This window comes from Anomalospiza imberbis, chromosome 1 (assembly GCF_031753505.1).
Source record: "Anomalospiza imberbis isolate Cuckoo-Finch-1a 21T00152 chromosome 1, ASM3175350v1, whole genome shotgun sequence".
NCBI classification, from domain to species: domain Eukaryota; kingdom Metazoa; phylum Chordata; class Aves; order Passeriformes; family Viduidae; genus Anomalospiza; species Anomalospiza imberbis.
The window spans coordinates 114445127-115021842 of NC_089681.1; the positions used below are offsets into that span (position 1 = coordinate 114445127).

A 576716-nucleotide genomic window follows, 5' to 3' on the forward strand; every position below is an offset into this window, starting at 1 on the left:
CGCTCTCCCAGTTCTCTGGCTGGGCTGAGTCTACCTGAGCCTGGCTGCAGCCTGGGCTGGAAGCAGGGGCAGTGATTGGGACCAATTCCCTTTCTTCTGGAGCTACTTCTTCAACTTCTGCAGCCACATGTTGCTCCAGCTGCCTCTGTTCCTCTGGCTGCTGGTCAGACTCCTGCACCTCAAGGAAAGCCTCGTCCGTGGTCTCAGGGTTTCTGTGCTGGGCCAAGTCCAGCAGAGCCTGGCTGCCGTCTGGGGGGCTCTGTGTAGCAAAGACTGACCTGTCTGTCTCTACTGGTGGAATCTCCTGGCTGAGCACAAGAGAACCTGGTTCCTTTTCCGCCTCGTGAGCCAGCGGCCTGGTGAGCTCCTCCTCCTCAGCAGTACCAGGCAGGGCAGCAGCAGCTGCTGTCTCCGTGTCCCAGGGGCTCCTCGGAGCCGGAGAGGCGCTGGGCAGCTCACGGGATGCCTCTCCCAGCACCTGGGTGCCCACAATGCTGGGAGAGCTGGGCTCCAGCTGGGCACCAGTCTGGGCATCCTCGTCCTTCTCTGGGTGGAAGGTTTTATGCCAGACCTTGTCACCGATGCCTTCTGCCCATTGGGACAGGCCCTGGCTGCTGCCGCAGTCTTCCCCTTGGGACAGCTTTTGTTTGCTCACGTCTTTTTCCCCTTGGGGCAACTCTGGGAACGGTAGTTCTTCCCAGAGGCAGAGCTCCTGGCCACTAACAGCTTCCCATCGGGAAAGCTCTTGATCCATCTCGTATTGCTGCTCTTGGTCCATGCTGACAAAGGGCCCCTCCTCCTCCTCAGTCTCCAATAGGGGTAGGACTGAGCCGCCCCCTGCTGCCAGCCACTGCCCGCTGAGGGCCTGGTTTTCAGCCAGCTGGGCAAGGGGCTGGGTGCCTGGGAGTTGGGGTTCACCTTATCCTCCTGTGTCTGGGACGTCGTCTAGCGCAGAGAGATCCCAGGAGCTGCTTTGCTCTGACACAGCGGCTCTCACGGGACTGGGCACCCCGCGGCTCTGCGCCCCTTATATAGCCCTCTGGCAGGGCGTGGCTCTGCCATGTCACAAGGGCCTCTGGGCACCACAATGTCCTGCATCACGGAGGGCCCTGACCCAACGCGCCTGTGTCACAAAGGGCCACACCCGGCGCCCCTTCGGCAGCCAAACCCCCTGGAAGTGTCATGGAGCAGCCCCTGGATTTTAGGCTTTCAGCCCCTTGTTATGATCCAGTTATTAAAATGATCCGAAATGCCTCTGCCCAAATTAAGGTGCAAGCGGCATCAGACGCCCGAGCCAATAGTACGGGTTTTAATGAAGAGTAAATGAGAGAGACTGACAGAGAGAGAGAGAGAGAGAGTGACAGAGACAGATGAAGCAGAAAACCTCAGTGCTCTGTGGATCCCAGTGGCATGCCATTGATGCTGCCCATGAGGCCTTCTCGGTGGCTAGGGTCCTCCGAAAACCTAGAGTTGAGTGGATTGATATACATTTGGGCTAGGTGGGAACACCCAGGTACCTCCCATGGCAGGGGCCAAGGTTGACAGGGTTTCTTGCAGCAGACTCTGGATCTGTTGCAGCACTTTGCATTACGTGCCAAGAAACGTCCGGTCGAGAGATGGAAAGAAATAGGAAAGCGGTCTCAGAGAGAGATCAAGAGAGCAGAAGGTAACCAGGTAAAGAACTGGATGATCCTTAAGACCCTTGCCAAGCGAAACCATTCCATGATTCTAGATGACGAGTGGATGTGCATTTTAATTTGATAGGACCATTATTTTTATCATTATCATTATTTTATTTATTCACTACTATACTATTTAAACTTCTTCTTCTTCTTCGACTTATTAAGACTATTATTTACTATGGCTATTACAATTTTTTCTAATTCTTCTAATTCTAATTCCTCTTCTTCTTCTTCTAATTCTTCTTCTTCTTCTACTACTTATTTCCTACTGTAACTTCTATTTCTTCTTCTTTACTATTACTACTTCTTAATCTTCTTCTAATGATTATTCTTATCCTAGTCTTTTTTGTTTTTCTTTGGGTTATTTTGGTTTTTTTATGGGTTTTTTTTTTTGTTTGTTTGTTTGTTTCTTTTTCTTTTGTTTGTTTCTTCCTACTACTCTCTCTCAAAGCCCATATTCATTTGTTTTTGAAGAGTTGGGTGCGTCAGAGTCGTGCAGTGTGCTGTGGGGTCCAGGGAGCAATACCTCCTGTCTGTTGCCATTCTCCATGGCTAAAATGCCAGAGGATCAGCACGCAGTCCTTTCCGAGTATAGGAAATAGCCTTAGATGCCAGCAGGGGAGGTTCTGATAAACGATCAGAAACCCTTTTTCCCTGCCTGAGTGATCAGGCACTGGAAGAAGTTGACTTGGGAGGTGTCGGAGTCACCACGTCTGGAAGCGTTCAGGACTTGCCTGGATGGGGCACTTGGGGACATGCTTTAGAGCTGATGCTGGTGGAGCCAGGCTGCCAGTGGGAGTGGATGACTTCCAAGGTGTCTTCCTACCTGGATGATTGTCTGTGATTCACCACTGAGCCACCTGGCCCCAAGTGCCGCCCATGGCTGCTGGTTTGGGGCCAGCCCCGTGCGTAAAACTTGCGCTTGGGGAGATGCGCTTGGGATGCTCTGAAGCAGCCGGGCATTGCTGAGGCTGCAGGGACATGTTGAGGGAAAGGCAGCCCGTGTGGCTCCCTCAGGACGCTGGGCAGGCTGCGGGCCAGCCACCATCTGCGGGGCCGGACCCAGTGCCAGCAGCGGGCACTAGTCCTCGGGCTGCGGTGCCGAGCAGGGGCAGCGGAAGAGGCTGCGCAGCACCCGCAGTGCCCGCCTGAAGCGGGAGGGACGTTTCTTGCGGGGGTCCAGCTGCTGGCTGAGGGCCTGGGCTTGCACACGGCGAGATGAGGCACAGAGCGGCGCTTGAGGGCTCCGCTCAAATTCCTGGGGCTCAACCCAAGCCTCCCGAGGGAAGGCCACTGGGAGCCTGTCTCCTGCAAAACCACGCCGTATTGGCTGTCTGGGTTCTTCACACAGCTCGAGGACGCTGACGTCATCCCTTTCGTCCTCCTCATGTAGCAGGGGCTTGACCCCGAAGCCGTGGGCGGTCACACTTTCCCAGTTGTCCTGCTCGAGCTCTTTGTCACTGTCATCTTCCCAGCTCGACTGCACGGAGGGTCGGTTCCCATTCCCTTTGGGCACCTCCTGGCCGATGGTGTCTTCATCTTGGGAAAGCTCTTGGCTAATGAACTCTTCGCAGTCCGACACTTGTTGGTAACTACCGACTTCTTGGTGCGACAGCTCTTGCTTGCTGTGTTCTTCCCCGTCCGAGAGTGCTAGGGAGCTAATGACACCTACGGGGGAAAGCCCTGGCTCCAAGCATTCTTCGCAGTCAGAAAATTGTTTGTAGCTCTTGGCTTCTCCAAGGGACAGCTCTTGCTTGTTGTATTCATCCCAGTCAAAGAGCTCGTGATTGCTGCTGGCTTCTACTTGGGACAGCTCTTCCTCACTGAAAACTTCCCCTTGGGAAATGTCCTCGTAGCTAGAAGCATCTCCTTGCAGCAGCTCTGTGATTTCCTCATCCTTGCGCAGGAAAAGCTTAAGCTCTCCAGCCAATACTTCCTCCTCAGCCTCTTGCTGTGCCTGGCCCGACGCACTCTCTGCCTCCTGCAGCAGTTCACTGAGGGCCTGGGCTGGCAGAGGGCTGGGTACTGGGCTGTTGAGGGAGCCCGGACTGTGTGGGGCAGAGATCGGGACCAATTCCCTTTCTCCTGGAGCTGCTGCTTCAGCTTCTGCAGCCACGCTTTGCTCCAGCTCCCTCTCTTCCTCTGGCTGCTGGCCAGCTTCCTGCAACTCAAGGAAGGCCAGGCTCAGACTCTCCCAGCTCTTCTGCTGGGCTAAGTCTACCTGAGCCTGGCTGCAGCCTGGGCTGGAAGCAGGGGTGGAGACTGGGACCAATTCCCTTTCTCCTGGAGCTGCTGCTTCAGCTTCTGCAGCCACGCTTTGCTCCAGCTCCCTCTCTTCCTCTGGCTGCTGGCCAGCTTCCTGCATCTCAAGGAAGGCCAGGCTCAGACTCTCCCAGCTCTTCTGCTGGGCTAAGTCTACCTGAGCCTGGCTGCAGCCTGGGCTGGAAGCAGGGGTGGAGACTGGGACCAATTCCCGTTCTCCTGGAGCTGCTGCTTCAGCTTCTGCAGCCACGCTTTGCTCCAGCTCCCTGTGTTCCTCTGGCTGCTGGCCAGCTTCCTGCATCTCAAGGAAAGCCTGGCTCACGCTCTCCCAGTTCTCTGGCTGGGCTGAGTCTACCTGAGCCTGGCTGCAGCCTGGGCTGGAAGCAGGGGCAGTGATTGGGACCAATTCCCTTTCTTCTGGAGCTACTTCTTCAACTTCTGCAGCCACATGTTGCTCCAGCTGCCTCTGTTCCTCTGGCTGCTGGTCAGACTCCTGCACCTCAAGGAAAGCCTCGTCCGTGGTCTCAGGGTTTCTGTGCTGGGCCAAGTCCAGCAGAGCCTGGCTGCCGTCTGGGGGGCTCTGTGTAGCAAAGACTGACCTGTCTGTCTCTACTGGTGGAATCTCCTGGCTGAGCACAAGAGAACCTGGTTCCTTTTCCGCCTCGTGAGCCAGCGGCCTGGTGAGCTCCTCCTCCTCAGCAGTACCAGGCAGGGCAGCAGCAGCTGCTGTCTCCGTGTCCCAGGGGCTCCTCGGAGCCGGAGAGGCGCTGGGCAGCTCACGGGATGCCTCTCCCAGCACCTGGGTGCCCACAATGCTGGGAGAGCTGGGCTCCAGCTGGGCACCAGTCTGGGCATCCTCGTCCTTCTCTGGGTGGAAGGTTTTATGCCAGACCTTGTCACCGATGCCTTCTGCCCATTGGGACAGGCCCTGGCTGCTGCCGCAGTCTTCCCCTTGGGACAGCTTTTGTTTGCTCACATCTTTTTCCCCTTGGGGCAACTCTGGGAACGGTAGTTCTTCCCAGAGGCAGAGCTCCTGGCCACTAACAGCTTCCCATCGGGAAAGCTCTTGATCCATCTCGTATTGCTGCTCTTGGTCCATGCTGACAAAGGGCCCCTCCTCCTCCTCAGTCTCCAATAGGGGTAGGACTGAGCCGCCCCCTGCTGCCAGCCACTGCCCGCTGAGGGCCTGGTTTTCAGCCAGCTGGGCAAGGGGCTGGGTGCCTGGGAGTTGGGGTTCACCTTATCCTCCTGTGTCTGGGACGTCGTCTAGCGCAGAGAGATCCCAGGAGCTGCTTTGCTCTGACACAGCGGCTCTCACGGGACTGGGCACCCCGCGGCTCTGCGCCCCTTATATAGCCCTCTGGCAGGGCGTGGCTCTGCCATGTCACAAGGGCCTCTGGGCACCACAATGTCCTGCATCACGGAGGGCCCTGACCCAACGCGCCTGTGTCACAAAGGGCCACACCCGGCGCCCCTTCGGCAGCCAAACCCCCTGGAAGTGTCATGGAGCAGCCCCTGGATTTTAGGCTTTCAGCCCCTTGTTATGATCCAGTTATTAAAATGATCCGAAATGCCTCTGCCCAAATTAAGGTGCAAGCGGCATCAGACGCCCGAGCCAATAGTACGGGTTTTAATGAAGAGTAAATGAGAGAGACTGACAGAGAGAGAGAGAGAGAGAGAGAGAGAGAAAGAGTGACAGAGACAGATGAAGCAGAAAACCTCAGTGCTCTGTGGATCCCAGTGGCATGCCATTGATGCTGCCCATGAGGCCTTCTCGGTGGCTAGGGTCCTCCGAAAACCTAGAGTTGAGTGGATTGATATACATTTGGGCTAGGTGGGAACACCCAGGTACCTCCCATGGCAGGGGCCAAGGTTGACAGGGTTTCTTGCAGCAGACTCTGGATCTGTTGCAGCACTTTGCATTACGTGCCAAGAAACGTCCGGTCGAGAGATGGAAAGAAATAGGAAAGCGGTCTCAGAGAGAGATCAAGAGAGCAGAAGGTAACCAGGTAAAGAACTGGATGATCCTTAAGGCCCTTGCCAAGCGAAACCATTCCATGATTCTAGATGACGAGTGGATGTGCACTTTAATTTGATAGGACCATTATTTTTATCATTATCATTATCATTATTTTATTTATTCACTACTATACTATTTAAACTTCTTCTTCTTCTTCGACTTATTAAGACTATTATTTACTATGGCTATTACAATTTTTTCTAATTCTTCTAATTCTAATTCCTCTTCTTCTTCTTCTAATTCTTCTTCTTCTTCTACTACTTATTTCCTACTGTAACTACTATTTCTTCTTCTTTACTATTACTACTTCTTAATCTTCTTCTAATGATTATTCTTATCCTAGTCTTTTTTGTTTTTCTTTGGGTTATTTTGGTTTTTTTATGGGTTTTTTTTTTGTTTGTTTGTTTGTTTGTTTTTCTTTTGTTTGTTTCTTCCTACTACTCTCTCTCAAAGCCCATATTCATTTGTTTTTGAAGAGTTGGGTGCGTCAGAGTCGTGCAGTGTGCTGTGGGGTCCAGGGAGCAATACCTCCTGTCTGTTGCCATTCTCCATGGCTAAAATGCCAGAGGATCAGCACGCAGTCCTTTCCGAGTATAGGAAATAGCCTTAGATGCCAGCAGGGGAGGTTCTGATAAACGATCAGAAACCCTTTTTCCCTGCCTGAGTGATCAGGCACTGGAAGAAGTTGACTTGGGAGGTGTCGGAGTCACCACGTCTGGAAGCGTTCAGGACTTGCCTGGATGGGGCACTTGGGGACATGCTTTAGAGCTGATGCTGGTGGAGCCAGGCTGCCAGTGGGAGTGGATGACTTCCAAGGTGTCTTCCTACCTGGATGATTGTCTGTGATTCACCACTGAGCCACCTGGCCCCAAGTGCCGCCCATGGCTGCTGGTTTGGGGCCAGCCCCGTGCGTAAAACTTGCGCTTGGGGAGATGCGCTTGGGATGCTCCGAAGCAGCCGGGCATTGCTGAGGCTGCAGGGACATGTTGAGGGAAAGGCAGCCTGTGTGGCTCCCTCAGGACGCTGGGCAGGCTGCGGGCCAGCCACCATCTGCGGGGCCGGACCCAGTGCCAGCAGCGGGCACTAGTCCTCGGGCTGCGGTGCCGAGCAGGGGCAGCGGAAGAGGCTGCGCAGCACCCGCAGTGCCCGCCTGAAGCGGGAGGGACGTTTCTTGCGGGGGTCCAGCTGCTGGCTGAGGGCCTGGGCTTGCACACGGCGAGATGAGGCACAGAGCGGCGCTTGAGGGCTCCGCTCAAATTCCTGGGGCTCAACCCAAGCCTCCCGAGGGAAGGCCACTGGGAGCCTGTCTCCTGCAAAACCACGCCGTATTGGCTGTCTGGGTTCTTCACACAGCTCGAGGACGCTGACGTCATCCCTTTCGTCCTCCTCATGTAGCAGGGGCTTGACCCCGAAGCCGTGGGCGGTCACACTTTCCCAGTTGTCCTGCTCGAGCTCTTTGTCACTGTCATCTTCCCAGCTCGACTGCACGGAGGGTCGGTTCCCATTCCCTTTGGGCACCTCCTGGCCGATGGTGTCTTCATCTTGGGAAAGCTCTTGGCTAATGAACTCTTCGCAGTCCGACACTTGTTGGTAACTACCGACTTCTTGGTGCGACAGCTCTTGCTTGCTGTGTTCTTCCCCGTCCGAGAGTGCTAGGGAGCTAATGACACCTACGGGGGAAAGCCCTGGCTCCAAGCATTCTTCGCAGTCAGAAAATTGTTTGTAGCTCTTGGCTTCTCCAAGGGACAGCTCTTGCTTGTTGTATTCATCCCAGTCAAAGAGCTCGTGATTGCTGCTGGCTTCTACTTGGGACAGCTCTTCCTCACTGAAAACTTCCCCTTGGGAAATGTCCTCGTAGCTAGAAGCATCTCCTTGCAGCAGCTCTGTGATTTCCTCATCCTTGCGCAGGAAAAGCTTAAGCTCTCCAGCCAATACTTCCTCCTCAGCCTCTTGCTGTGCCTGGCCCGACGCACTCTCTGCCTCCTGCAGCAGTTCACTGAGGGCCTGGGCTGGCAGAGGGCTGGGTACTGGGCTGTTGAGGGAGCCCGGACTGTGTGGGGCAGAGATCGGGACCAATTCCCTTTCTCCTGGAGCTGCTGCTTCAGCTTCTGCAGCCACGCTTTGCTCCAGCTCCCTCTCTTCCTCTGGCTGCTGGCCAGCTTCCTGCAACTCAAGGAAGGCCAGGCTCAGACTCTCCCAGCTCTTCTGCTGGGCTAAGTCTACCTGAGCCTGGCTGCAGCCTGGGCTGGAAGCAGGGGTGGAGACTGGGACCAATTCCCTTTCTCCTGGAGCTGCTGCTTCAGCTTCTGCAGCCACGCTTTGCTCCAGCTCCCTCTCTTCCTCTGGCTGCTGGCCAGCTTCCTGCATCTCAAGGAAGGCCAGGCTCAGACTCTCCCAGCTCTTCTGCTGGGCTAAGTCTACCTGAGCCTGGCTGCAGCCTGGGCTGGAAGCAGGGGTGGAGACTGGGACCAATTCCCGTTCTCCTGGAGCTGCTGCTTCAGCTTCTGCAGCCACGCTTTGCTCCAGCTCCCTCTCTTCCTCTGGCTGCTGGCCAGCTTCCTGCATCTCAAGGAAAGCCTGGCTCGCGCTCTCCCAGTTCTCTGGCTGGGCTGAGTCTACCTGAGCCTGGCTGCAGCCTGGGCTGGAAGCAGGGGTGGAGACTGGGACCAATTCCCTTTCTCCTGGAGCTGCTGCTTCAGCTTCTGCAGCCACGCTTTGCTCCAGCTCCCTCTCTTCCTCTGGCTGCTGGCCAGCTTCCTGCATCTCAAGGAAGGCCAGGCTCAGACTCTCCCAGCTCTTCTGCTGGGCTGAGTCTACCTGAGCCTGGCTGCAGCCTGGGCTGGAAGCAGGGGTGGAGATCGGGACCAATTCCATTTCTCCTGGAGCTGCTGCTTCAGCTTCTGCAGCCACGCTTTGCTCCAGCTCCCTCTCTTCCTCTGGCTGCTGGCCAGCTTCCTGCATCTCAAGGAAGGCCAGGCTCAGACTCTCCCAGCTCTTCTGCTGGGCTAAGTCTACCTGAGCCTGGCTGCAGCCTGGGCTGGAAGCAGGGGTGGAGACTGGGACCAATTCCCGTTCTCCTGGAGCTGCTGCTTCAGCTTCTGCAGCCACGCTTTGCTCCAGCTCCCTGTGTTCCTCTGGCTGTTGGCCAGCTTCCTGCATGTCAAGGAAAGCCTGGCTCGCACTCTCCCAGTTCTCTGGCTGGGCTGAGTCTACCTGAGCCTGGCTGCAGCCTGGGCTGGAAGCAGGGGCAGTGATTGGGACCAATTCCCTTTCTTCTGGAGCTACTTCTTCAACTTCTGCAGCCACATGTTGCTCCAGCTGCCTCTGTTCCTCTGGCTGCTGGTCAGACTCCTGCACCTCAAGGAAAGCCTCGTCCGTGGTCTCAGGGTTTCTGTGCTGGGCCAAGTCCAGCAGAGCCTGGCTGCCGTCTGGGGGGCTCTGTGTAGCAAAGACTGACCTGTCTGTCTCTACTGGTGGAATCTCCTGGCTGAGCACAAGAGAACCTGGTTCCTTTTCCGCCTCGTGAGCCAGCGGCCTGGTGAGCTCCTCCTCCTCAGCAGTACCAGGCAGGGCAGCAGCAGCTGCTGTCTCCGTGTCCCAGGGGCTCCTCGGAGCCGGAGAGGCGCTGGGCAGCTCACGGGATGCCTCTCCCAGCACCTGGGTGCCCACAATGCTGGGAGAGCTGGGCTCCAGCTGGGCACCAGTCTGGGCATCCTCGTCCTTCTCTGGGTGGAAGGTTTTATGCCAGACCTTGTCACCGATGCCTTCTGCCCATTGGGACAGGCCCTGGCTGCTGCCGCAGTCTTCCCCTTGGGACAGCTTTTGTTTGCTCACGTCTTTTTCCCCTTGGGGCAACTCTGGGAACGGTAGTTCTTCCCAGAGGCAGAGCTCCTGGCCACTAACAGCTTCCCATCGGGAAAGCTCTTGATCCATCTCGTATTGCTGCTCTTGGTCCATGCTGACAAAGGGCCCCTCCTCCTCCTCAGTCTCCAATAGGGGTAGGACTGAGCCGCCCCCTGCTGCCAGCCACTGCCCGCTGAGGGCCTGGTTTTCAGCCAGCTGGGCAAGGGGCTGGGTGCCTGGGAGTTGGGGTTCACCTTATCCTCCTGTGTCTGGGACGTCGTCTAGCGCAGAGAGATCCCAGGAGCTGCTTTGCTCTGACACAGCGGCTCTCACGGGACTGGGCACCCCGCGGCTCTGCGCCCCTTATATAGCCCTCTGGCAGGGCGTGGCTCTGCCATGTCACAAGGGCCTCTGGGCACCACAATGTCCTGCATCACGGAGGGCCCTGACCCAACGCGCCTGTGTCACAAAGGGCCACACCCGGCGCCCCTTCGGCAGCCAAACCCCCTGGAAGTGTCATGGAGCAGCCCCTGGATTTTAGGCTTTCAGCCCCTTGTTATGATCCAGTTATTAAAATGATCCGAAATGCCTCTGCCCAAATTAAGGTGCAAGCGGCATCAGACGCCCGAGCCAATAGTACGGGTTTTAATGAAGAGTAAATGAGAGAGACTGACAGAGAGAGAGAGAGAGAGAGAGAGAGAGAAAGAGTGACAGAGACAGATGAAGCAGAAAACCTCAGTGCTCTGTGGATCCCAGTGGCATGCCATTGATGCTGCCCATGAGGCCTTCTCGGTGGCTAGGGTCCTCCGAAAACCTAGAGTTGAGTGGATTGATATACATTTGGGCTAGGTGGGAACACCCAGGTACCTCCCATGGCAGGGGCCAAGGTTGACAGGGTTTCTTGCAGCAGACTCTGGATCTGTTGCAGCACTTTGCATTACGTGCCAAGAAACGTCCGGTCGAGAGATGGAAAGAAATAGGAAAGCGGTCTCAGAGAGAGATCAAGAGAGCAGAAGGTAACCAGGTAAAGAACTGGATGATCCTTAAGGCCCTTGCCAAGCGAAACCATTCCATGATTCTAGATGACGAGTGGATGTGCACTTTAATTTGATAGGACCATTATTTTTATCATTATCATTATCATTATTTTATTTATTCACTACTATACTATTTAAACTTCTTCTTCTTCTTCGACTTATTAAGACTATTATTTACTATGTCATGGTTTGACAGTGGCTCAATGCCAGCGCCCTCACAAAAATGCACCTTCCCAATATAAATGCTGTGATATGTTATCACGAACAGAGCAGCTCAGGCTTAAGCTTAATAACAAAAGGAAAATAACTTTATTAAATTACTACTAATGTATAGACACACACACCCTAAATCCACAATGAAGACTCTCCAATACACTCCTCCTCTTGCCCAATTTCCAAAACAACCACAGTGAGACATCACCTGGGATTCCTGGTCAAATTGCCACCCTTCAGATAATCAGTACTCAGTCTGTCCAAGAAGAGAGGAGTCTCTCTTGCACCATAGACCCCCCCAGGAAACACAGTTGTCACCTCCTGTGTTTCCATGTCACACATGGCAACCACCTGGAAAAAAAAAAAAATCTGCCAGCGTGACACTCTCCTTTCCATGTCACCATGCTCTCACCACCGTGCATGGACAGACTGCTCATAGGGCTCCTTTGAGGATACTTTGCCACGGACCAAAAGAGACAACAGTTCAGCATCTCATCTTGGCACTACAGTCCCTCCCCATTTTCCCCCTGGGGCCGAGGGTCCAAGAACAGAGATCATCTTCTTCCTGAAGACAGAGGACACCACCATTCCCTCCTCAGCTTTTCTCTGTTCTTGCAATTCCTGCGCTGGTGGTTGCTGAAGCAGGTGTCTCTGGTTCACCACTGCATCCCCCTAAAATGTAGTCTCTATTGTAGGAGAACTTGGTTCAGTCTATGGCTAACAAGAAAAGTCCAGCCACAAGCAACTCCATCGTCTCCTCCCACCTAAAAAATTCTTCTTCTAACATGTCAGGTCCCGGACTGTCTCTCTTCCACTATAAATCAGGGAGGAGTAATATTTTACTAAGCCTTCATTTTCCAGGATAGGGGTAAAAGTTCAGACTCCCTGGATGGCTGAAATCTCTGTCCAGATCTCCATCTCCCCCACTGGACATCTTCCCCCCCTCTCCCTTCCCTTTGGCTGTGGGGAGACAATGGCATCTTTGCTTCTCTCCACCCTTCCGTCCGCAGGAGCTGGCCCGGTTCCAGTCTTTCAGCCCCTTAGGCCTACCTCGACCAGGCTGCATGGCTTTCCCTCCCCCACCCAGCCTGTGGCTGGGCGGGGGAGAGCCTGCACTCTCCAATGACCGGAACCAAAGAGACAGTTCCCCTGGGAGTTCTTGCTTTTAACCCCCTCTGTTCTCAGAGGCGTCTATACCTTCAGTGGTCACTCCAGGTGCCAATATCCAAACCTGACCACTGATTGGTTTGACCCAACTTCCTGAAAAAAATCACTTCCATGTCAAACCATGACAAGTGGGATGAGCTGTTCTTGTCCCACTAGAAGTCTAGATTCTTTTGGTTTATTTAATACCTTTTTCACTTAGGAGACTTTATCAGTTCCTTAAGCATTCTGTTCTGTTTTATTTGCTTTATTGTCTGTCTCGGTATTTAATAAGCCCGGTGCCTTCTCAATGGATTTCCTTTGCCTCCCCAGTGAACAATCTTTTTTAGCAATTAGAGAGAGTGTTTTTCATTGGTTTCCATTTGTTTGGGCCGATGGGTTCTTCCCTGCTGTTTGACTGGCACATTGCAATGCTGGTTTAGCCACTTTTCCCCAGATTGATTATCTGTTTTCTTGTCATAGCTTTCCAGAGCTTCAACTATTTTCTAAATGTTAGTCTTGAAGTTTTTTCCTGTCTTCCTGTTAGCTTGCTAACAGGGACGCAAAATGATTTCTCCCAAAGGCAAACTGAATTTTTTGAGCTCTCTAGCCATAAACATGCACTTATTATAAAAGCCTTGTAGCACCAAAGATTATTCAATTGCTGTGACAGGGTGACTTCAGGAGTCTCCCAGCTCTGCTGCTGTGGTTGACCAAGAAATGGGCCCTGAGACCCAGGCCAATAGCTATCTTATGTATGCCTGAGATGGGCTTAAATGCTGGGGTTTTTTGAAGTGACACCCAGACAGTCTCCCTAAGACCCTCATGGCAGCTGACCTTTAAGGACAGTGATAATGCACAGAAACCCCATGTTACAGACCCACCTGGGCACTAACTCGTAGTGTTCCCCATCACAAGAAAAGGAACCAGTTCTATGTAGCAAAACTAGAAATGATAAGCAAAAAACCAAAAAGTTCATGAGCACTGAATTGTAAAGTCATATTCTTAAAGCATTTGTGTGGCTGTGTTTCTCACCAGCATGCTTCAGGGAATGAGGTTGGGGAAGCTGAAACACAAGCTTGTATACATTCAAACTTTTATGGTGTTCCTCTGAAATAAATAGCAGAATCATATCTCTTGAATACATAGTGTATGAATTGTGAAGTATACTGACCTCTGGCTCAGATTTTCTGGACTGAATCTTTCATTGTCATCCACATTCTGCCATAAGTCATCACAATCCAGTCCTTGTTTTGTACACCTCTACATGGAAGACAACAAAATAAGTCTCAAAAAGAAATTATACTGTGTGGAGCTTCATCAGCATGGGCAAGTCACTGACCTTCTGCCAAGCTGGTGCAGGTCACCTCTTGCGAGCTGGATGTGCTGTTTGTTCCTTGAGTTCATCTGTTACAAGCTCAGCATTGTACAGTCAGATCAAAGTGCTGCATGTGGAGGGTCAATTTGCAAGGACAGGCAGCATCTGTAAAGGATTCCTGATCTGGAATTTTGTAACAACAAGTGAATTAATGCATCTCCTTTAGTCAATTTGTTTCTTTTTGTTCTTATAAACCCTTGCCTTTCTTTCTCCCCATGACCATGTCTAAACATCTCACTTTAATTTTTCTGCATAAAACTTCTAGGAGGTAAGGTTGTAGTTGAAACTTGAAGAGTTGAAATTACTTTAACCAACTTCCAGAAGGCATTTGTGAGAGGACAGGAACAGCATTTAAGACTTTAGAGACTTGACACCAACATTGTTTTCACTCCAGTGCTCCAGTTGTTTGGGAGGATTTTCCTTTTGGAGATTTGCCTTATCTGTCTTTTAGGAACTTGCTGTTGGGCTTCCTTTAGTGCAATGCCACAGTCCCCCTTCTAAAGATGTCTTTCAAACCACTGGTTTTTTTTATGATCTTGTGAGTTTAACTCCCTTTTATGATAAACATCATGATTGCAGACTCAGATAATGGTTGAAGTTGGAAGGGACCTCTGCAGGTCATCTTACCCAATCTCCCTGCTCAAGCCAGTTTACCTAAAACAAATTCTAGTCCATGACTGGATGGCCTTTTAATGTCTATGAGGATAGTATTCCTTGGGCAACTTATGCCAGTGCTTGGTCACCCTTGCAGTGAAAATTTTTCTAATGTTCAAAGGGAACCTCTTGTATTTTGGTTTGTGTTCATCACTTCTTGTCCTATCACTGTGCACTTGGTTCTGTTGTTTTTGTACTTTCCCTGTGGATATTTATTCACTTTGATAAGATGCTCCTGGGCTTTGCCTTCTCCAGGCTGGACAGTTATAGCTTCTCAGCCTTTCCTCATAGTAGACATGCTTCAGTCCCTTCAAGCCCTTCTTTGGACTTTCTCCAGCAGGTCTCACTTGTACTGGGGACCCACAAGAGGACCTAGCACTGCAGTTGTCTCACCAATGTTGAATAGAAAGGAAAGAACACCTTCCTCAGTCTGCTGCCAACGCTCTTCCTAATGCAGCCCAGGATACCATTAACCTTTGTTGTGGCAAGGGCAACTGTGTTGTCTTGGTTTTAAGAAAGGTTTTGGGGTTGTATTTTCCCTCCTGAAGGCTCTTTGTAGGTCTGTGTTCTTAAATAAAATAACTAAGTTTTTTTTTTTTTTCAAAAACTTAGTCAGTACGTTAAAAAGAGTATTATAAAAGTAATAAAACCTTTAGGGAAGTCTCGAAGAAAATACTTCCATTTTTTTTTTAATTCTCTGGTTTTAATGATGCCTTAATTTCAACAGCTTTGGTGGCTCCACAGTGTCTGAATTTTCAGTAAAAAAAGGTATTAGAAAACCACTTTTAAGGAATCTGAAAATAAAATAAACAATGTTTTTTTCTTTTGCTGAGCGATCAGAGATGTTACATAGCTGCAGACTGCCAATACCACTTCCTCTAGAGAGCATATGTAATGTTTTTTTGACTTCTCCCTTGCTTTAGCCTATTTGGTTTTAAATTTTTTCATTGCATAGTGTTGTTTCAACAAAAATAACATGTAGCTTATTGGGGAATTGTCTTTATCTTATGTGTGGCTGTGAAGGAGATGACAGAACAAGAAGTTTCACTGCCAGTCCCTCAATAGAACTGAGTGGTAATATCATCCTGTAGATCATGTGGAGTGGTATACAGATGTCTTCAAGAAGATTTTGAGACTATATTTTTGTAGGGTGTGGTAGATGTATTAAAAATGCATATTCCTATTTCATGCATGTTCCTATTACATCATGTATCTCTAAGAATGGACTCTGCCAGACTGGGAAATAGCATGGAAACTCCTCCATTTCAGTGTTCAATCTTTATGTTTGTATTGTTGGGGGAAAATACATCTATATACCTCTATCAGTGTAGGTAAACCTCAATGATGTAATTCTGAAGACTGAGTCCTCCTGAAGGTTCCTTGTTAGCCAAACTTCAAGGTGACTGGCAGCTATGAATCTCCTGTGCCTGAACTGTAAATTGAGTACATCTATGAAAATGACCAAGAAGAAGATGAAAGAAATATTTGCAATGTTCTGCACTTGTTTTCCAATAGTGATGCAAACAAGTATCAGAATTGAATGTGAAGACTGAAAAAAACATTTGGAGGTGAAATTTTGAATGAAGCACAGTTCCTTAGAGACAATGGAAAATCTCTGTTGAAGGAAGGCACTGCTGATTAGAAAGGGAGGTCAAAGAAGTGGGGTGTGAGAAGAAGTAAAAAATGGTTTTCAGGTGTTTGTGGGGTGGGGAAGGTGAGGGTGGCACAGAGAGCACTGTGCAAAGTGTTGCTGGGAAAAATCCCAGTTTGGTTTGGAAACAGTCCTTAAAATCCAATGCTACTTCAGACCTCCATCATTTGAAGAGGGCTCAGGAAATCCCTCCCTCCGCCCTTGAGCACTTGGCATATCAGACCACTCTGACTCCAGAGTTTGATGAAAGACTGAAATCAGCAGGGCATTGTTGAATTCCTTGCAGCTAGAAGGGGTTTCATTGTGTTTTGAGTGGAAATTTTGAGATTACTTCTTTTAGGTAGAGTCTACTTGTGTGTGCATCCCTGGAGCAGCATGAAGTGACGAGGACACACCTCTACTGAGCACCACAAAACAAAGCACAGGAAACAGAATACCTCTATCCTATTCTTACCTCTGTTTCTAATTTGTTTCTTAATTTTGAATTACTTACACGATTACATCTCCAGAGCTTGGCTTGTTTATCTATATGATATATGATAACACCTTTACAAAGTTTACTTCACAGAAAGTGGTACTCAAAAAGGTATATTACTGCATAGTGGTTGGTAGAGAGAAATTAAGTAGCTTTAAGTAAATGACTGATTTCTATCCAGAGGTTTTGTATGGGAGCTCTTTATACTACTACTATTGAGTAGGAGCTTCACATTTTGGGGAGACTGATCTTTTTCTGTATTTCTTGCCTTCAATTTTATTCTGTCGTTAAAATCTTGATAGGCTAGCAAGAGACTTTCCAGATTTCTATAGCAAATAACTGCGATATACAGCCCTGGAAAGCACTCTGTTTAAAAAAAAACCTAAAACTCTAAATCTTTTATGATACATTGTTTGCCACATACATTTTAAACAAAAGCACTGGATAGTCAACCTATCCTTTTGCATTGGAATTTACACCCTTGTTTTAAAATTTCACCTTAACCTAACAATTACACCTAGCTGTAATAAATTTTCAATAAAAATTTAAAAATTGTTATGAAGGTATAATAATAAAATAGCAGAGGGGTATAGGACTATCTAAATTCAATATACTTTTCATATAGTTTGTAGAAACTGCCACTTTTAATCATAACCATACATCTTGGTTTCAAATAATTTAGTGTTGCAAAATGGGCCATGAAAACTCCTTAACCTGAGAGTCTGCCAATTTAGAGAATGGAAAATCAGGCCTAGGAATTGTAAGGCTATTGAAATGTTTATAATATATTGAAGAAATTGTGTTAAACTCACTAAGTGCAGATTTGCAAACACATCAAGTTTATTCCAACAGCTTTGACTGGATGCTTTGTGCAGGGCAGGTTTGAAACAGCTTTCTGAGAGTAAATTTCAGTGATTTATTAAATTGGCTCTCATTCAGTGAAAGTGGTGAAAGTTTCTATGTATTCAAATCTGGGCATTGTAAGGAAAACTTTCATGCTCTGACATTTGCAGTAGTCACAATGTATGCCTGCAATATGAAAAAAAGACCTTGCCTTGTTCAACAAGGGTTTTGCAATCTCATTTGCATAGATTTTAAAGATTCATTTTGTATTAAACATTTACTCTGCTTTAATAAAAATCATAGCCAGTAGTTATGGATATCATCAGTATATGCTCTCTTATTAAAAAATGTATCCCCACATGGTGCATAATGTGGAACAAAACTAGTGCTGTCCAAAAGCTGACTCAGTTCAAGGCTCATAATCTAACTGGTGTTGAAAACAAAGATTTGTATTTCTTAGTAGGTGGAAGATTCTAATTTCTCAAACTTAATTTCCCATTAAGTTTAACTTTCTAATGGGATCAAGGAGGAATGATGCAGTTGTCTGGACCCTTTTCAGAGGAAAAAGGATGAACTGCCCTCAGGAGAAGAAGTGTCTCATCAGTTTCTAGAGTTTCCTGTTAACATGTTGTAGAAGGTAAATTTATAACTTTAAGGCATATAGGTCAATGTCAGACTTGAGCAGGGCCAAATCTGGAAGGCTGATAACTACTGATAGTACCAGTCCTATCTTATTGTATCTTAAGGATTGAATTGGTTCTTCCCATAAATGCTCTTGGGTCTAATCTTCTACACTGGCAGTCCAGCCTGCATAATAATAAAGATTTGGGTCTGTTTATCTATTGACAGCCCAGGAAAAACTCCTTATTGCCAAATAGACTAGGGAAAAATGCAAAAATGAGGGTGTTCTTAGCACAAGGAATATTTCTGGCTCCAGTTTCTAATCAAGACCTCGATTTAAATGGTGTTTGCAAGTTGCTTGCATTCATACTTGCATGTATGTTAAGGATAGCCTCAATCATAGCGTGGCTTCCAGCCCCCAAATTCTCAAGTTTTTGTCCTTTTATTGTTTTTGAGAAGCTCATTCGTTTACCCTTCTTCTATTTCTTAAGTGTATATATATCTTTATGAAGGTTTCATATTCCAGCATGGGATCTTTGGAGCACTTAGAACTTGTCCCATCTCTATTTTTGACTAATCTTTTTAATACTCTTGCTTTCATTTCAGCATCTGTTCTCAAGGCTTGGAAGGACATAGTGCTTAGAACTGCCTTGAAAATATACAGGGTAAAAAATGTACAAGTGATCTCTCACAGCTTAGATATTATTTTTTTTTTAATATTGAGGGTTAAAAAATGGCTGCTCTGCTGCATTTACCCATAACAAAGTTTGACAATATACACAGGAAAAGGACAATATAAAACTTGCATGATTTAGTTACCTTTCTTCAGCCTCCTCATTTATCATTTCACTTTAATTTTTAAATATTTCATTTCATCTTGATAATAAGCTTAAAATTAAGCTTGACATGAAATGCATAACCTGTATTATTAATATCCCATTATTTTATGGCTGTACAAGAGCAGATTTGAATTGTCACTTTAAATCAGACTATAAGTCAAAGCAAAGGCACTAATAGACTGCTAGATCTGTATCTTCCCTGAATTAGACAGTAATTTGGCAGTCCCTTCTGCTAAATGTAGTGAAATAGCTAGTTAGTGTGATATGTCCAGGAAAATCTGTTGTGTTGCATTGATGGAGACAATTCCCTGTGGCAATTGCACAGGCAGTTGAACTGATTCTTCTTGATACAGCAATTCAGTGTGCTCTTAATGTTGAACAAGGAAAATGTGTTTCAGAGCTTTCTAATGTGAATGCTAGGAATTGGGCTGAGAATCATTTTTGTCACCCAAGATAACCTTCCCATATTCTTATGATATTTGCTCATTGTAGTCCATTAAAATGCCTTTTCTGTGGAAGGTATCTAACTGAAAATTATATTTGAATTGCATGCTATTTTTGAAAATGCTTAGTATTCAAAAAGAGCTTCCTATACTTTAAAGGGAAATATATCTTATACATATACACTTTATATCCTTTATATTATATCCTATAATATACTTTATAAGGACACCTGAGCTCCATTATCAAGCACTGGTACCTTTGAAAACCAATTTTTTTTTGAGATGTCCCACCATCAAGACTTCTGTACATCCAGACTGTAACTACAATACATGTGCTGGAAAACTGAGCATGCTCACTACAAAGCAAGTGCTTGATTCAGAATCCTAGCAAAGTAGTCTTCCAAGGAGAAAAAATGGTGTGTTAATAAAAGTCTATCTTATAAATGAAGTGATGGTGGTATCAATACATTAATGAAGATGTAAATGTTCAGCCTGTCTTTGTTGTTTGCCGAAGAAAAATCTAATTTTTAGATGGTCAAATGGGCTTGGACTGGAAATGTTTAAGAGTTGTATTCCCATAAGTGCACATTCATTAAGGAATGTAAATATTTTCTTGCAGGTGAGATAAATTTATATGCAGAAATATTTATTCAGATACTATTAAATGAAACAAAAAACCCAGAAACTACATAGATGACCTTCTATGTTCTGCTAAAAAGAGGCTGTGTTTAGTAGGACATGAGCACTTTTTACCCTCCTTTAGTTGCTTACCCTCCTTTGGTTCCGTATATATCAAAAATCCCCTCTTGGTACTGATAGGTGAAGATGAAAATATTCTGTGTAAATATAAGTCACAAATTTCTTGCTTTTCATGGGTTTTTAAAATCAGTCTAGAGAAATACATGTGTATTGTCTGTGTTCCTGTACCTCAGTTACTGTTCAAAATGTGTTTAATACATATTTAAAATTTTATTTCAGAACAGAATTATAGTTATTCCAATAACACAGGAAAAGAGCAAGGTGATGGTAAAAAAAAATACCTCAAGAATAGGCATTATGGATGACTTGTGTCTCTCCTGGGAATAAAGCAGCAGTTTTTACTTTGGAACATGAATTTTACTGAAACCAAAACTTGTATTTAAAGAATTGTTAATGTTGGAAAGAGGATTATAAACCAATATTTAAAGCAATCATATGTGACACAAAGAAAGATCTTACAGATAAATACACTGAAAGAACAATTTAATGCTGTTTCTTATGTTTCTTTCAGTACTTGTTCTTTCACTGGATACACCTCAGATCTCTCAAACATGATTATCATTTCAGTCTTGCTGTCAAATTAAGAGGACAGCAAGGCAGGAAACTAGTGTCATTGAACTGCTGCCTCTTGAAAGGGGAAACAGAAGCAGCCAGATGCTTGTGCTCTAGTCTCCTCTAAGCTGTCAGTTTTGAACTGAAAGACTTTTTGCTTTGTTGTAGTGCAAGTACATACTTTAAACCTCTTCAGACATCCTTGACTTCATCTACAGTGAAAATATTCAGCTATACTGATATTCAGCGAAAAACACTCAGTACTTGCATTTATAAATTTTTCCGACTTGAGGGAAGATTAAAACCCCCATTTCAGCTGCCATGAGAGTGTGCTTAGAAATATCGTCTCTTAAACAAAAGACACTTTTTGTCAGTCTTTCTCTGGCACTATTTCATACTTTCTGTTTTCTGCAAAAGGGACACCTGTGTCCCTTGTTTCATGGTAGCAGTCATCCATAAAAACATCCCTTGGATATTTCAACAGAAAATGCACTTTTTTTCCCTGAGTTGTTATTGAGAGACATATCCTCATTTCACTCATGAGGACTTTCCTGTCCCATGCTGGTGAGCTTTTTCAGAAACCTATAATGAAAAATAAAGGGATAAAAGGAAATAGGAACAAGTCCTTGTTCATGCATTCATTGCATTCTTTTAACTTCAGTTTAAGCACAGGACTTTGACAGGTTGTGTCTCTGTTTCCTTCCACAGATTAAGTGGAATTATAAAGGAGCTAATTTGCAGATGTTTTACTGCCAGAAAGCACTCCGAAATTTTCTTTTCCCCCCTTTTGGTGAAAATTTCTGTTTTCTTAAAGTATTTTTACATTTGAGACTTTCCTAAAATTTTGTCCAGGCTATTCACCCACCTTTGAAATGTCACTGTTTTTGCAGTTCTGTGACCCCGAGGAACAGAGGGAAGGATACAGAAGTTAGCAGGAGCATCAGCACATGGGTCTCAAACATATAAGGGAAGGCCTTTCAGGTAGAGACTCCTGACAAGAAAACTACAGTGTGCTCTTTAGGTTGATAGGATTATTTTGAACTGCTGAAAAGATACAAAGTGAATTTTAACCTGGATAGAGCTTTGTGGTGGATGAACTTCCCTGCTCCCTCTGAAATACTGGTTCATCTGATGCTAAAGAAAAGGGCTGGAAAAGTAGTATTGATTGGCTAGGGTGATATGGAGCCACATGATGTTCAAGCTACATTTCTATAAGAGACTAAACTGAGGCAGGTATTTAATTAACAGTGTTTCCATAACTGTAAAAAGGAATGAAATTTGTTTCCCTATGATTCTGTGATTTTTCTCTTTGATTTTGTCGTCTAAAGAAATGTAAGCTTTCCCTTAATGTGAGGATTTATGAGGAGTTGCTTTCTGATGTGGGCATTTCCAGGGTTTTTCTACTTTTCATGGAGTTGTTAGGACCTGACAGGTCTTTCTGATCTCAGTCTTTCAAAGTCAGTTCAAATAAATCAGTGTGCTCAATATTTATCGAGAGTGACAAATACGTAGGTGTGCACAAACAAAAAGCACCACCACACTGCAAAACCAGACAAAACTGTAACAGGAAATTTTGTGCAAATGGAATATTTTTTTAGTTTCCTAATGCTGAATATGTGGCTGAGTAGAGGAGGAGAGCTGCAAACGTACTGACAAGTTGAAAATAGCATTTTGTACATGTGCCAGAGTCAGTTTTCTTAGGTGGATTCAGTGTCTTGTAGGGAATCTGTCTGATTTGTTTCTTTCCTGTGAAATGGCACATATTAAAGTCACTCTTTTGCTGCTGGTAGCTATTAATTTAATTTAATTTATTTTGATGTTATTTATAGTGTGTTAGAGGCTAAATAAGCAACCTACTGACTTTTTTCATTGCATTTTTTGAATGCAATGAAAATCAAGTACTTATATATTTTTACAATATTGGTTTCTGTTGTCTTACAAGTGTAATAATAATCAGTAATAATCTAACAACTCTGATGGCTCTCAGACTTTTTTTTGAACTTCAGGAATAAGAAATATGAACAAATGTATATTAAGAGCAGAGGAGGTTTTAATAAACCTGTCTGTATATAATTTGTCAATGCAGTAGAAAATCAAATTTAATCTGTGTATAATTAATTGAGCTGACATCCCCCAAACAAAGCTTATTACTCAGTAGTGGCAAAGCACTGGCTGTAGTAGCGACCTCAGCTCTGACTCGCTGCAAAAGTGGCATGGTGCCGATTGTCAATTTTCATTTGCAAGGAGCCCTCAGAACCTCTTTCCTTCCTTGGAATTACCTCTGTTTTGGCCTGACTCTGAATGTATTACAGTCTTGTTTCCTTCCCTTGCCTTGGCATATATAAAGTTTCTCCTCTCTTGAGAGAGATTATGCACTATGGGAACAACTTGAATGCAAAGTTAATGTAGCTAGGTTGTTTATTTTTTTTTCCTATTTTTCTGTTCTCCACACAAACCTCCTTTAAAATCCAGGGCCAAATACCTGTTGGTTCCAGGGCCATATTATATTGCAGCCTTGTATTCAGATGTACAGTGCCAGAGATTCACTGCTTTTTCAGCTAGTGTTATCTTGGGGCAAACATGAATTAAAATATAAAACTTTGTTATATTATACATCCAAACTGTAAAAAGCCGCTATACACAGCTGCTTCTGTCATTTGCATATTAGCTGAAAGGTTGCCTTGGGGTTCAGCTACTCGACTAGAAATGTCTGTGCCTCACTGTAGTTTTATGACATGTTGGGTTTTTTCTGCAGAAAAGTTCTTTGAGGCCAGTTTTTTTTCAAAAGCTGATTTCTTTGCCTTTTATTTAGCTGTCCATCATAGGCTAGCAGCACTCAAACTCTGAAAAAATCTGTCCTGATTAAATGCAAATTACAACACCAAAAATATCAGCAGGATTTTAACTTTCTGGAGACTCAAAGTCCAGACTCCAAAGTGTTTAATGTGACTAGGGATGCTTCTGAATGTCAAGTGAGTGTGAGATTTCATTGATTAATTTTGTGATAGTTTTTGAAATGCTTATGACATTGTCAACTTGTGGGAATAGTCTTTTGGGAAGTCTCCTCAATCTTCATAATGGTCCTTCAGCCATTGTGGATTTTAGTCACGACAGTCCCAAATAATCTTAACTGAATTTCTAGTAAAAAGCATGTCATTATAGAAGTTGGAAAGCATCTTCCAATCTAGGAGGTAAACATAATTGAAAAAAGTAGCTTATTCATGCTACTTTTTTAATCCAGCTGGGATTTGCAAGAAACCTCCAGTATGATATTTCTTGTGGGAAAGTTAGAGCAGTATTTGAAATTATAGCCAGACTCTTCAGTCATCAACAAACTGTTATTTCCACTCTCTGAATGAATGAGCATAGCTCTTTAGTATTTTTTTCTTCCACTTCCAGAGTCCTCTCAGGTGAAATCAACAATCACATTTGCTGTGTTACTTTAATGTGTTACTTTAATGGCCTTGATGGCTCTGGTGAGGAATTTTGAGATTAAGGGCATCCTGTGATGAATTGTCCCATACGGTATGTAAAATAATGCCAGCTAGGTGAGATTAATAGATTATAAAACTTTCTTTAGCAAAGTAAACTCCTTTTCTCTGAGGTGCTTCAGTGCCTTGTGTGGGTGGCTTGTTGCTTTCCTCTGTGGGATTTTGGAAGTATTACCCATTTGAAATGTGGAGCACTGTAGTGTACCAAATGAACTGTGCTATATAATCTGCTGCTATATTATTAACTGGAGTTTTTTGCAAAAATACTTATCTTTACCAGTCATAGTAGCACGCAAACAAAGAAAAATGTGCTCTTTTATGTCTCTGATATATCTCAGGATGGAAACAGTTTGCTGACAAGTGTTCCCTGTCTTAGATTTCAAAAATGTTTATCAATCAAACCAGGTTTTAAGTTTCATAATACTTATATGTACATTTTAACTGAAATCAAAACAAGCTCCAAACAAAATACTGAAAATGTCTCAATTTCTCCTTTTCCCCTTTCCCCTTTTTTCCCTTTTCCCCTTTTTTCTTTTCCCTTCATAATACAATGAGTTTGTCTTCAGATGGCTGATCTTTAGAAGCACTCCTTAAATGATTTTTTAAAATAGTTTCTGTAAAGACTGCACTTGTCATCACAAGCCCTTGCCTCTGAGAAAACTCATGCAAAAAAAGCAGAGACTCATTGAAATCCTGCGGAGAGAAAATTCAAAAGGGGTTGGGTACAATCATTGTCTCCATTGTGCAATCACTGGTAGTATGAATTCAAGTTAAAATTCAAATGAACACTTGCAGTAATACTCACCAATCTCACGCATTTTATATAAATATGAGATACGTGTTATTTATATACATGATGTAAATAGCATCAGTTTCTTAGCTCTTTTAAAATGACTTGAAGAAATGAAGTAATCGCTTCAGCTGATGAGGCTTTGCAACATGTAATTTGCTATGGGCCCCATCATTTTTGAATGTGCTCAGATTATGTTTGATGTATTATTGAAAATGTGACTCCTTCATTTGAAATGCTTCTCAAATCTCAAACAATAAGAACAGTCACAACAAAGAAAAGAGTGTGGAAAAGGAGTGAGAATGTCTGACAAAATAACTAGAATAGCCATCTAATAACCACCATGCTAGGTGGAATATTTGGATAGGCTGAAGCTATCCTTTCTTTATTTTGCCTTTGCCTCCCTATATTTTGACTATTTTGCATTTTTGTTTTCTGCAGCATGTGCCTGGGGATTTAAATGTATTTTATATGTGTATTGCTGTTAAACTACTGGAAGAGTTTGTCTGTACAAAGAGTTGTAACAGCTTATTTTTTTTCTCCCCACAGAGCAGTGGGGTATCCACAGAGCAGATTTCCTCTAGATACTCTTTACCACATCACTGAGTGCTGGGGAAAAGAGGAAGCTTGCACAGGAAGAGGTGAGCCTCTGCTGCTTTTTTGCCAAAGGTAATTCAGAATGGAAGAGTGGCCTAGGTCCCTTCAAGTGATCACAGGAGTCAGTTTTGTTTCACTGAAAGCATGTGTTAACCTTATTGGGATGAATACTTTCATTTATCATCTCTTAGCACCATATTGAACTGGGTCAGCAATATTAAATTACTCATTTGATAACAGAATTAGGAAAGTTGTAAGGGCTGAACTGGGATTTATATGGCTAAACAAGATATGATTAGTCTCTTAATCTGTATGTTAGGATTGACTGTGGATATTTAGCTGGGGAATTCCTTGTAGGAGATAAAGATGGTACTTAGTCCGCTGCAGTTGGTGGCAAAGCCTGCAAAAGCATTCCTTATCTCAGGAGCAACATGGTTTCACCTGGCAGAGTGCAAATTACTTGCAGTTATTCTGTACTTGTTTCTTCTTGGCTGTTTTGTCACTATTATCCCTGAGATATGAAGCTCCACCTCTTCCCCTTTGATATAATTTAATAAGTTGTGACATCTAGCAGATTTTACACTGCTGTCCTAACTTATTGTGTGCTGCTCTCATAATCAATAATAGCAAAACCTTTAAAGTAACGTTTGAAAAAGAAAAGAGCACAGTGAAGGTTCAGAGTTAGTTTCTTAAGTGAGAACTTGAGAAAGAGTGATTTTCCTACCAACTTCGCCTCACTGACAGACGAGTAATGACCCAAGAATTTGTGGCAGGAGTAAAGCTCTGTAAATGATTGTAACTCTAATTTTTTTCCTTTTTAATTTGAACTTGCCCAAGGAACAAAACCAAGAATACTGAGGGACATCAGCAAAAGAAAATGTACCTTTATTTTTCCTTTCCATGAAATTTAAACAAAGTCCCAAATTGTAGGGTGATTTCAGACTGAGCAGGATGTTTTGCTTTAACAAAAAATCAGATACTACATTTAATTTTAATTTGTGTTTAACTGTTTCTAAACAAGTAAAACCTCAAAGCAAAACACATCAAGAAAATAGATCAGCATTAAAATGCTTTATAAATTTGTTTATTGCTCACCACAAAGTAAATGATAAATTCTGGTCAGTCTCAAATGCTGCTTCTTGAGGTTGTGTTTTCAAAAAAATGTGATCTAGCCAGAGAGGAAATTCTTTTGTGTTCTTCCTCTGCTCAGGCAAAACCTTTTCTCTGGACAGTGTATTCCCCTTAGTTGCCTTATTTTCTTTCCCTTCTTGTTCTCTGTTTTGTTTCACTCTTCTACAGGATTCTGTCTGGAAAACCACGGTGTACATTCATAATGCATAGAATCTAGTTAAGTTGAACCATAGTAAAATTAATGAAGCTCATAATAAATTCTAAGTCTCTACACTGCTGTATTTTTTTTCCTCATATAAAATGTTGCTCTTATTTGATACTGTACAGTGCCCCCATCCCAAGTTATAATCAGCTTTAGACAAAGAGTTTCCCTATGGATGAAAACCCCCCAACACGAATTAGTGCACTGATTTGCAACCAGATATTCTGGTTGATTTGATCTATTTCTTACCCTTTCTTCTCTGGTATAAATTGTGTATGCAACCATATTACACTTTGCATGTTCCAGAAGGACTTCAAGGTCTTCATCTTCAGACAATCTTGTGTGCCCTCTTGCCTTTGGTCCCTTTATATAGAATGTGGTCATTTTGATATGACTGAAGTCACAGAACTGTTGATCTGATCATCCCAACAGCAAGGTTCCATTCACATCTGTATTTACAGAAAGTATCACCTCAGAAGTTTCATTTTGTCACATCATCCAACTGATCTGGAAATACTGATGATGCAGTGAGGCCATAGCTATGTTAAATTAATGCTCTGTTGTTCTCTGGTGTTTGTGAATAGTCTGGCATTAAAATATAAACTTATTCAGTCTGTTCTTCTATGCTTCTGTTATTTCTTCTTCATCTTCTTTTTCCCACTGGGACATGCTAATAAATGAAAAGGGAACACGGTTTTGAAAAATCCTCAGATCTCCCTTTTTAAAAGGCCACAGAGGATGCTTATAAAATTGCAATTTTTCTTTGTTCCTCTGAGAAAACCCATTAGTTTTGTGTTCATGTTGATCACAATCAGTAAAAAATGAAACCTCTCCATGGAATACTTAATTTGATCTAAATCTATCCTATATTTATTAATATAACTGTATTTATGTGGTTCTAAAAAGGGACAGAAGATGGAATACTTGTAGAAGTCACTGTATATAATAAAAAGTAAAACAAAACATATAAATATATAATATATATAGTAGGACAAAAGAAATTTCAATTAAACTGATACTCTGTCAACACTGAATTCAAGCCCACTAGGCAACTGGATGCCTATTTTTAGAAAATGCTTTCTTTAGGCCAAAATAACACGTGCTTTAACATTGACATTTGCAATCAATACAAAATCCATCAAAATGTGAATTTACATTGATATCTAGAAGCTCCTTCCTTAGGCTAAGCCATCTTGAAAAATTTACAAGAGCACACATGTTAGTTCAGAAGGTAATTTCTGTTTTTTCTACTCTTTAATAATTAAAATAAATATTCCCATGAAATCAAGCAGTAAGCAGCAGGAATAATGGTTAAAAAGCAAAATGCTTGGACTGCATATGGTGTCCCTTCCGTATCCTATTTTATTCTGCTAATCCTGCAGATGCAGTAGAGTGGAGTTTTACAGGGGGAAAAGGCAGTCAGGGGAGATGGGCTTTCGAAATAGGATTTGGCACCACTCTGGGTCTTAGATGAAGGTCAAATGTTCAGAAGAGGCCAGCATTGAGCAGCTCCCACCATGACACTTGTGCACAGATTTCTCAAAGAAGTCAGCATCTTGGATGCAGTACTTGTTCTGATAATCTTATTTGTTTTGGTGGCAAAGCTGAAGTTAAGCCCTTCTGAAAATCTGACTGCTGTAGCCAATTATGTTGACAGAAGCCCAACTAATGCATATTGAATTGTGATTTGGAATGGTCAGAAAAATGGAAATTTTGTGTGCAGTTCATACATAGATTTTAAAATGTTTCTTTTCAGAGAAAACTGATCAGAACTAAGAGTTCATTGCAAGTTTCTTGTGCAACCCACTGATGTTTAGTCAGTGCATTATTTTCTCTGAAAGGTAAGGAGGAAAATAAGCAGCACTTCACTACTGAGTAAAATTGTATTCTTTTGAAGGATCATATATAAATTGATATATAAATAGTAGATATTTATGGGATGAGGAAGATCCAGCCCTACTCATTTTGTTGGTGTTTTACCATTAATCTCAGTAGAAGCAGCATTGATCCCAATTTCACAGGCAAAATAATTAATTTAAAACAATGGAATACAAGTTCAATACTTCACCTAAACATAATAAAGGTTATTCACCCGAGTTTCCAAAAAAAATCAAAATTGCTGAAAGCAGTTAAGGATATTGTTACTTTAAAAGATATTGTTGTGGTTTCTCCAATCATACTTTCATCTATATCACTTTGTGAGGAAGGCAGATATGTATGTGACCATGGCTAATTTTTCAATTGTTTTATTTAAACCAAAATATTACAGTATGTTGTTATGTATGTATATGTACTTGGTTACAGTAATGCAAAGAGCTTGAGATAAAATTAATTTTTCTCTGAATTCATTGATTAAAAATGTGAGAGAAGTTCAATAATGAATAATAATCTTAGCCTGCAGCAAGTTTTTTAGACCTGGCTGCCAGGCATTTATGGGAATTTTTTTTTTCAGAGTTGTGAGATGGTTAAAAATATTTTCTAATATCAGTGTTTACAAGACCAAAATTTTCGAAAAAAAAAATTCAAGAACTTTAAAGAAATGTTTAAATTAAAGATGTGTGAAGATATACTGTACAATGCACTCACCCCAAGTGCATGCACTCATATTCCAGAATTGTTCTTTAAAAGACCTGCTGCTCAAGTTACTCTTTCAATCTGTTTTCTTTTCTTTGCAGCCAAGTAGAATGTTCCTTGGAATGTTCAAGACTGGAATAAAGATGTTGGTGGAAAAGTCAGCAACACAGTACAAGTAGTATTATTGTCCACAGCGCTGACATGAAAGAGAGAAATGAATATATTTGTTATTTGTTTTATCTCCTACACTCTTTTTTTTTTTTTTTTATCTGCGATTTGTCTGCACAAACCACAGGTTCCAGAGTATTCTTATTCTCATCTGGATATGCATAAGCTCATTTGTTGGAGGCAGATTGTAGAGGATATATAAGGTATTTTTATGGCTAATTTTTCCTTTTAGCCATAAATAGAGACAATACTGTCTAGGCTTTATCTGAAGTTTGATGGGGGTTTTGTTGTTGCTTTTTTTTTTTCCCCTGCATTACTGTTTTATTTCCTAGTGTAAGATAAGTTTTTAATTACAGACTCAATTATAGCCCCATATATACATGTAAGTGGTGTGCTGGTTTCTAGCCAGTATGTGCTTCCACTGTGACCTATTTTCATGCAGCAAACTCACTGGTTTGATATTCATTTCTAGGTGCAATGTGAAAACAGCAGCAATTTCAAACCTTGAGAAGTGTGTGTTCAGATGAATTGATAAACAGTAGTAGCCTGCTCCCATTTCAGCTAGTTTGTCTTCTAGAATGTAGCAGCAACTGGTGATGTTAAATGTACTGGTATCACATGAAGAATCCCATTTAACACAGACCAAAGTGTAAGTGGTTCATTGACCTAAAAAAAAAAAAAAAAGCCAAATTTTGCAGGCTACAGATATTTTCTCTTTCTAGCTGATAGAGAAGCAGGGGTTACTTGTTTCTGCATTTCTTCATTGTGTCTTTCTTAGTAGTTTCTTTCTCTCCTTGCAAATTTTGGCTCATAGCTAGCCTGCAAGTATGAATTTCAATGCGTAGATGTTGACTATGGCTTATATGGCCTTATGTTTGCTTTCTGCAGCATACAGGAAAAGCTAAGAGATGTACTAGAACACATGTTCTTAGCAAACAAACCTTCCCCCCTCACTTTCTACTGCATTCACTGATTACCCCTCTTAATTTTCTCCTTTTTACTTTGCAAAGTAACCAGAAATTGATATCGGATGATTTGCCTGAACCTCAGCCAGTTATTTTAAGCTAATTATTATGGATTTTAGGCCTGTTTGCATCTTCACAGGCAATTAAACAATATTAGAGAGTAGTCATTACAAAAGGCATCAGACTCAGTCTGAATTGAGGCTCTTCTATTTTTCTTCATCACCAGAGATGTAGGAAAAAAGGATCTCACACAGGACAAATATTTTGAGAACCAAGATAGCGTGTTTATTCCACAATTCTTTCTCAATAACCACCAGAAGAAAAAAAGTTATAAGCAGACAAGTATATTCTGATTGTAGATTTTATCTGTTCAGCTGATCATGTTTAGTGAGTTAGAAAACCCCAAGAAATTCATCCCCTCTCCTGTCACCACCTTCATAAAACAACAACCAAGGAGCAGTCTGAAAGAACAGTAGTTGACTCTAAGTTTCATTTACATATTCATCAAGGTCCAGAATAAACATTAAGTAAGCCAATTAATAATATCAAGATAATCTTGTTTTCCATCTACAGAAATACATTTTCATTGTTTATTTTGTAAAGGAACACTTCTAAAATTGAAATGAAGGCATTGCTTCTTTTTTTCCTTACATTTTTCAGGCTGCATTCTTTCCCACCTTTTAAAAAATAATCAGATACTGAAACTTGAGCAATATTCTGCAAGCTTTAGATCTGGTTTCCAATAATATATAAACTCTGATTGTACCTACCTTATTGAAATGCAGAAGCCATTTAGCAAAGAACAAAGAGAATTTTTAGTCTAGTATGAGAAGTATGAGTTTAGTGTGAGAAGGAAAGAAAGCAGATTAAAAGATCTTTTAATGTTTCTGTGTAAAAGATTTAGAAGTGGAGCTCTCCTACCAACTTGTGAGAATGGTATAAAAGATTTAGAGCATTTACAAAGCTCTAAAGTGAGATCCAGCAAGCAAACTATAAACATTGCTTGACCATTATATGTTCTGGGTGATGGAAGAATGAACTGAAAACACTGTTTAAAATGTGAAAAGCACATGTATTTAAAAATCCTTTAGAAGAACTAGCAGATGGACTATGAAGAATGACATCTGGATCAAACTCCTTGCTTCTAAACATAACCCAGTCAAATACAGCTGGCTCTAACAAATTTTAATAAATATTTTAATCTTGGTAAGAAAATGAATGCAGTGATGTGCAAAATGAGCATATGAGTATCAATAAGATTTTTATGTGTTAATGCCATTTTTTCTGAAGAGTTTGGAGGCAGGCATGGTAAAGTGTTTGCCAGAGGTGTGCACATGAGGTACCAAGGGCTGCTGACAAAAATCAGATATTAGCATAGACTGTGGGCAGGAAGAAATGGGCTAAATGTTGAAATAAACTCCCTAAATGCCTTTATTTGTATTTGCCTTTGGAAATTATCAGAACTAGCTGCTGAGAAGCAATGCTGTAAACAGGCATGTGTAAGGACTCAAGTGGAGACCATTGCAGCTGGAGTGCAGCAGTTATGTGAAATGCAGGCCTGGAGACCATGCTGGTGTGGACTGGGCTATTTCGGAAGAAATCACAAGCCTTAGGTCTGACATGGATGGATGAGTCCAGATATTATTCATAGATCCTGTTTAAAATAGGATTGAAAAGTGCAGGCTATTTTTTTTCCCCTGTGACATATCACAAAGTGTGAAGGCAATCTGCATTTTCAGAGCAACTGAACTAAAATCCTACTTGATCTACCTCTTGCTTATGCAGATGAAGTCGAATATTGAAGTGTTTTTGCTTTCTTCACAGTCTTTAAATAAATGGGGGGAGGGATGTGTTGAAAAGTATATGTAACAGAATCATAATTGTGTTTTCTTTTCAATTCTTTTTAATGGGTTTTTTTCATTTATTTACATATAAAACCTAGATCTTTCTCCAGGTGCTCTTTTATATTCAGCTTTTTGTTTTTTAAAATGGCTAAGTCAATACATCTTGACACACACATGAGCTATTCTTTATAATGTCATGTATGAATATATTCGTATATTCTAAATTATCTGAAGTCTTTCACCTTACAAATGAAAAAGTAAGTAGGGATTAAATTACACTGCAGTCGTGTAGATAAAGCAAGCTTGAACTTTAATACAACATAATCTCTGAACGCCTTTTGAAAGCTTCAGCTATAACTGAATAAGCTTTTTGTTAAAATTTTGGCATTTTTAGGCAGTTTTTCTATCTATTTTTGCAATAGTTATTCAGTTAAACAAATGCGTATATATATCTGTTGAATAAATGAAATAGCATGTAAAGCATGTAAATGAGACACATTTTTTACCATGTTCTTTACTTAAACATTCCTCTCCAAAGATAACTACAAAATAGGTCACAGTATAAAAATAGTATAGTAAGCAAGTTAAGAACTAGATTCTGTTTGCAAACTGAGTGTTCTAAATCTGCCCTAACTCCATTGATTTCAATGGTCAAATTTAGATTAAACTGTTGCTTTTAATGAATGTGCATCTACTGTAGATAAGATCCTAATTCCTCCAAAATCCTGACAGCAAGGACCATGATTTAGCTGGCAAAAGATAAGAAAGTAGAAGGAAATGCCGACCCTCTTTCATTCCATCTGCAAATTTTACCTTGACTCCTGTACAACAGAGATGTCTGACCTTTCAAGCAGGTGGATGCCACATTTCACATGAAGATGCACAGGAGACACACTCAGCCTTTCTCTGTCAGATAACAGAGCGTGCTCATCATGGACCTGCAGCCATCCCCTACACCAGGAGTGTCAGACAGACTCCAAATTCTGTTTCTGTGTACACAGCCTCTAAGCTATGTGGGTGGAGGAGCACTTGTGTTGAGGGTGCCCAGATTTCTGCAGCTGTATTACATAGAAGTCAGGACATGCGCTTTGGGGAGAGGGAGCTCATTAACCCTTGGGGAAGTCAGTGGTTGCTAGAGCAGTTGGAATTACTTCTGCCCTGTTGTTGGATCGTGTCTCAGGTGTTCCTGAGGACCAATTCAAACAGTATGTGAAATGATTATGCAGAATGGATCAAAAGACCATTGTAGGGCAACATCCTTGGATGCCATTAAGCATAATCCTGCTGGAGCACTTATTTTTTAATCAAACACTACTTCTTCCCTAGTAGGCCAATAATGTAATAAAAAAGGCTTTTAATGTTTTTACTTTGTTTGCAACTGATACTTTCTTCAAGGTTCATTGCAAGTTTGATTACTACTGAAACTGTTTATTAAATAAAAGGAGTAAAAACTAAGCCAAAGGTTTCAGTTTTACTGAAATTTGGCAGCTGGAAAAACACCAAGGCTAACAACTGCCAAGCAGAGACAGTTCTCAATAAGAGGTTTAAAACAAAAAAATAATCTTTGTCAACAAATCTTTCATAAATTATTTGGTTCAGGGCTGTTGAATCAAAATATTTTTCCCAAGAAATTTGCCAAAATATAGTCTATTATTTAGAATTCCTTTCTCCTCAGAGAAAAAATCCAAAAACAAGATAAACTTCTGGTTATTAATACTTATTACATTTAGTTGGCCTTGAAATTAGGAAAAGAGATCCAGTACCTAATTAAGCTAATTTTTTCAAAAATACGCCTGACTACAGAGGCTTTTGAGTTACTTCAGAGAGAGCATAGTACTTTCCCCCATCTAGAATGCATAAAACTGCAAGTTTAATTATTAATATTCATTGCACACATTGTATTCATAGTGATAGAGTTTTATGCAACATCACCAGAATTTAGTGCAGTCATATTATTACAGAACAGTTAAGAATTAAGCCCATTGTGCCCTACTTAGATCCTCTAAGTACTGCTGAAGAATCCCTCATATAATTTGTCATTACCAGGAGCATTAATGCAAGTGGACAGGTTTGAATGAATAATCAAACCTTCCTGATACTTATTCTGATGTTCACGTGGAGGCAGTTAAAGCAGTAATATGATTCATGTCAGACTAAGCTGAGCATTCAGGATATGTCTAGGCAAAAAAGTGAAATGATCATTGCACAAGAAATGGCCAAATGTCTGAAAGCTTTTTTGTGACAAGAAAGAGTACTGAAGTATGTGATAATTCAGATAAGCTTTTTTTTTCTGATAAAAATAATCTCCCTGGTGCTGCTTTCATTAATCCTTGTATTCTACCAGTGTGTGCTTTTTACAATCTCTTTGTTGCTGTAGCACTGGTTGATTGAAATTCTCAATTTGTAGGTCTCCTTGAACATGTTTATTCAGAGGATGGGACTTGCACAAAACAATACACTTGTGTGAGGCAATCTCATCACATCAGCCTTCATTATCATTTTTAGATTGTTTAACTTGAGTACTTGTCAGTGTTGTAGATCCTGTGCTCTCACAAAATGGCTTCACTTGTTGTGTGCTGATGTTTGGTACTACGTCAGCCTTAGCTTTACTGTGATATCTGAAGTAGGCAAGAACCCGTCTACCAAAACTGTAACTCTTCTGCGCTAATACAATGGCACATTTTGAGCACTGGAGCTGAGGTCTTTCTTCATGTGCATTGTGGGATTTTTTCCCCCTCAATTTCTCTTTGTATTTTCAAAAATTAAATACCATCATTCCTATCTATTTTGAGATCCTAAGTTTATGCACATGACGCAGCTTACTGCATTGCTCTACTTCAAACAAGGGTGAAGAGTTCTGAGTTAGTTTCATATTTTCCACAGCTGGATGATGTGTCTATCCATTCCCCTCTCTGACACATTGCATGCCTTTAAATCCATCATGAGTCATTTTTCTTATGTGGAGGCTAATTAACATCTTTGGAGCAGATTGCTTGCTTTGTCTTGATATTTTTTTGAAGTAACCAGATGCTGTAATTACTGTGTATACAGTGCTTTTTGCCTGTAGGTTGCTGGATAGCACTCCCCATCACTCTAATTAACAGCATAAAGTTAATTTAAATAGTAAAAGATGAGATAAATTTGTTTAGAAGACTTTGAATGTAATAGCAAGAAAGATTTGTACTGAATAGTAAAACCAAAATAAACCTGTTTCAAATAATTCATGTTAGAACACTTAATTCCTTTCCTTTTTAGTGCTACTAATAGTTACTAGAAATTCTCCTACTTTTAATTATATTCCTTTTATATACCATGTATATGCTAGTATGTGTTGATTTACTGTAAAATAGATCTAGATTTTTCATAATTATATTCCTGGTGAAACCTGTATTTATTGGTCTTTCTTCTCTATCCCAGAGTCTACTTTGATTACCTTATTCCTAGTGCTTCATTTCTTCTGATTTTTCATGAGAAGCTGAACAAACTGGATTGGTATTAAGAAGAAAGATAGCTTATTGTTAATTCCTTTTTAGGTGACAAAAGGAAATAAGCTTTCTGTGAGATCTGGTTTAAAAGGATCCATATAAAGAAGCAAAGGGAAGGAGAGACAAGGCATAGAAGCATGAAGACATTTAAAAGGGATGAGTCAAATCAAATCACTCTCCTTCTAGCCACCTTTGGTTGTTTTTTTCATAGCAGATTTACTTATGGACAGTGTCAGCTTGTCTGTATTTTAATTGGTTCTGTATACAATGTTCTCTATAGTGCAGCTGAACTCATCTCAGATGAGAGGGGCTTGTTGCATCAGGCTTTCACCGGAGGCTTTCTGAGATCCAAACACACTGTGTCATGTTTTAATCATCACACTAGACTACAGCATGTTCCAAGCAGCTAAGGCAGATTTTGACATGGGAGGTATTAAAGAAAAGTAAGGAAGAAAGAAAGAATTCAATGGGACGTGTCATCAGCTGAAAGCCAGACACATGCACAATGAAAGGGCTTGAACTGAGGATGATACTCATATCATATCCGGAAATAAGATGGCAGTCTTCCTTCATGCAAAGCCAGTGTTTAATTCATGACAATTATTACAACTTTTTTTTTTTCCTGTCATAGTTTGTGAGTATTCAAAATATTTTCCTATAACTATTAAGTTACATTTACAATTATCAGTTACATGATGATGAATACCATAAACTTCTGTCCCAGCCTTCAGCTCAGTAAATTGTGTGTTGCACAGCTGTGACTGTAACTATAAAGTGATAGAAAAATATTACCTCTGCAAAATACATCTTTTTTGTTGGGTTTTGTCCCGCATTTTTACTAGTCATGGTGGACCCCTAATAAATAAGAATAGCAACATAAATGACCTTTAAAGTCTATGTGAACTGTTTATTAATGTCAGGGGAACAACATAAAAATAATATTTCCAATAGGAAATCTTGTTTTGTACCCTGCTCTCTGAAATTAGGAGGAAGTATAACATCAATGCCACACAGGAAATAAAGAAAAAAATAGAATAGCAATGGAGCCAACTTGAGGAACCCTTAGAAGTCCAAGTGTTATTGACAAGATGGTGTATGACAAGAAAATAATATAGAATGATAGCAAATACAAGACCTGTGTGTCTTGTTTTGGGTATCTGGTTGGTTATTTTTCTGCATTTCAGGAAGCTTTTAAATGAAGAATGTAAAACGTACTTGTTCCTTTTATATATTGTCTCTTTATAGACAAACATAATTTTTTTATGAGTAAAGTTAGTCCCTGCAATGTGCTGGCACTGTCAGAGGAATGGTGAGATGTGGGAAAGCATGCAATTCCAACAGCAGTGTCCACCTTGGGGATCAGTCAGCTAAAGACAGTTAAGGAAGGTTTTCCATATTTTTTGAATTTGCCGATGAGCTTGGTTAATTGTCAACACCAAAAGGTTCTAAACTGCTGTTGCCAGACCACATTAGTGGTCTGTGGATGAAACCACAAAACCATACAATGCTTAGGGAGCCAGTTGCTAAATTAGAGGAGTTGGTGGTGTGAGGATTGAGATATTTGTGGACAAATCAACCTTCTTCCTGTTGTGCATGGGGGAAAAAAACCAGGGCATGAATATCCTATTCATGCAGTAGAAAATAGTAATCAAGTACAGAGCAGTCTAAGGAAGTAACTGGAACAAAGAATCAACAGGGAAATGTGAAAGAGGACCACAAATCAGGTCTCAAGGTGGGGAAGATGGGGAACAAGTCCAGAATAGGTGCAGATTTTTCAGGCAAAGGAATAATCCAGTTAAGACATAAATGATGAAAGGAGATTGACATAAAGTTCATAGGTGTTTGAAGTGAGCTGTGCTGCCTATGTGCTTGGTAAAGTGAAAAGAACCTTCATCCATCCCAGCTACAGTCTCTTTTGTCTCTTACTCATGCTGAGTCATCACCCAGCTTATTTTACTTACTAAACTGACATAGCCTTAACAGTAACTGAAAGGCTGAATGGTTTTAATTTTACAGTAACTTGTGATATCAGTAGGCAGAAACACAACTCACTCTACAGGGAATTTTTATGAGGTTCAGTTTCATTATTTTTTTTTTCCCTGAAGGAGGCAGGAACTTTATATGCAGGGTATGCCAGATGGAAAGCAGCCAGCTGGAGACCCTGAGTTTTACCAAATTCCAGGTACTCTGACATGCTGCAAAGAAGCTGATCAGGGACCATAAATGGCAAATAGGAGATGTTTGAAATCTACCTCAGCTCTGAACAAGCTTCACAGGAAGCTTCATAAAACAATTCTGACAAATTAGCAATTTCCAAACAATAATAAGCAGCTTCTCAACCCCTCAAACCACACAGCACATTTAAAAGCAATTCTAGATCCATGCAGTTTCTACTAGGCTGAAGTCGGTATCAGTCAAAAGGCTGCTAGACTTAAATTTAATAGTGTGATTGCTGGCAGCCAATAGTGGCTGAAGTGAAAACCCAAACTACTGTAATGTGTTGCTGGAGTGTCATCTAAGGATGATGAGATTATTTATCTCCTGCTAAACTTGAACAGTTTAGCTGAGTACAATTTGACCAAATTGGATGGGGCATCCCTCACAACTGAACCCCAGTGCTTTTTATAAAAACATCATGTTCTGGGTGATGACAGCCCTGTGTCTTGTTCCCCTGTATTGTGTGTACTGCAGGGTTGAGATAACTGTTCTGGACACACAGAATGAAGATATTGTTATCTAATATTGGTGTTCTGAAGGGCAGAGGGGTGAATGAACGTCACTCTGGAAGCACACCTTATTTCTCTGCTGGTAAAGCAGACTAATATGGAAACTCTCATACTGCAATGCTTTCTCCCATATGTCTGTCTGGAGTTGTAGCCTTCTCTTTTACTGTCAGATTATTTTCTTCAATACTTACTTGAATTAAGTGATTATACATATATATTAGGTAAAGAAACATGAATTACAAAGAAATGCTTCATAAAGTAATTTGTATTTTTGACTGTTTAGAAACTGAAAAGCAAGAAAGAATTTGGAAAAGTAGGAAAAACATAGCTCTTTCTTAGCCCACTTTTCTTCTAAGAAAGCAGTAGCTGGAAATATTCTTTTGCTGTGTTTTACACATTTTAAATGGCTGTAAAAGAAATCGCGTTATTTTTTAATTTCATGAATGAGTGGAGAAAACTGCTGTGAATGGTAGTCAGTCACAAGAACTAATTGTACCAAACTTCAACAGGAAAAGCAAGGTCAACCATTTTGCTTTTTCTCAATATTAATTCTGCTTCATGCTATGAATGTGCTACATCTAATATTCATATTCACACAGATTTTAAATATGTTTTCCACAGGTTTTAGAAAGAAAATGTGGAGGTGGAAACATTGCCTGTGAGTTTCCTGACACTCTCCATCCAGTCAGTATTATCTCTGTGATACCTGCCTGTGAAATGCCCCACTGCATCCCAGTTGAACACAATATCACCCCTTGTTTTTCCCCCAGTCTGAAGCCATCAGTGCTGCTCGAAGTCATAAGCAAGTGGTTTTGGTCCAGCTGAGAGGCAGCTGCTTTAAGTGGTGGGTGAAGGTCTTGCTATACCAAGTTTGATTTCTCAGTGTCTGGTGGGTTTGGGACAGAAGGTTTGAAAGTGACAGGAAATGCTGTGTGCTATAAAAAAGCAGTGCAGGCCTCCCTGTGGTTAACGGCATCCTGCCACTGACTGGACTGGAGTGCAGGTTAGCAGGTGTCACCAATGTTAAAGCAGTGACCTTTCAACTTATGGACCTCTGCCATCTGCCTCTTCACTGTGCTGTGCCTTTTCTGGGCTTTAAAGCAGTCTGCAGATAAGTTAATGTACCTGACATCTTGCCCCCAATGAGATTTGTGACTGGTCTTTCAGCGATTTCTCCAGTAATGCTGCTCACATTTTACGGTTTTGATTCCCTCGTACTATAGATTTAGTTTTATTTTTCTGTAGATATTCCCTGGGGCCAAAACAGAAGGAAGGGGAAATCTTTTTTTTGAAAGTCTTATATTTATGAGGCTTATGATGACAGGGAGGGGGAAGAGCCTTAAAAAATAACTCCAGTTGTTTTTAAATCTCTGTTCACATTTTAAAATTATGTGTGGAACACAGATTTGTGTCTATAAAACAAACAAACAAGAAAAATCTTGTGATGTTATTAATAAAGCAGGTGGCTCATCTTTCAGAATCCCATTTTAGCCAGGCAGTGTTTTTCAATGAAACCTGACATTCATTTTTGCCAAACTTAGCAGCCCCCAAGGCCTATTGAAAGTCACTTGAAAAAAGCTTTTTTAACAGATCAGTTTTCTTTGCTGAAGCTGTAGCATCTCCTGGTTTTGTAAAGATTTGTTTATTTTACATTTGTATTAGTTGAGCAGAAAGCTGACGCTGGTGACATAGATTAACAAAGTTGGCTGGTTATACAACATTAAAGAACAATACATCCTGGAAGTAATTTAGTTAGCACCTTTATATATTGGCAACTATATTTTCCTTTTTCCATTTATTGTAGAGAATTAATACTTGTGAATCTATTGGCATAATTGATGTCAGCTGGGGAATTGAAGCCAGCCTTGCAAATATGTTAATTCTCACTGCAAATGATAGAACGCACTGGGAAAAATCCAGATCTCGTTTGAATCCATTGACTTCTCTGAGCTCATTGAGTATTTTCCATGTCAAACACATAATTTTGTTCAAAAATGCCTCCCAGACTCTTGGTTCACATTTTATTAAGAAAGACAGTCTGCTAGCTGCCCATTAAGATACTCTGCTTGACAGAGCGAATAAGCACTCATACTTTTTGAACAAGTGTGGCTATTTACTTATAGCTATGTCAGGAGAATAATAATAAGTTAAGAAATGTTGATGAAGGGCATTGCTTTCGTGGTCTTGCTTCTAGTACAGAATGAGAAAAGGATGTTTTTGGTTGAGCTCTGCTATGTTTTTATCTAAAAAAAACAAAGAAGAAAAAAGGCATGGTTCTTTCTTTCCTCCTCCATATCCACAATCTTATTTTAGTCAGAGGGATGATCTGCAGATACTATATGCCAGGGAAGGTCATGAGGCAAATCATCTTGAGTGCCACTATGAGCTATGTGCAAGACAACCTGGAGATCAGGCCCAGCCAGCATGAGTATATGAAAGACAGGTCCTGTTTAACTAACCTGATGTCCTTCTGTGGCAAGGTGACCCTTTGAGTGGATGAGGAAGAGGATGTGAATGTTGTCTACCTGGACTTTAATAATGCCTTTGACACAGTGGAATTTTTATCTGTCCCCTGTATGCAGTTTAAGCAGATGCTCTGTGGGGTGAATGTAGTGCTGGTGTCAGCAGGAGGGCCTGAACTCTCCCCCTGCATCTTTCCAGATTTGGGGACGTGGGCATCATTTGAAGGGCTCAGTAGAGTCATCCATCACACACCTGCTTAAATTTGTAGAGCATGACAGCTCTTTTTAGATGTGGCATCTGGATTTCTCTTCAAACTCTTGGTACTGCCAAAGTGAATTTTTTATGTATCCTACATGGTGAGTAGGAGCCAACAATTTGCAGAAGTTCTCCCAGTCAACCTTTTACTTGTTAGAGATGCTTACTAAGCAATGGGATGAATATTGACTGAACTTGTGAAAATCTTCTTCAGTACAAATTGGTCTCAACAAAAGCTGGTTGGATGTTTGAAATGACATATATTTTCCACAGATAGCAAATAATGTTTCTTTTTCAGCTGTAAAATCAACATCTGAGTTTTGCATCATAGGAGATGACTAAGGTAAACTCCTGAGGGATCATGTACAGGACTTTCCACTTGAATAAATCTTGAGAATTACAAAGGTGCCTACCATCTGAATTAAACACCCTAAAGTGATCAAATAGCACTGAAAGCGATGGCATCTTCAGGTATATGAGATATGAGTAGAGCGTGAACTAAAAAGTAGAAAAAGTCTGGAAAGCTCTATTCTGAAGGAGAAATGAGTCTTGAAATGAAATTTTGTCTCATAGCAAGTGCTTGAATTCACAAGTCACTTCTGCATCAAATATGCAGAAAAAAAAACATCTTCAAAGTGGCACTGCTTTTGCATCTGGCTTCTGAAATTCCTCATTTTGTGTAAACTTGGGTACTGAGTGCACTGTGCATTGAGAATTTTCTTGCACAGTTTTCAGAATAATTATGATAATGAATTCAGTAACCCTCTCTTAATGTGGTTATCATTCTTCCCTGGTTTCAACAGGAAATTATAGGTTAATTTGAGCAGAACTTTTAAAATATGTTAACATTGTATGAGAGGTTACATCTAAGGCTCACTACTTGAGGATTTTGCCATGATCTGAAAATAAGTGGTGAAACTGGAATACCCCTGTTGAGGAAGGAAATAATTCAATTTGACAATGCAATGAAAATTTTCCCCTGCATGAATTAAGATGAGGATTTTTTACAATATTATTTAGCTTGTGCTGTGTCTCTTGGTTTCTCTGCAGATAAGTGTTGACACTCCGTGCTGATGTGCAGTGGTCTTCTGGTTGGATACTTCAGCTCTGTAAGAGCTACTACCTATGGAAAATATACATTTCAACTGGAAGAGATCAATCCTATGCAATTTTCTTTTTTCATATTGTTTTGCTTGTCTGATCTGGTCTTGTTTGTTTGTTTTCTGATGGTGTTTTCTTTTTAAAGTTATTTCTTCATGCCAGCAATTTTATAATGACGGACTCTCCTATTTCCTGTTAGTCTATATTTAGTACTGAAAAATTTCCCACATATATATCTATAAATTGTGAAAAACAGCCCTTTTCCACCAGGTTTATATTTTAAGATATCTTTAAGTAAAATAAATATACTCTGTTTTCAGCACTTGTGAAGCTGCATCTGCAGTGCTGGATCCTGCTCTGAGTTCCCCAATACAACAGAGAGATGGAACTGTAGGAGAAAATCCATCAAAATGTCACTAAGATGATGAAGGAATTGGAGCTTCTCTTGTATGACCAAAGGCAAAGACAACTGTGACTGTTCATCCTGGAGATGATAAGGCTTAGGAGCATCTTATAAATGTGTGTAAATACCTGAAGGGAGGGCACAAAGACAACAGTCAGGTTCTTTTCAGATGTGTCCAAGAGTCAATGGTCACAAACTAAAACACAAAAGATTCCCTTTGAACATTAGAAAACACTGTGAGGATGATGGAGTGCCAGCCCAGGTTGCCCAGGGAATTTTTGGACTCTCTACCCTTGGAGATATCCAAAAGCTGTCTGAGGAGGGTTCTGGGTTGCCCTGCTCTAGGACCCTCCATGAGCAGGGGGTTTGAGCAAGATGACCTCCCCAGCGCCTTTCTAACCTCAGCTGTTCTGTGATTCTGTGAAATGCATAACTTCACGATTTTAGTTTGAAAGTAAAAATTTCTGGTATCTCAGAATTACAGCCATGCTGACCTTCTAACAAATTTAGCATCACTGGAATGTTACAATCTTTTGTTTTTTCTGTTCCCCTCTTCTTTCTTGGGGCATGTATGTACACAATGTACTAAATTCTGGATTTTCAAATAGCTGATAGATACAGAAGACATTTTCTTCTTCTTTTGCTTTTCATGCAAATTAGTTTGAACATGATAAAGACATTTATCAGGTTCTTGGAGATAGATGTGGATTTGCTGGGAGGTGCAGAGGCTACAGCCTTTTCCTCTCTTGAAGTGTCTCTTGATACAGTACACCGTAGCCTTTATGTGGAGGCTTCTTTGCATCTCCCAAGTCCAAACCACTTGAATTCGTCACTATGTGTATGCTTAGCTGAGACCTTCAGATCCCCAAAGTGCTGTCAGACACCTACAGCTAGCTATTTATTTATTTAGAGTTATGGTAGTTGCACAAGCAACTGTAGTTCTTGTCTAAGAGGCTTTGCTGATTACAAGCCCTACTTACTCACAGCAAAGGTAATTTACTGCCTGCAGGGCAGGACTTGGATATACCCACACTTCCTGGACAGCTAAATTCCATTCCAGTGCTCATTCACTTGCTGGCCTCTCTCAGACTGTTTACAAAAGCACTTATCCTGCAAATGCTTACTCATGTAAGCTATAATACTCTAATCAGAAAGTAAGTGGGGCTTGGAAACATTAAGTTGTTTTTTTTTTTAGTGAGTAAGCACTTTCAGGGCAAAACCCAAGGGTATCAGAAATGATGATAATTTTCTGCATAGTACATTGACTATTTTTAACTCTGGAGTCTGAATCTTTACATAACTTTCTATTAAATTGTTTGAGATCTTCCCTACATAGATCAGCCGAAGCCCAGTAGGAAGACATTCTTATGCTTCAAAGCATTTTCTAATGACTCCCTATAAAATGAAGTGAAACATTAGCCTGAATTATAGCTGTAATCCTCTTCTAAGGTCTTTTTTAAGCACTAAATTATATTCTGGCAGTGACTGTGTCCTTTCTTCTGTCCCTCTGAATCTCACTTTAGGCTTATCAAATAACTGCTTTAACAAAAGTTGGCATTGAGGTTCATGACTTGTCCTTTTAAAACAGGATTGTTTACAAATGTCTTCCCAGCACCTAACGACTTACATGAAAGTGCACTTTTTCATCTCCAAGGATGAAGATGAAAATGAAGATGTGCCTGTTCAGGGTCAGCTTTGTCCCAAAGACTGAAAGACAGTCATCAAAGCAAAAAATTCACTAATTTGATGAGTGGAAGACTGTGAACTACCCAGGCAGACATTAACTGGTATGTGTATACTTGACTTGCTGCTGCTGCTGCTATTACCACTCTTTTTAATAGTGCTCTGACTGCCTGTAAAAGCAAGTTTCTTGTAAGAATGCTTTCATATCTCAAAGAGTTCTGATGATTTCACTCTTCAGCTATTTTCTTCCTTCAGCAGTTAAACAGCCTCTATAAACTCAAACTCCAGAAACATTAAAGCAAAGGGTGATGTTTTGCCAAACCATATGTTCTTAAATGGTGTATTTTATGAAGCTGATAATAAATACTTTAAGGCATATTAGCTAAAAAAAAAAAAAAAATCCAACCTAATGTAATCAGGCACAATTCCAGTGATTTCAACATTAACATTAGGGATGAATTTAACTGTCTATTTTCACTCAGGACTGGTTGTAGTGTTCAGACTGTAGGTTTCATTGACATTATATGTTGGGATGGAATCTATTCTAAAATTGCATTTTTTCTACTCTACTCAGTTGAAGAATTACTTCACTCAATTTTCAGCTTTATTGCTTTGCAAAAGTATTAAAATGCTGGTATAAAGTGTTCAGTAGGTATAAAATCTTGCCTGGTATTTGATCATTTTCCTATCTCAACAACTTTTTAAAGACATTGTTCATCTGCAAACATTTTAATCCTCTTTTACATGAATAATAAACTTAAACTCCTAATACATGCACAATTCTATATAAAAACACCAACTGTTGGCCATAAAATGACTATTCAATTAAATATTAAATTGCAATACCAGGTAATCGCCAAGTAAGCAATGCTGTAAGTCTTTCTACTTGGTATGCCAGGGAAATTTAGATAACCTCAGATAGTTAAAGTAGTGATATTTCCTTTATACTTGTAGAAATATGCTGCACAGATGTTGCTTATCTAAATTTTGGTGATGGGGGAACAGATAGCTTGGACTGCCAGGCAGAGCAATCTTACTCTGTCACTTTTGCTCCATCTAGAAAATTGTTTTTGGAAGTGGCTCCTTCTGCCTTATCTTTCCTCAGATGTGAAACAAGAAGGCTTTGAATATTGATGGATTATAAATTGTTCAAAACTTTCCTTTGTTCTCATTCCTTCACTGAATATCGAATTTCTCTCTCCTTCCTAGATTGTATTCTATCCTGCACTTTACCCCTTTAAATAGATATCTGAGGTGGGAGGTGATGATATGAGGGTAAAACTCATATTTACAGATTAAGCACTCTTTTCATATTGTTTGAAATTTTTTAGATTGGAATTACGATTTTAAAAAAATCTATTTATGTCAGGAAAATATAATCTCATCATGGCCAAAACTGAGAGGGTATCATGGCATCTTTCTGACTTTGTTTTTGGCCTTCAGATAACTAGAAATTTCTATATAAATTGCAACATTTAAGAAAAAGGTTTAAAATCCTTGTAAAACTTCAGATTTTTAATTTCCATTCTTCCAAAGGATGTCAACATGAAAGAAGAAAGATAGAAGGGAATGGCACTTACTGGCGTTTTACTCTTTAAAATAATGCTGTATTGAATGGAGTAATGTGTAAAATGACCATATGGAAACAAGCCCAGCTCATTGATCAAAGGATAATTTTAATGAGTGAAGAGAAATTTAGAGTATATCTGTTATTTTAACAGCATTCAAGAAGTTTCAGGAACATTAAATCCTTAAGTAATTTATCTTTTTAAAAAAATCTACTTTTCCCTTCAGATACTTAAAAAGGAGATTATAAACATGCTGTGGAATTAATAATTAATTATTAGATATTAAACTTTGATCATTATCTCATGACTATATTTTTTGGTTTCTTGTCTCATCCCTGAATATATTTACTTGTGTTAGTGTACGCCAAGTCATTTCATGATACCATAGATTTTCATAGAAAGTTATGGTAAGATTTTGGAAAGCAGAGATCAGCCTCAAGATTAAAAACATGTCTTTATTCTTCTCTAAAACCTATTGAGACATCCTTAAAAAAAGGTGTCAAAATGAACAAGATATTAAGGAAATAATAGACTACTGATATTTATGGAGAGGAAAAACCTACAGGGGAGCTGAAAATTATAAATATTGCTTATGAAAGTAGCTAATGACTACCTCCTAAACTAATCAAAAGCATTATTAAATTTTCGGACATTTAAAAATATTGTCCGAATTTGATTTTATCCTCTGAATAATGAAATATAGAGTTTTTCTAAATATCATTCAGTTTCTTAAATCCCCTGAACTATAAATCTATCTGTGCTACCTGCGTAACTCCAAGATCTCACTGGTTGGAGTCAAGAGAGTTTGAGAAAAGCAATTGTGTTATAAAAAAGACCAGAAAATATTTAGAGAGAAAAATAAATGCACACACACAAAAAAAGTAAAAGTTACTTGTAACTCTTGCAGATAGGAAAATTTTTAAGAATAAGAAAACAATTCTGAAAAATGTCACTAGCAATCAGTGCTGGCGACATCCGTCCAGGAAGGAAGAGGGACAGTAATTATTTGGCTCTAGTTTTGCCAACGAAACAAATGCAATCTTGGTCTTCCTCCTTGGCAAATGGCAAAAATCCCTTTGACACTGATGGGGCAAATATTTCTCTCAATGTCCTGATGCAAGCTTGACACAATAACCAACCAACTCACATTGCCCCCAGTAGGACTTTTGCCACTGATTTCACTGGCAGCACTGCTGAACCTTTTGTCCTTGGGCCATGAGGCTGAAGTCAATGAGATATCTGCTTTAAATCAGGTCATGTATTCCAGTGTTGGTTGTATGGGTTGTTTTTTTTTTTTTTTTTCTTATGATTACATCAGGGTCAAACCCATACCATGGCAGAGAAGTGGAACAATCAGCTTTCAGTGTACACATGAAGGTTTGCAGAGATGTGATGCTGTATTACAGATTCGATCAATCTGAGCTCATTTTGGCTGTGATGTAATTTCCACTCGTCCCAGTGAAAGAAATAGTAGAAACAAATCTGGCCTATTTAAGTAGCACTTTAGTATTTCTGCTTTACTTTAAGGGCAATAATTGTCATTGCCATGGTTTTTTGAAGATACATAGCATACATTATCAAGTACTCAAGTGGTGTACTTTGACATTGTGTGTGAAGAGGAGACTATGTAGTCCAATATGATAATTATGAGGAAAAAAAGCCAACACAGCTAACAGTAAACATCTAATTTGCAAATGAAGACCCACTGGGAAAAGATAAACTAGATTGTGTGATTGGATTTTCACAGAAAAATTTTTTATTGCTTTTTATATTTATTTAGTTTGATTAGTTTATTTATTTTGATTAAACAGTCAGTGCTTTGCAGATTTTTTTCCATTAGCAAATGTAATTTTCATTTTTCTCTCTCTACTGCACCCATTTTTCTCTGGTCCTCTGTTTTGTACTGGATTTGCATGACCTCTTTCACTTTTATTTTACAAGCAGTGGGAGAATAGATGAAATTATCTCTGTTTTCCATAAGGACATGTTAACCCTGAGCACTGGAGCCTGATGCTGATCTCCTTGAATCAATGTGGGTTTGAACAGATAAAGATGTACATTGCAGTATTTCATCAGCACGCTGGCACAAAAGCTGTTTGCACAGCACTGCTGCACCTCTCTGAGCCTTGATCCAGCCTTATAAGTTGTTAGGCTGGGCCTCAAATTCCTTATTGTCCTGGCTAGTGGATGTGACACCAGCTCAACTCAGCTCTAGCTCACCTACCGGCTTTTTTTTATGTAAAAAAGCAGGAAGCTACAAAACCTATATAAAATCTTGTTTCCTGTTGAACGAAGCCATGTCTAACACATGTTTTTGATATCCTACAGCAAAATTATCCTTGCAGAGTACCACGTGTACTAACTCCAGTGTACAGTATAATTAAAAACACATTCCTATCATATAGGCTTCATGTAAACCTATAAACACTTTAAATCAGGTGGACTCCTCTAAATCTAGTCATAAAAAGGTTCTCTCTCTACCAGTGTATTATAGAGGAGTGTTTTTGCTGAAAAACATGCTTTGGCTTGAAGGAATTAGCAAAGAGTGATGTTGGGTGAGTTGAGGCTCATTGAAACATCCTTGTAAACTGAAAGATGTATAGCCTTCTTTAAGCCAAGGCTGGTTACCCATTTTAGGAATATTCCAAAAGAGCTGAGAATGTTGTTCAGATGATTATGTCTGTACTTGCTGCTCAGACACATAAGTGTTTTTGACATGGTACCCACTGCAGATTTTGGATGGAGATCTCACAGCTTACAGGTGAGGGTTTCTTGGATGCCTGATAAGGAATATCCATTCCTGGGAATCTTGGACAAAACACACTCCTTGGTGATTCAGTATTAGGCCTGGTATTTGTGAAGTCATGGAAGTGATTCCTATGCCTAGACTGTGGAAACTAAAGAGTATTTTAATGCAAAAGGAAACCCCAATTACTAGGCAAAAGGCAGACAGAGCTCCAGTCTGAATCAGAGGAGTGTATTAAGCTGTGCAAGGTAAGATAAAGACTAGGATAAGGAAAAGAATAGATGTATTGCAATGAATAACATTACTGGGCAGGAATTTTGAAGATTTGATTGACACACATGATGAACCAAGAGAATGGCAAAATTCTAGCTCTGGGCATAATACCTAGGAAGAATGGCTAATATTGACATGTATGTTTGGACTAACCACCTAAAGGCAAAAGGTGCCTTTCTGCAGAAGGTGAATTTTGCACAAAGGCCAAAGTCAGATTTGCAACCAAAGATTTATGTGAGAAGCACCATGTGAAAGCAGCCTCAGTTCCTCTGTGCAATGAATGTCCGTGCCTCAGTGGAATAAAAGGGATTCTGAAACTGCGGGGAATTTATAAACCACTAATTTAAACCACTAATTTAAACTAGACTCTTTCACCAGCTCTCCAAGGAGTCTACCAAAGGAATACCAGGTGATATGGCATGCAAGAGTAGCTGAAAGGCCTGGCAAAAGCCTGAAGTTGTGAGGTTCAGTGTCAATGGAGAAAATGTGCTCTTCTGGGTGCCTTTTGCATGTTCCACATGAATGTATATATTGCAAGGACACCACTTTATGTGGGTTTTCATTGTTCACAGACACAGCAGAATGCACAGCCAGAGTGTATTTGCACCACACAACTGAAAAGATGAAGCACTTCTTCATCCAAGAAGGGAATTTGTTTCTTCCTTAGGGATATCCAAGGATAACAATATTTGCAATTGATATTAGGGCGTCCTACCAACAGATATGAGAGGATGAGAGGATGAGGGATTTTTTTTTTTTTATTTTTAGCTGTAAGAAAATTTTCTTATAGCTTCTGTTTTAGGATTTCCTATTTCTACAGTTTGAGATTGTACTGTCACTGACAGGTTGCACAACAAGTGCATTTAAAGAAGCCTTATGTGCTCAAGGGAATTTTATGGGGACACATGTAAATGTACTAATGATATTCATCTGTAGTTGACATATCAAAGATAAATGTCAACTTAGCTATTTGTTAATGGATCTATTAAAAGCTGTGTTTATACTTTCTGTCTGTTTTTTTTTTTTTCTCAAGCACTTACACACAGATGGATTGTGCAAACAAATACTTCATTAATCACAGGACTCAGAGCCAAGTGAACACTTTTGAGTCCAGAATAATGTCAATTAACTCAATTTAATTGCTTTCTTGATCCACCTACACTTTTTAAACAGTTCTTTTTAGGTTTTTTTGTACAAGACCAGAGGGACACTGAGTAATTCTATATGATTGAAGCCATGCCCATGAAGCCTCTGTACACATCCCATTTTATTAAGAAAAATGCAATCTGTGCTCTCAAAATGGCATTGCATCATGGAACATAAAGAACAACACCAACAACAAATCCAAATGGTTAATTAGAATGAGTCACTGAAGCAAAGTTGGCACAAATAGTCTAAGATTCTCAAACTCAACTGAGGTTATGAGTGGAAAAGAATACTTTCTAAATATAATAACTGTTTTGTTTAAAATAATTTCTAGGATAATTTTTTTCCCTACTATGAAACAGCTGCTTTTTCAGTATCAACAGTTCAAAGAAATTTGTCTCTAAGTTGAAATAATGATTCAATATACGTGTAGCTACAGCATATACCTGTAGGTTCGCCACTTAGACACATAAAAAATGTTTCACTAGAAGAGTTTTCTGCAGTTATATAATACCAACCAGAGTTTTTTTCTTTGCCTAGCTGTATAACATAGAAAGAACTACTTGGCAGTTAAGCATAATATGTACAGTGCATATATTATAATATCAGATCAACCTGATTTTCTGAGGGGGAAAACAAAAACTGTCTTAAACCAGAAGCTAAATCTGAAAACAGACAGCAACTGAATGTTTTGTTATGTCTTAATGACTAATAATAAAAATGTACATTTTCAATTTGATCTTGTATGGTGTTTTCTATAAGTGAAAAACCAAAGGGTTTAAAAAGATGCATCTAATCTTGTATTTTTGTGAGCTGTATTGCTACCATGTAGTCAAATGTTTGACTTCTGAATGAAATTCTGTACAACAATTTCTCAAGTTACAAGCCAGTAAAATATTGCCTATCAAAACCTAAAACCATCACCTTTTCTCCTCTATTATCTCACTGCTATACATTTCATTAACCTTGGCAGGTATATATGACATTTCTAATTAATTAGATGAAAAGGTTTTGTTATGCATGTGTTTCTGGCATGGTGTAAAGGATTAATCACATGATGCCACAAGGCTCTGCAAATAGATAACTGATATTTTTTTCCTTAGAGTGAAAAAATAAGGCACACTTTAAATAATATTTCCTGAGTATCAGTTATTGAATCTATGAAAAATTAAGGCTACAAGCATTTTTATCAAAGTTTTTATTTTTTAAAATGTTCCCAGATTAGAAGGAATTTTTAATAATAAAAACTTAGATGTGATGTTGTTTATACATCAACACATAAGGATTTTTTTTCATTTCAATTTTCTCAGACCCTCAACAGCTTCCTATAAATCCATGTCTTTTGGACAATTCCCATATCATATTGGTGAAAACTCCTAATTTGCCATAAATCAGACAGAATTTGCCTCTGCTGAAAAAAAACTGTGATTGAGAACAATGTCTTCAATCTATCTCTCCAAAAAAACCATTCAATAATTCAGTCCTTCTGGAATATGTTAAAATAATAACTTAAGCCTAAACTCTCATTTGGTTTTCTCATTATGCTCACTGGAGCTAATGGGACTGTATGCATGCTTAAGCATGTACTCCGGGGCTTTCCTTATAGGAAATGGCAATGGTTCAGAATGGCAAGGGGATAATATTTAATCAAGGAAGCAAGTTTTAGTTCAAACTTCCACCATCCCTGTTATGTCTAATAGTGAAGGAAATTATTTAAAAACTGCTGGCACTCCATCCTTATTCAGCATGATCTCAAAACCACAGAATGGTCAATTAAATTTTTCTGCTACTTGAAACTTGGAACATGAGAAGTTATGGGACTTTTCCCACAAATCCCTTGCTTGCAAGAACAAGCACTTACAGGATTGACCTGAAAATCCTGAAGTTCTTTCTGAGTTTTCTGGAAGCTGGGCAAAATCAGGGTCTTATAGTGCAGGCACCCAACTTGGCACCTGGTTTGTATCTAAGCTCAGTCAGAATCCAGATCCAGTTAGTATGTCTGTTTTAAAAAAACAGTTTAGCAGGATCTCTTGGGAGCATGTCTAAAGAATAATAAAGAGGTGTCTGCCTCACAAATGTACCTTGGGCCACCATTTTAAATTTAATTTGAAATTTAAAAAAAAAGGCTGAAAAAGGAAATTTCCCTTTTAGTCCTTAGCCTTTATATTGGATAAAATACTTATGTAGAAAATGGCAAACTCTGGTTCAAAATCCTTTACTGCCATTTAAAACTACATCCATTTTAGGAATACATGTTAACCATTGACCCTAAAGATTTTTCCAAGAATGGGGCACGTTTTCATTCTGATTTTCAGTTGATTATGGATCATAATTATTATAAGATATATAAATTCTTACATGATAAATAATTAACATATTTGTGTTGTAGGAAAAAAAAAATCAGCATCACTTCATTAGGAAGACCTGTGACAATTTTTCCTTCTGCTTCCTGCTCTATTTATCTGTTTTACATTTGGAGTCTCTAAATAGCTTTGTGAACTGCCAGTTCTAGTTCTTAATAGAGTTCACTTTGATCTACCTTGAAGGTAAGTCTGCCCATAGACACATAGCATGACATTACAGACTCTTTTGGTAGTGAAACATTTATAATTTAGACATTGTATTCCCTAATTTTAGGTAATTGTTCTTTGTATTTTATATGTCCTGTGCCTTAAGGTTGCCTCCTTTGTCTTTACTGAGGCAAGATTCCTGTTGACAGAGTCAGGAACAGAAATTAAATAATGTAAGTTGAGCTTTGGTCAAAACTGAGATCTTCAATATTTGATATTAGGATATAGAAGATATTAACCCAATCCAGGGGATGGGAACATTAGCTAATATTTCATGTGCCTTGGGTTTATCATATTTCTACTAGGCCCATTACATATATTCATCTAATGTTGAGTGAACCTCAGTATTGTTCAAAATATTTTTTAAATATTCCCAAATTTTTTTAAGTCATTTGACTTTATCAGATGCAGCATGTCACATACCTTCTTCTTTTTTTCTCCCGTGCAAATTATGTAAATGTAGGTCAAAATATGATATGTTATAGAAAATGTTTCCTTCCCTGCGGATGAGTACTTAATATTGATGTTTAAGTATGAGTGAAAGAAACGATTGTAGTACAGGATGCACCTAAGTCTAAGAGGATGTTGCATTGTTCTGTTGAATTGCTGCAGCTTTTAATATTCAGACTTCTTGTCTCAGGTCTCTTAGAGCAGTGCTGTACGGAGTTATTCAATACATCAAGAGGGACTCTAGCTATGTAGCCTTGAATTATCAATATTTATTTACTTTTGTGTGGGTGTGTGTGTGCAGCAGTGTTGAAATGTTTCTTGAGTCTGATTTCTGAAAAAATATATCTAGCCTGGTTTATATGCTTTACATAATTGGTTTTGGCAAAACTAGCTTTTTATTCCTGTATTTTGAGGTCTGGAGTGACCTAGAATGATCTTTTCTGCCCTTATACCTAACATACCAGAGGTATTTAATGGGATTAAAAAAACATGTTAAGAACAACTGTCTTAGGAATTGTTTCTTGGTTTATTAGCATAAACCAAGGAATAACTAAAGTGGAGATGATCTACTAACTCTTTAAGAAACAAGTAAGTTGCACATGACAAATATAACTCTGTATCTATATAGGGAATGCCTCTGAGAGATATAGGATTATGAAATCCTGAAAGATACAATGTATTCCTGTTGAAAATTATGATATAAAAATAGCAGAGGCAGATTTGATAGTTATGTGCATAGCCTTTCTTAATTTTACTGTAGTTAAACAGAAAAAAAAAATAGGAAGACATGGATCATTATTACCAATTCTAATATGGTTTTTGGTTTTTAAAAGTCAAGTAGTTCCATGGTGTGTATCTGACTCGTCATGTATTTCCATATCCCTTAGTCCTCTGGCTATTAAAGCTGAACTTGAAAAAAATGCATTGGAAACTCAAAAGGTGTCAAACATGAAATTGGTTTTTTATCTTTAGTCTGTAGGAAAGACAGAGTCTGGTTGTGACAGCCTAAAGCAACCCTGGAGAGGCATGTTGCTTTCCTTTGGTCATGAACAGGGCACTGGCTTGTGGGAGCAGTGTATTACATAGCTCAGCTTTGCACTGGGTAAATTAAAAGCTGCTTCTTGTCTCTTGTCCCCATTTCTTACACATTTCCTGCTTTCCTTTTCTGTATTCATGCAGTACTGCGGAAATGTTGATTTTGACCGAGACTGAAAGATCAAATAGGTAAGGCCAAAATGTATCCATCAGAACTATGGCTGGTGGTAAAGCCCCGTTGCTGCAGAGGCAGCAGGGAAGGAGTGCTGACAACAACCCTCATCTCTCATTTCACACAGTTCTGGTCTCTGTCAGCCCTGAGACGTGCCAATCAACTAGACAGCACACGACCTGGCATGCATCGTAATTGGGAACATTAGCAGTATCTGCTTCTGAATCCAAGAAGAGATTGTTTTTCTGGTATAGAGAAAAGGACTTTCATAGAGAAAAGGGACATATTGGTCAGTCTCCTGGGAGGTAGAAGTCATTCCTCCACATCTGAATCTTTACTTCTGCAGGCCAAAAGAGCAAAGTTGCAAAAATTCTATTATTCAGAGCAAATAGGTTTCAAGGAGGTTAAATATTTTATTGTAGTATGATAGCCCTTTCTATAGCACATCAAATAAGAAGGAAGCAGTGAGACGGAGGTGTCATGAAGTAATATTGCAATAACCTAGGAACTTTTCAGTGTGTTGTGTTGGATGGTCAGACCATCAGTGACAATGTCCTAGAATTCTGCTACTGAATGTGACAGAGTTGTGCCCATCCACTCAACTCTAAATGATTCCTGGATACGGTATAAGTCCAAAATTAAAAGGAATAGAGAATAGCTTCTGAACAAAAATGGTTCCATTAGGGACTAATGAAAGCACCAAAGAAACTTGAGTAATGATGAAGACAACTATAAATTTAAAAAGTTTTATGCTGACTAGCAGGGAACCAATCAAAGGAAAAAGAGCCAGTGCTAATGATCTCCCGTATACCTAATTCCAAAGGAATTTCCTTATTTTCATTCCATATTCTTCTTTGATGTTACATAGAAGCAGTGCATAGAATGTTTTGTTAAAGTAGTTTTTAGATATATACCTATAATTTAAATATTATTGTAGCAATTATTTAAAGAATTAGGTGGTTATTGAATTAGAGAGGGAAATACAGACCAAATTATATAATTTTGAGACACATCTTTAAGAGCTGCAAACCTGTTTTACTCTGTTTTCTTTTCTCAAAGCAACACTTTCTGACTAAAACCCAGGGAAAAGTCATATAATGCAGCTGTGGTGAATTTAATGGGTGATTAGAGCTACAAAACTGTATGAGTTTGGTTACATTAACGTTCTACTCAGTATGTAGCGTAGGCTGTGTTTGATGCACTTTTGGCTACTGCAGTTAGGACTCAATCCCAGACACCAAATTCAAGCATAACTCCCATGGAAGAGAGGGTGAAACCCTGAATTATGGTCATAGAAACAAAGAACAGACAAAATATTCACAGCTGCTAGTGCCATGAAACCTGGATGAGGTTTCCTGCAAGCTCCTGCAACCTGCCATATGCCAGAGGGATGCTGCAGATATTGTGGCTGTTGGCAGGGAGATGCACAGCCAGGAGAGGTAATGCTTCATTCAGCATGTTCCTCTTGGAGCCCCTGGCAATAGGTTTTTCTGCAGTTTCCTACAGAGCTGCAAATAGAAACTAAAGCTGTTTAAGAAGAAGACAGGTGAAAGACAGGACAAAGATTATATTCAAGTTAGGATATGAGATGTCTGTTTCTACTCACAACTGTAAGGGCTAAGTTCTTAGTTCAGATTCTATTGTGATATTCAGTGATATTTAACTCAATTCAGTTTCATTTTTGAAAGAAGTAGAAAGGAAGATCTCTTTAAATTATCTTAGCATAGTTATTTCTTTCTTAAATTCTGTGGTAATTAAAAGCTGAATTTAGCCTTTTATGACTGACCTTCTAATTATTTCAAAGATCCCTGTGCATAACTTTGCTCTATATTTATTTAAAATCCTATTCCTCAGGGTATCCGGATGAGAAGCCCTAGTAAATACCTGAGAGCAGTGTGTCCTCCTGGGATCCTGCCTCTTGTACATCCTAAATATTATCTTTTCTTCCACCTGTTTAGTAGCATTACTGTTTCATTGGCTAACATGAGGGATCAAGAAGCAACCTTGCAATAATTCCACAGATTTGAAAGCAGAAATTTCTTTTACATAAGCTTTATTTTTCAGTCACTGAAACATGGTTGACTTGAAAAAGCAGGAAATAATAAGTTTTTCTTTATAATTTATACCTTTACAACTTTTATTTCATTCAGAAAACTCCCTGTTTATTTGTGAGCTACCAAGTTGTGGTACCTGGAAATACATACTTTTATCTCTAAATGTTTGCTCATTGTGTTAGTGATGTATTTGTACATGCAGTTTCCCCAGCCTGCTGTAAGTTACATAGTGAAATATTGAAATATCTCAGGCATCTGGGATAGATGAACTTGAGATTACAAATCTTATAGGTTTTTTTCTGCATATTGAAAGAAAAGACAAAAACATGCCGACAAGTCTATCCTGCAACATCAAGACTTTCAGAGACAGGACTATGATTCAAGTAAGTTCCTCTGAACAGATTTGTGTAAAAGTTTGGAAAAAATTGACTTTTGGCAGGATGTTCAATATGTAATAGGATCATTTGATATTTGAGCTTCTAGAATAGTAGCTTAAATACTCAAAGGGCAAAGTTGTATCCTGTGGGCTTTCTAAATTTCCATATTTATTCATCTGGTGCATCTATCCAGCACCCCTGATTCTTTGGGCAGATCCTTGATTGCTTTTTGCAGTCAACTGGATCAAAGTCTGTGCAGCATGAAACGTGTAGGTGCAGTTTATGAATTGTATCTTCTGTATTACCCATTGGAAATGTATCCCTCCACTTCCACTTGCTGGGAAACAACCTTTCTGGTGTTAGGAGTAATAGGCGAAAGAACAGAAATGGGTAAAGAGAAGCGCAGGCAAGGGCATAAGGAATAAAAATGTTGCTTTGCAGTGTGATATTGTTTCATAGTTATCTATTTTTTCTCTAGTTTCTAGGAGTAGGAGAAACAATATTACACTTAAAAGAAAGATTCTGGGACTTCAAGTGTACTTTAATTTTTGAATATGTAACCTAAAAATTATATTTTGTAGATACAAGGATAAATCACTATTTCTGCTTCATTGAATGCGATTTTAGTGGCTGTCTGTTTTTGTCCAACTTCTGGTACTAAGATCTGTCATCATTGCATGTTCTTTTTCTATTACTCTAGCTAGCCCTTTAAACCTACCCCCAGGTTTGTGAAATAATTATGAGCACAAGAAGCCAAAAATATGACTTGTTTAAGATTAGCCTTGAAGCCTGCTTCAAACAGCTCTGGCCAGCAGCAGTCTTATGGTTTTGGGCTGGTTGGGATCCCTGCTGCCCTCTGTGCAGGCATAGTATCCTTGCTGGACTTGTGTATGCATAACTGCCCCTGGCACATGGAAGAAATAAGACTCAGATAGATTATACAGAAGATTATAAAGTTGAAGCAGGAGTGAACACCTGTATTGTCAAGGCAAGAGCCACCACATCCTAACTCCTGCTCTGTGCCTTGTGTTGCAGCTGCAGCCAAAGACACCCTGCTGTTTTTCCAATTCCTCCAGCACCAGGAAGCACAAGAGCAGCCTATACTGGATGACCCAAAACAGTGCATGAAAACAACTGAGGTTTCTGTGAAAGAGCAAGCCGGGGAATGAGTGCCAGTTCAGCTGCTTTACTGCAGCTCTGCACCTGCACAGATCGGAGGAGGGCAGCTGCAGACAGGTAAGTTAGTGCAGAAAAAAAATAAAATAAATAAAGACAAAAAGCAAAAGACGTGCTGCTTGTTATTCAGCTTTTGTGTGGTTTGTACAAAATATCTTTTGATGCTTTGTAACCTCGAGGCATCTTCTGGAGGAGCACAGATTCCCATGTGGAATGTCAAGTGGTGGTCTGCAAGGAATCAGTGTAATTTTGGGAACTGCTTTTCTCTTTGACTAGCTTTTCTCTGTTTGACCAGATTAGGAGAAGTAGATGTCATCAGAACAAAAATTACAGAGAAAATTCATGTTAATGGTAAATTAGGAGGATGTTGACACCAAGTATTGGACTGGAAGGTGGGAAGGGACAGAAGAATCCAAGTCTTCTGGATTAGAGGTGAATTGGTTCCTTGGTCTGAGCTGAAGCTTTCCCAATTTGAGGTCATATCCTCAGAATATACTGTGCATTTCCCTTTCCAAAGGAAGCAAGTTTAATAATTTCAGCACTGAGAACCAGTACTATTGGAAATGCTTCCTTAATGTTCTTAGGTAAAACAACAGATGCATAAGCAAAAAAGCAAGTATGGCAATGCAGTGTTCCTATTTGTGAAGGTCTGAATAAGTCTGTTCAGCAAAAGCAAAATTTAGAACACATATTCTAACCACCAGTCTGTTTTGTGCTTATGTGCAAAGAACGTGCTAAACAGAGATATGGCACCCAAATACTCATTTGCCAGTGGAAAAACAGCCACAAGTTAATACACAGAAACAGTTGTACATCTCCAATTATAAATGAGCAGGAAACATAAACAAGACTAAACAAAAATTAGCTTGAAACCTATGATGGCAAAGAAATGACAGTATGAAACACAGAGGTAGCTCTTCAGTATTATAATTTTATTATATCTGCATCTTTTCAACAGAGGCTTCTCATATTATGAATTCCACCTTTTGTTGGCAAACGATGAAGCATGATGATCTGTCAAATCACAGGTAGTACACTGAATAATAATATTTAAGAAGACTCCTGTCTCTTTCCCTCTTTAAAAAAGAAAAATATTTGATGTTGATAATAGAAAAATCAATCTTTCAATGAGAGGTTGCAAATATGTTTTTTCAGCTGTGGAAGTTTCTGCAAAGTTACCTCTTTTCACAGTGACAAATTAAGTATGGAATATTGGTACAAGTCTAATTTTTCTTTTTCTTTTTCCTTTTTTCCCCCCCATATTTATTTAGGCTGTTCTGGAATATTAAATCTGTATACAACTGCAGAGTTTTCCTCCTCACTGATACTTTGTTTTATATGGAATATATGTTTACATCATTTAAAAGTATTGCTTTCTACAAAACACTTCTATAGTCTATTTTTCTTTTGCTTTCCAAATAATTGCTGTAGGGTTTTCTCATTCTTGGCAAAAGGAGATAGATCTATTTTCTATTTTCTATTTCCCAGATATATTTTCTTTTGTTTTTCTTTCTTCCTTCTCCCCTGTGTAAATACTCTTATAAAAGTAGATTTAACAAAAGACCATTCACTATAAAAAACTTCCTCAGCAGTGACATGATACACCACACACCCACTTGTGTAGTCTTTATCAATAACAACAGAAACAGTGTCAAGTGATAAAAATATATGTGATTTAAGTCAGACATTTTGGGAGTATATTTATTCAAGACCCTTCAAGTGGAGATGAATAGCAGGTTTCTAAATGTGGTGTTATGAGGGTAAGCAAATGAGTCATTATTTGTATTTTAGAGCAACAGAGTTGGGCAAGAACAACACTGCAAGAGGGAATAAGCAGTTGCATCTAACTATTTATTCTATTACATTCATCACCACAGGGTATATCTGTGCATGTGAGGTCAAGGTCAGTGATCCTTGCTCACATGAATCATTCTCAGCACTAATGGAAAACACCCTGGTGCAGCATGTTGGAACACCAACAGCTCCAGCAGACTTGTGGCACTCCTGACTCGCTTGTGGGAGCCAGAATTCACAGGTGAGGCGGAACGGTTGTGGTGGGGGACATCGGGGCTTGGGATGGATGAGAGCTTAACCAGGGCTCTTGGTGGAGATGGGCATTTAGAAGAAGGAGGATAATTTTTAACTGGAGGACAAAACAGTGCTGCTGTGGGCCAGCTATGGCCCCTTTACACCTTGGCTGTTTGAGTTTCAAAGCTGAATAGTCTTTCAAAATGAATTTTTTATTAAAATACCCCAACCTGGATCTCAGTTTCCATATAAAGTTTTAAAATTATGATAACAAATCCTAATTATTTTTCTCCACAAGATTCTTGAAATCAAGGAAACAGAGATGGAATATAGTGGCACATGAGGAAGGGTTTATTTTTCTTCTCTCTCCCTCCTCCTCTTTCAATCAGTGCAAATTCTGCATACATTTTCTCTGTATTTCTGTGTCCATATAGAAAGAAGGATACATTTTGTGGAAGTGCTGATCACATATATATATATATGTGTGTGTATGAAAAATTAAAAATCAACCATGGAACAACTTTTCAGGGCTGCTGCAGTCACTACTATAATTTGATATGCAAGGGGATTTATTACTAAGATTGCAAACAAAAGTTATGCGCATTATGTTTCTTGCATTGCAATAATCCTTCTACAGAAATTTTGGTGCCCCCTCGCCAAAGCCAGGGGAGGAACTCGATGGCCGGAGCAGTCCCCGGGACTCTACCGAGGAAGAAGAGGGTGCTCCGCGGAGGTGAGGGAGGGAGGGAAGGAGACAGGCTGTTGTCGCACCACACATGGTCTTGTGGGAAGTGGGAATCTCAGGTTGAGTTACTCATCGGTATGGAGTCAGGAGTGTGCACAACCAATGATTTTGATGGCAGGAGGTAACGTACACATGTTTTTCAGGGAAGGTGCTGTAGGAGGACTTGCCAGCGGGCAGGAGGAGGTTTGTGCCGAGGGCTGTCATTTCCCAAGCGCGGAATTCATCTCATCCCAGGAGCCCATCACCGCCGCCTCCGATGCTCTCCGTCGCTACGGTACGAGCAGGGGGTAGGCGGCGCACGGACCTGGCCGGGCAGGGGGAGCGGGCGCCGTCCCCAGGGCTGCTCCCGGCGCCCGGGAGAGCGGGGCGGGGGGCGCGGGGCGGCGCTGCCCGGGCTGGGCGCTGCCTGCCCGCGCTGATTGACACCGGCCCGGGCGGAGGCGGGTCCGCGGGGACCGCGCTGCTCCCGCCCGCCGCCGCCGCCGCCGGGCAGCGCGTCCCGCGCTCCGCCGCCGCCCCCGCGCTCTCCCGCCGGGATCGCGGTGCCGCCCGCGGCATGGCCGGCTCGCTGGGCAGGGGGGCGGCGTGCTGGCGGATGCGGAGCGCGGCGGGCGGCAGGAAGGAGAAGCCGCCGGGCTCTAAGCCCCAGCCCCGGCACGGTAAGGGGGCGGCCGCGGCGGGGCTCGGCGGGGCGCCCACCGAGGTGGGACGGGAGCCCCGAGGTCCGCGCGGGGCCGCCTCGAGGCCAACTTGCCTGAGACTTGTATTACCCGCTCGGACCCTCCGGGGCAGGGGGATCATTTTCTCCTTTCCCCTCCAGCGGGTGCGGAGGTAGAGGAGCTCCCTGCTCCCAAATTCCGCCGAGCTTCGCCTTATGTCTTTTATTTGCCGAGGCGAAAGGAAAGGAACGGTGTTCGCGCGCGTTTTGGCATCTCGCTTTGACAGCGGCTTCTTTGATAATTTTTGCAGAAAGCATTTCTAATCTGGCAAACGTCAGTGAACCTGAGAAGAGTCCTCGAAACCTCTTTTGGTTTTCACGATCTTAATGCCCGGAAAGCACTGTTGAAAATATTGCCCTGTGCTGTTGTCTCCTTACTTGTTGGGGGAGACAGATGCTCTCTTTGAAGGCTAAACAGCACACAGACAGTTCGCACAAAATCAGATCCTGACTTTGAAGACATAGAGTGGAGTGGTGTTCCACGAACTATTGAAAACAAATGTTGAGGTTCATGACCCTTGTGTGCTAAACACTGAATGCACTTTACCCAGAGCCAAATCTGTCATGTACGGTTTCCTTACTGTACAGCTTGGCTGTCACTGTTCTCTGCTTTGAGGAACAAACCCAACTGTTTGCGGATCTGGTTGCAATTCTGGAAATCTCACTAAAATTTGTTCTAGCTGTGTATTCCCTCTTGGGCTGTAAATCCACTATTCGGGTAAGTGGGTTTGCAGAAGTCTCTGACCTAATCCTTCATGGGTAAAGTAACAGTTTAAGTTGTGCTTGAGTTCTGCGTCAATTTGCTTTTGTTTGTTGTTGTTCATGTTCGTCCCCGAAGTAATTTCGCGTCTTTTCCTGAGAAGCTAATTTGGCTGAAGGAGTAATTTGTACTCTTTACCAGTCCAGAGGTTGCTGTAGCTCATTCAGCATTGTTGATAACAAAGCTGTTGGGATGGTGGGGAGCCTGGTACCTCAGGTGTTGGCGTTTTGAGAAAATGCTTGCTAAGAAATTAATACACTCAAATGCAGGTCTGAAATGAAAGCAAACTCAGTGTTTCTTCTATTGATTGTCACTTGGATGTTTCTGAGCTGGAATGCTTCTACAGCAACATCTCCTTTTCCATTTTGCATCTTTCTTTTCACAAGATGAAAGATGAAGCAGACTAAAAGTCAGAGCAAAGATTTTGTTAGTGGATATCAAAGCCCCTCTGAAATAAATTCTGTGAGTGAAAAAAAAGTGTTATCCATTTAGAAAGAAAAGTGGTTGTTTAAAAGTAATTGTAAATATTTATCCTACTAATTCTGAATGTAATGCTGGTAGTAGGGACTGATATGTTGGTGTTGATGAGAGTCCTTTAAGTTGTGTACCTGTCATATGTGGGTATTATACAGTTACTAGGCACACAGACCAAAATTCTGGATGCAGTGAATTCAGTGGGAATTTTGCCACTGACCTAAGAAAAGCCAGAATTGAATCCACAGACAGTGTAGTGTGAGGTGTTGGGCCAAACTGAAAACATTGGGCTGATTCAGCTGTGCAATTGTGGCAAAGTTTATAATCCTGTATATGCTGCTAGGATTAATATATTATCATAATAACTCTAAATTAAATTAGTTAAATTACAGAGTTATAAAATAACTTGGTTCTAATTTACCTTAAGAAAAAAGGTGTGGTGTGCTTTAGTCTATCAGGATTGCTTCTTATAAATGTTTTCTAAAGTATCATATTACACTGAGTTCACATTTAAGTAATTACTGCAACAACACAGAACACTGAATTACACTGAAGCCCATACACTTTTCATCCCAATTGGATTTCAACTGTCATTTAAAAATAAGCACTCTATTGTATTGCCTTTGCAAAGTGAACTAAACTTAGTCATCAGATTGTTTACTAATCTTTGACAGCTACAAATATAAGGTAAAAATGAAATTAGAGCAATTTGTATGTCCCTAATACTGACTGTGTGCTATAGGGAAATATTTGGGGTGAGAACCAAAGATATGACATTACTTTAGTATGCTTATGAAATTTTCAAAGTTACGGAAACACTCTCTTTTCCAATAATGGGCTTTTAAGTAAATTTCAGCTTTTGTAAGCAGTGTTGATAAATTCATCATGCAGGAACAGAAAACTTAGTTAAAATGTTTAAGCTAAAGCATTAGAAGGGTTATAAGTAAGATATAGCTAAAAGTAAAATTGTGGTATATGAACTGCCAACAATTTTAAACTAGCAAACAGACTGACATATTTGACTCATTTATACCTGCATGCATTCAGTTATCAAAGTGAGGTGGAAACTGTTCACAAGAGAGCTGTATGAAATACTTGAAATTTGGGAAGTAATATTTCTTCCTAGTCTCTGTTTTTGCTACAAAACCGTTTCAATGGGCCGCCGTCTTGCCTTGGTAAAAAGTGTCGTAGCTCTATGGATCTCAACAAGACTGTTATGATTGACATCATCTGAAGACCATGCACAATATTTCTATGTATGTTTGGATTAAGATATGTTTATTTGGGCATCATTTAAGGGTCTAAATTGGCAGGGTGACTATTGAGTTGCAGCTGAGCAAACCTGCCATTTAACTGAGTTAAGTTACAAATATTTTCCAGCTTTGACATTCTTCTCACCTTCTACATGAGGAATTTTGGAGACTTTTTTGTACTTTTCTGATATTTAAAAATACAAATATGAAAAATTCCCTGTGATCTTATGTGTAAAAGTTCTTGTTTTAGAGGGTTTTTTTTTTGTTTCATACCATGTAAAGCAATATAAAGCAGAACTAGCGTTTCAACCCATTGTGATCTATACAGTAAATGAAGTCTTGTCAAGATTCCAGCAAAAAGTTCAAGATCCTGTTGAGATGATGAATATTAAGAGTCTTGAAAAAAGTCCATTTTTAAATTTTTAATGTTGGGTTATCATTGGCAACTTACCTGTAAAATCTCCGAAGAACTTGAAAACTGACAGCTACAGGCAGAATTCTATTACAGATTCTCTTTAGGCAGATGTTAAGAAGTAACATAACGAAAAATATATGTAAATAAAGTAATATTTTAGCGTACTGCTTGACAAAAACTTTGAAATATTTGTATGAGAACTTCCTCCCTTGAGGAGGAGGTATGGAAAGATTATGACTAAAAGCTATGAAACAGAAATAAGTTTTAAATTAGTTGGTACCACTAGAAATAACTTCTGGAGGGAAAGCAATGTTTTATATCCCTTTTAAAGCTGTGTGAAAGTTAGTATAAAAACACTTACCAGGGAAAAACAGCACAAATAAATAGTGCTGGGTGTATGTATAGGAGTGTGTGTATCCACATAGGTGACATTTTAGACAGAAAGCAATTACTTTCAATTTATTTCATTTTTTAATAGGAGCTCACAAAATATGCCATATCTAGACTGGCAAGTGCAAGTCCTCTATGCTTCAGACAGCACAATGAAATCAGTTGGTTTTATGCTAATATGTTGAATTATACCCAGGTAGACTGGGTAAATGAATATGAGCTCTAACAACACAGACCAATTTTTCACCTGAATCTGCTGACTAATTTTAATCTTCACCTATCTAGAGCTGACACAGAATAAGACAAAAACTGTTGTTGCCATATATTTGGTGTAGTGCATAGGTTGTAGTGTGGGAAGGGTAGAAGTCAATGATTATGGTCATGGTCTTTTCCAGTTGTGTTGAACTGCTGAGAGAATGGAGAAAGTGTGAAAAACCCTACAAACCTGTTCATAGGTCTCCTCTTGAATAAGTTTAGTTGTATGCATATGTGCAAACATCCAGGTTGCTCCTGGAGTGGACTAATTCCATAGTTAACAGTTAGGAAAGTAAATTGTGCTTGAGCTTTCCACTTTCAGATGTTCTCATATTTTTACATTTCTTCTTGAAATATTCAAGAATGTGCTTCAGTTTTTTGGTTTTTTTTTTTTTTTTTTTTTTTTTTTTGGCTTTTCCTTTTCTTCCTTCTCTGTCTCCTGGGAAATAATGTTATTGGTCGTGTTGAGGTAGTCATAACCAAATCTTCTGTTTTGCTTGAGGCATAGTTCTCTCACCTCACTTTTTACATGTGCCTTATTGTAGCATTTGTGAAAGTAAATGTCTGAAATTAATGTAGGTTTTATATATATATATATAAATATATGTATATGCTTAATATAAAGGAATAGAAGTTTTCTGCTCAAAGCAAGTAAACATCTGTTCTGTGATCAAGTGGAATAATCTGCAGGTAGATTTTAAATATTGAAATATTTTCCTAGCCTATATGTTCAGAATGTGTGAACATTGATGTTGTTTCTGTTTACATCTACTGACACTTTGATGCCTCAGCCACTTTTGGGGTCTCATTAGTAAGGCAGTGTGTTTACTGTGTAATGCAGACCTTGCTCTGAAGGCAAGGCTTTCCAAACAAATGGATGGGTAAGGAAGGGTTTTGACCTGGAGAGCAAGAGGGGTTGGTTTGCCAAGCTTATTTTAACTTGACGAGCCTTTCCCTTTTTCCTTTGATGTAAGTGCTGGCTAGCTGTTACCTCTTTCTGTGGTTGTTTCTGGTTTTTTGTTTGTAAAAAAATATTTGTTTGTTTCTTTTGTTTTGTTTTTCAAATTAATTCCCTGTAAGTAATGTAATACCCTAGTGGATGCCTAGTTCATAAAGACGATATTTATGATACTGATAAAACCTAGCTTTATAACTTCCTCAATTAGAGATAAGTAATCAGAGCTAAAAATCCACAGACTATTCTATATTTTAATTTATGATAAAATGAAAAACCCACCATCTAGATCTTAGACACAGACTCCAAATACTGTTTTCTGATATTTTTTTAAATCTAATTTTGGCGCAGATATGTAGTTAAGAAACCAAAGACTTCCATTTAATAACCAGATATATTTTTCTGACTTTTATTTTTTTACAGAATATTTGGGTAGTTTTATTCAGATGAATCTCAAGTCACCTTGCTGGGAAGTACAAGGTGTGACCTGAAAGGAAAAAATAATCACTTTCCTGATCATTTGGCTTTTGCTGCTGAAAAGTCTGAAGCTAGGTGAAATGATTACTCTGACAGAAGTATAGAAACTATCTAATTTCAGTACATTCTAAAATATTTTATATTTTGAGTAACCCTGACTCCGGGGCATTTTATACTTGCTTCTGGAAGTTTCCAGTCCTAGTATTCAGTTTAACATTTCTGCCTTTGTCTTTCCATTTAGCCTTGCCATGTTAAAACAGTGAATCATCTTGCCCATTAACTACAGTTGAAATGTCTGTTTATGCACTGAATTTGTTTTGTCATGTTGCCTTAATAATTGATTGGAACTGTGGCAACTCCTGACTGCTTTCCCATATGAATTTGGGCTATTCCCAGTGCTGTTCTGAGCAGTAGAAGCATAAGCCATCCCCAGACCTGGAATGTCTTTACCCTCTAAGGATTTAACTTGTCTTTCTTATGAAACTGTTTTCATTTTCTGTCTTCATGCATATGACATTGTGTAGAGGATGTAATATTTCCTATAAAACTTGAACAAGGAATATTATTATTGTAGGTTCACTTTGATACATTCTGTTTTGTTGATGGATTTTAAATTGGTGCTGATTAATATATTGAAGCATTAAATAGCAAGTGAAACAAAACTATAATGGCATTCTTTGAATAATTTAGAAAAGTGACATGGTGCAAAGGAAGGGGCTACAGGGCAGGGAGGCTGTGCCAGCGAATGCAAATTTGTACCTCTTGCCTTGTGAGTGAGCTTGAAGATAGCACTTTGGTTGCTATTTAGGCAGTGTTTTGAAAATAAATGCCCTTTTATTAAAAACGCATTACACTGGCAGTTCCTTGAGTCATTAAATAGCGTTTGCCTTAACTACGTAGTAGTAGCATTGAGATTATTTTCTTTATTTCCTTGAAAAAAATCTTTGTTTCATTTGGAAGGTAAATACTGAAGGATCTTCTTAATAAATAAGCCCAAAATACTGTGTAAAATGTGTTCTTTTTAAGATGGCTTGGTGGTCTTGTCTTCTGCACTGTGTTATCTAAGAATATTTTTTGTTTGCTCTCTGTGACCAATTTTCATTGAGTTGTTGATGCCACATTCCTGTTGAAAGCATCAAAAAGTCAAAATGAGGAGTAAGAATTAGTAGGACTTTCTCCTGAAGGCAGATTAAAGTAGAACTGTTAGTTTGTGATATGAACCCAAGAGCCTGTGGAAAGGAAGGAAGAAAAAATAGTCGTTATTGTCAATGACTGCATTGCGCTTTGCTGTACAAACCATTCCAGTATTTGGTTCAATACTTATTGCTCTGAAGCTCTGAAACTACAGAGCTGTCTAAACTGCTGGCATTTGTAGTGAGGGGGAGGAATGGGAGGCTGAGAAGAGATACTCCTTCTCCAGAAGTTGGATTGAGTAAATTCATGTAGTGTAACCAGATGTCCTCATCAGTTTCATCTCTTTGGCTGATTGTCACTGTGGTTTCATGTGGGAGGTCATGGTTGCTGCTAGACAAGAAGTGGGTGTGAGTAAAATTTTTTAGGAGGTAAGTGAGAGGAGGTTCTGTAATGAGAAGCTGTACACAGAGAGATCAAGGGACCCCTGTGTTGCATTCGTATCAGCAGGACTGCAAAACAGATGAGATGCTGTGTTCTGGAATGGGCAGAATGTTTCAAGACTTCTGCAACATTTTTAAATATAAGACGTCTTCATAATCAAGTCCTGACATCAGTAATGTGTTCCTTGCAATGTTCAAACCTGAATTGGAGGGAATGGGAACACAGTATTCAATTTTTACTTGACTTAGAGGTGTGAATTTTTGGCTTTCTAACTATTTAGAATTCCAAAATCTATTCAAGACTGTAAATCCATTTAAAATCTGGAAGAAAGTGTTTTTTTAAGATCACTATATGTGTTTTAAGGAAACATGGTCTTTTCCAGTCCTGATGATGTTGGACTTCTGTATATTCTCTATGGCAGGACTGCTCCCAGTCCAAGTATTGATTTCAGTTAACACTGAAGTTGCCTGAGGGATGGTCAGTTGTTTGTGTTTATGGTACTGCTGGGTGCAGCCTAAATTGCTTCGAGCATTTGGCCTACAAAGGCAAGTTCTAATGAAGCAAAACAGAATTCACCACTGTTTTTATTCATTGTGCAGTTGTAGAGGATTTCTTGTTATTTTTTCACTGAGAAGTGGTAATAATCTGATTAGAACAGAGGCATATATTGGTGGGGTTTTTGTTTGCATGGGTAGTCTTTGTTTTCCTAATGTCCAGGCTGAAAAGCTAGTCCCAGGTCAATCACTTTAATTTTTGGGAGAGAACTATTTTGCAAGTGTAAAGGTGGGAAAAGTATCACCTTACAGAAACTGCAGTGACTGGAGTGAGATTCTGATCTTGGAAAGGCTTGATCTTGTGGGCCATAGCTGCTTGCTGTATACACCGGATCAGGGAGCTGATTTTTCAGGCTTTCTGAATTGTTCTGTTTTGGCACTTGTTTCAGGGAGAGAGCACATAAATGTTCCCACAGAAGAGACAATTAAGTGGCACCTGAGAGTTTTTCAGAGTTCTTAGCAGCATTGAGCAGTTGTTCCATTGCAGGGAGGGTTAAGCTGAAGCAGCATCCTTGACTAGCTTATTTTCCCTCTTATTCCTGCACCAACATGATGCCAGTTTGATGGCAGATGGACATTTTTAGCCCAAGGCTTTTGTATTCTGCAAATTCAAACTCTGTTTTATGATTTTCTTAGCATAAAAAGAGGAAAGTGGCAAAATTATTTATTGACGTAATTTGACAATCGTATACTGCCATTTGATGGTGATGGTGAGAGTTTGTTTTAGGTTTTTTTTTTCTTTAGTTAAAATATTTAGATCCAATAAGTTCTGATTATATTCAGCATATGTAGTGGAAACCTGAGGAATACATACATACATACCAATCCTTCAGGTTGGAAGGATCCTAAGGAACATCTCTAGTCCAGTCTCCTGCTCTGTGTCAGCTGTGAGATAAGATCGGGTTGCTCAGGGCTTTCTTCAGTCCAGTCTTGAAAACAACCAAGGAAGGAGGGCACAAAGTCTGGCAACTGGTTCCTTTTTCACATCAAAAAAACAAAGAGGGCCTGATAATTTTGGAAAAGTGAGAGTTCTAGATAATGGGCATCTTCCTAGAAATAAGTCCAAGAGTAAGTGGTGCTAAAGTGATTCCACTGATGATCTGAAGTACCACTTACCAAATATAATGAAAGCTGCCTAATTTTAGGATGTTCCAGAAAAGATACTATGGAAAACTAATAATTTGCTAAATCCATAGTGTTCTGAATAAAAATAATTCTAACTATTCCTAGGCTTGCAACCTGTTATCTGAGTTCACTTAGAAACTTGGTTAACTTTTTGAAAAATATAGAGGGGTACGCCAGCTGTCTGACCCTCCAACTATATGCATAAATCAGAAGTGCAGGCAAGAGTTTGTGACAAGAAGGGTCTTGGCAACCTGAGTAACTGAAATGTTCCAGTGTCATTATAGCACAGATGTCTCTGGTCTTTATGGGAAGAGTCTGAAAGACAATGCTTTACTTTTTTTTTGTTTGTTTGTTTTTTTGGGGGGAGGGGCAGGGAGGAGAGGTTGTGTGGTGTGTGTGTGTTTTTTTGTTTTGTCCTGTTTGGGTTTGTTTGTTTTGAGTTTTTTTTGGATCCTCCACAAGGTCAAGCTTTGAGACAGTAATGAGACTGCTTGTTCTGATGTTCCACTTGACACAGGGTGGGTGGATTTCTCTGGATGTTCCCTATGTCTGGCTTAAGGAATTTCACAAAAAAACAGCAGCTCCACTACATCTTTATGTCCTTGTACCTACTCGTGTACAAGCCTACAATAAATTTCACAATTTTCTGTCAATATTCCTATGTAAGAAATCTCCATGTAACATAGCCTGTATGCAGTAGTACAACTTTGCTGATAATATATTTTCCTGATATAAAAGAGTACTGTATTTATTTAAAAAGTACATTATGACTTTTGGTATTAAATGCTATTGTCCCACATATCCTAATTAATTCAGCTATTTGGTATAATTAATTTGTTAATGCTTCTGCAGTCATGTAATAAGATACGTTGGCCCACCAGCAGTCTCAAGGCACTCATGCTAAAATATTGTTTAGAGACTCACTTTCTTTGCTTAATAATATTTTAATAAGACCTTTCATTGAGCTCTGTGGCCATTAAGGTCTTGTTTTTTGAATTTTTCTCTTCCTTGTCTTGTCCTCACGTGTTTGTTTTTTGTTTTGTTTTCTTTAAATCTGACATTAGATTTTATCTTTGTTCCACTGCTCTTTGCAGGTTTTGTTTTTAACAAGTAGATGGATAAGAGCTTCTGTCAGTACAGATATGATTCAGAAATCTTTGATCAATAGTTTTCCTTGAAGCCTACAGTCCTGTTAATACTTCAGGTTTCAAAGCTGGGGGCAAAATATGATTGAGAAACTAGTTTGGTAAATAGAAGTCATTTATGATTGTCTTACTATAGGGAAAAAATAAGAACTCTATCTGCTAGCAAAGTTGTGAAAATTTGGCAGTGGCTGACCCTGTGATGCAAATCCCAAGATGGATTTCTCCCATTTGTGATATTTTACATGTTTCTTGAGAATTAGCATTTGTACTTCAACAGTTGTTTTTTAAAACATGTCTGTGCTTGAGAAGAGGTGTGTGAAGTCAATCCGTACAGTAGAAGGAGTTGCTATGTACTAATAGCTTTTTCAGGAATGCATGTTCTCTGGTCATAACTTACAGAACCTTAAATCTGTCACAGAAGAACGTGCAGAGCAAAGGGTGCCATGAAGAGCTCTCATTGCCAGAGCAGCGCTGTGCAGTGCGTGTCTGTGTTTGCCACACTTTGTCGTTTGTGTGTTTTTGCCACAGAAGACATGCAGCAATCACAGCAGGCACTACTGAACAGCGTGGCTGGGAACTCTGCTGCCATCTGTGTTAGTGCTGTCTGTTCCTGTTGTGTGCTTGCTTCCATATGTATAGTTTAGCACTTAGTCTCTACAGCCAGCGGAGTAATATATCTGAAAACAGCTGTGATAATTGAAGTTGATGGCAAACAGTCATTTAAGAAGTTAATTAATTGTATATGTTCTGTTTTTGGTTTTTTTTTTTTTTTTTTTTTTTTTTTTTTTTTGTTTTGTTTTGTTTTGTTTTGTTTTGTTTAATATCTCCTACTCCTTCAGAAACATTTCATGAGATAGTACTGCTCAATCCAAACTTGAACTCATCACTTTTGGCTTTGTACATTCTAATAGCCTCCACAGCAACCACTGTGATGCCATTAACAGAGGGTTTGACTTCAGGTGAAGAATGTAGGCAGTAAAAGCAGAATAACCCATAAAGGAAAATGTGGGAGGATGGGGAAGTCAGGGAAAGTGATTATTTTGGCTCTCTGTGTAGTGATACACCACCCACCCTCCCGGAACTTTTTTTTTTTGATATCTTTACTGATAGCTGAAAGAAAATCGATTCTTTTATGATGTCAGAGTAGAACTTCCATTTTAGGCAGTATAATTGAAAATATATACAAGTAATAGAGTTTTATTCTGTATTAGGATTCTTTTTCTCTCTTTCCATTCATTTAAAAAAAAATCACTTTAGTAAATCCACCGTGGGAGGATAGTTTTGCTGCTGTACTTTTCCCAGGATGCAGCAAAAGAAATTGCATTTGCAGTTCACAGAGAATGAAATTAGACTTGCTCTGTCCTGATGATCCACTACTCCTACACCCAGCACATTTCTGGGAGAGACTCTTGCTTGCTATAAGAGACAGTGCCCTGACTGTACTTGCACCTGCTCTTGTGCATGAAGGAACAGGCACGGATTTGGGCCCACGTAGCCCCCAAATTAGAATTAGGCACTATATGGAGTGCCTCTGTGTGGGTCTGCCTCCTTCCTCTCTGAGGCGTTGTTCGTGGAAGGGGAGAGTTCAAACGCATCACTTTGTTTGCCTGTAGGGGTTGAGACAGCTCTCTGTTCTGTAATAGATTTATACCTGCTCAGAAATACCATCGTTGCAGAGAGCATCAGGCAGCTGAAGGATGTCTATTTTTGTCTTGCGTCATCTCATGTTCACAACATAGTTGGGTGCTGGACTGCGAAATCAGTAGAAAGTAATTGGGAAATGCAAATGTCATTGTGGCATCTGGAAGAGTGGACTGTGATTTCTTTTTTTTTTTTTTTTTTTTGTTGGACACACTCATTTTTCTTGTTGAGTTATAAAACCTTGCTCTTTAACCCTTCAGCCATACATCCATTAGAGATTATGTACATAAACCTTTATTTCTTGTCTTTTGTGTCTAGCCAGTTCTTTTTTTTTGGGGGGGCTATGGCTTCTCAAAAGCAGCTTCAGTTAGACAAACACTCAAATGACCTTAGTACTCACGTAGCAACTTAAGTACCTGTGTGCCGGACTGCACAGCAATAAGTACTTCCTTTTCTTACAGAACAGAAATTGAATGCATATAGTGCCTATGGAGAAAAACATTCTCAAATAAGAGCAGAGAAAGCCCAAGGATCAGCAAGGATTTCCATTTAATATAATGCTGATCCTGTGCTCCACAAAGCTGGTTAATGTGAGGAGTCTTACACTAGATCGAAAGATCTATCTATCTACATCTATATCTAAATCTGTATCTATATCTATATATCTATTTGTTCAACAATTCCAGCAGTTTTCATTTACATTTCAAAGGCAGAGAGAGACTGAGAGTACTCATATCTGTAATTCCAGTATTCCAATAGTCCCTCCATCTGGATGGTTGTTCCTGTGAAACTGACACAGTCTGGACAATTTTAATCAATTTCATTTTTTCCAGCTTCTCAGATGAGCCTTTAATCTCTTGCTTGCTGATCCCTGTTTTATAATCAGATTTGACAATGATAGGATGGCAGTAAATATCTTGATATAAAGGTCTATAACAAAGTATAACTGTTGTTTCTCTCCTTACTCCTTGGTGAGGTAAAATTTTATTTGTGAAGTGTGAATAACTTTGAAGTATAAAGCTGTCTAGTTTTGGGCCATTTTCAGGTGGATTTTTAACAAGTGAGATGTTTATTTTTTTTTTCCTCTCTCAAAAAGATAAATAAAAGGCTTATTTGTGACCTACTTCTTAATATTTTTGGAAACAAGTTTGATATCAACTTGACTAATTATTCTGTTTACCTAGAGGTTGATAAGATACTTTTCCAAATAAAATCTAAGATAATAGTTATTTGACATGTGGATAATATTTTTCTTTCCTCAATAAAGCCATTCTGGAATAATTTTAATGCTGTCAATAGAAACCTTATCATTAACTGAATAAAAATATGTTTAATAGTTGCATTTAGCAAAAGCCTGCCCATGGTTTGGGTTTTTTTTATTGTTTTGTGTACTTGTGTCAGCTGCATAATTTCTGCATCTATTTTGCTTCCCATCAAAGTGGAAAAATCCTTTCTCTTTGCCTTTTAAGCTATCCTCTGCACAATCTTACAGGTCAAATTAATGGTAAAAATATTCAAAATAGAAGGTTGGAGATATACACAAAATGATGAGCATACCCAGCTTAAGTGCAAACTGTGCCTATGGAATAAAGCAGTTTTGTTCAAACAATAAGCTGTAATCAGTCATATTTCATTTTAATAATTTTTTTTTCTTGAATAATTTTTCCTGGTTGTGTCTCTCCTTTACTTTTTATATTCTTATTTATAATTTTGGCATTATCCCATTGTAGCCTGTCTGCCCGTACTTAATATCAGGAGGAAAAAGACTCTAAATACACTGCCATATTTTATTTCTTTCTCTCACTCTTCTTTTCATGATAAACTAATTTCCATGTCTATACTGTTACAAAAATTCTTCCCCCTTTATTCAGCTCCCAGAACCTCAGTTAAATCTGAGCTTCACTCCCAGAGACAAGAATTTAAATGTGGTTTCTTCCCCTCCTGCTTAAGCCCTTGCCTTTCCTTTTTAGGATTTGGTGTTTTTGCCACCTGTGTATTCAAATGTCCATCTGGCACACTACAGAGTTTTCTAATTATTTTATATATATATATATATATATATATATATATATATGTTAATTTTCTTAAAGAAATTTGTTGTGGTTTTCATGTATGTGAGGTTATTCAGTATTTTTCTTTACAATTTTAATGAGAGTCTAAATTGTCAGCCCAATAAGCTCCAAATTCCACACTTGTTTATATAATAGTACTGTAATTTTCATTTATGCTTTCTCTGCTTTCTCTTGGTTTTATGCCAATAATTTCAGGAAGATCAAACATCGTAAACTTTCTGGGTATAACTTTAGAGATAGAACAGAAGATTCTGAGGAAACCATACTCCTAACAATATGCTTCAAACCCAAACTCCAATCACCTGATGTACAGAGAAGTGCTGGTAATGATTGTCCTCTTCAGAAGCTGGTGTTTTCCTTGATGTTGCTGTAGGAAGAAGTCTTTGTTGTTTTGGATACACATTAGAGAACTCTGGAAATTGCTGACAAAAAAGGGCTGGCTGATTTAGGGCATTCCCACAGATTTTGTGGGGGTAGGGAAGGACTACATTAGTGCTCATCACTGGCAAACAGTAAGAACCTTTTTTACTGGGTCATTGTTTCTGACAGCTTCATCCAGCTGCCATTTCAGTTCTCTCTGGACATGCTGTTACAGAACTGTGAGAAACAGATTGAAAAGTTGCATGCAGCAAATGAGCAGTACAAGTTCCTTATTAATGCTGCTTTTCCCTTTGGCAAGCTTTTCAACTTCAGAGAGTATATTTCTTCCCCTGCACTTGGAATTAAATTTGTATGCCTAGACAGCCAAATTATTTACTGTAGGAGTAAAACAACACATTTGTCCCTCACGGAAGCTGAACACTTTGACTGAGCTGGTCCTACCAGTGCACAATAGCATCAAATGGTCCACGGGCCAAAAGAAAATTTTCTGACAATAGGGAATTGCAATTTGTATGGGCAAATACAAAGATGAGGTGGCCTTCAACAAATGGGGACAAGTTGCAAATAATTCAACATTCAGGCAAAAGTGATAACCATCATTGTTCATGTGGCTGACTTTTAATTGTCAGCATGTGGCTGACTTTTAATTAGCTTGGAATTATACTTTGCTAGTTTAAGTGAAAGATGGTAAAGATTTTGTCAGCTGAAAATAAATTGCTCGAGTTTTTTGCAGGGATTATTACTGAAACCAACACAATTATTTTTAAAAACTTGAATTATATACAATATATATTTTTATATATGTTATATCCATATATAAATTAAATATTGATGTATAAGAATAAAGTGCCTGTTGTGGAAAAGAATGTGCACAACTCCATATGAGAGGGGATACATCATTGCCTCACTCAACCAGTTATAAGTGGTTTTCTGGCAGTGAGTGAAGAGATGAATTTACTGATTTAAATATACAGGGACCTATGGGCAATGTCTGCACAGTGGTTATTTGCATTTGAGACATGGGAACAGGTATCCAAGGAATTTACTGAGGTAAGTTAATAGGTTTTTGAGTGTGCAGAAAGATATATGTACTCTGGGGAAAGGTGGCATGTGACCAAATCTGAATGCATAGGGCTTGAATGTTGTTGGTACTTTGCAAAATTGCTTATCAATAGCTTATTGAGTAAACAATTTACTTTAGCAATTTACTTTACAATTTACTTTAGTGTGGAATATTGTTAAGTGATGAAATATTATAGCAGTGATAAGGAAGGTGATACCAAAGACTGTGATTAACAAAACAGTAGAATTAGGAAAGCAAAACCTCACACACAAGGTTTTATTTCCAGATAAAGAACGTTCTACAATTGAGCCTGCACAAGGTGAGTGCAGTATGTTTAAAAATGAGTTGTGGAAAAAAAGAAGTAGTTAACTGGACCAAAAAAGCAAAGGGGAGTACAATATACAGTGGTCAGCAATAATGATCATTCTAGTTCATCAGTTGAAAAAAGTATTTGGTAAATGTCCTAATCACAGAATGAAACAGCAGAGAGAGACCATTTTAGTTTTCCCTTAATCAAAGCCAGGAAGCAGACAAGAATCCTGAGCTAAAAGTCTTCAGGTATCTCTGCTCTGCCTGCAGAAACTGACAGGAATATTCCAAGTAGGAATATGATGATTTGTGAAAAAGCTACTTCATGCAGTGAAACTGTTGCATGTTTGTATATTCATCAAATTTGTAAAATGTGGAGGAAAAGAGTGAGGGTAGCTTTCCCACATAAAATTGAAATCATTAGATTAGCTATCAGGGTAACTAAATTAGCAATTTGTTTTAGTTTATCTGTAACAGGACAGAAAACCATAGAAGACCTGCATCTTTCAATAGATCAACCAACACAGAGCAAGTAGTGAACAAAGAATGACTGTCAATGCTCATAAAAAAATATGTCTACTGACCAGTCCAGGCTGAAAGGGAGGTGTGTTGGGGTGTTTTATTTTTTTTTTTTAATTTTTTTTTTGTCTTTTCCTCTTGTCCTGAAATATGATTCTTGCATGGAGATAGTTGGGCTGCACCTAGAATTTTTTGTATCTGTCAGAAGATATCACTAAATAGGAATGTCTTTGGAATTATCCTGGCATTTGAGATGTTTCAGAGGAAATTGAACCAGGCACTAGGGGGGCTCTTAGATGTTGATATTGTTGCTGGTAATGTTCTTGTTGCAAGGAAAGGAAAAGTCTGGGAAGAGGCAGTAGAATACTGTGAGGCTAGATTGTAGCAACTCTTTGGGGCACACCAGGCAGTGCTTGTGTCTAAAGGATGTCATCAAAGGATGAATCAATGGAAACAGCATTGCTAGCTACACTGTGATATTCTGGAAATTGCCCAAAACAGGCGCTGGTGTAAAGACTGTACATGGTGGGGTTTGCTAGCAGAGTCTTTAGAGACACAGGCAGCTTCAGGACAGTAAAACTGGTAACAGATCTACCTAAAAGACCAGTGGTGAAGGTTAAAATGGCAGATCCCTGGCTGGCAGCATGTGACTGTTCACATTACTTGAGAGCCAGAGAGAAGTACAGCACAGGGACTGGCAGTGGGTGAGATGAACTGGATCCTTTCTTGCCTCTTGCAATGACACTACCATACAGCAGGCAACATGTGGAAGTGATTCATTCCAATCTTTTATATGTATGTCTCAGCCTCTTGTTTCTGTTTTTCCTGGTTCCCTGTCAAAATTTCCTTTTCCAGGTCATCCCAGGCTTATAAAGTACTTTCAGTACCCCCTGTATTTTCTTGTCCTACTCCCTGTCTTCTAAGACGTTCACATCCAGTAATCTTTTCCAGATTTGTGGGCAAAAAATATGTCTTCCCAGTTGAATTTTCCCAAAAAGTCTTTAGCCATGTCCCCAGAAAATTCCACTGGGGATGGATATTGAACCAAAAAAGTCCAAAAAAACCCCACCAAAAAACCAACCAAACAAACAGAAAAAAAAAAAAAAAAAATCAAAATTAGAAAAGGTTCTAATCTGGTAATGGGGTTTTTCTGATTGGAAGTGATGGCAGCATTGATGTGCAGTGCTACCAGGACTATTACAGTGCTTTGTAATTGCATCTTTTCACATAGATTCTGACTAAAAAAAATTCAAAAGTTTGAAGGACCAAATTATGCCTAGCAGTCACGCCTTGGATTAATAGGAGACATTTGAAAAGGGACTTAATAAGATCAAGGGAAAGCAAAAATACACTTCTGTCTGACAATTGCCCACAATTAAATATGGCAGTCAAGCATAATATGTCTAAAGGAACAAATGCATTGTTTTTTTTTACTCTTAAATCCATTGTATGTTTGATAGTGTTTGTGGGTTTTGTGTAGATCTTGTGTAATAATATTTTTTTAAAAATTAAACTGCTACATTGTGTGATTTCAAAAAGGATGGAGATACAACAGGTGAACATGCATTGAATTTCCTTTTTGACCATGTGTATATTTACTTGCAGGGAAATTCAGCATGTACTTGAAGATACCCTATTTATAGTCTGTTTTGGACCTCTGTCTTTAACTGAATGAAATAAATGCATTATTACATTTGCCTTTTTATTTCAAAACAGTCCAGCCAAGGAGTAGAACAACTGTCTTCTAGAAAGTTCCTACTTTGAGTGGAAAGTTTGTATCCAGAATAACTCTCCCACTTCAGGAAGTTTTGCTCTTAAACCAGTCAAGATAAGTTTACACCTGAATTAGTTTGTTAGTGTGCCCTTTATTTCTCTTGTCATTCAATATTTTAATGTGGGCACATGGCCAGTTTTGCCCCCTTGCTATTGTATTTTATGTGAAATTGATGCTGCTGAAATCACACAATTTTAAAATGCTTCTTACTTCTGTGTTCATATCTCTAGCAGTTGAGGGGCCCTAAACTCTTTTGAGAGTGACAAAATGTGTTCTGGCAATGTTAACACTGAAATGTAAAATTCTTGGCATATCTGGAAGTGTGAATAGAAGAATGCACTAAAGGGCTAGGGTTGTTTCAAAACAAATGAGCAGGCAGAAGAGGAAGCAAAGAAAATACTGCAGGAGGACTGTCAGAGTATAGGCTGCCTTGGTGCCTATAGTGTTTGATGAAGTTCAGGTCGAAAAACAGGCTCATATGAGAAAAGCACCATGTTCCCTGAAACATCTCTGTGTTAGATGCAGTAAGTTCATTGTGTCCTAAAGGCTGATTTAAGCCAAACATCTTCTTTTCCTAGTGCTTGGTTCTAGATATGCCACTGGAAGGAGCTTAAACATGCCAGTTATGCATAATCTCTTGCACTGTTGTGCAGCAATTGTGTTTAGTTAGCGAGGTGAGTGGACATCCTTTGTTTCCAATCACAGAGGAGAGCAAGCTAAGAATTTTTTCCTGTTATTTTATTCCTTGCAGTTGCATTAAAAACTGAAGTTTTCCAGGAATGACTGAAATAATAATAAGGGCTTGTGTATTTGGTTTATGTATCAAAGTTTTGCTAGCAGGGGGGGCTACAGGGGTAGCTTCTGTGAAAAGCTGCTGGAGCCTTGCCCTGTGTTTGATAGAGCCAATGCCAGCTGGTTCCAAGATGGACCCCAGCTGGCCAAGACTGAGCCAGTCAGAGATGGTAGTAATGCCTCTGAAGTAACAGGTTTATCAAGGGAAAAAAACTGCTGCACAATGGAAGAGAGAGAAGTGAGAATATAGAAAACAACTCTGCAGTCACTGAGGTCAGTGGAGAAGGAGGGACAGGCACCAGAGCTGAGATTCCCCTGCAGCCCATGGTGGAAACCATGCTGAAGCAGCTCTGCTCCTGCAGCCCCTGGAGGTCCATGGGAGTGCAGAGGTCACCCTGCAGCCTGTGGATGAGCCCACACGAGAACAGGTGGATGTGCCTGGAGTAGACTGTGACCCCATGGGGAGCCTGCTCTGGAACAGAGTTCTGGCAGGACTTGTGGACCCATGGAGAGAGAGAAGCCCACACTGGACCAGGTTTGCTGGCAGGATTTGTGACCCTGTGGAAGGGAGCCACACCGAAGCAGTTTGTGAAGAACTGCAGCCTGTGGGAAGGACTTGTCTTGGAGAAGTTCATGAAGGTCTCCTATAAGATGGACCCCACCCTGGAACAGGTGAAGAGTGCGAGGGGTCCTTCCATGTGGAGGAAAGATTGGCAGAGATAGTGTGTGATGAATTGACCGCAGTTTCCATTTCATATCCTCCTGTGGTAGAGAAAATGTGGAGTGAAATTGAGTCTGGGAAGAAGGCAGGGCTGGGTGGAAGGCATTTTAAAATTTGGTTTTATTTCTCATTTTCCTACTCTTATCTGACTGGTAATAAATTAGTTAATTTCCCTGAGCTGAATCTGTTTTGATTATGACAGTAATTGGTAGATGATCTTTCCCTGTCCTTGTCTCGATTCATGAGCCCTCTGATGTATTTTTCCTCCCCTATCCAGCTGAGAAGGGAGTGAAGAGCAGCTTTGGTGGGGATCTGGCATCAAGCCAGGGTCAGCCCAGCACAGCTGGGATAATTTACAAAAATTTGAGGCAGGTGGGAACAAAGTTGAAAAGAGGCATCAGGGTGAGCTTGGTCAGCACTGTGACCATCCTGACATTAGAAATCACTCACAAAGGCTGACTGGAGAAGAGCTGAAAGTGGAGATGAAGAAGCTCTCTTAGGAAGTAAGGTTTTCCTGTTTTTCTGCTGCTCTAGCAAGATGAAATGATTCATAGCATGGTCAGATATGTGCCAGAGAGGGAATGGGAATGCATGGTTGGGGCAAAAATGCAGGCTTGGTAGGCACATTGGACTGATTCAGGCATACAACATTAGGTGACAAGTCACTATCCTGTAGCTGCAATCAGGACAACAGCATTAGGCAGTGTTTATGCCATATTTTCTTCTTCCCATTGCCATATCACCTTTTTTTTTACTCCCTTGCAATTTAAGCCTTTTGGAGGCATGCCTCAGAGCAATGTGGTGATTGTATGTGGATGTTATATCCTCTATTACCCACTCTTTCAATCCAGAACATGCTAGGTATTGCACCAGGGCTCTGTATGAAAATGCTTTATGACCACCCAAGTGCTCAAAATGTGATATAGGAATGTCATCTGATACAAAAGGGAGGAAAAATACATGGACCATTTCTTGATGTTGGTATGGAGGCTTGAACTGAAAAAAATATTTTTGTTTAGAGTGTCTTGAAAGAGTTCAGTGTAGCACGGCCATTATGGAGAAAACTCTTGAATAGCTGCTGAGAATCTGTAACATCTCTAAGGAGTGAGAAAGGATAAAGACATGCTTTTGATCTCTAAACACCAAGAGAAGGTCAAGAAAGTGCATTAGCTAAGGGAAATACCTTGAAAAAGGCAGGGTCATGCAAGAAGGGCATTTGGGGAAACACAGAAATAACTCTTCAGGAGACTGTAAGGATGATGAACATTCCCAGAAAACTAAGCACTATGGACTGTGATGAGGACAGGAGGGCAATTAGAGATCACTGAACTATCACAGTTTTCCTGCAGCATTTTACTGTCTAGGAGAAACTTGACCTTTATAACTTATAACTTATTGAACTAACATACAACCAGTCAGAAATTCAAGCATGTTCTGCTGCAGCTCTATGGCAATTTTATGTTTTACTGTTTACATTCATTTAAGAAACATTTATATTTTGAAAAACATACTAAGGCCATTTCTCTGCAATGCAGCTTCCTCCTAATGATATAAATTTCTGATAACTTGTTTATGTAAAGGCAGAGCATTAATTTTCTTACTTACAGCAAAGAATACTTTTTCCTGCCTTCATACTCTAGATTCCAGCTGGGACCATATGATGCAGCTCTGACCCAGATTCACGTGCCATCTGGACTACCTTTTAGAAACACCCTTTTTCATTGTTTTTAGCATTAATAAAACCTCTTTAGCTTTGCCCCCCAGTCCATTAAAGAGGTTCTCAGATACCACTGCACAGATTAAAGCAGAACACAGCTGACGTGTATGACAGAAGCAGCTGTTGCTGACAAGTACTCAGCCTTGTCACCTCCAGTTCCCATTCAGTCTTACAAGTAACAAGTTCTCTTCATTAGGAGGAAGTGGAGCTGTGTTTGCAAATATCCTGGTCTAAGTGACTTCACTGCTCTCATGCTCCAGGCTAATATAAACTATTTAGCCAGGCTGTGAATGCCCTGGGGAAGACCAAGACCTCATTTCTGGTTTTGGCCTTAGAAGTCCAGGGAGCAGGCTAATAAAAGGTGTTAGTGTTCAAGCAGATCTGGAAATCTCATGTGATTTGATGTATCAGAGGAAAACTAGTTAGCTGCATTTCAGTATCCTATCAGATGGCAATGACTGCTCAGCACAAGATTAAGAAAGACCTCTCCTGTTGATGGAATATTTTGAATGAAGGAGTTTCCTACAGGAATGTTTTTTGGTTTGTGTGTTTTTATATTGCTGCAGATGATCAAAGATCTAGATTGTTAATTTTGCCAACAGACCCTTTCTAGCTTATCAAGCCTCAAACTGTTGATAACTACTAAAGCTGGTCTATGAAAATTTGTAAAATACACCTTTTGATTCTTACCTCCCTTAAGGTTGTTGTTTTTATAACCATTTCCTAGCTCATGAAACACAATGCAACTGCATTGTGAGGAACAGAAACTAATTGATTGCTTAATGATGGTCAACAGTGTGATGTGCTTTGGAAAACTGGTGGAATGCTGATTTTAAAGAAATTTGTGTTGCAAGAAAACAAAATGCCTTTTACAGAAATCTGATATTTAACTTTTGTCTGAATGTCAACATAAATGACTTATACTAATTTTGTAGGTTTTTTTGCAATACTGCTCAGATATATATGCATTTATGTGACTTTTTAAGTGAAATTATCCTTCTAAAATTTAAATGAACATGTGGCAACTGTCTGGTTTTTAGAAAAAAAAAATAGTGTATAGGTTTACTATCCTGAGTTGTCAGAAAGCTAACAACTTTGAAAACTACGTAACATTTTGAATTCAAGATCGAGTGTTTTCTTTACAGTGTCTGTAATTCAAGAATTACTTGCTTTAATTTCTTTTTTCTTTTCCCCCAACCCTTCAAAATAATACATTTAACAACTATAATGATCTCTGTGTGGAAATACTTGAAAAAACAAAAAGCTAAATGCACTGCAATATTTTAGATTGTTTGACCTAATTTAGAGATCTAAGGACTTCAGCCTTTTGGTTTAAATTCAATCAGAATTTGACATCTACAAACACTGTGCCAATTGTTATCTGTAAATATGAAACACCTATAAGCTAGAGAGGTCACTGAAGAGAAACCAAAGAATTACAGGTCCAGTTCACTGTCGATTAAAACATGATTTAAATTTTAAAATGAATCTCCTGACACTAGCAATTGCCAGGGCTTTTCAGAGTCATGAGGCAGAATGCTACTATTGTATGCTTCTGTGTTGTAAATTATGAGATTCACACATTTGTGTCACAGTCTAGCTGAGAGAAAAACAAAGCTGAGACCATCTGAAATTAAATCATGTTGTGATTTGTGCCAGATGGGTGCCTGAAGTAATTACAATGTCAGTGCTTCCTAAGTAGGGTAATGATATGGACCTAATTCTGGTTAGTCTGGAGATATCTGTTTTGATGAACTTTCAACACTATTTAGCTCAGACATATGTTGAAAGATAACCTAATGGGATGTTACTGCAGTCTGCTTCTTCTTACCCAGGCTTTTGAATACACTACTGCCGTAATTGTACCAGTGACGGTTTGTACAAGTATTGAGACAAATAGGCTAAGGCCTATTTTATATATACTTGGTGTGAAATCTAGAGAAATAATCTCTGTCACTTTGGTATTGTGGTTTGTTATGAGCAAAATAGTTGTGACTTGGGAACCTTTGTTGAATTTAATTTTTTGTCAGTTAGGAAACGCCTCTGAACATGGATTTGGGTCTTGAAGGGGAAGCAAAAAGAAAGAATATAAACAGTTAAAAGAATCAAGTGCTTTTCTTCCCCTTACCCAAGATCAGCTTAACCCAAACACCTATTCTAACTCCTCCCTAGTCGTAGCATCCTTTATTTTCACTTCAGATTAGGTTCAGTGTTCTCCACTGCCTTTGGGGAGGTGAAGTGCAGGAGGGGAGGTCATGTCCCATAAATATATATTTTTGCTCCTCTTCATTTTACTGTTTTTCCCACTGTTCTCTTTCTTCATGTCCTGCTCTAGAGAAGCACCCACCAGCCAAAGTGCCTTTGGGGATGCAGCTGCCCTGGCATGGGTTCTCCACAGCTGCAGTCCCTTGGGGCTGTTGCTGCTTCAGCATGGGTCACTCATGGCTGCAGTCCTTCCTGCCCAGAGCATATTCCCAGCAGCATTTCCAGTGCTGTGTGTCCCACCTCTTGTGGCTGGCACAGGCACTCTTCAACCTCTTTTAAACATGCCTGACGTATCTGGGGGTGATGGCTGTTTATGCTGGTTTCAGAGGCACCTGGAACCAGCTGTGGCCATCTCAGGGCACCTCTGCAATGCTCTTCTACCAGTTCCCTGCTATTGATGCCTAGTATGCAGCTGTAGTGCAGATTTTCCCAATCTTGTTTTAAAGTTTTAATCTGCAAAAGACAGCGTACAGAAGATGTGAACCTGCAACACTGCATTTTGTAAGGGCTTGGAGGAAACGGTTAACTTCAAGGAAGGGCTGTTTGATGATTAGCAGGTAAATAAACAGGACGTGGTAAAGAATCATTTCTTAAATCTCAGTTGTGTGTCATAGTCCTTGTGTTTTATTGACATCAGTGTCATCTTTCACCCTTTAATAATGAGACAGCTGTATTTCCTCATGGACTCCTTTAAGATGACTTCTGACAGGGAAGCAGACTGCTCATTTATCTTAAACCTCAGTGTGCTTCATACTCCTTTTCTTCTTTTGCTGCATTTTAATATATTATTTGCTGAAACAGCCTTAACTCACTGGAATGAAATAATTTTGCAGTGGGCTGAGGCCACAGAAAGCCTGAGCACCTGGGAGTAGGCTCTCTCCTGTGTGTGTTCTCCACCCCTGGCACCTGATTGTCTCTGTAACTTGGGATTTCAGCAAGGGTATGTGTCCAGTTTGCTGACCCCGGATACACAGCTTATTCTTTGTTTCCCACCTAAATCTCTACAGAAGTGTCACAGCCACATCATCTAAAGAGTTTAAGACTCAATTAGCTGATGCTGGGATGTCTCTCTGTGAACTCAGAAGTGTTGGTTCTGAAGTTGCTGTTTGAAGGCTCAGAAGTACAATGCCCTCTTGGTTAACATTTCATGTGGGTTTGAAATGCTTTTCGAGTTTGTTTTCTAATTGATCATCATCTAAAGCTTATCTTCACTTTAAAGAGGAAAACTGGGATTTGCTGGGATTTGAATGTCTGTTTGAATCCGACACACCAAGTCGAATGCTTCTAGATGGCAGGTCTTGTGACCAATATATCCTATTCATTGGAACAGAACAGTCTATTTTAGAAATTTTCCAAGGCCTATTTTATTCAAAATGATCTATCACGGCGGCTTTACATAAGCTGAAGAAAATATCTTTTGCAAAGCTGACTGAAAGTCAGTAGACCAATTTGTGTAAAAAGGGTTCAGTATTTCAACTCAAAATTATATTGAGGATGGAGGAGAAAAGGAGAGACCTTTTTGTGCTGAAAGTTAAGATGAGGACAAAAATAATTCTAGCATAATGGTCTTACCCTGGAAAATGGGCTTTCATTAAAATCAACCTTCAGCTGAATCTATCAGAACTGTCAGTCACAAGAAGAGATTGTGAGGCATATAATTCCATGGAAAGATTGTAGGTCCACAGCCTGCCTGTTTATATCTTCCATGAAATATATACCTCCACATTTTTTGATTTGGGAAATATGGCAACAGTTTATCTAGTCAGAAATGCCAAAACATTGAATTTCTGAATTAAGATTCATGTAGAGGGGAATGTGCTACCTTATTCTGAATTCTGTGAAGAGTTTAGATTAGATTGTTATGTGTTAATTTATATTGTTTTCTGCCTTGCAACTCATCTCTAGTGTTGTTGAGTTTGACTTCAGAGATGATACATATGTGTGATGTTGAACATGGCTTAGTATTTAAGTGTTTTGGAGAATCTGTGACTTGGGCAAGACATTTGCTCTGATGAGGCTAGGAGGTTAGCTGCATGTGTAATCCCAAGAGTTTCTCAGATGGGCAGAGAAAAACCTTTTGAAATTTAACTAAGGCAAGTGCAGAGTTCTGCATCCAGGGAAGAATAACCTCATGCACCAGTAACAGCTGGGGGCTGACCTGTTGGAAAGCAGGTCTGCTGAGAGGGATCTGGGGGTCCTGGAGGACAGCAAGCTGTTGATGAGCCAGCAGTGTGCCCTGGGGACCAAGAAACCCAAGGGAATCCTGGGGTGCATTAAGAAGAGCATTGCCTGCAGAACGAGTGGGGTGATCCTGCCCCTCTACTCATCTAGTGAGTCTCAGCTAGGTCACGTTGGAACGCTGTGTCCAGTTCTGGGCTACTCAGTACAAGAGAATCCTGGAGCTCCTGGGGCCAGGGGCTGTGATGTTTAGGAGCACCTCTCTTGGGAAAGTCTGAGCTGGGCCTGTTTAGCTTGGAGAAGACTTAGAGGGGCCTCACCAATGTATGTATCTGAAAGGAGAGTGCCAAGAGAATGGAGCCAGGATCTTCTCAGTGGTGCAAGCAATAGGAGAAGAGGGAACAGGAAGAAACTGAGAAATAGAAAGTTCCACCTGAACATGAGGAAGAACTTCTTTATTATGAAAGTGATGGAACACTGCAATAGATTTTCCAGAGAGTTTTTGGAGTCTTCCTCACTGTAGATATTCAGGAACCATCTGGACACATTCCTGTGCAATGTGCTGTAGACTGACCCTGCTTGAGAGGTTGGACCAGATGACCCTCTGTGGTCCTTTCCAGCCTTATCCATTCTGTGGTTCTGTGATCCTCAGGAAATTAATTACGAATAACTGCCAAAACACTTGTATCTGTTATTGACATTGTATATATTCTAAGATGATTTTTTTAAAAGCTAAGCAACTTTCATAGTTGTAAAATTTTCTGTAGTAATTGAATCAAAGGACTTTATGGTGCTAATTCAAAATGGGAGACACCTTAATTACAGTATTAAAGTAATGTATAATAATTCTTTTTGCTGTTTTACTACTCTTTCTAAATTGCTGGCTATGGTAATAATATCTTTGAGTGAAGTGTTAATGAAATTGTGATTTCTATATAGAGGGAGAAAAATTACAAACTCAAAGAATTTTTTTGTTTTCTGTGAGGGATACTTGCCATCCTTGATATATACTAATACATTGGATTTGCCACTTAGCCACTTGATTTTATGTGACATGCTATCAAACTTGTTCTGGCTGCATGTGGCATAATTTCCACAGAAGGTGGTGATACATTTTTGTTTTAGCTTTGAAGGCTTAGGGATTGCGTGCATTTCCTGATTTGTTTTAGTCCACATATTCAAGCCATTAGAAAGCTAAGGCTCACAAATTTATCTCTGTGTGATCTGAGGAGACACAGTACCTCAACAGTCTAAGCATAGCTCTCAACAAATAAAGGTTTTTTATTTGAAAGAGTAACAAGACCAGAACATGTACTGTGATTTCTAGAAACAAGCCAGTATGAGTAGTTGGTTTTGGTTTGTTTATTTATTTTCTTTCCCAAGATATGGGTCTCTAGATGATATTTAAGGGCCCTTCCAACCCAAACCTTTCTTTGACTCTATGATATGGCTATATGCTCTTTTGCACACACAATATATCATAGGCTACTTGGTCTTCAAATAAGACAGATCATTTATTCAAAGAAGTTTCCCAACTGTTCCCTAACATTTGCAAAAGCTGTTATTTTCCTAGCTGTTCCTTCTGCCCCCTAACATCTGCAAACTCATCCTAAGGTGAAAACTTTCTTCGGACTAAGAACTGTAAGATGTCTCTCCATTTGCAGTGTTATATGGATTCTTTTGACAATTCTGTATGTCAAAATTTCAACATGCATTGTGCTTTATTCAGTGCATTGAGTGCTGTTGGAGTGGGCAAAATCTATATATACCAGACCGAGCTTACACAGGCAATGAGTGATGGACAAAATAACTCAGAAAAGGAGCATTTTCCTTAAGAAAAAAAGCTTCTAATAGTCTTGTCATTCAAGAAAAGTGCAAAAAATCCTTTAAAAATTAACATCAGTGCTAAAAGAAAAATCACATTAGATACTATGTGCAATGGAGACATTGGTGTTATGGCAGAATATTGTTTCCCCTCAGTATCACCTCCTAACTCTCAGCTGTTCTCTAGGTGTTAAGTATTCTAAGTGTTCCTCATGCTTGGGAAACTTGTTATTAGTTATTGCTTCTAGCCCTGCCAAAAGCCTTTTCTGCTCTATAGGTATCTATCTCCCCTTTTCTAAAATTTGTCTAATTGTTCTGAAACAAAGCCAATTACATAAACCCAGTGTTTTCAGTTTGGTACTTAATGTTTTCTGTAGCTTTTCAAGTCAAATAAAGGCTTTGAGTGTCAAAAACCTTTTATTTCCTCCAATATCTCTTAATCTGCTGATACAAGAAAAAAGATACTGTCTCTGCAAATGCTACTTCAGCTGTTCTTAACACACTGTTACTTCTTGTCCTTGTCTCACCTGGTCAGTAGTTGGAGGTTGTAAAGGTTTTTGAAGGTTGTAAAGACAGATGAGGAAGGGATTAATTTCATCTCCTCTTGATGCAGCTAAAGCTTCAGCCGGTAGGTCAAAATAGCTATCTAGGTTCCCTTTGTGGAAGAGGGAAACAGGGACAAGCAAAGGTGTTTTTTTATTACTCATTTCTGTTGTAGGAAAACAGGAACAATGTAGGGGAAAAACCCCAAAACTTTAACACTGTCAGAATCCACTTAGTTTCTGTTCCACCTTTCCCTTCAAAATGACTGATTCTGCAGCAGGGTTTATTCTCAGATCTCCAGAATACAGTGAGGACCTGATGGCTTTCCAAAACCCAAATAGGGAAAAGGCCCATGAATCTCTAAGATATGGTTCAGAGGAGTAAATTTAAGTATAGGAGAGAGGAGACTAGGAAACTAATTACTGTCAGGGATTTAGGATTAGGATACTGGTATTTGGTAATCAGAACAAAATGCCATTAAAATAGCAAATTTGCTGTCTGAATTAGTTGCACTTTGCATCTGACTTTTTAATACTCTATTGCAGTGGACTTTACATACCGATATGTTTGCATTATGTGGCTGACATACAATTTTCAATGAAAAATGCTGCACTTAACCTCCCATTATTAATCTTTTGAGACTTTTGTATTCTTTCCAAAAGTGAATTATGCTTGAATTTCTGTACTGGACTGTTTTAACTCATTTCTTCTTGATCTGACTTCTAAATGTGGTAGTTATCATTTTTTCTCTCTCTTAAAAAACAAACCAAAGCAAGATTAAAAAATCCAAAATTTTAATACTAATATTAAAATGAAGTTCAGACAACTCTTACACATCTTGTGATATATTATTATTGTAGATCTATTTTTTTTTTCAAATGCAGCACTCCAGGGTATTTTCAGGTTCTAATGGCAAATAAGTGAATTAAACTCTGCTGTAATAGATTTCAAAGAGACTTATTCACTCTTCCCTGCATATGGTATTTTTACCTGGAGCCTCAAGAAGACACCTGAGGAGATTAAAATGTGAATAAATGAATTTTAAAAGAGGAAGACTATACTAAAATATGTGTTTAAATTTACTATTAGTTGTTGAAATTTCTGTACAGTTTATTGGAATCTGTGGGCGAATGCTGGGCATTTCAGCTGTAAGCTGTTTTGAAAAAAAAAAATCCTTTTTTCCTGGTTATTGTTGGAATGTACTTCCTTGTAATACAAATTAAAAATTAAAGATACAGTAGGTAAATACTACCACAAAAGGAGAGAAAGACAGGCAAGCACTCAAACTAAAGATGATGTTCTTATGGAAATGCCACAAAGATTTGAGATATTTCAGTTATAAATTATTCAATTTCTAGCCTTGCTTTCTTGCTAATGCAAGTTCACCCATAGAATAGTAGCAAGGGGTCATAACAAATATAACTCTTTTTAATGAGTAAGAGTTAAAATCTCTGAGTGCCATAAAACTGTTGTGTCTTTTCTAAACATTGAGCTATTCTGTATAGAGATATATTGTTTTGAATGCCTTTAAGTTCATACAGCTTTCAAATAAAGGAATTAAATGTTTTGGCCTCCAAATGCACATTCTATCTGTGTATGTCCTGTGCCATTATTGCATAGTATAGACCTTATTAATGGTATGATTTCATCAGCAAATTTGGCCACAAACAGAAGTCTGTGCAATTTATCAAGAAAACTGCAAATTTTCTTTTATCCTTGGTAAGAGGTAGAAAAAAATTACCTGATGAATTTATGTATATACTTAGCTGATCAACTTTAAAGGACTTCTGAGATTTTATTTGGCCAGAATAATTGTATTTGGAGATTGACAGAATGCAAGATCAAATACTCTATTTCCTGTGACTCTAACATTTAATTTAGGGTTATAATCTCATCTGTGTTCAGCATATATTTTTCTCTTATTTACAGTAATGTGTTATTTTGGTTTTGCATATTTCTTTGGAGAAACTGTTGGCTTTTTTGTTTCATATTTGATTTAAGAAAACCTTTTCACAAAAATGCTTGTTTATCCATTTATTTGCTGGTGTAAAAGATATTACAGTTTAAATAACTTATGTTATACAAATTCCTGTGAGGGAGGGATTTAAATCTTATGGTCTTTTTCATTAAAAAAAAAAGGTAAATGGTTTAGTTTGTCTATTACTAGTGTTAACATTGGGTGTAAATGAACTAGAAAATGACCATGCTAGAGAAACAGTGTCCATAGGCAATATTGCATGTGACTCTCTAAAATTGTTCACCTGTTTGTGATTTATTCACATCCCTCAGCAAGGTCAGACAAGATGAACTGTCTTTGAGTCAGTAAATGTACTGGAAAGGGCAGTAACAATGTCTCTCAGTACAACATAACTGGGCTTAAATTTATTAATATTCCACACCCTGCATAAAAGCACTTCATGATAACTGGGCAGTTGGCCATGGATTTGTTTTGGAATTGTTGATTCTGCACTCAAAGATCCACAGCTAAAATTTTGCTTATGCATTCCTTGGAAAACTGTTGGCAGAGTGATAATAACATTGCCCATTGAGACAACATCAAGGGCTGTGAAGCTTTGGGTTGAATGCCAAGGCATTTTTTGGCCTGCACAAGTTATCGCTTTCATTACCTCTTTGAGAGCAAGGGTTTTGTTCATTACATTTGTAAATTAGTATTGTCTCTCTCCCTTATTAGTATAAAAATAATAATTGCAAATAGCTGTGTAGTGATAGGATATAAGGAAATGATTACAGAACTTTTCTGATGGATTGCAAAAGATTTATCAAAGATGACCTCTTGGCACTCAAGTCAGAAAAGTCAAATGGTTTCTAAAGTCCTTTGTCAGAACAGTGAAAGGTAACCAGACCTAAAGATTACTGAAGTACAAAGGAAAAATACCTTTGTATAATGGGCTTTGGATGAATGCTGAAGAGAGAAACCTGGTAGTAATAAAGCACTTGCTCATCTTTCTCGAAATGTTTTCCAAGTCAATTAGCAGAGCAACTTGTGCTGCCTGAAATTCCAATTTCTTGTGATTTGTACTCTATTTTCCTTTCCATTTGTGGAAAGCACAAAATGAAAGCATTTTGGGTAAGAACTCAAATCTATTGTCACAGTTTAGATTAATTATGTTCGGTTATACAATATGACCTGGAATTAATAGCCAGGCTTTATTTGGTCTATTAAATCAGAGATTTCTTTATAGAACACTTGCAGGTGTTAAAGTATTTTTTTCCAAATGATATGCAAGCTGGATGATTAATCTTGCTGATGTTTCTGTGGCAGTATTATGGGTGAGAGAAAACTGCATATGTGCCAGATTTGTGGTGTAGGTGATCGTGGACCCATGTTTATGTACACACACACACTCACAGAGTTGGCTCTCTGTGGCACACGACTCCCTGCTAGTGTGTGATATGAACATATAATGCTGCTTATTTTCTCTACTCTTATTTTCACTACTCTGATATCACCACATCCCATGGTATTTCAAAGGGAGAAAGAGGTTTGCCTCTCAAACTTATCATTTATTATTATTATTATTATTATAGCAAAACTTATCATTTATTATTATTATTATTACAATTTCTACTATGATATTTCTTGTTTTCTCTTGGAACAGTGAACATTTTTTCCAATCTTATTTTTATATAGAAAGAGATCAGGATCTGTTCTCCTTTCTCTTCTGTGATTTGTTTTCATTTCTCTCTCCTCTCAGACTGACTTAACTGGCAGCCTGCTTCAGGACAGTGAGGCTGTACTGTGGGCTTCCAGCAGATGTTAGCGGAAATCATTGAGAAGTTGCAGCTCACTGATGCTGCCACATAGTTATTCATGCTGCTGTGGCCTTTCTCTGTAGGCTTTCTCTTCTGGATGAGATCCCTGTGTGTGTTGCTGCCAGTGAGTGTATGGACAGCCCCTGCTATCTGGTGTGAGAGCTGACTCCACCAGGTGGTTTTGGTGTCACTTGTCAGATTGAATGAATCTATCCATGCCATTGGGGCACGACGGTGCCTGGGGAAAGAAGAAAATAATATCTTTCTTTCTTAACTTTTTGAAGTTTATAATATTTTAGTAAACTTTATTTTATTCATTATCTTGGAAACATCTAAGCAAATTTAAGTAACATATGGTGAAGCAGATAAACAATAAACCCAAACAATTTTTCTGGGTAAAACAAGGTGAGACCTTCACTCTTCAATTCAAACTTCAGTCTCTGTGAACAAAGTTGCCCTTGCAATCATACCCAAGTGGCCTGGGAATCTTCTATTTAATCAAGAGCTGCAGATTTTGGTGATCTTCAGAAAACATGATGACAAGTACATTTTAAGTAAATATTAAATATTGCAGAACTAGGGTATAGTCAAAATTTTCATAATGCACAGCTGTTCCGGGTTCCCTGAATTGGCAGACTGATGTCTACTGTAGCTTTATTTTAGCAGGTGGGTTTTTTTGGTTTTTTAGGGGGAAGGGTTTGCTTGGTTTGTTTTTAGATTAAATTGAGTTTTAACAGAAGGACTGTGAATTCTTCATTATATATTTTCAGGCAGGTACAGTTAATTTTGTTTTATGCCCAATTTGATGTCTTAGTTTTCTCTTGGTATTATTGAAGCTCATTAATAAATGGCCATATTCAAACCTGAAATGAGTGGAACAAGGGGTAGCTGGTGCCTGGTCTCCCACTGAAGTCATTTAAGCCTTTTCTCTTCCTGTCTTTTCTCTCAGCCTATTGGGCTTTGGGATTAATTATTATTTCACTGGGTGACAGTCAGAGATAATCACTTGAAAATACTATTTGAGCTTTCTCTGTCATGAACTGACAGACACTTTTTTGAGCTGACTGGCACTTAAGTCATAATTTGAAGGTTTTTTTCAGTGCCAGAAAATAGAAGGTACATATATTTATATTTATGCTGGTGGTAAACAGGGCAAAAAGAAGTACTACTATAACTTCTGTTGGCAGGCTTAGAAGGTGGAGCCTTGGACAGATTTTGAGAATGTGGAAATACTAATGAAATCTTAATTAGGAGTGGAGTTGGCTGTTACTCTGGTAAAAAAGAAAGCTGTATTTCTATTCTTTAGTGTAGCTGTGAGGATAACATATGGCATCCAAGCTTTTAAGATTTTTTTTCTGGAAACATTTATGCATCATTAATACTTAGCCCTTCTGGTAGGGAATAAACTAGCATTTACAAACGTTTCCTTTTCTTTCTGTCTCAGCACAAAGCATGTTGTTTGTTGAGGTGGGATGAAAATCAAGCCAAAGCTATTTAGAACATCTGTCTCAAATACTGGACATCCATTCTATTATGCATTTTTTCTGATATCAAGTGTCACTTTCATTTAGGGGTTTTTATGCTATTTTGATACACAGTAAATGTATAAGTTTGCAAATTACCTGCACTTTTTGCAGTGGTCTTGATGTGCAAATATAATTGCTTAATATTAAATAGGGTTTGCATTTTGGAATTCTGATACATCTGAACACATGTGTATCTGTGCCTAAAGAAAAAGATACTTTGTAGATGCATGCAAGTAAAGTGCTAATATCTGAATGAGTGAAATTTTATGCCTTGCACATGCAAGTAGTATGCTTTACAATAAATATTTTGCCTTGAAAACCCTTTGCTTCCACAGATAATTAAGAGTGAAAAAGCTGTTTTCTATATTTTTTTTTGTCTAAGCAAGGGCTTCTTAAATATTTGATTTCATGACTGCTGAAACTGTGGATGTCCTTACATTTGTACTCAGACATCCTTTTGTATTTGAGAGCCTCGTTTGCTAGGCTTATCTTCATTTTGAGGAAGGAGTTTGTGGGGGATAGGTGAGATCCTTGGTGAGACTCTTCAGAGCAGTGGCTGCCTATGCAGATACTCTTGGAGCCCTGGCAGTCGCACCAGTAAGAGCAGACAGTAGATAACATCAGTCTGCAACCTTTCATTCACCAAGGAGCTCAGTTAGAGCTCTCTCATCTATCTAGGTATTCATTTCCTTGTTAAATTATATTGAAATCTAGCAACAGTTTGTTTTGATAATTTGATATTTCAGTTCTCTTGGTGTAGCTGAAATTTGATGAAGGTGAGCAATCTAGATCTAAGACATTGCAAAATCTGGCTGTGCAGCATATTGTTCATTCAAACTCTGTTGTAGCAGCTTATTTTTTGTGGTTTTTTTTAAGGTTTTTATTTTTTGGCTTTTAATTAGATAAGCAAAATGAGATTAAAGGCTGGCATTAATGAGGTTTATATTTTGATATTGAATCCTATTTTGTGTTCCCCATTAGGTTTTGAGGTGCTGAAAACTTTTCTTTTGACAATACCTGAGGACCTAAATACTAACAGGAGGAAGTGTAAGACCTTTTGGAAGAAAATAGTAAGGGTTTCTGGCATCTATAAAATTTTGGAAACAGTTTGGGAGTGTTAAGGTGCTGACATTTACATTGTTATCCCTTGTTGTGAGACTTTATATTATACTGAAACAAGTGCAGCAACTTGTACCATGTTTCAGGCTACTCCAAGTCTATGTTGCCCTGTGTTACGCTGGTTTTGCTTCCGTGAATGGGGGTCCTTCTTGGAAGTATATAAGTAAATAAACAGGCAGCACAGCCTTGAAGACTGGGTAGCCAGGAAAAATACAGGTCTCAAGGAGTGACAACACAAGAATTATGGGGATGACACCTGCTTGCCTTTCTCCAGGTGAAGTGAATTTCAGAAGGCGGGTTTTGCAAAGAGTTAATGATTGTTTAATCATGGTTAAATCAATGGTCATGATGGTTTGGTGTATTCCTTTTTATTTTTATTTTTTTCCCCCCTTTGTGTCCTGCACCTGCACCACTCCATTAAATATTTAGAAAAATTATTTGAGCTTGTGTGGGCCATCAGAAATGTACTCTGCGGCTTGTAGGGATGTATCCTGTAAGTTCCAACAGGAACTGCCTGTAGCTGCTGTAAGTTTAACAATTATACGTATTAAAGGAGAAAAATGGGGCAGTAGGAGGATGCATTTTTCTCTCCACAGGTTTGTTGTCCTAACCATTTGCAAGGAGGGAGTAGGGGGAAAATTGTACCCTACTTAAGAAAGGTGGTCTTCAAAGCTACCAGGCAGAAGCTCCACATGGTTCAAATTGCTGTCTGGAGGCATGCTAATTGTCTTCTGTTTTCCTACTGAAATGTTCTTACAGTAGCTTAAAATAAAACTAGAAGAACTGAAATGTGTAGTAGTAATTGTTTGAACTCAAAAAAAACAGGGGAGAGTACATCAAAAACCTGCTTTTTATGGCACAGTTGGATGCCAAGGCTTTACTCTTATGAATCTTTCTGGTCTTTCAGTTTGGTCAGAGAGTTAAGGTACTTGTACAGCTGGGAAATAACTTTGAAGTGTATGTATTTAAAATCTTCTCTAAGGAGTAGCCTCCTGAGGTGTGAAATTTGTTTTCTTGAGAGACCCAATGGGATACCAGTGATCCAGAGCTGCTTGAGCATCCTTTATCTCAACACAGTGCAGCTGTAAAATACACTGAAGTCTGTTCTGCAGCAAATAGGACACAGTTTTGAATGAGGACCACATTTGGGCTACTTTGCACAGCAGGAGCAGCTGTTTTAAGGATGCTGAAGTTCACTGTTTTTAACAGAACATTTGGAAGGCACTGCATCAAAGCCAGACCAGGTACATTAGGTGTTTGGGGAAGTATCAGTAAGTGCCTAACCTGCTGTGCACTCTTGGCAAGTGCATCGTATTTTCTGCTCTGCAGCACTTAGTGTGGGTGTCCTTGTGTTTTATGAATGCACATACTGAAATTCTGTTTAGCTGCTGTGTAATAGCACAGGGTTGTAGAGAAATCTTGCATTTTCTGCTTCCCATGAACTGTTTTAATGTGTTCAGTCAGTTTGAGTTGCAGTATCTCACCAACTGTTCCAGTTTGCTTCAGAAGTGTTCCGTGCAGCACTCCCACAGCCTTTTTCTTTGGGAATGAAACTATTCCAGGCAAGTTTCAGAAGGCAAAGATGAAGAAGCTGCTACAGCTTTGTTGAATACCATAACAGAGTTTGAAGAATTCTGGATTTGTATCTCTGTGTAACAGTACATTTTCTATGAAAAATGCATTAATTATATTTGTACAGTGAGACATTTATTCTGTCCTAGTAGTAAAAACTTCTGTATTTTGATACTCAAAATTGTGATTTATTTTCCTTTAGTCACTGCTCAGGCTGTGTGTAGTTCACAGTATCTTTTGATATCATATATATGATAAAAACTAATAAACATAATTTGGATGGTACTGCATCATTTTTTTATACCTTTTCTTTTTTTCTTCCTTTTGCTTTCAAAAGTAAAATTTAATAATTTGGTTCCTAGATAAACACCAAAGAAATATGTTGATGTTTTCTTTTCTGATAATTTAACAGTGATTTTGACTAAAATTTTTCATCTTCCTCATGTATTAAATTGTGCATGAAACACAATTCCCAAGCCAATATATTATATCACTTACAAGTCAATAGGTTTGTGTTCAATTATTCATGTTATTGTCACAGCTGAATACAAATACAGTGATTTTTGTTATGGTAATTGGTGAACACTACCTAGTAATCCTTCTCGTTTTTGTTGTTTTTATTCAAGATGGAAAGGACTGTACCACCCAATTTATTAGAGTCTACTCAAGATATATTTTGTAAAGATCCTCACAACAATGCTTTGAGCCATTTAGAAATAAATGCACTTCTGACAGCACAGGAAAACTGGTGAGTGATCACATTTTAATGGGTGCAGGTTTTCCCAGCATAAGGAAAATAGAAAGAAGAGAGGAAAGAACAGAGAAAAAAATGTTGTAATGGCCCAGATTTTAATACTGATGGTAACTGAAGGCAAGTTTGAGGACTAACATTTATTTTCTTCTATAATTCAGCTGATTAAGTGGGACCTAAATGAAATCCTTTGGCTCTCTTGGGCAGGCAAGATACAGCAATTGAGCAATGTGTAATATGTTTTATCCAATAGCTGATGTGGAAGATGATAAATCTAGTTGAAATATATTTGCTGGCTGCAGGCAGAGTGGAATTAATTAAGATTTTTAATTGTCATCTGAGAAAGAATTTATGCCTCAGAATTTATAATGTGGTTAAAGTTAACTAAAATTTTCTTTGGAAAAAAAACCTATGATGAGCAGGAAACTATTAAAGCATGGTTACTTGGAAAGATTTAAGAAACAAAAAGCCAAATTCTTTGTTTATAGATATCATAACAATAAAAAAACCTGCAGGGATAAAAAGATTTAATGTAGATAGGTACTGATTACTCAAGTTTGATTTAAAAAACCCAACAAAACAAAATCCAAACTCAAAACAATTAAGCATTGCCAACCTAGCTCTGCATTGAGATCAATCTTGTTAGAATATATTTAAAGATTTTTATTGATAAATCTAACTTGGAAACTAGCCTGAAGCAAGTCCTATGAAGGCACAACTAATCAACTGCAAGCTGTCCTCTTGCTGAGTTCTGCTAGGAAATTTTCTGGACACCAACAGATAATTTTTCCATTTCCCCTTCCTTTCCTCATGTTTTAAACCACCTTTTGAACTGCCTTCTATCATCTGTGGAACAAACTCAGTTTTTGTACAACACCGTGAGTTTTTTGTGCCAATATTTGTGCCACTATTAGTAAAGCAGTCAGCAGCTGTTGGAATAGAATTTTGTAGTCCTAGGTCATCTTGCAAAAGAGGATATTAGCTAGCTGGAGGAGCACGGAGGGTAGAGTCTGTATTGAGCAAAAATGTATCAGCCCTGCTTTGTTAAATACAGCATGTGTTTTCAAAGATTTGTTGTATAATTACCTTGATTGGATGAGGAAAAAGTGTCTAGAACTAATCAAAGAGGCACAATTCATTGGTTTTAATAATCATTATTTGCCCCCTTCTGAACTGCAGGTGCTTGGTTTGAGTGTATCGATGGTGATGGTGGTGCTTATCTTCATGAGCTTTGATTAATATCTAATTCTTTGCATCATGGAAGGAGCTAATTAGATATTCAGTTTGCTAATCAGCTTCTCAATTTGATTAGTAATATACTAATCACTTAAGAAAATCAAATGTGACATATGTTTATGGTTTTTGACTTAAAGTTACAACCATCTTTGAGGGTGAGGAGGTAGGAGGATCTGTTCAATATCACCAGTTTGATGCAGGGTTAAGTATGAGGCAGCTGCAGCCTCTCCAGGAGTACCAGGGAGGGAAAACTCAGGAGCAGATGCTGCAGTGCTTACTGTTAGGTGCTGCACTTGAACTGGTGTTGCTGGTGCCCGCTGCTTTACCTAGTCAAGAGTAAAAGTGAGAAAGCAATGTCCTGACTCCTCAGCTGATTATTTCTGTTTTCAGTTTTGGAATTTCCCTTGGGATGTCCCTTTTGTAGAATTTTTTTTTATTTTTTTGACATGTCCTGACAGTGAAGAAACACTATTTTTAGTATTTAGTGTTGTTCCAGGATAAGTGTCTCTGAGGACATGCTGACATGTGAAATATTGTCACCAGTGGTGTGAGACTTTTACTTTGCACCATTGATAGGCACTGCTCCTCAAAGCAGTGTGACTATTTCTCTTGTCTTCACAGGAGAAGCCTTTTTTAGCCTATTTTGTATTCCCTTTTTCTTTTGATTGTAAAATTTTCTCTCCTAGTGAAGTTGTCAAAACTTACTTCCTTTCTTGTAGTTTTATCTTTACATTTGTCTTTTTCCTGGTGAGAACTGGACAGTGCTTTGCCACTTCCTTTGTTGTACTTCTGTTGCTTCATTTATATTTGCTCATTTACAATGTTCAGGCTGCATTGCTGAGCCCAGACTATATTAAAAAGAGGAAGTGGTTCTTGTAAACAAATTTCTTAGAAATTTATTATTTGCTTATCTGAAGGTTTATTAATTAATAATGCTTTCTCTGTTACAAATCTGTAGGGATATCTCTGCTCTGTGTTCAAATCCATTTAGGTAAATAAGCCAAGGAGTTAGGTATGCATTCTATGTGCTTCCCATTTCCAATGCTGTATACATTACTGGAACCAAAGTCAGATGAAGCATGTACTGAGGACATAAGAGACTAAACTGTCCTTTTGTCTGAGAACTTGTTAAAATAGAGAAATCAATGGACTTTATTACATTAACTGGTGTTTAGTTCACCTTTAAAAGCATAAAATAGCATTTTAATTATTGTTTAATCAATATTTAATTTCCACTTTACAAATGTGCCGTCAGCTTTTAGATGGCTCCATCTCTTCGTTTGTCTGTTGCCTGGCAATATTTGAGATGGTAACTGGCTGAATATCGGTCCAAATAAAAATAAAGAATTTGTAGTTGGAGTCTGAAGTCATAATTGGGATGGTAATGATATCTAAATGTAAATGTGTTCCCTTTGTTTATCTAATGAGTAGGGAAGTGGATGTATCCCCATCTGCTTCAAGTAGGTTTCATATCAGCTGTAGGAAAATGTGTGCTTTGAATCTGTATTTGACTAAAAACCAACACGTACTGACCAGGTATTTGTCAGAATAATAAAAAATAGACCTGGGAGCTAAATTATAAATATTATGATTATTGCTTTTTGTGTGTGTCACCTTCTAAAAGCAAGTATGAGTTTTGGCCTGTGGAACATGGCAAACCATAATTTTAAAAAGTAGGAACTTCAGTTCTGAAGTAGTGGTAGCCTTCACTTGCCTCTGCCTGAGGTAGTTCAGGTTTAAATATTATACTGCTTGCATGCCTTCTCTAGGAAATAAACATGCAGAATACAAGGACACATTTCAATATTTGATGGTATTGAACAGCCCCAATTTTTTCCCCACTTTTTTGGTACAATGTGTCTAGCTAGAACAGTGAGCCTAAGTTCAATCTTTAACTCAGATTCAAAATGTCTGGGGGTATTTGTATTTTGTTCTTTATTTTAGAGTCAGGTGACCCTCCTGTGTTGAATAGGACAGAGAAAGTCATGACAAAGCTATTAATAAAATTTCAGAAAGAAACTGATCTTGTTCTGCTCTCTGAGGAAGCCTTTGCCAAAGATGGCGTTCAGATTCACAAACTTTGATTACTTTTTGCCTCAATTGTCCATAACGGTTTGCAGTTTCATTTTAGAGTGAAGTTTGGATTCTTTGGTTTTATGACAGTATTAGGCCAAAGGGCTTTTGGATTCAGTCTGTGTCAAGACAAACCTTGGAAACAAGGAGAGAGTGACTGCTGCTAAGCCAAGGCTGAGTCAGGGGCAGGCTGAGCACTGTTTTGCTTGCAGAAAAAGTACAGTGCCAAGCACTGAAACAAATGCCCCTTTGCTATGAATCCATAAGAGGATATTTCTGTAGGAGTATTTGTTTGACTTCATGAATATTTAGCTTGCAATGTGTTTTGAATGCATCGTTACAATATTTCCATCATAAACCTGGCCATTAAAAAGGAAACAAAAAAGAGGATGTCATTGGTTAAGACAGAGGTAGGGGAGTGTGTGTCTTTATGTGTGCTCAATTGAGCCTTAGAAACTAGTAATTTATGGCCACATTGTGACACTTATGCTGAAGATAGAGTAGGATATTATGGAAAGATTCTGCCCAAATGACTGAGGCTGCAAGCAGCTCCCCATGGAAGGAAAGACACAGAGAGGGTATTCTCAGTGCGATTCAGTAGTGCCGGCATGTGTGGCAAGTCTTGGACCTTTTCACTGCTGTGTCACTGACCACGAAAAACAAACAATCCTGTGGTTCAGCCCTCTTATTTCTTTAGCCTATTCTGCCTGCAAGTGAGAGTGTACAGTGCTGATGCTTTTGGGATCTTTCCAAAGAGCAGAACAGCTGGGATTCAGACTTGTGCAGTGTCTTGTTACTCACTCTCATTGGTATTTCTGGGGAAGAAAAAAAAAAGTCAATTAAAACCCCCACAACCCTTAACACCAGACCTGGGCATGTGTCACATGGCTCTTTGGCAAACACTCAAAAGTGTATTCTGTTTTCTGGCATTTCCCTTGCAGTAAATAAGTGCAGTTGCCTACTGGTACTCAAATGGTAAGTGATAATGAATTTTCCCATAGAGATGGGAATGTCATAGCAACCTTCTTAATAGAAGGATAACTTTTAATCATACTAATATACTCCTGGTAATCTAGAATAAGAATGATATTTTCTGTGGTGTCATGCTCAAAGAAATGTGAGACACTCACTAGGTTGTAAATAAATCTACCTGTTCCTTCTAAAGAGCCAGGGACTGCGATAATGGCATTCAAAATGATGCTGACATCAGCCCAGTAGTTCTTGCCACGAGTGAAAGAGTAAATAGTTGCCATTTAATTCTAATGCATTGAGATAGCCTGGAGCTAAATAATACATTTTTGTTAGTAATTATTTAGCACAATCCCAAGCTGCAAAATAAATTTGCATACTACTCGTCCCTTGAGGATTATCTTGCTTAGAGGGTATATGGGAACACAGGAAGGCAAATGACTCCAAGTTGATGGTTTGTTTGCATTATTTCAACTGTTAAAATTATCAGAAGCCTTTAAATAAAAATGAAATCTAAATAAGTTACTGGGTTTAAACATTAAGGACTCCTGCATGCAATATTTAACAATATTCCATCAAAGATTTTACCTTTTTATTTGAAAAGGAATGTATGAATGCAAGAACACTTTCCTGAGTCCTGAGGTATGGAACCCCTGTCGTTGTTTTTATTAATGTTCAAATAATTGAAGACATACAGTAGAGGCCATGTGAAATTCCTCCTTCTCTCATTCTGTAAATGGAAAAAAAATCAATTGATACTTACAAATCTTTGTGGATCAATTTTGACATAGCTTTAAAATGCAGCAGAGATTAGCTCAGTTGGTTAGAACATATACTAATAGCAGCAATGTTGTGGTTTTGATCCCTGTCCAGGCCATTTACTTAGCGATTGGACTCAGTGGTCCTTGTGATCCCTTCCAACTGAGAGTGTTCTAGATCCTGTGTTTAGCTCAGTGTAAAATACAGCGAAGGTTTGGTCATTGGCAGTGATGTAAGTCTGTCTCTTTGTGCTTAGCTGTGATCTTTCAATGAGCTGAATGTGATCAGGGAGGCTCCTATTAGGAGCTCCTGGTTCCACTGGAACATCCTCCCTCCTCATGTGTGCCTTGCTGGGCTATTGAGTGTGCTGCCCCCACCTTAATATCCAATGGAAACATGCTGGAGAGCAGTATGCAATCCGGCAAATCCTGAAAATGACTGTACTGGTGAGTAAAGAATGACATTTATCCCCAACAAACTCCCTCACTGGAAATTGTTCCAAATTTACACCGTTTTGCTCTTCCTTATTTTATTTTTACATCTCTGTAGTTTGATTACTCCAAGGCAACACTGGTTGCACTAGAATTGCAGAGCTTCTCCTGTTATCCAAGTATCACAGATTGCCAAACCTTGGTGCCACAGTATGTATTTAACATGACAATACAAGGTTACTTATTTTGGGCACCCTTCTCAAAAGTGGGACATTTTCCTGGCTAACAAGCATCTCTCCTATGAGGACAGCCTGGGAGAACTGGGATTGTTCAGCCTGGAGAAGAGAAAGCTCAGGCATATCTTGCCAGTGTATATAAATACCAGAGGATGGAAGGGTGAAGCCAGGTTCTTTTCAGATGTGCCCAGTGACAGCACGAGAGGCAGTGGGCACAAACTGATACACAGAAGGATCTATGTCTGGATATCAGGAAGCACTTCTTCACTGCAAAGGTGATGGAGCATCAGAAGAGGTTGCCCAGGAAGGTTGTAGATTCTTCATCTTTGGATATATTCAAAAGTCATCTAGTTGAAATTACCTCTCAAACAGGTCACATACAATCAGTTGCCCAGGGTCCTGGGCAATTGATTGTATCTGGCCCTGCTTGAGAGGTAATTTCAACTAGATGATGTTCAGAGATCCCTTTCAACCTCAGTCATTCTGAGATTCAGTGAAATCCTTGATGTGGTGTGTTATGAGTAGTAATTTTCATTTGTATGGGACTTTCAGGCAAAAAAGAAGAAAAAGAAGAGGAGAAAAACCAGTATTAAAACAAACGTAGCAGATGGACTGCAAAAGGAGGGAAACACAGTCCTTTAAATTTGCTGGTGCTGCAGGTCTTAGTCCTCTGAGGGTAGTGAAGAAGTCAAATGTGGGGGTGCCAAATAAGCTCATGTCCTAGTTTTTTGGATCTAGGAATCCCCAGTATCTAGGAATAGTGGTTGCTGGTTGGTATTGGAGAGGCTGCACAGGGACATTTTACTGGAACAGACACTGCATCATCACAGCTGAGAGCTGCTGAAAAATGCTGCAGTCACTTGCAGCCCTCCCTCTGCTCACAGGCTGACTGTAGATAAATGGGGGGATTAATTAGGCTTTTTTAAAAGAAAGAACAGAGTTAAAAACAAAAGGCTGAGATGTTTCATCAGTGAAGAAAGATGAATGTGGAAAAATGTGCTCCTCTCCTTCTGATACTTCAGGTTTCAGTGATAACAGGTTAGGATAGAAGCAGAAGGATGCTGTGTGCTCGGATAGGCCCTCTCAAACTAATAGGTAGGTTGGTATTATTGGTTATTATTAGCTAATAGATAGGGGCTATTATTGATTTGTAAAGTTCATCTTGATAGAGCTGCTAGAAAGTTTGGGATTTTTTTTCCCACCCCTGTCTAAAGATGCAGGAGTTTGTGCCTGAAGCTGCTGCCAGTGGTAATTTCTCTCCAAATCAACTATCTTATATTTAACCTGGAATCAGACTGATAGTGGCTCTTCTGAGATGAATTAACACAACCTTTATGGAAGTGTTATGTAGACTATGGTGTGTCTACTCAGGGTGCAGGCTGTATGTCCCACCACCTCCTTCCTCACCTGCAATATGACTGCCTGTTGCAGCTGACTTCTTGAATCTGAAGCAAGGCCTATGTTTTCTAGGCTGCTTAGTTCTAATGTATATGAGCTTTTTTTAAAGCGACCTTTTTTGTTCTTGTGTACCTCATATGAAACTTGGTTGCTGCATTTTCCATTGAGAAAAGTGATGAGGATGCTTTTATCTTGCTGAGGCAATCTAATGTAAAACGGCTGAGAAGAATGGCAACAACTACAAATGCTTCCTTTGATAAGCAATATTTTTATTGGTGATGCTTAAAATTTACAAGTGGAATAATGTTTCTGTGACTTAGGTGTTAAGACTTTTAAAGCTGTGTTTCATTAATAAGAAATTTTATATCTGGAAGAAGAGCTCTTAATATGCATTTGCTAATTTCTAATGAGCTTCACTGTGGCATTCAAATATATTTTGTTTGCAGTGACAAATGAGTGCAAATGAGGTGTAAGGGTTGCCAATCTGAATGTTTTAGTATTAACTCGGAGTGGCTCATTCTGGGGAAGGGCATATAAGGGAGATTTTAGAATTTTAATCTAGCCCTGAGTTGTGATTCATAGTAATTAGTTTATTAACATTTGCTATAAAAATATGCACGATTAAATTCAGTTGTGTTCATCCTGAAGATGGTCCCCTAGCAAGCAGACTGACCTCAGAAAACTCCTTGGAGATTCAGGAAAGAGATGGCATTTTATTGTAGCACAGAGGAAAGTGGAAGCACAGTACAGTTCAGACACCTGTATCATTATGGCAATGGAAGATTTCTTTTAATTGGCGAGCCTGGGATTGAAGTGCTTTTCAAGAGAGTCACATTTGGGGAATAAGGAAGCTAAATTGCCCTCAGATTGTTGCACTCGGGTTTTGACCCTCAGCACAGAGTGAAGACTTGGAGCTGTTCTCCATTTAATAGGGACAGGGCAGGCATGTAGAGAAAATCTGGGAGGACTTGAGGTCTGAAAATCCTAGACAACCTAATCTTCCCACAGAATAAGGACAAGAAAAAATTCACTCCAGTTTGCTTCTCTGTAGTGAGTCTGCATGTTATCACTGACTTGGAAGTGTTGATTTGCTGATGTTGTGCAATCACAGGACTGAAATAATTTGGCTTCAACTTTAGCAAAAGCCAGGAAGATCTGAAAGTGATTGCTCCTTATGATGGATAAATTATACATAGTTTAATATTTTCTTGAAAAAAATACTTGGGATTTATTGCTTTAGATATTTTGCTTTCTTGAGTTCTAACTATTTAACACCTGTGTTGTTTCTGAGAGATGCTATAATTAATGGACTATATAAACTTTTTAAAAAATGGCATGTTACTGGGTTGTCATCCAAGGCACGCTTCCTAAGTAACATTATTTATTAGTAAGTATGTTGTTTCTAATCGATTATATGCCTTTATGCATGCTAATAATGACCTCATAATTAGAGCAAAGTGCATTAGATTTCAACATGTAGGGAATAGTTCTGTAGCATTACTGCTGACTTGCACCAAAGGTGTTAAGCTTCTCTAAGAAGTGGAAAAAATTACTGAGATCTCGAGTGGCATCCGGTAACCTGAGAAACCAAATTCTGAAAATAAATCTAAGTGACAAGTCTAATTATGAATTTTACCCATCATATTCTGCCAAAAGTCAAGGAGTTATCACAAAAAGAAAGATTTTTTTTTTTTTTAGTGGCCTTCTTTCAAACATTTCCTTTCAATAGCTTTGGTGAACTCCCTGCATCTAGGCTGTGATGGTGACCAACTGTATGGAAGCACTTAGTAACCAACACCTGCCCCTGGAGGTACAGAAGGATGGCATCATTTATCCCAGGCTGTACCATGGGCCATGGTTATAATGCACAAAGAGGTGACCCGTTGCCTTCTCTGGCTGAAGAATGTAATTCCTCCAGTGCCTCTGCCTGGCATACTGCACAGGGCTACGGTCATCAAGCTGTATGCAGCTGGACTTATTATTCTGTGGCTTGACTGCTAAGAAAATGTTGAAGTACTGGAGTTGAGTTGAACTATGAAAAGGAGATGTTACTGCAAATGTTATAAATGACCTTGTTTATTCTATAGATGCTGCCAAATAGCAGAAACAGGTGGAAATAGGAATGTGAGTTTTAATGCCTCTTTCATGCTTCTGCCATTCTGCATTTCTCTGCTGCTGTTACTTGAAGTATAATGCTAAAAGATGAGGGGAAAAAAATTACTCAGGCTAATTTTTTAAAAAACTTTTCTACCCATACCATATCTACTCAGATTTAGCTGTTGGTGTTTTAGAATAGTGAAATCAAACAGCATTCTTAAACTGCATGGCAAATCTCTCAACCTACCACATGAAGATGAATTCTTCAAGCTTCTAGTTCCAGAGCTTGGTTTCAGGTGGTGTCAGAGTAATTAGTGATATGTATATAAATTTCTGTATCACTGATAAATTCAGCAGAAAAAATTACAACATATTTCCAGGTAACTACATTGGAAAATTCTGTTACCTCAGGTATTTGTCTGCTCCCTTTTCTTGCCTGTGCTTATGTGAAGATATAATCATGGTTGCATGACAGATTTACTGTTGCTTACCTAATTCTAAATGGAGAAAAAAAAAATGCATAGGCCTGCTACAGTGTTTTTTCCCTGTGGAATATGATTTTCTGGCCATGCAGCTTGATTGTGCCAAGGGGATTCAGAGGTGTACAGGGCAGCCCACAGGATGGTCTTGACAGTTCTGCAGCTGAGCTGGGCTCTCTCAGCTGAGTGACACTCGGTGTCAGACTGGGTGATTCCCTCTTCCCGTCAAGACAAGAACCTGGAAATACAAGAACAGACCTGTCCGTTTATGTCCATGTGGGATAACTGAATGGCTCTTCTCTCTTCCTGGGCACTGCAGTGTGTCCTCTGGAGAGCCATACCAGCCTGTGGAGAGGCTGAAGATGCTATTGGAGGTTTGCAGAGAGCTGCCCCCACTTCCACGGCCACCCAGCTCCCGCACATCCTCTTGGACCTGCCTGCAGCCTATTGCTGGATGTGCTCCACTGGGGCACATTGGTGCAGGAGGATAATTTTAGAAGTCTGATGTAAACTGGAGACTAACATAGGACGTGTACTAAAGTACTCTCTCCATCTGTTCCTTGAAAATGGAAGAGTTTTGCCCAAATAATGTGTTATTGTCTGTTCAAGGTCACCCTGAAAAGTGAAGGCTGTGAGTGTTCTCGAACTATGGTTTGAAGCAAGGTTACTGTGGTAAAGATTTACTCCCTTTTGATATTTCAGCTGTTTCCTGCTCCAACACCATCTCTGGGCAGCTGAGATTTCAGTCATTTTTAAATACATTTCATCAAGATGCCTTTGGGATTCTTCCTGAGATTTCTTGGTAATTTCATTAAATATATGCCTTTAGTTTTTCCCAAATTTCATTTTGATTGACTTTATTAAATGGGCTTTGACTTTCCTGACATTTGAGTAGGAAAAGCTTTTCCTGGCATTTGCAAATGTTCAGGGTTTGTTTGGGTTTCATTTTTTTATTGTTTTGTTTTTTTCTCTCTTTAGTTAAATTTTATGACAGCATTTCCAATTGTTTCTGTGCTTATATATGAGTGCCTAGACCTGCTATCACTGTTTCCCTTTTCATTTCTGTTAGGTTATTTTCTGTACTTAAAATGGTCAATTTAGCTGTTTTAAGAGACTTTGGAAAACTGAAATATTTTTATAGGCATGTATAGATTCACATAATTAGATCTCTGCATCATGTCTAACCTGTAGTGTTGTTCATGAAGAGCACCTCATAAATTTTGCCTTCTATTCTGATTTGAGTCTTTTAGACAAATAATTTAAATGTCAGATTATTAGTTGTAAGTTTTATAAAAGTTAAAAAAACTAAGTGAATTTTATGTGCCTAATGACGAACCTGATGTTTTTAAACTCTGTGTTCTCAGCAAATCCCAAATTTAGTGAGCAACCATGGTGAAAGTGACAAGCCATTGAGCCATTAAGTTATGGTTTGGGCAAGCTGATTATGTGTGCTATTTAAATGACTATTTTTGGGTAGATATGTATTTTATTTCCTTGGCAAAATTTTGCAGTTAATAATAAAGCCTGAAGTGCCTTGGTCTTTAACCCAAAAAATTAACTTATGTAGAAAGAAATTAAGGTAAGTAAATACAAGTTCATTAAAAAGAGCTCTAAAAAAAAAAAAAAACAAAAAAAAAATCAAAAAAATGAGTGCAGGGTGTAATATGAAAAGAAACTGCGGAATGTTATGTAAGAGTGATGGAGAAAATCAGTGATTTCTTTTTCCCCTCAGTGCTAGTATATCCTTATGCATCACAGGAGCAAGGGAAATGCATATGGAGAAAAAAACCATTTCACTGCAATAAGTGATGATTCTGGGCAAATGAAGAGAAACTGAGGACTACGTCACACCAGCAAGTTAGTGTGAAGAATTGGAGGTTACATATTTTTTAATGAAATAAGGCAAAGCAAATTTTTTTCTTGTAGTGTGTTTGGGGAAATATCCATTAATTCATGTTCAAGGTTATGGAACAGAATTAAGGGGAAAATAATGGCAAGATTTCTGAAATGTCAATTTGTAGTTAGAAATTCAGCCAATAGACATTTATTTATAGGTGTGTGGAAAAAAAATACTCTCACAATAGAGAGGGATAAATGAGAAGAGAACTATAATTCTAGTTTCTACTACCTTCTGACTCTTGGCTCAATCTGGGAGAATAAGGAGCCTAAGATTCAAGTTTATATCCCAGTAAAATGTGCTTAGCCATATAGGTACTCTTGTGGTTGCTTGTCTTGAAAATTGTCTGCTCAATTTTTATTATTATTACTATTATTGCTATCTTATTGTAAAATTCCATACCTACTTTTGAGGTTTCCCAGCTTTTCAGAAGAGAAACAGCTTTTATTTAGTTTTGGCTTTAATTTTTTGAGCTGTTTAGATTTTTTTTTTTTCTTGTAGAATAGTAGTTCCTGAAGATGGACCCTCCTCAAATCCTTGGCCTATTTCGATATGCAGTGATACCTTTTGAAAGCAATTCCAGATTTTTTTTTCTCTCTCCCTCATATCTAAAATAGCTTCTGAAATTATTGAAGTACTTCTGAAATTTATAAATATGATAAGTCTATACCTAAAATTCAAGGTAGACTTTTAATATTTTTTTAAGATTCTATCAAATAGCAGAAATGTTTTTGAAATGAATGAGATGGTTGCTATTCAGGTCTTTTCATCTTGAGACCTACCTTTTGTTTGGGCAGCTAACAGAATGATATATCTATTTTTTCCCCTCTTTTTGGTATTACAATATAACCTACTTCCCCTTTTCCCCTATCAAATATATTTTTGTTATCTTTTTCAGTGCCACATCGAGGAAAAATGTTAAATCAGATAAAAAGTAAGACTGTATTTTCTCTTTGTGTTTATTTATTAAGTATAAATATTTTAATTCCATGAATAAAAACTAGAATTGAGCATGATGCTGGAAATCTGGAGAAGGATAGCAGTGATGAGAATTTCTTGATAAGTCTAGTAATAATATTTATTTTAGGAAATAGGTTTGACTGTCCATATCATAGAGCTGAGTCTATACTGATTATGGGAACATAGCACTTTTGGATTCCTGTGTGGCCTGGTACCATCTTGGAGTCCCTTGGTTGCCTACCCATTGTTTTGAAGTGCTCTTCAAGTTAAAACCTTGCTCTGCTCTCATCCCTATTCCATTTTTCTACTCTTCGTCCTTCTCTTGAAAACATCCCACTATATAATACTAATTTAACTGTTGAGAAAACACAGATACAGTAAGCTACAGTGCAATATTTTTAGTATTTCAGTAATATATTATTTATATATCACTGATGCAAGTAGTGCATAGAAGTTCTTTACTGACAGCTACGCAGCAGCACCCTTTCAGTCTTACATTCATGCTGCCAGGATATTGCATATTTATTTGGTGTCATTGGGATGTGAGTGAGAAATATGTTTATGTTGCAATGCATTGTCCCAGTATATTTTAACTGCATGCATTTTCTGAGTGCCTGTCTGCAAATGCCCCCACCTCCCCTCAATTTTTGCAGAAATTTTTTTTTTTTTTGTTTTCTTATGGAATCATTAACCATTGTACTTTTCAAGAAAATATCTTTGGGATATTCTTGTATTATCTTTGTGTCTTTGTACAAAACCCGTCCATTAGGTGTACTAATTATTCCATGCAACTCTGCCAATAGAAAGAAACAATGTATGTCTTGAAGATCATGATTTAAATTTATCAAATTAAATCAAGATTTTTCACATTAATGGGAAAAGGCAGTATTTGACCTGTGCTACTCCACAAGAAAGTGACAAGCTGTCAAATTTTCTTAAAGACAGTTAATTCCCTAGAGCTTACAAAGTATCTTGTCATTTAGGATCTGACTGCCCAGCACTGTTTTCTAAAAAATCCAATACAAGGTTAGGAACTTTTAGGGAGAAGTAGAAAGCAGAGCATCATGGTGACACTGAATGATTCCACGGTGTGTTTGTGTGTTCGGGATTCGAATCTGGTCTCCATCTCTCAAAAAACATGAAATAGAGTTGGAGTGGGTTCTATAAAGAGCAGCAAGTATGAACAAGGGTAAGCAAAGACTTATGTCCAAGGAGGGTCTAAATTTGCTTTAACTCTTTATCCTGAAAAAGGCAGCTTATTTTAGAGCTCTATAAAATCATAAGTGGCATGGAGAAAATTAATAGGGAAGAAATGTTCACTGTCTCATCCAAGAAAAGAACAAGAGTTTAGTGCATAAACTGAAATTGCTGCAGGAAGCTCCAAATAAAAGTTGAAATGGATGGATTATGGTTGGAGAATTTAAAAGAAAAGAAATCTTTGAAGCACTATTTTAAAATAAGAACAAAGCCCACCTCCCCCCACTCAATAAAGCAAACAGTCTCCAAAGGAAACCTCAGTATTCCAGTTTTTAAACTCCTCAAACTGTCAGAGTCTGAGGATATTCTAGGCATTCACACTATATACTTGTTCCATTTTGAAACTCTTCCATTCCTCCAGTTGACTTTTGTTCTTGTAGACATCCTAGGTGAGTTGGGTTCTCTTGTACTCAGGGTCTACCAGCAGATTAGCAGGTAGAAGAAAGTTATTTCAAAACATATTTGGTTTTAAAATAATACTTACTGAAATATTTCTGTCTATACATATCTAAAGATACCTAAAGGTTTTATTTACTGTAGTTCAGTTTAAAGTAGTATGCCGGGATAGGAAAGTGGTTTCTCAAATTCTGCACTTGTAGCAGTGATCAGTGATAAAATTCTTGCTACTCATATGAAAATATGCAGAAATCTATTTTGAGCTTTATGGCATTTTTTAAGGTTTTGTGGTTTAATTTTCTGTATATATATATTAAAGTAAAAACTATAAATGTTGTAATGGTGCAAAGAAAATACATTATAAAGAGTATATATTTTTTAAGAACATGAATGGTCCCATATATTCCATTCGTATAATCCCTGCTTTTAAGAAACACTTGGTGAAGGAGTTTAATAGTGCCGTTTTTCTTCCCCTTTTTCTGGCATGCTCTGTCACTATATATAAAGAAATCTCTCCAATAGCACTTATATTGTTACTGGGAAAAAGAAATGCTTTGTTTCCTCCAGCAAAGTCATAGAGGCATGTAGCAAGGAAACATTAAAGATCTCAAGGAGGTTTTTAAGGGGGATCCTCTGAAAACAAATTTTAAAATGTTGCTAATGTCCAGATGTGAATAACAGATCTCACCACATTGCTGAAACTGCACTCTTTGCAAAGCTCTGCTGCAAGGACTATTTGTTAAGAAGGTAACCCAGCAGATTGTGCCAAAGACACAATCTTCCCGTTACTTTCCAGTGATAATAAAAGGACATGGAGGTATTCTGTACTTTGTCCATGGAAAGTATTTGGATCCTGCATGATTTATTGAGGCAGTTTATCTACAAAAACAGCATTGCAAGTTTTTAAAAAATAAAGATATTTAGTTATATTTTAAGATAAAAATTGACAGTGGGTCCTGTTTTGTGTTTTAGTTATTTATAGGTTTCTACTGAGTGCCTTAAACTATGCATATAGAAATCATCTCTGCTATAAAAAGGACTGACTGGTTCCTTCCCAAGAGGCTTTTTTCATGGTACAAAGCAAAATAAAAAATTGCTTATAGAGCACATCTGTGATATTGTGTAACTTAAATTGCTCCTGCTGCTTGACATTTACTTATCCATGGTGTAACTCAGAGACTGGTTTATCATTGTGGTGACTTTTTTTTTCTTTAATGAACATGAGTGTGTTAAATTTGAATAACTACATTAATGTGACATTATTGCTGAAATTTACACACATAGAGTGAATAAATTTGGAATAATGATTCCCACAATGCTCATAACTTGTCCCTTTTCTCATGTGAGCTGTACTGTTTTCTGTTACCTTCAGTAAGCCCTTGTGCCTTGTTAAAGATACAATATAGCTTCTCTGGTTGAATCACTGCCTTTCTTAGATATGGCGTTGGATTTTACTAAGTTTGTAATTGTGGTATAATTTCCTCAGCAGTAGTTTAATGTTAGTGAAATAAATACAGTGGGAAAATCCAGAAATATCTCTTTCCTCAAACATGATTTTACCTCAAATTAGGACAGCATCAGGGACTGAAATTGTGCAGACGTTCTGGCTAAAGGAAGGTCAGTCATCAGACTTTAATGCAGGCCAATCAGAATTTGTGGTTTTTTACTGCCAGAGCACGTTTTGACTTGACATTATAAAATATCTCTGCTATAGGTATTTTGCAGCTCCACAGTGTTGGGCTGTTTCAACATGTTCCAGTAACAGGATTTCTGTTGGCACAGTGACATTGTTTTCTTAGGTGAGATCAATTAACACAACATGCAAATGCTCTAGATTTAATTTAGTTGAGTCTAAATGAACAGTTACGCCAGATTATCTGAGTTGGCAGGAGGTATGAATATTTTCCTGTGAAAAGCTCTGTTGGAATTCTTTTAAGCCAGAGTCATGATAAAATTTTTGGAATAAGAGTTTAGGTCTATAGCTTTCTTGAGAGAAAACAACAGATTGGGGAAGATAGATATTGGCATATCCAAAACTTATTCTCAGAACAATGTGAAGTCTTTGGAAATTTAATTTAATCAGAACAAAGTGAGTGACTGCAGGAACAGTAGTTTCTTTTGTTTATGTGTAAGTGTAATACGTGCTTTTACTGACTTGTGTAAAATAAAGCAAAAAAAAATGTATTCTGTTTAAGAAAGATGGTTTATTATCAGTCTTGGAAGCTTTGCTTGCTTTATTTCATAAATAAGCTTCCTCCTAATTGGCAAAGGACAGAGTGTGGCTCTGTAATAAGAATGTAATTTTGAAGTCAGGCCCTACAAGACAAAAAATTCTTTAGTGTCATTATTAGCAAGTATTTTAGCCAGTGGCAAAGGGCAGGATTGTCAGGCAGTCAGAAGATGTCAACGGAGGAATTATTACAGTGGATACCCACAAGCCTGCTGTCAACTGTATAGTTTAGCCCTACACCCTGCAGTATTTAGGCTTCTCTTCCCTTTCAAGGTAGCATCCCTACAGGCTTCTTTGCAGATCACCAAGCAAAGAATTTTTTTTTTCTTGTTTAAACAAGGCAATTTTCACTGTTCTTTTTCCTTTTTTTTTTTTTTCCACATCTACAGATGCTGTAAGCTTGTATTTATGTACTTGAAGTGAAAGTTTACTAAATTAATCATATGTTTTGCTAATTGATCTGGTATTCAGCCTGGCTGAGATCTAGCAAAAACCATATCACAGAATCACTAGGTTGGAAGATACCTTCAAGATCGTTGAGTCAAACTCATCCCCCAACATCTCAACTAAACCATGGCACCGAGTGCCACCTCCAGTCTTTTTTTAAACACATCTTGGGAGGGTGACTCCACCTCCTCAGTCAGACAATTCCAGAACTTTGTCACTCTTTCCATAAAAAACTTTTTTCCTTAATATCCAACCTTGCTTCTTGTTTCACAGTGTGTATTTGGAGCTATCAGTGTGCATAATTGAAAAATAATCTTATGCATAGGTGAATAATGTATTTCACATATGTCAAAAACAAACAAAAGGTGCTTCATCAAACATCCTCCAAGTAAATTAATTGTTGAGCTAAGACATTTTATCCTAAGAGTAATTTTCTTTTAATAACTTACAGAAGAGACTTACTTGAAAGTTCTTTCACCTTAATGATTTCTGTTGGTAGCACAAAGCTCCAGTGTCATCAGCATTCTGCACCTAAACCTGCCATCTGCTGAGGAGCTGCCAGATACATTAATTCTTATCAACTTAACAGAGATTTGTTATAAGAGAAGCTGCCTTCTTCATAAGACATTCAGATTGAGCCTTGACCCTTAATCTAAATACTAGAGCTAGAGGGATTTTCCTGGAGGTAATGTTGAGTGATTATTAGTTGATTAAAGTAGTTCTCTGTGTCAGTTTCAATCATGAATTGGCCTTCTATGTGCCAGAGACAAGTGTTTGTCATGCTGATGGACACTGGTGTGCAACTGAGTGTTTTTCACATAAATTGGAAAAAGCAGTTGGGTAATCCCCTTTTCCAAGCTGTAGCAAATCCCACAGAGTAGCTCTGCAAACATGTCTATCTAATGCAGTAGCACAAAGCAGCTAAAAGTTAAATACCCTTTTCACCTCCTGTTTTCATAAGGTAGACTTGAAATTTGTGTGTCAAATTTGTTGTGTATGACACAAGTTTATTTCAAAATAAATAGACATTCTCAGGTAATGAAATTTTAAATATGTCAAAAATGTAATGTGACTGAATTGTATATTTAACTTCTTGACTGTGAACAGATGAGCTGATTTTAGCAAATAATTGTTATGAGGGAGTTTTTTTTACTGAAATCAGAAGTACATTTAATTTTTAAGCCTATAATCACAGCAATAATGAGCTCTTATGCCATGTTCCAAGTACATTATGGTTGGACCTGTAGATAAAGACAGATCTGACTATGGTTTTCTGCCAGCTTTGCAAGAAGGTACTCAGTTCACAGGTAAATATAATTATTTTTCCTCATTGTACCTTTGTAAAATTAGTAAGATTATGATGAAATTTCTAATTAAAATAAAAGAAGAATCTCATTTTCAAATCATGTATGAAAATTGTCTTTAGATTTCAGGTTTAGCATAAAGTAGGTATTCTAATTTCCAGAAATTTCTCTTCAGGATTTTTTTGTGATGAGTTGCTGTTAACTTAGAATATAGAAAAGTGATCATGTAGTAATCACAATTCCATTTACATTAACTTCATCAAAACTCTTACCTGAGAGCTCTTGTTTAGTTATATCTTTTGAGAGTTGCATATGATTTGGTATGGCTAATTTGGATAATTCATGCATTTGCCTCTTTTTAATTGTAAGGAGCTAGTATTTGAAAATGCACGTCAGGAAAGATTTCTTTAGGGTATAACGGCATGGATTACAAAAGCAGTAACTGAGGAGGCTGCTGGGGCTGTCACCTCACTCAGAGGAGATGTGGCATAGAAAGGGGTTTTGTCCATGAATCCCTGTGTGAGGAAAGAGGGGCCCATAGGGCTTCCTGAGCCCAACCATCTGGCACGTTGACGTTGGACTTGAGTGCATAGCCTCTAGTCCCACGGTGTAGAGAAGGAAATTTCTGGAAAACCAGTGCTGTCTACTGCCTTCTTCTGGAATTTTCTGTTTTCTGGCTCATTTGAGGTTGCAGTGTATGTTTTCGTTTTCACAGATATGCACAAATTCTGATGTAAAGTGTATAGAATCAGGAAAGACAGCCACCTGACCTACTCATAACATCTTTCTTCAGGGAGGCCTTGAATTCGTATTATTCAAGTTTTCTTTAAATAGGTAAACATTAATGCAGTATTTATAAGCCCATATTTTCCCCAATTTCTTGATTTTATCTTTCTTCAAATTCTTGTTTGGCAATTTTTATTGCAGGTTCTGTAAATTCCAGGTGACATTGATTACTCCAGAGATACATAATTAAGATTCTGCTTATCGTACTAGGGTGGAAAAGAAAATAATTTAGTTCTTCCACTTTTTTTCTTGACTAATGTGAAAGTAAGTTTTTTTACATAGTATTAAAGGTCACATTAAGTTTTTTTTCTATCTTTCTTCTTTGTACCTTATGTCATTTGTACTTACTGTGGCTCTGAAGATTTGTTTACCCTGAAGCTCCTGTGGAAGTGAGTAGCAGGAATATGATTCAGATTTTTACATTTGTGTCAGATAAATATTGGATATTCAGTAAATTTTGGTTTTACATTTTCATATTTTCCATTTAATATATTTATACAAGAATGATATTGGCCAGTTTTGATAGAGGGTGATGAAAGCCCACAAGGCCTTTGCTGAAAGTTTCAGAAGTAACATTCCTGTTTGAATTGAACCATTTTATGTGTTTCTGAGCTATTACCAAATAGCAGCTGATATGGTGAGGGAGAGGCTTGAGTGGGTGTAAAGCCTTTTATCAGGTATTTTTGATAGATTTCTGTACATTACTTAGTAAAAACTGCCAAACCAGATTCATGGTGTTTATGAAGGTTCTCTGTATGTGCTGAATTGTCCTCCAGCTCATATTGTAGACCTGAATCTTCTACTGACTAAAACTTTCAAGTGAGTACTGGGGAAGCAGATATCCATACAGTGAAATTAAAAAGAATAATTTCTTTTGAAAACATTTTTGTACTATCCTTTCTGAAATGAAGGTAATACTAGCTACCTTAGAAAATTCCTTTGTTTATAAGGAACTTTACATGTCTTAGACAACAGAAGGAAATTTGTGACACAGAAACACTTCTACAGGTTACACCATAAATTTTTATGTATATAAACTCCTCTTTTTATCCTCTTATCCTCTGCATGATCCCTGCACTATGAGTTCAAATGCTGTGCTGTGAAGGAATTATGTTGAGTGCCTATGGTTTTGTTTTAAATTTTTGTTGTTCTTTTAGTTAAATAAATGGTGTCTGTTTATGAAGGGAGTGACTATCCTTTTGCAAGAATTGGCCTTCTTTATTTGCAAATGGTGATGAAGACACAGAGAGACATATTTTAAAGAAGACTGATCCAGGGAGGTGCCTTTGAAGCAGCCGTTGCTGGTTCTGCTTCATGCCAGCTTTGTGGTTGTTGACCATTGAAGGATGCCATAGTCAATATGAATCTTTGAATTAATGATTATTTTAAATAGGATGAGGAAGGGGAAGGGTCAGATTGAATGCTGCATCAATTTATGTAGCTTTATTCTTAAAATAAGACAAATGAAGCATGAGGTTGTCTTGTGTGTGCGAGTAATATTTATCTGTTCCTGCTCTTCCGTTCTGGCGGTGTTGCTTTTCTCTCAGAATGGTAATTTGCGGTTACTGCATGACCACACTTGGCAATGGCATGTGGAGAGGAGAACTGGATACAGCTTTCTGGTCAGGCATGAAGGGGATTTCAAAATTGCCTTGAAAATTCAACCAAATTGAGTAAGTGGTTGTGTTGGTTAGACAAATAACAGTGAAGATGCTAAAATAAACCAGATCTTTTTTATCTTGCCCACACTCCCATGACACCTTTTAGTATAAAGAGAGTACGTGCTATTCAGTTGGTCTGGAATGGTTACAGTTGTGAGATAATACAGTTGGCTCTTCAGTTTGTTCTCTAAGTCAGTATTATACTTGGAGATGTTCTTTTTTGCTTGTATCACTCAAGTAGCGTGCAAGTGAAGAGGAATGTAATTGATTTAGCAAGGATGCACTTTCAAATACAGCTATATATTTCTCATTAACAATAAATGGAAAAGGAGATTACTTTTATTTTTGCAATGCATCATTCTCTTGACCGTTATAAGCTTACTTTCAGGTACTCTTCTGAATGTGCAGATTTTTTTAGCAAAACAATCTACTGGGAATTCACTCAATTCAAATAAATCTCTAGGCAGCAGGTTTTTTGAGACTTTATTTAAAATAAAACTTTAATGATTTTTCCCCCATGATCTTAGAAGGCTTGATATGATTAACTTTTATTTACTAGACTTATATTTAGATGTTTTCATTGATTGCATTCTGAACTATAGTAGTTTATCACAAAAATATCTTGTTCTCAACACCAGATAATATTTCAAATTGCTCTCCTGACTTGCCCATATGTGTGTATTTTGAGAATGTTTCCATACAGAATATCTCCTGATATGTTTTATATGTTTTAAGATAGAAATCCTGAGTTGTTGACCAGAGGAAGAGTAAATGCCTAACATGTTCTGTTCTTGCAATATGATGTTGTGGCCATTTTGCTGTACTTCTCCCCACACCCACCCAGGCTCTGAAGAAATGTGCAGAAATAATTACATAGATTAATCCTTCAAAGTTTGAGCCTGGTTCTTGGATATATTAATTGCACCTTGTTAGAATTGAGTTGGTTTATTTTTACAGTAACATAATATTAGAACAGTGTATCATGAGCAGGGTATTGGGTGAATCTTTTGCATACCTTGGGACATTTGTCCACCACGCTGATGGGATTTGCTTTTTTCTTTTTTTAAATGAAAAACCCCCAGAAACCTCCAACTGATCCAAATTCAAAGAAAATTATTTTTCTTGTATCTTTATCTATAATGCTTAGACTTTTAGACCTCATGGAATTCATAAGTAATTTGTCCTTTTTTTCTTTTCTCATTCTTTCAGTTGAAGATATATAAAAGATGTATGGATATTAATTTATTTTTTAGGATAAGAGGAAATGGAATGAAGCAGTGCTGGGGCAGGTTCACGTTGCACATTAGGTAAAAGCCCTTCACCCAGAGATCACTGGAATGGAGGCCCCAGGGAAGTGGAGACTTAAACCTGTTAGAGTTCAAGCATATGGCTGTCATATGGTTTAGTTTTAGGTAGTCCTGTGAGGATCAAGGAGTTAGACTTCATGATTGTGATGGGTCCCTTTCAACCTCAGATATTCTACGATTCCAGCTTGCATTGAAATAGAGAATGACAGCGGTCATTAACATTCATCTAATGAGAAAATTGCAATACTTAGCATATTCTAATATAACACTTGGAAGTTGAGAACCAAAGTACATGTGAAACATCATATAGTTTTGATAAAAAAGGAACTAGTGTGCTGAAAGTTCGTAACAAAAAATAAATTATAGATTTCGTGTAGTAATTTTATTTAGCTGCAAACCAATGTTTTAGTCAACAAAAACTGTTCAATATTAGCTTTTCTATAAGAAGACAAATATAAAGTACAAATGTAAAATAGCTAAGTGAAATATTTTCAATGAATGCTTCTTTGTTCATTTAATCCAAATAGAATATTTTTAGGCATTTTAATTTAAACTGATCTACTGCTCAGAGAAATATTTTGACAGGAATTCTATTCATGGATGTTTATCATTCATTGTAGAACATCTGTCTGCCTTAAATCTACTGAATTTGCTGGTGAAAATGTAATTGCAAATGGATTCTTGTAAATGGATGGGATACCTGTAATGACTGTATCCAATTTTAATATAAATGCTTATGTATTCCTTATGTCTTCTGCACAGAAATGTGATTTAGTAAAATGAACCAGTGTCTAAAAGCAGGATTCAAAGTACATTTTACTCCATTTCCAAAATATTTTATTCCATAGTTGTCTTTAATGAGAGTCATTTATCTGTGGTAAGTCCTTCATAAAACCAGCATAGGAGCAGAATCAAAATAATTTTGAAATGCAATATAAGTTTCAGCTATATCAATTTTAGATTCTGAATATCAAACATACTGCTATATGTTTGAAATTTGTTCTGCAGCTCACAGGATACCTGAGTTTTTAAGGCTCCCTCAACCCCACCCCAGTCAGGTATTAATGCAGATTGATGAGACTCCCCTAAGCCTTCTCTTCTCAAATTCCTTTGTTCATTTGTGGCCACTTTTCTTACAGTTAAATTTTGGTACCTTATGATACCAAACCTTTGATATTGGGGGGATTTCGAGGGATAGTTTCAGAAACTTTCTTATGGTGTATGTAATGGAAATTTAAATCCTGTACTGACAGATAACAGCATCTCCAGGTTCCTTTAAATATAGCTCAATGATTAGTAACAACATGGATAAAAATGCTGAAATTGTTCTAACTGAAAAGAGAAAAAAAATTGAGGGAGCTAACTGTCAGAGGTTGAGCTTTAAGCCTGTAAGTTACTTCAAGAACACTGTTTTTGTTGTATTTATATGAATGATGCTGAATGAAACAAGCGATGGGTCCCTTTTAAATTACCAGACCAGTGGTAGATTTGTACATTTCCCATTAAGGACCATTGGATCATTCTCTATGTGAGTTAGAAAGAGTTGAAGTGAAAAATTAGGATCAATGCCTAAGAGAAAGATTTCTTAACAGTTATTTTTGAAATGATCAAATGCAATTCATATTTGAACTACCTCTTCATCAGACGCCCACTCTTCCAAACTTAGAACTCATCCATACAGAAAGCAAAAGCTATAATAAAATGGGTGTTTGTTTCTTCCATGCAAAAGGATGTGTATCCGCCTGCATTGCCAAGAGCTCCAGGAATATTTTCAAGGCCCCATCTTTAAAAATACTGGCAAATGTTGGGGAGTGAAAGGGGAAAAAGAAAGCGCATAGTGCATGATGTTGTTAAAAATTTCTTGAAAAAGGAACTGCAAAGGCTAAGTAGGAACTCTGTAGTGCCTGAGAGATTTTATTCTTGCTTCTGTTTTGGATTCACTGGAGCTTCATTGGAAGAGTCTTAAAACTTCAGCTAGTGTGCTCAAGCATGATGACGCCTCAGCCTTTTTGTAGGCATTGAAATTAGTCCTGCTGAAATGTATGAATATAGTTCTTGTCTTAGAGATTCTGTCATCAAGAAAAATTGTAATTATAACTGTCCACTGTAGCAAGTATATTACGAATATCTAGATAAAGCAAAATGCACGCTGGCTTGTGTTTTAATTTTATACACTTCTGTAGTACTGCTTCCTTGCACAGGTTGATAGGATATGTGTACCTGCCAACTGTAACAGTTTTTTCAGTAATTAGGATTTTGGGTTGTTTGTTTGTTTTTTTATTTTTTTGTTTGTTTGATTCTGCAAATAATTTTTCACTCACTCATTTGATCATTTTCCCAGGGATGTTTATACATCACACCACTGATTGGAGTTGTTGCTGTCTAGAAAAAGTCATCATCAAATACCTCTCAGAGTTGGCTTTATATGCCATCTAAGTTGACTCTCAGCTGTATTGGATTTACTGCCCTGATGAGGGGTAGCTGATTTATTCATATGCTGCAGTGTGTTTCTCTCTCAGATTTCCTCTGCACTCACTGTTCTGGTGGAACTTCAGTGTAGCTTCAGTTCTTATTAATTAGTTTCTGTGAAAATGTGTTTTATTTCTGTCTTGCATAGCTCTCCTCAGATTCAGAATATGAAGCAATATTTGAAATCTCATGGTTTTATGTGTTGGAAAGAAATACCATTGAAATTTTGGTTTTGGGTAACCCAAAGCAAACTATCTTTACTTAACAAATTTTTTATCTTTGGTGTTAATTATGTTCACAACATTAAAACTTTTGGGCAAGTATAGAGATAGTCACCAACATATGACCCAGAAAATCTACAAGTACAAAAAAAAAAAAAAAAAAAAGATAAACCAGTCACTCAGCTGTCAGTTTAAATTTAAACATAATACCTGGTTCTTACTATCATGTCCTTTTTTTATTGTTCAAGTATGGTGCTCCTTGCACCATGCGAGGATCATGCAAGGACCTCCTTGCACCATGTACAGTACTCTGACTCACCGAGTACTGTGAGACACCCTGGAGAAATGGGAAGTCTCCAGGCTTGGTGTGCAGTATCCACATTATCTGTTGCTCTCATATCTTGTGGGTTTTTTGTTTTGGTTTTTTTTTTTTTTTTTTTTTTTTTGGTTGTATTTTGTTTTTGCTGCTTGTTCTTTTCTTCTTCTCCCCATCTGGTGCTGGAGCTGTCATGCTGAGACTTGATTCTTTCCAAAACCTGTATCACCGTTGAATACCTATGTATGATTTTTGTACCCAGCTGTGGTGAAAGCATGTCCTATTAAGATACAGAAGAAAGGTGAGACTTCCTTGCTGAGGCAAGCCCTTCAAAAACCAGAAACATTATACAAAAAGAAATACCTTTTTGCAGTCATCAAAACCTTCCATCCATCTAAAATTATTTCAATGTTTTGTTTTTTTTGTTGGAGTTTTTTGTGGTTTTACTTTTTAATTTTATTTTTCTATTTGACCTTCCTTGTCAAATTTATCTTGCTTCATGACTATTTCAGTGTAACAGTCCTAAATTAAATATAACTGTTGGGAGAGATTTAACTTCCATACATTCTGTGAATGAGTTCTTGTTTTCCAAAGTCTTTCTGTATTCAGTGCAAGGCTAAGCTCATTTTTCACAAAAATTTAACAAGGAGATATGAAGGATTTTTTTTGATTGATGCTGTATATTTTTTGAGTGACTGACTGCTAAAGAGAAAAGGGAGGTAAATCTCTTTTGGAAATCTTGAGCATAAACACATAGCCTTAATAGTAGGGTAGGAAACATTTATAAAACTAGATGTATTCAAGATATAACCCATAATACAGTCCAGTTCTAGTGACCTCTGATGGTAGTTTGAAGCAAGGAGACTTAAGTGACCCTGAGATGGAACAGAAATAGAAGAAAAAGTGCTTACACAGTGAGGAATACTTACAAATATAGTCTTTGTCCTCAGAGAAGGGCAAAATATTCTTTCTTAGCAACTAACAACAGAAAAAGTTTTCTTCTTGACTGTGGTTTAGCCTTTCATCTTTGGCATTGTCTGAAATACTAGCATTCTTTCATTTAGTGTTCTAATTACATGTTCAGCTTGTGAACTATTCCAACAATTATAGTTTTTGCCCTAAAACTTCAACCTAACTTGTTTTTCCTCATCTTGTATTTGTATGGGTAGTGATTAATATTCCTGTCTTATGGGATCTTCTTAAGACAGGGACCTTTCTTCACTGTGTCAATTTAGTTTTGAATTTAATCTTTTCCTCTGGTGTGCTTTCTGTCCTTTCATTCTTAATTAATGTGCCAGTTTATGCTGCATTCTACCATCCAATTGTTAATGAAACTAATGAAAAATATTGGATAGAGGACACATCCCAATACAGCCTGTTAATACATATTTCTCATTTGGAGAAATAATTGACAGTTACAGCTTGGTTAGTTTTCTCATAACTTAAGCATTATTCTCATAGAAGAGTATTTTTTACAAAATTTGCATGGGAAAAATAATGAAAAATTGTGTCAAATAGCTTTCAGAGTTCGTGTATGGTTTTCTTATCTCCATAAGGCCCTTTACATTGTCAAAAGAGAACTTGAGATGTTTTTGCATGACTGTTTTTGACACTTCTGTGTTGGGTCTAATTCATCTTCTTGATACATTTTAGGTACAAAGCTTAATTATTTGGTATTTTTCCACAAATTTAAATTAAACTAGATGGCCTGTAACTCCATAATTTCCCATGGTTTGCTCAGTCCTAGCTTTTTTAGGCAAGCTTTGTATTTGCCCTTTCCTAGTTTTCTTACAATTTAGCTGCCCTCATTGCATTTTCAAAAAAAAAACCTGGCAACTCAGACTGCTGGATTGTTTGGGGTTTCTTTGTTTGTTGGCTGGTTTTTTGTTTGTTTCTATTGTTGTTGTTTTGTTTGGTTGGGGTTTTTTTAACCATGCCAGAGCTTTACTTTCAGAGCAGGTAGCAAATAATCTTGTGGTGTTTGTACCCTAAGAGTGTTGCATATGGGTCAAATTCATCCTGACTCCAGTATTTTTCCCCCACTGTTATTTATGGACATTATAGTGAAGAACTGAAATGAAACTGCAGACATTAGTTTCCTTGTAGTATTTAGACAAACAAGTTGTGATGGTAAGGAGAGCTAATGGAATATGAGCAAGTTTGTTTAGTGGGAAAGCTCAGCTCAACTACTTCCATAGTTTTTCAGCAAGTGAAGGAGCATTTTGTTGTGCTGTTGCTAAGAAGTTCTCAGATTAAGCCACAGACATGGGATTGTTGTAGTGTTATGAATATTACTAATTATATTTTCACTATATAAATATTCTGTCCATATGGACTGAGGCTGATTAAGACTTATTCGTGCCTCTTAGGTGATGGCAATAGAGATCAATGTGGAGAAATCCCCACAGATTTATTTATTTCCTTTCAAGCCTGCTTTTTTTGTTGGCGCAGGGATGTGCTGAAGATCCTCCAGGGCTGAGGGGTGGCTTGGCTCAAATCCACAATCCTTTACAAGTATCGAGGGCTCAGAGCAAGGGATGAGTCCTATAAATAAACTGGTACCAGTGTGTAAACTGGTCTAAATCCCCCTGCAGTGCACACTTGTGCGGTTTTGCTGTGCCTGGACTGTCTTAGCTGGAGAAGATTCCTTGCTTCAGACAAGAACCTTCAAAAATGCCGATCCCATCTTAAGCTTCAGTCTGCACTAAGTGCTTTGGGAATAAGCTCTTGTGTTTTCAAAGCCTTCATTTGCATGTCCCACTGTAAAAAGGACACGTGAAATTCAGGTTCCTTTCTCTTCAGTTGTTAATTTTTCCCACATGAATTAGGTCAATTATTGAAGCAATCGAGCATAGTGTTTGTTTAAATGGGGAGATTAATTCAGTGTCTGGTTCCCTAAGTCTTTGCATTTTTCCTGGCTATTTCTCTTTTTCAAGACTGGTTTTCTCAGTTTTTGTAAAAAAAAAAAGAGTACACATTTCTGCTTAGTATTTAAATTTTTCCTTGCTGAGCAAGTTTGCAAGAAGCAGTTCAGTTTCTTGCAAAGTAAAAATGAGGTACAAAGATGAGACGAAACTCCATGCCTGGTACATTTTGTTATGTGAACTGCACAAATTGCACGAATACAGGAATTTAAATAGCAAATACCCAATTTACTATTGGGTAAAGTAATGAAGAATGTGGGCAACTTCAGCAAGCTTCTGAGTATTTTCTATGCCAAATATTAGCCGAATTTATGAATTCTGTGCTGATAAGAATGCAGTATACTGCTCCCTAAACATGGTGACAGGTTGAACATTGTCTATGCTGGAAGTGTCCTTGGAACACCTTTTTTCTGTTGCAGGAAGCATGTATGAATGCAGAAAACATGCAAATTACTAAAAAATCCTTCATAAGGATCAAAAAGAAAACAAAAAAAAAAGCTCTACATTAAAATCTGCCTTGTTAGAAGTTTTGTACAAAATACTGCATTTGGATGTAGTTCCTTCAAATAAAACAATAGACATTAAAACACCATTATTAATCCTAAATCTCCACTTTTTTCTATTAGATGTAATCTAGGTGATGCATTTCTTAATAGCAGAAAATAGCAAACTTGAAGAATAACAGAACCTTGATTATGAACACGCCTTTCATTTTTTTGTGACACGTGGCACACATGAGAATTCTTATGAACAAAAATTATTTTGTGCAGAAATGTGGATGTAAGTGTTCTTTCTCTTCATCTCTTAAACTTTGCTAAGGTCAATAAAAAAAAGACTGAGATACTGCATGAAATGTGATGAATAATCTGATTTGATTATAATATATTATAAATTCTAGAAAGCTTACCAACACCTACCTATATTTTATTACAGGGAACTCAGTTTTGCCCATGTAATTTTTTCTTACAGTTCTCTTTAGAAAATTTCCACTTTATTTGCATTTCCTTTCTATACCTTAATGGGTGTAGAACATTTCTCAGTGAGATGATCTCCTCAGAACTATGACAGTACTGCATGCTGCCCATTGAGAAATCCTCCTCCACAAATTAAAATGAAGTAAAATAGGAAATTGTGGCAAATTATAATTACATTGTAATTACGAATAAGGCTGAAAATATTTTTTTTCTGATGTAGGACCAACTAAGTATTCCTTAGAGGCACTAAGTTATTAACATGCTAATGATTTTTTTTTTAATTCTGACCAAGTTGTAGCCAGCATGAAAATTGCCAGCATTGACATTCAAAAGAGTTTTTTAATTGCTAAGTGGAAAATTGAAGAGAAATTGGTGTTTTACAGTAGAGTGGATCTTTGATTAAATGTTACATGCAATCACCAGTTTTCCCAAAAAGTTGTGGGGTGTAGCACATTTCAGGAAATATTGTGCTAGTACAAATTTTATACTCCTTATGTGAATGTGTTTTTTGGGAATATGGGGAGTATTGTACTCTGTAGATCACTACTCTCACTTTAATATCACTTCATGTTCTCTCAAAAAGAGGAAGAACTGTGTATAATTGCTAGAAAGAGGAACAATGCAACCCAGCCTTATATCAGTAGCCATATTATTTTCAGTAAAATAGTCGGGAGCTTGAATGAAGCAACCAAACAAACTCTTGTTTGCAGGAGAACTCATGTCCTATCTATAGCTGCAGGATTATATTTTGATATACATGTAAACATTCCCAAAGTTTAGGAGTTTTCTCTTATTTTTATTGCTTGCTTTTGTCACAGGTTCAATATGATTTCATTTGAACTTATGATATGTTTTTGATTTTTTTTTTGATTGGCTGGTAAATAATTATTGGAAATAACTAGTAGGGGAGAAAAGGGCCCCTTGCTTGTCGTGATCCATAAAATCTACAATGCCAAGGCAGAGGGTGAAATAACTGGCCTTGAAACTTCCTGCTAGAATACTCTTTGTGATCACAAAGATGCATAAAATGAGTGCTCTGATTGCTGTTGTTGACATAGAAGAATTGATGTTTACTAAGGTATGCTGGATGTCTTTACTCTCTGTACAATATGACTTACATTTATTGTGTTCCTTTTTTGGCAGTCAGTAGTGTGGATTTAATATGTTTTAAATCAAATTGCTGGATTCAGAGCAAGTTTGTTAAGGACTTTGATAATGAAATACTAGAACAAGCAAATTGCATTTCAATATGAATTAAGGCAAGCACAAGTTTAACAAGGTTCATGAACTGGACTGAATTTATTAGGCTTTCCTTATTTTCTGTTTTATGTTATTAATTGAATGAATATGCAAATCAAATAACAACTCTGAGGATGTGAACCTGTAGAAATTAAAGATAAATACATGATGGACTGTAAAGTCTTGAGTTTCATTTTCTGAAGAGGGTTGGTGTTCACCAGTTCTGGGCTTTTCCCCTGTGATCTGGTTTGAGATTTTCACATATACAGTAAAATTTGATTACTGAATGCTAGGTGAAGAATTACTTAAACTTTGGAGATGGTGAGCTGTGGAAAAAGTTTCTTTGTTCCTCAGTCCTTCCTATGAGCTGTATTTCTGTTATTAAAAAAAAAAGAGTTAGGAAGCTGGCATGTCAGACTATGCACTTGCTGCTGTAAATCCATGTCCCTCTCTTCTCACCCTTTCCCAGGAGATTTGGGCTTTATGCCTGTGCTAGGAAACCTGCATGTCATCCTCTTCTGTCAAGTAACAGTATTTTAAACAACCCCTCTGGAAGTGAGCAGAGATGCTATTTTTGTACAAGATCATGCTAAGTTCAGTGGTGGTATTGATTTATGTGGAGTTTAGACAACACGCACTGGAAATACTGTGTACAAATACAATTAAGATGAATCTAATTCAACTTCTTTACTAGAACACAAGCAATAAGCATTCATTTATAAAAGTAACTTTATTTCTATTAAAGGCCTAAAGTAATTCAAACTGGGGATGCTCCTGGTGGCATTGTTATTGCTAAGATGTACTCTGTGTATGTGTGTTGGTCTCTGGTAGATGACATTGACAGCATTGGGAGGGGACTTCAGTGCACCATGGAAATGATAGAGAGGTCAGGGAATGATTCATCTGCACCCAGCTCCTGCCTGGGGCGGCAGTGATGCGTGGCGGGGAGGGACTGACGCACGGGCGCTACAGATCGCGGTTCCCATCGTGCAGCTGGATGCCGATTTGTTCCAGCAGGAGTTTTGGTTAGTCTCTCTGTGCACTGCTTTTAGTTTTCAAATGTTAGGGTTGTCCTTTTAATAGGGCTGCATGAGCTAACAAATCCTGATTTTAACTTTGGTTCCTGTGTTGGCCACTCAGGTTTACTACATTCTCTGTGCTTGCTGAGACGAATACAGTTGTCCCTCAGCTGGGTTAAGGAACATCGTAAAAATACAGTCTATCCCAAACGTGAAACAATATTTTCCTGAATTTAACCAGTGAAACAAAATCCAGGGAAAAAGCCTAGAAGGAATAAATAAACTAATTTGTAAATTGTGAACCATGATTCTCACAGAAAAGCATTTCCTGCCAAGTACCTGTACTCAGTCTATTACTCAAATGCAACTAACTTCACACTTGTTGGGTAATTCTTAAATGTGTAGAAAGATACATCTGCCTGCAGCCTGCAAAATCTGTCCCACACTGTTTTGGTAATAGCATTCAGCTGTTTTGGGAGATATTACAAGTTCAAAGCATTAAACAAATATTGGCTAATTAATTGAATAATTTAAAGAACAAAGTATACTTCCAGCAATGCAGAGGACTGTGCTTAGCACAAAATAGTGTTGAAATACATGGATATCAAGTATCATTAGCAGATTTAGAAGATGCATTGTATTGTGTGAATGCATTTGGATAAATATCTTAATCTGATAATTTCACATTAATAATGACAGGACTTAATTCCACAAAATGGCCAAGAGTGTAATGATTTTTTTTAAAACTCCATGTAACGACTGAAAATACTTTCATATTTCCCTTATCTAATGATGTTTTTATGATGGAGTAGTACTTTAATTATTATACAGTGATTGCTGACTTTAGAAATTACAGAAATAGTAATATAAGTTAGACTGAAACAATCAACAGAGTATACTAATTGCATGTCTTTGTTTTTGGGCTCAATTTGGGCATAATTTTAAATATCTTCTTCCTTTAGAAAAGATGGTACCAAAAATACAACTGTGATGCCAAAGCTTTATTAATGACCTAAAAAATTTCTCTTCAGCAAATATAAATGCTGTACAGAATAATACTAGTCATAGCAATTATTCAGCAGATTCTTGGGAAAGACCACTAAAATTGAGCAGTAAATCACTGTAGATTACAGTGATCATGAAATTATCTCCCATTTCTCTGGGCTATTTGTGGTATTTTTTCCTGCTGAATTCTCAAGTGGCAGAAAATCGAATAGTCTTCTAATGTATTTTCTCGTTAAATAGCAAACAAGAGGGGACAAGAAGCTAAAAAAAATGCCACTGAGCCTCTCTTCATGCCAGACATAATATGATGCTAATAAACATTCCTCTGATAGTCGAACAACAAAAGTTTTAATTTTTAAATTTTCTTTTGAACTACAATAACCTCTGAAGAATAAAGTTGTGTAGAAAAGGAAAAGAAGCAGAGAAGAGGAAGGCTGAAAAGACAAAAGAGAAATTATCCGTTAGTGTTAGAATCCGTGCTAAGTTTGGAGACCCGAAAGCATGAATTCAAGTTTCACTTGGCAACTGCATGACTGAATAATGTTTTTTTTGTCCTGATGCAGACAGGAATTGTACAGGATTTACAGATACAGTAAAAGGCTTGCAACAAGGTTGCTGCTGTCAGCAATGAGTGTTTTTCTGTAAGGTATTTTTTTCCAGCTCCTGCAGGTAATAAAGAAAATATAATAATGTGTGTTTCTAATTTTCCCAAATTCACTGATATTTCCAATGCTAAAATGTAGATGTTTTCTACATCTTGCTCTTATAATCTAATATTTAATTTAATTTAAAATATTTCTGCAATATTTGTAAGTTCAGAAAAAATTGGTTTGTTTTGTGTCTCTGTAGGCAGTCTTTCCAACCCATTTTCTTTTTTTTTTATGATACATGTTTCCTTCAGTGTATTTTAGGAAAATAATACCTTTTGCAATGGCAATTAAAGACCTTTAGGCTTCATAGTAATGCAATTTTAGCTGAATATTCTTTTGCTGCTGCTTCTTTTGTGCCTCTGGTGCTGATACAAAATTTAAGGATATGAATATGTCTTAATAAGACTGTTCATCTTTAAAGAAGGAACCACTATGATGAAGAGATTCTGTGGTGAAAAGTTCTTTGTAATGAATGTGCTTGAAGAAGGGGGATTGTATCTCACAGTATGGAAGCAGCTGGGGCTGTTGAAGTAATTGGAAGCATGATGGAACAGGACTGCTCTGCAGCTTGATGTAAATAGTCACCTCCAAAAGAGGAACTGAAAGGAAGCATGAAGTAAGTTCTCCAGGAACAAAGTCTTTGCAGTACTTTATGGGGAAATTTATGTGAGTGATTAGCAGCACTGAGTTGGGACAAACAAATGATCCTAGTAGAAATGATGTCAAAATAGAGTGAGGAACAAATGTGAAAGTGAGAGTGAAAATAAATATGAGAAACTAATGATGTTTAGTGTGTTGCATAGCTAAGGGCATTACTTTTGTTAAAAATATGGACTGCATGTTGTGGTCAATATTAATGCAGAGCTACTTAGAGAGAAGAAATCAGAATCAAAATGAGGATCTGCAAGGAGACAGACCACAAGACTATCAGAAAAATACGAGTTTTGACTTCATGAGTTTTCTGAAGGTCAGTCTTATGATGCTGTCCTTTCTGTTTGTTCCTTGGCATAATCCTGCACTGTGGTTTAAAGTTCTCAATGTCCCACAATGTACTCAGTTACTGTTATTAAAATGGACACCAGAGCCCTTGCCAAGCTAACATCTACGATATCCAAGTGGATTTCCTTTAGTTTCATTACAAATATTTATATACTTATCTATCTCTCTCTATTATATCTTCCCTCTTTAAATTGTTTTTTCTTTTTCTTCACTAATGAACTATTAGTAGAGTGAGTTCTTGTTCTATATTGTGAAAACAGAAAGCTCTTGCCTACATGCTCAGAAATGTGACTGTTTATGGAGGTAGGTAATGTTAGCAAATGGCTTTCTTCAGGTTGTCTGCTTCTTTCATTGCTCCTGCAAATTAGTGGAGCCCAAAAGTTCTGAAGGATGAACTCTGCAAAGTCAGCATGAAAGGAAAGCTCAGGTTTGGAATAGCTTGGTTTTTCTATGTTGCTTTATGCCAGAATTTGCCATGAATGATTGTACATTTTGTCAAGGTTGCTGGTTTTTATCTCTGTGGTGAGCAGAAGGCTGTTGCAGGCAGAATAAAAGGCTCTTGGGGCATCATTTGTCAGCTAATCCCACTGTGTAAAAATGCTGTCTCAGGAGAAGAAAATCCTGTGCTATCTTCACAGCTGTGAGAAAATATTGTGCCACTGTGAAACTTACTCATCTTTTGGGTGTTGGCTACCCTTTTTCATTTCATATTTTGCCACGTGGAAACTTGTGCTTCTAGTCAGCTTGCCCTCAGAGGAGATCCATCCACCTTCTAGTGTCTGTCTTCATGATTTAAGTGTTGACAGCAGGAAGAGTGGTAACTGCTTTGTTTCCTACCATAACGCCTGTTAGTAGGTGATTGTGGTACTGGCTGTTATACTTGCCTGTAATCAAGCATGCACCATGTGGCCATCGCATGGCATTCAGGTGTCCAGCACGTGGCAGGCACGTGCCTGGCACGTCATTCACATACCAATCATGTGCCTGGCATTTGCACACCTACATCTGGCAGTCATGAGCCTGACACTTTAGTACAGAACAAAATTTGAAATGTAGTGACTTAGTGTTGCTTGTGCTGTAGGGCTCAGAAGCTGTTGCTCGTCTTTATCATTAATGTTTAAGTTTGTGCAAGGAAATTTGAAAAACGGTTTGATTATTGATTAAATAAATGAAGACCCCAGCAGAAATGCTTGATATAAGAAGCATCCAGTATAGATGATCACTGCTTTGGTTTGTGTTTCAATTCTCCTTGTGATGAAATTTTCAGAATTTGCTGAAGCAGCAAAAAATCGATAATGTGGAATGATGTTCAATCAATGAAGAGTGATAAGTGTAGTGATCAATAAGTGAGTGATTTGTGAAAAGCAGATGATGACAGTGAGTGTGTGTTGGTTCCAGATGTGTTTGCTGTAGGAGCAAGGCATGCTGAAATGGATAACACTGCTATACTGCAAGGTAAGCCATTCCCATTTTCTTCCTGACAGTTAAAGTTGATTACAAATGGCATTATTTGGCTCAATTTAAATAGTGCTAAGTAAAATAATGAGGATTTTGTCTAAACTAGGGAAATGAGGGATAGGATGGAGTAGTCTCTTGCGTGCAGTGGCTTAGGGGAAGGTCGCTTGTTCAGTTGTTTGTTTTTAGGCTGTGCTCTTGATGGCTTTGCTTACATGCAGTGTTCTCTCTTCATGTGCCTCTGTGGCAAACAAAATGAAAATGTGACAAGGATTTCAAATGGATTTCCATTAAAATGAAGCAAAAGTAAATGAATGTGTATTGGGAGATTAATTTTTTTAACTTGGTTGCCAATAATTTAATCATTTTTCTTCTGTCAGAGAAACTTCTCAGGGAAGAAACAATATGTAGGTTTATGACTGAATTAGCAATTTGACATTGTTTGGATGTTATTACCTTATAGAGCTTCTCTGATTGGTTACATATATATATTGACTATTAGTTTAATGAATTGTAGCTTTGTGAGTCATGCACTCAACAATGAAGTATTAGCTATTGTAATCTTTGTACTTTTTGATCATTAAAGGTTTCCCTTTTCTGATTTTTGTCATAGAAATTCTTACTCATGCAGGTAATCCCATTAAAATTCACTGAGACTGCTAGTGTGAATAGTCTGGGCCTAAATTAATAAAGGAATCTCATTTCTATTATTCTAGAGTACAGGTATATAAAACACTGAAAGTGCTTTAAGTGTTCTTTAACCCAAGCTGTAAAAGATACCACAAATTTAAAAAGTGACAATTTCTATAATACATAGCAAGAACAGCAGAAATTATGGTGAATGCTGAGATGCTGAAATTACTATGAATTTCCTTTAGTTAAAAGGAAAAAGAGGATCTGATTCTGCTTTTCTTGCACTGTTTTTATGCCACTGTGATGCCACTGACTTCAGTGGCTGTCAACCTGACTTTCATCTGTGTAGTATATATTTTTATATATATATATATATATATATATATATATATATATATATATATATATATATATATATATATATACACACATCTTGGAATTTGAGGAAAATGGATCCAGATATGTGTCTGGGTTTTTAGTGGGAAGAGCACTGTGTTGTAAAACTCTGTCAATAGCTAAAGGTCACTACTACCATTGTATTTAACTTTTCTCTAATTTATCTAAAAAGTTCATTTTGATCAAAGTTATTTACATGTCTAGTGACCTGCAGTGTTTTAGATTACGAGGTGAATTGGAGAAGGTAATTCTGAGGAAAAAACCTTGAAATATCAGGCAGTTTAATATTTTGTCAAGTATTCTAACCTTTTGCCATAAAATTATTTTTCAAAATGAGTTAATCTTGAAAATTTCACATATATTTTATCAATATTCCTAAATGACTTTTACTACTAATGAACGTTTTAATGCAAAGTTGAGTCATCATTCTTAAAAAATGAGTTGAGTAAATCCCAGGGATTTTTATAAACTTGTTCTATGTATAATAAAGTTTATAAGCTGCTTCATCTGAATCAGCATGCCTAAAGGAAGAAACTTCATAGATCTTCCAGGGCTTTGAATTCTACCATGCATGACTTCTCAGGGCTTTTCAGCATTTTCAGCCTACCTGACGTGTTGCGAGACGTTGCAGATGGCCAGCAGAGCTAGAAAGATTTTATACACTCAGCAGTAGTCGTTTTTTGCAGATCACAGTGGCTGAGCAAAGTGCTCAGGCTTCCGAAAAGCAACGGCTCAGGGTCTGCGCTGTGAGCACTTGCTGCAGAGAAGTGCTGCTGGGAAGGTCTCCCAGGGAAAGCTGGAACTCATCAGCTATTTTACCTTCTCTGTATGTGTGTGTGTGTGGTGTTGTTCCCACACTTTCCATGATTCTTTTTCAGAAATACATCCAATCATGGGAGGATGTTTCAGAAAGAACCATTGATTTTTAATTATTAGCAGTGCATGCTGTATAAAACCCAAGAAAAAAATAACATGGTGGTGGAATCCTGAAGGTGGTGTTCCACTACAACTTTGCATGAAAAAGATGTATAAAAATATACAGATTTCTGCAAAACTGGGAAAAAAACTTTCCTATTTTAGAAGCTTTTTTGGTATTTTAACATTAGTAAGGCACTGTCATTGATGAACGTGTTGAGTGAACTCCTGGGCCTCTCTGATAGGCTTTAAGTTTTGGAAGATACTTGTGGACTATGCTGTGCAATCAGTCATTTCAAACAGGGGCTGACTTTTAGAAGCAAAGTGAAGCAGCAATTCCTGCTTTGGAGAGGAGGTAATGGGCTTACGTTCTCTAGTTTGTCCATGTTTTCCTGCATTTCCATACATTTATTGTGGAACTGTATACGTCCAAATTCCAAATAGGTAATGTATTTCAGAGATCTTGCATCAATAAACACTTACAGAAATAATTTCAAACCCTCCTCTTATACTTAGCTTAAAAGTTATTTTCATTATTGTGCCTTATAAAAAATATAAGCAAATTCTCCCTAATATGCCCTGCCTTCATTTTCCACACAATTCAACAGAGGAGTGAATTACACTCATGGGAAAGTAAAGCAAGGAAAAAGCTAGTGCAATAAATATCTTATTGTCCAGGACATCCTTTTAGGTCCTGATATTTTATGATGCATTTTCCTGAACGTACACTGGCACATACACTCACCCTGTGGGATTATAGCAATCACGCCTTGAAAATATATTTACATTCACTAATAGTGAATCACCTGAATTTATCCCAAATAAAAAATAAAGCATTCCACTTTCTGTATTCAGTAATTAGATTCCTTTTGCACATTTTTATTTTTGCTGCATAAGCGTTTCTATAAATGGATTACATCTGGGTACTGTGATGAAAAGGTTATTAGAAATGTGACACAGACAGATAGTCCTTGTGTTAAAATTATTCCCCAGTGGCAAAAGCAAAGCTCTACATTGGCCTTGTGTGACTGTAACAAAAGATTTTAGCTGCTGCTCTGGGACACTATGTCATCCGAAGGAAACATAAATAGGTCCAGGTCCCACAATTTGTCTTTCAGATTTTTTTACAAATACATGTCCAAGATAGTCTGATTTGCTAGACATTATTTTTAGATCCCTAGTATTGATGAAGAGATTCAGATAAATGCATAGTTGACATGCAGATACATTATATCAGCCGTGGAAACAATAGCAAAGGCATTGTCTGTCAGGCCATGATGGGGAATATGCTTTTTATGTTCCGCACAATATGTTTAGACTTCTCAGCTAAAATTGTAACAGCTACCCAAAAAACCACATGCTGTAAACTAGCAGAAATGATGTTCTTATTATCGTGAATGCAGTATTTAAAGAAAATGCAATCCAAAGGTTCAAGAATAAGATAAACAACAATAACTTTCACAAGCACTTGCAGTAACATCTGCTAACCTTTCCAAACACAACAGACTTTCACCTTGATGTGTTTGCATTTCTTGGAAAATGATCTGGTCTCCATTAAATTCAACACTAAATGGCCCAGTGGGTGTAATGAAGCAATAACATAATTAAAAAAAAAAAATCCCTATAGTTGTAAATGTTGCCAGAGCTATCTGAATGTTTTATAATGAGCAGATAATCTGAAAAAATGATTCCTGTTCTGAAAGTATAAATGATAATATTCAAACATAAGACCTTTTCCTCAAGGTTTTTTTTTTTTTTTTTTTTTAACAGAGGTGTTTTTAGAAATGCATTTAGAGAAAGGCAAAAGTAGAATTTTTTGTTTTATTTAGAAATATCTTCCAAAGGGAAAATGATTGAAGCACTAAAATTGCTCTTTTTTGGTCTTCTATGGTTCCTGTGTTTTCAAGGTCTTTTGTTTAAAAATATCCACACAGTAATTCTGTAAAACAAAATTGAGAGGAAAATTGTCTTTTGGATGTTTTTTATATATGGTAATTATTGCTATTTACTAGGACCTTAGAAGGTTTGAAAATTCAAACCATAAAACTCAGATAATATTTGGAAATTATCTTTGAAATACAACAAATAATAATTTCTAAAATTTCTTAGGTAAAAAAAGGAAAACCCCACATATTTCTGGCATTTCTTTTGAACTGAGAACAAAAAAAAAATCTTATTTTTAGTTATCTCTTGCTTGTAGCCTTTAATTTCCTCTTCCTCACTGTTACTACACTTATTGCCATATTATTTTATTTTATTTTGTCTAATGGCTGTATTTTTTTTATGCATAACAAAGATTTTAAGGGCTGAGCTGCCTTTCTAAAAATTATTATTCTTTATTCTGCAATGTTTGGGTTTCTTTGTGGAAAGTGGTGGTTGTTTATTTTTTAAACAGAATTCCCACAGAGCTTAATCATGTGGCTTGACTTTTTAAATCTCTCCTGTTTCATTTTGTAGATGCATTTTCATCAGCATATTGCCAAAATACTTATTTCTGAAATACTTAATCACAAAAGAAAAAAAAAAAAGGTGCCTGTGTATCCAAAGAGATAACCTATCAGCAAACTTGTCACAAACACTAACTGAAACTTAATTTTAAAAATTGCCTACTTGCATACAGTGGTAGTGATTGTATTGGAGTGTTAAAAATGGAACTTTCTAGTCTGCAAAAATGAGTTGCTTGTTATGCCCAAACAGCTGTTCGTGCTCTTGCTTTCTGCTGAGATAAAGTTTTGACTGAATATTTAGGTACTGGGAAAACTAAAGATATTTGAGGTGGAAAATGGCACTTACAGGATATCTGAATGACAGGTTGTAGGCTGATTTCACATATGGGAGTCTATCCAGAGAGTCTGTAAAAAGTGATTTTTATCTATGAAATCAAAAGTAATATTCTTCTATCAGCAATAGTGTAGCCAGCAGGACCAGGGCAGTGATTGTCCCCCTGTGCTCAGCACTGGTGAGGCTACACCTCAAATCCTGGGATCAGTTTTGGGGCCCTCACTGCAAGAAAGACATTGAGCTGCTGGAATGTCTCCAGAGAATGTCAATAAAGCTGATGAAGTGTCTGGAGCACAAATCTGATGAGGAGCAGCTGAGGCAGCTGGGATTTTTTTAGTCTAGAGAAAAGGAGACTCAGGACCGTATCATTCTCTGCAGATACCTGAGCGGAGAGTATGGACAGATGGGGATTGGTCTCTTCTCCCTGGTAACAAGTGATAGGAGATGTCCTCAAGTAGTGTTAGCAGGGTTTTAGACTGGATATTTGGAAAAATTTCTTCAACAAAAGGGTTATCAAGCAGTTATACGTGCTGCCTAGGAATCTGAGAGAATTGCCATTCCTGAGAGTATTTAACAGACATGTGGATGTGGCTCTTGGGAACATGGTTTAGTGGTGGACTTGGCAGTGCTGGGCTACCAGCTGGACTTGAAGATCTTAAAAATCTGTATCAACCTAAAAGATTCTATGATTATAATTCCCTATTCTGTTTTTTCCGTTTGCTTCCCTTGAAAACCTGTTTTGACAGCTTACCTTCTCAGAAATATTGCTAAACCCAAGGTTTTGTCCAGCAGATGCAGCCAGAATTGCAGTTGGATGTTTCTGTCACTTTTTTTTTTTTGAGCTTGGGCAACTCTGACTGCCATTGACAGGAGTTTTGAGTTTTGAGTCTGTGAGCACAATTTTGTATGTGAAAATCAAGAATATGGAATAAAATAATGCACTTCAGGTTGCTTGACAGCAACAGATTTTCTTGGTATGCAGAGCCTGCACAGCTTTGCTAGCTCTACCATTTGTTATGTTAATTACTGCCTCAGGTACAAGGTCTATACCATGATATACTGCTGGTGGAGAGGGAAGTGAGGAAACACAAGCTGCTCACTTTACCTGCATAGGAGGAGCATCCCTCTGGACCTGGGTGACACACACATAGCTAAACCCGTGTCTTTTTCTGGCCCTATTTTATGCAGAAATCTTTGTTTTCACAAGGACTGTTTCTGAAAACAGATTGAATTTCTATGAGGGAGCAAATGAGGGAGTTTTTGTGGCTTATAAATCATCACAGTAGTGCTTCTCAGATTTTAGAAGCTGATGTTTGCAAATTAATTACTTGGCCTTTAAATAGTTCCAAACCACCCAAAGTGCTCCATTATGTTAGCACAGGCTTGAGAAATAGATATGTATTACTAGCTAATTGAATAACATATGGTGTTGATTAGTGCTTAGCTCTTTTTATAGAACTCAATTAAAAAACTGACTGCAGTATATTTTGAGACTATGAGATGTCTGTTAGTTGCTTCTGGCATGAGGGAACTGCTGAACCAAGAAACTACGAACTTTTTCTGTTTAGTCCATCTGTAAGTTCCTTTAGGATCTCTTTGTGCATGTGGCTGTGGTGGGAGATAGGCTGGGGTTTGTTCATTTGCTGCAGTATTGAAATGCAGCCTTTCCTGAAAGATTTAAGTGCTCTCCTGGCAAAGCATAACAAAAGCCCAAGCTTTTATTTGCTGTACTATTGCTTAAGGTATACAAATATACAATGAGCCTATTTCACTGTACTATTGCTTAAGGTATACAAATATACAATGAGCCTATTTCAAATGAATAAGTATCTATTCTTATAGGGGTCAGTTTGCAGAGATGCATTTCTTGAGAGGAGTCCTCAGACAGAGACATACATTTATAAAGCACTCTAACCTCAAATAACGTCAATCTCATTTTAACTCATTCCCCCTCAGCAATAAACACATGTGGAAAACCTGCCTTTATTTCTTTTGCTTGGTGCAGTTTTTGCTTTAGAGATTATTTTCCTCTTAGACTTCACAAAAACACCTGAGATGATGATGATTATGATCTTCTTATTATTCCCATGGATGATTGAAGTGGTGTAGCAGCTAACAGCAGAGATCAGACTGGCTGGAGCTTGTAGGATACAGAGAAACAATAAACAAGAAAATAAGATGTTTCTCTCTGACTTTTCTTGCCCCCCCTGCTAAGATGCCTCTTTTACTCTGTTTTGTGTGGAATTTTTAAAGAGAAAATTTGGTAAATATAGACTTCAAATGTGATTTGATCTGAGCTGTATTAGGCACACAGCAAGAAGAGACGCTGAGTTTTATCCACAGTTTTATCACTATTAATGTAGCTTTTGGATGTATGACCTGACAAACTCTTCCTCGATTTTTAGAAGCAAGTGATTATTTTTGCTACTAAAACTCATAGTAGAAAAGCCTTCCCACAGTGTAAAATTACTTAATGCATATATTTTCCAGATTTTCACATCAAATTTTATTGTATTATGTGCTATTTAGTATTTAAATGTAATCATAAAGGCTCAGAAAGAAGGAGGTCCTGAAAAATCGATTGGTTTCTAAAAAGCATTTCAGAACCCAGTAGATTCCCATTCCACAATAGCTCTTCCACTGAAATGACATTCATTCATCCATCCATCCACCCAGAGAAAACAGATGAGTCCTGCAGCATATCCTGAAGGTTACTTGAGGTCATTTGGGAGGGATCTGTGTTCCACAGATGCAGTGCTTTCAGTGTGAGTGACCTTTCACCACTTTGCTGCTTAGTCCTTTTTGTTGTGAGTTTGTTCTGCCGCAGCCGTGAATGTGCAGAATGGGCTGTTCATGACCTAAATCGCTCTGGAATCTAAACCAGGAGCAGGTGCAGCCACGACCAAAACAGGAAAGCTGCAGTGTTGGGATCATCCAGTGGTAATTGGGGGTGGAAGAAGCCAAGGATATTTTATTTCTGTATTCCTGATCCTTCCCCCAGGCTACCCTGCCCCCACCATCCATGTTTAAAATAGATGGCAGTATGATGATTTTAGGCTTCTACCAGGAATACATTTCTAGCGTTAGCATTTTATTCAGTGAGCTCAATTAAAGGTTGCAAAGGCAAGTTAGCACTCATGGGCTTTTTGGTAAAGGCATCACAAGTATCCAATGCAGTAGGGAGCTTCAAGGAGCATAACATAAATAGGAAAACTTCAGCACAGAGATACCAGTTTTGGGAAGGGTCCTGGCACATAGTTTCACTCACAGTGTGAAGAAGATTCTTAAAAGCCTGATGCAAAAGTCACTGTGCAGCGTCAACTGGTGATGTCCTATCACCTGAAAGATATAGCAACAAATTGATGAAGTTTGAAAAGATAAGATTCCAGTTATTACTAGAGGGTGTAGCATGACAGTAACATCCCTCAAATTTGTGAAAACTGACAAGGTGAAGACATTGATAAGTGATCAATCTCTCTTTTTTTCTCTTTTTTTTCTTTTTCTTTTCTTTTTTGAACATTGCATTAGCAACAGTTTCTGGAAAGCAGCTGGTTTCTCTCAATATTTGTTATTATCTGTTGATACCTCAGAAAATTTTTATTATGATTATTATTATTATTATTACCTGCTACAATTCTGTCCTTTTGATGTTTGGAGAGACATTTTCACAGGTAGAGCAACATTCATCCCATGTAACTTGAGATCTACAGCATAGACATCTGCAAATGGAGAGGACTATGTTTTTCTGACAACAAAACACCTGAGTCTATGCTTTAGTCTGCTTCATAGTGTATAGGCCTTCTTAGTGAAATTTAAACTGTCTAGGAATAGAGTAGAATCTGGGAATGAGTAACTGAAATGCAAACATCTGTATATTTGATGATTGCTGCTTAAATGTCTTTCACAATTTTGAAAAGAAATACTAGAAATCCATGAATGTTGTAGTTAGTGGGCTTTGTCCTTAATGTCCTGTCCATCTTTTCTATCCCTCAGCTATTATAGGAATGTATTTATTGTAGCAATCTGTTGGGAAGTAGACAAGTAGATATGCTTTAAGATGTATAGAATCATAGGATGGTTTGGGATGGAAGGGACCTTAAATATCACCTAGTTCCAAATATCCTGCCATAGGAAGGCAACCTTCCTAGGCCAAATTATACAAAGCTGTATCCAACTTGGACTTGAACCTGTCCAGGGATGGGGAGTCCACTTCTCTTCATAACCTGTTCCGGTGCCTCACCACACTTATAATGAGGTATTTTTTCCCCTAATACCTATCTAAGCACATCCTCCTTCACCTTGAAGCCATTCCCCCTTGTCCTATCACTACAGGCCTTTGCGAAAAGTCCCTCTTCAGAACTTCTTGTAAGCCCCTTCGGGTGCTAGAAGATTTCTTTAAGGTCACCCTGAAGCGTTCTCTTCTCCAGGCTGAATTGGGTCATTCATCAGTGGCAGGAGGTCTGCATTAAATCGACAGGCTTAGGTCCACAGTGGTCTCTCGGATTCATGTACTCTGTTGGCCTCTTGAATGTACCCAATATGTTTGAGTATTATGTACACAGAGCCAAAGTCACAGTGATTGATACAGTTTTATGCTGATAACATGGTCTGGAAACAGAACAATTAGTTGTAGTACAAACGAGTAATATTTCCTTTCAATTTTCTTGAATAGAAAGTATGCCAGTGGCTTGCAGCTAAGAAGGTAAGGATTGTTTTGGGGAAGGATGCGAGCACATTTTAGAAGAGAAATCCCCAGGAAGTAGCTATGTTATCTAAGCCAGCAAACACCACAAATTGTAGTTGTGCTGGTTTTCCATATGGGACAGTTTTCTACTTCACAAAGCTATAATGTCATTCAAAGTTCATTTTACTGGTAAGCATCATTGAGCCAAAATTGAGTTCAGAGCCCCAGGGTAAATAAATGTAAGCATTTATCCAGAGTGCTATTTAAATTGGCATGAAATTTTGGGATCTTGGTTGCCTAGTTCACTCATTTCTAGTGCTCTGCAGGCTTCATTAGGGCCCCTAAAATTGAGAAGCTAGCTTTATTTTATGGGGAAAAAATAGTTCTCTGCAAAACTGATGACTTTAAAAGATAATGTAAGCAGTACAGTCGACATGAACTCTATAATATAATGGCAGTCAAAGAGGGTTTTCATTTAAAGCTTATCCACGTATTATCAAGCCAATAAGACACTGATAAAAAATAAGAATTGCTTTTAAAGTTAAGGTTTTTTACCCATATTCCATGTAATTTTCCAATGGGATGAACTAAGCATTCTTTTCCTTGCGAATCAAAATTGCTGCCTAAACATTTTTACTCCAGATAATGGAAGTATATAATGATGCATGCATGAGCTGAAGGCCTGTTGCTTTCATGAGTTAGACTGCATTTGTGTTGGTTTAAAGACTGGTGGATCTTTACAAGATTTTAAGAAAATTAATTTTTTTCCTGTTTCTTTAAAAATACTATTTGGAGTGATAAATTGTATTTTAAAAGTATGTCAGCATATTATACTATATATCTCCCTCTTCTTCATCACTTGCTATCTTTATTTACTTGTTCCTTAAGAAATATTGAATAAGAATGACTCAGAATGTTTTAATCAGTAACTATTTCTATTTTTTAAAAAATTTTCTTCACATTTACAATTTTTTCTTAATGGATCATTTTAAGTACTGCCATGCAATCTTGACTTTAAAGGTGTAAAGGTTTGTAATATCTGCCTTTAGTCCTTTAGCAGTGCCATAATATATTCAGAAATCACTGTGTATCTGTAAAGAAAATAGTGATGTACTGTAGTGTAATATATATTTCTGAAATTTCTGTTTGCCTAGTTGTTACCTAAACTCCAGCTATAAATTATCCCCTTCCTCCAGATTTCAGAGTGACTTGGACATAAACAAAAACGTATTGCAGCTCTAATGATGTCACATGCTTCTCTAAGGAAAACATATGGTAGATGTACAAATCACTTATTTCCAAGGTGGAATTTCCCTTATTATTTTATTGTGTTGTTATTGAGTGTGCATTTTGTAATTTTGTTTTCTGGGATGAGATTGTAATTCAAGACAGATTCTATATGCCAAAATGAAGACTTTCATGGATTAGACTGTTTTGACTGGAATATTAGAAGGATGTAATAACATGCTAATACATTTTATTAGGCTGCCAGCTTATGTGTGTAAATGTTTCAAAAGGGATGAGACATGCATACACATAGCATACAATGTTTAATTTACTAGATAATATTTGCTTACAAAGTTGTACATCTTGGTTGAAAAATCTGTTTTTTCAATAGTTATCTTATGCCTATATGGCTAGCACTATAGGGCTAGAGATATATTGTCCTTGTAATTTTAAATTCATACTGCTCTCTAGTGGGGAATGCTTTCAATGCAATCGATTTTTTATTTATATATATATATATATATTCATATACAACATGTATGTAAACCGGAATTACTGAACTGTTACTGGTATCTAGACCAATTTGGTAAAACTAGTTCTATTGTGATAGCATTTAAATACTTCTGCTGCTTTGATTAAAGATTTAATTTAGTAATTTAGAAATATTTTAGACAGATGAATCTTTGGCGTGGACAGTATCTCCAGCAAATTCCAGAAGGGCTGAGAGGTTGATAGATTTATTCTTCTTCCTCAGGAGAAACTTTCTCCTTCCATTAGGAGAAATATGCTGTAGGTCTGTTATTGAAAAATGTCAGGTTTCTTTCTAAGCTTCTACAGTCTTGCAATGTCTTTTGTTTTGGAATGAATTGTTTAGCCTGCTTTCTCATCTCTTGCTTTCAACAGTTACACTCCTAGATAAGAGCTGACTGTACACAGAAGCTGAAATAATACTGGCAGATCTAGTTGAGTGAGGTTTAAATCTACAGCAAGTGCAGAGGTCCTCTCAGACTGGAGTCTGTACTTTCTTAAATGAAATGGGGTTTAGTTAGCATAGAAGAACACAATGCTAATTAGGTAGCAAGCAAATCTGAAAACTGAGATTGAAACTGATTTGAATATTGATAGACTTGGTAGATTTGCTTCTTTAGATAAATTTGTCTTTGTGATTTGATTTGAGGGCAATAATTGTTTTTAAATCCTTGGGAAATCTGTCAAAAAAGTTAAGCTGATGAAATTTAAGTTATTTGAGGTATCTGAAGAATGATTTGCAGCATTTTGTTGTAATCAGCCCTAAATCTGGAGGCTTGCTTAGACTTGTTTTAGACACTGAAACTTTTCTGGATCTGGCTTTAAATGTGGGATGATGGATTGTAAGATAATAGAGATAGTGCTGAAGGCAATCTTGCCCCTGAGGACTTGCAGCTGTGCTAATTACTAAAGAGTAGGAACAGCCTTGCCTGTAATAGGTCACAACTATATTCAATAAGGATGAGTGTTATAAAAGAATGGATTAGCTGGTCAAGAGGAGAGTTGGAATCAGTTGGCTGTGCTGCTGTGAAGAGTCAGGGTCAGGTGGTTGTGCAAGGGACAGTAAGGGCTAGTATGTGCTGCAAGGGACAGGAAAGGTGATTAGGTGTTCATGCTAGGGACAGGAAGAAGTCAGCTGGCTGCACGGAAGGAAGATAAAAGGAGTCAGTGTTGTGAGCAGCTGCCTGTGAGAGCTCCCAGAGAGAAGGTATGAAAGTCTTGCAGTAGGATGATAAACTGACAGTGACAGTCAGTTCCCATCCGCCGTCGATTGGTGCCAAGCGCTGATGCCGACAATTAAAGATCCATTTTCTTGTGTAGGTGCAATAATCTTTTTTTGTCTCTAGGTTGATTGATTTGTCAATTAGAGGCCAAATAGTATCATCATATTTAAGGCTGCAGTAATTTTGTCACTCAAAGTACAGATTAGATTCTTTGTTTAGACCTTCATTTATTCACAAAGTCTGGGTGAACAAGCACTTTCAAGATTTATATGGTATATAAAGGTCTCATTAAAATGCTAAGTCTTTCACAAGTAAATTAGGTTTGCAGTGTTCAGAGCGTTACTTCATCTGTGCCATTTCTGCTCACTTTTAATCACGGAAGCTCATGGTTACTTTGTTTTCACTTGAAGTTCTGCAAATGGAATTATCTTCTCATTTCAGAAGTTGTTGCTGTCTGGTACTAGCTGAAACTAAGCTAATGATCCTTCAATTATAATCCTAAGATAAGAAACTAATAACATGTTTATTTGTCTTTGAACTACCTGAGAAAGTTATGAAGTTATTAGACTTGGGCTTGAAAGCAATCACAGGAAGTGGAGAAAGGATGGCTGGGGCTGCTAAATATTTGATAAACTCAAGTGTGATGTCTGTGCATTTAAGCTTATGGAACTAATATATAAGGGGGAGGAGGTTCTTCTGTAAATTATACCTTCTCCCCCTTTTCTTTCATTGACTGAAGCGTTGTTTTGTCTCACATTTTTTCCTCAGCTTCTGCAGTGTTTGTACGCTTTCTTAGCTAAGTTATCATAGGAGGTGCCACATCCACATCTGATGGGCTCAGCTTTGGGCACTTGGCTATGAAGTTAGTCAAGTTACATAGAAGAACTGAAAAAGCTGAACAAAAAGCAAAATATATGAGTGGAAATACAATGTTAAAATATAAAATACAAAAAATTATTATCTACCTTTTAGTGTTTTGCAGATGTTGCTGTCTTTTCTATATTATTTTGTGTTCTCATCAATTTTCTCTCATGTGTTTTTTTTTTTTCCTTCTCAGAAAATATGAAGAAGCCCTGGACCCCTGATTTACCAGTTGATAACCAGTCATACAATTCAGATTTCACATCTCTCCCAGACCGAGAAGGTGAGAAAGAATTAGCACCTGATGGCACTGAAGAAAAGAAGGAGAGAGAAAAGAAACACACCAATTTCACTTTGTGTAATGTCTGTAACATTCAGCTAAACTCTGCTGCTCAGGCACAAATCCACTACAACGGTAAATCCCATCAGAAGAGGTTGAAACAGCTCAGCAATGGTAATCTCAAAAGTGATAATGGTAAGCATTTTAATATATAGATCTTTGCCATGTTTTGATCTGAGAATTGTAGCAATGTGCACTGTGTTGAAATATATGAATATAAACTTTGTTTTATTCAGACAACAAATACTTTGAAGTTAAATCAAAGGCTTTTGGTGATTTCAGAGTGCTGGGAGGTCATCCCTGGCATCTGGGAAATAGCTAAACATATACCATCTGTGTTATTGCAAGACTTTTCATTTTATATTTTGTTTACATCATGATTTTTATTCAGATTCTTTCTCATTTCATTTACATTTTGATGGCTTTCAGCATAATCAGTGATATTCCATATTTCATAGTCTACTAGAAAGGTTATCCTTGTAAGGGCCATGCTTGCTTTTAATGTATGCAAGGTGGTTGCGAAATAAATTGAAACAAGTACATTACACAGACATACATTGTCAAACTCCTTTCACTTTAACTTGCTTATTCTGGGTTCAACCCACAGCTAACATAAGTTTGTTTAAAGATCATGGCTGAAGTGAAACAGAGATGGAACAAAACTTTCACTTTAATCAATTTAATTGACAGCTTTGGGCAAAGCATTTTGTAGTAGGTGACGTACTCTTCAGTCATCAGAGTGAATTGTGATCCCCAAAGAAAAACACATTTGTGGCTTTTTGTACTGTGGCAGATTAGATAATAGAGGCAAATGATGATCCCTGACAAGAAAAAAACAAATTACCATGCTGCAATTTTCTCCATTTAATAACTGGTAGTACTCAACTTTGCTGTACCATGTATAGGGTTGTACTGCATTCTTCTATCTGCTTCTGTGTACCATGTCAGACAAATAATTGTCTTAATATGTTGTACGTAGGACTTTCAGACTTTCTCCATATCACACATGTTGCTTACTATTTTTGTGCCTTATGTTGCTTCCTGCCCCACCAGCAGAAGGATATGCAAACTAGCAATCCTTGAATAGAACTTCATATTATTATTTTAATAGTCTCTGCTTTGTTCCTGCTCTAAGAGTGGGGAATAACATTGATATTTGGCCTAAGTATGTTGGATGTGACTGCTTTTCTGTGTATGAGATGTTGTTCATTTCTATAAAACACAACAGTAAAACAAATAACACCCCCATAACATTCAACAGTACAATTAAATTTGTCTTTAAGTGGCAGGTGGAACTGCAGCATTTGTCAGTGTTCAGTCTTCAGATGTAGAAAAAAATGCTACTACCATTAGTAGGAGCTGTGGAAATGATAAAGAAATATTGATTTCCGAGTTGATTAAAGGTGCAATGTGGTTATCCACAAATGCATTCTCCATAAAACCAAATAAACACAGTGTAATTTATTGCTATCTTTGGTTAAGGAGGAATTGTTATTGTTATTATTAGCACAACTGTTTTGCTAATGATAGAAAGATTTTTTTCTGCTGTTCATTTTTCCAATTTAATCCATGATAATGACAGAATTAGTAATTAAGCAATGCTGAAATTAGCTTCAAATAGTTTCAATCATGGTTCAACATTTATATTCCGGAGAGGCTCAAACTAACAGTATAGCAGCATATTTCTTACTTCCTCCTGAAGAGTATTCTGTTATGTGTAGCTGCATCCATTTGTTGTTAGAAAATAGCTGATTGACTATCTAGGTCTCTAGCAATTATTTTGGGAGCTTATGTGAAACTTAAGGATTTTCAAATCTGGCAGATCTTTGAATATCATCAAGAGTAACGCTCCAATGAGAAAGTAATGTAGGGTAGAGTATAAGGACGGGATTTTTTTATATGTCACCAAGTTCAGTTCTCTTCAACTGAGTGTTATAAATTAGAGAGACCAGTATAAAACATTTCTTGCTAGAAGTTAGAACTGAATTATAACTGAATATTTGAGTAACCATCCTCCCTGGACTTTGAGTAGAGACACTGTTTGAGATGCCTTTTCTATGGACGAGTATGAATCAGAACATGAGAGTCCTTTTACACTCATAGATTTTGTCATAACTTGTATTTCTGAAATATGGGCCGTATTTTTCTGACAAATGATTGTTTTGTTGATGAGACCCCAGCAAGCTCAAGTGAAATATGACCATGACTAAACAAATTATGACTTGAGCATTGCAATTTATCATGTACATGCAAATGGTGCTTTTTGAAGGTCATTGATGTAACTGTTAAACATGCACATTATTTTCTCAATGTATGTCAGAAGGATACTTTATTTAAGAGAATGGTATTTCTTGTGTGGAAGTCAGATTGTTACAAAAGAGCCATTATGCTTGATGTCCGCATTAGTGACATAATAATTCTAGAGACTAAATTCTGCTGTAAATTAAAAGTATGTAAATGTTCTGCTTTATGCATTATCTTCCAAGGTTTTGTCATTAAAGTTACTCATTATGTCTCAACATATGAATGAAGTATCTGTACTATGCACAAGGAAACTTAATTTCTAAATACAGTGTTTCTTGAGCAGTACTCTGTTGTATATGCCTTTACATTGCTGGATGTTCACTTGGAACTAACATACATGGAAAGGTTGGGAAAAATATTGGGAGTTGTGATTTCTCATTTTGTTTCATCTCCAAATTATTCCCATGAAGCAGGATAGGTTTGTGTGTTCTGTATTATGAGGCGATAATAGAAAGGGAGGATTGATTAATATGGAACAAAAGCCCATGTCTTGTCCCAAAATAATTTGCAATGGACTGCTGAACAGAGGTAGGGTTCAGCTGTATTAGCATTTGACTGTGTAATTACGGTTGTCATGCTACAGTCAACAACTTCCAGCTGTGTGAAGTAGCTTTTGTCTGCTGGACGTGAATTTACTACATTTATTATACTTCAATATCTCTGTCTAATTTCATAAGGTAAGTTGCTTATGCACAAAGTCTGTTAACATCTGCAAATCTATAATCAGTAACTAATGTGCATGGTGGGGTCAAAAGCAGTGTTTCTTTGCTGCTCTGTTGGTATCTGGACTGTATTTGAATAACCAAATGTATTACTTCATTTATTATACTTCAATATATTTATTATACTTCAATATCTCTGTCTAATTTCATAAGGTAAGTTGCTTATGCACAAAGTCTGTTAACATCTGCAAATCTATAATCAGTAACTAATGTGCATTGTGGGGTCAAAAGCAATGTTTCTTTGCTGCTCTGTTGGTATCTGGACTGTATTTGAATAACCAAATGTACTCTGAAAAGTTTTGTTAGTTGCTTATGTGTCTGTTTGGCAGCTTTACTGTACGATACCCATGTGGTTCCTTCCTGGGGCAGAGCAACCTCAGAACAGCACATTGTGCAGCCACAAAAGGGATATGAACCCAATGTTTTTTGTGTCATTACCTGGAACAGTGGTTTGTGATGACTTAACAGGACATAGTGAAACATCAGCACTTCTGTTACTGAAATGTGCTTGGGAGCAACACAATTTTCTGTGTACCTTCCTCCTAATAATTGCTTTTTATGTCTCTTAAAAAGACTTCTCACACGTTCCTCATTATGCCCTAGAAAATATTCTTGCTGGTGATTTTTTTGCCTTTCTGTTCTCATGCATGCAGTGGAAAGGTGACAAGAAAGTCAGTGGAGATTTTGAGTATGATTTGGGATTAAAAGGAGGGCAAGATGCAGTTCCTCTCTGGTCTGCTGCCATTGCACCACTTCTCATAAAACCTGCCTGGACACTGTGGGGAGAGGTGACTTCTTGTGGGAAATTGTTTATTCTAACCAGTGGGAGCAAAACTCACATTCCTACTGACAGAATGGAAAAATAACTGTGGATGCAAACATATAGCAGCACCAGTGAGAAAGCTGATGTGTCTAAAATTTTAAGTAAACCAGAATTTCTTCTGTGCATTCTTTTGTGTAAATTGCTGAATCATTGTGAGTGAATGAGGCATGGTTAGGACAAAACCTAAAACTGCTTTCCTCTGCAATACTTTTTACAATACATTAGAGAACAAGCGGGAAAATAATGAAGGAGGTGAGCGATGTCAAAAAATTAATAGAATTCCTTACACTTTAAAAACTGATTTCTGAACCATTATTCTTTTGAAACACAGAAGGCAGTGAGGAATTTGGTGGTGGTTTATCTAGCTCTCTGAATTCATAAGCCAGATCAAAGGCTATCCACCTTAGTATATTTTATTTGCTATCTTTTAAATTAAATCAAACTACGACTCTTTTTTTTTTCACTGAAATTTCATTAAAGCAAAGTTTTATTGTAAATAAAATACATTTATTGTCCAAAAAGGACATTGAGTACATAGAAAAAAGGAGCAAAATGTATCAGAATTGAATATATTTTCTCCTCTTGCTAATTTCAAAAAACAAATCCCTTAGTTCAACACTTGATATTACTTTAGAATGAATAATGATTTGGTTGTTATGGTAATGAGTATTATGAAATATGCACTAAAAAGGAATGTTTATTTCCCACATTTTATTCTTTTTTCAACCTCATTCAATAGTTGAATGTGGTTTCCTACAACAACTCTTGAAATAGCAGTTTCATTAAATTTATGCAAAATTTTTTGCACACTGGTCAGAGAAAATGTTTACTCTTTTCCAACTTTTCTTTTGCATCTAAATCCTTACTTTTTGCTAATCTGCAGGTAGGAAGTCCAGGTGATTTATCCAAACTGCTTGCAGAGTTTCTGTCCTTGCACATTTATGTTGCTGTTTATTTTCAGTCTACATGCTGCCATTGCATTTTACGCCTCTGCTGTCATGTTTTGTGATCATGAAAATTGATAGATTTGAGGTAGACACATTCTTACTTTTTTCTTAAACCAACAAGTTAGGGCTTTCAGAAAAGTGGTGTCATCTTATCTTTTCATTGTGTTAGCCCTCCTTTCAGAGGAATAGGGTTGGATGGGACATTGGAGAAAACAGGAAGTCTTCAAGCAAAGTATATTTTCCTTCAGAAAAGGTGATTTTCCATTAATTTTCTGGGAAGTAATAATTGTCAGATCAGCTTGAGATGCCTCTGGAAGACACATATCTAGCAAGCATTTTTTTTAACATCCTATTCTGATTCAGAGCCTCGTGCCCAGTTAACACTGAATCTAATATGTATTTTCCTCTGGTTTTAAGCTTCTAGTTTTTGGGTCATACATGCCAGTATCTTGTGAAGCATCACAGCAGGTTCCTTCTGGGTATTTGTAATATCTCCCAATGTCCAGAAATCTCCAGCTTTGACAAGTAGGACTGGCTAAGGGCAGTGTGTTGTCACTTCCATTGCTTCCAAATGTAAATCTTCCTCCTTATTTCAAAGTGCTTGTCTGTTTTCATCATATTCCTATTTCAGTTAGTGAACTATTAACAGTTTCTGCTTTCAAGAGCACTTTTGCAAACAGTGCTTTTAAACCACCTTTGTATTTGCTGAATCTTTTTTATTTTATTCAGAAATGCAATATCACAGTATAGGACATCATAGTGCAACAGAAAGATTTATCACAAGGTGAATGAAAGAATCTTAAGAGCCAGCTCACGCTAGCCTCGTGCATGATGTTGATATTTCCTCTAATAAACATCATAGGATCTACTTGGTTTTGTAAGTATATGAAAAGGATTAATGGACAGTAAATGTGGACAAACTCTTTACATGTGTGCAAATATCCCTGTGGACTTGCTGTAGTTAGCTGTCTGCTATTACAAATAAATGCAAATGGACATTGCTAAATTTTAATACAAATCAGTCACAGGTAAAGTTGGCACTGTAACAAGTTGTTGGAAGGCTGTGGAGAAAGTTTGAGTGCACCTGGAATAAGTTTGATAACAGCATGCAGTCACATAGATAAAATATATTTTAGCAATTCCCAAAACGTTCTTTTGTATTTGAGGGAAAAAATCTGTAGGATTTAAATAATTTTTCATGTGGCATATCTGGCAATTGGTCCACAGAATAGCACAACAAAATTTTAAAATAAAGTATGGCAGCTTGTATAACTGTGATTTTTAATTATGGATAATTTTTCAGAAGTTGGGGGATAATTTTTCAGAAGTTGGGGGATAAGTAGAAATTTATGTCTAAATATACATAAAGTATTTTTGAAGTTCCTTATCATTCATCAAGTGCACTTAAGGATGTGCTTATGTTTTTCGTTGAAGTATAGTTCTGGTCTCAGCTAGCAAATTCCTTTTTTTTCTACTGTCTTAAGTGAAAAATGAATAAAACGTGCTGTAACAGTTTATTATCAATCAAACTGTTCAAGGTGTGTGGAGAATCTCAACCATAAAGAACATCTGCCCAAGGTCTAAATGAGCCTCTAACTGCAGATTCAAAAAGTTACAAGGAATTCAGTTTTCTACCTGAGTGTAAGACTGCACAGGTTCTCTTTTAATACCCCCTGCTGTATAGAGTACCCTCCTTTTTACCATCTTGAAGCAAGATGGTTAGTAAATTACCTTCATCCAAAGGACATGGATGTTTGTCCAAGAGAAGTTCAACAGTGGCAGCTGAAACAAGTTTAGAAGTGGGTCCTTCTTTGCTGCCTTTTAGCCCACCTAGAGAGGGTTTTTGAAAGCTATGTGAAGACATGGAGGAGGGAGTACTTGGAGGTGTCCTCAACAGCACACAAACACTGCTGTTACATGCAGATTAGAGGGTGAAAATCTTCATCCACCATGTGCCTGCTTGCTGCATTTCATCTTCCATACACACAGATCTTCCTCTGAATATTCCAAATATTGTTCTGCCACAGTTTGCTTGTCCTATTTAGACATTTGTAACCTCATGTTTTCAGACCTTTATGTTGCTCCTAGGTGTGCAACTCTTTCTTCCATATTGAAAAATAGCTGCCCTTTATGTCCTCAAATTTGTGTTTAAAATACACTTGAAAAAAATGGGACGTCTTTCTCTTTGAACTTCTACTTAGCATCAATATAGCCTCTTTCTAATTACCTTTTTTTCCCCCTCTGTTTTTGTTGGGTTTTTTTTGAGGCTAGAACCTGCCATACAACTTATTTACCTGAACCAGTTTTTCTCTTCGCTTAAAAGATAATACTGTTTTAGGCGAGGGATGTCTTCGTGTTTTAACTGTAGCAGGAATATTGATAATCACTGCTAAATTAGCTGGATAAAGCTTAGTTACTCTGATAGAAGTGTATGTCCATCTGTGTTGTTTCTGAATGGTGTGAGGTGTTGGTCTGCCATTCTTTGCTTCTCCCTGAGTGTGGCACCATTCTCATTTCTGAGAATGCTGGCATTTGATCTTGTTTGTACAGATAACAAACTGTTGAAACCTGTTTTGCAGGCTCTCCATTTAGTTCTGCTTATATCACTAGGTCCAATATAGATTATGATGACCATGGCTTCCATCCAGACCTTCTCAGTAACTTGTCTTCTTTAAATATGGTGGGGTTCTTTTTCCCCTGCACTGGCATCTGGTAGGCAACAGATCTTCTATGTGTCATGACAACGCACAAAGTTTATCAATGTTTCCTGGTATTAATTTCCGAAGAACTGGCATTTCCCATATTCGGCTGTTTTCTGACTTCAAATATAGATCTGTACTCTTCAATGAAACTATAAAATAACAATTTTGTATGTCTAATGTAGCATTAATTTTTAAAAGTTTTTAGGATATCACAGAATTCATGCAGAATTTTCGAGCTATATCTGAGTAGAAGAAAAAAAATAGCAATTATTCTATGAGAGACAAATTTCACTACTATTGACTTTTACTTATTCATGGGGTTTTTTTTTGCCACTCTGATTCAAAATTCACTGTCTTCCTGATATTCATGACACTGAAATTTTAGTTAACTTCTTATCCTCTGACATATTTCTCAGTAGGGGAAAAGTATCTCAAGGTCAGAGATTTAAGACCAGTGCCAGTGAAATTACCTGCAAAACCTGTTGATTTCAAGAAAAGGAGGCAAGTTCCTTGCTCTATTCAGGAAATTAATTAATGATAGGTATGGTGGCTCAGTACAAATCATCGAGGAATTACTAATTCTAATCTACAATTCTGCTTCTGTGGGAGCAAATTAATCTGTATGATGTCTTTCCTTTGTTTCTCACATTAATGCTTATATAGGTTAGCCTGGCTGGAGTCCCCATGCAGACAGCATTGTACCTATATAAACATAACCAAGATTTTCCCCCAGTTTTTCCATAAATATGAAATTAGAGAGCTGGAAAGATACACTAATTGTAAGCAAAGCAGCTCACTTAGTGTTTGGCAATACTTTGTTAGCATTACTGTTTCGTAATACTTTGCTTTGTAATAAAAATTCAGATTTTTAAAATGCTCATCCAGAAACTTTGTCAGGATAGCATGTTTTTAAATGCAAACCCTCCCTGGTGGGAGGATGTATAATTTATTATACAGAATATAACAACTTTTTGGTTATAAAAGCAGTATTGAATGTTTCTTTTTTATAGGCTTTAACAGCAAAATGAGTATTCAATTAGAACCAAAACCCAGACAGAGTCTCTTTCTGTGCTGAATTCTAAAATGTTGTAGAAGAAAAGTTAATGAAGAATAATATTGTGCTCATACATTGTGTGATATTTAAGCAATTTCATTCCTAGTAAAGTACAGTGAAAGGAAAACTGTAAATGTAGAAAATAATCACTTTGGTATTTTGACTCCAGTTGGTTAGTAATTTTGTTAACAATTATTTAGAAATTGAGTTTTCTTCTGTTGAACCTGTCCCATTTGGGAACATCTAACAACTCATCTGTCCCTTTTTGGCCAGGAGAGCTCCATTCCTACCTTTGATTAGTTCTCATTCTATCTCAAAAAAAGTAACAAGATTGTTTCAAAGTGAGTAAAAGTTTCTTCCTTCCACTTTCATTCCTGTTCTCAAACTCAACAGAAGTTTGAACCTTGACAAGTTGCTTTGTGAATGGATGTTTTTTCCACTTGGCAAACACAATAGAATTTTGGGGTTTTTTTGGTCCACGGTCTTATCTATTCTGATAATGTCCTAGGTTTTTTTGTAGGTTATTGTTTTGATTTGCAGTTCTTTTGACGTTATTATTATGGCATGCTTTAAAAAAAGGTAAAAACCCATTTTATTTATATTTTAATTTGGTCATAAAACTGATGAAAACCAATGATTACATGACCATAGTTCTGACTCAGCTCTATTTTCCCCACGTTTGAAACAACAGCTTTGTGAAAAAAAGACTTGAGTGTCCTTGTGGACAAAAAGTTGAACTGGATTCATGAACTACATGCTGGAACAGTACCATGCCCAGTTTTGGGCCCCCAGTGCAAGAGAGACATCGTTGTAAGGGACTGGATGTGGAAGAGCATCACCAGGATGGTCAGGTTATCTGAGCATTTAGCTCACAAAGAGAGATTGACAAGGCTGGTTTTATTTCCTGTGAAGAAGGACTCCTGGAAGATCCTTTTGTAATCTTCAACTTCCTTGAGGGGTTTTTAGGTAGAAGACAGATGTACATGAAAGGGCAAGAGGGGTGGATAGCAAATTGCAGCAAGGAAAGTTCTGGTTAGATGTATAGATACAAACATTCAGTGAAAAAGTGGGTAAGCACAGGAATATGTTGACCAAAGAGGATGTGGGAATTGTTCTCTGGAGACTTCAAGAACTCAACCAGATCTAACCTTGTAATAATTTCTGCTTTGGGTTAGAAATTAAGTAAATTCTAGAGATACCTTTCCACTTGAATTTTTCTAAGGTTCTGTGGAATATACTGGGAAAACTTCAGTTTTAAAAGTTCAGGGGCCTACTTGCTTGATTTACATCAGACAGGACCTAGATATATATAGCCAAAGGCTTAGATTTTTCTTCATAGATAGGTGTTTAAAAAAGAAAAAATAGCCAAGAAAATTCTACTCAGTGTCATGATGCTGATGGTATTTGGCAGAAGCAAAAAAAAAAAAATTCAGTAAAATCTGTATTCTGTGAAAGGTTCTGAGATGTAAAATGAGCTGTTGAAGCCTTTTCTACTACCTTTAGTTTTTCATCAAATTGCCTGTAGCATATACTCAGAACTAAGGTTGATCCATGTCACAGTCTGTCTAGTTAGAGATTATAAAAGTAAAATTCTTGTCCTCTAAAAGAGGAAATCTAGGAACAAAGGTGCTAGCATACATGGATCTTGTTTTTAGATTTTTATTTCTGTCATTAGTGGTGTCAAAGGGAATAATAGATGATGCAGTAAAGAACATCACATACCATCTTGTTCAATGATGTTTTAAGATAGATGTGATGATAGCAGGCCAAAATAAATAACCTTTCAAACTTTATTTTTCTTAAAATAAATTAGCTTTTTACCAAAACTATTGAGGATTTCAACAGTAGACTCTGTCTTGTAAACAGTGGAGTGATCATACGGCTCCTTAGAAAAATTATCCAGTAATTGATATTGAATTTGTTTATTAGTTTTAATTTTTGCTTTTGTGTGGTGTTTTATTTTCTGACCAATCACATCTTATCATGAAACTAAATTATTCTTAATTGAAAACTAATTTTGTATGTTACGGTTTGTATGGTTTTCTATTTGCATATCAGTAAAAGAGTATTCTTAATGTTTTAAAATCTTGACATTTTAAAGAAAAAAACACTGGCACAGTAATTCACTGTATTATATTTGATTTTATCACTGACTCTTTTCATGCCAGCGACCCTTGTCAAAACCAGATGAAATATGCTTGAGAAACCAAAGAAAAGATCCTTGAACTGTCAGGCTTTCAGAAATATATATTATTCAGAATTGGAGTGTTGTCATTTAAAGACTTTTTACTGTGAAGTAAATTTTTTCAACAACAGTGGTAAGCCTCTCTGCACTAAGGAGCACTCCAAATTAAAAGATTTTGGCAACAAATAATGTTCCAGCTAAAGAACAAGCAACTAAATTAGCTTATAGCTGGCATAGAAGTTTCAGCACTTTTTAAGAAAGAAACATTTTAGTTTTACCCATGCTTTAATTTCTTTACAAGCCAGAAGAGTTTGTTTCAACAGATTGACTCTTAATTTTATATCTGTGGGGCTGTATGTATGTTATAAATTTCTTTTTCTCTTGGTACAGATAAATTTCATAGTGTAGGCTAGTCTATTCTGTTATATACCTGCAAAATTTATTATAAGGGAAATAATCTGCTTTTTTTTTTTTTTGTTTTTCTTTTGATATTGCATACAGCCCATCCTATAACCTATCCTATATCCTGTTGACCACATTAATGAGAGTACAAGAGGGTCTGACTAATTTTGAATATGTGTGCTTCTGAGTACAGTGATTATATATTCATAGACACACATGTACATCCACAAAGACCGCTTTATTCTTAGTCTCTTTAGGAATTTTTTAGCTCTTGGCTACTTTGGCAGAAAATTCCAGTGGTGTGCTTTATGGGGAGTGCACTTTTGCACCATCTGCTGATTAGCACAGAGTCTTGTATGGTAGTCAGCTCTTAGTTTTTAATCTTTGAAAAGCGTAGTCACTGGGTGGTTTTTTTTTTTTTTTGGTTGGTTGTTTTGTGTGGGCTTTTTTCCTTTTTGATTATTGATTTTTTTTTCTGAAGCGTTGTAGTAATTTATTATTTAAAGGAATTTTCTAAATAGTATGTGTTTATTTTGCCAAATCAGAAATCATATTCATGATGATTTCAAGTGAACCTCAGCAGGAATAGAATTTTTCAAATGGTCCAGAAAGATGAGTTACATTTTTCTAACTCAATTTTTATTGTTTTTATTCACATGCAAATTTTATAGTCCAGAAAACCTGCTCTTTCACAGTGTGATGTCCAGGTTTTTCCCTTTTTAAGTGTTTATATTCTTCTATTCAGTAACTTCAAGAAAGCGCCTCACACATTAGTATTCATATTATGATACAGCTGATATAAATCAACACTTAGTAAGATTAGACATTATTACTTCTGCCAGATCTCTAGAATTATGTTAGTTGTTGATATGGTTAATGAAACATATCTATATGCAAGACTTTTTTTCCTCATGGAATATGAAGTGGTATAGTTCCTATGCAGTGCTATTAAGATATCCCTGTTATATTGTAGTCAAAACTTTTATTCCTTTCTGTAGTCACACTTTTTAAAATTTCTTTGGAGAATGATCTTCGTAATATTGCTTTCTTCTTTTGCTAGCTAATGGTAGATATTTTATGAAGCATCATCACAGAAACCTTGAGTATTCAACCTTATCTGTTCCCCAAAATTACCGAGAAAGAGACTTGTCACCCTGACTTACTGTTTGTGGATATCCAGAGGATTTCTGGTTAATGTGTTCTGACAGAACTCTGCATGCTCCACAGTTCATCTGCTATAGATGTTATGTTCAAATGTGCTGGCTGAAGCAGCATGTGCAAACACAAAATGGCAGAGCTGGTGAGTTAATAAAACAGTTTCTTCAGAGAGACAAGGAAAGTATGAAAATAAATGATATCTGCTTCATCCTTAGTATTCCTTTGATAATAAAGCATTTCACAACATTCTTGAAATCAATGCAGACAGAAATATATACAGAAAGCACAGCAGGGTTTTGAAATGTGCTCAGTTTGTTTATTTTGTGTAAAAATGAGCCAAAGTCTCCTTTTCTCTTGATATCGTGCAGGGTTGAAAAACACCCAATGTGACCTAAAGAAGCCCTATGGGAAAGACAGCATATTACCCATACTGAGGGTACTATTCCAGCCAACAGCAGCTTTGTACTAGAGCATTTTGCTGCAAAAATGTGTGAGGTTAGGCTCATACTGTTTAATCTCACAGAAAACTTCAGAAGGCAGTGGCTCCTGTGCAGAACTGCTCTCTTTGGTAGTAAAATGCCCTTCACAACACCCTGTGAACACTGGCATGAGCCCCTGAGCAAACTTACATTTATGTAGAATGAAATGGAATCAATGCTGCGACATGAGGATACTGGCTAACGAAGGGATAGTAGGATTTGAATGGGGTTGGTCAGGGCTTGTTTCCTGATTTGGTCAGAAAATTAGTAATGAAAATTCATTTTTATAGGATAGGATTAACTAGCCGAGGTAAAAACAAATATAGGAAATTATTACAATGAGTAAATAAACAACTGTGGGGATAACTATGGAATAGGAGAGGGAATGTTTGTCTTGAAAGCTGAAGTAATTGAAAACCTGACAAAACTTAGAATATATTTTGTTTCCTGACCATCTTGAAGCCATTAGAGACATTAGAATAAATTTCCATAGAATTCTTATGTCATATTAATTTGAGTGCCTGGTGCATACATTTCCTACTCAGATGTTGGGTTTCTTCTGCCAGATGCTGGCAGGTTGGTGCAAATTACCCAGCAGAAGTTGGAATGTTCTTTCATTGCAAGCTGACAAAGCAAAAGACATATACACAAACCCAGTACTCTTCCCAGATCTGCCACTTTCTCATGTTTTCCTCCTTCTTCTTCAAGCAACCCTGAGAAAAGAATTCATAGTCCTTATCTGAAGAAAGTTTCAGTGAATTACTTATCTGAGGACTGCTTGATTTTGAGCAGGTTAAAGACTTCAAAATTCGACTGTGGCATTTCTGAACTTTCTGGATTCATTGATACTTTAATTTTCTGCTTTGTTTTTTTTAAATCCAGACTTTGAAAATAATGTTTCCATGCTACACAAGTTAAAAAAAAAAATTCTTAGTAACTGGAACTGTGTTTTAAGAAAAGACACTTCTGCATTGTATTTTTTACCCCATATATATAGAAGCAAGACAACACAATGCAAAACCAACCTTCACACCTGACTCAGCACATGAAAGTTTTAGCCCAATTTATTTAATATTTTTTTAACATTTAAGTGTTGGAATCCTGGATGCTGAGAATTTTAAACTTTCTGTGCTTAAAGGCATAGATCCACAAGAGAACACTGCATTTGACCTGAGGTCATGGAACAGGCTTTTAAAATTGATTAATAGGATTACAGGTGTGTAGTTGGTTAGAAGTCTGTAGTATCACAGGGTGGAAAACTTAGAGTTTGAGATTTTAGAATATAGAAATAAATATAAAGCAAGATGGAGGTTTTAGGGTGGAGACAGGTTGTTTTTCTTTACCTTCTTCCTTCTTCTTCATGGGTTTGGGTGATGTTTTGTAATTGGACAGAAAAGTCCACATTGCGGACTTCTGGGGATCAGTTATTGGGTTAAAAGGGAAAAAAATCTAGGTGTCCTTTCTTAATTGGCTAGTTTACTTTTAAAAGTCCTTGTAACAAGAATTAGCCATTTTGTGCCTTGCTAATGAAAAAGCTGTGGAAGTCACAGTAGTGAGACTGTAACATAGATAAGAAATAATAAACACCTGAGTCCGAGCATGAAACACTGTCTCCAGTGCCTTCAATCCCGACCTCAAGAAACCGATTCTTAAGTATTGAGCAATTAATCACATCTTTCCTCTGAGGAATCCAGGTCTCCTTTCACAGAAAGCCTTGGGTGAGCCTTGGATTTTTTCTTATAGAAACATACCTCACTTTTTGCACTTTACTAGAGGAAAAAAATCTCTTATAGCATAAAAGGACCCATAGCATATTTTTTGTGTTGCAGTATCATCAGTTGTTCTTCTGTCACTAGTTTAATTAGATCCTGATGGAATTTTTTAATACCATATGGTAATATTATATTTGCTATGTTGCAAGTCCTTCAGACGGGGATTCTCTTACCCTTATCACTGTGTAAGGCAGAAGGGATATGAAGACCCTAGAATAATACTATGAATAGCACAAAATAACAGTAGCATCAAAAATTAAAATTAAGTTTTATTGCTTTGGGTTTTTTTTTTCTTTCTAAATTCACCTAGTGATATGCAGCCATTTTTCCTCTTTGCTTTTCTTTGTTGATGAACCTTGGCATTCAGACATAACTTTCTATCAAATTAAATTGCAAAGAAGTAATTCCCTCAGAAGCTCCCTTTCAGCTTCATTACAAACTCCTTGTATGAATACTAAAAGTGTTGGCAGCTATATTTTCATGATGTTTATAGAATTGCTCAGAAGTTCACAGCATTTTTTTATTCTTTTTCTTCTTTGTGGAGATCAAAGTAACAAGTTTTTATTGTTCAGAGGTTGTTAATATACAAGACCTAATATTCCCACAGGTATGGTAGATTCTAACATCCTTGGCTTTTTGCAATTAGTGAAAAAAGCCCCGGTGGGTATTTAATTTACCTGGCAGTGAGTTGGTGTTTGAAGCTGCAGCTGGCAAATTCTGGAAAGGTTTTTTTCTGAGTAAATGCTTGGGGCCTTGATCTGTGATTTTTTAAATGCCTTTGGGAGGTGAGATCAGATGCGTAAGAATGTGATTGTGTTTATTTTTTACATGAATCTCACTGCTAGAATCCTTAGGGATTTGCTGTATCAAAGATATTTATGAGAATATTGCCCTTGGCTACAATTTGAAAGGGAGCAATGTAGGACAGGGACAGATGAAGGGTAGGCAAGCTGGTGACTCTGGTCATAGAGAATGTTGAGAGTCTCCTAGATCTGGATACCCTTTCTGGTGCAGAACACTCAAGCAAAATAGGACAGTGAGCAATATTCAGCAGTCACATTTCCATTCAGGGGTTTGTTTGTGTATTACAGTTCCTGAATGTACATAATTTCAGAAACAGCAAAGCATTACCAGGATTAATCATTGAGTATATGCTGTTGTCCGTGCATGGCCTCATCTTATTTGGAAAGCAGGATTTTCAGGCATGTGACCTATTATCTTTAACCTTTGGTGTGAAGCAAATCTTTGTTATTTGGGCACTTGAACTTCTGTATCCTTTCAGTTTTCCTGCTTTAAAGGAAGGAATAGGGCAAGAAAATGGCAATAACATGTGGCAAGTTTGTCATAACAGTTCCTCAGCATGTCTACATTTAGGTTTCCCTTGAGTAATAGGTAATAAAAATGATCAAGCAAGCATAAAGAGGAGAATTGTAAAACCAACTTGTAGCTGATTTTTTTTTTTTTTTTACTGGGGATGTACTGTTCTAGTAATAAGAAGAAATTACTTGCCTTCAATTCAGCCAGAGATCTTGATCAATTACAGTGAATTGTTGTACTCAATGATCTTAAAGGTTTTTACCAACTGAAATGATTTTATGAACTAGCCAAAGTGCCATTTAAACAAATTAAGAAATCTAACATTTATATTAATGTTGCTGACCAAAATAGTCCCATAATCTTTTAGTACTATACATCTGCTGATTTGTAAAAGTATGTATATGCATGCACGTGTGCACACAGACACAGGGTTTTAATACGTTGCTGAGATAATTTATAAATCTCTGCCCCTTTAAATTTGCTGATTGAAAAATGAAGAATTCCTGCCCTTTAAATGTTCAGCTTTCACAGAGGTTACAGTAAATCTCTTAATCTCCCAAGCACTTATTCTCCTCTGTGTTTTTCACAGACATTTATCCACAGGACATTCATTTCCAATCTGTATTTAAATCCAGGAATAACTATGTGGGCTTTGAGCTATCTGCTTTCATGCACTGCTAATGGGCTCTACCACAGGCATTCTGGATGAGATGGGGGGGAGAGAAAAAGAGATTCAAGCCATGTTCAGCTTCTATTTCAGCTTAAGCTATGTCTCTATTTATTTTTGGTGAAGAGAGCATTAAAGAAAGCAATTATTTGGGGGTGAAGGAAGGGCAGAAAAGATCCACAATAGAGGATTTATTTATTCTGGCTTTATGGAGAAGGCCAGTGTATCAGATTTTCAGGCTTATAATGGAACATAGTTGAATTTATCTGCTGAATGGGGTGGGAGGATTTGAAACATATCCTGGATTTTTGTCATATACTCTCAGAACTTTTATTCATGTTTCTTACAGAATTTGTAGTTCAGAATCTTGGATGTAAATGGTCATAGATTCACACTGTTTTGTAAAGGCGCAGGAACTTGGAGTAGCATGTTTTCCCATTACTCAGTAGATACTTTGCAATCACTGTGCTGAATGGCCCATTTCTGGAAGAGAAATGTAGTATTAAATTAGTATTATATTGTAAAAGAAAACACAGAAACATAGTGTTCTTTGAAGTAGTTACAATGAAGCTGTCTCTTGTCCTTTTGGCATTTTCTCTCCTGCACATCAAAGAATTTGTTTCAGTTTTATTCATAGTGTACTTAGGGAGGGAGGTTGAAAGAAAATGTGCTGAGGAGACCTTTAATTCTGCATTTCCAATGTATGCAAATTAGCCCAAATTTTAAAACTATGCTAAGATATATCCAGAAAAAAATGTGGTATTGCACTTGAACATAAATCCTTTCAACAACGTTTTTTCTTCTTCTTCTGTTGTTTTCTTCCTATTCTATTTTCTTCTCCAGCATCATTCTCTTCATTGTTTCTCTTCTCTGTCTTCATTCTGTGAGCTTTTCTCCAGAGTACAAATCTTTCCTCTTTCTGTGCAATGTATTTTCTGACTGTTCTTTGCTAAACCAGCTTTGTTTTGGTGTTTTGGTATTATAACAAACATGCTATTTTATCAAAGAAAATTTTTGTCAATATGCTGTTAAAGACAGCTTTTTGTCAATAACAGCTAGATGCATTTCTTCTTTCCTGTTTATTAGATATACTTCCAGTATTATTAGTATAAAGATTTGGAGGAATGGTCATTATTTTCTGGTAAATGTGCTTAACTTTTGAGAAGTTACCTTTGAAAATATTCTCATTAGAGAATGATGATGAATCATTTGGTTGAAGATTTTTGTGTATCTTTCTTAATTGTGTGTTTTGGTCTCATGTGGAGCTATAAGTGAAAATAAACAGGCTAATTGTCTGTAATGCTTATTAAAATTCTTGCCAAATTTGGTTAGACCCTCTCTCCTGGTGCTGGAAAAGTCTAACTCAAATCAGCATTCATATAATGAGAAAACTCCTGGATAGATGGAGATTAGGAAAAAATTTAGGGTCAGATCTTGTGAGATGCTGCTTACCTCTTTCAGTTCAGATTAAAGAGCTCAGATCAAATAATACAGTGAAAGGAAACAATGGACTTGCACCAGCACCTTGGCCTATCACAAGACCACAGAAGAGCATTTGAAAGAGCTGCTGATTTGTACCAGTTTGAGGTTGTACTTCTTAATTTACTGGTATGCATAACCTAAAAAACAGGTAATAATATGGTCTAATTAAGTGATATCCAGCTATTTAGTAAATGCTTGATCAAGTTTATTTAAAAAACACTCTGGTGCCAGGAAAAGAATAGCAATGAGTCTGAAACTTGCTTTTTATTTATGTATTTATTTTCCCCTTCTTAAGGGACCAAATCTCTCTCCAGCAGTTCTAAATATGTCTCTGCCTCAGTAAATTTATGGATTGTAGGTTCTCTAACTCTGTTTTCATACTGAGTTAAGAGAATAAAGAGTGTGTTTTTGTAACCAGGAAAGTATTGCTTAAGATCTCTATGCTTTTTAGGTTGTTTAAGCATGAAGCTGACATATCAACCTGCAAAATGACCTGTCCTCTCACTGCAGGTTTGCTAAAGCTGAAAACAAACAAACAAAAAAATGTTCAAGGTAGAATAAAGATAAAACCTGAAAAAAAAGGTGATTTAAAATTTGGGTAACTTTGAAGTAGAAGTTTTCTAAATCTGGAAATCTGCTCTTTCATAAAGTGTTCAATGGCTTCTTTTCAAACACAATCACAATGTGACTTTTCGATCACTTCAAGTTCTTGTTTGCTGTAGAGTGCTGCATCTTGCTGATGAATGTCTTCTTCTTAGAAATAACATTTCTTAATAGAATTGATCATAGCAGTAAGTAGAAATTGTCTGTGAAAGAAACTTGTTTAACCTAGCATTTAACTTTGAAATTGTAGAGGTTTATACTGATGAATGGCCCATTTAAAAATCAGGTGGACTAGAGCCTAGATAATTCTAGATAATTCTCCTTCACAACTTATTGAATTTAGTCTTAATATCTTAGGACTCTGGATGTTACAGCCATTCCTTTTTTTTTTTTTTTTTTTTTTTGTTTTCTTCAAAGTAAATTCAAGGAAGCGAGATAGAGCCATGCTCTTCAGGAATAAACTTTCACAAAGCCTGATTTCTGTATCTCTTATTGCAAAGTTTACAGACTGAAACCCAAATTTCTGTTTCTAGATTAGAGACCTAGGTTTTAATATTTAGCATTTAAGTTTAATTAATTTTCCCAACATTTGATAACTGCATTTAAATTAGCCTGGTTTTTATGACTAATTATCATGAATTTATGGCTGCCTTGACATTTCTAATACACCAATGATTACAGTGAAACCACTTAAAAACTTTAGTACATTTTAAGTTGTTTGAATTATGAACTGTTTATTCATCTGCTTTATGGGAGAGCACTGTGGCAGTAGGGACTGCAGGTACTCAGTGTTCTGCTGTAAAAATAGTTTATATCAGCCACTCATCTGGAAAATTATCCAGTAGTCCAGCAGACATTTTCACCTACTTGTAATACCTTTGGGGAAATTAGTAATTAAATAAAATTTCTCAGCCAGCCTAAATGCAGGTGTGGAATATGAAACATTCACATGTCCAGACTCACTCAAAATCTTGCAATGAGTTTCTGGCAACCAGAACTTGAGTGAAGGATATATGACTCAGGTTTCATGTATCGTGGCTTGCCTCTCTGACATTTACACTCCAAATCTGACTGGTAATTCACTTTTTCGTTTTCAGCAGTCTAAGTATTTTCATCAAAAACTGTGGTACTTCTCTTTCTTTATCCACAGCTCCCCAATGAGAATCAATTATATATTCAATTAAGACTTTTGAAAAGCAGTGGTTTAAAACTTGCTTTTGTTTGGGGACTTTTATCCATTTATAAGTTAATTCTGGTAATAATTTCTGGCTGTTTGACTTGCAGTATATATTCAACTTTGTCTTCTTATCAGATCTTCTGTCATAAAATTCTGAAGAGAACAATGGTTATATTGATATGTTTCTAGGATTGCAAATGGAATATTCATCTATGTTTCTTTCCTCAAACATTGACACAGGAATGTTTTTTTAGAATACCTGCATGTCTGCTTAAGCTAATTTTTCTGTGAATTTTAGTTTGAGGATTTTCTTCTTAAAACAATGACAAAACCAACAAGAATAACAACAACCCAAACAAAAAAAAACAAATCACAACCAAGAAAACAAACACAACCCCAAACTATAGTTATGGAAATTTTTTTAATGTGGTAAAATTTAAATATTTTACTTCCCTTAGGATATCAAAATAATTTACAGCATAAATGTTGTTTTATGCTATGTACATTGTCATAAGGATAATAACATAAAATTGCAAGTAATTCCACAGAGAAGAAGAATGGAAATTTGTAGCTACATCATTTCTTATAATGGTCAATTTATGAGATGTAAAGACAGGGTTATGAACTGGAAGCTGCACAAGTTTTCAATACCAGCCATATTCATAAATTATTTTACTCCTCTGAAATGTAACTGAACTCATCTGAGGCTGAAGTGTACGTGCCAAAGAATCATGGTCAAATACTCAGGCTCATGCCAACGAGCTGTGGTTCCACTCACTTCCATCAGCAATTCAGAGATTTGCTCTCTGAGGAGCTGCTGCTGCTGCACGGAGGCTTCTGTTACTGTAGTGACTTTTTGCTGTTTGTTGTTACCGACAGTTTTACATAGCCCATTTAGCTGTAATGGATGGATGGATTTTAAAACCATCTGCAGCTGCTATTAATATAATTTTTCAGTGTGTGTATTTCCACAAGCTTTTGGTAACAGCTGTTTGAGCAGTACTCTTTTTGATTTACTTCCTTTCTATTTATTTTGCAGTAACATTTCATTTTTTCTTATTTTAGGTAGTATTTGACTATCAGAAAATGTCAGTTATAAATTTAAAGAAAGTCCTTTGTAAATGTCCAGTGAAGTGTTTAAATTTTAAGAGAAAGTACTTAGTGTACATTCTATGTCAGCAATTTAAAATCAACACAGCTTATTTTAGTGGTATTTTTGTCAAGAGCTTACCAGAAGTTTGAGTGTTACTATAAAAGCTCCCTATTTTTACTTTAATTATATGTGTATGTTTTTATGGCAAATAAAAGGAATTATTTACTGTAAAAGTTGTACTCAGCCTATATATATTGGAAAATTTAAAAATACCCTTGCATTTTAACAACTTCCTCAACAGTCATAGAGTGTGCTTTCTCCTTGATTACTGTTTGATGTATCATGTTATATCTAGGTAATAGAAATACTTTCTAATTAATTAAAAGATTAAACAAACTTTAGAGGTATATACATTTTAATGATTAGAGATTATTGCTGCATTTACACATCCATGGAGAAATATTTTACCTGATGTGCATTTCAATTTTGTTTTGCAGAAAATACCTTTGGTTAATGCTAAAATTTGGGATATGCAGGAAAAATCAGTGACCACTTTAAAAACACTTGGCTGAAAATAAAGGTGCTATGTATGTTTGGAACAATAGAACATATTTGCCCATTTTTGCATTCTAGAATGACTTTTGGTAGTTTTCTTTGAAGTGATTGCTTTTCTAGACATTTGTGGTACAGCGATGTCAATTTTAACTCTTTTAATTAGAGGTAGGACTCCCCAAGATTAAAAATAGATATCGTTGTAGTCTTCATAATGATATTATATAAGAAAAGGAGAAGTCTGGAAGTTTGAATCTTTTCAGCAGCAAATTTTTTTCCCACAAGAGTCATTGCTCTTGGACTGAAACAGGATTCCCATGCTCTAGTAGATGTACAAGTGCTTAGTTAACATTATGAGCAAGTGACAAAGATGTTTTTAATTCTTTTTTTCATCTAATATTTTTAGGTAGTTTAATCAATCTATTTCCCATTTATACTGTGGTGAGGAATAATATAACATTTTCAATTAAAAACCTTCATCATTTAGTGATGATTGTGCCGGTTAAATTAGTTCTTGATGTTACAAGCTAAATTGATTGTAATTAAAGCACTTAGTAATAGGAAATAAATTGAAATCCATCATTTCTTGTCCCTGTAAGGAGGATTTGCATTTCTGCCAATAGGGTTATACTCATCCTTCTTCCTTTGTGTCTCACCACTTTGTCAGGCTATTGATAACATATTATTTGATGTACTAGTATTTTTCTTTTGGCATTGGGAATTTCTAAATAGTTCACTCTTTTGTAAAGTCCTCTGGAAATGCGAGAAATGTAGGAAGATCACTTCACCAACAGGCTTTACATCTTATGTGTTTGAGCTGGACCGTATGTCTTCTAGACTGGTCTAATAAAAAAATCATATTTGGAGTCAAACCCTCTTTAGAGTATATGATGCTTTAAATAGAGATTCCATTTTGAGACCAGAATATAGTTTTTTTTCCCCACTACTTTCACTGTGCTGACTGGGTAAAATTAATTATAATTCAATCTTGGGGATATGGCTTTATAAATGGAAAAATCCAGAGCATTTCTGTGATATTTCTGAGTTCCAAAATTAATCCTCTGACTGCATTCTGGTTAAGTAGCTGGTTTAAATGGCAGCACTACAGACAGAGTGTGGGGAAGAAGATAATGCTGTTTTATAGCCCAGCTTTTTAGGTTGCAGCCATGATTCTGATAGGCATTGTTCTGCTGCAGCTGAGGAAACTCCCCTGGTTCCTTTCTCAATATTATTGGTAATAAAGCTTCTGGATTTAGTATTTTTAATTTTATTTTTACTGCTAGCCAAAAGACAAAAGAATGCAAATTCTTCCTCTCAAGTCATATTGTCTGTTTTAACCACAGGAGATCTTGTACCTCTCTGAAAGCCAAACAAGTATTGTGGCAAGATACCTTGCTGAATATACCATCAGATGATGCCACTTTTCTTAACATAATATTCCCATCTATTGCTAGTGAACATCAACACTGAAGCAAGTGTTGATTGTTTTTCTAAATGTGTCTGCAGCTTTGCTTGTATTAGATGCTAACTTGTAGTGCTTCTTTTAGCCTGACCTGAATTTCCTGGGGATTTACAGATACATTATATTAAGGTACCAGCCAGGCTACATTAAAATGAAATACAAGTCTAGCTTCTTTTGAGGGCTGGAGTGCTTAACAGTTTGACTTTCTAGTCCTATTGTTTGAAAGGATCAAAAGAAGCTTGATAGTCTAAAACTTAGCTTTATGTTGCTTTGAGGAGAAAGCTGTCTGTTTTCACATCATCTAAAGCCAAATAATCTATGACAAAACCAGAGAGAATAAGTCTTTCTTGCTGAAACATTATTTGAAAGGCTAATAGTAGAACAGGAGATACATTTCTGGAGTACAAGATAACAATTTGAAAATGCTGTCTTGGCTGGCTTTGGCTTGTGTAGCAAAAAAGTTAAGCCCCTCCAAAGACAACCTTTGATAACCCATGCTAATACTTCCTGGCCAGCATTACTCCTGATTACAGAGGAATCTAATAACCTTTCTTGGCAGAGATTGCCATCTTCTCCTGCCACCAGTGATCTCTAACAGCAGTACTGAGTGGGTGGGTTCATAGGAGTCCTGCCCATTTTTGCACAGTTCCACAAAGATCTGCCCTGTGTGGTTTCATTCAAAGAGTGATTTTTTTGTAATATGGCATTAATATTTGCCTCTCCAAGTTTCAGAGATGATGTAAGAATAAATATTGCAGTTTAAGTGCTTTATTTTGGTTGCTAAGAGAGACCTCTCCTCTAAGGGTTGTAGAAATGGATGCATGGATACATAAGATGATTTTTGTCTTGAACCATCCTTTAATCTTGTAATAGGATCCAGTCACATTTTATAGTTTGTTATTCCTGCTAAATTCCTATGCCCTGTTGTTAATATTCTTTTATTGTTGCTGTTTTTTAAGAAAAGGCTTTTCTGAAATAAAGGCTATATGTATGTTATTGCTAATCGATGTTTTCCCCATTTTGTACATTTGGAAACTACCTTCTCAAAAGTATGCATTTAAGAAGTAGTTTTTTGTGTATAGCTAACAGAATTGAGAATATCAAAATTCCCAGAGACAGCACTTAGTTTAAAAAATAAACACCCAAAACTCCCCCTTATCCAAACAACAAAAAAGCCCCAACACTCAAACCCTCTTATTTGGGGAATTTAAACTAGTTACCTGCAACATTTCCAGAATATTTCATCTATTGCAGTGATTCTAAAAGATAGACTACAGAAATGGGATCAGGCTAAAGAATTAAACTCTGTGTCAGATTTTGAAAGGTAAGAGTGACTCCATGCTGAACTGCCTTGCCTGGTTTGTTTTTCAGAACATCTTCAATATGAGGAGCATGTGAAGGCTAGGTCATGGTTTATGAGAAGTCATTTGATACTGTCTTTCCATGGAATGCTTGAAAGGTTTTGCTGGAGTATCACTTGCTCTATATACTTGAAGGTGTTTTCAAAGTTATTTTTTATGCTACAGCATAACATTTACCTTGATTGCTTCCAGTGGGGGATGGAAATATTAATCTAGTGAGGATATGTTATTCTGAGAAATACAGTTTTAAGTAATATCATGGGAACATTAGGGGAGCCTGCTAAATCTGAAGAGTCTTACAAATTGTTTGCAGTTTCCTGATGAGTCTACTGGATATAATTTTTTCATTACCTAAAATCCCATTTCTCCTTCTCAATTAATAAGCTCAGACTGACCAGCATTTGACATAAATTTTGCTGTTCTCTTTAACTTCAAATCCAAATTTAATTAGATGCAGATGGTAGAGTGAGTAATATCTTTAGTGCTCTGCTCCCACACAATGAACCCCCATGTCACTTATAAGACACTTGATGTCTGATGTGGTTTCCTGTCTGCTTGTGGGAAATGTTTTCCTTAGGAATTAATGTCTTATGGAGAACCAGATGAGCTCCAATATGTGCCTCAGCTTTCCATCTGTTGTCCTCTGCCAGAAATCTGATCTTTTTGTAAGTTCCACCTCTGAGTAAATGCTGTAAGTGGAAGATACTTAAAGAGCGGAATTAATACCTCCTTGGGCTGTAGAACATTCTTTACTCTTTCTCTTTCATAATTTTCTAGCTGTTTCTCCATAATTTGTAATCTTTCAAATCTAATAAGGTTGCCATTGCAATTAATTGGGACTTCCTTAAAGTGATTTGAAGAATCTCAGATCACAAGAATGAAAGCTCACATAGGTACTGCACATTTAGGTTTCATACATGTGGAAATTAGTTAAACCTACAGTGCTTTCCATAGTTTCCTATGAACATCTTATGTTTTTGATAGATGAAAAGGAAAACTGTGTAGTGTTTTGTCTTTCAAGTGTCTGTATGGCAGAGAATTGTCCTAATATTTTTTCCAATTAATTAGATATATTTCTACTCAACTTGGCTACTCTAAGTATACTTTTCTTATCTGAACTTTTGCCACCTTCTCTGTTTCCAGGAATGGTTCATTTCCATGCAACGGAGAGAGAGATCTTTTAATTGCAATTAGTGAATATGGTTTTGGCTCAGAATATAGGATTAAATGAAAAAATTAATTTTAACTTCTTTACTGCATTTTACTTATTTTTATAATTAACACCTGCTGTAGGCATTTTGCATTTTAATGTAGAAAACAGAATCAGTGCATAAAAAGTAAATAATAATGCCTGAGCATTAGTTGTAATTTTCCCACACTGAGACAGTAATTTTTTTACTAGAATTAAAGTTCTTTTCCTTAGAATACTAGTGCTTCAAATTGTTACAGTTTTTAATGTGAACTTTTTACTAGAAAATCATAGTTAAGTTTCCCTATGTCTGATTAGTTTGCAAAATATATGTTGAAAGGAAACATAAAATCAGTGTCCATAAATAAACAAGTTTAAAGGTGAGATTTACTTGACCTGTTTTTTATTGAGTCTGGAAGTGAAGACAATTGACTTCTGATTTAAACTGTGAGTATTGTGCTCTTTGTTCTGAAAAATTTTGCCAAGTGTCCAAGTGTTACCATATTTCACACATTATATGCATGTGTGCACACACATGCACACACTTATAGGTATAAATGGAATACCTCTGTATATATGTGTTGCTCTATGCCAAAACACAGAATGGAAATTATCACATTGAATAACTGTATCTGAATTTGCATGTGCTACTCTCCAAGAGCAGCCTATACTGTGAACAAAATATCCTGTACCTTTGCAGCTGTTTGTCCTTTTACAGGCTGCTCCAATGGCTTGAATTTAGTCAGCCAAGTCCCAGGTGCTCTCTTCAACCAGCAGGGTAATTAGATGTATTTCCAATATCATGTCAGAAACTTTCCGTTTCCAAAAATCTTCTTAAAAATATTTTCAATTCTGAGTATAATGAGAGGTGCTTTAAATGTACTGCATTGAAAATATGATCCAAATAATTGATTTGCTATCAAACAGCAGATCACTTTTTTTGTACCTGCAGGGCTGCCCATTTGGTCATGTTTTTATAATAATGCAGATCACAGGAAAAAATATAAATTACAGAAAACTGTTTTATCATTTGCACTTCTATTGAGGGCTTATTACTTATCCCAAGATCTGTAATAATTCATAAAGCATTTTTTTATTTTAAGTGTACAATTATGTCAGTGCTCTCCCTTTGTTTTGTTAAGTGCTTTAATATCTTTAAACTTTTTGTAACTTTAGTTTTTTGTAGAAAATTATTACTTTCAAATTCTGAACTCCTAAACAACTGTTATTGCATTATTGCCAAACTGGAATGGAAAACTTTAATGTTTATAAAAGGTGACCCTGTTCTGTTGATATCCTGGTAGTTTGTAACAGGTGCAACATATGCAGTTTAGGGAAGAGGCCAAACCAGTGCTTGTCTTCTACTTTAAGTTTGCAAGTTTTTATTAAACTATAACTTTGTTATGTTCTAGGTTTACTGTTAAACTTTAAATTTTCTTTAGAGGCATTAGACTGACTGAATTTTCTGAGAGGAAGCTTTGGCCATCAATTACTACCCCAGAACAGTTTTGAAACACTGCCTTTATCTAAAATTCTGTGATTTCTCAGTAATGACTGTGGATAGGAAGTTGAACATTTACACTAATGAATGATGTCAGCTAGCAGTCAGCTGAGTTGATGAGATCTTCCCTTGTTGTGGCTTTCTATCTGACCTGATGGGTCCTGGATGCAATGATGTGCTCACCCAGGTTTGGATGGTTTCACTCCTTCCCCTGTTAGGTGTTTCGTGTCCATGTGAGGGCACTGCAGCTTGTGGCACAGATGTGGAGAAGGCTGAGAGAAGCAGCATGGCTTTACAGACATAGCTGAAGATAAATCTACTAAATATCCTAGTTATGAAACTTCAAAACCAAGAGAAGTGACTTATTTCTTGAGAAATATGAAAAGCCGAAAGTATGTGGAGACTTCACAGTAATTTTATGCTAAGACACCTTTTGCAAAAATTAAAACCAGAAGATTATTCAGGTTTATTATTGCGTTTTTTGCTGGACATTAAAAATATTTAGGAACGTATATATAAATTGTTTATCTTACCATGTCAAATTTGGAGTGAACCTTTATGGGAGTGAAAGTGAAATGAATACATTTAATGCTTCCCATCCACTCCACTTTCTTTTTTCCTTAACTCATTGACAGGCAGAATAAAATAGTGATTTCCACTCTTCCTTATTCTTTCTGAATCAAAGCAGTCCTAAAATCAAAATCTAAAATTCAGACACTGTAAGTTTAAATAATAGCAGCACCTGTAGAACTAATTTTTCTACATGGGCAAATTAATCATGATATCATGTCCCCAACCCCCGAGGGGCTGCCAGAGCAGTACCAAACACAATCAGTTTCCATACTGTGGGGCTTTAAAAAGTTCTGCTGGGGTGCAACTGAAGCCAGTACCCAGGTTTTTTTTTTTCCTGGTGATTTCTTATATTAGTTCTCCGGAGAATATGTTAAAGTGCTGAAGCTTAAAGGACTTCCATGTTTTCAAGAGCAGGGAGGATATCTAACATCAGAGCGTTATTTACACACCAACCCAACTGTTGCAATAACCAGTTTATCACTGGGGAGCAGAAATGGCTTTTTAAAATTTTAAGATAGATCGGCTCTCTTACTGTCAGAAAGAAAATTCATGATTCCAAAAGGAAGGTGGTACAGATACTGAATGGTTATAGGATTTAACCCTACTGTTTTGGGTAACATTTATTAATATGATTTTATGAATCCTATTAGAACTGTAATACTACCTGTTCTGCTGTACTCTGTAGTATGAAACAGAGATCTGTGTAAAAACACTGGAAATTGTCTTATTACTCCTATTAGCTTAATGTAATAAAATTGTCTGATCCCTACCCTCAGACTCACAGTCCTTTGACAGACATAGTAAACTGCCACAAAAGCCCAATAATCACATTATTGTCTCTCAAGAGGTGAAACAATGTCTCTGTTTGTTGTGCATAGTGCCACTCTTGCTCTTTTCCAGCCAGTTAATTTTCTTCATGTGTTTATATTAGTTTGGGCAGAGCAGAAAGTATTTAAGGTAATTATCTGAAAAATTTCAAATATTATGTTACTGCCTGTCATTGTAATGGGATATTATTTTGGTATTTCTTTTGGTAAAATAGCTAATTTGTATTAACTGCAAGAAGGAAATCTATTCCTCTAAAACTGTTTTTCTTACCCCAAGAACTAGAAATTTGCAGCCTCTTTCAAAGGCATCCAAAAAATGTCAATCAGAGGCGTTTCATGCATTGTTTTGAAACAGAAATTTTATAATCCCATATGGAGTGATCAGGGCAAGATAGCTGCATTTGAACTTCTGTTTCTTCTTTCTTAGTTCTAGGTATTGATTGCTAAGGGTTAGAGAGGTGGGTTTTCTCTTATTTTGTATTTTTTTTTTTCTGGTTTTGTTCCCTCCAAATAGATTCCACGTGTCCATTTTTCTTTTGATTACTGTGGACTGTTATTACACTGAGAATATGGAAGAACAGCAGACCGTGACTGTCTTGATGTAAGAGTAGATTTCTGTATAACCTATCATATAGCTCAATTGAGGAGGGATAGATACCCTAGAGGTGTTTTGTTAGTGCTGCTGCAGGGCTTTTTAAATTATAATACAGTGTTCTCTAGAATGCTGATGAGTCTCAGTGACAACTTCAGTAAATCAGACATTTTCAGCTGTTCTTCTAAATTTGATGCCGTATTCTTTGTGGGATTTAGGCATACAAAGGACTCTCTTAAAAGGAAAGAAGTGGCTGCAGCTCCACAATTCATAACATTAAAAAAAATTAAAAATGAAGGTTTTGTATCACTGCTTAACACATTTTAAGAAAGTAAATTAGAATGGTATAAGAAGCTGTCAGTTCCAGCATCATGTAATGTAATTATGCATTATGTCAGTAATTATGGGAAGGGAAGTGAAGTAGGGTGAGTTCTTCAATGTGTCTCTAATACTTACCATGGATCGCTTTGTTGAGTGTGCCATCCAGAATGTCATCTTCAGAGCAGCCTTTAGACAGTGGTTCATATGCGGAGCCATGTGGCTAAGGACTAGTTGCCAGAGAGGAAAACATAAAAGAGGAAGGATATTTAATGTTTACTTTAATTTTAAACATGAAATGATTTAATGTCATAACGGCTTCATTCTGGTTAAAAGAAAATGGAGTGAGTGTCCCTCCCTAATGGGACATGGGGAATTTATGGCATGGTGTTGAAACCAAGATCGTGACAAGCAGCACTTCACACTACGTCTGTGGAAGAAGTTATGTTTTCAAAAAGGATGTTATGCAGAAGGCCATGTCTTTGCCTCCCATCAAGAGCCTTCTACAATCCAGAATGCAATTTGCATTTTTAAAATTAGTACCAAATGCTGACTGTCCTTAGAGTGGGATAGCTGCTATCAATATTAGTACTTCAGTTCCTGTTTTAGAAACAATTTTTTCCCTAGTTGCAATGTCCCTGAATGATGCTGCCCAGATACCAAGGAGTTTATGCTTATACTTCCAGTTGTCTAAACTGGAAATATCTCACATTACTATACAAAAGTTTTATCTCACACAAATGATCTGGTTTTCCTGTCATGGTCTACTTTGTGCACCCTCATTGCAACCTACCTAAAATTATGAGTTTGTGGTAGAATAATTTCTAGATTCAGTTATCACATCCAGTCAGTTATTCTATGTAATGAAATCACTAATTTCCTCCAGCTAAATGATGGTCATGGTTTAAGACTAACCAGCAACCAAACACCATGCAGCAGCTCACTCTTTCCCCCACCAGTGGCATCCGAAAGAGAATTGAAAAGGTGAAAACTGGGAAACTCAAGAGCTGAGATAAAGACATTTTAATAGAGAAAAAAAAATCTGTACATTAAGCAAAGCAAGGAATTAATTAACTGATTCCCATGGGAAAGCAGGTGTTCAGCCATCTCCAGGAGAGCAGGGTCCCACCACATGTAATGGTGGCCTGGGGAGACAAATGTCACCACTCCAAATGTCCCCTCACTTCTGCCTTCTTGCCCCTACTTTACAGACTGGGCATGATGCTGTATGGGTGGAAATATCCCTTTGGTCAGTTGAGATCACCTGTCCCAGGTGTTTCCCCTTATAAGTTCATTCCCAGTCTCCTTCTCAGCATGGCAGTACAAAAACCAGAAAAGGCCTTGGCTCTGCATGAGCCCTGCTCAACATTAACAAAAACATCTCTACCTTATCATCCCTGTGTTCAGCAAAAATCTGAAACACAGCCACCTACTACTCACCATGAAGAAAATTAACCCTATCCCAGCCAAAACCAGCACAATGGAGTCATAGCAGTTTTGATGAAAGTGAAAACACGACAAACAGTATCCTAGGGATGCAATCATGTCTCCATTAAGCAAAATTTCACTTTAGTTATTCACGTTTGAGTTCTTACACTCATGTCTAGACTGGATAAGTGCGTTATTTTGCATATTCCAATCCCTTTGCTCTCATTGAGTTTTGGGGTAGATATACAAATTTTTTGGATCTTTGAAAAATAGTCTAATTTGATTTTTTGACCTTCAATATTAACACCAGATTCTGACCACTTTTGAGTGTCTGACAAAGAGACTTTGATTAAGTGGGTTTCTTCCTGTCACAAGGAATCTTTCAGTTCCCCAGTCTGAATTCAGAAGATACTTTCCTGGTGTAATGTAATTTAGACCTTATACCACTGATAGTGACTATGTAATGGACTGTATATGACTGGAAAATTAAATTAGCGTGTAATAATTCTTCAATTTATTTACTCTTTCCTGTCCTATATGGCATACCTAATTTCTGCTTTAATAGTCCAAAATGTATTTCTGTGCAGTAACAGCTCCATTTCTATGTTTGTTGTAGTTTGACATGGAAGTGAATTTTTTTCAGGAAGTTGGGTCAAACCAGTCAGTGGTCAGGTTTGGATATTGGCACCTGGAGTGACCACTGAAGGTATGGACATGCCTCTGAGAACACAGGGGGTTAAAAGCAAGAATTCCCAGGGGAGCTCTCTCTTTGGTTCTGGTCAGAATGCTGTGCAGACCTCCCCTGCCCAGCCATGGGCTGGGTGGGGGAGGGGAAGCCATGTGGCCTGGTTGAGGTGAGCCGAGGGGGCTGAAGGACTGGAACCAAGCCAGCTCCTGTGGACAGAAGGGTGGAGAGAAGCAAAGATGCCTTTGCCCCCCCCCCCCCCCCGCCGAGAAGAGACAGAGAGTCCGGATGGCACCTGTAACTTTACTGGTGGAGGAGAAGGGGGGGAGCTGCCCAGCCTTGGCCTTGGGAATTGGCTTCTGGGCAGAGATTTCAGCTGTCTGGGGAGTCTGAACTTTTAACTCTTTCCTGGGAAATGAAGGCTTTGTAAAATATTACTCCTCCTTGATTTGAAGTAGAAGAGAGACAGTCTGGGATCTGAGATGTTGGAAGAGGAAATTTTTGGGTGGAAGGAGATGATGAAGTGGCTTGTGGCTGGACTTTTCTTGTTAGCCATAGACTGAACCAAATTCTCCTGCAATAGAAACTGCATTTTAGGGGGATGCAGTGGTGAACCAGAGAGACCTGCTTCAGCAACCACCAGCGCAGGAATTGCAAGAACAGAGGAAAGCTGAGGTGGGAATAGTGGTGTCCTCTGTCTTCAGGAAGAAGATGAACTCTGTTCTTGGACCCTCGGCCCCAGGAAGAAAATGGGGAGGGACTGTAGTCCCAAGATGAGATGCTGAACTGTTGTTTCTTTTTGTCCTTGGCAAAGCATCCTTAAAGGAGCCCTGTGAGCAGTCTGTCCATGCAGTATTGCCATGCAGTCCATGTCCTGTCTCTCTTAAAGCACTTTGACATGGAAAGGAGAGTGTCACACTGGCAGATTTTCTTCGGGCGGTTGCCATGTGTGACATGGAAACACAAGGGTGGCAATGTGTTTCTTGGAGGAGTCTGTGGTGCAAGAGAGACTTCTCTCCTTCTTTCTCCTTTGAGGGACTGAGTATCAATTATCTGAAGGGTGGCAACTTGATCAGGAATCCCCGGTGGTGTCTCACTGTGGTTTTATTTGGAAATTAGGTGGGAGGAGGAGGAGTGTTTTGGAGCGTCTTCATCCTGGATTTAGTGTCTGTGTTTTTTATAGTAGTAGTAGTTTAATAAAGTTTTTTTTTTTCTTTTGTTGTTAAGTTTGGGCCTGCTCTGCTCTGTTCCTAATCACATCTCACAGCAATTATTTGGAAAGGTGCATTTTCACGGGGGCACTGGCATTGCACCAGTGTCAAACCATGACAATGTTAAACACGTAGATTCTATATTTAGAGATGTCTTTAAAGGTGCTTTCTGCAGTTGACATGTAGTATTAGAGCTTATCTGAGTTAACCATTTAATTAAGCTTGGGGATTTCTTAGTACAACTGACAGATATGTGGAACTTTCCCTTCTTTTGTATTCTTGTAAAATGATTAAGAGAATATTGTCTCACAAAAATGCTATAAAACTGTTTGGTATGGGTTTTTCCATTTTCCCCCTGTTAAATTTCTTAAATTCAAGGAATCATTACATGTTTATGCTAAGCATAAAAGGCCCTTTGTATTCAGGTGAAATGATTTTGCATTTCACTTCTGCTAGAAAGTGAAAGGAAGTCAATTTGTCAATGGTCACAAAGTACTCTGAGTTTACCTGTAGTCCTATATTGTGATTTATGCTATTACCATCTTGATTCAGCATGATTATGGAATCCTGTAGGTCCCTCTTGAATTTGTCTCATCCTGTTTGTGCCATGAATTTAATTTATTGTTTGATCCAGTTCTAGTCTATTTGGTATCGTTAGATGTCTAGTTCAATACTTTGTTAGTTGTATCTGTGGTCTGCGCTTTGCTCTGCCACCTGATTTTACTCTGCACCCATTGCAGTGGTACTGTTGTGCTCCTGTTCTTCTGTGGTGTTTGAAGTGCTGGGATGCTTATCTGAGATCACTGTTGGGTATTAATTAGCTTTGGGATGACACCATTTTTTTTTCTCTTAAAAAAAGCCTCAAAAACCAAGGAATGTATTTGGGAGAATGTTTCTTAAGTGTTCCCAGGTTACTCATTAGTGTAGATGGTCCTGCAGAGCCCTGGGATTTTATGGCAACAGCAAGCTGAAACAGCTCTATGGGTTGGCAGAAATAAAGCCCTGAGATGGCCAGTGAAGTGCAATGTGCTGTGAGTTCAGAGGTCCTGCTGTCACCCACTGGTGAGTCCAACAGCTGAAGTGATAAAGAGGACAAAAGCATTGTATCTTGCTGTCAGAAGATAGTTGAATCGATTGAGATATGTCCCCAGCAGTTCACTCTTTCAAGAACACTACAGAGAATTAACATAACAACCCACAAATCTCAAGCTAACCTGGATACAGAGTTTATTGTTTATTGCATTTGTTTTCTTAGAGGATGAAACCAAAATATTACTTGACTGTTTTTCATGTATATAGTTGATGGCGCTTTTTTTATTATACTTTGTTCTCTCTGATTTATTTGAATCTGTTTCATGGTCTTTGCATTAACTTTTGCCAAGTAGACTACATCTAGAAAGAACATTTGTAACCAAATATTTGATATGTGAAAATCATTTAGAGTGGAACAAATCCTGCTGTTTTTGTTTGTAGACAGAAACTGTTCATCTCCTTTAATCTTGTGATAAGGTAATCTACACTTAAATGGATAGCCTAATACCCTAAAAGAAAGTGTCTCAGTGTTTGCTTCTCATATATACATACGATTTTTAGTTTGAAGCTGCTTTCATTGCTTATGGTAACATGTCAGAGTGTAACTGGCTCTCCACTTAATTTAATTACCAGAAATAATGATCAGTTTAAATCAGACATAAATTCTGCAAAGTATAATTTTTCATTTGATTCTAGTGTTCCTTTTTAACCCAATGCATTCCTGTCCATACACACTAGCTTCAGTTTACAAATGATATAACAGCTTTGTAGTCAATCAGTAAGCACAGAATTAATCAATACAAAATCATGGCAATTGATCTGTTCTAAAATATCTCCAAAATTATCACTCATATATACCTCGATTTGCATGAGTTTTTGCATTTTTTTAGAAGGGGAGGCCGCTAGTAATGAAGCAGAGAAAATGGTAGCCTAGAACCTGTGCTGTGACAATAGTAATAGCACACTTTTACAACAGTTTGGGGTATAAAAAAGTACACAGATTTAATAAAAGAACCCAAATGCAAGTGTATACATAATGTACAGGAAGCAAGTTAATGCAGCCATTTGACGTGCAGTAAAAATGTAGATTTGTAATAAGTATGTGCTCCTTGGTCAACCTTAAAAGTTCATAAAACCCAGCTGTTGACAGCTTGTAACTTGTGCCTCATTGAAATGAATTGTATGACACTAACTCTTAATTTCACAAGCCTGTATTTTGTTCTGTTTTTCCACAGAGCCTTTGCCTTGAGAATAGCAGGATAACCAGTCTCTCTGTTTTTCCCATTTGACATGATAGTATTTTAAAATAACATGCTTAGCAATATAGTTCAGGCATTTTTAAATTCCAAACTTGATGACGATACCAAGGTCAAATCACATCTAGTTCTTACTTTTAACAGATTTGAACATGTATTGTAGTGTATTTTCTTGTGTCTGTGAGGTTACAGTAGAAATGAAATTTATTATTTATGAGCTTAAGTCATTGTGTTGGCTTCTGAGGAACAAATTACATTTCACCGTGGTCGATTTGCGGTGTAAATATATTAAGTAAGTTGTTGATGCCAAGGGTTTCCAACTGTTATGACAACAAAAGAAATTAAAGATGTGATGAGGAAGACATAATGGACTTCACTGGGCGCCAGATACTCTTCTGCTGACCTCTGTAATTTTTGTTGCAATTTCAGCTTGCAATAGATATAAGGTGGGGGATGATTTATGGCCGATTTTAGTTGTGGAGCAAGTGGAAGGTACCAGTAGTAATCAGAATAGGTTGAACAGAGAACATTTCCATATTTATAGCACCTTGTGCTGTATTTCTGTGTGTCTGTAGAAGTGGTCAAAAGTCCTGGAGGCTTCAATATTCCTTCCCACATATTAATGGTGAAGAAACCACAGGAAGTTGCTGGGAGCTGCTGCTCTTCCATGGGGAGATGGGTACAGCTGATGAGGATCCAGGCACAGTTGGGTTCATTACTGGTCTCTACTGCTTTCCAAGTTTGGATGCTGCTTTTGGTCTCCTTTCCTAGCTTCTATTACCCGTGCTATTAATAGGATGTCAGCCTCTATTAGTAAACGTCAATAATCTTAAAAAAAAAGGGGCCATAATATTTTGGAGATGATAACTTCTTTCATTTTTGTTTCTCAATGTCCTTCTCTGTCTTACATCCCTGCATTTTCTTTAAAGCATGACACTTCTGCTTTTTGATGTGGAAATAAGAGAAACAGGCAGGAAGGGGATCAAAAATATTAAGACCCGATGCAAAATAGTTGAGGGGTTTTAAAAAAAATATAAAGAATTTTGAAGGGAAGTTAATGTTTAAGTTATTTCCCATGGGTAACATTTTCCACTTGCCAAGAAACATGAAAAATAAATGTAATTTGTAGAATTAGACTGGCAGTATAACATAAGACACTGTACTTCAGGCCTGATTATTCATGTGTCTATTTTGTTGGTCTCATCTGGAGTTTAGGGGTTAAAATTGTAGTTATATAACTAGCTATCTTATAACAGCTTAGCATGTGAACAACAGGAGCCAAAAATATGGATGATTGATTTAGTACCTTATTACATTACATTTGTTACAACTGTCCTAAAAAATAAACTCCATGCTGGCAAGAGGTGCCAGATTGACTCTGGAATCTTATTTATCCATCAAAAGTGAATGCTTCTTGACAGCAGGAGTTTGAAATCTCTCTTACTTTCTCACAACTCAGGCTAGCAGGACTCAGTGCAGAATATAAGGAAGAAATTTTGTCCTCAAACCATTTAAGCCTTGTTTCTCTTCAGAGGCTGAAAAGTATTTGCACTGCATAGGGAAGGCACAGGTGCATGAAAGGAGCTCAAGTTGTGAGATGGAAGAGCACAGGATTATTACTGTGTGATTGCTGGCTGTGGAGCAGAGTAAGAGGGTTTCCAGAGCTGCATCCCAACCCATGATGCCTTCCACAGTCCATGCAGAGGGTGGATTGTTCACTTGCCAAGGAACTCCCCATGCAATACCATCAGGCTTTGGGGAGGGTGAGGGAGAGCAGTAGGGAAGCAAAATAAAGGTGGAAGTGTCTTCCATTATTTTCCTGTGTATGTTGATGCTCTTGTGCTCTTAGTACTGTAGAGAAGAGGGCAAAACCCTTCTGCATATAGTTCACTGCAACCAAGCTGGACTTGTGTTGATTTTAAGAATAAACATTTGTATTCTTCTAAGACAGTGTATGTAACCCTTTCCTTATGCTAGTATATTTCTAGCATCATAGTTCCTTTAATGGCAGAAAAATGTCACCAGTTTTGGCCTAGAATCCTTGGCTTGTTTTTATATCTTCTAGTGGTTTACTTCAGGGTTACCTTTTCTGTTCAGACTCTTCTACTTCAGTTTTGTGTACACCTTTTTCACAGTATTTTCATCCTGCACAACATAACAGTGGTACACCATGAGTATTAATTGCAGCAGTGTAGTCTTTGATATAGATGCCTCCTGATCAATCAGCATTCTTGTAGAATGAAAACTGTTTCCAAAAAGTGTTGAGAGATTGTCTTGACTCAGTCAGTGTTTGTGGAGCATGCAGGAGTTGTGCCTTGAGTAGTCTGTGTCTCTGCATAGCCTGCTGCTGAACTTGTGGAATTGACTACTGAATTTTGTATCCTGTCCAAGCAGAATAATGCAAAAAAGTGAAGGAAGGAAATAAAATTCTATCAATGATTTTATCTGAGCAGCTAAAGTTTGAAAAATGTTTGAAAAAAGATTAAATTTTCGGACATGAATGTTTGAGATGTGCAGATAACGCGGACGTCAGATAACGCTTAGATGGACTGAAATATATTTAGTATTGTGATAGTACTAGAGGAAATTGATGGGGAAAATATTTAGATTAAATAAGGATTAGATAAAACTGAAAAATACATTAAAGCACAAATCTTAGATTGGCAGAATGGAATAAATGACTGCTGCCAATAAGTTATTATTTATTGTATCTACATATCTACATATTTGTGCAGAGAGTTTTATCAAATTTAATTTTGCATTTTTCCAACAGGATTTTAAGTGAGTGCTCAATCCTACTGGATTAGAGTCTTATCCAGTACATCCCAGAATTCTTGAAATTTCAACGTGAGCTTTACTAGCACTGCAGTAGTGCTCAGGGTTGTCTGTAATAAAAACTTGGTGTTTGCGATACTGGAGAATAGCCAGCAGATTTAAATAAGGAATTTGTTTTGTAATTTGGCTCCAAGGAAAAAAAATCTTTCCTTTTTTTTTTTTTTAATTTTTTTTTCTGAAATGCTGGCATTTCCAGAAAGACCGTCTGTCTCTCCCAGAGCCATAGCAACTTCAAAGGGTTTGTCATCATTAGCAAAGCTTGGATAGAAACAGCCAACAGGATGTGGAATGTTTATTCAGCCTCTCCAATTCCACAAGGGACTAAACACATTTGCTGTTTTGTATTGAAATACAAGAGATGATGATATAGGATGAAAAGAGAGGATAACACAAAATATATTCCTCACATGTTTTGCACTGAATATGTCAAAGCATTGCTAGTCATAATTGAACGTAAGACTGAATTCAAGATTATTGGTTAAATTCAAAGTTGAATAGAAGCCAATTAGACTGTTTTTTCAACTTTTATTCATAGTTTTTTTTTTTTGCTTTCTTTTTATTGAAATGCAGCATGCAGTATTGTTGTAATACAGAGAATGTTAAAGATGAGTATTGCTTGTAATAGATTAGAATGATATATACATAAATTTCAGTTTGGAAATTCTTTTGTTCGTTCTCCTCCTGAAGAAGAATTTTTGAACAATTTTAGGAATAAAGCAGTAGAAAAAAGACTGTTGAGACGTTAATAACTCAGTGGTATGAGTGTAGGAGAAAAGTAAATTTTTTCAGAGAAAAATCCCTTACTGAGAAGTAGCAGTCTGAAGGGGCTCAATGAATAGTTTTTTCATCATATTCCACCGTTAGATTGGGACAGTTATCCCTCAGAGTTAAAATGGTGCAGTTCCCAGCGCAGGACTAGCTTTTGCAGTTTCACTTTGTTACATGTAAGCATAATAGCAATGGAAAATGCCATCAACTACCGGTGTAATCTTTAGAGATATTTTGGACTGGTACTTGTTTGCCTGCTCACTTCTCTATGTTTGTGCCAAGGGATTATCTGCTAGTTTGAATCTATTTGAAGAGGAACTCACTGCTCCAGGTAAAGAGCAATAAAACTGTGGACATCTCTAGATACTCAGGCTGTTAACATCTAAGAAGGCTGGTGGACTGGAGAAGACAATCTTTTACTTGGAGAAGAAAATCCAAGCTCCGCAGAAACCTGGAATAGTAATAAGCAAAATAGGTTTCAGAAAACTTATTTTTGACTCTCTCAGAAAAAGCTGAAGAAAATTTAGTTTGCATAGCATGGGTCAAGAGTAAGATTATTCAGTGTGTGAAAAATAAAACAGTGTAGCCTTAGAAGTTACTTAAGTTTATGAAAGGAGGAATACCATAACAAGGGTTTGTATATATTTTAACTCTATTCTGCTAAAACTCATTATTTCTGGCTTCTTCTTCAAATTTATGAAGAGGGGGTAAAAAAGAATCACTTTTTCAAATCAAAAAAGGAGAAATTATTGCCTTTTAAAATTTTTCCAGGCCTTTTCAAGGGGATGCCTTGACTGTGTAAAAAATCTGTCATTTCTACTAAGTGCATGCTTGAGTGCTAAGTCATTTTGATTCTGGACAGTGTTTTAAGGTATTGTTCAGTTATACTTTCATAGGCTTTTTTTGTGATTTCTCCCTAAATAATGATTTGTCTGTTGAGTTTCAAGTTTTTGTGTATGCAAAAGTAGAGATATCTGGTTTGGTACATTAACTTCTTTGTTGGGATTATCAGATTAGTGCATCTGAGCTCTTTGCAGTCCATAAATACTCAAATTGCAACATGTGAGTCAGGCAGGAAAGGGGTATTTCCCTTTTTTAGAGGTAAGGGAATGAGGCACAAAGAAATTGAGAACTCACTGTTAAAGAAACTTTTGAGTCTGCCCATTCTCTGGACTCTGGCAGTCTCACTCCCAGCTCAGAGACTCACTGCTGGCACCGGGGCCCCTTCCCTGTGGGTGGCTCCAATGACCTGAGAGGTGCCTGCTTGACTCCCTGCCCATCCTACACTCACACAGTGAGACCAGGTTTTCCTCCCAGATCCACCCCAGCTTTCCCAGAGCAGAGCTCAGATGACTCTTTCCACAAAGCCATTTTCACATGGCACAGCAGCACAGAAACAGCCCCAGATGGTGCCTCTGGGAAGGACCCTCAGCAAAGGAAACCCAAGGATTTTATACCCTCACTGTTTCTCTGCTCCAGTCTTGCTCTTCCTATGAGTCTTTGGCTCCTGCCCCCTCCACATCCATCCACCTCACTGGTGTCACTAGTCTTCATCTACTTTGTTCTCCAAAAGATCAGTAATTTCCAGCTCCTTCTGTATCTCATAGTGTCCATTCACCTGGTTAAATGTATCTTCATTCATTGTTATTCCAAAGGGTTGGCAGTTCAAGGCCTCCTGTCTCAGGCTGCCACCAAGAGCTTAATCTGCATTTCAGTTTGCATCCCAATCTGCAGTTTGTGAGCCCAGCTACCTGCACCAGGTGTATTCTCAACGTAGCTCCTCAAAGGGATCCTCCTATCTGAATCCTGTCGATTTCACAGGGAGATAGGCACTTAAATATCCTTTTGAAAATGGCCATCTGATGTATTGTGAGGAATGCACAAGAGGTCCATGGTAGACTACTGTGTTACAAACCTCAATTTTCTAAATCTTGCCCTATTCTCCTGACTACTGCCTTGCCTTTCTTCTAGGGATGTTTTAATGTTTTTTCTTTTGTCTGCTATTTCTCAAAGACAAAGACAAAAGAAAGCTTTTAGTGGTGTCTCTGGCAGAAATAGTTGGGGGTAGGGAGAGATATAGGGGAAGCAGGGAGAGAGAAATTCTTTCATATTCCCCTTTTAAGTTTATTTTAATTCTGACATGCTAATCAAACTGTTAGTCTTCTGCAGAAGTGCAAGCCTGAGTACTTCCGTCTTTGTCAGAGTTCATTTGGCTTAAGTGTCAGGGCAATGCTTTGCCAGTGGTTAGTATACTTAGTATTTCTGTGACCATGAAGCTACCTTCTATAAATATGTTACAGCAGTTGTATGTGGCTGTCTGAAGAAGTCTGTCTGTGAAGATTTATTTGCAAATGTCCTTTCACCCTTTTCTTAACAAGCAGCTTTCAAAGTCTGTTTATATTTTTGGCAGAGCTGTGAGCTTTCTCTCAGGGCTGCTCACATTTCAGAGAACAGGTGACTTGCATACTTTTTCTTCATAAATTATGAGTAAATTACATTGTGAGTCCAATCATAGTTGACCATGCTATTAAACATGCTTTGAATTTCTGGTTGTTGTTTATGAGGCTTTTTTTGGGTTTTTTTGTTTGATGTTTGGGGTTTTGTGATTTAGGTTTTTTAAAATTTGTTTTGTGTCTTGGGTTTGTATTTTTTTCACTTGGAGAGGTCAAAAGTAATTTTAACATGTTTAAAATGATGTTTTCAAACACAGCTTCTTTCTTCATGTCTTTTGTTTTATTTTATATATATTTTATAAAGGGGATAATTCTCCTTTTTTTTACTTAAAATAATGTTCAGTAATTATTCCTTGTTACTAAAGGAGAACGCACAGTGTTTGCTAACAAATGATACATGCAGGAACACACAGGAAATCACAGAGCATCTTATCAGTCCAAGAAAATGAACTGCTCATTTCTCAATTGATTAAATGCTGTAGAACTGATTATTTTAGGATAGTTTTTGGTTCGCATTAAGTCCTGAATTATTTGGACAGAACTTGGGAGAAGCAGTGTTAACAATCTGCCCTGTTTTGTGGCTTAGTGATGGAAAGAATTTGCCTTGTAGTGCCCATGGCTTAATTCCCTGTTGGAATCATCTGCTTGACTTTGTTGAAATCATGCCAGTGGATAATTTGGCCCCCTGATATTCCAGGAAAAGAAAAATGGCTGCTGAAGCTCGCTAATATCACTGACTTTAACCACATGTCTCTTAATGTGGGAGTGGGGAATGATAATATTTTTTAAAGGAGTGATGCATCTAACTCCAAGGTCAGTGTCATTTTATATTTGTGTACCAGTCAAAACTTTTTTCATAAAAGAATTAAGGCACTGTGTCATTTCTATAACAGTAAGTATTAGAAATCAGAAGGCTGAACAACACAATTAAGTAGAAATAAAAGAACAGGTGATAACACTGGAGCAAGCTTGAAAAATGTCAGTGTCACAGTCACCTTAGAATTCAGATGCTTGCTGCAGGGTCCTCCAGCTCCAGAACTTTTGCATTTCCCTTTCACTGTCCAGACATAATTTTTTCTTCCTTGCTCAGCCTCTGACCTCTCTCAAAAAGTATTGTCTCCTTTCCTTACTGTGATTAACTGCACTCCTTCTGATTGTGCCCAAGTCACATTCTACCCAGGAAATGTCGCAATGCCTGTGGTGAAAATGGCAACTCTGTGCAGGGCATGAGTGTCCAGGAGAAGCTCTCGACAGTCCCTTCTTTCCAGTTTTCTGGATCCTTGGGCCTGGTGTGATGGATTCCTTGCCTCCCTTATCTTTTATTGTGATAGTAGCAACAGAAGCCTAAATAGGCAGGAGCTAGTGCAGCAGGCCAGGCAGTTTGCTCTCTAGATGGCAGTGATCATTCTCAGCAGATTCCTCTGCCTCAGTGGTTTCTGTCAACTCTCAAGCCTATTTTATAGCTCTTCTCCCTTCCTACAGTTTCAGAGGATGAGAGGCTGTGAAAACACAAACTGCATCTGAAAGTGTCAGAAGGGCAGAGGGTGGTCAGGCCATGTAACAGCATTGAAGAATATAATCTTAAAGCAGGAACACACGTTGTTTCTGTGTATGCTGATACTAGCTGTGGCATAGTTGTGAGAGATCAGTATCACAGAGATCCTCAGACTAGCAGTTTGCACAGAATTGCTTTTATTTCCTGTTCAGAGCTTGACTTCCTTATAACATGAAGATAATAGCTGTTATCCTGCTATTTATACTGTAGCTCAGATACCAATGCTTAATGAAAAACAGTCGGCATACTGGCAACGCTTATATTTAAAGATGACTGTAATGGAAGTTATCAGTGTCTTCAGAAACTTGGAAGGGAAAACCCAAAATTATTTCTACAAAGAAAACTTTTCATTTGTAGACTATCAAAATGATCAGAATAACATCAGCATTTTCAGTATTCAAGTTGTTATGTATAGCAAAAGTATTGATGAGTCAGTAATGTATAAAAAGTCCCTAAGCAGCCACTGACAGCGTATGTCAGTTTGAGCATGTAATAATGACATATCTTGATGGCACTCAAACACATATTACAGAAAGGAGTGGATCTCAAGGTCATCATGCCCAGAAGCATGAATAAGTTGAGTGTTTAAAAGTGAGTAAATAGCATATGGCCGGAAAATATTTTTTTTTTAAGAAAAAGTAGTTTTCAAATATCTCTGGGCACAGCCTTCTCACAATACATAAATGCATTAAACTGTTTAATAGCTACCAAATCCTAATGGTGGAAGGCAAATCCAGGTGTCACCAAATTCTGCTTTAGACTTTGTTTTTACATTTGTGTGTTGGAGATTTGTTCATTAACAGCTGCATGAAGAGGTTTAGAGTAAATCAGTAAGGTTAATGTTGTGTTCTGTCTCCCCAGGCTCAAATGTGCCTGGTTCCTTCTGTAAATTAACGTTGGAGTATGCTGTCCAAGACCATGTGCAAATGCTTTGCCTTTGACTCACAGAGGTTGAATCCAATTCTTGATTGGTGAGCAAGAGCAAAACATCTCTTCCTGACATCATAAGCAAATCTTGTATTTCTTTCATCCATGTATAGTGAAAAAACTGTGGAACCTCTCATATTATCTTGATTAACATATCTCATGTGTTTTTCCTGCTGTTGGTCACATGTTTACCTATATTTTAGGTCAGTCATTTAGACTGTCAGTTCCTTGAAGTGTCCACCACCATATTTTGCTGTATGTATATATATTTTTCATTCAAAGGCACCTTGATCCAGCTGGATCTGTAGTCTAAGTAGCTATTATGAATTTTTTAGCCTTTAATATCCTTGAATAATTGCTTTTTAGTAATATTGTTTGGCAGCAGTTTTCTGTGGCATAGTAGGTTTATATCCCATGAAAAGGAGGGAAGTAATATTTGAGAGAAATCTTTGAAAGCACCCTTTTTTTCTGGAATACATACAAGCAGGAAATCCAATATATTTTTGCTGAAATGCAGCAAAAGCCATACGCAGATTCTATGAAAAATTTGAAATCCCTGCCCTCCTGTTTTCTTGGCCAGGGCAGGCACTCTGAAGTGCTCCCATATTTGTATGATTAATATTGTAGGCCTTATTTTCACCTGAAGTGTACTTATAACTTAAACGGAAGTAAAATTTTGTTAAAGATTTGGCAGAGATTTTAAAATCTAGAGGAAAGGGTCTGAATATAACTGGAGCTCAAATATCTCATAATTTACTCCGTGCACATCAAATCCTATAAAATTATGCTTTCCCCAGGTGCCTGCCTGGGTCATCTTGCCCTGGCCTGTGCTGAGCTCTGTTAAACTGCTGTATAGCTTTATGGTTCAGTTTTTATTTCAAAGCTTATGTGCTATGTGACTGAGCTATAGAAAAGAACAGAAGTGTTCTGAAACTGTTCAGGAGGTGAGTCCAGACTGTGTCTCTTTCTGGTGACTGCTTAATTCAGCACAGTGTTTAACACAGCCTCCAAGAGTTCCCCTGAGCCTCAAATCAGCATCAAACTGAAAAGCAGCATGGTCAGGGTAGCATGCTATGTTTCCCACAGCTTCTGAACACTTATTTTCTTTTCAACTTGTCCTCCAAGCAATTGAGGCTCTAAATTGACATCATGCTAGGTGACATGCTTAGGAAGGTACATCACTAATAGCATTAAATTGCTGATTTCTCTTAAAAGATATATAAAATAAAAAGGGACTAGACAAAAATTCAAAATTGGTCTGGCATTAATGGAGTCTACAGATGAGAAAAGTGGAAATAACTGCTTGTACTGTCGCCATTAGCTTTGATTCTTTTTCACTTACCACCATTCTTTGGAAGAGTTGGAGCTTGTGGTTTCTTGAGAGGTTTTTTATATATTGCAGAAGAAAAAGGATAGAAATGGTCTGGGTGAAATTCCTTTAATGCATTAATTGCATGGATCCAATTTGGTTTTCTTTGTTCAGTAGTTTAAGATTAGGATGTGTTACTTTCTTATTCCCTGACCCATATGTTTACCTCAAGGTCTCATTTCCCAGTTCTCTTTGCCCTTGTTGTCTTCCCGTAGGAAATAAATGGAGGGTTGATTTCAGCTCCACTTCAGCTATAACAAGGATAATCTGGCTGAAATGAAATCTTCTTCTATAAGAATTTTGCAGTCAAAGTGTTGGAAGAGGGATTGTACCCCACTGGAGATGGATTAAACTTGCTTGAGATAGTGCTCTTAAAAAAGAATTTTTGTCTGAAAGACAGACTACAAGAAAATTTTGTTTAAATAACTTAGAAAAAATGGTGACTTAGCAAGGATTAAAAAAACCTTCCTGAAACAGTTTTTTACCTGTGAGTTTTAGTGGGCTGTGGAAGAATACCCATATTAATTTGGACCTCAGAAATTCTAGGTTCTCCTACACATTTGCATCTCATACCTCTGAATCTTAACTCTTGAAAATACTCCCACTAAACCAGATATAAAATATATTTTTATGTTGTTATTGTGTACTTCTGTATTATTTTTTGTCATTTTGTTCATACTTGCCCATATCTTACTGAGGATTAGAGAACTCGAGGCCTATCAGTTTATCTATCCATTGTGCTCCTCTATTATATGTATGCATTTTTCAATTCAGTAAAATATTTCCCAGTTATATTTTGCTATTTTACCAATGTGACTATTTCCACTAGTCACAACACTCATACAACAGTTTTGGTTTATGTTCCTAGAGTTTAGATATACAAGAAGCATTCATGGGGAAGTAGCAAAATATGAGTAGCAGTTTCATGGGGAAGCCCCTCCAAAAGGACTAAAGTAATTCTATCTGAAGTTTGCAAGCTGAAAATCTACAACTTTTATGCTAATGTATGTGTAACTGAATCATTAAATTGAAGCCAAAGCCATCAAAATGAATATTCTAAATTATGTTTTAGTATCCTTTCCTTGATTTCATTAGAGTTTTTTTCACTTTTGTCTTTCGTGGCTTTGACAAATTTTGGTACAAAGGGTTTTGTAATGATATGGGTAGATATAATTCTGCAGCATTTTCTAATATTCCTTTTTATTTTCCCCCTAATATTCCTATTTTTGTCTGTTGCTTTACTCTTTTTTTGTGCTGTCACAATAAAGGTTCTCTACTCCTTGTAGTTTGAGACACAACAGAAGATTCTCTGCATGTGGACAGCTGCTTGTACTTTTGTGAACTCAATTGCAAGCATTTCACACTGTTTTTTCCTGCTGTGTCCATTGCTGGCAATGAATTCAGTGCTGTGATAATCCAACTTCAATTGCCAAAGTGCTTAATTTTATCTTGTATTCTCATTTTAGTGTGCTTATTGCAACCATACCAAGAAATGGATGTGGCAGCACTTGGGTTTGTCCAAATAATAAAAAGAGCCCATAAGTGTTTTTATTTGGCATGTTGAAGTAGAACTTTAAAATGGAAGTTGAATTAGCCCAAGCAGAAAAGATTCTTAATTCATGTTATTTTGTTAATGGTTCTGTGCAGATATATGGGAGTTGGTACTGTACATGGGACTGAAGTATTGTTTGACTGAATGAAAACAAATGCATTGGAAAACACAGCAAGCACACATACTTTTCATCCTCTGACACTTTGCATCCCAGGGACTGTCAGAGCCAGAGTTTTCTGGGTGTATAGCACCTTTCAGAGGATTTTTTTCTTCTTCCCTGTTGGTCTATTCAGTCCCCTTTGAACCTATGAAATCCTTAAGAAACCACAACACTTCTAGGCCAAGAATTTTGACTGATTAACTCCATGTTGTATGAGGAGCCATTTTCTTTCATTCAATCTTGCAGCTTGCTTCCTTTGAAAGGTCTTAATATTTGTGTTGGAAGATGCAGTTAAACTTCTAGCACAGTTTTTAGGAAGGAAAAACTTTCCTCATTGTGTTCATATGTTGTACGTTGGATACCTGGGATAGGAAGAGGGATAAATACTCTAATCCTATATAAATACAGATGTCCTTGCAACATCTCTATGAATTAGGCTTTTATTAAGCAGAGAAAGGCTGCTTCACAGCTTTTAGGATGCCTAGAGAGCCAGATAATAATAATTTTTATAATAATGATAATTATGCAATTCACAAAAGCACACAATTGTCTAATTTGCTCATAATCTCATTTTGGTTTTCTAAATACTGATGTCTTATTTAGCCATCGAGTATCTTGCTGAAAGTTAACAGAAGAAAGTTAACACCCAGCTCTAGGATGGCAGAGCAGCATCTACGATCATGGATCATCCTTTGTCTTGGGACAGAGGCAGGCTTTTTGACTTCTAGGAGATACAGTTCCATTTGGAAGCAGAGTCCTGCACTGGTCCTCAAGCCATTGTTTTCTCAGGGTACCCCCAGCATAACTGAAGCAACATCTGTATCCTGCAATCAATAAGGAGCACTCAGAAATAATAACCTCTTTTGAATAGAAAAAAAAAAAAGCTGATATTCTTTTAACAAGAAACTTGTTCTATGAATACCTCATCTCTTCCACTGGTCAAAATTTTTAAAATACTTTTAAAATGTCCAGGTATCTGGCCAGTCTCTGAGGTAATCTGATCATTAAATATTATATGCTTGAAGACCTTTTTTCCTAAGTTCATAAGGACTTAGATTCCTAAATTACTTGTGGCATAGATGATTCGATCCTATATTCAGCTTTTGTTATTCAAAATCATGTTTTAGTAGAAGTAGCAATAACTGCTGTAGTTAATATTGTAAGATAGTTTTAGTTGGTTTACAGCTGTAGTTATTTGTTCCCCTTTCAGCATATACAGATCTGAGTTTTGTTTCTGAAGAAATATAAATAGGTAGTTTTAAAAAGTCCTTGCACAGCTATACAAGTCCTAGAAGAAGCTGTATATTTTTGACATATAAAGTTGTTATGAGATTAAAATACAGTTTATTGAGAACATTGAATTATAGTGGCCTTGCCTGAATATTGACTGTTATACAAATATTTGGAACATAGCATTATACCAAAGAAGTTGCATATGTAGAAGTCACAAAAAAATTTGTTTGCAATTATGTTAGTAAATGGCTGCTCAAGGTAGAATGAATGCAGGCTTAACTTACTCATGTATGCAAGGACACTCGTGACATAAAACAGAGGAGGTACATTAAATATTCACAAGGAAAGAATAATTAGGAAATTATTAAGTAGGGATAGTGAGTTATATAGCAGGCCTAAATTTCTTATATAACTTTTCTACCTTAGTAGAACGCTAAATTCTATCTTTTGGTTAGGCGCTAGCTGCAAATGGGTTGATTCAGACTATCCTATCCAATAGATCAGAAACAAAGAGAGAGATTTCATGGGCTATTATGGAGAGAAGTGCATACAAAGTTCACAGTGTTCCTAAGCATCACAGGCTAGAGAAAGACAGTGAACTTGTAGCCAAGATTAAGAAAGGAGCTTTCCTTTTCTGTTCTAGTCAACATTCTGTAGAAGTTGTCAAATGGCAAAATGAGGGTTGTACTGGATTAAAGAGCAGTTCCAAAAGGGATGGCTGGAAGAAAGAATAATGACAGACTTAAAAAAGGAATAGTATTTGGACCTGTTACAATTGTTAGCTAGAGTAGGTTCATCTAAAAGTTTCATTAATAAAAACATACAGTTTTCTATAGATCTACCATTGTTTTATCAGTATAATTTTTAAATGGTACAGAAGTAGCAGAAGTTTGTTCTGTGGCACTCCTGGCGATGGATGCTTTACGAAAAACTGCAAATACATTTCCATTTCAGTCCATCATGAAAGGACACTGCAGTCTACTTACTGGAAGCTGAAGTCCCAAAGTAAAGGAATTTGATTATTTATCTCCCAGAGGCTGACACTGTAGTTTTGAGGATTGCTGAACAGCATGAATTTTCTAAGATTAGGAAAAAATACCTCTGAGAGATTAGAGGAAGAATATAGCAACCAACCCTGCAGCTACAGACCACAGCAATTTAAATTTGTAGAACAAGCACTTCCTCATGCATGCAAGGATACTCTTGACACAGAAATGAAAATGTTCATGAAATATTCCAGAGAAGGGAATAAATAGAAAGTAGTGTGAGTTAATTCCTAGTTCATATTTTTTGTGAAGAAAACAGTCACAGTTTCTAATAAATGCTAAACCGGAGAGACACTATTTAGCAAGATTTAATTTTTTAAAAAATTTTCTTTGTGTGAGGATAGTAATTAGATATTGGATCATGTCCTTGATCTTGGGCAGTCTAAAGCCTTAAAAATCAGAAGATATTTTCCTCTAACAATTTTACCATGAGTGCTTTTCTTCGCTTCCTCCAAGGCATTTCAGCCTCAGTGGCTGGTCCTTCAAACTCAGTTTCTGTAATTTTTCAGAGTATGCTGCTGAAAGGAAATGTCAACTACATTCTTTGTTGAAGTTCATGACTGTCATATAATATTAATTTTTCAACAGTACATAAGGACACTACAGTTAAATTTAAAGGATAATCATTCTGATATAACATCCTTCTGTCATAGCCAAGAAACCTTAACATATAGAAGGTCTTTTATTTTTTTATGAGGAGAAGAAAGACTTGGGCTTTCTCCGGTGAGCCACCACAATAATGCAGTATTGCCATGGGGCACTATATTGTCTTTTAAAAGCAAGTTTTGCATTTCATAGAATCATGTAAGTTGGAAAAGGTCTTTGAGATAATTGAGTCTGATCAGACATCCAATACTGTGAAGTCCACCACTAAACCATTCTCCTAAGGGCCACATTCTATTAGGTTTGCGTCACAAGGTTTTGGTAGTAGGGGACTACAGGGGTGGCCTCCAGGAGGATTTGCTAGAAGCTTCCCCATATCTGACACATCCATTTTTTATATTTTTTCTCCCCTGTCCAGCTCAGTAGGGGAATAATAGAGAAGCTTTGGTGAGTGCCTGGCATCCAGACAAGGTTAACCCACCACGCACATCTACATTATTTCAAAATTAATTTGTAACATTTACAGTGCATTCCATACTAGTTTTTAGAAAATATTTACAAAGTCAGGCTTCAAACTTTACTCACCTATCTAAAGAGTTTCCCTTCAAAAATATTTACCAAGCTGTATTGGAATATTTAATTTAATTTCATTTCAGCTGCTTATGTCAAAGATTGTGAAAAACTTGTCTTTAGTTCAAAAGAGAACCTTAAAAATAATTTGAAACTTTGTGGGTTTTTCTAATCTTACGTTAATATTTTCCTTGAACAGAGAACAATCCTGTAGTCTGATGGTGAGGTTGCTCGCTCCTATCTTTCTTTTTTGGCATTTCACTAAATGTCAAAACCATTTTAACCAGCTCATTCTAGTGGTCTTTGTTGAAAGGAGTGCCTGTCTCATAATGGGCTCTAGGTAGACCAGTGGTTGTAGAACTCTTCCATCAGTCTTGACAATCCAACATCAGGATTTCTGTGAACTAATGTTTCTGACATCCCCAATTACTGCCCTAAGTGTTTTGGAGATATGTCTGAGCACCAGCTATCAGGTATGGGCATTATTTCTATTGCCTTATTTTGTGTGGTCACTGCCAGCTAAGCCTATGAAGCCATTGCCAAAAACATGGGAATACCATCTTTCTGATAAAGTATAAGGAATCTTACACTTTAGGATGTTAATTTTTACCTTTGTATCCATCTGAATTATTTAACAAATATTATTTTGATGTAAATTATTCATTAAAGAAAAATATGGCTGTGAAATTGTGTGCCACAACTTTTCTAAAACCCATTTTCTTTCTATCTGACTTAATTAAGGTACTCAATTCACTAATAGGTCTTGAAAATTATTTCTTTAATGCTTAGTATATCTTGGAATTTTTCATGGTGTTGGTGTATTAAAAGTTCTTTATCTGTGCAGAAATATGTGACACATGACTTTAAATCCTTCAGTTCATTCCTTGAACAAATCATGAATTAGAGCTTTCAGAAGATTTGCTGAAGTTCTATTCACCTGATTTTTTTTCCCTTTTCTAAGATTCAGCAAGCTTCCAGAGAGGCTACAGAATGTAGCACAGTGTTGGCTCTTCAGGGAAAATATTTCTCCTGTGAAACCTGTAACATATTGTTTCCACTTTTAAGTTCCCTAGAAAACATCTGATTGTACCTAAACCATGATTATAATTTTCTGTGGAAGGCACTGTAAGGGCTCAGGCAATTTGTGACATCCACTGAGCAGCTCTTCAGCCTGTCAAAACAAATTTTGAAGGATATTTTGCCTTGCCCATGTAATACAACCCACTATATGCTTGTGTATTCAATCAAATCATCATGAATCTTAGAGATATTTTTGATGGCAAGCATGCCAATTATTTATCATTTCACTGTCTTTGCTAGTAAGTCTTCTGGCTATGGGATATGTGCAATTCAGGCAAAATGAATTGGAGATGCTTAAGCCCTGTGATTTTTCTCATTTTCCTATGCATAGCACAAGCATGCAATGTTATAGAATTATAGAATCATTTAGGTTGAAAAGACCTATAAGATCCTTGAGTCCAACTGTCAGCCCACCACTAAACCACGTTCATAAGTACCACATCTACATACCTTTTAAATGCCTGCAGGGATGAGGACTCCATCCCTTCCCTGGACAGCCTGCTCCAATGCTAGGCAACACCTTCTGTGAAGAAATTTTTCCTAATATCCAATCTAAGCCTCCCCTGGTTCAACATGAGGTTGTTTCCTATTGTTTATTGCTTATTACTTAAGAGAAGAGACTGACTCCCACCTTGCTCCAGCCTTCTTTCAAGCAGTTGTGGAGAGCAATCAGGTCCATCTCAACCTCCTTTTTCTCCAGGCTAAGCAGTCCCAGCTCCCACAGCTACTCATATGATTTGTACTACAGGGCCTTTGCCAGCCTAATTGCCCTTCTTTGGCATTTCTCCCAGTGCCTCCAAGTCTTTCTTGTAGTGAGGGGCCAAAAACTGAACACAGGATTTGAGTTCAACAGTGCTGAGTACAGGGGAATGATCACTGCCCTGGTCCTGCTGGCCACGCTGTTTCTGATAAAAGCCAGGATGCCACTGGCTTTCTTGGCCACTTGGGCACACTGCTGGCTCATGTTCAGCCAAATGTTGACCAACACCCCCAGAGATAGACACTGCTGGCTCATGTTCAGCCAAATGTTGACCAACACCCCCAGAGATAGAGACAGTCTATAAAGATTTTTGAAAAAATGAAATACATATTTATGGTGAAGTCTGATTTTTAATTTAAAACCAATTTCTAAACCTATAATACTTGCTTGAGCTTTATATATGCTTAAAAGGAGAAAGAAAAGGCAGGTTGCTCTTGTGAACTCTTAGAAGAAGATACTAAGACCACCTTTGAATAGTGTTACAAATTCTAAAATTGTGAGTAAGGAGATAGAGAAATGTATTAGCTGTGTCATGCCATTGCTTAGATGACCTAAAATAAACTGTTATCTTTTGTGGCCTATATTAGGTATTTTGTTATCTCCTTGCTATCCACTTGAGTTCTAGACCTTTATTAAAGATTGTTTACAGATGTTATTGAGTGCCACTGGATTTATTTGTAAAGTACTGACAGGATAGCATTAATGTCCCTAAACATAAAAGAAAGGAAACGGATAAATTTAAAAATCGTGATCTAAATGCAGGATGAAGTAAGATAGACATAAATCAAGCTCATACATTCTTCCTTGCCAAGAATCTTTCTATATGCCAACACATTTGCCATTACTTTAACAGCTTCTATCAGAGGAAATTGGAAAGGAAAAACATAAAAAGAGTAATTCAATGCACAAAATGCTTCTTAAGGGTCACATTAGGCACTGCCTCTGAATATGATCTTTGCTTTCATGTGTTTAGTGCTTTGATGTATGTTAAGGTTATAAGGATGCTAAATGGGGATGGAACATTTTCAATCATGGGCATCATTGCTCTTGATGAAACACTGTAGGTATGACTTAGGCATAGTGGTGCAGCCAATGTTTGTGATTTCCTTGCATTTATAGCTCCTTTGTCTTCATGGCTTCTTCTTTTGCACCAGTCTGCTCTTAATATGAATGTGGTAACTTCCTATGAGCTTGTTCTTCTTCTGAAACCTTTTTAATTATAGATTTTGAAAAGTATGTGTAAATCAGAAATAGTCTTAGTAAGCAGGAAAGGTCAGAAGCACCAAAATATGTTTAATCTTTTTAATAATATTTGAAAATTCATGCACCTTGAAATAAGTACTTGTATTCTTGGCCAGTGTGTAATTTGGGATCAGCAATCTCTATTTTGATCAGGCAAATTGAAATTTAAGAGTATATCCTGGTTGCTGTCTGTTTGTGACCTGAAAGAATTTGAAATTACCCATTTGACAATAGCTTGCAATAGATTGGTCAGTTTGTAACTCCATTCCTTGGTCAATATTAGTAAATATTGATTTTGGAACACATTTTTTAGGGGAGCTGGTTTCGAAAGCTTTTCTTATCCATTTCAAAAAGATCCTGCTAAAAACTACATGGTCCAAATGAAAAATGGTCCATACTCTCTTTCACCTCAGATAAATGACTGACTATAAATAGTGATACAATAATAGTTTTTCTTAAATATCAATACTCTTAAATTTTTTTTTATCAACAAATGTTAGACTTTATCTAAGCTGGAAGGTTTGTTGATTTTTGCAGGTTTTTTTGTCCATAACAGATTCCTTGAAATTTAGTTTACTACTCCGTCATTGACTTCCTCCAAACCATGACAAATTAAGATACTTTTGTGTGACTCGGTGAAGACTCTTTTAGTCTGCCTGCTGCACAGCTGCTATGAAAATACTTGCTTAATCAAAAGATTTCTGTGCCCTTGGGTACAATATGTCATGAGTTGTGTTTCATTACTAATTCACACAGTTTCTGGTGCTGGAACATCTGCTCCATATTTGAAGAGGTGTAGAAAAATTCAGTACCCAGTAATTGGATAATAAAGCTTCTGACTTGAGATAATTGCTTGTGCTAAACTCTAAATTTCTTTTACTGCAGGCCAAATCCTCATTCAAATCCTTGACCCATCTTTCTGATTAATTAAATCACTTTGATTTTTACCAGTACTGTATTGCATGTTAGTAACTCTTGCTTTTATTTTAATAATATAATAATAGCTGGTGATTTGTGTTACCCTATTTATTGTTGTTGTTCGCTACTTAAACTTATATCTAACTACACTTAGGTTTGTTACAAATACCAGCACACTTGCACTCTCTCAGTGCGTAGAGTACTTCTGTTCTTTAGCAGTTTTTCCCCGTGAATTTTAAACAGATAGATGCCAATTCTCTAAAATTATATTTTTCATTAAAATTTCAGGACAAAGAATATAAGATTAGCTTTTTTTTGCAAGCTTTATGTAAGTCAAAAATTATTTTATTGGTCTTACGGCAGCTGGAATGCTTTTGAAATAACAAACTATTTAGAGTCAGTGATAAAATTAGTGGTAATTAGTGGACTTCCTAGATATTTTCAGAAATACCAAACAGCCTTATTGTGACTGAAGAATATCATAAAACCGTGTAGAGCAAATTCAGTTCAACAGATTGATCTTGGAGGAGGATTTGTTATTTCTTCACTAAATGGTCTGTGCTAGCAGTGAATATTGTAATAATATAAAGTTTGCAGTATCAAACTTTGTTTTAAATAGACTTCAGTGTTGTTCCCTGCGGGGCTTCTGTGAAAAGAAGAAAATGAGAGCAGAGAAATCCTGTGGGGAAGAATAAATGTTCATTAGAAAAAAGTAGACTTGGTTAGAAAAAGACTCCTTGTTGTAGTCCACAACAGTATTATAAAAATTACTTTGTTCACTGGAATGTTGAGCTGTTCTGAGCATTTTTGTCTCTAGTTCTTCCTTGGGGTGTATAACTGATGTTTCTGATTTCATCAAGATTGCCCATCCTTATACACTGCAATACTTTCTTTAGTCAGTGGTCACACACTGACCCTCTCACTGATTTCCCTGCTTTCTCTACCAAGGCTGATAATTGTTTTAGTAACAGATGCTAGCCCAATAATATTTAGTTACTCAAGCGTCCTCCCTCATTGTTTTTCTTTCCAGGGGACAACTGTTCTAAAAACTGTCTCTGTTTTCATCTGGGGTTTAAGGGCATGAAAATTCATTCAGATCACAGTTATCTTTCCTGCTATCTTCCTTGATTAAACGTATGATAAGTTGAACTGAAGTTTACAGGAGCAATTGGCAAAAATGACTGGCAGTCTACTTTGAAGCCATCTTGCTGTCCCACTTGCAAGAGGCAAGCAGGAAAATGGAGTGAGAGTTTTAATTACATGTACACTTCAATATCATGTTCTAAATATTAGTAAGTGTTGCTCTTCTTATGGAAAGGAACATGCTGCCAGAGCTACTCACTTCTGTCTTTTTTCATCTCTCAGTGGGAGCTCTGGCATGTAGAGGATATCCCCAGTGGATGGTTATTACTTTCACAGCAACCAGGGAACATTGCAGTGGACTACATTAGTCTTTGCCTAAAGAAATTTATGCAGAAATGATGAAGTTACCTTGGAGAGTCTCATTGTTAATTAAAATCTCAAAAGATAGGGAAAAGTTTAGGCTTCTCAAGGTCTGCAGAGTCACTGCTTGAGAAAACCAAGTGGGCTGTCTTTCGGCCATCATCCAGGGTCATGCATTCTGCTCAGCTAAACCTTGCAGAGACCCCTGGTAAACAGCACAGCTAATTGCAGTGGCTTATGAGGGGGACTTTGGCTGATATATTTTATTAGTTAGCAAGCTTATATTTGAATAGAAAAAAATTAAAAATACAGAGCTTCATTCTCTGGTGTGTAGCAGATCTCCTGAATTATTAGTGTCAGTAGCAGCAGTATTGATTCTGGCTATTGATAATTGTTGTAATGAAGTGTAGTAGATCCCAAAAATAATACATTGGACAGCAGGCAAGAAACTGTTCTGAAACTCTTTCTGAAATGACAGTTCCCAGACAATTGCAGGGGGGTTGGACTAGAAGACCTTTAAAAGTCGCTTCCAACCCAAATATTCTGGGACTCTAAGAAGACAAATGGGAATATTATCATTATCAATCTGTAGTCTGCATGTCTGAAACGTTTTTTTTTTATAGTAGTTTTAGGGTTTTGATAATGTTTCCTAGGATTCCTTTAGTGTGAGAAAAATGGACATTTGTGAAAAAAATATCTAAAAGTCTACCTCAGAGCAAAACATTAAACCTATGCCTATTAAGAAGGGGCTTACTGCTGGAAACAGTTCTTTTAATAAGCTATGCAATTAATAATATTAAGCTGTTGATTAAAAAGCTGTGTGAACCATCCTTGGTAATGGAAGGAACCCATGGTAACAGCAGAATACATATATTTTAGATGTCTAAAGGTAGTGAAACCTGTCCCAAAATAAAAAGGAAATAATATTATATTCTATATTGACATTTATAAAGACAACCTTAAGGGGGAAGTAGGAAGTTAAGTAGGAAGATACAGAGATCCACTTGCCTATTTTGCCACAGACTTTTTAAAAATTTTTATTTTTGTGGTAGCAGCATAAAATCTTTTACTCGAGAGCATTTGAAAAAAAACCAAAAATTCTGTTGTCAGAAGTAATGAGAGACATAAGAATTGTGTGTCAGACCCCAGCTGGTCATGGTAGTTGAGTTTTAGCTGACTGGGGCTTCCTATAAATAAAGGCATGAAACTTCATCCAGTGGGGTTGAAAGAACAAAACTACTTCCTCCAGGCTTGATGTGGAGCTTATGTGAGTGCCTTGTTCCATATGAACAAGTTTGGCTCGCTAGGTTTGGATTTGTAAGATGTGAAAAAAAGCCTCTCTGGAAACATATATATTAACATTTTTTTCTTATTTTTATAGTACTGAAAAGCATGAACTCGAGGCTGCTTGATTAGCTCTTTATAATAATGAAACTGCCTTATTGTGACCAAAATTGACTTGTATCTATATAATTTTGCCATTGCAGAGAACCTTGATATTCCTGATTTTCTTTGACTACAGTTCTCAGTCTCTCTGTAATCTACCTTTACCCTGCTGTTATAATATGTTTCTCAGGTTGAGCTCTCTCACACATTTGCCTTTTTATGCACAGCTTTATCAGCATCTCTGATTCTTTTTAAAGGTCTCTAAAGATATGACTGCATTGTCCTAATATTTTTTCCCAAGCAAAATGCCTTTAAATTTTAAATCTTGTTAGGCATTAAACTTGTACATCCTCAGAAAAGTTTCTTGGGTTATTTTTGGCCACAAAGTGACCAGGAAAGAAATATTTTTTCCTGTTACAATGGAATATATAATAACGCATTATTTGTATTTCTAGCAGTGCAAGCCAGAAACCACAAATTATTCTTTTTAAAAAAAGGATGCATTAGTCTTCTCCCCAGAGGTGTCCCTCCTGATAGGTGGTGAAAAATGCTTCACTTTCATTATTTGATCTGCCTCTCTACACCTCTACTGAAGGGGAAGGATCTATGTTGTCCTTCTATCAGTGTGCTTCACACTTTTTTTTTTTTTTTTAATGAAATCTAGAGAAATTAACATAACTCCCTGTGGATCTTCTTAGCAGGAAGCTATTCTATAGGAATAAAGGGAACAACACTTGAAAGTAATGCTGCTTGTAAGATACAATCAAGGATCAGTTTGTGGCTCAGCAGATGAGTTGATCAAGTAACTTCCTGTTTTAGGTATTAAAGCAGAGTTCAAGAAGTAATTTGAAAGTTGAGCGTACTAGGGTGACAAAGGTGCATGTTTCTAGTTTAAATTAGTGGATGAAGGAAAAAAAAACATCACTTGATGTGAAACAGGTATTTTTCCTTCATCATTAAACAGGAAATGGCAATATATGAAGAGCCATAAATGTAAAAAAAAAAAAAAAAAAAAGAAAAAAGAAAGAAGAAAAAGCTAGCATTTAATCTGATAGTAGAAAGAGAAGGGGATGGAAAATAGGTAGAAAATGTGTGTCTAATGATCAGAAACCAGACTTGGATCTGGCTTTTATCATTTTAAGAGGTAAAAGCCAGGCTGCTGGAGGAAACATTGATGCACCAATCAAGATTAGAGCTGACTATATAATTCCTTAAATTAATGATTTAGTTGTCCAAAGATATTATTTCAGGTTCACTAAATATGTTTATGAATTTGTGTAGAATTTACCATATACCTCTGGGTGAAAAACAGTGAACTGTTCTGTCTTGTGATTTTAAATAGGGCTGTGAAAGCTGTAAGGGGGAAATATATAATCAGGCAAAGAAAGCTTTCCCCCACCGTCCACATTTAGTTACCTGAATGAAACAAACAAACAAAGAAAAAGTTGGAATGTTTGGATTTTGAATCAGATGAGGTACTTAATATAACCTGAAACCATTTTATATTAGCTAATAATTTCACCCAAAAAATTGCCTATTGTACACTGACTTAAAGCAAGTTGTTTTTCTCCTCAATTTTCAGCTCAGTTAACAGTGTTAGGGGACTTTGAAGAGAAGATTTTTGCTATAGGACTGAAAAGTAGATCTTACAGAGAAAATACTTAAATTATTTGATATGCTTTGTTTGGGATGATTGTGACAGAAGTTAATGCTCAAGCTGGTGACTAGTTTTCAGCCCTAAATTAGAAAAGTAATCCCAACATTGTCCAGAAGCTCATGAGAGCAAAAAGGTTGTTCTCATCTCTCTGAAAATGTGTTTACTACCTTCTCAGATCTGGACCTGGAATACTTATTCTTTCCCTGGAACAATGCTAGAATGCATTTGAGTTTGATATATCCCATGTCCCAGTGACATGGCTTGTGTTTGGTTTTTGTGTAAATGCATACATATGTTTTTTTTCTGTCTACCACACAATGAGCATATTACATTGTAAGTCTTTTGTAAGGAGTCTTCAAATAGTGCTTTCCTTGCTAACAGATTGTTACTAAGTTGAAACAGATTCAGAGTAAATTAAAACAGTAAATTTAACTTCTGGTTGTAGTCTCAAGCATAAATTTCAGATGTGTTACTAAAAATTAAGGTTATTAATTATGGTTTTAAAATAGTTAATATAATTAATAATTAATATAATTATTTAAGGCTATTAAAAATTAAGATCCAAAAGTAGAAAAATAGGTTATTGGATATCAGCCAGTGAAACTGCCCAAGGTCATGAACTGAATATCTCCACCTTACTCCAGAAGTCTGCACAGCCTTTTTCTGCACAGAACTTTGTCTTTCAGGAATAGTTTTATGTCTATAAAATGCAGTGCAGAATTGGGTATAGGGAGACAAGTCAGATTTTGAACAGTCCATGCAGTTTCAACTGAATTCTAACCAGGAAAACACTTATTTTGCTCAACCTTTAGGCTGAATTTGACAGACATTAGAAAGAATAAAAACAAATACTCTTAACTTCTGTGTAATGATAGGAGCTTTATGTGTGAAAGTGACTGACCAGGTTCTAAGCATTAGAATATAAACATAATTGATATCTGCATTATATTCATATATTGGAATATATGTATATATATGTATATATTAATTCAATTTCATATATTTGATATCATAATACATATTCATGTAAATGAACATATTAATTCTTATTCACATGCACATAGAAATGTATTTCCCAGGGTTGAATTCTAGGGTCAGTTCTGTTTAATACATTTATCAACAATCTGGATGCAAGAGTTGAAAGCACCATTAGCAATTTGCTGATGACACCAGATCATGAGGTTCTATTTGCTCTCTCAAGGGACAAAATGCCTTGCAGAGGGATATGGTTATATTGGAGCACTGGACAGTGATTAATAGGATGAAGTTATGATGTCCAAATGCTGGATTACACACCTGGAACAGAGTTACATGGGGTGAGAAATTGTGAGATGAGTGGCTGGAGAGCAGCCCTGCAGGAAAAGGTCTGGGGGTGTTGGTCAGCAGTGAGCCCTGTCAGCCCAACAGGCAAACCCCATCCTGGGGTGCCTCAAACACAGCATCTCCAGCCAGTCAGAGGTGACCATCCCACTGCATTCAGCGTTGCTGTGGCCTCACCATGGACACTGTGTGAAGTCCTGGGGCCCACAACTGAAGAAGGATGCAAAGGTCCTTGGATGCATCCAGAGGAGGGCAACAAAGCTGGTGTAAGACCTGGAAGGGATGTCCTGTGAGGAGCAGCTGAGGACTTTGGGATTTTCTTGTTTGGAGAGTCAGAGGCTGAGGCCTGACCTCACTGGTCTCTCGCTAGATTCCTGTGGAGGGGAAGGTGCTGATTCCCCCTCCTTGTGATTCAGGGAGAGGAAACGTGGGAACGGTGAGGTTCGGAATGGACATGAGGAAGGATTCCTTTACTAATAGAGTGGTTAACTACTGGAACAGTCTTTCTGGAGAGGTGGTCAATGCCCCAAGCTGGTATTGTCCTGTGCTATTCATGCTGGTTTTCATGCCTTTTTATTTATTTTTAATTAAATAGTAAGTCCAGAAGCACAGTGTCCAACAGCTGATATCTCTACAAGTTAGACCTTCAGGATTGAAATGGGTGGTTGTCACAATTTTAGTTTCTTGGCTGAGTGATGTGTTAGATATCAAGTTGTATGTCACTTTGTTGAATTTCCCAGCAAAGAAATAAATCAGCAAGGTTTTTGTAGCATTTGCAATGATTGAACTTGAGTAGCTTTCAGCAGAAGAAAATAGCAAGCAGATTGTAGAAGTATTAGGATAACCTGAAATATTTTGATTGGACTGTTTGCAATACGGTACCATTGGGATCTCAATATTTTACAATGCAGAAAACATCTTGGATTTAAAATTTGGGTGTACTTGGATCAACTAAATAAATGTTTTCTCAGTATATACAAACTTTAACCATTCTATATTTATTGTGAAATTACACAAACTCCCATTTGTTTCACTGTGGATTTTATAGAAGACTGTATGAAAGATGAATATAATATAATGATAATGTGTTCCTCTAAGTCTAGAGCCATGAGGAAGTTACTGCTCTGAAGTACTCTGCTTGGTGAAGGAATTCAAAGCTTTTTGTTATCATGAGAGTCCATTGGTTTATTTTGTAAAACACTTGAAGGTTCATATATTTGGAAAGATGAATCATGCCAGCAGTGTGAATAAATAAATTTTCATTTTGTCAGCTCTTTGGAAATATGGTTGCCATAGTGCATTGATTTTATTTCAGTTTTTCTAGAGTATTGAATATAATGTCTTTGGAAATATAATCTATGTATTGCTTTTGCACTACAGTTTGTGTTGTCTTCATCATGCGATTTAACAGTGACTTGATTGAAAGATGATTTAAAGTTGAGTCACAAACATGCACATACATAATTACTTGCAATTCTCTTTCCTAGCAAATTTTTGTTAATCATTCTACTTAAAAAGTAATTATAATAAAAGTTCCTATTGTCCTTTTCTCCCAAGCTAGGAGCCAATGAAAAATACTGATTAAACTATATGCAAGCTATTTTTCAAAGAATCTGTCACAAATCCTCTTAAAAATCAATAAGTTTTTTGTTGCAGCATGAGAAAAAGCTAACTACAATAAGAGTCTGTGATTCTATCATGGTTCCACATTGAGGAAGGATAAAAAGTGATATACAATGATGTTCTGTTTTTCTTTTCTTGTTCTATAGATCACACTTCCAATCAAGGCAGAACAGCTTTCGGTTAAAGCTGAAAGTTAAGAAATTGAGAGCAACCTGCCTTATATCTTTTGATAGAGGGAGAGGAGATGGTGTCTCATTCTTCTTGCAGTAATGTGAATTTATTCCTCTATTTTCTTTACTCTTAGTGCAGGTGTCTAGTATGAAATGTTACATTTCAGGTCAAATAAATAATCTGATCTGAAACGTTTTTTTTCTTGCTGAAATAAAAGTTGGAAGGACTTTTGTTTTAGATTGATGTGAACTGAAGCTTTCTTATTTATGTCAGAAAACTTAAAAAGCCCAATGTATTCTGGTCAAGTCTATATATAGCAACAAACAAAATTAAGGGTGTGTTTTTTCCTTATTTAGATAAATCCTTGGACTAAAATAGTATTATCATATTGCTGAATAAATACATAGCAGCCCACTTGATTCTAAATGGCCAGTCCTTCCTCTCTTGTTCTGGTATTTTCTTCTTCCTGGAGCACCATATCCATTTGGAGGGTTATTGAATGAGTCTTCTCACTCATCCTTCACTTTTTTGATTTTCTTTTCTCTTGTTATTAGTGTTGTGCTTGACTTCCTCCTATTTTTTATGCCACGGATTTCTATCATAAGATAGAAAAGAAAACCAAAAAGGCTTTGATTGGAGAAATCACTCAGGGCTATCCAGCCGTGGTATTTCTTGGTCTGAGTTCAAATTCATTGTTGTAAAATTATAATTAATGGTTCCGAAATGTTTGCTCCAAATAGGTTTTACAAATAAAAGGAATACAATGAATCTTACTTTTTTGTTGTTCCACTGCCAACCTCCCACTTCCCCAAACAAAGACTTATGTGTTTCTAAACTAGAAATACTGATGTGTTGTAGACAACTTTTCTGTTTAGGACTTTTGAACATAGTCTTTGTAAAATTCCTACTAATACCTCACTTTATTATAACTTCTTTGTTGAGAAAAGGAAAAAGTTGACAATGCTGGAAATCTTGTAAGCTTGCAAGTCCTTTTGCCAGAAGTACTCTTTTATTTTCAGTGTAATAAAGCATAGCTGAAGAGTGTAATTAAAATTCTAAAAGGACATTGAAAAAATAATCACCAATGTGGTCACAATAAAATAAATATGATTATTTAAATGCAGGTTAATGAATTTGAAAGACACACATAGGTGTGAGTCTGCATCTTTCCCTGACAAAACTGTCAGTGATCATCTGATACAGTGAAAATAATAAAGTCTAACTACTGTGAAACAGATGGAAATAGAAAATTCAACTTCTCATCCAAATGCACTTTTGAAAAATAGTTCTTTAGGTTCTAATGTCTTTACTTATAATCAGAATCCATGTCTTTGTTGACAAGGTACTTTCTAACAGCTGAGGGAAAAAAAAAAGAAAGAAAGAGGCAGCAGTTAAGAACTGTGTATTCCATACAGGCTAATGGTTTCTTGCAGCAGGGTCTCTAACACCAGGCTTCATTATCACTGCTTGATCATAAACTGCTTGTTGTAGTCTGCCAGGTGCTCTGGCAAAGTTCGTGTCAGGATGAATGACTGACTATAAAAAGCATTTTCCTCTCTCATCTCTCTGACAAACGTTTTAAACTATTATTTCTTTTTTTAGTAAGAAAGATCCTCTGTATATATATGAAGCACATATCTATATTTAATGTGTATGTGCGTATCTAAATACTTATATCCATATATGTACAAATGAGAGGCATGCCTTATTGACAAAAACTAGGAAAGTCTCACCCAGTTTTTATGCGTTTTTAGAAATAGAAACCCATGCAATGAATTTGCTGTTCTCCCAATGTTTTTATCTTAGGGAGATTAAGATAGTTTTTTGTCTCTTTTCTGCAGACTGCCAGGAAATCTTGTTTTAAGACCTAGTGATTGTTTCCTGAATGCATTTTTCACAGCAATTAGTCAAGTGAATGTTGTTGTCAGAAAATATTTTCATTTATTGCAGGGAAAATGACGAAAGAGGCAAAAAATTTGCGACGTCTGTATATGAACTGGAGCTGAGATCTATACCTGCATGACAGCTGGAGATTCTGATCTCATCTTTATCCCCTTGAAAATTAAAGAGCATTTATTTGCCTCAAAGCTTGAAAAAAAATTGACCTCATAGGACCAACTGTTTTCCTTGAAGGACTTGATCTGTGGGCCATCACTGATCCACAAGAAAACAATGAAAAAACAGTTCTCAAGCTACTGAAGACAGAGTAGATCTCCCTCTGTCAGCTGGAATCTGAATTTTACAAGAGAAATGATGACAGAAAGAGGCTAAATCAAGTGCAAAATGTTTCAAACATTAAATCATAGACTTGTATCCCAGATGGTTCCCTTTTCTGAATGTCCTCTTTCTTTCTTGTCTGTGTTTTGAGATCATCATTTTATAATGATTCAGGACACAAAGAAATGCCAGAGTTTGGTCATAACTTTTCTTGATTTCTTGCTTTCTGGATGGCTGAGAAGTGTAACTGATACTCATGAAAGAAAGTGTGGAAAAATTTCTTTCATCCATTAGATTTTCTTTTCCTACACTGGGGGAAGGTGTCTGGTTTTTTTTTTTTTTTTTGTGTAAAAGACTGCATCTTCTCTTCCTGCTCCTTTGGCACTGCAGAAGTAAGCCAGCTGCTTTTAGCTATTTAGTGTCGGACAATGTGTTAACTGCAGTTTTGGATGGGGAGAATTTTCCTGCATAGACAGATCAAATGGTGCATTTGGATTTGTTACTCACCTTTTCTGTGCAGCCCATGGACCTGGTGGACAGATTATGTTCCTCTACCAATTTTCTTCCATTTTTGAAGCTTCTTTCAAGGCCTTGTTCAGTTACCTGTTTAATTCCCTGGCAAGTCAGAAACAAGAGTGAACTAACAGGTGGCATTTCCTGGAGGGTATCAGAAAGAATCTTGTATGTAAGTAGATAACTCTTCTATCCTTTGGCCATTAGCCAGGAAAAGCACTGTGCTCACAGGTGTGGAACAGGTGTTTGTCTAAACTCTGTGTTAACCCCAGGTTAACCTTGTTGGACTCAATGATTTAGAGGTCTTTTCCAACATAAGCAATGCCATGATTCTGATTATTAGCATTGTGTTAGCACATGGAATAGAGAGAAACAGATGTTGGTGGCAACTTGTGGTATAGTGTAGTCTGCCAAGTACACTGTCAAGTACTATGGATTGCAAAAGTACTATGGATTGCTGTCAAAGCTCCCATTTCAGTCATTGATGGAGGTGTACTCTTCTGTGTGCAAGCCAAACAAATCACATGAAGATCTGACACACGGTGTTGAGATAGAGGCTTAATGAACTTAGGCATTGGCAGAATCAAGACAATCCATGTGGAGCTTAATTATGGTTATTCTTTCATCTGAAGCTTTGTCTTACTTTCTAGATTTCCCATCTCCCTGTGGATCTGCCTGATTTAAAGAGAATCCTTTACTTCTCTTTTTCTTTTGGTAACCAGTGCATTAAAGGCCTTCTGTCATAGTTTGTGTTGATTGACAAATTCTGTGTGTATGCGCCTTCTGCTGTGAAGGTGTTTTACTGATGCCTTGTTTGAAGAAATTTGGGCTTTCAAGTTGAAGAACATTTCCACTATCTGGTGTCACTAGACCGAGTGATGATAAGACAAAAATGAGGACTTGAATAGTAACTGCAATACCTGTATTTTTCTCTTTCTTCTTGTAATAGTCTTTCATCCTTCACAAAGTTTAGCTATTATAAAGTAACTGTCTTTTCAAAATCAGTTTCCCACTGTGATGTTCTGTCTTGTTGGATGTTTTTTGCTTACATGAGCTTGTTTTATAGCATGGCTAGACAAAATGGAATCTATCATAAATTATAGCAGTTACCAGTGAGAATAAATCAAAACTTGAAAAATATTCAGTGTGCTCTTGGGAACAATTAGGATGTGATTCACTGTCAAAACCTGTGGAAAACAAAGTATCATGACTGCACTGGTGACTAAACCTTTTTTAGTACAATTTTGAAACAGAAATATTCTATTTAACATTTCTACCCCCTTTTACCTTTTATAAAAGGACAAATACTTTCCTCTTAAAAAGAAAAACAAAAAACCAAACTCTGACTCATTGGAAATAGATGTCATATGTTAAAACCCAAGTTATTCATCTATAGATGACTACCTTATTTGTATTGTGTCCAGGGAACACAATTTTAACTTGGTCTCTTCCCTCCTGTGCTTGGCTGTTACTCCCATTTGGACTAGAAAGTCTTATAGTCTTAAAGTCTTAATACATTTTCTAACTCCAAAAGGCAAAAGGTCAGATCTGGGCTGGTGCTTATCAAATTACCTCTCTTGGAATCAGTGGAATTAAAACAGTTTGCAATTATGCAGGATTTTGTATAAAGGATATAACACATGCAGTACTGAGGTTTTAAAAGAAAACGTTCTCCAGACCAGGATATGACTGAACTAAAAGGCTTTGATGATGTTGAAATGATGTTGGAATTCATGCTGTATAAGGGATGTGCTTAAGTATGGTCCTAAATACAAAAATTTTTATTGAATTGTGAGGTTTGTGTTTTTGGCTTTTTTTTTTTTTTGTGTGTGGGGGGGTGTTCTTTTTCTTCTTTTTTTTTTTTTTTTGAGTTAGACATGAGGAGAACATCACAAGCTGCAATTTAGAGTGGTGCATATGCATTTTCTTAGTGCTGGAGCAGGCATTCTCAGGAAACAAATGAAACAATCTAGAATATAGTGATATGCCACTGACATATAAAGAGTAGGGAAGAGAGATGAGATTTTTCCTTCGCACTTTTAATTAGCATTCATAACGGTACTTTGGGATTCATATTTTCACCATTGTGTCTACCTCAGTCAGGGCTTCTACTGAATTATCCTTAGATACTAATTTATTTCAGTTGGGTTTTTAATATAGTTCCATGATTTTTTTGTAAAAGTCTAAAGCAAAACTAAACAAATATTCCAATCTTAAAAATATGAATGCTTTAGAACAATTACTCTATTCTAAAAGTTTAATTTCCTCTTTTGCTGATAGTGCCTCAGAGAAATTTCACAACTAGTGGTGTGGAAATGATTGTAGATGCCCAATTTAAATATGAAATGTCAAAAGTGTTCTTTCTATAGGAGTCCCAGTGTTTTCCTAGCTCATATGGCTAAATTCATTTTAGATGTTGTCATAGTAACTAATATATGGAAATCTATATATTTGCTATAATCTTATGATGTACTGGTGGTGTGAATGTCAACACTTTGTTTACCGTCTACGTGGTATGATGCATTTATCATACCATATTTGGGGTATATGCATGTGTCCTAACCGTTACACACATGTACACATCCCATATTTTTTGCACATATTTAATAACAAAAAACATGAAACTTTTTTCCTGTAACGTGTAATAAGGACGATCGTGATTGTATTTCCAAGTTAAAAAAAAACCCACCACCTATGTGCACTGGCTACTGTGACAACCTCTCTTAATACCTGTATAGTTTTAAAAAAGGAAAAGGCACAAAAAAAATGTAGGATAAGATTGAAATTTTAACAAAAATATAATGTTTTAAGTAAGGAATGCTTTGCATTATAATGACATATCAAAATTATATGTAGTTTTTGTGGAGGAAGCATGAGAGACTGATAAGGATGATGTGGAGTCTTGTTTTCAAGAAGTCAGTCAGGGACACGAGGAAAACGTCAACAGGTTGTTTGGTGAAGATGAATGGACACCACAGCAGTCCTGTTCTGGAGTTCTGGAGTCTAGTGCAGTCAATGGGAGAACAGAGACAAAAAGTTCAACTGGTCCTGTCTGAAATCTTCCTGCTCTTTAACTGAACTCAGTTTTCTGTCCAAATCTTGGAAAGAATTGGCAATGACAGTTTTGAAATATGTTTATTGACAAAAGAGTCATCAAATGTATTGAGGTATTTGGTCTGAAAGCCATGACTGATCTATGTTTAAGGAAAGGGCAGAGCCTTGCTCTGGAAGTCAGTGTATTTTTACATTAAGCTGAGCATGAGACAGCTTTGGAATGCTTTTCAGCCATTAGAAACATTAGAGTAATTTAAAAAAGGTATGGAGCAGTGGATGGAGTTGGATGAATAGTGCACATTAATCAAACTGATTTGCTGTTTGTTAAAATTGCTGTTGTGTAACAATGTGGGAAAATAATTTCCTCTGTAGCTGCTGATGTCACTGTTAGGTTTCTTGTAAGTTCTATCTCACCAATAAACATACATCAGGTGAAAATACAAAATACATTAGGAAGACTTTCAGGAGAAGTCACTGAATATGTATTTGAAGGTGCACTCCTTGAAGCCCATTAGGAACTAACTGATAAAAAATGTGATCTCACAGCATGTAGACTATAATTTTATCCATAGAGAGAAGTGATCTGAGCAGCCATGTTAGCATGTTGCAACAGTCTTGGCCATACCTTTAGCATGGCTTTTGAGGTGTATGCAGTGGCAAATCTTTTGGTATCAGCTGCACTAAAGGGCTGGACTACTGCTTATGGCTAGAGAATAACATTTAAGATGAAGTGGTTTCCTAGAAGAGCTGGGTGTTCTGTTTGCCAAAATTATTTTCTAAAGTCATGTTACTATTAGTATTCACCAGTACTACATTTCCACCATAAGTTAATTTATTTTCTTTCTTTTATTTGAAAATAATTTAAATGAGATTATTTTCATTGTAACCCCACCACATAAATTATCTTTTCTTATTAAATTGCTGTGCAATTACTGTAACTGTAGTGATTGGGAAGTGTGACACATGCCATTTGCCTTTTAAGGTGTGTAACTGAAAAAACCCAACCCCTCAACTAGCTGATAGAAGGAAGAAAAGAATTGATAGAGTGAATTAAATGCCTTATTTATTTTTAGAAAGGGTTTGAAATTTATAATTTCTCATCATGGTGTGCTAAAACTCTGATAAATGTTTAATATTTCTTTAAGCTAATGTGCTTTTTGATTGCTTTATGGAGAATATCACATGCCTTTTTTTGCTGGGATTCTTAATTTTAAAAGCGGTGTTAAAATCTTACTAAAATTTGTAGCCTAGATTTAGAAAAAAAGGAGGAAGTATAGAAGGAAAATAGAATAAGAAGAAAAATCCTTGACCATTTCTTGTTCAGAGAAGGCTTTAGATATGACATGATTATCTGGTAAGGTTAAGGCAGTTTATTTAACTTTGAAATATTCCAGCTACTCATATACAGACAGACTTTCTTGTAATCATTTCATTTTTAATATTTTAGAATTCCAAACTATTTTGCATGAAATTCTTTTGAAAGGAAAATTAGTAACAAAATGCGTTTCTGGTAAACAAACCACATCAGGAGGCACAATCAGCATAGTTACAAGAATATGCCATGAGAAAAAAAAAAAAGCTCACAGAGATATGGAAAATCTGCAGATTAGATTGTGTCAAAAAATAAGGTGCTAAAAGCCACTTAGTGACAGGGCCTAATGTTTCACTTGTGAATGCTGACAGCTTCAAAATTTATGGCAGTGTAGTATTACAATGGTCATGTTGACAATGGTATTATAAATGCAAACCTAAGTATTTTCACTGAAAATATTGCAGTCCTTTTTAGTGTCATTTTGTGGTGGGTGAAAAATGATATTTATTGTAACTAAAATGACAGATTTAATAATGTACAAAATCAATAGTTAATATATGTATCAATTTATGTCTTTCAAGTGATGTGAAATAATTTCCTTCAAAAATTGGGTTGTTTTACAGTCTTCTTTGAAATATTTTCATTGATTATATTGATGTTGAAGCTTGCATAACCTCAAATCATACAGTCCATTTAAGTAATAAAAAGCAAAGGAGGTCTCCTTGTGCAATCATAAAGAAGAAATGCATGGTGTCATTCCTTAAAAAAAGAAATGTATACAAAGATGTTGATAATTTAAATCCTTAACAAGCTCATACTCTGAAATTAAGTAGAATATCTGTCACTTTCAAAAAAGAGGGCCATTTTCATTTTGTCAGATGGACTGCATCTTAATACAAAAAGAAGAATCATGTGATGAATTTTCTCAGAAAAGCTTCACAATTTTTCCTGTTTAAACTTCTTGCTTTCTTTAAGGCTCCTGGTGTAATTTACTTAGCTTTTCTCTTTAATATTATACTAGACATATTTCTTTATCTCTTTTATTCTTACCATTTGTGGGGAGTAACAAAAAAAAATTGGTACTTTTGAAAGAGGAAGGCGATTTGTTTTGCTGTTGTAAAGAATTAATTAGTCTTTTCAAATGGACCATAAAGTTTTTTTAATTTTTCTTCCAATGAAAATGTATCATAATTTAAGCATTAGCTAAGATAAAATATTTCAGCTGCAGAACTAAGTGTTCCATGAACTTCTCTGCTCTGCTGTCCACCACCTTCAATGAATGAGGAAGCAGTGCAAAACAGCCCATTAGGATGATATTATTTATAGCCCAGTAATTGCGAATCTATGTATAACTGCTCTTTTGCAAATAATTGAGTCATCCTTACAGCTGCAAGTAAGTACAACTGCGCCAATAGCCCATTCAAACTCAAGAAAGTGTTCTTCAAAATTAGCCTCCTCTTTTAAATAGTTTGTAAAAAGATTGATAATTCAAACTTTAAAGGAGGCACCTGACATTTATATGCCAATATATGTTTTTAAAATAGTCACAGGTTAGAGACATAAATATCTCCATGCAACATAAATGACACTTGAGAATTTAATTGTTACCACAGTGGTAAAAATTAAGTCTGACTTGTGCAACAAACCACATGGAGGAATTTATAGCTGCATTTACTGTGCTTTTGATATACTTCGAGGTACTTACCATAGTCCTTGCCTAAACTTAGTGTTGTCACTTATAGAAATGTGGAATCCTACCTTCTAAAATGTTTAATGATTTTTTGCAACTGCATGAACTCTAATACATGGGCCACTATTCCTTTCTAAACTTTGATATTTGTCCTTATCTACCCTGGACAGCTGCTCATAAGGCACTAAAGAAGAAAAAAGTGAATCTTCGTAAAATAAAATACAATATTTACATTTCCTATGCAAGCTTGTTTGGCAATGTTTTACATGTTTAATTGAAAGTTGTAATAATATGACAATATTTGTGTTTTAATAATTTTTATCATATCATAATTTGTGATCATCAAGTCTTCCACACTTTATGTACTGGCTTAGATAGAGTAAGTAATATACTAAATTCAGTCTACCCAATGAAGCTGTTTGTTAGTTGGCTTGTTTTTATTTGGTGTGACACACTGTTCTGGAAAGGAGGCTCAGGGGCTTATTTTTTATTTCTTTAAGTAAGTTATTTTTTCATGGTAGAAGTTAATAAATCTCAGCTTGCTTCCTATGCTTAAGTAATAAATATTTGTTAAATGTAAACATGCACCACACACACATGGACAGATCCAATTTAATATTAAAAAAATAGGGCTGCAGTGTGATAGAGATAATAATTGGGGTAAAAGTTACAAAGTTCCTGTTGAAAGGACAAATCAGAATAATCAGCAAATGCATAGAATATCATTGTTTGCAAATGGAAGCATCCACAGGGGTCTAGCATGGCACAGTGTGAAAATGTATTCACCTTATTGCAAAGACACTGCACATCAAAAAGGGGATACAAAAGATAAAGACTTTAAGTTATGTGTCTTCAGCTCCAAGGCTTTTATTGTCTCCTGAGACATTGCAGTAATGCTTGATTTATGAAATGGGATCAGGTGGAAGGGAGTTTGGAGAGGTCTGGGAGACAAACACTTTCGCAATAAGTATCCTGGGTCAAATTAAGAGTCCTGCACCAAATACAGTGCATCTTAAGCTTGTTAAAATAAATAAAACACTGGCACATTTCAAGCACAAGTATAAAATTTTGACATAAATTCATTAAAGATATGTTGAAATTTTATCCTTCTATTATCCTGTACATTGATTTGAGCCTTAATCATCTCTGCAACAGAACTGCACAGTGAGAATCTACATGCTGCTTGGAATATTTTTTTCTCTTTCCTAAGTATTCACTGTACTTACTTGCATGCTTACTATGCATACTTTGAGACATTTGACTATCTGGTTTCTGACTCTAAAGATTCTAAATTCTGGCCTTTATTTCTGTCCCTACATGCACTCCTTATTATCGTTTAATATTTTAACCCTTTCATTTCCAGCTACAAAAATTGATGCCACTTCCTTCAGCTGCTGCATATCTTCCTCTATTTTAATCAACAACTTGATTTTCTGGTCTTATTCCTGTTCCTGCTCTTCATCTTCATTATGGATTTTTTTTTAACAATTAGATATGCTTATTGTGTATCTGTTCTTGTCTGTTATTTGTCTACTCATTTGCATAAGTTCTACTCACTTTGGATGCCTCTATCCATTTTAAACTTACATCTGCATCTAATTGCAAAAGGTGCTTCATCTCGAAGTGTAATCTCAGAGTTACAACATTTACTCTGATCCTCCTCCACCTTTTTCCTTAATACCATCTGGAGTTCTGAAATAAGTTGACTACCAGGGAGATGTTTAAATTTAACAGCTTATTGGAGATAGGCAGGCTTGTTTATATGGAGTTTATTTCAAAGAATAACAGTTGAACATTCAAACAGTTGTAAGCCATCGAAATGAACATGTGCTTCTGTTCCTATTCTATACAGTCACAGTTAGTTTGGTTCTTCTCACTCCTGTGATGTCATTCTTCTCTCTGTCCCTCTCTTGTTGATGCTTTGTCTCAAATAATTTGTCTTTTTTCAGGACAGAGACTGACTTTATTTACACACTCACTCCCAAGAGACCCACAGCCTCGATTAAAGACACTGGATGGTACAGCAATATAAACAGCAGTTGCAATTAAAGCAAAGGGCCTGAAACATCTTCTTAGAGGGAAAAATCTACTCCATAGCCATTCTCTTGTACTTTTTCTTTCTGCCACGATACAGATTCAGTCCTGCAATGATCTGAGCTTTCTGCAGCCTGTTGTACTTCTGACTGGACCTGGCAGAAATCTTCATGATATCAGAGAAGAGAATCACCTTATTTTTATTTTTGTTTTCAGATAAACTTGCAAGGCCTGAAAAATCATATTCTAGTAGACTTGTCATATTGCAATGGGAGTGATTTTTACACAGGAGGTGCTAGAATATTTGTAGCACTGATGCAGGAGAGAAGGAGAATAATAGCTACATTAAAAAAAGAAAAAAATCCAAGGGAGTAATTTTAAGATAGCATATTGGCAGAGAAAATTGCAGCATAGTGCAGAGTGATAGATTACAGTGCATCTTGTTAATGCTTCAGTACTTAACCTCTATGAATGATTTTGAACTTGAAATGGAAATGAAAAGATAAAAATCTGAAGATAATTTCATCAGATACCTGAAAGGTCTTTTGTGATGTTCTAACTAAACCAGCAAATACTTTTTCTGGTATCAGTGGCAGCAAAACCATGTTCCTGTTTGAGGAGTTTAACAGATTTCATTGCAGGAAGTGATGAGAGCTGAGCCAGAAAAGGGAGAGACATTCATTATTATTTAAGCAATAATAGCGAAGGCAATGTAGTGAAGCTAAAAGAAAGAAAGCGCTTTAATTTACAATAAATTTGCAATGCTGACTTCATGTCATGTTTTTGCCAACTTGGCAGAGAATATTAGTTTCATATATGAAGGAAAAAAATCATAAAGATGGTTGTTTCTTAAATTTTCTTTGGGATGGCATAGTTTTAAAATCTAGTAATGTTGTTTTGACACAGCTGCAGGATTTGCAATTTTTCTTAATAGGATTTACATAATCATAGAAACATAAAAAGAGAGAAAATATAAAATTACACCTTTTATAAATTAGCACATCTGGTGGAGGAGATAAAAATACAAGATGGTCTAATGTTTACATTAGTTTATCAAGTAATAGAATGCTGCTAGTGTTGCTGGCAAAATTTGTAGCTTATGTTTCTTGATCAAGTCCTAAGAGTAATTTATCTCCAGAATATGCACACTTTTCCATTTACATTAAAAATATAAAAGTGAATTTTGCATGCTGTGAACTCAAGTTCAGACTGAGTCTGGCTGGAGGATGCAATGGGATGAATTAGATAGGCTGCCATTAACCTTGTGGTCCAGATGAGGTTATGAAACAGTACACATGACTACAGATAATATAATAGAAAAGACCTCTGATGTTATTGCATGTATTGTCATTGCCAGAACATGAGGTCACCTCCTCTACCATATCCCTCTGCCTTAAAATAAATTTATTTCAGCTGTTTACTAAAAGAAAAGAATAATTTTCCTTATGCTATTTGGTGGGTTCTTTTGCATTTGGTCTAAATGCTACTTACATTCTTTTATTATGTGCTATCATATTTTCTGCCTTGTATATTGGGAACTTACCTACCTGTAATTAAAAGAAAAAGTCTTTCATTCTCTTAGAGATGTAAATGAAAGTATCACCGGTGAAGCCTCTGTGTAGTTAGAATATGCATTACAAAGAGCTTTGCTTTGTTTTGCAAACATCACAAAGAATGTAATTTTTCATGAGTATCAGAAAAGCTCACGTAAAAGTAATTGACCAGTCTAAATGTTTTTTGCTATGTGTAGTAAAGGTACTGCAGTTCAATTCACATGCTAGTGCTGCCTTACTTTCATGTATTCAGAATCCTTGAAGTTCTAAAAGACCTCTAAGATAATCAAGTTCATCCATTAACCCAGCACTGCCAAATCCACCTAGTGGTGGACTGAACCACATCCCTAAGTGCCATGAGGTGTTTTTTGAACTTCCAGGAATGGTGACTCAACCCCTTCCCTGGCCAGCCTGTTCCAATGCTTGACAACCTGTTCAGCAAAGAAATTTTTCGTAATAGCCAATCTAAACCTAGCACATCTTGAGGGCATTCCCTCTTGTCCTACTGCTTGTTACTTTGGGGCGTAGCATCTTGCTACACCCTCCTTTCAGGCAGTTGTACAGAGAAATGAGGTCCCTACTGAGCCTCCTTTCCTCCAATGTGAACCTCCCTGAGCCACTTCTTATAAAGCTTGTGCTCCATACCCTTCACCAGCTCCATTGCCCTTCTTTGGACACACTTCAGCACCTCAAAGTATCTCTTGTACTGAGGAGCCCAGAACTGAACACAAATTTTCTTTCCTTTTGTGTGGTTACCACAGCAAGTAGTTAAGATTTTGCTACAAAAGGTTCCAAGAATGTGAATTTTTCTCCATTCTCCTTCAAAGTGTTAATAAGTATAATCCTGACAAACAGATTTTGTCTTGTCTAAGGGTTTTTGACTGTACCAGCAGGGCTCTTTAATATCTGAAACTATTTTAACTATTTAACTTTTAAATCATGTTAGTCAGTCTGGCTCTGTATGCCAAATGGAGGCTAAGCAAACACACAAATTCTTCTTTTTCTAACTAATAAAGCTCATAATTATTACTTCTTATTTAACATGATGTGCAAGATGTCTAGCAAAAACTTGTTTGAGAGATTTGAAACAAGTTTTCTTCTATTTCTGTGCAATGTCAGACAGTCTTACTAAATCACATTTTCACTAGAAAACTTGATGAAGCTGAAGACATAGACAAAAGTGTGTAAAGGCTGCATTTTGTCTTGCAGACACTCTGCAAAAGTGATGTTTTAAGCATATATAGCCAACATGATCAGTGGGTCTTTTTTTGAAAAACTTAAAATATGACAAATTGTAACCACAGCTGGTGCAAGCAAAGCTGTTAAATTAATTTCCTGTAAAAAAATTGGTGAAAGCAACTTTTTTTTTTTTTCATTTTAAACCTCAAGAAGTACTTGACTATTTCAGTGAGTTAAAAATATAAGTATTTAAATATAAGTATTTAAATGACATAGCTTCCAGTTTAACTTGACTTTAAGACACTTGACTCTTCCATGATGAACAGCATTACTCTGGACAGTCCCTAAGGCAAGCAGAACCATATGAGACCTGGATGAAAAACACAAGTTCTATTTCATAGAAAACAAATAAGAATATAAATGTTGGAGTCCAGATTAGAATGAAATTAGAGTCCAAAATAAATTCCCTAGAAAATTAATAAACATTCCAACTCTGCTTTAGCCATAATATTTCAGCTGGAGAAGAAATTAACACAAATAAATTTGAAATTTTCTAGCATTTGATTCTTCTCTACATGTAGGTCAAAACCTTCTGTATTTATTTTCAGTGCCTGGTAACATATGGGATGGCTATTAAATATTATCAATTAATTCCCTTCAGACCTGCTAAAGCTTTCAAATTAAGACATCTGTATGAACCTATCTATGTACTGATCTGTTAAAATAATCTACTGGGTCCATTTTTCTTTTTTTCTAAGAGGACATGTATTTAGGTTGAGCGGCAATTTCTAACTATGGATTAATACTCAGAAAACTTTGAATTTAATCTCAGACCTTTTCTTCTCATGAGGTCTTTGTTGGTCTTTCCTCTGGACTAAGTGCTCACCATGAAAGTAAGCAGACATATTTTTTCCTGCTAGGATGGACGTATCCGGGTGTTGTGATATTAAATACCAAAGTTCTTGCACATTTGTCAGTGTTTGTGGCTCTGAGGTGTAGTAGATTGCGCTTGTTCTTAGTTCTGAAAGCAGACTATCTCATGAAACCAGTAATATTTTTTTCATTATTTTTATCTTAAAAGTAGTGTGATTTGTAACACTTTTCCAATTTGGATGTTCTCTCCATGAAATGGCATTGTTACCATGCATTTGGAAACAGTTATTACAGTACTACAGCTTGCCATAGCGTTTCCTGTAAACAGTGCTCAAAATGCTTATGGTTTGATATGAAAATGCTCATGTTCACATATTTCCAAGTGATAATGTTGTTTGGCATTGTATATACCAGGAACCAGCTGTAAAATCCCCAGGAGGTCTGGAATTATTAATCTATATTTTGTATCAGCTTTTTCCCTTGCAGGCATCAACATTGCCATTAATAATCAGGGTTTCCTATCTATTTCTTCCATCTTTTTGCTATACCACCTGTCTAATAGTTTTAATGTAAGTTTAGGATTATGTCTAATTAAACATTGCTATATAAGTATGTAATGTTATGTATGCTTCAGTAAAATATTTGCACCCAAGAGAGTTTGAGATTTTTGTCAAATTTATACAACGGCCCAATGCCAAAATAATATTGCTTTTAAGTTCTGGTCAGTATCCATGGTCATGACAAAAACTGGTAACAGCTGACGGAATGGCATTAGAGATTATTCTCTCTACTGGATAGAAGTAACAAGTAAATTGGTACCACATAATTTCATATATTCTGCTAAAAATTCTGTAAATCAACATAGTTGGACAGTTGCTTTGGGCCAGCTAGGTAGCTGATTTGTAGGATAAAGAAAATGAAGGAAAAGCTATAACAATCTAGCAATCTATTTATGTCATTTGCAAAGTCTACATACACTTTGGACATGAGAGAGACCTCAATTGTTTCAAAAATATGTTTCTCTATAGACTATTTTAATTTTTCTTTTGTTTTTGTTAAGCATTAGGAGAGATTGCGTTCTGTTCTTTCATGTGCACTAGTGATTATTGTGCAGGCACCATGGTGGTTATCTAGTGGTTATCCTTTGTAACTGAGAGCCTGAACCTAGAGTTCTAATGGAGTCTTCTAATATTAGAGCATGGAAGTCCTTTTTTATGTTTTGTTTTAGTTTTTTTCCCCATTATTTTTCTATTTTTTTCATATTCTAAAGCATTTAGAATTTTGAGGAATAATAAAGTTGGTACAGAACCATGGATAAGAACTTTAAAAATTCTGAACCACAGGTCCAATCAGAGCCTTAGGAATATGTTTGTGAAATTTGCATAGTGGAGGAAAATTGCATATTCACATAGCAGTTACTGAAAAATATCCCAGAGTGATTGTGCAGATCCTTGCTCTTTGATTGGCTAATGATAGGTTTTTAGGCAATCACAGTAAAGGGAATAGCACATTATGCAGTTATTTAAAAATTAACTTGTGCAAATCAGACATGTATAGTCAATCAGAATGCAAGGAAGTAGATACAGTTTGAGGAAAGAAATAGTCAAATTATTTCAGCAAACTAACAACCCTTGTGATTGGAAGTGATTGATGTGTCTTTTCTGAAACTTAGAAAAAAATCATCTTCCAAGAATGAGAAAGCATCAAGAATATCGGTGTAAACGTTAGGCCAAAATATGCATAAGAGTTTTTGGGATTTAGTAAAAGCTATGCCCTCTTTACCAGATCCATCTACATGGCCACTTTACCAGAAGAACAAGTTTTACTTTTGCTGTTAATTTAGAGTATAATAAGTAAAGTGAAAGGCCTGGAAACTTCATTTTGTGATGGGATCTTCTCACCGTGAAGAAACCACTTTCCTTTGTCTCTCTGTTTCTTAGCCCTTGAATTTATTTTTCCTAAAATTGTAACTGGGACAAAAAAGTCCAAATGGCAACTTGAGCTGGGCAATATACATATATTTTAAGGTTTAATTTGATATTGCTTCTTTTGTTCACTGGTCTCTTCCATGTGTTTGGGTAAGATCAAAGAAATGGTGTGTCCCAACAGCTGCTCTACAATAGTTTCAAGTTGCTAAAAACTGTGAGGACTTGATTAATTACCTAGTTTATTGTTAGAAAGACTGATTTTCTCAAGCCTTATAGATGAAAAAGCATTGACTAGTAAGTGCATTCCAAGAAATATATAGCAAATATGTAAGCTGAAAGTTAACACTTACATAAGAATTGAATGAAAACTGGGATTATTCGTATAGTCTTTTTCCCATGAAAGGTGATTTAAAATTGCAAAAGGATGTAATTTATTTCCTTTAAATCTTCATTAGAGAACAAACATTGATTTTTAGCCAGACCTTTCTCTCTCATTTTATTATTAAAACTCTTCCTCAATTTTGATAAATACTTACTGAATATAAAATGCTGACTGTTCAATGCTGACAAAAGCATTTGTTTAATTAATCCCCAATGAGATCCATCTTGGAAAAAGAGTCTTCTAGCTCTAACAGCTGGTAAATTATTTGCCTTTTTAAAACAGGAGAGGCAGGCTTGCTTTTTAAGTCCCATTAACTTCGTATTTATTGGTGCTGGCTGTGAAGGGATATTTTTGTTACTTTGGATAAATATGTTCAAAGAGAATAGCACCTTTGCTGATTTAATACTCCCCACCTATTTTAATCAGCTGAACATCTGTCCATCTTTGGCTTTCCATTTGGTGATTGTGTTTAACTTTATGGTTTTGGGTTATAGCTCGTACTAGAAAATTCAGCCCATCTCTGAATATATAAGTGATGGGTGAATAATGGAGATCTATTGATATGTAGGCTAGAGACAGTGAATCTTACTGTGTGAGATTAAATGCATTATTCCAAGCATGGTTTGCACTTTAAAATGTAGCTGCTGGACCGAATATGCTTTCAGAATTTTGTGCAGGACAAGGTTTCTTCAATGATTAGAGTCCTGAAATCTGATTCCAGTTTTAAATATGATGCTAAAGGATAGTTGTGTTCCTCCTTAGTGGTACAGAAAGTCTATGTGCTAACTACATAACTGATCTGAAAGTTCAAAGATCTAAAAAGTAAGTCTAAGCATGTGGTATCGCCTGCTGACAAGAATAATGAACTTCCCACAAATGGATTTAAGTCAAGTAAGTTCTGCATGTTTATACTAAAATAATGTTCATAGATGTGCAAACAAAAATTAGACACGATGGCAAATTACCCATAATCCATTACCTTCACTATACTACAAACATCTTGCTAAATATGGTGTTTTAACCCCGGGGGCAACTAAGCATGTCACAGCTGCTTGCTCACTCCTCTGTAGAAGGATGGGGGAGATGATCAGAAGAATATCACTGGGTAAAGCAAAAAGTGCACATATTACCAAAGCAAATCAAAACAAGGAATTCCTTCACCACTTCCTGTGGACAGGCTGATGTTCAACCATCTCCAGGAGAGCAGAGCTCCATCACATGTAGTGGCTACTTTGAACACAAAAGCAATTACTCTGAACATGCCTTCTGTCCTCCTTCTTCCCCAGCTTATATATACTGACCATGAAGCTATATGGTATGGAATGTCCCTTGAGTCAGCTGTCCCAGCTATGTCCCCTCCCAGTTTCTTGTGCACCCCCAGCTCAGTTGCTGGTGGGGTGGTATGAGGAGTAGAAAAGACCTTGATGCCAACCGTGCAAGCCCTGCTCACAGTAATGAATGTAATAATAATGAAAAGCACTTAAGCTATTTTCTTTTTTTTTTTTTTTTTCCTGTCCTTTCTTTTTTTCTTGCCCCCAGGGTCTTTACGGGTTCTTTCCCAAGCAGCAGAACAGTTGGAGTTTAGTGTAATTTTCACAGAAGGATCTAAATCTTCCTACTGCAAAGATTTGGGGAAAGTAGTTCACCTAGTAAGCACATGGAGCTTTAAGTTTACAAGAATGAGTCCTTCTTGGAGTGTCACTGTGCTGCTTTTGGGAAGCTAGCAGCCAGAATGAATTAGCTACAGGAATTTTGCACAAAAAAGCCATATGAATTAGTTTATTGTTTCATCAGGCTATCTTCAAGACTGGGTTAAGAGACAAATAATTAATATTTGGTTTTTTTTAAGTCCTAGTGAAAACATCCCCTTATTTTTCTTTCAAGCCCTGTTTCATGGAATAGTGTTTGGACTCCCCACCCCTACTCATATGTCCCATATTGTTATTATTTACACTAAGGAAGAATAAGATTTAAAATGTTCATTGTTTCCAAACTCAAACTGCATCCAAATTAAGTCAAGTTCAGTGGCATGAACTGATGACAGAATTTATATTTTTACATGTTCTTTATCTGCTTTTTAAGTTGATTTTTTTTTCACTTAAAAACATTTGTGGTACAGTATGTTTTATGTTTAAGTATATTTAACATAACAGAATAGCAGGATTGACTTCCTGTATTCTCTGCAATGTTTTTGCTATCACATGTCCGCAGGGAATATGTATTCTGTAGCTTGCTCATCACAAGAAGTTATGTAGAAAGTATCAGAAAGGGAACTGTGCTATTCTAGCACCAAGGAGATATGGTCACAAGTGAACAGCTTAAGTGACTGGTATAACTTAGAGTAAATTGCTATTTTAACAGTGCCAAGGTGCTGGAATCTGCTCCCTAGCACGTTCTGCTCTAGTGCAGCATAGTTCAACTTCCTTTGCAATAAGCTGCCACTCACACTCTGCTATGAAGACATTAAATAATGACTGAAACTTAATTACTATTTGACTAGCACTCAATTGGCTGTGATTTATGATGGAAGGTTTTCCTATTTGTACTCCATCAGTTGTCATCATAAAATATTCTTGCAATAATTGACATTTTGACCAATATTAAGGTTAGTATTAATGCAGTTTCTTGCCATAGTATTCGTGTGGGCCAGACTGGTAGTCCTCTTTTTCATGCTGGCTAGCAATTAGCTAATTCTGTTGCCCTTATGTACTGGAAAAACTCATTTCTCTCTATTTCTGTGTTTTCTCTTATGTAGCATAATTGACTAAAAATCAAATATTTAGGAATGACATCAAAACTTTGCAAGATGAGACCTATTGTAAAGAACCCTACAGAGAGACCGATGCTAAATTAGAAAAATATCCATGGACGATCCAGTTTCTGCTCCTGCTCCTTCTCTAAATATTCATAAAACGACAGTAAGATGTGGTTTTGTGGTAAGACAGCGTGGCAGGTAAAAGCACAGTCTTGTTCTATAGACATGTCAAAGAATGAACAGAAATAGAAATGGTGAATAATGCCATGATTATTTGTGCAGACAAATATAATTAGTATCAGTGAAAGTATTACATGAACAGCTGAGAGTCATGTGGAGCAAGCGATAGGCACAGGAAGTACCTAACCTAACACTGAGAAGAATTTTCAGTGTCTTTTATGATAAGTTTCCCAGTTATTGGGAAAATATGGACTATTCTTGTCAATATCATCTGTGGTTCAAATTGCATCATATTAGACTACTATTAAAATATATGTACCTTTGAGAAGAAAAAATGAAAATCCATGGCTAGAGTAAAACTCATTATTAACAAGTTAAGACCTGTTAATAATATGTAGGTTGTATTTTATTCATTTTCATAATTATTTATACTTTGGTTTTGAGTAAACAAAGCTTTTATTTCAACAAGTATGGTCCTGTTACAAAGGAAGTTCTGAAGCATTGCCGATACACGTTTAAGCTTTAAGATAAAAGTTATCATGGCATAGTTCAAAAGAACATAAGATGCTCAATATTTCTATGCAGTAAATTTTCAAAGACAAATGCTAATTCTTTATATCAGGTCTTTTCATCAGCTATCAACAGTGAATACAGGGTTATGGAAAAAACAAAGAAATATAGATTTGCCATCATTCTTGATTATTTCCTACAGTAGTCATTGAAATCCAGCATTGCCTACTTATTGTCAAGTTCTCCTCCTACTGTTTGTGATGGTATTATATACATATCTGTATTTTAAATACAATCTGTATTTTCTCATTTAAAATTCCTTTATAAGTAAGTTTACCTACAGCAAAGGCAAGGAGAGTAGTTTTATTCAAATGTGCCATATTAGATGGCAATTGCAGATCATAATAAAGCTTGAGAAAAAGATCCCACCATTTACCACGTGGTTTCTAGATGATAAATATGCATTTTAATGTAAAAGGGAAGAGAAGGGAGCTCTCCTGTTCTTCAGTGACACCAAACCCAGGGGCTCCAGGCTGCTGCAGCCAAACAACACCTCGAACACAGCACGAAAAGCTTGGGATTAACTGTATATAGATACACTGGTTGGATGTAACAGCAGCTTGCTTGAATTAATGTCTTGTGACAAGCCCTCCCTTGCAAACCCTTAGAAGCAAACTGTTTCTTTGTCTACATTTTAAGCTTGACTGCAGCCTCTGGTAGATTCTGCATTGTTTCTCACATACTGTTTTTTGGACAAAGTCGAATCATCATCTGTGAAGGACTAACTACCCAAAGGGTTTAAACCCAATTGCTAGTGGTTTATTCAGCTTTGACACTTCTCAGTGTGATCCTTACTACCTTTTGTAAAACAAGCAGACACGGGAAAGGCTTCAGAGACTTTTTTCTGTTCATTCTGTAATAGTTTTCTTGCCACGGGAGGCTTAAGAAGATTTGTACTGCCTGCTTTCTTTTCATTAGCAGTGAGTGCAATGCTGTTGGGTAAGTTAATGTGTGAGACTATAAAAGGAAAAGCACAGGAATTTGGAAAAAGGGTGGGTTTTCTTCATTAATACATTTTTAATGTAATTTTTCTTGATTTATTCTGTATGGGGTGCAGTGAAAAATAATGTGTGACATTTGAGATATTTGCAGTTCTTCTCAGTTAGAGAATTAGAATCTAGCTGTTTCTTGAATGGAATACTATGCTTCACTGATTTTTGGCAGCAGCATGTTAAAATTCTTGTTATTAGACTGACAAAGAAACCTGATTGAATTTTCAACACGATCATACTTCCTGTCATGAAATGTAATAATATTTAATGATATCCTTGTAAATCTGAACAAAATGCATCTATCTGGACCACTATATTGCACTAACCTTTGATGCTTATATTGCCATTAAATTATTTACTCTGTCTTTCCTTATGAATGTTTACTTCAAAGAAAATTGAGCATGTTTGTTGAGAAAACCCCAAGTTTAGCAAATGGATTTATACTTTCTTTAGTATACACTAGCTATTTGCATCAGATTTGACTCTCAGCATTTTGGTACTTTTTTGTATTGTGACAGTTAATGTGTATATATTGTTATGGATACATACATAGAATAGCACTTTTTAAAAATAAGACTATACCATCCTTAAAGTTATAATTTTTCAGAAAATTGGGCTCATAATATTTGCTATAAGCACTGCAGAATAAATAGTAAATATAAATTAGCCTTAGAGTAAGCCTTTTTGCAGTTTCAATTTTTAACTGGTGAATCGATGGATGGTAACTCATGCAGGACATATACATCTTCATATATGAAGATGAACAGGATGCTAAATGATAACAGTCATTAAAGGATCACTGTATGCTAGATCTCTGGACTTTCTAAACATCACTGCTCATCATCAGCAAATGTATTCTACTTTAAATTTATTGTTGTCTTTCTATCATGAATGTTTCTGGCCTTATCCTTTGTCCCCAAACACATGCCTAACTTTTCTTCTGGGATATAAGGAATGCAAAAATTACTTAGAAAGAATACTGGTAACTCAGCTGGAAAGTTCTGTAGGAATTTTTTTTTTCTTATTATTATTTATTTATTTATTTATTTATTTTAGAGGGTAGGCACAACAACAGTTCTCTGCCTGGTAGACCAGTAGTTCAACATTTCTAAAGCAATTCTTAATGAAATGTACACAGATAGTGTCTGAGTTTTTAAATGCCAAGTTTTATTATTTTTTTCCCCCTGACAGTTACTAGTATACTCTTTGACATTCTGAAATATTCAAGCAGAGATAACTGTTGATAGATGTAACTCAGCACTATTTCATATTTATAGAATCACATTAACTCCAGCCACACTTGTCAACAACTCTGCTCTTTTGATTCCCAAGGACCGTAGTTTGAAGTATTATCAGTATGTGATATAATTAATCAAGAAAATATTTATCTGCTGTTTTATTTATTTGCGTGCCCATTACTACATATTACCAGACACAGTTGTTCAGCCCTCAGATAACTACAGTCACTGCTTGATGGTTTAATTGTGTTCTATTTCTGTAGCTTTTATAAGACAGAGGAGGGTAGTGTAGATCATAACCTAAAAATGGCCCTTATTCAATGGAGGCTGTATAGTTTTATCCAGAAAGTATGTCTCTTCCCATAGTTGATCATACTGGTATTTTGCTTTCTGCCTACAATAGCTTGGTGATTTCCAATGAGAGCTTCTTGACAAATCTGAAAGTCTAATTGTGGTGGTATAGGAGTAGTCACAGTTGATCAAATTCTACCAGATAGCTCCAAGACCTTGTCCCCTGGCATAACAATCAGAAATGTCTGTATAGCATATGTGAGCAAACATATATACAAGCAACGTATTAATGCATTTTAAAAAGTTTAATGTGGTTAATCAGTTGCCCTCCTTATGAAACAGGCATTAAGGCTCTCAGAAGCATTGACTTTCTTATTCCACTTCCTTGCCTTGTGTGCATAGATCTGTCTCCATTAGAGGTTTTATCCCATGGTAAGCATGAGATAAAATTCTCACATCGCTGAAGTCAGTATTGACATTTAACACCTGAATAGAGTCAATTTATCACAGTATGAGCTTCATGTAATACACCACCTACAGTGAGGAAATCAGAGGAAGAAGGGCAAAATTTCTACAATAATCCAAGCTTGATGTTTAGAAGTCATACCCTGCAGTAGTGGGCAGAGGGACACAGAGGTGCTTAAACTCAAAAGGTATTCAGCATAATTGTGATTCTCTTCACCTTACTCTACATTTCAAATATTTTGGAAAGTATTTATCTTAGAAAATGCAATAAGGTACCTTGAGAATGCCATTTGTAAAACTAATAAATATGATAGGTGATTGCTGCTGCTGCAAGTAATAATGTGGGCCTTTTTTTTTTTTCTTTTAAATATCCTTGCTGCATAAATTTTTTTAGAAGACACTTTATATTATTAGAAAAACAATCTTTGGCATGGCCTTTCAGCAGAGTATAACTTGTAATTATTTTTTTGTAGAGACCATTTTAACTGTCTCCAAGGACTCTGATCAGCATTCTTCACTCAAACACCCATTGAGTTCAATAGGCTTTTTCATGATTAAAAGAATACGTAAGGAATGTTGAATAGAGCTAGGTTATTTAAATGCAAGTAAATCCTTTATATTTTCATAAGGGAATTAAAAACCTAGATATTACACACAGAAGACAACTAAGCTTTTAAGTGGTATCTGGGTGCCAAAAAGATGGCATCTATAATTTTAGAGCTATTTGTTATTTTGTCAGTGTGGCTCCAGGCTACATATCACTGGATAAAACCTTTATTTTACATAACAAATAATGAAATATTGCTGCTTCACTGTCTCTCTTCACATGACTAAAAGAGATTAAATTTGCTTAACATCTGATTAATTTCTAATTCTACACATGCTATTGAATCCTACTCCTGATTTTTTGACATATGTATATAGAATTTTACTTCTCCCTATAACACCGTCCTCAGTTGTACAATGAACTAAGAGCTGCTCAAATGGTACCACATCTTTTAAGGGAAAGAATAATCAAGAAATTGACAAGTAGCTTGGGAAAGAGTTCCTAATATTCAACTATAATTTTAAAATACAACAAGAACAGGCCAATACTCAGATTTCAAACTTGTTTCTATCACGAACTCTCTACCCATCTGTTGGATACTCTTGAAAGAGGTGCCTTTAATGACTTGTACAACTCAATTAGGGAACTGTTTTTTAAGGAAGAGAGGGTGATAAATTGCTTTGTTAATGAGGAGTCTATGTGGGTTGCTGGAAAGGTAGGTAGGGTGCTGAAAAGGAATCCTAGTTAAAAGTACAATATAGTTCCATTGTTCAAAGCCATAAAGTTTCCCAGGTTAAGAAAAACTGAAAGCTGTAGAGTTTTAATGATTGTGATATGACTCATTGCCTTTGGAGGTAGTGTAAATACCAAATATATGGAAGGCATTTGCTGTATAAGGTAAAATTTCATCTCGGAATAAAATTTCCAGACCATGTGAGAGAGATTTACTGGAAACCTCTATAACTAAAGGCATTTCATCTGTGATGCTTGTTGAGTCATACAGTATTGTATTGCAGAGAAAGAGCTCTTTCATATATATTAATTTATTTTGGGGCATTCTGCCCCTTTGTGATTAGAAGATAATACTGCAAAAAAGTGAAATTACTCTAGCGTATTATTGGGATGCTAACTTGATATTTGAAAATAAGAAAGTTCTTTATACAACTTTTATGTAGTTTCATCTCTACCCAGTAATGGCATAATTAGCTCCTGATCTGCACTGAGGTTTCTGTTTCAGAGCTCCTCCTGGCCTACTCTTAGATGTAGTGTAAGATAAAGAATGTTATTGGTTTTATGAGCAGGCTCTGCTTTCCAGGATTTGTTTTTAACTCCAGCTAGAGACTACTCTTTCTACATATATTCTGCTTATCTATTTCTGTTTCTCTACCCTTATTTCTTGAAACTTCCTCCACTGTTTATTCTCCAGCCAGTTGTTCCTGTCTTCTTTTCATTTCTCTGGTACTGCATATTAGAGCAGTTGCTGTTGCACATTCTCCTCATGCACTGCCATGTGCTGTGGGTAGCATAAATAATTCAGAGACATAGTTTATAGTCTTAACATTTGCAATCAGGCTCCTCTCTTATTTACTTTATCACATGACAGAAACAGAGCAAATACAAATGGGAATGCAAAGGAGTAATATGTGTTTCAAACAAAAGAGAATGCTGATCAGCACCAAAATCAAAACTGTGTCGCTCATGAACTTGAGTCCTTTACATGAGATGAAAATAACGAGTTATGTGTGTGTGTTTATTTTATATATATATATCTCATGTAAAGAACATAGGTGTCTCATAGGTTTTAGATACATACAAATGCTCTCTAAGAGTAGCTGTTCCCACATGAATAAAGTTCTGTAGAGAACTTCACTTTGTAGGAAACCATTACAGTTAGATCTGACAGGTCTTGATAGTTGGTTTCATGGGGCCTTTTGAGAACTTCAGTTCAAAGCACTGTTATGTTGTGGTGCATTACAGCTCTAGTTGCATTCCCATATCAACAGACAGTTCTCTCAAAGGCTTACTTGAAATTTTAGCAAGGTGTTTATCTGTGATAAGTCATTATTGCTTCTGTTATGGGAGGTCCTTGGTGACCAGCCAGAGAATCTTTATCTCAGTCATTTGTCCTACTCAAGAGTCTTTCACAACAGCTCTGTTGAATTCAGCAGATTTATATTGTTCAGGCTTGATAAGCAGTTCATTGATCAGTTTTCTTTCTGTGGAGAGAGAATATAGGAGACAAGTATAACCTATGGTACTTTTACTTCTGCTGACTGAGAGTAATGCAATATGATATGCCCATTTTCTTGTGGAGTTTCCATGGGCTAGACCTGAGTGGGTACATTTTATGGTCCATTTGGCATGCTCTATATATCAGTTCATACTAGAACTAATGCCCTTTTTATCAAAGTCCATCTTTTATGTCACTGTGTAGAGTTTATTTTATGGTTTTTCCGAAGCAGAGAACAGGAATGATATCCATTAACACAAAAGACACTTCAGTGTCCCTGTCATTAGACTGACTTGGTTCAGCACCTCTTGCATGATAACAGCTGTATAAATCTTTAACCTGTATAGAAGTACCCTTTGAATCAGTAACAGTAATTGAAAAAAGGATTAATGTGCTGGAATCACTTGAGAATGCTTCTGTTCATGGGGTTGGCAAGTGTCTATGAACAGTCAAGCAGTTAATAAGCATCTGTGTTAATTCATGTCTTTAATAAACATTTACCTGGTTTTAATACTCTCTCTTCATTGACTTTTCAACACACACAAAAATTAACTGTTTCACCTACTTTATAAGGTAGCACAAATTTGTTGTATTATATTATTGTGGGTTGACCTTTTAAAAGCTAGGTAAGTTATCTGAAGTCTATAGGATGTGGAAGATATAAAAATTACTAGCATTCCTATGGCTCAACTCAGTTACTGCTGGGCTTTATTAAATGCTGGTGTGTATGTTCTTACTCAAACTGTACACTAAAATTTATCATCTTAAAAAACATTGTTAAATTTTTAAAAGGATTTTTTTATCTACCTTAATAAACACCTGTCTTCCTATACAGCAAAATAGCTTTGTAGTAGTTAGAATTAGAATTCCAGGTCAGTGTCAAGGAACTGAATCCTCTTACAGTTTACTTCTTGGCTGTAAATGTTACCTGCGCTAGGAAAGAATTACTTGGTTTCTATCAATTTCACTGCCCAAGGTCCTTGGTGCTACAGAGGATAAGGTTAATAGATTGAAGGGAAGGCTGTTACCTACTCACAGTTCTGAGATAAAGTTCAAAAATATCTTGCAGCTGTAACAAAGGAGAAGAATTTCTTTGCATGTTCTGAAATTTCTTCCAAGTATTACTTTGAATTATAAATTAGTCTCCTGAAAACAATTATATGAGAGCTTTCTTGTCTGGCAGAAGAGAAGGATGACCTTTATATGTTTATATGTATATGAACAAGTGCTAGGCTTACTGGGGGTGGGAATGAATGGCAGCTAGAGAATGTGCTCTGAAGAAAACTAAAACTGCAGCTAGCTTGCCATCAGGACAAGTTTCTGGCACTGTTGCAACTCTTGAATGAACTTAGTTTTATTTGCTGTTAGGTATATTAATAAGTATTCATTTTTAGTTTAATCAAACCATTTTATTCTTTATATATCAGAGATACTTTTACTAGATAGACATCTTGTTATATTCTCCTAGCAACGGAAACTTTTCCTAAGCTGACATTTACAATCTCAAGAATTCTGTGTCCAAATTACTTTGAATAGCCTTAATTTTCAACAGAGTTTCTAAAATTTAATCAATCTCATCTTTTGTTAGTTTTATTTTCTAACAAAGGCATTTGATTAAGTTATTTTCTGAGCCTTGATTACAGTACCATCCCAAATGTATTTCAGATCATGGCACAAAAAAATATCTCAACCATTCTGCCTACATCTTAAATTGGATACATTACTAAGATATATTGTTTCTCAAGCATCCTCAGAATCAGTGATCTTGAAGAGAACTTCAAATATTCTTTTAACTCACTCAGAGCCTCTGCAGTAACTGCTAATCAAAGCCATTGATCATTGTTAACAGAATTTGTACCAGATGGTCTCACTGCCTGACGTTTGCAAGTGGCAATGGAAGGAAAGCAGAAATATCTGTTTGCCAACTTCTGAATACTTTCTGTGGTCATAAAGGTGCTCTGTAAAACCTGTAAATAGAGAAATTAAGGGGCTAAATTTGTGACCCTTAAAGAAAAGACACAAAATATTTGTTTCTGTAAACCCAGTGTGTATGAGTGGAGAATGGTGACTGTAACATCACAAATAGAGCATCAAAGGGTCCTCTGAATACTCTGCAGATGTTGCCAGGTTTTGTGCTTTGTGACTGGCTCCCACAAAGCTGCCTGAGATCACAAGGTGACCTGAAACTGTTGGCATTGTCATTCATGTGTATGTGGCAAATACAGATACAGTATGTACAACAGAGTTGTCCTGTACCCCAAGGTCCTGGTTGTGTGTGCTGTGGTCATGTCCAAAACTGATTGTCATGCAGGAGCAAGCTTACAGCATCAGTTTTTCAAGGATATCTGATTTTTTGATACTCTGAACAAATGTGTATTTTCAAAATATTCCAGGATCAGTATTTCAGGGAGAGCTTGAGTGTAGGAAAATTTGGATGCATGCTAACCCTAGGACAGGTGTGGTAGTACCACAGATAGGACATCCTCATAGTGGTCCCTGAGTTCACTTCAATTCATTGTGACCAATAAAGCCATTGAATGGTTGAAAAAATATGTTGTTTGCTTGTTTCTGTCTGCCACTTATGGTGTTTATGCAGTCATAAAGATTTCCATTGTGCTTGTCTCTGGCACTGCCTGTGTATTACCAAGGAGTATGTACTTCCAAATTGCAGATCCATTAGTTGCTATCAATTTATGCACATATATATGTAAACCAGTATTTAATGTAGTACTGGATATGGAAGAGTTGTACTGCAAATAGATGCAAAGGTTTTCATGCATTTTGATTACTATCTTGTAGACAGAAGTGAACTTTTTTCCTGCGTCCCTTATAAAATTTCTCACTGCTCATAAAAGGAAAAAAAAGATTCAATTCCTAGGACTTCAAAATTTTATCAGGAAGCAGTTTCTGGCAGTAAATTATGTGTTTTTTCCTCATGGATTTGTACAAATCATGCAGGTATTTTCAGGAAAGTAGATGTAATGTGTGAAGTAATATGGCAGTATTAGTTTTTCTTTCTAGAAAATCTACCTTCTTGATTTCTGGTTTTTCCTTATTTTTTAATTCAATGCCACATGGTCTACTGCTCCCTGGGATTCTGACATCACTTGTGGACTCCCTGGTCCCAGTTATAATCCATGCAACTCGGTTTAAGACATGCTACAATCACAGTAACAGTCTGTTTCTTAGTTAGGTGTATTACATAAATGTAAATATCACCATTTTATATGTGAAGATGCTTTATATTCTGTATGTAATAGGATTCTGGTAATGATTTGTGCCTCTGTAGAATCAAAATTTTTACAGTAAATTAGGAGCCAGCTACCTGTGAAGATGTGAACTTGGGAGAGAACTGCTTCTGGGATACTCAACAATCACTAGCTTTACATAGGCCACTATGGAAGCATGAAAAGAAAAAAAATTTAGGCTTGTTTTTGTGAAATAGTTTCATTTTAACAAATTGCAATTTACTGATCGTGAAAGATTTCCATTCTGGCATCCCTTGACTTGGCCATTCATTATCTTTGTAAAGGCTGATATTTTCTGCTGGTGTCTCTTTGGGATAGGTTTAGAATCACACAGGGATGAAATGCAGTTTCTGACATGTGGGAAAATCTGTGTGCTTAAGTCCTTCATTTTATTACCTTCTTAGAGGATAAGGAGTAGAAATATGTTGTTGCAGACTGTATTTCTCCATGGGTAAGTGTAAGAAGGAACAGAAATGAGTGAAGTTCACAATCCTGTAGAGATCAGAGGCTCCAAGTTATTGGCTTGGATTCTTCTGTAGTTCCAAAATTCTGTGATGCTTAAACCAGAAAGCCCTATTTAATAAATGTGTTTAATAAGGAAATGGCTGCTACAGATTAAAGTAGATGAAATAATACAGCAGATTGATCCATGAACCAACCTCCTCAGGCCTGGTCCTTACTCACAGCTATTCATTCCTTATGATTTCCTGCAGCACCTCATCTCTTGGCAGCCTCTTTCTCTCTGCTCAAATGAATACTTCACAGCCTCAGGTTCCATCTCCGTACTTAAATAGGTTCTCACCAGATAAACCGAATCCCTGATAACTGTTTCAAATGTGGATAGGAGGCTTACAGATCATACCTTTAATACTTAAAAGAGAACTCCAGGCTTCTGAGGTCAGTTTCCTTGCTTATCCTGTCTGTGGTAACAATATATCTTTAAACCATGTGACCACTGTGGCAGTGTCCTAAAGACACTCCCAGTTGTCATCAGACCTCCACTTGTCATTTGCCTCTTCAAAAAGCCCTTGGCATAAGCAGGAAGCACGTATGCTAACACTAAACTTCACTTCATAATTGTCCAGATGCTTCTAACATTTAGAATTTATTAACTCATCATCTCTGGGATTGATAGGTTTCTTTTTTTGTGTTGGTTACAGAGAATCTTGCAATATTAAACTGACCATTTTTCATATGGAAAAGTGATCTTTATAATACAAAGCTTCAGGATCCATGCCTGTAAAAGTATGAAAAAAGACAGCAGTGGTGCTTATATAAATTCAATAAAAAATAATACCTTAATACGTGGGCATTAATGCTTATATTAAATACATATTTTTACATTTTGCAGTAGAAAATAAATTACATACTGGTTTCTGATTCTGATGAGCACTTTCTTTTTTGTTTTTTCTTTTTGAAAGTACACTGTATATATCAAGAGTTGTCCTAAGTCTAGGAATTCACAAAGGACTCTCACATTATCATCTGTGTAAGGAATAACAATTCAGTCTTTACAATAATTAGTACTTAACTTATTGAGAGATAACCTTTTTCATGGAAATGAACCACTGACAAATTTATCTGACAAAATCAACCCTCAATTCCTGAAATACATGGTTATCGCTTTATGCCTGACTTCTGTTTTTGCCATGATACTTTATTTCCTTTTGAAGCCTTATAAAACAACAAAAAAATCCCCACCCTCATTTGTCAGTTTTGAGAAGCCTGTCTTTCTTATGAATACTGCATTGAAATATGTTTTTCTGTCTCTTTTTGAACCTGCATAGTGATACTAGAGCTTAGCAGGTTAGTTGATGTTTTGGGCACAAGTATCTATCTTCCTGTTGCTCAGTTCCAAGCAGAGCACTGCGCTCTATGTACCTGACCTGTTATTTACATCAGAAACTGGCTGTAAGATGGAGCTGGCAGTCTGAGCTTGCCTTTAGAAGTTGTGAGATTCAGTCAAACGTCCATGATTGGCAAGTAACTTCCTTTTTTGAGTACTTGCTCTAATTGCTCTTTACAGGTGATATAGATTACAGATAACAATGAACTCTAAGGTCATTATTTAATTATTGTTGATCTTTGTACTGATGACAGACTACACAAAAAAAAGATTTGAGGCAGGGAAGTTTAATACTACCTATAATAGCTACAATCATAATTTCAGCTAATTTGAAACAGATTTGATGGTTGTAAAAAATATTTGTGATGCCACTTTTTTATCTCAAAGTTGATTATAATTAATTTTGCATTATATGTTTAGTTTTAAGAACTCTAGCTTAAACCAGTCCTCCTAAACACTGAATGCTAGAGTTTTAAGAGCTCTACAATAAAGTTTAAAATCAGGACTCCTCCACTTCCAGACCTTAAAATACAAGCGTAGGTGCAGCACCTTGTCATTTCTCAAGCTTGTCCAAGTGCCTCTGGATGTCATTCCATCCTCCAGGTGTCCCAATGACATCACTTATATTGGTATCATCGGGAAATTTGTTGAGGGCACACTTGATCCCTTAATCTAAGTCATTATTGAAGATATTAAATAACTCTGTTCCCAATAAGGACCTGTGAGGGGCACCTCTTTTTGCTGATGTCCATTGGGACTCTGAGCCATTGACCCCTACCCTCAGGGTGGGATTGTGCAACCAACTCCTTGTCCATCTAACAGTTCATTCATTGAATCCATCTCTTTTCAATTTACAGAGAAGGATGTTGTGGGAGACCATGTCAAAGACTTACTTAAGCTATTAGAAGATTTTTACTTGGGCTGAGAGAGCAGTTGATGAGTTCAGTAAGGCAGAATGTGGTATTGCCTTACACTCCTAACAGTGTTCTTGAAAGGCTTGTTTTTATTCCTTAAGAAGTAAATGCCCACCCAAACTTCAGAGTGTGAAAAGTTTTGCTTTATCCAGGTGTAGCACACTCAGAGAAGTTGTAAAATATCCTATGAAATATACCTTCTTCATCACGGAATTGTTGACTGCATTCTGAAAACTATGTAACTGTGCAAAGCAGTGATGTATTTTATTGATTGAGAACATGGCATTAGCAAGTGTTGTTGATGGAAAATAGCATCCCAAATATTCTCCTTTTCATAATACTATAATTGGTTATCAACGTGCCCAAATGTCAGTAAGGTTGCCTGCCCCAAATACATAAAATATCATTATCTTCTGAATAAAATATTTAAAAAGTAAGAACTTCTTTAAATATTTGCAATGAGAACATCCAGGCCTGAAACAGTGCTGATTTTCTTTTTTTAAATATCATTGACTGATTCTTGTTTCCCTTTTTGACTTGATCTGATTATGTCACCCTTTGTATTAAAAACATGCTGTACAGCTGTTAGAGATTATCCTATTGCTCAATTCAAGGAAAAAAAAAGTAACAAAATATAAAACTTAACAATGCCAAGGAGTAGTCATAATTAAAGTTATGGAAGTTTAGGAAAATTCTCCCAAGAAACAGTGAGATTTATGGGTTTTTTATTATTTTTCCTTTAAAATCTGTAGTCTCTTGTCTTGACTAGAAAAGCACTGCTTAAGCTTACTGTAAAGAGAGCAATGCTATTAAGTCTTCAGTTTCTCTGGAACACAACATGAAGTGTGGAGATTTCTCTTTATCTTTTTATAAATGAATGTCAAATCAATCATTTTGTCACTTCCTCTAGTATAAAAATATTATTGTAATTCATAATTAAGATCCTATTGGTAGACCTGTGATAGTCCTGTTTGTACAGTTCTTGTATCTCTGAATTTCCCATATTAAAAAAAAAAATAAATATTTCACATAAAATTTCCAGTAAAATATATGAAACTACGAATATTTGTAGAAACAAAAAAAAAAATTAATTTAGAGGAGATTTTTATTGAAAAAAATAGATTCTCAAAATGAAATTTCTTTATTAAGTTAAAAAATTAGGATTTTATTGGTGTCTTATCACCCCTAGTACTTACCTCTGTAGAAATATTCTTCATCGAAAAAAAGGCCATTTTATGTATGAGAACATTGTCTTTTCATGGGAAAAAAAAGCCTTGTCCTTCCATATTTTTATTTCATATTTAAAATACAAGTTTAATATCTCTGTTGTTGTTAATGACAGGTGTATACTTGCCAATGAAATAAAACCATTCTGTTTTCTCCTGTGATAACATCAAAAACCTAAATAGCATTTTAAATTTGAAGGCATATGATATGCCCTGAATTTTTTATTCTGCTGATTAAGCAGCAGACCTACAATTATCTGACAGAAGTTGTCTTCTTGACATTTTCCAGCTTATTTTTTACTCTCAAGTATAGCTGTGTATTTTGCATAAGATTTAGATAATCATGTAAGCTAGTTCCATCACTGGAGTATTTTTATTTCAAATTCAAATATATTGAGGGGTATATAAATGAACTTAAAATAGATTTTGCAAATCTCATCTAATGTCTATCTTCATCTGATTTTAACTGGTTTTGGATCTCCTTCCCTCATCTTCCCTATCAAGGCAAAATCTATTTAAATTTAAATATACAAAAATATGTGAGCCATTTACAATATATCTGCAGAAATTTAAGTATTGACATGTAGGGTATGACTGCTAATCCATATTTTCTTTCCTTCCCTTTAACATAAGTACTGCATCCTCACTCCCATGTTATGTTCAGTGTTAGGCAGAAATATTTTGAAAAGCTCTGCTAGGGCAAAGCAATGAGACCTTTCCAAACAGTTAATTATTTGTACAAGTGTTGAAAGGTTTGTTGCCCTTGTCAGTTAGAATTTCTGGTACAGTTTTCCCTGAAAATGACAAGTATACTCTAGAATGACTTATGGACTCTTGGCTTCATAAGGTTAATGTTAGCTGCTAGTGAATAAACCTTTTTCCTAAATTCTGGTGCAGGGTCTTAGAAACTGCTCTGTTTTCTTAAAGGACCAAAATACAGATTTACTGAACTGTCAGGTACCATAAATCCTATCATTCTTAATTTGGCTCAGACCAAAGCATTTGATGTATAATATAGTGCCATAGGTGGTCCATGCACAGAAATTGCAGACAAGTATTTGTCTCTTCTTCAGCTGCCAGCCCAGATACATCGCCATATATCATTATCACTTCTAGCAATGACTTTGAAACATCCTGAGCACTAGTATACCTACTGTGCACTTATATGGTAGCTACCTCTCTGTGGAGAATTTCAAAGGTATAGCCACCTCATTTAAGGCTCAAAATAAGTTAATTCTTTCTTACATCATGAGATAGCAAAGGTTTTTTTGGTGCTTAACATGCACTCTCCTTGTTGTGAGAATACAAAGGTGTGCTCATAGTGCACTGAGAGGAAAAGGTATCTTTTGCCTGTAATACCCTTTAGAAAACATTGTGCTAAATTAGCAGCAGAGGAGACATGTACCCAGGGCATTTAAATTCTCAGATTCTGACTATTTCATATCTTGTAACCTATGGAAAAGAAAAGCATTTTCCAAACTGTGCATTTCTTAATTTTCTGAAAGAGTGGCAGACTTTGGTAATTTGCCAGGTTTTGAAAGTTATTTGGGTGCTCAAAGATCCACCTTTGGGCTACGAAGAACACCCAGCTGCTTTGAAAAGTACAAAAGGAGCTGCTTTTAAATTTGTACCAAATTTATCTCATTTTGTTAATTATGCAAAACATTTATCTGTAATTTGGAGCATCTATTAAAATGCATTTTTGAAATTTTTGCTTTGAATATCCTCCTATGAAACCATTGTGTGACCTGCTAAAATGTTTTAAAATCTGCTGCCTGTTACAGTCATTGGACTGTCAGGAAAATTGTACTCCATTTGCTGGAGACTTAAGTGTACTCTAGCACACTCCAGTTTAATGTTCTGTGCACTCGTGCTCTTTGTGCACATGGAGGTTTGAATGAATTTCATGATTCTTGAGATATTCAGTGCTAATTGTTGATACCACAGGAAAGAGGATTTTTTAGAGCAAGTAAAGCTGTCACTAGAGGTATGAAATATTCAGTGTCCACTGGTTAATTGTTCCCAGTTACTACCAGGTGCAGAGAGTTTTGGGACTCAGTTTAGAGATAATTTTGTTGCTTTTCCAGTGGATACCCAAATTAGAGCAGCAAACTGATTTCATATGAATAACTGATCAACAGTTAAATAGCAAAGAATTTGCAGTGGTAACAGTTTATCTGACAGACTGCTATAATGGTAGTTTTAACAAAATTATATGTAAAAATTTAGTACTTATAAGTGCATGTATGTCGAATTGTAGCTCTTCAAATATTTATGAATAGCTGTAATATTAATTTCTATATTTTCCATATATAAAATAAACTTGGTTTTAATCTGTAAACATATTAGACACCACAAGTTTTATAATTTCTATTAAAAATGTGCTTATTTTTCCATAATGCTCTTTTTTAACCATATAAAGGATTCTAATGACTACAAGATGAGCTGAAGAAAGAATGAAAAGAGGACCTCATTGGAGTAAAATGTAGTTGTTAGGTCTTTTCTTCATCTTTGTGTTAGTTCAGTCAAAGAATAAAATTAATAACAGTAAAATAGCTTTGCAATTATAGTTGGAAGTAAAAGCATAAAGATGGTAAAGAAAAATATTTGACTTTTAAGATAGCATAGAAATTACATATATTTTATATGCCTACCTGTGAGTAAAGTAACTCTTAGAATATAATTCACAAAAATTCCAATTTCTCAAGGGTTTTTCTCAAACCTAGAATTGACCCTCTGAAAATTCAGAAGGATGAAATATTTTCCCTGCTATGATGGCAGATTTTCACAGCTGCATTAAATAATAGAATGCAATTTTGTAAGTTCAGAAAAAAATAGAAAGAAAAAGCCAATTCTTTCCATTGTTCTTCTTAAAATTATTTTTCTGATGTTCTAATGCTCAGACTGACAATCTGATATAAAACCTGTTCTTCATCTGTTCATGTTCCTGGTGGACAGTATGCCACATCTTTCCAAACAAATTAGGGGAAAAAAAACCTTTACAGAACTAAAGGAAGTGAAAAGCACCAGAATATATCTTATGCATAATAAGCTGAAGTTTTAACTATTTAATTTTTTTTGATAATTGAAAATTCATGAAATTGCCTTGGAGACTGAGAAAAAGTTGAAAATTTAGGAGAAAAACATGTTTTTGATGGAGACTTGAAATAGAATCACTAAAAATTAGGAGCAAAAAATTTGCTGAAGCAGTTTTTAAAGGTAATATTTGTTTCTTAGTTTCTCTGACCATAAATCTATTTCAGATCCAAGGAAGGTGGGAAAGGAAAATTTATATAAGTTTTGAAAAAAGAAGCCAAACAGCTCTATCTTTTCATTAAAACAATTTAAAATCCCAGCTCTGCAAAGACAAAGATCAGTTAGGATCAGATGTCAACTCAAGCGGGCATTGGGAACTCACACTTAAAAAATGAAAGCAGTTCATCAGCTCTTGTGTGGAGATCTCTGCTGATGGTTGGCTATTGTTTTAGAAATTTGATTGATTGAAATAAGTTTATTAAAATAAATAATTTTAATTATAAATCCAAATATAAATTAGCTAAGGTTTTTGTAAAAGACATTGTCCTTGGAAAAGGGATATGTTTTCTGTATTATTTAGCAGCTATAAAGGACAGAGATTAAAGCCCAGCTGAAGGACATCCATGCATCCTTTTTGAAAATAAAATTCTATATTTTGCGTGGATATCCCTGGCTTTCTCCTAATTGAAGTATTTAAGCAATATAAAAGGGGAAGTAAAACTAAGTTAAGATGTTTAAGTGGTTGAAATATTAGTCATAATGGTCTACTTTGAAAATAATTTTGATGGTTTTACTTGTTTTCAATAAGTACAGCAGAGTAAACTCGTAAATAACAATCTAGTACCAACAATATCCAGCTGATGTCAGAATGCTAAGTAATGCTGCAAAGCAGCTTTAATGCAAAGAAATAAATCAAGTATAGGATGGGAAAATTGATTTACTTTTCTGTGAGTATTCTTGCTTATGGGCTGTATGCGTGACCTTAATGTTATTTTGGAAGAGCTACCTTGTGCTTCAGTGAATCCTAGTGCTTAGAGATGGAAAGTGTACTCAATTTAATCTGTGAGAATTTCAGGACAGATGGATGAACAGAGATCATCACTTACTTGCATTCTTTGAATATCATCTGGTTAGCACATACTAGTAGGACAGAAGTAGCATATGTTGTTTGGCTGGCCCTGTGTCTTGTCAGGAAACACAGCATAATGCAGGGATGGGTACATTCAGTGTTTCAGAAACAGTGAAGATCTTCACAGGTGTAAGAAATTCTCACTGCTAGTGGAGGCAGATATAGAAATATTTAACAACAGTATTGAAATCCCAAGCAGATGTTGATCTTTGAAGCCCATATGTATGGGACATGCAGAGCACAACTCCTGAATTAATCTTGCTAACACAGAGTGCATCCAGATTATTGTTGAACTAACTGAAGGTCAAATATTTTTCTGACCTGTATTTGAAAATGGGAAGAAGACTTTGTCTGAATTAGTAGAAGAAAAACATGGGTTAGAATGTGTAAGGAAAGTTTTGTTCTGGATTACTGAAGCTCTCCACATTAGAGAGTCTGGTTTCCATACAAACTAGAGCTGAAAATAAAAACAAAGACATGTCCCTGTGGGAAAGAGCCAGATGCATTTGGTGCTCCTACTGTCTGGTTCATTCCTGCTTTTTCCTCATCCTCTTAAACCTTTTTCCTAGGGTCAAATCAGCATAGACATGTTGCAGTCCAACAGCACAGACATGGCTCTCTGCCCTTGCCCAAAGGCGCAAAGGGGAGTGAAATTGCCCTCTCTATCACTCACTGCAAAATTCATGGCCAAAGGTAAGCAAGTCAGAGCAAGGGTGTAGAACATCTTAAGAGCCTCACTAACCAGTGAAAGACTGACATCAACCTTTACTAGGCACACTGTATTACAGAGGAAAATGTGTGAGGTCAGCTCAAGCCAGCTATTTCATAAAAGTGAGATTTGATTAAGGCCAGGCTATGACCCAGCTAGATGGGGCTGGAGATGGTCTGGACAGTTTTGCCATTAATTTAAATGGGAGCACAGTCTTCTGCCAGCCTATATCATTTTTAGTTTGTGATTTCATTATTAAAGCAAGCTGTTTGCTGAAGATCAGAGGCAGAATTTTTATCGATTATTATAGAGCTTGGCTTCTAGTATAAATATAAGCTTGTTTATTAGCTGTCAAGCAGCCGTGCACTCAAGTATATAAATAGTATTAGGAAAAAATGCATTTAACTTTTAAAAGTCCAAGTTCACTTCCTATGTAAAAATAAATTTGCTTTGAAAATTGTTTGAATTCAGCAGATAATTCTGTTTCATTTTTGTCAGGCTTTCACTTTACTACTTTTTTAACAAGATAAAATATCCATTGAAAGTACAATCGTAATGAAATGGCACAATATAAATAGATGACTTTCATCATAATGCACTGTTTTTAGAAATGTTCATAATTTAAACAATTATGTTTCTTGACTTCTTGCCAATTAAGTTTAGTCAGCTAGGGGCTGTGAATTTTAATGAGAAAGCTGAATGGTTTTTTGCAGATAAAATCTGTTGGCAGGAACACAATTACAACAAAAGGTATAATCTTTACTTTTCCCGTTATTTCTCCAAATATCATAGAAAAGATAAGAGAAAAAAATTAAGTGGCAGGAAAAACAAAACAACTGTGCAGAAAGTGCTTTATCGCTTTTACTTAGGTTGAACATAATTTAAAAAATCTTTGCTTACTATCCCTTGAAATCAGCATGATAAGTTTGAAAGATGCAAGAGATGTTAAACATACCCATGAGAAAACTAAAATGAGAAGCAAACCTAAGCCAATAACTGCTACACTGTGATTATTCAGACAGTTCTAATGAACCTCTTCAGAAAAATTTTGAATCCAAAATCATAAAGAAAAAAATAAATAGGAGTGACATAAGATACTTCAGATGGTAAACTGTGGTCCCTGCATCTAACTTTCAATGGACACACCAGAATCCCCTGGGGATTAGAATTAGATTAGCTAAATGCCTAACAGCTGTCTCACAGTCATGAGACTAGATAAAGCAACCAAGCTGTAAATCTGTGCAAACTGCATGAAAGGCTACATAATGCAAATTGATTAGTTTAGGACTTGCATTAATGTGGTTGTGAATAAAAATAACCCACCAACAAATCCTCTCCTAATTTTAACAGCTACTAAAGAGAAAAGCTTAACAGACGGATCATTATGAGGTATGAGTCTACAATGAATTTACATTGTGATCAAAGAAAAAAACGGAATTACTAATATGCATGAAGAAGGAGTTCTAATCTCTGTGCAGAAAGGCAAATATTTGAGGTTTTAACTTGGATTAATAGGTAGCTTTCATGGAATACCAATGCCCTTTGCAATTTTTTAAATGAAAACTATGAACACCTCTTGAATTGCATTCAAGGATGAAATATGTGATGTGGTACACTTCTCAGTAGATAGATCATACATTATTGAAATGTAACCTATGGTGACTATTAGTAACTGATTCCTTTTCTATAGTTTTATATAGCTATAGATTATAGCATTTGAAAGTAAAAATGGTAGGAATATTGACTTAACTTCTTAAACATAAAGAATCTGTTATGTAATATTTCTTGTCTACTCAAAATAGTACATATTCAGTTGAAGTTTTTTCACAGAAGAATAAAAGCTATTTAAAAAGTGCTATATTTGTAAGACATTTGAGAGCTGTAAAATTTTATGTCTTAAGTAGTCAAGAGATAATAAGCATTAGATTATTAAAATACAGTGAGATCAGTAACCTATATTTTCTCTTTGAATGCTCTCCCTTCATATAATCTTAGTCTTTATGTATAGACTACTACGTTAATACTAATATAGATTTTTCAGTTACATATGCTGAAAGAAAGAGACATTTCATCAGATTATTGGGCTCTTGGTTTCAGTGAGACTAAAAGCAATGTTCTTGTATGAAGCACTGAGTTCTCAAAGCTTTGGGAGCCAAGTAGGATGCCTCTGTGATGTTTTAGAATGCAAATAGGTGGAAAGTTGTTCTACATATTTTTAGGGTCAAACAGAAGTCCTAGAGCCATAGTTTGCGTAGAAGTGAAGCCCAAGGTAATAAGTGAGATGTATTGAATCAGGTGCTAATGGGGCAACATAGCTTCTGGCTAGGTAGGGAATGCAGAATAAATTCATGTACAGGGTTTCTCTACACTGTCCCCTAAGTGCCCACAGCCAGAGCATGTAGTTACCTCTCTCCCCTACATGTGCCAAGAATTCACCATCTAAGAGTTTTTCTGCTTCTACCCCTGAGAGACATGAGAGTATAATATCTTTAATGCATTTTTAATACAGGGTACTATTGCAATAAAGCACCTGTTATTCCAATTCTAAAGCCAATCTGCTATGCATATGATAATTAAATGCTCATTTGACTCAAATCAGATTTCCCTCACTGATAACTGTAATCACTACAGAGAGTGCTAGTCTCTGTGTTCCAGCAGCACTGTATAAATACAATATTTCAGTTGTTCATGTGTGAAGAAAGAAGTACAAAAAATGTATTTTGACTTTCAAATTTTCTTTTAGTGTTTCTGTGATATAGGAAGAAGTTGGTAATTTTGAATTATAACTCACAAATGAAAAAGATTTGCATTCTTAGTAATTTTCATTATAGACAGTTAACATGACTCTACATCAAATCTTATTCTAACCTTTTGGCTTATTATTTGTGTACTGTACTGCTTCTGAGGAAAAAAATGTAGTCTTCTGACCCTTAGAGGAGTGCTTAAATCATCAGTGTGCTAGATAACAAATGGGTGTTTGAGTTCTTGTTTGCTGTATTTTAGGGAGTAACTAAAGCAAATCAAGAATTGAGTACAAATTAATGAAGATAGTTCATGGAGGTAAAACTGAATTTTGGCACAAAGTTCATAGTCTGGCATTCATTGCAAAAAAAAGAAACAACCCCCCCCCCCCCCCACTAAAACCTCAAAAAATGCCCCTAAATCATAAAACCAAAGAGCCTGAAAGAAGAAAAAACCAAAATAATAGAAAATGCATGAAGATGAAATAATATGTTTTGTTCTGAAGCATAGATGGTGAATTTATTACTTCAGCACACACAACAAATAATGTTAAAGGCATAAAGTGCTGTAGCCTTTTGTAATTTTACATTACTCGACTCACTGATTTCCTGTAGCAGTGCATTACACAGGTAGATATATCTCATAGACTATTCTTTCCCTGTCTTTCTATGAGCCGGTGGTTTTATTTTCTGGTCACAGAAGCTCGCTGTATGTCATCACTACTTTTTCCCTGGTTGAGCCTTCCAATCTAGCTAGAGGAAAGTAATAGGGAGCTACAGGAAACATAATCCCATTGTTGCAGCTCTCCATGTCCTGAGTCCATAAAGCATGAAGCAGTCAGGCCATGTTGCAAAGAAATTGAAAGTGGACTTACAGGAAATTATTTCCTTAATACAAGGCCTCTATATACCAGTCCTTCTTTCAAGGGCATGTTAATGGAGTCCCAGCAGCAGACTGAGATTTGTAAGTGATGGGTGGTATCTCACCCCTAGCAAAGGAAACTAAAGAAAAAAAGGAAAAGTCTCATGCTAACTCCAAGTGTTTCACAAGTGATTGAATGCATTTGTGCTCTTATTAAATCTCTTGTTCTGCTGAAGTTTAATGTGACTTGGTATTGGGAAACCAATCAAGGTGGGAAGATAGGAGTAAAATACAGTCATGTATATTCACCACTTTTTAAAGTTCTTATTTGATTAGTCTAATACTATACAAAGGATTATTCAGCCATTTTGTTGCTGCTGTTGCTATGTGGCATTGGGTCTGCCATTGCAGCAGAATTTGGGACGATGGTCCAACAAATTCCAGTTCTCATAGCTGTCTCCTATCAGTGGTATTTGAGCACTGACTTCAAAGGCTGATGAGGGGCTTACTGGATATAATCTGCTGATCAAAAACCAAGAAGGAGTCTTAGAGAAAGACAGCAACATAAAAAGGCTTCCTGCTGGCTTCTTGATACATTTATTCTATATGTATTGATATTATGTTCCCTTCTCCCTTAGCAAATAACTTAATTGTTTGAAACAATCCAACAAAACGAGTCACAACTGAGGTGACATTATTATGCAATGAATGCTGGAATTCTTGAATTTATGATTCTTGAGATTTTAGACAGATTAACTCTACCTGTGTCTTGCTTTACTTGCCTGTATTTACTTTATTCTCTTTTACAGATATTGCATCATGCCAATATGTCCTTGATTTCTTTTTTCCCAGAATTTTTCTTCATAGTAGCCAAAGAACAGACTATAAGATTCCAGGAAGTTGTGTTTTAAGCTTCTGATTTCCTTGTGCAAAAAGTACCACTTTAGCATCGAGATTCTCTTGTAGGAGAGGACTCCCTGGAGAGACAACCTGGTTGTGACAGGTTAGCATTAATTTTCATGACTTAATGACTTCAGTTATAGGGGAGTCTTACAATGAGTTTTAATGAAGATCTCTTTCAGTCTTTTATATTTGCAATCATAGAGCACGTGGGTTAGAAGGGGCCGTTGAAATTCATCTAGTCCAGCCTGCAGTTATGAGGATCAAAATCTAGTAGTTCTGAGCAGAGGTTATCCTCAAGCAAAAGATTGTTTAAAATTGAGGATACATATAAGTGATTTCCTCCCTAGTGGTTTAACTCCTCTGTGGTTCTGAGCAGTCAGACATTCACCAAGTTGGCTTATTTCACTCACTGTCTTTGCTAGGGATGTGACATTGTGTAGTGTAGAGAGAACATTAATCATCATAAAATAAAATGGAAAGCAAAATGTAGCCATGATGCAGTAAAGCAGGTAAATAGAAGTATTTCATAGCGAGCATATCAGGAGGTAAGTGTAGCCAAAGGCTGCAGCTTTACTCTCGATGTAATTAAAGCCAAGAACACTCATGTAAATTAAGCACAGTATCTTGAATTGATACTGTTCTAAGAATGGAAGTGTGTTGTACATTCTGGGATGGGCAGGAACAGAGCAAATCTGGGCCAAAACTGGAAGGTATGTCTCCCTCTTCACTAAAGAATTCAGTTTATCAATTTCTAATACACTTTTCTGAGATGCTAATCGCACCCTATATGACACTATGTAGATTTTAGTTTTTTGAAAATGCAAATGGTAAAATACAAGGTTCATAAATTTTCCAAATTCCCAGAAAGTCTAGCCTGACTAAGAGCTAAGTTTTTTGGAGGGAATAGTTTGTATTGAAGCTAAAATGTTGAAAAGTTTTGTTTGGAACATATAGATTTTGTATGGCATTGAATATAGTGATTAATAATGCTGTCTATATCTGATACTGTTGAAAAGGAAAAAAAAAGTGCTAATAAACCCCCCTATCCTAAAAAGTCTCTGAACTCTCAGCCTGCAATGTGTGTGGCTGGTATTTTGTTTATTAGTCTATACAATTAAGCAGATAAACAAGGGTGAAGATTCTTGAATGTTAATTTTGCCACTGGAGGGAGCCCATATTCCATAGATGCTGTAGAAAAAGAAAAAAATATTGTCGTTTTAAAAGAAAAAAAATGTTTCTACTCTACAAATACGTTTTTCCTGTTGTTGACTTTGCATGTATGCAGAATTTCTGCTATACTTACTATAGTGTTCATTTTTATTACTTCCATGTAACATAAAAATTAAAACTCAAAAGTCAGAAAAGCAGTTGCCTGCTTTAAATATAACTTTTTTTCCAAAAAAGTGATATTTTGGAAGAAAACTAATTACTGCCTTAGTTTTAACACTGGAGTAAGGAAGTGCACAACCAGACTGCAAGATCAGTGTAGCTCCAGAGCTGGGAGAGCCTTCAACTTGTTTTTGAAGTCTTTGACTACCATTAAGTTTCATTTTTCATAAAAGCAATTACCTTCTAATCTAACTGGACTTACTAGTATGATTTTTGTCTTTTGAGACCTCTGACTTTTTAGATATGATCTTGAGTTAATTTGTTCTAAAGCATGGTTCAAATATCTAGGAAAGTTATCAGTGTAGTGCTGTTTGTCATCATCTTATAATAACCAGTTGACAGGCAAGAAGTTATTAAAGCTTTTCTCTCCCTTGAGGGTTGTTTGATTTGTCATTCTCCATTTTTGCAGTCTGTGTACTCAAACCAATTTGTGATAACATGAACAGAAAGCTAAATTCAGTAAAGAGTTCATGCTGACATTGTTATTCCACACCAGAGGCCCAGCAGGGAGAGATAGTGCTATAATTCAGACAACATGATGAAATGAGATCTTGTATCGCAAATACTTTAGTGGATGAAGAAACATAAACATTTCCTCTTTTTAAAACAAACATTTCCTCTTTTTATTTAAATTAGACGAAGATGTGGGGCATACTGAAGTTGCATCTGCTATTTTTGTTTAACATTTTTAAAGAAAATTCAGCTGAACTGGTGTTTTGGGACATGGTTGAATTACAACATTTTTTCTCAACACATCTTTTAAGAATTCAGATTTAATTTGCCAGGTAGTTTTTTTATTTCAAATATTTGAAGTAAGTTGGAAGAAAAGCATGCAATGGGCTATATTTATCACAGGAGACACTTTGAAAGTAAATTGCGTAAGCCTAAAAGAGTTTTACGTTTCCATAATTAAATTGATATTGATTTGTTGAATATTTTAAAGAATCATTTTTGAGAACATTGAACAGATCAGAGTGTCCTTGCTTTTAGCAGTGAGATCATAAACACTAGCAAGAGTCTATAGTTAATTTCCTATTTATTTTGCAGCATCTTAGTTAACCAATTTTGAATTTTCAATTATGTAGCATTTCTAATCTTGATATTTGAAATGGAATATCCCTTCTTGATTGTTCTTATTTATTATTATTAACTTGTCCTTTTTGTATGTAAATGCAATGTGGTCTTGCTATAATTAGGGTCCATGGCTTTGCATGTGTGTATTCCACATTGGCAAATGAATTTAGCTTGAGTATTGTACTTTTCTGAATATGCTTCTAGAAAACCTGTATTACCCTGAAAAAAATATAGCAAAGCAAATGCAATAAAATGAAAGTATTGAAGTGTATCAAAGAGATTAAAGATGAATTATTATCTTGTCAAACCCTATTGAATTGAGGTCACAGATATGTTTTAGATCCTATCATTCTGTAATGTCAAATCTGAGATTTTTCTTGAAAAGTTTGTTCTGGCAAGTCATAAGCAAATAATTTCATTCATTCTTGATAGTTTGTTCCAAAAAACATGCACTGGGATGAACTGCAAATTGTAATGAAGAAAATTGGCAAAATAGGAGACAAAGAAAAATAAACTCTATCTTAATTAAAAACAAAATAGGTTAGTATAAGTATTAACATGGAGAGTTTCTGAATATTTCATTGTATTCAAGGTAAAAAACGGCTTCAGACTGTTCCTTTTCTGTTTGCACAGTTTGAAGTTTTGCTGCTTAGACTGTGCTCTTAAACACAAAGGAATTCCATTTCCAAACTGCTTTCCGACCACTTCTTTCTATCAGGAATATTCATCCTCAGAAGAGCTCTTCAGTGAAATTTAAAGTGAAGTATATGGAGTGTTTGGCTTCTGTAGAGTTCTTTAATGTAGGCATTTCAAGCAGTCCAACTAAAGAGATTTTTTTTGTTTTGTTTTGTTTCATTAAGATCAGGTAGAGAAACTGAGCTGTAGAGCTGAAGATAGCCCAAATCAAAAACAGTATTTCCAGAACCCTGATTCAGTTTAATTCATTAGCCAACATGTGTTGGTCACCAACTTTGCATCCTAATATATTGTGGAAAAACACAAGATAAACTTGCTTAAGGCTGCTACGTCATTATATCTCTAAAATCTTGTTTCTTTTATTAAAGTAAATCATGTTACTCTTCTCAGTAGTGCTTTTGGTCTTCTTTCCTTAGTGGATGTATAGAAACTCAGTACTGGCAGTGTCTTCTCTTTCGTTTATATCTTTGCTACACAAGTATTTTATCATAACATCTGTTCCAAATTGAAAAAAGAGATGAGATCTGAAAAAGCAGATGGTGTACAAGGAATGGTAATTTTTCAGACAGGAGATACAGGAGAGGCCTTTGTGACCTTGACCCCAAACTAGATATTCCAGGAGATGTTCCTGATTGAGTTAATGACTGGTTATTTTCCACCAGAAATTTGATGTAATTTTTTTTTTTTATTATTTTCTAGAAAAACTCAGTGTGGAGCAAGGAAAAGGATTACCCATGCCAATTCAAAAGAAAGCTCACATCAAATCTCTATTTCTAATGCATGCAGTGTTAAAAAAATTAAATCCTTGCTCAACTCCTCATGTGCTGCCAAGTTGAGCTTTCATCTTCTGAGAAGAAAGAGGAAAAAAGCTGAAAGAAAAAAAAAAAAAAAACAAAGCAAAACAGATTTAAGAAACTTTTTATTGCAGAAGAAAAGGAAAGAGTACTGTAGGGACTATACATCCTAAATACCATGATCTCACAGTAAATTCATGTTAATTAATTGAGTCACTTGAACAGAAATATTCTGTCCAGGTTTATGTCCTATCCCCAAAAATATCTGCTTTCATATTTTTCTTTACAGTTGATAGATCCTTGAGAAATTGTGATTGTATTGCAGAAGACTGAGAATTTTTATCAGATTTTTATCTACCAACTTCTAGTGCTTTCTTCTAGGCCCAGACATTTTTTTCTAGTCCCAAACATTATTTGAAGATAAAGGAAAGATATCTATCCCTTATTCTCATGATAGTTCTCTGGGGTTTTTTTTTCTGTTGTTTCTACTTTGCATGTATAGTTATAGCATTCAAAAACCAAAAAATCCAAACATTCATATTTGCAATATGGTGTTTATAGTTTTTTTTGTGGTTCCAAATGTTGTTAAATAGATTAGCTTTTTAAAGAAAATTACAAAGGCACACAGATTTTCTTACTAAAACTAAACAACTATGCATGTTTCATAACAATCCTTTCATTTACTCTTCAGCACTTCAGGTTAAATGAGGTTGAGCTTGGCTGCACAAGAGGAGAGGGAGGAATGAATTTTCAAAATTCCCCCACTTTTTTTGCTGAAGGGACTTTATGAACCCTATGCATCTGCTAGGTCTAAGTGTCATTGCCAAGGTATGTTTCATTTTTGTTTCCCAAAAGATGTGCCTGACACAAGATAACAAGTGGAATTAAAAGCTTTTGGTGCCTTGTGAATTGCAACACTTCTCATGTGACATAAAATTCAGATTTGAGCCCAGTATATTTTTGAGATCTTTTTTAAACACTTGGAAGAGCTAGTTACAGAAAAAGTATAAATTAATCATCCTAATTTAAACTTAATACATATTTTCTAAGAATTTGCTTAGGCCCTGTACTAAGGGATGTGGTGTGGCAAGCAGATCTCAAAGAGAAACTTGAAATAGAGGAGAATGCAGTGGTTTGTTTGAGATTACATCTAAATGGTCTGAGATTATTTAATAGACTATGTAAGTGGCAGGAAATTTTCTTGAAATCATGATGAAAAGATTCTTTAGTTTTGTTGCTGGATATATCAGTGAATATAGCAGGCAGGCTATGAGGCAGATCATAACCTCTGTGTCTGAGTTTTGTAAAAAAAAAAATGTCTTCATGGATGAAGCTAAATTAACATTTGGAAATGTGTTTTAACTGTTTCTAAAAATAGAAAACATTAAAATAAATTATGTAAAAATGTGGCTGCTTAAACTAGTGTTGAGAATGTGTTGATATGTTTTTTGAATTTCAAGAGGGGTAAAAAGTAAACAAATTAAAAGTTATGTACCAGAAGAACAAAATGTAAACAAATTAAAAGTTATGTACCAGAAGAACAAAATGGAAACAAATTGTTCAGCCCTCTGCAGGATATATTTCAATGACTAACACCAAACTATTTTAATAGAGTTTGAACCCTTTAGAGAACAAACTGTTATTTACAAGATGACCCTATTAAGTGATAAGAAATGGCTGACTATTTGGTATCTAGATGATTAAACAAAACAAAGTCGATGTTGCTTAGAGGTTTGGAAAGCTTTATTATGAGCTTTGTGACAATGAAGTAAGTATTGCATTAAGGAAATTATTATGGTTTTCTATTTTAAAGAAAGAAAACAAATTAAAGTGTGAAATTAAGGTGTTAGATGTCTGACTTCATGGAAATAAGCCTTCTTCAAAACAATAAGAAATAAGATAATAGAAACTTTTAAGCACATGGATTTTTAAAAGGACTGAGGTATAAATGACAGCTATATGGCTTGCTTGTTAGCAGACTAACATAGCCTTTCCCTTCCTTTACAAATTATCTGCTTATTCATTTCCTTGGCACTGCAATGCAGATACATTTTAATAATAATAGCACAACAAAACAGAGCAAATCTGTTTCTGTAGGTCTTCACAAAAACCACTATAGAGAAGCAGAAGGGATTTGTCACTGAACGGGCCCTGCCTCTCCGGAGCTGGGGCCACCATCTCATCCTTTCACTCACAGAGTGGAGTTTTACACCTTGCTGTAATATATGCCCTTCACAGAAATGATGCAGAAGGATAGAGACAGAAGTGAGTCTGGCCTTCTGTCCACAGACTCATTCAAAATATAATTTTTCCCTCAACAGCACTTAGCTAGGTTTTTGGAGTAATTAATTACAGAGTTGCAATATATTTTGTGGCTAGAAAATGTTGGTATTGTTAAATTACATTACATGATTTAACTATGTGGCTATCCTAAAGCATTTATCATATTATAGCCTAATAATAATAATAATAATAATAATAATAATAATTTGGTTTTTGACATTATTAAGATATCTACTTATTTTGGAAACTTCATTTAGATTACAGCACTTGCTGATCTGGGTCCCACCAGAACAAGATCATTACACAGAGTGTAGCAAATAGTATAAAAACTCTGCTATGGACAGAAATGGTTTGACCTTCCTTTTGTTTATCTACTTCAGTTCAGCATTGTGTACTAACATCAGGTTTTGTGCAGTCCCGTCACCATGGGTGAACCGGATCAGGGAATAGATTTGGTAAAAAATTAACAGAGCTTTTGTAGTTTCAGGGTTTATAAATTTTCCATTCCATCTGGACAAGAGATGTGATGAATGTGAGCACCAGAGCAAGGGAGGCAGTAGGGCTTAGTACTGAGAGAGGATGTTAGGAAATGGGGATGTGAGATTGCCACATTTTACAGAAATGCAGTTTGTTGTTGACTTAATGTGATCGCTTTGCATAAAACCAGAGAAGAGAGGGTAAGTGCAGAAAGTTAAAGAAAGCCCACAGAGTTTCTGTGTGGAAAAAACTGGTACTTTTTGTTTGGCTTTTCCCCCTCTAGTGTTTATTTAAAAGAACTAAAGCAGGTAATGGTAAAGTGGGTTTACTTTCACTGTAAAAGTGGTCCATTTATAGCAACATCGAAAACAGCTTCACCAAAATGGAAACAGTATTAAAGCAGTTACATTGGAGCTTTTTTCACTGCAAACAGTTCAAACTGATATACTGTAAAGAATCATGTGACTTATTCCGATGGAAGCACCAATGTAATTTTTCTGTTGTTTCTTTGTATTTTTAGGTGTCCACATGATTAAACTTTGGTGACTTTCCTCAAAATTCCCCATTACTCCTTCAACATTTTGCTATTAAAAACACAGAGTAGGAAGTTGGAGCCTTCGCAGCCAGCAGTATAGTGAGGTCCTTTGGGACCCACTGTGGGCAGGAGCTCATAATTCCTGTGCTCCTCTGTGGGGTGATTTTGGTCCTGGGGTAGTTTACCAAGGGTAACAACAATAATAAATCTTCAAGTCCTACTGTCATAGCCATGACTCTTGACTTGTCAGGAGAATACATTTGCTGATGCATTTGCTCTACCCAAGTAGCATCACAATGAAAAAACATTACCAATGTGAGAATTAAGACTGAAACCACAAAATACATAATTTTTTTTTAAATGTGAAAGAAATGCATCTGCATTAAGAAGCATCAGAGGATTTAAAAGTAATTCGATATCTTTTCCACAGCAGAGTCTTTTTGTTTTGTCATTAATCAGTAAGTAATAGGATTTTTTGCAGGAAAGACATCTTTTATTTTCAAATCAGTGACATAAATCTAACCATATGGATTGGGAAGTCATCCTTATCTACTTACAGTCTAATCTGCTGATGACACATAGTGTGTTCTGTTGGCATTTCTTTAATATTATAGGAGATGAAGAGTTAATCTGTCACTTCCAGATTACCTTCAATAAGGTTTGCAGAATGCACTTTTAATGAGGCTAATTTTTAATTTAAAAATTGTGTACAATTTCCTGACATGGGTGATGAAAGTCAAATGAAGAAAACTGCAAATGCAACTATTTTAACAAGGGTCTACTTGCTATCTATTATTCCTGTATTATTCCTCATGCCTAGTCCTTACTCCTCATGTATCAGAAAAATCTAGGTCTGGAATTCCTGCAGATCTACAAAAGCATGCACATCTAAATAATGAAGAATTATTTATAATTAATCCAAATAACAAATATACACAAATATTCATATTAACATATTTGAAAAATATGAATGCTTAAATGGCTTTAAAGTATAACTTCTTGGCAATAAATACTGTTAATATTTTCCTAATTTTTTGGTCTTGTACAATTTTTTTCAATTCTTTTAAAGTGATTGATATATCACTTTATGTGATGTCCCTTGCTGTTCCTGCTGCTGTTGATTTTTCACTGACTTGTACATCTTAAACTTTTGAATCTTACCACTGCCATACAGGGCTTTGTTAATAGAGTGAATCAATAGCACAATATATTTGGGGGATTAATCCTTTATTATGGTTCTGAAATGTATGAAAACAGACTAGATAAAGGAGCTGAGGAGGAGGAGATTGTGTTCCTTTTTGTAATTGTTCTCAGTCATCCTCTTTGTAGGTAAAGTATGTTGAGCTTGTCAAATCCTGTTTTACCTAATGATTTCCATGAAGATCAGGATTAAAGGCTGAGCATGAAAAGGAATGGTTTACTGAATTTGTTATTTTTTAGTACTTTGTGGGATTGTCACAAAATTACTTATATAAAACAAAATTTGAAAAAATAGATCAGTTTTTCTTATGTAAAGATGGACTTATTAAAATTAAAACAGTGCTGCATTACTGTAATGGCTACTGAAGTATTTTTCGATGTAGAAAGTAAAATCTGAAATCTCTATCTATAACCAATAATTCCTATATAAAGACTATATAACATTAACTCATTTCTGTAATGCTGTTGTGACTACCTATTCAAGATTCTTGAGTATTAAATAAGATCAAAAAACAGGCCACTTCCCTTTTAACTTTGTAATATGTTAATCCATGCTTTTCATTGGAAAACTGCTATATTAACTGTGAAGGCAGCAGCAGCTGAAAAGGTAGCAGAAAGCTAGCAATATATACAAAAAGATAGCAATAAATGGACCCTTTGTGTTTTCTCATGAGAATGCATTCTGTCACTGGGATAACTCTGATAACTCTACGTTCAGTCAGTAATAATTTATGAAAATTAACTATTCTGTGTCAAAAGGACTGTATTCATTTAAGTGATAGGTCTTGGCAGGCAGCAAAATGTGGGAGCTTTTTTATTGTATCTGTGATGCATTTTTTAATCAGTTAAGGAGCAAATTATCCCATCAGATGACTGTCGTGTTAGTGTCACTTCGTATGAGCCAAATGAGAATATTTTGACATGTTTTAAAACTGATGAATTTTTATGTAAAAGGAAGGAAAGTGGAAAAAAAATCTTCCAGAAAGAATGAAAAGACAACACCCCAGTTTTCAGAGTATATTACTGCATTGCTGGCATATCTAAATGCAGTTGGGAGTGATAGTGTAAATGACTTCACAGAGGCTAATTAGTTTCTTGCTTAGTTTTGACTTAAAGGGAGGCAAACAAAAGCTAGAGCTTTTTGACATTGTGAGATTAGTTTTTGTCTTGTGTTTCAAAGGGTATGATGGTTACCTTGCTATATGCAGTATAATGTTGTTTATTTTGTAATTATATTTACTTTCTTCCAAGCAGATAAATAAACAAATAAATCAAGGTAGTAGCTGATTGGAAATATCCAATCTACATATCACTGCAGAGTTCTCTCATGGTTTTTTATGTTGTGTTGGAGAGAAAGAAAGAGGCTCAGACATATATCAATAACACCTGCATCCTAGCCATATCACTTTAACTTCTCTCATTTGCACTTTTCCATCCCCAGTTTGTTAGCATATGTTAAAATAAAAAAGTCTTGGCAGAATACAAAAATTTGCAATGAGTTGGATTCATTATTCACAATAAGCACATCTGTGAACAGATATATAGCTATGATAGCCAGATATTGAACCTGTATGCTCTTACTGGATGCTACTTTCTAGTATTATGTGTGTTTTACTATCTCATATGTGTGTGTGATGCAATGAAAAAACCTCAGGAATTAAGGTCACTTCAGACAGTGTCGGAAGTCTGCCCTCCAGGCGGGACTGAGTGCAGATTTAGAATGGACATGAGGTTCACCTAGCTTAATCCCTTGTGTTCAGACTGAAGAAAGTATAATGAGACCATCTGTTTCAGGAGCTCACTATGCTGGTGTTAAGTATCTATGGCTGAGTAGATTCCAAAGTAGTACTTTGCCATGCTTCAGTTTTTAATTGCCATAATCATTAGAAAGATATTCCTGGTATTAACCCTAGGTCTCTTTGTCAGATGTAAATGATGATTCTTGTCCTGCTTCTGTAGACTGATATGTGGAAATGACTCTGACATGAAAAAAGACCTCATGACATTTCTCTTAAGATTTTATGGTTTTATGGTCATGTCTTTCCAAAATCATTTGAGTGTTTGCAAATTCTAAAAATCTTAATTCCTTGAAATTTTCTCAGGAGATCTATTGAAGATCCCTTTTTAAGATAAAGAAGTCCATCATTAACCAAAAAAGCTGACAGATTTCATTCCAGTTGTCATGAATTCCATGCCCATTAATAAATCCAAAAATCAAGTTTGCCTTTTTTGGAGCAGTGTTGCATTACTGATTTACATTCACGCACTGCTCACTGTGAAACTGCAGTAACTACTAATTTTCTTGCCATTTGGTGCTTGTGCATTTGTCTTCTCCAGATTAACTGCTGTCCTCAAACACACTTTTGCTGAATGGCTTGTTGATTTCAGGGCGTGTCTTCAGCTTGATAAAACCACTTGGAATTTTGATCTTATTTTCCCTTTACCCATTCTACAGGAGAAGCTGTCGTTTCTCCTGTTTTGAAGCTGCTGACATTGTGAACGTATCTTTTTTTTTGTTCCCCTGGTGAGGTTTCCCAGTGAGAGCTGTTTCAAGAAACCTTTTTCATAAGACTGCTGGACACTGGTAATTAGCCTTTTGGTGTAATTTCATTTTTCAGCTTTTGCCTTTAGCTCATGTAAGGGTCCTCTATACTTAATTTCCTTAGCTTGAAATTGCTTCTGGTGGAGGATACTGAAGCCTTGCTGAAGTTTCTGACCAAATGCCACAGTACTCATTCAGCTGTTAGCTCTTAGATGCAGAGAAGGTTGTTATCCCAAATTAATGTTGATAAAAGTCAGTCAGTACCACTGTCTCTGCCTCCCTACATATCACATGTAATCTTTAGCACATCTTTCTGATGCAGTTGCAGGGCAGTGGAAGAGGTATTTTCACCAAATTAACATCTCGCAGATCAAAGCTTTAATATTAGCAGAGGTTCTACATAATGGGCTGCAAACACTTTATACCATTAGTAGGACATCTTGAGCTCCCTCAGGATTTGCCTTTGGGTTATAAATCACATCTCACTTTCAGACAGCTGATCAGGGTGATGGTTAACATGCTTATGTCCTGCAATTTGCTTTTGGCATTGGTATTAAATTTTATTGCAGAAGAACTCTTATAGATTCATTATAAACCCAGAGAACTAACTTTAAGAGCACTCTATGTGCAGCTTTTATTATTTTTGTTGTCTGAAGAATGAGCAATGACATTTAATTAGCAATTTTGGGAAAGCTGTTGACTTGAACCATTACAGTAGTTTAATCATAATGGCATCCAAAAAACATTTGCTTAATTTTTGAAGTGTAACCAGTATTCCTTTTCATAGCACAATAAAGGGACCAGAATTATGATATATAAAGTTGCATGTGCTGGAAGTCAAAAGGCAGGAAAAAATAATGCTGACATATGCCAAACTGCATTAATTGTGAATTTTATTTAATGAACTTTGTAGAAAGACAAAAAGTTTGAACACTCTCTTAGAAAGCATGTCAGAAGGTTATTGGTAATCACAGGGGAATAAGATTAGGATTTACTTACTTTATTGTCTGTAGGTTACTTTGACCAGGGAAGGGCAATAAAAGATATGTTCGCTCAATATTGAAAGAAATACATTTATTGGTTTTGGTCTGCTGTGTAATAAGTTCTTCAACTATTACAATATTGAGGTATACATATGACATACAGGGCAAATATTAGAGCTGTATTTTTTGCTTGTTTTGCCTTTTTTTTAACTTCTCTCTTGGCCTGTAAATATATTTTCCCCAATATTTATCAGCTGAAGGAAAAGCTACAGTGCTGTAGCTTTTCACTCACATTGCATCAAAATGGTTTCAGCTGCTTTCTTGATTCCCTGCCAGCTTAAGGCAGGCAGCTGCCAGTGCCAGTTCCCCTCCCCTCCAGCTGCCTCTAGAGCTGGGCTGGGTCTAGCAGAGGTGTGGTACCATGGATGAGAGAGGCAATTGATGGGGATGGCTTTGCAAATGCCTTCTGTGGTTTTGGAAAGTTGCACAAGAACATTTAATTCCAAGACTAGCTTTTGCACACCTGGAAAAATTCTGACAAAATGAGCGTGTTCGGCAATTTCTTGTTCTAGGTTATATTTTTTCGTTTGTTATGAATCTCATTACAGAGCTGGGTGTGACATTCAGAATGCAGGAGGGAATGTAATATTAATTAACAGTAGAACTGGCTCTTCTGCAAGCTAACTTGGAGCTTTCTAAATGTGCATTTTCTGTAAACAACTGTAAAGGGAAATCAGATCTCCAGTTGGAAGGATTGTTGGCCTGGTGTGGTTATGTGTTCTTTAGCAGAAAGCACATATTTCGTTCTTAAGCATTTTTAACTTCAATGATAAGTTTTAGTAAAAAGAATTGTAGGCTTCTGCCTTAATTGTGGCTAGAAATGAGGACATGGGATCAGCAGAAAGGTACTTGTGTGACAGTAGTTCATAAAATGGGAATGTGGAAGATTCGTGTTGCTATTTTTATGTGATTTTGGTGGGGGTGACTCTCAGTTTGAAACTGGGGGGTGAGATGAGGTTTGCTAAATGAGTCAGCACAAGTGCTAGGTAAAGGATACTAAGGAAATCAAGGCTGGCATGGATTTTACTGTTTATGTTTGGATAATGTCATTTTTGTTTGTGTGTGTGTAAGCTGTTCCTTGTAGTTTTATTGTTGCTATAATAACACTGTCCCTCAGAGATGTCTTTCTTCTTTCCCCTGCTTTTCTGGCTGTGATACATCAGTTCCATTCTGTTAATGAGTTGCTATTGTATAGATCTGTGATGTGATTTTTCAAAATCTCCCTTTACTACCAGAAATCTCATTGTCTGGAAATTTCCATACATTCCACTGTAGCTACCTGTGTTTCCCCAGCATGTCTCTTCCTGCACCCCCATCTTCTATTCACAGTCCAAAATTCGCCTCATCTTTCCAACATTTCCCGATGGAAACATTAAATGTGGAAATAAACATAGTCTGTAAGGAATGGAAAAACTCTAATTAGGAAATAGAAAACGGCAGTGGGACATAAGTGAGTAGAAGGAGTGACTGCAGGGAACCTTCTTGCCGATTTGCTCCTTAGCAGCTTTCACCTCAGCATCTTTTTAATATTTCTTTGCTGGTTTGTTTGGAGAAATACTGCTGAGATCTGGGTAAGCAGAGGATAAAAAACCATCTGAGGTCAAAAATCACTGGCATAAGAGGTTTGGAGCTAAGAAGGCAGCATCAAATGATGGAAATAATTGGGTAGTTTCTCTTTAGAAAATGAAGCCCTTCCCTATGCTTAAAATTTGCAAGAGCCCTCTGCCTGAAAATGTTTGTCTGGCTGCCTGGAGCTTGTAGTCTGTAGTTATTAGCTATTGAAACTGAGATGAACACTGACATTTTAATGAAATGGCTTTTAAAGGCATATTTTATTTTAATGCATTTCCTAAACATGAAAGAAAACACCCTAATAAGCAAATATTATAGAAGATCGATCTGTGTTCAGAATGTATTGTGTTAAATATGAAACCAAAATTCAATCTTCAAAGTTTGAAAAATAAATATGAGCCTCAATGTGACCTTAAATATGACACTGCCATCAGTGCTTTTATGATAAATTGGCAAAAGCAATAATCTGTCTCTGAAATCAGATATGGCTGTAGTATCTGTGGAGTTATGTTTCTGCTTATGCAGAGGGCTCCATTTAATTCATCAAAAAAGTGGATTTAAGAGCAAAATGTAATCTGTTAAGATGCAAGACCTGACAAGTTTTGTGTTTCTTCAGTAGTATAAAATCCAAACTGCTTTAGTTGTGGATGAAATTAAACTTTTCCCTAGATATCTGCAATATTACATTTTCAAGAGGCATCAAAAGCTGGAGGGCAGATGAAAAAGGAAAATGTTTTAAAATATTTTACTTTAAAGTACAAAGAGATGAGGCGGGGGAGGGGGGTATGTATGTGTGTTGATGTGTTAAATGGGTGCCTGGATATTGTTAACTACTGCAGTTGGTGAGTACTCATCTCTGGGAGTTTTATGGATTTAGCCAGGTTTTTAATCTCATGATTTAGTTATGAAAGGGAAGAGTGGGCATCTGCAGAGGAAACTTCAGAGCTGTCTCTGGCCTCAGTCTGAAAAGAAACCTGGGAGACATGGTTGCACCCAAGAACGTTTTTGTTTGTGTAAGGAAGAAGCTCAGCGATATTCTGCTAAATAAATAAAGACAGTCATTGGGATGGCAAGGACAGCAGTTATGCTACATAAAGATGGGTCTAAAGATGGGGCTGTTGAGACTGGAGTACTCTGTCTGTGTACAAGTATGAGACGAACAAGAGCAAGGGTCAGTTCAAAATCTAAAAATATATATGGTTTTAATCATATGGTTCAATTTCTATTGAAGTTGGTAAAGATACTAATTTATCTTGATGCCCTTGACTGAGACAAAGCCTCTGGATCAGCTCTCTTAAAATGCAAGAGGTGTCTGCTACTTCAGATCCCTGATCTACTTTTCTTTTAATCACTTTTTTAAGAACAAGTAGTAATTTTATTGCTACTTTGATTTGCTACAGGAACCTAATAACAATTTGATATTGGAAGGTTTTGTACAAGTGCATCTCAGATCACACAACACTTCAAAATCTGGATTTGTTTTTTCTTAATTATATGTTGTACAGAAAAAATAAACTAAAATCTTCTAAAATAAGGAGTGCTCATTTTGTTCACACTAATACTTAATATTATTAATTTATGAAGTGCAGACTGACACAAATCTTTGTTTTCCTTTGGTTTTAGCACTACTTTTGATGGATAATAAAATAAGAAAACCTGTCTTGCTATTGAGCATTTATAATGCTTCATCAAAGAAGTGGTTATCTCTCTGTTTTGAATTGGCACCATATTTATTTTAACAATATTGATTAGTTAGGTTTCTGTTTAATGATGCATATATAGGGTGAAGGATATCTGTCTGTACTCAGCACAAAATACTTATTGAAGTGAGGCTTGTGTTGAGTGCAGCAGGTCCCTGCCTATACAGCTTGAAAATGTATTTAAATCCCTGTAAGTTCAGAGCCTCACAGAAAAAAAAATGCAGACAGGAGAATGTTCATGTTTTGAAAGTAGAGGAATGACAGAGGCTGGCTTTTTTACAGGCAGGCGTCATTGTTTTAATAAACACCACAGCCATAACCCAAAGCAAGAGAAGTGTTTTAGGGTATGAGTCTGAGATTGCCTTCAGCTTCTTGTAGCTAATTCTATCTAATTCAAGAATAAATTACTTTACAATTTCTAACCAAATTTAGAAGGCTGTCTGAATTGGCTGTCATGAGTTGAAAGGTGTGCCTACCTATTTTGTATATGTTAAAGCAATTTAGGATTTCATGGTGTGTGAAAGCATTTGTAGAACATTGCAGTTAAGAAACCATGACATTCAAAAGCTATTTTGTGGTTGATATGTTTTAAATTGTCAGAACTTATTTTAGAACTGGGCTGTTGAAGGCTGTCTGAAGCTATGTGTGTGCATTACTATTTTTTGCACTGACCCTAGTCCTGGTAGAAATAGACTTACTCACAAACATTGGTAAATCTTTATATTAAATGGCCTAGTCTATTTCTGTTGCTTTTATCTTGTCCTTATGAGTTTGTATAAATCTGCTTCTATCATTGTTATGCATCATACAAAAGGTACTAAAAATATCTAATGTTTTTTTACTGCATACTGAAACAGTGATAATTAGATGAAGAATATTTTGTTTTATGTAACTCCTGCTAGGCTAATATTACTCCTTTAAAATGTCATTTTGTGTCAAAACACCCAGCTAAAGCTGTAGGACCTTAAATACCACCCACACAAATAGTCTCTGATTCCTGCTAGCAGTCGTTTTCCTTAAGTATCTATCCAACAGATGGATCACAATTTCCTTGTAAGGCAGAAACAGTTAAAGTAGGATGGAGCCACAGGAACTTTATGTTACAATGTAGCTTCAATTCATATTACTTGCTATCTTCTTGCAGCATAGCAGCTTGGGACTCTGGTGATCTTCCCTTTTAGTAGCCATAAAAATGTTCATACTGTGTTGTGTTTTCCTTTGTCTTAAACCTCTTGCTTGGAAATTTCATATGAAGGATGATGATTTGAATAGACATTCATAAGTTCAGATAAGAATAGGAAAGGGTCATGTTGCTGGACTGAATCTTTTTTTTTTTTTTTTTTTTTTTTTTTTTTTTTTTTTTTTTGGCAGAGAGTTTGTGCAAAACAGTCATGTGAGCTTCAAATTTAAATACACTCAAGATGTTATGATAATAGTGCATGGAAAAATGAAGAGAGTTGCTACTCTGTCACTTTGATAGGTGCATGCCTGAATAGGTATTATACCATTTGTATGGAATTTTTGGAATAAAATTTTTAAATTTTTTTTTTCCTTTTCAGGATAATTTATATGCAGGCTGCCTGGACTAGCTGCATTCAATTCTCTTTTTAGCCAGCAAAACTGCAAAGTCCTGATGTTGATAATGGCTAGAATGGTCTTAAATACTAGACTGTGAAATAGGTTTTTCATGGGACATGGGAACAAAGCTGATCTGACAAGCATTGCATCATAAATGAAAAGGAAGTCTTGCTTTATAACCTGTCTCATGGCTCTGTAATTCCTTTGTTTTCTTGCCAAAAATACTTTACAGCTAATTTAACTCCAAAGATCTTGGCAAGCTTTTTTTTTTGTTTTGTTTTTTTTCCTTTTGCAAATTCTCAACATTTTGATCATGATCACTACTGTTCATATATTGATGGTGTATCTGTATCTGCTTTGGGTATTTTAAATAAATTTCAAGTTTAATAACATGGAGGTAGTGTGTTCTAGTTAATAATCCTCCACCACATATAAACTCTGTACTGTTTTAACAGGTTTTAATGAAACATAAATTAGTCTACAGCCTGCCACTGTGGGTCTTGTAAGCTAACATTTAATATACACATTAGTTAAATAGAGAGGAGTTAGATCCAGTAAGATCCATTATTAGTAGTGTCTTCTGCTGAAAATGAGAGGAGAGCTGAGCTCTTGATCCTCGATTATGTAAAGGAGGGCAGATGAAAAACACTGTAGCATGCTCACCTTAGGAGGAAGACACAAAAAACAGGAACAGAATGCTAAATGCTGAGTTGCGTGGGGTTAGAGCTGGGACATGGCCTGCTGGAGAAGTGAAAGAAAGGAGCAAAGAAAGCAAGGAAGCTCTGCAATGCAGCCATAAGACAATAAGGATGTGGGAAGAGGTTGCAATGGAGAATGATCAAATGATGGGTTAAATATTGCCCCTACATTTTAATGAATATTATGGATTAATGGACCATGAATAACTGGAGCACACAGGAGGTGTGGAGTCCCTGCACGGCAATGAGGGATAAAGTACAGCTCCACTGCCATCTGAGAGGGGGGAACAAACACTGCTGAGAGTTGTGCTTCTGTCATCTTAGTATGGCAAAGAAGATCTGTTTCTTGGGGTTTAGTTTTGGGGAGTTTTTTGGTGGTGTTTTTTTTTTTTTTTTGCTTGGTATTTGTTCCCCCTACTTTCTGCAAGCTCTTAAGTCTGTGAAAACACCTAACTTCAGTGCAATTACTTCCAATATGGCTGAAGTGAGCAGCATCCGTTTGTTATAAAAATACAGGAATGACCATAATAAATCTATTGCCTCACTCTCTTCATTTTCAGTAATGCTTGGGACAATAGTTCTACCCCATGAAGTTTTTTGGAAATGTCTTTTCAATAAATTTTACCTGAAAATAAGTTTTTTGAAGGAACACATATAAAGCAAAACTATGGGATAAGGCAAATTCTTCTTTGGGAATATGATATTAACACTCAGTATTCCTTGAAGATTAGAGAACTGGTTGAAAACCTCTTCAGTTTATAAACAACTTTGTATCATTGCCACTGGGATACCTTGGAGCTCTGTTCCTAGCAGCAAAACATAATCATTGTGGTTTTTCTTTGCCCTGTGAAAAGATGCTTGGGGTTGAGATCTGCTGCTCTGATGTTGGATGGCCACCACTGATGTTTATAATGTGCATTTTACATATTTTTGCCTACCACCATCTCATTTTTTTTTCATTATTACCACCTCAATTTCCCTTGGGGAAAGGCAGAAGAAGATGCACAGAAATTAAATGACAGTTAATCCAACTGTACCTTACAAAAGTATTTCTAGGAAAAGTATGTTTGCTTTCTGTTCTACAATTTTGTATGGACATACTCTGCCATCTCCATAGCTCATGAATTGTAACTATGCAACGTCCCACTGCAATAGCCTTGCATAATGCTTGGTTTTTGCCTTAAAAATTGCCTTGCATTAAAAACAATGCAAAATCACAGACTGCTTTGAGTGGCATAACAGGGGAGTAAGGGCAAAGAAAATAATCTGTTTGTAATAGCTTAATTTCATAAAATATTTGTTTACAGTATGAATTTTAATAATTAATGTTTGGATTAAAGCATTTTCCTTATCTTCTTCTTCCAGCAGTAGGGTCGGCACCTATAGCTACACAGAAGGGAAGCAGAAAAGCTTCCAGACACAAAGCTGACAAACACTGTGCTGCAGCTGCAACCTCAGCATATGCTGCAAAATTACATAGATTACTGCACTAATGGGAATGTGTTCAAGTTTTTTTTTTTCTGGCCAGATCACCAGTGTGCTGTTTAACTCTCTTTTCTTCTGAATGTCATTTTTTTCCTTTTGGTATTATAGAATGTGTATGCCAAAACCTTTATGTACCTTTTAATACAATAGGAATTGTTCCCGCTTCTCTTCCTTTTATAAAGCTTGTTTACCTTCAGGAGTCAGATAAGCTGTTTGTGAACTAAAATCTCCTTTCTCTGTAGTGCATCCCTTAGTAGCACTGTTGTCTCTGTTGTTGGTGTCGCAGTATATTCACTCTAAAACTGTGAGCTCTCAAGTGTAGAGACTTGATACGGCTGTGGCGCTATTTTCATTATTCAAACAAATATAAATAGAAGCTGCAGGTGAGCACTGTTTTCTCTTAAAAATGTTTTTAAGCTCTAGGTTTTTAAATATTTGAAATGCATTGTTTTTTTTTTTTTTCTTCTTCTTTCAGGACAATAAAATAGGATAAGACTCCTAGATTAACCTCTTTTATAGCTTATTGACAGGAGGAATAAACCAATGCCTAATAAAGCATTGGGAAAGCTCTTCTTATGGATGAATCTTCTAAAATTTTAAATACACACAAAGGAGCAAGCAAATGCTTTGAAAGTATTGAATCTTAAAATTTATATTACTTTTTCCTTCATTATTCACACTGATTTGAACATAAGATCATGGCAAAGTTGCCATAAGTAGACTCCATGGATTTTTTTAAGATGACTTAATATTGAAGTGGCATGAAAACTGCTTAGAAAAATGCAGAAGGTAGATAATTAGAATAATCTATTTCCCAAGATAAAAACCTGAAAAATATTTGTGCAAAAAATAGAAAGGTCTAAAGATAATTGTGGCAATGAGGAAGAATATGATTATTTCGTAGGCACCCACTTCTAAGGGGAGGTTAGTTGAGAACTGCAAATACATTTTAATTTTATTAGTGCACAAAAAAAAAAGTCCAATCCCCCTCTTTCCATAAATGTTTAGATAAAAGAGAGTTAACATGTAATGGATACATTGTAAAGCAAAGAAATTACAGTTTGACTTGCTGCGTTGTAACTGAACCATGGTACTGCATTTATACCTGGAATTACTCCACTTTGAGCATCCCAAACTTCAGAAATAAAGGGGATTAATGAAGAGGAGAGAAATGAGACATTCAGAAACAGATGAGGCACTCATTGCAAAGTACGGTTAACATATATATATATATATATTTATAGATTTGGTGGAAATCTGATTAATTATTAAGGTAAAAATATGATAAATCCAAAGGGATATAAATAATCAAGACACAATCTATTTATTCAGTCTTTGGTGAACTAAAAGTATTTCTGTTGGTGAGCAACAAGCATGTTTTTGAAAAACTGAATTTAAGTCATTAATATTGTGTCATTATTTGGGTGGACTATTGATGTGTGTGTTGGCTTGTAAAATCAAGCTATTGCTATTGCTGTGCTAATTAAATAAGGACTTATCGACCATGCATGTAAGAACACCTGTAGCCTAGAGAGAGCCTCTGATGGTCTGTGTGCCCCAGCCAATAAAAATATTTCTTAATAAGATTTTCACTGTTACCCTTGTTTTCTCCCCCAAATCAGAAGCCCCGTAATGGCGCAGGGAATGGGAAAATTGCACTTGTAAGAAGACCACTTAATGCCTCCCAAATTTCTATTCTGTCCAGTAGATTTGTGCTCTTTCTGGAGGCTTATATGTAAGTATCTTTTTAGCATGTATGGATGTTTTAATCTATTTTTATGCCTTATGAGACAGGAAAGAGAAAGGTGGTGCAGTGGCAGCAATAGAGCATTACCTTTATGCAGAGGCATAACAGACTCAAAAAATGTGTATTACATCTGGGAGACCAGATCTTGCATCCATTTGCATAAAAATATTCCTCTGCATATGGGACCACTAGCACAAGGTACACATGGTACATCTTAACAAAACTTTGATGTGTACAGGCAGTATAGATTCTGACAATTTATGCAAAAAATATTCTAGACAACTGGCTTGCTATGCTTCTGTTTAGTGTTTCTGAGAGATTATCTTCACTTTGGTAATGTTGTTTTATCTTGAGGAGTGCTTTTATAGCTTTCAAGCAGAAAGACTGAAATGATAATGCTCATGTTTCAGTTGGGAAACTGCTTGCTGTCAGGATCTGATGTAGCTTTTACTTGTGTCATAATTATATGAATTCATGACAAGATTGTGAAATCAACAGAAAATTGTTAAGATTTTTAGTGTTTGATGTAGAGAGATATTTGGATATACCCAGAATGGGAAACATTAATCTGCTTTTGTATTTAGAAAATGCTAAACCATATTGAAATGTGCCTGGGTGAAAAAACATGTATGTATTTTGAACTTTCCACAAGTTAAATATGCTAAATTCTTGATCTCAATTTTGATCTCAAAAATAGAGTCTTGGGTATGCTCTGTTTTCTTTGGTGTTTCAGGTTGGTGTGGTTATTGTTTTTTTTGAGGGTTTTATCATCATTATGCAGAGTATCAAATATATCATAAAGAAGACAGTGAAATGTATTTACTTGTAATGATGGGCTGTAATGTTAGAGGAGAGCTTTTTTACCTTATTTCAATACATTATATAATACATTAGATTTGAAAGACTTCTGTAAGTTTATTGGTATATATTTTCTGGAAAGAAAAAACTGTCAGTCTACTGAAGCTGAGCAGTTTTCAGGTGAAGAGAGAAATCAGTGCCTGTTTGTAGGGATAATTAGAGGTTGAAGTTGCCACTTGCCCTCAGTAGAGATTTTAAGCACTGGAATAATTTTAAACATGGGCTAATTAATCCCTGCAACACTGCTGTGAGGCAGATAAGAAATGCTATATTGTACACGCATGGTAGAGATGATAAATTCAGGCACAAGTGTGTTAAGTGTGTAGGTAAACCAGGATTATCACTCAGTACACTTGAATTCCAGTGAGTTGTGTGCTTGAATAATAACTTTCATCTGAACTAGAAGAATTTGCAAAAGGTTTGCATCTCAGAAAAGAGGAAAAATTCTCCTAATTTTAAGAGAATTTCATATTTTTCCTGTTCAGGATCTTGATGTGATCAGGATGTTCTGTGGCTTGGGTCATTCACCTATTCTTTTTCATGCATATATATGCATTAAAATGCAGTTAGTGATAGACATAAAATTGATGTGGCACATGTAGTTTTGTCCATTTAATTTTATAAAAAGGTGACCCCAGCACCATTCAAATTTACATTGGCTTAATAAGGACTCTCTCCATTAGGCAGTGGCATTTTGAGCTGAAAGAATAATTTTTAAAATCATAATAATAATAGTAAAAAGAAACCAGAATAAAATGGTAGTCCTGGTGTTAGAGACGCTGTATTTGGGGCTTTTATGTCTGAGTTCATGACACATCAGAAGAATTATGCTTATTATTTCCCATTACACAAGAAGTAGTATCTTTGTGTAAAGAGTCTGTCAGGAACAGCTTAAATCTCCGAACACACTTATTTTTCATCACAGGTAGCTAAATTCTATTTCAGCTAGAGACTATTCCAGTTGAAGAAACCCAATACCTACAAATTCCCCCAAGTTAGTCAAAGAATAAGTGTGTAGCTATGTTTTATTGTTCAGATCAGCACATAGGTTGCATGAATAACCTTAGTGGATTAAAGATAATTGTATGTTCTGGGTAAATAGGAACAAGTACAAAGCAAGAGCAGAAGATATACTTTTTAAGAAAAATTTTGTTAGAAGTTCATCTCTTATTTAACAGAGGTATTAGTTACATAGGTATTTGGTTTAAAATTTTAGTTAGCACTTTTCAGACTTTGAACAGTTTCATGGTTATTTCAGGATAACATTGTAATCTTTCAAAACAAAATTACATAAAGAATGCCACTTTTGTTGCAAAAAAGTTAATGTCTAAATGGAAAGGTTGGGATTTCTGTTTTAATATCCTCATATAAAATGTATTAAGATAATATATGGAAGTTATGGAAGTCACCACCAATTGCTGCTATGGTTTTGAAAAGAAGAAATCCCCTTTCCACCAGGGAAAATGGCACTGGATTAAATAAGCTATTGCAACTTGAAATAGAAGATTATTTTATGATATTATTTTTTCTATATACTAAATTTACTAGTAATGAATACACCAAGAAGGTAGTGATCCTTAGTCCTGCCTAGGATTTTGATCTTCATAATCGACAAAAAGAACTTAGCTTTCATAGTGATATACTACTTTATTTTTCTCTGAAATTACCAACTGGGCTGGCATTTTTCTTGATAAATTTTTGAGTAGTTATGTAGCCACTAATACAGTATCTCTCCAAGGATGAATGGACCCAAGTGTATCACTGGTTTCGCATGATCTCCCTATTCATTATGAAAAATGATGAGGGATCCATATCTTGGAATAAACAAAAATACAGTTTTTTAGAACTTCAAACTAATTCATAGTTCATAGTTGCAAAACTTTTAGTACACAGTACCTCAGACTGTGCAACTAAGATGTTGGTTTTTTACTCACTTTTATGTTTATTGGTATATAGACTAGGGTCAATATTTTAATAAATATATTTTGTTCCCACCTACAGCATTTTCAGTGTAATAAAGATTGTAGCAGTTCCTGACTTTCTTACATGTAATTGAAGTATTTGGAAGATATTTTAAGATTTCTACCTCTATACTAATCTGTAGTTGTACTGCTTCTCCTTTTTCAAACCACCACCTTGGGCTAGTTAAAGTGCAATACCCAGGAATTTCTACTTAGGATTCCTTTTTTTTTTTTTTTTTTTTTTTTTTTTTTAAACTTATGAACAAATCTTCACCACCTTCTATGATAATACAGTGAAAAAAAAATGAGAAATAGTTTTTACTAACATGAGGGGTCAACGTCTGCTTTGCAGTACAGTAAGAATCTTTTGTGAGCATGCAAGAATACATAAATACACATCCACAGATACCTATATATAAATAATTCTGAACAGGGGTCAGGATATCACAGGAAATTGCATTGGCATTTAATAAAGCTTACAAGTGTTTGAGTATTAAAATGCTCTAACACAAAAATGACTTAAACAGTGATGTAATGTCCACAGCCTTATGAACACTTAGCTGTATCCTACTGTTAAGCTTGCAAGTGATACTTCATTTTAGATAGGGATCATAGCCATGGTAAGGAAAATGTGTGAATGATAACCAGTGTTGCTTCCTGGCTGGAAAAATAACCATATGACTCTCAGATTTACATTGGAGTATAAGCCTATTCCCCTTTTACCCAAAGGTGAAGGGAAAGAATTCGTATTGGGTTTGGAAAGGACTTTGTATGTAGATACTACCTACTTAAAATAGCGGTCAAGTCTCTCTGGAAAGTACCAGTAACTGGTAAACTTTGCCCTTAAACCTGTTCACAGTTCTGTCAAGCCAGCTATTTCCCACTACTGTTGACAAATTTGTTCAGTCAGGTTTTGTTTACTCTTTGAATATTAAATTTCAGATAGGGTCTCTTTTCTATTGATTTTATGCATATACAGACACATAAAATATCTATATGTTTAGGGACATATATTTATAAAAAAATTATGGGGCACAAGATGTTATACACTGCAGTATGTTAACTAAATGCAGTAATGCTTGGACTTTTCAAAATAGTTTTTAGAAAGGGATATGAAGATGCTGTGCTGAAAAGTGGAAAGGTGATTTAATATTCCTTTGCTTGTGCCATTAAGCTCATTTTTGCATGCTTGATATTTTAGTTTTTGTTACTCTGAAGTCCTTGCTACATGTCCTGCCTAGTGGAACTCTCCTGGTTAGACTAAACTGGTCTTCATTTTGAGAGTTGTGTATTTTGAAGATCTGTAATTTCCTTAGTAGTAAGCTCCATTTTGCTGCAGTGGGAAGAGGCCTTTGCTTTTCAGCCTAGAGAGTGTGGATATGGGGAATAAGAGGAAACAAAATCACAGCACTGGAATAAGGCCTTACCTGTAACAATAGCCAGAGAGACACAGACGAAGTCCTTCCTAATGTATGTATTTTCCTGGGAAATCTTGATAGCAGCCTGGTGGAAAAAACCTCCCAAAGCTGTGAAGAAAATCCCTCCTTACTACGGTGTGCACAAAAGACTTCCTAATGAAGCTGGAAAGGAGATGTAGAAATTATATCTTGCTAATGTCCAGATTACTGCTCAAATAAGAGACTTCAGCTTAAAATGTACTTAGCTGTTCAATTTCATCAACTTTCCTTAAAGGTCCATTTAATTTTTTTTTCCACACACACAGCATGTACTTCATAATGAAGCACGCAAACAAGCAAACAAACAATAAGATTTTAGCTTTTTATCTGAACAAGGAAAAGGTTATCTTAAAATGTTAATTATGTAAAGAATAGTTCATTTAATTGAGCTTTTATTTTTGGAAAATGCTTTCTCTGTGATTAGTATCGTGTTCAGTATTGCATTCTGCAATTCAGTCAAAGTGGAATTGTTTAGAGGATTTCATTTTTTGCACTCTTCATTTCTTTTTCTTTATTTTCTTTTTTCTCCTGAATATACTCTTCCAGAAAGACACAAAATCTTTGCTTTGCATATTTTTATGCATGAACATAATAGCTGATCTAGACCAGTTTTCTGCACAATAAAGAAAAAAGAGTCTGAAACTCTGGCCTTAATTTCACAAATATTGAATAGTGGTATATTCAACTATTTGTGAATAATGATATTCCTGCCGTTCCATTACTGTTTTTTTAAAATACATCTTAAAAAAAAAAACCACAAACCCCTTCACAAAAATATTTCATGCCCAGCTGACTTATTTTTTTCTTTGAAATTGTACAAACTTTTTTTGTGTCATCAGGGTTAACCTAAGGGGACATAACTTTGCATGATAATTATGTTATTTATCTGTAATACTGATTTATAGTTAGTTAAATAAAATTCCTCAATTACTGAGGGGATTTTATGCTAACGATCTATTTGCTGCAGATCCTCTAAAAGTAAATGTGGATATTTTTATCACTAGCTTAGAAGGAACACAATTTCTTTGAAGCTTGAAGCCAGAAATCCCTGAATGACAGAAATGTCTTTAGAGGGAGGAGGGGAGGAGAGGAAATGCCTTCATAAAATCTGAAAAGCATATTCCTGTTCTCTGATAGTAGATGCTCTAGCACAATGTTTGCCAGAGTTTAGCTAAGCTGATAAGCACAGTGGAATGGGGAAAAAAAAAAGTTAGCAACTCAAGCAAATACTGACTATCAATGATTTAGCCAGCACATTTATAAATAAAGTATTTTACAGGTGTGAGTGGAATTCAAACAAGAACAAACAATGAATATTTTGGTTAAGTGATGTAATGGCAGATTAGCATAGCTGACCTGAAGGTCATTTTGGCATTGAATAACTAGTACTTTACAATCAGATGTTTAATCTGTGACAAGAACAGTGCAGAGTTTGTGGGAGAGAGTGATGACAGTACTGATTTTCAGCATTTTTCCAAGAAAATGTAATGAAAATGAATTTGGCTTTTTTACTTGGTAAATTACACAGATTACCAGATTAAAGCTATTTTATTACACAGAGGAAAATAATCCTATAGAGAGATGTCACAGGCTTTAAGAACAAGTAAAAAAAGATATCAATGTGTGCATATGCATATATATATGTATCTATAAAGATGACATCATTATATACGTACACAGTTAACTGAGATTGCCTGCACCTGGCGCATAACTAGTAACAGGCTAATCAAAAAGATTCTGTGTTTCCAGTTCAGTGAAGATTACCTTGGATGATAATTACCTTTCATTCTTTTCTTGCTTTGAACAGTTTCCTTTTAAATCCAAGGAAATAAGAAAAGGTGTTGTTGTTTTTGTTGGGGTTTTTTTTCCCATAAAATTGCCAGCAATTCCTAGTTTAGCTAGATAATATCTGTATGTCATTAACAAGTCAGAATATAAGAGAGAGTAATTAGGGAAAATAATTAGCACTTTAAAAGATAAAGATGAAATGAACACTTAGGTACTGCAAAGATCATATTTAGTGCAGAATACCTAACAAATTCCTAGTTATTTAAGCCAGTTTTCAAATCCCCTGCTAGGTTAATTCCTATATAATATGGTAGAAGGACATGGATTCTATTTTTGTGTTTGCAATCATATTTTAAATTAATCATATTATTCCCCTGTCTCATTTTCCATATTTTTAAGTAGGGATAATAAGATTTATCTGCCTTGGTAATACATTAAAGACAGTATAAAGCTCCAAATTATTAATTCCTATTAACACACACACATGCACACCTAAACAATGGAGATCAGTCTGTTACTGAACTTGAAGTAAGAATCTGTCTCAGTATTCCACGACTAAAATCCTAGTCTTGGAGAAAAAAAAAAAGGTTAAAAGCATGGACTTGCACTTTTTGAGAAAGAGTAAATAATTTGAGATAACATTTTTCTGACACGCTGAGGAAACAGAACACAGAAAGTGTAGTAGCACAGTTAGGAGAATCCTTTGTTGGGAAATCTGACCTTCTAAGCAGCTTTGTTACAGGATGATTCCAATGGGGAAGATCCAGAAGTGTTTCTAATTCTTGGGTCCTCCTGTAGGCAGCAGCAGCAGTTGCTGACCCCTCATTTACTCTAGCATGGACCAGATTAGTGTCCCCTATGAGTGTCTAGTTCCAATGAGAAGCGAATCCAAGTACTTTACCCAAAGAGATGCTGAAGGTATGGACCCAACCTCAGCAGTTTATGAGAACAAGCATTAACACTTGCCAGCAGTTAACAGACAGCCTAGAAAAGTGGCACTTGGGCTACAGTAATTTCCCATGTTTATCTCAGTGATGAGTGTAACAACTAACAGGGGCAGTGTAATGCTGTAATAGGATTACTGAAAAAGTATTTGCAATAATAAGCAGAATAAAATTTTGGACTTTTTTTTTAATTGCAAAAGCTTACAGAAATAAGATAGAGGGATTACTTTGAATAACATGTGTTTCTATAGTGCTTTGTAACTCAACCATTTCTGTATTGTTGAAATACATGGGAAGTGGAAAATGAAAAGGAGGAAAGCCATTAATCAGCTTGCTGATGTGTTTTCCTTATCAGGCTGAAAGAAGTTCTAAGAACAAGCAGGTAGCATATATTATGAAAAACAGATGGAGTCTCAGATATGGCTTTGTGAGCTAAATCTGTGCAGTAGGAGAGATTTAACATTACCCTTAATACAAAATTCCCAACTCTATAAATAACATGATAAGAAAATACTCATGTGTGTATAGAGACCTGGTATGCACGTCTGAATCGAATGCATGTTTCCCAGCTGACATTAGGCAAGTAACTCAAATCAAAGTGATGTCCTGTATCATCAGTGCATATATAGCTCAGCAGTAACCTATCATCTCACTTCTCAGCCTGTTTATTACCCATATAAAAATACAGTATTCTATCATCCTTTGATGTGCCATGTCATCTGCCTCCAAACAGTTGCTACTGCTTGCTGTAAGCACCCAGGCAATTTTTCAAGCAGTCCTGAATGTTAGCACAGTAGTGTCTTGTATGAGCAACCCATTATTTCTGTGTTTTAACCACTACCTAGTCTTGTGTGGTGTCTTTTTAAACTAGTGTAGCAGAAATAATAACTATATTTGTAAACTTATCTTTTTTATTGCAGTTCCTAATGTGACCATTTTTAAGGTCAATTTAATGCTAATAACTACTTAATATTGTTTGATAGTTTTGGGAAATGATTTTGCATCCTAGTTATCTTTAGCCTTAATTTAGGATGCAGATAAATCTAAAGTGCAAGAAAGGCATTCTATCTCAATATAATAACACAGCTGGGATTTACCTTTTGTCATTGACTTTTCACTTCATAATTTGCACTGATGTTCAAAAAATGGCATTTGATAATGACTGGACTGCAATTCATACAGAGCATCCTCAACTAAATTTGCACTTTTTTAGGGCATGAATCATTAGGTATTGAAATAACTAATGATTGCACAATAGAACGACAAGTTCACTCCGGGTTTGTTGTAGACATCTCTTGAGTCTATTTTCATATGTTGATTTTCAATAAAAGGAAACAACCCTCTTCTATAGGGGCCTGACAAGACTGATTACTGTTGCACCTTTAGGCCATGTAGTGAGATAACCTCCATTAGATCATATACAGGTGTTGTTTGCTTCATGGATATTTTGCAACCCACTGTTTGGAAAGAAGCCACCTGTGGATTTGGAGCTTTCTGTTGGGATACCACATGCAGAGTCTTCTGGTTTGCTGTGGAATATTGTTTCTGACTGTGCAAGCTGATCTCCTTGAGGCAGAAAATTCATCTTTATACTTCAGAACTAGGGCTGCTCTCTAGAGAAGGCTGGCTGTAATAGCAAGTGAATTAAAACAAAGTGCATACTGACAAACTCAACATGCAAAATGCAGAAATGGAGCCGGCGAATTTATTGTTATCATTGAATAGAGATGCTTCCACAGACATGTATGTACATGCATCTACAGACATGTAGATGGACACAGTTACGTGGATTGTGAGGCCATTGTAATTAATTATGATGAAGCAATTATGGTGGGTCTTCCAGAATAGCCATCTACATGTAGGATAGGTACACTCTTGTATCTTGTTTATCTGAAAAACCTATAAGGTAAAAGAACATTCTACTAAATAATAATAATAATAATAATAAAGTTTAATAATGACTGCCCAAGTAAGATTCAGTTCTTTCACATGTAATAACTTAATAGGGAGCTGGCTTGAATTAATTTGATTCAGCACTTACCTTGAATTCCTAAGACTTCATTAACTTGTTTCTAAGAAAATGTATACATGAACATAGCAAAGGTCTGCACAGAAAAGCCAAGTCATTGTCACTTTGCTGGAAATGGTAATTGTGTTAATAATTGCTTTGAACCTGTATAATCTTTTAAACTGTAGTGCTGTGGAAAAATTTTTAGTCACTGGTGTTGATGCAAAAAGAGATACTACTTATTTTTTACTGTGAGCTAACCTTTGCTGCTTTGTTACAAACACCAAACACAGTGATGATATGAAGTTCTTTGCAAATGTGCATGTCCTTGGGCCAAATATTTAAACTTCCCAAAGCATTAGACATGCTTACTTAAGTACCCAAGTATTTCATTAAAACCCTTAAGTGATTTTTTCAAATTTTTTGCAATCTGCAGCTAATTTCCAGGTGATCTTGTGATGAGTTGGTGAAATTGTATGTGGTTAATAGATAGCATAATGCAAATCAGAATATGTAATGAATCTTATTCTTACCCTTATCTGGGCCCTCTATGTGCTAGGAATACTTGACAGGGCTGTAGGGGAGAAAGAGGTTAAATGTAGTTATATCTTCTACCTTGACCTCTTGTAGACCAGAGTGTGCTCAGGAGCACACTCCTACCCTTGATCAGAGTGTGTTCAGGAGCACCTTAAACATTGTCTGGGTCTGGTTCCTCACTGCTTGGCCCCTGACATGCAGAAGAAATATGTGAGTGAGTCATCATCTGCTGGGTGCCATTGTGTCATGGTGATGGGAGAAAGAGCTCTGCCAGTCTTTCATGCCTGAAGAATTTTCTTTTTGCAGCTGCCAAAGCTATGGATGTTCTGGTTGGTGCCTTCAGCTAGAGAAGAATAACTGTAGGCATGAGGGAAAACTTGGTCCCATGTCCAAGCAAACAATTAGTTATAATCTCCACTCTTGAGTACAAGCCAGGAGAAGATGTGAAGACATGCAACAAGCGAGTCTTAGAGCTTATCCTGAGAAAGCACATGGCAGTAAGCTTCCAGGTTCCCACTGATATTAACAGCTGAGCTATAAAAATGACTTTCAGTTTAAATCCAGGCTCCCCTATTGATTTCTAGCTTGATTTTTGCATGAATGTTCTATCTTCCTCTTATCAGCTTCATGCAGCTCTAGTTGGTTTGGCACTTTGTGATGTTCTTGACATTGTTCAAAGAGATGTTAAGTTAAAGCTGAACAGTTTCCTTGATCTGAATTTTAAACAAGAATTTGACAGTCCTGGGATTTTATTTAAGACCCAGAAACATGTGTTTAAAAGTACATGGAAACTGTCCTTTATCAAGCATTTCAGAGAACTGAATGCTAGCTGTAATTATTTGGGGGCAAATATTAACTGGTCAGTATTTTCATCAGCACTGTTCAAATCAAGAACAAAAATAATTTATGAAGGAGATTTTTATGCTAAAAAATGCAGGGATGCTTTTCTTCCCCCACCACCCTAGACTTTTTTTGTTTCACAGATATATGTGGTCACCTTTTACACAATATGGTATGAATAAACCTGTAGGTTTCACAGTCATTCTGTCTGGATTATCAAAATTCTGACAGGTTATACAGGGACTGGAAAATTGTTGGGGATGTTACAGATAGTAGAGAATTATTGATAAACAATAAGTTTATTTTAAATTTTTTAGTCATAATTGAAGTGCTTTGCTCCAGGTCACTATAGAAATGTTGCAGTCACCATTATTAGTTTGTGTCCCCTTTTTGTTAACGGTTATTGCATGTTGTCGAAATGACAGCTAAACCTGGCCCTGAACTGAAAACTAAAAATAGGAAAATATATTGAGAAAAAGAAGATAAAAGCCTTTAAGACATTTGAAATAGCAACACTGGGGAGTTTTCTGAGCAATGGACTGAGGAAATCACTGCAAATTGGAAAGCACTGGATTGTCCTGTAATGTCTCCTTTCTCTGCAATCACTGTTTTGAGGTGGCATTTGAATGCTCTATAGTCTCCTTTCTTACCCTTTGCTCCATGGTAACATTTTCAGTTAGGAATTTATTGTTAGAAGAATAAGAGTTTTCACTAATCTATTTTCAGGTCTTGTAAATTATTGCCTTGTGGTCATATTTCCTACTGAATAGAGCTGAGGACTTTCATATTAATGGTTGCAAGATGTCAAATCAGAGGAAGATTCAGTATTCAGTTTCACGAATTGTAAACAATGCTTTATACTTTTGCAGAGACAAAAAGTTCTTGGGACCTTAGTGGTGATTTTTTTTTTATTATTCCCCTTGGAATTTAAAAGTAGATTGCCAGGACACTGAAAGAGGTGCCAGGAATTACACACCTGGGTTAAATGTGTGGAGAGTCTGGCTTTGATGAGCAATTTGCTCTTAATTGGCTTGCAGGGGAGCTTTTTGAGGGAGGGAGTAAGGTGTGGATAAAAGTAATGTAAGGATTTCACAACTATTTACAGCATTTTCTCACCATGCTGTAATCAGATACTGAGCAATACTAAGAAATCTGATGCCCTGTTACAATATTGCACAATTTGCAAAAGAAAATTATGAGATAACTATGTACAAATGAAGTTAACTTATCACACTAAATAACTGCAAGCAATTTCTTGTCTGTGAACAGCAGCATAATCCATGAGGACATACAATATAAAACTGGTAAGTTGTGCGTTTTAATTATTTTACTTCGATATATATTTTTTTTTGTAGCTGATAATATGACTATCATTATACATATGTGTATGTCTGTGCCTCCATAGCAGCAAATCCTTCATAATGAAATGTTATATTTTCTTTCTATAGTTGCAGCCGTTCACAGTTCTGCTTTGGAGAATTTTGTTTGTATCTCTTTGCTGATTTTTAGATGGGCACCTCCAATAAAGTACATAATTAGGGTTAATTCAAGTAACACTGGGTATAGTTAGGAGGGAATTCTTAAGTAGCTTTTATGTCTTGTAGGAAAGGATCACATGGGTGTAGCTCTTGTGGCAGTTACAGTCTCCAGGGTGTCTTTGCACAAATGAGCAGACTGGATCCTTAATTGTGTAGAGAGCAGGCGCAGAAAGAGCAGCACTCAGATGATCCCATTCATTGTATCCCTGTTGCTAAGCAGAGAGGCTTTTGTACCAGTTGGAACATTTTCAGGCTCTGTGGCTGCATTCCTAGATGAGTTGCAATAATTAAATGTGAAAGCAGTGATTGCCAGCACTGCTTGCTAATTCCAGTTTTACAATAAGGGGCAAAAACCATCTGATCAGCCCCAGACAGAAACAGAAATTTTTTTGACCTGTAATTATGTGCCAAACCAATGGTAGTGTGAATTTAAAAAGACAAAAACGTAAACGTTGTCTGAAGGTAGGGACTGTCTTACTGTTCTGAGACCAGATATTCCTTTTTGACAGGGAATTCTCTGGAGGAGGAAATTCCTTTTAAGTCGTTCTCCATCTACTAGTATGAGGTGGGTTGGTTTTTTGTATTGGTTTGGTTTTCTATTTTTAAACCTGTTTCAAGGCTCCTTTAGCTTCTCATTATACTTGGCACTGAGTAAATTCTATTTATGCAAAAGATAAATCTAGGTATTAATCTGTAATCCACTGGTTTTCCAGTTCTGTCATCTCATCAGCTTCTCCAGACACCTTTTCTAAGGGCTGAATAACAAGAAGGACAGAACTGAACTATTTGTTGCATCTGAGTTGACAACTGTAGAGATAGAGAAATGGCAATAACTAACTTTTAGAATTTATGTGAGTGAAAGGGGCCTACACAGTAATTTTCTGTTCTTTTGGATGGACTCTGTGGAAGTAACTCAGGGCTACTGGTGATTCTTGTTGTTAAATCTTGGTGAAAGGTCTGATAATAAAATTGATACCACCCAGAGAATAAAACCAGGTCTGTTAAAAAATGTGCAGTTGTTTGGGCTTTTTCTTTTGAAAATTTATCAAAAAAGACAAATATGATTCTCCAACATAAATGGGTTACCAGGAGAAAAAAGAGATATGTAAGTGGATTTTATCTTATGAGGTTGTTACTAGAATTCTTATTTATGTATTTTAAAGCTTATGAAATTTGACATTTTCTACATTATTTTTCCAATCTTTTGACCTGTTTACAAGCTTTTGCTTTTCATGAGTAGATGACCAAGAAAACAAATGAGATATCCTTCATCCTTATTGACTCCTAATTCAGAGTAAGAAGTAGTTGAGATTTAAATTTCTTTCACCATGAAATAAGACTTGTCTTTCTGAAACTGGTGGCTTTGTAGAAATGGCTTTTCTTCCTGCTGTAAAAAAACTTTGCATTAAAATTTCCAGACAGTTTTTGTGAATGTGGATAATTTTTCTTCTCCTATGGATAAGAAAAAAAAAAAAAAAAAAAAAAACAACAAAAAAAGCCCAACAAAGTCCAAGCCATAATTCAGTAATAGCACTGGAGACTTGCTTTGAAATACTAAGAATTCTCAGTATGGAAACTATATTTTTCTCTATGCTTTCACAAAAGCCTGTATAAAAGTAATTTGTGAGGTCTCTAATCTCCACTTTCCTTTTAGAAGTCTGGTATTGTAAATGGTAGGGAAAATAGAAAAACGTGAAGTAAGTCTACAGTTGTCCTTTTTGTTCTAATTTTAGCTTTACTTTTTGTATAGCTAGAATCATAAGCCTCTGACAGTTTGACAGACTTTGTCAAGTAAAAAATTTTTGGGGGCTTGCACTGGGCATGGTAGTCAGGGAGCAGGTATCAAAACAATAGATGGCAACTTTGATGAATGGTATAGGAAAAATTCCTACTTATTATTCCTTTGTTTGGCAGTAAAGAAAGCTCCCATTCAAACCTACTACTTTGAATTTAGCAGTAGCATTAAGTTATTCCCTTTTAATAGCTAGCTAATTTTTCACCTGATTGATTTTTGCTGAACCATTACCTTTCACTGGTAGCTGTCATTGCCACAAATTCTGCTCATTTTAATTATGGTTTATATAAAGAATTACTTTTTTATCTTCGTTCAAGCTGCAAGTCACATTTTATCATGTAAACAAAACAATTAAAAATGCATAGAGAGGAATAGTTGTGAATAATGTGCCTCTATAAATGGCTTACATAAGACAGAATGGTATATAATGCTGTCTCTAAATGTGCTGTCCCCCATCTTGCTGTTATTGTGTCACCTCACTGTAGAGTAAATGCACAATGTGTCATTAGTTATTTAGTTTTCTGTGTTTCTGGGCTAAAATTTCATTATGCAATAACTCCCCTTTATTTCTGAATTTTTGCTCTTGGTGCTCGTTGGTGCTGATCCTTACATGGGAGCAAGGGCCTTGTCAGGGAGATACTCAGGATGCCCACTCAGTCCTGGTGCTTTAGGAGTGAGCAAAGATTAAGCTGCACTCATACATCCTGCATTTGGGTCAGCGTTGGCACAACAGAGTTATTGTGTGCTGAAAGCAGGACCAGCTATTTTGCAATAGCTCCTCTATCCTGGCAGGTCCTGCTACTGCCTTAACAAGCACTGCAATGCAAACAGGTCTTGAATCTGAGATATTTCAAAACTTTAGTGGGTGGGGGGGGCTTTTGAAACTCACCTTGGGAAACAAATATTTGTGAAGAGTTGCTTCATAAATACATTCATGATGAATATTCATCTGCTGTACAGAAGAGTTTCTGACTGGGATTTAACTTGTATGCACGAAGTAGGACAAATTTTCTACCACAGGCAATCACAATAATTTATAGCAAGATATGATGAGAATAAAGAGTAGAAAGAGCAGTTGTAGTTGCCTTAATGATTCTGTTTTTTCTCAAAAATGTTTAATTTCCAAGAACATCTGCCTTATTCAGTTTTAATCCATCAGACCTATCAATTTTTAAGGATAATTCAGTTGGAAAGGACCTCAAGAAGTCTGTAGTCCAACCTCTGTCTGAAGCAGAGAGAGGTTGAAAAGACAGAAATCTGTGAGATCTGACTGGGTTGCTCAGAGCTTTTAGACCTTGAAAATGTCCAAGGATGAACACAACACATATTTATTTTGAATATTTGTTTTTCTTAACTAAGGAAAACATTTAATCTTATGCTGAAACTGAATCGGACATTGAGGTTATTGTAGGATGAATCTGAATCAGTTTTCAGGAGCACAGTAGTAATTCCCAGCATGTAGTTTCATCCTGGTTTTAGTGGGAGGCAGCCTAATTCCCAGCAGAGAGGGGAGGGTTCCCTTGCTGCTTTTGCAGGCAAAAGTGTGAATTGTGGACACCTGTCATCAAAAAATAACTCATGTTGACAGTAGTCTATTTTATTATGATTTTGTTGTGTTTTTGTATCAGTTCTCAATGGAATATCTCCCCTGATTTTTAGTAGGAGTTATGCAATTGAAACATAGAGCAAGTGTTCATCTGAGTATATATCTAAGTGAATTTTGATACTTTCAGTACTTCCACAAAGTGAGATAATGAAAATAAAGGCTTTCTGGTCAAAAAATCTCAGCATTTACATTGCAATTTCCTTTTATGGCAACATGGGTTTGACTGATCTGTTGCAGCCTTATGGAGATAAAAGTTTACTGGGGATAGATAGCTACTTAGGCCAGAATGCTGCCACATCTTTGAAGGAAACATATATGATTTGATTAGACTTTAGGTCTTTTTTCCATCCCAGCTGTGCTTTCAGGGAAGTAATTATTCTGTTTGGCGATGACATGAGTCAGCAAAGTGAAAAGGCAGATTTTTCTGCCTTTAGGAAAACTGTGGCATAGTGTGTTTGTGTTAACTCACTATTTTCCTTCTCAATATTAACAAAACTCTAATCACCTTTGTCAAAGTCATGCCTTGTGCTGTGATTCCAGTCCTATGAATGGCTGTTCTGATCATCTGGTTTTACATGCACACTACGCTCACAATATGAAAGCTACAGTTGTGGAAGTACACCTACTCTTCCTCTGTTCCCATTTCTACACAGGCATATTCTTTCCTAATGTATTAAATGTCATGGAAAGTTCTGATCTGTGAAATTCAGGGGGACAGTTTGGAGTTTCACAAAGGTTAGAAATGGGTGAAAACTTGGGTATAGGCAAATGAATTGTTATTCTATTTCACTGTTCAATTATGGAGCAAGAAATCTAAATTTAAATGTGTTATCCTGCATGCATAGCTTTTTCTGACTCAACCAAATTTATGTATTGTCTAAAGAAAATTGGAACTTATGTCTCCTGGACAATTAGCAAGATGTTATGCCACCTTTTTGATCTTGAATAATTCACATGCTACTTAAAGTTCCATTCTCTCACACCATTGTTGCTCACTGGTTACTGGTCAATGCTTACTTCTGATTTTAGTTTTCCTTCCACATTTCAGCCATATGTGTTAAAACAGAGCAAACTCTATTAGATCTAGTAGAATACACATGGATGTGACATGAACTTGAATTGACCACAGGGAAAGAACCCTTGTGGTTAGATAATAATTTTTTAAATTATCAATTCTAAAGTATTGAAATGAGATTAATGCAAAATAAAATGTAAAAATATTATCTACAATGACTTTTATCTCAAGGCTGTATGATATTACTTGTGTTTTTTTGTCCTCGGATACTTGCACTTGTGGTTAATATTGTGAACATGAGCATAAAATATTAAAGACGTTAGTGACTTTTTTAAAGAGCTTACCTGTTATATTTTCAGGCAAGAAGATAAGAGTGTGGGGTTTTCACACTGATTGCATAAATTGACTCTCTGTCAGGATAGCATGTGAGGTACTAAGCAAAGAGGGTCTGCTGTGTTTTCTCAAAATCACCCTCTGGGAGAAGAACCTTTTTCAAATATCCAATCTGAGCCTCCATTGACATAGCATGGTGGCACTCCCTGTCATGGCACGGCCCTGTCACTGGCCACCACAAAGAAGAGACCTGTACCTGCTGCTCTGCTTCTAGTTGTGAGGATGCTGTAGACAGATATTATGTCTCCCCTCAGTTTCTTCTTCTCTGGGCTGAACAAGGCAAGTGACCTTATCCAGTCATCATACAGTTTCCACTCCAGACCCTTCACCAACTTTGTAGCCCTCCTTTTGGACACTCTTTAATAGCCTTGTATCTTTCTTATATTGAGCTGCCCAAAACTGCACACAGGACTTGAGGTGAGACCACACCAATGCAAAGCAGACTGGGACAACTCGCTTTGATTTGGTTAAGAGAGCAGCCTTGAGAGAGAGAGAGGGAGAATGAGACCAGCCTAATTAATCATCATAAGCTTAACTAATTCAAACTTAACTTTATTTTTGCCTTCATGGTTTAATGAGATATGGAGTGTAACTACCAAAGCAATAAATACTGAAAAATATTATGTGTATTTCCATAAGAACAGTTTTCTTAGGTATGGCTGTAAGTCCTTGTGTTCTTTATTTGTCTATATTGCATGCAAAGCCTAATGCAATGTTCACTGAGTCCGGCCAGACAGAATATATAAACAGTACTCCATCTCTGCCAACTACATTCGTAGCTTCAAGTGCTTTGCATTATTTATTTCAAAGTGTCTGTTGCTTAAACATTGTCTTTTACTGCATGATTTTAAAGTGACAGGAGGTCTACAAGTTTGGGTCCATTTAGTGAAAAGTGAAAGCTCCTTCCTATAAATTTTGAGCTACAACAATAGGAAACAGTGTCAGAAATGGTACTGAATCAAGTTCTGTTTGAAAGTGGTAATTGAGTCTTATAAACAAATGGTTGCATGGCTGTCAGTGCTTCCACTTTGATTTCTCACCACTGACATTTATATAGTGAGCATCTAACATGTTTATGCCATCCTTGGTTATTTAAGCAATATAAAGAACTCATAAGAAAAGGACTGACATCTTTGTAAATTAAAACACAAGATTCTGTACTCTGAATAAAATTGCCTTGAATGTGTAATACAGATTATTCCATGTGTTATTTAATGAGAGGCTCCAGAAGATTATTTGAGACCCAGATTTCAAAAGCCTTGCAGATTCTGTAAGTTTGGTTTTTTTGGATTTATATTTGTATTAGATTTCTTAAGGAGTCCTGCCAGAATGTCAAGAACTGTAGAAAGATAAAAAAGTCTTCAGACAGTTCCTCTCTGGATCCTGCACTGAGTTCTCCTGATAGAAAGGGGAATGTCTGGTGGTGGTTCCTGATTCTGCATATAAATTTTACATTAGTTGGATAACAGTTGACAAAATCACTACACTAAGAGTAGGAAATATGAAATGCTTCCATGAAAGGTTCCCTAAATTTCCTGTGGTCTGGGTTTTATTGAAATTTCATGCCTGTTGATACTTTTTACAGGCACAAAGTGTAAAACACTTTTACTCACAATAAGTAAAATTGTTCACAATTCTCTCAGTATTTCACTGAGACAATTCAGAAGAAAAGTCATGATCCTTAGTTACACAAGATATTGACTTCAGAACCTACAAGAAAAGCTTGTTGTTTCCTCAGAAGAATTTCTTATTATTAGTTTGAATCAGTAAAACAGGTAATGAATGGCCTGTATATTTAATTTAAAAGAATTGTGTTTAAAAATGCTTAGTAAGCCCTTCTAGTTGTTTCATAATGGAAAAACTGAATGTTTTATTTGAAAATGTCAAAATGTTTTTTAACTCAAGTGTAATGATTTATTTTGATGTTTTTAGAGCAATTTCCAGTTTTCATTAAAATAATAAATTGGGATTTTGAGTGGGTTTAATTTGGAGATTTTTTTTTACATTTTGAAATGGTTTCTGTCATTTAGAAGTCGTACAGTATGAAAAATAAACTCTTAATCTTCCATAATGTTATGGAAATATGGTGAATACTTCCAAAGCAGAATAAAAGAAAGGGACAAGCTTTTCAAATTGTACAAATCTTTATCTTTCTATATTTATTTTATGTGAGTTTAGGGTATAAGTATAGTCCCACATAAAATACAGCAGAATACTTCTTTATTGATAATATTTAATGCATGTGCCAGATAAAGAGAGCAATTTCAGAATACTCCTACATCACCTAATTGAATTGCTCTTTATTAAATAAAGGCAATTTCCAGCAATGCCAAGGGGATCACAGATGTGGGGGTACAGAGGAAGGCTTAGGAGAAAATAACGGTTTGGTAAATTAGGGATAAATAATTTCTGAGTGCAATATTGTTGAAATTGTTGGACTAAAGACTTTCCAAATAGGATAGTATGAATAAATAGGAACAGTAAAGCTTGAGAATGGAGGAAAACATGATTAAAATTTTAGGTACTCTTTTCTATGTAAACTTACCCATTTATTTCAAATCCTGTTATGTCAGCCGAAGAAATCCTTATTCCAGGATTGTGCTGGAAATCTTCAGTGTTATGAGAGTGCTGACCTTAGATTACTGGCAGGGTTTCCTGGAATATCCAATCTAAATAATTATCCAATGATTATACTAGCTGTATTTCAAATACAGATATTATTTTATCTGGAACTTGAAAATAGGATAATGAGGTTGCTTTGTCCAAAATCCTTGATCTAGCAAAATTCAAGTCCACTAAGCTCTCACGACTTTTAAAACCAAGTTTTATACTGCAGCTATAGTATGGTTACAAAATGCAGGTGTCATTGATCTGAGTTCTGATGGAAGTGGAGATTTTATTTCTCTACATGTTGAGATGTAAGTCTATCCACTTTTGCATTACTGACTTGTTTGGTTTCTTCAGTATATGAGCATATGTTATGTAACACTTTTTGAAAATATGTATAACTTACTACAGAAATTAAAGACTTCACATTGATTCAATAGGGAAAACACAGAAAATTTAAAATCTTCCCTGGGGTCTTGTCCTATTCCCATTTAGATTGTCAGATACCTTTCTCTTTCTCTCTGTTAAAATAGGCTCAGGGTCACAATAAAAATTTGAGAATACTGAAGGGCTTTTCTTTTCTCTTTAAAATTACTTCCACAGCACCTTAAAATGTCCTTGATATATAAGTAATTCTTCTGTGCGGATGAGAATTGCTGCTCCTAATAGCTGATAGTTTGATAAAAAAGAGCAAGTTACCATTCAGTTATGACACACCAAATACAGACAGACTTCTGTTTCTATTTTTAATGTTGAAAAACATTCCATAGCTATCCAAAGCAGGAGATAAGTTAAGTAACGAGAAGGACTGAAATATAAAGAAAAATATAAATAAATAATGGAATCTAATATCAGGGTCCCAGATGTCACACATAGATGGCTACTTTATGGCCTAAATAACAAAATAATTTTTTCTCCCAACCGGATTTTAGGGTAAGCAATATATGCAAGAGTTGTTATTATATCTGCTTTTTGATTGCTTTTTTCTATTTTTTTTCTCTCTTCATTCTACTTAATGGTAGTTTAAGTCCTAGGGATGCCTTGAATATCCCGTGGAAATACTGTCTCCGGCTACCATTAGAGAAAAGCAAATTTAAAACTCTGCCTTCCTAACATTAACCTAAATGAAGCTCAGAAGAGGTGGTCATTGAGTTAGTTGATTCAATGCATGCCATACAAAAATTTCCTCATACAAACCAAATGATCATACCTGAAGATAATGAGTAATAGCAACATTTAAATCTCCTTTGGGAAGATGTAGATTAAGAAAAAAAAGGGGAATTATTTTACGTATTAAAAGTCATCTTGTACTTTGGGTTGTCAGTGCTGCTGTGTGGAAGTAGCAATTCTCTATGAAGTTGCTTGCTGTAAACCTGAAAATGAGAGGGTACATTTGGCTTGTGTGGAGAGGATGGGGGGTAGAGGGGTTGCTTCTCTGAGAAGCTGCTAGAAGCTTACCCTGTGTTCAGTAGACCAAATTTTCCCTCGTGGAAAACTGGTCAGGAGCAAGAGTAGCCAGAGAGAAGAGTGAGAATATGTGAGAAACAGCTCTGCAGACATCAAGGTCAGTGCAGATGAAAGGGAAGGAGATGCTCCCAGGCATAGGAGCAAGGATTCACCCACATCTTGTGGTGAAGAGTGTGAGCAGGAAGGAGTGGCAGAGATAAGGTGTGCTGAACTGACTACAGCTCCCATTCCCTCTCCCTGTGTGCCACTGGGGGTGGAGGAGGTGGAGAAAATTTGGACTGAAGTTAAACATGAGAAGGTGTTTTACAATTTGGTTTTATTTCTCATTATCCTATCCTGGTTTGATTGGTAATAAATTAAACTAATTTCCCTGACTCAAGTCCATTTGATCCATGAGAGTATCTGGTGAGTTATCTCTCCCTGTCCTTATCTTGACCAACAAGTCTTTCACTGTGTTTTCTTCTCCCCATCTAGCTGAGGAGGGGAGTGATAAAGCAGCTTTGGTGGCATCTGGCATCCTGCCACAGTGGGTAAGTCAAGTCCTTCTGATCATGCCTTGAATCATTGTAGGGTTTTTCTGTACTCATCAGTTGGGGGTAAAGTCAAAGCACAGCATGTCCAGCAATGTATGTTACCCCTAACATACAGTTTAGTGACGAGCAGCAGGTGAAATAAGGAGAGGTTAGCTGGGAAAAGAAAAAAAAATATGTGAAGAAAAAAAAACTGTGAAGAAACTGTAGAAAATCCTGTATTTCTTCCCTACTGAGCAAAGGAGGTAAAGTAATGGTGCTGCAAGTCCCCTCATTGCAAGTTTTTTTATATAGCATGTCTGATTCATTCCATTTTAAAGTTATCAAAGGGATGAAGCTACAACTGGTAGGGAAGACTTTCCTCAGGGCTTGATAAATTCATCCTCAAGCTAATTATTGTAGCTTGGTGGAAAACATATTGCCATTCCTGAGACTTTCAGACTCACTCTTGGGTTCTTGTGGTTTGTCAGTCCACAGCTGCCTCTTGGGAAACAAGTGGATCCAGTCAACGTGACCTGTATTTGTCAGCTGAACAGTCTTCATTTTTCACACTAAGTTTTATGGGTTAAAAAAACAGATACTTTGAATTCAAGCAAAGCAGAAATTTACAGCCTTGATTGCCAAATTTGGAAAAATCTGTGACATTAAGTAAAATAATCAGGGTAGCCTTAATTTTTTTCCTGAGGTGAAATAGTTTCGTTTGTGTTGCTTAGGATTGTTAAGGCAAATCTTGGCCTTAGACCCAGGGGAGGAATACTGCTGGCAGACACCCCTTTCTGGGGTGGTAGACCTCACAGTGGGAGCCTGAAGCCACTTGTGTAAGGAAGGTGCTCTCCCTGTCCCACACTGCTCTGAGCAGCAGCATAGTAAGCATTTCTCATCAATTTACAAGGGATGAGAGTTCCCCTGCCTTCCCCTTTTGGCACTTGTAACCTGTCTTGTGTTGCTTATCAGAAGGTGCACAACCTTTCCCTTTCGCTGACTTCTCTCAGATTTTTACTCTGCCTCATTAGTCCATTTCTCTGGCTTCCCTCTTCGCAGCTTTTCAAGACTGCTATCAGTCTTCTAAAATCAATAAGAGGATCGATTGTACAACTGTTCTCTTAATTTTACAGTCTGTACCACAACCATAGCTTTACATAGAAATTGTGCAGGGTATGAATAACCCTGGCATCAAACTTGTCATTAATTGAGCCTTGAAACTCCATAATATTTGTTAGTTGCATACCTGTATCCATTTATATGAAACACTGCTTTTTCTGGTGTAAGGGGCAAGTTTCTGGTGCCATTATTCACCTTGCCTTGTATCTCTCAATGGTGAGAGCTAACAAAATAGATTTATTTAGTGTTCTGAGTAACATGCCAGAATTTAGTTTCAAAAGAAATAGTCTATATAGATGTGATAAAATCGACTTTCAGTTTTCAGAAGTTATAATATCTAGAGAAAACTCCTTTTGGATGCCTGGAGTGCAGCAGTTTCAAGTACAGCTTAGGGAGTCCGGGCTACAACTCACCTTATGTCTGAGGATCAAAACACCCAAATTAATATTCTTCTTCAAGCTGACCCTTTCACACAGAGAGACTCCTTTAGCAATTAATTGATGTTATGCATTTTCTCTCTGTTCATATTTGAAATATATTCTGTAGTGGAGGATAGACTGTAACTCTTATGTGCTTTATTTTTCCACTTCATAGAAGTGTATTAAAACATTTATTGAAGCATTGAGGTATTTTGCTGTTTTGGGCCTGTTGCTAAATGCCAGATAGCTTGAAAAGGCAGAAATTAAGAAAGGAATTTTTCCAAATACTGGAGAAAATAATAGATGCTAATGCATCTAAAGAAATTGTGGGCCATAACCTGTGTGCATTTGAGGATAATCACCCTTATTTTTCTGTAAAAAATGCAAAGCTCAGTTCTGCTTGTTGGAGATTCAAAAGTAATAATACGTGGAGTTTAATTTACATTTTACAGTTGCTTTTGGAGTTAGTTCTTAAAATATGACAGAGTAGACAAAGCTTCATCTAAAAAAAAAAAGACAAATTAGACTATTTTCTGGTAATGAATGTCAGCAAAGTGTAGCCTGATTCCTTGTGATAGGGGTAAATATATTTGCACTAATGTGCTTAAAAGGCAACTATTAGGTTTTAATGAATGTAAGAGATTTACTTTTTTAGCACAGCTACTAAAATAATAATCATACATAAAGTAGTACTTCACACAAGCTCAGGAAATTATATTCAGAGATTTAGCTAGGGAATTTGGTTCTGGTTTGAAAGATAACATTCATTTCTACATGCAAAAAATTGTTTAGTTCATTAGCATACTTTTATTCTGCAGACACTGAAAAGCATTAATGCCCCCCAAATTACTTAGATGTAACTTAGTTTTATGAGTTATCAAGCAGTAAAGATATAAATAGCCTTGTTATTCTCTGGTAGCTGTTGCAGTACTGTTCCAGATCACCACTGTTGCACAATAGGAGGCTTTTTAAATGGTGGTTTGTTCCTCACATTAGTGTACCAGATAAGCTTGATTCTGAGATAATATACTGACTGAAAGTGGACCTATGGTTTCAAGGCATTTGGTGAAGTGCAGACTGTGACATTAAAGCATTAAAATGTGTCTAATGGGCAGGCAGTGTGTTTTTTGAAACAGGACTTTTGTTTCATAATCTAATGCGGCGCCAGTGGAAGATTAGTGACATCATTTTATCAACTAAGAAAAGTGGTCAGACCAAAATGTTCTACATTCATGTTGGATACAGATTTCCCTTGCTCATATTGATGAATAGATGAGGATGTGTATGTCCCTAAAATACAGAGCCATTGGTGGTGGAAAACAATGATGCTGAAGTTACGAAAACCTGGTTGAGGAAGCAGATATTTGGGCTGTTTCCTGTAGGAATTCAGCTGGGTGTCACCAACAGGTTTTAACAGTAGCAGTCATATGGCTACACCTGCATTGCAGTTTGGGAATTTCTCATGATTGCAATCAGTCTCTTTCCATTCTCAAAAGAAACTCATGACAAGCTCTATCGGCTATAGCATAATATCAGACAGCAGGGATAAATGTCAGAGCATTATCTTCAGCATGGACTATTGCTGTCACCACAAAGAACTCTTTGTTCTCTGCAAAGCACTGATCTTTTCTCTCTGGTGACCAGTGATAGGACCCAAGGGAATGGCCTGGAGTTGTGTTGGGGAAGTTTAGGTTGGATATCAGGAAAACTTTCTTAATCCAGAGGGTGGTTGGGCACTGGAACAGGCTCCCCAGGGAAGTGGTCACAGCACCAGACTGACAGAGTTCAACAAGCATTTGGACAGTGTTCTCAGGCACATGGTGTGACTCTTGGGGATGTCCTATGCAGGCCTAGGAGCTGGACTTTGATGATCCTTTTGGGTCCAATTTTTGAGTCCAATTCAGAATATTCTGTGAAATTCATAAACTTGGCTGAATTAGGCACTTAGAAACCCACTCTTAATATCAGTTTAGCTCTGCTTGACTGTTGCTTGAAACTTTATATTAATCAGGGTGAGTGTATCAGATAAAAAGTAGAAATTAGAGAAACAGTGTTAAAAACTATTGCTATGCTTTGGAAAGCTGATTTCAGGGAACTCAGTGGCAACTTTGTAATTGGGAAATTTATGCTAAGAGTGGTATTTTTTATCTTTACTTAATATGATATAAAAAACAAAATCAACGTGGTTCTAGAAAAATATGCTCTACAGAACTGCTAACTGTTAATACCCAAACTGTACTAAGTGATAATACTCTTCTGCCAGACTGATAAGCACCTGCCAGCTAAATTAGTCTGGTAATCCTGATAAATCCATAGTGAGGTCTATAACATCTGCTAGGGGCAAAAATGTTATAGACCTGTATTCTGTACAGACTTGCCTACCATCTATATTTTCATACTATGCATGTCAATCAAATTATTTTGGGAACGGCTTTAGCATCTCAGATATCGAAAATGGCCTTGAAAAATTCTTTCAAATCCATGTCCTATATCTAACTTCTGTTAGGGTAAAAAATGATTCTTCCTAGATTGTGGCTTTGAAGCTGACTGGGGCTTTCACGGTGGCCTCAGTCTGGAAGTGAAACTTAAAAAGTGTTTGATCTAATCCTTCTTCTTTTTTTTTAATTTATTTTTTTAATTTTTAGTCTTTCTCTCTAAAGAAAGAGAACATTTGAAGGTAACGGTGGTTGTATATAAGCAACAATAGAGAAGTTGTCGGAAGTGACTGTGTCTTGTAGTGCAGGAAGAACTTTGGATTATATTCTTTAATCATTATCACATGGCTAAAATGCATTCCTAAGGCTGCTCTAAAATGATTTCCATAGTCTGGCTCAGTGACATCATATGAGAATACAAAGGTGATTTTTAAATTCAAGATGAGTTACAGATGGGTTATACATACACACAAACTGTATTTGTATTGAATTCTTGCACAGTTTTATGAATAGAAATAAGAGCATTACATGTAAAGCTAATGAACTCTCAGTGTGCAGTCAGGTGGGCAGAATGCAAGTGATTATATACTTACATGTGAAATTCCAACAGAGGGAAAAACTCTTTCTTTTGGTGGGCACATATTTTATCCTCAGTACCTTGTTCTGTTTGAAGAACATACATTAAATCTTGTTTGAGTATGAATGAGGTAGCTGATGTGTATGGGGCATCAAATGAATCTCTGAGACCTGACTATTGATAAGGTATGGAAATCAAGATCTTGGCAACTCTCTACTCACAAACTTCTTTGCAATCAATACTGCATTAATCATTTAGTTTCTGCTAATTTAAAATAGATATTCTTTCAGGAACTGCATCCAACACAGTGAAATGTGATATAGCATTAGCATTGAGAATGGGAAATAAAACCAGGAAATTTTAATTTCGCCTCCTAGAGCAAGTATGGCATTTGTCTACCTGAATATAATTTATGCATGGTAAACTGAACATTTTTTGTGGGACACCTTCCCTGGGACACACCTTTCCTCAGACACAAAAAAGAGATTATTCCAACAGCAGCACATGAGCACTGCAGTTCTGACTGAATCCTGCCAAATAGGTTGTGACAGAAAGCAGAGAAGAGAGAGAGGCTGTTTCATTTTTTTTGTATAGTATTTCACTTGCTTGTCCCAGGCATTTTATTTGTGGGGGTTTGAAGATTTTGGGTTTTTTCACATGAGCACAAAACAAAAATTCACATAAATGAAATAGTTGAAGAAAAAATCGTGAGGCTGAAAGGGGGGAAAATAAATGAGAGTATGCTTTTCCTGTATGATTCAGGTTAACAGAGCATAATTTGGGAACTGAAGTCCATTGCTTTGCGATGTATTTTAAGAGAAATTATTTTATCATAGAAATGGAGGACGACATCTTGGATAACTAATGTGTTCTTGTGTGTGACCTTCTCCCACATCCTTTTCTTCAAAGTTTAAAAGGCAAGAAGCTGTCAGTAGAGGTAGTAATTATTATAAATCTGGTCCCTGGAGGCACTCTCATCTGTGCTTGTATTTAATAAATCGTCTTTTCTGCCTTTTCCAAAACAATATTGGAAAGTCTTTTGGGCTTGCCTTTTTTTTTTTTTTTTTTCCTTTTTTTTTCCTCTCTCTATGTCTTATCCTATTGCAAGGCACACCGCTGGATTACTCTGTTGGCTCCCTGTGTTTTGCAAAAAAGCAAAAGTCTGTGATGGATGTTAATCCCTCTGTGTGGTCATGACTAAACAGACATGCCATTTAATTGTTTATTTCACTGTTTGCTTTCAAGTCCTCTATGTTTGGATCTATATATCACAGCTTATAACTGTAAATCTTTTCATATCTTTTGACCAAGTGACTTGCTGGTACTAACAGCAATTTTTGAAGCTACTCAATGCTTCATCACTTTCCAGTTAATAAAATTAGTTGTTTTAGGGAATGAAGGTAAAACCATCTATGTGAGCCTACCTGAATACTTTGAGCAATTACTTCTGGGGACTTTTTGATTATAGGTTATGCTCCATTATTTGTGTTTTGTTACATACCTTAAATTACTTTTTGTATACAATACTCTTGGAGAACACTTGTTAAGTAGAGGCAGAGGTCACACAATGGCATGACTTCAGCCATGGAAGTTTAAAATGGCAGCAAGCTTGATTTCTCTCTCCTCACTCTTTGAGAACACTATAAAAATGTGTGCCAAATTGATTCTTTTTGGAGATCTTATAGATCTAGTCGCAGTGAAGGTAAATAATCACCATAGATAGTTCCCATTTTGACAGAGGATGGCAAAAATGTTTGTCCACAAAGATAATTAGGGGGGTTAGACCAAAAAAAATCCACTAGCAGTTGTGTTAGTCTGTGCATTTGAGCAAGCTTAAATGAAGGGCTTTTTTGTGTAAGTTTGGCTTGAAAGATGATTTTCATGCATCAGTCCGACTCTTAATTCAAGATATTTTGTCAGAAGCTTGTTTTTATATCCTCATTGGAGCTTATGTAGTCCCTTGTGTCAACCCATCAGGAATTGTAGTACATGACATGAGATGACCCAACAAAGGCAGCAAATGTCCTTCAAAGGGTTTTGTTTCTACCCAGACTTATAAAGCCTATTTTGCTGAAGTTGTTAAAATCACAATTACATACAGAGAGTCTGGTCGTGACTGTGAATCTGTAACTCAGTGCCATGACTAGTTTCCAAATGTGTTAGTTATTCAACAGAACTGTGTTGCTTAGATGTGACAGGCCACTTTGTGGGTGCTCCTTCTCTGCCCAGAGTACAAGTAAGGACCGAGGCAGACTTTGCCAAAGAATTCTGTGGTTATTTCCATGGCAGCTGTCTAGATGCAAAGAATGTGCCTCAGCTGATATAAGCCACCTGGACATTTCTGGGGACTGTCAACAAAAATTAAGTGGTCAAGTTGTTGAAGAAAGTGGGAGCTGGAGTCTTTCATGTCTTCATATGTACATACACTTAAAATTATATATCCCTGCTTATTTTTGGAAGCACTTTTATACAGTTGCACAAAAGCAAGCAAGCCTGTGGTGTGTTTCTTTTCTTTACAGCATATTCTGACAGCAAACTCTGAAATTATTCTTTTTCAAACAATAGCTATTGCATATCTTCTGTAAGAGGACCTAACTCAAACAGGCAAACTGAAAGCATAGTCCAGTATTTAATATAAGTACAAAACTTTTTAAAAAATAAAGGGCAAGTTTGTTTTTATTTACTTGAATTCGTTTTCCCTTACTTTTTGGTTTTATTGCTGTGGAAACTGAAGGTTTTTCCTTTAAAATGTTTGAAACCTGTGGAAGTGGGGATTTTCTTTTAAATTATCAAACACTTCATGAAACAACACAATCCCCCAAAGCATAAAGAATGTTTGAATGTCAGTATTTGCAATGAGATCTGTTTGTTAGACATCCTGATATGTTTGCTCATCTGTATGCTCCCCTTCTTAGGAAGCTTCCAAAACTGACATGTACTTTAGCCATTGGAAATGTAGTAGAATCCAAAATTGTGCAAAACATGCCCTTTTTGGCTAAACACATATCCCTTCTTGGACATGTTGGTGCCAGAGCAGATGTGGTGTGCAGCTGAACACTATTTACTCCATGGGAACATCCAACTGAAAAAATTACCCACACTGTGATTGCAACAAACCTTCATTTCTGTTGCTTAGCGGAGATCCACCCTGCCAGTGAATCTGACTGCGGGTTTTGCTGGGGTGTTGATAGGGAAGATTTATTATCTCTGGAAAAAATAGCATAATATTAGCAGAATGCTGTTACTTGCAACAATACAGTTTAAAGCCAGGCTTTGATAAGGGGTGGTACTAAAAAATTCTTGTCATGGCAATGTTTTCACATAGGCACACTAGATGTTTACAGGAGAGCTGGCCACAGATACTGCATGCTGGAAACAGTGCTTTACCCACTGCTAACATCAAATGAAACTTTTCTCTTTTTTTCTTTTTTTTTTTTTCCTTTTTTTTTCTTTTTTCTTTTGTTCTTTTTCCTTTTTTTTTTCTTTTTTCCCTTTTTTCATTTTCTTCCCATTTTTCCCTTTTTTCTTTCCTTTTTTTTCTTTCCTTTTTTTTCTTTCCTTTTTTTTCTTTCCTTTTTTTCTCTTTCCTTTTTTTCTGTCCTTTTTTCTTTTATCCCTTTTTTCTTTTATCCCTTTTTTCTTTTATCCCTTTTTTCTTTTATCCCTTTTTTCTTCCCTTTTTTCTTCCCTTTTTTCTTCCCTTTTTTCTTCCCTTTTTTCTTCCCTTTTTTCCCCCCCTCTCCTCCCTCTCCCCCCCATTTTTCCCCCTTTTCCCCCCCTCTTCCCCCCTTTCCCTCTTTTTTTCCCCTCTTTTTTTCCCCTCTTTTTTTTTCCCCTCTTTTTTTTTTCCCCTCTTTTTTTTTCCCCCTCTTTTTTTTTCCCCCTCTTTTTTTTCCCCCTCTTTTTTTTTCCCCCTCTTTTTTTTTCCCCCTCTTTTTTTTTCCCCCTTCTTTTTTCTTTCCCCCTTCCCTTTCCCCCTTCCCTTTCCCCCTTCCCTTTCCCCCTTCCCTTTCCCCCTTCCCTTTCCCCCTTCCCTTTCCCCCTTCCCTTTCCCCCTTCCCTTTCCCCCTTCCCTTTCCCCCTTCCCTTTCCCCCTTCCCTTTCCCCCTTCCCTTTCCCCCTTCCCTTTCCCCCTTCCCTTTCCCCCTTCCCTTTCCCCCTTCCCTTTCCCCCTTCCCTTTCCCCCCTCCTTTTCCCCCTCCTTTTTTCCCCTCCTCCTTTTTTCCCCTCCTCCTTTTTTCCCCTCCTCCTTTTTTCCCCTCCTCCTTTTTTCCCCTCCTCCTTTTTTTCCCCTCCTCCTTTTTTTCCCCTCCTTTTTTTCCCCTCCTGTTTTCCCCTCCTTTTTTTTTCCTCTCTTTTTTTCCCTCTTTTTCCCCTCTTTCTTTCCTCTCTTTTTTCCTCTCTTTTTTCCTCTCTTTTTTCCTCTCTTTTTTCCTCTCTTTTTTCCTCTCTTTTTTCCTCTCTTTTTTCCTCTCTTTTTTCCTCTCTTTTTTCCTCTCTTTTTTCCTCTCTTTTTTCCTCTCTTTTTTCCTCTCTTCTTTTTTCCTCTCTTCTTTTTTCCTCTCTTCTTTTTTCCTCTCTTCTTTTTTCCTCTCTTCTTTTTTCCTCTCTTCTTTTTTCCTCTCTTCTTTTTTCCTCTCTTCTTTTTTCCTCTTTTTTCCCCCTCTTTTTTCCCCCTCTTTTTTTCCCCTCTTTTTTTCCCCTCTTTTTTTCCCCTCTTTTTTTCCCCTCTTTTTTTCCCCTCTTTTTTTCCCCTCTTTTTTCCCCTCTTTTTTTCCCCTCTTTTTTTCCCCTCTTTTTTCCCCTCTTTTTTTTCCCTCTTTCCTCTTTTTCCTCCTTTTTTGTATCCCTTTCATTTCCCTCTTTTTTAATTTTTTCTTTTTTCTTTTATTAATAAATAATCTGGTTTCCTAAACTTTAGGATTTAGGTTTTGAAAATCTATATGCCTTTGTTGGATATACATACTTTTTAATTAAGTGATGAAATTCTATGCAATACATGCTTGCAATCTAAAATTGGACTTTCATGCATTTCAAGAGCTTCATTTCAGTGCAGGTGGAAGGGATTCTTGACTTGACTGGCTGTAAAATGCTTTCACATCTGTAGATAAATTCTGTGAAGTAAATATGAGAGGGAAAAAATATAATTTGATAGTGTCTGAAAATGCAGGTAACACTGCCACAGGTGTAAGTGTGAGAGAGAAGGGAGAATGATTGGGAATGGAAGATTGAGAAGAGTGAGAAATCAGCAGATGAGTTTAAAAGAGAGCTCCTGAAAATGCTTTCAAATTCCTTACAAAATAAACAAAACAAAAAAACCATAAGAACAAAACATTTACTGAATGAGTCAAATTATGAAGTAAATGAGTCATAATATAGAGAGAAAAATCTTCCATATGCAGATAGCAGGTCACATAGCCATATTTGTACTCTGAAAAATTTTAACTAAGGTAGTACTGCTATATTCCAGGATGTGGACTAAAGTACTGTGTCCAGAGGAAAGAAAAATATAAAGATGCATTTCCCGATCTTATAATTGCTATAAAACAAAATATTTATGCTCTCAAAACCATGGTAATTAATTTTTTTCCTTAAAAGCTGGGTAAGAATACGACCTAGCATTGTCAAGGTTTTATGAGAAGTAAATATAATGCATTATATTGAAAATGGATTCCTGAGAAAGATCAATAAATGCTATATGCAGCAGAATGAAGTTGTCAAAATGTAAATATTTTAAACAAAATAGAATTTAACATTTTCCAAGATAAGATATTCCCTCAAAGTACACTGAAGACATTTTCTAGTTTACATAATTTAATTAAATGTAAGCCTGAAGAATTCAAATTCCTCCCAAAGACATTATTGGCAAGGTGATTTAATGTGGTGATAAGGATGAATATGTAGCATTTCTGAAGGCCACAGGAGTTTTATAAAATTGCATTTGAAAGCTGACAACAATTGTTTGCAAGATTATTTTTTTTTTAACAACTCAATAGTGTCATAGATAAAAGATCTTTATTAGCAGCACAAGCCTGTTTCTGACACAATTTGGGTCAAGTTCACCCCAATGTAACTTTGATAGTCTTACAATATCTATATGAGGAGAAAATGACCCATTTTGTCTTGTGAACATAGTATAAGGAAAATCTGTGTCAGTGTTTTCTTACAAATAATAAACTATTTTGTGTATATTCTGTCAGCATTAAGAGGGATTAGTACAGGTTTTATATACACTTCCTCACAGCTTTTTTCATGTGATGGGAGATGTTGTGAGCCAAATGCTGCTGCAGAGCCAACAACTCCAGGGATTCAACCTTTTTTCTTTCACTAACTAATCCCTCTTATTATATTTTAAACCCACATTTCATTTGCAAAATAGGAGTATACTATTTCCTATCTTATAAAATCATCAAGTAGAAACTGCAACAGCTCTTGCAAAAATATTAATATTGTATCATAAATGATAATGTCCTTTCATCCTTTTATATTTTGCGTGCCTCAAGTCTGGTAAATTAGGACTTCATCAGTCAGGTTACGGAAAGATTAATTCTTTGAAGCATATCTTGACACTGGTGGAGGGAGCATCTCAAAAGGTGACAATATTTTACTGGTGATGAGTGAGGGTCATTTACGCTGCTCAATTGAAAGGGTCTCTAGCTAGGATTAAAAAGGGAGAGATCTATTTGTATAGCGATGCTTCCCACTGGAGAAGCTTTACAGTCAAACTGTCCCTCTTTAAAATATTTATTTGTTCTATAAGAACATCATGGTGTGACCCCAGAATGACAGTGAAATGCTATTTATGGTATTTAGCCAGTCATCAAAACTGACTAATTATCCCTCTCGTAATGTGCATGCTCTGATGAGTCACGTAATATGCCTTTATTATCTCATAATTTGGCTTTTCTGATGCATTCAAAAAATACGTACATATGTGTAGTAGTAGTACTAAACATCTGTCTTTCTTAAAGTTCTGTAAATTACATACTCTGCAATTTCTAGGTAAAAACTCTTGCAACTCCTGTGATGTCCCCCTTCCAAGTAATAGATGTTTCTTGTTCAGTCAGTCTTGCATCTGTCATTTTAGAAAATCTCCTGGCAGGCTTGAATACACATTAGTCAAGGAAGGAAGATCAAAGGCTAATCCATTTGTAGCCTCTCAGATCTGACCTTCCCTTAGAAAATATTCAATGAAAAGTTTAAAATTACTCTTTACAAAAGGGCAAAAGACTATAGCAGAAAAATATGAAATACGAAGTATGAGCAACAGCAGGACCAAACCACCCGTTCATCTGTTTCTAAACTTGAAAATAAGATTAATTAATCACATAACATGCAAAGAAAAATCAGTTTCTATGAGTTTGCTATTTGACTGTCGCTCTACATTTTTTTGTAACTTTTGTCTAAAGAAACCCTGAAAATATTAATGATAAAATACCTTGAAGACTCGAAATTGTGCTTTTTTTGTGATTATTACTTCAAACATATCTGAAGCTCTAATTTTCTGGATTTTATATTAAAATCTATCTAACTACAATGAAAAGTTAATAATTAATAATTCTTTTTCAAATATCAATATATTGTGATTCCCCTTACTGAGGCACCTAAGAATAACTCACACTCCCATTTTATTGCTTGTAACAAAAATTTCAATTAGCAGGAAGTTGTCCATCAATCTTGTGATGAATTTTCTCAGTTAAAAATTGTATTTTAATAATGAGCTTGCATTTTATATCTCTGGGAAAAAAAAACAAAAAAACTGTTACCTAATAAATAGCTTACATGTATGTTGGGGAGAGTTTTAATTATCTTGATTCAGACCAAGGCATTTTCCTTTGGTCTTTGGTGACACATTGATGTAAGACAACAAACCTGAAGATTGTCTTTTATTGTTTAAATTACTCTGGAGGAGTCATAATTTAAAATATTCATAGCATCAGACAGGAGTTGATAAAATCACAATCTTATTAAAGCACTCTGTAGGTGTCTAGGACACAGTAGTCCCAGTTCCTGTAGTGACTGGCTGATGATGAGAGGTAAAGCACATACTGTGGAACTGAGGGTAGTAATCCTTGCATAAGGGGAACAAGACTTACATAGCCTGCAGAATTATATAGCCTTTCTTTCTTCCTTTCATTCTTTCTCATTCTTTCTTTCTCGTTCTTTCTTTCGTTTTCTTTCTTTTTTTCGTTTTCTTTCTTTCTTTTGTTTCCTTCCTTCCTTCATTTCTTTCTTTTTCTTTCACTTTTTCCTTCCTTCCTTCCTTCCTTCCTTCCTTCCTTCCTTCCTTCCTTCCTTCCTTCCTTCCTTCCTTCCTTCCTTCCTTCCTTCCTTCCTTCCTTCCTTCCTTCCTTCCTTCCTTCCTTCCTTCCTTCCTTCCTTCCTTCCTTCCTTCCCTCCTTCCTTCCCTCCTTCCTTCCCTCCTTCCTTCCCTCCCTCCCTTTTTCTTTCACTTTTTTCTTTTTTCCTTCCTTCCTTTCCTTCCTTTTGTTTTCTTTCCTTCCTTTCTTTCGTTTTCTTTCTTTTGTTTTCTTTCTTTCACTCTTCTTTTCTTTCTTTCTTTCAGAAAGAGACCCAGAAGACCGAGCAATAGTTGCTCATGACATTTTTTTTATGCTGAGCAGCAATGAGCATGAACCCACTATAACTTTACAAAGAGCAATTCCTAACACTTAGGAATAGTAAGTTGTTATTATAAATAATATTTTATTTATAATAATAATAAAAAGAATCCAGCATTATAATAAAATACAATGCTGAAATATTCAGCATTATAATTTAACTTCCTGCTTCTAATCTAATGTCTTTGGCATACTGAATAGGAAGTAAAAAGTAACACAATAGCTTGCAAATTTTATCACTCCTAATTCTACCCTTTGGTTGGCTTCATATCCAATGATGAAAAATAAATCACCTTTTTGAGGAGGAATGAGTAGGAAAAAAATGAGGAAACTGGAATCCTAGTGTGGCTTTTGACCTGTGTAGCAAGTTAATTATACACTTGAGAAAGCATCTAGCATTGTCATGTTACACTGCATGCATCTGTGTGTGCACAAGACTGGATATAAATACGTGTGTAAATTAGCATGCGTATATGCTTTATGCAACAGTGCACTACCTCGTTCTCGGTACTTCCTGAGTTTGTACTTTAAGTCATTGGTTTTAAAGGATGAAAATTAAGATGGAGCATGGCCCAGTGGATTTTAAGGTATAGATATTTACTCTTGGTAAAAATAATTACTTAATTAAATGCTCTGGTGGACAGTGATTAAGGAAGGAAGTGGTAGATAAGTGATGAAAAGTGTATCAGTAAAAAAGTATCAGAAACTTAGAGAACATGATAAACTAACTTTAGTAGGATTAAATAAGCACTGCAGACTTCTGCATTACGTGGTTTTACTGAGGCCTTCTCTTTCTTACAATATTTTCCATGAAAGCTTTTCTGTAAATGATGCAGTTTTCCATTGCACAAAACTAAACTGCCAAATCAATGCAACCCTCAGATGAACTAGAAGTCACTTTTACATTGCAGTCAGCTCTGTCTGAACAGTCAGAATATAAATGTTCATTAAATGACAATCACCTTATATACAGAGAAAATAGAGAATCTGCAGAAGTGAGCTTCGAAGTCCCGTACACCATCCTGCATCTTCTGCTCTGCTATCTGCACACCCTTCCTCAGGCTGGGCAAAGATACAGACCCCTACAGCCAACTCTTCCTCCACTAACACTTCCAGGCTATTATAGTATTGTCATAAAACAGTCCTCCTGCACAAGATGGATCCATAGACAGTCAGTACACTTGGAACAGTTGTCTCATATCTAGAAACTAAAGAGATGTGGCTGGGGCTTTCAAACCTAGCTGAAATTCTTTCAGCTGTAATGCTCTGTAGAAATATGAAGTGAAGCTATGAGATACATCTTCATTTGTTGTATTCTGCTCATCTCTGTAGTGCAGAGAAGAAAAAATTCTTTGATGGCTTAGACCAGAATTTTCTGTCTCTACATACATGTTAGACACCTAGAGTAACTAGCCTTATTGTGCTACTGAGCAGCAAATTAAAAAAAAACCACCAAATTATCTAAAAATAGCCACAACACTCTATTTAGGCTGTTGAATTTCAAAATTATTAATTTTCTAAGTATATTGGTATAAATAAATTGTGAAGTGTTTATATTGAGACAGACCCTGAAAAGTGCATGTCAAAGAGGGTATATGGCTTTGGGATACAGTGTTTTGTTCAGCTGAGGGAAACAGAATTACTCATAGGCTGCTATTATGGCAGGGTGTTTTCAAATCTGATAATTTAATGCAGAGGCATGGCAGATCAGAAGGAATCTGTACAGAAAAGCAATGTAACAAGAAAGGAACCGATACAGACAGGAGTTTTTTTCTGTACATGACATTCTAAATTAGAGTGGCAGAAGTCTCTGTCAATAAGCTCAAAAGGTGGGAAAAGAGATGAAAACACTCCTTTTACTGTTGTTTATTATAAACCAGGTAGGATTGTATTTGAACACTATTGGCAGAATGTTAAAAAGCAGTTACACCCTTCCATTTCTCCTGGGAAAAGAGTATTGGAGCATTTTAAATGAGAAGAAATAAATAGCTTCTGGATGATCTTTAACATTATTTTCCTGTTCACTATCAACACTAAGTGCTTATATCATCTAACAGCAACTTTGTGACATGCTCCCATTTTTTTTTCTTAAAGGTAAGCATGAATACTTTAAGTTCAAATATTTAAAGTTAAAACACAGGGATTTTAGCAGACAGTGGTTATTGTAGGATGAGAGCTTGGTCATTCAAGAGTTGTACTTTTTTCTGTGCCTTACATTTTTGAGACAGACATTTTTGAGCTTTGATTTTTTTTTTTTTTTTTTTTTTTTTTTTTTTTTTTTTTTTTTTTTTTTTTTGCACAGAGTGAAATATTGAAGTACTCTGGGGTCATGTAAGAGCCCAGGAAATTTCCCCACTCACTGAGAAAGCTAATTTATAGTTAATTCCTTAGGAGATAATTCTTCTTGAATTAATTATATGCTTGTTTCACTTGCAAGTGTTTCTCATGTTCTGTTCTTAAGTGCTGCTTAGTGTTGGTGAGTGCAGTTGGTAGTTGCTGTGGTGATCCCAGATGGAGCTGAATTTCAGTGGGTATAGGTGATCTGCAGGGGTCCCAGATTGTTTAAGGGATTTGGAAGCCTTGGCTGGGATTCAGCTGGCAGAGTGTGTATGTATATGAATGTGTGTCTGTCTGTGGGTATCTAGGAGTGAGCTAGATGTCTAAGCTCCCCTTTGGATTGGTGAAACTCCAGTCAATATAGTTAATGGAGCTTGGAGAGCTGCTTGGCCACCCAAAGCTGTTGTCTATTTCCAGATGTAATAAGTAACTCTTCTGACTTCGTTGACTGCATCAGTTTGATTTGCTTTGACTGTGGTGGGAAGTTTAACATCCAGATTGCAGGTGCATGCACAAATAGACACATAAAACCTGAAGTGTCAGTCTCTGAGTCAAATCCCACCTACAGTGAGATATTGCTGATATTTTCATTTCATGGCAATTTGTTTCTTGCACTCTGCTGTGGAACTTGCATGTGTGGAATAACAAAATGCTTACACCTGGACAGGCCTATCAAATTCAATGCTGCTGTGAATAAATCTAATACAGATTTTTAGAAACAATCTCATAAAAATTGAATACTGTGCTATAACTTGCATCCTTTTATAGCCTCAAATTAGTGTCTTGCCTGCTGCCATTGTGTCTTCTCCCCTTTCTGACTTGCATTTCCTTTGATAGTTTTAGCTAAAACAGCTTTCCCTTGAATATGAATGAGGAATTCAAATGAAGCAATAGTGTTTTCTATGAGGTTAGTTTAACTGTTTTTATGCCACTGGAAATGAAATTTCTTCCTGTCAGATTACAATTTATCATGGGATGAGTTGCCTCAGGAGGTGTCTGTAGCACTGGCTACTTTAGTTGAGGTGCTGTCTCTTAAGGTAATTAAAGCAGGACATGCCTTAAGCTCCTGCCTCTTCTTAGCTGCAAATGTGGTGCTGGCACCTTGCAGTTGCTTTGGGTGCTGCTGCAAAGTATCTCAGTTCCCCAAAGTAGGAAAGAAGTTGTAATGTTGTGCAGCTGGCAGTGCTTGTGTCCCTTCCTGGCTGTAGGTCTATGCTCCAGCCTCCCTCCCACTGATGGATCCAGAATAAAAAGCAAACTGCTTTGCACCCATTCACACTAGGACTGCACATGCTGGCATTTTCCTCTTGCAGTTAAGTACTTAAACCACAGCTCAATGCCTTCATAATCACTGGGAAACCTAAAATCATAGTGCATTGCTACATTTTTTCCCCTTTTCTTCCTTGAACAGCTATATACAGTATCAAAAAATGAAGGAATGGTTTTTTGTGCTCGTGTATCTTGAAATACTTCAATTTAGGTACTTAAGGGTTTGGAAAGAGATTTTTTTTTTTTTAATATTCTGTAGGATCAAACAGAATACAAATAAAATCGGTTGCAGATTTTGTGTTTCAAGATATTTTATTTCTCATAGGAAAATTAGAAGAAGAAATGTTTGGGAAGAAAAGAGTTAAAAAAGCCTTGGGAGGAAAATTGATGCTGCCTTATTTTACTAGGGGTCACTAGATGACTTAAAAAGTTGTTTCATGTTCAGAAAATGGCAAACTTCAACTAAGTCTTTCCTGGTTCAGCCACAAAATTAGCAGAGTATCTAGAATTTAAAACACAACTTGGAACAAAATTATAAAAGAGGAATCAAATGCTAATCAATATAAATTAGAAGTAAGAAGTACGGAAAATTTACTGGGAAAGCCAGAAGCAGGAAATGAAAATTCTGTGGTTGGCAAGGCGAAGGACAATAAAAAGGTTTTAGTGTCTTAATAGCAAAAGTCCTAATCATAGAAGCCACTAGATGGAGATAGTAAGATTGTTACAAGTGATTTGAAAGCACCATAAGTGGTGAAAAAATATTTTTATCCTGTATGTTGAAAAATGTTTGATGCAGTCTCCATGTGATGAGCATGCTAAGGCACTTTCCAAAAGGCCTGGAGGAAAGAAAGGAGGATGTAAAGCAGCAGCTGCTTGGACTAAACACTATTGAAAATCAATAGTCCTGGAAAATTTGCACACAAGAATCCTAAATGATCTGTTGAGGAAATATCCAGTTCTTTGATGCACCTTGTTGAAGGAAAAAAAAAGAACACTCAACAACTCAAAACCAAACAAGCAACAAAAAACCCCACCCAACAACCCACCACCCCTTGAAAAAAAGCTCCCCAAAGTCCAAACAAGCATTCCCACCATAAAACATAGGCTGATACCTGTGCAAAAATTGCTTTTTATAATTTTAAACTAAATTAGGTGATCTCTATTTAATAATATAATAAAATTTTATTTTAGTTTAATCAAACACAGTTAAAGCAGGCAGAATGAATTGATGAGTTTACTATATACTATCTATTTTCTTACTTGAGACTTATAAGTTGATTGATAAAAATGATTATAGAAATAGTGCATAGTTTTGGCCATTTGAGGGTGTAATTGGAAATGCAAAATGCATCCATTCATAGATGAACAGATGCATCCTGTAATTCAGAGTGCAAAAAAAAAAAACAAAAACCTGAGTATGAAATCTGTACAAAACTTTTTAGTATAACATCTGGATTTGTAAATTTAAGTTTTTGAATTGTGAGAAAACAATGTCTGGATTTGGTGATGAGTCTACAAGGTATGTTGCAAAATTGCAGAGAGTGTTGGAAAGATGTAAAGAAAAAGTGAAACATTAGTTAATCATTCACCTCACAAGAGGTAGTGATGAATTGTCTGCTTGTGATATGCTTAAACCCCACGTTAGAGAAATTGTTCTGAAAGGAGTACAGAAATAAAAGGGGAAGAGGGAGAAAGGAAGGATTATGGAGGTTGGACATTGTGTTGTCATCAATTCCAGTTTTCATTTTTGAGTGAAAAAAATTACATTTTCTGTGTGGGTGTGTTTGAAAATATATTTGACATGCATTCAGACATGCTTCTTGGTCTTGTTTGCTTTTAAGACCATATTTCTATTTAAAATTATTATCAATATACATAGTCAAAGAAGCTTCTGCACCAGTTGTGTATTCATTCACATTTATTAACTTAAATCTTGTCCCATGCTTAGAAGCAGAAGATGACAAGAGTGACAGGGCATTTAGTGAAGCAATTAGCAGCAGCAGTGCCAAAAATGTGGGTTTGGTTTCATGTTGGCTACATTCTGCTTTTTTGTTTAATAACTATCCTGCCTATGGGAAGGAAATTCAGAAGAATATGACCTTTCAATTGCTACATGTTATCTGTGTTCAAACTACAAAATACGAGAAGTAGTAGCTTTAAGCTTAGAAAAAAGCATATTGTTCTATTTATATTTCTTAAGCTGTGTATGTGGAAAATCCCAGTTGCTTAAAAAGAGCAATGCTGTCAGTACTGTTACTGAACTGATAAAGTCTGCTTGGCCAAGCTTTGTAAAGACTCTCAGAATCAAAAATGAGCCTGTTTACCTCTTGAAAATGTTTTATAGGAGGTTCTGGTTAGCCATTTCCAATAGAGAAGGGAGCAGTTGATCAGATAGCAGCTAAACTAATGAAAAGCATCATGGAAGTGACAGGAAGATTAATTAAGTTCCTCCAGTTGTATTCACGTGTTGTGGTACAGAGTTCCTTCGGGTACTGCTGCAGTTAAATGGTATTCATGGTGACAAATATTGCACATTTCCAGAAGTGACACTTCTTAGTCAAGGGTAAAAAACACATTCGGTAGTTTTAGCCCGTAAAGAATGTTCAAAACCAAAGATGAGCCTCTGTGGCTGTTTAAAATATACAAATGTAACTTGCTTCTTCCCTTCTTATCCTTTAGTGTAACCTCAGGAGATTGGTAATGAATCACAAAATCTGCATTATTGTGTAGTGTGTCTTAAACTGCTCCAGATGGCTTCAAAATAAAAACAAACCAAACTTCTAGCTGATGTACTTAGTATATTTGATTTGAGGCACAAAAATATGTGTGCTTGGAAACATTTTCAATTACTTTTGGAGGCTTACAAAGCTGTGGCTTGTTTGCTGTTCTTGCTTTTTGCACTGTGGTCACTAATAGGAATGAAATAACTTCAATACATAAATTTTCAAATTATGTGGAAATTCTAGACCTACTTTACTTGCAAGAATCTTTTAGTTTTGGGATGCATTTGATTAATTAATAGGCCAAGTGTGATTTGGATTGTTTCTCCCATTTTATTTTCAGAAATGAATGCTTCCACAATATTTTTTTGTTCTTAATAGCTGTCTCTGTACAGTAGACAAAATTTATTTTAGGAAAATCTGGAAACCTCTGGGATGTATGAGGTCGCTTAGCCTATTACACAGGATGCATAGACTTAAAATGTTGTGTGACTAATGTATTTGTTGACTATTATTACACTTCTGCTAGCAAAGAGTTCCTCAATCTGCTTCTGCATTTGCAAGAGATGATCTGTGTCAGCCTCACTAACTGACATTCATCAAAGCCAGTTGGTAAGGGTTTGGGTATAAATCTAATATTAGTTGCCTCCTGGGAGAGTTCAAGACTGGAAGAGGGTTTTCCAGGAATCCTAGGGAGTTAACTGGGTGCATTAATATTAAACATTAATTAGTCTCTGCAACAGACTTTCCTGTGAGTGGCTTTGATACTTACTATGGAGGCATTGTGCAAATCAGTGAATAGATAAAAATTGGTAGAAAGAACAGAACAGAGGAACTACTTCAGGAAGCTGGCCTTCTGTGTCTAGATCAAGTCAGGTGTGGGGAATATCCTGTAGCTTTCCCAGGTCTGGAGAAATGTAGGGTATGTGCTGTACTTCTGGGCCATGTGCACTCTGTGCTTTTTGTTTATTCCAAGGAGGTGATGTCTTGTGAGTTGCTCTGAATTTTGAAAATCTGCCCTTTGTGGCAAAGCTTTTATCAAGGTGAGAAAGGGCAGAAGAACTCAAGGTGGAGTTGCTATTACGAAAAAAGAAACAGGTTGCTGGAAAAGAGGATTTCAGGGAGTAGAAGTTGCTTCTTTTATTAGAAATAAGAATGAGGGCTAGCTGGTTTAAGAGAACTTAAGTTTATGCTGTTGTTGAATCACAAGAGTTTGGGAGTTTTGTTTTTATAAGTGAACCATGCATGAAAATATGATAATTTTGCAGTTGACCGGTATCTGTAGCAAAGTTAAATGCTGGTTAACCTGTTCCAGCTTGTTGATGGTTGGAGAATTTGCACCATGGGCTGACATCATGGGCTAATTTGCTCATTCATTCTGCATGATCCTGCATGCACAGGCTGGGTGTACTCAAATCTCCAGGCACACATAAGTGTTTGCTGCTCCTGACTGTACTTCCCTACAGCTGTTCTCAGCAGAATCCTCAATGCTTGCATTAAAACACCAGCCATTTGGGACTGCAATTACTAAACTAAATCTCGCTTTCACTGACAGTGACAATATCTCACTCAGAGAATAAAATTTATTTTTTCTTTCTTGAAACCCTACTTCTTTTTGCAGCATATTAGTGTTGTATGTGTGTAAGTGAAAGCAGAGTTTGTCATAGAGTATGTGAATTTTGGCTGTGAAAGCTTTCCGGTGATTTTTCCCTCCTACCTTGTGCTTCTGTAGTTGAAATGAAAAGAAATTGTTCTTGTTTCAGTTTCTTTGGTTACTTTAATTGCATACTTACTCTCAGAACACAAATAAGATGCAATAGGGAGGAGGAAGGTTGCCCTTCTTGTTTTACACCCTAGAGGGCAAAACAAAACTGGAGGTAACATTCAGAACCAAGTAGTGGAGGACATGTCAGTCAGAACATGTGGCACTTTGGTGTTTTCATTGTCTGGGGATCTGACCTGACATCAGATACCACTGAACTAGTACAGGTATTGTAGCACAACAGCTTGCCTGAGCACTAATAGCACATCTACACAAACATGAACCTTCTGAATCCATGGCATGAATCAGGAGACGTATTGGCTTGGTGGAACGCTGAGACCAGAGGTAGCCTACATCTTGCAGTTTGACTCCTGGCAGAATAACCCCAATCCTTTTTTTCTGTGATGGAGTAAATGCAGCTTAACAGGCAATGCTGTGCCTGGGTGCAGACTGTCTTAAAGGACGTCATGCAGTGCCTCCGCAAAAGCACTTCATAGCTGGAAAAGGAGCTGAAGTATTTCACAGAGAATTGATTCTCTGAGCTTTTACCCTCCGTGAAGGGAGAGGAGGGAATGCTTGTGCTGTGGAAGGCTCCTGATAGTAGCTTATACCTACTGCTCAGAGAACATCAGAGTGTTTCAGCTGAGATATTTTAAACCAGTCTTTGAGGATGGTATTTTCCCTTTTAGTGAGGTGTCCTTCCCTGTATTTTAGAAGAGAATGAGCATTGTAATGATGAAATAAAGGAAAGGAATGTGCTGTGAATACCCTCTGTTACTTGCTGTCCACGCTATGTAGTTGAAACATAGGCCATGATTTCTAGACAGCTTTTTTTTTTTTCTCCAGGGACTTTTAGACGGCATTTCTTTACTGTGATTTAAGATCTGCCTAACTTACATTGTTGGTCAATTTGACCCACACAAGAAGATTTGCTCTTCCTCCCTTGTGCACTGTGGCCTCAGAGTGCACTCCTGCATTGTGTGCTTTTCTGTCGTGAAACAAAGCTTATTTTGGAGTTTATGTGTAGCATGGATCTCTTGTTTCAGGGCTTGCCTCTTGCTAGGGGCAGTTGAAATAAGAAAGGGCACTGAGAAAGGCTAGGTACCAGAAATGAATAGCTGTGGGACTGCCAGTGAGGGACAGGACTGAAATTGGTGCCCCAGTTCCCTGTCAGTGTTTAATCTCAGTAACATTCATACAGGTGGCATGAAGCCTCGTGAGGGTAATGCTGCAGAGGACTCTTGCTAAGAGATGCATAGCGGCACTGTGCACCAGGGCTCTTACCTCTGCTGCTGCAACTGGAGCATTCCTTGGCTGCTGTGCTGCTGTGATAATTTTGCCCAAAGTGATTGGACCTCATGAAATAGTACTTATTGTGTGGTGGTTTTACAAATAAGAAGTGGAGCTTTAAATGAATTATACCTGTCATCCTCTTTCCTGTAGAATGAAAGCATTCATCCCATTAGATCCTATTATAATGAAATAAACGCTTCAGCATACTGTCCATTACTTTTTACCTTTATTTAGTATAAGTGTGTTATCACTGATACATGCCAGACTGACAGCAGGAAACCAATGTCATCTATTGATTCAGAGAAGAGACATGTGTGCATAAATACAGACCGCATTGTCTTCACCACACTGCCACACTGGAGTATTGTCGGCTCCATCCCGAGGCACTACCATGTACATGGTGGACAGTATTCTGGTGTTTCTTTGGTCTCTTTTCCTCTGAAGCTGCTACTGGTTCATATAGCATCAGGGATTGTGTGGGGACCTATTTACAACAAACTTAGACCACTCCATTTGCCACAGAACAATAAATTACCTACCAGCTACTAATGACTTATCAACCTGGGCCAGAAAGCAACTAGACACCTGGCGGGCGAAAGGTTATAAACTCCATTACAGATCCTCATTGTCGTATGTCTTCTATCCTCATGCATTGTTATTCAGGTGAAAAAATTGTAGTTTCAAAAATCAGTTCAGCTGTATTGAAATTAAACTACTTCTATGCCAGTTGCTTTTTAAAAATAGAAACAGACTTGTTTTTGTCTAACGTTGGGATTGAAATTGTTTATTGAAGTGAAACTACTGATTTAAAAAAAAAAAAAAGAAAAAATCTTAGGGGTACATGATCTTGCAAAGCACCAGGCATCTTTATCTTCTATTGAAGTTGGGGTATTGAGGCACTCAAGGCTTCTCCTGGAGCCTGCCCTTCAAAGAAAAATACACTAACAATATGCGCTTTGTCTTTCCCATCTATTATGTAATTGAGCACGTTATGTCACTAAATGCATTTACTGCCAAGAAAAAAAAAAAAGCCCGTACAGTTTTAGAAGAGCTTATTTTTTTTTTGTCCAAACCAGAGTTAGGTTAACCAGGATATTAGAGCATGTAGTTGCGAACCCGTTAAAGAAAAGATCTGTTTGTAGTACTCTTAGTCCTGATGTCACAGGCACAGCAAGGACATCAGAAGGAGGAGTCAGATTACAGTAAGAATGGGCAGTGCAGCATGCAGCCGGAGTAAACGCTAAATCAGACAGGGATTGTATCAGGGATAAGACTGCCTGCAAAGCGCTCATCCTGAGGAGGCACACTGCTCTCTCACGCTTCTCGTGCTGGGAAATTTCCACATAATGTAGAATGAAAAAGCTCTGTTTTACATGTCAGCCCTGTGCAGGAGCTAATGCTGAATACACAACCGTGGGATCCTGACTGCATGATTAATGAGAAACATAATGTATTTTGGTAAGTGTTAACCGTGATGTAATTCTGCTTCTGCTCACATTATCAATACGAGTGATTATTACAGATTTTGGATTCAAGAACATTTTGTGCTGGCGTGCACCTAAAACTGACAACTGGGGAATCCTGCCGGCTGTGCAGTTTGAAAGGATTCCATTGTCTGGGAAATTTTCTGTTTGAGTGGGCTACTGCGTAGTTCTAGCGGTTTGAAAAACAAGCTAGATAAGATGAACTCGTGCTAGGTTTGTTTTAAATGAACATGTGTTTCATCTGCTGAGAGGGGATGAGAAATGCTTGTGAGGCATGGGAAGTTTTAGACGAACTTAATGTAATGGACGAGCTGCTACTGCACTGTCAGCACTGGGGAGGCACAGTGAACTTCAGTATTTCATTCAGCTTTTAGTTTGAAGAATTCCAAGGTATAAAGGGGAAACAATGTTTTATTCGCAGTGCTGTGACTGTCGAGTTCTCTGCATTGTGCACATCACCGGTGTGGAGTTGGCTCCTAGCATGCCACAAAATGCATGTTATTTTAAGCCTTTAGGGGTCTTGGAGCTGTTAAATATTTGTGCAGAGTTTAGTTCTGTTGCTTGACGGAAATCTTCCTTCAGCTTACAGCTGAGCTGGCTGCATACCCTAAAAACATGCTGGTGTAGAGCTATGTCTGAGCAATGTAGTGCTGCAGTACTGGGCTGGGATGTACGATTGCAATATAATGCTGCAAGTTAGTGCTGTTAAAGAGCAAAGAAAAATAAAATAGAGAATTTGGTGGGTGTGATGGAAAAATGCTACTCTTGGCTGCTTGAAATCTCATCTACTCTCACTGTTAATTTATAGCAGCATAGCACTTAGAATGAACAGAGAGCAGGGAGTTGAAGGATTTCTGGGACATTCAGCAGCTTTCTCAGTTTCATTAAATATTGAATCAGGAGTTCACTTCAAGCTTTAAGGGAAGAACTTTTGTAGTATTCTCAGCTCTATCAAAAAAGTACTATGCCTTGTGCCATGCTAAACACTATCTTCTTGTTTTCATAAAATTAAAGACTGTGTATGTGTGTATGATTTGTCTTTAACAGTGAAATACATCAATTATGAAAGCCAATAGATTTAGATGTAAACTGTCTTAGCAGAAAAAAATATACTAGTTGAGTTGTCAGAACTGTTCAGAGATCCTTTCAAAGATAAATTTTCAATATTTTAGCTTTACTACATTTTCAAAAGACTGAGGAAGAATAGGCAAGCAGTATGGTTTTAGGTTTGAGTAATTTTGATTAAGTCTCTTCACCATTAAAAAAGCCAGTTTAATTTGCTATTCATTTCTTTCCAGTATTTTTCTACCTTTGCATTGCAAGTGCGAGATTTTTTTTTTTTTTTTTTGTTTGTTTGTTTTTTTTAACAGTCAGTTTTTCTTGTGTGGGATTAGAAGTTGCAGCTTTCTGAAGTTACAGAGTTAGGTTATTAGGTATATGTTAGCTGAATGGTATTTAATTTTTTAATTTTTGTCCCGTCTGTAATTTTCAGAAACATGTAATGGTGATCAAACTTTTTTTAATGTTACTTTGAAAAAATAAAAATCACTGTATCATACGCTTATTTGTTTTCCTGTGCAACACAAGTTTTTAAATGGAAAAACATGTATTGTGCTTTGTAAGAAATTTCACTACTGAAAGCAGAGCTCAAAGTTTCTGCTAGGCAGGTTCTCTGTCTGCTGTGTTCAGTTTGAAGTTTCCTTCAATATTAAATTTTAAATGAATGTTCTTGTTCCTGTCTTTTGCATAAGAATGCATGAGCTGGGGGATGGTGTTTACCTGTGGTTATTCTGGGTATTTTCTTTTTATTCTGGGTATTTTCTTGCACTGTCAGTAAGAAACCAGAACATCTGTAATCTCCCTGTTAATCACCTCTCCCTGTTACTGCACAAAGAAGTATTGCACTGAGCGAGATGAAATCTTGTCTGTGTACATCGCGCACCTACTTTGATTTCAAATTGCTACAGCCACCACATAGACAGTATTGGAATTTTATTTTTTCTAAAGAAAAAAAAGATACTTTATTTTAAATAATAATATATTAAATATAGTAAATATTAATATTATAAGGTTTTTTGGGGGAGTTTGGATTTTTTTTTTTTAATCCATACGTGCAACTGTTGGGCCACATAAGTATAGAAAGGGAAGATAAGGAAAGCATTTTTCTGTATGTTTCTATGCATCTTGTTTGCTTTTCTGGGCCTTCTTGTCGAATTGCTGCTGATGTAAGGTGGCATAGTGGGAATGATTGTGTGCAGCATTAAGGTTGAAATAAATATTGAAAATTACCATGGAAAGTAAGACCTAACCCTCTAACAGTATTATTGTTATAGAGCAAGTGTTAATGAGTGAAGGGAGTGTTTTAACTATCAGAGAGAGAAGTTGCTAAATTCAGGAATTTGTCATCATGTTTCTCTCCCTCTTTAAAGCTGTAACCTCCAAGAAGATATTCTACCTTTATCTTACATCTTATGTTTATTTTATTTTACATCCTATGTTTATTTTACTATTTAAGCTGATCCTTCAAATAATTAAGCTCATTGTAACCCTTCTAAATTCATGAGCCGTTCTTTTACAGTGCAACTGAATTGTGATGTAGTTGTTTCAAGAACTGCTAATTTTCACTCACCGTGCTGTGCTTTTGAGTTTGTTGTTTGGTCACCGTGGATACATTTGTTACTTATTGTATTGATTTTGCATTCATCATTTCAAGTTGAATAGGAATATGGGATTGTAATAATAATAGTAATAAAAATCCTACAAAATGATGTAGTATGTTTATGAAGTAAGCCAAAAGCCAATGAAAATAATGCATTTCTGTTAAGTGTTATCATACGGAGACGTTTTGTGCTTAAGAACATACATACATACTTCAGAGCAACTTTTGCCTGTATTTATCGCCAAGTTAATAATTTAGCATAAGATAAAAGTCAGCTGTGACCCTTGTCAGCCATTCCCAGAGGAGGAATGGTGGGTGGCTCTCAGTGCCACAGCGCTGATGTTGCACGCTGATGAGGGAGAGCCTCCCCTAGTCCTGCACAACGTGAGGGCTCTGCTGTGGCTAATAGCCAGAGCTGCACCTCTACCTTAAAAGGCTCCACTGGCCACTGTCACCTTGGCTTAGCCACCTCGGCTTGGGTTGGCCACCTCGCCATGGCTGCGCCTTCCTGGGCCTGGCAGCGCAGGATCTGGTTTGTGGCCCCCAGTGGCCCCGTGGCCACCCTTGGGGCTAGGGTGGCCAGTGTGGTCAGGGCCAGTGGGAAGTGCTCGTGGCCAGGGGAAGGGGCAGAGCCACTGCCGTGGAGCCGGAGGGAGCGCCGCAGTTATATTGCAGTTCTGGGACAGTGAGCGCGGGTTCTGAGGGCTCAGGGAACCTGGCTGGAACGGAGAGCAAAGCGACTCCTTCACCACCAGCAGCAAATAAAAATCACTGCCCCCATACTTTGGCGTTAGTAAAGAAGCACAACGCAAAGAAACTCTAGAATTAAAATTTACAAAGAAAAGGGAGAGGGAAAAAGGAGAATAATTTACCTTTCTTTTTTCTTTTTTTTTCCCCCTTCCCTCTCCACCTCTTCTGAACCCATTACTGTTTTAAGTAACTTCTGTTCTCAATGTTTCACATTATACAGGAAATTAATATCTTGGCATGGAAATTACTATATATAACATTAAGGGAAACAAACAAATAATTTTACCTGAAAATGCCATAACATTTCTGTTTGTATGGTCGCTGTTTTAATCTTTAGGGCTTTTTTTTCAGTCAACATTGCAGAATGTAGTAGTTCATCTGCATACATGCTACTATTCTGAATATCACTTTTTATTTCTGGAACACTTTCTTTAAGAGATTCATGCTGGATGAGTCATGGAATAAAAAGAATACTTCCCCCCCCACACCCCGAATCTCATCACCTCTTTAAAGAAAACACACATTGTGCAAGCCAACTGACCAACTGCTGAAACAGGGCTTTTTTTTTTTTTTTTGTTTCAATGAAAATATTTGGTTGTTACGGGTTTGTTTTTAGGAGGTTATATTTCCTTCTAGGTTAGACACTGTGGAGGCCTTTAGTACCATTTCTGTTTTCATTTAAGTCAGGATGAATCGGTGTTGATAAGGTTGTTCTTTTAAAACATTTTGAGAAGCACATATATTGGATTACTAACTGTGTTTTATCACCAGCCATCTGCAATAGGAAAGTGTAGTTAATATATAATGGATGCTGTGTGTGACAGAAGAATTCAGCTGAGCAAGCCAATGTATAGGATCTTGAAAACTGCAGGAGCCTGATATTTATATTTGGAACATTACAGCCTCCTGAGCAGTGAAGTTCATATCTTGAAGCACTGAATAATCATTAATGCGTGTATACATAATAACAATTTTAAAAAATCCTGTTTGAACTTACAGAAACTGCTTTGTGCTGGATTTCACCCTTTTTAGTTTCTGTTACAGAAAATGTTAATTTGAAATGCCTCAAAATATATACAGTATGTTGCCTTAAATAAAAGGTCCTTTTGCCATTTCACAGACACAAAAAAAAAAAAAAAAAAGTAATTCCAAGTGTGACTTTTCTTGTGGGTGAAAGAATTACTCCAAACCCAAAATTGGAATCAATGGCTTCCTGCTACATTAGAGACGATTAGATCACAGTTGCTTCAGCTGAAGGTCCTTTAACAAAGTGTGTGTGCGCTCACGTGCTCATGTGAATGTGTGTCCGTGCATATTTTAACTGGGATGATTGTAGAATCTAATCCTGCATTCCTTCCCAACAAATGTCTTTCTTCTGTTAAAAAATGAAATTAAGAAACCAGATCTTTAAAATTTTCATTCTGATATAATACATCTGGTTTTTTTTTTCCTAAAATGCAACACATAAATTTTTACAAAGTATTTTCAAATAATGAGAGTCTTTTACTGTATTTATATTAAAGTCATATGGCTAATACAACTCTGTGGCTGTGTGCAAATATCCTTCCATGTTATTTTGATTTTGTTTCATAAGCTAGTGGCAATTCTAGAAATTCTTGCAATTACAAAAATGTTAATCGGGTTACAGGAAACCCATTAAAGATTTTGCCTCTCATTACACTAAAGAAGATGGTGGTATTTGAAAAAGGACTGGGAAACGGAAATATTTCAATTTGCCATTAGATCGTGAAAAGTTCTTGAAATACAATAGAGGTCATAAGGGCTTCCATTTTTAAAAAGGAGACATTACATGTAATATACTGCAAAGATTAGTTTTGCAGCTGAAATTGCATAGATGATTGGCAACATTCAGAGAAAATGCAGCAAAAGAGAGAAATACCAAAGCTTGAAGTGGCCGAGATTGCACTTGAATTAAATTGCTGGGATGAAAGTGGAAAGAAGCTTTCCTCTATTGTAGGGTAAGTCATTATATGGCAAAACCACATTCTGTAGGTCAGCCTGTATGCTCAGTTATTTTAGCAACACTTCTTTGAGGAATCTACTTACAGGTAAAAAATCTAATACACAAAGCTGCGTTACTGACTCATACACTCATATGCTTAGACCTTCTTGCTCATTTTGTTGAGCACTTCCTGCAGCTCATCAGTCTCATGCTCACAATCATGTTCCTCTTAGCCAATTTTTTTTCTGTGTACATATTCACCATAAAGTGTTTCTGCAATCTTAAGCATGGTATGAAAAGTAGCTGGCAAGGGTCTGAATCAAATGTAAAATATGAGAAAGCGACCATAATTTCAGATTGGGATTGTAAGGGAGGCTCTTACAGAAGTTCAATTAATATACACACTTACCTCTTGTTAACATCTGTGATAATACAGTTCTGTCTTTTTTAATGCTTTAAATAATATCCATTTAAAATTTCTTCAGGTTTGAAAAAGTGGAAAGGCATCTTGAGTCCTTATCTGTTATTTAAACAAAAGTACTTTTTCTCCCTCTGAGATTTTTTTTTTTTGCTCCTTTTTTACCTTATTTCCCTCCCCCCAATCCATTTTAAAAAGGTGGGGTTAGAGCAATCTATTTATATTTTTTATACCTCTGCTAGCTGACTGAACCAGTATTTTGGAAATCATGAGAAATTCTTTCATCACTATGAGATGAGGTCCTGGATCTTTTACCAAGACAACTAATTTACTCTGTATTGTAGTCCCTGCAGGTTTCAGAATTTAAAACCATAATGTAACACTTGCTTTTCAAGTAAACTTGAAAAGCTCCTGGGGTTTGATAATGTATAGTATCTTCATCTCTGAAGCAGTTAGAGGGGATACAAAAATGAGTTTGACTGTGTCTGCTAACTCTGGGCATGGCTGTTTGAAATTTTAGCATATGCTTAGAGTCTCAAAGGGCTTTGGCTCATACTGGTAATTTTTATACTGTGTGCTGTTTATGTGTTCTCCTTATTACAATGGAAACCAGCAGTCTCTTCCCCATTTCTCTCCATCAGAAGACAAGATAGAACCTAAAAAGCAGGTTTATGCTGGAAAACCCCTCTGAATATTAAAACTTCTTTCTTGAGAACAAAAGAAAAAAAGCTAGGCTTAATTTTCTCTTTGAGTATTATTTCATGGTGGCTCTCTTATTTATTTACTTTTATGCTGTAATTGAAAAAGCAGATGGACAATTCATTCAAATGAAAGCCATGAAAATTTTCTCAGCTTCTTTTGTTCTTGTTGACCTTGTTTACTCAGTTTGTTTACTATAGAGTGTAGTAAGTTATGAAGCTAGAGGGAGATAATGATTGTGTTTTTCAATATTGTTGCCCAATATCGTTACCCATCATTGCACTAAGGATCAATACGGAATGAAAAGAAAAAAGAAAAAACTACACAGAAAACCAAGTCAAAAAACACAGAACCTTGACCAAATTTGCAACCGTGAATGCAAAAGGAAGGAGCAGGTGGAGAGGAAGGCAGTCTTGGCACTGCAAGGAATATCAGTGCTCTTTTTGCTAAGCCAAGTCATTTTTCAGTTGTGACCTGAGGGTCTACTGTCTCTATAGTGCAATGTTTAGCAAATTAGGTTTTATTTGTTGGTATTTACCTGTGATAGCAAATCCACTCACCTCCTGTCAAAACCAGCAATGTAACAGGTGCATTCAGTTTGCCAGATATGTGACTATTATGTAGCAAGCACACTGTTTTTCTGTTATTGCTGGTAAATTCTGCTGCTGTAAGCAGCAAATTTTTCAACAGTAGAAGTTGCATGGCTTATCTGCTTTTAGGTAGCATAGAAAAAAGTAATAACTTTGCAGACATATGTAAGACTTTACATAATCTCCTATTTAACTTTGCAATTCCTGTGTTTGTAAAGGACAAATTCTAACAAGCCAAACAGGCCATAAAAAATTGTGTATGAGTATGTAAGGATATATTTAAATCCTTTTGCTTTTTGTCTCCTTCTGACTGAGGGCATGGTAGCCACATGACCAAGGGTACTAAAAGCCACTGAACTGTATTATTTCTAGTATCCTTACAAGATTTCAGCACTCAAGACATGATGTAATCATTTACAAACATTTGTCTCGCCAATCCTGACCACAGGCTGTCTGCTTTGTAAAACTGGTTGTTTGGTCCTCCTTTCCACATGGAGTGCAAGGGCAGTTGCAACAGCCTCCTAAGAACACATTTAGATTCTTAGGCTTAATTCTTAGTAGCCCTGAGTACTTGGAAATTGCATTGGTCTACATGGTATGATTTTTCTTTCCCTATTATTTCTGTTTTATTTTTCTTTATTTCAAAATAACAAACCCTTTTTTTTCAATTGGTTTGAGGTAAAAATTTTAATTACATTTATAAATTCCTAATGGTTTTCCCCTTTTTCTTTTTTTTTCTTTTTTCTCCCAATCATTTGCAGTATTTTTGTCGAACATAAAATATATATTCTTATATAGGTATAGCTGACAAGCCTACTCACTGCTAATTAGTACCCCATCCATACTACCATTTAGCTCTACACATTCTAACAATGTATGCAATAGGTTACCTGCATGAAAACATGTAGGTTTTCAAGGTTGAAAGAATCAGTGGCCCTAAAGAGGGACATTACTACATAAATACCCTCACAGATATGCTCCTTCACGTGAATGAACTTACCAAATGTAATAAACAAACACGGAAAGGCTGAAAACACATTAAAAAACAATCAAAGCAATGCTGCAAATCTCTCTAGCACTGTAGATACAATCAAAATGTGATTGTGGAAAGACTTAGAGTGTGTGAAATGTATGTAAACTCTGCTGGCAGAGAAAGACAGGCAGCAGGTAAAGTGGGGTGGCCTGCTGATGCTGCAGCAAAATGGCACTGGCAGCACCACCCTTCACAAACACTCCAAGATGACCAAACAAAACTGCTCTGTTTTGCCATTAGCTTGAAGCAGAATTATCATCACATGCTATCATCAACATATAGGGAAGAAAAAAATATTTAAATAGTCTGACATTAACATTCTGAAGATCATGGATGATGATGCTACATGCCACTGTGTCACCCAGATCTGTGACCCTAAAATCTACAGATTTTAGGAAGCAAATGCAGATGTGTAGAACATTAATTTATTTTTACTTCTTATTATCCCCTGCCCTATTTTTTAAAAAAGAAAGGTAAATATATCCAGAAGATTCAGTGTAATGATGAAAAACAGAACTGTCTCAGGTAGGCAGTCTTTGATAATACTTAGCATTGAAAAACATTAAGAATTAATACTCTTAAAGTATCCCTCAGTTTTTTCTAACAATGTTTATGTGATTTCTATAAGTTTTTTGTGCATTTCTAGTAGGAACATTTCTTCATGGGAACATTCACAAAGATAAAAATTGCATGACACTTTATTGTAATTTATTATAGGAGGGTTTTTTATGTTAAAAGCTATGCCAGCACATTTTCAGCAATACAAAGCTCAATTTAGATTCATCTGCAAACAGACATATTGCTGTCTGACCTCAGTATATAGTCAAATGAATTATGAATATTTTATATCAAATATCTGTTCAAGAGACTCCAGCTGAGCTAATATCTTCTAAATCACAAAGATAGAAGAAATAATGGTAATTATAAATTGTTAGCCCTTTCTAGATACTCATAGCAATAGATGGTTAATGCTGTCAGAGAATGTTTACCATAATAAATAAGTTAATATTTTAAGAAATCTCTGTGAGGTGCCTGTGATGGGCAGATTTCCAGTTTTGCAAGTTTTTCTGTCTTTGTAGCCATATTCTGTTCTAGTAAATAATGTAGAGCTGATTGTAGTAGTAAATTAGTTAAGGTAATATTGATGGTTTGTCTGAAAGAAGCTGGGCAGTTTTTTGAAAACAGTTGGTATAATGTAAGTATGGCAACTGCTAGCAGATATCAAAAAAAGCCCTTGCAAGGTCAAGGGTCTTTCAAAAAAAATTGGGCTTTCCTCACTGATACTGTTTTTATTGAGTCAGATCTGTTAATGGAGAAGGAGAATGTTTCAGAAAGTAATTATTATTTGTAATGAACTGTGGAAAGTGTTGGACTGTGCTAACAGATTTGCTTGAACTCAATTTCATTTACTGGACCTAACATCCTGGGAAACTTCCAGGGCCTCCAGAAAAGTAAGAGTTTCAGGTATGCTAGAATATTAAACTAGACCTATTCTAATTAAGGTAACTCCCAAATAATTTGTGAGAGTTGTGTTTAATGTCTGCAGTCATTTCAAATGCGAGTTAAATGTTCTTTAAAATCTTAAAACTGATCATCAGCAGTGTAGTCAAACTCTGGCAACCAGATGGGCAGTGGGTCTAGGGCAGAGGTAGCATGATCTGGTGATAGTGAAGGATTTAGCTGTTTGGGTTGCAGATCCTCTTTAAATAGCCGTTCCCTGTACCTTTGCCAGAAGGGGCAATGAATGCGATGGAAATATGAGCTTGGGTGGTTGGATAATTTCAATTACGTTGGCCTCGTGTGGGGAGCCCTGCCTATGGGAAGATGCATTTGCAGGAGGGAATGCAGTGCTGCAGGTCTCACCATGCTAGAGGAGCTCTCAATACCTGTGGGGCAAGACACCATCATTCCCTTGTCCACCTCAGCTTTGATGGTTTCCATAGAAAGGCTCAGGAATCAAGAGACAATGAAAGTTACCCTCTTTTTTCTTCTTTTTTTCTTTTTTTTTTTTAATTTTCAGGAAGAGTTTTAAAACTACAAACCTCTCTTCTATAAGCTTAGCATGCAGCTTTCTACTGCAAACAGGTATAGTCATTATTATTCTTATTAATTTCTGTTACCAAATCAACTATGCCAATAAGAATAACATGACTCTTGAATCGACTGGACTGTTTAGTTCTATATACTCCTAGGCCTAAAAGAATTCCCTCTTAGGCTTACATTTGCAAGGAATTCATCTATGTGTGTAGGATGGTGGCTTGCAAGCTTTCCTGGTTATGTACAAGTTTGTAGAGTAACTCTTAATTCACAATAGTCCTATTTTTATTTTAGTCTTATTTACTTTCCTGAGGACCACCACTCCAATGCCTTGTTGAACTCTTTTTTTGCCTCACATTATTGTCAGTCTCATTAAAAAAGATCCAGATAATTCATTGAATAGTTTAGTAGTTTGTGGTGATTCTCCTTCAGTTAACAGACTGCATTAGTTAAGCAGAACAGCAGCAATAAGAAGTCTGGGGTTTCTTATCTTCCCCACCTCCCTCAACCCCACCCCCTCACTATCAGAGGAGGCTTAACATTTTTCTTAGAGCATCGTCTCCTACAGCTCTGTTGAAGTTTCTGACCACAAATCATATCAAGCTATCATATCTGTGGGTTTGTAGCTCAGCCAGAAAAAGCTGCATGTGGGAGAAGTTCATTTCTAGTCTGCAGGATTTTGACATTTGCAGTTGTGTGTCTGGAGCTACTGAATGGATGTGTATTAAAACTGTATATGGGTAATAGTTTCTAGTAATAAGGAAACTGTATTTTGTAATTAGAAAGTTGGTTTGACCTTTGAATGTGGAAAGGCCAAATAACTTTGCACTACTATAATATATAGCAAATTTGAAATTTATCGTGAATTTTAGGGGTAAAGAGATAAAATCTTGTACTAAATCATGTCCAATAAGAGGCCATTGCCCATGCTGTTAGAGCAAGAGCATGAACTTAAGCAAATATTCTCAAAAATAGATTTCCATGAAAAAAAAATTAGAGAGTTTCTAGTCCCCTTGGGTGTGTATAGGCATTTACTGCTTTATGTGGGTTTTTCTGTGTGTGATAGTGCTAAGAAATAGCTTATGCCATCTTTTCCTAGCTTTCAGTGAGCAGAAAGAATCCTGAAATCACGTGAAGTGGTAAACCTAACACAAGGGGCTTTCTAGTTGTATTTTTTTTTTTAATTTTATTTTTTTATTTGGCCTAAAACCAACTGGCTTACATCTGCAGAGGAAGTTTTAGGGAAACACTGAAGGGTCTTATAAATGCAATAAATGGATATTTTGTGGGAACCGAATTCTCAGCAATTGGTGCATTTACTTCAGGCTGTCAGACATTGAATAACACTGACTTTTTTTCAGTCTTCTTTTGCTGTTCTTGGGGTTCCACCAGTCTTGGTAATCTGACTTTACCAATTTAGTAGCATGACCAGGCCTGGTCTTGGCAATGCTCTACAAAAATATGCTGAAAAATGTCTGGTGTAACAACCTAAAGGTGAACTCTGCCTTGTTTGATTTGTATCCCTACTTCAATCCCAAGGCTACAGGCAGCCTCAAGAACTTCATAAGAGTTCTGTTAATACAGTTGGTGCTTGACCTTAGACACAGAGATTTATTTTACTTTCACAAATTTTGGAACTGTGAATACTTATGTAGCTGAACACCTGGGTCATTTGATGCTTTCTGTGAACTTAAATGGTCAGTTAAGTGAGAAATAAAATGTAAATTTGTTTTGCCATGTGGTAGCAACAGAGCTACATAGCAACATGAAGCAGCTGTCTGTGCTCTAGGTTTTGTCAATGTTCTTCAAGTATAATTTAGCTGTCTGAAGACTGTAATAAAGAAATCCTATCACTCCCCATTTAAATTTTATCTATATTTAGACAAAATTACCACGTATACTGTCCATGTCCAAGTGAAACAGAAAAGGCAGAAATACAGGTTTGGAGAGTCTTTTCTTAGATGATAAATCAAGTCTTTCATAAAGCAGAAAGAAAGGCAGCAGATTTGTGAAGTTACAAATACCCTGTGTTCAACTTCAGAGGAGCAGAAGCCGTAAGGTCCCAGCCTAATGCAGATATGTGGACAGCAGAACTGTACCAGCATCAGCAGTTGAAGGCTGAAGAAGTTTGTGCAGATCTTGAATTTTGTCATGGTTTGGCCAACACTGCTGGAATTTTCTCAGTGTTTCAAGTTAACACGCCCAAAACATTCTGCTCTGAATCAGGTGATTTATGTTTAGTTGCAACTCCAGATCTGTAAAATTGGCTTGAGCTTAAGCTCTGGAATGCAACACTTATACAAAGCAAGCTGTGTTTGGTTTCAGGTTTCTTAGAGGCTTGCACGCAAAATTGCCTCATTACTTGAATTGATACCTCTAATTAAGCAGATTCAGTGTGCTGCAATAATTGTCCTTTAGTATTTCAGCTCAAACTAATACCCAGTGTAACTCTCCTTGAGCCACTGGAATCATATAGAGACACACTGTCTTCTCAACATACTGTCTTTTATTAGTAAGGTTATGGGAGTTTTTTAGTGCCCTTTCTAGATACAGGTCACAGGAAGTGTTTTCTTATCACTGAATATCACTTATCACTGATTTTTTTTTTTTAATAATGACAGAAAGAAGGGATGGACTCTTCTTGAATCTTTGGCAATATACTAAGAGTATCTTCATTTTCATCTGCTGTTTATAGTTTCATTATGTATTTCTCTTCTGTATCTTGGTATTTTGTGGGTTTGTTTTGTTTTTAAAGAAAACAGTGCCAAATTCTGGATTATATAAACAAATTCTCTTGTATATAGTGATGTGGATTGTGTATTTGGGGTTTTGATTCATCCTTCAAATTCAGTACCCTTGGTAAAATTTTAATTCCTTTTTAGTAGAATAGCAGATCACTTTGTTTGAAACTTATTGTTATGGAACATTGAGAATGTTTAGTCAGAGGGAATCACGCAAATAAGAGATGGACCCCACTCCTGCATGCGCTTCTGAGTTAAAAATAATTAACTTTTCTGATGTTGTTTCACTGATTTGAAGGATTGGAGTAGTTAAATATGTACAACAGTATTTGTAGGATTGAAGTTTGTCTGTGCCTTAGCAAATCCTTGCATTTCTATAGCAATCTGACAATTGGTTGGCTCACTTCTCATTTGTGGAAAATGTACTGTGAGATTACCTCTTATGGAAAGCAAAGATGATTACAGTATGTGAGGCTCCCTTCACTCCTTAGCAGCAGAGTGGGAAGACGGGAGGAGGGATCTAGCTTGTCAACACATGGTTCAGTTAAAGCTCTTTGCTCTTGCATTGTCCTCCTTGCTTCTTAGGTTTTGTAAGGTTCTTCTGATAAGATTAATATACCAAATTCATTAAAATTCAAAGGTTTTAGTTTTTGTGGAGGGGGTGGGGTGACTTGCTCCTCTCGAGTCATAAAACCATATTGAGAAATTACCTGAAAATCTTGACACAAAATTCAATTAGATAAATTCTGTTGGCTGAATTTAGGCATTACTTTTCTGTTTTAATCTGAAAAAGTAATAAAAATATTAGAAATGTGTCAAATGCTGTGATGCAAAAAAGTTGAATTTGATTAAGTCTTCATTCCATGTAATTGAAGCAAAGCAATGCAATGACAATGCAGATCAGAGAAAAAAAATATATGCACATATACATATAGCACACTCAATAACATCTGGAATTATAATAGATAGACTTAGAATTGTGAAGCTGCAAGATCCTGATCTATCTGATCTATGTGGATTATCAGAAGAGTGCAATTTTTCTCCTCTTGGTACTGTATTTTATTTTATCAAGGTTCTAGGCTTGGTAGAAATGCTTTTCAAAAACCCCCATTTCCTTTAGTATCTCTCAAATAACTTTATAATGCAACAGAAGCAAAGTTTTTTATTTTATTTTATTTTTGCCTCTCCAACAGATAAAGCCTTAAAAATAAAATAAAGCATGTCAGCTGAGACTTTTTTTCCTGTGGAGTAAATTTTAGTGTCTTATGCCCAAGGCTTGATTTTTTAATACCTTAGGAAGAAGGTAGATTAGAAATAGTCTTTGATGCCAACAAACTGAAATGTCTGAGTTGGTTGCATTTACACTAGGCCTGTTTCAATATATATTTAGAGTTAGTTCAAGAAATGCCAAATTATAAACCATTAATAACTATGAAGAAAAAATCAGTGAATGCCTAATTTGATTTTTGATACACACAAAGTGAAATTTTAATATTTATATAGAGCTAGAAGTAACTCTTTGAGTAGTGAGATAGAGAGAGCAAGCATGGCTCTCTCTAAAACGTTATTTAAATGTTCTATAACATTTTTCTGTGTTTGGTTCCTGGAACAGAGGCTATAAAATTTTAAGATGGCTTGATAGAGGACCACAACATAGCCAGGTTGACTGAAGAGCAGTCCAGGAAAGGTACTATTACTCAAGACTTTATCATATTTCTTTTTATTTAGAGAGGGTTTCAGGCTGTTGCTGGCCTATGTAAAAATGCAGATGAATAGCATTTGTCCCTTCAACCATGCCTTGGTATCCCTAGCCAGGAGTGAAATCTGCATATTGGTATGCAGACTGCTCCTTGCCACCTTTCATATCCTGCGGGGGGTGGTTTTCCTTGTGGAGTTTTTGTTTGTTTGGTTTGTTGAGGTTTTTTTTCCTTTTAGAATTTTGCCAATATCAAATGATAACCAAGACACTCAGGATACTGGTCTGAGCCTTATGTTTACAGCTACAAGCTGTGTGGTCGACTCAGGAAATCCTATAGCAAAATATGTGTCAGAACCTATAAAAATTTCTTTGCTTTTTTCATGAGGAAAAAGCTCTGAATAGAGTGAATAATCACATGTGGATTTTTCATGCAACAATTTTATGTCACATGATACTAAAACACACTAAGGAACATCAGGATACGATATGGAAAAAACTGAAATTTCATAACTTCGTGCAGCTTAAAGAAATGTGTACGTATTGCTAAGTTTGCCTTTTTTTGGCCCGCATTTTGTGCTGCTTTACAGAAAATTCTTGTGTGTACTTGTGTAAATGTAACTGGACTGTAATCAATAGAATTATCCACCAACAAGAACAATTTATATTAGCCAGGGGCAGGGATTCCCATTCATTAAATCTGTTGAGGACAAGCCTTTATCTATTTCCGTAGAGGCAGCCTGGAGGATCCAACATGTCATGGAGTAGATAAATTGGGCTTGACATGCCTGTGTTTCTGGAAAATAGGACAAAAATTTCTTTTGTCTTTTGTGTCTTGTCTGTAAAAGCAGTAGTGCTTTTCCCCCACCTATAGAGAATGACAAGAGATATATTTACTTGCTTGAAAATATTTTTTTTAAATTATAGGCATATTTTACATAGAGATTTGGAAAAAAGACCTGCCAGCATTTTCACAAGTGTGTGGAGAAGGACAGTCAACCTAATAACTACCACATATTTCAGCTCTCAAAACATTTGCCTAAATCAGCTCCATCAGGTGTAAGCTTGCCAGAATTGAAGTTTTCATAGTCCATTTTTTATAAATAGCCATTTTGTTAGAATTTCTCCACTGTAAAAGAAGGCATTCACTTCCCCAGGAAAACACTAGCCCTGAGGTCAAGGGATTTTTGTGGGCTGCTGGAAACACAAGCTAAATTCCTCCGTGAAGTGAATACACATTTACACAAATCTGAACTGCTCCAAAATGGTGTCATTGTGCAAGTCTCCCCAGTCAGTCAACAGCCCAACTATTGGGACATTCCCCTGAGGTGCTGAGGACTTACACAGCAGGCTTCAATATGGGCCTTTGATTAAAATACAGACCTTGATTTCTTTAAATTTTTGAAACTTTTAAAAGAATTTGCTTCTACATTATGTGTGAAAGTGTAGCTTCCATGTAGATCTGAAAAGAAGATAAATTCTTCCAGAGCTTTGCAACACAGAAAAAGTTGATTTTTTGCTGTTTTCTCTTCTTGTCCATAAGCATCAGCCAAATTAGTACAGAGGAATATATTAATTATCAGTAACTTTTCAATTGCCATGGCATGTGCAAACCCACAGCCTTGATTCAAAGATTATTAAAACATGGTTTCAAACTGATCCTTTATGACACGGAATGAAAAGGTTTATAAAAGTGAATTCAATATAGTCTATTTTGTTGTTTTCCCTGTTGCAGAAGGGTCATGGCTGGGTTCTGTTAGTGAGAATGAAGGTACCCTGCTTGAGCAGTGGAGTCAGTCCTTTGGAATTTGTACTTTCTCTTTTTTTTCTTTTTTTCTTTCATTGCAGCTATGCATGTAGAAGCACAAATGCACAGTTTCTTGATGAAAAAAAAAAAAAACATTTACTCATCAGGATATACAGTGAATTAACACCTAGTTCTGTGTTCCAGTATATCATATGACACATGTTTGTCTCTGTTTAAGAAAGGGGAAAAAAAAAGTAAAATAATTTGAATTGCACAAGAGCATCATGTGATTGCACTAAATAATGTTTGGCAGAGATGTAATTTGTAGATACCATAGAGTTACACAATTACTACTTTTTAAGTATGCTATAAAATGTCCTATTTAAACTATTAAAAATAAATGTGTGACTGGATATAGAATTTCCAGAAGACAACAGTTTAGTTTATTCTGGCCAAGGTTCAGATTCCTCCCACTGATTTCCAACACCCCGTTCTTTTATTTCCAGTCATGTTTTGCCTTCTGCCACCTTACGTCCCCTTCTTTCTCCTCCACTTTTCCCTCTCCCAAACTGGATGTGAACTCCTTGCCCTTAGCATTTTCTTCAGGGTTTTGTAGTCTATCAGCGCCAGTTCTCCTTTCATGGCTCCCTTGATGAACTCAATGCTCTGTTCTGCAGTGCAGAGCTGCTGATTGTTTGCATGCCTAGCTTTTTTCAGACAGATGAAGAATGGCTGACCAGTTTATCAGGACAGCAAAAAGGTCCCTAGCAAGTCAAGAGTGATCTGCAAATTCCTGGTGAATTCTTCCTCTCTTCATGCTGGAAGGCTGCTCTGTTAGCGGTCACGCTTTTGTCTTGTGTGAGCGTTCAACTTGAACCTGAACTTTTTCACAGTGGGGTAAGAGAGCAACATCTGATGGCACAGCTCCAGTAAGATGTAAGCTGATCTCTGTTGCTTAATGCTGAGGGGAGTGACTCCAATCTAATCTTCAACTACTTGGGTACTTAGCAGAAGATACAGATCTTCTCCTCTCCCCAGTATGACAATTTATTTTTTTAATTACCTGCTGATGAAAATCCAGGGTGTAGTCATGACTGACACAGTGTATGTGTCATTTGAGATGGCATAAAATTCTGTCCTAGTAAAGTTCATACTTAACAAGTTAACTAAATATTTTATCCCTCTCTTCGCCTGTCTCTGTGAAGACAACAAACTGCCAAGGACTGTCTGCTTTTTCTTTGTTTCTCAATACAAAACATAGGTTGCCTGCTAGGAAAACTTCAGTTTTGCATCAACTTCTTTTTCCAGAAACTCTTGGTCACAGAGCCTCAGGCTCTTACTTTTTGCACAAATAGCTGTATCTCCCGAGGACTGAACTTGTTTTATTTCAATAAAGTATAGTAGAAATTTATGAAAAGCAATGGGTTGGGGCTTAGAGGCAATTTGGCCATGTGATCTAATAAGCATTTTTTCTGGCTTTACATACTGAGAAAGAACAATATTTGTGTTTGCTGTTTTGGTTTAATTTTCTTCAAGAACTTCAGGTATTTCATTAAGAGTGGGAGTTATTTCATTGCTGGAAAAAGTTCCTGAGCCAAATAACTTGAAGTGTTTTTAATTTAGAAATACATACATTCAGGAAAAATTATTATATGATCTACAACAAATCTTAACAAGTATCTTTCAAAGCACCATGAACTGAAAAGTTCTTTATGTCCAGGAGACTGTCCTGTAAAGCATACTTCTATCTACTGTGGCAGTGATCACTATCCATTAATAAATCCTGTGCTTTTGGTTCCATTCTAATTTTTTCACTTATTCTTTTACCTACCTATGAAAGATCATAAACCAAATAATTTTAAACACATATATGTTGGGGCGTTTTTTGTTAATCAAAATTTTTTGCGACTGTGGTAGTTTCTGATGTATTGTGAAAGCATTTATGCCGTTATGCATGGGAAAGAAAAATGAAACATATTATTTTATTTCAATAAATATGTTTATGTCACATACATACTCATAGGCAGGCCTGTGTAAGCAACTCTGTGAGGTTTATTCAGGAAGGAATCATGGTCCAGGCTATGTGACACTGGCATAGGTTGACAGAAGTATTTTCATGTCTGTTGTTGTGTGCTACCTGTAAGATCAACAGCCAAGTGCAGCTGCAAAACCATAGACTTCCTTCACTTTTTTTCTCAATGCACCTCTCTCCTTCCTTTCCTTCCACTCTCTCCATGGAGCTAGCTTTGGCTTTGCTCTTTTGGCTCGGATTCTGCCATCCTTCTCTTAACTTCATCACTTTCTAAAGTTGATCTGCCTGTTATTCATTAAAGCAACAGAGGGTTGACAGCTAGCAGAAGAGTGAAGTGGTACCCTGGAAATATGCAGTAACTTGTCATTAAGTTCCACTTACTTTGCACTATGCAGTTACAAATGTGTAAAAACACTTTCTGGTGAATTATTAATGCTAAATGGAATTATTAGTGCTGAATAGAAGATGCATTGCTACACAGAACTATCTTCATAGAGTTTACTAGTGGAGTGTCAATTTCATGACATTAGTTACGTATTCTTCTCAGTCATGCACTTGTTTAATTTCAAGTAAAGACACCAGAAGTTAATAGTTCTTTCTTCCCCAAGCATGCTTTTGAAAAATGGCACTTTTAAAGCTGATAATATATTAATCATATTCAATATATTCACAAAAATGAAAAATTCTTTGAAGATCTGTTTGCAATACAGTGCTCTTCTGATTAATAACCCTTGGAAATTTGTGCTCATTATACCATAAACACGACCTTTATAAAACCATCAGAAAAATCCAACTGCAGAATATGCCAGGTCAAAGACTTTTATAAATGTCAAAAATGGTAAAGCTTTAAAACTAATGTGATTTTTATAATACTTGGCTGATGCTTGTATTTTTGCTCAGCTTATTTATTTATGGTGGGGGTTTTTTGAACCTTTGTGGTTAAGATATACCAGGAGACTGTGACCTCAGGGGAGTGCACTTTGGGATGCATCTTAATAGCCTTCAGCACTTTCTTCCTTATGTTTCAATGTTTAGATGCAATTAGTTTGTAACTACATTTTTGCTGGACGTGATCTGATAAGATCTAGTACCTCTCCAGAAGACATCCATGATGTGTCAGTAAATAATGGTGCAATCAGTTCAACATTGTCACAAAATATGTCTATAGGCTGAAAGGTGTTGAGAAACACTGCATGTAGTTTTGGGGAAATGCACATTTATAATACTATGACCATCCTCTAACTTCATTGGGTTGTAGTCCTCTGAAAACACCCATGCTTCCCACCTTAGCTTGAATCTGAAAGTAAATCTTTCTGCTGCAGGCAGGAAAACACTCTAGGGTAGCTGCTTTTTGTGGGAATAACTAGCCAAGATCATCATGAAAAGGAAAAGGAAACCTCTTTTTTATACAGGATCACAGAATGAGTCAGGTTAGAAAGGAACACAGTGGGTCATCTGGTCCAATCTCCCTACCTAAGAAGGGTCATCCTAGAGCACATGGCACACGACTGCATCCAGATGGCTCTTGAGTATCTCAGGTGAGGAAGACTCCACAACCTCTGAAAAAATCTGTTCCAGTGCTCAGTCACCCACACAGTGAAGAAGTTCTTCCTCATGTTCACCTGGAACTTCCTGTGCATTTTCTGCCCATTGCCTCTTGGTGCCATTGAGCACAACCCAGCTTCATCCTATTGACACCCTCCCTTCCAACACTTATTTACATTGACGAGGTCCCTTCTCAGCCATCTTTTCTGTCCTAGCATTACTGCATGGTGGTAGAAATGTCTCTGTGCATTTCTAGCTCACTCTGTGCAAGGCAAGCATTTCACTTCCTTGGATTCACTTTCTTACCAAAGAAAGTACAAAGTAGTATAAAACATGAGCAGTATGGGAAGGAACTGTAAAATAGAGCTGGGGATATGTAGATTGCCAAAAGAAAATAGAATCATTAGTGCAGATGTAGACTCATTGGTGAACTCCTCTTCCCTCTAGCATTTATGGCACCAAAAGAAGAACAAGTTTTGACATTGTCGGTGAGATCATTTAAGTCTAAGCAAAAGCACGTTCAGTTTGCTATTAGCCTACAACCAGGAGAGCACTAAATTTGTGCTCAGAGCACTAAATTTGGGGACCTAGAGGTCAGCTCCTTTGTCTGCCACAGATTGCTGTGAAAGCTTTGAGAAGAAGACTTTTGCTGTCTGTCCTAGGTTCCTAGCTGAAAAATCGGGATAATCTCTTGCCAGGCAGAAGTGTCCAGAGAATTAACACTGGAATTGCATAGAGAAAACAAAGTAAGACTGCTTGGTATTTAATATTTGATTTTTTTGGTAAGGAAAATGGAATTTAAAAGCTCCTCCATTCTGAAGTGGGAGGAGAGCTGAGGTTCATGAGTATTCTAGTTTGTCTTCTCCAAAGCCATGACTTCCAGTCCTGGGCTTTCTGGTTCTCTGGTAGTTGGCATGATTGGTACTTGGTATGGGCAGCTGGTAACAAGCATGCTGACCAAATTGGACAATTTCTATTTGTTTCCTTATACTAGAAACAGACAGAACTTTACAGAAAGTGGAACATTCATTTTGGATCATTTAACTTTCAGTGATCCAACAGTTTCCAATAAGAAAAAAAAAATCCAAATTTGTCTGACCAACAGCAATAAAAGCCCGAAGGATTCTGAAGAGCTCAATTAGGAAGGTTATGCTGCTAAAATAAAAAGCTAAGTCTCTGCCCTTGTGCAGTTTGAAATCCGTATAAAATGTGGCCCATAGTGGGTTAGACAAATTCTTTGCTTGACAGTGTTAGGTACTGAAGTTCAGATCATGGTTTTTCAGTAGCTGTTATATAAAAAAAACCAAACCAAAACACACCAGTTTTTTATTCAGTAGAATGTTTCCTGGGGTCCATGGCATATTTTAGATATGAGGCAAAAGAGGTGATACTTTGTGGGGTTAACGGGGGCCCTCACATTAATTAGCTTTGAGGCCTGAGCTGGGTAAGATCTGCATGATGATGAGCCCTTCAATCCCATTCAGTCAGAACTGGTGGACTTCCCTGTCTATAAGGTGGGCCCACCCTCCTGTAATGCAGATGATAAAGGAACAGGAGGGAAAAAGGTAGCAAAATGGGAGCAGAAACCTTTGTTTATCAAGGTAAAGGAAATAATGAAAGGAGATAATGGGTATCAGACTACGCATGCAAATTTGTCTCTGCATTTTCCCAGTCCAGCATCATAATAGTAGTTTCACAGGTTTCTACATAATGAAAAGAGAATTTTACTCCTCTGTACACCTAGAGGAGTACATTTTCCAATAAAAATTATTGGGATATATGGTCTTATGTGTTTCAAAATGCTAGTATGTGTGAGAGAAAAGACTTTAAAAAACACTATATGATGCATAGCTGTAGGCTTCTAAAACTAATAATAATAATAAAAAGAATTGTTTTTATAAACTAGCTCACTTTGCAGGAACCAGAGAATAAATATTTTCTCTAGAAATAATAATACTTTGAATAGCAGAAAATGACCAGAGTTGATTCAAACTTTCCAGGTGAACAGTGTATGTGCTGAAAAATGCTCTCTATAAATAAACAGTGTGTACTGATTTGTGCCAATCTGGAAAAAAAAAGGAAGGGAAGAAAATATTTTTGTAATGAGTCATTTTTAGTTTTTGTATCTGGATGTTTGAATTTTGCCAATATTTAAATAATAAAAACAGTTAAGTATCTAAGTAGGAGCTATTGAGTGTCATTTTAGGTGAAAGAAGAGTTTCAGCTGACACAATGGTGGGGTTTTTCCCCCCTTAATTGTCGCTATTTTTTTGGTATGGCCAATGAACTGAAAAATCAATTGCGCACAGATCTCCACAGCTGAGACAGTGTTGCATTCATCCTCTTCGAAGTGATTAGCCACTGCTAGCATTGCTAACAGCAAAACCTTTGAAAGGAAAGCTTGTGTGGCCACACAGTGTACTTGATTCTCAAGCTGTCTCAGGAGAACCAGCAGGATTGAGGCTGGTGTGGCTGGAGTCCCATTTTGAAGGCTCTTCTTTTCAAGTGGGCTTCAAATATTTAGTAGAGTTGGGTTTTTTCTTTCTTTTCTGGACCTAAGAGTGATTATATGTAAAAGTATTTTGTTTAAATGTGCCTATCATATTTTTAATTTTTTTGAGATTATTAAATAATGAAAGTACTCTCCAAAAAGAGTATTTGAACAATACAGAAGTTGAAAGCACTTTAAGGTTCTTATTTCCCTTTCTAAAAGAAATTTTAAAAAAGAAACAAACCACTCAAAATGATAGAAAACCCTTTCAAGAAGCTGAATTCTAAGACTGTAAATGGTCAGAAAATAAATTTTCTGAATACTAAATTCTCCATTCGTGTCACTTGTTTACACCTAATCTCCTTTCAGTTCATAGGTAATAATACATAACCTATCAAAAATAAATATTCAAAATCAAAAGTTTATCTCTTTATGCACATAAAAGATACAAGTTGCATATTAGCTAACTTTCTGTATGCTGAGTTCATATTTTAGCCACTTTATTACAATAACTACAAACGAGTAGTTTGCTGATTAAATCAGTCTCATTTTTCCATGCCAAGTTAGATCACTAGTACTACTCATTATGGAGCTGAATTTACCTTCAAAGGGGCAATTCAGCAGTTTTTGAGAAAAGTATCTGTTGTAAAAATGAAGATTACCATGCCGTGATAAAAAGGAGTACCCTAGTGACTACGGTCCATGACAAATTACATTAAACTAATTTCTAAAAGCCACATCTACAATTCCTGTCATATTTTCTCTGTTAGATCCCAGAGAAATTTATTCTTTTGGTTTGGATATCTTAAAATTTTCTATTTCATCAGATTCCCTGAAAATATAAATGTGATATCTGCTATTTGAGATCATGAAAGAGCATTATTCACCATGGATAGCCTGCTGTTCTTAAATGCTCGTGTCTTTATTGTCTTTTCAAAAAAATCCCTCCAAATATACCTTTCCTTTGGTCCACTGGCAAACTTAATTCATAACAAATTAAAAGTTCTAGCTAATATTGAGGTATCCAAATGTAAGATTATTAAGATTTATAAGCTTGACCATGAGCTCCACACATATCCTTTCCCTTTTATACTTTAAAATAGCCTGGAGACATTGTTCTTGAAAATTTTCTATGAAAATTCCTGTTCTTGCTCAGGCTCTCTAGGATGTATTTTAATGCGTACTGCACATGTGCTATTAGATATTAGGTTCCTATATAAAAAATATTAATGATAGATTTTTAAGTCCTTTTAAAGCCTCCTAGAAGTCAGTTTTTCAGTTGGAAATGTGTGGTACTTTCCCAGCTTCTCCACTGAGCCATACCAGCTGAAAGGTTCTCTGAGCTTTTGCCAAGGCAGAATGTGTGTATTTTTTTGACCTCTGATGAGTTATCATGGAAATATTAAGAGAGGTGTGAGATGGGTTGTAACACATGGAACTATCCATATCTTAGAGAAACCACTTTATGATCCTGAAACCAGCTCAGACTCTAGGAAGGAAGGGAAAGGGTACATTAGTTTAGTATCTTTGCTGTATTCAAAATAGCTGTGCACATGGACAGAAGGAAAAACTTGCAAAGTAGTGAAGGAATGAAAATAAAATTCTGCAGAGATTTGCTTTTTCACTCAGTGTTTATGGTGGTAATAGTTAGTGATGGAAGAACTGCAAAAGATTTAGATTAATGGGGTATTAGTTTAGAGTTTCTGCCCAGTTTACATACCTCGAAGTTTCAAATGCATTGCAAAAAATTATCTACATTTTTGTGTCTGGAAAAGCTAAGCTAGATTCTTCCTTAGGAGAGACTATTTGATAATGCACCTTGTGATTCTTTTTCTGGAAACTAAATCTGCCATTAAGTTTAAAATTCAAGGATTTGGAATGAGGGTGTGCATGAGGAAAGACTGTGCAGAGAAGGATGTAACATAACTTTCTCTGTAGCCAAGTCACAAAATACAACAATATGTGGCTGCCAATTTGTTGAGCTGTTTGTTAGGGAACCTGAAGAAAGGGGATCTTGGCCTGCTTGAAAAACATTAAGGAAACTTGCTATTTATTATCCTGTATGAAAAACCACCCTGCTTTATGATGTCTGTTTACTCTAGGGCTATTTTGTTTGGTTTCCTATGTGTATATTCAGTCTTTGTGATTCTCTTAATCCAGATTTTAGGGTGAGTACTTACAGCTGTTTATACTCTTTACCTAACACTGATCCAAGGAAAATTTCAGGTGAATTGGGCACAAAAATTTATATGGGAAACTTTCTTTTCAGTAAATGATATTTCATTCAAAGCAAAATTTCCCCCAGAATGTGTTAACTTTTTGTAAAGAATTGTCACCAAAAAAAATTGTGAAGACAAGATTAAAACTTAAGCATTTTTAATGACACATGGTTTCTTTGTTTTAGAATGATTTTCATTTTAAAATCTGTTTTCAGTTCCATAGTGAAACATGGTCTTTAAAGTCTTTAAAGTCAATATCGGGTAGTGTGAGTTTGCCCGACGGGAGTTGCCCAGCGTGGGGCCTGCAAATTCACTGGGTAGAGGCGAAGCAGGGAAAAGGACAGACACCAGTATTTGTTCCCATTCATACTAAAAAAAAAAAGAAAAAAAGTGCCAATTCCTCGTGGAATGGGCAATTTGAGGTGCAATGAGCAGGACTCATCTCTTTATCTGTTTCTGTCATAGTCCCTTGGTTCGGGCAAGAAAGGTCTTATGGTGATGAAGTTCATATCACCAGTGGTTTCAAAAGGAGAACCCATTTGACTGGGCTGTCACCAAGAGCATGAACCTCATGTTGCTCACATGCCTTTGTAGTATGTGAGCTGTCTGTGCCCAGAACACGATGCTGTATTTCAAACCAGATTACCCAGTGGCAGGGCAAAATGTCTAGTCCCAGCTGGAGACACAAAACTACATCCCTGTGCAAAAATGCAATGTTTGATTGATGATGGAAGAGTTCTCAATGTGATATAGGAAAGGACTAAGGTTTGTTGCAAGCTTTTCCCCAAACTTGTGTGCTCACACTTACTTTGGATGTATAGCCAGTGCTTCTGTCCAAGAGATTATCTTGCCTGTGATTTAAATTGTCTGAAAATTAAAGAAACAAATAATTACTTCAAACTTGATCAAAATGCTGAGCCGATTAATCTTCTAAGTAGTATTATTCTTGGTGTCCCTACAAAGAAAATTAAGGTGACAATGTTGACATGAATTTCTCAAATGCCTGAACATTCATCTCCCATTTAGAATCTGATTCCCCTCCTCTTTAGAAAGACATGAGACTCTAACATCACTACCTTGTAAGACTTGAATTAGAAAATACTTTATTATCCTGCCATTTTAAGGTGTAGCATGGTCCTCATAAAGACAAGGTTATCTATGTGAACTTCAGGTAATAATAATAATAGTGAACATTAAGAGCAGGCTGTGGGCAAAACCTATCAGTGTTGTGAGATTTTATCCTAGTTTTATTGGTCAATGTTATCCAAACCTTGCTGGTAAAAAGCTTGTAAAAAGGCTGACATTGAACCTTCACCCTAATTGTGTGTTGATCAGCAGTGCTGCATCTGCTCAGGGAATGCTATGGAGGTCTTTGTAGAGAAACTCGTCCTGCATAATACCAAAACCATCATAAGCAAATTTTATGGTTCTTCATCATAATCCAACATTCCCTAACGCTTGGAATTTGTCTGTGCACACTCTTCAAGAACTGTGTCCCAGTGAGTGTCTACCCCTCTCCATCCCTCTGCTAATGGATTAAGTGTGAAATAGTTAACACTGGCATTCTCAAAGGTTGTCCAAGCTAAGCTGAGTCACAAAAATGGTTGCCATTGCTTCAGTTTTTCTGTTGCAGATTCTAGACTAAAACTCTGTGCATATTAAATGGAAAGTGAAGCTAATTTTTGAAGCCATAAACATTAGAGAAGTTCTTAAGCAAAGGCTCAGATTTCATGATGCCTCTCACATGCTCCATCATTTAGAGACATGTCTGACACTATTGAAAAAACAGAGAGCAGCTGTGCTCCTGAACATACTAATTTTGTGTGCCACTGTAGCCAGGACTGTGGTAGATTTAAAAATCTGTTCCAGAGGCTCTGAGTCCCAGCCAAGGTCCTGCAGAGCTGGCTGGATTTTTCCATTTAAAGCTTGTTCTCGTCCCCAGATGGCTTTGCATCGCGCTGGCTGGCAGCAGCAGGTGCATGAGTGCCGAGTCATGCCACAGGAAAGGATCACAGAATAGAAATATTTCGTCCTCCGTGGCTTGTTATCTCAGATGAGTATGGGGATAGCAATGCTGTTGCTCTAGGTAATCCGAAACTTTGAAGCTCTTCTCCGTAGCACTGGGACCATACACCCAATAAACTGTGTCCCCAAGCACAGCTGACGTTTCTCACTCCAGTTTACATTTGCATTCGTGAGTTACAGAATGTTTGATTAACCTCAAATTCTTTGCTATCACCAAATGCTCACCTTGAAATTTCTGTGTGATTCAGTACAATCTCAGGTGCAATCTCTATTTTTTTCTTTAGTAAGAGTGACTTCTTCCTTTCATGATGTGTGAAAGTTTTATGTAAGTAAAGCTAAGTATTTCCAGCATTTTTAAAAGTACCTTTATGGGTCTTTCCTATTCTGAGGCAGTATGATTGGCATGTTCATCACTACCTTATCATCATTCTGACCTGTTAGATTTATTTTTACAGTGTTTTTGTAACCACGTCATGGGAAGGTAACAACTGCCAAAGCAATGGCAATCAAATACTTGATCATTCTATGCTGCTTGCACTCTGCTTTTCTGTTGCCTGTATCCTCAGCTGCTGCATTCAAAACCTTTTGATTTCTTATGCACTTACATTGAGGTACAATGTAGAAACTATCCCAAAAATGGCAGATATTCTTGGGATTAAAAACTATCATGAGATTGCAGTGACCCCTAATCCACTATGTTTAATTTACTAGTAATTCTTAGTGAAACGCTTCACAGAGGAGTTGAAAGTTGGAGAAAAAATATGGTCTTCAAAATTTGGCTCCATCTGATTTTAGATCCAGAAGCACAACTTGGATGATCTTCTACAACTGGTTAATTAAGTCTTATGTTTTTAGCCCTCAATTAGATGTATAACATGACAAACCTTGTTAGCAGATTTGCTGGCCAAATATGGAGAGATGTCATATATCATTCTGACTACTTTATGTTTGCACTCTTAAAGCATGTATGCAACTTGTCTAATAAAATGTCTGTATGTATGAGAGGTAAAAAAGAAACAAATTTCACATCTCTCCCTCTGTTGATCTGTCTGCCTGTGTCCCTGTTCAGTGAGTAGGGCAAAACTCCCCTTTCATTTTTTTTCATTGTTTCTTGGACTCTTACCAGCAGGTTTTTACAGTCTGTTGCCTGCCTCTCAGATTAGAAGAACACTGGCATATTTTAACAGTTTCCTAGGATCCAAATAGTCTTTAATTAACAAGGAATTGATGTTTTGGAGTGCAACCAATATAGGAGACACTGAAAGCAGAGAATGAACTTGGATCCTTCCAGCTTGTAGCTGGCTGTGGCCAGGGGCAAACAAATAAGCAAAATAGGGTCCACTGCAAATAGGTAGTACCTTATTGGTATGCAAGGGGATTTCTTCATTTGCATTACGTTCCCACAGAGCTGGTGGTTTGCCGGGAGGAGCTTTCTGCTGCACAGAGTCTGAATCAGCTCCACCCCTTGCAAAGAGCAGAAAGTGTTCATCGGTACCTTCCCATAAACAGAATTTCAGTGCGTCCTGAAACTGTTATTTTTAAATTTGTATTGATCAACTGTTGAGGCAGCAAGGTATGTTGTGCTTGTGAGGTTTAGGTTGAAACAATGCCGTTGGCTCCATGAGTGAGCATTTAATTAAAAAAAACAGAAGTCTGCAAATGACATGACTTTTGCTGAGCTGAACAGCAAGTTTTCTTTTTCTTTTTGAGTAATCTGCCTTTGTAGGGTTGAGCAACAGGGTAGGGATGAAGCGCTGATATTATAAGAGAATGAAACTAGCTGAAGGTCTCAAGGGAAGTTAGACATATGCTGAACTGTTCCAGATTGTCCATGGAAATAAATGGTTTATAAGGTAATTCTAATCACGATATACTGAAACCTAAAGCAATTGCTGGCAAAGAATTATGACCAACTCAGTCACTTAGTCAGCTGTGCTTTTTTTCACTAATGCAGTAATTTTTGGATAATTCAAAATATATTTGTTTGATCCAGTATTGTCTTTTTATTGTTGCTTTATGTGTGGGTGTGCTGGCTTTTATCCCCCCCCGGCTAATCATATCACCTGCTGAATGCTTTCTGTCTCTTTTTCCATGCAGGTGGTACATGCCAGAGCCCTGCTCTCCCAGCCCTTGTGCGTCCTCCTGCACCACCCTTGCAGCCATCGCTGGATATTAAGCCCTTTCTCCCATTTCCTCTGGACACTGCTGCAGCAGTGAATCTCTTCCCCAACTTCAATGCAGTAAGTACTCTCCCAACAGTTACACTGAGCCACAGCTTCCATGGAAGACTCAAGAGGGTACAAAGCGGGATTTTATGTACTTCATTAAACCTGGAATATCCTCTCCCTTACTGAGGGCCAAATAGCTCATTCAGACACACTGATAGGCCATAAATTGAAGCCTACCTGGGTGTTAGTCAGAAGAAATGTAGAAGGAAAAAAATTATATGATGCCGAGTGACACGCAATAAAGTTTCAGGCCGGATTCAGTCCCAGGGCTTGTGAATATCCTGCAGTAATTATGGACGTGCAGAGCTTCACTAACTTACAGTTCACTGCAACTCTCAGAGAGGAAAAGTTTCAGAACAATGGGATTCTACATCCCATCTCCAACATACTTCCTGAGAAATACTAAAAATTTACAGAGCCTAAAGAAGAAAACTCTGTCAGGGCAAATAAAGTAAGAATGAAAATAATTAGCTGCTATATGAGCTATTCAGTGGGAAACAATCCAGGGTATTTTTTTCAGGTGAGATGTGTTATTTCTCATGTCTTAGGTTTAAACTAGGATAGATTTCTCCCTTTTTTCTTTTACTTAGTCATGCTATGTATGATTATAGAAATCCTATTCCTTCATTAATATTTCAATTATTTTACTGACAAATGTCATCAATGTTCCAATTTTCCTGTTTCAGGCTGAGATAATTACTGCTCTAAAAAAAAAGGGTCTGCATTGGTTTTATGTTAGTTTTGACTTTATAGAATTATGTGCCTTTTCAACTACTTTTGGATGCTCTCCCTTGTTTACATATACTCTGTATACAAAAAAACCCTCTTAAGAACATTTGTGCTTACCTACTTTGAGAGACAGAGAGGGGGTAGAATTTTCCATTCTGAACCAGTTTTGACATGCAGAAATCTTAATTAAAATAATTAAGAGTAGTAAAGGAACATATGCATTCTAGAAAAAATTTATAGCAATCAATAGGAAATTTCTGTATTTAAATATTTTTTTACCTTTCATAGATGTTCATTTTGCTTTAAAGTAATTAAAATAAGCTAATTGTCAAAACTATTTATACAATCTTGAATTCAAGAAATTCACAGCAATAACAGAGAAACTACAAGTCTTAAAAAGTACAGAAACATTATGTCAACAAACTACTATTACAAGTAAACTTTATATTTATAGGTGTGTTAGTGTGCTGCAAGGTTTTAAAATGGTCTGAGTTTAACCAAGGTACTGATAACCCATAATGAAATGGATACAACTTTAGACTTGTTTAGTGTGCTTTAGAGTTAGGATCTTTTAACCAGTTGTGCCTTCCAATCACTGTAGTTAATGCAAACGGCCAGCTGAATTTTTAAAAGATATCTATTAGAATTTCTTGTATTTTTCTTCCTCAGGATTTTCCATGGTTCAGAGTCTTCAAATTGTTTTGCTAATTGTTTAATTATATAGCTGAAATGGAATTTTAATAATGAATGTTAATAATTGTTAATCCTGTGTTACTCTATAAATTTCCAATTTCTTTCTTCTTACACAAACTGCTTTGCTACTATAATTATTTGGAGGGAGGGGTGGATAAGTCATGCTTATATTAATTTGGAAGTAAGAAAGTAAAAATAAACTCACATCAAAACCATGTTATTCCTGAACATTATCTTAGTAGCATATAATTTAGTAAGAGCACTGGTAAAGTGAGCCTAGTTTTCAGGAGTGAGACTTGAACCCCTTTTTAACAGCACTCTGAAATCTGTTCCCATGCAAAATACTGCTTGCTGTGATGTGTGGCCATCTGCCAAGTCCACCTTTGGCAGATATGTCAGTCTTGAGTGTGAGGATGCTGTCATCAAAGCTGCTGTCACCTGCCTTGCTGCTCATAGTTTATGCCTTGCTAAGTGACCTTTGCCTTCTCATCATGTGTGCTGACATGCAGCATCATCCTCCATGTTCCCATTTTCTTTGTGAACAGCACATTATTGAACACTGCTATGTTTAGCTCATATGCCAGGGATGGTTAGCAGCAACCTCCAAATGTATAGACTAGCTGAGTAGTTTTGCACAGTTCCAGAAATTCTCTCCAAGCCAACAAAACTTTTGGGGACACATCAGCTGCTGACCATTATCAGCCCAAGAAGAAGTTAACCCACACATCATGTTAGGCTTTAAACAGAACTTCTGCCAGGGGCTTCATTATGTGAATGTGAAACAGAAAGAGGGTTTAATCAAAAAATTATCTTCGTAAATATGCCTCTTCATGATCAACTGCAACAGTTGATGATGCTTTTTCTTCATAGACTTCACTGACAGTCCTATGCAGTGTCAGTGGAGAATCATTTATGCTCTGGGCTAAACACAGGTCAAGCAAGTGGTCCATAACAGAACACCTGAACTGGATGTTCTCTCTCGTGTTGTCAATAAATTATCATTTCTCTCGACTGAGACATCAGGGTCATAAATTCAGTCATAGGAAATGGATTTCTAAAGATCTCTTGACTCTCACAGAAATAAATTCCACAGGAACAAATGAGTTTGGCAGCATGTCTGGACTACTTCTCAAAAGGCTAGAGGGAAGTCCAGAATTTTGGCCATTTATTGGCCACTTTTCAACAGCCTTCACTTGAAAACAGCATGACCAAGGGAAAAATTTGAATAAAAGTTCAGACATATTTCAGAGAAAATAAGTAGTCTCTCGCAATCCTAATTAGTGTGAGAGTTTGGTTGTGATGGACGTAGGCATCTGAGCTAATCAGCCTAAGCGTCTTCCAAAATATAATGGAGAAAAATCAGCAATTTCTCTAAGTTATGCATGGATAAAAATGCACAAAGGTAGCTTGCAATGCAAGTTTTATATATACTTTGGCATGAAGTGAAGTGAACCCTGAAAGTTCTTATTCATCTATTCAGACTATAATGAGGGACTGGCTCAGCTGCATCTACATTTAGATGAATCCCACATTATGGGACCGGTCATAAGCTATTCACAGCTTAAAAATTGAATTCAACTCAGAAATCACATGACAGAAATGCTGACATTGTATTGTATGTTTACAGAGGAATGCTTCCATTTATTAAGCAGTTATGCTTCTAATTTTATCTAAAGACAATCTTCAGGGAATTTGAGGATTCAGATGAACTGGATAGAAATATTAGGAGAGGTGTAAGCAAAGGTAATTTACCAGTGGAGAAAGTTAGACATGTACATAAACTAATAAAAACAAATACTAACCTTAAGTGTTGCAATTAATCCTAGTAAGGTGTATTTTATAACATATTTCACTCTATTTCAGTTTATTACAAGCATACGATTTCTTTGTTACTGATGACTTTGCTCTAAAACCAGCTCAGTTTTTGCTGGATGCCTCTGAAGAAAACATTCAGCACTGATTTCCACAATAGCAAAAGCTTTAATTGAAACAGAGACTAGAAGAGATAACAAGGAGTATACAAACCTGTACCAGTAATATCCTCGGACAGAGAGTAGAGGGAAAATAAAAAAACTGAGTAACCTGAGAAAAGTTAGGAAGATAATGTTTGAACCTTTGAACCATTCAGTTTCAGGAGGAACATTTTCTATTTATACGAGAAAGCATAAAGCAAATATAGCAATTAACAATCTGGTTAGCTGAACATTTGTAGGTGCTATGCTCTTAATTGTGAAGCAAATGGGTACCCTCAAGTCACATGTAAAAGGAAATTGTAACAACACAGCTGTTTAAACTGAAAACACCCCACTAGAACAGACCCTGAAGAATCCCAGGTTCACTGCAAGTTTATCTCATCTAAAAAGATGAATCAACCGGATGGGATCTAAATGGCTAAATTTTATTTAATGAGAGAAACTATGGCTATAAATAATGCGTATGTAGCTTTTTAAAACAGGATTTGAATGTTTTCAGAGGAATGGAGAAATAAATAAATTGTTCTGAAAATAATTTGAGATAATTTAGCAAATATTTGCTATGTTTCTGCATTTTCATCTGCAGAAGGAGAAGCTGCAAATCTGCATGTCTAAGAATTAATTCTTAGAGATGCAAAGCTTTAACAGTTGTATTAAGCATGTACAAGTCTTTGCATGTGAATGTGTGTATTCTGTTCATGAGCTGATAGTTTGTTGCAGAGAAATTTCACAAAGCATCAAAGTCTAGAAGTTAACTAACTTGTGAAAGAATATTGATGGGTCTCTGGTCTAAGAGGAGATACTTAGTTTTGCAAGATATCAGCATCAGCTCTAAGTTGATGGACCCTATGACAGAAAAAATCTTATGTAGACTCTTTGGTAGTCTTCAAAGCACAGATGCATCAGAAGCTGGATTTTGCCTATTTCCAAAGCTCTCAGAATTATATATTTCATTCTCTTGAGCAGGAGACAGAATTTAAAGTTCAGAAATGCAGGACATTTGCCATTACAATGTAGAAATTTGGACAGTGCATTGCAATCATTGTTTGTTTATTTTTTGAAGGATATACTGACCATCTTTCTGAAAAAATTCTAAAAAAATATTTTATCATATTTGTAATATGAGCACAATCTGTAAAGGAAGAGGCACACAGTGTAGAAGATCTGAATAAATGCTTAAAAACAGAAAGAGCGATGTTGCTTGAAAAGATCCATCCCTAACTCCAAATTAAAGCCTTGTTGCTAAATACAAGCTTTTCCAGATAAGCATGCTTTAGAAAGAAACATCACTACAGTTTTGTGTAGAAAACTATGACTTGGAAGAGCAGTGGCAATGTCAGAGTTGTTACTAAACATGAGTGGAAAATGAACTGTTACTCTAAAGACATGTTTCTCATGATCCATCTGTAGCAATCCTTGTTCAGTTCCCTGATTTCCCTGTTTGCTTGTTCTATGCCAATAGCCTCTGGTTCATTATTAAGAGGTTCCTATTTCATCTTCCCCTAATTATGGGAAAGGAGGAGTAGGAGTTAACAGTGTCCATTGCCCATAGGTTGGGGCTCTAGTGGTATCTTGGGTTAGAGTGCCAGTGTGGTGCTCCTTGCTTCCTGAAAATCACCCTGTGCAACAACCCAGCAGCTTCCAGGGCAGCACAAAGGCTACACTCTATTTATAGAGGTGAAGCTTGTGTTTGTAGGTATAGTCGTCTTCTATTGTGGCCAGACGGTTGATAGAAATGGACAGTGTAGAAAATCTGCTTGCTGAGAAGTATTTCTGGGAAGGATTATGCCAGGAAATGCAGAGAAAACCTGTCAGAAAGCTGTCAGAAGAGATTTAAAAAATCTTTTCCTTAGGCTCTTGTCCTGGATAGTTATTTTATCTAGAAGAGAGATATATGCTGCAGAAATGATGTGCCAATTTTCTAGATGTTATGAATAAGAAGTAGTGTTTTGATAGTGAAGACTGGAGGAGGACTCTGAAATACATGTTAGTTTTTTTAAATGTTATCGGCCTGAAATTTACAAAATAAAGTCAAATGTTTTGTATGCCACTACATAATAGTTTTGTTTTATGCTTTCTGACTTAATTGAGCAGAGTAGCATAACGAGACTATTTTTCCTCATATAAAATCCTTTCAAGTTCAGTAGTGATGACATGCTGTCAGAATGCTTTGTTTCCAGAAGAGGGTAATCAGGCAACAACACAATGGCCTAAGTCTGATGTGAATCAAAATGGAATATTGCCTATATAGAGGAACTTGGCAGTAAAAATATAGTCTGTGCTGATTTTTAATATTATTTCCATGAGAAGGTCCTTTATCAGGTGGAGAAATGTAGTGCGCCAAATTTTTCATTTGTCAGACAGAGGAGATTATTGCTTCTGGGGCCAATCTTTGAGTAACTGCTCATTTACAGGTACCTAGAAACAGAGGGTTTGACTTTTTCATTTCCTTACATAGTACTGCACTTGAACTCTAAGATAGCTATACTCTTCTTTACAATCTATATCTCCATTGCTGTTTAGCTTAATGTTATTGAAAATAGAGAACAATATAAAAAGAATGGCTGGGTCCAGGAATTCTTTATTACACCATTTTCATCGCTGCCCAGAATGCTTAATTAAGTCTGCAGGACAAGTAGAGGAGTTAGGAAATGAGCAAACACTAGAAGATCCTTGCAATTCAGATGTTTTATTTGGTGCTTGCAAAACAGGAATGAATCAACATCAGTATGAAATATTCAGTCATTTGAATTGGCCAGATTTATTTCCCATACACTTAAATCCTTAAGCTACACCCTGGATTCTGTTTGAAATACCAGTAAAACACTGATTTCCTGATACAGAGGAAAGATTTACAGCTCCAGAGACATCATGAAATTAAGCTTTTTGTCTTTTTCCAGTTTTAAGTCAGATTAGGCTGGATTGAGATCTCTAGGCATACTCTGCCTGTTTTTATGTATGGTCTATGCTCTTTGTCATTCACAGGGAGGAAAGTTTATATTTTGACTTGGTAGAAATGAGTGCTCCTGGAACCTGGTTACCTGTGACTGCATGGATGTTATTTCTGCTTGTAGTGTCACAGACCCCTAGGACCTCTCTCCAGAGTCATTGCTGTTATGTTCTTTGGATTTGATGCACTGTTAAGAAGCAACTTGTAGTTGGGCCTTCTGCAAGTTTAATCCCAGACAACAACAAATTTTTTCTTATCTTTCTCTTATAACTATCTTATGTTGTAGCAGTGCGCCTTGTTGGTGTTTTGAATCGGTTTCACTGGGCCCATGTGAAGCTCATGAAGTCCAAGGCCAGGAGTAAGTTCATGCAGTGGGGTCAGAGCTGTCCCTGGTAGCAGGACAGATTGGGGGCTCCAAGAGAGCAGCCCAGTGGAGAAGGACTTTGGGGGATTGATACATTAAAAAATGATCATGACCTGGCAATGTGTGCTTACAGCCCAGAAAGACAATTTTAGCTGGGGCTACATCAAAAGCAGTGTGGCCATTAGGTCAAGGGAAGTTATTCTTCTCTATTCTACTCTCATATAATCCCACCTGGAGTACAGCATCCTGTTTCCAGTGAAAGACAGTGATGTATTAAAGCAGGTTATGAGGAGGGTCAGGAAAATTGTCAGGGCAGTAGAACACCTCTCCTATGAGGAAAGACTTGAGAGAGTTGGAATTGTTCAGCCTGGAGAAGAAACAGCTCTGGGGTGACCTTATTGCAGCCCAGCAGTACTTAAAGGCACTTAAAAGAAAATTGGTGAGAGAGTTTTTACTGGGGCCTGTAGTGATAGGACAAGGAGGAATGTTCTTAAAAAGAAGGAGGGTAGCTTTAAAATGGATGCAATTGTTTACTATGGGAGTGGTGACGCATTGGAATAATTTGTCCAGAGAAGTTCACAGGATCTATGATAATAGAATTAATTGGGCTGGAAGGAAACCTTGAAGATCACATAGTTTGAACCCTCCTGCTGTGGGTAGGGACACCTTCAACAACTAGACCACGTTGCTCAGAGCCTCTTCAAACTTAGCCTTAAGTAACTCCCATGAGGCAACCTGTTCCATTGCCTCAACACCCTTACAATACATAAGTTTTCCTAATTTCAAATCTAAACCTACTCTGTTTCTTTTTGAGCCTATTCCTCCTTGTTCTGTCACTACATGCTCTTGTAAATAGTCTTGTCGGATCTTTCCTGTAAGTTCCTTTCAAGTACTGGAAGGCTGCAATCAGGTCACTCTGAAGCTTTCTCTTTTCCACATTGAATAATCACAATTGTCTCAGCCTTTCCTCTCAGGAGAGATGCTCCATCTCTCTGATCAACTTGGTGTCCCTCCTCTGGACTCACTCCAAGAGATCCTTCCTGTGCTGGGGACACCAGAGCTTGATGCAGTGCTCCAGAGGCTTTCACCAGGAGCAGAATCCTCTCCCTCGCCCTGCTGCCCACGCTGCTTTGGATGCAGCCGAGGATAGGCTTTCTGGGCTTTGAACACACAGTGCTGGGCCATGTCCAGCTTCTTGTCTACCATCACCCACAAGTCCTTGTCAACACTGCTGCTCTCAGTCTGTTCATCCCCAGCCTGTGCTGATATCAGGGGTTTCCCTGACCCACCTACAGCACTTTGTTCTTGGTCTTGTTAAACCTCATGAGATTCCCATAGGCCCACTTCTCCAGCCTGTCTAGATCCATCTGGATACATCCTGTCCTTTACATGTGTCAACAGTACCACTCAGCTTGGTGTCATCTGCCAACTTGCTGAGAGTGCACTCAATCCCTCAGTCGATGTCATCAAAGAAGATCTTAAAGACATTGTTGTATTATATTATATTACGATATTATTAAAGATATTAAATTGCAGATGCCTCATAATTGAAAGTGTTCAAGGTCAGGTTCAGTGGGACTTTGAACAACCTGATTTGTGAAGGATGTCCTTGCCAAGGGCAGGGGATTGGACCTGACGATCTTTGCAGACTCCTTTCAATACAACCCATTCTCTCTCTGATTTACCACAACTTATTTGAGCAGTTTTAGGATTATGTTCCAATTAGGGAATCAGCAGTCTCCTATGCTTGTAATGAGCAGATGTCACTTCCCATTGCATAGAATACAGTAGCCTTGAGACCTTCAAGGAGTTTGTTGAGTACAAATGGGTGGGTACCATAAAAATATCAATTATAATGTTTTATTTTTATTTAAGTTAAATTTATATCAAGGGTGCACTGACCTTCCATGATTGCTTTCTGAAGAAATTCAGGTTTCTAGGGTGTGTGTTCTCCTGGGAAGCAAATCTTAAGGTTATCTTAAGATAGCCTATGTCTTTATCATTTCACTTTACTGAACATTATAATACCTATCCTTGAATTGATCTCTGTAACTGTAATGTGGATGCAAATAAAATACCCATTTCCTGATTGCTGTTCAATTTTTGGTGTATAATGTGTGTCTTTGGTTAATATGCTTTGATTTATCTGAAAGATTTATTTTGTGTAAGTATGTGTGAAACAGCATTGCCTGTGTTTGGCCTTCTGCACCTACCATCTCTCTCTCTTCAGTTCTGTGACCTCATTCAAGGTCCTTACAGATACCTTAGTGCTGGTGGTCATTTGGCCACCTGCAGATTGTACATACTTTTTGGATGCAGGTAAGATGTTGCTCTTTGTGGAAGCTGATCTTACCGTACATGCACTTTCATCCTCTGTTTGATAGCTCACAGATTTTTCACGCAGTATATCACTCTCCAGTGACTTGTCTCTGAGATGTTTGTGCTCCTCCTTCTTGCCATGTGAGAATGGGTAAACTTCTAATTATTCACATTCAAATCTCATGTCCATAATTAAACAGGTCTGAGCAACAAACACCCTGTTTGTACAAGCTCATAACTCTGCTATTGTATAAATGGCCGCTCAGTAGGCCATGGAGTATAAACTTGAACAAAATTTCATAAGCAGTGTTGCAGGCTGGAAGTGATCTCTGGGAAAAGGACTACACATACCTAAAAATGACATACTATAGGCTTTGTTTTCAGTGTATTTTTAAAATTTGCTTAAGTGGTTTCTTGTTCCTAAAGAAATCAATAGGATCTAAATACCTCACATGCTTGTTTGTTTAGCTTTTGATTAGGAAGAGCAAAGGAACAGACTTTGAGTCATCTTTTCCTGTCTTACACTTTGCTGGAGGGTACTGCACTGTGAGCCAGCTTGCTGTTGGGAAGTCATAGTACCCAAGACAAAGGCAACAGCACAGCCTTTTATGGGGACTGAGGGTTCCTCAGGATTTTGCTTTGAATGCAAAAGATTTTCATAAAGGAAATTAAATTAAGTACTCTTCAGATTTGTCAAGTCTTGATGAGTGAAATTACTTAAAACTAAATATTATAATGCATTGTTTAAAACATTTTAAATAATGTTTTAATTGGTTGATGCTTACCCCCTTTGCCTTAATAGCACTCAGATGAAAAAGATCAATGATTATTTTATTCTGCAAAGACTATAAAAATTTAATGGTTTGCATAATAAGTATAACTCATAAAATCTACAGTTTAAATATGGATGGTTATTAACCTGTTTTTAAAAAGCTGCAATTAAAGTGAAAAGGAATTACTTAAAGCAATGATTTTATTACTTAGTCTGAGGATGAAAAAAGTGATAAAATTCTAAAATCACTGTTATTTCTGTTCATGAGACAGACATTTGGAAGGATTTAAAGTAAGGCATGAATTTTTTCTAACCCTAGGTACACTTGTGTTTCTAGCATAGATGAATAACTATTTGCAGATTTTTTTTAACAACCTGCAATTTGTTCTTAGGAATTTCAAAGATATCTTGAAAAAAGCATGAGTTTATGTGACAGGAGAGTTCACACAGAGTAAATGCATTCCGAAGCACAGTTACTTCATTAATTGCTTATTCATAGTATGCAGTAACAGTGCTTCTACTATTCAAGAAAGTGCCTTAAAACACATGCACACTTTTATTCTTTATGATAATGGAAAATTTGGGACTCTTTTCTACTCTTTTTACTCACAGTAGTTTGAGCTGGTAAATGGCACATGCTGAAGAACTCATTTATCTGGAGTCTTTGCATGTTGCAATCTCCGATGAAATATTTCTCTAGTGTCTGTGTCCTGTCTAATTTATTTTATCCTAATATTTTTTGATAAGGGAAGAAAATCCCCAAGGGTCATATGTTGGACTTTTACAGTAAAATTGGATATAAAATTCCAGATGCTCATGCAACTACTGTTTTTCCTGGCATCTTTCCTTTTGGCTCTAGTGAATGCTTAAAGTAATCCTATGTTAATATTCATATAGATTAAATTGGTAATCAAAACATTTAATTAAAGAATAGTACAAAACCCCATATTTCCCAGGAAATATGTGTTTCTCTTTTAAATGCATTGGTTTATATAAAACAGACCAGTATTAAAATCTTACTATATCAGAGGATACATAACAGAATTTTTCTAGCAAACATTATTTTTTCCAGAATTAAATGTTTTATGATTTCACAAGTAAAAAAGTTTTAGATAGCACATTACATTTACACATTTTTATGAGAAACTATAAGAAAAAATTTAAATAGATTGTGTAGTTTCCTTACATGATAAAAACAAATATGTTTAGAACTAAATGTAAAAGATGTCTTAATGACTCACAAAAGAAGACTAAAGAGTCTACAAGTGAAGGAAAATGGCAGATAAATAATACATTTATATAGGAAAGAGATGTTCTTAATTACAATTACAGATGGTGTAAAGCTTGCTGCAAAGCTGCCTGGGAGAAGTTTCTTTCAGTAATTTGCTACTGTGAAACTGCCAGGATGTTTGAATGCAAGAGAGACCAATTCTAATGAATGGAGACCATGGAAAGAATTCCTGAAGTTAAACATAATAGGCCTGTGAAAGGAATACTGAAAGAAAATTTTAGGGCAACAGTATTTATTCACTTCTGGAACATTTGTCAAGGAAATAGAAAAAAGTGTAAATCTGCAGCCTTTACTTCTTTCATTCAGGTCCAGTTTTCATTAAACTTATCTGTAGCCCACCATGTCCATGCTTTGTTAAAAATTAAAATTAATTAAGGACTAAGCCAAGCATTCTATGTGCCTGCTCTGACAAGTTACAGAAGACCAGTAGAGCTGAGAACACAAGTAGCAATGCTTGCCAGACTGTGCCTTTGTTGAGGTATATTTTAGGAAGTTCTCAAGCCAAATGTGTTGTCTTGGCATGTGCTAGTCCACCATGAGGTAACATACTTAACTAGATGGAATCAGCAGGAGAATTTGTTTATTTTAACTACTAATGTGGTAATTTGAGTTTGCTTGTTCCCTTCCCCAGAAAGAGCCTAATATATCCAAGCAGAGAGATACACAGGAAAATTTCCTTAGGTAGCCTAAGTAGTAGGAAGAGATGAGAAAATATGAACTTTGACTTGCTATAAACAGTAGAAGTCTAAGTACTATTTTTAAGGTACTATGCTTGTGGGAGCTGGAAGTGGATGAAGAAAAAAAAATGTATTTTGTGTTACTCATATTTTGTGTTTATAATGGACTGATTTGCTAATGGATCTAACCCATTACATTATTGGTATTGCTAAGACTCAGATGACCAAGATAAATCATAGGGGTGATGCCTGAGTTAATTATAGCAGTGCTCTCCCAAATGGCACTATCAGCTCTGGGAGGCAGTAAAAGCTATTGTTGGTGTTGGGAAGTAACATGAGAGAGTGGTGCCTGGGAGAGGAGAGGCAGTAAGGAGACTGCCATTTCCAAAGGATTGGAAAATACTGGCTCTGTAGTGTTTGAGAAGGAAGAGAGGTGTGAAGACAAGCAGAAGATTTTTAAGAAAAGAGAAATATCACAGAATAGGTATTCGAAAGATTCATTTGCTTAACGCACACACGCACACCCATAAAAGTAATGGTGGAAACCCTACAAAGTGAGTTAAAATACCCAGTTTCCACTTAAAGAGTCCTTCTGTCCTTATTCCTGGCAGCAACAGGTCCTTTCCTTTTTACTTACAAGCTTTTCCTAGGGATTTATTATCTCCTGAAAGTTTTTGAGGCAAGTTTGTTATCTCTAAATCTCTATTTTTGTTTTTAGGGAAGCTATTTGAAACCTAATTATGTTTTTCTTCTAAATTTGAACGAAAAGAGAGAAATTACCTTGGTACTTACTGAAAATATGTCTCAAACTGAACTATAAACAACCACATAATTAGAGTCTGTGTATCTGAAATCAGAGAAAATCCTTGTTTAAGAACAAACCCTTAGACAATCTAAAATGTCAGAGCAGTACAGCTGTTCACTCTCTGTTCTGAAGTCTTACTGAAATAAGGATTCCCCAATAAAGGGGGATTTTTCATAAATTTATGTGCACAGAGTGGATAGCATATATTTGAGGCCTGAACTGCCTTCATTTTCCATTAAACAATATAATAAATGAAGGTAAATGCTACTTTCAGCAGGTACTGTGCGTTCAAGTTTCCTATTTAATGTCATAAAAACAATATCTCCTATTCTCTTCAAACTGGCTGAGTTTCTAGAATTTGAAGAAATGTCCATTTCAGATTATACTGAATTGCAGAAAAACTATGTGTCTGAAGATTAGTTCGTGGGTTTTTTTTCATTTGGTAGAACTCAAACGTTCCCCATTCAGTTGTTTGGGAAAAGTTTTATTTCATTTAGAATTATCTCCTTTAGCTTTTTCTTCAGAAACCACTGCAACATTTAAAAAAAAGCTTTAATTTTGTTTTTTCTTAGAAGCTGCTGTTATATGGCACATAAATTGATGTGAGGGTAAAGGGCTCTCTCTGTGAGAAGCTAAATTTAGTGTTCCTTGAACAGCTCAGGTGGAAATAAAAAAAACAAAATTCTGTGGTTAATGGCATTAATATTAATAGAAGCAAATAATTTACTTTTAATATAAACAATCATGGAATTGTGAATTTTGGTAAAATTAAAACTTTATTGTCTTTTCATTCAATGAGAAAAAGGCAGAACATAACCAACTCAGTACTCAAAAACACAGAACACGCAATGTGTAAAATGTGTTAAGATTCTCATCCTTACTTACTCATTTGGTGATTCGATTAATATCTCTCCTTAATACTAGTTTGACTCCCAATAAAACATTTCCAATAAATATTTTATTTATGTTTCTTAAAATATCATTTCTGGAGATCAAATTACATCAGGAAAAAGGTTGTAAAGACCAATTTCGAGTTCAGTAGTTAAACATCTAAAACATTTGTTAAGTTCTTCAGTAAGACGTAAGATTAATCAGCAGAGCAAAAAGCCACTTAATACTGCAATAATGTATTATTTAGCCTATAGCTTCTTTTAAATAAGAGGAGGATTAAGAAACATCTGCTTTGGTCTTTAGCTGTCATTGACAACATTTAAGCCTTTAACCTACACGGGGTTTTGAGATGATTATATAATCAGCAGATTTATTTATTTTTTTTTAGGCGGCTGCTGCTGGTGATAAATGTGGATTATATCAGGCTTCTGAGCTATGCTAAGGACTTGTTGTCTTGCTAGGCATAAGTCATATAACAGTATAAAAACATCTCTGGTTTCCCTTAGTTGTTCCTGATCATTCAAAGCATAGAATGAGAGAGAAACACCAAGTCTTAGATAAAGTTTTGTTGAAGAACAATCTGGCTGATGGGGATGAATCTTAAAGGGGCCGTTTTATTGGATAAAAGTTGCCAATCTTACGGATAGCAGTAGTCAGGTGGTTTTAGAACTTGAAGAAATTCTCTTTGGTAACAGGAGCTTGTGGGGACTTTTTGTGAGCTTGGGAATTAATTTGAATGCTGTTTGCAGCCAGCTCCAACTCTAGATGATAAGATAGCCATACGTTGTTTTTCTTTCTTCTCCTCATGTTTTCTGAGCCTGAAGTAGCCTCTTTGATGTATTTCTTCCTCAAGCCAGCAGTACTGAAACATGTAGAACAAAAGAAAATCTGTTTGAGTTAGTCTAATGAGTTTCAACCTAAAGGTTCAAGTTGACACTATAGTCTTTAAAACACATCCTTAGACTTTGTTTTATTTAATCTCATTTATTAGTCATTAATTTTGAGCAAAAGATATCAACCCTGAGTAACTTAATTTTGGCTTTACCATACATCTTTTATCTTACAATGTAATTACTACCAGTTCCTGGTTTACAGATTACTGAGGTCTGTGACTATTGGTCATTTGCTTAATTTTCAGTTGAGTCCCTCATCTGAAGCAAGTTCACAAAATGTCTGTGCTCTTTGGTGTGAACAGCCTAAGCAGGCTGGCAGAGATCAGTAACTTCAGCAAAATGCTTCTTGACTGGTTCTGCAGATCGTTCATTCCCATTAATGAATGACAATTCCTAGGGCCTGGTTAAGCTTTTTCTTACTTTAGGAAAGTGCTCTGATTTACTTTCCATTTCTCTAACAGGGACTGATAGTGCATTCATGCCCTTAAGGCTCTGTTTTCATGCTCTGGTTGTGTTTTGAAAACAAGGCAAATATTCACAGAAGGCTTGGAAAACAAAACGTGCCTGAAGAGTCTGAAAAGTGAAAAAGGTTTACGGATATGTATCATATAAAAGTTTTTAGATTTCTATCCTATGTGGATATGAGTTACTACTCCCTTATGTTTTCCCCCTAAATGCTACAAAATGTTTATCGGTATTGGGTAGTCATGTTTGACAGTGATGACCGCTTGATACCATCACTAATTTTTGTTTTCATGTGAACATCTATCATAGCTATGTTTAGGATGAAATTAATGCATTAATGCCTAAAAGCTTTTTTTTCATTGCTCTATCCAGATTAAAGAAAAAAAAATTAGAGTTAAATCCTGTTTTTGTTGTTTAATCTGCTACACAGCCTCACAGATCCATTTCTGGGTAAACACATAAAATAATTCAGTAAAGTAAGCATTTTTAGGTTTTTAAGAAGTTCGTGTGGAATTGATTTACTAAAGAAATCTACTGGTCTTTCTAGTGATATTGGATAGTTCTCCTTCCCTACAGTTTTTGCCTCTATTACAGTGTTTTCCCTGGCTCTAACTACTGAGATTTTCTTGATTTGGTTTTCATATCTCACTTCTATTGAATTCACTGCCTGCTGGCTCCTTCTTAGACAAACAGTTAAATTAATTATTTTGAATATATTCATATTTTGGCCTTCTAATCAATATTAAGGAACTGAATTAAACAAAGAAGCAAATTAGTATATTAGATCTGTGAAGATGGATGTCTCAATCCAATTGTGTATTAGTTGTCAAACGCATATTCATGTAAGGATTTAAAAAAGAAGGTGGTAGAGGTCAATAAACTTAATGGTAGAAAGAAAAAGCTTTTTAGGCTTGTCTGGTATTTATTTGGAAAAAAAATAAAGATCTAGTTTTGGTTCAGAGTGAAAAAATAATGTTGAAATAAATTACCAATATTTTCTTTACTTTCAGCTAGAAATTCACTGTTATTAAATAAATTTTTTACCCAAAATGATAATGCCACTTAAGAGATCAGTGCTGCAAATTAGTATATTTAACTATTTTAGTAAGGTTTGAGATATATAATTTGAGACCATTCTGGTATAAAGACAAATAAAAATTCTGGTTTTGGTCTTTCATCTCTGCATACTTGACAGTTGAAGCACATGTCAAAGTATGCTTCTAAACCCCTATCATAGGAGGATATAAACAAATAATTCTGTGACCTTTAAGAAATTTAAGTTAGAGTGAATGAGGCATATCTGACTGAAATTGATGTCTAAAAGAAAAGTGCCTAATCTGAAGCAACCATTCAGCTCTTTCCAAAGTAATGCAGAATGATGGGTAGCCACAGAAACCAACTTATCCCATCTGAGATGCTTACCAGAGATGATATTAATCATTTGCAGCAGACACTTATCTTCAATAAATTCTATACCAACTGTGCTGTCTTAAAATGCTAAACTCGAAGTAGCCAGTTGACATGGGAAATTCTGGTTATAACTCAGGCAAATTTTTTTCACAGTAAATGTGGTCAAGCACCATACTGCTTTTCCTCTGTGGACTCTCCATCCCAGAAGACACTCAAAACTTCACTGGCCAAAAACCTGTGTGAGGGCCTGGACAATGCTGCTGGTTAGCACTGCTTAGAGAACAAAGAAGGTGGAACAGATGACATCCAAAAATGTTTTCTTAAACTAAACCCTCTTGTGAATTCTAAAGGCCTTACAGCAAAGCAGAGCCTAAGACTATTGTGTTTAGAGGAGATAAGGAATGATGAAAGGGAGGTGATGAAGAAACAAAGCCAGATGGGTTTTGTCCAGCCTGAAATGCTGCTGAATACTGTGGCTCAAGCAATCCAAGGTTGATAGGGAGAAGTAATATTTTACGTTAGAACAACAAGCTCCAAGTGCCCCTCTCTCCTTTTCCCCTCCTTCACCTTCTCATTCCCTGCCCCCCAACCCCTGCCACCTTCAACATTCAGCTCTGGCTGGAACACAAGGACCAAACAAAAACAGTAAAGGATGAGATTAGAATTAAGGAAGGTTTGTGACAAATACGTTGCGATGTTCTAAGCTGGATCTTTGTTTAAGACATGCTTTTCTTAAGTTTGCAATTATTGCATTTTTTTCTATTTTACTTCGGAGAGCTAAAATCTGATTTCCAGTGCTCATAGTCTTGGTTCATCTCTGGCTAAAATTTTATAAACAAATGTAGGAGGATGGAGGGGAGGAGTAAAAGATATCAAACATATGGGTTGAACTGCCTCTTTTCCAAAGGATGACTCTCAATTAAAGTTATGAGTCTTAGGACTGAGATCTAGGAACACTGACTAGATTCTGTCCAAACTTGAATGTATGAGTGACTTAATTTAAAATCTGTTGGTGTCTCTGTATGGTGATAGAAAAGGAGAAGCAATAAAGTAGGGATGAAAATTTGTGGTTTGTATTAAGCTGCGATGTCATTCCCTGCTGGATATTTACAAATTGTTTTTTCATCAAGAAAAGACTGCTTCTTAGTAATTGATGTTACATTTCAGCATTAAATTAAGGAATAGTTATTTCCAAGGGTTTGGTGCCTTGAAAGCAAAAGAAATTAATGCTGCCTATATACAGTATTTTAACATTCACATAGTTGCTTGAGCAGAATGTATGCTTCAGTTAGACAGTGAGATGTTCAGTTTGGAAAATTCACACTGTGAAGGAGAAGCTCACAATTAGAGTTTAGAGTTTAGTCTGCATTCTGCTTGCCAAAACATCTGACACAAAATTATGTCTTCTTCTGACGTTGTGTGAAATTTAATTCCTTTGATTAACCTATTTTCCTGCAGTTTAATAACATTACTATTAAAAATCTGGAGATTTGTCTTTTATGCATTGGTATGGGTGTACATTCCTGTTATTTACCTCAATAAAAAACACGACTGAGTTGTGTTGTCCTAACCACAGATAGAATATTCCCTTCTGACCCTGTTACTATTCGTTGCAAAAGGGCTGCTGTGTCTGTAATGTGCCAACTCTATCAGTCCTCTTAGCACTCAGCAATGGGTTGTTTAAAGACTAATGCACAGGGGTAAGTCATGGAGGCCACTGCAATGGGTGATGCAAATACCCTCCTCTTTTAGATATCCATCCACATAGAAAATTTAGATTTATCACAGTATGAGTTTGGCATGGTCTTATAAACAATGAATTGTGTTCTCTCTTTCTGTAGACTTGTAGTCAAGAAATTTACTTGTCTTTTTATTCCTAAATACAATGGCAGAAATAGCTAAGGACTCCAGGACAATCCATTCTTGTAGTATATTTTTCTGCAAAGAGATGGGGATAAACCTCCATGCTGGTTTGCAAAACTTGTAGCTAGTTTTTCTAGTTTCTGAACTTCTCAGTCTTCAATGATTGTATACTTCAGCACCCTGTGTACCTCATTTTCTCTTTGATGGCTTAATTGAGGTGGAAAGACATTGGCATTTACTTCATGTCCTACAGGAGATAAGTGTTTGAGCAGGAGACTGACCTGAATTCCTCTAGACTGTGTGGTATCTGCTTACTTCAGGCACTTTTCTGCAGTGGGATGAGGTAGCTGCCATTTCCTTTCAAACACAAGTCTATAATGTGAAGTAGACATCCCAAAATGGGTCATTGTCAGTTCCTCAAATATAGTGCCCATTATTTTAATGTGATTTAAATCAATTGTCTCTACTGCTCAGAGATACCAAATATTCTTACATACTCTGGAAATTACCTAAAGGTTTCGATACATCAGCTATGTCTTTCCTAGTAATTTTTAAGTAGTAATGTTGGCTGTAACTAATTATGTTCTGTTTCATGTATTTTTAGATTTAAAAGGTTAGCAGAGTCTGTCAACAAATAGTGTATTTTTGAGTACCTATGGGCAGAGGACAAATGAGGGTATGGTATTATATTTAACTGTACATATTTTTACCATGAAGTGGTTAAAATATTGCAGGTTTTTATCTGTGTCCATTATAACTTCCTAGTACTGCTGCAGCCTCAAGTAGAAGTCATACATCTTTTCTGGAACAAGGATTTATTAAATGCTGTTAATGGCTGTGCCAAGTAAAGACAATTAAGTGAAAACAATGAAATAGCTAATCAAACAATATTTTGCTGAATAAATAGTGAATTGACAGCAAATGTAGGAACTAGTTCAGACTTCTCAGTCCAGAATATTAATGGAGTTTAGGTTAGGGTGTCATAAGTTAGCCACATTCTAGCGGGGTCCCAAATTAAACTATTACGATAGAACACATTACAAGAAAATTCTTTCAGTGAGAAAGAATTAGTGTAGAAATTATGATATAAGCATTTTAAGTGTATCATTCCAAAGAGAGACTTTCAGAAAACTGTATTTTGCTTTTAAGTTACCATTATGCATTTGATTTAGCATGCTAGTCCTTGAAGCAAGTATCATATCATCTCCTTTGTTACCTGAAATGACTAAATACACCTACTGTTCTTACAGAACATGAGTTGGGACATAAAGCTATCCGACCAAAAAATTTTGATGGCATCTTCTTCTTAATGTATTGTCCAGGAGCTCATATGGAATGAATTTTGATCTAATATTAGTGTACCTTGATTTATTTTATATCTGCTTTGCTTTTCTATTAAAAAAGAGCCGCTTGGTCTGTATTGAAACAAATGCAGGCATTGCTGGAGGACAGAACAGCATGGGAATTATGTAATCACTGAGTTTCCCCCCTCTGATAAGGTCACCTAAGTAAGAAAGGATGGAGGAATGCGTATCTCTTAAATTTTTTATTAGGAGTAAACTAGACAAGGTGATTGTGATAAAAGCCTGTTTGGAAAAGGAGTGCATTGCAAGAAACTGTATAGAGAACAGTAGAAAGAAGAAGGAAAGAACAGGCAGTTCTGACCCTAAGGCAATTTTCCCTCTTCCTCCAAGAACATTAAAATAAAATCTTGAGAGTTTTCTGTCAATCTGCATATTTGTTATATTAGTGCATATGAAGTACTGTATCTTTGAGCTTCTAGTTTCCTATGTTTTTGTGTAGTAGTTAAGAAGCTTTAGTACTATGCCTTCCTCCTTCTGAATCTCAGAGCAGAATGCCCATTTTCCTTCTTACTAACTGCATTAATATGTCGTCATATGGCACTCTTCAGTTCCTCATCTTCAAAATGGGCTCCTGGTCTACAAGGTCTACCTCCAGACTCCACTTCATCAGTAGCAATGGTGTGACAGTGCCACTGTCCTACCCTCTATGTGATCAAAACTCTGTGCCTAGTAGCAACAAGCTCAGAATATGCAAAGCCCCCTGAATTCTGGCTGATTTTGGTATCATAGTTGACAAACAGGAGGAACAGAGATATACTAGATATTCCAATTATTACGAGTGATGAGTCAGAAGGAATAGGGAGAATTCCACATCTCTCAAATTGGAATTTTGTGTTTGTACTCACACACCATGGGATCTCTTCAGCCATATTTTTCCTGTAAATCTATGAGTTAACGTGATACCTGCTGCTGAAGAATAGAAATATTACTTCAATGTTTATAGGAACATTTGTCTCCCACAGTAGCAAAAGTGGACTTCTGTCATTCAACAGTGTAAACACTGGATGGCAAAAAAGAGCAACTGTCAGCAGAAAATGAGACTAAAACAGATTTAAACACAGGATACAGTATGTTGGTGCCACTTCTGTCCAAGTAACCCTTCAGTGATATTGTAGCATTGGAAAATTGTTTGATCTGCTGTCACTTAAACATGGTTATAAACTCTTCCCAGTTTATGAAAAATGCTTAAGAAGGAAAAAAAAAAAAAAAAGAGTAGGAAGACAAAAAGGTGCAACCAGAAATCAATCACTGATGCTTTGGAACAGAAAATTTTATATAAGGCTGCGGAGAAGCAATGTTATTTTGTATGAATATTATATTTAAGATTACCTGCTTGGTATTATTCTGGCTGCACAATAATGAAATCAAATGAGGCTTCAAGGGAGGAATAGGTATTGAAGAAAACAATGAACACTTTATCTCTAAAAAGTGTATTGAGGAACCTGACAGAAAAAATGATGAGTTTGTCACCAGAAAATATTGATGTTCCCGTTGCCATCTCAGTTAACAAGCTTGTCTTGTTACAGACCAGCATCTAAGAGCAAAAAAATATTTAAGATATTAAAAAATCCTGCTTAGAGAGAAAAGGTAATGGGACAGAGAACAAATACTTTGACACATTGTTGCAAAAAGTTTAGGAGAAAAAGTGTAGGAGGAAAACTTTTCTGTCCTGGTTCAGTGACCTGGTTTCAGTTATGATAGAGCTAATTTTCTTCCTCATAGTACAGTGCTGTATTTTGGATTTAGAATGAGAAAAATTTTGATGACATACAGATGTTTTGGTTGTTGCAGAGCAGCGCTGACACTAAGAGATTTTTCAGTTCTCACATCATGTGTCAACAAGGAGGCTGGGGGTGCATGAGAAGTTAGTAAGGGGACACAGCTGGGACAGCTGACCCAGCTGGCCAACCATACCTAATGGCATCATGTTGAACAAGAAAACTGTGAGGAGTTGTCTGGAGCATGGCAGCTTGCTTCTTGAGGGCAGGCTGGGCACTGGTCAGCTGATGGTTAGCAGATGAATTGTGCATCATTAATTTTGTGTATTTTCTTACCTTTATTTGCATTCCTTTTCTGTCCTGTTAAACCAAACTTATCTGTGCCCCTCTCTTTTATCTTTGTTTTTGATTCTTTCCCCCATCTCACTGGGGGAAAGTGAGCAAACAACTGTGTGGTGTTTAGCTGCCTGCCGGGTTATACCTGGGGTTAGATGTTGCTTCCAAATAGGTAACTGAATTCTCTAAGAAGCACCAAGGTAAAACTAAAAGTGAAATCTGCAGAGTTTGGGTAAGCTGAATGATTCTCTTTACTTGTGTGAACTTTTGGTAAAGGATGTCCCTTTGCTGTTGAGGAACTGTTTGAGGCCTCTTACCAGCTTCTGTCGTGGGCACCTGAGACTTTGACAAGCTGGTCAGCACTCATAGATGTCGTGTAACAGCAATGGAAGCAGTGAGATTGTTTGTTTATTTGATTCACTGGCATCCACCCAGAGGGAAGTGAAAATCAAGGTGCTTGTCACCTCAGAGGTGCATTTGTGAGAAATTGTAACTGTTCCCAAGGAACATATATGGTGGAAATAACTTTTTTAGGCTGCTTTTCAAAGAGGCAAACTTAGATGAGAAGATGCGTATCTTCCCTGGTTTGTTAATAACTAAGGCAGAGCTCTGTATAAGAATAACTAGTAGATGCATAAGCAGTATGTCTGAAATGAAACCTCTTTTATATCCTGAGAAATATTATCCTTTACAGGACTTGGACTTTTTTTGGGGCTTCCTGACCATAAGGAGTTCCTATCCATTCCATTACTTAGCTTCCACTACCCTGACCTACCATCCTAACATAATAAAATTGCTTAATTTTGAAATTATGAAATCAGAATTTTTTCACTCCTGCAATTACATCTATGTTTTTGTAACATAAGACAATCAATTTTTTTCATTTATTTTGACAAATGCAGATTAGCTGTAAAACATCTGTCTACCACCATATGAAATACAAGTTGATAATGCCTTATTTAATTACTTTAGATTAAGTTTAAAAATTAGATGTTCATAACAATATTTGTAGGACTGTGAAACCTTTGGAAGTGCAATACTCTGTTTCACATTTGTTGAAACAGTGTAGTAATAATGTGGCAACAAGCACATAATGTATGTAAGAATCTTTCTAGCTTACCCACTAGCTTAAAATTTGCTTTTCACACTGAATGTATGGCAGAATGAGCCCCACTTTGTCCAGCTCTTGGTAGAGTTGTCTCAAAGACAGAATTCAGATAAAGCAGGAAAGGATAGGATGTTAAATTGCTGAGAATCCAGTATGGAGTTTAGACCTTAAGTCTTCAAAGTATTTAAGCATGAATTTGCACATCAAAGGTATGCACAATGACCTGCTACCCAGCAATTTCTGGTGAATTAGCACATTTCATTATAGATGACTAAATGACTGAACTCCACTGTCAGAATAGTCAGTCCAGCTCTATTGCTAACATAATATTCACTATTAAAAGCAAATAACTAAAGAGATTGAACCATATTATCATGTAATTGTCTTACTTATCTTCCTTTTGCATTACAAAAATATTTGTCTTTGGCATGGTGTTTGAAGATACTTTTACATGATGTTTCCATTTCCTTTGATTTTAGGTCAATAAGTACTCCCCTAGAAAAGAGCTTAATTTCCTTTCTGTAAAGTTCAGAGCAAAAGCATATCATTCAGTAGGTGAATAAATTCCTAAACAAAGACGTTACAGTGGGGAAGCCTGCCAAAACCATCAATGTAGAAGCACCACTAGCCCCTGAAATAACATGCCTAATGCACTAGCATAGAGAGCACCAGAGAAAAGCTTTAAAGTGTGTGGTCGTGGCTTGTTTTGTGGTTTTGGTTTTTCTTAATCTGAATATGCTTTGAAATCAAAAGCATTAAAATAATTTTTTAAAAGCATTGATTTGAATAGACATTATATGTTGCTTTTTTATTTATATTGCAAATGTGCCAGCATGTATAATGAAAATATTGGACACCTACTTTATCATTTACTGCAATGCAGTCAGATCCATCCTGATGGGATTTATCTATTATCTCGTTCAATTCCCTCAGAAAAAAATGAAATTATGTATTTCACTTTGTGCTCTTAAAGCAGCAAATTCACTAGGTCTGTTGTATTTTTTGATACTGGGTTTATAGATTTTTCCTTCTTTTCTCTGCAAGCTTATCAACTTTTGTGAATCAGTATTTTTTTCTAGCAAATTTCTCTTGCCCTTTTACCTAAAATTCTACAGTCCAGACAGGTAATTCTGTATTTTGGGGGGGTCGTAGTGGAGTGACGAAGGGAGGAGAGGATATACATGAGAGAGAGCAGGCTAGAATGCTTAGCATTAATTCCTATAACAGTAGAATGGAATTCTTACCACTATACAACACATTTTTGATAGCAATGTAATTATTGTTCTCAAGAATTCATGGGTTTTCTTCCCCCCATGTGATAAATTGCACTAAGTATTTGTGAATTAATTAAATTCTTATCTGATAATTATCTACAGTATGTTCAAAGTAGATGTTCTTGTAAGTTCTGAAGTTAGGATGTTTTTTATCACTGGCATCTTCTAAGTTATAATAAAATGCAAATATCTAAGTGTTGCTTTACAATTTCAGTTTGAAGGCAGTAAATTATAGTTAGTGTGAATTGGCATGTTGGTATTATAAACTCAAGATTCATCTCGATTGACATAGAAAATAAGTATGAAACTGAAGGAATGCCATTATTGCATAATGAATCTCACTTATATAAATACCAGTAACATAATTTTTGGCTCTAATATAGCTTGTTGTAGTTATACACCATTTTTGGTCAGGGTCTGGGAAGATTAAAATCAGCCTAATTCGATGATGTTTACTTGGAATAATACTGTTACCAGGGATTTGAAGGATTAACTCTAAGCTGGATTTTTGTAACTATAAATTCAGAATGAGTAATGTGTTTGTTTTTGTCCTGTAAGTAAACCTAAATATCGTTATATTCCTTTAAAACCACTAACAGCTACTACCTTTAGTGTGGAGAATACTTTTCAGATGCAACAGTCACCATTAGATTTTGAATTTGATTCTACCACCCACTTCTGTGTCTTCCTGTTCCTAGGGGCATTTTTGCCAGTGGGGGGCTGAGTGTTTCAAGGAGTTTGGGTGTTTTTCTGTTGGTATGTTTTGGGGTTTTTTAAAAATTGTTTTGTTTTAAAAATAGAGGAGGCATATGATAACCTCTGAAGCTTTTGGTATTTACTGTAAGATTTATTCTCTACTATTAGTTCCTGGTAGGTGAAATGATGGTGCATAGGTTCATAGGCAGAAGATAAAGAGGATTTCAAAAGGGACCCTAAAGAGTTATGCAGTGCTTTTTGTGTCATAAAGTGAGGAAACAAAGGAACTACAATAAGATTGCAGTAAAGGTTTTACAGTAACACTTTTAAAACTAATGCAAGTACTATATGCATAAAATCAGTAATCAAGCTGGGAGCAGCAAATGTGCTATGTTATCTACAAAGATAACACACAGTGCTCATTTTTCTTACTAGCTAATTTAACTACCAGGCTTTTATTGCTGCTTCTGCTCAGTCCTTCCATTATTAGCTGAAGTTGAGATTTCTCACAGAAGTTCATCCTTGGCAGTAATAATTTGCTGTAATATAAAATAAATGACTTAACATAAAAGATTTTACTGATTGCAGTGCCAGTTGGCACTTTCTTGTTCTCTATTGAAACGAGCACAACACATTGTCTATTACAGCTGCACAGCTACCCTGTGACCACTCTGTGTTGCAAGTTTTAACATTACTGCTTCTGTATGTATTTTTCCCCCATAAATTATTCTTTGCAGAAGAATGTTAATTAGTAACTGATAGATATAAAAATTGCTAGGGACAGCCCATTAATTCCATTTACCTTAATGGCACTTAGATCATAGCTTGCAGTACAGCTGTATTCAGACTGGATTATAAATGTAATTTTTTGCATCATTAACTACCCTGATTAATCTTAGACAGCAAAAGCATAATTATAGAAACACAGGACTTGCAATGCACCAGTTTAAAGTTATAGCTTTGTTCTTTTATATTTACGTCAGCGTTAACAACATAGGTTTTGAAAATTTAGACTGAAACAGTTTTTCTTCATTTCTTAATAATTAACTTGTACTAGTCATTGTACTTGTACTAGTCATTTCTCATTGTACTAGTCATTGTACTAGTCATTTCTCATTTCTGTACTAGTCATTTCTGTACTAGTACTTGTAGTGCTTGTACACTACATTTCTTGTAGTAGTCTTGTACTAGTCATTGTACTAGTCGTTTCTCATTTCTGGCTTTACTTGGGGTTCTTAGGTTTTGTTTTGTTTGTGGTTTGTTGAGGATTTTTTAAAGTGCCTTTTGTAATATATTTTGCTTTTGACTGGTGCAATTACTGGATATTTGCATAGTAATTGACCACCATTAGCAAGGTGTTCATTCTGATCAAAGCATATTAAGGAAAGCACATGTATTTTCTGTCTGGTTTCTGTGGGGGCCAGAAGATGTCATTCTGATTTTCACATTAAAGTCATCGGGCCAAACAAAAGTACAAATTCATATACAAATCTCAGGCAGAAGCATATTTGATGAGCTGATGATTTTGCAGACAGCAGCCAGGAAACAGCACGTTCTACTTGAGTCTAGGTCTAATGTTAACGGTTGGGAAATCTGACTAGCCTGGTATCATAAAGGTTTTTGCCATGTGGGGGTTTTCGACTTGTTTATCTTTGCATTTGATAAGAGAAAGGCAAGAACTGACAGAGAGAAAATTTGCACTGGTCAATTTTGCACTTTGCCATTTCAATAATCGTAAATCTGAAAGGAAAACTAAAAGCAGTTCCTTGAATGATGATGGTTCAGAAATAGTGTTTGTAAACATGATGATTCTCAAGAATATACTGGGTTTTTCAGGATCAGATGACACTGATGCATGCTGCAAATGTGCTGTGTGTCTCCTCATGTGGAGTGTGAACTGAAGATTTTGTAAAAGGCGAAAGAAGAAAAAAACCTTTCCAATCATTAATTCAAATGTGTGATTGCATTTATGCCTTTTATAACAGCATGTATTTCATGTGTGTGGAAGGAAAAACAGATACAAGTCCATTACAATATAACAATCAAAATTTGGTTTTAATTCTGTGTTTGAGTCTCCTGCTTTCTGCTTCTTTCAAGCTGTAGGCACAGCCACTGCAGAGCCAATCTGCTATGCAAATTACAAGGAGATAACAAAAAGCAGAATTTTCTCAATAGTGCCCAAAAAGGCAGCAGCACTTTTTAAGAAGACACAGGAAGAGAAGAAGGGTTGGAGCACTGAAGTTTGCAGCTGCTTTGGAAGTACTTTTTTAGTTATCCTATCCCATAGCAGAACTGTTTGTGCATACAGCTGTTCCTAGGAGATGCTGGGGTAAAAATCAGAGTGACTTTTGAAACAAGAACCAAGAGACACATGGTGTGATGAGGGTTGATCGAGAATGCTGCTCTGAGCTAGCAAGAAGGAGTTGGTGGAAGAGGTGATGGCTTCAACTCTGCATTCAGGAACAGACCTTCACAGTGACCTTGAACCATTACTTACTCTCCGTTCCTATGTGTAAGATGAGGATATTTCCTGGCCTCTTAAGTGTGTCACAAAGATCCTGATCATTAATGATTAATCCTGGTCCAGGAATGTGTGCAGTGTGTATTGAGATCTAATCATAATTGTCAAAGCTGAGACCTAAGGTCAAGCCTTGGTTTGCACTTGTTCATCAGAGTGTCAAGATAAGCAGGAATAAGTCATAAGTTCATCTCTAATATTACATCGGTATAAAAACTTTACAGCAGCAGGAGGAATGTTGTTTTCATTGGTGATGTTGTCTTTATAAACACAGATAATTAACTGAGTAAAAAACAGGACCAGGCTGAGAGAAAACAGGGCTGAGAGCCCTGAAGGCATCTCAGACAACAGGAGTAAACCATATGGGGATTTGCACTGCACTTTTTAGGTCTTCTTCATTTTTTCAGAATTCTTTCATTAGCTTCTGCTATCTTATCAGGTCCTTCATACCTATTCTGTGGTTTAGATATCTCCAGGACAGAACTTTTACTATAAAAGTGGAGACAATGCACTTATGCCATCCATATACCTTAAACAGTGCAAAAAAAGCGAAACCTTCAAAATAATCAAAGCTGGGCTGCTTGTGCATCATGGAGTTTCTTTTCTGAAAGGATATGATAGCAGCGCAGATGTCTTCAAGTACCTGACTTGCAGACAACAACTGTACAGTTCACAGGCAATAAAATTGCCTGTCTTCACATCCACAGGTATTTTTGTGAGGTACTCCAGACATGGATGATCTTGAATCAATTACGCCTGTGCTGTCTCCTGCAAAGTCATAAGGCTGTGCATAGGAACAAGGGGATTTGCCCTTGTTCTAGTTCAGCTCAGTTTTCATGTTAATTACCTGCCTGTAAATGGTCTTTGTAAAGGGAAATACTCTGATAAGACTTCCTATTGTGTTTAAGTTCATAATATACACCAAATTCTTTTCAGCCTCACAAGTTCTAAAGACTTCACTTAATGTGCAGTGATGCTGTCCTGCTGGCAGGGGTCAGCTGAGGAGGTGGAAGAACTATTCAGGGCTGCTTGCCTGCAGCAGCTCACTGTGTAGCTGCTTCATCCATTCATGTTTGCCTAAATTCTGGTTCCCATCTGCATGTATTAGTTCATCTAGGGTTACAGCCTGGAGGGACACAGAACATCCCTTCTTACTCACTGGACTACAGCCCACAGTCCTCACCTGGTCAATGAACCTCTGACCACCTTCTGTGTGTCAGGATCTGTATGCCACCAGTGTAGACAAAGCTGATTTGGGCATCCAGCTGGAGTTTGCTTGACTTAAAATCACATAAATATCAAAATCAATATGAAGCAACTTTAAGCAATCAGAGAATTCAAGAAAATGCATGAACTAGTCCAAACCAATACACTGTGCCATGACAGTAAAGTGAATGTGTTCCACCTTGTGATAGCATCTTTTCACAAAATCAAAAGTTATCAAAGTTGTGCCAGAAACCAAAGGCTCTTATTAACTCGACATTTTGGTCTTTGTAGTTATATTAATAGTTATTTGATGGTAGTAGACTCTTGGAAGGAGGGGAGATTGCCACTTTAATCCTGTTTTGAGGTATCTTGAACTCATAGACAGGTATTTCTATATGCACACATGTAAAGACAAGTTTCTTTCCTTCCTTGGTTTAATTTAGTTCTGTTTTGATGTACAAAAAGCTCAGAACTCAGGGTCAGACTGGTACTTCCCTGGCAATACCTTTTTCTAAATTTTAATTTTGATATATCACTCAGATAAAACTTCAAAGAAGAAATTGCATGGAAAAGTACACTGTTAACGTTTCATCTTTTTCCAAATTGTATAAAAATGTGCTGAGAATTATTTAATGCATCACATTTCAGAGATGGGTAGGAAGGGATTAAAGCACTTCAAGTAGTGAATGAGCCATAACTATTTTCTCCACAGCTGTTCAGTGCACTCAGGATTGCACTAATGATTTAGTCACTAAGACTGACAGGGGAGTTGGAATGAATCTCAGTGGTAATCTGTAGAGAATTACTGGAAAAGTACAGTCACAATGTGTGTACCCAGTGATGGTATAAGTGTGTTATTTTCATCAAAATGGAAGGTAGTCCTGGTTTTTTACCATGAAGAAAATGAGACATTTCAGCTGGTAGGGAGATGAGTTATAATCTCCATTTCTTGGAGTTGGAAATAATCTCCATTTATTTCTAAGTTATTTCTTTCTATGTTGTCCTGCTTTCTGCTTTCTAGAGAGCCTGAAGAAGAAAATCAGGTAGATGTTAATTTTTCACTTAGAAGTATTTTATTAAAATGCAAATCACCTTCGACCACCTATTGCCCTCACCTTGGGATCTTTCTCAGCTTAGTACCAAATCCTAATGTTGTTTATGCATACATAGTTACTAAGAGCAAGGTTTGTTTACATTTTTATGTAAGCTCTTAAACGATATCAAGAAATCGCAACTTTTTTTTTCCATTTTCCAATTTAATATTCTTCTTTCTCTTAGTGGAAGTGAGTATCCTGAACACTCAGTCTTATCCTGGTTAAAAAATCAGGGAGGTTTTAGAGCTAATCATGTTATGGAGAGAGTAAGCAGGTTAATGACTTCTCCTGTGGTCCATAATCCATGATCTGAGCAAAGTTGAAGTATTATTTGCATGCAAGGCGATATAATGCTCTTAAGTGATCTCAGTGAGGGTTATGAATATAGCCACGCACATAATTTATCCTCATACTTAACCATTACCTATTATAAGGGTGTATTCAGCTGCATGTGCAAACTATAGCCCTTGAGTTTCCATACATGAAGAGTTGTGAGGAGCATTATTCTTCTGTACTGAGTGCTGGTGGTGCAATTAATTTAAATAAAATTGTCTTGAATCTCTAGATGCGAGGCACAATGATGACAGTTGATCATATCGTTTTATATCCTGGAATTATCATAAAAATGAGAGTAGAACTTCCTTTCAAGAGAAGGGAGTGGGGAAAAAAAAACACACCAGAGAAACACCTGTAGTCAAATAATCATCCTAGCAAATATGTCTGCTTCCACCTGAAGTACTTGTACCAGGTTCTGAAGAAAGACAGACACCTATTGAAAGCCAAGAGAAAAATGCAGTAATTTTCTAATTACTCCATTGTAAGGGGTTGTCAGAATTATAGTGGCTAAACAAGCAGAGCAGCTTTATAAAATGTTTCAATTGAAATGTTGAAGTGTTTTACACTGAAACAATTATAAAATGAGAATCTGGAAAATGTCTTTCTCTTCAACATTCAACTGCTATATTTTAGGCTTTCCTTCCTGAAAATACTTGCTCACTGCAGTATTATCCACCAGAACCTGGTATAAAATTGTTCAGTCCCCTTAACAATTTTTTCTTTTTATTATGGGATATATGGATTAAATTATGTGTTGGGGTCCCTTTTAGTTTTTTATTTTCTGATTCTGCAAGTAACTTCTCCTTGTAACTTGTAACTTCTCCTAGTGTTAAATCTTAACAAAGTAATATTTGAAATGTGTTGAAGTGCTATAAAATTATAGATTTGACAGAGCATTTTAATAATGTCTGAAGCATATCACGATTTTTTAAAAATAAAGACTATACCTCTTTAAACAGTCCAGTTATAGAACAGAATAAAAATGGTCAATAAGAAGAACTGTTTAAATAGGCTGAAAAAGTGTAGCAGTATGAACAGGAACTTTGCACTGCAGAATTATTTTGTCAGTCCTTAAATACATACATATGCAGTCACTTTTCTGAAAAAACATGTAGCAGTTTTCATAGACCACTTTGCACCCTGATGCTTGTAAGCAATTCACTTGTAAGAGTGAATCAAGTGCCTCTCTGCCAGTTCTCTGGCAGACATCCTGCTTTTATTGTTGTTGTGATTAGAAAGATTCACTATTAATAAATGCCAGTTATAACACTTGGTACAGTTTTCTGAGATACATTCACATATGAATGATGCTATTGGGAATTTGTTGTGCAACCCTCATTAGGCCTGCCAACCTTTTGTTCCAAACTCTTGAGCACAAGCATGAAAATGCCCTTCACTTTTTAAAATGGATTTTTTTTTCTCATGAACTCATTTTTCCTTTGTTCTTGGTGAGTCTCAGAAAACAAATGGTGTTTTTGAACCTTAGGGTTTTATCTTTATTGGTATCTTTAGAGATATCTTTAGGGAGAGTATAACATTTATGTCTTTGTTTTAAGCAATTGTTTTTGGCTTAATCATATTTTTACCATCTGCCACTACTCACTTAAGTGAGCAGATAAAAGAAGCAATCCACCCTTTCTTTGCACACCACTTTGTTAATGCCTACTAGAAGTGGAGTGAGTAATTCTCTTAAGGTGATGTTTCATGCTGGTCTGTTCTTATGCTGCAATTATTGTATTGAGTGTTGTTCACTAGATAATTGAGCATTATGATAAACATGACACATTTGGCTGCCTTTCATCTCCTCTTCTTTAGGAGAATCTTATAGGTCTGATAGAATTTTCCTTCGGATAAGCACTGAGAATCAATCTTGGTTTCACAATTGAGATTATTATCCATATTATTTTTTGCTCACTTTGTTTCATAAAACAGAAAGCATATTTTGAATGAGATTGGACTAAAATAAGGGCTATCCCATTTTAGAAAATCAGTTGAATACCACTCCAGAGAGTTGTTCCCTGAGATGTTAGGCAAGTCGTTTAACACAAACATTTCCCAGACAACTTTATGGATTGTAAGTCCAACTTGCAGTTGTAAAGCTGTCTTTAGTCTGTCTCTTCACCCTCACAGATCAATTTGGAATCAGGAGCTGTGTGGGGAACATAGGAAAGGCAATGTAATAGTAAGTACTGTCAGGTACATTAAGTCGAGGAACTGGAACTGGTGAACAACTATTGTTCTTTATTTCTGGGAAAATACCATCTCTTATCTAAAAAAGAGGTTTTCAAAGTAAGTTAATTATACTTGTGAACTACTCACATCCTGAAGACTGTGAAGACTGAAGGAGAGCAAATGAATGGGCTGATAATTCCCACTGGGAATGAGGTTTCAGCTTTATATAGTCAACGAGGTTTAGGGTTATTCATTGAACCTCTTGGACAAAACACAACATTGAACAGTTGTTCATTAGGTGAACATTGTCCATCTTCTAAGCAGAACAAAGCCAAAATCATTTGGGGAAAAGATGTGAACATATTTCAAAAACATAAATTCATAAACGTGTCAAATTAAGGTTTATAGACATTTCATGTTTTTAAGGGCTTGATCTGCAACCATAATGTTCTCTTAGTACTGTGTGTTTCTGTATTTAGCATACATACACAGATTTGTTCCAGTTTGACAATCCTTCACATGTTGTTTAGTGTGTTTGATTAGCATAATCACTGTGTGATTATTTCTCACTAGCTTTAGCATATGCAAATTCTTGTCTTTTGACTGACAACCATTATTAGACAATCAGAGTGTAAGGATTTGCATAATCTCTCTGTGGTTACAGTATTTGTGTGCAATACCACTGTGAATGCAAATCCTTTTGCTCTGACTGGTTTCCCTGTATTCAAGCAGCTTGCCAGGAATGCTGCTGCTGCTTCAGCATCTCATTTGCAAGTGGAAAAATCTACAAGAAAAAAAAAAAACAAAAAGAAGGGAAGAAATACTAGACTCACTTCAGAAAGGTGACTAGACAACAGCTACAATTAAATAGCTCTGTTAGGAAAAAAAGGAAAAAAAAAAAGAAAGAAACACTCTTACAGGATTTCAACAAAAGAATAAAAGGTTTACTTTGGGAATTCATTCTGAAGTACTGTTTGAGTGACCTGTTGCATTTTTTGGGAACTGATAGCAATTTTATTTTTAAGAGATACCACTTTTTAAATGAAAAGTAATTATTCTGTAAATATTGCACATCATTGTAGTTGGTGCAGATATTTTACATGAATTATGTTATATTTAACAAGAATGAGCAATATTTCTGTTTATGTACATGGAAAGCATCAGTTTAATTCTACCCTCTTTCACTGATAAGAACAGAAATGGTAGACACTAAGAAAAGATGGGTAGTGCTGAGTTCAACTCTGCATAATTATTCACCATAATTACTAGGGCAATATTGAATAAATTAGTTATAAAAGGCTAAGACATGCATGGTAGCACATCTAGAATGTGCATTCTAACTGTTTGATATTGTTTTATTAGTACGTGTAACCAAAATATTGTTGAACGTCAATTTTTTGTGTGTGCTTAATTATGCTTACTAAGCTTTTACCATCATTCCTTTTGAATTGTGTTCTTTAGTTAGCTTATAAGTTTCTAATTCACAGATTAATGTGGTTTTGGAAAAAAACAGCCCTGGAATGCCAACCTTAACAATGGAACTTATTTCTTATGGAAATGTAGAATGTCAGATACACTTAGGATCAAACTGCTGAGCTGTTGCTGAGCTATTCTGTTTCTGACATGGTCACCAGGATATTAAGAAGGTGTCAGGTAGGTTGTAAGTTATAGGTCTGACACTTCTGGAAAGCATCATGTTCTGCACAGAGTTTTTTTAATGTGAATGGCTAATAAATACTTTTATGAATGTTGGGATTGCTGTGCAAACACAGAAATGAACAGCAATGTGTGACACACAGTACTTCATGTTTTTCCAGGAAGTTTTAGACCTGCTGCACATGCTTTGTGCTGCTTGAAAATGCAAATGCAGTAGATGCCAAATATCTCTTGGAGAAGGAGTAGCTCCCACTCAGCTGCACAGTGCCCATGATGCAGGCAGTCTATACAGCCAATAGAAGTCTGAAAGTAAAGGACTTGTCCAAAATATCTAACTTTCTGCATAAGTAAGAATATTGCAATGTATTGTATCTAGTATAATATTGCTGTATCTCTACAACTGACCCGCATAATTGCAGAGAAAATGACTGTGAATTCTTGATGCCACTGAGATCACAGAGGAACTGCTCAGTTTTCAATTTGAAATAGTCACATTATGCTGTGAGAAAATTACTGGCTCTAAGAGTCCTGAGCTAAAAATGACAATGACTTTGCACCATTGAGGAGCATTCTTATAGTTTAACCTTTCTATGTTTCTATAAGTATGGTACAACAATAATCAAGTAGGTAGTTTTGTTTGAAACAGTTGGTGTCAAAACTGCATCTATCATGCAGTTCTAAAAATGGGTCGGGTTCAGCTGTAAGTATGACATGGACGATGTGATATTTTTGGATTTTTGCTTGGTTATGACAAAGATGGATACACAATTTAAACTGTTTCTAATGCTCTTATTAGTTTCACTGTTTGTTGGAACATAAGAGAATGAATGAAAGGAGCCTGCACAGAATTGTCTTTATTTCTTATCAGTGTTACAACCCTAACATTAACACAATGTTACAAACAAAATAACATTAAAATAATTATATTATGAGCAATTGTAAATAATTATTACAGTTATGTGTATATAATTATATATTTATGACTATGGTTTCTTGCTATTGTTTTGGATTTCTACAAACATATGTATTAGTAAGTATAAAATGAGGCCAAATAAGCACAATATTACTTGTAGTATTATTACCAAATATGTTACGATCTGGATTTTAAGAGATTCTGGGAGGTGGTGGTGCCTATGTCACTAAATTCAGTTAGCTGTTCAAGTAATGGAAATCAGTCTTTTGGTGGGTAATTTTTTTTTATTACTTCTAGAATTGTCTACAGCAATTTTTTCCTGAGAGCTTCAATGACCTGACATTTTTTTGCTCACTTAGTGTAAGACCATAGTGATCTGAGTCAATCTTTTCCAGCTAATTTCTTTGGTTGTGAGGTAAAAATGCTTTCTTATTTGTTTGATTGCTTTAGGCCTAACATATGCTCTGAACAGGCTCTAGGCATCCATATTGTCTTATATTTTGACCTGGATGCTTTTATTTATAGATATTAGTGAATTTCAATTAATTTACTGCAAACCTTAAGCATCTGAAATGCTCATATCATGGCTTTTGGTTTTAATAAAAAATTTAAAAATAAGTCCCTTTGGTTTATATCCCTTTTGTAATTTGAGCCTTTGAGGATCAAACTTGCATGCTTTCCTTTGTTCTTGCTTTTTTTGTTGTTTTTAACTTAGGCAAATTCTTATGCCTCTGGGATAAGAAGTCACAGAAAATAAACTAATAAAAAACATATATATATTAAAAATTTCTTGAAATTCAGGAAAACACCAAAATTCTTGAAATTTGGTGTTTGAATTTCAGCTTCAGTATAAAACAATTCTTCATACACACACACAAACAAGCTCATGCACAAATGTAAAAACACTTTGAAATTATTTGTGGAAAATATGTAAGATTTACTTTCCAAAGGATCAGATTTCTCTGCATGTAAAATATACCATCCCAGGTTCTGCATTACACAGATATTTACTGAAAATTTAATGAGATTAAGACTTTGCTACAGAAAGCCTTCAAGGATAGCAGCTATGGTGATTCCGGAAAAGTGTGCGAGGCAGGTAGGATAACAAGGGATCTCCTGGGTCAACTTCTTGGGGATTTTGTGGTCGGTGTTTCCGCCAGAAAAGTTCATGCAACAGCCACTCCTTTCATCTTCAGTCCACAAAATAAAGAGCATTTTCATGCTCTATAGTAAGCACAAGAACAAGGAATACAGCTAATATCATAGGTCTGGCAAGATTGACTGTAAAACAAGCAAAACCAAATTATAGTGATAGGGTCAAAGCTATGCAGTAATATATGCAATATGCAGTAAGGGGCCAAGTTCTGTTATGCCCTTGGTTTAAGCCTGGATTTTCCTGAAGTATGGTAGGTTCCTGAAGGTTTTGGGAAGGGAGTACAGTATTTGATCAAAGAACGTGAATCATATAATCTTGCCACAAATTTCAGTTTGAATATTTAAAACGTAGACGATGTTATTGGTGTTGCATGTATTGAAACCAAAAATAAATCAAATTAACTTATATATTTATCTTCATTGCTCAATCTAATAGTCATCCTGTGGTTTGCAGTAAGCCTTGAGCACTGTGCTGTCCCTAGACTTACCACATGGAAAAGTGTGACATATAGAAAATGCCTAGTGCTGGAGAGTAGAAAGCCAAAAGGTGATGGACAAGTCAAACACAGTGCACGTCTCAGAGCAAACTCTCTTTGTGTTGTAACTTACAGTGCAAATATATTGTCAAGAGGAAGTAAGGGGATATCTTGCCAGCCTTGGTCTTCTGCACAGCTTCGACATCTGAATGATAATCTTTCATATGAATTGCAAACTTCTCTGTCCTTCCCTTTAAATGAGAGTAAATTAAATTAATTTCATCTAAGAAATGAAATCCAGAATTGTAAAATAGCACTAGTAATGAGTAAAAAGCAGATTTTATCAAAGTTTATCATTATAACCTTTATTTTGAAAGTGCATACCACTTACTTAAGTTGAAATGAAATTTATATGTGTAATTAGTAATGTTTAGTAAGTCTCAAAGTGCTGGAGATGCTTTAAAGTATCTCACCACATGTTGATTTCCTTGACTAGATGATATTATTACCCTCTCTTTATTTCCCTGCAATTCTTGCTCTCTATTTTCTGATATCAGCTAGCTCTTTTCCTCTGACTCTCAGAAGGTCGTCTCTCTGTCTTCCAGTATCTGTGAGGTCTGAATCCTTATCATGCTGCATCTAAGTATCCTGCTGCCTCTCAGATTTCCTGCATAAAATTTGTGGAGGCTTATCTGATGCTTTTGGATGTTTATTTGGAATTTATGAATTGCTGGTGTTTCCCAAATGAAATCTCCAGGGAAAACGAATAATGTTAAATATCCTTCAAGCATTCTGTCCCAACTTTATTAGAACCTGGTGCTGTTTTTAAGTCTAACTGTGCTTTGCAGTATCAAAGAACAATTCTCCCATCCTTGGAAGTGTTCAACGCCAGGCTGGATGGGGCTTTGAGAAATCTGGTCTAGTGGAATGTATCCCTGCCCATGGCAGTGTTTGGAAATATATGACCTGTGAGGTGGTTTCCAACCCAAACAATTCTTTGAGTCTATGAACTGGCAGAGAAGGGATTATTATTTTGAAGCAGTTTTTCTTAATTAATTTGCAAAGTGTTCTATCCAGAACACTTCTTCATTTAGAGCTACAAATACAAAGCATCCTATTCCCAGTAATGCCATGCAGTTGTGTAGTTGTATACCTAGAAGTCTACATCTTTAAAAACTCAAGGGGAAGGTTACTGATGGGTTTCTGTATCAGCAGATAAACAAGAGAAAATCTGTGCCCTTATTAGGAAATAAACCACACTTTTTTTTTTTTTTCCATGAGACCAAATTAAAAATAACATAGAGCAACTATTCTACACATTCATGATCTTTTTAATTCTAAAAAATATTTTGTCTCATTCTCAATATGAAAACATCAGTTACCTCAGAAATCCAACCTCATTTGGAGCTAAAATACTTACTCTGAAGATGGGTAAGTCCAGTTAAAAAAAATTAGTTTTTCCATCTTGTGAACCATGGTAGTACCTTTTATTTAACCTGTAGAGCACTTTTTTGTTGACTTTCTCAAGTCATTGTGAGATAATGGGCACTTGTGTGATAGTGGGAAAGATTAACATGGTAACACTGAAGGCCATTATCTCACATTATCTGAAAAGTGCCATAACTTGAGGAAGTGAACAAAGAAGCTTTCTAAAGAATATCACAGCTGTGGTTAATGTGAAGCCAAACAGTCACACTGGATCAAAGAATGCACAATTTCTTGTTACCCTGTGCTGACTTATCCATATATCTGAACTTCAGGTTTCCCTAATTGCTTTAGACCTGCAGTGGCAAGAGGAACAGAATTTCTCCAAGCTTGAACAGCACAGAATTAGCAACAGTTAATACCATGTCATGCTTTAGTGTTAAAAATAGCAAGATACAGGTCTATTGATTCTCCTGGTATAAGAATTCGCTTCTCAGTGGAGCAGTCAAAAAAGAAGAGCTGTTACAATTTATTTACTTTCCTATGTAGTGGTGTCCTTTTTGGTCTATATAATAGTATTTTTGGATTGTGGGCTTTTTCAAGATCATGTTACTCAATAAAAGGAGTGCTCCTAGAGCATGGTTCAGAGCTTGATATACTCTGCCCTTAGTCATCAGTGTTATTTTAGGGTTATGTTACAGTGGCATCCCTTGTTTCTAGATGGGATTGGTGTTCTTTTATGCTGGTCAGTACAAAAATATATGAGGTATTTCACATCAAATTGAAGAAGATGCTCAAACTGAGAATTTTTTTCAGACCATTCTGCCATTCTATAAAGCTCTGCTGTCTTCTTTGGTTTGTTTGGGGGGTTTGTGTGTGTCTGTGTGTTAATTTTTTTTTAACCAATCTTATTTTCTTTTCAACAGGAATTAATTTAAAGACCTATTTCATATTTGACACTGAACAGATGTCAGGTGATAAAAAAATTCTGTAGTGATCTGTTCTGGATTCACTGCAATAGAGGGCACGACTGTCTACCATTAGAGCTTTCATGAATAATTGATTACTCTAAGGACAAACTCTGATTCTTTATTTATCAAATAACCCTTTGCCAACAGACTAGAAAATAGTGAATTATGGAGACATGGGCATGGAGAAAGATGGAATCTTTTTCATGACATACACAGATTATGCTCTGTGAATACTAGTTATCAGAATTAGTCAAAATATGTGATTTTTTTAACAATTTAAAGATAAAAAAATATCAGGGGCTTAACCAAGTTGCTTGGTTGAGTTGCTGGTTGACAGATTTTTAAAGTATCTGTCAAATGTTTTTTGTGAAAAAGAAATAGGAAGCATTTTTCAATTAATTTGGGGAAGGTGATTTCAATTCTCCCAGTAAAAAAGTCCCTCAAGTAGTTTAAAATGGCATACAATTTTTTTAATACAGACCCTGACTTGCAGACAGTATCAGATCAGTGTTCTGGTAGAAGTTAACTAAGAATAATGCTTTCCATAAAAGTCCAAATTCATCCTTAAAGCAGAGTTTATTCAAAATACGTTCCTCCAAATGACTGTGAAAATATTCTTTGGAGGATTTGTATATTTTGTAAGTTGTGTAGATGTTGTTTCAAGGAAGAGATTAATTTATTGCTTCATGGGATATTATTATTATTTGATAATACTGAGGTATTTTGTGCTATTCTGAAATTATATATACATAATTATATGGAATAATATATAATATATATCATTATTTATATTTATCATTATATTAATATTATTTCATATATTATATGAAATTATATGTACATAATATTATTTCACATTTTCATTGATTCTTTTCTTAGTAATTTTATTTTAAATGTTCTTGTTTTAGTTATTGAACTAGCTTTTCTCTGACATAAAAATCACAAATTGGTGTTTAGATAGGAAAACCTGTTCAGCATTTACAGCTTATACCCTTCTTCAGTAAAGGGAGATTTGTGCATATAAAATTGAACTAAAGAGATGCGGTTCAAGAAAGTTAATGACATTTTCTTTGTTTCTTTCTGCATAATCTCTCTGTATAGACACATGAAGAAGAAATACTCATTTTCAAAGAAAAATAGTAGTTTTCTGTTAGGTCATAGTATGGCATGGTGCAGAATCTGTTTTGATATTTTAGATAACATAGCACACAGTGGAACAGCAAAAGCTTTTTATTTTTCTTTTTCTTTCTTCACAGATGGACCCAATTCAAAAAGCTGTAATAAATCATACATTTGGAGTTCCTCTTCCTCATCGAAGAAAGCAAATCATATCATGCAACATTTGCCAGCTGAGATTCAATTCTGATGTAAGTCAATCATTTTCTATCAGATTAGAAATATGAATTTATCTTCTAGGATGTGCCATAATTTTTAGAAATTGAGCCTAAGTGAAACGTTGTGATTTCAGTTTGTTGCTCAGCAGATGAAAAGGCTGTAAGCTGTTTCAAATAAACACAGTGGCTTGGTAGTGTTTATACACCCAGCCAGATTTTCCCTGCCAATATATCCCTGTAAGCTCATCAACTTCAGTTGTGCTGCACTGAGTGTAAATAGGAAGAATTGACTGATCCCTTACTCTAATAACACTGGTATATTTGCTGGATCCTAATTCTTCTACCCGTTATGTGTACCTTCAGTTGGCTCCTACCTCGCATCCTCTCACTCCTCCAGCAACGAAGCAGAACAAGCTGAACTGGAGATGCTCCTAATACACCAAGGAAGTAAACCTGTCTCCAATAATTACCCAAGGGAGCTGTGCTGTGATGCCCCTTGCCAACTAATACCTGTTGTGTCACAGAAAAGCCTCTTAGGTTTTAGCTCTTCTATTTCCTTCTCAGAATCACGGTGTATGCAGACCAATGGTAAATTGTATTTCTTTCTGCTATTCTCGGCTCTTCAGGACGTTTCTTGGGCATTGCTAGTGGGAACTAATCTTACCCTGTCTTTAATTCACTATGTAATTTAAATATGGAAGCTACTTCTGTCAGAATAAAAATGTTTTTACTTAGAGTAAGGTCCAACCCAAAATTGTCCACAAGGTTCCTTCCTAATTCTAGTCATAGGAAGAAGTGAAATAATTATTGTGTACTCCTGCCTCTTTAAAGGCAGCTATTTATAAACAGTTTGTACTATTTTTAGTTTATTGATTATTTTTCAAAACCATGATCTTGTCAAAAACTTAAATTGAACCTTGAAGCCTAATTTTAGAGATTTCTCATCTAGGGGTGAAAATATTGTAGCTCTTTTCATACCCCTCAGCTTTTTATCCCTTGAAAATAATTTCAAAAATATCTCAGTCGCCTTTTCTGGACCAGTCAGCATCGCATATTTAAATGTACTGATGAATCCAGGTTATTTGCTTCATTTACTGAATGGACACCTTCTCTTATAACACTGACATAATTCTCAAAGAGTGGTGCAAGGCAGGGCAATACACTCTCTGAAACTGTCATGTCCCTCACAGATAAAAATAGAAGAGACAAAATAGGCTCTTCCATTTGGAAACCAGATGTCAAAATTAGGACTGTGCATGCGGAGTCATTCATGAGCAGGGGATGGTGGAGACTTCTGGGCCACAATGGTTCTTACCAACGGAGCAGCTCAATTTATCACTCAAAATTTTCAGCTTTTTCAGCTTTGTCTCAGGAAAAAGCATGTCACACTGAATGCGACACAGTATGTAGCTGAAAGAGAGATCAAATACTTTGTTGTTACATACCAGAGTGAAACACCTCCTTTCAAAGAGGATATACCATTTGTTTGTCTTCAGCAAGGTCTACACAAAAGACAAAATGAATATATCAGTAAAGTTACTTAGTCATTAGCAGTTACATGACTTGGATTGATATGTGGAGTGGAAAATTTTCCAGATGAGAAGATCTAGGCATTTTCCAGAATAAAATGTTTGAAGTGAAAATCCTTCTACACAGAGACAAACAAAGCATTAGTGGACCCTGATACTTTTTATTCAGAGGACTACTCTGCTCCTATACTGCTCCTTTTCTGCTGCTCTTAGGTTTTTGAAGAAGAGAGAGGGAAGAAGCAGAGGCCATTTTCAGAGCCACCTACAGTGTCCAAAAAAACCATTTCAGGAGACATATATTAATTTAAGCTGTTCACAGAAAACTCTTGGAAGACTAGCTGTTATTTATCTGTCCCATCATACCTTCAGGTGTTGGAGGCTTGAACTCAAATAGCCAACACTATTTAGGAGGTTGTTTTAATGCTCCCCTCTCACTAATAGATCAATATGGTCTCTACTGAATGGGGAGACCTTCTTGATGAGTATGTTTCATTTTCCACTTTTAATATTCACCTAAGTTTTAAAACAACCACAATGTTGAGTGATTGAAAGATTATGATCCAAAATCCACACATTGATTAACCTGGAATGATATCTCTTCCCCTTTTCACTACCACACAGAGGAAACTTGTGAATATCTTTATGGTGGTGTCTTCTCATTCCAGTGCTTATAGTTATTACTGCTGAAAATCACTAAGTGCTCTGCTGAGGTGTTCAAGAAATAATTTGTAGTCAGAGTTCCACTGCAGTTTAGGAATGTTTTTCTGCAACGTGAAGGGAATAAGTAGAGCTATTTTCTCCATTGCTTAGGTAATTTTGAAATGTCCACCTGTGTTTGAAGCAAAAATGTAGTAAATGAAAGATTTAATATTTGGATTCAAAGAAAAAAATGCTTTGAAGAAAAAGGGCTGTTAGCTATCATTTTTTGATAACTCTACTATGAATGGCAAGCACACACACTGTAATTCTTTCTCCTATTATCATGAAAAAGTTTTCATTTACTCAATATTCCTACCTTTCATTTTCATCATATTTTGTTGAACACAATTTAAACCCATAACAGCAATAAATAACTTTTCTGTCTAGGAACCTAGGCTTTGTATATATTCTACCAATACGTCTCTATTTTTAGATGCAGGAGATAGGTTTTATCAGAGAGTAATGAATAGAAATTCCATTTTCCTGCTACACAACAATATTATGAAAATGTTTACAATAAAACTGGTCTGAGGGATTTTTCTTTTTTGCATAGAATACACAATTTTTCTTTAGATAGAGATTTCTTTAAGACAGCAGAACTTTTTTCTTTTTCTGGTTACATGGCATCAAAATCACATTTAAAAAATATGAGAATATGTGGCAAGCACATTTCTCTCTCTCAGGATTTTTCATAGAGGTGCACAGAGAGAAAGAAAGAGAAAACAATTTCTATTTCTGCTCCTTGTTTTTTCTATGTGGAATGTGTTTGGAGAATTGTTTACCTGGGGTGATTACTTGATTGGATTCTGGTGAGGATTGTTTGAGCCTGATGGTCAATCAGATCCACCTGTGTCTGGACTGTTGCGAACAGGGTCACAAGTTGTTAGTTAGATATGGTAGTTAGAAAAGTAGGTTTGTAGTTTTAGTATCTTCCTTTATATAGTATAATAATGTATTATAGCACAGTTATAATAAAAAAAAATCAGCCTTCTGAACTGGAGTTGGACATCATCATTTCTTCCCACTGGGTTTGCCTGCATTTTACAATAGGAAAAGGGAGTACAATAGTCTAAAATCATTTAGCTTCTTTGTAAAAGGAGTTATCTATAAATCTTCATGACAGCTGTGTGTTCAGTATGTTTTTTTTTTTAATAAATCTCATACAAGGGAAGAGAGGAATGTGCAAATAACCAAAGCCTCTCCATACTGAGCAAAAACATTAGAATGGCAAAGGTAGGTTTTGTGGACTCCAAGTAATTTTTTTTTCAGAGAAACCTAGATATATTATTTACATTCACATTGTGCATTCAAACTAGGTTGAAATGTTTAAATATATGCTTAGCTCCAAATTGCCTATGTTGCCACTTAGATGTTGGCAGCTGCTGAGAGCTATTGTACCAGTAAATGCTTGCTTTGTAGCAAACATTAAATCTGTATCTCTAAGACCTAAAGTATCTGTAAAATGTGGTCCAGCAGACTTCAGTAGGATATTTCAGGTGCCTATAGGTAGCTGTAAGAGTAATTTTCTGCTTATGGCCTGGAAAAAAAAAAAAGAAAAAAAACCCACTTACTTAATTTTTCTGCCTTGATTATATGATCTTCCTTTGCCCATGAGATTATTCGATAAAGATATATAGTTATCAGTATCTGTCAACAAGGTTAATTTTTTGCAAAGGGATTACCTTTTTCTTCCCTCTTTTAATGAGATGGCTGAGTGATGACACAGTTTGCCTTTATAGAAAGGTTGGGCAGCATTCTGGTGTGTTCACAGGACTTGAATTCCATTATGTTACACTTTAAAAAATATTTCCAATTATATGAGCCAGAAATTATTGTTTGACTTAAATAGCAACAGTAGTAATATTTCCCTGCAAAACAGGGATGCTCATCAGTCCTTATTTTTTGTTTTTTACCTTATTTTTCTCCATCTCTATGAAACAAAAGCATCACCAAATTGATATATAGTTCCCTTGTATGAATTTATCAGGATTTAAAAGGTGGTCTTCCATTAAAACAATGGTGAAGGATTTTTTTGGGGGATAAGGATGCAATATAACTCTGCAGTATTTTATTACAGTTCTAACTTTTGTTGGGAAAGAAGCAGGACCAGAGGACTAATATCCTATTTAGGCTATGCTTGATATCTAGAACAAAAGATTAATGTATCAACTTGTAAGGGCCTAGGGTATAATAAGGTGATAATAAACAGTCAACATGAATTTGTCAAGAACAAATCATGTCAAATGAATTTAATTTTTCCTTTTGACAGGGTAATTGGCCGAATGGATAATAGGGAATAAATAGATGTGACATATTTTGGCTGTAATAAGGATTTATACAGTCCTATGTGACAGTTCTGTAGAGTAAGTAGGGGAATATGGTCCAGGTGAAATTATTAAAAGTTGGTTGCATAACAGAATGAAGAGCTGCAGTGGGAGTAGCTCCTGATGGTTTCCTGTCAAAACAAAAGGTCACAACAAGTCAGGATCTGAAAGAGTCTCTTCCATGCTTACTGCTACTCTAATTTTTTGTTAGCAACGTGCCTGACAGGACAGTGCATACATGTCAGTTTTGTGGATGACATCTAGATGAAGGGTGGCAGACTCTTGATGGATGGTGGTAAGTTCCAGATCTCAGTCCAAAATTATCTCCAGTTGGAGAAAACAGTCTGGAATTCTGACAAGTGCAGTAAATAAAAGCATGAACTATTGTGCTTAGAATGGAAAAAGTAAATGCACAAGTACTAAAAAGAGTAAGTGTCGGCTTTAATGGGATTATGAATCACAATCCAAATATGATGGCTAAGGCAGAAAAAAAAGAGAAGGAAAACTCACCCAACTAATCCTATGATTTTTTTTTCCCCAAATACGAGATTTATCAATAAGTAAGTATTGCACAGTAAATATTCAAGAACAGCCCTACGAGGACTGAGGGTGCTTGTGGATGAGAGGCTGGACATGGCCAACAATATGCACCTGCAGCCCAGAAAGCCAAACAGGTGTTGGTCTGCATCCAAAGCAGTGTGGGCAGCAGGTCAGGGGAGGGGATTCTTCTCTGCTCCACTCTTGTGAGACCCCACCTTGACCACTGCATCCAGCACTGGGATCCTCAGCATAGGAAAGACATGGACCTGTTGGAGCATGTCCAGAGAAGGGACACCAAGATGATCAGTGGGCTTGAACACCTCTCCTGTGAGAAAAAGCTGAGAGAGTTAGAGTTGTTCAGCCTGGAGAAGGGAATGCAGTAGGGAATCACTGTGGCCTTTCAGAAATTAGAGGAAAGATGGGAACAAACTTTTGGACAAGAGGTAATGGGTTTAAACTGAAGGAAGGTCAATTGGATCAGACATAAGAAATAAGTTTATTAAAATGGGGGTTATAGAACACTGGAACGGGTTTCCCAAAGAGGTGGATGCCCCATCCCTGGAAATATCCAAGGTCAGGTTGAACTGATCTCTGTGCAGCCTGATCTAGTTCAAGATATCTCTGCTTCTTGCAAAGGTGCTAAACTAGGTGACCTTTAAAAGGTCCCTTTCAACTCAAACTATTTTACGATTCTATGAGGTGAAATTGGCAATGCCTCAGGTGAAGAATTATTTATAACAGTGGTCATCACACTCCAATGAAAACATAATTAGTTGCAGGATTTAGAACACATCCACTAATATGACAAGACGTAAAAAAAAAAATCACTCGGCTAGGGAGAGTAGAAAGAACTAGATAGATGTACAGCAAAAAAAGACCAGGAAAATATAGTTGTCTTTCCATATCTGAAAGGGAATTAATAAGAGTATAGTGATCAATTGATCTTTGTGTTCCTTGGTTTTGATAGATAAATAAATTTGACTAATTCTTCAGATTAATTTGATTTAAGAGATTTTTTTTTGTTGGACTACTTGGTGAAAAATTTTAACTGTAATGGTAGTGAAATTCTGGAAGGAAATGTACGGACAGTTGAGGGGTGCCTATTGGCAGAGAGTATTCACAAATTAGGCACCTGTTTCTGAGGATGGACAAGAGATGGTGAATGTAATCCCACACCTGAGAGAGAGATTATATGACATCTTGCTTGACTAATTTACAAATCTCTCTCTGTAGTTTGGAAGACATAATAGAGATTTCCTCATCCATGCCCACTGACAGTCACACTTGGCCTATGACCTCTGTTTTACAAAGTGGGGAACTTTAAAATATTGGTCCGTTAAGAATAAGAAAAGCCTGGTACAGTTAAATGCTAGAAGTTACTTAGCATTTCACCCTTCTGATTTGAAATCTGTTGTTGGTCAATTTGCAGAGATATGCTTAAATGGTATTTGAAGCAATCAGTGCTATTGCTAGCATCAGGATCCACACACGATCAGAATTGATTGTATATGAAGGTGTTTTACTGAAGTGCGTGGAAGCCCAAGGGTGAGACCCCAGATCTGGGCTTCTCCGATACACCCGAATCGGTAGCTTATAACCCCTTCTACTCCCCCCCACCCCACATTAATTATTAAACTTATATTGTTCCATCGTAGTTCCCATTCCCACACAGGTGCAGTTTCGCTTGACCTACTGAAGACTATGCTTGATTTGCTGAAGACCATGCTTGATTTGGTTAGGACAATCACTGTTACAGGGCTATCATTCACTCCCAAGGCCTGGCTGTCCTGCAGGTCCAGGCCTGTTCCTTCTACCTGCCTGCTCTGGCCACCACCAACCCCCGATACAGTTTAGAAATCATTCCTATGATTTCAATTCTAAGCTACTAAATTTAACCCTTACTCTATCACTATTTGCTTCAATCACTGTTCTGTTTGTGGCTATAACCAGAGGGTCTTATTATTATTGCATGTTTTGTTGTACATGCAAATGTATAGCAATTTTGGGTTAGATTCAGATTTACAATTAAGCTAGATGTTTAGAATCCTGGTTTGGTATAAACCAAATAATTTCTGCTTGAATTGTAATGCTCAGCTTTTTTAAGCAAAGTCACTTTTGGCAGGTATTATTAGCCATGAAGCACTTTAATTAATTAAATAATTAATTTCTTTATTATGTAGTGGCATTTTATTTTTTGTCTTTCCAAACCAATGTGTTTGTGTTATATGAATTCATCAGCCTGGTTCTTCAAGGAAGATTATTTTGTGTAAATATTTACAGATGCCCAGCATCCCCTTAAAATCAGTATTACTCTATGAGGGTGTAGTATTGATTGCAGCAATTATATCTGAACAAGCACAAAATTTCATCCAGATATAAGTTATTCATGTATATATATATATATAAAATTTATATATTTCTGTAACTGTCTCTCTGTATATATGCTATTTATTTCTAATAATGCACCATCTTTCCTGTACTATGAAGTTAAAGTAAGGAGAAATAAATACTGATTCCACTTACAGAATTACACATGTTACTTATTTGAGATCAGAATATGAGTCAGAATGGAAATACACTCAAAGTGGATATTTTTCCAGAGGTATTGGTCTGTGGTAGTCACTGTAAAAAGTAGCAAGTAATCACAGAAAATGAATAGTATGGAGATTTCTATGGGATATCTGGCATTTGCATCAATACTATATAGAAAATATAAAGAATTGCTAACAAAGTATTTAATTACTTGATTTTTTGGCATTCCAATAGTCTAATCAAATAGCACTGAATATTTTGCATTTCAATTGCTTACATGAAGAATTTTGAAAGCAACCTGGTATATCCTCTGCCCAGTATGATGTTCAGTGGAGTCTGTTTTTAATGGCTTAGCCTGCATATTTTAGAAGAATTACCTCCTCTTTCCTAGACCACAGTTATAAAGATTGTAATATGAATTGCAGTCAGATCCTGTGCAACTCTAGTCTTTTCCATACTAGAGCATTCAAACTTTTTCTTATTATTTTTAATTTCCTTTTTTTAGTATTAATTTTAAAACAAAAGAATTCTTATTTGCTTATATGTAACCTTTTTCATGTAGGGAATAAGTAACTTAATTTGTAGACTATGAAATCCAGAATAATCTGAATTTTAGAGTACTAATAAATTTTCACATAACCTCCAGTTTCTTAAAGCCTTTCTAAAATGCTTAAGTAGAAAGTATAAGTAATTACCTTTTGTTGTATAAAGTACCTTTCCCATAATTTTCGGTTTCTATACCGTAATTTTATGAATCTATACAACCTAGAAGCAGAAAATATACATGTCTGACAGAGTACCTTGTTTAGCTTTGAAGTACTTTTGATGTTTGAACTCCAGAGTACTTTTGGAGTACTTTTGGTGTTAAACTGAGTCTTCTGACTGATATCATAATGTTGTGACTATTTCTTTGTCTCTTAAGCACTGGCAGCAATCTAAATATTTTGTATAACCCTCAGTAACTGCTGTGAGCGGTCTCTGTGTGTTGTGCAAGCTGTGGAGTTTGCTAGACAAACTCACTACACAAACTTTTGATAATCCTTGTCCTCATCTCCTCTCTTTTAATGAAAGTACCCTATTTTGTCTAGAAAATCTGTACTGTCCTAGAACATGGAGCAGCCTAGGGGTATCAGGCCCACAGGGACATTGCCTCAGGTCAAGAAGGCAGTAGGTGCCACTGTGCCCACCCTGCAGCCCTCTGGCTTTGCCTGCTCGGCAGAGGCACGGTCAGCAGGAGGGGACACTCCCCTGTGTCTCGAGAGTCGGGGAGCGGCTAAGACAGAGCGCAATGCTGTCTGCCTTGTATGGAGGAGAAGCGATGTCTGAGGAGGTGATAAGGGAGCCGACTCAAGGCTGGGAAAACAGTGTCAGGTTTAATGCGTGCTCCGAGGAGCCCCAAGAGCCATAGTATCTGACAGCCAAAAGCGCCTTCGAGGCTTTTGCAACATCTTAAGTACCAGGGCGGTAACAAGGGGGAAGGGACACCCATTGACCAGTGGGGGGATATGGGGGAGTAGAAGGTGGAAGGATAGACAGATACATAGAGCAGTGGGGGAAGTTTAAGGGAAGGACCCCGGCCCTCATCCACTCACTCGATGCCCAAAGTGGAAGATTCTGGGCGAGTGGGATGAGGAGCTGAGTGATGGACAGGGTGCTAGGGAGGGGACAGGGGAATGACTGAGCATTTTCAGGGAGATTGGCATTGAGGGAAAGGCAGAAAAGCTCGGGGTTGAACCACCGGGAGAAAATGAGGAGTGAAGAGGCAAACCATTACAGAACTGTTTCAGAAATATAAAAACACAATATAACAAGTAGGAAAGAAGAAGGTTTTAAGTGACTGATCTTTAAGAAAGAATGTTCTTATGTCAGCTGTTTTCTTAGGCGGCTGCTGGTGGGGTGACATGGAGTGCCTTGGTGTCCAATGTATTCATGTTACAAGACTTACACTTTCTTCTCAAAATTCACTCTCTAGCCACATACAGCAGTGGTAGTGTAAGAGGGAGTGTCTAAATTAAGCACTGGAACAGGCTCCCAAGGGAAGTGGTTGGGTCACCATCCTTCAAGGTAAAGATGGGTAGAAGTTATACTTAGGGACCTGGCAATGCTGTGTTAACATTTGGACTTGACAATCTTAAAGGTCTTTTGTAATCTAAACTCTTCTATATATCCAGGAGAAAGGAAAATCTAATGCTTTCAGCTACCTGGTCCCTGAAAAAGAAGGGTTGAGGAGAAATGCCTAATGTCAATGTCAGCTGAATATCAGAGTCACTATAGGAAGAGACTAAAACATTCAGCTGATCATCAGGCGTTGCTGTGTAGGATTTAGATTATGTTAAACGCAAACTTTTCTTTTTTTTAATTTTTATTTGGCAGCTCTTGCTTCCTACCTCTGTTCATTCTATTAGGTTATTTCATTTTCAAAGCTCTCACTTATTTTGATAAAACAAGTCAATTGTGCCAAAGGTTTGTCATCTCTTTTAAATTACTAGAGTTTGCCAGAAATTATATGTGAATAGGCAATTGCTCTCTCTGATAGTCCTGTTTATAAATTGCAAAAGATTAATGACTGGTATTCTGACTGTGGAATATAAAGACAAATTAGTTGAAAAGGTTTCTGCTTGTGGCACTGAAGATAACAGTTGTAGTATTTGCCCTTTTGGGACCAACTTTTAACTTTAGGTGGGCGTGGATCTCCTTCAGCTAAGAGCTGAAGGAAAGGCAGAGGTGATAGCAGTTAATAAGAGAGAAAGTCTGAAATAAAAGCAACCTCCCACCACATCTTTCTGTGTTACTGTCAGAAATTTGCTTTGTCTCAGAAATTATTAAATTAATATATAAGAATGTATCAGAAAACATTATACTGGGAGGCAGCACGCAGGCCTAAATGGTCTCATAGGTCCTAGATCTTCCAAAATCTGCTTTCAGTGGATTATCTGTTACGGAGATGTCCTCTAGACAAATTACAAATCTGTTTCCAGTTGTTTTAATGGAATTGGTCTCATAACTACATTTTTTGGGTTACAACAGAGAATGGTTTTGTGCCTGGAGCAGGGTGTAGGAATATGTGAGTGAAATTAAAATGCTAAAGTTGGGCAGGTAGAGACTAACCAGAGCTTCTTTGAAGTTTTTTGGCTGGAAATTGTGGGAAAGAAGAAAATGCTTAGTATTTTTTTAACTATACATTGAAAAATACCATTTTATACACAAGGGAATACTAATTTTATACATGAGGTAATTAGTACAGACAGGCAGGAAAAGATAGTATAAAAGAGGAGAAAGGAAGTCTCTCTTCTGGTTCCGTATTGTGACATTCATGGAAAAATCTGCCTGTTTAATCTGCAAGGAGAGAAATCCCTTCACTTTTTGACCTACACTTGTGTTTGAGGCATTTTTTCCCTGTCAGCTTCTTCAGTTAACATGCAAAGTCAGTCAACTCTACTAAGCAACTGTAATTTAAGAATAATTGTGGTGGGGAGTTTTTACAGAAACCACTTTCCATGGGCAAGTCCTCACTTCAAAGGAAAGAAAAATTTTAAACTCTTTGTTGTGCAATCTCCATCTAGCATTTTTTTGATCTAAGTTCTTTCACATATATTTTTAAAAATGAGAATTCATATAGTAGGGAATCTGAAATTCTGGATCATTAATAGTGGGTGCAGATTACAGATTTCGCCGTAATCTCCCAGTTATTTAGCAGTGACTCCTGGTTCACTTTGTCAGGCAACAACAAGGACATAAAAAAGAACCAAAGATAAACAGACAGGGGTGTATATCAGTCTGGGATACAGAAAGAATAATTGAAGAAAATGTGCAGCAAATTGTATTTTTTATCAATTCTCCCTCCCAATAATTTCTTCTAAAAATGCATTAAGAGTAAAGTAGTGCTTAGTAGTGCTTATACTTGGCTTTGGTTGATGATACTCTATTCCAACACCCATAAAATCTTTCCAAGTAATGTTACACACACTCTGGACACCTTTTTTTTCACTTTTTGGTCAGTAAATTTGCACTCCTGTAGGTACCTGTAATATATTCTTCTCCACTGTATCTGTGCAGCCTCTTCTTGGAGGAAATACAATGTTTCCTTTTGAAAGAATTGCTATTAAACACAACTTCCCCTGATGTAAACAAATTCCACTTCAGAACCTCCAGACCTGACTTTTTCAGCTCCCGAGTTCTTTTATCAATCCTTTTATATCTTTTACAGTCTCCGGAGATATTGCTATTCTGTGTACTTACTTACATCACAGCTAACAGCTGGGAGCCTTATCCTCTGAAGGAATGGAAGTACAACCCAATACCTCATTTTAAAAGCTTTATATTGGAAGAAAAATACGCATATTTGAACTATATTTTTGAGGGCGGATTGCCCACAGTTGTTAATTTTATTTTTTTTTAGCTCAGTTGAAAGTGAAATCTTTCAAGGTTTTAAATGGTTGAAAGGGATTGATTTCTTTTCAGCAAAGAATTCAATATGGCGCTTACACCTAACTCCCCCACAGACTTTAAAATCTCAATTATGAATTCAAATAATGTATTTAAACTGAGGTAATCATCTACTGGTAGACCATACAGGTACTTTCATATATATAATTGTTTGATGAGGTGACCTGAAAGTATGATTTTAAAAATAGAAGGATTTAGTCTGTTTGGTATTTAGATAGGTCTCATTGTGTTGTGGTGGGATAACTTTAGATACAAATGCATAGCAAATATACTGACTTAATTTATGTTCGCAATTTTTTGATGGGTATAAATGTTTCTTTTTATCCCTTAGAAAGGAGATTTTATGAGGTAGTCGCTGAACAGGTTTTATCCTTTCCCCAGCATAGCCTATTTTCTCTGCATCAGTGGACTTGTCATGATAATCAACTTTTTTGTCCCAACCATCAATCACTCCTGATTACAGCTGGGGAGAAGTTCTGTTCTGTTGATCAGCCCATCAGTGCACATAATATTACACCTGGAGACAAGTGAAAATCATCCCTTGGTGGGAGAATCACTTACCTTCAAGCCTTTTGTCTGAAGTATTTTAATTTGCATTTAGAGTATTGAAATTGTCAGTGCTTGCTTTGATTTTTTTTTTATTTCTTTAACAAAAATAATAAGTCCAGTTCATCTTTCCCTACATGATAGAAGAAGAATGCTTTTCTATTTCAAATATCTTTTGTTCTTTTTCACTTTATTGTACAAATATTGCAATAATTATAACTATTCAAATTAAAAATAGAATTGTTATGTTTTACTCCATTAGCAGAAATTTAGTATTCTTATATGCTAGCCCAGAATTTTTGAAAAAGCTATTTTGTTGGCTTTTAATTGGATATTTGGCTAGGGTATTCCATTTATATGAAGGTTGTATAGCAAATTTCATAGCAATTAATTAATTAAAATCTGAAGGCATAATTCTTTTCTTTAATGAATTCTTGTTATATTGTGGTCATTCTGAATAACATGTTTTTTCTTGAAATAAATGTGTTTTTCAGATGTCAGAAGAAAGATGAAATTTCAGCTTGAGGAAGCACCTTATATTTTGCTAGTTACTTAAATATCACTTTTAATTAGCTATCAGAATGACCAGATGTATTTTAATTGTACCATTCTTTTTTCATCTATGGTCACTTTTTTATTTTAGGTATCTTCTCTAAATACTCATTGTCACAAGTTAATCCTTTCACATGTCAAAAAACCACAACCTATAAGACAACTATAAAGCTGATACTTCAAGGATTACAGGATGAAGTGTAAATGAAGAAGAAAGAATGTGACAGAGTGGGGTAATAAAGATTTGATTAGTAATCTTGTTTTTACATAAAAAGTTTAATTAGCAATAGCTCATTTTCCTATTCCTGCTGGTCATTTTCAGGACAGTGATATATTGCTTTTTTGCTGTGAGCCATGCCACCCAATAGAAGGTGTTATGTTTTCATTAGCTGCAGATGCTTCAGCATTATTATCTCTCACCTTAGTCTACACACCAATACAAAACATGTCTAAATCTCATAATTCAATCAGCCAATTGTATACGCAGTGCTTTTAAAACTATGGGATATTTGCTCAGATGTTTTGTTTCTTTTTAAATTGATGATAAAAGCACTAAATTGCAAATCAAATAATCACTGAGCCTCAGTCCTTATATTCTGTCTGCTTGAATAGCTTATTTGCCAAATACAGAATTTCATTACTTGCATAGAAGTTGTTCTTCCACAATGACAATCTGTTTATTTTTATGGTTTAGTAATTAATCTGAGCATATGGCATAATTTTTATTTTACAGGTACATCAATCTACATTACCTTTTCAAAGACTATTATTACTTGTTATAATGACAGGACAGAAAATTATTTTTTTGTAATTGAATAGAGAATTTTAATGGGTTTTCAGTAACATAATTCCAGCCAAATAGCCCATCGCAAGTCACCTGTCATTCTTCAATTTATTCTCTAGCATTTTTTTCATACCAGAGCCATGTGTAAGGATAAAGGTTGTAATAAAGTAGATTTCTAATGTAAACACATTCTGAGAAGCAGCAATAAATGAGTAAGAATGTCTGAAGATGTCAGAAAACATGCAGTATATGGAAATAATTAACATTTTAGACACTGGAACAATTAAGATTTTTTTATCTATTTAACAGTACTTTCTTTTGTGTAATTCTCAGGGGCAAGGAATTTTTATTCCAAAATTATTTGACATAACTAATCTGTATCTCTTCAGTTTGTTAAAAGACTGTAAGAATGAAACTTCCTTCACAGGAGAGCTAAGACAATGCGCATCACATATATGTAAAAATGGTGCAGAAATATTTTGGCTATTCTTCTAGAGTCTGAGCTCCATGTCCTGATTGGTGACAGGCCTTACTAGCATGGTAAGCCAGTGAGGCATAAGACACAAGGAGAAGCCTGGGATATTTGTAAGCTTATTAGTTTCTTCTGTGCTAAATTAGTGCTGTTGGAGGTGGTGCTGCAACCAAAAATAAATGGCAAGAAATAAGGAGATGACACACATTCAGAAGAAGAAAGCAGTAGAAGCAGTGGCATTAAGCAGTGGGGATCATGAGGAATAGGGACTGCAGTGAGAAAACAAAGGTTCTGGTCCAGACACTCAGGGGTGTTTGTCTAAGGTATGCGAGAGGGAGAAGGATCTATATAGGAGAAGAAGCAAATAAACAATATTGAGTAATGGGTGCAGTGATGCAGAGTAGGAGATCAAAACAGAAAAAACAGAGACTCTGAGTCTGTCATAGTTCATGATTAACATTTGGGATATTGTGACAGGGGTGATTTGAAAAATGGAAAATTTTAGACGGCAAAGTAAACAGTAGTTAGACCCATCCAGGAGCTAGTAATGCTGAATGATCATAAAGATATTGGTTGAAACCCGAGAAAAAGTTATCCCAAGGAAAGTGTGTCCAAGTCCAGAGAGCAGAAAGGCTTGAAAACAGTATCTTGAAATATATGACCCTGGCCAGTGCAAGTGGTTTTCTCTTTTTTGAACTCGGAGGAGGTTTGTCATCCCGACATTTTTCAGCTGGGGTTACTTAGGATTCAGATCTTCTCCAAAATCAGCCTTAATTTTTTTTTTTTCTCACTCATTAATTAAACCTATACAAAACTTAAGATGGCTGAATATATCTGCCTTTTTCTGGTATTTGCAGGAAGGAATACTGATAGAAGCAGTTCTAGAATAGTTTAAATGGGTAACTGATTTAAATCTGGATTTTCAAAATTAGCAAGGATAGTATGTCATCTTTCTCAGAAAGTCTACTTGTATCCAAAAGATGTTGATTTCTGTATTCCCTGAATGGGAAAGTGCAGGCCAAAAATATTTACCTTCCTTCCCCCACCCCTACTGATTTTCCTCATGTTGGCCATTTGTTATGGTTGCTCCTGACAAGAACAGTAAGAGATCGATTCTCAGTGAGGAGATACAAAATCTTAGAGTAACTGGACTATGAATTTTAATTCAAGTATTGAAACTGATTGTTGCAGTCATAAGAATCTGTATATTTTGCAGGCATGATTACTTTTCTGTATTAAAAAAAGGTCCCATCAATTCTAAATATGCATTTTTTAATTTAGTATCTATATTCACAGCAAACTGAGGGGTTTGAACTGTGGCTATGAAGCAGGATTATCTTTGGCTGAGTGGGTAACAGCAGTTCATTTCATTTCAGTATGTTGTTAATAGAACATGAATTACACTAAGGGCAAGGCAGGGGCTCCTGGTGTTTCCCTGCAAGCTGTTTTGGTGTGTGCAAAGATACATTTTCAACCCGATAAGTGATGATAACTTGTAACCGGTGAGCGATGGGCTGGCCCTTGAGGACCTTTGGCTGGGGAGAAGCATAATTCTCTTTTATCAGCACCAAAGGATAAAGAAAGAAGATGATGACTTTATCATTAACATGAAGTCATTTTCTAAAATTCTTGCACTCTAAATAACCACACATTCAGACATATTATAGAATTCTAGAATCATTAAGGCTGGAAAAGACCTCAAATACCATAAAGTCCAACTAAACTGTGTTCCCAAGTGCCACATCTGCACTTTTTCTGCAAACATAGAGTTTAAATTCTGTTGCTGCCTCCTGTGGTAATAAGCAGGACCAATGATGTGGTCGGTCTGATCAGATAAAGAAGGTAGAGGCTCTCTTCTGTAAAATATCAGGGGGTTATACCTGTATTCCTGAACCTGTAAAAGTCATAGACCTGATTTACTGAAAAGATGTTTGCACATGACTGAATAAACACTTTGGCTATGGAGTTAATCCATTGTTAGCGGGTAACTGCTTGTTCTCCTACCATATTTGGACTAGTCAACACTTTGGCTTAGCCTGAAAGCTCCCAGTTTTATTCCTGGCCAGTTGTCTGCCTAAAGCAACCTGTTAGATTTATCTTCTGTAAGCCTGAAGGTGCTATTGCATCTTAAACCACTCAGCTGGAAGTAATATCTAGTTTGTATTTGAAATTCAAAGCACAAAAAAGAAGCCTACAGAGTGGAAGGAAGGACAAGTAGCCTGTGACGAATGCAGAAAAATTGGGATACTGGTGGATGAGGAGCTCAGCATGACCTGTTCATGTGCACTTATAGCCTAGGCAGACAACTGAATCCTGGGCTGCATCAAAAGCAGGGTGAGCAGCGGGTTGAGATTCTTCCCCTCTGTCCACTCTGGTAAGACCCCTCCTGAAGTGCTGTGTCCAGCTGGAAGCCCCATCAGGAGAAGGATGTGGACTTGCTGGAGTGAGTCCAAAGGAGGGCTATGAAAGTCAGAGGGCTGGAGCACCTCTCCTATGAAGTTAGGCTGGGAGAGTTAGGGCTGCTCAGTCTGGAGCAGAGAATGTTCTTGAAGGACCTTACTGCAGTCTTTCAGTGCCTAAAGGGGGCCTACAAGAGAGCTGGAAAGGGATAATTAGAAGGCCAGGTAGTGACAAGACTAGGAAGGATGGCTTTAAACTGAGACAACTCAAGTTTAGATCAGATATTAGAAAAAAATTCTTTACTGTGAGGGTGATGAGGCACTTGAACAGAGAAGTTGTGGATGGCCCATCCATGGAAGTGTTCAAGGCCAGGCTAGATGGGATTTTGCATAATCTGGTGTAGTGGAAGTTGTCCCTAGTCATGTCAGGGCTGATGGAAATAGAAGATCTTTCAGATCCCTTACGACCCAAGCCATTTAAATTCTTTGATGTGGCTGGTACAGTAGGTGGCACACAGAGACACATAATCCAGAGCTGGGAGTGGAGGCGTCACAAGGCTCTGAGGAGACTGATATGCATGGGCACAGGGATGACATGGTTCCAGCCATTAACTCTGAAAGCCAGGAAGATGTCCTGGGAATGTTGACTTGTCTCAGGCCAGTTAATTTGCCTCAGGCAGATAACTTACTGGCAATATTTAGCATAATTTGGTAGATCATAGGAACCTACAAGTCCTTTCTTTTACAGTCACAACATTTGCTGTCGGCTATTAACCTTCCTAAGTCATGGTCTGAACTCACACCCTTAAGGTCTTTTCAAGGTAGGGTCCTTGTTTTCTCGGTCTATCTAAGGTAAATTCATGTTGAAATAAGTCATTCTTGAAATGAATTATACTATAAAGCACAGTCTTTGGGAGATAAATTGAGTTATTCTATTTATTTTTATTACATTTTGCTTGTATTTTTATTATGAGATGGACTCAGATGTAATCTAGCTCTAGGATCAAAAGTAAGAAATTATCTAAAATGGAAAAATAATCTCATAAATTCAGTTGAGACTGAGAGTTCTAATGATTATCTGCCTTCTTGTGATGTTATACTCCCTAGATATCATTATGTGGTGCTTCTGATATGCACTGTGTCTTTATATCTGTCCATAAAATGCTGCAGAAATTATTTGCAACCCACTAGAGAAGGGACAATGGATTATATCTTTCTGAAAAAACTGTGAGTCCCTTATAGCTGGATGTTTGCTGGGGATATGTATCTATCTCCATCTATCTTTTTCCACACTGGAAAGCTTTCCATCTGGTATTATATTTCTGGTGAGATGGCAGCTTTCCCATGCTGTGTGTGTGACTATATAAATACTTATATATATACACATACAATTACCATTCTCAAGCAGGTTTGCTAGAATAAAAAAGTAATTGGAAAATATTCCCATGGTTGTCTATAGCAGTATTAAGTAAAACCTAGTAAAAAAGAGCAGAAAAATCAAGTCATTTCCATTTGAGCTTTTTTTTTTGTTCTAGTTGTCCTAATTTTTATTTTTCACTATTTTGTACCATATATTTATGCACAAGATACCAGTAGCACCTGAATATTAGTATAAAGTGCCAACCAAGACGATGAAGTTAAACAAATGCTATAGAGAGGCTAAGCATTTAGCTTATTCCAAGTTGATTATGACACATTTTGTGGTGAAAACAAAACTTTTTTTCTCAGCTGATATGTTTCTGTGATGTACATTTGGTTTTGTTGGCTTAGTCAAAGGCTGTCCGTCCATCTTTAAATTCTTCACACTGTTTCCAGATGGAGTATTGCACTTGCTTTCAATTGCCAGTCCAGGGTGAAATAAATGTCAACAGTTCTGTTGACTTAAGTGGTGCCAGGATTTCACCCACACAATCTAAACTCAACATGTTTGCTATCTGTTTTGGTTTTATTTTTCTCTCTTTCATAGCAAGGAAGTCCTTACCATTTCCAAAGGGCAAGGAAAATATCATGGTTCATTGTTTCTAGATTTTGGTGTATAATGATTTTGTAAGTATGAATGTTGAAACAGTGGTAAAACTCATGCCCAAATATTGTTTTGTTACAGGAAACGTAATGAAGCATATTAGGTCTGGTCAAAAAATAACTTTTGGATCAATATGATGGATAATATGTCTGTTAGGAAGGTAAAAGAACACAGCTGGGATTTGAATAAATTAACTAGAGCCTTTCTTTTGCAACAGGGTTTCTACAGTAATTTTCTAACTTCCTATCATGGGTGATTTCAACATAGATTTCAAAGGATGTTGGAATATTGAAACAAATAGCTCATTCTTGAAGATCTTTTGTTGTTTTTAACACATTGAATTAGCTCATTACAGCTGAATATGTAGTGGAAAATAGCATCTGTTTACACTGCAGAATTATAAAAATTACTTACCAGTAACAGAATAAGGAGCAATTTGCAAAAGCTAATCATATTTGTGCACTTATTTGCAAAAAGCAAGTTGTTAATACATACCCAAGGGAAAAAAGAACTTACTGGTTTACACAATTTAATAGTAGTTTTAAGCATAAGTGTTTTTTTTAGGGATAACTTTTCAAAGTTACAAAGATATGGGCATAAGAACATGGCTGTCGCATATTGCTGCTTCACCTGTACTCAGTGGTGGTTTAACTCCAGAAATCATCCTGAACCTCACCAAGCCCAAATCAGTTCAAGCTGTCCATACACTCCAAGTATACACCACCAGCTTGGAAACCCATGAGGAGATTGCCTTGTTGAGAGTTCTTGGTTTTTTTAGATAGAAGTTTTCAGCACAGTGTGCTCCATCGTATAAATTTGGGGTGCTGCAAAGCACACTGAGGCACACTAATTATCCCAGCAGTGAGATGGGTGGATGTAAACTGAGAGATATTCAGAGTTTTGGTTCATCATTGGAGGTGAAGTTAAAGACTCTTATTTCCATTTTATTCAAAGAAGATTCAGAAATCTTTACAGCTTTTTACTAAAGAAAACAGTTTTCTGAAAGTAATTTTTTGGGGACTGGGGAAGACATGCTGTGTTTTCCTTAGCCCTGCTATAACAAAAGGAAGAACAACATAAAAACAAGAAAGAACAAATAAATAAATATAAATTTGTTAATTAATTTTGGGAATAGATATGAAGAGATTTGCCTGCTCCAAAAACTCTGGAGTCTCAGCATTAAATTTCTGTACCATGTGGAAATTTCACTCTTTAAGTAATCTCTGCCCAAACAAATGTCTTAGGTTTTAAAATCAGAAAGGGCTTTTATACTTGTCTAGTTTAACTTTTTTTTATGTTATACACCTTATGATTTCATATAGCTGTTCCAGTTTTGAACCTGATAACCTGTGCTTGACTAGAGGAGATGAGAAACATTAAAGCCAATGTAGAAATATAGAGCACCTCTGAGACACTTGTCCTATAGCCCTTCAACATCTAAAATGTCCAGTTGATTTCAGAGGCACTGTTCTTATCCAGTAAAGTTTGTAGGATTGCAGCCAGTTTCTTTTATCTTCAATTTGGTTTTGTTCAATGAAAAAAAAAAAAAGCCAACAACAGAATTTCAGATTTCACTGTAACATCAGATAAGTAGAAAGTTTTGTAGGAAAAAGACAAAATGTAACTGCAGTGTAAACAGTAAGTGATGTCAGAACATCTCTTTAAGTTTTGTATAATTTGATATCCTTAACTGTGACTTCCTACATGGAACCTTACAGCTTAAAGGAGTAAAAGATTCTGACCTGTCAGCTTTGTACTGGAAGGTATCATTGCCATTTCTATATTGATGGTAGTACAACAATCTACATGCCTCATTAAATAAACCTCAGTTTTCAGCCTTCACTACTTTTGGAACAACTCGATCTATCCACACATATGTATTACTTTAAGAACCAACTATATTAATTGATTTAATGACTTGCTCACAAGCAGGTCTGTGTGCTCTAGGTATGTGTTAAGGTAATGATTCAAAGTACTAAGGCTCTGACCCTATGATAGTTGGTCAAAGAGTAGTACCAAATCTTGTAGGTACATACAGTATCTTGTGGACTTCACTGATGCCCTGAATATGTTCACAGAATCACCCAAGGATGATTGAAAGCAAGGCAAAACAAATAAAAATATGTAAAGGAATAAGTATAACTGTATTGTAGACTGACTGATCTTCAAGTTCCTATGCTTTATAAACCTTTGTTCCCTCTGGATATTTGGATTATTTTTTCAAAATATTTTCTCCCTGGCTAATTGTTTAGATAAAACTAGTTTTTAAGGCAAATTTTCTTTCATGGTATGGCATTAGTTTTTATCAGCACTAAGCTATTTATATTGTATTTATATTGATTCATTGTATAAAACAATTCACTTTTGTTTCTAGTAGGTAGCATTTATTCATTTTACTTATTTTCCTTTTTTTTTTTTTTGATGTAATGTGTACTTCTGCCTAGAGAGAGAAGTCCTATGGATACACTTATAGTGGGACTTTTTAAGCAAATTACTGGCATAGGACCCTTTTAGAAATACAAAATGTGACTAAATAAGCAAACAATTAGTAGGCTAAGATTTCTTTTATTACAAGGAAATGCACTGCCTCTCTATGGATGCTTCTGCACATGGAAGGCTTGGGTGCCTTTTGAGATATGAAGAGAATGAAAGAATCTTTAAACTCTTCCATCCTTAAATTATCAGTCTGTGTGCATATGTGCCAACTTTTCACAGTGGAAAAGTTCACATGATATTTTATGTGTGTTTACAGCCTTCTACAAGAAGGCTAGAGATTGAACCTGGGAACCTACAGTCAAACTCACATAAAATAAAGTTGTAATCAGGAAATTTGGACATTTATATTTCTTATTGTGGGTTTTGAATTTCTGCTTATGAGTAGGAGTTGACCTAAAGGACATCGGAAATATTTATGTTAAAATAATTATTGAAATATAAATTGAGAATCCAAAATGAAAAATCTGTGTAACTGTATATTTTAATGAAAGAATCAGAAAGTTGAATCAACATTTTTCTGAACACAAAACTGAAACTTGAAAAGCTTCTAGTAATTATAGTATTAAGAACAGTGATTGCAATAAAACTATTAGGACTGTATTTAGGAGCAGCTACAATAACTCTGTGGACTCTCTTTTTATGGTTTTGTATCTAGAAGTCATATTAACTTGTTTGTAATTTCAAATATAAGGTTCAAATCATAAGGAATTAATAATTATATATGCAGTTTTTGAGCCTTTCCTATTTTCCATGAAATTTCTTGTAATACCTTGTGTCCGACCACCACTTTTTCATGATCCTTTGCTTCAGTCAAAAAATATCAGAAACTCAGAATTCAATGAGATTTTTATCATGAATGTAATCAGACAGAAATAGTTTCCTTGGCAACAGAAAGCAGGTGAAAACACTCACACAAGGTACTCTAAACCCACCTACTCAACTTTCTTTAGTTATAAGTTCACAAGATGCATGCTGAGGGAATCAAGTAGGTTTTGTTCAAACAGTGAAGAGTTTCTAAATTAAATGAGTGTCTGGGCAGGTAAGTGTCTGTGCAGAGCCTTGACTCCAATTAGGTATTATGAACAAACTCGTATTCAAACAGATGCTGGCTCCATATCCAACACTGTCATTCTTTTGATGACACCAGAAAAAAATGAACTTTTCAGCACTATTCAGAATATTGATGTCAAGTTCAACAGGATCCATTGCTTTGAAGTAAACCTCATTTGTGTATAACCTGAATATTGAACTACATTTAGATTATTAATACAATGTATAAAAAATATGTGGTGGTGTGCACTGCTAGTGCAAGGAATCTGGGGTACATTTCTACAAAATAACAGTAGCATATATCATTTGTTCAAGTTCTTCATTTGGAATATATCAGTTCCAGATTCAAACTGGAAACATATATATTATATTTACTAAGCTGAATTAATAAATGCTTTATTTTATTATATGCATAGCTCATAGCAGTGTGTAGAGATTAACTTTTTTGTATCTCTTTCTAATATTAATGTGAGATTAATTACTTGGTTAATCTAAATGAAAAAAATACTAATGAAGTTTAATGTTCTCTTGAAACTAACTACAGTAATATTTGCTATGGGGAAAACAAATGATGCTGCCAATTAATACAGTAAAGATGAGATTAAATGTTAAAGTTAATTTTATTGATGATAGCAGTTTTCAAAAGACCATGTTTCATCTCTCCGTCAAGAGAACATCCTCCTAAACAAACCATATTGCTTCATAAGACAGAATATATAAAATTCTATATTCTAGAACTTGATAACCTTGTCAAAATAAGGTTTAAACTGCTTTTTCTTAACAGTAAAAAGGATAAAATAGATGGCAAAATGAATGGCCTGTTTATTGTATTTAAACATGTAAGAAAATTCTGTTGTCTGCATGAAGTACTGGTGTTCTTAAAAGAAAAATGCCAGGTATGAGAACTGATTGATTACTTGAGTTATAATCCCTTCAGTATATATATTTTGGCACAGTGTATGTTGCCTCAGAATGCAGTGTGTTATATTCAGGCAGATTTTTATATCTTGCCTAAATTATCTCAGGTAATGTCACACTCAATGGCAGTTAATAGTACAAGCAGATGTATGGTCATTAAAGTACTGTCTTATGGAACAAGTCAAGTTAGGTAGGAAATTTTTACCTTCTTCATCTGACCAAGATAAAACAAGTTTTGCTTTCCATAATGAAAATATATTCCTTTTCATAATGAAAATGAAACTGATTTTACTAAACTATGGATGGTTTTTACCATAAGAATGGTGTTAATGCCAATCTCTCACAATGTGATGCAGGCTCTTGCCAGGTGCAAGCTCTTGCCATTATAGAAATTATTCTGGAAGAAACCCAAAAACAGGGAATGGGGTAGAGCAGATTAATTATGCAAGGGTGCTAGTAAGCTTAGGAAGTACTCATTCACTCTGATCAGTGAGTCTCAGGGTACATTCATGAGTATACTGAATAAATACTTTAGAAAGGAGAAGAGGGAGTAGAAAGAGGGAGTTTTCTTTCCCTAGAAAGATAAATACCTGGGGAATAACATACTGGGACATTTTATTCTGCCATAATGATGGAGAATTGTTTGGGGTTGTTTTCAACAGAAAAAACCTTTTTGGTTCTTGACCTATAATTGTATATTTGGTTCTAGAGAAAGGGTGAATTGATTGATCATAGTTTAGGGGGCAAAAGCCTTCTCAGAACATATCCGAAAGAAGTCATGTTACACATATCCTTGGTGTTTAGTACCACGATTACATCTGAGTGAATAAATTAATTAGATTACAGAGTAGTGTTGTGATAGACTGCACAAAAATTTTAAGTGGCACAACTCAGAAGATAAAGGTAAGCTTAGCAGAAGGTAGAAATAATGATAGGCAATGTTTATCTGTACCACAATTGACTGCAGATTGAATTTGTATGTGTCAGGCAGAAATTAGGATACTTGTTCAATATGAGCCATGTCATCATGTTGACATCATCTTTAAAAATTACATTACATGTTTTTACTTAATCTCCTATTCTGCAAAGGCTTGCACAGGTAATTAGTTGTTTCATGTACAGAGTCTGTGAAACTGCTAAAGTCTGTGGAGTTTTTCTGTTTTCTAGTGGGTAAGCACAGGACTTGTTTGTAATCCTGAATTTCCCATGTGCACTCACTCTGCAAACAAATAGAGGGCCTTGTAAGAAAGTATTTTTTATAATTTAATACAGCCTCAAGTAAAAGCTTACCTACTAAACAGAGTAATACATCTCTATGAAAAACACTGCACAATCCTCTTACAACAATTTTAGCTGCATCTCGCTGTTAGAGCCCTGCCTTGGGCTGAACTTGTTGGGCATCTCAGGGCTGTTAGACTTTCTCCCTGTAAACTTCTCCAGTTTACTTACTGGAGAAGTTCCATAGAGATCAGCTCTGGTTATGTAAATGGCACGTAACTGGTAGGATACAGTTGTTTCAGCTGCATCCTGAAACCTTCCCTGGGCAATGCTGTCATCACTGGCTGGCCAGGCTTTGGAGTCACTAGAAAAAATGACATGCTTGTTCGAAAAATAAAAAGGACATTTGAATTTTATCACTTTCTTGTGTGCTTAGGACATCAGTAATTTTTCTTTTCAAATACTTATTGACAGCCATATTATAGGAAAATATTTGTACTCAGAGATTATGGTTATGTGTGATAGACCTCTCATAAGCAAGTTCCCTGACTTCATCAAGAACGAAGCCTTCTTGGCTTATGCAGTTATCTCTAATTGCTTTCCATGTGTGCCTAGCTAACTGACAGTATTAGTTTGAACTGGAAACCTAATTTTTTTTTGTTGTTTTAGAGCTTTTTGTTCTGGAGAATCCTGACATCAGTTGCAGATGTATTAGCCAAAATTATTACTATTGTTTTGTGACTAATACAGAGGTGAGGGTAGCATCCAGTAGCTGGAAGGAAAAAAAAAATGATGGCATGAACTTCTGAAGTCTCAGGCAGACAGAATAGATTTTCCAGCACTCTCAGCCCTCTTAGTTTTGTGCTTTCCGAGGGTGCAGACGGACCGCAGCCTTGCTATTAGTTAGCCAGATAAAAGCATGGAGCCTTCTCCACAACAGACATCTTTCAAAATGCATTGTGAAATGAGAAAGACATAATGCGAAATAGTTGGATTTAATTTTGTGAGGTGGAATCAGTGGAACATATTCACTACACCTTTTGCAAAAGGTTTCTTTTATTTGAACTGGCTTTCATTATGAAGGCGTTGCCTAGAGGGAGTGATTAAAGCAGGAAAACAATCTGTAAGAATGGTAACAGGAGGTGGATGAGGAGGGATATGAAAAAGAAGATGCAGTGCTGCAAAGTTAAAAACTCTCTGAGAATAGGACAAGACCTGTTTTTATTCTCAATGCAAAAACTAAGCACAATGTTTTTGTTGGACCACTGCCTAAAGAACATAAGTGAGAAGACATATAATCCAGTGAAGTACATTAGTCAGGCAGCCAAACTTATTTTGAAAACTGCTGTGTAGATATGTTGACTGTAATTGTAAGAGAATACTGTCTGGATTGTTTAAAACATTTCATCTTTCTCAGTGTATTTTACACATTTCAATTTACTTGGTAATATGATGTACTGATGGTGATTGTGGTACAATACTGCACTTAAGCAAGGAAAATACAGCTGTTTTTACACGAGTCTTGTTTTCTAACTGTCACATCTGCATACAGTATTTTTATTCTTTTACAGTATGTTTATCTGTGTGGTTATAACATAAATATACAGACAGATTTTATAGACAAATCCTTTTTTATATTTGAGCAATTTGTCAAGGTTATAAAATGTATGGCTTAGAAAGGTCCCTAATTATTTAACACTGGTACATGGAACCAAAGAAAAAAAAAGGAGATGCTTAAATTGACTTGTACAGTCAATTGCAACTAATACTTGCTCAAATAGGCAAGAGGTCATTATAAATAACATTGAAAAGTGATTTACTAGCAGACATTTTGCCACTTCATTGAAGTAGTTCCCACAGACCACAGTTTGTCTACATGCAATTTTCAAGATCAGGATCCTCAACATTTATTTAAGGATTCTTGAGTTTTCAACTTAGATACAAAGTAGTAATAAAAATTATTAAAATTATATATTTATATTAGTTACAGGATATTATTACCATATTTCATGTTCTTTATATCTTGCATGATTATATATTATTATTATAAATAATAAAAAAATAATTTTTACTTCCATGTGGGACATCTTTCTCAAAAACGGATATATTTTCCTGAAGTTCTCTATGACATGACACCAGCAATATTTCACATATTTCTCATGCTTCATCACTGGCATTAGCTGAGTAACTTGTCTTTGCAGTGCTAGGTTTAATTCTGTGCATCAAACATGGAAACTCTGGTGAAGGAAGAAATAAGGTCTTTCCTAAAGTATTTTTCTAGTGTATTCTTTTGTAAAAGGGTTCCAGAAGGAAACCCTTCTCACCTTTCTGAGAGGGTACAGTCTCTTTATTCAGTTAAACATCATGGTTAGCAGCAAAAACTAGTATTTAACTTGTTTTTCTCTCTTCTGCTGTCTCTTATTATTGCTTAATTAGGCATGAAAGTTTGGAATAATTATATTTTATTATCTGTCTTGTTTTTGTATTCATCCTACAAGTAAATACTCTTTCAGCACTGAATTTTCTAGGCTATAAGTAAAAGCCATTTAAACAGTAAGAATGATTTTGGTTCTCTAAAGGCTGCAAGAAATTATTCAGTGAGGTGCCATATTTTATGTTGCTTTGCTGAAAAATGTATTTGTGAATATTTTTGCATCTCCTACATCTTACTCTTGCAAGGAAAGATAATGAAAGAACTCTTTTTTTTGTCTTTTTAATTAGGGTTCCAGTTCAGTTGTAAAAGCTCAGCATAATCTAATTTGGAGCTGGTTAAATGCTTAGGAGCAATCTGTTTGCTCTCACACAGAACTCCTATTAACATGCCAGCTACAGTTATATTGAAACAAGCTTAGGTGGCTTCATGTCCCTGCAGAGGAAGGAGATTTTAACTTTTAAATGAAAAGACTTGAAGACCTTATTTAAGTAGAGGCTGGGTAAACTAGCAGCACTCTGTGGGAAGTGAGTTATGGACAACTCTGCATAGCAGCTATCATACCTGTAAATTTGAGCAATGTGTTTCCACTTTAGAGTAATTTCATTCATCTATTTCAGAGCAATGAAAAGGTCACCAATTTCTGCATAGGCCCTCATTATATATTCCTTCAGCATCCAACATAAAACTTGAGATAACCTTTGTGGAACCGTAGCTGAGAGAATTTGGAGAGAGCTGTGGATGCAGAATAATTAAACTTGGGGTTCTCTGCCAACAATTCTGTGAAGAAAGCTGAGATTTGTATCAAACTAATATCAGCATTCACAGTTCAGTATTAAAGACCATGTTGTGAATATATTTCAGATGTTTAACTAGTGACACTGTTAGTTAGGGGAAAAAAGTGCAGTCAGAATCTGAAGCTGACTGATGATTAAATTTGACTAGAAACTCTAAAAATAGTTGACATTATAGCAACACAAGGGTGTACAGTATTATGTCATTTTTAATGCGTCATTGTAACTTAACACTGGTCTTTTGGTTTGATTATAATTAACATCCTCTGACTGTTTGTATTTGGCTTACAGTATGTCTCAATGTTATGTGTTGAGAACTGTAAAAGGTGCATGCTTGTGCTGTTTCTGTTCAAGTTGTTTCTAATTAAAAACTTCACTGTCCAGTGTTCTTTCAATAAGGGTACCTAATACAATATTTACATTATTTTAGGTATAGAGAAACTGGCTTTTCAACCAAACTGAATGATGCATCCCAATATCCAAGAGAGTGTGTTTGTGTGTGTACATCTACACATGTATACACTTACAAATGTATTGTGAATTGGTTTTAGACAAGGGCTCCTACTTATTTCCTACTACCTTATGCTTTTCAAATCTCAGGCATCTGGAAGGAATCAAGGAATTTTCATGTAAGCTGAAAGTCATAATTCCCTCTATGTATCCTTAGAGTGATAGTTAGTCACTAGAACTCCTCTCCCCAAAATTCAGGACAACAAATAGCATTAAATAACAGTCTAATGACTAATAAATGCCAGATAATACAGGATTCTTCTACCTACATGAGCAGCTTAGTGATTGGAATGACTGTGTCTTTTTATCCCATTTGACACTTTAGGTTTATAGCCACTAAATTCCATATACATGTTTTGATTCTTTTAATTCCACAATAGAAAGCATTTGCCTTTCTTTTATGTTCTAAATAACTTCTAATGTTTCATGTTTTCTAAAAAGAAAATACTGACCTTTGTGGGTCCTTGAGCTGACCCAGAATGGTTACTTTTCATTTTTTCAATTCTGTAATAGCTAAATTTTGACTACATTTCTGAAGTCTTAACTTCTCTTTCAAGTAATAAAGGAGTTACTTTCCATAAAGTTTGAAGTTCAAAAGGAAAGATATAAGCAATTTTTCGTACTGTCAACTTATTAACTGAACAACTGTCTTTCTTATAAAACTTTAAATAATTAGTGAAGAAAAAAACTCTAACTATTCATCCAAATTTTAGTGATTTTTTATAAGGTTTAATCTAATAGTTCAAATGCTAATCTTAAAATGTACTTGCATATATATTAAATTAATAAATTTGGTAATAACTCTTGAAATAATAAAGTTATTTGTAATGTAATGCGTACATTTTAATAGCAGTGCATATAAAAATCTATTTTAGCTTAGCAACATGAAGTAGCCAAAATATATTTGGGATTGTGACAGGATTTGTGGGAGCTTTCTCCTCTGAAAGGATGCTCCTGGCTTTGAATTTCAAACACTAGCTTTTGTAGCAGGTGAACAAAAATAATCCTTTCTTTTTATTTATTTTTAAATTTATTTTTAAAAAGCCAGATAATTACCTGTCTGCCTCACATTCATTTATGTCTTTGCTGATGGTCTTTTAAGGGTGTGTTTTATATTTTGCTTTCTTTTTGTTTGGGCTTTAGTTTTGGGCTGGGGTATTTTTGGTTTGTTTTTTACTGTCAGTCCTTGCTGAGAAGTTGCTGATACCACTGTTAGTAGTAAAGTGTTCTTTGAAAGAAGCTTTGATAAAAATTCTAGTTTGAAATGGAAACTGGAAAAATACAAAGCTATCGGGAGGAGAATGCCATCCTTCCCGTTGCCTGAGAATGATTTCTTTTTCATGTGAAAGCAACATAAATCTTAATAGAAAAACTAATGGTAGAACGGTAGACTAAAACAACCTAATTTTGGTCAAAATTAATCTACTGTTATACAGTAATATACTATATTAATTGAATTTGCGTGGCTCTAGTACTTTTTCCATTGTTTTGCAAGCATCATTCTAATTATAATTTTCTGTTTGGTCACTACTTGGATAATGTAAGTGGTACCCATTATTGAAAGGTAGTCTGTATTTGTACTAATACAGAGAATGCCAGTTTAGAAATGAGCCTGATTGCATGGTTCATTTTGTTCTCCTTTGTAGAGCCAGGCTGCGGCCCACTACAAAGGCACTAAACATGCCAAGAAGCTCAAAGCACTGGAAGCCATGAAAAATAAGCAGAAATCTGTTACTACCAAGGACAGCGCAAAGACTACCTTCACTTCCATCACTACCAATACCATCAATACCAGCTCTGACAAAACAGGTTAAGCGACAATCTTTGTTGGTTTTGTTTGTTTTAGTTTTGATTTGGCTTGTATTTCTTTTTCTTCTTGTTTAATTCCATGTCTGTTTGGTTATGTGCTTGCCACATTGATTCATGCTCGATCCATCTTTCTGTGTGATGTTGATTTCTTTAAGTCCTTTCAGTAGGCTGGTGATAATCCGATAGTCATGGAGCTGATTTCTCCTAGTGAAAAGAGGCTTGACATTCTTTTTATGATGGAATGCAATACTCATTACTTGATTAACATATCAACTGATCTAAACCTCCTGGTCTGTATGCACTATCTCTTTATCAATAATTATATATGGCACATTTCTTTTAACCACAATGTAACAAATTGCACTATTTGTGTCTAGAAGCCTCTTAAAAAGCATTTGCAGTAAATACCTAATTTTCATAGATTTCAAACATTGCATTATTTTTTTAAAATGGCTATTGCATGGTTTTGAAATGGAAAATAGCTGCATAACCTCTATTCCACACAATCAGGTAAGTGCTATTGATGCCAATTATTCTGCTTAAAAGAGTCTTCATACTGAAATAATAATGTTTAAATTATTGTGTGGGTAAAAGTGACTCTTTATGCAAATAAAATCTACATATTTGTAAAGTCAGCAGGATTGGGTTGACATCGCATTTTAAATATGCAGCTATTGTTGGAAATTTCAAAGGAAGATTGTAAGGTCACTGAGAGGTAGTCTAGTGTCCCACAAGGTCATGACTGCTCTTGTGTATAAAGGGATACAGTTTGCACATTTAGACATAACCAATCCCCCTCCACAAGCAAGGCAAAAATAACCATGGGAGGAAAAAAACAAAGCTGTGAAACATCAGAGATCTACTTACTGATGCTGAAAATGGCTCGCTTGGAACCTCTTCTGATACAGTAAGTTCAGCATTGTAAATGGACGTGCAATAACCAACTATAATACAACAGGAAAATACCTTGCAGACACATGCAGTACTTTCTTGAAGATACATCTTCACTTTATTTGTTATAGACAGATAGCTCAATGTCTATCTCTCTCTATAAATATATCTTAGTTATAACTTACTATTATAGATGGCATTTTCTTTTTCCTATGTAGATTTATAACCTCATTATGATGGCTTTAAGAAATATTTGCTACATTGTTTTTGTCTTTGTTACCACAAGAAAAGACAAGAAAATATTCTGAGAGGTTTTGTCTGATGAAATAAATTAAGTATGGAAGAATAGGAAAAATGGCAAAAGTTATTTGGTGAAATATGTATTTCTAAATATACAAATACCTTTAAAAGTTTCTTTTGATGTTACTTGTTGAGATATTTAGAACAGGAAGGAGGATGTTGTGTGAAAGAGTGATTTATTGTTTACCAAATATGATCTAGTGGTTTAAGAAAATAACTGAAGAAAAGAAAGTTCTTTTAAAGGTTTAAACTGTATTATTCAAAAGCTTTTATCTTATGCTGTGTAAGTTTGAAGGATTTTCCAATGTACCTTAAGACCAATCTGAGTTTTTCTATCAAGCTCTGAATTAGATCCCTGACAAGATATATGAACTGTCCTGTATCCAAGGTCAGTAGCCCAAATCAGTTTTTATATCAGCATAAGTAAGAAAATATCAGAAATCCAGCTGCACAAAGAAGCAGTGGTCTATGCTGGAGTTTCTTCAGCTTTACACAGTGGTTGCAAATTCCTGGATTCATTTCATAGAATATGTGTAGACATACATATATGTATACAAGTACATATACTCATTCTGTGTTAGAAACACTGACCCTAATGGGGTTCTAAAAGTTACATGTTGATGTTAATTGACAAAAACCAAAAAATCTTACAATTTCTTTAATTATTGAGAGCCATATTCAACTGCTGCCAAAAGCTCTATTCAACTAGTGGCATTCAAAGTAAGGTAGGCAGTTCTATCCAGATGCAGTTTTTACAGGTCACTGTTGATGTGACTGGCAACAGAATAAAATCCTTGGTATAAATTATCCTTTGTCAAGCATGTATACATGGTGAGAGTAAAAAAAAATGGATAGCCAAAAGGATGACATTTTCTGTCTACTATGAAAATTGGATTTTATTTCTTTTCTGGTTGTTCTTATGTCCTGTATTAACTTGATAGAACTTTTAAATGCAAAATGATTCTGAATATCAGAATATATTGCACTGTGTGAGTTTCTACATTTAGAAATTATCACCTTAAAAGTCAAACATCCTAATAATAATATCAGTTCTCAGGGAATAGTTGTACTAATTAATATAATTTCTAAATAAATCTTTCATAACTAGAAGACCGTTACTAAGTCCATGTATTTGTGATCATTTGGAACAAAAGATTTTTCTACAGTATATTAAATCTGTCTGCTGAAGATTAATAGTTGATCCCAAATTCACTGAGTATAGGGTTGAGTACATATCACTTCTTATCTATCATCTACAGCAGGGGTTAAATGCTGAAATGCATGTCAGTCACAGCATATTGGTCAGGACTTCAGATCACTGGTTCTGTGTGCCCTTAGCAGCTACAGTAAATAAAATGTCATCAGGAAATCTGTGCTGCTATGCAATAAAGGGTTGTGGGGGAAAAAAAACAAACCACATTGTATACAAATTGAATCAAGGGCTAAAGCGGTAATTTGTTATGTTGCTTATTCTGGAACTATTTTGTTAGATGTGGTGTTTTATTGACACTGTGCAGCTCACAATATAATCTAACTCCTTAGAACCTCTCACACATGATTTCTGGTGTTTAAATTATGTGGTAAAGAAAAAGCATGAAATATGAGGGAGTTTTTCTCATTCTGTGAAAGTCATTAATCTTTTTTTCATTTTAACTAACTTTTGGAATAATTAGAAGGCTTGAACTTGAGAAGTCTTTGCAGTAATAAAACATCATGAAGATATAATATAATGGCAACGCAATTCTCAAGATGTGAGAACTTTTTTATCCTATCTACTATTTAACACACTTCTTTTATCTGTATTTACCAATTTTTATGTTACATGGGTAGTCAGGACAGAAAAACAGAAAATGTGAGCATTACAAGGAGAAGCCTACTTTATGGCATTATACAAACCAGAGTTCACTATTTCTTGATTCTCCAATTCAAGTGTGACAATAAAAATGCATATTTTTGCTATATATTAAAACACATGCATAAATATTCCCTGAGAGGAAATTGTTAAACATCTTTGATAGCTTTGCAAATTGCTCCTCTGTAGTAAATGCAGTGTCCAACCAGCGAGAATGATGATGCGCAGAACTCCATGATATCAGAAGGCTAGTTAATTACTTTATTATACTATATTATACCAAAACTATATTACACTATATTACACTAAAAAGAACTATCACTAAAACTAACTAGAAAACCCGTGAGTCTCTCTGCCAAGAGTCCCAACACAGCTGTGACCTAATTGGTCAATCAATCCAAAACACCATCACCAGAATCCAATCAAGCAATCACCTTGGGTAAACAATCTCCATAACACATTCCACAAACACAGGCGCAGCAAATGTACTCAAACACAGGAGCAGCAAATGAGATAAGAATTGTTTTGATCATTCTTTTCTCTGCTTCTCTCACAGCTTCTCTCAGGAAAAATCCTGAGAAAGCTAAGTCTCTCTCTGTTCAGCGGACATGTTCATACCACACTCCTCCTTTCTGAAAAAGCATGTTTTCTTCAAAAATTGCTTCATATCTTCAGTTTTAAGGACTGATACTTTAGAGCACTTGTCAAAATATATTTAGATAGAATGCATTCTATCATCCCAATTAAAATACATGTCCAGTAAGGTTATTGTCATGCACTTAGATTTTTGAAAAATAGATTGAATCACCAATATTATACCCATGTAAAATTATGTCCCTCTAGTTGTTGCCTACATCTAAATATTAATCTTTTCCAAAGCTATGTGGAGCTAAGCAGGACACCCCATGACCACATTATTACAAGTTAAGTCTTGAAGATTTGGGCTGCTTTTATTTATTTATTCAGCAGAGAAATCAGTATGAGTTATATTATTTGGTATCAGTGGAAAAGAAGGAATAAACCTTTCAAAGGGGAAAAATATATTATTAGACATCATCAGTATGGCAAAGTCTTTAATGCTGCTTTTGAATTTTTTACACTGTATCTTGACTCCTATGTACTTAAATGCAATGAACAGCTCTTAAAAATAGACAAAAATGTGATAAGCAGAAAAAGTGTGTATCTGGGCCAAGGCACAGACAAAATCATCTATCACTAGTACAGTTTTAACAGCTAAGAGACCCCTGTGCTGTCAGAGAAAAAAGTACTGGTTCCTGTCCTAAAAAGCTTACAGTTTCACATAGGATGAGAAACAATTTAAGGAGGAGACACCATAAATGTAACAGGCAGGTGTTTAAAGAAGTGGTAACATGATAAAGGCATCACAAGAAATGAATACACTGAGGGATGGATTAGAAGGAAAAGGAAGAGGGTTGGGTTTTTTTCAGATTCCAAACATGTGTGGGTAACAGCATTGGTGAAAGCATAAGATCTCTTTATTTTTCCCCTACTGACACATATGAAAAGTCTTCTGTGTAAAAAACTTTAGTTTCATTACCCCATTACAATTTTTTTTTGTTTTGTTTAAGATGTGGTAGGATATTGCTGGTCAGCAGATGATGTAGGATATTGCTGGTCAGCAGATGAAACTCCTGAAATAGCAATTTCAGTACAGCTGGGATAATTATGAAATTGAGAGTAGTCGGAGTGGGAGAGAACACTCATTCAGGCAAGACCTTGGACATAAAAGTGAAAGAGGGGAGAAAGCAATCAGAAGCGATGTGGTAATTCAGGGTAAACTTTGCAGGAGGAAGAAAGGTAGATAGCGTGAAATGGAAAGGTTTAGGAAAATATGAGGAAAAAACTCATAAAAATGAGTTTGGCAGCCAAAATACCAGAGGATGACAGATTTTTTGAGATTCTGTGAAGGGATATCATCATGTGTGTCTGAAGATTGACAAGGCCATCCCTACAGGTCAAAGCAGAGTCAGCCTGAGCAGGATACTGAGTATATTTTTCAGTTGAGTTTTGACTATCACAATCTTTTGCTGGGCAAACCATAGGGTTTGACAACTCTTAAGAAGAGCAAAGAAGTTTTTCTTGTGTTCCAGTCCAATGTCCTGTATTTCAGTTTCTGTCTGTTGTGACTTTTTCTGTCGCTGGGCACCAATTAAAAGAGTCTCTGTATTTTATATTCCCTGACTTAATCAGGTGTTTATTTATATACACTGTTGCTTTATTTTTCAAGTGGTGCCCTCCAGGGTTCCAAGTCCTTCTTCACAAAGCTGCTTTCCAGATGCTTAGCCTCCAGCCCAGAATGATGTGTAGAGTAATGGCTTCCCAACTGTGGGACTTCTGTGCTTTCCTTCATTGAACTTCAAGGGACTTCTATTGTGCAATTTCTCCAGTCAGTCCAAGTCCCTCTTAATGGCAACCCATCCATCTGGCGTATCAGACCCTCCTCCCAGTTTTTAATCATCAGCAAACTTGCTGAAGGTGCACTCTGCCCCATTGTCTGGATCATAAATGAAGACTTTAAAAAATATTGGGCAATAATGATCACCTGCACAGTAAAAAAGTTCTTCCTCACATTCAAATGGAAATTCCTGTGCATCATATTCTACCCATTGCTTCTTTTCCCACTGCTTGGCATCACAAAGAAGAGTCTAGCTCCATCCTCTTGGCGGCCTCCCTTCAGATACACATAGACATTGATGAGGTCCCCACTCAGTCATCTCTTCTCGAGGCTGAACAGGCCCAACTCTCTCAACTGTTCCTCACAGGGGAGATGCTCCAGTCCCTTAAACCATCTTTGCTGTCTTCCTCTGGACCCTCTCCAGGAGCTCCATGTATCTGAGAAGCCCAGAACTGAACACATCACTTCATATGTGGCTTCACCAGGGCTGAGTAGAGGGGGGGCAGGATCACCTCCCTTCTTCTGCTGGCAATGCTCTTCATAATGTCCCCCAGGACATAATTGGCCTCCTTGGCTCCAGGACACACTGTTGGCTCATGGACAGCTTTTTGTACACCAGGAGCCCCAGGTCCGTCTTTGCAGTGCTGCTTTTCAGCCTGTGCTGGTGAGTGAGGTTATTCTTCCCCAGATGCAGGACCTACATTTGTCTTTGCTGAATTTTAGAATGTTCTTCTCTGCCCATCTCACCCACCCATCAAAGTCCTTCTGAAGGACTGAACAGCCCTCTGAGGTATCAGCCACATCTACCATCATTGTGTCATCAGTGATCTTGCTGGGAGGCATCTGCCCCTCCATCCGAGTCACTGATGAACAAGTTAAACAATACTGGGACCAGTATTAAACCTTGGGAACACCAGTAGTGACAGACCTCCAGCAGACCCTGTCCCACTGATTATGACCCTCCGGTTTTAGTCAGATCTCAATCCACGCCACTGTCAACTCATCCAGTCCACTCCTCCTGAGTTTTTCTATGAGGATGTTGTAGAGAGAAGTGTTGGAAGCCTTGTTAGTGTTAAGGCAGACAGTAACTTCTGCTCTCCCCTCATTTACCCAGGTAGCTGTTTCACCATAGAAGGCAGTCAGGTCGATAAGGCATGATTTACCTTCAGTGAATCCATGCTGACTACTCCTGATCAGCTTTTTGTCATCTATCTGAATAGGGATGGCCTGCAGAATGAGGTGCCCCAGTGCCTTTCCAAAGACTGATGTGAGGCTGAACGGCCAGTAGTTCCCTGGGTCCCTCTTCTTGCCCTTTTGGAAGACCAGGGTGACCTTTGCTTTCTTCCAGCCTTCAGGTACCTCTCCTTTTCTCCGAGACCTTTCAAAGATTGTGAGAAGCCTAGCTGTGGTGTTCTCTAGCTCTTCCAGGACTCATAGATGCATCCAGCCAGGACCTTTTAGGCTTGTGGATGTCATGTTTGTTTGGGTGTTCTCTGACCCAAGCCTCCTTTGACCAAGGAAAAGTCCTCCTTCAAATACTCCTTTATCCTGGTCTACTAGGTCTGAGATTCCTGCTTTTGGTTTGTTTGTTTGCAACATGAGTGAGCATGTCCTTATTAGACCATTGTGTCTCCTTCACGTCTCTAGTAAGGAGTCAAAGGCCTCTTTGTTATTAGTAGGTACTGCTTTATTTAAGATTCAAAATTTCTCTCCTACATTGTAGAGAAAAGTTTTCAAACATGGTGCTCAAATGAAAACTTGCTTGTGTGAATATTTATAGATGGAAAACATAAGACTAGTATTACTATTTATATTAATATGCTTCTGCATGTTTGATTACAAATATTTGCCCTTCTCTGACCAGTACTTACCTGTTTTTTCCTCCAGTACCATGCATTAGCACACCTTGCTTGTTTTCTTTAATCTTTTCATGTGTTACATTAGTTCTGTACACAGATGCATCTGTGCAGTTCCTGGTTCAGCTCCAGAACCTATAATAGAAAGGAAGTCCCCTCTACTTTCCTTTTATTTTCAATTTAATTTTATCTCACATTCAGCTGTTTATAATAAGCATTTATTTCGGAAATGGCTAGGGTTTCATGTTTATGGTGATTTCCATATATTAAGAATTACTGGATTATTTCTGGTATTGCTTGGTGTACCTACCCTATTTTATTATTATATTTATTGGGTTTGCTCTTTAAGTTACCTCTCTAATCCTTTGTTCCTAGTGCCAAACTACCCTAACTTTTTCTATCTCAAGGAAAGCTTAAGAAGATATACTGCTGTATTTATAATATTAACATTGTCTATTTATCAGAATTTTTACAGGCAGATTTGCTTGTAATCTTTTCTAACTGAAAGAAATTCTATCTCTAACAATAATACTTATGTCAACTGTATTTAAAATTCAAAATAGTATTTAATACTATTCCAAATCTGCTGGTGTATGCAGAAACAATTTACTGTATGATCCAGTTGTGCAATTTGCTTTTACAGCTTAGACTGTGGGTACCCTTGTATATGTAATTATTATATTAAGGACATTTAATCTCGGAATACAATTCAGCGCAGTCTATTTGTTTAACTTAGCTGTTTTGTTTCCATATGCTTTATTTTATCATAAAGCGTGCTTTTGTTTTGGCAAGTGATTTCTTCAGATCATTTCAGCATTGCTTAGGGCACAGCAAAATTAACAGGCTAACTCTGGGTTCAGGCTTTTCAGATACTGGATGTAAATTGCTTTTCTTTGCAAGTCAACATTTTAGTACACGTCAAAATAGAACAATGACCTTGAAGTTTGAATTTATAAGGGTTTTTACTTCATTTTTACTTGTTTATGATATTTTACATGGAACATTCAAAAGTTGCAAATGTGAAATAATAAAGGAGAAGCAATTGCTTGGGGATTAGCAGAACACAGATGAATTTCAAAATAAGCTATAGGTCTTCATGGATCAGTTCCCAATCACCCAATTCCTAAAGTTGAACAGTTTCTTTTTTAATTTTATTTGAATAAAAATTCTTTAAAAGAAGTTTTAATCTGAAAGAGATGTTCTTACTTTTTAATTCTCTTGTCATTTACTTGGGAATTAGAAATTACTATTTCACAATTATCAATTGTCTTTATCACATGCCTGGAAAATTCAACCCAAACCAGCAAAATTTAAGCATGCAATGCCATCTTTCACTTTAAATAATCTATGCTTTGACTTTTCCATACTTCAGACAATCTGTAGCTAAGTGCAGCACTAAATGTTATCAGCATTCCACAGACTGTTGTACCAATTTTGTATTAGCAGTTGATGGCAATTTGGAAGACAATAGCTTCTCTTTTGATCTCTGTGTAGAACTAGAGCTTTTTCTTTCTTTCAGAGTGTAGCTAAATGACGATATAAAAATTACAGTAATTTATGTGTGCCTCAATTGATCATGAATGTGAAACAAAATCCTTCTTTGCTTGCATCTACGTATGCTGAGAGCTTCATCATATGAACACCATGTGTTTTCTGTGGACCCAGCTGCTTTTGATTGCCATTGCCTTCACAGCAATTTTATGCTTGAATAATCCAGCAGTTGGAAACTGCTGTCAGTCATAACATCTGTATCAGCCTATTGAATCTGTATCAAAGTCCAGTACTGACAATGGTATTGTTCAGAGGTCTGAAAAGCCTTTTCTATTGAAATTTCAATAGAGTCTTTTGTTCTATCTAAGGGAAAAGTCAGCTTGACTGCTGCATGCACAAAGTAGTAACAATTGGAAATCTTGGGAGTAATCTTCTGTTTGTTAGGTGTCTGTTTATAAGAAATTCATCAGTACTGCTGCAAATCAAGCACCGCAGCACATATCTGCTGAATTACACATTCTGCATGGTGTGTTTTGTTGTTGTGTTGGGAAGGGCATTGACACTATCTAGGAGGATGGGTATGAAGATGCCTCAGTTCTAGCCTTCACGATTTCTAAAAAATAATTGCAGTCCTTGATTTCCTTTCAAGTTTTTATTGCAAAGCATCAGTTTCAGAAACAAGTTACTATTGAGTATTTGTTTAAGGACTAATTTGAAATGGAGCAGAAACTTATTGATCCAATGCTCTCAGATAGGTGGTGAGTTTTTCCAAGTATGGAATTTTTCAAATGAGAAGAGTCTGTTTTGGGGGCAACAAAAGGTAGGTCTTCATTCAAGTGATCCATCTTGTTCCAAGCTGACGTCAAGTCAGTTATCTGTTGTCAGTTGTAATCTGTAATCAGTCAGTTATTTGTTGAGGACTGGATTTGTTTAGGAGGTGATGGTTTTAAGGCAAGACCAACCAAATCTCCAAAGATGCATTAGATCTTGCTTAGATTATTTCCTTTTGTGGTTCATCTCATGTTCTTTCCATGCTTAGATCAAGAAAGCTGGAGAGTGTGGTTAAGGAAATGAGTAAATGTACTGAGCTAAATGTTGGAGCCATTGCTTTATGATCACCTGATAGCACCATTCAGAGGGATCTAAAGACATCCATAGCTGCAAGAGTTCTACTAATAAATGCAGGGCAATCTGCTTTACCCAGACTTTGGCATTTCATTTGCCATTCATGTGACAAGAACTCAGTGCAGCAGAAATCATTATTTCTAGAAACAGATTATTCTATGTACATATAGTAGGTGTTTTCAGAAAAAAAAGGCAAAAGTGAGTAGTATTAAAATCTATAGTAAGAACAGGAAGAACAATTTAATTTTGCAACAATTCTATTTATGCTGTGTTCTATTCGGTATTGGACAACTTTCTATAATGTTTTTAAAGTCTGTGCAGATCAGTGATTTCTTTCCTCAGCTAAAGAACTCTTAAAGGTGAAATTCCTCCCTACTGTGTCATTCTTTTGCTAAAATATACCTTCCACTCTGCTGTACTAATGGAGCTAGGCATCATAAATATTCATTTGATATTTGGTAACAGTCAAACAATGTAAATATCTGACAGGACCAAAGACTTTTTCTCTTCTTGCCATTTTCCCCCCTATCCATGAAGGAAAAAAAATTATTGTGTTTTAAATCAGTGAATATATGGCAAAATACAAAAATTTTCCTAACTTCTCGTTGTTTTAAGGTTTGCTACCACTGCATTTGCAACTCATCTAAGTAAGCTGAAAATTAGGTTAAATTTTAGTAAGGTATCTGCAGCACCAGCAAATATCAAGTTATTTTGAGACAAAGCATAGCTGTGACTGTAATATCTGTTTAAGGAGGAATGTAAATATGCAGTTCGTCTTCATGCACCTGAACTCTCTGCTTCTTAGACTTAATGTAGTTTTTCGTACACTAAGTGCTTTGCTTGCAGGTTAAAATTCGAGCAGGCAACACATATAACTTCAGGATAGGTGTGCTCAGAGTGTCTTATTCTCAAGATTCATATAGGGTTTCAAACATTTTGAAGAATTATTGTGTGTTTCTCATTTCATCTTTGTGCATTCTGTACTCCACTGTGCTATATCTAATAACAGTCTCAGTATTAAAAGCTCTTGTTTTATGGCATGTCCATAATTGAATTAGAATTAAAGGAGCTAGAAAAATTTATGTAAGTTGAAATTAAGAACTGCAAATTAGTATTATAGGGAAAAAATGGATTCAAAAATAAATATAGACTCATCAAAGAAAGCAAAATGGCACTTTTAAGAGCAACAGGACCAAGGAGCTGTGTCTTTGATTTAATTTGAGAGGGGACAAAACCAGTTTGCTCATGCAAACTTAATGATGATGCTGATGTTTAAATTCTTTCCATACTAATGGTAAGATTTAGTATGTTTAATCAGAAGTAATAAATTAGACAACAGATCAGGAAAACTTGCATATGGTTTTAAAAGAACCAGATAAAGAGCATTCTGGACAAGCTGTTATGTTTTTCTGTTCACTGTTGACACTGTAGAAAATCCAGAAGACTAGAAGAAAGCTAATGTTGTGTCAATACTTACAAAAGGTAAACAGAATGAATCAAATACTTTTAGGCCTATCAGCCTGACACTAATCTCTTGAAAAATAAAGCAGCAGCTGGCAGGGAACTAGACTACTGAAGTAAATGCAATCAATTATATAATGACAATGAATATGAATTGAGAGCAAGTCATACTTTCCCACCTAAATCTTTTTATGAGATTACATATTTGATTGATAAGAGGTAAGGGGTGCTTTGTGTTTGCATGGATCTAGAAAGTATAGAGGTTAAAATTTTTCTAAGATACTGGAATGCTACAGAATGAATATGGAACATATTAAGTGGATTTAAGCTTGCTAATTGTAGGCCTTGGAATGCAATCTTGAGATACAAATTGGTGTAGAAATATTCCAGTGAAATCCTTTTGGAATAAAGTCTTAACTATAATATAATATTACATCATCCATTACCTGCAAGCAATTATAAAGCCTTTACAAATGGCACAAAAACTAGAATTTTGGGCAAGTAATAAAGATGAGCTGTATGTTCAGTGCATCAAACGCTTTTAATACAGTAAAGTACCATATGGAATTAATTGAAAAGCTTGGGGGACTTAATGTAAAGATGAAGTTGCCTGGGGAGTACATGGCTAAATATCTGCTACACAGGAGGCACCAGTGTATTGATGTTTCCAGACAGCCTTGTGGAATAAATACTTTTTTTAGCATGATAGAGGGATGCAAAGGTTTTGGTTTATCTTATTGCTGTAAATTAAATATATTAGGGACTTTTTTCCAAAGAATGGCATCAAATAGAATGGAAATTTGAGGAAGATCTAATACAATTAATTAAGAATGGTTTAATAGGGAAAGACCTAATGAGACAGATGCATTCAACTTGAGTATTTATGAAAGAGAAAGTAAGAAATATTTTTTATTACAGTGTATAAAAGCTAGCATGAAGAAACTAATCTTATAGTAAAACAATCCCTATTACTTGGGAGATGTGACAGTATCCAGAGATTGGAAGTGGGAAATAGTTACCCTTATTCCACAATCAAGATAAAAGTTGTATAATCCTCAAAAGGATTCTAAGATATACAAAATTTAATGTGGAATTCTGGTATTCATTTGAATGAAGCTACTAGGTTTAACTGAAGAATCAATAATGAAAGTCCTCTGGAAAACATCCTGGTTTATGTCATTGTAAACTGTGAAAATAAGTATTTCAGGTTTCAAATTATGGTTTCAAATTTTTTTTCCCTACTACACCCAGAAAAAGATGTTTTGCTGCTTTGAGTCTGCAGATCTTGTGTATTACTCAAGACCTGCTGTAATGAAGTCCTCCAAGTGGCAAAAACTTTAGTACTTAAACTGAAATATGAGACCAATTTGACTCAATTTGACTGAAGTCAAACAACATACATTTTCAAAGCTGAAGAACTGATTCTTGAAGTTAAGTCCTGCTAAGGTCATATGATTTTTTCTTTCTGTGTTTCGTACAGCACTGGACAAATGAATAGTGTTTGATTAAGTAAAAACACAGAAAATCATAGTTGCTGGCATAGTTTTGTTTGAAAAAACAAAGGTTTTATGGAGCAAAGCTGACTGTATCCTGTCTCAGTGTACTTAATTATGTCACAAAATTGACTCCAGATAATTGAAGATGTTTTATTTCTCTGGAAAGTTAATTTCTTTCTATTAGTACACCTACTTTAGATTTTATTTTTCTGTCATTACTAGATTTTTAATTGAGAAGGAAAATTCGTGTTTTAATTCCCAAGTTGTATACTTTCAGGCATTCTTATTACTTCTTTCAATCAGAATTTAGTACTGCTTCCACTTCCTTGTTCTATATCTTTGTTCCAACTCTGATTAGTTTTATGACCTCTAATAAGCATTTTAGAAGATTCAGAAGGATTTACTTATTTAATCCAGTAGGTCTGCACTGATCAAAGCATAGACAGTTAGGTTACTTTGAGCAACCCATGTTTCCAGCTAAGTATTAGAGAGCAAATTTAAGAAATCAGACTTTTTTAAATCATACTTTTCAAATTATCTCATTTCTACTTGCAAAAAACTATTTTCTTAAATTAGAGCACTCAAAAGAATTCTTCAACTCATTCACCTTATCAGAGGATTCCTGAGACTGCTGCCACACAGTTTTAATCTCTTCCTTTGCTATACTTTACTTTTTACTATTTCTGGTTCATTTTCTGCTCTGCTGATTTAATAGCTGCAAGTTTCTAGCATTGTCTTAGCAGATCCTTCTGAAAGTTTCATCAACAGATTGCCCACTACGGCTATCCAGTTGAATTTGCTTGAAGGAGTTGCCCTTAATAAAACCAATATTTCCCAGCAGGAAAAGTGGCCTCACTTTTTTCCTGCTTTCACATATCAGAAGATATCAGCAACTATTGATGACAATGCATAGGGAGCTTGAAATACGTGACAGATCTTGCCGAACACCCTTGTTATGCTTTTCCTGCACGTGCTTTGTGGCTGCTAGTTCTTGTTTTAACATCAGACGCAGGGCAAGGGCAATGGCTTGGAGAAGGCTTAGTGCATTATCTCCCTCACAGAGTATGTCTGGTGTGAGTGCACTTGAGCAGCACGATGTAATAGATTCGTTGTGAGGACACTTCTGGTGCATGTGCACAGAGGAGTGGCAATGCTCACAGCCTGGGAAGCATGCTGCCTGGACAAAGCTTCTGTACAAATCAATGGCGTGGCTGCCAGGATCTCATAATGTCAATCAGGTCTTTTATTTCAAACTGCTGAGATTTGGGGACTTTTAACGATAACAATCAGCTTTGCTACTGCAAGCTTATGACTGGCACTTCCCTCATGAAAATTCATACACAATAATCTATGAGATCCATCTACAAGATGGATCCATCACAAGTCAGGTAGATGTTCTTGTTTAAGTGTAGATAAACTCAGGCATGATACCTGGGTGGTCAGATACTTATTTATGAAGATGAAGAGGGGAAATAAAAGGGCTTTAATTCCTGCTGCTTTTTGCTCACTGTAGTTTGCCTGCCTTAGATGGGTCCTGTGTACTGGGTCCTGCAGCTCCTGCTTCAAGTATCACCAGTGAGAGTGGTAACCCCTTTACTGCATGGAGAAGGTGAATTATACCCAAGATGAGCAGAACAGTATGGAAACTAATGAAGTAGAATTAAAGTTCATACTGACAAAACTGTTACCAGATTTGGGGGTGCATCCTCTACTTACACAAGGGCTCCATCAATTTTTTAATTTTTTTGCAGATATCTGAATGCCTTCTTAATTCAAAGTCACGGGACCTATTTAAGGTTATGTGAAGTGTTTATAAGTCAAACAGCCATCTAGCTGAATATCCACACGACATAATTAGTAATATTTAGTTACTTAACTAGTGTGTTTGGGTAAATTTAAAGGAAGCCTACCCAGTCTGCTACTCTTTTGTTGTTGATAATTTTTCAGTTTTAACATTTGTTTCACTGCACAAAAATTGAGATTCTCATCCTGTTTTTCCTGTGCCAGGGGATTCTTCAAGGTGTCCACTGTGACAGCTGTTCACAAATGCCAAATGTAACTGTACTGCCTTTTAATTATCCAATTTTATGTCTAGCTCCAAATCAAGGTCCCTGGTTGTCTTCTTTCACAACTGTGAAACTTGCTTCATGACTGTCATCCACTGTCATTTTGGTTTAAGCTTTTCACAATTCCTAGCTCACTTTAAACAAAGGAAGAAAATTAATGGAATTTTGAATTAGCCCACTTCTACTAATTGGCAGTAACACCATTGTTGTCAACTGCTATGTTTTTGTCAATCAGTAATAGTCCCGAAGAACCATCTGTAACTGGAAATCTCTTGTTGTTTCCTTCAGGTAACAGTCTTTAGAGTACTTTAAAGAGATTTTTAAAAATGCAAAACTTTGCTTTCCAGGATACTTCAAAGTAAGCCTTTGAAATGAGAATACTCAGGGGGAAAAATTCAAGTGTTGTGGGTAGTAATCTGATTCATGCAGAGCAGGTCATTATATTTTGCATTATCTTCAGCCTCTGCCTCTATTACTTTAATTGAGTTTGTTACTGACTGCTGTTTATGAGAGGAAAAAAAAAAAAGTAACCAACCAAGCAACTGCCAATCTCAACAAACAAACTGAAACAAACCCAGCAGCCAAACCAGAAAGTTGGAAAGAACAGTTTCTCTTTTCCTGCACTTATATGCAGCTGTGCTACTTAGAACTTAGTCTTTTCCTTATATGCTGCGGACAGGACACTGAACGAGCCAAGATACCTGCCATTATAGAACTCATGAGATATATTGCTAGCATTTCTAGCCTTACATATTTGGGAGTTCATTTATCTTCCTTTAGCAGTGTGTCACCATGCTCTGAGCTGCAGCTATTGTGTGCACATGTGCTTTATGGTCAGCAGGGAGTGCTTTCCAGTGCCTGAGCCCACCTTTTACCTACCCAGTCCCTCAGGACAACTTTGAAGAACATGCTTAACATTCTGAAGGTCATTACTACATGCTTAGGCAGCATCTGAATCAAGAGACAAGATTTGATATCTTATCAGAGGAAGGAAGTTTTGTGGTACATGTGATGTCGGTGGTTTTTTGGGTTTGTTTTTTGGGTTTTTTTTAATTCTTGTTGAGGTTGGGTTTTTTAAATATATCTCTGAGCCAAGACATTTATTTGGGAACTGAGCCAAGACATTTATTTTTAGTATTTGTAGTTGACCTCACATATTACTAACTGCTTCATCTCCTTGTCTGAATAATTAATTATTATTTGTTTTATTTTAATGGACTTTTTCTGACCTGAATATCCAAAGTACTTAAATGTAGTATTTGAAGTATTGGCAATAAATTTCATGAATTGACCAGAAAAAATATTAGGAAATGTAAGTATTCATTTCACAGAGAGTTTAAGAATTTCATTTGTTTAATTTTACTTCAGCATGATCATCACCCAAGAGGCTTCCAGAAGCTGAATTGGGTTTGAAGTTGTGCAGTGTGGATGGGGAAGGAAGTTGCATCTCTGTGGTACCGAAGGGTTGACTGGTGTCAGAATAATGAAATTGATACTCCAAATTCTTCTTTTAGATATGAACAATTGTGTTTTTGTAAAAGAGTTTTCTTTGCCAACCTATTGGGGTTTTTTTTCTTAGAAAAATAAATTTCTTATGAGAAATAATACCCATGCTAGTGGGGTTGGAACTAGAGGATCTTTAAGGTCCTTTACAACCCATCCATTCTGTGATTCTATAAGTCAGATAACATTTATTATTTGGAACACATCTTTACCCTATCTTAGCTAAAGACTAGTGAAGCAACAGTGTGATCTACAGAAGATTCCTCTTTTGGGTCTCTTAGGAAATTAACAATTCTGATAAAGCAGCGCAGGACTTCATTAGCAATGCAGTCATGTACAGCTTTTTTATTGTTTTCCCACTTCATTTATGGCTAAAGCTTGCTTGTCTTCTAGATCAGACATACTTATGATGTCAAACACATAGTTTCCAGCTTTAAAAAAGAAGTGCTGAAACTCATCATAGTAGAATTATTAATAGACTACTTGTGAAGTTTTGTAAATGCAAAGAGCATGTACCCTGAAGAAGAATCCTTAAAGATTTACTACCGAAATTTATATAATCAAGAGTTTCTGAATGGAATGTTTGTTTTAAGTGGATCAAAAAGTTTTGATTATCATTGATAGAATTTTGCAAAAAGTCAGGGAGAGGTTAAAGAGAATTTCCCCAGTGCCCATTGCATAAATGTATATTTAACTTTCATCACTGGTTGATATAGTGTTATGAGTTGAATAAATAGAGAATTTCTGGGCTAATAGAATGGGTTATTCAATTTCAATTCAAATGAATTGTGTTACTATCATACTCATTAGCATTAAGATTATCAAAGTGGAAAAAAATCCAGAAAGCTGGGGCACTTTCACATATGCAAAAGTGGGAAGAAAACCCAGTGGAATTGAGGAAGGAATTCCTGAAGTTCCAGTTATGAGTTAGGAGGTTGCAACATTACCTATTTGGTAGCTATGTTGTTCAGTGCCCCAGAAACCACCAAGGGAAAACTATGAAGAGCTTCACGATTTAGCTAAAGTACAGGAAATGCCTGTCTGTTATTGGTATTTCTCTTTTTTTTTTTTTTTTTTTTTTTGTATACTTCCCAACAGATTCAAGTAAAAAATGGATTTTGGGCACTTGTACTGTGCCACATCATCTGCCAAACCATGCACATATCTGTCTCCATAGAGGAAGGGACTGTGGCCTCTCTGAGAAGGAGAGTTTACCAGCCCTCACAAATCCCCACAATGGCAGCTTTTATACAAAGAAAATAATTAATGTAGCACAGTCTATTGAAGTGAATTTTCTGCTTTAAAATGGTGCTACAAAACATTCTTGTTTTCCTCTATTTTGTCTTTATGTGTAAGTTTTCATGAGGTTGTCACATGCTTTACTGTGCACCATGAACATATTAGTTCTACAATGTATTAGTTTATACAACAGGTATAAATTCTTCAATTCAAACATTGGCAGTCCAGCAGGTTTATTGCTTTAATTAAATACATATTTGATATCAGAAATATTGATATTAGATATCAATATATCCATTAATATAATAAATTAAAATATTTTCCCTGAATATTTATTGCATAGATGAGCTGGGGCTTGGGTTTTTAGAAAGCAGAGTCTTAAACTATGCCTCATTTTATAAATGAACATGGCAAATATTTATCCGGCCAACTCTGGCACCTCCGACTATGAAAATATATCATACTAATATCTGAGAAAACAAGAAATTGAGGATTGATTCTGATGTTCTTGGTGCCAATTTTTGGCAATTCTGCCTGAGAATAATATGGACTCCTAGCAATTATAGCAAAGAACATTGGTAGCACCATTCTACAACAACATGGTTTTTAGTGTTTTGTTCTGAGTTAATGAACATATCTACGAAGTTGAGCTATAATTATAATTTCTTAAAAATGCTGAATTGTGGATTGTATTGTGTTACATTAGGGTGCTGTAAATACTGCTGGCATTTTGGGGGTTTTTTTGGCTTTTTTTTGAATGGGTATCTTTGCAGTATGACCTTATAGACTAATATGATTATCTATTTATGTTGCACTATTTGAATGCCATTTGTGGTAGTATGTTACTTATGTAGTTGCTGAAACTTCAGGCCCTATTTCTCCAGCCAAACCTTATAACAATTGTGTAAAGCAGTAGAAACACTGGCAGCCAAATTCATTCTACTTTAGCCAGTAAACATTCTGACTGTTGTCTTAGATTACATATGGATAAGGAACTTTCATGAGCAAGTAATCTCCTAAGGAGGAAAAATTTATTTACTCTAACATAAAATAGAGATTACATCCCTCCCCAAACCAAAACATCATCGCATTTTTGTACTTTAAAATTCCTGAAAGGACTGAATCAGTTCAGTTTTTCATGTGGTCTAGCACTCCAAGTTGAGCTTAGGCATGATTCTGACTGATGTATAGTTATCAAAACTTTCATTAGCAAAAAGTTTGGAAGAAGAAAAAAGAGGGTAAATTCAAATAAAAAATAAAATTTTTGTATTCAAGTAACAGCAATTATCAGAAGTTCTGCTTGTATTAATATTGTCTGAGCACATTATAAAGCATTTGTCATAGCTAATGCATTCCTGTCAAATCAAGCAATATTAGAAGAGGACTTTTTTAATGAATATTAATATAAGAGACAGCCATAAGTGAAGTAAATTATAGAGGCATACAAATTTAGTATTAACTGCTACAGCAAATAGTCTTCCACTGTAAATCAATTTCTTTTTCTAATGTTAATACAAAATTAGGCCACTTGGTAGTCATCGGAAAGTTGCTAAGCATTGATACCACTTTTCAAGTAATTTGCCGATGCATCTAACTAAACTAAAAGTCATATTCAAGAAAATGAGTTTACAGTCTTTGCACTCATCTGTTGTGCTGTTTCTTCTCTGTTCTCATATTCTGTTCACACATCAGAACACCTCTGCTGTTCAGCCATCTATGACAATTCAGGCAAGTTAAGGAATAACTACAAGAATTATCCCTCTACATCAGAAATAAGATGAATGAATTTAAATTTTGGCTGTCTGTTTTTATACAGGTTGTGCAAATGCCAGGGGTTTTTTGTTGTTAGTCTGATTTTTTAATTAAAGTTTCTTTGCTTTTAACTGTCATTGTAAAAATATGCATCTGGACTTGTGTTAGGATTTTTTCCCTGATCTCAAATTTGATGTGCGCTGTTTTGGATTAGGAAGTGGAAGAAAGACTTTGGCACACTAAGTATTACGTGCATGAAGCTGGTCTTCACAACTTTACCAATATATAGGTTTTCGTTTGGGGTTTTTTGGGAATTGATTAGATTGAGGGGGAGGGGTTGTTTCTGGTTAGCATTAATTAGCAACTAACATCAAAGCAACACCCTTACAGGAAGATTCTTTTCCAGGTAAATTGTGACTTTCTGTGTAGATATTATTTAGAACTTTTCTTCTCAGTACCAAAAAACTCGCTCAGAATTTTAGTAAGTACATAGTAACTACAAAGACTATTTCCAGTAAGGTATAATTATTTTCTATTAGTTTAAGTGGAAAATCAAATGCATTTTTCTTATTTGCTTTTGATAGGTGATGACAGTCACACTTTTGGAGTTTTGAAAGCAATGACCATATGGCTTTTTTGTTGTTGTTATCATTGTCATAGTGCTTTGATGGCTAATGATTCATCTTCTATAATAAAAGCAAAAATTGGCAAATGTCAAATTAGAATAAGTGCCATTAATTAGTTTTAAATGTTTATATTATTTTGATTCTGTGTAGGGATATGCCTAAATAGAAATAAATCTGTAAACTGTTTTTCAAATGAGCAAGTATTGAGCAAAGGCATGATGAAATTTGATAATATAATTCTGTCTAGCAACAGGTCTTAGACATTGGAAGTGTGGAATTTAAGGAACTAAGTCTGAACTTTACCACTTTTAAAACTTTTGTTCATCTTTTATCTCTATTTCAGAGACACCTCAGTTTTTCGCATTTAAGTTCCTCACATTGACATACCAGAATCACCTTTTCCCTTTCTTGTGTTTCACAGAATTAAATAATTAAGGATTCATCAGACCTCTTGTAATTGATGCTGATAATATGGTATTATAATGCATCTGTTTTTTAGCTTATAATGGATCTGCATGTAACAGTCAAAAAGTCTTCTTGGAAATAAATTAATTATTGTTTATGACTATGCAACTGTTTTAATTTATCTACAGTTACAATCCCAGTATGATTTTCAAGTAACTTACTTTTCAAGATTACCTTGGACCATATAACATTACCTTTCAAATATGAAATATGTATTCAAAAGCTGAGGAAAGCTTGAAAATATAATGTTTTTACAACAAGCTGCTTACATCATTTAATTCATCATCAGTAGATAGATCTTCCATAATCAGGGACACAAAAATGATTCTTCATTTAGAAAATATAGGGTGAGGAAGCTATAAACATGGTTTACATCTTTCATGAAGTTGGGTCAGTATAGAAAGAGCTGTGCCGGAAGAGAATTATTAAGAATATTTTAATTTCATATCTATTTTAAGTAAGCTAAAAACCTTCATTTAAAATGTCCTATTCCTGTAGAAATTATAACTGGTTTCAGTGAAATCAGGTTTTTATGTTTCTTACTGTGTTTTACTCAGATTTCTAGATTTTAAAATTTTATATGTTTTAATTTTTAATTTTTAAATTTTTAAATTTTAAACGGAAGTTAATCTGACAATGAGAATTCAGCCTTCAAGGTATGTAGTTATGGTTTTTGGAAATGTTTCTTTAGAATAATATTCAAAGGTTTTTATAGAAGAGAATATAGAAGAGGGAGAATAGATATGTCAAGATTTTAACAGTGTAGGCGTGTGACTGTTGTTTTTCCTACTGCTCTGAGGAATACCAAGCAAAAAAGTTTTGAAAAAGTAGTTTAGAATTTTCTAGGTAAGTTTCTACTTTTCCTCAACTTTTTGTTATCGAACACTATTGAAAAGTAAAACTAATGTTTACAGTCATTCATGGGCTTCATTAGCAATGCAAGAACGTATCATCAGGTTTTTTGGATGTTTTTGAAGTATATTGCATTTACTGTATTTTTCCTGAAAAGCAAATGATTTCTGTTAAGATGCTCTTTGCTCAGCATGTTTACAAGTACTCCTTGAATTTTCACTGAAAGGGATTTCACTAGTCCTTTAAATTGTAAGAGTTGATAATGCTATTTATGTCCAAATGGAACTTACAGTTTGAGAGAGAGATAGACTTCTCTTTATAAGCTTCCTAAAGAGTAGCTATATAAATGGGATTTTATACTTTGAGTTGGGAGGAGGAAAGAAGGGCAAACAATGTCCAAGTGACAATGGTTGAAGTCTTGGTATCTAAGGTCCTTTGCAATTATTTATGTGTTTAATGTTCCATTCAATCCATGTAACAATTCAATTCCCTACTTTTTCAAAACAAATGAAGGAGCTAAAAAAAAAATAAGGGTCACACAAATAAGTCAAGTAAATATCATACTTGGGTTTGAATTCATCTCACCTAAGATGAGACTATTCAATTTGTTTTATGGGAACAATTTGCATCATCAATTGAATAAAATCATGTCTTCTAGAGACTGTTTGATCTCACTGTAATGTAAGTCCCCAAAAAAGTTCACAAAATCTGCTCTCTCTTTCCAACTTCTAAGGGAGAATATTCAGGTGTAGGAATTTAGTGATGGACAAGGTGTTCATGTACAACATATCCATTTGTGGCTTTTGTTGTTTTGTTTTTTTTTTTTTTTTATATTTTTTGGTTGGCTGCTTTTGTTTGGGTTTTTGTCTTATTTTTTAACTTCAATGAACATTGATGACATTGAAACACTCTTATCTCTTAGTTTAAATAAACCCTACACTATTACTGTAGCTTTAATAACCATGTTAGTTTGGTCTTAGATATGAATGAGAACCAAATTTGAGCTCTGTCTTTGTGATTTCTGCCTCTTTCTTATTCCTGAAATACATAATTCATTTCAGATGTCTACACCCTCTACCTTCTGGTAGCTTTGGTGGTGAAAGCATGCTGCTTTTGGAGCACCAGCCAAGACAACAGGTTCAGGGGTTGCTATCCCTTTCATGCTTCACAGCTGTTACAGGCTATTTTCAGCTTATTATGTAGTATATTTTACTGTAAAATTGTTTCTAAGCATGTTTTATTAGCCCTGGGTGGGCTAATGTTTGCCTTAAGTGAATCACCAAACAAGTTAGTCCTTACCTGACCTCCGTTCCTTCCAGACTAGAGACAGTAAAAGTAATATAATGGCAATATTTTAATAGTGTATTTCCCATCTGCACTCTCAGTGCTTCAGAGAGACCAATTTAAAGCATCTGTTTCACTCCCAAGCTCCTCTTATACATATGCAACCTTTTCATCTATTATCTTTACCTTGACATAAGAAGTACAGGGAGCTCACAGCTAAGCCAAAAGCAACAGTTTTTCTTGCAGACTCTGTAGAAGAGTAATCTTTGAATAGCTGCAGGAACTTTCTTAATGTTCTTCATATTCATAATGTTCCTGTTTACCATTTGGGGGCTTAAAATATTAAAAGTGTAAAGCTATCATTTTTTATTTGCTAAGAACTGTAACTGCTTAAGGCCACTATGTAATTATTTTTACTATGCATCTTTTACAAGAAAATAATATCACAGAAGAATGAGAGAAAAGCATGTAGGTAGAATGTACAGTTTGGTTTTAAGTCTCTGTATCTAGTTTGTCTCTTTGAGTGTGGACATATACAAATAAATTCCTTGAGAATTCCTACGAACTTAATTGACTTCATGAAAATTTCTGCATTAGTTAGACTTACTAACTTGCTAACTAAATGTTTATGGATGCTGTCACTCTTTACTGCATTTTTTTTTATTATTTCAGAGGGAAAACAGAGAGGTTACCATAACAGTTTTTTCATCAATAGAAAACAATTTTTTACTGTGAGAAGTATAAATTAGGACTTCTGGACCCAATCTCTTTTTATCCCCCATCGATTTATTTTTCTTTTGGAGTAGTTCTATGGGAACTATCATTGTTCCAACCCTTCTGTATTAAAGATATTCCCTTCAGTTCTTGGCCATTCTTATACACATTTATTTTTTAGCTATTGTTTATATTGATTTTAATTTTCTTAGGGTGAGGAATCTTTTTGGTTTGCTTTGGGTTCAGAAATTACTGATTTATTTCAGTGAAAGTGGAATTATTCTGAACAAAATGCTCTCAGGGGAATGAAAGTGAATTTAATTCATGAGGATTGCTTCCTTACAAATAGCAACAAAGGGATAAACCTCTATTGACTTGTCTTCTTGTTGTTATCAAATAAGTTAGTCCACTCTGGTCCAAGATCTAGGACTTTTGCTGTTACAAATATATTCATCAGTGCTGTCCAAGTTACTGCTTACAGCCTTGATATTAATTGAATCAGTTTACTGTTGTTTCTGACTATTGTCAGTGTATTCTTAACCAACGTGTTTATTTTCCATGTATAAGTTTTCAAGACCATAAGGTGTTCCATGCTTCACCAAAGGCATTCCAGAACCAAGGGTGCTCCATTTAAATATTCTTCTGTAACCCAATACAGCAAGCAATGCTATTTTAGAAAATATCAAGAGAAATCATATAATAAATGGAAAATTATGAAAGGTCCTTAAAAAATTAAAATTTTGATGCAGTGTCTAATTTCCATTGTATTGATATAAAACTGTTTTCCACAGGGTAGTTGCTGAGATGTCATATTTACATTTTATCCAAAGAGCAGAGCAAGACTGCAGTATCTCATACCATCCTGCCTGCCAGCTCCCATCAAGCACGGAGACTTCCATAGGTCGTTACTGCAAATTATCAGTTTATCTAAGAGGTTCAACAAGCTTAACTTGTGTGGGCTAAGAAAAACGACAAACAAAAAATGTGTGAAATTAATTCTGGTTTCTGCCCCATTTCTTTATCTTTTGTTCCTTTTGCAGAGAAATGCTTCATGGCCATGATTTCCTCAGCTAAAAAATACCAACTTCTGAATGTTGAATGTTAAACTTCTGAATGTTCACTTAAATTCAGAAATCATTCTGTGTTAGTGTGCTCAGATACAAGAAGGCTGCCATTAGTACTATCCAGATGTAGAATTTATATAAGTATAAAGGAAGAAAGAAAATGAAACAAATATAAAAATAGGGATTTATCCATTTCATCTCTCATCTGTCTGAAGACATTCAGAAATGAAAATGTTGACATTTTAAGAAATACGTTTTTTGCTCCAATATTCTTGTTCTGGAGTCCTCTAAAGGAAAGGAAAATATCTACTATTGATGTGTAGCTTTTTTCAGTTTGTTTTTCTCCTCAAGATGGATTAACACAATATCATTTTCATTCAATTTGAAATTTATTTCATCTAACTGTGTATATTGGCTTTAACATTCTAAACTATTAGTGCTCATTGAAAGAACAGCACAATTTAAAAATGTCATCAGTAATGGCTGGTTATGACATTCATAATGATATCTTCCTAAAATGGCCAAAAATTACTTGAAAAATTGAATGCATTCTCTCTGTGCATTTGCATTTGGTGAATATGGTCAAGTAATGATTCAGCTTCGATCTCCTAGACAAAGGAGAAAGAGTATTCCTAGCAAGTGCTAATTGATTATTCTTCTTTCTCTATGACTTTAATGCTGAAAGTTTCCTGGCAGACTATGTAAATATTGCTAAGGATAAGTTATTTCCAGAACCATTCTACCAGCACTAAGGAGTCTGAGGGGGAAATAAGCCATGTAGATTTTAGGCCATGTGAGGAAAATTCTTCTAACATTAATTAAATCTCTTGATGTTTAAACTTCTATGGTGAAAAAGGCACGAACAGAGCTAACAGCAGTTCTTGGTATGTCTCTAAACCATTTAGATGATTATGCATTAAAGTTCAATAGAGAGGATGAAAATATCCATTTTGTAAAGAAGTTATCCAGGAAAGTTATAATGACTCACCATCTGGAGAGAAAAAACCCACAAAACCACAAACCAAACAAACCCAAAGCAGCTGTACTAGGAGTAAGTTTTTTGCCAAAGGGTTATTATTGGGAGCATGGTAAAAGATATTAAACTTCCAGCTGAAATTTGTGGTTTCACATCTCTTAAGCATCTCACTTGATGCTCTGTGTCTAAGGTGAGAATGACATCCCTTTAAAAATTAAAAAAAAAAAAAAAAGTTAATTTTCTTTTTGACTAAATATTCACATAGAGGACCCAGAATATCTGCTTTTCTCCTTAGAACCACAGAAAAATAAATCACTGCATTCTGGATTAAAATCTGCACAAAAAATAGGAATTCTTGAACAGAGGTGCACCTAGTAAAATGAAATTTTAGATTTTATCTCTTTTGTTAATAACTGTCTCCAGAAGTCAGAATTTTGGCTTATATTTTACACCATATTTGTTGATACTTATGGTCACTACTATCTCCTAAGATAGCTCATTTAAAAGTGAATATTTGTTTCACTGGCACACAAGGGACGCCAGTCCTTGTTGGATGTTTTTAGTGAACACTGCAGGTTTAGAAGTTACTGACAGCATGTCATCTCAAACTGGCAAGCCACTGGAGAGCAAAGGTCCTAAAAGAGTAAAAATCTGATGTCTTTTTCCATTGTCTGTCAAGTAATTTGAGTTGATAGTCTTAATTTGACTATGTACCACACATGGTGTAGACCCTGAAGAGCATGTCAACAGGTCTTAGTAATTATTTTTGAAAAAGACAGATCATTAAAAAGAAGTAGTATGGATTCCTCTAATTTATCAGCATCTGAAGGAAGTGATCCAGCAATAAAAGGGCCACATTCATTCAGGACCATGTTTCAGTCTGAGCAGCAGTAGTTCTGGGGTGTATAGAGAGAGCTCAAAGGATGATCAGACCTTCCTGCTCTGCTAAGACCTTCCTGCTCTTCCACTTTGTCTTTTCCCTTTTATCTGAACACCTGATGTTGCTTATGGTTTCATATGCATCATGGTAACATTATTAGCTATCACTAGATTATTGAAAATCCTTTTTGGAGAAGGGTACTAATGTTGATGGCTAGCTGTGGATCCATTTGTCTTAGTTATCATGCTTTTAAAAAGGGTCTGTGAACTCTGCTTCTCTCTCTTACTTCCAAAGGTGATTTTGGTCAGAGGTGTCAAAGAAAGGCTACAGCAAATATTTCTATCAGAGTTTTTTTCCATTGTGCTCTCATGCACCTTTGCTATACCCTACCCCACCTTTTGCATTGTCTGCTGCAGCTGTTGCTGCTGTCATGCCCTATTCTTGTCCTTAACTTGTCAGTCAGAGATAGATCTCTTCAGACTGCAACACAATATTAACTTCATACACTTAAAAATGAAATTTTAGAAAGCTAAGTAAAGAAAGTATGAAAAATTATTTATTAGACATAAATTAAAATCCAGTACCATTTTCTATTAGCTTTAGAAACCTGCATCCAGAAGCAAAATTAGAGTTATAGCTAATATCTAATATATAAAAATATATCAAAATATCTATATTTAATTTTATTTTTTGTATGGTGTTATGAAACTCTTGGTTTCATATTTATGTTTCCAAGAAAATCAAAAGAAAAATGAAATTATCCACATTTATAGTTATGAAGAAAAAATTGTATCAATGCAAGATGAATGAATTAGTTAATATTATATTTCCTTTTTGATAAATGACTTCTTTGGTTTTGTGATTTACTCTGTGCTTCCATGAAAAAACAGGTACATCTTTCAGCCTAAGTTTAGGCAATATTTGTTATTCATGGTTCTTTAACAATTATGATAAAGCTAAACAAATAATTAGAATGAAACTTTGTATCATGAAATGCATTTATTCTACGCAGCATTGCTAGTGTCTTGCACAATAGCCTTTTAACGTACCAGAATTTTCATTTCCCAGATGAAATAGGCCTATTTATATTTCAAATGTCATTATCACCAAAATTAAATCCCATACCAACTTTGAAGACTAATCTCCAGTCATTTCTGTGTTCCTCTTCTGCCTTTGTAAGTGCAAAATTACATAATTGGTTACACTTTGGAAAAAAACCAACAAACCAAACAGCAAAAAACCACCAACTTTTTCTCTGAGCCTTCATTGTACTGATTGATCATTGCACCTATGTTTGCTCAAATGTTAGGTCACTTACAGAGCTTAAAATATTTTTTAGCAGCATGAGGGAACCTGCTCTAGAAAGATGATTATTAGCTTAGTTGTACACTAAAATTATAACTTTTTGATTTGAATCATGGTGTAACATGCAAATAAAACAAAACAGTAGTTATAGTTATAGTAGTTATAGGGCCAACCTTATAAATCAAAGAAAGACTTAATTAAAAAAAAAATATATCAGACCAAGTATATCAGGCCTTAATATAGAAGAATGAATTTCAAAGAATCACTTGATTATGAAACTTTAGTGGGAAAATTCAATCTGCATCTTCAAGCAGGTCATTGTGAAAGAGTGGGGCAGTAGATTTAGAACAGCAAACACATGCACTAACAGGCGTATCCTGCCAAACACAGATGAGTAATATCTGCATGTGACAGTAAACAATCAAGGAATCAACCTCAGTATTCCACATAAGTGAAGATGAAAAAGCAAACAGAACACTGTTAGTGTTAAAGAGGAGGATAGAGTGCAGTGCAGGAAAAATTATTTTAATGCTCCAAGGGGCTTTTAAGCTTGTGTTTAGACAGCTGTATGCAATTTTGAGCACATAAATGTATAATCAGAGGCCTTAAAAGACAGAGATATTTAAATGGCCAAACTAGAATGTCTCATGTTCAGAGGACTAATATATGCAGAAAGCCTGGCAAAACTAAACTAAGAAATCTGTTTAGGCAAAGTTATTTTTCAGGTTTCTAAGTTGCTATAGGTGGTGAGTACAAAGGCACTTCAAATCTCACAACAGTGGTGTGGTGAAAGGGCTAGATACCAAATGATGAGTGTTCAAATGTAATGCCTGGTCATCTAGTGCCATCAGAATATTTTAAATAGTGATAAATATGGCTTGATTTCATTCCTGAGTTACTTCATGCAGAATATTTCAACTACAAATCTGCATTATTTTAATTTTTGCTTTAAACAGTCTGAAAAAAGCCTGGTTTGTAAAAATCCTCAGAAATCGTGTAACTTTTTGTAGAGATGTGTGTGCATATAAATATATTATTATTTATGTTTTCCGTAAAAAGCTGGTTGAGATGATTATAATTTTTCAGTGGGTTAAGCATGGGCTGGTCACACAGCCAGACAGAGTCACCATTGTGAGAAGCCTATAGAAAATAGTCTGCATTGCTAACTCATGCAGGTACAGCTGTGTATTTAACAGATGTGTGTGGGAGATGGTGTTGAGTTGATGTAGCTAATTTCCTTCAGGAAACATGGATAGGGTCTAGGGATCTATGCTGCTACCCTCAAAGGGACTGTGAGGTGGAGGCCTCATATCAGTTTTGGCTGAGTAGCTGGGGTGTGTGTGGCTTACTCTGAGCATGTACCTCTGCAGACTCTCAGGCTGAGTATTTTGGGATGGAAATGTATAGCAGGCAACCCAGCTTGGCATGTGCAAAACCAGAACTTCATTTACCTAAATGGTTTAAGCAATCAAATTCAAGTCTGTCAGAAAAAACTATGATTTTTTTCATGTGCTTGCTTTCATGCCCAAACTGCAACTGAATTATTGTTTCAGTGGTCAGACCCTATTGAGGTGTCATTTTATACTCCATATTCTCTCCATTTCCTCAGAACCATCCATGGTGGAAAATCAGGGAATGCAAATGGAGCCAGGAACTCAAGGAACAAATCTGTTCTGGAATCACAACAGGTGGACACCTATGGGCTAACCCGGACCGAGTACCACAGGGTGGCCCTCAGTTGGCTGGTCAACGGGTGCCTGGATAGCAAAATTAAAATCCCCACTAGGAAGATGGAAGGACTCAAGCTATTGGAATCCGAGCGGGTTTATTGAGGATTGATCAACGGAGTAGGGAGGCAGAAATAGGAGCAGGGAGACAACCACACTCAGGGAAAGCAGACTCTGAGAGCCCCGGGAAAGGAGGAGCCAGAGTATATAACTGGGGAGGGAAGGAGTGCCTAGGATACAAATGATCCAATGGGAAGAGCGTGTAAGGGAGGAACAGGGATGGGGTAACATAAACTGGACCAATGAGGGAAGAGGGATGGAGTGGTTTACAGAGGGAACCTTTAGGAGCAACAAGAGCAGGGAACTTTCCAGAACTTGGGGAGATGACAACCACAAACTGGCAGGTGATGGGCATGTGCTCATTTGCATTGGGGGGCAGAGGACTCTGGGGAAATGCCTTATCCTAAACAACTGTAGTTTCCCATGGCATTCCTCACACCGTCCTCCCCAGACACATCCCACAGACACCCAGTAACTCCATGATTGTTCAGGCTTTACAATCCAATAAGATTTTACTGAGTCAATGGCAAATGCCCTTACATTAGGGTGCAATGGAACATAACAGCCATAGCTGAAACAAGATGTAAGGGAATAAGCAGTAATGTAGGGAAGATTTCTCTCATTGTTGGTTACTTTTTACATAGTATTTTGACACACAAAGAGATTTTCCATTCCAGACAGTGTCATTCTTATTTCTGTTAGCTGGCAATACTCACCTTTTCTTGTTCCTTGCAAGTTCTCTATTGCTCCCTATGCATCCTGGCATTACAACATTCTGCCAATGCCTCATTTCTCATTGGGATTAGACTGGTTTAAAAACTATGCTGCTTCTGCAGGCTGTCCTCCTTAACAGAATTTTGTTGCCTTGCTGATAGTGTCACATAGGATTACTTGCTCTATTTTCTCTCTGTGATCCAAATGGAAATACTGTGTTAAAGACTAAAACAATTTCTGTCTGGCTCTGACTAGTTTAAAGCTACAGTTTTGAGTTTGGCATGCTGGAGGTTTTTTTTTATTTTTTTTTTTATTTGAGCAATGTTTTTAAATATTTATGCAGGCAAATATTTTTCTTTATAGAACTGGCTGTACCTCAGGGGACTGAGTTAAAAATGGTGGGGCTAGACCTAAGACTTGTTTGAAAGAGGTTTAAAAAGTACACTCTGATGTGTTAAAAACTATTATCTAATAATTTAGCTAGTTTTGAAGCAAAAGCTCTCTCTCCTTTTAGACAGTTTTGAACATAAAACAGCTTCTAGGCACAATATCATGATCTCCATTCCAAAATGTTGATGGTTATAGATTTTTTTGTTTAGTTTTGATTTGTTCTTTTTATTTGGTTTTGCTTTCAAGCTGAAAGTGTCATCTACTGCTGAAGACAGAACATTGATCTAGGTGAACCACAGATTCCTTTAAAGTGGAATGAAATTCCTATTTATACCACAGTAGTGATCCAAGGGTGTTTTTTTGAATGCATTTTTGCTTGACTTTCCTGCATTTTAGACTGGGTATTTTTGTGAAGAAACTGCATTATTTCACATTTGAAAGAATGGAATTAGATATCTCTGGCTGTGGTTCTTTGGGGGTTATTTTGGCAAACCATTGCTTTTTGGAGATCTGAAGACGTTTAAATAGTATATACAGATCTGAGTGAGAGAGATAAGCAGACAGAGAAAAGGATGAGATGATCAAAAGTGCAGGAAAAATGTCTGGTTTTGAAATTTATTAGAAGGCTTCTGTTCGTGTAATGGTATTTATCTTGTCTGGAAAAGCAACAAAATGCTTAAATTACAGGACTATCCTTCCTCTGAAAACTGTGTTGCATTTAGCTTACAAGTTTTCTCAGAACCCATTACCTGACTTTATTTCGGAGTCACTATATTTATTGCTTATTATGAGGCTCATATGAGCCATGAGACTTTTAATTTCAAAATTTATCTAATATGAATGTGTAAAACAGCCCAGCTCGTAGTTACTGAATTCCAGGAAAAGTATTTGGAAACTCAGTTGTACACTGCAATCAAAGTATTAAAAATTCCAATTTTATTTCTATTCTTATTGCATGACTTTTTCATCAACTTTGTACTCTTGCACATTTGTATACTTGACTCTACATCTTTTAATATCTATGAGGCAAACTTAATTTACTGTTTCCTCTTATTTTATAAGCATTTTTTGAATATCTTCTGATATTTCAAGTAAACCCCTACTTTAAAGAGAAATCATTAGCTATCCATGATAAAGCTGATGTTGCTTTTGTTAAGCACATAATTTTATTCAAGTTTTAATCAAAAACTAAAAATCTATGTAATATCCAGAATCAAGGAAGATACAACTATCCATCAGAAAGTGACTTTGCTGTACTTGTTCAGTGCTTTCAAAATAATTAAATTATACCAAGATTGGGAGGAGTAAATATATTTCAGCTACACAGTAATTTTTAACCTCAGTGCATATCAATAACAAGTTGCCAGCAGTGAAGCAATTGTATAATTGTCTCCAAAAACCCAATGATTTAGCAGTCAAAAAATGTTTAAAAAGTAATTATTTTGTAGGATGATCATGATAAGAAAATAAGGGATGGCTTTGAAGAACTATAAATGGCAAGTTGTGGGTATCAAAGACAAAAAGAAAATGAAAATTTAATTAGTATTTAAGAGATGTTCATTAGGCCTCTCTCCTGTCAAACAGGATGTGTTGGGGAGTGCTGTCTTTTCTCCATTTTAAAAAATGCTCTGAGAAATTACTGCTGCACGGCAGACCTGCTCCCTGCTGTAAGCATTTGTATGTTTCTTATGGACAACATCCAAAAAAAGGATTAATTTTTATGCTAAAGGCCAAATTGTTTAAACTGCCAACGGACTCATTTGCCATGGTGAGCAAACTCCTAAGTAGTTCACCAGAAAAAAGGAAATTCTGTAGGAATTGTCAAGAAAAGGTTTATGTGCTGTCCACTTTGCTCCCTCCCTCTTTGAACCACATCAATATTGACATTACCTTTAATTTGCCCAGTTTGGATAAAAAGCAAATTTCACATACATAAAGTAAATCTTTACCCACGTGTAAAATGAAGAAGCAGGATATGTCTCAGTTGTTCTAATTTTGTAGGCAATAGGGCTGTTTGCCAGTATAGCTGAGCAGTGTGCAGCCAGCAAGTTAGAATGCATAAAAATATGTCTTCCCCAGAGATGTCTGAAGGCTATCTCAACTTAGAGCACGTTTTGTGATTGTGGGAAAGAAATAATATAATAGATTTAATTTTGACAAAATTATAGGTGACTGCACAGAGAAAAGTTCATGGGAATTAATGCCAAGTCTTCCATAAAATCATCTAATAACAGAAATGAGGTAAAACATTTGTTCAGTGTGCTTCTCCTATTATTTCAGACTCTTGAAAGTGCTGATACAAGATTTAATTATCCATATAGAGGTGTACAGAGAATATTCTTATTTTATTTTAAAAATGCTTTTATTTTAATTTAGCTATATACTTGTAATATGCTCAGTGTGATCCTTTCTTACATCAAAATAAAATAAATATTTGAATAATATTTTTCTGTTAAAAATTTATATTTTTAAACTTCTTATTATCTATTTGTATTATTATTTCTCATCTCAGACTCCAAACATTTAATGATCTCATGAAAAAAATTCATGGAACCTAAATTCCAGACTGATCCTTCAGCTGTGATACACCTCCCACTGGGAATATGAGATAATCAGAATTAGAACCATGTAAACCTTTCAGGCTACACAGGTTACCTCAGAAAGTTTAAAATATAGTTTGCATTTGATATGCTTCTTGAGAGGGTCTCATTTTAGTCTAGGAAAGATATTGTAGTTTCTTTACACAGAAGAGATAGTGTTTTTTTTTTTAAATGACAGACACAGTTCTGCAATATTATTTGTATTATAGGAACAGGTATACTATGGACAGGTAATAAAAACAAATACTCACAGTAATAACAAATTACTTTGGAAAACCTTTTTTTTTAACATCAGTTTATTATGGTTTATATTTCAACAGCTTACATTAGCATGTAAGACATATATATATATATATAAACTGTCTTACCTTCTGAGTTTCAGCTTCCTTGGTCATGATTGATTGCTGGAAAGTACAATGTTCAGTCAAACCCTTCCAGGCTGAGAATATGGCTACATTGTGTAGGCCAGATTAACATTTTGATTTCTGTATACACCATCAAAAGCCTGGGCTCAGCAAGCCAGATTGTAACACATATCTAGGAGTTAAATGCATTTTTTTATTTTAAACTGAGGCAACTTGGTTTTTAAGACCCACTGACAGTTCTTGCAGTTCAGTGTAATATCTGACCACTCTCTCTGTCAAAAGTGCTCTTGCTTAATTAATGTCTTTGCATCACTGTGAGTGATTGAAATACCCATGTGTGGATAATGTGGGCAAAGTAACATCACATACAGTCCTGAGTCTAGACATAGTGGCATTTTAATGTCAGAGTTAGCTTGGTCACTTCATGCAAGCAGGAATACAGATAAAAGCTAAATGCTGTTATCTGCTTGTGAAGTTAAAATCGTTTTGCCAGGAGATGAAAGTAACTGGTAAATCCTTCTGGTATAAAAGAAAAGATGCTATCCTTGTCAAATCCCATTGTCTGCAGTAAAAGCATGCACTCCAAGTATATATTAGGCATGTTCTGTATTAGTGGTATGCTCTAAATCTCTTTAATGTTGATTAGTTTATGCTCTCTTGTCCAGATGTTTATAAGACCATAATGAACCTCAAAGTATGATTTACGTAAATGTATTGGACTGAAAATGCTACTTTTCACAGGACTTTAGAATGTATTCAATAAGAAGTGATGCAACATGTGCAAGTCTTTATTTATAGTGTTCTCGAGGGATCCATGAAATCCCCTCACAGGATTTGTAGGAGAAGCATGGTCATTGTCCTAAGACTTGCAGTCTACATAGAACTTGGCATCTGTTATCCATTAAAGTTGAAGTGGAGAGGGCATCTGGAACTTCATGCATGATAAGGGGTAAAGATTTCAGTTGGACAACACTCTTAAAAAGGATACTGGAATATCCGCTTCCAAGGGGCAGGAACAAACCCCTGAACAAATCCAGCTTTACATTAATAGCAAGACTTGTTTGAAAACTTTCTGTGCATTTTTTCTTGCTCTCTACTTTATTTTCAAAGATTTAGTGACATCTACCCATAAATGTGACAAAAAGTGAGACAAGAAGAAATTAATAAAGATCTCGTGCAATATATAGTCCTATATCAACAAATTTTAACTGGAATATTTTGGGGGTGTTCTAGTCACTTTAGGATAACTCTTAATCCTTCATTTTCCAAGATAAACATAATTATTTGCTACATTAAAAGCCCTCCTGAATATCCTTGGCAGAATGACACTAAGAGTCATACTCAAAGTATGTCCTTTGCATTCACTAAAATACTATTGCAGTATTTTGAGAATCTTTGCTTCAGTAAATTCCCTGTACACCTTGTACTTAAGTAGATTTGATTTTCACCTATTTTCAAAATGGACTAGCTTAAATAAAGGAATAAGCATTTCTCTAGATTGCCAAATTCTCTCTGAATGAGTAAATTAATAAAATTTGTCAGCAGCTTTCACTTCTTAAAATAACTAGGAATTGTAATTATGTGCATAATTTCATCTTTGTAGTTTTCTGCAATTAAGATGCTATTTAAAATTTTTGGATCTCACTCCAAAATGTTTAAATTTCTTTTTTACTCATCAGGGAGTAAAATTCTCTATTTTGCTGCATTAAATCTGTGTCAATAAGTCCACTAGGTTGTTTTTCAGGTAACAAAGGAGTAAGTTTTCCACTTTTCTAAACAAAGTAAAATCAATGCATGAGAGAAGAGCTGGTGATTAAGCCAAATTTGCTGCCTAGATAGAATGATTTATGTATTCAGTAAGGAAGAAGTACAATGTCAACAAAAATTTTTTCAGTGTTGCTACCATCAAAGAACCTCTGGTTTTCTAATGGTCCAATAATGACTGGTTTTTATTTAAGCTTCAGGCACCTGAGAAATGTACTTATAGACCATTAAACCATTTGTGATTTTTTTTTAAATTTTGAGAGATTAATTTCAAAGTCCCCTTACAACATTTGTTTTTTTGCAGAAAATGTTTTGCTCAATTACTGCTTGAAGTGCCTGTTATTTTGTCTTTATAAGGCATTTAAATTATCAGCTGAGATCTTAATTTAGTATAAAAATAGGTGTTCTGAAAAGGTGGCATATTTCTGTTTAAATTTTCAAGGAAACATGCACCTCATCTTTGGGAAATCAAATTATCATGCTGTACCTGATATTCAATATCAAATACCTCCAACTTCTTTATATGATGCATGAAAGCTCTCTAAAAAAAAATTCTGTATATTCAGAGGTGAAGGTTGTTAATGACATTGATATCTTCTTGGTCATGCAAATCATTCTGGCATTACATGAAATCATTACATGAAGTCATCCAACAATATAGTCACTACTGTGTCTGAATAATAACCAAAACTGAAGTGTGATTTAAGATAACTTTTTTGTTTGAAGCACACGAACATACATAAAAGGTTTGGAGGAGGCTGTTTTTTTTTTTTTTTTTTTTTTTTCTTAAGGGCAATGTTAATGCTTTCTCAAAGTGGAGTTCCTGTATTTTACATTTTTTCTGTGGACGCAATAGTAAGCAGCATTTTTGACTCTGCCACTCTGCGATATTCCTTCCCTGAACAGTGAAGATAAACATGTGATGCAATGAATGCTAATGACATATCTCCTGTCATACAAATGTATGTATTTTTTAAGTCTGTGATCAAAAGTTTTCCATCAAAAATAGAAAATTGCTCTTCAGTCTTCATTTTCTTGCCTGTTGAATTCCTACAGCCCTAGGCTTCTGTGAAGAATGCTTTTTGGGAAATTCCTTTGTCTTGTTCCATGCCATTTTGGTGTCGGCTTTTTTATATAACTTCTTTTTTGAAACAGCTGTCTCTTCATATGTGCTAGATAACCTTCATATCCTTTGCCTCTTAAAATCTCTCCATAAAGCTTGCTTCCCTTAAATAGCCTTCCAGATTTTTTCCTCTGTACTCCTCACAACACACCTATTTCCACATTTTCTAAATATTCTCAGGGGGCAGCATAAATCCTACACAGGCATGTAAACAAGCTTGTTAATACAGACTAAATTGTGTGAATGAAGTTCTAAGCCTGTTGGAAAAATGATTTCTTTTTCCATGATGCTGCAGACATCCATGCATGTGAAATATCAGTATTTTAATAATTTGGATGGTATCATGCATATATGCAAGGAAAGTCTTTAAATAAAAAGGCTGTCTCTACTTAGCTTTAGATATGTTTATTGAGACTTTATACAGTCACAGAACCCAGATTTTTTGCTTCAGTCATGAGAAAGCCCCCTATTGGCCATCAACTTTCAATAGCCAAAAAAAAAAGGAAACCTTACAGATAGTAGGTTTGATGGAATTTTGTTGAGAAACTTAAAGTCCACAAAGTCTAGAGAGCATGTCCCTTAAAATGACCTGGGAGATCGCTCTGTCATCAAGAGCTAAAGTGACTTAACACTGCTGGAGCACTGGGAAGAAAAAAAAAAAAAACAATGAAACCACTTTGTTCAACAGCTGGTACAGAAAAAGGCTGATGTTGCAAACTGCACTATACCCATGTTAGTTTTGTTTACAGTTGCAATATCATAGTCATTACTTCATTCTAAAAAAGTCAGGAAATAAATGTTGTGGGTATTACTACTCCTGCTATTATGGCAGTTTGAACCTTTTCCCAAATATGATTAACAGGTTACGAGTATTCAAATATGGAAGAATTATTTCTTGCTGTCATGCATGCAGATAAAAGTGCTCAAAGTAAAACAGTGAGTTAGAGAGGAAAACTGGCCAGTGAATCCATTAATATAAAACCAGACAAAAATACAGTTATTTAAAATAACAACAAATGGTATTTTCTTCATGCAGGTAAACAATATTTCACAGACTAGGCAGTGAGGTGTGACCTTGACAGACAGATTCTTAAATGGAGATGCTGTATACAATTTGCTATCATGTTTTTTTTTTTACAGAGGGTTTAGCATCAACACAGTACATGTTCAGAATGATAAAAGTGGAGGTGAAAATAACTCTCAGTTCTTCAAAACTATCTTTCTTGCAGAACAAATTGCACTGAGGAGGCAGTAATTTTTTTTCTGTAATATTAAAACATTAAGGTGTGTGGGCATCCACGTCTGTGCTTAAGTGTGTATAAAAATAATGCAGCATCCTTGATTGTGCAGCTGCAGTGGGTACTCTTAAAACAAATGGCTTGATGCTAAGGACCAATAGAGCTCTGTCATAGAATATTACTAAAGTGAATTTGTAGCTAATCAATTTTTCTGTGAACTATTCTGAAAGATTTATGTTCAGAACTCATAGTAGTAATTGCAAACCAAACCTGAGGCTTTTCACCTTGAATTTCAGAGAATTGATTTGGTCTGGCAGATCTGGATTTCAATCCAGTCATGTTTAAAACGAGAGGGAGAACAAACTGAGAAAATGATGAAGGATTTTCAGCTCTCAGTCACCTCTTAGAGCAATGGTACTCAAGAAAAACATACTTGTTTATGTGATTTAAGAGTGATTACATTCTTTTCTTATCATGTAGGTGAAAAATCTCTGACCCAAAGCATCCTTTGTATTCCTATAATTCTATTACTGTAGAGGTCTGTTCCAAATATGTAAGAGACCTCATGTATTGCTGCCATAACTGGTGAAAATTGTTTCCAGAATATGTCTTTCACTCTCAAGACATTCTGGTCTGGAGTAAATGTTCCATTAAAACCCATCATTTTTGGCTGAAATTCCGTAAGCACAATTTGCAAGACTTTATTATTGTTATCTGATCTACAATATTGAAAGATTTTTCATTGAAATTAGCATAGTGCTCATGCAAGCCAACTTGTGTTCCACATATGAAAAATGATAAAATTATTTCCAAGACAGATAAGTATATTTCACAGTAATCAATGAATTTGTAAGATATCTGCACAATAAATTGAACTTTTGGCTTTCCAATTTGATATTCCAAACACAAAGTTGTCTACTTCATACATGAATCAGTGGTTTATGCAACCCAGTATGCAAAACATCAACCTAGAATTTTCCTCTGTTTCCTTTTTCCTAGTGGAAAGGCAGTTGGTTTTACAGCATCATCTGTGCAGGAAGCTCAAGCTGGTTGGCCATTGGTCCCAACAGAACCCTTGTGTAAACAACATGAACAGACACATGGACAAAAAAAGTGCAAGTCTGGAATTCAGGGTAAATTGAGTGAGAATTTTGCAAATTTGACAGGTGATTTAACAGCAGCTGCTGATACTGATGATACAAGCCAGTGCAGTGCAAGACTTTGGTCATAAAGCAGCAGCCTGTGAATAACTGTGAGCCATTGGAGAAAAAGAAGAGAATCTGAAAGGAAAAAAGCATTAAAGGCCTTAAAGTTCAAAAGGGAAAGAAGCAATGTACATCTAGACAAGAGTAATGAATGTTTTTGAAGGCTGAGTAGATAAACTTTTGAGCTAAATATTTTTCCAGTTTATAAGAGCATTACTGAGATATTTTTCATAATTTCCAAAGTCATGATATTTACTACATCTTTTGCAAATATTACCTCTTGAAAGCTTGAAATAGCAAAAAAATATTTACCATTTGTTCCCCTCCATCATCCATGCAGATTGATTTTTTATTGTCTGGATGGTGGCACTATTTTTTTTTTTTTTAGACAATAACATTGTTGAAGTATTTGTTTTGGAGAAAAACTCCACATATAAAGAACTACATGGAGTATGCTAACAGGTATGAGAAATTATATTTAAGAAGAGGCTGGTCACAATTTAGGCCTAAGGGTATTGTTATATTCTCTTAAATTCAACTGCTTAGTTCTAGTAATTATAATCTGACATACAAAACTATATGAAAAGATAAAAAGATACTATTTCTGTAGAAGGGATCTATGACAAAATCCCATTTTTGAGACTTTTTCATAGATCTGCTGTTGTAAGAACAATTTATCTTCTTCCATTTTTTGGTGCTACTTACAGAAAAGTTCTCTTTTGGGGCCTTAACCTTCATTTGAACAAAGTAGCAGAGTAACCAGAACTCTATACTGCAAACATATTCTGAAGTGATTGGGGAGTGCAAGCACTCCTGGTGATTCTTTGGAGAGAAATTGATTATATCATGTCTTAGACCAGCGTTACCAGTGGCAAACTTAGCAGAATCACTGCAGCAACATATCATGCTACATGAGCAAAAATGAGATCATAAAAAATGCTTGTCCAGTTTTAGTGATTAGAATAAAGGAATGGCTTAGGTCATGAAATGCGCTCAGAGGATAACTTGGCAGCCAGAGGTATGGTGTAATCAGCTCACAAAAGACTTTCACCTATGCAATGAAATGAGAAGCCTGGGTCTTTTTGTTTGTAAACTATGTCTTTGAGAGAAATATTCTAGATGGGTGTCCTCTACATAGCATAGAAAATTAATTTGAAAGATTTTTTAAAAATACTAATTACCCAAATATTTTGCTAAAACTTGCTCATCCTGGGATGTCAATTATTATGTGACATTTTTTCAGTATCCCTGTAGAGCACAGAGGATTGGTCTATCAGACTCATCTTATTTGGTGCTGTGGCAGCTGCATATTTAGACTGATTAAAAGTATTAATACATTTAGATGAAAAATTTGATAAACAGCTATCCATCTGCAAATTTTTTGGCATTAGGCACAGATAGGTTAGATCTGCAATTCCCCTGCCCACATTGTGTATCCTTTTTAATTCTACCCTATCTGCTGACATTTGAAACAGCTGTTACAGCCTGAAGTCACAAAAAGAATGATGTTACACAACATGGATGCTTTCCAGTCCAATAATATTTATTTTTGTGGAATTAGTAAAAAACTTAAGTCTGCAGAGAGATCATTGATCAGTTGACAAAGTTGTGATTAACATGTTAGAAAAACCTGCTTGGTATCTCTCAAGTCTGTGCGCTGAATGATTTAAAGCTATGACTCTTTCCTCAGAGGGAAAAGTTCCATTCGAAATCTTGCAGTGAAACTGGAAATGTTAACTGTGATGCAAACTATTTAATAGCAGAAGTTGAAAGGCTGAAATCAGTATTCACAATTTTCCCAAGGCTGAGTGAGTTCTCTGAGATTCCATTTAGGACAGCATATTAGAGGAAATTCCATGTACACTGACAGTCTCACCTAATGTTGGCTGAACTGTCCATTATTGTGGGCTGTGTCTTTAGATCATGAAAGAGCACAGACTAGGAGGCATTTTAGTCCAGATCATCTTTTCTGGCATCACTGAGTTCTGATGTTAATGAAGTATAAGAGGTTACAGCCCAATGAAGACAATGGAGAAGATTACTTATTGAAATGGACAGTAAGTGAACTTTAATTAGTTGCTTGCTTGCTTATTATATGAGGACATTGGTTGGGTTTTCCTTAAGTTGAAAAGTAGTCAAACAAGATATAAAAGGGCACACAAAAATAAATAAAAAGTGTTTGGGAAAAAAAAAAAAAAAACAACCCCAACCTCTAGAATTTATTTCCCTTAAGACAGTAAAAGTTAAAATTTCAGCTAGAAAGAAAGGTAGCCAAACTGTTTATTTGCTTTAATGGTTCCATTTTGACTTTTCTGCCCTTACGTGGTTTCAGGCTGCCTGTGCAGTGCTATAGCAACTGATGGTGGTTAGCAATTTATAACTGACCCTTAGGTCTTCACCTTTTCAGGCTATATTTTTAAATATTTTTTTTTACCTTTGACGTCTGCTTATATTAAAAAGGACTGAATGCTTTGCTCTTATAGCTAATGGCAGCTCTACTCTTTCTCACTGACATTTTAGCCTAGCCTGTAAAATTGGGAAATCTAATCTTCTTTGTACTGTATTTCTAAGGATTCTCATAACTTCTCTAAGCTTCATCTTCTACTGCATGCTGTGGCATTTGAAGTGTTGAAATATAATCTACACCTTACTTTACAAACACGTGTAAACTAAGGATAGAAGGAGTGAAAGGATTTGGGTTTTTTTTTTTAATGGGAATTGTGTCTAGATTGCCACATTGTTTACTTGCTGAATCTTCACCTGAATTTCTTATGAAAAATGTCTGAAAGCCATAAGAACAAGTTTATAAAAGCATAGTTTTGGAGCACTGCTTGTCACCTCTGAGTTGTGATGTTTATGATTGACTTTCTATTCCTGGAGAATTTTATTGATGATACAAAACACACTTTCCACACTGAACAAGTTATCTTGTCTACCCTGATCTTCATCTCTTTTGTCAGTACAATTAATTTCAGGAGTAGTGAATATTAAAGTGTTTGTCCAGAGTTATTTCCTGCTGTGGGATTGACAGGTAGAGGTGTTTTCTGTACTCTATGTTTGTGAGCAATGCACAGCCTTTAAAAATCTTGGTTTCTCTATTACCTGCACATGCAAGGTATCAGATATCTGCATGCTGTACAGCAGAGTTGGGAAGCATACTAAAGTAGCTTTCCAGGAAAACTGATGGAAGACTTATTTTTAAACCAAATGCCTCAAATCCCTTTAATTTTCCAAATTACTGGTAAAGCTTTTGTTTTAATTTTGTATATTGTAAATATATTATATTTAGGTTGCACTGGTATGATTATACTTTGTGAGGGAGAGGAGACAATGTTTAGTCTTTTGGAGAAGAGTGAGGCTGCAAGGTTTTTGCTAGTGGTTGAATGGTAGTGGAAGCCTGGAGCTGTTGCTTTGAGCATTTTCCCACCTTCTCATTTTCCATTTCACAAAAATCTTGCAGCTGTACAAGTGTATGCATTTTTCTCATGGTCACGGATTAAGGAATGTGTTGATCTGTAGATTCACTTGGTCTACAGCTCAGACACTGAGAGCGAGGAACCAGTATTCTCTTTTCTGATCAACTCAGTCTTTCTCTCCCACTCATCAAAAAAAAAAAATATTTCTAAGTCTGTATACCTCTAACTCCTAAGGCTGTAGGTCAATTGCCAGTGTAATCAATTGGATTAAAAGATCACAAATGATGCAGGTTTTCTGAAGGAGAGGTAAGTAAACTCCCTACCTGCCTGCCAAATGACTAGTGCACAAGCATTATGTAAGGAAACTTGTGCAAGTGTTGGCCAAATTCTTTCATAAATTAAAACACTGGAATTGTCCCAAAGGTTGAAACCTCCATTTTATAGTGTATATTGAAATTCAGAGACAGGCACATCTGAATTTTTGTTTCAGAAAAGTAGTGCTGTTATCTTTCATAACCCCTGCTAAGGTTTTAAAAATACTGTGTGATGCAAAGTGATCCTAAGTAAATCTATTTGTAATTTTGTCTGTATGGAAAGGTAGCAACCTTAAGAGCTCAAGATCACACCTAATATGGTGTATCAGTGCTAAAGAGATGCTTAAATGTCCTTGTATTGGATATTGCAGAAGCTGAAGGGCATTCAGAGGTTTCTTGTTCCAGCTGCTGTTATTCTACTAATGCGGCCATACTGCAACTTTTGACCAAGGTTTTTGAAAGCTAATATAAAAAAACTAAACCCTTAATTCCATATTTTTCATCCAAATCACTTTTTTGTTTTAAGTGCAGCTGGATTCCTCTGAAAAATTTGAAAAACTTATTTCATTTCTTTTTTAATGATTTGCTACATACTAAGTAGGAGTAAGCAAGAGGTGGTAAAATGCACTTTATATCATAAAAAAACACCATCCCTCTGGTAATACCTCAGACCTTACACAGAATTATTCTGGGTTATTGTTTTTCCAGTTGCTAATATTTTCCCCATTCTCTGTGTATTCTGCTTTTCAGCAGGGCTTTGAACTGGATTTCTTGACATAAGACCTGATGTCATAATAGAAATGCTAAAAATACTACTTTTTGTGAAGGAAAAGTGGGTTTTAAAGAAAAGTCAGAATGCTAAACTGAGTGAAGTTGTGACTGTGGAGTGATGATTGCTGCAGCTGTGTAATCCTTCAAACTTAGATGCTCATTAACAAATATTTATATGCCTAAAGGCTGTTGAGGCAGGCAGATTGCACCTATTCACCTAGACACTGTGTAAACATGAATATGAAAGATACATAGAGTTGTTCATAAAATAGCTACAAATTAGGGCAATTTTCAAATATCTGGGCTTGTATTGGTGCTTTCATGGACTCTTATTCATACATTTTTCTCCATTATAGTGTACATGGGCGAGAGATATGACAATGAAAAATAAGGAACTAGCACAATAGTATATTACCCTGATAAGGAGAACTTCTATTTACTCTTACTCTCTTTTCTAATAGATAATGCTGGATCTGAATAATATCAGATCTAGTGATGTTTGAATAACTATCATGCACAAGAAAGAAAAAAAATTAACAGAGAAAGCTGGGGTATGATCTTGTAAGTGGTGTAGTATTTACAGCCATTTTTAGAAGGGAAGATGAAACCTTTTTTGTTGCTGCAGTGTTATGTTGTTAGGGAAAGAACTGCACTGGAAAGAAAAATGTGGCACATGAAGAGAATGACAATTTGGGTTTACCAAAGAAATTAATCAAAACTGTAATTATGGTCATTAATACCCTTACCTGCTTGGGAAAAAAAAATCAAAGAGAACTAGCAGAGTTTGCAATTATTATCAGTCCTGCTCCTGTTGCTTAAGATTGTTTTCCTCAAATATCCCTCCATGATATTTGTTCTGAACAGATTGGAGCTCTCACTTTCCTATGACTAATTGCCTAAGAACCACACTTTTGCAATGTAGTTACCTTCACTCAACACGACAGAACTTCTGTCTTTGCAAGTATTGGACCAAACCTTCTGACAAATTAACTACATCATTATGAGTATTAATTTATGTCACTTCTAGTTTTCCAGATAACATAGGCATTTAATATCAGCCTTACAAGAGGATATATAAGAAAAGTCCAAAGCAGAGCAAGAATTAGATACCTCATCTAGAACCTTCAAATATTTGCTATAGCTACTCTTGTGCTGCCATTTTGATACTAATTTCCATTAATATGCAGCTACTCTTTTCTACTGTCACTGCAAACTAAGAGCAGTAATTTCCTTTAAAGCCTATTCTTCTAGCTTTGTGTCCTAAAATACAAACCATCATTGTTTTGTGTATAATTGGTTAAATCAAATAATATATTTGATTCTATAAAGTTTGAAAGTAAGAGTGATATCTATTAATGGTGCCATAAGGAAATTCTTTTTGATTTTTACTGTTGTCTTGTGTGCAGAAGGCTTTATATAATTCATGAGAAGAGCTTTGGGCTAGAAAAACATCACTCCTTGCATTTTTCTTCTGTGGAGAATTTGCCTGATAAAATTATCATATTGCCTAGATAAACACCCCAGACAGCAAAGCACTAATAACCTCTCTGCTGGATATATGTGGATGGTGTCAGGGAGCACTACTGGAAGAGACAAAAAGGGTTGATTCAGTCCCTTCTGACAAAGACAACATTTGATGAAAGGGAACTCATTAAATTGTCAAAGTAGACAGGTTTCTGTTGGTCTTTGCCTTATCCCAGGACCATTTATCCAGCCTTACTGGGGTTTACTAAGTATGTTTCTTCTGCCAGCTAATGTAATTAGACTAATAGTTCAGTAGGTAGCAGTCTGCCTGGAGGCTGAGGAAAGACTGACACATGAGAGCCAACATAGATGGCTTGTGTTGCACAAAATAATTGTTTTATTAAAAAAAGTAAGAAAAAGCAACCCAAAACCTGTAAATTACACCAAGAACTGTGATGACAAGAAATTATTTAGAAATTGTGGTCTGTATTGTCTGTGAAACCCTCTGTAAACATCATTCAATGTTTTTAACTGTAATGATGACACAGGGTGTTTCGTAACTCTTTGTTTTAGTCCTAGCCCTGAAGCAACCTGTGGTGGGTGGGAGAAGGGAAGGAACAGAGGGCATGCAGGCAGTAGTAAAATAATTTATTTTAGATTATGGACCCTGGTGGAGATGTAAGAACAAGTTAAATAGATGATCATAGTAACTGCAGCTGTGAATAGTAAAAGATCCTTCAGGAGACTGAAAATTGCAAAAGGTCTTCTTTTCTCTGGCACTCAACTGGATGCTACTTTTGTAGCAAGAGTACTCTTGTCAATTTACAAACTATGTTATCAACCATATGTGATCAGTCAAGGGAAAAATTCCTCATAAAAGCATTGGACTAAAGAAAACTAATAAAAATCTAAATGGGATACCAGGAAAATCAAAACAATTATTTACTCCAAAGATTAAGGAATGGTAATAATGCTACCATCTCCTGTACTATTCTCACCTTAGTTCTTTGTGAAATCTGTTCTTCCAAATGTGGGCATTTGGGTATCTCAGCTACTTAGGGAAGAGCAGGTGTTTTGTAATGAAAGTCATTGCTGATCAGTCTGTGAAACACATCCCTTACAGGCTCCACTTATGATGCACTACAGGACAGATGTCTGAAAGAATGTCTTCTCGCTGCTCTCCCTGCCTTCTCTCCACTGAGAAAAGTTATATAATTGTGATGCTGGTACCGCAAGTGACAATTCCTATGTTAGACACAACTTCAGTTATTGCCAAAATCAGATTTACTGGTTCATTGCTTTCCAGTAAAGGAAGTAAGCTGCTGTAAAGGGAATAGCTTTAATTATTTCCAGATTCAACACACGGGAATGCCATGAGGTATTACACTTACAAGAGCAGAAGTCAGACCTTTTAGAAATTCTGAGTTATATTCCAGTTATTTTAATTTACTTCTAGGGATTCTGTGACTATAAATCTGTTTTGAAACTTAGCACTTAGATGAAGCTTTTAAAGAGGACATTCAACTCACTTAAAATGCAAAAAAAGAAAATCAACTACCTGCTTAAAATGGAGAGCAGTCCTTTGCAATCTGCAGTGCAGTTGACTTATTCTTTCCTTGTTCCATTTGATTAATGAAAGCAATGTATTTTCTCTTCTTCTGCTGGTGATTAATACTTCTCCATGCTTCTTTGTTTTTGGTGGCAGATTTCTGGGGAGAGATTCCACATCAAATTGGTTTTGATATCAAGTTTTAAATAGGCTTTGCCATCATACTTATTTTGTGAAAAATACTTCTCAGTTTCCAGCAGTGTATAGCCTAGACTGCCTTCTCTGTCTCTGTCAAAGAGAAGGGGAGTTTAGGAGAGGCCCTTTCAAAGCTCTCTTCCATCACTACAGCTGACAGTGCAAATTTAAAGAGAACATCTTGTCTGCAGCTTCCTTCCCCATGTCTGCATGGTAGGTGTGTGGGGTAGCCGGAGTAGCAGTCAGAAACTAAATCATAGTTACTGACTGACCTTGGCAAGAATATCTTCTCCCAGGTACATGGTGTGACTTAAAGCTCTAATGAGTTTTCAGGTAGTAAGGTAATACTTTGAAGCCATTGATGTGAGTGACACAGAGAAAAGTTGCTCCCTGAATTCTCCTTGGGGAAATACTGTCTCCAGTACTGACTGGGTATAATTCATGCCACCTGGACCTTGGCACTGATGCAGGCCCTATTTTGAAACATTATTTTGGACTTCTGTCTGTGCTAGTGATTCACACAGTGCCAAGGATTTTCCTGGACGCAGGACTGCAATCATCCTTTTCCACTGCTGTAGCTGTCTCTGGATGACTTCTGGATGAAGCTGAATTACCCAGATATCCCTGGGCAGTCTGGCATTCAGTACAAGCCAAGGAGCAACAGGCAGCTCATGTGCAGCTGACCTGCTTTGGAGGAACAGAGAGGATGGTAATACAAATGGGGACTGCTGTGCACATGTTGGCCTCCAGAAAGATACATTCAAGGCAAATTCATTTTACTGTAGGATGTCTTGCAAAACCTTTTTCCTTGTTGAGTTTTTAGTTTTTTCAGTTTTTTCAGTTCTTTTTTTTTTTTACTGGTAATAAACTCAACCGATGCTCAGTACTTAGTACTCATGTACTAAGATTAGCTGAAAGTATATTTCTTATTATGTTTACTTTTACTTAAAAGTTGGAAAATGAGTACTGAGGTGCATGCAGATGTAAAACTGGTGGCAGTTTGTCAGCATAGCCTCAAGCATGCAAAAATCCTCTTTGCATTACTCCACCTCTTAAGCAAACACTTCGTCCTGATTTCGAATTAAATTTTCACTACAGAGTACCCATTAATTAAACTGTGAGAGTAATTTCAGCCAGCAACTCCTTGCATGGGGACCCTTTCACTCGTAGCTGGTGAAAGGTGATCATCTTCTGCCTGGCTGAGGAAAAATCTATACAATCATAAGGACAGCTCAGTGTCCAAACTCGGTCATCACCAAGTGTTCCTTAAATGACCTGAAAAACAAATGGCTTCTCCTCATCATTTCCTTACCTTCCAGTCATATTTTTCTCAGCTACAATTGCCTAAAAACCCAAAACTCAGACATGGTGTGACATTTCCCTAACTCTTTCACTTTCCACAGGCCTTTTACCCCTAGCCGTTGCTGTTGCTGCCAGCTCAATTAACCTCAACAGGAATGCAGTTGTCCCTCTGTGGTTCATCCTGTTCAAGATTAATGAACTGTGCTTTAGACCAAGAGAACTGCTAGTAAAAATTAAGTATAATTTCATTAGAAAATTTTGTATTCCTAATTTATGAAGGAGGTCATCTGAGGACTTGACAGAATGGAGTTTAACTGGAGGAAAATATCCACAGATCAAATATATGAAGTTGGCTACTTCCTTTTCATCATCACTCTCTTTGTCACCAAACATCCTGTTTTCTGTCTCCCTGCCATCAAATCACTGCCAAGGCATCTTGATGGGAAGCATGGAGTAGAGGCAGCAGTAAAATGAAGTCACTTGTGTAGCCAGTAGTTTCTTCATCTTGTTTCTGAGTGATGAACACTGTGTATAATATGATTTATTTAAGTGTTAAAAAGCAGGGGCTGCTCAAAATACCGAGGTCACTGCTTCTCCACTTACAATCCAAGAAAATTCATGGTATTTGTCTTTCATGCTCATTCTGGGAAACTTTGTAGTCCTTCAATGCTTGTTTGGTACATTTGAGCAAAAGATTGGGCAGTACATTAGATATGTTCAGACTCACTTTCTGGATATTAAAAGTAATTTTGATGGACACCTAGACAAAGAAAGTTAACAAGGAACTTGACCAAGAAAGTACTGACGGGCCAGAGTAGTTACAAGGAAAGGGAGACAAAACAGGTAAACAACTGTTTTAACAACAGACTTTAAAAAAAAAATTTCAAAGAAGACTGGTCATCAAAAATTTTCAAATACTGTTCCTGGTTTGTCATACTCAGCTTTATTTATTGCTTCAGAGCTCTTGACTCTTCCATTATTTCATAGTAATTAGTACCCATCCTGTAGAAGATCAGGTGAACACCATGGTTTCCTATATTTTATATTGTGTTATTGAAGGTGAACATAATGTGATGAATTGCGCAGTTGTCAATGAGATATTTTGGTCTTTTATGCCAAAAACCCCTATGATGTTTGCTACTCGTGTCTCTAAATCATGATGTAATATTTTTTTCTTTGAGAAAATTTATATGTGTCCTTCAAAGTTCTAAAAATATACCTCTATCTCTCCAAGTAATCCTATCCATTCTGGGAAGGATATATCTATAATAAATAGATTGAATCCAGGTTTTGAATGTAAAACTAAGTCTAATGACTGGATTTTTGATAATATGATACCAAAGGAATTTTTTATACAATATATTGTAGAGGGCCAGATATCCACCAACCACAAAATATGCAAGTTTGTATTCTGCACATATAAAGGATAAGAAGTTGATACATTTGAGTCAAAGTTCTTCACAGTGTTTTGTTTAAGTGCTGGAGACAGTCGATGTGCTAGCACACATGCTTATGTTACAGCATATAAGAACAGAAAATCAGCTAAGCACAAAAATATCTGTCAGCCAACATTTTTTGGGAGGTGGTGCTATGGTTTTAGTGTACTGCACTATTTATAAATTCTAAAGAAATTAAGTCTTGTCTTCAAATGTAATCACCACAGAAGTAGTGGAAAATGCAAGTTTCAAAGCAGCCCAAGAAAACTGAGGACACAGTTCTCAGTAGTCAGGAAAATAATATACTGAGTCTTAGCCCCAGCCTTGAACATGCGAGTATTAAGGGTCGGTATGGGAGCATTGACACAGGTTTGTTATAAGCCAGCTGATGAGGTTTCTGCAATACTAAGTGGTCTTATATAGTGAAATATTTCATATCAAGTTCTGTTTGTTATGAGAAAGAATGTGTTTTCTGCCTTCTGCAAAAGTGCATTTGTTGGGGTTTTTGGGTTGTTTTGTTGTTTATTTTTTTCCCTGAACAATATTATGGGCCAAATGCTCAATCCTTTTATGTCAAAGGCGAAGTTTAATTTAAATGAGACCAGAATGCATGGGTATGTGCTAAATCAGATATTTTTAAATGTGTGCCACTTGAGATTGCAGAAGAAAAAACATGCTCATAAATATTTGTGATTTGTTTGAAGTCAGAGTATTTTCTCTCTGTGGGCCTATTTATAGCTTCAGGATAAGAAATTCTTAGGCTTAGTAACAGGAACTGATGAGTGAGACTTTCACATACTCAGAAGAAAAACATGAGTTGTAATTTTCTGTTTCTTCAGACTAAAGGAAATTCATGAGTCTTGTACCTGGGATATAAAATTAATCCTGCTTACTTAGGTAAACCTTAATCACAGTGCAGTTTTCCACTTGAACCACGGTATCTGTCGTACTCAAAGAAGTCAGTTATTGCAGAATATTTTTTCATCTGTCTTTGTCTCTTGTTAAAACAGACCTTTGATTTTTCCAGTGACTAAGATTAGATTGTAATGTAATATTTTTATATTTTTAGTTTTTATTCTGTTGCTATATTAAGACCAGAATCACAAATGGATTCTTGTGAATCCTGAAGTGTTCCCTTTTATGTTTTTTTGCTGCTGGAATCCAGTTCCATACAATATCAGCAATCAAGTTCTATACCAAAGCCAAGCAGTGACAGTTGCAATAATGAATATTTGCTGTGGGCCACTGGTATGAAAATAGCACAATGCTGCAAGCCTGCGTCACCAGAAACAAATCTTTCATTTGACTGTGGCTGAATTTCCAGCTCAATTTTAGAACATTTATAATTGAAATAGCTCTTAAAGTACTGTCATAATATAGTGTTAAGAAATGCTGATTCAGTCTACAACGCATGAACTCAAATGCCTTCCTACTTCTTTTTGGTGTTGTTTTTCCTTGTTTGTTTGTTTTTTAATCCCTTATACCTTTAATGCTGTATTTAGGGCACTGAACTGTAGACAGGCAGCAACACTGTAAAATATTCAAAGGGACCCATGCTGGATAGGTTAAAAGTTCTTGTGAGAAAAGGAATTGAATTGCCTCTTTGTAAGTTTACTTGACAGCTTTTAGAATGTTTTATCCTTAATCTCTGCTGAAAATTCCAAAGTTTATATGAGGATGAGCAGCTTTTCATCTTTAAATGTGTCATGGCTTTTACATGGTGAACATCAATGGCTATCTATTTATGTTTTAATGTCATTAATGTATTTGCATTAGTAGAATATGAAATGTAATCATATAGGGCACCTCTTAAAAATGCAGAATATATGCAGTGAACTTTGATTTTTTTTTTTTGAGATGAAGAATATGCTGATGACCTTTACCATTTTTAATTTTTATATACTATGCTGCTTTCATTCGTGCATCTCAAAATACCCTTAAAATATTCAAAACATCTAGCATGATTGTATTTTCTTTTCGCTTGTAAATAATTACATAGTGAAATATTAGATCAGCATAGATACAGAAGGTCAGATACTTGAAGCAGAATAAAGTCTGCTGTTATTTCAGCTTTTATTGTTTTATTTCATTAATTGCCTCAGGTTTTCCTAAGGAAAGTAAAGAAATTATCTATTTTTTGCTTAGGGCTGAATACTAACCCTTACACTGCAAAGCTAGCAATGGTGATTGATGTACATTTCTAATTTCCTGTAAGCACCAACTTTGCCATCAGTCCTAAGAGAATGTTCATGTCCCTTTCCCCTGACTGGCCCATCTGCCCCTTGCCCTCCATGTCACCAAGAGAGTACATTGGCTAAGACTACTACTGAACAGTAGTACCAGGATGCAGAAACTGATGTTTTAAAAGCAGTGTTAATGTTTATAAAGCAACGGGGTTTGGATTGGGATTGGGATTTTGAGGAAAATTATTTCATTGCAGTAATTTTTGACTGAAGGAAAGCAAACATTCAATGGATTCTCTGGAATGGGAAAGGAGTGACAAGTTAACTCTACAGTTTTATGGACAGATCTTCAAGGGCTTTATTATTTCATCAGTTTCTCAACAAAATGCTTAGTATTTCAATTTTTTTTTCCTTTTGAAACCTTATTTTAAAAAAAATCATAAATAAGAAGAGACTATTCAGCAAGAAAAACTCATTTCTTCTGCACTGATATTTGACATCCCCAGTACCTTCAGGATCTGACAGCCTTCAGGCACTCTTTCAGGAAAAAGAAAACCAAACTGTGATTTGACCTGGAGTGGGACTTTATGTTTTGCTACATGTTTTAATGCCTGTCAATATGTAGAATATTCACATGAAAAAAATGGCCTTCTTGGATTTATGAATGATAATTTTTTAAAAACCCTCTGGGAGAGTATGTAGAAACATGACAAAATAGACAATGTGTAGAACTTAATGGAGCGTAAAGGGTCATATTCCCACTGACTGAAAGGGAATCATATTTGTGTAGATATTTGTTCAGCCAGCTTCAAGTCCCCCAGTAGGAAATATTTCTGGATCAGTGTAGGTACGTTATTCCCAGGCTTCATAAACTTTAATATTAGAAACAATTTCCTCACATCCAATCTAAGTCTCTCTTGATGTAATCCAATAGTCCTTGTTCTACTAGGAGGGATAAGGAAGAAGAGTATATTCTCTTATTTTTAGCTACATTCTACAGATATGGAAAACACTGTCAGTGCTTGCCCTTTTTCTTCCATTTTCACAGTTCCTGTTTTCTAAACTTCTAATTTATTTTGGCTCCCTCCATCAGAAACTCTCTCGTGTTGCTTTGCATTTGTATTGCTTCTGAATTAACAGCAAAGCAAGTAATTTTGGGTTTTTTTTTTTGACATTGCTGTCCCAGGCTGGACACAGGGCCTTCAGAGCTGATCAGAGGAGGAAAAAATACCTCCTAAATATTTTGCTTTGCAATTTCAACGTGGTGGGGACTTGTTTTATAGCACAATGATAGAAGAGATCTGTGTTCATCATGTCTGCTACTGAAAGATTTTTCTGAAAATCAAGCAAATAAGCAAAGAAAACAATCAAAATGAAATAAACAATAAAGCTTCCCCAAATGCAATACTGGGATTGTTGTTCATCATTCTGTATTAATAGATCAGACTAAACCTACTGAGTGTGGATTCCTGCAATTGTCTTTAGTGAAAAGCATCTAATTTTCTAAACTGTTTCTTCAATGCATTAAAATTGTTTTGAATCAGGTTTCTCAGTGTGTTTGCCATGCTTCCAATTTGATACTGCCTGCCAGGCTATTAGGAGTGTTCTCCATTAACAAAGTTTTCAACAGTATTAGTCTGCAACGCACCACTGTGGTATCAATTAGTTGTGTCCCTTCTGCATCGGAACACGTACTTAGCTCTCTAAGTGAAAGAATTGCTATTTTGTCTATTCTGATGGGAGGTAATAAATAAAGCATAGTACAGGTAGAGCATCACTAACACCAAGTGTTGTATGAAACCAAAATGAGCTATGCTGGAAAGTACCCAAATCCAGGCATATTTCAGTAAAATAACTAAGATTTTTTTTTTAAAGCTACTACTCAGTAGGCTTAATATGATAAAATACAGTGCTGCAAAGACAGAACAGCTCCTGTCCTTTGTCTCTTTCTTGTGTCCCCTACCCACCATCTTCTTCACTGCCTTCACTGCTGCATTTTGCTGTCCTCCACCCTGCTAACAACCACATGATACTGCCATATCCAAGCATCATGTATCAATGATTCAAACTAAAATATTATTGTGTATTTTCTCTCTCTTTCATTTGATAACTATGGGAAAAGCACAAGTTCTTAGCTGCAAGAAATAAGTTTTCAGATTTAGGTATATATCTTGCTTGTAGTCTTTCCAACTGATAGAATAAAAAAGTTATTAGTGTTTGTTTTGGTCTCGGATGTGGAATGTTGTATATTTAGTTACTGTTATTAGTATGTATCATTATTATGCAATAATGGATAACAATATGTACTGTGTATTTATAATTGCCTTCATTCTTTTAGTATTGGTGTTGGTAAAAAACCAAGTGAAGTATCAATTTCTTCTTTTTTTTTTACTAGATATAAAAGCCAATTTTTTCATTTTCGTTTAGTACAAGATGTTAAAACTCTAGCTTGGCTACCCAATCAGCATAAGTATTATGTGTTACTATGGGTGTTTATGCATCTGAAGTTGTGTGTATAAATTTAAACTTCTTGTTGACCTGGTCATTTACATGGCCTCTTTTATTACATTTTTCTTCTGTTGTACAGTACATTCTTAATGACCTTTTTGTTCAGTTTATGAGTTTTGTGTGAGCAGACTGTAGGAGACGACACATGGTTTTTTCATACATGGAAGTATTGTATTTTGTATCCACACGAAATACGAAGAAAAAGGTCAGGTTTAGTTCATTGCCATTAGTCAAACCATCACCAGAACAATCTGCCTCTCTGTGTCATCACAGCATTGGGATGTCAACAAGCAAACACCAAAGGTCACACGATTTTTTTCTGTTTATGTTCATTTCTTTCCATCTCCTCTCTTTGCCCACAGACACTAACACAGGGACACCAGCAATATCAACGACGACAACCGTGGAAATCCGGAAGAGCAGTGTTATGACAACTGAGATCACCTCTAAAGTGGAGAAAATCCCCACAACAGCCACGAGCAGCAGCACTTGCCCTTCCGTTGAGACTGAGGAAGAAAAAGCAAAACGACTGCTGTACTGTTCACTATGCAAAGTCGCTGTCAACTCTGCCTCACAGCTGGAGGCGCACAACAGTGGTGAGATGGAGCAGTGCTTGCTTGCTTCCTTTTTTTTTCTCTCTTCTGTCTCAAGAGCGCTGCAATTATCTTCCCCTGAATAGATTAGATCTCTTGCAGCAGAGGACAAAGAGGTGGCAGAAAACTGGCAATTACACGGAATTCATTAACTATTAAAGTATAAAAATGACAGGCAAAGAGGTCTTCAAAAAAGAGAAAGAAAGGAATTTATTGCAAGTTGCAGATTTTCTTATGCTTCAGCCTTTGCAGCTTCAAAATCTTATTGAGCTAAATGACAGCTCGACTTCATTACCTTTGGTGTTCAGAGTTTGCATCGTTTTGCTTGTGCCAACTAGCAAAATAAGAGTGAATGCCATTAGCTTTGTTTGAAACTTAACAAATTAAGGCTTAAAGAGGGAGCATTAGTCAGTCAGAGTTCAATGATGGGAGTTAGAGTTCTTAGCTCCATATTGTCTGTTAATAAATAACTTGTTAAAATTATGTATATTTTCCCTTTGTTTTCATCAACTGATAGCAGCTGCTGCATGAGAGTTGAATGGGTAATTGCCTACCTTCATCTTTTTTAGTTTTTAAACTTTTTCTTGCCATTAGAGCTAGTAGCATCAGTAAGTTCCCTCTGTAGACAGCCACCATCCACAGTCATTATTTTAGCATGTTATTGATTAGCTGTGGTGGGTGGGGTTAAAAGATCTAGGAATTTGATATGGTGACAGTGATCACCTATAGCCATCTTACAGAAAATTCCTGATCTGGGATGTCAGGGGCTATGTCTTATCAAGGTTAAGTAGAGTTCAGAGACAAAGAACATTAGGTTTGAAATGCTGAGACAGTGATAATATACCTAGAGCAAAATGATCAAAGGTTTTATGATGCAATTAATAAAGAAATAACTTTGGCATATCTATAGAACACAAATTAGAATGGAAATGATAACTTCTTGGCATTCATGAGAAACAAAATTCCATCCATTTTGGATGCTGTTTACTATTTGCCAGATCTTCAACTGGTGAAAGTTCAACTTCAAGCTATACCCTTTTAAACTATTTAATTTCATATAAGAGTTAGACTCTAAATATTCTGATCAGGCTGAGACCCAAAACACTATTCTGAATATTTTAACACAACCTTCCAAGTTTTTGCTGCCTGTGCTGAAAAACTCTGTTTGTGCTCAAACACATGCATTTTTTACAAGTCTCCGAGGATGCATACAGCAATTAGCAGTGGAGTGGTGGTTCTGTATGCAGCAGTTAGTCCATTATCATCACAGACTACCTGTGTGGGAGTCAACAGTGTAAGAAACTGTTCAGTCTGAATAAAGGTGCAGCAACAGAACACCAGTGTTCTATATGCAACCTTTATTTACAAAGGAAAAAAAAAGGCAATTGTATTTTTCTCTCATATATGTTTCTCACATGTTTTTGTTTCTGTCAGGATATTAATGATCCATAAGTTAAGTTGCTTCCAGGAACCTCTGCCCCTTTCTGGTTTGGAGAATAATTAGTTAATTGCAGATTTAATTGTAAGCTACCTAGACATAGTGTTTATCAATCTGTTCAGGAGGAATACAAATCAAAGCCAACTACATCTTTAATAGCTAAATTACTTTTCTTTTGTAACTACAATTCAGGACTTATTAGCAGCAGGAGTTAATGAGAAAAGTCACACACATTTAACTTCACATCAGGTTACCTGATTGTGTTGCTACTTTCTGGTGTGGCTGCTTTGTTCTAGTGCATTACCTATAGGTATGTAATTTTGTAAATAAATATCAGGTGCAAAATACTGTTACTTTAGTATGACTCTGATACAGACCAACACAGTCACATTCCAAGGATAGCACATGGCACCAAGCTGAGGCTCATATGATTTTGTTTCAAAAAGAAAATAAAACAATGAATGCAACCCAATTGTCAAAGTTGTTTCTGTTTCCCATTTCTGTTGTCTCCAGGGACTAAGCACAAAACTATGCTGGAAGCTCGGAATGGAAGTGGAACCATAAAAGCCTTTCCCCGGGCAGGCGTAAAAGGCAAAGGACCTGTGAATAAAGGAAACACAGGCCTTCAGAACAAAACATTTCACTGTGAAATATGTGATGTGCACGTAAACTCCGAGACACAACTGAAACAGGTACTCAGCCAGCTTGTAGAGTGACAATCTTTAGCTGTTCTTTGTTTTCATGGTGGTAAAGGACCAACGCAGTCAGCACATATAACAGTTTGTGTCCAAATGGAACTCACAGTTTTGTCCATTGTACTTGGCTGCAATGCTGTGTGTTTTGTTTTGATTATGATTTTCCCTTGCAGGGGATATGTCTTCTCAAAAGCTCTCAATTATACACATTTGGTAAGGAGTTACAGAAGGTGTAGCACGTTACAACTGTCTTTAGACTGCTAGAATTGTCCTGAGCTAATAAACTCTGCCATTTCATGTACTGCATGATATTTGCCTTGACAAAGATGTGAAGGTGGATGCAGCCAGTACTTTCACAGAATACTAAGTAACCCACTTAGAAATGTGGGATGGAGAGGATTTCTAATATTTTTATCAATGTTTCACTCTAACTGAGAAGCACGACCTCTGAATTGCAATTACACTAAGTTATGTTCAGTCATTCTTCAGATGATCAAAGCTTTCTGAAAAACAGTTTAATTCCATATGTCTATTGGAATTAAATACTTGTAAAGGAACTGTACAAGAATGAAGATTAATTCAATAATAGACAATAGCAATACCCATTCTTCTGGTCTCGGAGAAACAAGTCCAGTTCCATGTCTTTTTACTGTGATAATTCTCTTGAAAATTAAAATCTAAGTAAAAAAAGAATTCTGAAAAAGGTCCCTTACTTCTAATACTGCAAGATAATCTGTGTAGAAAGTTACTTTAAAAATCTCATAGATCTTATAAAGAAGATAGTGGATTTCATACATTTTTTCCACTGTCTCTTAGTTTGATATGTAAACATCTCAGAAGGATCTCCAGGCAGCTTAGGGATTTAAACGATTTTCTGACCTTATATTCTTCCCCAAATAGGAGATGCTTTACTACCTAATATTCTTTAAAAACTTTCTATCAGCAGTCAATTGAATTTGATGGGTGCTTTATAGAGTTAGGGAGGAGTTTTTCAAAGGCTTTAACCTGACTCAAGTCCTGCTGAAGTTAGAAAAAGTGGGAAAATATTTAACTGTAGTGGAAACAGAGCTGAACTTAGGACTGATGAAAATTACAGTCCCAATATGTGGTGCACAAAGGATCCTTCAAACTTTAAAAGAGCCTACTCCTTTTCATTATTGAATTAGTCAAAGTAATGCTGCTGTAGAGAAAAAGCCTTTCGTATTGGAGCAGTAAACTTGTGTAAAGCAGAACCTGAAGTTCTCTGTTTTAGAACTATCAACCCTCATCTTTTGTTTTCTTTCTCCCCCCATCTCCACCCCCCACCTCCCCCCATATATTTTAACAGCACATAAGCAGTAGAAGGCACAAAGACAGAGCTGCTGGGAAACCACCTAAACCTAAATACAGCCCTTACAACAAACTCCAAAAGGGAACACATCCTCTAGGGGTAAGCAAATCACCCTTTTTTATTTGACTTTTATTTTGATCCTGATGAGTAGGATTTTTAGAAAACGTAAGTGGGAAAATGTTTACAAGGAGAGTAATAGTGTAAGCCATTGGAGTATCAAATACATGAAGGAGCCACTGGAAGCCCACAAGGGATTTTTTCATATACTTTAAGGTGTGTTTACACACCTTACAGTCTGTAGACCCTTGCTTTTGTAGCTACTCTGAATAACTTCAGGAAAGAAGTTTATTGCAAGGGTCACTAGAGAGCAAGAGACAGAAAAAACCTCCAGATGTCAAACAGGATTTTTCTAGCTTTCACCAAGGACAATAGTGATGAAATAACTAAATAAAACTCTATAAAATATAAACTATTCATTCTATCCTAATTTAGAGAATCGTTGAGATAACAAGTGAAACAATTAAAAAAACCGACTTCTTCCATTTGACTGTTTCAGAATGGTTCTGGTCACATTTTCAACTGCCAAGATAAAGTATCTGAAACACAGCTCTTACTAGCTCCAAAAGCTGATTTTTTTTTTTTTTTTTTTTTAGTAAAAAGCTGGGATGCTGCCACTAGTTAAGAAGCAGCTTATATTGTGGGTGGCATAGTGAAACATCAGACTTTTATCTTCTCCATCAGTTAAACTGCATGAATGAGTCCTGCATATTGGCCACAATAATCCCCTGCAGCATTATAGGGTGGGGATGGTGTGGACAGTGCCCAGCCAGCCAGATGTGTGCCCTGGCGGCCAAGAAGGCCAATGGCATCCTGGCCTGTATCAGGAATAGTGTGGCCAGCAGGAGTAGGGAGGTCATTCTCCCCCTGTACTCGGCACTGGTGAGGCAATACCTTGAGTGCTGTGCCCAGTTCTGGGTCCCTCAGTTTGGGAAGGACATTGAGGTGCTTGAGTGCATCCAGAGGAGGGCAACAAGGCTGGTGAGGGGCTTGGGCTGAGGGAGCTGGGGTTGTTCAGCCTGGAGAAAAGGAGACTCCGGGGTGACCTTATCGCTCTCTACAACTTCCTGAAAGGTGGTTGTAGTCAGGTGGGGGTTGGTCTCTTTCCCAAACAACAACTGACAGAACCAGAGGACAGTCTCAAGCTGTGTCAATGAAAATATATGTTGGATATTAGGAAAAAAATTTTCACAGAAAGAGTGATGAAGTACTGGAATGGCTTGCCTGGGGAGGTGGTGGAGTCACTGTGCCTGGATGTGTTTAAAAAAAGATTGGATGTGACACTTGGTGCCATGGTTTAGTTGAGGTGTTAGGGCGTGGGTTAGACTCAACTAGTCAAGAGACTTGAAGCTGTCTTCCGATCTAGTCATTCTGTGAATTCTGTGAATGTTATATCTGCTGCTTTGTAGAGTTTTATAAGTGGTTCTGGCAGAGGGAGGATGTTGAGTCATTGTCCTCATAGAGATTAACCCCTTATGCTTTGACCATCTTCTCTGATGCAGGCACAGTATGGAGCTTTTTTTTTTCTGTGAAAACCCATTTCTCTTTACATTGAGTAAAAACTTTTGGCAGCAAAAACTGTGTCCTTGTTGGGGCAGCCCTCACGAGTGGCATGTTCATGCAGGATTCAGTTGTAGAATAAAGCAGTGCACAGTTCTGGCAGATCCACTAATAGGGAAATAGCCCCATAGGGTTTCTTAGTAATCCACAAGAAAGATTGAGGTCTCCAATACAAACTGTACTGAAAGGAATAGAAAATATGTAGTGGGCTAAGTAGGATATGGAATCAGGAAAGCCTTTCTAACAGGATTGTAATTCCTTCAGGAAATTCATTATTTTTCAGGGGATGAAAACAACTATTACATTGTTGTTGTGATTGTGCACAGCTCTCTACCAATTTATGTAATGGTGATTTCTGAGAACTCCAGCCAAGGTTCAAGACAAATAACAGCAGTGTGTCCTTTTCCTTCTCCCTCAATCTCAGTTGCTCACAATATACAGGTCAGGCTAGAGGGCATCAAAAAGGCAAAAGGGATGTAAGAAGGAGAGAAAAAACTAGCAATTAATGAATATATATATATATATATATATATATATATATAGTAGAATTGTGGCTTCAATAAGAAAGGAGAGACCAGTTTTCAATTTAGTCTTTTTGGTTTTGAATATAAAAACTGCAGGAATTGCTGTCGCTTGAAGTGCAGAATAGCACAACAACAAGCCAACTAATTTCACCTTTAATTTAATGCTATTTCTTTACTTTTCCTTTATTCCCTCTTCCTAGCTGAAGCCAGGATGCTCCCCATTAATATTTCAAGTTATTTATCCCTTAGTTTGCTTCATTGGAAATGAAACAAGTAATGGTTACATTACTCCTAATGTTGACCTGTGAGTAAATTAGAGGTTAGAGACGAACGTGCAAGGTACTGCATATGTTAAGTATTACTAGTTTTGCAGCTACCTTGAAATCAAAATCACATTGATAAGTTGACTGAAAAGCTATCTAGCTAGAAGTAATCTAGTAATTTAATTAGAAGTACCTGATTCCTCCAAGAATGGTAAGAAAGCCTTAGTCTTTTAATAGAAATAGCCACATGAGACCTTCATTACACAAAATGTATGGACATCAGCAAATTTGTCTACAGAAATTTTTAAAAAACATGCTACATTTTCATGGCTTTTCTAAACCAAAAACCTGATATTACCATATTTTCAATATGTACTTCTCTGTTCTAGATTTACATGCTTCAGAGATAGAAATTTTATAAATTCCCACAGTGATTTTCAGAGTTTCAGAAGTCTTGTAGCATTGGGACTTGCTTGGTATTTCTTCAGGCCACTGCTGTCCAGCATGTATAAAATACTGCACTGGAGAAAAAGGTTATCAAGCATTTGATAGTCCAAACTTTCTGCAATAAAATGGCTGTTACAAAAAGCATCCTTCACTGGGAACTGTAGACCAAAGAGTATTTTGTACTCAGGGTTACTTTTCTTTAATTTTCCTCAGGGTTGTTTGAGGTTTGGTTTGTTTTTTTTGGTGGGGTTTTTTTTGTGGTTTTGTTTGGTTGGTTTTTTTGTGGCTTCGGGGTTTTTTCTATTCTAAATAAGTCTGTAAAAGGTATTTATTAAAAAATGTAAGAAGAGAGGAAAAAGGCATATGTTCAGCAAAGAAGACAGCTTGGATCAGTGAGCATAACACTGATCAATGAAAAGATCAGATCATTGCTTTTAATAGGCACCATAAGGAATTTTGTATCTAACATCTATTATATCCTTTGTTAAGATAATTATAGAATTTGGATTGATTTGAGTATTTCTCCCTCCCAGAGCTTTAAAGGACCTGGAAGCAAGCAGTTTTGCTAGGACACAGACACACCAAAAGTCTGTCAGAGACAATGGGAACTTATCTTTGTCAGTAAATTAAGTTTCTAATCTTATCTCAGAGTTATAAAAACAGGACTGCAAAGGTATTCAGGCTCCTGGCATCTCATTAGAAACTTTAAATTCTACTGAAAACTGCAGAAATCTATAGAGACTACTCTGATGGTCATTTGTATTCATCCCAAATGTAAATTTTCTTAAATATTATGGAACCTCTTGTGAGTATTTTCAGTCTTGGAGAAACTTCAGGATTTGGGGTTTTTCCCTTTTTTATGAAACTCTAAATGAAGGGGTTTTTGATTTGTATTTGGTAGTTCACAAGAAAATCATGTTATGATTTAAAATGTGTTTTAAGAAGAAACTTCAGTGACAGAAACAGAAATATCATAGTTTGACAGAATACTACTTTAAAATATCTGCCAGGTTTTCATAATCCTTGAAAGAATGAACACTATCTTAGTGGAAAACAGTTGAAGACATTGAAGATGCAGCAAAATTATATGGGGCAACAGCCATTTAAACATGTGAAACATGAGAGATATTCATAACTCGTGAAAGATAAGATTGGTTTATTTGTTTGTTATTAGAAGCAGGAGTAAATGAAGAGGAGCTATGGAGATCTTTATTTTAAGTAGAATTTGCATCCTAAAGATTAAAACAAAAGTATCTTGTAAGACCAGGGAATAAGATGTGTTTACATTCTGCTCTGGTCTCTACCTTAAGCTGTTCAGATGGAGATCTATTAATTGATATCTGATTTTTCATTGTTTAGTTTTTGCAGGGTACATGCAGCTTTACTTTGGTGCAGATTCCCCAGTTCCGTTTTAGATTTGCTTTGATTTCTAATCTCATATTAAATAATGAGTGTCAGCAACAAGGTGTGAACACTGGAACTCTTTGGCCCCAGCTAAATCCTTGTACCTTGTCCATTGGGGAGGGCGTATCACCTGTTATAAGTCTGTAGCTCACAGAGTCAGTAGCCACCATGAGGCCTCTCTTGCTTGATTCTGCACATATAATCTTAAATCAAGCTCCCTCTCATGTAGCTAATATGAACAAATTATGTGTCTCTGTTTGTTTGTTTTCTCTTCTTCCCCACAGGTAAAATTAGTATTTTCAAAGGAACCTTCAAAGCCGATGGCACCACGAATCTTACCAAATCCGCTAGCAGCTGCAGCAGCAGCTGCTGCTGTGGCTGTGAATTCCCCCTTCAGTCTTCGCACAGCCCCAGCAGCCACCCTTTTCCAGACTTCAGCACTTCCTCCAGCACTCCTACGACCAGCTCCTGGGCCTATACGGACCACCCACACTCCTGTGCTGTTTGCTCCTTACTGAACTCCAAAAAGGAATTAATTGTACTGCAATAATTTTTCAAATCAAAACACACAAACAAAAAAATGAAAATCAAGAACATTGAACTATGCAGTGTTTATTTATAGTTTAAAGTATATATGAAGAGCCAGAACTTTTGATAGAGAACCGAACAAATTCTGAAAGGGGGAATGGGTGGTATTTTCTCCAGATAAGAACCTTTCTCTTGAGCATTGATCGTTTTAGAACTGATCTCCAGCATTGACTTGTAGTGACATATAAAACTTACAGAGCCTTTTGACTGTGCATTTTGGCACATATTTCCCTGCAATGTCTTTCCTGCTTTATGAAACAACTTACAAATTTGTCTAAAGGGCATTAACTGGTTCCAATGTATATAAAATACTTTATTCTGTAGATTAAAGAAGAAGGGAAAAAAAAAAAAAAGAAACACTGTGAATAGTAGTACCCTTACCAATCCTCCTGCCAAATCAGCAGTTACTGGGTATTTATCTGAACAAAAGTAGATACAATAGATGTCTTGTAAAACAGTAGTATTGTGTCTCTATCTATGCCACTAGGTTTCTAACTGAGCTGCAAAAGATAAAATGAACAAAATTATGTCACTTTGGTAAGTAGTCAAAAATTATTACAATAACATGGAGCTGTTCCTGGTGAGCAAAGTTTTCCTCACTCACAGAAGAATGAAAATAATCTAGATTAGGACAAAGAAAACAATAAAGAAGATCTAGTGGGGAAAAATAATTCAGATACTGTACACAACAGAATGGGTCAAACGTTTATTTAAGTGAGAATGTATGTGTACACTGTGTGTTTGTTCAAAAAGTGTAATACATACATGATAGATCAATGTTTAAGACATGACAGTGGAAAACAAAAAATATGATCTTGTCATGAAACAGGCCTGACACTTCAGTGTTGAGCAGAGGGAAGACACAATTCAGTTACGCAGAGTCATAACTGACAAATGAAAAACAGGAGAGAAATCCTGGTCTCATTTAAGTCAGTTCAAAGTTCCTTCTGACTGCAGTGTAGCCAGAATTTCACCCCAAGAATGGCACATATTCATTTTATATCACACCAGTGGGAGTGTCTGTAGATACAGGTAATATTTTTTGCAATAGGCTTAGTCTTAGCAACAGACTTATTTTCTTGTTTTATTTCCTATTGATGTGATATAAAATGTCTTAATATACCTATAAAATGCAAACAGTGACACATGAGATACATATTACGAGATAACTGCACATCATGGGTTTGGAACAAATACAATTTTTAGGATCTCAAGGGACCCTTGAATTCTGTAGCTGACCGTGATGTATGGACAGCTTAAAGCCTTATATATTTACTGTGAGGCTTAAAGGGGTTGACTGTGTCCCTTTAAAGTAAGATTTATCAGGGGTATATATAGATATATTGTATATATGTTAGAGTAAGAAAAATAACTTATAAACAGAAAATCTACTATATAAAATAATTATATAACCATTGATTTCATATGTGGGTCATTAAGTGGTAAGTAACAAACAACAGAGAAAAAAAAATAGACTTTTTGAATCTGATCCTTGCTGCCTGCTTTTTCCCATTGGGAGCTGAAAAGTATCTATTAATATTATGGAGTGCGCTGCTGAGTCACATGCAACCACTCTGATGTGTAGCCAAGTGAAATGCCTACCATACATTTAGGCAGAATAAAATTTAAAAGCATAATTTAAGTTTAGATGGGGAAATTATTTCAAAGATTTCATTAAAAGGCAGTAATGCAAAATATTGACCATGTGGTTGCTATATAATGCTGCCTGTGGTTAATGCAGACAGGTGGGAGATATAGAGGATGGGAATATACAGCACTTTTGACTTGCAGTTCATCAGTGAGCCTTCCATATACATTCGTATTTGCCATTTTTTAAACCTCTCTGCATTTAGATTTTATAAAAAATATATAAAGAGAGAGAAAGAAGAGGTTCCATGGATATCTGTGTCCGAAGAATTCCAAAGAGATGCATTTATTTATCTACAAGTATTAAAATAAGTTCTGTATTATGTATTTGTATTTCATCCGGTTTATTTGCAAACGTTTGTGCCTTGAAATGAAATGACCTTTTGTTTATATTTAATTCACACCTATGTGACCATGAAAAAGACATGATGGTGATTCCAGGGCTAATTACCAGCTGGATTGCTTTGGCCTAATTTTCAAAACAACAGTATGAGTAAGTTCCTGAAGCCAAGTTTAAACATCTAAATAACTAGGGGCTGACATTTAAAAGGGCTCTCTACTCTACAGCTCCCAGTAAAGAGGCAGTAAATAAGCCAGCCTTCAAGACCTGCTCCTCACACTCAATTTAGAAAATTTTTCATTTTATTTGGGTACATGAGATAGTAAGATTCAGCCTGCTTTCAACCTTACATCTTTGGAAGTTTGCAGAAGCTGTAGTGCCATTGCCAGATGCGTTCAGATTCCTCCTTGAAAAGGGCAGCAGCTTTCAAGCTGTGCTCCATGAACCACCGCTTGTTTCCAGAGCCTTTTGTAAGAGCCTGAGTAACTAAGATCTTGCTAGAGGAGCAGAGGAGTACTCACATTTTGGGAAGGTAGAAGGTCTGGGCAGGTTATCTTTTTCCCATGAGGAAGCAGGCAGATGGGAAAATGGGAGATAGACAAATATCTTGAAAGCTCTTATGCACAGCCTTCTGGTGCATGGACACCTGCTGTACATCCTGCCATGTTCTTGTGATGCCGTCAAAATCAACAGGCTGATCCTTGCAAAACGTGGCCTGTGGCATGTATGGAGGCACAGTACTAAGAGCAGAGTTCATACAAATTTTACTAGAAATAAAAGAGTGTCATTCCAACTGCTTACATCAGCTAATTTGCAATGACACCTTCAGTTTTCTTGGACCTCTTTTGTCACAGTGCTCTATGGAACAAGTTTTTGTTCACACAAGTCTCTTTTAAAGTTCAGCTGTAAACAACAAATTCAGTTTTTTTGTCTCTTACTCACTACCTAATAAAGGATAAAGCCTAAACGTTAGAATGTATAGTGGATTTTCTGTGCCTTGCTGCTCCACATCCCTCTTGGTCAGTAACAAGCCAACATACCCAGGACATCAGCACAACAGCTCTATTTATATATATGTATATATATATCTGTCAAGGAAAATACTGGCACAGCTATCTAATGGGGCAAAGAGAACTTCTGGTCAAGGGTATGTCCACAGCAGGTGACAGAGGAGGTAGCAAACAGAAGACACTTTACACCTGCTTGTCAATACATCTGGTGTGGAGAGCACTATTAAAGAAAAAAATGCCATCATATTTCATATTGCTGTAACACTCCAGGGCCAAGAGGAAGCCTAAAGCACAAGGAAGCAGATAATTTCATCGAAGACACAGTCACTCACTGGAATAAGAATGTGAAATCAGCCTGCAGGGAAGTGGCTGGGTAATGAACTCAGAAAAAAAATCAGGTTCAGGGATGTTTTCTTAAGTTCTATTCAAAGTGTTAAAGAATAATTATTCTGTTCTGACCCAAAGAGTTGGTATTTTTGTGGGAGGGATATATATATTTATATTTTTATGCTATCTGCATTTTTCCAACTACCTATGGCTTCAAACCTTTGTTCTGAAGGATCATCATTGTTCTGAACCATGAAATTAGTAACCTTCTTTAAAACTGCTGTAAAAGCTGATGTGAGAGGTCAGTAAGCAAATGGTATAAATATGATGATCTAAAATGAAAAGGACTGACCATGTCAATAAATATTGTATTTGAAAAGTATACATCTTTATTTTAAGATAAATTATATAAAATTATATAAAATTAAGAATAGCTAAATAAAGTAATATAGCTAGAAGAATTACATCTGCCATTTTAATACTGAAATATTACAATTGGTTCTACATTTTAAAAGTTTAAAGGACTTTCTAGATGTCAAACCAATGCAAGGATGCTGTTGATACATTTAATGTCTTACTTCATTATCTTCGATTTGCATTAGGAGTACCATAACTGAATGGACCTGCCTTTAGTCACTTTTAATTAATTGCCAAAGATACAGTAGCATATTGGCCTCATATTCCCTGAAAAGTGAAATCATGCTGCGTAGGAGGCACTGTTTCTGCGTTTCACTTCCCATAAACACATAGTTTTTAGAGTCTCTTCAAAGCATTCTGGGGAATTTCTAACTCAATATTTTTTTTAGCAAAAATAAATTTATGAACATTATGTCATTTTATGAATATTAGACCAACACTGTAGAGCAAGATCTAAAAAGGTTTTCACAATTGTACAACATTCTTTTGGGTAGATATGAAGCACAGACATTAAAATTATTTGGTTGCACAAATCTCTTTGAAAACATGTGAAATCAGAACCCAGACTACTTTATAAGTGTCCTGGTTTTGAGGTTAACTCACAACAATAAGAAATCTGGTCTTTTTACTAACATGTGTTAGTAAAACTGACTTCAGCACAGTTCAAGCTTCAAGACTCTAAGCTCCCAAGAAAATAAGAGTGGTCTTTCTCTTTATCAAGATGCATGTGAAAATGTGAGCCTACACTATGTAAAATGTTAAGTATTTTTGTGATATCACATCCTGTTCTCATTGTTTATCTCTAAGTGCCATTCCTTCAGTGCCAATGAATCATATAGAAGCTCTTGTGCTGGAATTAAGTACATGACTAAAACAAACAGTAATACTCATAAATCCTATCTTAAACTAGTTGAAATCTCAAACACATAGTGAAGGGCTTAGCCAAGGACGAGTTTTATGGCCTCTCACTTCTACAGGTTTATTAAAATTCAGGACCATTTTGGAGAAAATGTAACTATCTGAAAGATGATTATTACATCTGAAATGTCAGCAGCTGAAAGAGTCTGTGCTCCAGACTGAAATTAACAATGGTATCAAAACCATAATGCTCTCAACTTTGGGACTTTTGATAGCAGTTGCAAAAATCTCTGATTTCAATAGAGGCAATTTTTTGCTCTTAGTGGACGAGGCCTTTTGCAGTCATGCTGTGTACTGCAATTAGGTGTCATTCATCTCTGATTCTGTATTGATAATTTGATAAAGAAACTTGGCTGAGCATGAAACATAATTAGTGGCTGCCTGGGTCATGTGGTCAGCTTCATGCTGGGATGATGCTTGGGTGGTGAAATAAGCAGAACTGAAAGAGTCAAAGTCAAGAAAGTGGTGGACTAATTTGACCCTTTTTCCTTGTGCAATGTTCTTAAATGGAACTTCTGAGGTATGAACAAGCTGGGTCATTGAAGAGTTCCTGGATAAAAATGTAGGGACTTCGAAGATTGTGCGATTTTAACTTTAAAATAAGTTTGATGAGAAAGAACTCAGAAGACATTCTTTGGATTAGATACCACAGGGACATTGTAGCAATGGTCTTCACACTAGGCACACTGTGATACACTGACATTTTTCCTGTTCACAGCAGCAATCAAGGGTTTGACACCCATTATTAGAAACAAGCATAGTTAATAATATTCAATTTTTAGGTATTGGACACTCACTTGAAGGACACAATAATTTTCCTTGGGACTCCATGTCTTCAGGTGTGTTCATACCAGTCAAGATATCATTGCATTTTGTCAACACCTGGGTCTCCAGAAAGGATGTCCATACTTTTTATTTGTTTTTATTACAATTAGATTTTTTCTTTTATGTTTCTTTATTCATTGTCTTGTCTCTTTTATGAATGAACAGAATCTATAAAATTAAATGTACATTTAAGAAGTATGTAATCATCAATGCCCCTGTTGGGCCGTTTGATCATAGTCAATAAATTGAATTAAAAAATTAAAGCAGCAGAGCCACAGTAATGGTAAAATATTGTGAAGAGAGTTCATCTATACTATAGTGTTGAGAGTACATCTATACAATAGTGTTCTTTACCTAATCTATAGTTTTATGACGCAGACAGCTCTTTATCCTTTCATGCTTTCCTGAAATATTCATCTTTTGGGATCCTTCAAAGGTTTAATCAAATTTAAATGTTATTTCTTATGTTCAGTAAAAGAATCTATGTATTTCTGAGGGCAAAAGAAATATAAAAAGGGATAAAACCTACAAACCATTTTCTTACTACAAATGCCTGCAGCATTTGTTAGTAATGTCAGCCCTTTCTCTTCTAGTGGCTCGTGGCTGGCATTTACCATGGGAACTGTTCTTATTGAGACATGTATCAGGTGAAAACTATCAGTTCAAAACATAATCTGTCAATGCCGACATTAGTTTGGGGCACAACAGAGTGGGAGATGAGAGAATATAGGTAAAGATATGCTTTTATAACAGTTTGTTTGAACCCTCTCAAAACTGTCTGGTGGCTTGATGGGGAGAGGCAGAGGTTCTTAATGTGGTCATTCTGTTGTATTTATAACCCAGAAGATGTAAATTTGAAAAAAGTCTTGATTTGAGGATTTCTAACCAGTGCTTCAGTGGGGGGGATGATCCCCCACTCTACCCGCCCAAAGGTGTAATCTTTCCTTCAGATATATTTTCAATGTAGACTTGCCATGATATTATTGCCAGTCAACCTGCTGCCTGAATCTGATTTTTGCATTGGAATAAAACTATTCATGTCAGTTTTGGTACCCAGAAGGAGAACCCAGGAATTAAAAATGAAAATGTAATGAGCCTCCAGTTGGGTCACTTTTTTTTTCTTCCTGCAGTTGTTCAAGTCGTACCAGTTTGCTGAAATCTAGAAGTCAATCAAAGAGAAAATGGCTGTTTCTTTCTTATTCTACTGTTTTTATAGTTTTAGAAAGGAGATGGAAACAGCTGTAGCTCTTTATCCAATGACTCACACTAAAGCCACCATATAGTCAACAAATGCCTGCACATGTATTGCCTCTCTGCATACACACAGATTTACTTCCCTCCAGTAGTTCTGTTAAATCACATTTTGTGACTCCCACAGCAGCATGGGACACTGAAAGGAGCATTTAAGAGGAAAAGAAAAACCAAAACACCCACTTATGGTCTGTGTAATATTGGTTATAATATAGTACCCCTTTATCCCCTTCAGTGGCATAATCAAACCATGTGTCTGGAGTCCTGCATTAAGCCCCTCATTACAGTATTGCCTGCTTTAAATGGCAAGAACTGAAGCCAATTTGTTTGACTGTGCTATAATTAAGCCTTCTCCCTAACTCTGTAAGGTTCTCTGTTCTCCACTAGGGTATTTTTCATGTCAAATGAATTCTTGGAATAAAACCTAGAGCTTTTATCACTTCCTTATACAGCTGTGAAAAGCAGGGGGGGGAAATTGTAAATTAGTCTTTCATGTTTTATTGATACCCGTGTTCCACCTGACTGTCAGGAAGTTCATAGTGGCAGTAAATACTTCAGAAACTTTTCAGTTCTCTTCTTTGAGACAGGATGCAATGGATCACTATCCCATGCAAGAGAGGTTTAATCCACAGCAGTATGCAAATCATCTACCAATGGCACGGAATCATTAACCTCTTTAAATTTGGATAAAAAACCTCAAAATCTTCCAGGACCCAGTGAAACCATTAGAGATAAAGAGCACACACATTACATGATGTGTCAAAGAACCTTCAGGAGAATATCGAAGTTAGTCCAACAGCGAGTGCCAGAGATGATAATTGTTCTGGAAATTAAATGTAGGGTGATTCTTTCTGAACCCAAGTGTGAGAACAAGTTTAACCCTGCCAAATACACTGCGGATATTGAGAACTGGAGAAGTTTGTTGGCATTCTTGAACAGTGTTCTTCCAGCTATGGACAATCTCCCACATTGCAGTGAAAAATTTCAAACATGAGACCAAGTTATGTAGCAGGATAATGAAATATTCTTCCTACTGCTTGCAGATAACCAGCATAAGCCCTTCATTTAGTAATGCAGGGCACAGTTAAATTACTGGGTACTAATTTACTGTCACTAGTACCATCGAGTAGTGACACTTTTACAAAAACTGGCCCTGATCCATTCACTCTTCAAAAACACTGTAAATTTAGATGACATTTTTATAGGTCCAAGAGTAAAATGTCATGGTCTGGTAGTTTGTAATAGTAGTTTTGACTCATAAATAGTCAATATAATATCTCCTCTTAAAAAAGAGTAGAGGGAGGTGACTGGGGCAATTATACCTTACTATTTAAAACACCTGATAACTGCCTGAGGGCCTTTTAAATGTCAGCGTTATCAACCATGTGGAAAAAGGCAGTGGGTTAAGAAGATAGCTGAGTCTTTTCAGAGGTAAGTTAGGTGAGACAAAATTATCAAATTTTTAGTTATTTCTTCATTAGGTAAGTGAGATTAATTACTCCAGATTTGCTTAGGTGTTTGAGACTGTGATCTATAAAAGTTATTAAAATGGTAGTGTGACAATTCAAATAATTATGAAAGAAACTAACTGAAGTGTGTGTGGGTAATAGTGTGAGGAGAATTTTTAGGCTGGGGAGAGGAAACAGAAGGCAGTTTTAAGTTGTATCTGGCTTCACTGGTGATTTTGTACACAGAAAAAAAATGTGCTCTTGAAATTCTTTGATAACGTATATTAGGAGCTATCATCAATGGAGAAAATACCATTATATTTTCCAGAAAGAATAGAACGACCTTGGGAACTGATATAATAGAAAGGAGCTGTAACTGAATAGGAAAGAAAGGCACAATCATGTATTTAGAATCTAATAACAACTAGCTCTAAGAATGCAGTAGCTCTAAACAACTGAAGAGCACAATGTACACGTTCTACCATTTGTGGCAATGAGTTACAAATTTGATACAGCTGTTAAAAATAAAAAAAATTAATTGAGGTATATTCTGCATTATACCACTACAGAATAAAAACTTTGTATTTTGGCAACTTCATTGATTCATAATAAAGTGTAATTAAATCTTTTTGGAAAAGATATGAGGGATGAGAAAATAATATAATGAAATTTCTATGGTTAGAATAAGGATGGAAAGCTGAGCACAAAAAAGATCCAATTGCTCCCTCTACGATTGGCTGGAAATGGTGATAACCATCAGGAAAAGAAGGAAGCTATTCAAGGTAAGAAGGTCTTCAAACATAAATACTTGAATTGATGTCTATAAACTCACCAGTGAAAATTCTCTGGAAACCAAAAGATACTTGTAAGGGTTAAAACACAGAAAAGGTGTTGAGCAGGCAAAGACTGAGGTGATCCTCAGGTGGGCTCTGTCTTGGTTATGAATGGGGTTCTGTGCCATATTTGCAGTGGCAGCAGCTAACTGGGCACAATGCCCTAGTCAGCAAGTCTGTTCCCTTTTTCTGTTGGAGCATACTTTAGTGCATTGCTCCAAAACATGATAGTGACTTTACTCGTGACTTGATAAGTTGGGGAAAGAAATATATGAAATATCAGGGTTGACATGCCAGAGGAAGATGATTTCTGAATCTTACCCAGGGTCTATTTCATCTATGTATTCACATAATAATAGTAAGAAAATGATTCCAAATCTGAGTGTAAGTACGTATGTTTGGTGGTGGCTTTTTGGACACTGCATGTCAGCTGGAAGAATCTGTCATATTCTTGCTGAAATAGGATTCAGTATAGTTTTACTAGAAAATCTCATGTCAAAATACATCTGTCACAATCAGCTGCTAAGCATAGTTCAGGCCTGTAAAAAATCAGATGAGTGAAAATATTTAACAGTGCTGAAAGCAAAAAGTATGTATCTAGTTCACTGAATTCATCAAAATATGCAGAGTTTAGCAACTGTTTAAGACTTACTCATCTTTTATTTTGGGCAACAACTGACTTGGGACTTTAGGGCAGGGCATGTCATAGGGAGATAGATACCTGTGACCAAGTCCCTGCAATAAGGGGGTGAAGTCAAACTAAAAGGCCTCTTAGCTCTTCACTTATTTCAGGCTCTTTGCTGAGGTTGCTGAATCCTCAGTGAGTTATGTTCCTCAGTGAAGGAGTGCCTACATGTTGGATGACTGTGCAAGGTGGGCAAGATGCCATTCAGTTAAGCTGTGGAGTTCCAAAGCTCAACAATAAAATACAGATTTTATTGAAGTTACTAGACTGTGATGTCTGATTTTTAACACTTACAATTCAGTTCAGGTTTTAGCTAATAATTCGGTAAATAAATTGCCACTTGACACCTGCCTGTCTTTACTTTTTCAAACTTTCCTCTGCCGAGAAGTCACAGATTTGCACCTTTCAAGGAGGAACTGGATATAAATGTTATGCTGTAGCACACTGCAGATACATTTTTAGCCTCTGCTCAATCCCATATTTTGCAATCAACAAAAAAAAAAAAAAAAAAAAACAAAAAAAAAAACCCTCAAACAAAACCACAACAACCAAAAAAACTCTTCTTACCAAAAAACCAAAACCTATGAGTCAATGTTCAGCAATATGTTCAATATTTTATTAGTTGATTTAGAATATTCTTCCAAATGAAGCATGTTCAAAATATTTTACAGAACTCAAAGCTTTGTGTGACTGCAGCACAAAAACATAATCTGTTTTGGCTAAAAAAGGAAGCCATCTGTTTTCCTTAAAACTGAGGCCAAAACAATTTTAATTTCCGACTTCTTAATTAATGTTAAATACAATTTAGATTGAGTTTCTCATAAAAGAAACCTGCAACATTTGTAGATTTACAGTTATTTAGTCCACTGTTTTATCTTTAATTTGAACATATTAAATATAAGAACAGTTAAATTCAAAATCTTCATAGATTATGCCATCTGTTAATGGAAATCTATATTACAGAGCTATGCAGATCATGGCTAACAAATTGACCATTTTACAGCCTTGCCATTTCTTATTTATTTTTGCTTTATTGTAGTCTAAAAGTTCTCTGTGCTCATAAAATAAGAATTTCCTTTTATGGCAGAAGACAAGTCTTAAAAGTTATTTTCATTGTATCCCAACATAGCTTGAGAAGCTTTCACAATTTTTCATGAGAAAGAAAGGAAGAGACTGGCCATCTGAGATATGAGATTCAAGTTCATCTGACACTCTCTGGAGACCTAAGCTTCTGCTAGGGCCTTGGTAAAGCTCTTAGGCACTAAAGCAGTTCCCCAGCCTCTGATTTATTGGTAGATGAGTTGATTCCTTCATTACTATACACAGTAATGTAAATGTGTACACCTCTATACCTTTCACAAAATGTAGATTTTGAGCTGTTATCCATGAAAAGTCTAGTATAGGATGAGATTATTTGTAAATTGGAAGTGCTTATATTCCCCACAGACCACAAAGGAAACATTAGATGATAAATGAGAGGTAAACATCTGTCCTATATGAGTCTGAAATTGATCAAAAAGTTAAGCAAATATTGTATGTCATAAATTAATCCTGTGTAAGCAAGTTACTCTTTAGTTCAGGGTGGGGGACAACCAACATGAAGTCTGGGATGTGGTAGAGCAGATTGATGGAACTGAGTTTTCCATATTCAAGATCAGTGTGAAAAAAACATAAATATCCTTGTTAGTAAGTTTAGTTTCAGTCTTAAAAGTGAATAATTTTTTTGCAGTGAAGGTTTTATTACACCAAGCATGTTAATGTACGAGTTTTGAATTAGGATTTGTTTTTGGAGTTTTTCTGTGGCATTTTGGAGGTGTGCATGTTTTGTTTTATTTTGGTTTGTTAGGTTTTTTAATTTAAAGCAAAAGTTAAGGTGTCCAAAACTCTTTAGGGACCCACTCTATTTTAACAAGGGCAAGATTAGTGGGCTGCTCCCCAGGGCTGGGGGTGCTGGAAGCCAAGGGTGGCAGCCAAGCAAGGGCCCCCCAACAAGGGGCTGGTCCCAGAGCAAGGTGTGCAGGAGGTCTGATAACAGGGACTAAGTCAGATGAGAGTTCAGGTCTATCCAGGCCAGTCTGTAGTGGTGAGGCAGGCACCAGCCAGGATCAGCAAGGCAGACAGGACTAGGAAGGTGCAGTGTCAGACACACCCACGATGTACTTTGGGCATCCTACAAGGGATAAAGGCAGCTCCCAAGTCCAGGTGTCCCAGCCAAGGCAAATTGTCTCTCTCAGCTCCTTCTCTCACCTTAGCAGTTCTCCAACAGTTCGCTCCCAAGTTACATGGCCATGCTGTGTCAAAGCAGCCCAGCCAGCTAACCCTTGGGAAGTGAAGGAGATGGATTCACACAGGGCCCTGGCAACGTTAACACATACTTTGTAAAGACTAGGAGAGATTATTTTGACTCTAGGAATTACAGAGTAAAAGGGAATCAAAGGGCAGGGAAAGAAATGGAGACACTGAGTTTTACATGTACAGTCAGAAAGAATGATAGAGCAAAGGTGGTTGAGTCCTTCTACCCCTACCCAGCATTACAGTGAAACACCAGTCTTTGCAGCATGGGATCATCAGGCTAAAATAAAGAAGCAGAAGACTGAAGCAAATGGAGAAGTTTGTTGAGGACAGTAGGAGTAAATCTCAAATATAAATTCTATTTGTCTTATAAAAGTTTTCTAAGAGTGGTATGCCTTCCTTACTTCCAACATCACTCAGTCCCTCTTATGTACGAGAGTTTATCTTTTCAGTTAGCATCTCACAAAATTCCTGATTTGAGAAACCACAACTGTCTCAAACTTTATCAGAAGTCAGGTGTTTCCTTCCACTGTACAGAGCTGTTGGATAGAAATACTAAGTTTTCACTTTTTGTAGGGGGCTTTTGCAGTCTTTTTGAAAGGCTGAAGCAGTTCAATTTGAAAGTTCAGAGCTAGACTCTTAGCTGTTATAAATAAGCATAGCCTCATTATTTTTCTACGTCTATAACAATTTTTGGTGGCTGAGATCTGGCACATAGTTTGGAATAAAAGTGTTATTTTCAAATCATAATCAGATAGATGACCCCTGTTAAAAATGGTCATATTCTACTGTGAATATCTCCTGACTTACCAGAGAGACAGTGACTGTGAAATTTTCTGAGAACTGCTGTTTCCACTTTTCTCTGCTTTAACATCAAACTCCAATAGATTTAATAATTTCCTCATACAAAAATCACTTATTTTCTAAACTATGTAGCAGTTGACAGTTTTGGGTGATTCTGAAAGAAATTATAATAACTTAATACTACTTCATAGAATCAGGATGTACCAGTTTTTGCTTGGGTGAGGTGTGGTGGATGGAATCTTCTTTATTTAGCCTAAATATCTTGGTGTGATGAAAGCACAAACTCCTGTGTCCCAATACTGTTTTTGGGAGCATGAACAACCTCTTGCAGCTATAAAAGAGCTGAATTGCTGTGTCGTTGTTTTCTTACCTTCACCTTGTTCGAGTCTGTTACACTTTGTGATAGATTATGGTGGAGAAATCCCAGTCTAGTGAAGGCACCATGCAGATCCAGCTTTGTATGTTGACTGTTCCTGATGCTGGTGAATTTCTCAAGGTCGTTCTGCTACTAAAAATGGGCTCTGAGTAAGTGCTGTGGAGAATAGGATCTGGTCTAAGGTCCCATTTAGTGGTGGGATTGTCATGAAACTGGTGACTAACCACCAGTTACTGGGCTTAAGTAATACACTGATTAGCATGCTCAGCTCACTATAAATAATAAAATACTTCCATTTGGTAGTATTGCCCAAATAATATTTCCCATACAAATAACATGAAAGAAAATGTTTACATTCATAATCATATAACTCCCTGTCCACGGAATAATTTATCCCAGTTTTCTGGCTGCCCCTAATACTCCTTACCATCTTCCTAAGCCAGATTTTCCTGGTTTGTGTTTGTGTCTTTCTTTATCCTCTTCCAAAATCACAGAGCTAAAGTATCCATGCTGGTGACAGCACTGCTTAGAATAAATTTCTTTGCTGGTATTGTCTTGGAAAACATTCAAGTCAGTAGGAGGAAAAACTTCTTTGGGGGGTAGATAGTGTTTTATTAGGAGCTTGCCCAAAGAAAAGTGGGTTAAAAAAGCAGTGTCTCTGCTGCTAGTAAGATGTTGTTTAAGGTACACTTATTGATTCCCAAGAGAGACTCTAGGTTGTAAAATTTGTAAGTGTTAGGAGGTGCTGAGTTAGACGGCATACGAACATAGCTTCTTCCTGCTTTGACTTTGATATTTTATACCTTGTTGATCTTCTATTTCTTTTAATTTGCATTCTGAAATCTGGAAAAGCATTAGGCATAGATTAGCATAAGACAATGCATCGACATTGTCAGTATACCTGTTATGGCCAGATACTTTGCAGGAGGGAACGCATGCACGTATGTCATTCAAGCATTTGCTGAACTACAAAGAAGGAATTTTGGGGATCAAAAATGTTTGTTTAAGGGTTGCCAAAATTCTGCTCAAATCTCCTCCTAAATATTTAGCTCCTTATCTTGGATCCCACTATTACGACCTAGCTGCTTAAATCTCCAGAGACTTTGACAGTGCTATATGTTCTGCTCTACAAATACTGTTAGAGAGCAGAGGGGGTGACCAGAGTGTCAAAGATCACAGATTTTCTTCCCGGGGTGTTCAAAAAATGAGCCTAGAGGGACTGGCACGTGTAGATGCATAATTTATCTGTGTGTTTGCACAGGAGCAGAGAAAGTATTGGGGAACTCTTGCTTTTATCCCACTTGGCTCACAAATCACTAAACTCTTGACAACATGGAGATTTAAAACACAAATAAGCAAGGTGACAAATGATTTAATATGTATTAAATAAACTAGTGAAAGTGCATGTCCAGTAGGTGTGGAAAGCTATTCTTGTTATTTCCCCATTTATTTGAAAGCATGCACTTCTGCCCAATATTACCTATCTTAACCACATCAGACATTGGTGGTGGTCTCCCTGGAATTAATTTATTTCCTCAGCTTCCTTTCCTCATTATTTATTTTTCTCGGTTCATTCTATGATCCCTGGTTTACTGTGTTACTAGAAGTAGTACTTGTTCCACTCATTTCTGCAAACTACAGTTGGTCCATCACTAAAAACATGCCAGCACCGCCTTACTTGGTGAAATCTTGGGGAAGAGAAAGATATTTGGATATGTAGTCGTGTATCTGGTCTGTAGATCAGTCATGGGTTTTTTTCTTTCAAATACTGATGTGCAGTTTGTGGGATATAAGGGTAATTTTGAGATAAATATGTTGTAGTTAGCCACTTAGAGAGATTAGAACCTGCTTGTGCCCTCATCCTAGTTACAGCTGTCTCAGACTACAGCAATGGCTTTCACAGATGTACAAGGCAGCATAACTGCAGTGATTCTTTAAGATTTTGGAAAAGGAAACATAGGTCCCAACAGGCATCACATAGTTACACTTTTCCTCCCATACATACATAATCACTGCAAACTAATATCCTTCTTCAACTGCCACTTAATTCTAAAGATGCCAAAGGCCTATCTATGCTGCAGTTGCCAATATTCAACCATGAATCATAGAATAATATAGTTTGGTTTATGGTAGGTCATCAAGTCCAACTCAAAGCAAGGCTGTCTTCAATGTTAGATCAGGTTGTTTGGGGCTCTGTCCAGCTGAGTTTTTAAAATCTCCAGCACTGGAAAGTCCACTGCCAAGACCAGCATTAAACATGTCCCTGTGTGCCAGTTCTATACAATTTTTTGAATGCTTCCAGGAATGGAACTTCATTAGGCAATGTGTATCAATGCCTGACAATTCTTTTAGTGAAGAAATTTTTCCCAATATCCAATTTAAACCCACCCTGGAGCAAGTTGAGTTTGTTTCCCCTTGTCCTATCACTGGTTGCCTGGGAGAAGAGATCGACTCCAATCCTGACTACAACCTTTTTCAGGTAGTTGTAAAGAGTAAGGTCGTCTTCATGATCCTCCTTTTCTTCAGGATAAACAACCCATTTCCTCAGTCACTCTTCATAAGACTTGTGTTCCAGACTCTCCACCAGTTCATTGCCCTTCTCTAGACTAGCTCCAGCACCTCAGGGTGTGCCTTGTAGTAGGGGCACCAGAACTGAACACAGGATTGGAGATGCAGCCTCACCAGTGCCAAGTACAAGGGGATGATCACTGCCCTGGTCCTGCTGACCACAGTACTGCTGGTACAGGCCAGGATGCTATTGACTTTCTTGGCCTCCTGGGCACATGCTGGTCAATGTTCAGATGGCTGTCCACTAGTTCCCCACCCCAGTCTTTTTCTACCAAGCAGCTCTCCAGTCATTCTTTCTCGAGGCTACAGTGATGCTGGAGCTGTTGCAATCCAAGTGCAGGACCCGGAACTTCACATTACTGAACCTCATGCAATTGGTCCATGGATGCAGCCTGTCCAGATCCCTCTGCACAGCCTTTCTACCCTCCAGCAGACCAACACTTCTGCCCAACTTGGCGTTGCCTGCAAACTGACAGTGCACTAAATCCCCTCATTCAGACATTGCATTGGTAAAATAATCAGAACAAATCCCAGTACTGCTCAATGAGGGACACTTGTCACCAGATGCCAACTGGATGTAATTCCATTTACAACCACTCTCTGAGCTCAGCCAGCCAGTTTTTTACCCAGCAAAAGTTATGCCTCTCCAAGGCCTGAGCAATCAGGTTCTTCAGGAGAATTTTGTGGGAAATAGTGTCAAAAGTCTTTACTAGCTTCTAGGTAGATGTCTACCTTTGCTTTCATTTCTTCACAGCCTTTTTTTTTTTTAATATACTTTTTTTCTTTTTTATTTTTTTCCTCTGCTGAACATCAATTACTGCACATCATTCAAGCAGCTGATGGATTTCTGTTTTGAAATTCTGGAGATCACTTACCATTATCTCTTCCCAAAATATAAAGGCACTCTCTTTTTTATCTCTGTTCTCCACTTAGAAAATCTGGTGGTTTTTTTGTTTGCTTTGGACTCCTGTAATATTGCTGCCTTGAAAAGAAACCATGTCAGAAATGTGTAGAGGTATTAAAGAACTTTTTGCCACTGCTTTAGAATTCATCTATGACAACATATAAAGATTTTGTCTTTGGTGACATAACTTCTACAACTAAAATGAATCAGAATAAGATTTGTCTGATTAATAGCATCACCCTGGGAAGAGCTGACATAATTTAGTTGTGGGATTGAGTATATAAAATGATTGCTTTTAAATGTTTTGTCTGGAGTTAATTTTGAAGAATGTACTGGAAGGTGCTTCATGTACTACTACATGTCACAACCATGCTATGAAACAAAAGTATGCAATGGTGAGCAGCATGAACCCGAGACTATGGTTATTATGTCACTCATGTGGCTATTAAGTTTTCATGTTAAGATTTATTATGCTGTCATTACAGCACTTTTGGTTTTGATGTATCAAACCACTACTACAGTACATATTTGTTGACATCTCATCTGTTTTAGAAAGGCAAATGATCACAAGTTACCAAGGAAACTAATAAGCAGTATGCAAGGAATCGGCTGCACAATTTGTTTTGCTGGATAGCAAGTCACTGCTGTTTTAATGTCAATTAAATTACTCCTACTTCTCACACTGATAAAATAAAAACAATCCATGTACCATTTAAAAAATTATAGCCATATCCATTTAGTAAATGGAAATGAACATTGTATTGTAGCTTATACAGATGGAAGATAAAGAGGGATGCATTTTGTTGAAGGTTTTCTGTACTTTATATACAAAATGCTTTATTTTATCACTTTACAGAAAATCTTCTGTTCCATTAAGTCCATAAGACTACATGACCACAGACCTCAGAACCCGAAGGATTTTTCAAGATTCTTAGATACAAACTTGCTTCCTTACTTTGAATTGCCTGGACAGTTTGATAAAAAAAAGAATTTCATTCAGACCTGCTGTTGAGCTATACTGTGAAAAGAGAAGTTTGGAGTAAATCATATCAGTGGGATTGAAATTGATTTAGGCTGGTGACTCAGATAAAACAGGTCACCTGCCCCAACTCCTGAGTAGATTACACTGAGGAGCTGTACAATTCCAGGAATGAAAATCAAATAGTTTAATTTTTTTGAAAGCAAGAGGAGATCCTCAGGGGACTATACCTTTGAAGCCATAATAGCTGTTGTTAGGTATTGTTGTGTCTATTTGCTGTGAAAGAAATATTAGGGACTTTCTGTAGCACTAGAGAGCACTTGTTCATGGTTCTGACCTTCGAGTGAAAGACCATGAATTTTTAAAATAACTTTGCTATTTTTTTCTGCCCTGTTCTCCTGAGCCTTTTGTATTCTAGATAGTTTGGTTCAACGAGTCATACCACATCCCCTTTTCCATATTTGTAAGCTTTCACTCTCAGTAAGTCCTACATAATATTTGCAAGGCAGATAAAATATAAAGCAAAAGCTGCTGCTGCTTTCTCACTGCTTAAACTGACTGTCGGAGGCCATGGAAGGCCAGGAGGGTGTGTGGAGATGAGTCCCAGAGGAGACAGGCAGCTGAGCAGGACATGCTTACTTACAATGGAAGGAATAGAAAATGGAAAAAAGGTTATAATTTTGAAAATATAATACTGTGGGACATTGCTACCGCAATGAATTTGTTAGATGGATTTATTTTCTCACTTGCTATATTCACCCTCAGTAGCACTGCCTTCACTGTAACACTTGCTCATTACAGCTTATGCAGAAGAGATCCATGTCTGCTATAACTAAGACCAGACCATCTCATATTATTTGCTTTGTGTACACCTTAAAATGACTAATCTTTTCTCCTTGTATCAGTAATACTGAAATGAAAATTAGCATGAGTACTACTTGAAACTGAAAATCTTCAAAAACGTTATATTAGCTGGGTAATGTATCTTAATGTCTGTGATAGCAAAGACAGGCAAGGTGGTGTGCCTGTCACTTTGAAACACCTGAAATCATGGGAGATGTGAGAGCACCAGCTGAAAGTATTTTTAGCTGCTTTCTGTTTGGATAGCATTTCTTCAAAAGTATTTTTGGTTGTAGGATCAGTGGGTGTTGACCAGTTCTAAAATGAAATTCAATAATTGCCTGTGGCAAAATTATATCAACAAGCTTACTAAACTGCAGGTGCTGGTATTAGTGAGGCGGTGTGCATGAACAGCAGGGGATAGCTGGATAGAGAGTAAAATAAGTGGATGTGAATGAATTGGTGGAAAGAAATAGATAGGAATGGTATGTAGAAAACTAGAATAATATCATTCCTTCTGGGTTTTCTGAACTTTTAGTTCTTCTTTCCAAACCATATATTGAAAGTAGTGTTTTCAGTGATCCTGTCAATAGTCCTTGTTCCCCTCAAGTTTGACTTGAATACCTGGGGATGCTTTTGCAAAAGTCCTCATGGGAAATAATGAGGAGACAGCTTCATGGCTACCTTTTTAACATGTTTCCACAAAATATATGAAGCTGCTGAAACTTGGCTGCACAGAAAATTTAGAAAATCCCTTTATGAAGTATCAGATACAACAATATATATTTTAATGATATGACATATTGTATACAGATATGACACTTTCATTTTGTTTTGCCATGTTTGCAAAGACTGAGAATTTAAATATGAGATTATTTACCAAATATTCTATGAATTTGGAAGGTAGATTGCAAGCATGCAGATGGACTAGGAGTGTGAAAGTACATCCTGCAAGATTTAGAAAAATGGAGTAAGTATTAAATTCAGGAAAATATTTCCTGCAGAGGAGAAGATGTCATCGTAAATAAGAAACTCTTGCAACAAATGCAGCTGTTGAGTGTTTAAGGAATTGAAGTTGAAGAAATGAGACTGAAAAAAAATTCATTCTCTAGCATCTTGTAAAAGGTAACCAGAATTAAAATTAACATATACAGTGCAATCAGAAAAAAAATATGAAAAAACAAAATGGAAATACAGTCAATAAAAGTATTAATCAAAGACAATAGTTACAGGATGATTTTAAACCTATCAATCAAACTTTAAACAAAGGAAGAAAGTGGAGTAAAATTTAGATTCAAATTAAGGAATAAAATTATATAGAACTCAGGCAACTGTTTCTAGATTTGTATAAGTAAAATCCAGTCCATAATTTTCCCCTGTGGAATAAAGATGAGAATTTCAAAGGATTACTCCTGGCTAAATGCATTTATCATAAATGCATAATGCAAAAATATAAGCTGCAGGGAGAAACATTCCAGTTATATACAAAGTTAAAGTTATGTGACATTTAAAGTATAGCTCAGAATATGTATGTATGGAACACAGAGTGTTTATTTCATGGACTCAGATCAACAACAAATTGCTTTCATGGCATCTGCTTTCACAAAAATGCCTTAAGGGTCAAGGGGTTTGAGTTTGAGGAGGGGTCTTCCCTAGTACAACTGAACTGTTCTTTAGCTGTCAAGAACACAAGACAGTCAATTAAAGGCAGGAGCGGGAGAAAAATAGGAAAGCAAAATACAAAAACATATTGGGGCAACTAAATGAACTGGTTTGAAGGCATGGATTTCTTCAGTGTGGTAAGAGAAAAGGAATGGCAATCATTAAGATGTGGCTGGGTTGAGCAGCACTTGGAGCAGAAATGGTGTGAGCTTCCACATGAGTTTCTAATGTACTTTCAGTCAAGTGAAAAGGATATGTTGAGGAGAATAAATGAAATATTCATGTTTTCCTAATGAGCACTGAGGGTCCCTCAATTTTCTGTTTGATATTACTCTGTCCAGAAAACCTGAAATTAGATCACAGGTGGGAAAGCTGCAGGGAATTACACAGGATCACAGAATATTCTGAGTTGGAAGGGACCCATAAGGATCATAAATTCCAATTCTTTAGGTGAATGGCACAAATGAGGATTGAATGCGTGACCTTGGCGTTAATAGCGCCATGCTCTCACCAACTGAGATAATGCTTCAATCTATCACAATGATGATAAGGTGATATCAGAGACTGGCAGGAATCTGTGGGAAACAGTAGGGAAGCTATGGACTGGCAGACTGGCTCCTAGCAGCAGACTAGGTTTACTCACCATTGGTTGTTTACTTGTCTCAGACTGGAATATAGGATTAAAAGGGATTTTTAAATTTTAAAATTCCAAATCTCGGGGAAAGCCCGAGGGGATTTTAGAAATTGTTGTGGTGCTGCTGGGAGATGGCACAATTAGAGATGCTAAAGGAGGGAGAGTAAATGACAGAAATGAAGTCTGTTTCTTATTCATAAGATGGGGTAATTTCCCTTCATTGAAAGCACTACCATTCAGAAAAATAAGTGTTATTTTAGACACTTAGGGCTAAACCTTTCAAAGGTGCAGCTACACTGAACTGGAAAATTCCCTGGCAATTTTGCAAAGCCACTTTTGAGTCAATAGAGGCTTACATGAAGTACTCCAGGCTTCTGAAACAAGCTCCTGCACACCGCTTCACACCTGCATGAGAGGTAGAAGGGCAGGAGCAAAGACCCTCTAAATCTAAGGAAGCAAAACTCTAGTCCCACTGTTCTAGGCTCAGGCTTGCATAAAGCTTTTATAATTACTCTGAATGTGCAAAAGAAGAGACCTGTTAAGATATTTAACTAAAACGCAAGTGCTAAGGTTATTTATTTACACAAGGGAAGGGAAGATGCTCTGTGATTCTGCAGCAGGCAAATGCACTGAGTTGGTTTCTACACTGTTATTTGGTATAGGTGTGGGATATTTGTTAAAGACAGAACTCTTTCCTCTTGTGCTATTGGACAGTCACTAACTTATAGGGATACGTGAACTATCTCTGTGGCTTCAGTCCTTTGAATAATTAACCTTGCTGGGTACCTTTTAGTTTTGGAACATGTAATAAGGAAACCCAAAGGAACCTTGATCAGCCATTTTGCATTTGTTTTTGAGAAAGGGAGCATACTACCAGCCTTCATGTCTGGTTAATTAAAACCAGTATGGGAAGTATAGTTTTACAATCTAATCTGGGAAGACAAGATCATTTTGCAGGCAGAGGTCATGATTTTAGCTTCCTCCTCCCCAGCTCGCTGTGAAGGCAAATTTAGCAGTCTTAGCAAAAGACTGTGCTGGTTTGGGACAGATTTGGGAGGAGACATAAATCTCCTTCAAGGAAAGTGGAAAAAAACCTGTTTATTTAACAAGAAAAGTACTCACAAACATGAAAAAAAATATTAAGCAATGGAACCTCTCACTGTTTGGAAGAGATGATAAACTCAGAGAGTGTCCTTTTTGTGGGGTGTTTTTCCTGGTGTTTTCCTGGATTTTCAATCCAGAGCAGGGCCAATCAGTTCCAAGAAAAAGAGAAACCACAGTCCATGGAACTTCTCTGCCTCAGCTAGCTAAAAAAACTAACTAAAAGCTAAAGCTCTTATCTCTGTTTTTCAATACAGCTGCAAAAAATATTCCACTGTTTTTCCTTTCCCCATTCTTTGCTCTCAGGTCTAGTTTTAAAGGTGCAGATCTCAATATCCAGCATAAACAAAACAGATGACTGGGGATACAAGCATCATAAAGTCACCCCAGGACAGCAACACAAATACATGTTGCATTGCAAGTGAACTTTATACGGAGAAGATTTTGTTGGATGGCACAGGAAGCAAAGGATAAACCCAAAAGCTACTTTAAAAAAATTTAGGTATTGGCTATGGTCTGCTATTCAGACTTGGAAAAAAAGAGTAGACTGAAACTTGAAAAGAACTTTGATAGGGCCTATAAGGGTAGGCACGATTTGATTTGTAGCAAACTTTCGTAATAGCCTATTATATAGCTATTATATAATAAATATAAATAGCTATTTAATAGCTATTTCTATCAAGTTAAAATCACTTGCACAATTAAAAACATGTACTGAAACAAGGATCCTACACAGAATCAACTGCTGCTCTGCAATACAAGTGACTAGAACAAAGTCTTTAAGTATAATTCTGTCATAAAGTCGCACTTTATTTTCTTGAAGCAGCGCTAGTTGTACGTGCTGTCTTACAGAGTCAAAGCTTTCACTCAAATTCATTGCCATGCATTTGGGTGGCAAACTATTTTTAAATAATGAAAGACCAGAGATAAATCACTATTATTAGTGCAGAAGGCAAGGTCTAGTGTGGGACCACGCACTTCATCCACTCTTTGTACAAAGTTAATAATCTCTCTTAAAGTTTTCCACATTCAGCTTCATTAATCTAGACAAGGTGGCAGAATGAATAATTTGAATTCAAATCCCTGAAACTGAAGGAAAAGAATCAGTGCACTAGCTGGCTCTCGTTCACCTTTGCAGAAATATATTATTTTAAAAACATTTTTTGCTTTGAATTGCAATGCTTGTAAAAGGTTAAGATATACAGATTGAGACACTGACCTTTCCTTTTCCTCCTTGGATGAAATAGAACATAAGCAATGCCATGCAGTCATCCAGAGATAAGAAAAGAGGAGGTGAAGCATACAAGTGTTTTGGTGCTGTAAGGATAAAAGTCACTCTTGCAATCCTCTGAGAGGAGAAGAGGTCATGTGTGGAACTGTGGTGGAACCACCCTGGGAATTTTCTAAAAGGCCCTGAATTACTCTTTTTGACAAAGCAATTAAAATAAAAAAAGCAGAGGAAGTCACCCAGTACGTACAAATATTTATAGAGAATGGAAGGCACTTTCACCCTGTCAGTATGATTGAGAACTGAGCAAAGTCCTCACAAAAGGACTTTGCAGCAGAAAGGATGGCAGAGTTCAGAGCAGCATTTAATGAGGTGATCCAACACAGAGCAGCACAAGTCCAGTGTTTGGAAATCAAGTTGTGATTGCAGTGCTGGCAGCATGAGCGCAACTGGGGCCATCCTTCCAAATTTGCTACTCTATCCATGTTACCAGTACTGCCTTTCTCTGTTCCACCTAATCTTGTGCCAAGGGTGCAAGGAAGGTCTCTTGACTTCATATTTATGTGACAGCCTTCCACCTCATTAGCCTGGAGGTCTGCCTCCACGCTTCTGTCTAATGCTGGAAGGGTAAAGTGTTGCAAAATACCTTTGTGGGAAATTATAAACGCAGGTGTGTTGCACCAGATTATTGCTATCTCTGTCCATACTGGAGTTAACATTTGATTATGGCAGCTTGCATCAAATATCACCTGAAAATGCTTCCTGTATCAAGCAGAAGAAAAATGCAGATTCAGATTAAGGTTGGAGGGGTGAGCAATTGCAAACAGTGTGGAGAGAGGCTGCATACAGCCTCTGTATATATGCTGTACAACAGACCTCTGTCTCAGGAACAGGTCAGGATCTCTCTGTGGGAAAAGGACAGCTGAATGATGACTCTTTGGGCATCAGACCACACATGTTTGCCCAAGTCCAATTTCAGAACAGCTGAATGGCTGATGTAGATGATTTAATAACTTTTTAATAGACCTAGGTTTGTGTGTCAATTTACGACCTTCTCAGTCATAATTGACTATGACCAGCCAAGCCCTTCCAGGGCTTATTCACATGGTGCCTTTAAGACCTGAAAACATATGGGGTTACAGTGATGTTCACAGAATTATACATGCATATTGACTGGTGATTTTATCACCCAAGGGCTATGTGTAAAAAATGTGTTCTCTCTGTCCTTGTAAATAACAGCGTGCAGCATTATTAGCAGCATTTATTATTTAAGAGAGAGGCTGTCTCACTCATTTTTGGCCGGCACCAAAATATTCAGTGTATCAGATACTGTTAATTTTTTGTTTTAAATATGTGATAATAAATATAAAGCTCCTGCAAATTCCCATCGCTTCTCCTGCACTCTTTTGTACCTTTGTGCCATATTCTGCTGGGAGCAGCATGGCAGACTGTTCCACAAAGGGAGGGGAGTGGGAAGCCAAGCACAGTCCTGCAGGCCTGGGGCTGGCTGCCAGGCTCAGCTGAGAGCCCATTTTACATAGCCCAAGGAAGGCCTATGGCTAGGCTGGGAGGCTGGTCCATAGGTCAGGGACTGGGTTTAGATGGACACCTTGCACCCCCGCTGAGACACTGTTGTACAGCAGCTCAGGAAGGATCCGAGTGTGAGAAAATCTTCACTTAAAACTGGCTCCCAAGAAAGTTGCAGAGAGGCATCCTCTTCTGGGGCTGACTCTTGCTTTCCTCATTACCGCTTCCTTTAAGTCCACCAGCTGTGTAGTTTGGATGCTGGCCCCAAACCCACGCAGCTGGCTGTGGGGGATGGCTGTGTCCTGCTCACCTCCTCACTGTAGTAAAAGTAGATAGGAGACTCCTGCACACACATTCCGTTTCTATTCACATGAAAAGAGCTCTTTGAAAACTTGAAAAATATAATTTGTTGGGTTTTGTTTTAATTTATTCTGTTGAGCTGAGTTTGCTTCATGAAGAAATGCAGTGTAAGCAGGTCTGAGTGCACATGCAGGACAAATGACATGGCTAAAGACGTACAACCAATACTACCTAAGTTCTGCCAGGAGTGACTTCAGAACTCCAAAAGTGCTAAATGGCCATACCCACACATCCTGTGGATACAAGCAGATGTTGCTATATGGACACCATCAGCTCTGCCAGACACCAAACCACAGGATGGGTCAGTTTGGAAGGGACCCACAGTGGGGCACCTGCTTCAACCTCCCTGCTCAAGTAGGATAATCCTAAAGCTCATAGAACAGGAATACATCCAGATGGGTCTTGAATATCTCCAGTGAGGGAGATTCCACCACCTCTCTGGGCAATCTGTTCCAGTGCAGTGACCTACACAGTCAAGAAGCTCCCTCTCTGGTGCAGAGAGAGAGGCTCTGTGACACAGCCCTGCAGGAACATCTTTTGGGTCCTGTTGGGCTCTGGGCAGTTAGATGCACTTCTGTATTGGTTTTTGGATTTTACATGGCAAAATCTCCTATTAATTCAATTCGTGACCACAACACAAGCCAATACCACTAGATGAAATAACTCCGTGTCAGTGTACTTGATATAGTACCTGAAATCAACATTTTTATTCAAGCATTTGGCTAGTTTATGATGGGACAGGCACAACTGGAACAGATTTAGATACATGTGCTGAGCTTTCCCATAGTTACATAAAGAAGATTTTGTGATACTCTTTTACCCCATTTGGTTTGTGGCAAGTTGTGTAAGTCCAGAGATGAGTGAGTACTGCCACTGATCGACAGAACTGGATCTATCTTTGTATCACTAGATTTTTTTAGAATTGTGGACATTTGTGGTCCTCTTGACAGTCAGCAAGAGAGGGAAGGTTTAGTTGTGAGACCATCCTGACAAGGGTTTTCCTGATAAATGATTCTCTCATGAGAGTTTTGATATGTAATTCAAACCATACTTATGGCATGAATACTGCACCCTGATGTGCTGTATCCTCGTGAGCAGGTTTGGAAAAAGAAACAGCTGCTGGAAGAAGAGCAGGTGGCATTCCCATAGCAGGGATAAAAATGAATAGAGAAGAGGAATCTGTATGAACAATGAGGTATAACGGCTTACATACTTTCATTAAAGAGGAAGGACAGGAAAATCCTGCTTAAATCAGTCACATGGAAGTACTCAACTCAAAATGAGGGGAAAAAAAAGCTTTTTAAACCATGGCTCATGTTGAAAGTCTTCAGTATGTGAACAAGAAAGTGTATTTCTATGAGGTTTGAAAAGAACTCTGATTACTGCAAAAAGAGCATGGCAATCCCTTGTTTCATGGAGGGTCTGTGAGGGTCTCAACGTGACCCTGACTACTGTTGTTTATTATGTCTAAATGTTGTTATGCTGTACACTGGGGGAGTTAGATTGAGTGCCTAACTCTGAGTGTTACAGAAGTATATGCTTAGGGTGTTCTGGTCTGCATCAGTCAGGACCAGCCTGTGCTTTATTCAGCATTTTAAAACAGGCAAGAAAGATCTGAAGGACACCTCTCTCAGATGTTCTGAGTGACTCTGAATACTCCAAGAATGGGCCAAGGAGTGTATAAATGTCTGCCTTTTCTGCCAGTTTCTTCCTCAATAATGAATATATCACAGTAATCCTTTCCTTGGGATTCACCCCAAAACTAAAAAGCTCTAACAGGTGATCTATCCCAGATAACTGGAGAAACAAAACAAGGACAGAGAAAGGGATTTACTAATATATTTCAAATAGTTTCTAGTGTGTGTTATACACGTTTTATATAACAGGAAGGCCTTGCATATCTTATATGTGCATTAAAATCCTAGGCTACAGTTCAATAGACACACATGTGTGTTAATCCAAAGCATATTATGGTGCTTTAATAAGGAAAAATAAAATCCGAGTACTGGGAGGAGTAGTAAGCATACTTCAGAAACCAAATTAGTCCCATCTCCAATACATGCCTTTATTGTGTTTGTAGATATGCACTTTGCCTGTAGTCACTTGTTATGCTGAGTTCAGCCTGAGGACTTTGATCTGGATGTCACCAAGCTGTTCCTGTATTCACATACTTGGCTACAAACAAATGGCTTCAAGAGTTGTGTCTAAAGTAATGGCAAGGCTGCATTTCCCCAGATTGTGCTCTTTGGGCATTCCTTAACATCTCAGTAGGACCTTCTCCCATTTTTGTATTTTTGTCTAATGTATGGTTTGTTATCTGTTTACCTATTTACTGGTAAACTTGTGAATATAAAACTAAGGCACCTTTTTGTTCACTAAAAAATATATATATATATAAGCTTGGGCACAAATATAATAGACTTAACCCTTTTGATATTATGCTAATATTTCATTGTTTTCACTTTTCCTGCTGTTTCATAAGAAATTAAGCATTAAAATATTAATATTAATCCTCCATAGTGGTTAATTTGGGGTTTTTTTAATAATACCAGATGTTGAGAGCTTAATCTTTTCGAGTATTCTTTTTTTCCTATGAGGACAATTTTAGGAAAGGTGAGGAGTTGAGCAGTGAGCACAGATAGGAGCTAGATACTGAGGACAGCTTAGTGAAGGGACTTGCCAAGTTTCCTGCTTACCCACTGGGAAGAGTTGCACTTTCCAAGTCTCAGATATCCAGCGGGGAATTTTCTGGCTCTTTGGAGCAAGTATAATGATGATACAGTGCTTTTTCCTCCCATTTCTCCTTCATCAAAACTGCAAATAAAACCAGCCTGTGCCCTTCTCTGAAGCTGTTAAAATTGTATTAAAAAGGCAGATAAGCTCACAGAATTTCAAGGAAACCTATGCAAAAGAAATACCAGTGAATGCAAAGCAGCAAACCAAGTAAGAAAATAAAACATGTCTAATAGTACCCTACAGATCTGAACATCTTTTGCCTAAAATTAAAGGTTTTAAGAACCCTAAACCTGCAAATTATACCATATGATATTGTGTCATACATTGATTAGTTTGCTTGTATGTCCAGAGATGCATCTGAATAATTTTGAAATTAGTTCTCCAAAACTGCCCCATTCCTTTTTTTTTCTCCAAAGATTTAGTATGTCCTGCCAGGTGTATAGATTTCTTAAGTTGATAACATGGTGAAAGTTATCCTGTTCTTTTGTGTTTCACTGAATTCCATTAGTAACAAGTGACAAGCACTGCTCATATTGGTTCTATTCAAAAGAAAAAAAAAAAAAACTAAGGAAGTGCTGGTGAAAATTTGTGCATCTTTTCAAATGTTTGAGAATCCCAGAACACTGAATTATGAAGAGCTGTAGTGAAATGTGTCAAATAACTGAAGGATAACGGAAAATCATCCATTCCTTTGAGTGTATTGTGGGAAGGACGTTGGGGAGGACTTTAGAGCAAAACTTAACCGAATAGTCTAATCCATGTATTTTCTCTGTGGAATTTTTTATGGACATTGCTATCGATATCCATTGATATTTGTGTGTTTATTTTATGCATGCACTGAATAACAGGTCACATTTATAGTAATGAATCTGAATTCTATATTTGTACATATATATAAATACACACACACACACATATATATATATGTATGTAACAGGAAGTGAATCTGAGTTCCCGCTCTGATCTTTGCATATTGAGCTGAATTGATAAAAGCAGTGTCTTTGAGAAAATCTATTAGCAGACAGGCAGACCTGTTAGTTTTACCTTTCTTATGTGGAGCTTCAGTTCTGTGAAGTCTCAGCACAGGAGCATCTTAAGTATTAGGTGTTTCTTCCTTGTCTGTATTTAACTGTTGCAAACAGCTTCTGCACTCTGCAGAGTGCTAACTAAAATGCAGCAAAATGATGGGCTTCCGATATCAAGAACTTATTGTCCCTACATGTTGTGACAAGAGTGGGAGGAGAGGAAAGACTTGATGTGGAAATGTGGAAAATAAGAAAGGAGCTGAGCCTTTTAGGCCCAATTGAAAAGACAGAAAACTGTGATGCTGGAGGGCTTGTGCTGAGGATCAAGGGCAGAAGAAATCACTTGATATATATAAACAAAAACATGGACAAAAAATTTTGCAATCTCTGGCACAGTTTAAGGAAGAAACAGAGAAAGCTGCAATGCACTCTGCAGCAGATACAGATCACAAGAGACATGTGACAGCTTGTGGTTTGTGAGCTGTTCTCACATGGGCTTTATTCTCACAGATGCTCACCAGCAGAAGGATGAAAAGGTAGTATCCCTGAAGCAATCTTTTTTATGTCTCATCTCACAAATCATTGTGAAACTGGATGAATGGGAAAAGCCAGCAGATTATTTCAGTACAAACCCATGAAAAGCTTTCTCAAGAAGGAATCATATAATAAAGCAAACTGTTAGTAGTTGCTAGAATTTGAAAACTGAAGGTAAATTAGCAGGAAAGCCCAGATAAACTCAAAAATATTAAATAGTTGTTCAGAAAAATTACACAAGCTGTTGATGGGCTTTATTAATTGCATTCAATGGGGATGTTAAAAATAGAAGTGAGAAAAGGACTAAGAGTGATGTCAGCAAGTATTTAGACCTAAACTTTCAGCACAAAAAAAATAAAACCAAATTAAAAGCGATGTTGCCATAATGGCTGAATAATTAAACAGATGTTCTTGCAAGTAGAAGCAGCAGACTTTTTCAATGTTTGAAAAACTGAAACACAGAGAAAAGATCTGCAATGAGTCCTGACGGTGTTATTAAACAGGGACATAGGAATAACATCTTCAACTTTGCTGAAAAGATGGATAGATCATATTTGTGCAATTGCATGATTTACTAGAGGCACAACTAATAAGTTCTTGCCTTTAATTTTGCTCTTTCATGTAGCTTGAAAACTCTTTTTTTGATAAAAGTTTTCTCAGTTTATGCTGTCTTTTGTAGATCTTTGCTCCTGTCAATATGTGAGGCAAGAAAAAGAATTTGTGGAACCTGAAAATTTAGAAATTGGGAAATACTATTTTTACTATTGTTTTTTTCTTTTAAAATGTTAATCTGTTTTTAAAATCAGCAGTATTGAAAGGTTATTTGGAGTAGAACCGGCAGAGTAAGCTACAAGAAATACAGAGGTCTATAGAAATCACTGGCATTCTTTAGGATTACGGTCTATTCACAGCAGATTTAAAGTACAAAGATTCCTTTAGATTCCTTTAGGTACTCTCTTTTTTTTTTACAGAATCATAGAGCTATTTTGCTTACCTTAACCTATTAAGAATTATAATTATAAATAACATACTGAGATTTCCAGCATTTTCATGGTAATGTAGTAATTGCATATGTTGTGAATGGTCAAATTGTTACCAAAAGCAAACCATGATTACTACAGATATCTAATAGCTCTGAGGAGTAATTACTGAGAAAAAAAAAAAAAAAGAAAAAAAGGGATTGCTTTTCAGAAAGAAAAAACAGCTTTGGTAACTCTAAATTAAATGTAAAACCAAATAAACCCACTATTTTTCTGCAGATGTCAGACAGGCAAAATTCCCCTTGAATGGATAAGAAACAACATAGCCTTGAGTCGAAAATGACCTTCCCATTCATATCTTCAGCCAATTTTAAATATGGGGGAGGTTGTTTACACAATCAGAACTTAGTATCTGTAAGAACAAAAACCAACATTACCACCCCAGACTGAACAGGTTTGAACTGGGCTTCTGGCTGACTCCTGGCCGCATTCTTTGTGATGGCCGTGTCTCCCAGACCAGATTCTGTAGAACCAGTTTCACACCTTTGAAAGAAATTTTTGACTTTCTTTTATTAGTTCTAACCATTATCTGTGATTTTAAAAAATACCTTTCCTTAGGTTTGATTCTGTCTCCCGATGTCATCATTAAAGCTTGGCATAAATAAATGGGTATTTTTAAAAGTTAGCAGACTTCAAGTTTAATCCAAAGCTACAGAAATAGAAATCTGTAGTAAGTTGATCCTGAAAAAAAAAATCACTGCTTTGTTCATGGTGAATTTAGGGTTGAAAGATCAGCTAGAGATAGCTCTAGTATATGGACAGTAAAAGGAACAAAATAATCATTATTTATTTGTTATGGCTCAGGCTATTAATTGCTGTTTAAAAGTAATCAATATTTGTGCAAACACTGGAGGAGGCATTTTAAAACATGGAAGGTAAAAAATTTCAGAAGTACATACATAGACATCCTCCTTAGCCAAGGGGAAACCTGGGAGTATAATGAAGATATTATGGAAGAAATTGGTGCACAAGTTTTGGTGGAATAGAAGAGAAGCATGTGAAAAAATACAAAGGGAGAATGACATAATGCAATCACAGTTTGTATAATCCAAAATTACCTCTTGACATTCAGTCAACATTTATGCAAGAAATGCATTTAGATTCTGGATCTCCTGGGCCATGCAGAATTAATATAGCTAGTGAGATTCTTCCAATTATAAATATTCCCTATTCCTCAACCAGAATGGCAGAGGGTCAGTTTCAAGGCCTATCAGAGCAGTTATGTTTTGGGCATCATTTTGAACAAATAGGGACAGAGAAATATTGAAGAGAAACATGTTTCAGCTATGATAGCAGAGCTTAAACATGGAAAGAGAGAAAAAAGACCCATTCTCATGGGGTAAGATATCCCTCTGGATGTGAGAACGTAAGGAAAAAACCTGCCTTGGTGATGTTCAAGCTATAGACCTGAAGAAATTATTAGTAAGGGGAAGTTGTTGATGGCAAACTAAAAGAAAAGACACAAAAAAAAGGCCAGGCAAGAGAAAAATGGAAGAAAGGAAAGAAGAAAAATGTGGAAAAATCTCAGGACAACTTTCAAACTCATTGTCTCATGATAAAATTTCCCCTTTTTAGCACTTGCTTTAGAACACAGCCAGGGCTTCAGTGCCTCTCAGAAAGATCCAGGCAAGCGATCTTTATGATTTCTGTCAATTCTCCCTCTTAATTTCAGTGTGGCTGGCGAGTGAACAAAGCCTGTGAGGTTGACACCACTGTGTATAATGCACCATAATTTGGTTTGTAATTATTTTATCTCTTTTCTCCATTGTATTTCTTTCCCAGATATGTTTTAAGTATATTTTGTAAAACAAGAAAAAATTATTTATGAAGGAGGACCTGTACTATTCTAGCTGTGTTGGAAGAGGTAAGAATAGGGAGGGAATTAGATAAATATAAATGTTTATAAAATATTCTTAGCAATATTGGCTGACAGGATTTCTTTAAAATCTGTGACAAACCTGGGAATAAAACAGCGAGACCAAAAATAAAGTTCAGCTTTAAATATTTCTTCTAATACTTTTTCACTCTTTTTTTTTCTTTAATATTTTTTCCTTTTAATTGAGACCTCAAGGGAAGGAAGAATATTGTAATTTATGGTAATGAATTTCAGTCCCTGGCCTTGTTTTCCCTCTTCTGGTGTCATAGTACCAAGACTTATTTTGCTGGGTTATGAAGAAGGGGAAAAGATCTACTAAAAGTGCTGTGCCAGGAAGAAACTGGGGGGAAAAAAAAAAAAAAAAGGTAAAAAATTTTTGCAGGTAAAATGAGATAATCAATGGTTTCCATATGCCTAAGGCTCTTGCAGCATTTCAGAGGCTATTAGGGAAAGCAGGATTCTTTAAAGAATCTGAAAGTGAAGATTATGAGTGAGTCACTAGGTGGGAATTCCCTGCAAGGTGCCCCCTAAATCTGTTGTTCCGAAGATCTGGTATGAGAGTGTTATGAGCCCAGATCCTACCTGAATGCATGTTTAGGACACCGGCAGCACCCACACGTGGAAATTTGCATCCCATGGGAATAATCTTCAAAGTGGATTAGGGATTGCAGCCCTGGCCTTGATTACTGGAGGCTCAGTTTCAAGGCAAATGCAGCAGTCAGGCTTGACCCTTTAACATTAGAGAACCTAGAGAAGATACCATTATCTCTTTTTTTTTTTTTTACCAGAAATGTAACTGATTAATTAGGAAGTTATTCCTGCAATTATTGCTGAACTGGATTTAACTCCTGAGGCAAAAGGGCAGCTGGTCTTGATAGATCATTTGTGAGTAGAAATGAACATTTTATTAATTTTAAAAAAGCCTTTATTTCCCCTGATACTTGTAGATTTGAAGGCATGTTTATGTAAATTTCTTCCTTTTAATCTGGCCACAGTGATGACATTAAACATTAAATTATTTTAATTCCTACTGCTCTATATTCAGAAGTGTTTTTCAGTCTGCAGCTCACACAGCCTTGAATATCCACAGGTTATTTTTGAGTGTGCTGTGAAAGGTAAATTAAGAACAACAAAATGACTCTCAGAATTATGGAAATTTTATATTCACTATGCAAATTCTGCCCTCTTCTAAAATCTTTTTAAGTGTCTATTAACAAAAAAATTTAAAAAAGCTTCTCTGGGGAAGAGCAAGAGTAAATATCAATTCAGGTTTTTGGCTTTTAATTTTTTTTTTTTGCTTTGCAATTTTACCATCATACAGGAAGAGAACAATAACTTATTGCTAGAAATTGATGTATTTTAATAAATGAAGGTCAAAACTTTCTTGCACATAAAACAATAATATGCCTGCATTACAATTTAGTGTTACAGTCTTAGGACAAAAACTATAACATGATTGAGTAAAAGGATTGTGCAGATCTTTCATTTATGTTAAAATATTAGGAAAAATTTTAATTTCTTGTGGATGTATTTTCCATAAAGCAATTTTAATTTCCTTTTGACCATTTATTGAAAATCATTTTGAGCTTTTTACACAACCAAACAAATGTCAGTAAAAGACCACTATGGATTTCCTGGCTGAATTAAAGATGATGTTAATGCTCTGTATCCTAGTTCTGTTTCACTTCTGAAAACAGACTTGTGCCATGTGCATTCAGTTACAGAGGTAAATACCTTCTGCAATATATTTAGAGCAAGGACTGAGTTTTTTGTTCTCTATATGAGTTCATGGTCAGTGCTATACAAAAAAAAAATTTAAACCTCCTATTTGTGATTTTAAATATGCCTGTTTCAGTTCTTTAATACAGGCAATTAAGGAATTTATTCGCTCAGTGAAATGTGTTTCTATGTTTTTAATTTTGATTTTTATTGAATTTGTAACAGTTTCTTTGTCCATATAAAAAGATGTGGTCTTGATCTAATTTTATGGTGGTTTTGGTTCTCATATTCCAGAGGCATTAAAGTAATTTTAATATTTAATTTAAAAAACCCACTAAGTCAACTGATTATTAAGTAGATGTGCTTATACTGGCAACAGTATTGAATATATAATGCCAACAAGCTGCTTTAATTGTGGCTTCTTCTTTTATCAGAAGGAGCAAAGTTGAGTTACTTACCTTAGATTTAATTATGACTGATGAAAATCACATAGCTTCAACAAGACTCTTTTTTGTGAAAAAAAGCAAATGGTGGATACCTGATTTTCTATCTTACATTTGCAGCTGCTGTCCATGAAGAAGAGATATATTTAAATCCCTGGTCTATTTTAAATAAATATGTATGAATGTTTATAATATCACACAAATACATAAATACTTAATATAAATCTCTCCTTGTAAATTCCTTTGCTTCCAGCTTTTGGCTCCATGACTGTCATGAGTTGAGTTTTTGTCAGTATCAAGCAGCGGGATTTAAGCTCACTGTAGGCAAGTAAACATCAGTGCCAGGATCTGCAGAGCTGTTTCCCAGTCCCTCACAGCATGATCCAGCTCTGTTGGGTGCACTGATAGCTGTATTGCTTCCCAGAGAAGTCTAAGGCTTGATGTTCTGTAAAGTTATAGATGTCCTTATCTTTTTGGGGGGGGGAGGGGTAATGTAGATCCCTGAAAATCTGCAGTAATTTTTGGGTGTGTCCTTTTTGAAAATGTACTTAAAGCTGTGACAATCCAATTTCTGTAAATATTTAAGGATATTATAAAAGCTGTAATGGCTGAAATAGATTTAATTCCTATAGTTAGTGTAAGATTAGAAGGTAAAATATTTCTGGACTGGATGCTGAGGAGCAGAGAGGTTTGCTAATTAGATTTAATTTTGTCAGCCTGTGGTGCTTGATAAAATTCAAATCAAACATGTTGCTGACATGACGAGCTATGTAAAGCAGTGCCAAACTATAAAGAAAATAAAAAAGAAACCGATACTTGGTTTCTGGCTGGAGGTACTGTCTGCCCAGCATTAACCTACCTCATGACTGGAGATTTTATCCTCTGTCTTTGTTTATCTCCATTGTTACACCCTCATTTGAATCCAGGTTTCTTCACAGTGGCCGCTGTTGCTGCTTTATGTGCCCATCTCAAGGAGGGTGACAATTCTGCTGGAAACAATGTCACTGGCTGTATGTGGTTGGAATCAGATTAATGAAAGATCCAGGGATGGAGAGACACTGTAACAGAAGAAGTGTTCCTGGAGCAGACAGTCATTTGAGACGAAGAGAGGGCTGATACTAAGGACTGTTAGGAACAGAAGTGATTTTTTAAAAAAATAAAATAAAAAAGAGGCTGATAGTTTGGATGGCCTCAGGCAGTGAATATCGTTAGAAATAGAGAAGCACAGAGGCTGGCAAGGAGAGGAAGGCAGCCTGGAGTGAGGAAGTGAACTGATAGTGAAATAGAAGGTGTTCTGCATAATAGATGCCTCATAGAAAACACCAGTGTTCCAGTGTAACACTGGAGATCAGCCTGCTGGAGAGAGGTGAGATACTGTGAGGAGCCCAAGGAAGGTCGAATTACCTGTCTGACAAAGTATATGAACATGGTGTTCATAAATATTCTGGTGCATTACCAAAGCAAGTGCTAAGCTGTGTCTGCTTGAGGAAGAGGATGAATTCTCTCTTTACCTGACAGGATTTTCTACCTAGAAAATTATGCTGACTTCTGTGCTGAGGTCAGACCTATTAATTATCAGTTTCTCTTTCATACAAGCTGTCTGTATTGAGTCCTGAGGCAGGATACCAGAGAGCTGAGATGTACCTTGGACTGCTGTGAACATGAAGCATGGCTTGGCAAACTTAAAATATCTGCGATTGTTTTTCCCTTCCTCAGTCTCTTCCAAAAATACCCTAGGCACAGGTGATCCTCTTTTGTTTGTAGGGACTCTAGCACTTTCTTCATGAACTAGGGCTTTGAAGCTCTACTGTGTTTAACACAGGTTATTTTTTTTTTTTTTTTTTTTTTTTTTTTATGCCTTGGTTAAGAAGATCTGGGATTTTGTATTAAGGCATATTATGTTTGAGTTGTCTTTCTCATCCCTCTAAGGATAAAAAGAAGTTGTTGGGCACAAATATGAGTATGTACAGGGGATAGGAAAGTTGCAGAGGAGTACTGGGGGTGGATAGCTCTGACAGTCAGAGTTACTGTGAGTTCACCAGATCTGTTGTGTCACAGTGATTGACTGTGTACACATCCTTGCCTACCAGGGACAGACAGCAAGACAAAATATTTTATCTTCAAGCCTCATCCAGCATAGTAATGCTGTTGTATGTCTAAGCCTCTTGCTGTTTTTCAATTATAGATTTGTTTTTTCCCAATAAAATAAAATATTACAAAGTGTCCTGATGGACTGAATATTCTATAAGTGAGCAACCCTTTCCACTGCCCCGTTCTTTAGTGGAATTGCTCTCAGCAAAAATATTTAGTATTTATGTCTCAGAAAGTTGTGACTTAGGATTGTGGAGAACACAGTGCAGGTCATTGTCAGAAGAAGGGACCCCCCATTCCAATGTGTGATGCTTGTAATTTATAGCAGCAGTTAAGGGGCAGTTAAGGGGCAGCCTATGTACTAATAACAATTTAATCACAGCTCAAAACTTTTCTAGGCTTCTTTGCCAAACTGCACTCCATATTGCTGTGGTTAAATTTGCTGTTAGAGCTGGACCTGGCCGATGGAAAGCTGCCTCAGTATCGTGAGATTTAAGCATACTATTGACTTTCCTGGAACTTTCTATATGCCCACCTCTTTTTTTTTTTGTTTAAAGAATGTATGTAAAATATTAAGTAATTTAAGTGCTTTGAAAAATCTACTCATAATCTCATTGCTGAGAAACTGTGAGTGGAAAGATGCTTATGAGGTTACACTGGGTAAAGCCTTTGGCACTGTTCACTGCAGCCATAAAAATTCAGTGAGGAAATGATGAAATTGTATCAGAGGAAATTGTTCCAGCAGGGAACTCAAAACTATAAAAATAAAATAAATATTGCTGTCTTGTGTAATGTTAATGACAATTTGGAAAAAAAGATACTTTGGACCTTTTTGTCCAGATGTTGCGAAAAAAATATTCAAAATGCCATTTAAATTATTGTCCTTGTGATAAACTCAAGGGTGGGGCAAAAATCTCAGCATCCATTCAGTCACACTGATTCTAAAATGACTGGAATAAATCTCTGTGCAGAAGGACAGAATTTATTCATGAAGCTCCCTTTTTTTGCTTAGTAGACTTATAAAGACAATACACTATAGAGGAAAGATCATGAGAAAGTTTTATCACTCTTGGTGTGACTCAGGAAAGCAGTACAAAAGGGGATATGTGTAAATATTCCACATTACAACTAAAAATATTTTTTTAAAAGTCATATTTGATAAAGCAGAGACTGCAAAGTCCAGTGGCAAGTTTGCTCAAATTAAACCCATTTTCCAGGTCTTGCAAAAAATAAGTGTTCTTTAGAGTTGTTCTAGGAACCAGTTACCAGAGTTTGCCATGCAGTATTTCCTCATTGTACTGCAAAACACAGAAAAAGTGAAGCACAGCCTAATATAAATGTTTCCTTTTGCTTGACTTATTTTGTTGTGCATTTATTGGTGCAGATCTGTGGCTCTCTTTGGGTGGAATTTCTCTCTCTGCAGAGCAGAAACACTTATGTTACAATTAAACCCCTATTTTCAGTGCTCAAGTGGGACTTCCTTGGTTCATAGACCCTTTGCTGAAGTAATTTGCATCTTATTACTGTTTCACTACTTTGTGCCTGAAGTAGGTTGTACCATGTTCTTGGCAATATTTCTGGGAGTAACACACCTTAAGGCAACAAATAATTTTCCAAACAGCCAGAGGGTATAAGGAAGATATATGGATTTTCATGTGGCTATTGTTACTGTTCATCTTTGCTGTCTAGTTCTCTGTGACATGGCAGTTGTACAAAACATATTCTTCTAATGAAAAACATAGGTTGTAATTTTTTTTTTTCCTCAACTCAAAGACCTCTCTTATGACCTTCTTCTGAGTCAGAATAACAGCAGTATAGTGAACTTTAATGCACTGGAAGGGTTAATCCAGAATTGCTTCTTCTGAATAATCTTTTGTGTTTCCTGCTGTTTTCTTTAAATACTTCCAGCTGCATAACTACTGTAATAGCTATCCTAATTTCCAACCAATGGCCAAGAAAACATGAAACTTCTCTCTGAGGCATTTTGATTCTTAGTTTTCCATTTGACTTCAGTGAGAGCTAAACCACATGTTTAAGATTCTAGTAGCATATAAAGGTTTCTGATAACCACAGTGGTGTTAATTTATAGTCCCTACTAAAATTGTCTGTCCTTTCCTGGTGAGTACCACAAATGAACATAATGTTCCTTACAAGCTATTTTGAGTTGTACATGTATGACAAGAACAGAAAAGGCAGCCTTTTGAAATGATAGTATAATTTGGTGTGCAAGAGCATGTCACAGTTGCTGACAAGCTGAACACCACATACTTGGCTCAGGAAGCATATACATATTGAAATTAAGTTCATATTCTTAGTCATTAAGAAAGAGAATGAAAACAAAGCAATATCACTGCTTTTTAGTGAGCCTGATACAATGGATACATCAGAATCAAAAGCACTGAAAGTAATGATGTGAGGCTACCCACATCATTACTCTGCAAACATCCCTTTTGCCCATTCCCCACTGCTCACAGAACTTAATATTGGTGGTTTATTCCTTGTGTCACATCTTCAGAGAGACAAATTTGCAAAAATAATTTTTTTCCCATCAGGTATGATGTTATAAGTTTCTTTTTGTGGAGCTAGGAGGTACCAGTGAAAATTAGCAGCTCAGGAAAAAAATCCCAAACTCTTAAGGACTATTAAATTCTCAATACTGAGCTAAAAGGAGAGTGACAGCTGCTGTTTAATGGTTTAGGAGTTGTACACTCAAATTCTTTTCCTAGCTGGGTGAAGGCTCTGATCAGGCTGCTTTTACTCTTCCTACCTTCTGGCCATTGTCCTTACTTGGACTCTAAATTTTCTGTGCACTGTTTGTGCAGTGCATGGTGTGCACAGTGCAATGGAGTCATCATTCCTCTTGCTGCTTCATAGTTATAAGCTCAGAGGCGGCTCTAGTAATTATGTACACCCAGCCTAACAACTTTGGATTCCATTTAAAAAAATCAGATGATATCCAGTATTTCACTGCTCAGTGTCTGAAGTATAAGGACTGCAGAGGGTAAAAAGAGAAGGAGAAGGGAATAAATACCACCAGAGATTACTAAGTTATGGGTCTAGGTTCAGCTAAGCAGCTACAAACAGTAACCTGACTTTCCTTGGGGCACATCCTCTGCTTTTACACTGGCCTATTAGATGGCAATGCATTCCCCTGAGATACTCCTCCAGAAGCAGTCAGGACTGAGGAAAGGCTCTGTCAGCATTAGCTGTTTTGGCACACCGTATGAGTTTTATGGTACAGTAGAAGCTTTGTAGCAGAGCCTGCACCCTGATTGTCCACGGTCAGATTCTAGACTATATTTGTACTGTTAAGTGCCTGTCCAATTTTTTCTATATCATAAGTCAGGAGGGAGAATATGTCTGTTAGAAAACCCCAGAATAGGCACAAGGAAGTATTTGGAGCAGATGAATGTCAAAGGACATCTCTGACTAGTACAATACAGCCACAGTGAGAATTCCAAATAGCCCACTTCAGCCCAAAATAGCTACCCTGGTTGTGTGGGAGTTATTGAATACAATTATTTTCAGAGTGTTTCCTTCAACTATAATACTGATCTTAAACTAATTACCTATTAGTAAAGGTGACTGTAAATCCAAAGTTATGCATTTGGGAAGGGACTTAAACATGGTCAGGGAGTCATGCCTCATAATTGAGGCTTAATTAGAAACAGAATAAGGATGTCACGGGTCTAAAAATTTAAATGCTCTGTTACTGTCAAAAGCCTTTAATAATGTAAATAAAGAAAATGAAGCTGTTTTAAATTTAAAAAAAAAATTGAGTAAGATTTTACCAAAATAAATTACAGTCTAAAGGGGAGACAGTAAAATTATCTTATTGGTTTTGGTTACACTCAGTGGGTTCCAGATTAAGTATTTCAAATTGATAAATTATATAGATTAATGAGAAAGTAAGAGTAATGTCTGGCTGTACATACAGCTCTTTCATAGGTCCTATGTCGTTTTTGCTTGTGTTTTATTACTAAATGACTATGAAGTACATGATGCTGCCCACAATGCCAGGAGAAAAATACCCAGGAAAAGATAGCATGACACAAAATTCAAGACCCAAAAAATCTATAGCCACAGCTCAGTATAGAACTGTGCCCAGATCTCCTCACAGAACAAACTAAACTGAACTAAAATACATAATTAGTTGTACTAGACTTTGTTTTATAAAACTATGTCTGCCTTCTTAGTGGCATTCTAATGAAGTGACAGACTGACTAGTTCAGTAGCTCTTCTCTAGTGAAAAGAAGTGGTGAGGGACAAATTTATTGCATGCAGGGAATTAAAAAAACCTGTTGATGACCTATCTGTGTATGCACTGGCTTCCTGGGGAAGGATGAAGTGGGTAAAAGTCCTAGAAAGGCTGGTGTGTGATATTCCAGTTTTCTCAGTGCTCAATTAAAGGAGCCTTCCTTTTCTTTTACCTTGGCAAGACACCTCTTACCTACCAGTGCCCCATACATCTGCGATGTGAGGTATTGAGTTCTTACTGCAACACCATGGTTCACTGCACCACTTGTCCAGCAGTGCAGAAGAGATTTTTGGAAGAGCTGTACAGATGAGGCCCTTTTAACAGGACCTCTCAGAGAAGCACTTCTCTCCTGGTGCTCAGGCTGGAGGTGTGCACTGACAGCAACTGAAAGAGGCACAATGCACAGTAAGCAGAAATTACCATGAAACCCTTGAAGCCATGATGTTTGACTCAAGCCTTTTGGGTTAGATTAATTTCTATCAATTCCCTGCAATAACTGAAAACTAATTTGAAGATGAATGGGTGTAATGATTAATGGCATTATTGCAGGCACTTTGAACTAAAAAAAAACCCAAAATTAAAAGGTAATGATGATTCATAAGGCATGTTAGATGCTACATGAGTCTCAGAAAAGATGTGGTTAAATTATATGGAAGGTCACTCTGGACAGTTCCAGCTGGGGGAGAGCTGAAGTCATGTAACTGCCTGGCTCTGGTGCAGAGGATCGTTCTTGGAGCAGGTGTCTTTAACACCGTTGTGATAATTGTAAGATCCACGATGTTGCATGTGCGAGACTTAAATTTACAATGGCACACGGGCATCTGACCTGTGTATGGGAGGAAACAGAGCGCCCAGAGGACTGCGTTTTTTCTAACACCCTGCCCTGAGGGGCTGTATTTCTGCTAGCAGGCTTTTTGTGGGTTTAAAAATAAAAAGACTAATCTGTATTAATGAAGCCAGTAAAACCTTTCTGTATTTTTGCTAGCAGCAAGTTGTTTTAGAGCTTTCTGGCTTCTGTGTCATCAATCAAAGCAACTCTGTTTAGTCTGCTTCCGGACCTTTTCTTGAACTATCCATCAGGGAGGCTTTGGAAGTAGAAAGGCAGTGATTCTTTACAGAAGAACAGAAAATGGAGCAATAGGAAAAGCCAAGCCAACTTCTTTGTTTGATTTCTTTTGTGAAATGAGACAAAAGGAGAGAAATATATATTGAGCAATTTAGACTAAGAGAGCAAATAGTCTGACACACTGCACATTTTCAATACATTTCAGTGGAAAAGAGGCTCTTTGCTGCTACCATTTTTCACAAAATATCCCTGTGTTCTTTGACATCCATTTGGAATGCTTGTGTTTATCCCTATTGACCATAATGCACAGTATGAAATCAGCTATGGAAATATAAGAAACAGCACTCTATGAGCTGAGTTTCTTCTGCCTTCTCTCTTGTTCCTGGCAGGTCTGTTGATTATGTTTCTTGTTTCCCTTCATCTCCAGATTTCCAGAATCTCCTGAGTTTCTTCTCTCTGTGCCAGCTCTTAGAGAAGATGGAGAAATATGTAGCATAGAACATTGCATAGAATAACTTCCCAGTTAGAGAAATGAGAAAAAGAAGAGTCCAGGAAAGAGGTGAATTTGTTCCAGTCTCTGCTTTGTTGGCCACTTCTTGGATCACCCATGTTTAGCTAACCTGCATCTGAATTTTATGAAAAGTTCATCTCTGCTTTTCAGAGATCTTCTGAGGTTAAACAAGAGCATGTGGTATTTAGTACTTTGAGAACAGGAGTTATATAAGTACTTTGGATAGGTGTATTAATCAGGTATCTCTGATTGCATCTCCTGAACAATCTGTCTCAACAGGACTACTCTGATATCAAGCAGCTTTTAGCAACATCACAATAAATATAAACTCCAAGCACTACATAACTGTTTTCTTTGAGAAGTTTCTGAGAAGCAGACAATATAACCCAGCTTTATGGTCAAAATATAGTATTTTATTGTCCACAAAAATCTGATGGGCCCAACACAGGACTTGATATTGCTACAATAAATATCAAAATTCTGCAAAGAAAATGACACCGTCTTATATTTTAATCAGGTGGGTGTATAGAAAATGTATTTGTGATCTCCATGGACTGTTATAGGCATAAGGTACCATTGATTGTACCTATTTATTGTGGTATGCTGTCCATGGCAAAGGGCGTCTACACAATTAGTTCCAAGCAAAATAGACTGCAGAACAATTGCCTATAATTAATACAGACAGGTCAGCAAAGTTGCCTTCCAAAAGCAGCCTTTTCTTACTTTCATCCAGTAGGGTTCCTGTTTAACCACCATCACCAGTATTTCCCAGACTTTGTGTTATCAGGTGGGCTTAGTGCTATATTCAATTTGGTGAGCTCTGCATGTTTTGTTTACCTTTTAAAAATAGTCTTGCAATTTCTTTTCATTTGCATCCTATTGTACACAAGCACAGATGCAGCATACACAATGCAGTGTAATTAACAGAGAAAGTCTGAAGAAGGCTCAATACATTTTTATTACCTGAATCCAGCCTGACTTCCTCTGGAGGGAAATTTGGGTAGTGCTGTGCCCTTTGGGAACAACTTTCCTTTCATTAACCTGATTGGTCACTGAAGGTCATTTTTTATTCCAATGAAATACAGCTGCAGGTACCTTTTATCTGTATAAAAATAAGAAGCTTGTTAATGCTGAAAATTCCCGACTGACTGCTTTGTGTGTTCAGTGTTTCTCTTTGATACCTAAAGCAATGGTAAATAATTGTTTATGTCCAATGTGCATAAGCAGGACAAGATGTCTGTTTTCATTGAATATATAAAACATAAATTTCCATGCTGAAAATGTCTTTTTTTGCATCTATTTCCTTAATATGAGCTAGTCAAATTCATGAGCCAAACCTTGTCTTTTTAGAAGCCTTGTTATGTAACATATGTCCCTGTCCTATATTTTCCAGAGGTTTCTCATGCAAATTGCGGCACTCCATTTTGAACTGCTGGCTAAATATTATTAGTGGGATTTTGGAGAAATATACTGAAGTCTTCAGATTCAATTACTGGAAACAGCAATGTCACCTGTAACTACTTTTATGGCCCTTATCTTCAATGTTGAAAAAATTTATTGCACTAAATTTTTCCAAAGAGTTTTGCAAAAAGTGTGCAAGATATTCATAGATATAAAGAATTTCACTCCTTTCTCTTCTGAAAGATTTACTTAGTGCTTTTCTGGCTCATAATTCCACAGGGAACTCCTACTTAGCAGAATTGTCCATTACAGGTCCTGAACAGATAGATAAGCATAATAGAATTGTGATTGTTATGCAGCAATATAAGAGCACCTATACTATATTGAAACATAAAGATATCATAATCCTAAATGCATTCTGCAGTGCATAGACTGTTAAATATTTTCCAGCCTATCAGATACACCCTATAACTGGAAATAACTTTGCTGCAGCCACTATTGTGTAGATAAATCAGTTGCACCATATTCTGAAACTCTCTTTAGGAGATACTTACAAAAATGAGAAATGCAGTGAATTCATATGTAATTTCAAAACTATAATAACTAGATAACTGACGCTGCTGTATACGGGGCTTCAGATTATTTAAATGAATAGGACAACATTATTCTATGTAGGCTAAGGCTTATTATTTCTGTAAACAAATGTTGTTAATTTTTATTCCCTGCACTTTATAGATTCATAAACTGGGATTATTTTATGTAGTTAGTAAAGATATCACTTCATAGAATTTATTGTAGTAGTTAAGGAAAAAGACGTTAGGTGTATTTGAAGGAAATGTTTTCAGAACGAAATTTGAAATTTTCTTTCACTGAAAAACCCTATTATTCAGGTTGTGTAAAAGTTTCAAAACTGTAACTTTTTATAGGAAAACCTAATTTTTGACAAAAAATGAGAAGACACAAAGACTCTGTATTATACAGAGGACATCAGACTGGATGTGGAAGACATTCTTAATGACTGTGAGATTAATCATGAGGGAATTAAACTATATTCTTCAAGACACCCAGTTAAGCACAAAGTCTGACAGGCTTTTGCTATTCTGCTCATTATTCTTTGTAATTTAAGTGAATAATTCTGAAAGAGATGGTTTTCTTCATCTTGAAAAGGAATAGGCACGTGGCAAATCTGGAAGTGTTACAAAACAAAAATATGAAAAACTACTTCTATCTTGCTTCAGTGGCTTGAAGGGAATTGGCAAAATATTTTCAAATACTGGTTCATTACTCACTGTGATTGATTCTGTATCTTTCTTAGGGATAAAAGGAAATTTCTAATTGAGAAGATTCTGTACAAGTACATAAAATAAGTTAATAATGAGTTCTTTGATTAAAAACACACTATAACTTTCCTAACCATGCGTGAATAAATGAGCAAAGGAAGGAGGATAGGGAACACTGTTTCACAGCCTTCCAAATTAACCTGGTCTCAGATCACATGAGCTACTGTACTGTGTACTCCAGCCCTCCTTGCCCACTTGACTATCTCTAGATGAAGCAGCAGCTTGTATGTATTTAGTTTTGACTGTGCTTTGAGTTCTGTCTGCTTCAACAGCAATCCAGCAGGGTTCTGGCATTCCACTTCTCCATAACTAGTTTCCTGAACTATGGCCTAAGGTTATGCCATAAGAAATAGAGTGTGTGTAGGTAAACCCACAAAAAGCAGAATTGTTCTCTCTGAACTATTTTCTCTTTGGTGTTAACTAAAACAAATCAAGATGTCACTTCAGCACCAGCTATATCTTTATGCCTTAGAAGGTAATTGAAAATGTCTTGACAAGCTGAACTTCATCAGCTGAAAACACTGCCTCCTTAAATATGGGTCTACTTCAAGAAATGGCTGTTTAAATGTCACTTTCCAATGAAAGACTTTTCCTGTGTACTTTCAAGTCACAAGGGACAGCAATAAGTCAACTGCTGTTTATTTCAGTTAGTGCTGCAGAGACAACGCAGCCAGGAAGAGCGCCGATTCATTTTTCTTCCTGTCCATTGTGAAAAGAGCTTTGTATTTTGCTGCAGGTGGATGCAACAGCATGAACCCTTCCAAATTCCAGGCTGTCTAAGGACTTAGTTGTGGCTACAGAATATTTTATAGGTGAAGCGGAAGAGGAATTACCTTACAGCTTTGAAAGTGTGGGGGTAATCCTCCATACTGAAAAATGTTGAAAGGCAATTGTATTTAATAATCCAATAGAGGAGCAGAACCATTAAATATTAGTTAAAAATCCTGACTTTTGATAAAATACAGACACGTGGTATAAAGGAGTCTTGTAACAATAATTCAAATGCATTCTACTAGCACAAATAGCAAAAGAACTTTCTGCAATCAAGGGTGGCAGGATTAATTTGCCATTCCCTGGAATTTCATGCAAAAATATAAAAATGGGTGTAAAAATTTGCAACTATACCCCATAGTTTTAGAGCAGAACCTAAAGCAATTGATTAATCAGTACCTCATGTCAATTTGTGCAATGACCCAGAGTATTTTTGATAAGTTTCCATGCAATTTGTGAGTTCTTATTTTGGGTTGATGGCTAAATGTGACAGGCTTCATCCTATTCAAAAGCTAACTAACAACAATTCTGTAATTCAAAAAAAGTAAGAATAATTTCTAATTAATATTTTTATTATTAAATGCAAAATATGATAAGATATTGGTGGCATTCAGGCTAGAAAGGCTTCAAACTTTGAAACGCAACCTCTCTGCCAAGGTACAGCCACAATAGTGGGATAAGCAACAGGGTTTTCATATTTTTAGCCATCTTTTGTTCAACTGATCACATTGCATTCTGATTACAAGAGATAATGGGAAATGCTGCTTCTCTTTGTGGAGGTTCCTTTGTAATTTAAAAGGACGTAAAGGAACTTTCTTCTATTTTATTGTAAGGACTTCTGGTAATTTCTTCGAGGAGAAATCAAATTAAATCTGCCCATACAAGGAATTCACAAAGTTATGATTCCAAAAGTATCAGAAGCTCGGCATCAAAATAGTCTCAGAGTCTAGAACTGAGAGTGATATGCTACCTGGAATAAAGACCCTCTGTGTGCTAACATTTTCAATGTGTTCCAGCAGTTACCACCCATCCTAACTAAATGCTTTGTTTTGAGTATCTTTAACCCCACTGAACATAGTTAAGCTACAACAGGGCTGAGGGAAATCTCACATTTATCCTTTTTTAGCCTGTCAAAAATTCTGAAAGGCTCAGGACTGCACAGTGATATACTATGTATTAAGGTTAAGGTATGTACAGGCTCTAAATTATATTTGTGGAGTGCAGACACCTCCAGGCAGGGATGATGTTCCTCCTCTTAAACTGCATGGCCTGAAATCTCTGGGATCTTGATAATTGTTGCTAGTTTTATTTTATGTTATTGAATTTCTGCCTCTTTTTAACTGAATTAGGATAAAGATTCATCCAGGAACCATTTTTTTTTCATATTTCTGCCATCTTACAGTACATTACAAGGCATATTTTTTTCAATTCAAGTATTTCAATTTTTGTTTAAAAGCCTTTATGATGCTGTATTAAGCATGGCTGAAATTTAAGAGAATTTTTGTTTGATTCTAAATACATAAAACTTACTGGCCTCAAGAGTTTTTTTTGTGGAGGTACCTTTGTAATTTAAAAGGACATAAAGGAAGAGCTGAAATGGAGGTTCCTTATACATAGGGACATAAATACAGAAGACTGTGTAAATTAAGTCCAAGCTTCAGAAAAAAATGAAACCATGAATCTAAAGAAAATAAATGAATAAGAGTGAAATTGAGTTGCCAAGAATTGTACATGTGATTTAATCACATTTTCTATAGCAATGGCGTGGTAAAGTGCTGTATAAGAAGCTAAATTTCATTTCTACAAAGGGCAGAGTGTAATGCTGAAAATTTCAATATTCACCTTTCACATTTAAAAGGTGATTCTAACACTAATCTAGGCAAAAACCTTTTGTGAAATAACCTTTTTTTATATAGTTGCTGGATTTTGGTTGGATGTTTAAAATTTCATAGAAGAAACAATGTCCATTTCATCCTCCTACTCCAAGGCAGCATCAGCTATAGCTGCTTTTCTCTTGATGCTTTCTGAGCCCAGTCTTAGTGGCCTACAGTGACAGTTACCACACTTCTCCCAGTCAGTGTTTCAGGGATTCACTTCCCCTTTCCATTTAGAAAGTCTTTGATAATCACTAACCTGGACTTTTCTCAGTGCAATTTAAGTCCATTACTTCTTGTTTATCCATGAAGAACAGATTATTACCAACTTCTTGCAAGAGCTTTTAAAGCATTTGAAGTCCGCTCATCAAGGTTTCTCTTTTCAGAACCAAACACTGTATTTAGGAGACTGAAATGGATTAGTACTAAAAACAACCATCAAAATTAATAATCCAATGAGAGCCTAGAAAGCTGTTTATAAAGCTACCTCATACCATAAAAAGGACTGATTACAAGCTATTTAAAATAAATTCTTTTGATATTTTGCCTGGAATAAGCGTCTGTCAGGCATATTCAAATTAAATGTCTTTATCTTGGAAAATTTTTTATTGTTTAAACTTAAAACTTTTTCTTCTAAACATATCTGGTTTGAACAGAAAAGAGAAACTACATGCAGCCATGCCTTAAGAGTGAATTGTATAATATTATTAGCTCAGGTAGCATCACACTGAGGTCAAGGCCCTTTTTGTGCATGATTTGGGATATGAGGTTTAGCACTTTGTACCGCAGGTGAACATCCTAAGATTTGCTGATGAGGAGAGCATTAATGCAGGTCCCAAGAGAAGAGGGATCCTGAAAAGATGCAATCAGACCACCATAGAGATAAATTGCAAAAATCTGAGGTTTTGCTTTTTTACAGGTTTAAGGAGTGGGTAGCTGCATATGACAAGAGTTTCTCACTTTCTTTACTGAAAAACTTAGTTTGCTATAAGAGAGATTTCATTTGCTGTGAGAATTCTAGGAAAAAATACATCCAAATAGTGAAAACAAGGAAATAACTGTAATATTGACTTGTTTGTTCAAAGACTAGACTCACGGCTCCATTCTCTGACAAGAAATTTCATTAAATGCTCATAATTTGCTGAAACAATAAATTAAAGCATTTCTGCCAGATTATGAATCACTCATAGCAATGGAATCAAGAGGCATTACAGAAGATGCAGGTGGTGAGCTTTTTGTGCTCACTAAATCTCTTCTTCCACTACTGATATGATGCTGCCCTAAAGCAATTATCTTTCCTTCTTTTCCTTTTTTTTCTCCTTAGTTGTCTTTTGCAATCCTACTCTATTTTCAGACAGATCTTTTAAAGTAACACTGATGATAAAGAATAGCAAGTGTAACATACACATCCTCCAGAAGAGTAACGTGGCAGAGTTTTTTTTTGACAGAGCAGCTCAAAAATAAACACTCGTGTGTGAATGACTCATGGATTTACAGTACTTCTAACTTTTGATTTTGTTTTTAGTTTCTGCTGCATTCAGGACAAGGTTCTAGTGCACCTAGATCTTTTGTGTAGCAGCCTTGATTCACAAGTAGGCAAAGGAGAATTGATGGCCTGTGCATCTCCTGGGCAGACATAGGATTTGCAAGACATTTATTTAATTGCTTACTGATTCAGCCCATGGAAAAATCTCTGAATCCACTATATTGTGTGCTTATTCTCATTGGATTTTTTGTCAAAACAAGAGGGATGAAATCTGTAAGAAAGAAATAATGACTTTATGTTGAATAAGCTCCCAAACTCAGAGAACAGATGTGTAAAAGGACAGGCAGTTTCTGTTTTGCTGAAGATGTGGCAAGACAGGAGTTACACTATACCACACATAGCATTAAAAATGTTACAAAAATTAGCAGTGGAATAAAATATTCTGAGCCACTTATTATCTTAATTTTCATACTGTAGCCAGAAAAAGGACAGCTTTATGTTAACTAAAGCTATTTCAGACTTTGTTGAGAAGCCCAGGAGTCCATTAGCAAGAGGAAATTTGAGGTTTGAGTGCTTAATTAGTTTACCTGAGGACTGAATTAGACCCTATAGCAGGTGTTTGTAGCAATATTTTTTATTTCAAACATTACCAGGATTATGATAAATTCCCTTTGAAGAAAAGTGTTTTGTACACTCACAATTTGTTGTTTTCATCATCCTGTGCATTTTTGCTTGCAGAGTGGTAACTTGTGGATGTATACTAAGTCTGTGGATAAAAGTACTCTTATTTGCATGTCACTCAAGGAGCTGAGACATCATAATTCAAGAATTAACTGTATCAAACACAATTTTATTTTTTGGTTAAAAGATAATGAGGAATTTTGAAAAACAATACAGCAGTGATTTCAATTTTCTCACTGTCCGCGTTAAGAGAGAGTGAGGTGTTTAAGTACAACAATTCCTGCTTCAGTGCTTGAAGGTGAATAGACATTTCCCAGCCAGCCATATGCACAGGCATTTTGTAAGAATATAAATTCTGAATCTCTGCTGAAACCATCCTTCTCAGAAGGACAAGATTTTTGAGTCATCCTTTAGTTGTGACAATTATTTAGTTGCTTTGCCTGAGACAGTTTTCTTTCCTATCTTACATTATACAATGAAACTCTAGTGCAAACCAAACAGTATTTTCCAAGCTAAAACAAACAACTACAAGAAGTGGAGTCATTTATTGATATTTTTTTCACTCTACTCTGGATCCTAATTAGAATAAATCTCTGTATCAGAATGACTTTATGATTTAGATTCCCCACTTCAAGGTGGAAAAATCTACTTTGCATTTCGAAAGATATAACATATCCCTCACTTTTCTAATTCATTTGTGATCAATTACAGTGTGCATATAGACATAAATAGAAATACACATATAAAAAATCTTGGCACTAAATCAATGTGCCATCTGCATTGTAAACTGAAACATATGATAAAAACAACACCACAAAAAAACAACAGTCTTATATCAAAGCCACGGGGAATATGAACAAGAGACAAGACATAAAGGAGAAGATTCACCTGTCATTTGCCATGACAGAAAAAGAGGGCCATGATTTTTTATGAGGTGCTTATACAAGGTAGACTGTCTGCTCTAAAATCTGACTCTTCAGCAAGAGTGAAATCTTTGTCATTACAAATCACTACTCTAAAACAGCTGGTTTGGTATTATACTGTGCCTCCAGCAATGACCTGTGTTGGACTGGAAAACTAAACAAGCAACCTTGTAGCCTTGTCAATTCTGCAGCATGCTACACATAAGTCCACAAGGACTTTTTTCCCTGCAAGAACTAGCTGATGCACTGCTGCTGGTTGCTGCTCTTACTCTAGTGCACCAAGACTGAGCACCATTTCACCAATTCCTTTGTGTAAATTCTTATGAGAACTTAACCAGCTTATTTTATGAGGGGTTTTCACATATAAGTGCTTTTTCTTCTTCTGAAGACAGATTTGTTTACATGTTGAAGCACTTATTTTGGGTCAGTTTTTTGACTAATAAGACATCTGATTTGACTCAGATTCTGAATAGTTTTGTCTTCATTTTATTAAAAGAAAGTGAAATATTGAATGGATGGATACAGCACACTTGAAACCATCTTTTTAGCATTTGTTGTGTTGTTCCACAGGAACGAGAGACAAAAAGGAAGAAAGAGAGGAAATACTGCAGTTCAAAACTGACTAAAGAGCCTGATGCAAAAGCAATCAAAATTAAATAGAACAGCTCACATCGACTGTGATGGAATTTGGCTCTGCAATATTTTCAGGCCACTTTCTGTATCTGTTTCCACGCATTTTTAAGAGCTGTGTTTTTGTCCCTGAGTGTTTGTCTTTGAATGCTGCATGAATTGTACTGCTCAAAGTCATTGCAATTTGATTTGATAAGCAAAACAATACAGCACCTAAGATTCCATTTAGGAGTCCTTTTTTTTACTGCATCTGCTTGCTGTTAGCCATAAGTGGAAAGCTTCAAAACTATCATAAACAGGGGGTTTCTATTCTTCCTGAAAATGCCCTTCTCTTAGCTGGTGGGAAAAATAAGTTGAGTGATTGTGTACTCCATTGAAAATCTGAGTGAATAGAATGGAGTCTTGCAATAGTCGAGTGAAGTTTTCTTTCTTCCTTTTTTCCGGTGGTTAAAAAAGCTAGTGCAAAGCTCAAGCCTCTGTAGATGTCTCTGCATTTGAAGTAAGAGTTGTTGAGTGCAGTTCTGCACTTGACATTGGAATGGTAATAACAACACCCAGTGGAAAAGCAGACTGTAGACACAGGCTGCCATCTTTTCTCAGAGATTTTGTCACAAATGACATGATTTGCTTTTAAAGAGTTCTTTCCTTCCAATGAAACTCCATTTCTCTGAAGTATATAAGATGCATTGTGTAAGTGCATTAATCACCTTTCCAACTATACAACAGATGTATCACTTGTAAATGAAGACCAGAGAGCAAAGGGAATAAAGGTTATGCATTCCTATTCAGACTCAATTTATAATTATGTCCCCACTGAAAATGCTGTGCCATGTTGTGCTTTCTTTTTCCCAAAATAAAATACTAATATAAGGAGGGAAAGCTTTCCAAATTATTTTTTTTGTTATACAACCTCTTTGCCTTATGGAAAATAAGAGGCTTTACATCGATAGACAAATGTGCATTAAGATTAATTATTTTGTTGGGTGTTACCCTCTATATTCTGACTCTTGCTGAATATAAGGAACAACTAACAGGCCAAGAAAAATAAATGGTCGTATTTAAACAAAATCCTTCAGTGATTTATGGGGCTTGGCTCTGACTGGAAGCTGTCATCACTACAAGTATTTGTGTTAAAAAGAGGCAATATAAACTACTGAGTATGGTCAAAGACTTTAAAGGTAATGAACAGGTTTCTGGGTAGGTTACCAAACCCCCATACATGAACTTTGGTTAGATTTTCCAGAGGTGAAAAACTGGGAAAGAGACAAGAAAATGATAGTGACTTCTGTGTTTGCAGAGATACAGTAGAGATGAAGCACAAAGAGAAAGGGACTTACTGTGTTTCCAGGTTTTGTTTTCTCTAAAGATCTTTGAGTACAAATCACAGAGAATACAGCTGTTCTCTACAGTTTTGACTTGAGACTTCACCCAACAGGATATGTGTGCGTAATTGTGTTATACAGACCTCCTATTAGAAATAAAACATTTGCTGAGAAAAACTGCAGAGAAACCTGGAATAAGTTCTTAAAGTAGCCATGGCTTATTTTATGTGGGATTTTTACATCACACACTGAGAGAAATACAACATTTTTGAGGGACTTCCACATAATTTATTTTTCCTCTGCACATACTTGTCTCTGAATTCTTAGTGAAAACAACAGAATCATACCCCTCTGCATCTAAGATCTTGTTCCTTGTATTTAAACAATGAATTAAGTGGATTAACAGCCCTCTCCCTCGGCCCCCACAAAATGATGAATGTTGGAAAACTTTGGTAAATGAGCAGAATATCAAAGCTAGATCTCATAAAATCAGATTTGAGAGTGAATCAGGATTAGAATGTAGTGTTGTTTCTCAATCATGCTCTTTTTCCCACCCTTACCCCCTCTACCTGGTTTCTCTTTACTGCCTTGTCCAACGTTACAGAAAATTATCATATTTCAAAGTCATAAACAGATATCTCCATTTGCTCTTTCTCAAGCTTGCCTGAACATTTTTGGCATCCTCCTTTCATTTGCTTTCTGTGTGGACCATTCATACAATTTGTTAAAAATTGTATTGCAACACCACTAGATGTTTCACGTAAAATGAGCTGAATAAACAGCACTTTTTGACAGCATCTCATGGAAGATTGGTTCTTGCAGACCTTGTTTTCAGAAGCCTTGGTTTTAACTTCTGTTTAATGGAAGAAAATGCGCTCTTATTAGATGCAAAAATTGTGCAGAAACTTGTCAAAAGTTGCTGAAAACATATGGCAGTGTCTGCAGAAAGTTTGAAATGAGAAGTCTGGGCGCAAAGTACTGCAATAGTTCCGAGTTACCAGTGATAATGCTTTAAATATTTAAAGTATTGTGACAAATTCAAAGCTGCATGTAAATATTTTATGAATGCTCTGGCTTAACAGGATTGTTGTGGTGTTTACTTCATGCATCTACAGAACATGTTTGTCAGGAAATTGGCTCTGTAAATAGTGTATATTTCAATCCATATATTCATTTCTTAGAAACACTTCAGAATATTGCAGCTCCATCAGTCTATACCTGAACTTGTGACATTCCTGCAGGTTGACTCACTAGGTTTAGCCAGGATCAGGAAACAGAATAGAGAAAACTCGGATTAAAATAAAAGGAGAAGACGTCAGGAAAAGAAATGGCTAAAGTGCGAGTCTGTGGATGTAGACTGGAATCCAGACTCAGAGATATGCAAGAATTGATACTTGGGAATTATTTAATGTAATGTATACATTTACAGTGTCAGTGTCTGTAGGTAAAATAGTTGCTCTTGGCTGCATTTCTTTCCACATAATCAATGGAGATTTACGGGCAGTTTTGGATTAAAATAAATATCACTAATCCTAGATTTCTCTTTTTATTTGAAACAGTGTCCTAATAATAAAAAGTTTCTGGATACATTATCTCAGACATAAACAAGGTGAATGTTCACATCTCAATAATTGTCATCTATACATAGTTATAGTTTTATAGAACTATCTTTTGCTCTGCCTTCTTCCTATTGTCAAGCTTAAGCCATATTTTGTTTCAAAGATATATTTTAGATTGCTGAATCTGCCATTTCTCACAATTCTCAAAGGAAAGATCCTCAGATACTAATTATGGTCAGGCCTGCTGAGTGATTAAGGCTTGTAATCAGGCACTTGGAATAAGATTAAGCAAATTGCAGATTTCTTGCTGGGAGAGGTGAATGCGTCAGAAGCAACACATCATGATCCAGAGTAAAAAATAAGAAAGACACCAAATGAACAACTTGCTCTGCAGCTATTACAAGTATTTAACTATTTCCTTTCCCACTGACCCCCAGCATGTATCTGCATTAATTCATAAAATAAATTAATAATTTAGATGGGATGCTACTGCTGGGTATTATCTGGTTCAGACCCCTCTCAAATACATGCCAACTTGGAGCAGGCTGTTAAGGGCCTTGATCAGTTTCATTCTGAATATTTCTAGGGAAGAAGATTCCACATCCTCTAAGGGAAACTGGTGTAATATTTTATCACCCTTATGGTGAAAAAAAGTGTCATTATGTCTAATAATGACTGTTAGCTGCTGTTTTCCTTTCAGCAGCTTTGTTGCCATTCATAAAGTCATTATTGATGTCACCTGTGTCAGTCTGTCCTCTAACCCTTGTGTCTTGTGTCTCCTAAGTTCCCAGACAAATCTTGAATTCAACCAGCTGCATTGCCCAAAATGCATCTTTTCCTTCTTTCTGAAGAGCTCCTACTTATTCAACACAGCACTCCTGTGGCACAGGTTACCCCACCACATCTGTTCATTCCAAATGAGCTCATAGGTCTGCAGCTGTACATGGACTTCTCATTCTTGCCATTCTTTTCCTGTGCTGTGTGGCTACAGGTACTTGAGGGAGTTCCCAGGGCAGCTGCTTTCAAGGTGGAAGCATGAGAACCTGCTCCCTCCTGCCATTCATCAGGCCTTTTCCTGCCTGCAGCCCATGCATCTCTTCTCATGAGGCTTTGGTCAGCATCCTGCACTGAACATGGTTGGAGAACATCACTGCTAGATTAGCAAGCTTGGTTGCAGAGATGGCTCTTGTACCACTTCAACAGACAGATCTACTCACTCCAGCCAGACTTATCTTAGATAAAAAAAGATATAATTTATGAAGCCCCACACCAGATTTTTTTAAGGGATGTGAAAAACGGAAGGTGGCGGAGGGGGAAAAAGAATGACTAGCAATGAGGACAATGAGAAACATGGACATTTGTTAACACATGGATGGATCTTATTTTCCTGAAATGGTTATTTGAGTCATTTTAGGAGATATTTATGTAAGAAAAGATCAGTTAGTACAAGGATGTAGTGGTCTCCGATACCTTGATGAGATACACTTTTATTATTCTGTTTTCCATCTTCTACCACTTTTCATCATTTGATTTTTTCCCATTATTTCTTCATATAGAATTGTAGACAAACTACATACAAACCTAATGGGATTTGAAAACTCTCAGGTGTGTCTTCTGATTCAAAATGAGATCCCTGCAAGAACTAACAGTGCTTCATGACTGCTATGTTGAAATAGATCAATATACAAGCTTCCTCCTTCTTTTATCAAGTGTCCAACCATCTGATGACAAAGATTATTTCTGTGTAAAGAAGTTGTTTTATCCTCCATGTTGTCAGTGTACAGCATAACTGATCAGAACAACATTTATTTTTCTTTCTGCTTTCTTTGTGTATTATATATGTGTATAATCCTTGCGTATTACATGAAACTAACAAATACCATCACCAAATTAGGCAAAATGGGTAGAGCTGTGCCTGCATCTTCTTTCTTCTACATATGGATCTATGTAATTAAAACTGCTATGTGTCTGTGACAGGTTTCAGTTTGGGAGAAAACAACAGTCTATTGAAAATGTGCTCTCCCCTCCTATTAGACAGGAAGAGTAGACATCTCCTCCACAGGAACTGCTGTTTCTCCTCTCTCTGTTAACTTTGGGAATGAATCATCAGCAATACTGGTACTGGAATTTGGACAGACTGACTGCAATGTTTTATAAAGCCAGACAGATATTTGACATTACAGAGATGTAGTATGATTATTATATGACTTCAGGCAACCAAGGATTTCTATCTCTATATCTCATGAGACAGTTCCTTTCCTGTTCACTTCTTAAAAGCTGCATGACAAAAGTGCCAGCACAGGAATGTGAAGACCACTACGTGAAGTAGCAGACCAGACCCATTTACCTTTTCTTTTTACTCCAAAGCAAGGCAATATCTTTTTGGTTTTGCTGTCTTTGAGCGGGCGACAAGTAATTCTAGCTTAAAACTAGAGGTGCAAAAAAGTGCCGTTTCTCTTTGCAGACATGTTTGTCTCTTAATACTTTCCACAAAATGTCACAACCCAAAATTTTGTGTCTTATTATATAGTAAAACACTTTTAACTGGAACATTGTTCCTAGAAATTTGCCTGCAATGCCATAAAATAAATGAGATTATAGGAAAAGATACATTCATATTTCTCTCTCTCATGGAAGATGAGACCAACCCTTGAGATTCCAGACTGGTAATACATGCAGAAAGTGGAAGTGTTTAAACAGTCCTAAGCTCTAGAAATGTTTTGAGATATTTTTTTCTGTATTCGCCAAGAACTTTTTTCCATCTATTTTTCTTATCTCCTTTTATTTTTTCTGACTATGTTTTTCTTCTGCTTTTTCATTTTTTTTCAGAATAGATAGATCTAGATACACAAAAGCCAGAAGAAATCAATAGGAGTTGAAGAGACATGTAAGTGCTGAGACCAGAGTAAATAAAACTTCAGACTGATATCCAAAAAACTTTCAGAACAGGATGTCTAATGGAAATTGTTTCTATCCCTCTCATCATCTATTACAAATCTGTTGCAAATTGTGGAAAACTTAAATTGGGGATCATGAATTTTGGACTTTCTGTCCAGCATAATAGACCTGGAATTTGAGTGTGTCCTTTTAATGTTGCTAGAGGACAAGGAATTGTGTTATCCACTTTCATTATGGTTCTTTGGGTTCAGAAAATAATTACATGAGGAATAGAGAAAAAAAAAATCAAATTCTTTCCCAAAAATACATTTAACTGCAGAGGGAGGTTGATATATTCTGTTTTCTCATATTACTTATTCTAGGCTTTTACTTGTGTAAGTTAAGAACAAAATGGCTAGAAAAATGCATTGGGTTTTTTTGGTGTTTGTTTTTTGGGTGGTTTTTATTTTTTCCCTGCTGTTTTTCAAATGTCTGCCTAATTGAGCACAGCTGTGCAGTGGCGCAAAACTAACCAGGAAATGAGCATTTTGATAATTTCACATTTCTAAAGCACCTCTTAAATGTCTCATGTGAGAATAACAGCCGCAGTACCTTTAGAGATCAACAATATTGAACCAGATTTATCATACTGAGCTGTCTCCTGCAGGCACTTCAGAAAACACATCCACTTTCAAGACGAATTCGTAAAGGTTCCCTCAACTGTAACTGTCTTGCAACATAAACAAAATGTGTGGAGAATAGAGACAAACTTTTCCAGGCTGGTCCAAGAATGAATTACTGTATTTTCACTAGTGTACTGCCAATGAAGATTTCATATTCTTTACTTCATAACAATCATCTCTGCATCAGCATTCCATTTTGGACTATGGCCAGTGGAAAAGTATATAGGTCTGTGAAATACTCTGAAGTAATTAAGTGTTGCTTTTTGTGGACATCCTGTTTGTGACTTCAGGCTTGATCTTTGCATGTTAAAGGGCTGATTTCTCCCTGAACCATATCTTCAGAGGATATAATATAGTCTAAGTGCACTGATACTCATTTTTTGAATGTATATAATAAAAAATTGATTTAGAAATAGCTTTTCTTTCTAATTCAGATTCAAATCCAGAAAGATGGACATCAGTTCCAGAATGTGAGTTTTAAATAGTGTCAGAAATCTCAGCTAAGGAGCTTGTACAGGCCCAAGCTTTATTTTCTTAATTCTTGACTGAACCCTAGCTGTGACCTGACCCCTACCTGGTCGATGAAAAAATATATATTCTTGCCTTTAAATTTGATCTTGATTTGAACAGATTCTTCTGAACATCTTAATTCACTCTATCCTAAATTTGTAGTTCAGTAGTGATTCTCTCATGCCACTAATCCTCTAGACCACTGCCAAGGAATGTAGCCCCAGGAATACAAAGACACCTCTTTCATGCTTTCATTGGGGGTGAAATGTGTCCTTTGTCATTCTGGTTTTCCTTTTCCTTGAGCATATTCAGAGATCACTTGCAGTGAATTTTGAATGCATTCAGGCTTCCATACCCTGACTTGTGTGGAGATTTAAATCACAGTTTGCCTTTCACTAACCTATTATACTTGTATCTATCTTATTTACTTCGATTGAAGTTGTACCAACAAAAATTGGCTTTCTGGACTGATTTTGAGAGTTATAGAAAGAAATCAGGCCAAGAGTTCCTTTAGTTACCCACTGACACAAGCATTGCTCTGGCTAGGCCACTAAATGCACTGCTGCCTTATTAGTCTGTGTATTCCAAAACAAATATAGCTTCAGAATTGGAATGTGCTTTTTAGTGAATATCATCTAAGAAAGAAGAAAAATGTCACTGGTGTGGAAAACAATGTTCTTTCAGTACAGCATGTTTTAGCTTACATCATGGTATGCTAAACTACACTTGATTTTTAAATAGTCTTCATGCTTTATTTGTTTTTTCTTTCTGGTTCAGTGGCCTGAATAAGATAGTTTTTCTTTTATTTTGATTAAAAGGAGTACATTGCCATTATAGAAATGCTTGGATTTTGAAGCTTTTTAGTTATTTGAACTTGATTGGCATGACTCTATCTGTAACACTAATTCATAGTATTAAGAGTCTGGAGATGACTATGATTATCACCTTCCTGGGGTGGCTTGGAGACACTAATTATTGTTTTCCCTCAAAAGTAAAAAAGCTGGGTTAAAAGTAACCTGTTAATGTAAAGTAAACTCTTCAAATAATTTTTCCTGTGTAAGACACAGAGTGATAGGAGTGTTGTGACAGTGATTTAGAAATGTTTTCTTTTTCTATTATCATCATCCCTCCTTTTTTTCTTTAATTTTTCCTCAGTCTTATTTATGAGACCCAAGCCAAACAAATTAAGGTTCATAAAGAAATAAAACTATGGGGAAATTTAAATTGAAAAAAATTATTTGCTAATGTGGATACTTCTCAAGTAAAATTTGTTTTCTTATTTCTAATGAAACTTATTTTCCTATGAGAAAAATTATGTTACATATCGTGTCATCTAAGAATCAATCTGTCATTACTTTTACAACTTCAAAATTAACATTTTATTTTTCAGTTAATGAAACAGCACAAAATTCTAAACAAATGCATCTATATTTGACCCAATGACCCATCAAACTCCCTAAGACGGTTAGGCTTATCATGATGACCATATTTAGACTCGCTTTAGATTGAACTGGGCAATAACTTTCCCTGTTGCCTGACCTTGTTAGCAGCATTTATTGCCTGAGTAGCAACTCACAGAACCTTTCTCTGGATATTTCAAGGCTCATGTTTCAAATTTAATTAACAAATTTAATTAATATACAGTGATCTAATCTTGTGCATGGGATGCCTTAAAAGTTTGTTTCTTGAACCTGAGAGAGGTCTCCTTCAGGCAGATTATGGGACCAGGCAAACAATTGCAACTATGGAAGGGTCTCAGTAGCTCTCAAGGCCAAATCCAAATTAATTATTAACTTTTTGATAGTTTGTTTTTCTGCTGTGAATAGTTTATAATGCAGACTGTCAGTCATATCCCATGATGCTCATACAGTCTACAGAATAGGAAACCTACTTGTTCAAGATTTGGATTTGGATTTTTTTTGTTCTTTTTTTAATGCACATACATTTTTTTCTCAATTTTAAACAACACTTTTCCCTCAAATATGCCCCTCCTTCATCTACTGCACATTGAACTGAGTCCTACAATAAAGGTTTCTCACACTTCAAACTTTTGAGAGTGTTGTACACTGTAGTGGCTACCAGACAGAAGAAAGGAGTGGGATAATAAAATGAAATGTAAAAGTGGGGGTTTTTTGTTTGTTTGTTTGGGGATTTGTTTGTTTGTTTGTTTGTGTTTTTTTTTGTTTGGGTTTTTTTTTGTTTTTGGACAATGAAATAGGAAATTGTGGGGTTACAAGATATTTCTTACAGCAAAAAATTCAGATTAAGAAATTATTTTTAATTATTAGAGGTTTTGTGCTTATAGCTGTGAAATAATTAAGTCAAAGGAGGGGTAGCAGTCAAATTAATACAGCTTAACATTAGTATAGCACTTCAAAGCTCTTAGAAAAATAAATTAGTTGAGTTCAGAGTGTAACTCTCAAGAAATTATTTCCTCAGCATGTACAGCCTTTTCTTTCTGCTCTGACTATTCATAGGCAACTTTAATGGTCTTAATGCATTTATTACTCCTGTTCTTGTAGTAACTTTTGTTCTAACAATATGGAAATATATCTTTATATCAGATACCCTGAAACAGAAATCAGTGATGTTGATTGTGGAGGGGTGCCCACAGGCAGACTTTGTAAAAGTCATTACAGTTTTGAATCCATGTTGAAAAAATTCCAAATAAGGGAGGATGAGGGGGGAGGTATTGGTAATTTTTTTCTTTTTATGAGAAGGTTTTATTTGTGATTTATGTGTTTTCCATCTCATTCTCTTCTTTCCCTTGTTGTGAGTTTTCACAAACAGTAATTCTGATTTGTGTGCCTCTAAGTGATGAGAAGATATGGGGTTTTTTTGTCAATTCATGCTGAGTTATTTGATGGCATTTTGGATGGATGGTGCCAGATTAATACACAGAGATGTTAATTTGCTGTTTTGGCAGTCATTCTGCCTGGACTCCCAGACAACCACATGTCCACCCCCACACTTTTTCTTTCTGGTTCAGTCTGAGATATCATCCATATGATTTTACAGACACAACTAGAGCACTTCTCTGATTTTCTTTTCTAATGTGAGCTAGAGAATCTGCTAACAGCCTTATATAAACTGCAGCTTTGTGGCTCTCACGGGCCAGCCTGCCATCAGGACTAAAGGAGCAGCACACAATCACTGTCTCTCCAGAGCAGTTGTGGTGATACAGCAGAATGGATGCCCGAGCACTGAAATGCCTTCATTAGGACTCCTTGAGCTTGGAGGGAATTTGAAAGCTCCACACAAACTCCATAAAATCAGAAGTGGAACAGGGAGGGGGTTAAGGGAGGTGAAAAAAAGCTAGCTGCAGAACTTGCAAATCTGAGTGATGAATGAATCCTTGCAATAATTCTTATGGATCTAAGTGAATGGCCTCTCTGGTGCTGCAAATGTGACAGTATCATTGACAAACATAGAAATTAATCACAGGGAAGACAATGTTTATGGAGATCTGTACCAAGACGCAAAGTCAATAATTGTTTAGGTGATTCCTTTGGGCTCACCTGCCGTTAACTCATGCTAGTTTCAGTTTGCCTCCCTAATGTAAGAAAGAATAGAAAAGCCAGAATTGGCGTATTTCTGATTAAATGATTGGCCCAAGGTCATACAAAGACTGAAAAGTAAATACATCACTGGAAACATCAGGTGTCTGGGTTTTGCCACACAGGTTAAACCACCTAGTTTGCCAGTAGAGTATGGCTGCTAAACTAAACCCAGCAACATTTTTTAAATTGTTTTAGTGTTTGGAGGGCATCAGAGTTAACAAGTCATGACATAAAGGTTTTAATAACACTCTGTCAAGTTTGTGTGGTCAGGTTTTGGTAGCAGGGGGATTACATGGATGGCTTCTGTGAGAGCTGCCAGAAGCAAATCCAATGTCCAGCAGAGTCAATGCCAGCCAGCTCCAGGATGGACCTGCCAGAGGCCAAGATGGGAGTGCAGAGATCCATCTACCTGCAGCCCATGGAGGAGACCCATGCTGGAGCAGGTGGGTGCCTGAAAGGAGGCTGTGACCATGTGGGAGGCCCATGCTGGAGCAGACTCCTGACAGGGACATGAAGCCCAAGGACAGAGGAGCCCACACTGGAGCAGGTTTCCTGGTAAGACTTGGGACTCCATGGGGGACCCATGTTGAGGCAGCCTGTGCCTGAAGAGCTGCACCCTAAGGAAGAGTGACCCATGTTGGAGCAGTTTGTGGGGAACTGTTGCTCATGGAATAGACTCACATTAGAGAAGTTTGTGGATAGCTGTCTCCCATGGGAGGGACCCCATGCCAGAAAATGGGAAAGACTCCTCTCCCTGCACAACAGCAGGAACAACACATGGTGAACTAACCATAACCCTGCTTCCCTGTCTTCCTGCCCTGCTGGAGGGGAGGAGGTAGAGCTGGAAAGAAGGGAGGGGTGATGGGAAGGTGTTTTTAATATTTATTTTACTTCTCATTATCCTCCTCTGATTTTGTCAGAAATAAATTAAATCAATATCCTCGAGTTTAATCTGGTCACAGTACTTGGTGAGTGATCCTTATCTCAACCCATGAACCTTTCACTGTATTTTCTCTTCTCCGCCCAGCTGCAGAGGGAAATAGACATTTGTGAGTACCTGGCATCCAGCCAGGGTCATCCCACTACACACCCATTAGGGAAGGGACTGTGAAAACCCCAAGTAGGAGCAAAACCCCAAACCTCAGCATTGGTCAGAGTTACATGAAGGAGCAGCAGGAGGTGTCATGGTGTAAATTCCAAGTAAATGGAATGTGGCTATAATAGGGAAATGTGAAGAAGATAGTAGAGATTTGGTTTTCTTAAGGACAGCTGAATCAGTAATTTAAGGCATTGATGTGTAAAGTTCAACCCTTTGATATGATTTACAAGTAAGGCTGAGGCTGCAAATTCACTGAATGTCTTCCAATGAAACATACTTCTCTTTTCTTTGAAAACTTCAGTATTAAAAGATAATCTCTTACAAACACATTTGATTTTGTCTTTGATTTCTGACAAAATTTTAAAAAAATCCAGTCACAACAGTAGTAATATTTACAGTCAAAACTACCTAATTTTCATAGTATAGCAATTGTTAACAGAACAGTTAAAATTGTTAGGTACACACAATTCCTGATTCCTTTGAACATGTAACCACTATCCCTTTTACTTATGTTATATTCACCTCACCACTGTTCTCCTGGGCTCTGAGACTAATGCAGCCAGTGTGATCTACCCTCAGAAGGAGGAGGAGGAGGATAAAGGGGAGAGGATTTCTGGGGAGTTGTCAATGTCCCATGTTGTCTGGGAAGAACATGATACAGGTAGTGAGTATTGCTTCCTCCCACTCCAGCTCTGATATTTCTATACACTGGCACACTGTGCTCTTCTCTCCATTGGTCCTCAGATGGTGTTACAGATGAATTTACTGGTGTGAGTTAGACACTTGTTCTTTATTCTCCTTGCTATGCTTAAAAACCATTTAAAATTAACAATATTCTGAGGTTTCAATCTTTTGGTGATTAATAATTGAGAACTGATTAATTATTTATCATGCCAGGGCCTCTGAATTTGTACTGTTCCCACGCTTGCAAGGACTCTGCTCTCATCCTATGCCTACGCTTCTCTACAACAAATCATCATTCTAAGGCCACAGCTACTTTTTTGTGCACTGAATAACTGCTGCTGGTTACCACAGATTAGTTGCAAAAATGTATCAGAACAGTTACAGCAGTTGACAGTTATTGCAGCACACAATCATAAAGAGCTAAACTAAAGAAAATAGGTATCAGTTGCCTAGGAGCAAGAAAATTGCTGTTAGCTAAACAAGCTGAAACAAAGATCCAGTCAGGCCAAGACAAATCAAGCCTGGCAAGTCCTACTTCTGAGGCTTTGCAGCATTAATGTAAAGCCTTTGGCCTGTCACAAGCCATGGTAATGCTGTTATTTGGATCTCAAGGCTACAGCACCTGATTATGTAGGTAAGCACACAGACACAAACACACATATCTCAACTTCATGTATTTCCTCCATTTGCACTTCAAATGCAGGAAGTACGTGAAGCTTTCTCTTATTCCATGTTGCAGTTGACTGCACTCAGCAAATAAAATCCAAGGATGTTCATCAACTCAGAATTTTCTGTTGGAGAAAGTTATAGAGATTTGGTGTTATCACACATGCTCAGATTGCAATGGAAAAAAAAAAAAGATAAACCCACATGTGGATTTGCGGGTCTCTAGCAGGTATTATGTTGACCTGCAAACCTTAAATCAGCTGAAATCTTAAATTAAATTATTTGAGATTTTTTATCAAATTATATTCTATCATTTTTCCCCCACGAGAATAAAGTAGTTATTTTCTGGAACATCTAAAATAAAACTGTGAGGCTCAGAGTAATGAGGTTGAATAGATATGCAGTTATATTTTTTTTAAGAGGAAAAATTAAACCTCATCTTAAATTTTTAATGTCTATGGATTACATTGTATATAGAAAAAAATGGTCATAATTTGGGCCTATCATAAACCAATTTTTATGGTATATGAAAAAGGAAAATTTCACTCTGGAAAGGAGTGCTTCCAATTATTTAAACTAGAGATAAATGGACCCATTAGATAGAAGAAGATGGAGAGGATTTGTAGTCTTCAACCAATGGCAAGAACAAAAATAGACATTTAAAAAACCCATCTTAAAAAACACAAGAGGTAATATACTTTCTGGCCTGAAAAGATAGTTTATTGCCCATTATTGGGATTTTTTTCCACACATCTTGATTTTTATCTGAAGAATTACAAATATAAATCTGATTTTCTTCAGTTTTGCTGGCAAGGTTTAAGGAATTAATATTAAATATTTGAGTATCTCAACTGAAGTTATAAGTTTGGCTGATAAATGTAATATGATATATGCATTATAGTTGGAGTTTTGCATGGGCATAATACCAGATCATGTTTTTATTTAAGAAGTAGAAGGGCCTATAATCAGCGTATAGATGGATTCAAAGCTTGCTGTCAGTTTCTAAAACACAGTTAATTGTAGGAGAGGAATCTCAATGAGATGAGTGTGTTTCTTTTGGGGTATCTTAGATTTCATTTCAGAACCAGCAATCTTGAAGAAGAAGTAACATAGATATAAATGAAGTGTATAAATTACAGAGATATTTATGGACATACTAAATAATGATAAATAATCATCTATTTGGTTGTCTGAACCCAGGTGTTACGTGACAACAAAATACAAAGTCAAGCAGAGAAATGAAAGAATTATAAATTTCAAAGAAATAATGATGGAAACCATTTGAAGAGGGAGGGGGTGGGGGGATGTGATAATTCACCAGGTAGTCAGAAAAGCCTAATAATAAATTATAGTCAGGGAACTGAATGCTCTAAGGAACACCACATTAAGAGGAAATTATATCACCATCCCATGGTGTGTAGTTCCCCAGTCTGACATCTAGAGTGAAAAAAAGGCTGGTAAATTAGATGAAGAAAAAAAGCTGAAGGATTATAGAGGAGGAAACATGTATCTTAGAGACGCTCTTCAGGTGCTTCATCTACTTAACATATCAAAGGAAAGACAAAGGGATTACTTCCTCCAAACATTTTAGTGCCTTGAAGTCTAGGAAGTGGAAATCTGGTAACACAGATGCCTTCCACCTGACTGGCAGAGAATGTGGTAAGATGTAATGGCTGGTAGCAGGAACCAGGGAGGTACAGCAAAAATAAAAAACACATTTCTAACAGTAAAAATAATGAATCCTCAAACCTGCACACTGGGAGTGCATGATCTTACCCAACGGCTCAGACTAGCTCATAACCATGTTCCACTTCGACCATTTGTTCTGTAAATCTTCAGAAGTAACAGAAATGTTAACTCACCTGACAAAAGTTTTCCTTTTAAAGTATTTGTAAATCACCAAAGGTAAATTGCTGCAAAGAAAAGATTTTAAAAAATATCAAATAATTGTTCTGAAACAACCTTCAAATTTTGTTCATAGAATCTGCACAAGCCTAAGTGTCTTTGTTCTTGTATTTCTTTTTGATTAAGAACCCATACATATCTGATTTTTATTCCTGAAAGCTGGGCATGGACTTGAACAAAATATTTAGTTTCTATTACTTTACTTTCAGTATCTTGTAACAATCTGCCTTGCAGTTGATAGCAGCTGCCCTCTATTTTGTGATTGGCAATTAGTCCCAACCAGTGGGACAAATAGATGATGATTTAGCACCACTAAAGAATACTGTTCCACCAAGTGACAGTATTTGGTCACAGGAAGAATAAACCAGCTAAAAGCATAACACTGAGGGGGGTAAATTACTTAAGAATACACTCTGCACATCTACATTGAGGTCACTGAAATCAGTAGGAAAGTCTCTGTTTAAGAGTGGATGTAAGACCAATCTGGTAAAGGTATTCAAAACTAGACTCTTAACAATGGGAGGTTGAACATTGTGAATAAAACAAACCTCAGACTTGTGCTGAGAAAGACACAAATACTAAACATACTCTTTGTATAAATATGTAAGTATGAACTGAGGAGGCATAGGTTTTATCTATGCATAACTCTTCAAAATTGTATCCAAGGGCATTACATTTTTAAATAGGAGTAGATTGGAATAAGTTTTGAACCCATCATTCCTCCTAAAATAAGCAACCCACTTCTCAAGTCTGAAGCATGGTAACAGTTCTGATCTCTGAGTCTTTGCTTGAACAAATAGGAAAATCTCATTTCACGTTACATCCCTGAATTCTTTTCTTTCCAGCTGACGATGATTTCACTTAGAGGAAGTGTATGAACTCCAAAAGCTGGCTTTGGGAATAAGATAATTTCTTCTCTTAGAATAAATTATGTTTTATTCTTTATTCCTTTCCAAATTCCAGTAACAGACACATTTCAAATGTTTCACAGCTTTGGCCAGAAGCAAGAAAAATCTCTTCTCAGAGAGGTGACAGGCCTGTCCCTCACATTTGGGCACTACCTCTGCCTTTCTTTTTATGATACTCCATCTGACTTTCAAATAAGGACATGGCTTGCCTATCAACATCTCCTGCCAGACCTAGTGATTCACTGATAATTTGATGTCTGAAGTATCTTTCCTATTAACTGTATTAAAAATTAAGAATAGGTTTAGGATTAAAAGCTACAAATTTTATGAATTCTCTTGCCTGATGGCATCCTGTTTAGTTTTTTTTTTCATTTTGGAGCGTGTGTATGCATGCACATATGCATAGGTACCTATATATGGTAGTGTTTTTCTATTTCTATCTATATATAATATATTAGAATCAATTTTTATATAGTATTGTAGGAAGTTTATAGTTTAAGCAATAAGAATTGCTCAGTATCTGCTAGAAACATCCTTGTCTTGCCTAAAATCTTGTAACAGCATGATTAATACATTCCTACACTTTTCAAAGCCCTGGGAAATACCCTTCATATTTAAGATAAAGTAGACCTTTAAAAATGGAATTTTGAAGATGTCTATAAACTCAAATTCTCATGATGAGCTGAAGAATTAGACATTAGGTCCTATGCCTAGAATAAGGAAGGTCAATTTGCTAGAGAAAGAATTCTGTTTGCATATGAAACATGAAGGATTGTATTTAAAAAAAACAATAAGTAGTTCAGAAAATTGTTTGAAATGGTGAATAATCAATTTAACTTAAATTCATGACACATTGCATGAGCTTAAAGAGTAATTTTATGTTTGAACAAGTAAGAAAAGTAACATAGGACTTTTCCATGATTACACAGAAATTTTGTATCTATGATCATTTAAATACAATCAAGTAAAGTAACAATTTTGTTTTTCTTTATTTATATATTACAGTGACCTTTGCTGAAGTAATATTAATCTAATGGAAATAAACATAAAAAGAAATTTGAGATGATTCAAACACCAACTTGACAGTTATAAGTATTATGAAACCCATGAAATGTAGATTAAGCAGTAAAAATATTGAACACAGCGAGTATGATTAAAATAAATTAGTTTTAAACAGATAAGGATATGAGAAAACTTTTTTTATTGACTCCTTTTTCTAAAGGCAGAGAGAATTGTACACTGTTGAATAGAAGAAGCCCTTGCACTTCTTCCAGTAACAAGCTGTCAAAATTTTCCAAATCAGACTCTTTCCTGTTCTTAGTTTGCCTACATAAATTCAAGATGCTTACAAACAAAAGCATGTAATATTGAATATAGTCTAGACTGAACCTCAAAGGCTCCAGGACTTCTAACTGAAATCAACAAAAAATTCTAACTGGAATCAATAGAGTGGATCTTGTAAGTGAAGTGGAGAATCGCAGCCCTCTTGGCCACAGCAACCACGGAAGAAACAGAGTTTAAAATCTCTGTTGACAGGAGGAAAAATGCCAGTAAAACCTCAAATCTGGACATGAGGAGAGATGACTTCAGAATGTTTTGGGAATTAGTAAGTAAGGTCCCCTGGGAAAAGGTTTTTGCAGGTGGTGGGGTTCATCAGTGCTAGTCACTTTTTAAACATCACTTCCTAAAGGCACAGGAGCAGGCAATTACCAAATGTCAGAAGTCAAGCAGGCAAGGCAGAAGTCAGTTTGGCTGAACAGGGATCTTGTCTTGGAAATAAGACAAAAAAGGCAAGTGCATGCCCAGTGGAAGCAAGATCAGGAGATGGGAGAAGAATACAGACATGCTGTTTGCCTCTGCAGGGGGAAAATTTGTAGGTCCAAAGCCATACTAGAGTTGAAGCTGGCCAGAACTGTGGGAAACAATAAAAAGAGTGTTTTCAAAGATGTTAATGGCAGTAGGCAGTGTAAAAATAACATTGGCCCATTATGGTATGAAGATAGTCACCTCACAGGGACAGAGACCACACACAGGGACAGATACCAGGCAGAAGAGTTCAATGCCTTCCTTGTCTCCATCTTCAACACGGATAATGGACCAAGGGGCCCTCATTGCCCTGAGCTGGAGGACCGTGACTTCAAGAATGATCAGCTTCCAGTTGACTATGAAAATGTGTAGGAACTGCTGCTCCATCTGTATCCTTATAAATCTATGGGGCCTGATGGGATTCATCCAAGAACCCTCCAAGAACTGGCTGATGTCATCACAAAACCTCTCTTGAAGACTTTGGAGTCATCTTGGGAATCTGGAGAGGTTCTAGCTGACTGGAAGCTGACAAATATTGGCCCAGTTTTCAAGAAGGGCAAGAAGGAGGACCCCAGAAACTACAGGCCTGTCAATTTCACTTCAGTGCCTGGTAAAATTATGGAGAAGATTATTCTGAGAGGTATTGAAAAACACCTGAAAAGCAATGCAGTCATTGGTCACAGCCAGCACAGCTTCATGAGAGGCAAGTCCTGCTTATCAAACCTGATTTCCTTTTACAACAGGGTAACCCACCTAGTGAATCAAGGGAAACCATTTGATGTAGTATTTTTGGATCTCAGTAAAGCTTTTGGCACTGTCTCTCACACTATCCTTCTGGACAAGATGTCCAGGATGCATCTCAAGAACCACGTTACATGATCAGTGAGCAACTGGCTCATGGGTCGAGCACAAAGAGTTATAGGGAATGAGGTGACATCAGACTGGTGTCCTGTCACTAGTGGGGTTCTACAGGGATCCATCTGATGCTCTATGCTCTTCAACATCTTCATGAATGACTTGAATGCAGGACTGAAAGGGATACTAAGCAAGTTTGCAAAACTGTTGGATGTTTAAAGATGGAGAGGCCCTGCAGAGGAGCCTTAACAAATCAAAAGTCTGGGCAATCACCGATCATAAGTTCAACAAGAGGAAGTGCTGAATTCTGCACCTGTGATGGGACAACCCTGGATGCTTGTATAGACTGGGGAATGAGATGCTGGAAAGCAGTGACACAGAATGGGACCTGGGGGTCCTGGCTGATGGCAAGTTGAACATGAGCCAGCAGTGCCCTGGCAGCCAGGAGGGCCACCCATGTCCTGGGGGCATCAGGCACAGCATCACCAGCTGGACAAGGGAGAGGATTGTCCTGCTCTGCTCTGCACTGAGGTGGCCTCACTTTGAGCATTGGGGACAGTTTTGGGCACCACAATATAAGGAACTAGAGATGATCCAGAGGGCAATGGAGATGGGGATGCCATACGAGGAGAAGCTGAGTTCACTTGGTCTGTTCAGCCTGGAGAAGGGCAAGGGGAGACCTCATAGCTGTCTACAGGTTCCCCATGAGGGGAAGAGGAGCAGATACTGATCTCTTTCCTGTGGTGACCAGTGACAGGACCATAGGGAATGGCCTGAAATTGTATCAGGGGAAGTTTAGGTTGGATATCAGATAAAGATTCTTTACCCAGAGGGTGGTCAGGCCCTGGAACAGGCTCCCCAGGGCAGTGGTCACAGCATCAAGCCTTACAGAGCTCAAAAAGCATTTGGACAATGCCCTCAGGTACATGGTGTGATTCTTGTCCTGTGCAGTCAGGATTTGGTCTATTGATGATCCATGTGGGTCCCATCCAAATCAGCATATCCTGTGATTCTTTGAAGTGCTTGTCCCTCCCAGCTCAGGAACTTAATGCACTTACTGTAGTCTTCCTGACACATTTCCACCAAAGAGATATATTGATGTTTTAAGAAGACTTGGTTCAAGCAATAGATGTTTGGATATTTCTGCATGTTTTTATATATGCCCTGACAAATTCTTCACTGAGATGTCTTAAAATAAAAAAGGTAACTTCCTTCAAATACAGATCTACCATTTATACTCTGTTGCTTGGGTTCCACTAGCACTGATGTAATTCCTTTAACATTTGTAACTTATCATCAATTTCAGGCTAAATTTCTGGAAGTTTTCAATAGGCATATGCCAGTCAAGACAAATTGGGATGATGGTGCTCCCTTAGTGAGCAGCTTTCTGAATAAATTTATTCATAGTAAGAGATAATGTTTGGACCAAGGTCAGGAAATCTACATCTCTACAGGAATAGCTGTGTGCAGACAGTTGAGGAAATAATTATATCTGATTTTTTTTAAAAACGTCACATGTACTGAGGGCAATAATTATTTCAATTCTTTAACCCTAGAGAATTATTGCAGGCCTAGATAATCCTGGAAACTCATTAAAGGCCTAAAGGATTTCAATCCCATCTGAATTTCTGTTGGAAAATAACAACAGTGATGTTTTGGCAAATATGCCCTGGAGTTCACTAGTCTGTATGTACTAAATTGAAAATTATTATAACTGTGAACAGAAAGGTAAAAACTGCCAATAAACCAAACAAAAATGTGGGTTACAACCAGCAGGGCCTGCCTAAGCAGTCAAAAGAGAGCACGGAGTTGAAACATATGGATTCAGTGCGCATGGATCACATCATGACTTCATTATACATATGCATACACAAAGCATTTAATGCATAAGGATTCTTGAATGCTTACAAAAGGCAGAGCTTTCCTTGTCAGCTTGCACAGGGCCCAGAAGCTATGGTCACCAGGATTTCTAAGGAGAGCAGAGGGGCTTTGCAGGGCTCCCTGCACTTCTGAGGAAGAGCCTTCTTGTGTTGCTTGTGCTCTCTTGCAAGGCAGCAAACAAAACCTCAAAACCGAGCCTAGGAGGATTTGGCTTTGAAACATTTTGAGAGCCATAACTATAAAGAAACTGACATGCAGCCAGTAAAAGTACAGCTCTAATTTGTAAGGGAAGTAATCAGTACAAATTAAGAGCAGATAAAAAGAAATTACCATCATAAGGGAGAAGGCAGAAATGAAGAAATGAAAATTCCTGGAATGTCTCCAGCAGAGTTTGGTTCTCATGTTACTTTACTTATTAGAGACAATTAGGAGAGATTTGTCTGTTGCTAAGAGTCCCTTAGATTAGATTAGAAGACTAAAAAGTTTTAAAGTGTTGGCCTTTTTCTGCCCTTGGGGAAAAAATCCAAATCCGATGGAATGTTAATGAGGAGTAGAATCTCCAAATGGTTTAAAATTAGATTTTTGCTTTCTCTCCACCCCACCCTACTTTTTCCTCTTAATTTCTCCAGTATGTTTGCATCTCTACCTGTACAATTTCCCCTGGGAGACTGACAGGAAGCCTTTGAGAAGTCATGAATTCTTGTGAGATGCTATTAACTGCTTGATTTCTGATAATATTTATACCTCTGTTTGCAACAAAGGATGGAAGCAGGTCATTTGCAAAGGAAGTAAAAATAAGGCCCTTTTAACAGCAACTAAATCGTGCTGACTGCCCTGTTACACTTCATTAAATTATCTCAAAAACTGTAATCTGCAATGACAAAGATGGAAAATGGACCATTCACTTGGAGAATTAGAGACTTGACTTCTTTTCACTGTGTTTTTTTTAACAGTCTGTTAAACTAGCAACAGCAGATCAGTATCAAAGATATAGGCAGCTGTCCTGCATTTGCTTCACATAATAAAATTTCCCTCAGGGACTGAAGACACCAAGGGTTTGTGAGCACCTAGGCACGAGCCACGGCAGAAAATGTTGTCTGAAGTTATCCAGTCTTCAGTTATCCTTCATCTTGAGAGTGGAAGCCAGGAGTCTGCAACTGGGGGGGAAGTAGAGTTTATGGACAAACAGAGTCCAAGAATTGTCAGAATTAGATTAAAGGTCTTCCTAATGTAGCAAGAACACCTTGAAACTAACATGAGCTCAGATTAGCAACCAATAGTACAACACAGCCAGGTCTGGAGTTATGAGCTGTAGCTATTCAATACCAGCAGAGACCAGGCAAGGGAATTCTGCATCAGCTGCTAATTGTGCATGCAGAGGCATTAGTGAGGAACGAATCACTGCAGTAGCTTAGCCAGGACAAAAGGAAGGGATGGCAAGGACTTCTGCATCAGCAAAATTATGATGCTCTCTTGCAATGTTACTAAATTTAAGCATGGACAAAAAGGAGAGAAAATAGAGCTCCAGTGTTGTATTAAAAGCAACAATGAAGTCTTGTCTTGCCCCACTCCAAGGCATTTTATGTTTCTTCTGCAATTTTTAGAGGGTGTTTTCTTTTAATATCGGGCAAATCTGGAAAAGATGTTTACATTTTAACAGTGATATATGATCTTACAATAGTGAAAAACTGACAGACACCAAGACTCCTGGCCTTACTGCAGTGATAGCTTCACCAATAGAGTTTAGCGTTCCAGCAGGGAGTTGTCTGTCTGACCCCAGCCCATTCCTCAGAGATGCCCAGCAGTGCTCATCCTGCCCTGCTTGAAACTTCCTGTACTTTGCAGGCTCCAGAGTTCAGCAGGGCATCAGGCTTCACTGAATCACACAACATCCAGGGGTAGAGACCTTTCTGCGTGCATCCAGGATATTTTCAACAAAATCTATGTTATATAGGTTATATATGCAAAACATGACCATTTTGTACTTAGCTACAGATAATTCAGGCTCAGACTTGGCTGTCTTACTCTGAAAGCATAAATTCCATCTAACTAATTTACTAAAGCTTTGTGAAATAACATGAACTGGCATCACCATGTCTGTCCTTAAGGAGTTTGGTGAGATCAAGATTTCAGCAAAGAAATCAGAAATAGCTTTGCATTCTTTCTATTCATCCCACAAGCTACAGGAATTATTTTTTCTCTTTTGAAAGCATGCAGTAGCTTTGTTCAGTTGCCGATAACAAAATGTGATTTTTTCTCTTCTATCTGTTTTTGCTTGGTTAGTGGGTTTGGTTTCTTTTGTAGATATGACAAATCATCACTAAAGGAGTTGTATAGAGCACAAACATGAGAGGAAGTTATATATTTTTTGGGAATGATCACATCTTCTGGTTTACTCAGTCTGCCTTGGTCTGTTCTTCCAGAGAGCATATTCAGAGCTGTCTGTGCAACTGATGAGACTCAGGCATCTCTTCTGGCTTACAATCTGAAATACTAGCAAAAACTCTGATAAAATGACTTTGTTGTCATATGATATCAACATACATATAGGAGAGAGAGATAAAGTGTGAGGTAGGAAAAACCAAAATTGGTATTCTCAGATGAAGGACTGAGTCCTGGTTCCTATCTTGTCTGTCGTGTCCTTGTCACTTGGCGTAAAGGAACAGAAGAAATATCCTAAAATCTAGTTGCCAGGGCTATCCCAAATTGCAGCCTCCAGATGCATTATGCAGCAATACTTCATACACATTTTCTGAGCCCTCCTCTAGGCCCAGGCTGGCAGCTGGGGTACAATACCTTCATTTGCTTCTTCTCTCAGGAAAACTCTTTAGAGCTACCATCACCTCTACATGCCATTTACATGCCAAGGAAAGATAAAAGATGGTGACAATCTTTGATTGCATTTCGAGTTTTAAATCCCTCTGTTGTCACTCAATATTTCTGATTCTTTGTGAAGATGAGGAGATAATACCAATGTACTTTTCTCCCCTCTTTCACCATTGTTTTTTATCAACATGAAAATGGTAAAGAAGAAAACCCCACATAGTAAGAAATACTGAATATAACTAAAACCAGCTGAAGATATTGTTTTAGTTTATACAGAGCTGTCAGTGCATGTTGGATAGCTGTGCATACTTCTGTACATAACTGAATCTAATCTAATACAGCAAATACGTCTAGTTGCAGAACAAATCCTGCTGTCCTAATAACATACAGAGATATTAATAGAGTTTCCACTTGTGAAATTGCTTTTTCAAAAAGCATATGGTTCAATTTGGCTCTACAGCTTTTATTCCTTTAAGTGTCAGCAATTTGCTGAAAACATTATTATTAGTTATAATTTATTTATTATCTCCCTCAAAAATTCCTAACAATATTTTTTGAACTCTGCCATTACATCTAGAAACACCACTGAGCCTAGCAATTGACAAAACTGTGTCATAATAAGTTGGTTGTATGTTGCCTGTGGTTTTTAATGTACCAGCAATGTCATTATTTTGTTTTATAACTTAAAGGGCAAATTAGCCTCTTTGCTAAGTCACAAACCATGTATCCTTGTGTAGACAATACATTTCATGCAAAAGTACATATAGAAATTATACTTAAAAAGTGTTCAAATTGCGGTGTCTAATTGGAAAATGTTAAGAGCTGCCAGAATTAAGCTGTCCAAACTGAGAAATGATTTGGCAGGGAAAGTTCCTGTGTTCTGGTCTAATCTGATGCTTACACACCGGAAAGCAAATTATCATTTCTTTTCTTGAAGCTTTCTGCTCTGCGTGTTCTGTACCCTGGACACTTTTCATGATCAAATAGTTAAGGACTGAATAATAATTTGTTTTCTTATAATGGATGTATCTTGCATTTTGCTTGTGCTACCTGCCAAGACTGATTCCTTGCCTTGGTGGTTTGGTGGGGTTTTTTGGTAGTTTTTTTTTTTTTTTTTGGGGGGGGGGGTGTGGGTTTATTTTGTTTTCTGTTTTTGTTGTTATTGTCGGTTTTTGTGGTTTTTTTGTTTCATTTTTGTTTTTTGGGTTTTTGGGTTTTTTTGGGTTTTTTTGTTTTTGTTTTCTCTAAAAGCTTCCTACCTTAGAATGACAAAACCCACTACAGATGTAATAATTGCACAAACTAAAGACTAATTAACAGTACTAAGGACTGACTATTTTCTATGAGCTCTTTTCTATGTCTCTGTGGACAGGTAGTGTCCTGAGCAATTCCACAGAGCCTGCAGGCTGACTAAAACCAGCTTGCTTTCCCTCCAGAAACCCAACATCTGTGTGGGAATACTGCTAAGCTCTTTTGCTCAGCTATCCAGACTAGTTCAGAATCTTCCTGCACACACATGTGCAATATGTGCCTTGTGGACACCTCCTGACCCCTGGGAACTCAGAAGAGGGAGATGATCTACATGTCCAGGCAGGGGGATGCACAGCTGTGACAAAGCCAGATGATAAATCTGGGGAATCAGGAATTTTGTATTGAACTTTGAGCTTTGAGAGAAGCAGTTTGAATATTACAGGCAGCAAATCATGCACATATACCTGCTGTGACATCTATGATATAGGGCCATTAATGGAAACTTGGTAGAATTGTTAATAACAAAGCAGAAAAGCCATGAGTCTCTTGTGACTGTGTTTTATACATCATGTGCATTCAAAACAGGCAGGTTTTGCTTGCATTATTATAAAACTTGGAACTAGGATTCCTGGTCCCTCCCAGCACCCAGATCCCCCAGCACTTCCAGAAGACTGCAGCAAAAGGGGAAGCTAACTTCGTCCGCCAAGGAGAAGACTGAGCAGGCAGAGGGGAGCTGGTCCTCACTGGAACAGCACCAAAACCCCTTCCTCAATGCCTCACAACCTTAAAACTCTTGTTATAAAAAGGTAACATTTTACATGTTTTGCAAATCAATCATAATTGTAATGTGTGAAGGAGACAGAGCTGCTATGTGCTGAAACTGATCTCAGTGTGACTCCAATCTGGGAAATAGCCCGCTGCAGCTGTTCCACTGCATTAGAGCCATCAGCTTCACCTCATTAGGAGAAGCATTCACTTTCCAGTGAGATCCCTGCTGCATAACCTTGTGCCCTGCCACCGAGACAGACACGGTATGAGCAGTGTCACTTAACCCCTTGTGTTCCCAGCTGCACTCAAATGTAGGGAACAGAATGCTGCAGGAGTAGCTAGAGCACCTTCCTGGCAGTACTGGTGTCTGGGGACAAGAAAACTACAGTTTTAAGTACAAATATTCATGATGCCACTGTGTGCCTCACTTTCTGACAGACCAGCTACTGTGGAGCACCGTGTGGTGCACCAGCAAACACTGCGCAGTCACCGTGGCAGAGACAATATATTAAGAAAAGAAAGTGACAGTGTAAAAGAAAGAACAAATGTAATGTTTTTAGTCACCTCATAGCAGGATGACATAGCCAAATGTTCCTCTTAGACTGAAATGGTTTGTATTTTGTGAGGGGAACAGGAGAGTATGCAATGCCTCTTTAATTAGATAATTTAACTGGATATGATTTTCATCAGTTGCATGTAATGATTGATTTTCTTTATTGTAGAGAGGTATTGATAGCAATTTTCCTTTCCAAAATAAATCTAAAAACATAGCTTAAGTATAGTATCATGCTAAGGTGTATGAATTGCTCTTAAATTTAAAACTTTCAACTTGGAAATCTTCAAGAATTGCACTCAGAAACATGTGCCCAAAATTTTTCATAGAGCTGAGTTCTGATGTACCCCTCAGGACTGTTAAAAACCAAAAATTGTATCCTTAAATGTCTGGAGATTGTATGAAGTAAGGCTGAATTACAACAAAGGTGAAATCCTATTTTATGTAATTCAGTGGTTGGTGGGGGGTTTTGTGGGATTTTTGGTTTTTTTTTTTTTGTGCATTATTTGATGTTTTTCCTAAACTTTAATAGGTTAGAGTTTACAGACTGGTAGAACTGCCTTTACTCTCAATTGCTTTATTAATTTTAGGACTTTTGTGGAAAAAGACTAATATAATGAGGGGTTGACTCTTATTTCATGTTATGTAAGCTTTGCTAAGGAGCGATCTCCCAGACTCCAAAGTTAATCTGTCAAGGAAATGAGAGCCTTCAAAAGACTGAGTTTCCCTGGCGTTCAGTTCATTCACCGCTTTTGAACATGAACTTGTTTCAACACAAAAAACATATGTTTTTGTGCCCCCTCCTTACAAAAGGGCAGAGGAGGAGGAAATCAGATGATGGATTTCTTCAGGCTCTTTTATCTCTGAATATGTACCACACGCGTTAAGTCTGAGTGAAATGAAGGTAGAGCCATGTCCTTCTTCTCCACAGGGCATCACTGGAGCTTTGATCCCTTGCCCATAACTGTCTGGAACTGGGAACCACACCTCACTACAACTCTTTGCTGCTGTAAACACAGCAGGAAATCTTGCTCCTATAGCCAAGATTTCCCCTCTTAAGGAAAGAGTGCCATTGGAAAAAGAAGTACTGTAGCCTGCAAGAATATGTGGCACAATTACTGGGAGACAGTGAGCCCAAATGCAGACAGAACACAGGACTGAGTGTCTCCAGGTACATAATGTCTGCAAAGCATTTTCTAAACTGTGTAGAAGGGTGAGGTAGTGGTCTGCCTATGGACATCTTGTGGAGTGGTGAAAACAAATGTGTATCTTGGTTCACAATTTAGAAGGAAAAGCTAAAGAAGATACTGACACTGGGAGAAAGAGAAGTAGTTGCAAGGAATCTTATCTGATAGAAAATCTCAATATAATTTTTTATATTTAGGCTCTTGTTATTTGCGGTATTTTCCTAATGGTCATAAACTGCACACATCCTCAGGTCTGTGCTATCAGAAAGGAATGTGCTTCCTTTTCATTTATGCCACGAGAATGGATAGTGGGTGAAGGGGAACTGGCGACTGCTGGCTCCAATTCCAGAGAAAAAATGTAGGACAAATTTGGTACAGATTCTCTGAGCTCTAAGACTGCTTCTGTTGCCAGTAATCAGTCTAAGATCAGGAGCACAGCCTAACCCAAACACGAGACTTTTTTTGTAGAATAACTTGGACTTCCTAAGTGCTTTCTGTTCTTTTAATTTAATGATGTTATGAACATCAGACAATATCCAAAAGCACTTTCCATAGTGAAGCAGTGTCTGGTAAGATGGAGCAAATCAGAAACCACTTGATGTAGTTGACTGAACCTGGGAACAAAGACTACATTTTCATGCATATTTTGATCTGGACCAGCAGGATAGAGATACTCCATGTTTAATCCACTTGAAAACCTGTTGTGGTATGCAATCGATGGATTCCTTCTAAATCAACCCAAACTGTATGTTCCATTCTGTATGTAATGTTTTCCCATGCTAACAGGCTACTTCGTTTGTTTAGTATCCAAGCTAGGGCATTCAGACAGCTTTGATAACGCAGTTAGAAGGATTTTTTTTTTCCTAGACCAATCTAGAACTCCAGAACACCACTGAACAAAAATACAGCAGCCTCAACACCAAATGATTTATTCTTTTGGGGTGAAATTGCATACTAATGTGGACACTGTGACTTAGATACCAGCAGCCTTCTTTCACACAGATCTTAACAGCAGAATCTGATCCTATTAATGTTTATATCCCCGTTCTTACACAATTTTTTCCATGAACACGGCTAATGAAATAGACCATTCTTGACATCAAAATGCATGTGAACATGTTGGGAAACAGTGTATACACTTCATACTACATGAGAGGATACAGAACAAGGTGACATTTTTAGAAACTGAATTTCAAAGGATGTGGGAGTAACACAGACCATCTGTGTAGTCACCTCATTTTCTGTTGAAAACGTGGAATTTACAAACAGGAAAAAATATCTGGTCCAGCATGTCTAATTTTTTTGGTGAATCTTAATCCCACTTTCCTGTCTTTTCATTCTATGACTTGACCTTTTTTGTGCTGAAGAAGGATATATAAGGCTCTTTTGAACTAATTTTCACTTCTCAGCCTCAGTCTTCTCTTCAATTATTTATTCTATATATTCAGAGCTCTTTCAGTGAAACATCTCCTTCTGAGTTTACTTGGTTTAGTTTATGTTTCCACCAATTTTTGTCTTTTCAATATGAGTAATTTGAAGATTAAAAATGCTGGGGTTTACAAATATAAACTTTTAATACCAAGCAACACCATGATGATTTTTTTTTGGTTTTTTTTTGGTTAATGCTGGGAATATCGTTACAGTGATAACGTGGAACCTTAACAACATTTCAATTTTTTTTTTTTTTCACAGGAGGGAATCGAAGAACTAGAAATAGTATGTGCTGACATTTTTACAAATTTGAAATATTTCTTAAATTACCATCAAAGTGAATTAAAGTCTTGAGGAAATTTAGATTTCTAAAAATCACATGTCTAAATCTGGGCTCCTGTGATGAGTTCCCTTGGCTAATGAACAGAACTGTGCACAGGACCCATTGCAGACATATGTCGCTAGGAAATGAATTGCCCTGTAGGAGCTTATGTGCCTCCATTGCTTGGTAAAGAAACCTGTGGATTCTTATTCAGAGTGAGACACCAAATTCTAGATTATTTAATTACAGCTAATGAATTCCTCATCATGTGTCCACTGCTCCACAAAAAATTTAAGATAATTTGAAATAATAGGATTCAGAGGCATAGGTTTTCATTGTGACTCCCAATTCATTACTTTATCCACTGGACCACTAAGCCAGGAAATGTCAGTGCTGTAAAAGCAACAGCAACTGAAGAAGCACCAGTTTCAGTTTCATTAAATATTGCTGAAGAAATCAGGCATGTCCCTTCTCACTCCTGGGTAACATGGGGAATCTAAAGCTGAAATCTGTAGCCACTGACTGAGAAATGTGGCTGACAAGACCAAACAGCTCTTGGGTCATAAACATTTTGAGGCCACTGCAAAAGGAAGCAATGTAAGAAAAGTCTACCATTGCTTGAGGGGCTAAGATGCTGAGCTCTGCGTGGGATGAAGGGTTTTGTTAGGAATGTAAAACTCAGGGCAAGGCATGTCTTTCAGCAGAGGATGTGGAAGGCAGGAAAAGCAAGAAAACAGTCTGTTCTCTATATACTGATGTAGTTAGTGACCTGGGACCCAAAATTACATTACAAAGAACTGTTGAAATACCATTCACATAACAAGTAGTGTCATAGGCCTTTCTTCATGGAGCCCTTAGATGCAGAAGGGAAGCAAGATGAAAAGAAATATTTTGCAGTCAGTCACATAAAGAATTGATCTCTTCTTAGGTTTATACAGAATATTTTGTTCAAATATTTCTGCATTTGTAATTTTCTTTCCTTAACATTATTCTCTTAGTCCTGGTACAAATTTGCTCATTTATGATTGTATTTTGGGAAACGCTTGATAGATAAAAACCTTTACATGACCATTGATGAGGGACTTTTTACACAGGAAGGTAATGAAAGGACAAGTGGTAATGGCATTAGACTGGAAGTGGGTAGGTTTAGATTAGACATTAGGAATAAATTATTTACTGTGAGGGTGGTGAGGCACTAGGAAAGCTTGCCCAGAGAAGCTGTGGATGCCCCATCCCTGGAAGTACTCAAGGCCAGATTAGATGGGACTTTGAGCAACCTGATCTGGCAGAATGTGCCACTGCTCATGGCAGGGCTTGGGACTGGGTGATGTTTAAGATCACTTGTGACCCAAACCATTCTGTGATTCCATGATTTTACGAATTCCACTGAATCCAGTGACCTTATTTTTGCAAAGAATTTATAAAGGTACTTACTGTGACTCCACAGAGGTATGGATACATCGAATATCATGTACCTCCACTATCCAAGAAGAATGATTGGTTCATTTATAATGAGAGGTGGGAGGCTGGAGGTAGCACAGTTGGTCAGATTGTTGCTGGGCTGCCTCTCAGTCAAACTGGCAAAACACCTCAGTAGATCAGGATGCAGCTTTGCCTCAGTCTAATTCTTCTTTTCCATTGGATTTTCCAGAGTTGTCTTCTGAGAAGAGCTTTGTCTTCTCCCCCTGCTTGGCCTAGAAAGGTCCTAGCAAACCATATCATTCTGAGGTGAGTGATCCAACTCTGCTCTGCAGCATCATTTAGGTCCCAAATAGGCAGAAATTAAACAGTGCTGGAGAAATATTTCCAGGACTTGCTCAAAAATTATGTAAGTAATGTACTATAAAATATGTATTTTAATATTTGGTCTATTTACCACTTAGGCCAAGATACATTTAAAAAAAAAAAAAAAAAAACCTGATTCATTTAAACCCTTGTAGTTAGCCAAATACCAGATTTATTTCATGTCTGAAGGTATGGATACCCTTGGAGAACTAGGTAAATGTACATAAATCAATACGAGAGGCCATTATTGCAGAGAAAACAGTGGTGAGAAACACTGGGCATGCAACTGAGACAGTACTTGGCAGGTATTATATTTAATAACAATGCTCTCAGTAGAGAAACATAAGTTTTAGGCTATTGGCTCTGCACACTACATCTCACATAAGTCAAATATTATTAAACCAGATTTCTGTTTTATCAGACTGTAAAGTTCACTCAAACTGAGCATGCTTCTTTTCCTTGCTTGTGACTAGCTGTAAGTACATATGCCAGCACAGTCTTGGGGCCAATATTTAATGAGCAATTTTGATACTTTTATAGAGAAGAGAAACTATATGTAATTTACATGAATTCATAGTTTCTACTGCAAGCTGTAAAAAAAATTTTTGGGTTTGATTTTTTTATGGGTATGTTTGCCAGATTGTAGCAAGGCATATGTGCTATGGAGGAAAAGAAAATCACAGCTTGAAAAAAGTCAGCATCTGAGTGGGTTTTATTCCCCTCTCAAAAGTAAACAGTTTTCACAATTAACCCCACTGCTCTGTTTATACATCAACTAAAATGTGGAGAGTACACACAGTTGTTCTCATTAATTTGTGATAAGCAATAGTGACTTGAAAAATTTTGCTATGGTTTATGCATTACTATGTCTTGAATTCAATGGGAAACATATGCAGAAACAGATTTTCAGTCTTTTCTCTGACAAAAGAGGTGGGAAGCCATGGAATAAACACATTCAGATTTATCTGTTATATTTGGAGTTCCCTCCTCTCTTTCTTGGTGTCCCTTGACAATATAGACCCCCAAAAGAGATCACACTTCTAAGTTGCCTCTTCCACCTGATAGTAATCAGAAAATATGCTGTAAGGTGGAAAAACTCAGCAGAAAAAATGTACATAATATATTTCACTACTTCCTCACAGATATAGAAACAAATGAGCCCTCACAGCATATCTTGACAGTCAATATGTTGTAATAGCCAAGAATTTGCAAACATTAATGACTTTTGTAGGAAATTCCCTGCCTGCAACCTTTTGTCAAATATGTATGGCTTTAGGTTTAATGTAATGCAATAAACAGAGGCATTTAAGTGATTCTTTAAGAGGGTATTCTGTATTTTTTCATTTATTTCAGAAGAAGAGAGAAACATATCACTTGTCTACTCCAATTAATTGATTTTAAAGTATTGAAATTGACAGCTATTATCTCTTAAAGAAGTAATCCTGATGCCGTAAAAAATATTACTAATGAGGTAACATACAGGTTAGACGTATTATTGTGTATCTAAAGCTAGATGCTCTTTATTTTATCTTTATTTTATTTCTCAATGTGAGATAATTTTCAAAAGTAAGACCCTGATATACTCAGTGGTCATGAAAATCAGACCAATAATTTCTCACTTAGGTGCTCTGAAGCTTAGATCAGGTTGCATGTTTCTGAAAAACAAGATTAATTGAAAAATTATAAAAGCCACCTGGAAAGTCTAAAGTAGGAAGACAGAATTTTATCTGGACGTGTGTTGTTACTGCCACAAAACTGAATCTAGTCATCTCCAGAACTTCATCACTTGATTTTTATTAGCCCCATAGAAGTGAGACTTATTTGGCAATAAATAATGATTTACTGTCTAATTCCCCTGTACCAGTCTTCAGTATATGTGCACACAGTATTACCCTCTGCAAAGCTGTAATTTGCCACATACAGTATCTGAGAAAATATCCAGCTTTTCCTTTCAGATAGCTGAGTCTGAAAAGAAATAGTGACGGAGTGGAAACGATGGGTAAAGCATGTTTTTTCCCAAGTGCACACTGGCCTGTCAAGCACTGTCCTTGACTGTGCTCTTCCACTCATGGCCTGCTAATACAACCTGCCGTTGGTGCAGATTGAGTGTGAGTACAATCCTCCAGGGAATTGCCTTCCAAGGTTTGTACTCTTGGATCTACTCAGCATCTCCTGGTGTGAATGACAAAACGGTCTTTGACTGTATGAGATGATATCAGAACTGAAGAATTAAATGCTGAAAGGAGAGAAGTATGGATATGGATATGGATAAGAATAGTTGAGTGACAAGTAGGGTGGTGATACCTTCCCTGCCTTCTCTCACCTCAAGAATTCAGCCAAAGTTTTGAGCCAGCATGAAGCTGTAGCATGAGCCAGACTGCTAACCTTGCACAGAGCTCACACCTACGTAAGCTGGAGTAAAGTAGAAATGAAGATCAGGTCAATAATATTTTTAGTTCAACTCTAACACTTAAGAGACCCATTGTGAATTAAATTCTCCAGAAAACAGTGGTAAAGACAGCATTAGTTGTAATGATGAAGAGAGTTTTCCATCAAAAAGAATATTAATCTGAAATTTATTTCTCATAATAGCAATTTCTGAAGTAATAGAGGTTTTTCATTGCTTCCAGTTAAGCTTAGGCAAAAGAAACAATGCAGTTACTTCAGTCCTTGGAAAAGTACCAAAGATGACACAAAAGCAAAAAAGGAATGGCATGTTTTTAAAACAGGCTTCATGAAGATGTAAATGTATAGAAGAGTTACTGGCAAAAGGAAGAAGTATCTAAGGGTTTCAGGCACTGTCTCTGACAGGATCTCTAAGCAGGATCTGAAACCAAAACTTGGGTAAAGACTCTTTGAAGATTCAAATATAAACTTTGATAAAACAGTTAAAAATCGTTGATATGTTTGTCAGCACAGACTCTTTAAAGTAGGTTAATAGCGTTCTGATACACTGCTCAAAATTGCAAATGCAAATGACCTCAAGAGGGCAGAGGTAGAAGGATCTGGGCAGTTCAGAGATGGCATCCAGAAAATCCTACCCAAAGAGCTTCAAGTAGAAACCCAACATTTGGAAAACAATGCAAAATTACATTTCTTAGCTGGAGCAAGAGAGTGGTCGAGTCAAGACAAAGACATTGGGTCTGACACTGTTACCTTAGGAATAACCCATAGCAAAGCAGGCAGTGTTGCAGGGAGTGATGACTGATATCTCAGCGTTAAAGAACTCATGTGCTCATACCTTTAAGTTGCAGGTCCTACAAGGTAGAACAGTTCACAAACTGGGGCCCTAACAGTATATGAAAAACAATGGGAAACAAAAAGGAAAACTATTTCCCCCTTAAAAAAAAATGATCAAACATATAATGTATCTGATTCTTTTTCTTTTTTGTTTTCTACACTCCAGACAAAAAAGTAACATTTGAAAAGAGATTTTTGGAAGAGATGCAGAGACTTCAGATACGTATTCCAGTGTCCAGGTAAGGTATAAAAGTTGAAAGATAGAAAATCAATATCAGTACAGTAAAAAATTTGTTTATGTTCAGATGAAATCTGAATAATGATTTCTAGATATAAAGTTGAATGTCAGACATGACAGAAAATATCTGAAGTGACTAGTCGGAGATGTCAGGGACAGTGCATTCTGAAATCTTAATACCATTATAAGGGGTCTTTCTTGGAACTGGGTGAGATCTATGGATAGAAAAACAGGTTTTAATGGAAAATAGTGGAAAAGAGCATATGAAACTTAGGTGGAGGCAAAAGAAATGTAAGAGAAGGTCCAGAGATATTTTAGGTTGTCCTTAGAGGAACATTAGGAAAACTTTTATTTCATATGCAAAACTGTAGGCCAAGTTGAGAGAAAGAGCACATTTAGGTAGTGAATTTGAAAGAGATTAATTTATTTTGCCTGTAACAAATTTTTCTGGATAATAACTCTAGTTTTTTACATGATGTTACTAAAAAAAACCCCAAAACCTAATGTATGCTTATGTACAGCAGATTAACTTTTCCCAAAGTGGCAGTCTTTACATAATAGCGAAATTTTTTCAGTGGATTCAAGCAGTTTGCAATGAAGTACAGGTTTTTACTATTGCAGCTTCAGAAAATGGCAACTGATCAAGGTTTTTCAATCAGATTCTAATAAAACATTCAGTTAAAATATGTGCCCAGATGGCACATATCCCTGGTACTTAGCTTCAGTCAAAAGAAACGCTGCACTGCTGGACACTGATATTAGAAGCATCAGGAGCTTCTGGCAGAAAAGATAAACAAAATAAAAAGAAAGTCAGTGCAATTTGATGTCTCAAGTGCTACTCGGCTCCAGAAAATGGTGCAATGCCTATCAAGGATAGCAAATACAGCTTACAAACAGCAGAGATGTTGCAAGACGTGACTCACACATCTTGCACATTTTAAGTTGACTCTCTTAGCAGAAGCAAGTTATGGACCCACTTGCAAATCTCAAGAATATAAATGCCATTACTTGTGACATTTGCCTAGGAGTGTCTGAGGTGGCAAAAGTTTCAGTGGGCAGAGAGAGATGGTCACCCATCCCAGCTATGATAACACATTCACTGTTTTCTGATGACGGAGGTGCCCGTATTTCAGGGTAGATGTTCTGGCAACACTTTCCTCAGAGTCTAACCAAACACCTTTAGGCAATGTTGTCATATTAATCACAAATATTTGCAATACTGTGTGGGACTAGCAGTATAAATCCTTAAAAGTGGCCCATCTCACAGAATGAGATGCAATACGGAAAAAGACTTTCCATTAAAATTTTCTACTATCAGCTTCTGGTAATAGAGGTACATTGTTGGCCCTTGGTTCAATCATTTGAATTTCACTCTTTCTGACTTTTAATTTAAATAAACCCAGTCATCTGCTGCCCTCTTGTTTACAGCAAGACCTCACTAAGTGCCTAGATAACAGCTCAGTAAGAGTTCTTTCTGTTAAATGTACTTTATATACACATGGGTAGGTCTCCTTCAAGTTCCCCAATTTAATTTGCTCCACACTACAGTGATTCAATCTGATCACCATTTAGTTACAGTGCTTTTAAGTGTAACATTGACAGTATTTCTACATTTTTCAGAATTCCTACTAATCTACTCACACAATGCCTCACATATTCACCAAGGCTGCCTTTTCAATATGACTTGATTTACTCTACATTTGGGAATGCTTGAAAAAATTTGTAAACGCTGTACATTTGTCTGTAATTCAGACTGGATTTGTGGAGCGTTGTTCTTCTTTATTTATTTATCTTAATTCCTAGGGTATTTTGAAATTTTAGATTCCCACATCTTTGTTATGGTCAAGTTGTTATTCTTACTTTATGAAAGCTGTGAACAATAATTTGCAAAACAGCTTGAATTGTTCATGTGTTTACCTTTGATCTGTTACTTTACTGGTAAAAAATTAGTTGTTTATTGGTACTCATAGGTCTGCCCATCATTTCTGATTAAAAAATACAATAGGTTCTGGTGGAAACATTAATTTAACCTTCACATTTAATTTTTTCAAGGATTTGATATTATCTCAGCCTGTCACTAAAGCAGTATGTGTGCATCTGTAGTCTTCATTGGTCCTATAGCATATCCAGTCCACAAAACACTGCTGCAATATTTGCAAAGCTCTCCAAATTCATGCAATTTATTTTCTGCAACTGTGCATGCAGTTATGAAGTTCAAAGAGTGCACTAGTCTCACTAAAGAAATTCATTATTTTAAGCTGTGACAAGTGATGTCCCTTTGGCAATTTTTTGTTCTCAATAGATTACATGTAACATAGGCAATATATGGCTATACTCTCATTCTCCCTGGGGGATATGATCACAGGGACAAATCAAAAATGTCACTGTTAAGCAACAAGTTTTTTAGAGAATCTACAATGATATTTGAATCCAGGGTATAATGTATGAGTATGAGTGGAAGGGGAACCAAATCAAGGTGAAACTCAACAGCTGCACCTCTGTCAGCTCAGGAACAACTGAATCAGAAAAAATGGAAATATTATGATCTGGGGAAAATGGCACATATGGTAACCACATGGTTAAAAACAAAGCTAACATGTTTTATCAGTTTGCTAGGAAGTTTTTAGAGAGGTTTTTTCTCATTCTGAACACCTCATGGTTCTTTCACCCTCATTGGGCTTGAGAAGGACAATTCAGTGATTGAATAGAGACATTAGTCAAATTAGTAGTTGTCCATTCAGTAAGAATTTTTAAGATCTAAAAATTTTTCATAAAGTCAAAACCTGAAATTTCAATCTAGGACAATTGAAATATTTTTTTTTACAAATAAACAGTACAAAATGTTGGAGGTTTTTTTTTGTTTGTTTGGGGTTTTTGTTTGGTTTTGGTTTTTTGTTTGTTTGGGGTTTTTTTATTTTGGTTTTTGGGGTTTTTTGTTGCTGTTTTGTTTGGGGATTTTTTGTATTTTAGAAGAATATATAATGTGGAATAGCTATCCAAATTACTTATATCAAACTTTAAGACTTAAAATCTATATGTACCAAAACTGGAGTAAATTTTACAATTTTTTGGCTTATTTTTTAAATTGTGTTTTTTTATGTATCTTTTAAGAACACTCTTAGATGATAAACAGAAATCCCTGAATAAATAAATTATAAAGAAATAGGTCATCTAAAGCATTGCAAAATTAGCATAACCCCCTACCTTGAACAAATTAGCAAAGCAATTGAAATCCTGAGGAATCCTAAGGCTCCTGGAACCAGTAGACACATTTAATTTTGCATAGATGAATCATACTTAAATATGGAGTTAATTACATGAATTTTTTAGTGACATATGGAAAGCCAAATGGTAATTATAGTTCATTACTATCTACATCAGTAAAGGCAACAATTCAGATTTGGCAGTTACCTCTCACATCAGCATGCGTGGTTGTCTGGCAGCCTGAGCAAACAGAAGATCTCACCATTGGCTGCACAACTGCATCAGCTGTAAACTAACTAAGTGTTGTTCGATCTGAGGCACAAATAAAGCACAGCTGATGGCCTATTTGTAGTTAGCAGTTGCAGGGCAAACAGCACTGAACTCCTAAACTGTCCTCAGTATATGGGGGAAACCCTTGAATGACGTCAGGAGAACTAGAACGTGGCTATTGTCACCTAATCTGTAATTCCAATCCATTTTCTAATCTAAAGCAATCATAAATGACATTCATGGGACCAAATGCAGAATTCTATGGTGCAGAATCTGTCAACAAGGAACTGTTGGAGCAATTCCAGAGGAGGCCCACAAAATTGATAAGAGGACTGAAGCACTTTTCTTACAAAGACAGGCTGAAAAAGGTGCAGCTGTTCATCCTGAAGAAGAGAGGATGTTGAGCGGAGACCTCACAGCAACTTTCCAGTATCTGAAGGAGGCCTACTAGGAAGCTGGAGAGGTACTCTTCATCAGGAGCTGTAGTGATAGGACAAGGAGGAATGCGTACAAATGGAAAGATGACAAATTTAGGCTGGATATTAGGAAAAGATTCTTTACTGTGAAGGTGGTGAGGCAGTGGTACAGGTTGTCCAGGGAGGCTAGGGATGCCCCAACCCTGCTGGTGTTCAAGGCCAGGTTGGATAGGCCTTTGAGCATCTAAGGGAGGTCTAGTGGGAGGTATCCCTGCCTAACAGGCAGAGGGCTTTTGGGACTTCATGACCCTTAAGGTCCCTCCCAACCTTTAACATTCTATGATTCTATAAATATAGTAATTGGGAGATAGAGTGATGTCTACCTGAAGTGCTCCAGATACCAGTTTAATAATACAATGAATAATCTTTCAGCTTCACTGACTACACTTAGACAAAATGTTACTATTAAAGGGACATAAAATGTGCTTTTATGATATGTATCTTTGGTCATCATACACATATTTTTGTGTGCTTCTCCTGTTAGCTGTGATATGAAACAGAGTTGTGTGACAGTTCAACAGCTACGCCCTGTCAATGGGATCCAAACATGAGATCTCAGTTCCGGAATGCAGATACACTTGCAGTTATATGGAAACCTGATGAGCTTAAAAGTTGCAACAAAAAAGCATTAGGTATGATCTGCTACATGCTGAGGAATACTTTGAAAAGATCATACAAGGAGAAACACGCCATTGGCTAAAAACTGGTGAATCTGGGGAACAGACACACATGAAACTATGATGACAGAAAATCAAATCAAGGCTGCATATACTGAGCTGCAAGAGGAATCAAGAAGTAAATTTGGCAGCATACTAATGCAAGCTATCAACTAATTTTGTCTATTGACAATAAATTTTTGAAATATGCTTATTCATCCAGTAGCTGACAGATAACATTAACAGAGCTTGCACATATTTTGGATTTAGAAGCAAATCAGACTCAAACCTCAGACTGAATTAAACATTTTGAAAACATCTTGCTGTTGAGGTGCATAAAACACATTTGCTATCAATAATATATATGCATCCCAGGCAAATCTCACCTGTAGTTTCTTGCATTTCCTATTGCATACTAGATGATATAATAATTTAGAGATTACAGTTATTCAGGAAAACTCACTGTAGCAGCACTATGATGTGACAGTCATATGCCTAGAGTACCAAAATGCCAAAGTCATTGCTGCTGTATCCACTAAGAAACAGAGCACAGAATTAAAGGGAACATATGCAGACCTGTGTTGTAGAACACAAACCTTAGCAAAAGTAATATAAAATGGGAATCAGTACTTATTAGCTATACACTATACAATTAGTTATATACTATATATAATTAGTTTTATACTAATGCAGTACAGAATCTGGAAAATATGAAAGCTAAAACTTAAGGCATCGAAATAACACTGTGCACAGATTAATCACCATTAAGACAATAGAAGGTGACAGGACTCAGTGATTGTATGTCAGATTACAGACAAAATAACTATTACCTTGTAAAGGATTTTTTAACTGTCCCCAACTCACCCCTTTTGTGCATAGACCGAGTCAATATATGCCCTTCTCTGAAAGCTTTGGGATTGCCAGTGAAATTCCCACTGCAGACTGCGTAAAAGCCATGCGTCCTTAACTTCATTTAGGTTGTCAGTTCAACAAATGTATCTACCAAAACATTTTAGATGCTGTAACAAATTTTGAGCTGTTTCAATGAGCTTTTATGAGATTTACTGTTGCATATATCATGCAACCCTTGATGACTGCATCTTTTGTCATCAATACAAAATCACAAAAAATATTTCATTAGGTTTACAAAGTTTTTAGAGGGATGGCCTGCACCAAGTATCAGCTGTCCCTTTCAAGAGGAAATAAGGAGAATGTTAAAAAAGGCAAAAATTTCAACTTCAGAGGTCCCAGTGTCCTCTTATTACATATGTAGCTAATGAGGAAAATATTTTTTATTAACTGGCAATTTTATTTCATATATTAAAGTCAGAGTTGCCCCACTGCCACTAATTGCCACACATAATATAAATGGCAAGCTTGGGTTACAATAAATCCTATTTTTCCAGGGAGGGGGTATTTATTAGAAAAATTTCTGACTTACTTTCTTTGGTTTTTGGGTTCACATCATATATTGCTTGTTCGGTAAGGAATATATTTTTCTACATGTGTATGTTCTGTGTTACAGATGGATATTAATAACATATCACTAGTCTCTGGAGCTCAAGAAATATTTCAACCCAGAATATCCACTTTGCCCTTCAAAAGCCACATTTTCTCTCAATAGTAAACATCAAAACAACAGCATAATTGAATGAAATGCAAAGGAATTATTTATGTAATGGAGACATCTTGTTCTCATAAATTATTGAATAAGAAATAGCTGACAACCTGTTGAATTTTCCTAGGGCTGTTCTGAATTTCTCTTTATCAATTTGATATATGATTTATGAAAGCAAAAGCATCAGGATAAAAATGATGAGAGAACTTGTCTTTCATACTAATAAAGAAACATCAGTGAAACCAATATTTAAAAGTTATAAATTAGGTCAAACTATTCTAAGTTTTGTTGTTGACATTCATTTTTTTCAGTGTTTCAGACATAAGACTGCAGGTTTTTTTTTCCCCCAAACTGGTACTAAAATAACCCCAACCCCCAAAAAAGGAGAACTGCTAAAAGGCAGCCTTTTTCTCTACTTGTTTGGTGGTTCAAGATGCCAAAGGGTTAGTTTGGCCTTCATGTGAAGGTTTCCCTTTCACTTCTATTTCTCCTCAATTTCATCTACAGAAATGCTGTCTGTAAGTTATCACAGTACTATCTTTGAAGCCAAAACAATGATCTGATAAAAAGGTCCAGCCTAAGCAAAACCAAATGCAGCTCTCAGAATATATGAACATTGGGACATCAGCATCTGGAACTGCTCAAAAAAAATTTTAACCATTACAGTATTAGAAGAGTAGCAAGACCTTTAAAGTTTGACATATTTAATACTTGTAAACCCTTTTGCACTTTGGTTTTCAGAATACTGTATCTCACTGCATATTTTACCAGTAACCTTCTTGCTTTTCTGGCTTGGGAGGAAAGTCCCTGCACTAATGCACAATGTAAACTATTTTTGTTCAAGAATTCATACCACATTAACCAACAATCTTCATGATATAAAAGCAAGTTCCAAAAACATAAACAAGGCTTCTCAATTTTTGAAGAATCTTCAGATTTTATGAGTAGAACTTTGTGATCTCTGGCCAGTTAATTTCTGTTAGCAAAAGATGGAGGTGAGTAATACTGACTGCTCCTTTAAACAATTATTTGTTCTTACTGGACATCTATCAGCTACTCTGTTTTTCTGTGTGTTACTGTAAGAGAAAATGTATTTTTTTTAAAGAGAAGTAATATACAAGGGTGAATGCCATCTGTGCTTTTAAGGATTGCAGAGGTGAGAAAACCAGAGAATAAGTTATCTTATTGTTCCCCAAATAGTTGGAGTTAGGTGGCAATGTTTTGGCTGAAAGTTTGAAATATTTGGCTGTTTTGTTAGAGTGGACATAATCCCAGCACAATGATGGTGGACTAGAGGAAACAAAGGCTGATGAAGATGATGGATTTCCCAGGAGCTTTTATTTGAGAAAATCCCTATGATTAATAACAAAAGCTCACAGCCTAGCTTCTGCTGTGAACAATCACTTGCTATTAGATGATAGCAAAAAAGCAGAATATTTTTTCCCATCCAGACATTTTCAAGCATTTGTTTCTTACAGCTCTGAACTTTGCTACTCGCTGTGATACACTCTATCAACAGATTTCAAAAACCACATGGTGCCCAAAGAAGATGTAAGGGCTCAGGAGGATGCAGCTTATTGTCTTGTATCTCTCAAACAGATCACATGGCAGAATGGAAAAGGCATTGATGCAGAATGGCACCAGAGAGCTCATTTTTGCCTGTCAAGAAAGGCAATAATACCTTGGACCTGAACCTGTATAAAAGGGGGCTTTTATTACTGGTATTTTAGGTTTTCTTAGAGGTGTTTGATCTGCACTCCTGTCACGTACAAAACCAAATTTCTGTGAGGAAGTTACTCTCAGTAGAAGATTTTTGACTCTTCAGTTTTCCCTCTTTACAGACCTGATGACCTTTTAATAGCCATAAGTGGTCTGAGACACCTTAAGGAGAAAACTAGAAGATATGTTTTACTTGTTGGCAAAATGTCTCCTTTGAATTTTTTGGTTTTGTTTCATGTAGTATCTTGCTGAGCTTTTAGTGTTCTGCATGGTCTGTCTGCAAGAAAAAAAATGAATGGCCAAGGCATAATTCACTATCATTTTTCTGAACAAAATTTTGGGATACATTTTCTGAATAAAAAAAACCCAAACAAACAAAAAACCAAAACCAAACAAAAACTCCAAAAAAAAAAAAAACTCCAACATTTTGTACTGTTCATTTGTAAAAAAATATTTAAATTGTCCTAGATTGAAATTTCAGGTTTTGACTTTCTGAAAAATTTTTAGATCTTAAATATTCTTACTAGAGAAACACAAATTCTTACTAGAGAAACACAAATAAATTTAAAAAATTGCGTGTGCTACTTACAACTTTACACTGAATAATTTTGCAAAAGGGTGATTGAATAAACACTGGGACATTTCAAACTGAGTAACTAATTGCCCATGTTGCACAAGCTTTCCTGTACTGTGCATAAAAATATATAGCTTGGATAAAAGGACTCAAAGACAGTCAGGTCTTTTTTTTCATGACCATCTTACACTATAACTGTATTTTTACATTATAAGTGTATTACTTTCTAATCAGCAAATGGAAAAAATAAATATTTAAAGTTTTGATTATAGATATTTTTATAAAGCAAGATAAACAATTAACAGAATGAATCAAAGTCCGGCATGCAATCCAGCAGCAGTGGGGTGGAGAAAAATAAGATTTTTTTGCATCAGCAAAGGGGAATCCTCACTTTCCTGTGCCCTGGCTCTTCCCTACATTGCTGTCTGTGTGAGAGTGTGTAAAACTGCCAGGTATCTAGAATATCTAATGAACTTTAGGGATGTGTGGAACAGGCCTCTTTACCGAGTGATAAGCACAGAATTGCTGAGGAAATAGCTTCATGTAATGGTTCCTTTTCATCTGGAGCAAAAAGAGCAAAGGGAGGGACTGTAAAGCCTGACAGACAGCAAGCACAGAAGCAATGAAAAAATTACGTGTATTTTTAGAAACGTGTAAATTTTAGAAATTTATCGAGAAAGGATAATGTCAGTAGCTGCCTTTGGTTCTTAACAAAAAACCCACTGATGTGCAAGCTAAAAATTAAAAATTGCTGGAGTTGATGTATTTTGTTTCTGTCCTTCTGCTTGTTCATGGAAACTAAACTAAAGAGAGGCATGAGGTAATAGGAACTTCTTCTAGTGCTAAACTGAGCAAAATCTGGGCCAGATATCAAACACAAAATGAAACAAATCAGTTTCTGTGCCTCAGACTGATTTCTGAACAGGAGCAAAATGGGACCCTGAAGGGAAAAATTGAGCAGATCAATAACTTACTATTTTAGTCTGAAGCTTATAGAAGGTAAATACCATCCTGACATTGAGGTCATAGCAGGGGACAAAAATGCTACAAAGAATCAAGCAAGGCACACTAAATGAGAGTTCACAAATTAGCAAGGAGCTGTGTGGACTGTGGTTTTCAAGATAAGTCAAAGCAATGCCAGCATTTGAAAAATGGGCTGCAATACCTTACCTTGAAATTTGCAGAAAGTCTTGTCAAGAAGGAAACTCTGTTGAGAAAGTCTCAGGTAAAAGCAACCGTAAAAAGATTTGGCATCTTCTCAGGAAGTGGGATGGTCCTGACAGAACCCAGTACAGCAAGAGAAGCATTGGTGTCTTAGATTTACACATCCTGAATGCTGACCTGGAAAATAAATGAGCATCTGTGTAGGTCAGGTTCTTTGGAGTTCAGAGTAACAAGAATTACCTGGAACTTTTGATAATTTTGATAAAAAAGAAACTCAGCCTTGACACTTGCTCTTCTCCAGGTTTATGCTGTTCTCCAGAACTTGACCTAGATCAAAGGACTTTTAGTTTCATGGATCAAAATGGACATCTTGAAGGATGTAGCTGAGCTACTTTAGTTTTCCTAAAGAAAATTTGTGCTCTTAATTTTAATGATGAATTTCTTACTTTTTTTGAATCTTTACCACCTAAGAATGTGTTAAAATAACAGTAAGTATAGCATCTAGTCATAAATAGGGCTTTTCTGTGCTAGAGAGATGAATGGAAATACCTGCACAACATTTACTGCTGCTGAGCTAAGCTCAGCATCAGGAGTGATTTAATCAGTGATTAAAAAGATAGATTAATTGATAGATTAAATGAATATTTTATTTGATGACTTGTGCCATGGACCTAAGGGAAAAATACTCATCAGTTCATTATTTCATAATTTTCTATAACTCTTGCCTTTCATAATTTAATTATCTCCTCTGAATGAAAAGAGAGCAATGAAATTGCCCTAATACACATATTTGTATTGTCAACTCCATATTTAAGTTTGCGTAGAAAAATTCATATGTTACACTGACTCCTAAAGAGAGATCTTCATGAAATGTAGTAAGTATATAAAAGATAAACCATTTGCAGAATAATTTTTACTATATTAGCAAGAAATGGTTGCTGGCACTTTTCTAGTCCTTTATAGTTAGTTGCTTTGTTTAATTGTAAGTCAGAGCTGGTATAAAATATAGCAAGATAGTGCAGCGAAGCTATAGCATGTTGGTTTTTAATTAATATTCTTATAAAATATGAATTAGCATGGTTAGAAACTTACTTGAAATCTAATTAATTTACCATAGCTATCTTGTTAGGTGCCTGCAATACTAAAATATTTTTACAAGGTTAACATATTAATAATATTATGGTTATGGATTTCTGTTTATTTAATTATATTGCAAAACTTATTTTGTCCTTACATGAGAATTAAGCATCAATTCAAAGAGCTGTCCTTTAGCAAATCATTTGATTGCTGACATGCAAAATCTGATTTAATTACCAATGCATTATCAAATACTTTTATACTTAATGTTGTATTTTTCTGTCACAGTACATAGAGACACTTAAATACCTTTTAGATATTTTTAAATAAGGAGGCAAATAGTTGGTTGAAGGAGGAAGGACATTTGGCTACCTTTCTTATCTTGGAGGGAAAACAAAGAAATTTGCTGATCTAGTTCCACAATTTGTGACAATCAAGTCTGCAGCTAGAGATGAGGTGAATCTCACATTATTAAAGAGAGGTTCATAGTCCAATAAGGCACAGGCAGTAATAGCATGTCTTGTTCCTGGAAATCTTTTCCTGTAGACTTTGTAGGAATCAATGAGCATAATTGTACTGTACTTGTCAGACAGCTGAAATGTTTTAAGACATGAAGCATGTTCTTATGTGAACATCTGGGGCCTTCATATGAGACATGTGACTCAAATAGTCAAGTATTATATGTATGACCTTCATAATGAAATTATCTTAAGGAGTTAAGCTAAGTGAGCAAGAGTTGTGTAATAAGGTGATTGTTACTTCCTCCTCCTCCCACTGTGAGACTGATTACAAGGAGTACTTTGCTCTCTTACTGAAATTTAACAGAGTTTTTGTATCTCCCAGATTAGAAATGGTAGACCACATCAACCAAAATTTGACCTTTTCTTGGAGTTCCAATGGTAGTACTGTTACATTATAAGAGGTGCCTCACAGTAGAGGTGATCTTCATATTTTTGTGATTAGTTGTTTCAGCGGCACCCTGAATATTACTGCAAGTAAAAGTATGGTCTAGAACTCATATTCCACAGTCATTAACTGTATTCAATCAACACAAAAAACCCTAGAAGACCTTATCTTTTGTGTGTTAACAAAGCTGTGCTTGTTTTTCCTCAAGAGAAGATGATCTAATATTTTGTAATAGATGTACATGGTCCTGTGATTTACATAACTGCTTGGATTTCAGTGCAGCTATCCCAAATTGAATCATGGATCATTCATTACTAATTTTTCAGATCTTTGTTCCCTATGACATTTCTGCCCCCAATCGCACCTCCAAATTTTACACTTCCAAATGTATTCCCAGCAGGTGTTAATTTATGGCTTTGTATATAAAAAAAGAAATTAATGAACAGGAATATTGTTCCATAATTTTATTTCTTTCCTGCTTACTTTTAGGTTTTCAGTAAGAAAACATGTTGCAGTTTTCTAGTTTAATAAAAGATATTATTATGTAAATGTTCCTAAAGTAACTGTTAAATAAAAATAATCATCTAAAGCGGAATGATTTTTCAACTAGAAAGAATATATTTTCTGAAATTTCTTATGATGGTTATTTTCTGCTTTCAATAGAAATCTCAAACATTTCTGTACCCTCCAGGAAAAACTTATAAACACATAAACAATAGCATTATTCTCAAATTTTATTTTAAGGGCCTGAACAGAAAATTTTTACAGCTATGGGCTTTTATATAAGTAACTGTGAGTTGTGAGAAACAAGATAAAAGTAAGATCATAAACTATAAATCTTCAGTATTACTGCACAGTAAAATTGCTATACATAATTCTTGTGCAGTTTATCTGGAAAACCTGATTAAGATATATGGCAAAATGAAATGGCTGCTACCTAAATATTTATAGGATTATATGAGCACACATGACCTAAATTCCTCTGTAGCACTGATTTCCACACAGAAATAAATGGGTGCTGGTACACTCTGCTACAGTTCTGTGCAGACAAGTCAAGTGAGTGAATGTCTCAGTTAATATTTGTGCTCACAGTCATGAAATATGAGTATAAGTGCTAATTTCACTAGGAGAAAGGGTTGACCTTTTGAAAAGTAGGCTTTGCCCTAAACCACCTAAATTTTAATGTAGACCATGGATGAAGATCTGTACAACAGTCATTACTGATGACTTGATCCTCCTTATCTTCCAAACATCGTGGTTGGGCATTTCAATACAGTAGTTACATTCTGATAATATTGATGACTCTGGGAATATTATTTTAGTAGACACAGATGGATCTTTTCTCCTCTGCAAAGACTGTCAACTCTAAGGATTTCTCATTCTTCTTTTCAGAATGAGGGAACAGAAAGGAGCCATCCCCCAGTAAGCAGAACACACTCATGAGTCATGCACAACCAGCATGCTTTCCTTCCACAATAGTAAACAAAAGTCATTGTGGCAAGCACATTTCTCTCTCTCTCAGGATTTTTATAAAGGTGCACAGAGAGAAGTGAAAGAGAAAACAATTTCTATTTCTGCTCCTTGTTTTTCTCTTGTGGAATGTGTTTGGAGAATTGTTTACCTAGAGCGAATGCCTGGTTGGATCACGGTGGATTGTTTGGGCCTGATGGCCAATGAGATCCACCTGTGTCTGGATTCTGGAGAACAGGGTCATGAGTTGTGAGGTGAGTTAGTTAG

At 36.6% G+C, this 576716-nt stretch overlaps 1 protein-coding gene and 2 long non-coding RNA genes across 10 annotated transcripts; 2 read left to right on the forward strand and 1 right to left on the reverse strand.

Annotated features, from left to right (window-relative positions):
- The first annotated feature begins 23861 nt into the window (after positions 1-23861).
- Positions 23862-29450, forward strand: LOC137482617 (uncharacterized). Its single transcript, XR_011004172.1, has 3 exons — positions 23862-23963; positions 25246-25337; positions 29302-29450. It is a non-coding gene; the product is annotated as an uncharacterized lncRNA (long non-coding RNA).
- Positions 29451-60750: 31300 nt separating this feature from the next.
- Positions 60751-479914, forward strand: ZNF385D (zinc finger protein 385D). Of its 8 annotated transcripts, none has more exons than XM_068207270.1 (10): positions 80425-80504; positions 107558-107620; positions 145909-146187; positions 345132-345274; positions 385032-385142; positions 415019-415181; positions 469482-469715; positions 471664-471842; positions 473173-473274; positions 477715-479914. In XM_068207270.1, the coding sequence occupies exons 3-10, from the start codon at positions 145914-145916 to the stop codon at positions 477946-477948; spliced, it is 1440 nt and encodes a 479-aa protein (XP_068063371.1). In that variant the 5' UTR covers positions 80425-80504; positions 107558-107620; positions 145909-145913; the 3' UTR covers positions 477949-479914. The 8 variants fall into 8 exon arrangements, with proteins under 8 accessions (XP_068063329.1, XP_068063337.1, XP_068063363.1 ...); XM_068207246.1 differs by lacking the exon at positions 107558-107620 and adding an exon at positions 107651-107750 and having other exon boundaries at positions 80427-80504; XM_068207255.1 differs by lacking the exon at positions 107558-107620 and adding an exon at positions 132408-132464 and having other exon boundaries at positions 80430-80504.
- A 32651-nt stretch (positions 479915-512565) lies between these two features.
- On the reverse strand, positions 512566-513384 carry LOC137482662 (uncharacterized). Its single transcript, XR_011004191.1, has 2 exons — positions 513227-513384; positions 512566-512685 (listed from the first exon to the last, which is right to left on the reverse strand). It is a non-coding gene; the product is annotated as an uncharacterized lncRNA (long non-coding RNA).
- Between the last annotated feature and the right edge of the window lie 63332 nt (positions 513385-576716).

What these genes read in the sequence shown, in the direction of transcription:
- ZNF385D (XM_068207228.1), top strand. Translation starts at nt 60,766, where the DNA reads ATGTTTTTCAGGGAAGGTGCTGTAGGAGGACTTGCCAGCGGGCAGGAG. An exon ending in TAATCTCAAAAGTGATAATG is followed by an intron (nt 146,188 to 345,131) that starts GTAAGCATTTTA and finishes TTTTCCATGCAG; the next exon opens with GTGGTACATGCCAGAGCCCT. An exon ending in AGCTGAGATTCAATTCTGAT is followed by an intron (nt 385,143 to 415,018) that starts GTAAGTCAATCA and finishes TCTCCTTTGTAG; the next exon opens with AGCCAGGCTGCGGCCCACTA.